The 576716-nt window shown below is 38.7% G+C and overlaps 1 pseudogene across 1 annotated transcript; it reads right to left on the bottom strand.

Annotated features, from left to right (window-relative positions):
- Window positions 1-151686: 151686 nt before the first annotated feature.
- Window positions 151687-161893, bottom strand: LOC149173624 (cysteine-rich receptor-like protein kinase 44; annotated as a pseudogene). Its single transcript, XR_016259303.1, has 7 exons — window positions 161824-161893; window positions 160784-161740; window positions 153118-153263; window positions 152806-153016; window positions 152477-152711; window positions 152186-152336; window positions 151687-152066 (listed from the first exon to the last, which is right to left on the bottom strand). The product of XR_016259303.1 is annotated as a cysteine-rich receptor-like protein kinase 44 (transcript).
- Between the last annotated feature and the right edge of the window lie 414823 nt (window positions 161894-576716).

The following is a 576716-nucleotide window of genomic DNA, read 5'->3' as shown; positions in this document are numbered from 1 at the left end:
TCTGAGCTAAGGAGAGATCTCATCGGTTGATGGAGAGCAAGATCTAAGGAGAGATCGGGATCAAATGGTTTGAAATGAACTATCTTTATGATGCTTATTCTAGATCTACATACTGACGCATGTATTGTTCTATAAGTATTATGAGTATGATTGATGTCTGGTACAGCTGCAAGTTATGAGAAATTATTTTTAGATCTGTACGCGGGTTGTCTTTGGAGAAAGCGCATATACACGCGGGTTTGATTCATCGAAGTAGCGTATACATTGTAAAGCTTGATATTTGAAGTTGCAGATGGATCTGATGGTTATTACAGAGTTCTGTGTCTGCTCTGTGTTTTGGTGACTGTTGCTAACAGGGTTTCAGTGATTCAAAGTTTGATGATTGTTTTGAGCTTCAATGATAGTTATGGGTCCAGTATGAAAATTGGATGAAATGTGGCCTTTCAGATTATATGTTGTGCTTCAGTGTATCCAGTCTGAAAATTGATGAAACGTGGTACCTGGAGGAGAGAAGATTGTAGGCAAGCACCTACGTACTAGTATCTAAGCTAGTACAAAAGCTAAGGGAGATCTTTGGAGCATCATAGCAGGTAGCAGCCTGTGCACTAGTAAATGGATCGGCTAGTACAAAAGCAAAGGGGGTTGTAGCTCCCGTACTGGTATAAGACTGCACCAGTACAAATATTGTAAAAGTATTTTCTTATTAAGAAGAAGATTGAGATGACTTGCAGCAGGTGGTTTTCACCCACATTGGGTTTCCACCTTATATCTTTGTGTTCATGTGTGTGGCTTTTGTGTGATGATCTGTTCTGTTATACTGCACCTGTTTACTGTTAATATGGTTAATAATGTTCTGATGCATTTACTAAAGATAAGCTAACTGAATCATAAGATTTCTGGATATACGCTAGTTGCTTTAGACACAGCAGCATGTACACGCGGGTTCACTTAACTGAAGTAGCGTATATGTTTTTGAGCATTGAAAAATTTTTATTGATCTGATAATACTGATTCACCCCCCCCTTCTCAGTATTATTTCCAACAAAAACTAGCCCCTTTAATCATGTAACATATGTTATGTTAGCCATATAACCCTGCTCTTTCACTTGTGCAAACATTAAACTCCTTGAAGGTGCATGAAGAAGGTCAATCTGGATGTGCTATGAGATTAATTGTTGTTTTTGTAGCGCAAAACTTTACTTTCACATATATCCTTTGTTCTTTGAGTTTTTTTCCCTTGTTTGAGCTTTAAAATTTCATAAGTGACCTCCTGACACTCTCCAGCAACATCATTCTCCAAAAAATAACCACATCTTTCCTTTGAAGATTGATCAAAATACCAAAACTGCACCTATAGTAGTTTCGTAGCACGCTACGGAACTACTGTGCATGTCACCTACAACAGTTTTGTAGCACGCTACGAAACTGCTGTGTGAATCAGTTTACACAATTTTTTCCAAAAACTTTCCTTCTAAGGATTCTTTACAATTGTTTCATTATGTACATATGCCACATATACCTAACATCACTCGTCCTTGAAACATCTTCAAAAAGTAATGTCTTTGTTTCAACCAAAATTGTTATTAGGGTTTCATCACTTACTTTCCTGTTCATTTGTGCTGAGGCTGACCTCCAGACTTGCTCAGCTGAATTTCAAGGTCTTCAATTTGTCTTTTCATCCTCCTGATATTAGTTCTTAGTCTGCCATTGATCCATCTGACATACCTTGCTTCCTTGATTGCAGGGATAGTCCAAGTGAAGTATTGAGCCTTTCTGCTAACTACTTCAGGTTTTGAAGCTTTTTCATCTTCCCATAGAGCCTTCATTCTATTGAAATTGGCTTTCTCAACTGCATGCTGCCTTGCCCTTTTCTAAAGTTTGGCATTCTCAAGATTGGCAAGTTTCAATTTCTTCTTGACTTCCTCATAGTTATTTTCTTCTGCTTGAGTATTGACTGCTCTGTTTCTATCCTCTTCATGCATGGGTGATGGTGAGACTACTAGAACTACGGGCTCTTCACAAAAACCTGATATCTCCTTGTTTCATCTACCTCTAGCTATGTGTCTTGTAACCTTTTTGACCCCCTAGTCACAGGCTTTCTAGGCTTGAAGACAAATTCTGAAACCTGATCATCAAACTATAGCTTTTTAGAGGATTTCATCTTTTTTGACTTTCCCTCATACAATTTAATGAAGTCTTCTTGGACCAGAGGAGACTCTTCAATGTCAAATATCATTCAAACTGCCCTTTGAGATTGGGCTTTCATGAGTGACCACTGTTTTACCCTTTTCTTTGGCTATTTGACTTCTAGTTACCCTCCTCTGGACTATTTCACCAATGGACTGTTCTTGTGCTACTTCCTTAATTTGAACTTTCTTCTTCTGTGAATGCTGAGGAGTATCTTGAATAGCCAATGGTGTTCTAGTCACTGGCTCCTTAACTTGCTTTCTGGCCCTCAGTTTAACAAACCTGCTTACCTTGTTTCTGCATAGTGACTAGTCTCTGGTGATGATATTTCCTTAGCTCTAGGGCTAAGCCCTGTTTCAACTCTAAAACTAGACATAAAGAGAAATGTAGACCAATCTCTATCTACCTTCTGAAGTTCATACAAGACAATTAATTTAACTAAGCCATGATGGAACAGTGAAGTTTCACATGCCTCTTTCTTCAATTGTATTTTATCAGACATCTTGCCTAAACTTCGAAACAGAAATAAAGGTAGATCTAGGGAGATTATCCCAGTGAAATGCAATAGGAGTTTGAAATGATAAGAATACACCTTGTGGTATCTTCCTTCATAGGTGAAGCACCTTTGTATGCATGAGAGTAAGTTGGCATATGTATCTTTGACATAACTCCTTGTTACTGCTTTAGTTAAATCTGTGTCTACAAATTCTGACTTCAGGAATATCTTGCAGGGTGCCATTTCAAACTTGAAGTTCTTAAACCACCTTTCCTGACCTCTAGGAATTTATGTCACTAAAGATATAACTTGAGGAGAAATTTGCAAATCTAAAACTCCAATCTTTGTACCTAAACCTGTGAAATTTGGAGCAAATTCCTTGGTCACTTAGCTATGTCCTCCCTGTAGTTTCTCACAGAACCTCCAGCAACCTACTTTTTTGAAGCTTCTTCAACTGTTTTATCCTTCGTGAGAGCATCTAAGCCTTCAGGTTCCATTCTCAGACATTGACCTAACCTGTGATTTCTTTTTTCTTTCGACATTTTCCTTTGAAATCCCTGTAGATAGAAAACCTGGAAGAAAACTGCCTTGCTTGACTGAGGAGCTGCCTCGCTTGAATTTGATGAAGAACTGCCTCGCTTGAAGCCTACAGAACAACTCTAGTTTTTGCTCACCCTGGGTTTGTTTACTCGGACTAAGAACAACACCAAGTGTCTCTTGGATGAATATGACCAAGATCAATAGGAATATGACCGAGATCAACTAACCTTTTTTGAAATTCAAAATGACTAATGACAAATGACCCCTAACGAATCTAATGATGGATATGAATGGTTGCATGTGAGAGGAAAGGTTTGTGGACTGACACCTGATGATGAAAATTTAACGGATTCTGGTGGATTTTATAGCTAGACATGATTGATTAGGAATCCTTGATTTCGTAATGCATCTAGTGAAAATTCGAGGTTTTGCACTATGAAAACGACTAGTTGTGAATCCCCAATTTCGTAGCGCATGTAGTGTAATTTCAGGGCTTTGCGGTACGAAAACGCCTAGACAGTTTCATAGCGCATTCAAATTTTTGAAATGACCAGACACATGGAAATTAAAACATGATATGGGATCCATAAGGGGTCAGAAAATGCTGATGGACTTTATTTAATGATGGAAATGAGACTTTAATGTTATAACTGAAACTTGTTAAAAACATAAAAATGACTTGACCATGTCTAACACAAAAACTTAGGAACCATGCAGGTTGACCAAAATGTTAAAAAATTTTACAGTGATAATAGCTTCCATTGAAGGGAAGCTCGCGACACTGCAGGCCACTCAGCAGAAGATTCAAGGCAACAGTTCAGTAGCAACCACCTAGCAACGAGTAGAAGAAGTCCAACTGGCGGCCACTCAATGCGTTTCTGAGGTTGTGGTTATCCAAACGGAGCTGGGAGGTCTTCGTGCTAAGATCTCCGCACCTGCAGAGTGACTCGAGGGCAAGTCACGATGTTTGTGTTGGGGGCCTGTTGGGCGCGGGATCCTCCAAGGGCAGTTTTGGGGCTAAAAACCCATATTTTAGTCCAATTTTGTAATCCAAGTGTAAAGACTCTGCATTTTGTGGTTACAGAGTGCGTAGGTGTTAAAGAGTCATACGGTTGTCCGCCCTTATTTTGATAATGTAATATCGGCTGTAAAAGATCTACCCATCGTCCACGGACCATGAGATTGTATAAATAGAGCTAAGCTCTAAGTAGTTAGAAGGGAGAAGGAATGAATAACCAATGAAGATATGATGTATGAGAGATAGCTCTGAAGTAGAAGTCTAAGTCTTGGGTCGTAGTGTAGGTAGAGGCTTTGTAGCTAAGTGCATAGAGGCCTAGAAGTCCGTAACTGAGTGCGCGAACCCTTGCAGCTAAGTGCGCAGGGCGGGTTGACTCTGTAATCATCCAGAATTATCAATAAAGAGAATTATTCCATAGTTTTTGCATCTTTATTTCCTGTTTATGCATCTTGATATATTGGGTATAAATTTGACTTATAATGCTTATATGATGTGTGAATGTAAGTAAATGTGTTGGTTAAGTAAACACAAGTAAGAATATATGTTTACGTGAAGCTAACTAAGATTGGTTAATAAGATAAGTAAGACACTTAGCCTAGCTTGGGAGATATCGCAGTTCGCTGCCCTAGCAGTGCGAAAATCCCTAAGCCGCAATGTTAGGGATGTGTGAAAGCCAATTGTACCCTTTCACGAAGGTACTAAAGATTGGAATAGAGGACTAAGCAACCTACATGAAGGTAGGTGCAATTGGAATAAACCAACATCACAACCATCTCAAGGGTGTGGAAACTTGGTTCCAACATCCCTCCATACTGCTTCGGATGAGACTTCAGTCCATGCTCCGTGAGCTGATGCCGAAAGGGCCAGTAGTGTAGGGATTTGTTTGGCTAACTAACGTTGAACCTGGGTCAAGCCCCACCAAGCCAACACTTGTTCACCCATGTATACATTCATCAAGTTTCCCTTTTATGGAGTTGTATTGTTATTGAGAAATATAGCAACCATTTGCTTGCCATGAGGAGGAAAAGGGTTATTCAACATGATGGTTTGTTGGTTAACACCTATTGAGCTGATAGTCATTGGGCCTCCTAAAGTTTATGGAATTGATGTAGTAGATGGTGTTCCTTACATATGATCAATATATTGTCACGGATATTCCATTGGATACTTTTTCATAATGGATATACTAAAATATATTTGAAAATACGAAATCTACACTATGAGGGATAATGTTTCCTTAGATATATGGATTCATTAATCACTGTGTTGTTCTTATGCATTTAATAGATAAAATATGGAAAATAGAGAAAAATGAAATAAAAATCACAAACCATAATGAACACAAGATATGATCTAGGAAACTCTTATGAAGGAAAATATAGCTAGAATGTGAGGTCACTATACTCTCTCTTTCTATCCCATGGAAATGGATGCAAGAATAAATGAGTGAGACCCATGGCCTATTAACTTCTAGAGTAAACAAACCCTTTCTATTTTATCTGTTTCCATCCACTCTCAGCTACTCTACTAATTTATGGAAGAAAATACACTTGAATAGAATGGAACCCCTTTTCCTCCTTGTTGACATCATACCCACTCAAATTATGGTGGTCAATTTCGATAGGTCAAATTGTGGGAGACATGGCATTTTCATACAAGATCAAATTGGGGTTATTCTTATGCCATTGGAAAGATATCAATGTGTAGACTATGGAATATAGTTCTATAGTCTATTTATGACCACAAAAAGTGTTCATTTAAGGCCTAAAAAGTGTTCTTAAAGTTTTTCCCCTAGAATTTTCCAAATTGGGAACACCGATAAAACGATCTTGCGAGTTAATTACTTTGAATTTTCCACTTCTAAAACATTGAGATGGATGAAAATAATATATTAATCAACTATGGACCACACCTCCCCATTTTGGAAGGATTTTCCAAAATTATTTGACTAAATGAGATGATGAAATTTCTCCTCTACCTTCTCCCTAGAGTAGTACCATGTCGCCTTGCTTAGAACTTGTCCTTCCAACCCAGCATACCAAATATCATGTTATTTTTATCTTGTAGTTTTAGACCTATTCTGAAAAATTATATCCTATATCAATGTTTCCTTAATAGATGGAGCTAAATCCTCTCTAAAAGGTAGTACCTATTTCTCTTCTTGATATAGCATGTAAGGCTCATAAATTTTCAAACTTTGTACATTCAATATTGAGTAAATGTGCATGTATGGGGGTAGACTAAGTCTCTAGGTGTTATCCCCCAACTTTTCCCAAAGGGACCATATTATCGATCCTTGATTCTCTTACCGGGACCTTGCATCCTTTCCTTATTCAACTGTAAGAATATTTTGTCTCCCACTCTCAATGACTTCTCTATTCTATGTAGATCATGCCTAACCTCTTATTTTTCCTGTGACTTCTACAACACCACCTATATATGGATCTACCTAATCTTCTCAACAATTTTTTTTCCCTTAAGGAATACCCCTTAATATCGTCCGTCACTCCTCCTTCCTATCCATATGCAATACCCAAAGGTGAATGTGGAAAATATCCAAAACAAGTTTCAAATGGGTACTTAACAATAGAAGTGTGGACTACTATGTTATAAGAGTGTCATATATATACCATATTTTGATCCCAAGTATTTGGATGCTTTTGATTTTAACCCCTCAAAATATATAAAAAGTCTTTTTGATTATTTATATTTTCCCATATATTTGCAAATGGAATGTTGTACACCTCTTCAAATTTTCATCCATCTTCTTGCATAATATATTCCAAGATGCACTCATAAACATTGTGTCCTTGTTTAAAGAAATTTTCCTAGTATCCCAAAGTGCATCCAAACGTGTTTAAAGAACAAGTTTGATACTTATTTCCCACTGATGGTATTTTTATAGTGCATTATAATACACATATTTCTAAACCTGTCAACTACCATGAACAAGTAGTCATGTCCTTTTCTAGTTTTTGGTAAACCTCCTACAAATTCCATGGAAATTCTTTGCCAAGGATGAGTTGGTATAGGAAATGGATTGTATAGACATTGTTTTCTATTATTAGGCATGTTGGAACATAGAGGGTGGACCTAGGTTTAGAGTGAATTAGCCAACAAAAGCCCTCAGACACTAACCCTTTCAGCATCACCTATGACCAGGTGAATTCTCGCCTAAGGCATATGTGATAGATTGTAGGACCCAAAACAATTCTGTAGTGATGAAGGAGACATAGATTCCACACTTATAATTAGCCTTTTTCCGCACTTTAGTTATTCAAAATGTAAAATTTAAGGTATACCCCTATTATACATATTAAATCAATTATATTTAATAGAACCATAAAATAGAAAACCAGCAGTTCATCAAATCATGCAGAAAGAAAAAAATTAAGCTGAAACAATATTTTTATTATTACTATGAAATATCCATTACATTCCAATTATTGTGGCTCACCATCCTCATCATAATATGTTTGTCTCCCAATATTTGCCTTAGCTTTGTCTACATTAGCCAAAATTTGGTGTGCTACTCCTACTTCTGATGTTTTTCTTCCTACCAACACTTTCCATCCAAGATGCAAGTATAAGTTCCTCCTTCCTACTTAGGGTTCTAATCTTGACTTTTGAAACCTACCTAGCCCTAATTGACTACTCCTAAATTTTCCAGAAATATCTACACGACACCTCTCAGTATGTGTAAGGTCAATTCCTTATAAATGTTTTAATCAACAAAGGTTTTACCATCTTTGAGTTGCTTACCATCATAGAAAAGCCTCTGCTAGTAAGGGGGTTGAGCAAAGACAAGATATTTTAACATTTTGATGCTCAGATGAACTCTTAAAATTGTTGTTGCACTTGGATTCCTCAATGGTACATATACTTTTGAAAACTTCCCCTACGTTTCATCATTCAAACATGGGATGTTTACTAGAATTTCAAGGACTGGACATGGTACATGAATACCCTTGATGTCTTATTTTTGGCATTCTTCTTTAATGCTCCTCCCCTAGTTGCTTCGATTTGAACTTCCAGCCCATTACTAACTTTGAAATTCTTTGTTTTTTCATTCTATTTTTCTTACATTGTTCTCTACTCTCCATCTATCTTAGACACGATGAACTCACTCAACTAAGTCTCTACAACTTATAATTTGTTTCCATGTGTTACAGATCCATTTGGGCACATCAACCCTGACTTACAGATAAGTACTATTAGGACCCATCAAACCCTAATTCAGTTGTTACATGCCCTAAAGAAGTCAACCATCAGAATGCCTAGCTTCCCAAGAAGTTCTATGACTAAAATCATCCAACAATTGTCTCTAAGAGGATCAACGCAGGTAGATACACTACCAGGGTGCGCTGCAGTGTAGCCTATTACACTATCAAGGTGCACTGCAGTGAAGCCCAGTACACTACTAGGGTGCGCAGGGCGAATTTGAGTGAAATCTACATTGGGGTTTCGAATATTCTTATCGATAGGATGCCTCTAGAAGTTTCCTAAGTGTTATAGAGATATTTGGGCACTGCAACCCCAATCACATATGTCCATAAACCAAGGGCTTCTAAACCCCTAAAAGTGTTGTTTTATACCCTAAAGGAACAAGGTCAGCTGATTACATCATTTCGCAGGAGTTCTCCCTGAAAAACTGCTCAAAACTGGTCAAAACTAGTGTCCATTTAGAGCTGCTAGTCCCACTAAGATGGGTAGCTATCTTAGAAATAAACAAACCAAAGTTAATTGCATTTTCCTTTATGAGAGATAGATGAGAGAGAAGTAGAGAGTACCAACCTCAGTATTTTTCTTATCTCCTTGCTTGTTTCCTCCCTCCTTTGACAGAGCTTTGCCACTCCTTCCTCACTTGTCCCACTTCAAAGAACACCTGTAGAGTCAAAGCAGCATAATACCATCAAAGCATAGAGATCTATAACCATAAACAATATAGGATCAGATGTATATTAACCATACAAATGCATACACCAATACAAGATTCAGAAATATACAAGTATATGGAGGAAAACTCAAATAGATTTATTGATAGAAGTAGTAGAAGAGAGGATTACAACCCAACGGTCTAATCCAGCACCATCCACCCAGCTTGAAATCCCTCTTCACCTCATGAAAATTTAGATCACCCAACAATACAATGTTTCACAGAGAAACCAACAGCACTTCCTTACAAAATACAAAATTCCAGCCTCTGGATCTCTAGGATGAGGAATCCATATATAGATATTTGCAGGTGGGTGAGTCAGCTTCTCGGATTTTGATTAGTGTCATTTCACTGATAGTTCTTCATTCCACTTGGAGATTTCATGATCTCTTACTCATCGCAAACTGCCTCTGACATTTGTCTGCTCTTGCTCATCGTACCCTATAGACGGGCTTTTCAGTATGCATCGCACCCTTTGTGTGTTGCAAGTGGGATGCATCACACCCTAAGCATGGAGCAGTTAGTATGGTCCAGTTTTGACTAGTTTTGAGCAGTTTTTCAGGGAGAACTTCTGGGAAATGACGTAATCAGTTGACCTTGTTCCTTTAGGGTATGAAACAACACTTTTAGGGGTTTATAAGCCCTTGGTTTATGGACTTATGTGATTGGGGTTGCTGTGCCCAAATATGTCTATAACAGTTGCCCCCTAAAGCATGAGGTCGTAAATCTTCTGATGTCGGGTGAAATGTTTTATCATGAGGATCCAAAGTTTTTCAAACTGGAAGGTGACTTGTAATAAGATACAATAAAATACATTCTCTTCATAATATTTTAATGATCTAGCTAAGGTGGGCATTCCCATGCTCAGCTTTATAAATTCATTTTCATGTACATAGGACAGACAATCGTCTGTGTGGCAGACTGATGATTCTGGTAGAGCCATCATTCCTTAGCTTGCATGATTATCTGTGTAGCTATGGAGTACATTTGATGTCTTTATTTTCCTGAACATATCGCAGCCCGGATGGATGAAACTAGATCCGGGGTCTTCAAACTCGTTCAATCTTCGCTCGAAGTACAAGTCAATCCATGTGAAAAGATGTTCTGATGTCGAACATGGAAAGATATCTCTTGATTACCAGCCAATGATGTAAGCCGTTAACAGGCGTGAGAGGAATCACCGATAATGATAATGACCCTCAAGGTACTGTAGTACAATTCACGTGGTGTGAATACATGAGTCGATGTTGAACACCACGCAAAATCTTTCAGTCGAAGGCCATTGATGTAAACCTGTCACCGAAAGTGAGAAACTTGCCATTGAGGCATGCAAGCTTCAAAGTACTGAAAGAGTTGTTCCTAAGTCAACTTCTTGGATAATGAGCTGATGTTGACAAGAAGTGACCCATCGTAGGACGGCCTTAATGAATCCCACATCTACAACACGAAATGGAGCAAATGATTTTGTGGACGTGAAAATGATCTGATGATACAAGGTTCAGGGTGTGCAGTCATGAAAAATGGAGTGTGAAGGTATTGTAGTGGATGAGGCATTAGCTAGGTTGGTGAATTCTCTGAGTGACTTATCTTGAACATATCGGCGACACTAAAATGGATTGGTAGCATTAACCCAAAAAATGGATGGTACGGAGGACCAATGGTGATATGACCGGTGAACGGAATAACCCAACCCGACTCAATCATGGTGATGGAGTGAAAGTGTCAAGTTCAAGAGCGACCTGCTACCAATAAAGTTCTTCAAGTTTTCTTCCCAATTTTTCCCCAGTACCTATTTATTTTTGTCAAGCTTGAGGAGGATAACATATGCTTGTTCTATAATTTTCCCTTCGGGCAAACCTGTCACTATGTTTTAGCGAGCCTAGCGACAGTGAAACTCACTCTTGTATGTAATGGACAAGTTTGTCACTATTGTTTTAATGAGTTTAACGACAAAGATAACTTGGTCCTTTTCAGTTTTAGAGAGTCTGAAAAGAGACGGAAAGGAAACTCCAATAATCCTTTTTCGTAGTATAATCCCTTAAGTCCAAAAAAGTATAAAATAATATGAAAGGGATGACTTTTCCAATCACTTTAATGAGCCAAAAAAGACAAGCACTCGATCTTTTTGTGTAATGATCCCTCTGGTCCAAAAAGATTAAAATATAGAGGAGGGATGGCACTTCCAATCACTTTAACGAGCTAGAGAGGCCAATTGCTTGGCAATCTTTTTATATTTTACGAGTCTAAAAAGAGCTTAAAAGAGACTCGTCTTTGAGGAACGAGTGATATTTTCGGGTAGCAGATGATTCCAGGTAAGGTTTGGAACTTTTCAATCATGGTAGTGTAAAGAAGGTGGCTAACAGAATCACTCGTCGCAGTTGTTCCTCAAAAGGGTAAACAATCAAGTGGAAGCGTATGATCGACTAAAAGAGTGGAGGTGATGGTAAGAATACGACCAAGGCTCAAAAGTTTGATAGTAATGCGATCACAAAGGTTATTTACCAAAAGGTGGGTTTATTTTTTAATGAGCTTGAACCTTGTGCCAACATGTGCTCAGTGCTAGGTTTATTTTTTAACGAGCTTGAACTTTGCGGAAACATTGCTCGTTGCTAGGTTTATTTTTTAATGAGCTTGAACTTTGCAGAAACATTGCTCATATTTGGTTTCATGTTTACACAAGTTTGAAACGAAAAAACCATGCTTGTTATAAGTTCTCATGCCCCTAGAATAATGACGCAAATTGAGGTTCATGCCCCCCAAGCTTCATTGCATTCAACGTGGTGGTTGGAATGAAGGTTCAAGAGATACCGATTTCACTCTGAATCCACTGTATTTACAGTATTTGATAGAAAATCAAAAACTGAAGGATGATTAACGTTGCTGGAACAATCTTCGTGGTAATCCGGAAGATGGGAGCGATGGTGGCAATCTTCCCATGGTGCCTCTCCTATCACCATTTATTGAATGACTCCTTTGTCTGTAGAATGTAAATGCGACCAAGGATCTGAAGAGGTGCCATATTCTTAGACTTACCTATCCAAACACTTGATGAGTGTTGATTTGGGTTTGCCACCCAGGTGGAGAAAATTGATTGCTACAATATTTCTATTAGGCTTGGAGGCAATACCTAGTGATGATCCATGCTAACATCATGTTCGGAAGTCTTCTGAATATTTGTAGATATAGAAGATACCATATTTCAGGTTTCCACTATGGTCACTTCTGCTAGATTACTAGGAGGCGGTAGGGAAAAAGTACCCATTAAGGTCAGGTCTTTTAGGAGGCCTACTCCGATGTTTTGGAGTGAATGAGAGCTTCCATGGATCATTGGAATGCTTCCCGTAACTTGTGAACTGTTGGGGAGGAAGGTTTGTTGATCAACGATTGTAATTCCTCCTTGAAAAGGAAATGCAATCTTTCTAAAGTATGTTGACACAACTATATCCATAGCATAAATCTAGGGCCTTCCCAGTAGGATATTGTAATCGAGGTTTCCATCGATAACTTCGACGTCAATTTCTACTGTCTTACCCCCCAGTTCAACTTGCAAGTTACTTAAAATCCTGTACGGGGTGTATGTTCATCCATAGAATGCTTTTAATGTCATTGACAATCACGACAAGGGTGGTAAGCCTAAAGTTTTCCAGCAACTCATTGACATAATGCATGTAGATGCCCCCACATCAATAAATGTTAGATGAACAATTTTGTTGAGGGCTTTCACTTGAATGAGGAAAGCGAGTTGAGCTGGTAATTGAGGTTCGTATCCTTTATGATTAAAGGCCACAAGATTGGAATCCGCTGGGTCAATCCCACCTATGGCTGATAATAGAGCTTGCTTTTGGGAGTGGCAATTTTGCAGTACTTCAAGCGTCGACATAGCGGATGGAAATTGGGCCAGATCCTCTACTATATTATAATTTTGTGCTGCTCGAGCACGAGGATTAAATGTCGATTTGTGTACTACTCCCTTTGGCAGCTTTATCACTAGCTCAGGAATGATGGGTGGCGCAACTTCGGTTGAAGTTGTTGTTGAACTACTAGGTTGATCTGCAATCTTGTTGCTTGACAGCAATGGAATCCCCGTAATCCTTATTCCTTGTCGATATCAAAGCATCATTTTTCTTTTTTGAAATGGACAACATAAGCACTTGGGATGGGGAAGCATTGTCGCTAAAAACTAGATTGGTTTCTGGGTTTGGAAACAGATTAGTCAATATCGCTGAGGTTTTTGAGACCTTGAAGAACTTCTTAATCTCAGCTTTATGTGGACAATCTCTCGTCCAATGGTCCTCATCGCATATGAGACATGTCCGATTAGGTTTCGTTTCCCCAAAAGGGTTTTCAGAAGATTTTTAAGGAGACGAATCATCCTTCATCCGGGTGAAGATCCATCGAATCATGTGATGACCTTTCATCTGTGGTGTTCGTCCAACACTCTCAATGATGATTCAATTAGGCTTCGCCTTTTTCAATGAACGTTAACTGGTCTGGCAACAAAATGGTACATCGAATTGCCTAGAGCTTCATTCGATAACTTCAGCGCCCTTGCCACCACCTTTTTAACCCATTTTCAGTTACCCATAAGGTACAAAATAGGAACAGAGCTTCTTACCAATTTTAAGCAGACGACAGGTACTCACATATCTAATCATATTCATGAGTGGCGACATCGTCGTAGAATGGTAAAGACATATGTTCCTGATCAGCTGCTAGCTGAATGGTTTATTAGGTCATTATTACCTTCTATTATAGAAGGTGTGGCGAAGGGAGGAGTTGTCACTGAAGAGAAAGTCATTGCTCATGCGCAATATCTAGACTTGATCTATACTCAATCTGGCATGCTCTATGACAAAATTCCTAATGCTCCTAGACTGGAGTTTTCCGTTCCTCCTCCTAAATCGAACAGGGACTCTCATGCCGGTGACGGTGTGATTGGCACCTCAAGTACGTAAACTGCGAAGGCCCCATCTGGTAAAGCCCTTGTAGTTTCCAGTAAAAAGGAAAATGACAAACTTCTTACCTCGGAGGTTAATGCCGTGTCGATTGACAAAGGCAAAGAACTGAAGCAACCAGGGGGCAAGAAGAAAAAGAAAAGAAAAAAGAAGAAACAGGATGATTCGTCTCCTAAAAAATCTTCTAAAAACCCTTCTGGGAAAATGAAACCTAATCGGCCATGTCTCATATGCGATGAGGACCATTGGATGAGAGATTGTCCACATAAAGCTGAGATTAAGAAGTTCTTCAAGAGTTCAAAAACCTCAGCGATATTGACTAATCTGTTTCCAAACCCAGAAACCAATCTAGTTGCTAGCGACAATGCTTCCCCATCCCAAGTGCTTATGTTGTCCATTTCGAAACTGCAAAATGATGCTTTGATATCGACAAGGAATAAGAATTATGGGAATCCACAGCTGTCGAACAACAAGGTTGTAGATCAACTTATTAGTTCGACAACAACTTCAACCGAAGTTGCGCCACCCATCATTCCTGAGGTAACGTTAAAACCGCCAAAGGGAGTAATACACAAATCGACATTTAATCCTCGTGCCCGAGCAGCACAGAATTATAATATACTAGAGGATCTGGCTCAATCGCCATCCGCTATGTCGACGCTTGAAGTACTGCAAAATTTCCCCTCCCAAAAGTAGGCTCTATTATCAACAATAGGTGGGATTGACCCAGTGGATTCCAATCTTGTGGCCTTTAATCATAAAGGATACGTACCTCAGTTACTAGCTCAACTCGCTTTCCTCATTCAAGTGAAAGCCCTCAACAAAACTATTCATCGAACAATTATTGATGAGGGGGCATCTACATGCATTATGTCAATGAGTTGCTGGAAAACTTTAGGCTCACCACCCTTGTGAAGATCATCAACAACATTAAAAGTATTCAATGGACGGACATACACCCCGTATCGGATTTTAAGTAACTTGCAAGTTGAATTGGGGGGAAAAATAGTAGAAATTGATGTCAAAGTTATCGATGGAAACCTCGATTACAATATCCTACTTGGAAGGCCTTGGATTTATGCTATGGCTGCAGTTGTGTCAACGTACTTTAGAAAGATTTCATTTCCTTTTCAAGGAGGAATTACAATCGTTGATCAACAAACCTTCCTCCCCAACAGTTCACAAGTTACGGGATGCATTCCAATGATCCATGGAACCTCTCAATCACTTCAAAATATCAGAGTAGGCCTCCTAAAAGACCCTACGTTAATGGGTGCTTTTGCCCTACCGCCTCCGAATAATCTGGCGGAAGTGGCCACAGTGGAAACCTGCAACATGGTATCTTCTATGTCTACAAAGGTTCAGAAGATTTCCGAACATGATATTAGCATGGTTCATTGCTAGGTATTGCCTCCAAGCCCAATAGAAATATTGTATCAATCAATTTTCTCAGCTTGGGCGGCAAACCCAAATCAACGCTCATCGAGTGTTTGGATAGATAGGTCTAAGGAATATGGTACCTCTTTATATCCTTGGTCACATGGACATTCTACAGACGAAGGAATTGTTTAGTCAATGATGATAGGAGAGGCACCATGGGAATATTACCACCATTGTTCCCATCTTCCGGATTACCACGAAGATTGTTCTAGCGACCTTCATCATCCTTTAATTTTTGATTTTCTATCAAATACTGTAAATACAGTAAATTCCGAGCGAAATCGGTATCTCTTGAACCTTCATCCCATCCACCTAATTGCCATGAGTAGTCTGGTGAGTGTAATGAAGCTTGGGGGGCATGCACCTAGTTGTAAAGATAAGTTTCCTTGTAGGTTATGTGATTGGTCTATCACACCATTCACCTTTGTCTATTATGGATGAAGTCGTCCTGCTTCACCGCAGTGATTTCCATTTGGTTACAAGAGACTCTCCTTTTCATCATGTTGGGGGCATGCCACCCATGAGCAATGTTTCCGCAAAGTTCAAGCTTGTTAAAAAATAAACCTAGCTATGAGCATATGTTCCCCCAAAGTTGAAGCTCATTAAAAATGAACCCACCTTTCAGTAAATAACCTTTGTGATCACATTACTATTAGCTTTTGAGCCTTGGTCATGTTCTTACCATCACCTCCACTTTTTAGCCGATCACACGCCTCCACTTGATTGTTTACCCTTTTGAGGAACAACTGTGATGAGCGATTCTGTTAGCCATCTTCTTTACACTGCCATGATTGACAAGTTCCAAACCTTACCTGGAACCAGCTGCTACCTGAAAATATTACTTGTTCCTCAAAGACGAGTCTCTTTTAAGCTCTTTTTAGACTTGTAAAATATAAAAAGATTTCCATGAACGGTTCGGTACGATTACGGCTCGGGAATAACCTCGCTAACAGTGGGGTGCAGGCCCGCCTCCTTAACATAAGTAGTCGACAATAGATCGAGGCTCCCTTAACATAAGTACTCTCGGGCTTTATATCAGGGCATTGGTGAAGCAAGACAGATTAGAAGTTAGAAGGCAGAACAATAGAGTTCTGAATCGTTCCAACATACTGAGGAACAAGCTCGAAAGTCAATATTTTAAATAATGGCATAGCGAAGGGAACAGATGAGTCGTCCCACATAACACTCGAATACCGGGCATAGATCTTAAAGCAGTCGGCCTCTCCAGCTCGTTAAGGTGATTGGAAGTGCCATCCCTCCTCTATATTTTAATCTTTTTGGGACCTGAGGGATTATTACACAAAAATATCGAGCGCTTGTCTTTTTCTGCGCGTTAAAGTGATCGAAAAAGTCATCCCTTTCATATTATTTTATAATTTTTCGGACGTAAGGCATTATACTATGAAAAAGGATTACTGGAGATTCCTTTCTATCTCTTTTCAAACTCTCTAAAACTAAAAAGGATCGAGTTATCTTTGTCGTTAAACTCGTTAAAACAATAGCGAAAAACTTGTCCATTACAGACAAGAGCGAGTTTCACTGTCGCTAGGCTCGCTAAAACATAATGACAGGTTTTCCCGAAGGGAAAATTATAGGACAAGCATATGTTATCCTCCTCAAGCTTGACAAAAATAAAGAGGTACTGGTTAGCAATGACTGGGGAAAAATTGGGAAGAAAACTTGAAGAACTTCATTGGTAGCAGGTCGCTCTTGAACATGACACTTTCACTCCATCACCATGATTGAGTCGGGTTGGGTTATTCCATTCACCGGTCATCTCACCATTGGTCCTCCATACCATCGATTTTTGGGGTTAACGCTACTGATCCATTTTCAGTTGCCGATATGTTCAAGAGAAGTTGCTCAGAGAATTCACCAACTCAGCTTACACCTCATCCGTTGCAATATCTTCACTCTCTATTTTTCATGACCGCCACCCTGAACCTTGTATCATCAAATCGTTTTCACATCCATAAAATCATTTGCTCCGGTTTTTGTCATAGATGTGGGATTGATTAAGGCCCTCCTACGACGGGTCACTTCTTTTCGACATCAGCTCATTATCCAAGAAGTCGACTTAGGAACAACCCTTTCAGTACTTTGAAGCTTGCATGCCTCAATGGCAATTTTCTCACTTCCGGAGACAGGTTTACATCAATGGCCTTCGACTGAAAGATTTTGCGTGGTGTTTGACATCGACTCATGTATTCACACCACATGAATTGTACTCCAGTACCTTGAGGGTCATTATCATTATCAGTGATTCCTCTCGTACCTGGTAACAACTTACATCATTGGCTAGTAATCAGGCGATGTCTTTCCATGTTCAACACCAGAACATCTTTTCACATGGATCGACTTGTACTCCGGGCGAAGGTTGAACTAGTTTGAAGACCCCAGATCTAGTTTCATCCATCCGGGCTGTGATATATTTAGGAAAATAAAGACATCAAATGTACATCATAGCTGCACAGATAATCATCCAAGCCAAGGGATGATGGCTCTACCAAAATCATCAGTCTGCCACACAGACGGTTGTCTATCCTATGTACATGAAAATGAATTTATAAAGCTGAGCATGGGAATTCCTGCCTCAGCTAGATCATGAAAATATTATGAAGATAATGTATTGTATTGTATCTTATTACAGGTCACCTTCCAGTTTGAAAAACCTCGGATCCTCGTGATAAAGCATTTCACTCGACATCAGAAGATTTACGACCTCATGCTTTAGGGGGCAACTGTTATAGACATATTTGGGCACTGCAACCCCAATCACATATGTCCATAAACCAAGGGCTTCTAAACCCCTAAAAGTGTTGTTTGATATGCTAAAGGAACAAGGTCAACTGATTACATCATTTCCCAGGAGTTCTCCCTGAAAAACTGCTGAGAACTGGTCAAAACTGGACCATACAGACTGCTCCATGCTGAGGGTGTGATGCATCTCACCTGTCACATGCAAAGGGTGCGATGCATACTAAAAATACCCTTCTGTAGGGTGCGATGAGCGAGAGAAGACAAATGGCAGAGGCAGTTTGCTAGGTGGAAACCCAGACAATCTTCTAGAAATTGCTCATTTGACACTTGCATCTTTGAATTCGCCCAAGAATGAGTAAGAGATCATGAAATCTCCAAGTGGAACCAAGAACTATCAGTGAAATGACGCTAATCAAAATCCCAGAAGCTGACTCACCCACCTGCAAATATCTATATATGGATCCCTCATCCTAGAGATCTAGAGGCTGGAATTTTGTATTTTGTAAGGGAGTGTTGTTGGTTTCTCTGTGAAACATTGTAGTGTTGGATGATCTAGATTTTCATGAGGTGAAGAGGGCTTTCATGCTAGGAGGATGGCACTGGATCAGACCGTTGGGTTCTAATCCTCTCTTCTACTACTTCTATCAATAAAGCCATTTGAGTTTTCCTCCATATACTTGTATATTTCTGAATCTTGTATTGGTGTATGCATTGGTATGGTTAATATACATCTGATCCTATATTTTTGATGGTTATAGATCTCTATGCTTTGATGGTATTATGCTGCTTTGACTCTACAGGTGTTCCTTGGAGTGGGACAAGTGAGGAAGGAGTGGCGAAGCTCTGTCAAAGGAGGGAGGAAACAAGCAAGGAGACAAGCGAAAGACTGAGTTTGGTACTCTCTGCTTCTCTCTCATCTATCTCTCATAAAGGAAAACGCAAGTAACTTTGGTTTGTTTGTTTCTAAGATAGATACCCGTCTTAGTGGGACTAGCAACTCTAAATGGACACTAGTTTTCCCGATAACACTAAGGCTATCCACTCCTTTGGGCTCGATATTGGATGAGAGAGGGAGTTAAGGAACATCAATCCCTTTATCCCTTCCTCCATGGAACTAAATTCTAAGTTTGGGAGGGCATTCATTATCACCAATTATGGCATAAATTCCTTCATTCACCTATAAAAATACCACTCATCTAAATGATCAAGGGCTTGGCTGGAAATCATTGAATTATAGGGAGATGATGCTAGTATGAGACTTGAGTTGGTTTCAAGTATTGCAATGATGTCAAAATGTCTTGCTTGTTATGAGGAGAGGATGGGATTGAACTAGAGGAGTGACACTGAATCAAACAAGTTGGGTTGTAACTCTTCCTTTTACTAATAAAGTGTTCAAATATTTTTCCATATGTTTGTATTGTTCATTAATGCTTTCATATGTGTATTATGAACTTGATTCCATTCTATGTTTAATCAATAGATCATTATCATATGCTTTGATCAGTTTTTGTCTTTTCTCTGTGTGCAGGTACTTTTCAAGTGGATTAAGAATGGAAATGAGTGACAAAATTGGTCAAGGGAGATAAGGAGTAAGTGAAAGCTACAAGTAGACTTCTTTATTGTCTTATTTAATCTATTGGTTATAGAAAAAGTAGAGAATTCTTTTCACTGTTGTTCTAGACTTAGCTACTAGTCTAGGGGTTTGAGCATTTATCCATAGACACTAAAACTTCCCAAAACACCATGTTGTGTGGTTGTTTGAGTCTAATAATTTGGAATATCTTAGACCTAGTTTATATTCCCTTAGTGTGGGTTCTTGGGAAAGTGGACATCCTATCCATAACCATTACTATAATATCTGCTACTTTTAATTGATCCTCATCGTTATAGTTCCCTCATTTGATCATTAATTAAATGTTTTTTTAGCCTTTTCGTAGATAAGGTGTCCATGTGGCATGGTTGAATGTGATGTTTTCTAGTAATTATTCCATTTTCCTCTTCCTGATTTTCCCATCCCATTAGTGCTTGATAGTTGTCTTTCATGTTAGTGCATGTTTATGATATTCTCCCTCCTATGTTTTGTGCATGATGTATTGCTTGAAATATCTAAAAAAAACATAAAAATAATCTCAGTTTCCCCCCATCCCACCCATATATATATATCTATATATCTATATATATATATATATATATATATATATATATATATATATATATATATATATATATATCTATATATATATATATATATATATCTATATGTGTGTGTGTGTGTGTGTGTGTGAGTGTGCATGTGAAAAAACATGCAAACCTTCGTACTGTAGGGTAGTAGGTCAGCTGCTCTTGAGGAGTTTCGACTGACTTCTGTTGAAAAACCATTTTATAGGTTCCCCACTAAGCTTTTATAACTAGATAGATCCTACCTCTATGAAAACCTTCCTACTGTGCGGTAGGTTAGCTACTCTTGAGGAGTTTCAACTGGCTTCCATTGACGAACCATTTTGCAGGTTCCCCACTAAAATTTTCTAACTAGATAGCCCCTACCTCTATCACAAATTTGATCATTGAAGGACCCAACCAATGCATCTCAAAATTCCCTAGATGATTTAGGAATTTACCGTCATAGATAAAAACGAAGTATCTTGGATGAAACTTCTTTTTCTTTATGCACACATCATGCTAGGATTTCACACACACTTTCTAGACATTTTTATGAAATCCTACTACTATGCAGTGTTCCTCTAATTGTAGTAGCTCTAATAGTCTCTACTCTAATGCATGAGAATCATTTAGGTTTGCCAATGTAGCAATGCACAAACTGGGCACTATGAACTCCATAGGCATTATTGATTCTTGTCCATATACCAACCTAAAGGGTGTCTATCTTGTCAGTTTCTTAAATGTAGTTATGTATGCACATAGAACTATTGGAACCCTCATATCCTAATCATCTTTATTTACATTACAAACATTTTTTAGTGTTTTATAAAACAAATTAAATGCCTCAACAATGCCGTTTGCTTAAGGATGATAGGGGTACTCTTTTTATGATAGATCTAAAAAAAATTGTAAGGGAAACAAATTTATTATTAAAAAAGTGAGTACCTTAATCACTACGTAATATTTTATCACATCGAAACCTCATAACCTTCTTTTCAAATAGAAATTGTGCGATTGTCTTTGGAATACAATCTCAAACATGTTTTACTTCAACCATATAGTCATCACAGTGATTTTGTAACTACCTCCTGATATTTTTGCTAGTGGGTTGATAACTCCAATGAAATATATTTTCCATTTGACAAATACTCGTAATGTTACTTGCAGAAACAATGGCATCTCATACCTCCTAGATGGCTTTCCAACCATTTGACACATGTGGCAGTTTGGCAGAAATCCTTTGCATCCTTGTGGAGAGTGGACCACCACAATATTGTGTGTAGGATCTTCAATGCAGTAGCTTTTCCCAGATATTGGGCTCCTACAAATCCTTCATGCACTTCAAAAAATATTAGTGATCTCTCATAATCCAATACACAATTCCAAAAGTATGCCATCTGTGCCAAGCTTGTATAGGAATCCTTCTATTAGTTAGTAATATATTTCCTTTACCATTAATTGTTTCATCTACCTAATTGTATAATACGTTGGGGTTACTCATTTACTAAGAAATTGGGAAATATTTGTGAAGTAGTCATCAACCAATGTGATTGTAAATAAGAGTGCATCCTATAAATTATCATCAATGTTTCCTATGGCTTCTCTAGTCAAAATGCATGACACATCATCCAGTCCTACATTAAGCCTCTTGGTTTCACAACTACTCCAAAATCATATTATTGAAATAGAAGTAACCATCGACATGTCCTCCTCCCAAACACTAGATTATTAACCAAGTATATTAGTGCATAATGGTTTGTGTACATTATGAAGTGTGATCCTAGCAGGTAATATCTGAAATCTACAATACATATACCATCACCAACCCCTCTCATTGTATAGTGTGTAATTATGTTCAAATATTGATAGTTTCCATATAGAAAATGAAATAGGGTGATATATGTCCACTTCTCCTGGCTGAGCTAAAACTACACCCAAGGCTATTGATGATGCATCTACATGAACATGGAACTCTTTACCCAAGTCTGGAAAAACTAAAATCGGTACAGTAACCAACTTCTCCTTCAAGGTATCAAACACATGATGACATTCATCATTCCATTGGAAATTAACTTTTTTCTTCAACATTTTTTCCAAGGGGGTTCTAATCCATGTATATTCCCTTATAAACTTCCTATAATAGCTAGTATGACTTAAAGTTGTGCATAATCTTCACATTGAGGTTCGTAGAGGTAAATATACTATGACAATAATTGTTGCAGGATCCACACACAAGCCTTGATTTCATACAACTAGCACCAACAAAATACCAAATAGTGAATAGAAACTGCAATTCTTAAAATATAATGAAATTTGTAATTGCTAACATCTGTCAAGCATGAGGCATAAAACTTCAATGTGTTTTTTTAATAGGTTAAATATTGTCCAATCATCTATTTATATTTGAAATATTTGAAAGTTGTTACCACCACTCTATAAAACATTGTAGGGCATATTTTAGGCCAAAAGGCATAATGTTATATTGGAAGGACCCCCACTCCATAAAAAAAAGTGGTCATATATCTATCTTCTAATGAAATATTGATCTCATGGTATCCTAAAAATCCATTTGTAAATGAGCAGGCTTCCTCCTCTCGTACATTCTCCAATACTTCGCCTGTAAATAGGGTAGGGAAAGGGACATACACACATGCATCATTCAATTTTCTTAGTTCCACACAAATCCTGATTTCCCCTGTCTTCTTGTCCTACACCAACATTGAACTTATCTATTCAGATCCTTCCACTAGTTCAATAATCCCAAATGTGAACATCCTATCTAACATTTTCTTTACTTTCTTCTTGTAGACTTGGTTCAAGTTGTAAGGCCTTTATTTAGTTGCCTTTGCATATGGTTTCAAAGGGGTCTTCATTTCTCCTAGTTCTCTAGATATTCCATTCATTTATGAAAAAGTGGTTGGATACAGGTCTTGATATTTGCATAGTAAATCAGAAATATTCTCTATTCTTTCCTCATCCTAGTAGTCTCCAATAATGGAAAATTTTGGATTATCTTCAATCCCAATGTTTACTTTGCGCATCTTAGGCTTGGCATAATTTGAAGATTGAAATTATTTACTTGCTATTTTCACCGCATGTTCCAGTTTTATTTATGATATCTGTAAATTCCTTGGGTCATCCTCCTCACTGCATTCCTTTGTGACATTGTAGCATTCTATCAATTATTTGATAGGTTGAGAGTGTCGATGTGTGAAACACAAGGGTGTTGACTTATGTGCAGTCTAGCATTCTAATGCAAAAATTTTATTTTTAATAACTTTCTATTCTATATCTATTGAAGGATCATTTGATTCAAAGCTAAAATTCACCTCTCCCAAATCCTTTGTTCCTTTGTGCACTTCTAGCTCTATATACTAGTTTCTAGGGATAGTGTCTAGTGTGTGTACAAACATATGTACCCAATCTTCTTTTGGTATCTTCTTCCTAGTCCATGCCACGGTGCAACCTTTAAATTGAGTCATTGGAAAACTCGATCCAATATACTTAGATTCCTAATTATCTATATTCATTCTAAACCTCATTTGTAGAAAATTTCTATATGTTTTCCAGTTTTCTATCCTTTCTTTGTGCACAATTCACCATCATCCAGGAGTCACTTTCACAACTACATCAAAGGCAAGAAATCTAACCTACCCTGGTAGTTTTGAATCAAATTATTTCACAAAGGAACATACATCTACCATTCCATTATATTTTGGGGGATCATGTACCTCTATTCTAATTCCGTGTGTTACACGAGTAATATGAACACATCTTCTAGTGGATACTTCATGCAACCTATGGTGCTACCAATTTTCAAGTGCTTCATCGGAATCTGAGGTGTAAGAACTAATACTTCATCAACTTAACACATCTTAAGGATTTGGATTAACATTGCCATCCATATGCATAGTCACATTGAAAATGTTATCAATATATTATATGTTAAAACTATCACTCATCAATTCCACATATCAATCTCCCTCTGTTGGACCTAATGGCATTATCACCCTCAAATATCCTGATTCCAAGATCATTTCCCTTCTCTTAAGGTTGACTATAACTTTATTGTCTATTATATGGATTAATGCATGAGTGTTTGGTGGTGGAGATACCCTCAAGGATCTTCCCGAGATCCTTGGCAGATAGTCAAATTAGCTGCAGCTGGCCCAAAGATACATGCACATATCCATATTAGTGAAATGAGAATCAAAGTAGGAAGAAGGATTGTTACCTCAGGTCTTGGTGTGGTGTTGCTGGAGAGCGCAAAGTAGTGGAGTGGAAGACCCCTCAGCTAGCTCCAAGATTAATACCTACACATAAACAAGATGAGGCATAATATCACAACATATAACTTCAACAATCAATGCACTAATACAGAGGATATCTAACTGCATACTTCTAAGCCACTCATAATCATTAACGTTGCATAAACTTGTAAGCAAATCACAATACCAACACCATGGAGTGGACAACACAATTGCAAGTCTATATTAATGATAGAAAAGAGTAATTACAACCATCAGTTGCATCAATCTTCCCTTACTCCTCCAGCTCCTATCTCTCTCTCCCTTCTTAACCTCTTGAAGAGCCAATGTCTAATACAAGCTTCGAGAGTCAAATAAGAAATCCTTCCAAATGTTTCGACCTCTTCACAATGGCCCTATCCTCAAATATATAGCATGAGAGGATAAGCCTTTCCAAATCCTTCTTGAGTTCCTTTGGGAAAAATAAGAGATGTGTTATAGCACCATTTATCACCCTTGGTATTTGTGATGCTTGGTTTATGGTCTAGGGCAACCCCTCCTTCCAGACTTGGTCCAAATATTTTAAAAACAGTGTTTTCTTCCCTGCACGCTACTTTTCGCTTGGATAAAAGAGTGTACATGCGTGTTAGTCAATACCTAACCTGCGTATATGCGTTAAAACACTTAAAAAAATTAAATTTCCTTAATTATGGGTGGAGTTCACGGTTTTTACCTATTGATTACCTCCTATTGCCCGTGGCCCAACTGTTTCCCAATTGTTTCCCAACTAAAAAACTAATTTGGAGAAGTATAAATAGACTTCTATGGGAAGGCCTTAAGGAGGAGAAGAGATAGATTTATTATACTGAGATTATCCCTGACTGAGTCTGATGAATCCCTGTGCCTCATGCACTTCCCCAAGCTTCAGGAAACCCTTGTTTCCTTGATTATAGATATTCTCCCTCTTGCTTGAGATATCATGGTGTTGGTTATGGAAGAAGATTGTTGAAGGCTGGGATAGGATGAATCCGAAGGATGGTTCCACTTGGAGGCGGAAGAAGAAGACTTAGGTGAATTCTCTCCATGTTATTTATAGCTTACTGCAATAAAAGAAATGTTGTCTTGTTTCCGAAAATAACTTTGTTTATGCATCAAATTGTGTTGTAATTCATGTATGAATGTTATTTTGATGTATAACTGATCATTAGCTTATATGATATAAAGTTAAATTTCATGAATATGCTTTACCTCTATACTGCTATGTATGTTCGAATTGCTTTTTAGGGTTGAAGAACATCGAGAGTTGCAGAGGGTTTGAATCTTGCGGGACCTACTCGAATGAAGGAAATCCGGGTACGATCACTCTTGCATAGTTTGTTTATATAAGAATTTTGCCTAAGTTGTATGAGTGTTTCTTGACGTAGTCTGCTTTTCCTCTGTTGGGGTTCTAACCCAAAGCCCTAGGGTACTTATTCCTGTAACAGAATTGGCGACTCTAATGGGGATAATAATCTTTTTATTCCTAGTTTGGGTTTTCAGTGTCAATCAAGGCTCAGTCTTTGGTTTGCTTGCTATTACAATATTATTTGGTCTACTAGAGTCTCACACCTTAAGTCTGATCTTTTTTATCTGGCTTTGTTTCTTATTTTTCTAGCAAATCTTTGTATACACACTTTACTCTATTTACAGTAGCATACACATGCTTGTTTCTGTGAAGTGAACCCGCGTATATGTAAGTTTCCTTTATAAGAAGCACGTGTACACGCCTCTGTGCTTGAACACAGTCGCGTATACCATTTTTTGCATTTTTTTTCAACTCTCTCTACCCAGAAAGATTTGTTGCCTAGTATGCTTAGTCTCTGAGTGGTCAATTTCTATTTGAAGAATTTCATTATTCTACAAGCTTACTGTTTGAAGTCTCTTCCTCATTGAAAAGATTTGGCCTAGGTTTTCTTTTTGAGCGAGTTTGTAATTGGTGTTTTCGCACACAAGACTTCGTTTAGAAGTTCTTGATTGTTCTGGTCCTCCAGAATAGGATATTGTTTTCAATCTCAGTTTCAAGCTCGGTTTTTGGTCTACTTGCTTTGCTTTCTGTCATTTTGTGGTCTTATAGCTTTTCTTGCTTTTTGAAAGTCTTTTTGACAAATATGAAAGTATTTCTTTCATAGCTTTTCTTTCCTAGCTTCTTGGTATGTTTGTCAAGCTCTTTGATGCTGTTTGGGTCGTTTAGTACAATTTGAAGCCTTTTTGCTCAAGTTCCTATTCATTTTCAAGTTTGTAACTTGAAAGGACTCCTTGTGCTCTTCTTTCGATCTTTGAGTTTTAGTGTCATTTAGAGTGATTTCAAAAAGTTGTTTTGGTTGTTCCTTGAAAAAGGAAAGATCTCAAAAAACATTGTTTTTGTTTTCTTTTGCCAAGTTTGATTTTGGTTTCTTTTGATTTTTGAAAGTGAATTGTGATCTTTTGCGATTTGTCCTTCTTGTTTGGAGAAAATTTTGTATTCAAAATTTGTATCGTCTTCAATACTTAAGTTGGCTTATTAATAGTTATAAACAATTGCTTTCTTCTTTTAGAGTGATTTAGGATCTTGCATCTTCATTACACCTTGCATTAGGGTAGTTTGCATTGTTAAAGCATCAATAGTCTTTTTAGTTTTTGTATGTGTGAAGTGTGTTTCAAGAAAAGAAAAGAAAAAAGTATTTTGCTTTATAGAAGTTTCATAGAACCCACATATAGATATCTTTTCATCGAAGAACAAATGATTGCATTCATGTAGTTATTTTTTCATTGATTTCCTTTATGTCATACAAACACCATTGGTTTCACTTCCATCTATGCCCTTGAATTAAAAGAACAACCATTAAAATCAAGCGCTTAATTAAAATAAACTAGAACTTTTGTATTGTCATCAGAATGCACCAACAAGTTTAGGTTTATCAGGGCCTTGGATTAGGTGAGAGGAGAGTTAACTCTCCAAGGCTGCTCTAAATTGCAAAACATAGAAGTTTGATTAATGAGAGAAATCCAATAGTGTTAGGGAGATCGAGAAAGCTCTGTGACTGGGAGTAAAGCACAAGGGTTAGTGAAGATAAGGACGAGAGATACCCCCTCTCTTACTTGTCAGGTCCTACCTCACGACATATCCGCATGGCTTCTGAGACGAGTTGGTGACCATAGTTGCCTATCCTAGGAACCACACAAGTGGCTGCAGAGGGGAATCCCATGGCACCTAAGGTTGACGTTGTATCACGTTTAGTAGTACTTCTGGAGGGCACCCTTGTGAAGCTAGGGGGCTTGCACAGGCAAAGCCTATTGTCTAGAGGTCAGCGTAACTACCTCTAATACCTTCGCTAGTAGGCCTGGTGCATAATTACCCCAGTCTATTTTTGGAAGGCCCTTGTTATTAACTTTCTTGTATTTTGGTGTCCGGTCATAATCACTTGGAGCAGAAATATTTGAGAGTTGTTTGATTGCTGATATCTTTAGGGAAATTTTAGTGAGTGTTCTGTGCTCCTAGTCGGTTGTTGAGCCTTAGTTTTGGTCTTATTTTGCTTTAAGAAACTTACCTAACCATCTATTTATCATCCATTTTCACTCCATTCATTCCATTTTAATGAATATTTGATGTCCAATCAGGTATTTAGCTTTAATTTGTCAATTTCTAAAGTTTTTATAAAAGTTTGATTTTAAGTGCAATTTTGGCAATTTCAGAAATTCCCGTAATCACTTCATGGTTGATATGGATGCAGGCCACTTCAGCACGAATGGGATACATGAATGGAAATATTTGGAACTAGGACCAAGCCATCTATGCTTGGTTCCAACAGAACGAGCTTTATTATGCCTATTTGGAGCTAGTCAATCATGACTAGTTATCCAGAAATCCCATCTAAATAGGGCAGTTTTGAGATTCCATGATATTGGTCATATTTCTTGGGATGAGGGCAGTGAATTCGACTTGGATAGATGGATTAGAGTAGCTGGGTTTGTTACAGTGAATGTAGATCAGTTTGTTTCATGAGACTCCTTATTTAAGAGCCACAACTTTGATGGCTCATACATTGACTTATTATACTTTTATGCTGTAATACTTTTGGTTTGAAGACTTAATTTGAAGACTTGTGCTATTCTCAGTTTTCTGCTCAATGCTATGGATGTGTGACTAATCTAAGCTTCTGATATCATCTTTTAAAGTGTGCAAGGCAAGGGTGGAGGGCCCCCACTCCAAGCTAAGTACACTTCCATGTTAAACTAGTTTTATTTCATTGCAATTTGGTTGATTGTAGCATTAGTTTTTCAAAGCCTTATTTCAGATTGCTTTATGGTTTATGCATAGTGATTGATTTCATTTGTTAATAGTTTATTCATCACTTTATTGAGTTGGAAAACAGATATTCAAGTTGGGCATCCCTTCTACTAAATGATGAATCAAAACTAGTTTCTTTTATTTACATGCAAGCAGTTTTATTTCCATTTAGATTTATATATTGAGATGAATGAATTATGATGGAATATCTTATGTGTCTCTTAAGTTAAGAGCTTCTTTCATTTATAATTTATGCATCTTGAGCTTTTGGTTTCAATCTCTAATTCATTAAGTAATAATTGAGGTGAAGGTGGACTTCTTGAGGTCAAGAACCCTTTCAATGTTTTTCTCTTTTTGAGCTGATTGAATTAGAGTTATAAGATGTATTTTCTTTAGCTTTTGAATAATTTATCTTTCAAGGTTTGGTTATATCAGATCTTCACAAATAGTGAACTTGCCTCAAAGCATAAACAACCCGGATTGATAATAAATAATTTTGTTAGTTTAGGAACATGAATTAGCCCAACATTTTGGCGTCGTTGCCGGGGAGGCAAAATCGGCATAGTCAGTAGAAAGATAAAAAAATTCAAAATCACAAAAACATTAGTTACATTCCATTTTAGATATGTTTCTTTATGCCTAGATAAAGCGCGCTTGAGCCAGAGGAGTTCTGGGATGGGTGACCTCCTGGGAAGTCCTGGTTACCGGGTGCAAGCCCCGGAAGTGATGATTGATGCTATGTGATTCGTTCTCCACATTTCACTAGTTTCAATCCCACTTCTTCACCCCTGTGAGCATCACCCGATGCAATGAGTGCTAAGTGAACTATTCAAAAATCATGAGAAATTAGTCAGTTACGACTACCTCTCATGGAAATGGTCATACGTTTGAATGACTTACTTAACGCAGTTGAATCCCAAAAATGATATCTAATATAATGCACTGCGTAAATCCCCCATACAAAAAAAAATAAAAATTACTTGATGAATAAACCCATCACCAATGGAAGAATTACAAGATGGCTCCTGTTATTGCAAGAATTTAATATCACAATACAAGACCGGCCAGGCAAAGAGAATCAAGTGGCTGACTTTCTGTCCCGCATACAATCACCTGACGACCCAAATCCAGTTATAGACAACTTTCCAGATGAACATTTGTTTGCCATAACAGTAAAGACACCTTGGTTTGCAGATATTGCAAATTATTTGTCATCTGGAAAATTTCCAACTCAATTCACTAGCAAGCAAAGAAAGAAAATTGTTAGAGAAAGTTCTAGGTATAGCTGGGTGAATGGTGATTTATTTTATACTGGTTCAGATCTAATGATTAGAAAATGTGTGCGTGAAGATGAAATATTAGACATTCTCAGAGCATGTTATGATGAACCATGTGGTGGTCATTTTGCAAACAAACGAACAGCATATAAGGTGCTGCAATTGGGCTATTACTGGCCATCCGTGTTCCGAGATTATAAGGCATATGTCAAGCAATGTGACAGTTGCCAAAGAATAGGGAGACCAATCATGTCAGATGAGATGCCGCTCAAGCCACAGGTTCTTATTGAGCCATTTGAGCAGTGGGAACTTGACTTTGTTGGACCCATTAATCCACCATCAAATGGAAAAAGGTACATTCTAGTATGCACAGACTATGTAACCAAATGGGCGGAAGCCAAAGCAGTGAGCAGAGCAACAGAAGATACTATGGTCACCTTCCTTTTTGAAGAAATTTTTGTGAGATATGGAGTACCTAGACAAATTGTAACAGATCAAGGAACACAGTTTACATCAAAGTTAGTACGGGATCTGACGGAGAAATACAAGATAAAACACAGAAAGTCTACACCATATCACCCTCAAGCAAATGGTCAGGTAGAATCCACAAATAAGGTCCTAGAAAATGTCATGACTAAGACAATGCAGCTGAATAGAAAAGATTGGTATGAAAAGTTAAAGGATGCACTATGGGCCTACAGAATCACATGGAAAAATACAATTGGTTTTAGTCCATACCAGTTGGTCTATGGGAAAGAAGCCTTATTGCCTATCGAATTTCAGATACAAACATATAGACTAGCAGCTGAATTGGGAATGGACCTGACTGAAGCACAACAACAGAGGATCATGGAATTGAATCAATTGGATGAGCATCATCAACAAGCTATAGAACATACTACATTGGTGCAACAACAAAGAATGAAGTGGCACGACAGATACATCAAAACAAAGACATTTCACAAGGGAGACTGGGCCTTACTTTTTGACTCCAAATTCAAAGACTTCAAAGCAAAGTTTACAACACACTGGCTAGGCCCATATGAAATTGAAGAAATCTTTGACAATGGAGCAGTAAAGATCAAGACAATTGACCAGGACCCCACCTCATTTGTTGTAAATGGACATAGGCTGAAAGTTTATCATCAGCCTATCAGTAAAGAAGCATTCATGAAACAACTGGTAGAAGAAACAGGACTGGAAATCATGGCTCAGCCATCTTCCAGTTTGGAAAATGAATAAAAATATAAAAAATAATAAAAAATAATAAAAAAAATATAAAAAATAAAAAAATGTATATAGAAAAAAACAAAACATAAAAAAATAATTTGTTTGCTGGTGAAAACCAGGCAACTGGCACCATGCAAACACGAATTCATAGGGGAAAACCAGGGTAACCTGGACTCTATGAATTCTATATTCTTGTTCTACTGTTCTCACACAATTTCAATGCAGGGCCTTTCCACAATTGACTTGAGGACAAGTCAAACCTTCAGCAAGGGAGAGTATTGTAGCAAGCTTTTAGCTGGAACAACTAAGGTATTGTATTGTCCACAGAGGGACCTGAAGCAAACTTGTTGCAGCAGAACCAGATCAAAGGCAACACAACATTCCAGAAGCATTGCAGAGGGACCTGAGATGAGACATTATTACAAAGGGACCTGAACAATTCAAGAAATGGAGCATGGTGAACAAGGAGCAGTAATAAAAGTCTACTTTTCATCCATCTACAACATTTTGATTCCATTCCACCGGTACAAACAACATTCAAGGGAGTATATTCATAGCCATTTTGTGCTTGAAATTCAAATTTTTTTAGGAACTTTTAGTTTTTGATCTAATTGAAGTTAGTACCTGAGGATATTCATTAACATTCATTCCTTATATATATCCCAAATTCCCTATACATATTCCATTTCATTCATATACATTCCCTATACATCTTCTTATAACCCTAGGTATTTTCTTTAAAAGCAAAAGACCAAGCTAGGACAACTCTTTTCACCTGCACATAAACTCAGAGCATTAGAAATGGTTATAATTTTAAATATGACCCCAATGGTCATTTTAAAATTATAAAATTATGTTATAAAAATTATGCGCTATATGGAAATCGAAAATTGTTAACATATATATCATAGTTTATGAATGCGCTAAAGTCATTTCCCAAATGTGCATAAGCTACATGGTATAAGGTATATATAAATCAAATGCGCATATCAAATGGAATATAACATAGTTACAAAGGGCCGAGGGTTATCATATCAAAGTATACGGGTTGCAATGGAATGATATATGGTGGAGGCCGTAAGTATTAAGACATGACAGCGGAAGAATGGTATTCAAACAAAAATCATTGCAACCAAGGATCATTACACCATAAGCGGAGAATGGTTATACGATGGGTATAATGACAAAGCAATTGCAATGAGTCAAAACGGTAAACACCATACAGCACACAGGTACGACTGCACACGGTGTCATGGCGGTGTATTATCTATGCAGGGATCGTGCGTACAAAACCACGACTTGGCCAATCCTTATGACATAATCGGGCGACTGGTCAATAGGACGGCCATGTAAGCCATGAAATTCAAAACAACTCAATGGATATACAAGGGCCTGTACAGCCCGAAACAGTCATGAACTGATCGAGCCATTGCACCGATTAAAACAACAATCCCACCATCGTTTAACCCATAATCTTCATCGCCCATAAGCTCAGAGAAATGGTGTTGCAACTGTAGCTTTGTGAAAAGAGAAGTGAACCGAGTTGAGAGAGATTTAAAGAAAAAAACATCCCGGGTTTAACGTGCAGAGATAACGGATTCTCAGGGATTCATTAAGGTAAGATGTTGGTCGTTTTAAAAGCTCGGCACAATAAATCAGTGATTTAAACTTTCAGTCATTTATGATAACAATTGTTTGTTTTCCACCAGTCAAACTGAAACGGGTAAATCAAATTTGGAGCACCGATATACCTCCAGGTGCTCGGTGATCCAAGGTAAGCTGAAATCATAGCCCCAACTCGGTGATTTGATGCATAAATAGTGGGATAAATCCTTAGTGGATCAGGTTTCATTTAAATACAAAGGATTTGCATGGCCAACACGTAAGTTTTGGTAAATGAATGTGGAGTTGTATGCTGCTGCACCGTGTCAATAATAATAAACTAAGGAAACACAGTGCAGTGTTATGGCGGTGTATGTTAATAAGGAGTGATGTAGAATGCACCGATTTAAAAACAAATGACATGCATTCATGCCCTTGCTGCGCGCTTGTGCACTGTGATTTCCATTTGTTTGTGCCATTTACATCAGAACAGAGGATTGAAATACGTGGGGACTGGTTGCATAAACGCTGTGTGTAGTCCTGAGTGAAGTTTTGACTGCAAAACCACATGAAAATTTAGTTGATGCCGATGATTTGTATTGTCCTGTGTCTTGAGGCCGAGAGCCTTTTTCAAAGATTTTGAAGCCGAGAACTGTTTGTTGAAAGGCCAAGAATTGTATTCTGCGTTTTTTAAAAATTTGTCATTTGTTTATAGGCCGTGAGCATGACGTTATTTATTTTTAGAGGTTGAGCGCATGTGAATAGCCCTCTAGCTCATATCTCTGTTGATGAAGGCCGTGTGCAATATTTTGTCACATTACACAGTCAAATTTTTTATTGAAAAACGATAAATTGGGATTAGGCCGAGAGCCAAATATATGGGTATTACACAGTTTTTTTGTTAAAACATAAACAGTCATCAACTATGTGAATTTTGGCAAAAGAAATAAGGATCAGGGGCACGTATAAACATTGTTTGTATGTGTATTTTTGTTTTTAACAACAGAGGACAGCATATTAACAGGGTATACAGGCATTGATTGTATTGAACAGGGATTCAAAGAGTGCTATTACAGAAGGCAGAGTCAAACAGAGGTGAATTGAGTAGATTAAAAAGGGGAAGGTAAGATTCTTTGGCTTCACAAATTTCATTCTGAAATCAAACAAATAATTGCATCTTACTTTCAAAATGAAATTAGTAACAGCAGAGGAATTTATTCATTGGTTTACAGAAGCAATGTCACTCAGGGTAGAGCCCAAATTCAAGATAGAGAGTTGGGGAAAAGAGACTGTAGAAAAACTTTATGAGTTAGGGATGATAGGTTTTTTACAGAAGTTTAATGGCCATTGTGAGGAGATAACCAAGGATTTTATAAATAATTTCAGTCAAGACCAGACTCGAGTAGGAGAAATCATTGTCTCGGTAACCCAAGAATACTTGTCCAAAGCCTTAGATTTGCCAATGATAGGGGAGAAGTATTACAAAGGTCTCCACTTCAAGGAGAAAGCTTGGACTTTCTTCCTTGAGAAGAACCGAAAGGGAAATTTTGATAGGACAAAAGGGATACCCAGGGAATGGTTTAATGAACCATGGGCTGAATTGGTGTTGGTCATTCAGAAATTTTTGACCTGTGATAGGGGGTATAACATGGTTCACTTATATCATGTCAAAATTTTGCAGCATATAAAAGGGGATGATAAGATAAACATGCCTTATTTCTTATATAGGAGCCTCTTGAAAATGATAGAAACAGTTAAACATGAAAACAGGCCTAAAGCAGGACAGATGTACCATCAAGGATTAATCAAAATCCTAGTTGAGTATCAGGTGAGATCACAGGGCATAGTGTGGCGAGAATTCATAGCTAAAAATAAATTCATTGAACAGGTTCATGAGGTACAGGGCAAAACAGAGCAGGAAAACAGAGGAGTAATGAACTCACCCTTATATCCTAGAATAGGAGCCAAACAACAAAACAACATGGCCATGCAAGAAAATGAAACATCTGTTATGTCTCTTCCTAGGCAATTTAGGAGTAAGAGTCCTATTGACTTAGAGAAGGAAGTAGAAACATACTCCCCAAGACAACAAGAAGAAAATGATTTTGCACAAGAGGCATTTGAGAAGGATTCTTCCTATAATGATGCAGCAGCATCACTTATGAAAACAACACAGGATTTTGAGAAAGAACTTAACTTAGGAAGAATCAGAGATCTAACTGACCAATTGGAAATTAGCAAAATCTTAGAGAAGAAATTAAAGGAAGAAAATAAGGCAAATAAGAAAGATAATGCTAAATTGGTCAAAGCAAATGAGAAACTGAATGAAGAATTGGGGAGGCTAAAGAGGAAAAATGATCTACTCTCTAAGCAAGCATTTAAGTGGCTAAAGGAAAAGAACCTGTGGCAGGAAAAATATGAAAAACAGAAGGTCAAAGCAGCTTTGTTTAGAGAGAGACATGATACAGGTTTGGACTGTTTGGCCAGGGAAGCACAGCAGGAGGCATCTACAGGTACAACATCTACTTCAGAAAGGAGAAGGTCAAAGAGGAACAAGCAAGCATGGGGACATGCTTGATGACAAGCAAGGGAGAGATGTTGAGCCTTAGTTTTGGTCTTATTTTGCTTTAAGAAACTTACCTAACCATCTATTTATCATCCATTTTCACTCCATTCATTCCATTTTAATTAATATTTGATGTCCAATCAGGTATTTAGCTTTAATTTGTCAATTTCTAAAGTTTTTATAAAAGTTTGATTTTAAGTGCAATTTTGGCAATTTCAGAAATTCCCGTAATCACTTCATGGTTGATATGGATGAAGGCCACTTCAGCACGAATGGGATACATGAATGGAAAGCTTGGGAACTAGGACCAAGCCACCTATGCTTGGTTCCAACAGAACGAGCTTTATTATGCCTATTTGGAGCTAGTCAATCATGACTAGTTATCCAGAAATCCCATCTAAATAGGGTAGTTTTGAGATTCCATGATATTGGTCATATTTCTTGGGATGAGGGTAGTGAATTCGACTTGGATAGATGGATTAGAGTAGCTGGGTTTGTTAGAGTGAATGTAGATCAGTTTGTTTCATGAGACTCCTTATTTAAGAGCCGCAACTTTGATGGCTCATACATTGACTTATTATACTTTTATGCTGTAATACTTTTGGTTTGAAGACTTAATTTGAAGACTTGTGCTATTCTCATTTTGCTGCTCAATGCTATGGATGTGTGACTCATCTAAGCTTCTGATATCATCTTTCAAAGTGTGCAAGGCAAGGGTGGAGGGCCCCCACTCCAAGCTAAGTACACTTCCATGTTAAACTAGTTTTATTTCATTGCAATTTGGTTGATTGTAGCATTAGTTTTTCAAAGCCTTATTTCAGATTGCTTTATGGTTTATGCATAGTGATTGATTTCATTTGTTAATAGTTTATTCATCACTTTATTGAGTTGGAAAACAGATGTTCAAGTTGGGCATCCCTTCTACTAAATGATGAATCAAAACTAGTTTCTTTTATTTACATGCAAGCAGTTTTATTTCCATTTAGATTTAGATATTGAGATGAATGAATTATGATGGAATATCTTATGTGTCTCTTAAGTTAAGATCTTCTTTCATTTATAATTTATGCATCTTGAGCTTTTGGTTTCAATTTCTAATTCATTAAGTAATAATTGAGGTGAAGGTGGACTTCTTGAGGTCAAGAACCCTTTCAATGTTTTTCTCTTTTTGAGCTGATTGAATTAGAGTTATAAGATGTATTTTCTTTAGCTTTTGAATAATTTATCTTTCAAGGTTTGGTTATATCAGATCTTCACAAATAGTGAACTTGCCTCAAAGCATAAACAACCCGGATTGATAATAAATAATTGTGTTAGTTTAGGAACATAAATTAACCCAACATCGGCCTAGCTTTATAATTTCTGAGTCTTTAAGTAGATCTTTAAATAATTCAAAGTGGCTGACTGACCATCTCGACGGTGTAGGATACTTCGTGGGCTTTCACCTACAAGTCCGGAGCCTTCTCCTAGAAGGCGTAGGAGCGATTCTGCCAGTGGTTTTGAACTAGTGGCAGCAGGCGCAATGGAGATTGATCCTCCACTTAGGGACATTAGTTCATAAGATAGGCTTGGTACATGTACAGAGTTAGAGAGGAACACACCAGTTCTTTATCGAGGGGAGAATTGTTAAACTTGATTAGTTAGATTATTCTCTAGGTGACTCCCATGCAGCTTCGGATTCTACCATTCCATTGTTGGATAATCCCCGTCAACCTATTGAGAATTTAGGAGTTGGGATGTACTCTTTGTTAATGGGTATATTTGACGTTCCTCCTTCTACATCTAGAATCAATGCAAGTTCATCCTCCACGGGGCCTTCACAGAAAGAGTTCTTTCAAACTCATTATTTTTTAGACCCTTGGACCTTACCTTCATCTACCACCACATTAGATGGAGGGCAGGTTGGTGGAATGGCATTTCCCATGTCTGCAGTAGAACTTGGCTATCAATCTATCGTTAACTCTACAGATAACCATCCCACTACTTTTCACAAGAGGAGTTAGATGGTGATGTGGCTCCAACTTGGACCCTTAACTCTACTTCTGCTTTGGATTGCTTAGATACAGTTTTACCATCCGACGAAGAAATTTTGGAAGCAATGATGGGTGTAGATTGACCATGGGAAGATTTTCATCATCGTTCATATTTTTTTTCTCCATTGCATGAAGTTGAATCCAGGTTCTTCAATTTTCTTACTAGCGATGTTTGTACAATTTCAAACCCTTTGGCTCCAGCACAATTATCTGCCGAAGGTAATATGTCAGTTATCTCAAGAACTGTACCTGTAAACATCTCTAGGAATCCTAACATTATAGAAAATATCTTCATCAGAGCCGATTGTTCCCCTGAAGAAATTCAAATTTACACCAACCTCTTTAAAGAGTTTAGACATCTATTCGCTTGGTCTTATTAGGAAATGCCTGGAATTGATTCATATGTAGTCCAACATGAGATTAAGACGTACGAAAAAGCCAAACGTATTTGTCAGAAGCTTCGACCGGTCAATCCTCGGAAAGCAATAGCTATTAAAGCTGAAGTTGAAAAGTTGCTTAAGGTGGGTTTCATATACCCCATTCCTCTAATGGAGTGGGTTTCCAATCCAGTCCCGTTAGATAAAAAACAAGGAACGATCTGAGTATGTATCTACTTTAGGGATTTGAATAAATCTTGTCCAAAAGAAAATTACCGTACTCCTTTTATTGATCAAATTGTTGATGAATGTGCGGGTAATGAAATATTTTCGTTCATGGACAAATTCTCTGGTTACAATCAAATTACTACCCATCCAGAGGACCAGCACAAGACAACCTTTATCTGTCCCTAGGGTGCGTTTGCATATAAGAAGATGCCTTTTGGTCTTAAAAATGTTGGAGCTACTTCTCAGCGGGCCACATCTTATGCTTTCCACGACATAAAACATGTTATCAAAGCATACTTGGATGACGTAGCTACTCGTTCTCGAAAGAAAATCGATCATCCCAGCCACCTTAGGTTAGTTCTTGAGAGATGTCGTTTGTATAAAATCCGGTTGAATCTGAATAAGTGTGTTTTTGCGGTCACATCTGGTCAGATGTTAGGATTCATCGTATCGACTGAAGGGATTCGAGTTGATCCTTTCAAGGTTGAGGAAATAATTTAGTTGCCTCCCTCGTCTTCAATTCATCAACTTTAAAGTCTCCAAGGAAAGGAAAATTTCTTGAGAAGATTTATAGCAAATTATGCCAAGATTACTAAAGGATTTATGCATTTTCTTGAAAAAGGAGTTCCATTTTTTTGGGATGACTTTTTGCAACAATCTTTTGATGCCTTGAAACGGGCATTAATATCTGCTCCATTGTTGATTCCACTAGATTATGGTAGAGATTTCCTTTTGTATCTATTGCGGCAGAATCAACCATAGGTATGGTTTTGGTTCAGGAGGATGATTCTCTCAATGAGCATGTAATCTACTACTTGAGTTGAGGCTTAGTAGGACCTAATCTACGCTATTCTCCTATTGAGAAATTGGCCTTGGTAGCCATCCATGTTGTCCAGTGGCTTCGTCATTATATTCTGCTATGAAAAACATTTGTCTTAGCGGCTGTCAATCCTTTTTAGTTTGTACTCAGTAGGCAAGTGATCTGGGGCAAATATAATCAATGGATTATTATTTTGCAAGAATTTCATCTCGAGTTCTTGTCAGCCAAATCTAAGAAGTCATTGGTTTTTGCGGAATTAATTTCTGAGCTTCCTTGTGAGGAAGCCATTGTTTATGAGGAAAATTTCCTCGACGAACATTTATTTCTCATTTCTTCACAAGATCCCTGGTACAGAGATACCATTATATATCTCCAGACTTCGAAGTTCCCACCTTCTTCCTCTAAGGATGAGCGTCGAAAGTTATGTCACCTTGCTAAAAACTATGTTATCATTGGTGATACATTATATCGTAGAGGGGTTGATTCAATCCTTAGGCATTGCTTAACTTTGGAAGAAGCAGAGTCTGTACTTAATGATTACCACAGTGGAGCTTGTGGTGGTCATCTATCAGGGCTTGCAACAACCCAGAAAATTTTGTGTGCCGGCTACTTTTGGCCTTCAATTTTCAAAGATTGTATTGAAGTGGTCAAATGTTGCCACCCTTGTCAAATTTATACTCGAAAAATGCACGCGCATCCAGCTCCACTTTTTCCTGTTATCACTGTCGGTCCATTTACGAAGTGGGGCATTGATTTCACTACTTGTAATTTTCCTTCGGTGGCGAATCACAAGTACATCATTGTGGTCATAGACTACTTTACGAAGTGGGCTGAGGCCATGCCTACTTACAAAAACGATAGTGAAACAGTAGCCTTGTTTCTCTTCAATCAGGTTATTTCCTGATTTGGTATCCCAAGAGAGATTGTCACTGACCATGGCAGTCACTTCTAGAATCAACTAATGACTGAATTGGCTCTCAAGTTGGGCTTCTGGCAGGAGCATTCGTCTCCATATTATCCTTAGGCCAATGGGCAAGTCGAAGCTGTGAATAAGTCCCTTAAGAATATCTGCAAAGGACAATTGACAAAAAATGCTCCAATTGGCACATCATGTTGTACCCGGCTCTTTGGGCATACCGAACCTTGTTGAAGACTGCCACCGGTTTTACTCCTTTTCAATTAGTTTATGGGCTGGAATCTATTTTTCCTATCGAATGTGAAATTCCGTCCCTTAAGCTAGATGTAGAACTTCTTCCAGAGACGTCTAATCTTGAAGAACGCCTTGTTCATTTGGAACATCTTGATGAGCAGCGTCGAGATGTCGCCATAATAAATGAGCCCCATAAGAAGAGGGTTAAAAGTCAGCATGATAAAGTTGTTTATCCTCGGGTTTTTTCTAAAGGCGGCCTTATCTTGGTCTATGACCATGACAAAGACGCCCTGGGGGCAGGGAAATTCAAGTCTATGTGGTATGGTCCATTTGTAGTCAAATGAGTTTTGGGAGAAGGGGCCTATGAATTAATCTATTTTGAAGGGAACAAGCTGGCAGAGCCCCGGAATGGGCTATATCTTAAAAAGTATTTTTCATAGGTTTTGGTTGAGAAATTGCTTGTTTGTATATATTATATTTTTCTACATATTTGTTTGGAATTTTGTGATATTGACATTTTTTTTATCTGCTTTGGCAGGCGTTGATGGATGATTTGATATATTTCGGATTCGCCAATGGTGCTAGTCGGCACACTCGAAATCTTGCTTCCGCAGCTTGGGTGATTTATTATCCATCTGGCTAGTTGATGGTGTCGAGGGGAGTATGTATTGGTCTTGCTTCGAATAACATTGCCGAATATACTGTCGTTATTAATTTACTATCCGAAGCAATTTCTTATGGGATTGATTCATTGGTATTTTATCTAGACTCACAACTGGTAGTGTCACAATTAAATAACATTTATTGGGTTCATGATCCTTATTTATATCGCTAATTTTTGAGAGTGAGAATGTTGCAACGATCTGAGAATTCATTAGCCAACTCTATTGCTAATCAAGCATTAGATTGGCATATTAATCATTCATCAAATTAAACAAACATCAAAAAACTTGAATCTGTATATATATATCATAAAATTGCCTGTGTATAGATAAAGTGTTCAAAAAATAATATACAAAATTGGGATGAAATGCTCTCAAAATTTGGGTTCATGCCCATAATCATGTCTAGTCTATCTATCAACTCAACTCAGGATGAGCGACTAAAACGTTAACTACTGCATTGGCTACATGCCGAAGTATGCGGACCTAGTCCCGTGGTACCCCCAACACGTGGTGCTGCATCTCCTCAGGTAGATCATCTATGGCTATCATAGGTACCTAGTTAGTCAGTCTCACCAAGTTTCTCTGAACTGCATATAGGACTCTCTCTGTCTTAGCTACTGCCTCTTTGGCACCTCTTCCACGACTCCTGTGCCTCGGAAATCCATCTGGTCTCACTGGACCCATATCTGGAACATGGTCATTTTGTCAGTATTTTGTCTCATCAAAAATATTTCTAAGTTGATTTCATATTAAAAAAATAAAAAATAAAAAATTCTCTTAAAAATTTACAAAAACTGAAAAAATTGTTACCTATGTCTCCCCATGTTGCATTTGGTGGCAACACCAAGTCTGGATATCCTCAGAAATCCATACCAGCATATAGGTAGTCGTCTACTGCGATGATCTATTGGTCCCACCAAGTGAAAAACTCATCATTGAAAGTAGTCCTAGGCACGTCCTCGCCTCCAAGGCGTTTCAGCAAATCAGCCCATCTACCCATCCGAGGATCTCGAGGGCTACTGATGGAGACAGATACTTTGGGGTGTAGCCCAGGTACCTTCTCGAAGAAGAATGAGCATAAAATAGTCCCATATCAAAATTTATTTGCCTGACCCTTTTGAATAGAGGTCAATTGGCTCTTCATGTTGGTCAGAAGAGGCATGCGCCAGTCGAAAACCATGGTAAGGCATTCCATTGCCAGGGTCATGGACACTTGTGAAGCCTAGTGTAGTGAATTTGATCCATTTACCCTCGTAATGGTAAATAGTAGAATCCTTAGAGATAAAATTTCCATGTGTTTGATTGGAACCTGACTTCCAATCTTTTCTGGGTGTCTAGGACAGTATATATGTACATAGTCTTCTATTGAAATACTACTTCTTGTCCTGCCAGTCGAATGCACGACCTTCCCTCTTCGGGAGATACATGTAATAAAGTAGATGTCTTCAACCTCAATCTATAGAGGCATCTGATCTATCATCAAGGCATCATCCTCTACACTCCAGTAGTTGATCAACAATTCGAGCAGGTGTGTGTTGGCTTTCATGTTTGGCATTTTAAAAATTTTCAATAAGCCACACCCTCTCAATGCATCTAGTGCATTTTGGTCATTCATTAGCTCATTATCAATTGTGGTGTGCTCTGTTTCTCTCCATGTGATGGTCATCCTAAAAAAAATTGAATTTCAACCATTATTTTTTGTGTTTAAACTTTAACTTGCGTACACGCGGGTTCCCTTTACACGAAATTATGTGTTGGGCCGTCGTATACATGGGTTGATCACATCCAACTCGCGTGTACGCAGAGTTGGATTTTGGGTCATGGTCAAATCTTTATGAAAACTTCTAAAAACTATCACAAAACATTGCAAGCATGATTTGAGGGTTACCTGATAACTTCGTACGATTTGAACAATCCAATTATTCAGAGGCAAGTTTGCTCCTTTTTGATTCGTAGCTCTTTGCTCCAAATAAATAAATAAAAAAAAAAAAAAAAAAACTATGAGTCCAAAAGTCATTATATAGCTTTGAAATTACAAAATATTTTTTCAAAAATTGATTTTTGTCTCATGGATTTTTGAACCTGTGGGCTTGGATTGTCGAGAATGGGTTATCTTTCAGGATATTTTGGAGACTTCTTCAATATGTTATTTCTGTCCCATGACCATTGATCCATCATGGTAGGTATCATTCACTCAGTGGCATATAGGTTAGGGAAAACCATTTTTTCCATTGCATCTTGCATACTAGCCTTCGCTCAGTGATACATTAGCCGTAGGGTCGACCCAATCATATCTTGGTTAGCAAACCATGTTCACCCACCGATTTTTAAAATCATGATGCGATGGTAGAGCCATCCTTTACATGGGCATCTTAGTTAGAGCCTCGCTGACATTGGTTGCCCTTGCTTCTATACTAAGTAGGCTCGGGAGTCCTCTTTAGTCCCGCCATGACTTGTGGGTTAAAGACACATTCTCCTTTCTTCCGTGTTAATTTCTGGCCTTATACCCTAGAGGATCCTTTGTGTTGAGTTGTACTACTGCATTGAATTTTGACTATTTGCACCTTTTGGGCTTGAGTTGACTTCAATTGGACTCGTGTTTAAGCCACTTATTTGACCATGTCTTCTGCAAAATCAACCATGAAGTCACTTAGCTTGCAACTTAATGCATCCTTTGACCCATGGAAAGAACATCCCTTTGAGTGTCCTTGACCAGTTTCGCCTCCTTGCATTGAGCATAGGAATGTTCCCATCCCAGGAACTAGATCATATGTTTCTCTGGCACTCATTCCTTCCACTTTCCTATAGCATTCTTTTATTCTTTTTCCAGCTTAAAGAAAAAGAGAAAAAAAATTATATATTCCAAAAAGAGCGGGAACGGGACAACATTTCCATATTTTGTTGGCAGCTAGAGTCAGTCGTGTCGCCCTTGAACAAAGCACTCAAAAGAAAGTCTCTCCTCCATTTTGGGCAGGATTTAGTTTGACTTAGGTATGCCTTAACCTTGTTATTGAGCCAGTACTCCTCCGACTAGTTACCTCTTCCAATCATATGGAGAGTTTGCTCGTGCTTCCTGCATGATGAACTTATACAGAGTTATCATATGCTACCATATAGTCATCATTGAGCCGTGCTTTTGTTCAAGGGAAGTAAGCCTGAGTTGGCCTCTCTGCGGTATCTCATGACCTATTTTTCAGTTGGCCTTCCCTGGTTGTCAGTGTCATGTTTGTCATCACATCAGTTATATCGGTCCTTTTCTCGTGCCGATTTGAGAAGGTCTCCATTGAATTCTTGCTGGTGGGTCTTGTCCTTATCGACGATGACATATTGCTCTGAGGGCAGACCTAGAGCCGCACCCTGGACCTATTTTCATTATTGATAAGTCACCTTGTGCTCAGCATCAATCAGTATCATGGGTCTTTGACTAAGTGGTTTCCCTTGTGTTCGACATCATCTTTCATTATCACACATTGGGATTCGTGTAGTGCCTTGGTTTCCATTTGACCCTATTGGTGGATTCCTCGCCTCTATGTCAGCTTTCATTATTGGTTGGTTTAGAGGGTTTCTATCATGCGATAGCTACATCTTGTATACGCTGGAAACGTGCTTCGGTTGGGTTACTACATCTTTTTCATCTGATTCCTTCCACATTATTGGCCTGCACGTTACATTCGCACTAGATTGATGAAGGATGCCTTAATGCATTCCTTCTAGCGGATCTTTTCGTATCGACTATAGCTCATTTGCTTTGGGACAAAGATCTAGAGTCCATTTGGCAGTACCTTGGGGTTTGCAGTCATCAGTGGCAGATTCCTTCGCTATTGACAGTGGGAAACCATCATTTTCCCCTGATTGATAGATTCTTCCAAGTGTTTGACTTTAGCTCATTTATTCACACTTGTTAGATTGCACTGGGTACCTTGACTCTCATGTTCATTATCAGTGAGTAGTCTCACATTTGTTAATGGTATACATCAATGACCGGTAATCAAATGATTTCTCATGTGGTCGGCCTTAGATCATTTATTCCCATTGTGTAGAAATGTACCACAGCAGTCGGTGAAGACCTTGGATTGCATCAGCATGTCTTGGTTCACTTGTCTGTTTCTCCTGTTGCTGCTAGTTGACACCATCCACCAAATATGTTGCAGTTCTTCACAGCGACATTTTATAAGCTGGCATCTGAGTTGTGATGTAGTATCATTTTATTCCATCATGTTCATTTGGTACTATTGGGATCAGATTTTGACATTAGTGATTAGCTTCATCTTTCAACTTCATTGATCGTCTTCTTATATGTGATATTCAGACATGTACTTTTTCGATCACAATCAAATGATCCATTCTGTACTTTCAGTTCTTTGCTCTTGTATACATATTGGATCCTCTTATACTTGATATTCAGACATGCTTTACTTTCTCTAAGCATGGGTATGCCCACCTCAAACAACATTTTCTTTCTGATCTCTTTGGATGGCTTAGCAAGCTGAATTCTGGTGAATTTCTTCTCATTTTTGACAAGATTCTTTCAATACACTTAATACATTTCAGCCATCATGTACCCCTTTTGACCTCATATATTAGGGGCATCTGTTATAGCACAATTTATCACCCTTGGTATTTGTGATGCTTGGTTTATGGCCTAGGGAAACCCCTTCTTCCAGACATGGTCCAAATATTTTAAAAACAGTCTTTTATTCCCTGTACGCTACTTTTCCCTAAGACAAAAGCGTGTACACGCAGGTTAGTCAATACCCAACCCGCTTATATGTTTTAAAGCACTTAAAAAAATTAAATTTCCTTAATTATGGGTAGAGTTCACAGTTTTTACCTGTTGATTACCTCCTATTGCCCGTGGCCCAACTGTTTCCCAACTAAAAAACTAATTGGGAGAAGTATAAATAGACTTCTATGTGAAGGCCTTAAGGAGGAGAAGAGATAGAGTTATTATACTGAGATTATCCATGACTGAGTCCGATGAATCCCTATGCCTCATGCACTTCCCCAAGCTTCAGGAAACCATTGTTTCCTTAATTATAGATATTGTCACTCTTGCTTGAGATATCATGGTGTTGGTTATGGAAGAATATTGTTGAAGGTTGGGATAGGACGAATCCGGAGGATGGTTCCGCTTGGAGGCGGAAGAAGAAGATTCAAGTGAATTCTCTTCGTGTTATTTATAGCTTACTGCAATAAAGTAAATGTTGTCTTGTTTCCGAAAATAACTTTGTTTATGCATCAAATTGTGTTGTAATTCACGTATGAATATTATTTTGATGTATAACTGATCATTAGCTTATATGATACAAAGTTAAATTTCATGAATATGCTTTACCTCTATACTGCTATGTATGTTCGAATTGAATGATTTTCAGGTCTGAAGAACATCGGGAGTTGCAAAGGGTCTGAACCCTGTGGGACCTACTCGAACAAAGGAAATCCGAGTACTGTCGCTCTTGCATAGTTTGTTTATATAAGCATTTTTCTTGAATTGTATGAGTGTTTCTTGTTGTAGTCTTCTTCTCCTCTGTTGGGGTTCTAACCCAAAGCCCTAGGTTACTTATTCTCATAACAAGATGTTTCCACACTTTTGTGCTCTTTCCCTATTTGTAGACTCCATTAGGAATAGTAATTCCTCCAAATAGGTCGAATCTGGATGTTTCCCTACTTTTATGAGCTGACATAGGAGTGAATATAGGGATATTTCTTGGTCAACTTGCTCCTTTGACCCATAGAAACTCACTGAATTTTAATAACACTCTTCTCGAGGAAACAAACAGAGTTACTCGGGGACTAATGCACCTAATGCATGGCTGGGAATCTTTATAAAGTAGGTTGCTAGTTCCTGGAGAGCATTAGCTTGACAAATCAGCCTGTGAACTTGGTCAATCTTTTAGCCATCTTGCCCTTTTCCTCTGAGCTAATGAGGAGGTCATTTCCATGTGTAACAGATGCCCCCTAAAGTGTGAGATCAGAGGCAGAGATGATGGCCGAAATACTTTATATAAATGTCATTTTCTTCGAAAAGAGAGAGAGGATCGGAGCTTCGGGAGTACAAGAAACTTGGTACAACACACATATATAAAACAACTAAATCATGTCCTGAGTCAGGCATTACCACACTGAGTAGCTATGTTAGAGCGATTTCTCAAAAAAAGAGATATGATGATTGTGTCCACCGATAAGCACAATGCAAGACTTGTGTCATAATAATATCATTATGATGAGTTGTCTCCAAAAAATAATATACGCAACTTGGGAGAGGAAACAAGTTTGAGTGATGTAATCCTCTACCCAAGGTCTTGATTTTCGCTTCATCATAAAAACGTAGTTTGATAAATGTGAATAAAGGCGTTGAGGTTGAACATGTACGAAATCGTCTGATTATGATTAAATAATGGAGATTGTTAACAGACGCGAGGATGGCCACCAATAATGGTGATGGTCTCCAAGATGCACAGTACAATCTAGCAAATGTGAATAATGTCTTTGTTGTCGAACACTCGTAGAATTGTTTAAATAGGAGCCAATAATGAAAACCCCTGCGTAAACACAAGGTAACCTGCCACTGATGTTTGCAAGTTCCAAGGCACTGAAGTCTCTCTGGGTCTACTTCCTAGATAGAGCATTGAAGTCGATAAGAGGAGACATGTCAAAAGGTAGGCCATAATGTGTCCTGCATCAGTCGACATGAAATGGGAGAAGAATGATTGTTTTTTGAAGAATAGTTTGAGCATTGGGATGAATCGATAAAGGGCATGATGGAAGGATATGCTTGATGGTTTGATAGAGGAAACAAAAGATAAATGGTTTCCCTTGAATAATAGAAGGCATAACACAAAGGGTTTTACCATGCAGCACTAGACTCATGAACACAAAAGAGTGTTAGGATACAGAGATGCTAGAACATTAGGGTATATAGGCTAAAATCATAGGATGGTAAGGTTCATATTGAGAGGCCTTCACAAAGAAGGTTTTGCTGAGGGAGTTCCATGTTCAAGGGAGCGACTGGTGCCAAAAAACTCTTTCCAAAATAATAACATAAAGCAATTGTGTTTTCCACTTTCCCCATATGATTAATTTATTGAGTCCAGATGGGTAAACTCGGTGGTATTTTCATATTTCGAGAGTCTGAATAGATCGTAAAGAGAAACTCCATGGTCACCCCTTTGTCATATTTTTTAACCAGGTGCGACAAAGGTTTAATAGTATACCCGAAAACGTTCCTTTTCCATAAGTTATTCTACTGAGTCCAGATATAGAGATAAACCTATGCTCAATAGACATTTGCTTCATTTTGTTATGAGTATGAGGGGCGGAGTAAACTTGATATTTCGTCATGAAATTTTAATGAGTCACGCAATGACAAACTCAATATATCTTCATCAAATTTTAACGATTCAAATTAAAGAAAATCGAGGTATCTTTTTTAGCTTAATTAGTGAGGAAAAAGAGGTAAAATAACTGCTCATTACTTCTTCATCGATTTAACGAGCCCTAAGAAGGGAAAAAAAACTCGAGGATTTTTCAATTTAAAAGCAAGAAAGAGTCCCAAAAAAGAAAGCCCTTATATTGTCATCGTAGGATTTTAACGAGTCCGATGACGAAAACTCGGGGATTTTTCAGTTCAAGAGCGAGAAAAGATACCATAAAAGAAAGCGATCGTAGTGAATAGAACATGGTCATTTTTGCAATTCAGCCTTGAAAATCATTTCATCTAAGCATGAGTAATATTTAACAATATGTCCACATTGTGCATGATAAATAACATAGGAAATGAAATACTTCTACTTTAATGCCTTTAATTAAGATAATTCATAACTTCAGAGTGACTATAAGGGAGTTTTTGAGCCTCCATTTTCACCATTTACATCATTTGAGTGCTATGAGAGTGTTCTGGAGCTAAAGATGAGCAGATCTTCCATAGACTATTACTGGCAATCCAGGCAACCATTCGACTTGTCGTTTGTTCTAGGTAGATGAAAAAACCCTTATCCTTTATTCTTTAACCTTTTTTAGCTGCATTGGAGGTGGATTTTTAGAATTTGGGGAGGCCCTAGCTCATTAAATGTGACTAATGCCCCACTCTAGGTCTAGAGGGGTGTTAAATGCCCTTCAAGACCTAGAGGAGGGCATTAGTGCACCCTGTTTGCCATAAATGAGGTGTTAGTGCATGGAGGCGTATTCTAAAACCCTGGCCAGTGATTTCTCAAGCAATTTGGCCCCCATTTCAACTGATTTTTGGATTGATTTTTGTAGGTTTTGATCCATCATGACTAGTTTATGGAGGGAACGAGCCCATGACCGTCAGGAACTACTTATGCAAAATGATCAAGCTTGTATACTTGCATTACACCGATGTGGTTTGATGAAATATGCAAGGGTTGACTTGATGAAAGGTCAGGAAGAACTTTTAAGTTGGATCATTCAGTGCTAGGATGAACACCAAGGGGTGTTCAGGATCGGGGGTCATGAGCTCTCGATCACCAGAGATGATATTTATTTCTTGACTAGTTTGTCGTGTAGAGGTGCACGAGCAAACTTGCCCGGGGCTCGAACTAATCCACAGTCCACCCTAAATTTGATCCAAGCTTATTGTATCCCTGAGAGTGGACTAGTGAGAAATAGGGACCCTATAGAGTAGATCAGATCCAAGTTTATGAGGGCCATATTATGGATGATTGTACGCTTGGCAGGGTCCGAGAGTCCCCATGTTGTGACAAAGGCCTAATTGTTGTTTTCGATTAATCGTGTCCAGCCTCAGATCTTCAATTGGTGTGAGGCGGTTCTTCGTCAGCTGAAGGTGAAGTTGACAACATGTAAGACTCGAACCCAACAGAGTTTTGGGTATGATACTCTCATTGTATCCTTTATACTTTAGAGGGTGCCCATTATGAGATCACAGATGAGTGTAGGTCTACTTGATCCAAGGGATCCCAGGTAAGGGTGATGGGCATCTCTCGATGCTCATACTGGAGGGGAACCCATCCAACATTTTTTCGAAGAATATTTCTTCGAATGGCTCAGTAGTTAGATCCAGATGATAAATGACTATGCCTACGACGACATGGACATTATAGGTGATCCTAACTTGATATTGCCACTTGCTACAAATTAGGGGCCTCAAGGTAAGAAGGTTTTTTAGAGTACTTTAAATTATTTTTTAGCTTTTGAATGTTTATGTAATGTTTTTGTTGTTATGGGTGAACAAGTACTGACATGAAGCTTTTGCCTGACACAGACCTGGCACAGGTGCAACCTGTAGGTGTGCCTTGCCAAGTGAGGCGAGGGGACCAGCTACTCGGAGCTGGCATAGGAGAATCTATCAAAGATGGGTACGATGTGTAGAGTCTCCACAAGGTTCTGAGGAACCTCTAAGGTCTCAACATGGGTGTTCCCCCCTTCCCATGAGGGACATTCCACTCACATGAAGGGACAGACTGTTGGTGTGCCTGAGCAGTTTTTGGTTCCTCTTTTGGGGATAGTTAGAGTTGTATTTACTTTTCATGAGCAGTAGGCCCTTGTAGCAGGTGCATGGTATAGCCAGCGGGTGTTTATAGCGAGGGTTAGCAGCCATTTTGTACTAAAAACACCCAAGTTTTGGGAAATTTTGTTGATGTAAAAGACTGGATTCAATATATATATATATATATATATATACAGATATTTTGGTTTTTTATGATGCAAATGTTTTTTAAGTGTTTTTTGTAAATTTTTAACTATGTAAATCTTTACTTCCATACATGTATCAATAATAAATGAGACAGATGCCAATCTAATACACAGTTTTCCAATAAATCAGCAACTATATTAAATTATCGAGGAAGGTGTTCATATGCAATAAACTCAAATTGACGTTCCAAGAGCCGTACCCTTAAATAATGACGTAACAAGATTGGATTTTGAATGTGATAGTGATTTGTCAATTGCATAACGACAAGCTAAGAGTCTAACCTGACCACCATATTGGAGATGTCCCGAGATGATGCTTCAGTGAGAAGTGAAATTACAAACATATAATCAACAATATTTTTGGTGGCAGTAACAAGAAAGACTCCCCTGTAACAAAGCAATTATGTCTCAGTTGTGTAAATGACCCAAGCAACTAATACAATGTGCCGTGTGTGATGACTGGCACCATCCGTGTATCCTACGTGTGCTAAGGGTAATGAAGATATCTGCACGATGAGAAATATGTATGAGACAAATACTCAAAAATACCAAAAATCCAGTCACATCAAAAAAGAAGCAAAACTTATAAATACATAGAATTACAAAGCACATGCCTAGTGTAATACTAGGCATAATACTTTTTCAGGTAGAGCCCGTTTCGGGGCTCATTGAGTGGGACTCCTTCACAGCCCTAAAGTTCATATTCCCCTTTTGGGAGGACCTTGGTGACAACATATGGACCGATCCATAAGGGTTGAAGCCTTCCTATCCCCAAGAGGTCATGCTTTTTATCATAGAGTAAAACAAGATCCCCCTCTTGGTAAGAACCACGCTTAACCTTTTTTCATACTGGTCTTTGACCCAACACTTGTGAGCTTCGAGTTCGGCATCTCGACTGGTTTCATCCAGTTGATTGAGGTATGGAAGGCACTCTTCTTCAACCGTGGTATTGGGAAAGAGTTAAAAAGTAATTTTTAGGGAAGGAATCTTACACTAGATACGTAAAACTGTTTCCAGGCCATAAGCTAGTTGAAATGGTGTAAAGCATGTAGCAGTTTTGACTCAAGTTCGATATGCCCACAACGCAGGATATAACATTTGGTGCTAGTGGGTTTTGTGATTACCTACTAACCTACAGATCATGGTCTTTAAGACGCCATTAACGACTTCTACTTCGACATTAGCTTGGGGGTAGTAGGAGGACGATTGGTCCTAGAGAAAATCGACTAATGATGTTAAGTCAAACATCATGTAATTATGAAAATGAGACCCATGGTCTATAATGATCATGTGGGGCACACTAAAATTACAGATAACTTGATTAAATAGGAATAGAGCCGCGGTTTCTTCATCAGCCCAGAAAGTGGGAAGGGCTTCAGCCCATTTCGTGAAATAGTCCACAACTACAATAATGTAGGTGTGTCCAGGAAAGGAAGTGGGGTTGAATGTGACGAAGTCAATACCCCATTTTGTAAAAGGTCCGACAGAGATAACTTGGGGCAGAAGGGCCGAAGGAGTGCACATTTTATTTGTAAACACTTGATAAGGGTGGAACTATTGGATTGCCTTGATACAATATTTGAACAAGGTTGGTCAGTAGTAGCCTAGAAGGTAAAGTATTATAGGCAGTAGACATGCCAGAAAGATGACCGCCACATGCCCTAGCATGGAAGTCATTTAAAACGTGTTTTGCCTCTTCATGAGTGAGGCAACATCGAAGAACTGTATCAGTGCCACGACGATATAAAATATCATTTAGCACTAAATAGTGTCGCGCTTGGTAATGGATGCGACGACGGTCACTTGACGATAGTTTAGGGTGGAAACGTTGCGCTTGGAGGTAGACAAGAATTTCACCATACCAAGGGTTAGTAGAGTCGATCAGATAGATAGATTCATCCAGGAGAGGATTGTGAGCTATCTCATTTGGATTGAAAATGGGAAGATCTGACAAAAGTTCAGCGAAGACTAAGGATTTTTTCACCTTGGCAGTGGTGAAAACCAAATCAAATTGTTGGAGGATAACTATCCATTTGGAATATTTTCCTCCAATGACTTGACGAGACAAAATGTGTCTCATGGGATTCTCCAAAGTGATGACGGTAGTCTGTTGCAACCATAGATAACGTCGGTATCGATTGATAGCAAAGACAACTGCCAAGGACAACTTTTCCACATGTGAATATCTAAGTTTGGGCCCAGACAGGCCTTTTGACAGATAATAGGTCACATGTTCACTCAGATCATCATGAGTTTGGACCAACACCATTCCAAGAGAGGATGGCAAGGTTGCCAGATAGAGAAAGTCACACCCATATTTGGGAGCACTAAGTAGTGGGGCTGATGTAAGTGCCTTTTTCAAGGCATCAAATGATCGTTGAGATTGATCATCCCAAAAGTATGGTACTCCCTTCTTCAGTAGGCACATAATGCCTTTCATCAACTCGGCATAATTTACGATGAACCAACGTAAAAAGTTTTCTTTCCCTTGCAAACGTTGGAGCTGCAAAATGGATCGTGGTTCAGGAAATTAAGTAATTTCCTTTACCTTATCGGGATCAACCCTAATCCCGTACTTGGAGACAATGAAACCAAGTAGGCATCCAGACTTGACAAAGTATACGAATTTGTGTGGATTCAGATGTATGTTATAGAACCTGCACCTAAGAAAAATAGCTCGTAAATGAACTAGGTTTTGAGTTCGCTTCTTGGAATGGGATGGCAGGTCGTCCAAGTAAGCCTGAACAATATGTCTGATATCATGGAATGTGTAGTCTATGGCTCGTTGATATGTTGCTCCAGCATTCCTTAAACTAAATGGGAGTTTTTGATATGAAAATATTCCCCAAGGGAAAATGAAGGCAATTATGTGCTAGTCCGCTGGTTTTATGGTGATCTGGTTATATCCTGAGAAACCATCCATAAATGAGAAGGATTCACAACCAGCACAGTCGTCAATTATCTGGTCGATGAACGATGTTAGATAATTATCTTTAGATACATAATCTTCAAGTCTCGGTAGCTGACACAGACACAGATCATACCTTGTTTCTTATCTACATGAACCATATTGGAAACCCATTCCATTAAGGGAACGGGGTAGACGAAACCAACACATAACAATTTTTCCACCTTAGTATTGATGGTAGCAGTTTTGCGGGGTTGGATTGGTCGAAGCCTTTGGCAAACATGCTTAGCATTGTCATACACCTTGATCTCATGCCCAACAATAGATGGATCTATGTCGGGCATTTCCTCGTAAGACCAAGAGAATACATCGTAGAATTCATTAAAAAAGAAGGTGAAGCTTGCAATTTCCTCAAGAGTGCAATCGCCTCCAACTTGGATGTTTTCCACGATTCCTATCTTGACTGAAATATCAATGAGAAATGTCTTTGAGAGATTTCCCATGTTCCCTTTCGAGTCCAAGGTTGGATAGTCATATAAGGTGGGAATAATTTCAGGTGTGTCAAAAGACAAGATTTGAATGGGAATCGTGTCTGAATCAGATATCGAAATGCGATGGTGAGAATTCTCCCAAGGTAACTCTTCTAAACACGTGATCTCTCGAATAGCTTTGTTTGAAGGTAAGACTTGATTGAGGAGATTGCTAGAAGGAGCATTTATAGGAGGGGAGGTGGTATCGTTGGTCATGACCAAGGTGACTAGAGATTCTAACATAGATTGAATGGCTTGGTAGGCCAATTCAGTAGGTGACAACGGCATTTGTTCTCCATAAGAGTCAATGTCTGAAAGGGTCAGGAGGATCCAAGGATCGGTCGGTTCATGAGGAATAGATGAGACCATAGAGACCATCTGTGGAACTACGGGTGGCAGGAGAGGAAAACAACCCATCAGGGAAGAACCCTTCAATATACCGCTATCGATACTGATGTAAGAGTCACGAACACCACCCACTAAGGGTACAAAGCCACTACATAATGGGGAGTAATTTGGGGTGCAAAAGGATAGCTGGTCCTTTGTGACGATCCTTCCATCCAATCGAAATAGGATGATACGAAAGACAATAGACACAATGGAAGTCATGGCATAAGTCCAACTGCGACCCAACAACAGATTATAGACGAGTTTTCTATCTATGACTTCGATATCCATCATGTTGGGATAGGGTCCCTTACGGTCAATTTTTGGGCAAAAGCCCAAGTTTTGTTATATAAAGTGTAAAGCCTCTGCAAGTTGTGCTCGTGGAGCATGTAAATAGTTAAAGTGTGATAAAGGGTTTTACCCTTCTTTTATGTAAGTTGAGTTAGCTTTTGAAGACCTACCCATGGTCTGCGGACCATGGGATTGTATAAATAGGTGTGTCTTAGGATGTCTAAAGCAATGGTATAAAAAGTAAGGAAGATTTTCTATGGGAGAAGTCTAAGGAGTTGGCGAAGAGAGTAGGAAGAAAGGCTTTGCACTTGTGTGCGTAGAGGCCTAGAGTAGAGTCCGTAGCTGAGTGCGCAGAGGTCTTGAGTCTGTAAGTAGAACTGAAGTATTAATAAAGAGATTATTCCAGAAATTCCCGTGTTTTTTCTATTTACTTTTGTTATGAATGAATGCGCTTTTATGCTGTGATGAATGATGGGTTTATGGAATAATATTGTATTGATGCATGACTTTACATGATTTATATTATGTTAAAGTTATCAAAGACTTAAGCCAATCTGAGTAATTACGGGGTTAAGAGTAATATTTGATGCACGTAAGCAGTTGATCTGCCTATTCAAGGTCCGCGAAAGACAGTCGTAGACCTTCGTGGAGGTCTAGAGGCTGATTAAGAGATTTATATCGATAAGCCCTAAAGGCTTATCAATCTACGTGAAGGAAAATTTAGGGCATAAAATGACATTACACTGATCTCTGAGTGCGGAAACTTGGTTCCAGCATCCCCCCATACTACTTCAGGTGAGACTTCAGTTCGCGCTCCGCGGATTGATGCTGAAAGGGCCAGTAGTGTAGGGATTTGTTTGGAAAAAATAAATCTAAACCTGGGTCAGGACCCACTAAGCAAAAAAATGGTTCCATTGTCGAGACTGAGATTTGCATGAAGAGATGTTTGATGTCGCATCACTGGAATCCAACAAAGAAAGAAATTGAGAAGTGGTTGGATAGGAAGATTCATGAATTCACGACGCAAGAAAACAAAAATCCACGCCTAATGAAAGAATAGTGGTTGGACAGATATATGTACACAGAGATACACAAAATTTTCTTCTACTCCTTCCTCATCGAACTATACTAGTGGATCGCTAAATTAGCAGACGACCGGGGAAGGTGTAGGCTTGACGGTCCAATAGTGTGGACCCCAGAACTAGTGTAGAGATTGGAAGCCTTTGAAGATAAGATTGTACGTGTTGTTGACCACTATCTTGATCGTGTCATAGGAGGATTTGTGATAGATTTTGTGGTCATTACCTCAGTCAACTAGAGCGAAGTAGAGCGACGCTTCTTCAAGGGACCGCAAGGTAAGTATTTAAGATCTTTGAATACTTGGATTAAGATGCTCTTGAGTGAAAAGCGGGTTATGCCATTACGTTGATGTTTGGAGCTACACGAAGTGGAAAGTTCTTCAGGGATAAAGGGAGAACAGGCCTTGAATATAGCCCGCTGATTGAGCCTCCTCTGGGTGGCGACGAGGGAGCAGCACAGGATTCACCACAGAGCGCTGTCTAGGTAATAAGACAAGGGTTTCTGCGATTACCTCATCCGTTGACACCACCTCCACATTCACCCACACCACCACCACCTCCACCACTATTCAATATGTCGAATACGATGAAGTTGGATGTTTTCAAGGGCTTGGGAAATGAGGACCTGGACTAGTTTTGGTTCGTTGTGAAGGCTGTGTGGACAGAAAAAAACATTACAAGTGATCATATGAATAAAGCACAGTTGGTTATTTCTCTACAATATCGTGCATTGACATTGTACATTAAGTACTGCACTAATAACCCATTGGTGTCGTTAGTGGACACTTAGACTGCGCTGAATAAGGAATTCAGTAGACCCAAGTTTGAATCACATTCAGTCGTTGGATTCAAGGAAATCATGATGAGGTTAGTGGAAACACCCTGGGAACTAGATCAGAGACTGAAGTGCCAGATTCGCGAAGCTAATATGAATCTCATGTTGAAATGTGGAAACAAGAATATTCCAATTTAATTTGTCCTTGAATTAAGTTGTGAATTAAAATCGAATTTAGTCTTAACAACTGCTTGGAAATAATTAATTAATTCATTTTGAATTAATTAGTTGGAGAAATTCAAGTTAGAAGTCTTTCTGAAGTCATGCAAGAGTTATCCCTTAAATTAAGGAGATAAGATTGAGTTATATTTGAGTTGTAATTAGTTAACTCAGTGTACTCAGTTAATTCCAATTAAATTAGTTCCAAACTGTTTGAGGAACTAATAGAGAGCTAACAGTTAGTTGATGCATGCATGCACTCAACTAGTGTACTCCAGTTAACTGAAGATTCCCTCATCAGAAAATCATGCATGTCTATTCTGAGAAATACCCAAATGAGATTAAAGGCAAGGACAGTGTACTATCAGTTGCATGTGTTTTCCTATAAAGAAAACTCATGCATGCAGTCAAGGCATCATTCCTTGAGGATTGTGTAGTTTTGACAATGTGTGAGATCAGGTTTTTCACTTGGTTGAAGGTGAATCTTCACAGAGGAATAGTGCAAGGAAACAAGAGCTTGGAGGGCAAAGATGAAGGCTTGAGAGAAGCCAAGATTTCTTGTGAGCATCTGTGAGGATTGTACTGAGAGCTGGATAGCTGTGAGAGCTAAGGCTTTGTATAATTCCTATGTATTCCCACTATTATCACTTTGAAGTCTTCCCTAGAAGTTAAAAGAAGGAATAATCTGAGGTAACCACAAACCTAATCTTTTAGACTCGGGTTCTAGCCAACCTAAGTCCAGAGAGGGCTCTCTCTTTATAATTTAACTTTGTTTTGGGTGGGATTTTAGGCTAGTTCTTAGTGTTCATAAGGTTTTGAATTTGGTTGGGTGGTGGAATTCTAGGAATAGATGGATGGAGCAAGGCCTTCAAGCCATTAGGCTATGGAGTCAATCGGCTTAACTGAACCAGATCACTAAAGGGAGTGTTCACAGGGCAGGCTAGCAAAGAAAAAGGCAAATATTTAGGTTCAATGGATGAGATAGTCCTACCCAGGGTGAAAGGGCAATCAAGAATCCTTAGATCGGGATCAATATGAAGAGCAGGAAGTGATCATGAGAAAAGGGCAACTAAGAATCCTTTACTATAGACCGAGGGGTAAACTATGGAAGCAAGGGAGCATTTAAGAATTCCCTAACTAAGATAATTTAGCAGAAAACATTAAGAATGTAAACAGTCAAGACAGAGTGCATTAAAACAAGTTTTGAAATATCATTCCTAGTTTACCATTCAGATTTCATAGAAACAAATACGATTATTAATAAAAATAAAGAAAAACAATAATACACATGAGAGAAAATACTTATTTGATTTCCTCTTTACACAAGAATCCTGTGAAATGTCTTTACTTTATTCCTTGATCCAGTAAGCCAATCCAGTCTTGATACAATAGCACTTTAACTTGATAGGAAAATGTCTACAGAAATGTCTTTGAATCCACCCTAAATACTTCGAAAGGTGAAGTATTTATACAAAAAATATTTACAAAATATCTCATAACAGTTTGAGATTTAATCTAGGAAATCAAAATATCTTCAAGCATGAAGATAGAGACAGATGGAAAACTGCATCATGTTGTCCCTTTTATTGTGATAGTGCTAGCTGTTTGCAGTTTGAATTTGAGCTCTTTAAGCTGGCTGATATTTGTATGTTGGAATCACCTTTGTCTTTAATATTTTACTTATACTCTTTAACCTGTTACTCTTTGACCTTGTTTATCTGTCCTTTCACCTACCTTCAGATTTACTATGGTAACTTATAGTAAATCTGTCATTTTTTCCCACCATTCATCTTCATGTAACTTTACCTTGAGCATCCTTCTATTTATCTCGTCTACCTCAGTGTATTTGGCAAGTTTGGCTTGGTGACAAATAGATGTTTCACCTCATGCTCTAGGAAGAATAGATTTTCTAAAGTATCATATAATACATTCCCTATTGGCAATGCTTTGATTCCTGAAGTGCTTGCTTGTTCCTTGGAAAATTTCTTTAATTTTTCAACATAGTCCAATTGGGTCATAAGTTTGTCATTGATTACCATGGAACTGGGAATGCCTTTATCCCTCAAAATTTGAAACTTTGCCATGAATCTGTCAATGCCAACCTGCATGTTATGGCATTTTTCCTCTAGGTTAAGCATAAAGTTTATTTTAGAAAGAATCTTTTTGACTTTAATGATGGCTTCAATTCTGTCGTCCACACCAAGCTCATTTACTTCATGCATGTTCTTTCTATTCAAGAATTGGATGAGTCGATTAGCATCCTCAGGCTAGTCTCCTAGGTCTTCCTTTACCTTTTGTATTTCTTCGGTGGCCACTTTCACCAATTCTGTTTGCTCAAATATTACTTGAATTGATGGCCAAATATCATTGACAGAGTCAATGATATTGGCCCAGAGCATCTCCTTAGTCTATCCTAGTGGCTTTTGTAATGTTAGATCCTTCTCTAGGACCTTAATCTTCTCACCCATCCTTAGGGCTTTCTATGCTTCTTCTTTCTGCTGTATTTGGGCAAGCTTACAGTTAGTTTCTAGGCTTGCCACTTTCTCCTTAAGATTTTTAGCTCTGTTGCCTGGATGGACATTTCCTCCATGGCTTTCACTAACTCTGTTGTCTTCTCTATTGAAGTACCTGCTGTTGTAAATTCTGTTGTGACTGGAAGTGTTGTAGTAGGTGGAGCTGTTGGTGCTAAAGAGGCTGCCAATGTTGAAGGGATTGTAGTTGTTACTATGGGAATGGCAGTTGTGGAGGTAGTGGCCAATTCACTCTGTTTGGATTGAATCAATGTGTCCAATTCTTTCTATATTTCTTTCAACTGGTCATTTAGCTTGAGGATCAAGTCCATAAGCTCTTCTTGTCCTTTTTGTGTTTCCAGGACTTTTGTTGTTTGTGGATGATGCAATGGTGGAATTTTGAGTTGCTTCTTCAAAGCAGCTATGTCATCATTCTTCTTTTTTATCAACTTTTCAATGGCCTTTACATCTTTGGGATCGTGTCCCAACTCAATGATTAAGTCCTCTAAGGACTTGATTCTGGTGTCTTTTGCCTGTGAAGAGGCCTTCTCCAATTGGAACTAAGCTGATATATTATTTAGGGAGTTCTGCAATTGGTGGGCTGTGATGGCTTTCCCTGTCAAGGTGGAGTAAATCATCTCCCCTGTCTGTTTGTGCAACTCAATCTAGTCAATAGGATGTATGTCCTTTGCCAGCACTTCAAAATCTATCTTCTGGAAGTCTGTTGCTGATCTCGGTTGTTGAGTAGTGGGTTTCATGAATGTCATTTGCATTTTTCCTTCTTTCACATCATAGGCTAACATCAGCCTTGTCTGATTGGTAGGTGCCATCTTGAGGTATTATGCATAAGTCTGGGCCTTTAGCCTCTCATTCCTGGCTTTGATGTCCTTGTATCTTTCTCTGATATCTTGATCTTTGTCTGCTGGCATCCTAAATGAGGACACTTCAACACTTTGTTGCCTCTCCAAAATATGAGTATTATATGTGGAAGCTTCTGGTGTGCCCCCAAAAGGAGTAGCAGGCCTACTTCTTTCTTTCTTTGTGCTGATAGCCCCCACTGTTTCTTCTATGAATTCTTGCTCCGAAACAGGATTTAACCTCTGCCTTTTGACTAGGATGGTTTCTGCATATGTTTGTATGGTTGCTCTTCCTGATGTAGTGGCCTCCTCCCTATTCCTTTTGAGGCTTCTTTCCTCATTTAGAGGAGTTTGCAAGTTAGGGGGAGTACTCATATTAGGCTATTGTGTACCTGTTTGACCTAATTCCTTTGATAGGTCTGGTTGCTCTGATTCTTCTTGTACCTAGGATTCTTCTTCTCTGTGTTGTTCACTATGTGCCTATGATTATCCTTGTGCTTGATATTCTCCTGGCACCTGCAGAAATAACTTTCATCAAGCCTTTTCTCTAAATCAATTAGTGCATTTTCAGCAGCAACTTCAGTGCTATCTCTGTCCACTAGAGTATTCTCCACCCATTGCAACTGATTTGCATATTTCTCTATTTCATGGATTCGGTGGTGAATGTAGGGAGTCATCTTATTTTTCTATCTTCTATTGCAGATGAAGTCACAGAGGTCATATCTCCACATGAATCTTTGTTTTAGTTTGAGTCTCTGAAGAATTTCTTCTGCTTCTCTTCTAGCTTCTCTGCTATTGCATACAAAGTGGCCTAGTTGATCTTTGATTCTGAGATGGGCCTTCTTTTTGGCTTTAACAAAATGTACCTCATATGAGTTGATTATCTACCTATAATACTCCAGAGAAAATAATCTCATTGGGAGGTATCTAGGCAGTTTATATGGGGCCAACTCACAGCCATAGATCCTAATTTCTGTGTGATTTTGGTACAAGTACCAATCTCCCACTTTGTGTTGTTTTGACAGCTGCAGGATCCTCCTGATGTCTGAATTGATTCTTGGAGGAGGACTTCCTAGCAGCATGGTCACTACTGGATGTACAAAAAGATCAATGAAATCTATGTATGGATATGGGGAATCATGCTTATGTATCAAAGGAGTCCAAAAAATTACTGACCTAGGATGACCTTTAGTGTCAAGCTTTTGGAGAGTGAATGGGAACTTGTCAGCTTGGTAGTATAAGAGAAGGTGGTACAAAACTGAAGAATACTTAAACACTCTTTCATTACTCATTCTCAAAAATTGTTCATGCATCCTATCAGCTATGTACTTGGCATAATCATACATGACAACAGGGGGCTGTCTTGGAGTAAAAATGGACATGAAGGCTAAAATGATTTCATCTATATACTCACTGGTGGTATAGCCTAAAACACAAGAGATCATTGCTACTATATCCTGACCAAATGGGGAAAATATAGTAGCCACATATGGAGGAGGTTCAGTTGGGACATGCTTTCCCTCCCTGATGAAGGTCTGAAGCATTCAACAATCTTGGCAGTGGTAATTTGTCTAGTAGGTCTCCAATTGAAATAGGGGTTAAGTTCTACCCTGGTTGTAGTTGTAGAATTACGTTGATTGACTCGGCAGTGATGGTGAAAAGTATGGTTTGGTCAGGGGACATCACTGCTCTTTGACTAGAAATGTAGTTTGCATAGAAATAATGAACGATTTCAGGGAAAATGTGCACCTCAGGGAATTGATACTTGGGAAAATTAGATTCCCACAGACCTATTTTATCAGCTTGGTTTAGGTATTGGTCCTTGTATCGGTAGTACAGTTTGATAGGGGATTCAAGGACAAAGGTGTCCTTGATTTGGAAATCTTTATCAGCAAGGGGAAGGTGGTCCAGGTCCAAGTGAGGAGTAGTAATTGGCCTGACATCCATGGCAATAGGGGCAGACATTCTTAGTTCTTGTGGATTTAAGAATGGGGGAAAGTAAATTTTCAGTCTTTGAGGTAATAGGGGTTCAATTCCAGGTGGGTTTTATGCTACTAAAGTTCCCTTTAATTTCAATTTAAGAAAGTTTTTAGAGACTGGTTTGGAAATTAATAGGGCTTTCAATGGATTCTAGCTTAAATACCTGGAATTGATGAAAACTGGGTCTGAACTAGTTCACTGGTGATTCTGAATGGTTGAAAGGGCTTCAATTAGGTTGGAAGGAAATCTGGGAGCTTTTGGTGTCTTCAGAGTGCAAGTGCACGTGGGTTGATGGCTTTCAACGTTCACAGGCGAGTGCATGGAAGTTTGCAGTTAAAAAACGATAAAACAATGATTTGGGGCTTTTTTTTGGGATTTATGTGCAAAAGTCAATTTGGCGGGTATGAGTGAATAGTAGCGGTTTGTCGCGTAGCGGGGTGAATAGTGACAGATTTGGTAGGTAGCGGGCTGGCGGTAAGTGGTTTATTTCGCACATCCTTTGGGTTCTTGGCGATATTGGGGGGAGGCTGCCCGATTCCACTCATCGAGCGCCACGTGGCCTCGGGGTCCCGGTGGAAAAAAACCCATTTCAGGAGGGTATTGTTCGAATTTCGGGCCCTTCCGAAATCAAGGTGGGTCATCGGAGGGGGAGGAGGGAGATCGTGCGGTGATCGAGTGTGGGAGTTGCACGGAGGGTAGTGGAGGGGCCCAGCGGCCGATTGATCACGGTGGTTTTAGTTTAATGAGGGGTTAAGGCAAGGATTAACACATTGCACATGATTTGATTGGTTTGACTTTAATTAATCACGAATTGATTAATTATGTCCTTTGTCGGGGTTCGAATATAATATAAAGTTTATGTTTCAAACTTATGGGTAGGTATATTAATATTAGGGGGGTTTAATAAAATATATCGGAAATGTGTTTTTTTGGGAATTACCATATAAATAATGTTAATGGTTAATATGAAAATTGTGGGGTATAAATGAAGTGGCGCTAAGCATAATGTATTTTTGTGATTTCATTCGCTTTTTACATAGAGACATCACAACTTAGGCTAAGTGCATTTTGTGGGTTTTTTCATGAAAAGGGGTATCCATTGGAGTGCTTTCTTTTCCTTAGGAAAATGGTGTTTTAACCGTAGGAAAAGGGATTTATTAGGGAAAATGAATGAATTCAAGGGGGTGAATGTTTATGAGGGGTTTTTAGTACTTAATATCTATAAGACATTGGGCCGAGGGTTCGGTCCCTCCAAAAGTCAGAGAAATGCTTTGAGCCCCTTTGACTTTAAGATTTTGGGTACTTGAAACTTATTTTGGGAAATTATTTAAGTAAAAGGTGAAATGAGTGATGGGAAATTAATCAATTTGACTTTGTGAACTTTATGCCAGTCCAATTTCTCATCTGTACTTAGAACTTTCATGATGAGGGTGATAAATATGCTTTTGTTTAACAATCATCACAATTCTACAACCTTTCTTCTAATTACCCACCTATTCATCCTACCATTTTTACTTCTATTTATTAGGGCATATTTGAGCTAGAAAACCCTTATCAACATTCTTCTTTCTTTTACAATGGTAATCTAACTAAATCTAACCTTATTACATCCAAGGGCTCAGATTAAACAATTGAGCTCCTTTATTGACTCTACCTATCTACTTATCTGCCAAGATTACACTGTTTGGTTAGATTTTATTCTCTATCTATAAGTATGAAATTGAGAGCATGAAATAGCCAAGTTTAAACATTTTGACTATCATGGAAAGTGGCATAGGTTACAAACTACACACAATCATTTATTTTGTACAAAAAGTAAATAGTAGTGGCATTTTGACTTGCACACTTTCATGGTGTTTTCTTTCTTGGGGTTTATACTTTTCATCTTTTTTGACCTTTTTTATTCTATTTGTACTTTGATTTTTCTTTTAGGACATACCCTCTTTACATTTTTTAATTTTTTGAATATGGAAAACATTTACAGAAAGCAAAGGTATGTACATATTACAGGTTTAATCTCAGCCATTCAAAAATTATGACTCCTATTGGTATAGGAACCTAACACCCACCTTGTATGATAATACAGATAGTGGGGTTTTTAGCTGAGGCTTTCCCCAAAGTATTTTCATGTGTATTGTGCATCGATTCTTCTTCTTCTAGTTATATTGTTCAGCTCGATCTTCAAGCTTCCACAAATTGATAGTAGAAGTAGGTTATAGTATTCTGCTTTAATTTATATTGCATTATCGGGTTAACCTACCATCAAATTTTCTACATGGTATCAGAGCAAGATTTGTAGAAATATTCTACATGGTATTGGAGTTGTGAACAGTATACTGAGAAGAGAAATCGATGTTTGAATTTTGGGGTTATGGGTGCAAATCGAATTCATATCATACTTCAAGGTTGGCCAATGGCATTCTATGGCTTGAGACTTGAGTATGCCTTGGAAGGTAGCTCGAATTACATAGCATGGAAAGATAGAATGGAGGCTGGATTAGAAGACAATGGCTTGAGGGAATTCATTGATCAAGAAATCCCAAAGCTAGCTTCAACTAATGCACAAGAGTTGGCCGATTGGAAGAAGTGTGTGGTGAAGGCGAGACAGATCATCCTTAAGGGAGTTCGAGACCATATTGTCTCGAGTCTCCATGGGAAGGATACTCCATTTTCAATGTGGAAGACATTGAAGGACCTTTACCAAAACATTAGCAACCATAGGAAATTGGTACTCAAGATAAGCTTCGAAGAATCGATATGGCGAAGGGTGATACTATTTCCACATATCTGAACAAGCTCACCACCTGTAGAGATGAGCTTGGCAGTGTGGGAATAACTATTGCTGATGAAGATATGGCGAGCCTCACTCTCCTTGGCCTTTCAAAGAGTTGGAATAGCTACCAGGACACTGTGCATGGAAGGGAGAAACTGTCAGATTGGGAATGACTATGGTCGGATCTCATGCAGGAGGAGATCAAGAGGAGCACATGAGATGGTTCTTCATCCAAGGATGATGATGAAGAAAATATGGCCTTAGCAAGTAAGGAAAGGAAAGGGAAGGGGAAGGCTTCCCATTCCAAAATGAATTCTTCTCATGGAGGGAAGCAGGTTGACAAGTCTAAAGTGAGATGCTTTAATTGTCACAAGATGGGACATTATACGAATAATTGCCCATCGAAGAAGTCCAAGAAGGGATCCTCGGAAGGATCGGAAGGTGAGGCATTAGCCTCTTAGTTCAAAATGGACTTTACCCTCATCGCATGCATGGTGTCATCTGTTAGTGCCTTGATCTACCTTAGGCTGAGAAATGTAGGTCTAGGGTAACATCAAACCATGCTTAACCTGGTAGCTAGCCCTACCAGGTCGGGAGAGGGCTCTCTCCTTGTCAATCTCAATGAAAATATGGCAAGAAAGGCTTGAGATGACTGATATGAATACTAATTTTAGGCTAGGTATGTGCTCAGAGGAATTTTGATTGATTTTAATGGTTGGTTGCTGGATCAGATGAGGAAGGCAACTTTGGGTCCGGGAAATCAACTCAGATTTGCAGAGGTTTCTGTGGGGCGAGGTAGGCATGTGTTTTAGCACTTTGAAATGAATGTGATGGTGAGTCTAAAGACTAGTGAGGAGTTGGAGAGGGCATCCAAACTTCATGAGTCATCTTCAAACAGTAGAAAACATTTAAAACTAAATAAACCCCAAGGCAGAGCACTGAAACACCAACGGATTCCACCTTTTAAACTTGATTCATTTAGTCATGTAGAAAGAGAGATATGATGGCACATATAAACATAAGATAAACTGAATAAAAGAGAAGAATATAATGCTAATTCACATTACCACAAGAATCCCACAAAATGCTGCAAAACCCTCGTTTATTTCCTTGCCAAACTGTAGAAGTGATGTACAAAGTAGCTCAATGCATCCACAAGAGTCCAACCTTGACAAATGATTAAGAAAGTACAAGATATAGGCATCAAACCACCTATGCTAGCCATTAGGGGTCGAATCCATGAGTCAAGGAGCCGTTTCAACAAGATCTAAACTAGGAACTGAAAAATAGGCAGTGGAACAACTTGCCTCTAAAACTATGGAAACTAATTCATTCAGCTCAAAACCACCTATAACAGATGTATCTACCTCCTTAAGTCATTTTTCATCATTTTTATATCATATTACATCAATTTACATCATATTACATCATGAATTTTACCATGAGAGAAGAAAAAGTCAAACTGGTAGAAAACTAGGTGAAATTTTGAGTTTTTGAGCAAAATAAGCAAAATTTTGCCTGATGCATAGCGCCCTGAGCCTGATGCGCAGCGCCACTTCAAAGCTGAGTTTGAAGGTCTTCCCCTTCACAAAATTAGGTCCAAGATGGCTTGTTGGAAAGCTCTGTCTGTATACTTTCTAGGACAACTAGAATTTTTGGATTTGGAGTCCACTTTCCCCTTCAAAAATAATTTCTCCCAAGACTACTTCCTGTGGGTCCAAAAAGTGGCAGAGAGGGCAATTTTTTAGGTGTTTTTTTCCCTTTAGGTGACCTAGATCTCCTCCAAATTTCATGAAACTTTCTGGGTTTCAGTATTTTTCCATGAGAAATCCACAAATGCAAGCCATTTTGCAAAATTCCAAGCCAGATCAATGCGCAGCACCAGTGGCGCTGCGCATCAGATGAAAATTGTTGTGTTTTGCAATTAAAATTTGTGAAATGACAAAAATTTCTGAAAAAATTCTTCAAAATTGGCAAGAGGAAAGCTTACTAATTACTTTTCTGAGCCAAGGAAGCTTCAACCAAAATTTTAAGTTTATCTTGCTCCTTTTTGGCTTTTAAGGCTCTCTTTAACTTAACTTTTAGGCTTCTTATCCTTGTCTTGCAAATTTTATTCCAGGCCAAGTAGTGATAAGCCATGTGGCACAACATGGTCTTCTCCTTGTTATCCTTATAAAGAAGCTTCTCAAGGTGGACATTCACTCTTTCTAACCATGATTCTCCGTCAGCCTCTATCTCTTGCTCTAGTGATGTCATCCTGAATTTCCTTCTTTTTGCCACTTGCCGGTTTTCCCTAATGGTCTGCAGCTCCAAAATTGTTTGCTTGTCCTCCAATTGCTTATTCTCTTGCTCAAGAAATTTAATGATCCACTTAGCCCTCTCAAGTTCAAGTGATAAGGCTTGGATCTCAGCTTCTTTCTCTTTGATGACCACATCTTTGAGTATTGAGCTTTGGGAGCCCAAATCAGTGTCATCTTTCTCAACCAAAACAAAATCCCTTTCTTACCCTTCAGAAGGTCCTTCATCATGCAAGTGTTTCTTTCCTTTGTCTTGTACCTGTTCTGCTGAAGAAGAAGGCAAATCCCCTTTCACCCCAGGCAAAGATAGCATTTGCCTATGATTCGGTGAAGGAAACAAGACCCTTTCCACCCCTCATGGAGATAATACTCAATACATAGTTGCAAAAAGTCTTCTTATACCTTTTTCATAAGTTATAAACACAGGAATGTGAGCCTCTTCAGTTTTGCTTTCAGGCTCTTTTTGTTGCCCAGAAGGTCCACCTTCCTCTTGAGGATCTGCAAAAATTTGAGGCCCCTTGAAGATTTCATGGGCAATGAAGGTTTCCCATGGCACTCCCAATTGAGTGAGCTGATGCACAACAATAATCTTGATGAAAGCAAAGTGATAAATACTATTGAGCTGTTGTGGGTATGGTTTTCTCTTTGCAATCACAATCATCCTTTCTATGTTTTTGCAAATGAAATATGGAATACTCATCATTCTAACCCTGGTGAAATGCATAAGTAATCTGATATGATAGGCATAGAGTCTGGAGAACCTACCCTCACATGTGAAGTATTTGATGATGAGTTTCATAAGTGGAACATACTGGTCCTCCAAGAACTTGAAAGGAAACACCCTGCTCAATTTACCATGATATTTGGCCTTAATGTATGGTCCATAATGTTGCTTGCTAATATTCTGTCTTTTGTTCCACCTTTCCCCTACATCTAGCATTCCAGTTGCTTCTGCAATAATGGCTGGTGAAAGAGTGAAATTGATGCTAGCAAGGTGTACCATATTGTTCTCCATGTTTATGACAAATTGCCTTGCTAATTCATGATGATACTTAACCCTCTCAACCATCTCACAAAACTCAAAGCAAGATTGGCATCTGAAACAAGTGGTGGCAAGGGGACAAGAAAGGAGTTCAGCAATGCTAATAGGTTCCTCTCTGATAATTTTCCCACCCTTGTGAGGTCTCCTAGGCTATACATTTTTGTCTCTTGAACTGTCACTTAGTGTTTCTTCTTCATAGCTTAACTCACTGTTTCATGCCATGGTGATTGATGCTTGTCTTAGGGAAGGGATGTGATGATGATATGGTGACAAATGGTAATGAGGGAGGACAAGGGTGATGAGTATGAAAAGATTTTACTAATGGGAAATGGAGTTGGGGAAGGAAGGGATTAGTTTTGGGAAACTAGGGTTTAATGAGGGATTTAGGGTTTGATGAAGGGAATGAGTTGCTTTAGGGAAGTGGGATATGGAAAATGGGATAAATGGAGTGATTTAGGCAAATGGGAGAGGGAAAAGGGTTTAATGATGTTGTTTGTGATTATGGAGTGAAAATTGCACAATGGAATGGAAAATAATGAAGACAAGCTAGGGTTTACTTTTTAACATGCAAAACTCATGAAGAACACAAGTATGACATCAAAATTCAGCTCTAGGATGATGATAACTTACTTATAGAATAACAATGCAGTGTTTTTGAGGGTTACTGAAAAATTTGGAATGTTTTAGCAAGTTCTGGACTGATGCGCAGTGCACTGGGCCCAATGCGCAATGCCCTCCTAATGCACAGTGCCCATGGAAATTAAAACTGGTAGAAAGTCACTGATGTGCATCACCAGTATGATGTGCAGCGCACTGCCTTTGATGCATAGCGCCAGGCAAAGTTGCTTGGAAAATAAGATTTTTGACCTCCTTAGCTCAATTTGCCTCCAAATCGCGATTTTTTGCTCTCCAAGGGTATTTTGCACAATGAAATGATAATAGCACTTCTTTTCACTTTATATATGGATGACTTTTAAATTTTACTTATCTGAAACCCACTTTTCTAATGTCAAAGTCACTTTGGTCATAAGCTCTATTTTTTCATTTAAATTGACTTTTCTTGATCACTTGGTAAACTGATGCATTGATGCTTTTGCTTTTGTCTGCAGTGGCTGGAGTTGGCAAGGTGAGCAAGGGCAGTAGCTGGAACTTATTACATATAGAAAACATTTCAAATTACATAAATTTTGTACATAAAAATAAAAAACTATGTTTTCACCTCAAAATAGAGTTTTGAGGTAAAAATCACTTATTGAGCATATCGTCATTGAAATTTTGATTTTGTGAACTTATTAGACCTCCTCATGTGCCTGTTGACCTTTTATTGAGTTTTTTTGATGACCATGGTGGCAAACCCTAGACCTAGTGAGACCTAAAATCCTAAAAAATGGCTTTTGCAAATGAAATGACAACAAATGAGCTAAACATCTGAAAACAAGCCAGCAGGAAAATGCCATGAGGGAAATTGACAATGAACCACTACCATCAGTTGATCCATGACCTATTGGAGTGCAGCTAATCGGATGGGACACCTAATATGCATGCAAAAAGAGAAATTTGGTCACTGATGGAGGGATGAATATACCGACACTAACATTGACTCCACTGGGGATGGTAGCTCCTGGGAGGTGCCAAGAACCATAGATCTCTGAAAAAGTAGACTAGTGCCTCTTCCATTGGGAAAAATGGAGTCAATAACTTCTGAAGACTAAAACAAATTTCTTGACTCAAAACTGACTCAATTACAAAGATTGAAAACTGACTCAAAACTAACTCAAACAACCCACACTAAATAATCAAATATTGAAAGCTTTATAGCCTTCACTTCGGGCCCCAAACTGAATGAATGATGACAGTACATACTTTGCAATGAAAGAAATAAAATGGTATGTACAATGACAAAATGTGACAGCAGAAAATTTCTCAAAGATAATACCGTTTCAGAAGCCGACCATTGACCGACCCTCCTGGACAATCTTCCCCATTCATTTCTTTGAGTAGAAAAGCATTTTGACCCCGATATGCAGCAATTTTGTATGGTCCCTTCCACAGATTCTCGAACTTTCCATGTTTACCTTTATCCTCATTTCTAGCATCCCACTTTAGCACTATGTCTTCAATCTGAAATTTGTCTGCCTTTGCCTTCCGATCATAAATCTTCTTAATTTTCTCTTGCAGCCTGAAGGTATTCTGAAAAACTTCCTCTCTCATCTATTGTAAATGGATCATTTGGTTTATTCTTCGCTGAAAATGATCTTCCTTGCTGCCAGCTTCTTGCAGAAGTTTTACAACCGGGACTGTGAGAGATGTTGGGAACACTGTGTCAATACTATATACAATCTCGAACAGAGACATGCCAATTGAATTCTTCTAACTTACTCTATCCGCCCATAGTGCGTTAACCAATTTCTTATGCTAGCTCTTTTTGTATGTTTCCAGCAGCTTTTTAATGATATTAACCAATGATTTGTTTGAAGATTTGGCCAATCCATTACCTTGTGGATAATATGCAGTAGAATGTCCCAAGGTAATTTTGTATTTGCTACGAAAGTCAATCATCTTTTTGGACTTGAAAGCTGCTACGTTACCTGTAATCAATTTGTTAGGACAGCCAAAACGTGACAAAATATTATTTTCAAGAAATTGAATTATTACCGAGTCTGTGGCTTGCCGAATGGGAATCGCCTCAATCCATTTTGTAAAATAATCTGTCGCTGTTAAGATCCACTTGTGTTGAGCTAAAGATGTGGGATGAATCTCTCCAATAAAATCTAGGCCCCACTGCTGAAATGGAGCACTAACTTTGACTATCTTGAGAGGTATAGGCTGCAACTTTCTCCTTCCCTAAAAAATTTGGCATTCATGATAGCTTGTGATAGTTTTATAAACATCAGCAAAGAGGGTAGGCCAATAGTACCCTGCTCTCAAAATTTTGTTATCCGTCATCTTCCAAAATAGGTGACCTCCATAGTCTCCCTTGTGAAAATCATTCATGACCTATTTTGCATCCTCCTCAACCAAACAATTCAGCCAAATGCCTTCGGGATCTTTCCAATAAAGTGCATTGTTCATAATACAAAATCTAGTAGCCTTCAATTTCAGAGTTCTACCTTTATTTTTAGCCATCCCCGGTGGCAGTGAAAGGTGCTGGAGCACATATACAATATCTGAATACCAAGGAGAATGGAGAAAATTTTTAGATACCTGAGCAAGCGAACTATCTTCATTTCTTAGGACATAGCAGCAATCAGGTTTATGTCCACAACATGCAAATTAGACTCGGCCATCAATTTTGCTAGACCCTGCCCCTTGATTAACTTTGTTGGCTTTATCTCCAAGTCATATTCTAACAAAGCTGCGATCCATTTGCCTTGCCTCCCTTTCGGATCTGTTTGTACCAAAACATATTTGACGGCTGCGTTAGGGACATAAGCAAGAATATGAGAGTGCAGAATATATACCCGGAAATCTTTCAAAGATTTCACCAAGGCAAGAGCTTGCTTCTCAATAATGTTGTATTTTACGGCTGCATCTCTTATTGTCCTGCTGAAAAAGGCAATTGGCTTTTCAAGCTGGTCTCTTTTCTGCATTAGAACTGCTACCATAGTATGTTCAGAAGTGAATGAAAATAATATGAAATCCTGGGAATAATCCGGGCTGATTAAAATCGGAGCTGAAGAAAGAGCCAACTTTACTAGGTTGAAAGACTTCATGGCTTCCTTGGTCCACTTGACCACACTATATTTTTTCAACATATTTGTAATTTCCCTCAAGTGTTCAGCTAAATTTGGCACAAAACGACGTAAGATGTACATCTTACCGTTAAATGCTTGGAACTCTTTCTTACTACGAGGAAAATCAATTTTCTAAATGGTTTCCACTCGAGAAGGATCGATGTAGATGCCTTCCTATGATATTATGTGACCGAGAAGCTTCCCCTCGTCCATGCAAACAAGCTCTTTTTGGGGTTGAGTGATATTCCATATTTTCTGCAACACTGAAAAACAATTTTCAGATGGTAAAGATGCTCCTAATCTGAATTTGAAAAGACAGTCAAATCACCAAGATACACTACTAAAAACACATCTTTTTCATTTGCGAAGGCGATGTCCATAGCGCACTGAAATGTTGCACCAGCATTCTTTAAACCGAATGGCATCTTGGCATAGTGGAATCTCCCCCACAGAGTAGTGAATGTTGTTTTGTCCCTGTCATCCTCATGAACCAAAATTTGATTGTAGCTGGAATACCCATCAAGCAATGACATACGAGATGCCCCAACTACTCTTTGGAGTATGTGGTCCATTTTCGGCAATGGATAGTTATCTTTCAATGACACCATATTCAAATTTTTGAAATCAATGCAAAATCTAATCTCACTTGTCTTCTTCCGCACGGGCACCAAATTGGAGATCCAATCTGAAAATCTTATTGGAACGATTATACGAGCCTTGTACAATCGATTCACCCCTTTTTCTATTGATGGCGGCAACTTCGGATTTATCCTTCTCAACTTTCAGTGAAATGGCTTCTGGTTTGGCTTGATTGGAATGATATGTTGAATTATACTTTTATCGTACTCCTTCAAATCTATATAGTCCCATGCAAATGCATAAGAAAATGAAGACAATAAACTAATTTATTTAGCTTTTACTTGAGGAGGTAATGCCTTTGACAACTTCACCATTTTTGGATTTTCTGTTGTTCCGATATTTACATCTTCAACACCCTTCTCGGTCGGCACTAAGCTTGGTTTGCGGGCCACGTCATGTTGATCAAATAAATCCTCTAAAGGTATAAGGCATTTAGGGATGACATTGTCCTTCAACTGTAAGACTTCCATCTGATTTACCTCTATTTCAGGTTCACCATCATCTTGCTCGCCATCTATAGAAGTTTCTTTATATTTTCCTTCATTTTGCAGAAAATATTCAATCTCTTTGTCATCCTGAAACACCTGCCAATATCTTAGATTATCAGGGACAGCTGGGCGATGCTTCACATGAATTTCAAACTTATTGTTTGAATTCATTGGGATCTTTAAGTTACTTGCAGCTGTAGCAAGGGAATCTGCAATAACATTTTGTGCACGAGGGACACATGTCAAAGTATGATCTGGAAACAACTTCAAAATATCTAAAACCGCATTACGGTAAGCCCTCATTCGAGGATGTTTGGCTTGGTATTCACCCTTGACTTGTTTGATTACTAATTCGGAGTCACCATAAACTGAAATTCTCTTTGCATTCAACTTCTTGAGGATTTTCAAGCCTGCAATCAGTGCCTCATATTCGGCTTCATTATTGGAACAATCAAAAGCCAATTTATATGAAAAAACTCTTACATTACTTGGGACTTTATTTGGTAGGAAAACAGGGTTGCGTATCTAGATATCAATTCCTACACCATCCTTACCTACTGTTGCAGCAAAGTCCATACTCCACAAACCGGCTTCTTCCTCCAAGTGCTGGAATTCTACCTTCTCTTCTACCTTTGGCTACTGTCCATCAATTTTCTACTACTAATGGAATGTTGACTGTTCAGCTCTACTTTCAAGCCTTTATCTCTCTTGATCAAGTACTGCTCTGAAATTCTCTGTTATCTCTAGAATATCTTCCATTTCAACTAATTGACTATTTACATCATTAAAACCATTGTCAGAATAAAGAACAAAAGATTCTAAATCTGTATGTACATAATTAATTAGATGATTCAAAGGTTTCTCCTTGCTCGTGATCATATACTTCATCTTTTTCTCCCTATATAGTTTCCTGAACTGACCAAACACGGGAATAGTGGCATAGGAGAAATTTAACTACAATGTCCCTTTGAGTTTTGCACCCCACGACCTAGATAAAAGCATGCCAAATATAGGGGGAATGTCGGCCACAACTACATCCATGATAACATTCTTTGCTAGAATCTGATCTAAAGTCACAACCAAATCTTTAATGAGACCAATGCATCTGACCCTACTAGAATCAAAGGAATAAAGATCATGATACTTGCGAGTGATGTCCAAACCCAATTTTTCCATAATTTTCTTCGGCATTAGGTTGTGAGATGCTCCTGAATCAAACATGGAATTGTGTAAGACATAATCATGCAATCTAAGGCTAATGTAAAAAGGGGCTACATCACTATCCTCAGATTGGCCTTCTAATGCCAAACCAAAGATAAGCTCGGGTTGGTCATCTTCCACATTAGCCATATCAAACAGGGGATCTACATTCAAAATCTTTGACACTTGACTTTTATAATTGTTATTCTTCATTAATTCAGTCAAAGGTATCGACACTTTTAACTTAGCAATCTCATTCTCTAAGCTAAAGGCTGTAGTTTTCTCTACCTCTTTGAGTGGAGCATCCTTCTTTTCAGACTTCTCCTTTGCTGCACTTGGCTGATTTGTCTTCTCATTTGTTGATTGTGCTTTGTTGGAAGTAGGATCTGCTGGCTCCTTTCCTTTCTTCTGAACATTTGGAGAATCATTCTTTGGTGGTGCTGCTTCCTTCCACTTTTGAATTGGATTGATTGGTACATCCCTGCTCCTGAGTGAATACTATCTTTGCTACACTGTCAATGCATTCATATATCCCCTCTGATATTCATCTGATTCTTCTTCTAGGACTGTTTCATTGGCTAATATAAAATATTCATCTTTCTATATAGCTGGGCTTTCTGAATACTCCTCATCCTCCGTGATATAAATTGGCAAACCATCTGGTGTAAAAAAGTGATTCTCTTCTCCTATTGGATTCTCAACATCATCTGATTCCATGCCATGAACATCGTTATGTTGTAATGGTGTTTTAACTTGCTGCTATGCTGCTTGGTCTTGCGCTCTTTTCTCCCATTGTTTAATCCTGAACTGTGGTTGTTGTTGACCATGGAAATTTGGATTTCTGATCTATGTCTTGGGCTTATCTGCAATGGTTAATCTATCAAACATCTTCTCAATTTTACGAAGCAAATGATCTAAGGAAGAAGCTTCTTCCTTTATGGTCACTTTCTTCTTGGTCTTCGTTCTAGCTCTCTTAGCTAGCAGATTTGCCTCCACACTCACTGTAATTTTCTGCATATCCTCCAATGTAGTCGGGTCTCTTTCTCTCAATTGATATGCCATGTCGGGATCAAAGCCATCGGGAAATTTTATCAAAGCCAGCCCCATTGGTGGCTTGATATCAGCTGGAATAGCATTATAAATAGTATTGAATCTAACACAGTAATCCTGGACACTTTCACCAACATTCCTCTTTATGTTTTCATACTCGGAAAGAATTTGGAGTGGATTTTTCTTTACCTCCCAATGATCCAGAAATTGTCTATGAAGAACTGCCAATGTATTGATAGTTCCAACAGGCAATGCTTTGAACCACTTTCACACTTCACCTCCAAAAGTTTGCACAAATAATCTCATAGTCACATTCTCTGCATCTATCTCATGAAGATCAAAGAAATCGCTCATCCTATCAACATGCTACTGCACTGTGATACCTTGGGTAGCATCAAAAAATGGAATTTTACTTTGGTAATCAGCAGGCATAGCATCCAAGTTCTGTGGCAAAATGAGAGGTGCATATCTGGCAGCCATTGCTCGAGGTGGATTTGAAACTGGCCTTGGGGATGTAGGAGGAGTTGGAATAACAATAGCAGTCGATGTGATGGGTGTATGAGGTGTCGAAGGAGGTGAAGAAATGTTAGATGTTTGAGGTTTTGAAGGAGTTGATGGGGGAGAAAAGACAATGGATCTTTGATCAGATATGGTGGGCTGCACGAGAATGGTGGGGATAAAAGGAGGTTTAGTAGGAATTTCTGAACTAGACACAACAACAGATGAACCAAGAGTAGCGGATGCAGATTCTAAGAACTTGGGAATATTGGTGGCCACGATAGAAGTTTGAAGATTAAAAATATAAGCATCAATTGATCGATTTGCCCTTTCAGTTTCAAGATATTGAACAAACTCTGGATTTATAACAGTAGCACCAATTGCACTTTCAGATTTAGTTTCGAACAAAGATAGATCAAAATGTTCATCAAACTGGAGATCTTCAAGATATTCAAATACAACTGGGCATGAATGAGATCTGAAAACCGGTATCATAGAACTTTCTTGCCAGAGAATTCTTGGAATGAGATTTGGGTTTTCATACATGGGAGGAGGATCAGGATTAGGATTGGCCCTGGTGTATCGTCTGGAAGCCAATTTGTTGAATTATTCCCAAAAATCAAATGAACATTACAAACTTGTGAGCCTATCAAATTCTAAACTTATCATCCAAAAGTCTAGAATTGTTTAATGTACTGGGGTAATAGTGTTTAGTTCTTCCCTAGTGGAGTCGCCACTATGTTAGGGCCTTGATCTACCTCAAGCTGAGAAAGGCAGGTCTAGGGTAACATCAAACCATGCTTAACTTGGTAGCTAGCCCTACTAGGTCGGGAGAGGGCTCTCTCCTTGTCAATCTCAATGAAAATATGGCAAGAAAGGCTTGAGATGATTGATATGAATACTAATTTTAGGTTAGGTATGTGCTCAAAGGAATTTTGATTGATTTTAATGGTTGGTTGCTGGATCAGATGAGGAAGGCAGCTTTGGGTCTGGGAAATCAACTCAGATTTGCAGAGGTTTCTATGGGGTGAGGTAGGCAAGTGTTTTAGCACATTGAAATGAATGTGATGGTGAGTCTAAAGACTAGCGAGGAATTGGAGAGGGCATGCAAACTTCATGATTCCTCTTCAAACAACAGAAAACATTTAAAACTAAATAAATCCCAAGGCAGAGCACTGAAACACCAATGGATTCCACCTTTTAAACTTGATTCATTTAGTCATGTAGAAAGAGAGAGATGATGGCACATATAAAAATAAGATAAACTGAATAACAGAGAAGAAAACAATGCTATTTCACATTACCACAAGAATCCCACAAAATGCTGCAAAACCTTAGTTTATTTCCTTGCCAAACTGCAGAAGTGATGTACAAAGTAGCTCAATGCATCCACAAGGGTCCAACCTTGACAAATGACTAAGAAAGTACAAGATGTAGGCATCAAACCACCTATGATAGCCATCAGGGGTCGAATCCAAGAGCCAAGGAGCTGTTTCAACAAGATCTAAACTAGGAACTAAAAAATAGGCAAGTGGAACAGCTTGCCTCTAAAACTATGGAAACTGATTCATTCATCTCAAAACCACCTATAACTGATGTATCTACCTCGTTAAGTCATTTTGCATCATTTTTACATCATAGTACATCAATTTACATCATATTACATCATGAATTTTACCATGAGAGAAGAAAAATTCAAACTGGTAGAAAACTAGGCGAAATTCTGAGTTTTGAGCAAAATTAGCAAAATTTTGCTTGATGCGCAGCTCCCCTGAGCCTGATGCGCAATGCCACTTCAAGGCTGAGTTTGAATTCCTTCCTCTTCACCAAATTAGGTCCAAGATTGCTTGTTGGAAATATTTGTCTATCTACTTTCTAGGACAACTAGAATTTTTGGATTTAGAGTCCATTTGCCCCTCAAAAATAATTTCTCCCAAGACTGCTTCCTGTGGGTCCAAAAAGTGGCAGAGAGGGTGTTTTTTAGGTGTTTTTTGCCCTTTAGGTGACCCAGATCTCCTCCAAATTTCATGAAACTTTTTCAGTTTCAGTATTTTTCCATGAGGAATCCAAAAATGCAAGCCATTTTGCAAAATTCCAAGCCAGCTCAATGCGCAGATCGGTGGCACTGCACATTAGATGAAAATTCCTGTGTTTTGCAATTAAAATTTGTGAAATGACAAAAATTTCTCAAAATTGCTTCAAAATTGGCAAGAGGCAAGCTTACTAATTGCTTTGCTGAGCCAAGGAAGCTTCAGCCAAAATTTTAAGTTTATCTTGCTCCTTTTTGGCTTTTAAGGCTCTCTTTAACTTAGCTTTTAGGCTTCTTATCCTTGTCTTGCAAATTTTATTCCGAGCCAAGTAGTGATAAGCCATGTGGCGCAACATGCTCTTATCCTTGTTAGCTTTATCATGCAGCTTCTCAAGGTGGACATTCACTCTTTCTAACCATGATTCTCTGTCAGACACTATCTCTTGCGCTAGTGATGTCATCTTGACTTTCCTTCTTTTTGCCACTTACCAATTTTCCCTAATGTTTTGCAGCTCAAAAATTGTTTTCTTGTCCTCCAATTGCTTATTCTCTTGCTCAAGGAAGTTAATGATCCACTTAGCCCTCTCAAGGTCAAGTGATAAGGCTTGGATCTCAGCTTCTTTCTCTTTGATGACCACATCCTCGAGTCTTGAGCTTTGGGAGCCCAAATCAGTGTCATCTTTCTCAACCAAAACAAAATCCCTTTCTTGCCCTTTAGAAGGCCCTTCATCATGCAAGTGTTGCTTTCCTTTGTCCTGTACCTGTTTTGCTGAAGAAGAAGGAAACACCCCTTTCACCCTAGGTGAAGATAGCATTTGTCTGTGATCTGGTGAAGGAAACGAGACCCCTTCCACCGTTGGTGGAGATAATACTTGTTTTTCAGCTGCAAAAAGTCTTCTTGTACCTTTTTCATACGTTATAAACATAGGAATGTGAGCCTCTTCAGTTTTACCTTCAGGCTCTTTTTGTTGCCCGGAAGGTCCACCTTCCTCTTTAGGATCTGCAAAAATTTGAGGCCCCTTGAAGATTTCATGAGAAATGAAGGTTTCCCATGGTAGTCCCAATTGAGTGAGCTGATGCACAACAATAATCTTGATGACAGCAAAGTGACAAATACTGTTGAGCTCCTGTGGGTATGGTTTTCTCTTTGCAATCAAAGTCATCCTTTCTATGTTTTTGCAAATGAAATATGGAATACTCATCATTCTAACCCTGGTGAAATGCATAATTAATCTGATATGATAGGCTTGGAGTCTGGAGAACATGCCCTCACATGTGAAGTATTTGATGATGAGTTTCATAAGTGGAACATACCGGTCCTCCAAGAACTTAAAAGGAAACACCCTGCTCAATTTACCATGATATTTGGCCTTAATATATGGTTCATAATGCTGCTTGCTGATATCCTGTCTTTTGTTCCACCTTTACCCTACATCTGGCATTCTAGTTGCTTCTGCAATAATGGCTGGTGAAAGAGTGAAATTGATGCCAGCAAGGTGTACCATATTGTTCTCCATGTTTATGACAAATTGCCTTACTAGTTCATGATGATACTTAACCCTCTCAACCATCTCACAAAACTCAAATCAAGATTGGTATCTGAAACAAGTGGTGGCAAGGGGACAAGCAAGGAGTTCAGCAATGCTAATAGGTTCATCTCTGATAATTTTCCCACCCTTGTGAGGTCTCCTAGGCTGTACATTTCTATCTCTTGAACTGTCACTTAATGTTTCTTCTTCATAGCTTGACTCACTATTTCTTGCCATGGTGCTTGATGCTTGTCTTAGGGAAGGGATGTGATGATGATATGGTGAAAAATGGTAATGAGGGAGGACAAGGGTGATGAGTATGAAGAGATTTTACTAATGGGAAATGGAGTTGGGGAATGAAGGGATTAGTTTTGGGAAACTAGGGTTTAGTGAGGGATTTAGGGTTTGATGAAGGGAATGAGTTGTTTTAGGGGAGTGGGATATGGAAAATGGGATAAATGGAGTGATTTAGGCAAATGGAAGAGGGAAAAGGGTTTAATGATGTTGTTTGTGATTATGGAGTGAAAATTGCACAATGGAATGGAAAATAATGAAGACAAGCTAGGGTTTAATTTTTAACATGAAAAAATCATGAAGAACACATGTATGACATCAAATTCTGCTATAGGATGAAGATAACTTACTTGTAGAATAGCAATGCAGTGTTTTTGAGGGTTATTGAACAATTTGGAATGTTTTAGCAAGTTCTGGACTGATGCGCAGTGCACTGGGCCCAATGCGCAGCACCCTCCTGATGTGCAACGCCCATGCAAATTAACACTAGCAGAAAGTCACTGATGCGCAGCGCCAGTCTGATGTGCAGCGCACTACCTCTGATGCGTAGTGCTAGGCAAAGTTTCTTGGAAAACAAGGTTTTTGACCTCCTTAGCTCAATTTGCCTCCAAATAGAGATTTTTTTCTCTCCAAGGGTATTTTGCACAATGAAATGATAATAGCACTTCTTTTCACTTTATATATGGATGGCCTTTAAATTTTACTTATCTCAAACCAACTTTTCTAATGTCAAAGTCACTTTGGTCATAAGCTCTGTTTTTTCATTTAAATTGACTTTTCTTGATCACTTGGTAAACTGATGCATTTATGCTTTTGCTTTTGTCTGTAGTGGCTGGAGTTGGCAAGGTGAGCAAGGGCAGCAGCTGGAACTTATTACATAAAGAAAACATTTCAAATTACATAAATTTTGTACATAAAAATAAAAAACTCTATTTTCACCTCAAAACAGAGTTTTGAGGTAAAAATCACTTATTGAGCATATCATCATTGAAATTTTGATCTTGTGAACTTATTAGACCTCCTCATGTGCCTGCTGACCTTTTATTGAGTTTTTTTGATGACCATGGTGGCAAACCCTAGACCTAGTGAGACCTAAACCCTAAAAAATGGCTTTTGCAAATGAAATTACATAAAATGATAGTAAATAAGCTAAACATGTGAAAAGAGGCCAGCAGGTAAATTCCATGAGGGAAATTGATAATGAACCACTACCATCAGTTGATCCATGACCTAATTGAGTGCAACTGATTGGATGGGACACCTAATATGCATGCAAAAAGAGAAATTTGATCACTGATGGAGGGATGAAGATGCCTCTCCTTGGCCGTCCAAAGAGTTGGAATAGCTACCAGGACTCTGTGAATGGAAGGGAGAAACTGTCGGATTGGGAATGACTATGGTCGGATCTCATGCAGGAGGAGATTAGGAGGAGCACACGAGATGGTTCTTCATCCATGGATGATGATGAAGAAAATATGGCCTTAGCAAGTAAGCCAAGGAAAGGGAAGGGGAAGGCTTCCCATTCCAAATCGAATTATTCTCATGGAGGGAAGAAGGTTGACAAGTCTAAAATGAGATGCTTTAATTGTCACAAGATGGGACATTATACGACTAATTGCCCATCGAAGAAGTCCAAGAAGGGATCCTCGGAGTTCGAAATGGACTTTACCCTCATTGCATGCATGGTGTTATCAATGATGGGTTGTGTCTGGTATATTGACAGTGGATCCTCATCCCACATGACCGGTGATAAAAGTTTATTCAGTACCTTGGACGAGAAAGACCTCAAGATGTGCATAGAGATGGGTGATGACGGAAGGTATAGTGTTTCATGAGTGGGCACGGTTGCTTTTCAAAGGGAGCATGGAGCTCCTCTCACCCTGACGGATGTGAAGTATGTGCTTGGACTGAAGAAGAACTTGGTATCAGTCATGATGTTGGAGGACAAAGGCTATGATGTTGTCTTTAGTAAAGGAAAGGTGTTCCTAAGACACATAGCCACGGGTCAGACCAAGAGGATAGGGATTCAGGTGAAAAATCTCTATAAACTAGAGGTAGATGATTGTGCAACATTGAGTACGAAAGCAGAATTGGTGCAAAGCCAAGACATTAGCGAGTTCTGGCATAGGCGGTTGGGCCATTTGCATCATGGGGCTTTGAAGATAATGCAATAGATATCTACAGGCGTTCCCAAAGGGAAACTTGAGCAAGTTGACACATGCAAAGGTTGTACCTTGGGAAAGTACACCAAGTCTTCCTTTCATGATTGAGATAGTCAATCAAAGGCTATCTTAGAGTGAGTTCATACTGATGTGTGTGGACCATTCTTGATGACATCCACTATGAAGCAAAGGTATTATGTGATTTTCATTGTTGACTATTCTCGTAAATGCTGGATTTATTTCATGCAGAAGAAGGACCAAACTTTCACAAAGTTTTGTGAGTTCAAAGCTTTGGTCGAGAAAGAGTCAGGGAAGAAGATAAAGGCCTTGAGAAGCGGCAACGGTGGAGAATATGTCTATCAAGATTTTAAGAACTTCTGTGCAGCAGAAGGAATTAAACGAGAGTTGACGGCACCTCATAACCCACAAGAGAATGGGGTGGTCGAGAGGAAGAACAGAACTATTGTAGGGGCAACACGGGCAATGCTGCATGACCAAGGCCTACAACTTTACTTGTGGGCTAAGGCATGCAACACAATGCTCTATTTGTAGAATAGAAGCCCGCATCGCATACTTGGGATGAGGACACCAGAGTAAGCTTTCTCCAATAAGAGACCAGATGTGGGTCACTTCAGGATCTTTGGCTCATCAGTATATTGCCATGTAAAAAAGGATGCATGGAAGAAGCTTGAGCCGATAGCAAAGTTGGGGATACTTGTGGGGTACATTGATACACCTCACAATTATCGAGTGTACTTTCCTACCAGTCGGAGGACAGTGGTTTGGAGAGATATCAAGTTTGATGAGCAGAAGGCCATGCGAGTTTCCCTTGAGAGGGAGCTCCAACTATATGTTATGGAGGAACTATTGGTTCTTAAGGAGGAGGAGCCTCAGACTGATGCGGAGCAGCCACATGCAGAGGTTCCAGGAGTGGAGACATCCACTCAAACAAAGTCTTCCAGAGATGGACGGAAGCACATAAGAGAAGCTGACAGATTGTTGGAGGATGCGAGAGAGAATGTGGGAGCACCATCTTCTTAGCGCAGACAAAGGAGGTCACCTGAAAGGTACACCGGATACATGACCCTTGCTGGGGAATGTGTTGAGACCGAGCTATCTTCCTTTGAGGAAGCAATGCAGCAGCCGATTTGGGTTGATGCTACGGTGGAGGAGTATGACTCCATAGTTCATAACAGTGTTTGGGATGTGGTTCCGGTACTGGAGAACAAGTTAGTTGTGAGTTCCCGTTGGATTTACAAGGTAAAGAAAGTTGTTGATGATGAGAGGATCATGTTGTTGTAGTATATTTTGACAGAGGAGCAAGATGCTGACATTTTGACAAAGGCATTGCCAAAGTGTCAATTCGAGTTCCATAGACACAGGATTGGGGTGGCAGATAATCCCTTTCTTGTTGAGAGGGATTGTTGAAATGTGGCAACAATAATATTCCAATTTAATTTGTCCTTGAATTAAATTGTGAATTAAAATCGAATTTATTCTTAACAGGTGCTTGGAAATAATTAATTAATTCATTTTGAATTAATTGGTTGGAGAAATTCAAGTTAGAAGTTTTTCTGAAGTCATGCAAGAGTTACCCTTAAATTAAGGAGATACGATTGAGTTATATTTGAGTTGTAATTAGTTAACTTAGTTTACTGAGTTAAGTCTAGTTAAATTAGTTCCAAATTGTTTGAGGAACTAATAGAGAGTTAACAGTCAGTGGATGCATGCATGCACTCAACTAGTGTACTCCAGTTAACTGAATATTCCCTCATCAAAAACTCATGCATGTCTATTCTGAGAATGACCCAGTTGAGATTAAAGACAAGGATAGTGTACTATCAGTTGCATGTGTTTTCTTATAAAGAAAACTCATGCATGCAGTAAAGGCATCATTCCTTGAGGATTGACCAATTCTGACAGTGTGTAAGATTAGGTTTTCCACTTGGTTGAAGGTGAATCTTCCCAGAGGAACAGCGCAAGGAAATACGAGCTTGGAGGGCAGAGAGGAAGGCTTAAGAGAAGCCAAGATTGCCTGTGAACATTATGAGGATTGTATTGAGAGCTGGCTAGCTATGAGAGCTAAGGCTTTGTATAATTCCTATGTATTTCCACCTTGTATGATAATACAGATAGTGGGGTTTTTGGCTGAGGCTTTCCCCAAAGTATTTTCATGTGTATTGTGCATCGATTCTTCTTCTTCTAGTTATATTGTTCAACTCGATCTTTAAGCTTCCGCAAATTGATAGTAGAAGTAGTTTATAGTATTCTACTTTGATACATATTGCATTAACAGGTTAACCTACCATCAGATTTTCTACATGGTATCAGAATGAGATTTGTAGAAATATTCTACATCTTACGGATAGTCAACACTACGAATGGTTCGTAGCTTCACTCCTGCCCCACCTAAGGGTTACTTTATCATAGCAAAATATAGGGATACAGGTGGAAGCCCTGGAAATTACAATGGTATTGCATGAGACGCCTATTCAGGACGCTACTTTGGGAGTTCAGAAAATTCATGCAGCATTGTCGAATCTTTGCCTAGAGTTTCAAATCTTGAAGAAGGATAGAGAAGCTCGGCCAGAGGTGCGTGAAGAAGTTTGGTGCCTGAAGTGTAAAAGCCAGGGGCATGATAAAGATCATTGCCCTGTCTTTGCGAACTATGTTGCAGGAGGAGGGATAATTCCTCTGAGGCTAGAAGCTCAAGCAGGACCAAGTACAGGGCCCACACTATGGTGCGCTATCTATCACGTAGCTGGAAAACATGTAAAAGACAATTCCCACTTGCTCCAAAAATTTGTGCAGGCACCGCAACAATTATTTTTCAACTTCTGTAAATCGATAGGTCACGATGAGGGTAACTGTCGTAGCTATGAATAGATGATGGAAAGAATTCCCGTGTATTGAATACAGACAGAAATGTGGCCTCTGGATCAAGGCATTGGGGGAGCGTGCGGAGGATATCAGGGGAGCGGATGAGGCCGAGGAGGAGGAGGAACTGGTAGAGGTCGGGGACAAGTTATTTGCTACAACTGCAGAGTGCCAGGACACTCTGCGCGGGAGTGTACGAGCCATACACGCCTATCGTTCCAATATTGTACCCAGTTTGATCACACAATAGAAGACTGCCCTATATTGATAGCTAAGATGCAGGAGAAGAGGGTGAAGCCTCAACAACCTACCTAGAATCTACAGATGATGAGGTTAGAACCCTGCAAAGAGGATCCCAATGTGAATATTATGCTGTGAAGCAAAATGATGATGGGTGAGGATAAAGGAATGCAGCCTGAAGAAAGTGAGTGGGTCCATAAAGCTCTAGAAAAAGAGGTTGGGTTTGACTTGGAGCACGCGAAAGAAACATTCATGGAAGCGAAGAAGAGCTTCGAGGCCTCTACCTCAGGAAGTCAGGATAAGTTGTCTGAAGAAGTTGACCCCTCCATGCTTACTACCTTTTTTTAAGCTTGTATGAAGCTGCTACACGATAGCAAGGCCATGAAGGGATTACAGGAGTTGATAAATAAGTGTGTCGGTAAAGAAAATGCTCTTGAAGGACCTCACGTAGTCAGAAAGATCGTTAAGCATAAGATAAGAACAGGGCGTGAGATGAGGCTCACTGTGCAAATAGGAGAGTATGAAATGGATTAGGTTATTCTAGATCTAGGGTCAGATGCGAACGTATTGCCTAAATAGACATGGGAAAGAATGGGGAGACCTATGCTGTAATGGTCTTTGATTCAATTGAGGATGGAAAATCAATAGAAGATTATCCCCATGGGAAGATTGCAGGGAGTAACAGTAGATATTGAAGGCATGAGCGCGTTGATCGATTTTGAAGTGACAAAGATTGTTGATGACAACAATCCATACCCTGCGCTCCTTGCGATCAATTGGGCTATTGACATGAATGGGGTAATCAATTTGAAGAAGTGGATGATGTCTTTTGAAATGAAATTGCTCCATGTTGTAGTACCTTTGGACCTCGCAGAAGGACCTCATTAAACTGAACTAGACCGCGATTATGAGGAAAGCAATGGTGATTTGGACTAGATCTATAATATAACAGAGCGAGATCAAGATTGGGTTAATCTGAAAGCTGATGGACGCATTACATTGGACCATGAAAGTTACTATACATTAGATTCAGATGAGGAATTGGAACACTGGAATAATAGGTTGCATGAAGTATCTACGCTGCGTTGTAACATGATGACTATATCATTGCGCTATGTATCATCAGAGGTAAGGAGTTTGTCTTATTATGATGGTCTAACTGATGTAGAAAATTTTTTGGATTCATTTGAAAGGGAAGTGCCTAAGAAGCATCACTTCCAAGCATTGGATTTGTGCTACGTGCTACGCTTGCAAGGTGGTGGGGTACACATAAAGATAGTTTTGATGGGTGGAGCGAGTACAAAAAAATGACGAGATTGCATTTTGGTCGCCCAAAAGTTCGGCTAACAGAGAAATATGATGGAAGAAATGATCCACGCGATCATTTAGCAAAATGGACTCAGGTTTATGGGATGGAACTACAACCTGAGTGGGTGCATTTATTCTGTCACTTTGGATGTAATACCAATGAATTGGTACCTGGAAATAGAGCTCTGCCACGGCACTGAAGAGTGGGACATTTTGAGACAGGGATTTTTTATGAAATTCAATTTTGAAGATGGATTCGAATGCATTGATGAGGTGTTGCAGGAGGTCAAGGCAATGATCCTCAGAATATCGCTGGATCCTTTGGACTTGATTCAACTAGATTGGAGCACCCAATGTGCAATGCGTTTGAGTGCTATAATGTGACTCCCAAAGGAGAAGATGAGGATCCAAGGAACATTAATATCCAAGAGGCAGAAGGCCACCATGAAGTTGAAGGACTACAGATAGAGAATCTAGATATTACCGTGCCACTTAAAACTAGACAAGTGAACGTTGGCACAAAGGCGGAGCCGAAGTTTCCGAAGATTAGGGACAACTGGGATGATGCCACAGTAGATAAGGTTGTTGAGTTGCTCTTCAAGTATCAGGATTTGTTCCTTGCAAATTTTTCAGACTTTAAAGGAATAATAGGGGACTTAGGCGTAATGAAGATTACCTTGAAGCCGAATGCAGAGCCAATTAAGCAAAGGCCCTATCACCTTAATCCCAAGTATAAAGAAAAGGTCTACTTGGAGTTATATAAAATGTTGGAAGCAGGTATTATTGAACCAATGGAGGATTTTTACTGGGTGAGCCCAATGGTAGTTCATGAAAAGAAACAAAAGGGCGAGATAAGAATTTGCATAGATCTCGAGAAGCTTAACGATGCTTGGGTTCATGATCCTTTCCAACACCATTCGTAGATGAAGTACTGGATAATGTTGGAGGGCAGGTCATTCATTGATGGCTTCTCTAGATACCATCATATTAAGATCGCACTAGAAGATAGGAGCAACACGATGTTCACAACAGAGTGGGGATGCTTCCAGTATACCGTGATATCTTTTGGACTTAAAAATACATCGACAATGTTATAGACATATTTGGGCACTGCAACCCCAATCACATATGTCCATAAACCAAGGGCTTCTAAGCCCCTAAAAGTGTTGTTTCATACCCTAAAGGAACAAGGTCAGCTGATTACATCATTTCCCAGAAGTTCTCCCTGAAAAACTGCTTAAAACTAGCCAAAACTAGACCATACAGACTGCTCCATGCTGAGGGTGCGATGCATCTCACCTGTTACACATAGAGGGTGCGATGCATACTGAAAATCCCTTCTGTATGGTGTGATGAGTGAGATCAGACAAATGGTAGAGGTAGTTTGCTAGGTGGAAACCTAGAGAATCTTCTAGAAATTGCTCATTTGACACTTGCCTCTCTGAATTCGCCTAGGGATGAGTAAGAGATCATGAAATATCCAAGTGGAACCAAGAACTATCAAAGAAATGACACTAATCAAAATCCCAAAAGCTGACTCACCCACCTACAAATATCTATATATGGATCCCTCATCCTAGAGATCCAGAGGTCAGAATTTTGTATGTTGTAAGGAAGTGTTGTTGGTTTCTCTGTGAAACATCCTAGTGTTGGGTGATCTAGCTTTTCACGAGGTGAAGAGGGCTTTCATGCTGGGAGGATGGCGTTGGGTCAGACCGCTGGGTTGTAATCCTCTCTTCTACTACTTTTATCAATAAAGCTATTTGAGTTTTCCTCCATATTCTTGTATATTTCTGAATCTTGTATTGGTGTATGCATTTGTATGGTCAATATACATTTGATCCTATATTGTTTATGGTTATAGATCTCTATGCTTTGATGGTATTATGCTGCTTTGAATCTACAGGTGTTCTTTGAAGCGGGACAAGTGAGGAAAGAGTGGTGAAGCTCTGTCAAAGGGGGGAGGAAACAAGCAAGGAGCCAAGCGAAAGACTGAGGTTGGTACTCTCTGCTTCTCTCTCATCTATCTCTCATAAAGGAAAACACAAGTAACTTTAGTTTGTTTGTTTCTAAGATAGCTACCCGTCTTAGTGGGACTAGCAGCTCTGAATGGACACTAGTTTTCCCAATAACAAAATGGCAACTCCGCTCGTGAGCAAATAGTTTGATTGTTAGACACTGTTGTTTGCTTTATAAGCTACAGACGGAGCCTGAAGTTAAGCCAGCTAGCCTTCGAAATGCTTTTTCTATGCCACTGCAAAGTAGATCAATGCTACTTCAGTCAATCTCTGGGTTGGTTTATGAACTGAACATCTGACTTGCAAACATCCTAAGTGCCCTGGTGGTAGCTCAAATAACCTCATTAGATCAGCCCCTATACTTTGTGTTTACTGCCTATCATAAGCTCAGCCTAAACCCCTGAACTTAGCTGCAAACTGTGAGCAAAAACCAATCTCAGTCTCGTCTCTGGACCATCGCACTGTCTCCCATTGGCAACCTGGATGCATCGCACCTCCTGTGTGTTGCAGGTGAGATGCATCCCTATTTCCCTGTGTTACAGGTGCGATGATTGATTGAGACTGTTTTTGCCTCCAGATTTTGGTTTTCTCTTCATTATCTTTAGCTTTATTCAGTAGTTTTGCTATCTATGATCAATATAGCACTGTTGAAACTCTCTTCCTTTGCATTATTCAGCCTCCATTGATAAAGAATTGTGAATGTTTTTATGTATTTTTCATCATTAACAGTTCTCCTTTGCAAACATTAGCTTAATCAAACTATCGTCTTTTGATTTGAAAGTGTCGCAAGTGTTGTTTTCAGTCAAAGAAAAGAGTGTCGTAAAGTCTTCCTCTTGTAGATAGTCGATTACGCTTTTGCTATTGTATTTGATTTGGATAATCAATTCTTTGAAGTTTCGAAAGCGGTTTTCAAGTCGAAATTGAAAGTGTCGTCTTAGTCTTCCTTTCATTTTGAACAAGAAATTGCTAAAGTGTCACTTTGAGGAAAGATAGTTCAGATCTGTACTTAGTTTTCTTTTTGTCATTCTCACATTAAGGAAACTGAAAAAAAAATACATGCATGTGCATTTGCATTTAGACTACATGTGGAAATTGATTTAGGATAGTGCATCTTAGTGTGTGCTCTATGCTCTATGTTGAAAGAATTTACTTCTCTTTCCTTAGTAGCTAGGATTTTCATTGCAAAAAGAAAAGTAAACGACTGGTTATCATCTTAGATTGCATATTTAGGAATTGTATATCTACATCATGCGGTGAACCTTAAAGGAAAACTTCTTAAGAAAGATCAACTGTAAAATAAACTTCAATGAACATAAAAACACTTTGGAACCTAATGCAGAACATCTAGAAGTCTAGGCTAGAGACGTATTCTAGCGTCGTAAAGCCTGGTAACTATCGTGTTCATTGTAGGTTGGGTGATTCCTCCTCTTTGAAACGACAAGTACTAGTACGGACTTGTGCTCCCACGTACCGTCGAGTATATATTGGGAGATCACAATAGGCTATATCCTTTATCCTTAGGAAGCCGCGTCTGCCGCCCTATTGATCGCAATGCACTGAACACAACATTTAGGAAGATTGACTGCCGTACGTAAAAAGTATTTTGCAGTTTTGCGATTGGTTTGGTAATCCCTCTGCCTAGATTTCCAGAGTAGTCACTTTCATTCCTTTTCAGACTCCTTAAAAGAAAAGGTCCATCTGAGCACTTGTCACTTCAGGCTCATTAAAATCGAAGGCGACTAGAGTCATCTTTAGCTTCTTCTCGACTCTTTAAAATTGAAAAAGCAAGTTGTGTCAAAGCGTCATAAAATTTATTTTAATTGGAATAACATCATTGTTCCCTCATTGGTCTTAGGTTGAGAAAATGGAGTCCACCAATCAAGGATTTCCCCTTGGGGGGAATCCCAGTCCCTTATCCTCTTGGGGAGATGTTGGTGGTCCTCATATGGCTACTTTGTCCCTTCCAAGACTTAAAATCGGCTTGCCAGTATGGCTTTTCTCAACCACTGTCATTCAAAACACTGTGATTCTTGAGCAATCGAATCGGCAACCAGATGATACTATAATTACCTCCAAACCTTCTACTTTGTTTGTTTCTCCCTCTCCTTCTTCCTCTTCACTTGGTGAAGCTAGTAACGCTAAAAACCAAGTAACTGAGAAGAAGAAGAAAGGGAAGGAGAAGAAGAAGAAGAAGCCAACGGCGAAAGCGGGCAACCATGCATCGTCTGGCAAAAATCCACGTACCGCACCATCCAAACCTAAATCTCCATGTGTCATTTGCAAAGGGGACCACTATCATCAAGATTGTCCTTGCATCCCATGGATCTTAAGGGACTGGTCTCCCCGCTTGCACAATTCGATGTCTTCAACCTCTGATGATCATGTTGAGAGCACAACATCACCTAGTGAAAATGAAATCAATGGACAAAATGGAAGATCTAAATTTCCTTGTACACTGTGTGAAGGTGATCACGCCCTCCACCGTTGTCCCTTCCTGGATGAAGCTAAAAGGGTCTTGGATAATTGTCCTGCTTCACCACAGCGACTTCCTCCTAGATACAAGAAACTCTTGCCGAGTCCATTGCTAGTTGAAAATCCAAATAACACACCTTTGTTGTCGGTTAAAGCACCTATCATTGAAGATAAACCCTCTGATTCTACATCGGACCAAAGTCAATAGGTCGAGATGGCAGTCGACCCAGTCTTGTCTTCAGAAGGTCCACCTTCAAATGGTACAGTCCCCAAAGAAAATGATAACGACACCGTTCAAATTCTTTTTGTTAGCATAGAATTCGATGAACTTGTGGGCAATCTAACCTTTCCTTTACCACAGGAAGGAAGTTCATTAGAGATTCATTCAGCCGTCTATTCGGTCCCTCCTCCAAGAAATCTAGTCATTTCCTTCAATTGGAATCTACGAGGGAAACCCCGCCTACCATCTAATGTACCATTCCGAATCATAGTACAAGCTTACAGAATGATCATGGTTGGTACAATCATAGATGAAGGGGCCTCCATGAGTATCCTTTCCTCAACTGCTTGGAAAGTGCTTGGTTCGCCATCGCTTCTGCCTAAGATTCGAAATTTGTTAGGCTTCAACAAAGGAACCAGTCGACCATTAGGGATCCTTCCAAATTTTCCTATAACTTTGAGAAGGAAAACCATTTATCTGAACATGATGGTAGTCCAAGGGCCATTAGATTACAATATACTCCTTGGACGTGACTACATTTATAGCATGGGAGCTATTGTTTCCTCACTCTTTAGGGTGATGTGTTTCCCGTATGAAGGCAGAATGGTCCAGCTCGTAGACCAGTTTTTGTTCCCTAGTTCAAACACGGCTACTAGTCAAATACCATCCCTAACTGATCTTTTTGCACAAGGAATGTCTCATCAACCTCCAGTCCATCCACCTGATGAGCGCCAGTGATTCGGTGAATGTGACTAAACCCTGGGGGCATTCACCCTAGTCTGCTTCGGCAAGAAAACCTCAGATATAAGGTAGGTTTTTGCATAGGATATATGACTAGTCTGACACACCCGTCTGTTTAGGAAAATGGGATTAGACTGGAAAAGGATTCCCTCGTCAAACGTTATGTGAGTGGAAGCTCCCACCATTCACCTTTGTCTATTTCGATGGATAGAGCCAAGGAAGTGTTTTGTCTGCAAATGCAGATGGAACAACCTTGCTTTAATGCAAGAACTTCCATATGGTAACCTGGAAACTCTACTTCTCTTTATACCTGGGGGCATGCAAACCTTTTGTGCGCAAGTGAAAAGCGACCAACGTAACTCTAACCCCGTAGTTTTTACTAACTTCAACTGCTTAAGTTAGGTGATTGGTCTGATCAACCATTCACCTTTGCAAGGGCCAAATGGCACTGGCAAAGTAAAGGAAAGGTTTCTTGTCAAGAAGCTATCCTACCTGACCTCAATAGTTCCTTAACCCCTAGGACAGTAGTTGGTCATTCCTAGCTTGCATACAAAAGGCTTCGGAGCAAAGTTGTGCATGGGGCAAGCTACCTAAAAAATGAACCTACTAATGAGAGACATCCTTATTATATGACTGGCACGAGCAATGTTTCCGCAAAGTTCAAGCTCGTTAAAAAATAAACCTAGTTATAAGCATATGTTCCCCCAGAGTTCAAGCTCATTAAAAAATGAACCCACTGTCGATAAATAACCTTTGTGATTGCATTACTATCAGCTTTTGAGCCTTGGTCGTGTTCTTACCATCACCTCCACTTTTTAGTCGATCATTCATCTCCACTTGATTGTTTACCCTTTTGAGGAACAGCTGCGGTGAGTTATTCTGTTAGCCACCTTCTTTACACTGCCGTGATTGAAAAGTTCCAAACCTTACCTGGAACTAGCTGCTACTCGAAAATATCACTCGTTCCTCAAAGACGAGTCTCTTTTAAGCTCTTTTTAGACTCGTAAAATATAGAAATATTGTCGAGCAATTGGCCTCTCCAGCTCGTTAAAGTGATTGGAAGTGCCATCCCTCCTCTAGATTTTAATCTTTTTGGACCTAAGGGATCATTACACAAAAAGATCGAGTTCTTGTCTTTTTCAGCTCGTTAAAGTGATCAGAAAAGTCATCCCATTCGTATTATTTTATACTTTTTCAGACTTAAGGGATTATACTACGAAAAAGGATTACTGGATTTTCCTTTCCATCTCTTTTCAGACCCCCTAAAACTGAAAAGGACTGAGTTATATTTGTCGTTAAACTCGTTAAAACAATAGCGACAAACTTGTCCATTACAGATAAGAGCGGGTTTCACTATCGCTAGGCTCGCTAAAACATAGCAACAGGTTTTCCTAAAGGGAAAGTTATAGAACAAGCATATGTTATCCTCCTCAAGCTTGACAAAAATAAAGAGGTACTGGTCAGAAATGACTGGGGAAAAATTGGGAAGAAAACTTGAAGAACTTTATTGGTAGCAAGTCACTCTTGAACATGACACTTTCACTCCATCACCATGATTGAGTCGGGTTGGGTTATTCTGTTCATCGGTCATATCACCATTGGTCCTCCGTACCATCAATTTTTGGGGTTAACGCTACCAATCCATTTTAGTGTCGCCGATATGTTCAAGAGAAGTTGCTCAGAGAATTCACCAACCCTGCTTACGCCTCATCCACTACAATACCTTCACGCTCCGTTCTTTCATGACCGCCACCCTGAACCTTGTATCACCAGATCGTTTTCACCTCCACAAAATCATTTTCTCCATTCCGTGTCATAGATGTGGGATTCATTAAGGCCCTCCTACGATGGGTCACTTCTTGTCAACATCAACTCATTATCCAAGAAGTGGACTTAGGAACAACCCTTTGAGTACTTTGAAGCTTGCATGCCTCAATGGCAAGTTTCTCACCTCCGGCGACAGGTTTACATCAATGGCCTTCGACCGAAAGATTTTACATGGTGTTCAACATCAACTCATGTATTCACACCACGTGAATTGTACTACAGTACCTTGAGGGTCATCATCATTATCAGTGATTCCTCTCGCACCTGTTAACAGCTTACATCATTGGCTGGTAACCAGGCGATGTCTTTCCATGTTCGACATCATAACATCTTTTCACATGGATCAACTTGTACTTCGGGTGAAGATTGAAAGAGTTTGAAGACCCCGGTTCTAGTTTCATCCAACCGGGCTGCGATATATTCAGGAAAAATAAAGACATCAAATGTACATCATAGCTGCACAGATAATCATCCAAGCTAAAGGATGATGGCTCTACCAGAATCATCATTCTGCCACATAGACGGTTTTCTGTCCAATGTACATGAAAATGAATTTATAAAGCTGAGCATGGGAATGCCTGCCTCAACTAGATCATGAAAATATTATGAATATAATGTATTGTATTGTATCTTATTACAGGTCACCTTCCAGTTTGAAAAACCTCGGATCCTCATGATAAAGCATTTCACCCTACATCAGAAGATTTACGACCTCATGCTTTAGGGGGCAACTGTTATAGACATATTTGGGCACTGCAACCCCAATCACATATGTACATAAACCAAGGGCTTCTAAGCCCCTAAAAGTGTTGTTTCATACACTAAAGGAACAAGGTCAGCTGATTACATCAATTCCCGGAAGTTCTCCCTAAAAAACTGCTCAGAACTGGTCAAAACTGGACCATACAAACTGCTCTATGCTGAGGGTGCAATGCATCTCACCTGTTACACATAGAGGGTGCGATGCATATTGAAAAGCCCTTCTGTAGGGTGTGATGAGTGAGAGCAGACAAATGGCAGAGGCAGTTTGCTAGGTGGAAACCCAGAGAATCTTCTAGAAACTACTCATTTGACACTTGCCTCTCTGAATTCGCCCAGGGATGAGTAAGAGATCATGAAATCTCCAAGTGGAACCAAGAACTATCAGAGAAATGACACTAATCAAAATCCTAGAAGCTGACTCACCCACCTGCAAATATCTATATATGGATCCCTCATCCTAGAGATCCAGAGGTTGGAATTTTGTATGTTGTAAGGAAGTGTTGTTGGTTTCTCTGTGAAACATCATAGTGTTGGGTGATCTAGCTTTTCATGAGGTGAAGAGGGCTTTCAGGATAGGAGGATGGCACTGGGTCAGACCGCTGGGTTATAATCCTCTCTTCTACTACTTTTATCAATAAAGCTATTTGAGTTTTCCTCCATATTCTTGTATATTTCTAAATCTTGTATTGGTGCATGCATTTGTGTGGTCAATATACATTTGATCCTATATTGTTTATAGTTATAGATCTCTATGCTTTGATGGTATTATGCTTCTTTGACTCTACAGGTGTTCTTTGAAGTGGGACAAGTGAGGAAAGAGTGGCGAAACTCTGTCAAAGGGGGGAGGAAACAAGCAAGGAGCCAAAAGAAAGACTAAGGTTGGTACTCTATGCTTCTCTCTCATCTATCTCTCATAAAGGAAAACACAAGTAACTTTAGTTTGTTTGTTTCTAAGATAGCTACCTGTCTTAGTGGGACTAGCAGCTCTGAATGGACACTAGTTTTCCCGATAACAAATGATCTTCTCATGCGTGGTCATCGTGGCATTCAAAGACTTCATTCACAAATATTTGAAAGTATATTTTGATGATTGGACAGTGTTTGGACTGGTAAAGTGCCATGTGGCTAGTTTGCGCTTGATGTTGGATACATGCCGAAGGTATTAGATCACGCTAAACTTGAAGAAATGCCTATTTTATGTCCCTTTCAGAATCTTGTTGGGTCATGTGGTATGCAGACAAGGATTAATGGAGGACCCTACTAAGATCATGGTTATAATCAATTTGGAGGCACCAAGGAGTGTTAAACAGTTGTGTGCAACACTGGGTCATACTGGATACTATCAAAAGTTCATCAAAAGTTATGCTCAGATTACTGCGTCTATGGAAAAGCTACTGAAGAAGGACACTACATTCTATTGGGATGAAGAATGTCAACGGAGTCTGGATGTATTGAAGGAGAAAATGGTCACTGCACCAATCCTAGTCTTCCTAGATTGGAAGAAGGAATTTCACATGCATGTGGACGCTTCATGTATTACCCTGGGGGCAGTGCTGACACAGGCCGGTGAAGGAGAACTGGATCACCCTATAGCGTTTGCGAGAAGGAAGTTGTCTAAGGTTGAAAAGAATTACTCGACAATAGAGTGCGAGGGGTTAGCTATGGTTTATGCACTCCAGAAGTTCAGAAATTACCTGCTAGGCAGAGATTTTAAGATATACACAGAACATTCTGCATTAAAGTACCTAGTCAACAAACTTGTGTTGGGGGGGGCGGGATATGCAGATTGTTGTTGTTGTTTCGGGAGTATGATTTCGAGGTGATTGTGAAGCTAGGAAGGTTGAATGCAGGGTTAGGTCATCTGTTGCGCATTGAAACAGCAGAGGAGCCTACCAATTTGGAGGATGGGTTGACTCATGTGTAGCTACTCGTGGTGAACGTAGTGGATAATCGCTTTGTAGACATTATCGACTTCCTCACTATAGGAACGGTGCCAGAGGGATACACGAGTCAACAGAGGAAGGAATTAGTGGTGCACGTGGCAGACTTTTCTGTTATTGCAGGCCATTTGTATAAGATAGGATCGGGCGAGATACTACGATGCTATGTGCCTGATTTTGAATGAAACAGTGTCCTCGCAGAAGCTCATGGGGGAGCTGCAACAGGCTATTATGTAGGAAAAGCAATATCGCAGAAGATTTTGCGTGCTGGATTGTGGTGGCTGACACTGCATAAGGATAGTAAATCATATTATAGGACATGCGATGCATGTCAAGGAACTGGTAGGCCATCGTAGAGGGATGAGTTGCCTTTGAATCCTCAAGTATCATTGTAGCCATTCAAGAAATGAGAAATTGATTTTGTAGGACTGATTCAGCCTCTAGGCAAGAAGACAGGAGCACAATATATCATCACCGTGACCAAATATTTGACCAGGTGGATGAAGGCACAGCCTATGAAGGAGTGTACAGGGGAAACAACAATGAAATTTTTGTTCGAATATGTGTTGACCAGGTTTGGTTGCCCAAAGATATTGATGAGCAATTGCGGTACACATTTCCTTAATGAAATGATCAGCACACTGATAGAGGACTTCCAGGTTTATCATCAGAAGAATACGCCATATCATCCTCAGGCCAATGGGACAGTTGAGGTGTTTAATAAGATATTGGAGAATGCACTGACAAAAGTATGCAATGTGCAGAGGAATGATTGGGATGTACGCATACCATTATTGTTATGGGCATATAGAACTACCTGTAAAAATCTTACTAGTCAGATACCTTTTAGGTTGGCCTATGGCGTAGAGGCTGTGATGCCTATGGAGTATATCGTGCCTAGTCTATGCATAGTGGCTTTCATAGGAATGTCGGGCCACAGAGAGATTTAGAAGAGAGGCTCGTGTAGCTGATAGAGCTTGAGGAAGATAGGTTTTTGGCTGGATTGGATCAGCAGGTTCAAAGGAACATGAAAAATCTTGGCACGATCGGCACATCAAATTTCGCACCTTCAAGGTATATGATTCAATTTTATTATATGACAGTAAGTTTGATAAGTTTCCAGGAAAATTTTAGATGCATTGGCTGGGACCATATGTTATCAAAGAGATTATAGATGGTGGAGCAGTTTAACTGGTGAAGTTGAATGGAGATCCATTTTGGGGAAGGGTAAATCGAATATGATTGAAGCCATACACTGGGGATTCGGCTCGATGACTACAGGATGGTAGCATAGTATTAGCGCTCCAGACAGCTGCAAGGAGGCGCAGGACTATAAACTACACTGCTTGGTTTGTAGATCTGCAGGATAGGGGGTGTGCGTGAAACAAGATGGTGTCACAGTACCTGAAGAAGTATGAAGGTAGCTGCACTATAGGGGGAGAGACCATGCATCGCATCCAGAAAGTGACCGTTACCGTCACTATTCATGATTTGATAGTGAGAAAACTGTTAAGAGGAGCGGGGGGCCGGCATTTAAGGCTGACTTCAAGAGTGAAATCTTTTGAAATCTGCCACCAATCTAGCATTTATGGGCAGATTTTGGGGCGAATGGTTGAATTTAAATTTGAATTCACCTATAAAATACACGTGGTGGTCTAGTGAAAAACAATTTGTATCCCTAGAATTTATTTGTTGTGTTGTCTATTGCACATGAACCATGATTTCTTTGAGGATTTGTTCGCAAGCCCTATGTTTGATAAGTATCCCAAGTTAGACAAAAAACGTATTCACAATATCATGTCAGGACCAAGTCCCACAAAAACTATCAGCACTAGAGGGACTATTGCCTCTGAGGGAGATGCTCTAGAGGTTGTGAGTATGGAGGTTCCAGCTACAATGCCTATGGCGCCGAGGTCACCTAGGCCGAAGCCTACACTGATGAGGGAAGTCCCCAAACCTAAGAAAGATAAGAAAAAAATCTGGTGCCAGTGCGCGAGTCACTAAGAAAACATGTTGCTATGTAGGCCCAGAGGAAAGAAAAGTCTAGCACGAAAGGGAAGGGGAAAGTGGTGGATCTTGAGGCCAAGGAGGGCATAGAAGATATAGACACCAAGAGGGTGGATCCTATATCTAAGTTTCTGGATTATATCCCTCCACGCAAGGGAAAAGTGAAGGTCCCTCAGGACCCAAATGTAGGACAATTCCTCCTCAACACGCCCCTCTTACCAGAGAACATAACCTTTGAAGGTTCGCACCTGTTGTAGATCCCGCATTTGAAGCTAGAAGATTGGGATTTGGCAGACCACGAGTGGTTCCCCCACCTTGCTACAGACACCTACATGAAGAGGGTCTTCTACAAAGAGTCTGGTGTCACTGTGCTAGAGCTTGTGGAGTGGATTCACGGAGTGAACCAGTCGGGGTTGTTGAACCTATTATGGGTGCCCCACTACCACCGCTCCAACATAAACTTGATCATCATTAAGCAGTTGTTGTGCCTAGTGCATGATGGGTGCTTGTGGCTGAGCACGCCGATCCCCATCACCAATATGCTGATCCATCGGATCACACTGTTTCCACACTCAGGATTGAATCCGGCCAAGGCATTTGGTGGAAAGTCGAGCGAGCACGACCTCGCTAAGAAGATGAATGACAAGTTAAAATTTGTGAAGAAGTTGAGTGGGTACTCTATTACCTCGATCACTGACCCTGCAGTAAAGGTTTCCCTGTAGATCCTGGTTGGAAAGGTTATGAGAAAGTGTCGCATGGACGAGGTGTTGTCACCAGTGGTTTATTTGGAAGCACAGTGCACGGAGGGCATGCAGTTCAACTAGGTGCACTATTTTTGTAGTGAGTTCCTCGCGAACTTTAGAGAAGCGCAGGATGAGAGTAAAAAATTCCACTATTCATGGTTGTTGCTCTCCATTTTTCTTGTCACCTGGGATTTACCGAAGGACAACCAATTTCCTCCCATGGAGAAAGATTTTCCAGAGGCTACAAAGTTTGCAACTCTCTAGGCCACAAAAGATGTTGTACGGGTCACAGAGAGCAAAGTCTTTTGGGTGCTGATGGAGGCGAGCATTTGCATGGCCATCAACTAGAAGTCGTGGTTGTCACCAACAATGTTTGAATAACTTTCAGGATATGTGGAGTTCAAAGATGACTTCCACCACGTATACATCTTGGTGCGAAAGGATCTAGAGAAAAAATGGTTCAACCTACCCTACCTTGCAACAAATGACGTTATTGAGGAGGTCATCAAGCACTAGCCAAAATATTGGCATTCCCCATTCGACCTTGCCACAGGGACTAGAAAGTCCACTGAGAAGAACAAAAAGGAAGTGGCCAAGAGGAAGGTTCAGCAGTTGGTTGAGAAAAGGAGGAAAGAGGTCGAGGAGAAGGCCCGGGTAGAAGCAGAGTGCGTCACAAAGAAGTATGCAGAGCAGGAAGAGCACGGCTCCGAGTGGAGTGATAAGTCTCCTTCACCCCAAATGGAGGAGGAAGAGTAGTCAGAGCAGGGCGGTAGTGGTCAGGACGAGAAGAGCACTCCCTTTCGAGTGAAGAGGTACAGGGAGAAGGAAAAGGAGGGACAACGGAAGAAAACAAAAGCCACCAAGCTGTCACAGGACCCAATTACTTTGACGGATGACAACTTGGATGAAATTGGAGACAAGGTGAAGGATACTACAACAAAATGGCTACAACAGTTTGAGCAGCAACAACAACAGGCACTGAGAACCATCCAGAAGGATTTGCGCGAGTTTCAGATCTAGACAACTAGAATCCAAGTAGGTGTAGGATAGATCAGCGCTGCATCAACAAGTTTGGCACCAAGAACCACTCAAGCAGTAGAGATGGTTCAGTCACTGGATCTTCAGGCAGTCGTGCTGCCAGATGGAGCTTTGAGCGTGGAGGCAGCCGCTGACAAGGCTATTGTCAGCTCTTTGGAGAATATCGGCCTCAACTTGGCCACGCTCCCTAACATGTTTCTTAACACGCTGCAAGCAAGTGTGATAGCAGAAGTTAAGGCTTGGGAGCAGCACGCACTGAGCCTTATAATCAAGTACAAACTCAACAACGAACATATGTTCTTTGAGAAATTCGAGGTGCTAGAGGCACAGAAGAAAGTTCAAGCGTAGAACGCCCAGCTTGCAGCTGTGGTAGAAGAAGCCTGCAGAATAGTCCCTGAACTGCATATACCGGAGGAAGCATCATTGGAGGTGAATATCAGAAAGTTGGCTACAGGCGTGCACGATGCCAAGGAAGAGGTGGCCAAGGTTCAGTTTGAACTGAACTTGAAGATCACAGAACTAGAGTTGAAGTCATAGCCTTCAACTCCTCTAGAAGTGATCTAGGTCCGGGTGTGACAAAGTACCCTTCCAAGACCTTTTACTTTCGTGATGTGTTAAATTGTATTTTTAAAAGAACATAAATGAATACATCTGCATGTTGTAAATAAGAGGAACATGAAAATCATAAACACATGAAAACATAATACTTTGATAAAGGAGTTTGTCTAGGAGGGACTACGTCTCCGGGCCCTGGTGTCAAGAGGGTGTAGGCCACTGCATTAAGTGTTGTCAATAGTGGTGATATAGATAAGAGGTGATGTCGCTATCATACAAGGAAAATGCCCTCATGCAGCAGTGGCTCCAAGAGATGTTCCGTTATAGGAACTCTTAGTCGAAAGACTCCTATCAGTATGACACAAACCTCATGCATGATGATCATCCCACCAACATGGCATAAAAGGGATCTCAATGCAAACATGCATGGCGATACATGAGTATCCCATCGACATACGACAAAGGGATCTCAAAACACAACATGACGAAACATGACAACAAGTACATCACACAGATGATTCCGCATCACATAAAGTAGGAATAATGGAACAAGTATGAAAACAAGATCCCACATCAAACATAAAATAGGGACATGTGTAGCACAATGCATAGCAAAAGAAGTACATGAACACATTGCATATAACTCACAACCAAGGGCCATCTGAAGAAGCAGATGTCAAACTGCTGAAGCTGTTCGTGCCATCGATCTCATGACATCAATCACATGGAAATGGCTGCTTGCACATAAATGCTAACACCTGCATTCAACTTAGAAAAGTGGTTGGAAAATGAAAAGAAAAAATGAAAAAATCTGAATGCACCATCAGATTTGTGGCGTCAAATAGTGCAAAATCGACTGTCAAATTTCTGAATTCTGAGAAATTGAGAATCTGGAGCTCAAGGAATCTTTTAGATCCACCTAGATTCCTCAAAGATTATGGTCCATGGGTGGACTAGAAATCTGCAACTCAAAAGGCAAATCTGTCCTCGCCATTGCGATCTCTACGGAAAACTGTGAAAAACAACTATAAACTTGACTATATTCCGACATGGAGAAAAATTACCACCTCAGGAAAATTTCAAGGATCATGGTTCCGCTCCCTATTTCTACAGCAGTCATGGTTCCACCTCCATACTAAAAAATGGTCAAAAAATGTAGAACTCTGATGGAGAAATAGACAGTGCCATTGTATTCATGGTGTCGAGAAGTGCTGAAACCATATAAAATTTGTCAAAATCTGACAAAGTGAAAATTCGGCCCTCCTACAAAATGTTTCCTCGCACTGTGTGCACTGCCTCCTCTGCTTGGGCGCACTGAAAAACTGTGTTTAAATAAAATAATGGTGGCATATTTTCCCAAGTTGTCTATTAGCGGAGTTGGTTAAGGTTCCGATTCATATGGAGGAGTTCGGGCAGTCAAACCCCGCCTCCTCCTTTTTTCATACATTGCAAACAAAAAATTTAAAAATTAAGTTTCGGTAGGGTTGGGCCCTCATTAGGTGGCCCATCCACCATACCCACCTCTTCTCTGACTTGTTTATACGGTGGTTTGTTTTTTTTGTTTTGGGTTAGGTCTATGCCCCAAGGGTCAGTCCACCCACTCCGCATTGTTTTGTTGTAACCGTGGTGTGGGTTATGGGGTGGCGGGGTCGTGGCTGCCCACCCCGTTTGTTTATCATTGTTACAACCATTCCGTAACCAATATTTTTTAATGTTATGTGGTATGAGTTGGGGTGGTAGGGTTGGTGGCCCACCACCCTTTTTTTATATTTTTTTTTGTTTAATAAAAACAAACTATGCATTTTTGGAAATTTGGTTTTGGACCAAAGGAATCTTTTTAAATAGGCAACAATTTCACTTAGAATCTAGCTAGAGTTGGCCGGATTCCGTTCGCCGGAAAAGGTCGAAATTGCAGCCTCCTTAAGCATGCCCAATCAACAAAAAGTTAAACCAACTTTGACTACCTCTATCTCCTTCATCCGGACTCGGATTGACGAACTGTTCACACTGCCACGATCAGGACAACGAGATCTACGCTTTGTTCCTGGTTTGAGCATAATCCAAACACTTTTATTTTTGAGCTTGCATGAGTCCTTTTTGTCCTATGTGTGTCTCTAGAGCCACCTGGATCAAGAAGTAAGAGAACAACGCGAAGCCGCTATGAAGGATGGAATCACAATAGTGGATGTCATGGTGGTGGATTACATAAAGGTCTTTGAACAATCTATGGAGATAGTCACGGCTCTGCAGGAAGATCCTAATCTGTAGAGGTTAAACACAGAAGTTTGTGAATTGAAGCAACAGTATGATGAAGTGAGAGCGATGGCGTGCACCGTCGGTACAGCACAACGATTGGCTAAGATGTAGTAGGCGAAACAACTACTTCAACAGGTAGAAGCAGCGCAAAAGAAAGAGGCAATCCTCAAGGCCAGATTGGGGCCTTGGCTAGATGAGACCTACATTATCTCTGCCAACATTCAGGAGAAGTTGGCAAACCTACAGAGCACACAACATAAAATCAAGGAAGATAGTGTAGGACCAGCAACAGAGCAGCTAGTGGACCAGATCAAACATGCAGCCACACAGAGCGAAACTGAAGTAACAGTGGCACAAGTAGAATTGGGAGGTATTCACAGTAATATCTCCATGCCAGCAAAGTGACTTGAGGGTGAGTCATGATATTTGTGTTGGGGGCATGTTGGGATAGTGTCCCCTAGGGTCAAATTTGGGGCAAAAGCCCAAGTTTTGGGGCAAAAAGACCAAGTTTTGTTGTATAAAGTGTAAAGTCTTTGCAAGTTGTGGTCATGGAGCGTGTAGATAATTAAAGTGTCATAAAGGGTTTTACTCTTATTTTATGTAAATTGATTCGGCTTTTGAACTCTTATAAATAGGTGTGTCTTAGGATGTCTAAGGTAGTAGTAGAAAAAGTAAGGAGTATTGTCTATGGGAGAAGTCTAAGGAGTTAGTGAAGAGAGTAGGAAGAAAGGCTCTGCAGCTGTGTGCACAGAGGCCTAGATTAGAGTTCGCAGCTGAGTGCGTGGACCCTTGTAGCTGAGTGTGTAGTGAGGTCTCGAGTCTGTTAGCAAAACTGAAGTATTAATAAATAGATTATTCTAGAAATTCCCGTGTTTTGTCTATTTACTTATGTTATGAATGAATGCGCTTTTATGCTGTGAAGAATGATGGGTTTATGAAATTGCTGACCCAATACTGAAGATACCTCCTGATGTGCTCTTCCTGTTGGATGGACTCCCTGCCCAATCAGCATCAGTGAAGCCTTGAAGCTTCACTCCCTCTATACGTATGTAAGATAATTCTTATTGAGAAGTGCCTCTCAGGTATGTCAACACATGCTTTGCTGCCTTCCAATACATCTTGACAGGCCTAACCATCACTTGACTAAGCTCGTTAACTGCATAGCACATATCGAGTCGTGTGTTCACCAAGTACATGAGTGAACCCACAAGCTGCATGTAAGCAATAGCTTCCACTACTTCCCCTGAGGTAACATCCTCCTTCCTCCAGTTACTTGCTTTGAGGAGTCCCCATGGGTTTGCTGCTCTCCCTGCAGAATCTCCTGAGTATCTCATTGGCATACTTTCCCTAAGACACAAAGAACTCCCCATCTCCCAACCATACATCCATGCCAAGAAAGTAATGCATGAGCCCCATGTCCTTCATCTCAAAATCTCTTGCAAGGTCCTCCTTACAAGACTTGATCAAATGATCATCACCTGTCAGTATGAGATCATCAACATAAAGTACAATGATCAATAGTTTACCTTCCACCACTATGTGGTATAGGTTCACATCCACTTCACTCTTCGTGAAGTAGCTATCTATCCTGGTGTACCAAGCACGGGGTGCTTGCTTCAACCCATACAACGCTCTCTTGAGCCGACACACATGCGACTCACGGTCAAAGGTCTCAAAACCTTCAGGTTGATCTATGTACACCTCTTCCTCAATCATGCCATTAAGGAAGGTTGTCTTCACATCCATCTGATGTATCTTCCAACCCATCTGCATTGATAGTGCCAATATAGATATGATTGACGAGTACCTTGGAAAAGGAGCAAAGGTCTTATCATAGTCAATCCCCTCTACCTGGGAAAACCCATAGGCCATAAATCTAGCCTTATTCTTCTCCACATTTCCATTTGTATCTTGCTTTACCTTGTAAAGCCAACGGGAGCTCACCACTGACTTTTCCTCCAGTCTCAGGACCACATCCCAAACACAATTACGAAGTATGGAGTCATACTCCTCCACCATGGCATCAACCCAAACCAGTTGTTGTACTGCTTTCTTAAAGGAAGATGGCTCTGTCAAAACACATTCTCCCATAAGAGCCATGTATCTAGTGTACCTCTCAGGTGACCTCCTCTGCCTGTGCTGAGAACTGGATGCTCCCACATTATCCCGTGCATCATCCAACAATTTGTGAGCCTTTATGGTGCACTTTCTTCCCTCTCTGGAAGACTCTACTTGAGTGGAAGTCTCCACTCTCGGATCCTCTGCATGTGGCTACTCCACATCAATCTGAGGCTCCTCAACCTTCGGAGTTAAAAGCTCATCATCTGCATGTAGCTCAAGCCCCGTCTCAAAGGAAATGCGCATGGCCTTCTCCTCATTGAATATGACATCCATACGAACCAGTGTCATCCTGTTGGTTAGCAAGTATACCCAATAGTTGTGAGGTGTATCATTGTACCCCATAAATATCCCCAACTCTGTTGTCGGCTCAATCTTCTTCCATGCATCTTTGGTCACATGGCAATATATCGATGACCCAAAACTACTAAAGTGACAAACATCTAGCCTCTTATCGGAATAAGCCTCCTCTAGTGTCTTCATCTCTAGTATTTGCTGTGGGCTACGGTTATGAACATGAACCAATGTGTTGCATGCCTTGGCCCACAAGTTTAGTGGTAGGCCTTAATCATGCAACATCACCCTTGCTGCCCCTACTATGCTTATATTCTTCCTCTGGGCCACCTCATTCTAATGAGGGTTATGGGGTGTCATCAACTCCCTTTCAATCCCTTCCACTGCAGAGAAGTTATTAAACTCGTTTGAGACATACTCACCACAATTATCACTCCGTATAAAGAAATATACCATCATGGTTTGTGGTTTGTGGTTTAAGTTGGTGCCGAAGGTTAGTTAGCCGCGTGGTTAATGTGATGTGTTCACATGGAGGGTTGGTCTGCAGGTTGGCCCTCCTAACTGCCAACCCAAAAACCATTCAAAGTTAAATATATGTGGCAACCATATATGGTTAAGAACCACAGTTAGAGGAGATGTTAAAGCACAGGAACTATGGAGGGGAGGTCATGGGCTTGAACCCCAGTGCCTCCATATAATTTTACCATACCATCGTAGGGGCATGTGGCGGCCTTCAAGCTTGCCACGTGTCACCTTCCCATTTGTCCAACTCAGCCACAATTTCCCAATACCAAGATGCCACTTGGCACAATATAACTCGTCCACCTGTATGAGTTCTAGGGAATATTCTCCTTTCTGACTGGGCTATACGGGTTCCCAGTCAGCATCCCAGTCAACCTTTTCCAAAATTTTGCCTGTTTAGTGAAACAGTCAGTGGGCTCTAACTTCCTCATACGAACTCTGTTTTGAACGAAACAATTTGCATTGGGATCGTATCGTCAAGACGGACGTGGTTGTTCATGTTTTGAGTGATTCTAGACACTTTTATTTTTGAGCTATTTCTTGCCCTTAATCCAAATTCTGATCAAAGGGTTTATCATCATATTGACATCAATGACAACTTTACCAATATCATATGCGATTCTTGATTCCTTGATCTGCATTTAAACAAGAACGCAAAAACTTACAGATATAAGCATAAATACAGAGATGCAGCATAAATAACACTTCATTTCATTAATATCAAATATTGAAGTATAATTACAAACACAATGGAAATAAGACTAGCTGGGTGATGGTAGCTTATCTCTAAGAAGAGATGTGGTGGCTACATGCCTCTGAACTGAGTTGCAATGAGGCTCAAGGGCCTTTTTATTATTGCACAATAAGAGAAAACCCTAAACAATCAAAACCCTAACTCGAGGAAATGTAATACCAAGATTTTATGGGCCTCGTTGGGGTTAGTTGGGTATCCAACTTCCCGAGGTCATAACTTAGTCATATTATCTCTGTTTGACATGTATGATACCTCATTGGAAAGATCTCTTGGAGGAATACACTATTAATTCGATTTCCACAGCAATCACCAAAGCAATTTTGCCAAAAGAACGTCATTGAGGGCGTCAAAACGGTTGCAGAAGTTCAGGATCCAAAAAACTGCCAAAATTAGTAAACTGTGCTACAATTAAGGAAACAGATGAACTGAAAGAGACAGTGGTGGGGGTCCAAGTGGGATAGACGGGTGGCCACCAACATCCACCTAGATCATTCCTCCCCCCTTAGGAACCAATGGTCCCCATTGTGTTGAGTGCCTCCACGAGATGGTGAAACTTCTGCTAAACTTGGTCCCTAGTGAGATGTTCTGCAATCTCTGATGTGTCCAGTAACGGTGGGAAGCATGGTCGAGGGCAATCTACATTGAAAACTCAGTGCAAGCCAAAGAATGGGGGAATGGTGTGCTCCAAAGAATTGTTTCCCACAGCCTTAGTAATGGTGTAAGGACCTGTTGATGCCTCGAAAATCGCTGCAACAACATGGGGGAAAACCACCTGGTCAGGGACTTTAATACCGTCCCTTATCCATTTGGATTAGTGGCTCTGATTGGTTTAACTGGGTCTAGTTACCTTCTCTCAATCTCTGATGACTTAAAATGTGACTTTCATTCATCAATGGAGAAGAGACATCAGATCAGCCCTCTTGCTAATTCGGCAAGAGAGTGATCCTTAAGCTGATATGGGGCTCAACCAAGCCATGACTAAGTTATGACTTACAATTAGCCTAACTTATTCTAACCAAACTAAGTTTATGGTATTTTAGTTAATATTAATTCTTAATCTTATATGATACTATGATAATGTTATCACTATGAAACTTGTTAGTTTAATACTATTTATTAATCCTAAAGTAACGCTATGTTAATACTGCATTATCATTAAAGTCATGTTAGGTACTAGAGTATTTCATATTTATTTCACATGTCAAATCTAAACTAATATATCCTACGATATTATACTAATTAACTAATTATACTATATAAAGAAATATACCTTATAATATACTAATACTATTCTATAATAAAATCACTTATACTATAATATATTCCTAAATATCACTAATATAGTTCGAACAATAATACTAAATATTTAATCTAGTTTATTATAAGATTATAATATATCTATGATAAACTGTAAAATGAATGTTAATTAAACTAAATAATGTTATTATTATTCTAAGGAAACATTTAATTAAAATAAGATCTAGTTAAATACACTACCTAATTAAAATTAAAATTATTCTAATTCCCTTAAGTTATTATTATTTATTGAAAGTTAATGTTAGAAAACTAATTAATAATTAGTATGATAAAGTTAACTCTAAAAAAGATAAGAAAAGTAATTTCAAATGTTAAGTGTTATTGATAAAAAATAAATAAATTAATATACAATATATTACATTAATCCTCATGATTGATTTTTTTTTTTTTTTAGTGTTTTGAATAAAGATTAAAATCAATCAAGAAGTTTAATTGATATAAGGGCTCAATCATGCCACTCAGGACTAGGATTTTCCTCCAAAGAAAGAGGACTTTATGCAAAATTAATTTGCAAATTAATTTAAAAGGAAGATCCTATCTCGAACTAGAATGGGATAGCCCTCCCCTAATACAAGAGAAAATTAAATAAAACAAGGGGAATAAGTGGTTTATGAATGAATTCACCATGTGGTTTCCATTAACTAAACAAAATAGTTCATTTTAAGTAATGGAATAAAAACAAAATACATTTGTGATTAAATGATAAATAGTTATCATTTATCTTCAATGAATTCAATGAATTCATTATAGATTCGATCTCATTCTGCTTCTGAAGATAGCTCTCAGTAAAGCTTCAACAACATATCAAAATTGAACCAACAATAGTGTTAGATATCAACAAGAAATATTATTTAGAATAAAAATTGAAATCAATTATAAAATTTTGACAGAAATATAAAAATTCAGCATTCCGGTAATAGTACACAAGAATGAGAATTTATTTAAAATAGTGCCAAAACTTCTTACAAAATATGCAATCTTTAAGAATTTCAGACCTATGATCTTAATGCCTACAATAGTGCTAAGCAATTAAACAAGGCCAAAAACCCTATTTCATTCTCTACAATCATTCTCTCTCCGCAAAGCAGAAGTGCATATGCGCAAATTGAATTAAGAGTAGAAAATCCCCTAGGCTAGAACGCAACTCCTCCTATGCTTGGATCTGAATCGCCCTCTTGTCTCGCTGGAACACAACTTCTTATATATCCAAACAAATTAATTTGCTTTCTTAATTAATTTGCTTTCTTCTCCTTGAGCTAAGGCTTCAAATCCTCCATTATTCGTCATCTTTAGATTCCAATATTTTTTGTTTCCAGAACTTTGGTGTGGAACTGAAAGATGGAGGCAATCCACATGTAATCTGCGCTAGTTTAATCTGCGTATAATCTGCTAATTGGGAGTGAACCGATGTACCATGCTTACATGTTAAGGCATAATATCTTATAACTCTTGGAATTTTTCGTGGTGCCGAAACGTGGCCATGACAGGCAAATGCATGAATTTGCATAAATAATTTCTTACTCAGAAATTAATAAATTAGGCACCTAACAAACACATAAATTGTTTGCTATTTGCAATCCGTTACTTGATCTGAGCACTTAGAGCATGCTGGAAGATAAGATAATGGAGATTCGAAGACAAACGGATGAGGAGGGACGGGAAGTTTTTGATAAAAAGGGAGGTGGACTGGCGGTGCCTTAAAAATGGTTATAGTTAACCTGACGTGACATTCCAGCCCAACTAGTCCAAGGCGTCAAAAATGTGAGCTGATTTAAAATTTAATACGTCAAAGCCTTTACGAAATTGTTGATTTCCCTGCAAACATGGAAGAATCGATTATTAATAATTGATTTGGATCCCATGCTAAAAATAAATCCGAAATATATTTCAAATCTCCCATCCACTACGTAAACAGTTGAGCGGATCTTTGAGCCTTTTTTTTTTTAGAATTCGATATGTCAAAGCTAAAATTGTTGATTTCCGTTCTAAAAAATGTTTTTTGGGATTTTATTTTGTTTTTAAAAGAATTTAATATATTTACAATATTCAAAATAAAATGTTTTATTTTTTTGGATTTTGATGTTTTAAATAAAGAAAATAAATATAGTTTTAAATTAATCTAATGATTTTATAAATTATTAAAATAATGAAGTTATATTCATTTATGTACAAGGTATAAAAATGGATAATATGGTAAATTAATGATTCACTCCTTTATTAATGGATATGTCAAACCAAGTGAAGGAGATAAACAATCAATATACCTAAACATGGAATGCGAAATGATGTGCGAAGTCATGTGGAGGAAATGCCAACCAATAAAATCAAATACCAAATGCGAGGTGATTTGGCAACCGAAGGTGCCACTTTGTCTTCAATTGATCATTTATGAAAGTATTCCTATGAATGAAAAAGGCAACAAGGAGGTGCAAAATATGATCAAAACCAACATGATCGTACAATTGTGAGGCAAGTGGTAAAGATTCAAAAAGTCGAGAATTTTTTCCAAAATGCCAATAAAGAAGGGAGTTGGAAAATGAAGGGTTCCTGTGATAAATATTCACAAAAATCTAAAATCAAACAAATGGGGTAATATACAAAATAAAAGACCAAAGCGGCTAAAACACATCCAATCTTCAAACAAGTGTATTTCACAACAACTAATCCAAAATGAGGTCAAAACAAATTAATATAGACAAATAAGGAAAAATCAAACTCATTTAGGCCTTTCCTCATTTTCAAATTCCAAAAATAGTACTATCAAGTGATCGGTTAAAAGGGTCCCCATTTTTCATTTATAAGTGAAAAATGGGGGGGTTGTGTTTTACCACAACAGGACCATATCTGAGTGGTCTGAGCTTCTAATGGGATCTTGTAAGGCGTTCTTTTTGCAAATGCAACCAGACTTTATTGACCACCTGAAACTTGTGTGGCACCCGATCTTGATCATGTCACTGCTTGTACTTGGCATTTTCCACTAGGGAACAATGATATATCGGCTTGTTGGGTAGAGGTTCTCCGGGAGTCAAATTGAATGAATGCTTGACTTGACAGTGCAACGGTACCCCTATGGGTGAGGAGAAGATGTCCCTGTATTCTTTCATGACTGTATGCAACTGCTTCTACTGCATGGAGGAACCATTCCGGAGGGCCATGGATGTGGGTACAATGTTCCCCTTACTTTTAGATCCAACCAGAAAGAAAATAAATTTCCTAGTCTAGGAGACGATCTTGCTGTATTTCTTAGTAGAGGTCAAAGAGGTGGCAGTAGGTGGGGCTACCTGTGGTATCTTGTATAACTTATTACCCAAATAAATAATCATAGAGAGAGGTCTAGACTCATATACAGCATGTCACTTCCACAAGTATGCTTGTCCTAATAATACATCACAAACTTCGAGAGGAGAAACATCAGACAATACCTCATTTGTGAAAGGCTTGATGTTGTAGGGAAGGCGGCACTGCTAGCTGACTCAGAGATCTCATCCTTGGTGAAGCCACCCGATGTTGTACGACTGCAGGTGTGGTATGGTCAATAGACCCAGCCGCTTCATGACCTTTGTTGAAATTAGGTTCTTTTGGCTACCACTGTCGACAATGAATTGCAGCAGTGAACCCTTCACCCACATTTGTGAGTGGAAAAGATGCCCCCCCTCCTCTCGATATTCAAGCTCATTCTTCTGGATCTTGGTGGTGGAAACAGTAGCGTTGGGCTCTGCATCAATAATTTGTGTCCCTTTGTCATTCCTCTTGTCGGGTTGTGACTCAGGGTTGGAACATGCATATGATTCTGAAACCTTCAAATCGGCCACGAGCGGCTGCTTGGCCTGACACTTACTTGTGAGTGGGGCTCTTAAGGATCTCACACCACTTTCCTATGTCCTTATTTGACTTCATGGTGGTGTTATTTTCTTGTAGCTTTGATGGGTTGTCTTAGGTCACCCCGCCTTGGCTTTCTCCTTTGTTCTTCGGATTCGCAGATCCAAAGTCTCGCTTATTTTGTTTAAACTTCTGCTCGATCTTGACAATGTATCGGTACGATGTGCCAAGCGAGGAGATGTCTAGCAACTCGATCTCATCCTGGATGTACCTGTGTAGGCAGTCGTAGTATTTGAGTACCAAATGCCACTTAGAATCCTTGATGCCCAACATTGTGCGAAGGGTATGAAAAATATTGGTAAACTTTGACACGTCTTGGTCCCTTCCCTACCACATCGTGGTCCACTTTATGTATTTATCCTCATAGCTTCTGACAGGGTAGTACTACTCCATGATGGCATCCGGAATGAATTCCAAGTGGGTGCGACTGAAAACAGTGAGACCGTACTTTCATCGTTCTGCTCGCTGTAGGTTTCCCACCAGTCCCTGATGTGGGGGGCGGCTTTGAGAAGTGTAAAAGTGATCTTTCCCTGGCTGGAAAAATCATGAACAAAAAAACATCCTTCTAGCATATTTAACCATTTATCTATAACATCTGCATCTATTTGACCCTCAAATATCGGAATGTCAAAGTTAACTTGTACCTTAAAGGGTGTGGCGCTTCTAGAGTAGATGTTGGAAGTAGATGCGTCGCCCTGGGTAATCATTGAAGGATATGGGCAAAGTTGTCCATCATCGCGTTCCTTTGCCGCTCGAGGGCTTCTTTGAGCAAGATTTTGATAGGATCTCCTTCCCCCTCGTCTTTATTTTCATCCGCCATGGGAGGTCGTTGGAATTTGTGAGGTTGGTCTTGCAAAGGTTCAACCAGTTCAAGCCCTAACTCCTTATATCCCAACCTCGTTGCGGACATGAAAAGAAAAACAGAGAAAGAGCCTACCGCTTTGATACCATTGATCTAGATTTAAACAGGAATGCAACAAATTACAGATATAACCATAAACACAGAGATGCAATAGAAATAACACTTCATTTCATTAATATCAAATACTAAAGTATGCTTACAAACAAAATGGAAATAAGACTAGCTCAGGCGATGGTAGCTTATCTCTGAGAAGAGATGTGGTTGCTACATGCCTCTAAACTAAGCTACAATGAGGTTCAAGGGCCTTCTTATTAGTGAACAATAAGAGAAAACCCTAAACAACCAAAACCCTAACCCGAGGAGATGTAAAACAAAGAGTTTATGGGCGTTGTTGAGGTTAGTAAGGAAACCAACTTCCCAGGGTTGTAACTTGGTCATATTATTTTCATTTGATGCGTATGATACCTTGTTGGAAAAATATCTCAGAGGACTACAACTCCTGATGTGATTTATATAGAAATCACAAAAGAATTTTGCCAAAAAAAACGTCGTTGAGGGCCTCAAAATGGCTCCGGAAGTTCAGGACCCAAAAAACTGGCAAAATTAGTAAACTATGTTACAATTAAGGAAACAGATGAATTGAAAGAGACAGTGGTGGGGGTCCAAGTGGGATAGTTGGGTGGCCACCAACATCCACCTGAATCATTCCTCCCCCCTTAGGAATCAATGGCACCATTGCGCTAAGTGCCTCCATGAGATGGGGAAACTTTTGCTGAACATGGTCCCTGGTGAGATGTTCTACAATCTCTTATGTGTCCAATAATGGTTGGAAGCATGGTTGAGGGCAGTCCACTTTGAACACTCGGTACAAGCCAAGGAATGGGGGAATGTTGTGCTCCAAAGAATTGTTTCCCACAACCTTCGTAACCGTGTAAAGACCATATTAGAGTGGTCTGAGCTTCTAATGGGCTCTTGTAAGGCATTCCTTTTGCAAATGCAACTAGACTTTGTTGCCCACCTGAAACTTGTGTGGCACCCAATGTTGATCATTTCGCTGCTTGTACTTGGCATTTTCTGCAATGGATCTACGATATATCAGCCTGTTAGGTAGAGGTGCTTTGGGAGTTAGATCGAATGAATGCTTGACCTGACAGTGCAATGGTACCCATGTGGGTGATGAGAAGATGTCCATGTATTCTTTCATGACCGTATCCACCTGCTTCTGCTACATGGAGGAACGCTTTCCGGGGGCCATGAATGTGGCTACAATCTTTCCCTTACTTTGAGAGAAAACCAGGAAGAGAATAAATTTCCTAGTCTGGGAGATGATCTTGCTGCATTTCTTAGCAGAGATCAAAGAGGTGGTGGTAGGTGGGGCTACCTCTGGTATCCTATATAATATATTACCCAAAGAAATAATCACAGAGCGAGGTCTAGACTCATATACAACATGTCACTTCCACAAGCATGGTTTTCCTTATTAGCACTCCAAGAAACTCTCCTAGGTTGTATATCGGAGATGCTTGGAAACATATAATTTTGAGTGTTGTTATGGAAATTATTGGAAGGGATGATGGTTTAATTCAAGCCAGATAACTACTTCAACTCTGTTTGCACTCCAAACATGCACGAACACCCTCAGTCTATAAGGCTTTAGACCACCACTATTAAATAGTTGCAGATTAAGTGAATGAATGGAGAATACTAACCACACCAGCAAATGCATACATAACATATGATGGCCAGCTGCAGCCAGTAAAAGAAGCTTGCAGATCTAATCTATCAACGCAGAGACAAGATGACAGTTGTCTGGCGTTAGATACAGAAAAAACATGGATGACTTATTCAAATGCAAACCTAATTTACCAATGCTAAGATAAGATGACAGTTATCAGGCATTAGACATATGGAGAACATGAATGAGCCAAACCAGGTGCAAGTTTAGAACAGAAGGGAAATGGACATTGAACATGTAACAACAAAAGAAGCTTGTATTACTGAAAATGAAGATGAGATGCTGCAAGGAACAGAGTATCTATAGTCTCCAGAAGTTGAACCACACAACAATCACCAACCCTGATTACATCTTGCCTTCGGCTATTTATAGTTTACTTTTACAATGATCCTTAGCCATTTAGGGCTGGAGATGTCTTAATCGACCACCTACTGGCATTAACTATCTAATTGCGTTCCAGGACGCAATTTCATTCCATCACGAAAACATTTAATCAATTCTGGTACTGTGTTGTCTTGCTAGGTGGTTGGTTTGAATGTGGCAGTGGAGTTCCATGACTGTTTAATTCTGCTGACCGAATCATGCTGTGTCCTTCTTCTTTTCGCCATGATTTTTTGGTTAATTTGGTTTAGCGGTCTGACTGTCATGAGGCTGACAGAGTCGACCACCTTCTTCTTTGGACAACATATAAGGAGTGGAGTATGAAGTGCATGGGTGGACGGATGTGTCAGATCAGATGGACAAGGAGGTGATAGAGAGGGGGAGGACTATCGGGAGCATTCGTGAATGAGGGTCGTTGGATCAAGGGAATGTATGGTGGAGATCGCGAGTAAGAGGCTTTGAGGCTGTGGCAGGAGCGGAGTATGTTTGGTCCGTTGGATCTCAGGTGAGCAGATCGGACAGCTATCGGGAGGTGAAGATGCGCGAATGATAACGTCAATGGGTGGTTTTGTTTGGGTAATTATGGTTTCTATCAGAAGGGCATCGGGCGGTAAATGGTAAATGGTGAAGTCTGCCCAATTCCATTTAGTGGATGACACGTCGCAGTAGAGGAGAGAGAAATACCACCTTTATTGAGCGGGTTTTCTCCTTGCTAATTGCCCGCGCAACATGATTGAGGACCGTTAGATCTAGCGGGGTGATCCAATGGCAGGGAATGATCGGGCAGGTTCCTTTATCGGGTGTGGCGTGGGCCATGGGGTCAGTAGTGAAAAGTCAATGGCAAAGGGACACGGTGGCACGGTGTGTCTTCGAGGAATGTGCAGATGGCGCAAATGGGCGGAAGTGAAAGGTAAGTGGAAGGGTCAGGAAAGTGAGGTGATGGCTCGTAATGGGCCCTATTCGAGACATAACAGCAGGTCATCCTCCACGTTTTGCCTCCAAAATGGTAGCGCCGCGCTTCAGGGCTAACACTGGCTCCTTCTGGGGATGAAAGCCTCCCTGTGATGTTTCAAGAACTGTAGACCACTGCCTTTCCAGTAAACATCAAGATTAAACCTATTACATAGTGCTCCACTGGGCATGGAGTCTAACTAGCATGAAATAAAACTGAAAAACATATTTACAATACCAAGGCTTTAAAGCCTTAAACGAAATAATGTTTCAAAAACCACCCATTAACTTGGCCATCAAAAACACCTTCCCCCTCTAAATTTTGCAAAGTGAAAGTATTGTTCATGTGAGCGCGAGCAATGACAAATGGTCATGTCCATAAGGCATCAAATTTACCATGGTTTCCCTTCTTTTCCTTCAATGCATCCCATTTGAGAACTCAGTCACCAACCTGAAAATTGTCCATCTTTGCTTTTTTATCAAAGACCTCCTTGACCTTCTTTTGATGCGCTACTAATTTCTCAATCAGCCAATCTCTGATCTGATGGACTTCAACCAATTCACTCATCCTTCTTGCCATGTCACCTTCCTCATTCAGATCTTCTTGCAAGATTTTGGCCATAGGGAGGGTCAACTGTACTGGAAAAACAGTGACATACACCAGCTTGAATGGAGAGTTCCCAATGGATTTCTTGGTGGTAACTCTGTCAGTCCACAATGTAAACTTCAGCTTGGAACCCTAGTTCCATTTGCTGTCTTCCAGTAGTTTTTTTATTATCCTTACTAGGCTATTATTGGAAGATTCTACCAAGCCGTTGCCCTGGGGATAATATGAGGTGGAATGCACTAACTTAATGCCCATTGATTCACACATGTCCACCAATTCCTTTGCTCTGAAGGCAGCTGCATTATCAGTGACTAGCTTGATTGGGCACCCAAATCTAGTGAAAATGTTCTCAGTTAAGAACTTCATGACAACCTGGTGATCAACCTTCTTAGTAGGTATAGCTTCAATCCATTTGGTAAAATAATCAGTGGCTACTAAGATCCATCAGTGCTGGCCACTGGAATGTGGATTAATCTCTCCTATGAGATCTAAACCCCACTGCTGGAAAGGACAATTGGTGTGTATTGGCTTTAGGAGCAAATATTTCAGCTGTTGTCTTCCTGCAAACCTCTGGCATTTTGTCATGGGACTTCACAAATGAAAACACATCAGAGAATAGAGTAGGCCAATAATAGCCAGCCCTTAAGACCTTGTGAGCTATAGTTTTCCAATAATGGTGCCCTCCACAAATACTGGAATGAAACTGGTGCATGATTTCCACAAATTGTTCCTTGTCTAGACATCTCAAGAAGATTCCAGATGGGTCCCTCCAATAAAGTAGATTCTTATTAATACAAAATTTGGATGATCTAAGCTTGATGGTCCTGGCTTGACTTGAGCTAAGCCTTGGAGGGACTTCTAGCTTTAACAAGAAATGAGCTATACTGTAATACCATTCACAACTAGCCAAATTCTCAGCCAATGAATGGTCCTACCTTTTCTCTTTTGTTACTTCCTCTACTTGTTCAACATCTGAATCTGTGCCTATTCAATTTATGTCCAATAGACTGCAATTTTCCTCAGCCATAAGCTGAGCCAGGCCCTGGCCTTTGACAAGTTTGGTGGGCTTTACCTCTATGCTGAACTCTATGAGTTTTGCAATCCACTTGGCCCTTCTTCCATCAACATTAGGCTGGGTTAGGATATCCTTTACTGAAGTTGAAGGTACATAGGCAACCACTTTGGAGTGAATAATGTAAATTCAAAATGCCTTTAAATACTTTATGAGAGCGTAGGCTTGTTTTTCAATGAGGTCATACCTTAATTCAGTATCTCTCAAAGTTTTGCTGAAGAAAGCCACTGGGTGTTCTATATCTTCATCGTTTTTCTGCAATAAGACTACTGCAAGTGTATCATAAGAAGTGAAAGAGAAAATACAAAAATCTTTGGTGTAGTCTGGGCTGACTAAGGTGGGAGCCTCCATGATAGTTCTTTTGATGGCTTCGAAATATCTCCTTGCAGCCTCTATCCATTTTATATCTGACCCCTTCTTTAACATGGAGGTGATGTGCTTAACTAGTTTTGCAAAATTTGGAATAAACCTCCTCACAAATTTAATCTTTCCCAAAAAAGATTGAATGTCTTTCTTCGACCTTGGGGTGGACAATGCCTGTATTGCTTGAACCCTTTCTGGGTCAATCTTGACACCTACAGAAAAAATGATATGTCCTAATAGTTTGCCTTCTTCTAGAGCAAACTGTGACTTCTTAGGATTTACCAAGATTCCAAACCTTCTATACTTAAGGAATACCTTCCTCAAATGATGTAAATGATCCTTGTGACTACTAGAGAAAATTGTTATGTCATCAAGGTAAATAAGGACAAACTTGTCCTTCTCTCCCACAAAGGCTATGTCCATGACCCTCTAAAAAGTAGCCCCAACATTCATTAGTCCAAAAGGCATCTTGGAGTACATGAAAGTGCCCCAAGGAGTAGTGAAGGCGGTCTTCTCTTGATCCTCTAGGTTTATAGCAACCTGATTGTAACTTGAAAAACCGTCTAAGAAAGACATGACTCTAGCCCCTGAGACATTTTGGAGCAAGTGTTCCATCTTGGGTAGGGGGTAGTTTTCGTTCTTAGATCACTTGTTCAGATTTCTGAAGTCAACACACAGCCTGATTTCCCCATTTTTCTTCTTTACCACCACCAAGTTAGCTATCCATTTTGAATACCTTACGGGGAATATGATCTTGGCAGCCAACATCTTCTTAATTTCTTTCTCAATCAAGGGTAGTAGTAGAGGGCTGATAGGTCTTAGTTTCTGCTGAAATGGTATGGTGTCTTTCTCCAGTGGAATCTTATGCTAGATGATATTTTTGTCATAAGTTTTAAGGTCACTGTATTCCCAGGCAAAGACATCAGCAAATTGCTTCATCAGGTTGCAATATTCAGAAATTTGGGCAGCATACAAGTGGGTGGAAATGTTTATGTACTTTGGATGGTCTATACTTCCTATATTGTGTCTATGGACTGCTGACTCATTCTTTTTCTGGGTAGGCTTATAAGGTACGTCATTATGATCAAACAACTTCTCTAGAGGTACTAGCCCTTTGGATATATAGTTACTAGGCAATTGTACAATGTTGTCTTGACCAATTTTGTTTCTCAGCTGGTACTGATGGCATTCTTCTACAGTTTCATTATCTTGATCAATTTTCATTTCAGAAAATTCATCAATGACTTGCAGAAACCTATTGACTTCATCATCATCTTCAAAGACTTTCCAATACTTGACATTATTAGGCAAGGACGGTCTATATTTTACTTGGACTTCATAAATCAATCTGGGGGGTAGAGGAGGGACAAACATGCTGGCAGACACAGCAAGGGAATCAACCAAGTGATTTTTGGCCCTTGGGATGTATGAAATACTAAAACTATTGAATGAATCCTTGAGCTTCCATACCTCATCTCTGTATGCTTTTAGCCTGGGGTTATTTTCCTGGAATGTTTGATTTACCTGTTGAATAATAAGGTCTACATCTTTAAACACTTTAAGATGCTTGATGCCCATTTCTTTAGCTGTGTTCAAGCCCAAGATCAAAGCCTTGTATTCTACTATATTATTTGTGACTTGAAAATTTAGCTTGAAAGATAAATGTATGCACTCTTGTGTGGGAGATATCAGAACTACACCTGCTCTTGCAGCTTCCCTAGAGCAAGCTCCATCAAAAAACATGTCCCAAATTTGTGGACCTTCTTCCTCTGTGACCTGGCACAGTGGTTTCTTGAGCTGCATGGAGGCTAACTAGGTTTCTTCTATTTGGAGAATACAGGCTCTAAAATCGGTGTCAACAACATAGATTGGATGATTAGTAGGATTCCTTTCATCGTTGATGATATAAGCTAACTGAGTCTCTCTGTATAATCTCCTGCTCTCACCTCCAAAAATTGGGACAGTGGCATAGGACAGGTCATTTTGTAACGTTCCACCTAAACTTTTGATCCAACCCCTGGACAAAAGCATGCCAAACTTTGGGGGCACATCTGCTACCACGATATCCATCATCATGCTCTTCATGGGCAGCTGAGACAAGGTGATGGCTAGATCTTTGATTAACGCCAAACATTTCACCTTTCTAGAATCAAAAGAGAACAAATCATGATAAGGCCTGGTGATGTTAAGGCCTAACTCGTCCATGACAGCTTTGGGCATTAGATTCTAGCTTGCACCAGTGTCCAGTAGATAGTTGTGAAGGATTTTGTCATGAATGGTCAGAGAGACATAGAATGATGGGGAGCTATCATTAGAAGGTTCAGTCATTAGGCTAAGCATAAGTGCAGGCTATCATCTTGCAAATTCACATAGTCATTAGATGCTTGAGTGGCCTTAAGCACAAGAGCCTCAAGGATGGACCTATTAAAGACTTCATTCTTCATCAATTCTACCAGAGGTATAGATATCTTAAGCTTCTGGATTTCTGATTCAAAACTGAAGGGAAAAGGTGGCTTTTAAGGGCCTCTTACCTCTTGAGCTGGAGCTTTGAGAATGATGGGATCAGTTGTTGGTCGCTTCTGCTTGTTAGCTTGCTGTTCTACAAGGAAAACAACTCTTTGGACAGGGTTTCCTTGGCACCGTTCATCTTTGACCTCAAATTGTATCTTCGTTTATCTTCAATTTGTAGGATAGCCTCACAATCCCACTCTTGGCTGATTTGGTCATTGGACAATGACTTCTCATAGGCAGCTAAGGTCAAAAAGGAGGCACTGCCTTTGTCTTCCATACAATGGATCTCATCATCTTCATCAAACTGCTCCTCTTCCATGACTACATTCTGGAAAGGGGTCTTCACTCTTTGGTCTTCATTGGCATCTTTGCTCCTTTGCATGATCTGCAACTGCTCATTTTCTCTTCTATATGGATTCGGATTTCTAGGAGCAAAAGTATTAGGAATTCTTCCTTTCACAGGGTGCTGCTCCACCTTTAATTTGGAGATTTCAGAGGCTAGTGACTGTATCATCTTAATCATCTTGTCTATCTTGGGCTCTGAAGATGAAGAAGATTCACCCCTCTGTCTCCTTCGGTCAATATGTCCCTTAAGTTTCTCTACAACCATGATGTTGGACTCTACTTCCAAGGATGCATCCTACATTTCGGCCAAAGAAGCACATCTTCTCTCTCTCAATAGTAGACAGAAGTCAGAATCAAAAGCATTGGCATAGGTGAGCTTAGCAGGGGTCAGGGTGGGTTTCACTTCAGCTGGTATCTTGTTGTACATGCGGTTAAACCTTTTATTGAAATCGGAAAGTGACTCTCCATTTTCCCTTTTCAGGTTCCCAAACTCGGTATGATAATAGAGCAGATCTTTCTTATCCCCCCAATGCTTTAGGAAAACATCATCTAAGGCCTCAATCTCTATTATAGATCTAGGGGTTAATTCTCTGAACCATTTTCTTACCTCTCCATCTAGGCTTTGGACAAATACTCTCATCCACACATCATCTTCACTAATGTCTAAATTATCAACATAGATATACAATGACTCAAGATGTTCTTCAGCTATGACTCCTTCAGTCCCAGTGAACTTAGGCATGTATTTTTGATATTCTCCAGTAGGCATTACATTCAAAGGAGTGGGTAGTACTAGAGGTCCATACCTAGCAGCTATGATTCTTTCCATTTTAGTGGATGCTTGTGGACTTGCCATGGCTGTAGTAGATAGAAGAGTATTGGCCATCTGAATAATAAAAGGCTGAGGGGTGACTGACAGGACTAAAGGAGTATGAGGGATAGGAGGTGAGGTTTCCTTTGGGCTTAAAGCCAGAGGAGAACCTAATTAATAAGGAGCATTATGAATCTCTGAAATTTTTTCTTCACTGCTAGTGTTAGAGGCTAAACTCTCAACATGTATTTGTTCTATTGCAAGCCTTTCTTTCGGAGATATGGAGGATTGCTTAGGTTTACCTGATCCTAATGCTCCTTTCTGTGATAGCTTTCTTCCTTTGATGATCTTTTCAGGGTCAGGTACTGGGTCAGTTGGTGACTTCTGAGGATTTCTTTGAGTATGCCTCACAAATGGAGCCAGAACTATGATGTGGAGTCGCCAAGAGGTTCGGCCTCTAGTAGAGTCGCCAGATAGATGATTACAACAAAAAATGTGTCCAGACTTTGTCTATCATCAAAGCTGGATCTGTGTCGTCTCCCAAGGAAGTTGAGCTTCAATCTACTCTCCCCAGCAACGTGGCCAATTATGTTAGCACTCCAAGAAACTCTCCTAGATTGTATATAGGAGATGCTTGGTAACATATAATTTTGAGTGTTGTTATGGAAATTATTGGAAGGGATGATGGTTTAATTCAAGCCAGATAACCACTTCAACTTTTAAGTATGGGGGATTACGCAGTGCATTATATTAGATATCATTTTTGGGATTCAACTGCGTTAAGTAAGTCATTCAAACGTATGACCATTTCCATGAGAGGTAGTCGTAACTGACTAATTTCTCATGATTTTTGAATAGTTCACTTAGCACTCATTGCATCGGGTGATGCTCACAGGGGTGAAGAAGTGGGATTGAAACTAGTGAAATGTGGAGAACGAATCACATAGCATCAATCATCACTTCCGGGGCTTGCACCCGGTAACCAGGACTTCCCAGGAGGTCACCCATCCCAGAACTCCTCTGGCTCAAGCGCGCTTAACTATGGAGTTTTTCCCACAATCAAGCCCACTTAGCTTGCTACCCCATTTGCAAAACCTTAGCAAGTATTGTGCCTCATGAACCATTCAAGTAGAGATCCCTTGACTCTTTTTGAATTTAAGTATGGGGGATTACGCAGTGCATTATATTAGATATCATTTTTGGGATTCAACTGCGTTAAGTAAGTCATTCAAACGTATGACCATTTCCATGAGAGGTAGTCGTAACTGACTAATTTCTCATGATTTTTGAATAGTTCACTTAGCACTCATTGCATCGGGTGATGCTCACAAGGGTGAAGAAGTGGGATTGAAACTAGTGAAATGTGGAGAACGAATCACATAGCATCAATCATCACTTCCGGGGCTTGCACCCGGTAACCAGGACTTCCCAGGAGGTCACCCATCCCAGAACTCCTCTGGCTCAAGCGCGCTTAACTATGGAGTTTTTCCCACAATCAAGCCCACTTAGCTTGCTACCCCATTTGCAAAACCTTACCAAGTATTGTGCCTCATGAACCATTCAAGTAGAGATCCCTTGACTCTTTTTGAATTTAAGTATGGGGGATTACGCAGTGCATTATATTAGATATCATTTTTGGGATTCAACTGCATTAAGTAAGTCATTCAAACGTATGACCATTTCCATGAGAGGTAGTCGTAACTGACTAATTTCTCATGATTTTTGAATAGTTCACTTAGCACTCATTGCATCGGGTGATGCTCACAGGGGTGAAGAAGTGGAAATGGTCATACGTTTGAATGACTTACTTAACGCAGTTGAATCCCAAAAATGATATCACTTCAACTTTGTTTTCACTCCAGACATGCATGTACACCCTCAGTCTACAAGGTTTTAGACCACCACTGTTCAATAGTTTTAGATTAAGTGAATGAATGGAGAATACTAACCACACCAGCAGATGCATACATAACATACAATGGCCAGCTGCAGCCAGTAAAAGATGTTGAGATTGCAACAAGATGATGGAGCTTAGTGAAAAGAGTCACCTTCACTAAGTGGGCCCGCAGGCAAATTATGGCACAAGTTCTATTTTTGGATCCCAGCAGGGATGATCACAGCAGGGGTGACCACAACAGGGATGATCACAGTATGAGTGATCACAGCAGGAGTGATCAAATTGTATTTTTAGACTAGCTGCCCAAAATAGAAAAGTCAAATATTATTGTCTCATAATAATATTTGGACTATAAACTTGATCTTATTCTCTTGGAGCACTTCAGTTTGAGCTACAGATGTGGCACATGTAGCTGTCAGAAGGAAGTACGCTTTCTTGGTGAGTCATTTGAGTTGTTTCATGCATGACTTCAGTTAGAACTCAATCAGTTGAGTTTGGTGAAGCTGATTGTGGAGTTGATGGAGTTGTGTTCAGTTTGACTTTGTTAAACTAGTTGTAATTAGTATAACTGCAAATAGACTAATGATGAGTTGTTAAACTAATTATTAACTCATCATGCAACTATAGAATACATCATTTAACTCAGTTGCATGTCAGTGCATGTTCATTTCAACAGTGACAGGTGTTAGAGGATTAGATTGCTATCAGTTTTGACTATAGTTGTGCACGAGGATTTGCACAATCAAGGGATTGAGTATGCCAATGAGTTTGCTCATGTATTTTGCCTAGTATTATAGCCTCAGCTCACGTCTTTCCCAGTGTGAGTGATTCTTTGAGGTGAAATATGAGTTTGGTAATCCATTCTCATTCATTCTTGAGCAGGTATTGAGCAGTGGAGGCAGGCAAGCAGTGGAGCGAGATGCTTTCCCCGGGTTACATACTGTGTTAATGTGTGAATGCTCTTGATGTTTTATTGTTATTGATGCTGCTATATTGATGATCAACGTAGTAGAGGAGCGTATGTATTGTGTATGTATTCCGAAATAGTACATGATCAGGATAATCTCCATTGAATATGTGTTAAATTATTCAAAATTTCTACATGGTATCAGAGCTGTTGATCATCAGATCTACTATTCAGGAAGTGTTTACATTCTATTTCTCCAGGCAGAGCCTGTAATTGGGCCAGGTAGCCTCTGGATTCATCCTTCATTTGGAAGGTGAAATATCCGGTAAAAGCCCATACAGTCAATCTCTGTACGAGAAATATTGTGTTCTCACGAATCTTAGATCCGAGGCGGTTGAGTTGGTTGCTGGTGGAATTCGAATTTGCAGCAGTGTTTTCTTGGTGACAATGCAGCAATGTCTTTCAACGGATTGTGATTGGAGTATGCTCTTGAGGGCAGCTCAAACTATATTGCATGGAAGGACAGGATGGAGGCAGTATTGGATGATAACGGGCTGAAGGAGTTCATAGAGACGGATGTCCCAAAGCCTACTGATGCTACTCAAGTTGATGCTTGGCAAAAGAAGACCGCAAAATGTCGAAGGATTCTATTGGAGGGCGTGAAGGATCACATTGTGTCCAGCCTCCATGGAAAGGCTACTCCATATTTGATGTGGAAATCATTAACAAAATTATTCCAAAGCAAGAGCGATCAGAGGAAGCTGGCGCTCAAAGATAAACTCAGAAACATCAAATGTGAGAAGGGTGACAGTATGCCCAAGTATTTCATGAAGTTCACTCAGTGTTGAGATGAGCTGGGAAGTGTGGGGGTTACTGTCGATGATGAGGACTTGGTGAGCTTGGCTCTCCTTGGTCTTCCGAAGAGTTGGCATTCCTATCAGGACTCTGCCAATGGTCGGGAGAAATTTCCAGGATGGGAAAGACTGTGGTCAGATCTTGTGCAGGAGGAGATCAGGCGGAGTACTAGGGATGGATCTTCGTTAAAGGGAGATGATGAAGAAAATTGCGCTTTGGTTACCAAAGCAAAGAAAGGGAAGAACAAGAAAGCTTCTTAGTCTGGTACGAAAGGAAAGAAGCAGGATATGTCCAAGGTGAAGTATTTTCACTGTCACCAGTATGGACACTATGCCATTAATTGTCCGCAGAAGAAGAAGAACAAGCAAGCTGCTGGATCTGTAGGGGGAGAGGCCTTAGCTTCTCAGTTTGAGCTTGATTTTTCATTGATCGCATGCTTGGTTTCAAGTGTGATGGGATCAGTGTGGTTCTTGGACAGTGGTGCGTCTTTTCACATGATGGGAGATAAAGATTTGTTCTCTGATATGGAGGACAAAGATCTTGGAGTGCACATCGAGATGGGCGATGATGGTAGATACAGTGCGACCGGTATCGGTACCATTTCCTTTGAGAGGGAGTCTGGTAAACCCTTCGTATTGAATGAAGTCATGCATGTTCCAGGATTGAAGAAAAATCTTATCTCAGTGGCGATGTTAGAAGACAAGGGGTATGATGTTGTTTTCAGCAAGGGAAAAGCTTTCCTGTGCAGCAAGACAACTGGTGAGACCCAGAAGATAGGGGTTCGAGTAAGGAACCTTTATCAGTTGCAAGTAGATGGATGCGCAACAATGGCAGGAAAGACAGAAGGATTGGTGAGCCGGGATGATGGCGAGTTGTGGCACAGGAGATTGGGTCACCTTCACCATGGAGCCTTGAAGATACTGCAGCAGATCACTACAGGGCTTCCTAAAGGCACACTTGTGCAGTCAGATCAGTGCAAGGGGTGTACTTTGGGGAAGTTTGTGAAAGCCACCTTTCATGAGAAGGATAGTCACGCCACGACGATCCTTGAGAGAATTCACACAGACGTGTGTGGACCTTTCTCAGTTGCTTCAACAGTAAAACACAGGTATTATGTGATTTTTGTTGATGATTTCTCTCGTAAGTGCCGGATCTTCTTCATGCAGAAGAAGAGCGAGACATATTCAAAGTTCTGTGAATTCAAAGCACTGGTTGAGAAGGAGTCGGGGAAGAAGGTGAAGGCTCTTAGGAGCGATAATGGTGGTGAATACATCTCGGACGAGTTCAAGGATTTCTACAAGGCAGAAGGGATTCGTAGAGAGCTCATAGCTCCCCATAACCCACAGCAGAATGGGATAGCTGAGCAGAAGAACAGAACGATCGTGGGTGCTTCACGGGTGATGTTGCATGATTAGGGCCTACCCTTTCACTTGTGGGCAGAAGCATGCAATACAGCAGTTTATGTGCAGAACTGTTGTCCTCATAGGATACTTGGAATGAGTACATCCAAGGAGGCTTATTCTGGTAAGAAGCCTGATCTTTCTCATTTGAGGATTTTTGGTGTTAACGTTTACATGCATGTGACGAAGGATGCCAGGAAGAAGTTGGAGCCGACCACTGAGGTTGGGTTATTTGTGGGGTACACTGATACGCCCCACAACTATCGTGTGTATTTGCCAGACAGTGGTAAAACTGTTGTGCGACGGGATATAAAATTTCAGGAGGAGAAAGCCATGAAGTGTTTGCTTGAGAGGGAGCTACACTTGCATGCAGATGAGGAGCTATTAGTTCCTAAGGATGAGCTTCAGGACGTGGATCAGCCACAGGACGAGGTTCATGGAGTGGAAGAGACCACTCATGCAGCGCCAACCATCAGAGGGCGAAAGCGCTTGACAGAAGCTAAGCGACTGGCTCAAGATGCAAAGAAACTTGTGAGACCACCTATAGCCCAACGCAAGCAGAGACAGTCACCTGATCGGTACACTGGATACATGGGTCTTATGAGCAAGTGTGTTGTGACTAAGCCATCCTCTTTCGAGGAAGCTGTGGAGGATCCCGCATGGGTAGACGCCATGGTGGAAGAGTATGATTCTATTGTCAGAAACAGTGCATGGGAGATTGTTCCTAGACCGGAAGGGAAATCAGTGGTGGGTTCAAGATGGATCTACAAAGTTAAGCAGGCAGCTGACGGGAGTGTGGAGAAGTACAAGGCAAGATTTGTTGCCTGAGGCTTTTCACAGATATAGGGGATCGATTATGAGGAGACCTTTGCACCTGTCGCAAGGTATTCTTCCATACGGATGATTCTTGCTCTCTCAACGCAGATGGGGTGGCACATTCATCAGATGGATGTGAAGACTGCGTTCCTCAATGGACTCATTGAGGAGGAGGTGTACATTGTGCAGCCCGAAGGCTTTGAGGTCTTCAGCAGCGAGTCGCATGTGTGCAGGCTCAAGAGAGCGCTGTATGGGTTGAAACAAGCACCACGTGCTTGGTACACAGGGATAGACAGCTATTTCACAGGACTTGGATTCTCCAATAGCGAGGTGGATCATAACCTATACCAGATTGTGGTGGAGGGTAAGTTGCTTATCATTGTACTGTATGTTGATGATTTTATTCTAACGGGTGATGAGCTGTTGATACTGTCATGCAAGAAGGATCTTGCTACAGAGTTTGAGATGAAGGACTTGGGCCTCCTTCACTATTTCCTAGGATTGGAAATATGGCAGTGTAGTGGTGGACTGTTTGTTTCTCAGGGCAAGTATGCTCGAGAGATACTGGAGAAGTTCAACATGCATGGCTGCAAGCCTGTTGATACTCCTCTTCCTAGAGGTTGGAGGAAGGAGGATGCCACTTCGGGAGAAGAAGTGGATGCCACTGTTTATCGACAGTTGGTGGGGTCGCTAATGTATTTGGTCAATACATGACCCGATATATGCTATGCAGTTAACCAGCTTTCACAAGCTATGGTTAAGCCTACCAAGCTCTTCTGGAAGGCGGGCAAGCATGTATTGCGCTACTTGAGAGGCACATCGGGATATAGTTTGTGGTACAGACAGGAGGATGAGGTGAAGCTATATGGCTTCACAAATGCAGATTGGGTAGGTAGCCCAACGGACAGAAAGAGCACATCAGGAGGGGTCTTCAGTATTGGATCGACAATAGTTTCTTGGTACAGTAGGAAGCAGAGATCCATGGCACTCAGTTCAACAGAGGCCGAGTATATGGCAGCAAGTTTGGCTGCATGCGAGGCTATATGGATGAGGAAGATCCTGGTTGGTTTGTTCGGTTCTCATTTGGATCCTACTGTGATTTACTGTGATAACCAGAGTTGCATTAAACTCTCGACTAATCCTGTATTTCATGATAGATCTAAACATATTGACATCAGGAACCATCATATCAGAGATTGTGTGCATCGGAGGATCATGTTACTTTCGTACATTCCAACGGAGGATCAGGATGCTGATATTTTGACGAAGGCTCTCACCAGGAGCAAATTCGAGCACCACCGAGGCAGGATAGGGGTTGCTGATAATCCATATCTTGTCGAGAGGGAGTGTTGAGATTGCAACAAGATGATGGAGCTTAGTGAAAAGAGTCGCCTTCACTAAGTGGGCCCGCAGGCAAATTATGGCGCAAGTTCTATTTTTGGATCCCAGCAGGGATGATCACAGCAGGAGTGACCACAACAGGGATGATCATAGTATGAGTGATCACAGTATGAGTGATCACAGCAGGAGTGATCAAAGTCTACTTTTACACTGGCTGCCCAAAATAGAAAAGTCAAATATTATTGTCTCATAATAATATTTGGACTATAAAATTGATCTTATTCTCTTGGAGCACTTCAGTTTGAGCTACAGATGTGGCACATGAAGCTGTCAGAAGGAAGTATGCTTTCTTGGTGAGTCAGTTGAGTTGTTGCATGCATGACTTCAGTTAGAACTCAATCAATTAAGTTTGGTGAAGTTGATTGTGGAGTTGATGGAGTTGTGTTTAGTTTGACTTTGTTAAACTAGTTGTAATTAGTCTAATTGCAAATAGACTAATGATGAGTTGTTAAACTAATTATTAACTCATCATGCAACTATAGAATACATCAGTTAACTCAGTTGCATGTCAGTGCATGTTCAGTTCAACAGGGACAGGTGTTAGAGGATCAGATTGCTATCAGTTGTGACTATAGTTGTGCATGAGGATTTGCACAATCAAGGGATTGAGTATGCCAATGAGTTTGCTCATGTATTTTGCCCAGTATTATAGCCTCAACTCACATCTTTCCCAGTGTGAGTGATTCTTTGGAGGTGAAATACGAGTTTGGTAAACCATTCTCATTCATTCTTGAGTAGGTATTGAGCAGTGGAGGCAGGCAAGTAGTGGAATAGATTTAGACATTAGATCTTAGCTGTATTGTGTGTAACAGGTGGAGCTGGTACTGGATTGCTTGTGATATGCATTGTACTTGTAATGTTACATGGTCTCAATCATTAATATACAGATAGTGAGGGGTTTTTAGCGAGATGCTTTCCCCGGGTTACATACTGTGTTAATGTGTGAATGCTCTTGATGTTTTATTGTTATTGATGCTGCTATATTGATGATCAACGTAGTAGAGGAGCTTATGTATTGTGTATGTATTCCGCAATAGTACATGATCAGGATAATCTCCATTGAATATGTGTTAAATTATTCAAAATTTCTACAAACGAAGCTTGCAGATCTAATCTATTAACGCAGAGACAAGATGACAGTTGTCTGGCATTAGATATAAAAGAAACATGGATGACTTATTTAAATGCAAACCTAATTTACCAATGCTACGATAAGATGACAGTTATCAGGCATTAGACATATGGAGAACATGAATGATCCAAGCCAGGGGCAAGTTTACAATAGAAGGGAAATGGACATTTAACATGTAACAGCAAAAGAAGCTTATATTACTGAAAATGAAGATGAGATGCTGTAAGGAACAGAATAAGTTGAACCACACAACAATCACCAACCCTAATTACATCTTGCCTTCGACTATTTATAGTTTACTTTTACAATGATCCTTAGCCGTTTAGGGCTGGAGATGTCTTAATCAACCACCTACTGACATTAACTATCTGATTGCATTCTAGGGCGCAATTTCGTTCCATCACGAAAACATTTAATCAATTATGGTACTGTGTTGTCCTGCTAGGTGGTTGGTTTGAATGTGGAAGTGGAGTCCCATGAATGTTTAATTCTGCTGACCAAATCGTGTTGTGTCCTTCTTCTTTCGGCCATGCCTTTTTGGTTAATTTAGTTCAACGGTCTGACTGTCATGAGGCTGACAGAGTCGTCCACCTTCTTATTCAAACAATAGATAGGGAGTGGAGTATGAGGTGCATGGGTGGATAGATGTGCCAAATCGGATGGATAGGGAGGTGACAGAGAGGGGGAGGACGAGTGGGAGAAGTCATGAATGAGGGTCATCGGATCAAGGGAATGCATGGTAGAGATCGCGAGTAGGAGTCTTTGAGGCTGTGGTGGGAGTGGAGTATGTTCCGACCGTTGGATCTCGGGTGAGCATATCAGACAGCTATCGGGCGGTGAAGATGCATGAAAGATAACGCCCAGGGGTGGTTTTGTTTGGGTAGTTATGGTTTCTATCAGAAGGGCATCGGGCAGTAAATGGTAAATGGTGAAGTCTACCTGATTCCATTCAGCGGATGACACGTCGCAGCAGAGGAGAGAGAAATACTGCCTTTATAGGGTGGGTTTTCTCCTTGCTAATTGCCCGCGCGACATGATTGAGGACCATTAGATCTGGCGGGGTGATCCAACAGTGGGGAATGATTGGGTAGGTTCCTTTATCGAGTGAGGCGTGGGCCATGGGGTTAGTGGGGAAAAGTCAATGGTGAAGGGACACAGTGGCACGATGTGTCTTCGGGGAATGTGCAGATGGCGCAAATGGGCGGAAGTGAAAGGTAAGTGGAAGGGTGAGAAAAGTGAGGTGATGGCCCATAAGGGGCCCTATCCGAGACATAACAGTAGGTCATCCTCCACCTTTTTCCTCCAAAATGGCAGCGCGCTTCAGGGCTAACAGTCCTAATAATACAACACAAATGTCGAGAGGAGAAACATCACATAATACCTCATCTATGAAGAGCTTGATGCTATAAGGAAGGCGACACTGCTGGCTGACTCAAAGATCTTGTCCTTGGTGAAGCCAACCGATGTTGTACAACTTCAGGTGTGGTATGGTTAGTAGGCCCAGCCGCTTCATGGCCTCTGCTAAAATGAGGTTCTTTTGGCTGCCACTGTTGACAATGAATTACAACGATGAGCCCTTCACCCACATTTGTGAGTGGAAAAGACGCTCTCCCTCCTCTCAATCTTCAGGCTCATTCTTCTGGATATTGGTGGTGGCAACAATGGCGCTCGGCTCCATATCAATAATCTTCTTCCCTTTGTCGTTACTATTGTCGGGTTTTGACTCAGGGTCAGAACATGCATATGATTCTGAAGCCTTCAACTCGGCCACCAGCGATTGGTTAGCCTGACACTCACTTGTGTTGTGACTAGGGCTCTTATGGATCTCATAACACTTCCTTGTGTCCTTCTTTAACTTCATGGTGATGTTCTTTTCTTGCAAGTTCGACGAGTTGTCTTGGGTCACCCCGCCTTGGCTTTGTCCTTTATTCTTCGGATTCGCAAATCCAAAGTCTTGGTTATTTTGTTTAAACTTCTTCTCAATCTTGACAGCATATCGGTATGTTGTGCCAAGCGAGGAGATGTTTAGGAACTTCATCTCATCCTGGATGTACCTGTGTAGGTAGCAGTGGTATTTGAGTACCAAATTCAGCTCAGAATCCTTGATACCCAACTTTGTGTGAAGGGTATGAAAAATATTGGTAAACTTTTTCCCTTCCCTGCCATAGCGTGTTCCACTTTATGTATTTATCCCCATAGATTTTGACAAGGTATTACTGCTCCTTAATGGCATCCCGAAATGAACTCCAAGTGGGTGCAACTGAAAATAGTGAGGTCATACCTTCATCTTTTTGCTCGTAGTAGGTTTCCCACCAATGCTTGATGTAGGGGGCGACTTTGAGAAGTGAAAAAGTGATCTTTTCCCAGCTGGAAAAATCATGAACAAAAAAATATCCTTCTAGTATATTTAACCATTAATCTACAAGATCTGCATCTATCTGACCCTCAAATATGGGAATGTCAAAATTAACTTGTACCTTAGAGGGTGTGGCGCTTCCAATGTAGATGCTGGAAGTAGATGCATCGCCCCTGGGTAGCCATTGAAGTATCTGGGCAAATTTTTCCATCATCGCATTCCTTTGACGCTTGAGGGCTTCTTCGAGCAAGATTTTGATAGGATCTCCTGCCCCCTTGTCTTTCTTCTCAATCACCATGTGAGGTCATCGGGATTTGTGAGGATGGTCTTGCAAAGGTTCGACCAGTTCAAGCCCTAACTCCTTATATCCCGACCTCGTTGAGGACATGCAAAGAAAAACAAAGAAGGAGTAGACCGCTCTGATACCACTGATCCAGATTTAAATAGGAATGCAAAAAATTACAGATATAACCATAAATATAGAGATGTAGCAGAAATAAAACTTCATTTCATTAATACCTAATACTGAAGTATGCTTACAAACAGAATGGAAATAAGACTAGCTTGGGCGATGATAGCTGTTATAGACATTTTTGTGCCTTACAGCATGAAGCATGAAATGTCGATAATCTAAGGGATCCAAAGTCCCTAAACATGTTGTTCCTACCCCTAGAGGAACAAGGTCAGCAAACCACAGCACTGAAAATCAGTTCTCCACCTGAAAACACTCAAAAACAAGCTAATTCTGGATCATGTCAACTGCTCCACTGAGCATCTGCGTTGAATGTCAACTGCTCCACTCTGTACCTGCGCTGAATGTCAAATCTAATGAAGGCTACCTGCGCTGGGCGAGATTGGCCAAGTGGCACAGTCATTCTGCAAGGTGTCAAATGTCCAGGAAGCTTCCAAAATGACACTTGGATCAGGGAATTCGCCTTGTGATGAGTAAGAGGATCTAGATCTCCAAGTGGAAGCAAGAAACTCCAAGTGGACTCAAGAACTGAAGTATAACTGAAGTGGGAGAGGACACTAGTCAGCTTCATGCCAGCCTCAAGCTGACTCATCCTTTCTCCAAAACTCCTATATATAGAGCTCTCTCATGAGGTCTAAGGAGGCTGGAATCTTGTGAATGTAAGGAAGTGTTGTTGGTTTGAGTATAGAACTATTGGGTGATTTGCTTGAAGGAGGTGAATAGGAGATTTCTTTCTGCTGGGAGGTGTTGCTGGATTGGGCCTCTTATGGTTGTAACACTCTCAGAACTTTACTTCTTCCATTAATAAAGCATTTGAGGTTCTTCTATATGCATGTGTCTCCATGGTGTATTGATACTTGTATATTTGATTTATTCTAATCCTTGAATCAGTTATGAATGTATTCTTCTTGTAGTTTCCCTCTCTTGCCACTTTGCAGGATCTTGGTGTAGCTGGGCCAGTGAACGAGCAAGGAGCTGGGAGCAAGCAGCAAAGAGAGAAGATTGGATCAATCATTAGCGGAAGATAACGGTTAGTGGATCTCTTTCTCCCCTCTCTTACATCTCATAAAGAAGTAATCTCGAATAGCTTTGCTTTGATTGTTGCTGAGGTACTATCACCCTTAGAGTGGGATAGGGTCATTCCGTATTGGATACTTTTCCCAACAACAAATTGGCGACTCCACTGGGGATCGTATCTTGTTGGTTGTTTGTGTTTTTGCTATTCATTTCATAAACAAAGGGAGTACCGAGTTGAACTGCATTTGGATCTTTCAAATGCAAAGTAGAGGGCAGCTACTCTAGCTCAGTTTCTGGGCAAGTTTATGATTTGAAGAGCTGATCCACAAGGACTCTAATAAGCTCTTAGTGATAGCTTTTCATCCTCCTTGTCATCCCTTAGTGTGTCCTTGACTGATAGCTTCTGATTTGAGCAAAAACTGTGAATTTTTGAGCAATCTGTGACCTGGAAACCAAGAGAAACGAAAGTTTCGTTCTTCAGTGCAGGCTGTACAAAGGCTGTCTGCATTTCAGCGCAGTTCCCGAAGGGGCTACCTGCACTGAAGGTCAAACAGACAGTGTCCCACCTGCGCTGGACCAGTCTTGCCTTGTGCTACTGGGGTTTCCTGCTGTTTCTTGCCCTGTTTTCACTCTTGTTTTGCTGCCTGTTACTAGTCAATGTGCCTATCTGAAACCAACTTTCCTTGTCACTATTCCGCCTCGGTTGTATAAAGAAACTGTATTTGTTCTTTGTGTATTTCTTATATCATTTGCAGTTTCCCATAACGAAAGTGAACCAGTCTTGCTGTGGCCTCTTAGATCTAGACCTGTGATAAAGTGTCGTTTTGATCTTAAGAGTTAGTTTGTTTGTTGTTCATAGCTGATTGAGCTTTTGCTTTCGTCATATGGTTTGAATTTATATATTTCTAGTGTCGAAACAAGTAAATCTTAAGGTGTCTTTTGATTTTGGACAAACTTGTTTGCTTTCACTTGAAATTGAATTCAAAATTATACAACAGCTTTCTTTTTGCATTGCGCCAACATTAAGAAAGAGAAAAGAAATACTTGCATTGTGCATGTGCATTATGACAACTTGCATGTTGATTTAAGAAAAATGCATTAGTGTGTGCTCTATGATCTATGTGAAAAGATGTTATCTTTCTTTTCCCTCAGTAGTTAAGATTTTCAAAGTTGAAAGATTGAAATGCTTGCTTATCATCTTAGACTGCATTTAGGAGTGTTACTATACATCTCGTGGTGATCCATAAAGGCAAACTGCTAAACAAGATCAACCTTAAAATAAATTGAATTTACATAACAACGCATTGAAACATAACGCAAACACATAGAGGTCTAAGCTAGAGACGTGTTCCGGCGTCGTTAAACGTGATATCTTAGCGTTGAGTGGTTGGGTGATTCCTCCACGGTGAAGCGATAAGTATCAATACGGACTTGTGCTCCCACGTACCGTCGCGTATATATTGGGAGACCCCTATAGGAACAAAGCCTTTATCCAATAGGAAACCGTGTCGGCCGCCCTACTGATCGCAATGCAGTGAACACAGCATTCACGAAGATCGACCACTCATACCGTAAAACGTATTCTGTGGTTTTGCGAAAAGTTTGGCACACCCTCTGCCTAGAACTCCAGAGCAGTTTCTTTTGGCCTTTTTCAAACTCTATAACTGAAAAATTCCATCCGAGTATTTGTCACTTCGGGCTCGTTAAAACATCGAAGGAGACTAGAGTCATCTTTAGCTTTTTCTCGACTCTTAAAAAGTGAAAAGGCAAGTTGTGTCTAAGCGCCGTTATAAAATTTATTTTAAACGGAACATAATCACCTCCTATTCCCGCGTTGATCTTAGGTTGAGAACATGGAACGCCCCAACCAAGGAATTCCACATGATGGAAATCCTAGTCCTTTCTCCTCTTGGGGAGAAGTTGGTGCGCCCCACATGGCCACATTGTCGCTTCCAGGACTGACAATTGGCCTGCCTATTTGGCTATTCTCAACTAATGTAGTTCAGACCGCCATGGTTCCTGAACAGTCGAGTCAACAGTTAGATGAGTCTAGAGTTGCCCACCAGCCTTCAACTTCCTATAACTCTTCCTCTAATCCTTCATCTTCGTAAGGTAGAGCCGGCAAAAGCCAAGCTCCCATGGAGAAGAAGGAGAAGAAGAAGAAGGAGAAGAAGAAGAAGGAGCCTAAGGCGCCTGGGGGCAAGCAAAAGACATCTAACAAAAATCCACACACAGCACAGACCGGGCCTAAATCGCCATGTGTCATATGTAGAGGAGACCACTTCCATAGAGATTGTCCCTGTATTCCCCGGATACTAAGGGACTGGTCCCCTCGGTTGCACAATTCGGGAGCATCAACCTCTGATAACCATTTTGATTGCTTACCGTCAACCAGCGAAAGTGAAGGTTCAAGACAAAGAGGGGGAGCAAGATCCCCCTGCAGACTATGTGAAGGCGATCACGCCATCCACCGTTGTCCCTTCTTAGATGAAGCGAAGAGAGTTTTGGAAGATCGTCCGGTTTCACCGGTAATGCTTCCTCCTGGATACAAAAAACTCGTGCCAAGTCCTTCGTTGGTTGAAAATACAGTTGGCTCGCTCAAGTGGTCAGCTGAAGCGTCAGTCATTGAAAATGAACCTACTGAATCCAGACCAGACGAAAGTCTAAAGGTCGATACGGCAGTTGACCCGGTTCTTCCTTCAGAGGTTTCATCCTCAAATGACACCGTCACTGAAGATTCATCTTCAAATGACACCCTCACTGAAGAGAATAAGGATGACACCATCCAGATTCTTTTCATCAACACCGACTCTGATGAGCATCAGGGCAATGCGCCCATTCCTTTATCGCAGGAAGGAACATCGTCAAGGTCATATCCGGCCGTGTATTCGGTCCCACCACCAAGCAACCTAGTTGTGCCCTTTGATTGGAACCAACTAGGCAGACCCCGGTTACCAGCCAGTATACCATTCAGAATCATAGTCCAAATCTACAGAATGGTAATGGCTGGAACTATCATTGATGAAGGGGCATCTGTGAGTATCCTTTCCTCTATTGCTTGGAAAGCACTGGGTTCCCCGGAGCTTTTGCCTGAGATAAGAAATCTCTCGGGTTTTGATAAAGGAACCAGTCGACCGTTAGGGATCCTCCCCAATGTGCCTATTACATTGAAAGGGAAGACCGTTCAAATGAACGTGATGGTCGTTCAAGGACCCTTGGATTATAACCTACTCCTTGGACGAGACTATATATATTGCATGGGAGCTATAGTCTCCTCACTCTTTAGAGTAATGTGTTTTCCACACGAAGGAAGAATGGTCAAGCTCGTATACCAACTTTCATTTCCAGGATCATGCATCGCAAATAGTCAAATACCAACCCTGAATGGTCTATTCACCCAAGAAATGTCTCCACCCCCAGTCCTCCTTCCCGATGAATGCGAGTGATTCGGAAATATGGGACTGGAACCCAGGGGGCATGCATCCTGGTCTGGTTTGGGCAGAGGAAACCTTGGGTATAAGGTAGAATTTCCGCGAAAGAGTGTGACTAGTCCGTACCCCATCCGTGGATGGAAGAGGGGTTGTTCTAGAACAAAATTCTTTTGATAAGGTTACTTTTCTAACAAAGGTCATTCACCATTGTCTACTTCGGTAGACAATGCCGAAGAAAGAGATTGATTTGCGGCAGCAAATAGAACCATCTTGGGGTAACCAGGAAGAGGCAAGCCTCACCCTTTAAAACAAATGTTTTATCGGATAAGTAGGGGCAGCCTTGAAATTTTATTTTATACCTGGGGGCATGCAACCCTTTTGAAGTGCAAGCAAAGAGTGGTTATTTATCTGTTTTTTGGATTAGTCGTTTCCCAACTTGCATAAAGAAAGGATGTGGGGCAAAGGTCAAAATTTGCCAAATTAGGAGCATAGCTTTGTGAGATAAAGCTCCATAAAAAATAGCTATCTCACATGAGACATTTCTTATCTTATGACTGGTATAATCGAGCAGTTTTACCGCGGAATTTATGCTCGTTAAAAAATAGAAAAGCGAGATCCGAGCAGTTTTAGCACATAGTTCATGCTCGTTAAAAAATAAACATAATATTGAGCATTCAAGCTCATTAAAAAATGAACATACCCTGGTAAATAACCATTGTGATCGTAAATTTATTAGCCATAAAAGCCTTGGTCGTGTTTGCACCCGCCACCTCCATTCCATTTGGCCAATCTTTCACCTCCATATGATTGTTTACCCATTTTGAGGAACAGCTGCGAAGAGTGATTTCACCTAGCCATCCTTGTGACACTGCCGTGATTGGAAAATTCCAACCTGTACCTGGAATCTGTTGCTATCCCTGTTTATCACTCATTCCTCAAAAGACGAGTCTTCTTTGAGCTCTTTTCTCCTGACTCGTAAAATATGAAAAGTTTGCCGAGTTTTGGCCTTCCAGCTCGTTAAATTGACCGAAAGAGCTATCCCTCCTCTAGATTTTAATATTTTTTGGACCTGAGGGATTATTACACAAAAAGGTCGAGCGCTTGTTTTATTCGGCTCATTAAAATTATCGAAAACTCATCCCTTATGTATTGTTTTATACTTTTTCGGACTTAAGGGATTAGATGACGAAAAAGGAATTTTGGAGTTAACTTTCTGTACCTTTTCAGACTCTCTAAAAATGAAAAGGACTGAGTTTTCCTTGTCGTTAGACTCGTTAAAATAATTAAATAGCGACAAACTTGTCTTTAGACGAGAACGAGTTTCCCTATCGCTAGGCTCGTTAAAACATAGCGATGGGCTTGCCCGAAGGGCAGGTTATAGAACAAGCATATGTTATCCTCCTCAAGCTTGACAAAAATAAAGAGGTACTGGTCAGAAATGACTGGGGAAAAATTGGGAGAACCTCAAAGCTTTAATGGTAGCAAGTCGCTCTTGAACATGACACTTTGTCCTCCGTATCACATCGGGTTGGGTTGTTTCATTCACCGGTCTCATCACCATGGTCCTCGCCAAACCATCCACATTTGGGGTAATGCTACCGATCCATCACATTAGTGTCGTTATATGTTCAAGAGATGTTGTTCAGAAAGATTCAACCGTGTCCCATCCACTGCCATACATTATCCTTCATCCACCCATGATCGCCACTCTGAATCATATTTCACAGATTGTTTTCACCTCCACTAAAATCATTAGCTCCATTTCGTGTCACTGATGTGGGATTCATTAAGGCCCTCCTTTGATGGATCGCTTCTTGTCAACTTCAGCTCATTATCCAAAAAGTTGATCTAGGGACAACCCCCCCAGTACTTTGAAGCTTGCATGCCTCAATGGCAAGTTTCTCACTTCCGGCGACAGGTATACATTAATGACCTTCGACCAGAAGATTTTGCGTGGTGTTCGACGCCAAGTCCTTTATTCACACCACGTGAATTGTACTGCAGTACCTTGAGGGTCATTGTCATTATTGGTGATTCCTCTCGCGCTTGTTAACGGTTTACATTATTGACCGGTAATCAAGCGATGTCTTTCCATGTTCGACTTCAGCGCAATTCTCACATGGATCGACTTGTACTTAGAGTGAAGATCAAACGAGTTTTGAAGACCCCGGATCTAGTTTCATCCATCCGGGCTGCGATATACATTCAGGAAATATAAAGACATTTGATATGTACATCATTGTAGCAGATGGTCATCCTACTCAAAGGATGATAATTTCAGCAGAGAATTATCAGTCTACCATCAGACGATCGTCTGTTCTATGTACCAAAATGAATTTATAAAGCTGAGCATGGGAATACCCGCCTCAGCTAGATCATGAAAGCAGAATGAAAAATAATGTATTGTATTGTATTTTATTATGGGGCACTTCTCAGCGATTGAATGAACTTCGGATCCTCCTGATAAAGCATTTCACCTGATAAACGACCTCATACTTTTGGGGGCAACTGTTATAGACATTTTTGTGCCTTACAGCATGAAGCATGAAATGTCGATAATCTAAGGGATCCAAAGTCCCTAAACATGTTGTTCCTACCCCTAGAGGAACAAGGTCAGGAAACCACAGCACTGAAAATCAGTTTTCCACCTGAAAACACTCAAAAACAAGCTAATTCTGGATCATGTCAACTGCGCCACTGAGCATTTGCGCTGAATGTCAACTGCTCCACTCTGTACCTGCGCTGAATGTCAAATCTAATGAAGGCTACCTACGCTGGGCGAGATTGGCCAAGTGGCACAGTCATTCTGCAAGGTGTCAAATGTCCAGGAAGCTTCCAAAATGACACTTGGATCAGGGAATTCGCCTTGTGATGAGTAAGAGGATCTAGATCTCCAAGTGGAAGCAAGAAACTCCAAGTGGACTCAAGAACTGAAGTATAACTGAAGTGGGAGAGGACACTAGTCAGCTTCATGCCAGCCTCAAGCTGACTCATCCTTTCTCCAAAACTCCTATATATAGAGCTCTCTCATGAGGTCTAAGGAGGCTGGAATCTTGTGAATGTAAGGAAGTGCTGTTGGTTTGAGTATAGAACTATTGGGTGATTTGCTTGAAGGAGGTGAAGAGGAGATTTCTTTCTACTGGGAGGTGTTGCTGGATTGGGCCTCTTATGGTTGTAACACTCTCAGAACTTTACTTCTTCCATTAATAAAGCATTTGAGGTTCTTCTATATGCATGTGTCTCCATGCCGTATTGATACTTGTATATTTGATTTATTCTAATCCTTGAATCAGTTATGCTTCTTGTAGTTTCCCTCTCTTGCCACTTTGCAGGATCTTGGTGTAGCTGGGCCAGTGAACGAGCAAGGAGCTGGGAGCAAGCAGCAAAGAGAGAAGATTGGATCAATCATTAGCAGAAGATAACGGTTAGTGGATCTCTTTCTCCCCTCTCTTACATCTCATAAAGAAGTAATCTCGAATAGCTTTTCTTTGATTGTTGCTGAGGTACTATCACCCTTAGAGTGGGATAGGGTCATTCCGTATTGGATACTTTTCCCAACAACAATAGCTTATCTCTGAGAAGAGATGTGGTGGCTACATGCCTCTGAACTGAGTTACAATGAGGCTCAAGGGCCTTTTTATTATTGAGCAATAAGAGAAAACCCTAACCTGAGGAGATGTAACACCAAGAGTTTATGGTCCCCGTTGGGGTTAGTTGGGCAGCCAACTTCCTGGGGTCGTAAGTTGGTCATATTATCTATGTTTGACGTGTATGATACTTCGTTGGAAAGATCTCTCTGAGGACTACAACTGTTGACATGATTTTCATAGCAATCACCGAAGAAAAAAAAAAAAAAATTTAGGGCCTCACAACGGCTCCGGAAGTTCACGACCCGAAAAGCTGCCAAAAATAAGAAGTTGTGCTACAATTAAGGAAACATATGAACTGAAAGAGACAGTGGCGGGGGTCCAAGTGAGATAGGCAGGTGACCACCAACATCCACCTGGATCGTCCCTTGGATCATGAATTGTCCACTTATAGGAGTCTTTCCTTTCTCTTGACAACTCATGTCATTCTAAGAAGTCTCATCAAGCTAGCTCATTCCTCCAAACGATTCCATAATGTTAAGTCCATGTAGAAGTCATCTTAAACCCAATAAGTCATCCATCCACCCAGGTTGTTTGCACCTAGGTTTTCTCCTCTACCAAGTCATTTTTATCATGCCAAGGATGTCCATCCATCCACAACTCCATCTACACTCAAATGTGCCCAAGGCATAAAATGAACATATAATGATGGAAGCATTCCCAAGGGAGTATACTCGGTGATTGCATCCCACAATTGAAATCCATGGCAACTTGTGCCCCTAGGGACCCCGATTGCTAGTTACAGCCCCAAGTGCAAACCACTAAACTCCTTGTTTCATATAAATTTTAACACTCCAAATTCTCAAGCTTGTATCCAATTCCACCCAACGCCTTGCTGTATTCAAATTGAATCCATCTATAATGCGCTCTATCCATCCAAAGGAGTGCCCAATCCTTACCATTAATATAATTATCTTTATAAATCAACTCCATATCCTCTTACTCATTTCTTTCGGCATCTACAACTTGATATCTTTCTTCTTTTCCCTTAACTAATCTTTCTTTGAATCTTTTTCCTTCAAGCCATAAAAATTTTGTTGGGATATGACACTAAATAATTTAAAAGAAGGTAAAACAAACACAATATAAAATGTCCAATCAAACACTTTTTTTTCACAATTTTACTATTAATTCAATATTCTAAACAATAAGCAAATGCCAAAACAACAATATATGCATAGTACGCTGTAGAATCCTAACGCGGGAACCTTTTTTCACAATTTTACTATTAATTCAAACTTTTAAACAATAAGCAAATGCCAAAACAATAAAATATGCATAGTACACCGTGGAATCCTAATGCAGGAACCTTTTCGATGGTTTCATTGTTTACAAGCTTCAACTTACTAGAAGCTATAACCCCAGGTTTTCTAGCACCCACTGGGAGAAAGAAACAACCAACCCCAGGGTTTCTAGCACCCGTTGGGAGAAAGCAACAACCTTACTCCTAATTTTCAGGCTCCAATTTAAAGGTAGGTACAACTCCCTTAATCTTGCCACCTAGCAAAAGAAATGGTGTGACAAGGGCAATAAGATTATGATGGTTTTTAATACTAGATGATTTATCTTCTAATGTCCAAAAGTCACAAACCAATAGTCAATAGTCAAGAAGACCCTTTTGCCTTGCAGGAGAATGACCAAACACTTCCTTATCAGAATCCCAAGGTAATAATGTAATAATGGGATGGGCCATAGTAATAAATAAGGTGGTTAACCCATATCATGAAAGGGACCACAAGTAGTTAGTAATAATGTAATGGGCCCATGGTATTAGTTCGATGGTATGAGGGAACCATGGTAATGACCCATGGTATTGTATGTATGAGGCCTATATAGAGGCTAGAGACTCCACATGGAGAGATGTCAAGGAAATATTGTATGAACAAGCATATGGCTTGTGGAGTGTTCTCCTTCCTTAAGGAGTGAATGTATGGTGTTTCCCTACCTTAAGGGTTTTATCAATAAAGTGAAGCATTTCTATCTATTTCTCTCTTATTTATTCTGGGTTTATTTTCATTGTCTTATATTTTCATATCAGATCTATAACAAGTGGTATCAGAGCTATAACATATGGAGATTTATGGATGATTGGTAATGGAGAATGATTAGATTATTCCTTTTCGGAATCTTATTGAGGTGCGTGGTATGTATGTTAGATTTCTAGAAAAAATAGCAGACTCGACAATTTCGACAATATTTTTCTATGTTTGAATTTCTTCTCACTTTACATTTTCTATTATTCTAAATTCGAAGTTAAAAATGAATCCATGCATCTATATAAGCAATCACAATGGTTTTCTGAAGCATTGTGATTGTTGTGTTTCACAGATCACTCTGTTAGAGAAGGAAATGATGGAGATCTGTTACCTCCCTTCTCTTTTCTGGTGGTGCCACCTACTCTTCTTTTATTTCATTCTCTTTCTCAATCCTTTTGTGTTTTCCACACCCATCGCTCATTTCCCTCGTCTCACAAATGCTTCTGATCAACACACTCTGCTTGCTTTCAAGTCTGCCATCATATATGATCCCTACCAATCCTTAGCCACTACCTGGAAACCGAATGTTTCATTCTGCGAGTGGAGGGGCATCATATGCAACAAGCGTAGGTGGAGAGTCATTTCACTCAATGTTTCAAGCATGGGATTACAAGGTACAATCGCTCCCCTTCTCGCCAATCTCTCCTTTCTTACAATACTCGACCTTCACAATAACAGTTTGCACAGTCAAATTCCCTATCAATTGGAAACCCTCTTTCGCTTAAATATGCTTCGCCTCTCTAAGAATCAACTCCAGGGTTCCATTCCACCCACTCTAAGTAAGTGTCACAGTTTGTGGAACTTGAGTTTGTCCTATAACAATCTCACAGGAATCATTCCCGCACAACTATGTGTTCTCCCCAACCTAATAACCATGTACTTGGAAGAAAACAATTTGGTGGGAACAATCCTGGACTGCTTGGGAAACATATCCTCTTTGCAATACATATATTTGTCTCACAACAACCTTCACGATAGTGTTCCTTCCAAATTGGGTATGCAAATCCAGCTCATCATTCTTTCTTTGTATGGGAACCATCTAATGGGACACATTCCATTGGAGATGTGTAGCAAGGAACTCTATCTAGGTGCTAATCAACTGAGTGGCACCATTCCTTCTTCCCGTTTCAATTGTACAAAGTTTCAAGTGATTGTCTTAGCAATAAACTAGCTTAGCGGAATAGTGCCCTTGGAGTTGGGTAAATTGACACATCTGTGGAAGCTTTACTTCGGCGGCAATCACCTCATTAGCGGCAGCACCACGAGATGCCCCATTCTTACTGCTCTCAGTAATTGTTCTAATCTACAACTTGTATACTTTTCAATCTACAACTTGTAGACTTATCTCAGAATAATCTCAGAGGGAAATTGTTGTTTACTATAGGCCACCTCTCTACAAAACTCCACTACTTAGACTTGAGTTTCAATGAATTAGCAGGTGGAATAACTCCACAAATTGGAAATCTAACTAGTTTAACGTTCCTTGGTTTAGGAACTAATTTTTTTACAAGATCAATCCCTTCTTCAGTTAATATGCTTCAGAAGTTGGAGAGGTTATATATGGATTCCAATAATTTACAAGGAAACATCCCTATCGAAATTGGGCAGCTAAAAACCTTAGGGCTCTTAAATCTCTCTACAAATAATCTCTTTGGAAGAATCCCTGATTTTGTGTCCAACCTCCAGCAGCTAAGATATTTATATCTTAACCATTACCAGTTATCAGGAAATATACCTGCAAACTTAGGGAAATGTGTGAACTTACTACTACTAGATCTATCATACATCAAACTTACTGGGCACATACCTCCACAAGTTGCAGGCCTTGCAGATTTAGACTTCTATTTCAACTTGTCAAAAAATTTATTACATGACCATGTACCTTTAGCACTAGCAAAGTTCAATAAGCTTCAAGCTATAGATATTTCTGCAAATCAATTAACTGGTTACATTCCAAGTGCACTTGGAAGTTGCCAAGAAATAGAATATCTTAATCTTTCTTGCAACACACTTGAAAGTCCAATTCCACTATCCCTCAGTGAACTTCTCAGCCTTTAGGACCTAGATCTCTCGTCCAACAATTTGTCAGGTGGAATACCCATATCGCTAGAAAATATCACAATGCTCCATCACTTGAATTTTTCTTTTAACAAGTTGTCAAGAGAAGTCCCTAAAGATGGAGTTTTCAAAAAGATTCCCGCCACTGGATTTATGGGAAATTTTGGTCTATGTGGACCTTGGGTAAATCTACCACAATGCAATGCTCATAAACATAAAAGTGTTCTAAAGCTAAAAAGAGTTATTGCACTTGTTTTTGTTGTAGCATTTGTTATATTGTGTTTGTTTCTTCCAATCTTGTGGAGACAAAAATGCAAGAGACGTGTTCAAAAAGAGAGTGGTCCAACATTAAATGTGGGGCATCGAAGAATCTCCTATGTAGAGCTCGTCATCGCAACAAATGAATTTAGTGATTCCAACTTGTTAGGAGTTGGTAGTTTTGGCAAAGTGTACAAAGGGGTTTTGAATGATGACACAATGGTCACTGTCAAGATTCTCAATCTACAAAATGAATGGGCTCAAAAGAGTTTTGATAGAGAGTGCAAAGTTTTGGGTAAAGTTAGACACTGAAATTTGATTTGGGTCATAACCTGTTATTCAAATCTTGAAATCAAAGCTTTGATATCTCCATTAATGCCAAACGAAAGCCTAGAAAAGTGGTTATATCCCGATGATGGAGAACAAAGTAGTTTTAATCTTATTCGAAGGTTGAATATAGCAATAGACATCACCCAAGGCATGACGTATCTCCATCACCATTGTTTTGTGCAAGTGATTCATTGTGATTTGAAACCCAACAATGTGTTGTTGGGTGAAGATATGACTGCATATTTAATAGACTTTGGCATTGCTACTATATGTTTTGCAAGTAATGAAGATGGAGCTCTCACTTCCACAAATGCACTCAAAGGATCTATAGGGTACATTCCTCTAGGTATTATTTAAACTATATACCATGTTATGATTTTCTTATGTTTGCTTAACATTTTGAATTAAAAAATTTAAGATGAGGATCTATGAATGTAGAATATGGAGTGGGAGGACAAGTTACAATAAAAGGCGATGTATATAGCTATGGAATAGTGTTATTGGAAATGCTCACTAGAAAGAAGCCCACACACGACATGTTTGTGGAAGGAATGAACTTGCAAAAATGGGTGGGTAGTAGTTTTCCAAACCGAGTACAAGAAGTAGTCGACACAGGGCTATTGATGAGGACTAATAGATGCAATGAAGAAGATAAGGATCTCAATTGTCTCAGTTCACTCATAAATGTGGGCTTACTTTGCACAAATGAATCTCCTCAAGGACGACCTACTATGATGGGAATTCTATGTATGTTGTAAAACATCAAAGACACTTTTTTGAGCACTACTACAATTCCCAAATTCCAATCAAATCTAACACATTCGTTGGGTAGTACAAGTACTACTATGAACAACATTTGTGAAGGCCAAAGTTCTTCCACATCTCAGTCTATTGTAACTAAGTGGTAGTTATGTAACTAAACTATAATGTAATTTGAGTCTTAGTTCCCTTTCCTTGTTTGTACATAGGTATGTGGTTGATTGTATGCAAATGTGAACAATAAAGTTAGAGAAATGTCTTTATTATTCTAAAATTTCTTATTCTATCTCAAAAAAAAGTTATATTCAATATCCTTTACATGTATAACTAAATGCATCACACTCACCAAGTATTAAACACATTAAAAGTTTTGTATTTATTTTAAATAAATAAAATATAGAAATATTTTTTAGTTCTAGAAATTATTGAGGAAAATATCATAATTTCTAATTGATGAATATAACTATTGTTGATTTTTTTTTTTTTAATGAATATAACTAATATTGTTTACATGAATACCCATGAAACTAGAATAATTAAAACAAAATCATAAGCACATAAGTACATCCATATCCTATTGAAGTGGTTGTGTATCTTGCAAACATATATCAGTAATAGAGTAAAAGGTTGAGTGTTATTATTAGACTACGAAACATGTGTTACTTATTTGCCTTGAAAAGTGTGGAGTTATGCAGCAGCAAACTTAACTATACAAATTAAGCATTCCTTAATTTTCCAGAAATATATTTTGATTCTAGAGATACTATGATTCAGAGCCATGTTAGTTCTAATTAGACAGAGTCCTAATTATTCTCAGATCCATGATTGGAAAGTCCTAAATTATTAGAGCCATATCCATTCTTGAAAATTGTATTTTATATTGGATGTTAAAGCAGTGGAATTTCTATTTTTAAAATTATCATTGCTATCGGATGCTAATGTAATGGAAGTTCTATTTTCTTTTTCAAATTTCATTGAAATTTTGAGTGAGTTTTAGGCATGCCGGGGATTGATGGTTTAAGGAATATGTCAGTGAGATTCCACATAAGAAGGGGAAAGTACGATTAAATATGAGAAGAATCCTACCAAGATAAATGATGGGGTAGAAGTCAATGTTGCAGTTATATCTACAGTTCAGGCTTCCCTGTGCCTTCAAAATATCCAAGGTGGATATCATTTTGGACTGATGTGGCCGAAAAGAGGCCCAATTTAATTTAATTTTTTTCTTTTGAAGAAGACGCTAATTTTGAGGAAGGAGAATGCAAAGATAGTTGATGGACTACTTCGAGGAGCGAGCAAATGTACTAAAAAAAAATGGAGGTTGGAAGGAACAAGATATCAATGGCATGATTGGCACTGAAGATATATATTTGGACAGTAGATTTGATATTTAGGAAACTTGCTAAAAAAGCAGAGATTTTCGAAATCGATTATCCCACTCAAAAGCCCACCAAGAAAATCTCGCTAGAACTTGCTGAGGTTTGGAAAACTTGCCGAGCTCATTGCTCGAACATTATTATTCCCTTCAGAATATTAATATTAAGATCACTCACCAATATTTGGAATCAAGGCTATGAAGGTGATATAAAAAGGGTGTGTATGTGGCCTTCCGAGCAATACTATTTAATGACAAACAAAATATCCCTTCCAATAGTCTCATAGAACCACTAAAAAAAATCCACAATTCTAGCCATTTGGGTCTGGACTCTCATATTTTTGAAAGTTATGCAAGACCTCATGAAGTTCCTCTTCATTAATTTCACAAGACCACTTTTACAGGCATGTCCTAGTTTGGGGAACTGTGATCTGAAACCTTCTAGAATTAATTTGACACATTAAATAAAGTTATTCGGGGGGAGTAAAAAAATTCCTTTTAAATTCCACACTTTGTAATGTTGTTCTACATATAGATACCTTTCCAACAATGTAATAATTGCCTTAATTGGATTATGTATGCAAAAGTTATGCCATCTGAAAGTTGACCTTCTTGTTTTTACCACCATGATTCGAGAGGATGCCATGTTAGCCCCCATTATCATGGAAAAGAGGTTATCCATATGATCATGATGAAAAAGACTCTAGAAGAGTCAATATTGTAACTCTAGTTAAGAGTTGAAGAAGTCAAACTTAACCACTAATATGCTAACGAGTTGTGTTATAATTGTGCCACTAGGCGAAAAGGGGTTCCATTCTATTTAAGTGCATTTTGTTCCATAGATGAAAAGAGTAGATGAGAGTGGATAAAGAGAGAAAATAAAGAAGGTTCATGCATTGTAGTAGCCCATAAGTCACAGGTTTCACTCCTTTATACTTGCATCCATTTCCATTTAGCAAAAATATAGCAAAACAACCACACCTTAACATTGGCTTTTCTCCCAAGAGTTTATAAGATGACATCTCATGTTCATTGTGGTTTTAGGTGATTGTTTTACTCATTCCATATTTTTTTCATGTATGCATTTTTGATGCATAAGCATAGCACAATAATCAACGAATCCATAAATATAAGGAAAGATTATCCCCAATAGTGTAGATTTCATTGTGGTTTTAGGTGATTGTTTTACTCATTTCATATTTTTTTCATGTATGTATTTTTCATGCATAAGCATAACACAATAATCAACGAATCCATAAATATAAGGAAAGGTTAACCCCAATAGTGTAGATTTCATATTTTCAAATATACTTTAGTAGATTATTGTAACAAACTATCTAGTGGAATATCCATGGTAATTTACATATCATCTATTGGGCTATGGGAAGTATTCCATAATGAGAGCATATATGTGGTGCTACTTGACATGAGCTAGAAACACGAGCCTAGTTGTGTGAAGTTGATGGTCTATAATAAGTGTGGATTGATGCCATATGCTTGGAGGTCTAAGATACTCATCTGATGGATCTCATCTAGATACCACCACAATTGAATTGTATTGTATTAAATTGCATGTGAAACACGATATCATAGTGTTAATGTCATTAAGGTGATACAAAATCTGAGATGCTTCTTGGGTGGGTAGATGTGTTAGGCATATACCTAGGGGTAGGTGACTCTCTCAATGGATTTTTCACAGCATTTGGTTGATCTAGGGAAAAACCAAGACTAATCATGTCAAAATAGTTCTTGTGGAGACTAACCATGTATTCGTACCACAATTTATGAAGAAAATATAATGGAACCTCCCTATTATTACAAGGAGGTTTATGAAAAAGCATAAATCAATGACTCATCCAATTTATTTTCCATGGATCAAATGTGGCACCAATCCATGCAAAGATGTCTCTTCGCCATATTAGAGGATTAGTTGGATCTAGAACCAATAAATAACCCTACAATCATTTAGTGGTCATATTCAAATGTTTAACCTTCTATTTATTAATACAAATGGAGTAGAATTCTCTCATTTTGGTCATATATTCAATTATATTTGTGAATTAACTATAGGCACAGTAAATGGAGGTAATAATGCTATTAAGGGATGTGGCTAATGAAACTCATGATGGTTCCTTTGTGTTCCTAAGCTATTGGATCAATATTTTTAATTGATTTAAATCTTTTGTTATTTAGGTTTGTGGGTTGGAATTTTCCTTTGAGCTAATGCTAAATGTGACTTTGTTGTGGGTTTGATTTTTTTATTTGATTTTGGGTTCAGTGATTGTAATGACATATAACCAATGTGCAAATTTTTTTTAGTTTTGATTTTTTTTCTTCCCAAAAGAAAGAGAAGAAAGAAAGATGACTTATCTTCCAAGCTAGATGACCCATGAACCTTTGAAGCTAGATAACCTTGGAGGTAGGAACCTTGAATAGGGGCATGTGTGTACTTTGGCTATATTTGCAAACAGAAGACTACCATGATTTGGTAGGGGAAACGATGAAAACCCACAAACATTTTTCTCTAATGCACATAAGAATGCTCACACATTAGTTTTTAAAGAACACATGTGCATTATGTGTCAAATAATGTGTGCAGTCTGCCACATCTAAAATTGGACGATTTGGAGGTTCGACAAAGGTTGAAGTTGGAGAAAGAGGAATACTTAATCCATAATCCATGCAAGAACATTTTGACTACTAAAATCTAGAGAGATGTTTATACTCCACCCCACCAGAAATTTAAACCTATAATCTAATAAAGAAAAACACATCTTCTTAACAATTAAATACACTAAAATTACATTATTAAATATATTCTTTCATAAATACAACTATAATTTTTTATATTTAATTAATATATAAAATTTATTATGATTTTAAATTCACATATCAAGAAATTATTTATATAATAATACCTTTATTATATTAAACTATAAATTTATCTAATAATATCTTTTATCATGTCAAGTTCCAAACCTCATTGAGGATGGACCACCTTAGGATCAAACAAACCTCATTGAGGATGGGCCACCTTAGGATCAAACAAACCTTATTGAGAATGGACCACCTTAGAAACAAACCTCATTGAGGATGGACCACCTTAGGATCAAACAAAACTCATTGAGGATGGGCCACCTTAGGATCAAACAAACCTTATTGAGAATGAACCACCTTAGAAACAAACCTCATTGAGGATGGACCACCTTAACAAAGTGACTTAGAATCAAACCTCATAAAAATTGTTAATAAAACTTTGAAAAATGTTAACTTTAATAAACAAAAATAAATAATATACAAATTTTTAAAATTCAATAAATAATTAAATAATAATTTATAAAAGTAAATATTACATAAATATAAATAATTATTAATATTTTTGAAAAACAAATTTATTTTAAACAATATCGTTATACCTTGCAAAATTTTAAAATTTAATAAATTAGTAAATTAGTAAATAATATCTTATAAAACTAAATATAATAGTGTCACACATGATGTAAACATAATTTTTAACGTTGTAATGCAGGTACATGAGAAAACATGCCTATGAAAATGATCCCTGCTTTAACGGGCATCCCCATCATTGATTAAATACCTTTATACACTTCCACACGACACTGACCGATTTCACGATCAAATAGATAATTTAATCCATTAAAAATCAAAATAAATTGTTTCATATTATTAAATATGAATATAAATAAAGCATTTTTTTTTTTAATTTGTAAAATTATAATGGTTAATTAATTAAATTACATTATTCATTAAAAAAAAATGAAAAACCCCTCAAATATTTGAATGCAATTCATGAATTATCTCATCTTATCTCGCAAATTCATGAGTCGTAAGTTATGAATTTTATTTAAATAATATTTACAAAATATATAAATATATTAAAATCTCAATACTAGGTTTCACTCCCAAATTATTCCCCTAAAAATATCAACACCACTCCTAGAAACATAGATTTCCATTTTAGTACCCTATTAAACTAGGCCAGCCAATAAACTAACTAGATTTCCATTTTAGTACCTTATTAAACTAGGCCTGACAATAATCTAACTATCTTCCAAACTAATAATTGTCGAAGAGTCCAACATTGTTCTCTCTAGCTTCCGAACTATTGGTTGACGAAGAAGGACCTCCTGACAAAATGGATGCTGACAGCTGGATTTGCGAGGGGCAGATGACGTGGTAACAGCTCCATCTTTTGTATGTCCATCCCCGCTAAAGCTAAGACTAACAAAAGCAGGCTTCGTCGGATTGGGTATGGCCACTGAATTGGTTGACAGCATCACAACAACATCAGACATTGCTGGGCGATTTGACACATCAGCCTGGACGCATAGAAGGCCAACACGAATGCATTTCAAGGCTTGTTCCTGCTCCAAACATCCAACTATTGTCGGGTCGATCATATTCAACAGGTTTCCTCCATTGCACAATCTCCATCCCTGCATTTATGCAAATTCAGAAACATAAGATAGGAGCTTACCCAATTTAATTTATAGTTAGTTTTCTGTGAAGCTGGTTTAAGCCAAGCCAAGTGATTCATAAAAATAGAGGAGCTTACCCATTCTAAAAGGTTTTGCATTTCCTGAGGAAGGCGGATATCAGTGTGTCTTCTCCCACTTACAATCTCGAGAAGAACGACACCGAAACTGTAAACATCTGATTTTACAGATAGTTGCCCAAACATTGCATACTCTGGAGCCATATAACCGCTGATTCATAAAGAAAACCAGAAAAATCATATGAGAAATGCGCCTAATGGTAATATATCTGATTTCCCTAACATCTATGCAATAAATGACCTCCACTTTTCTTTCTAATTATTCAAAGAGTAACCAAAACAGTTGCTTACTATGTCCCAGCAACTCTGGTGTGAACATGAGTCTCATCATCAGGAAAAAGTCTGGCCAATCCAAAGTCTGCTATCTTGGGATTCAGCTTGTCGTCCAGCAGAATGTTGTTTACTTTAACATCTCGATGAATAATGCGCAGTTGTGAATCCTCGTGAAGATAGAGAAGGCCGCGAGCTATTCCCATTATGATGTTATAGCGTTTTTGCCAATCAAGAACTCTGCGTTTTTCTGGGTCTGTAAAACAACCAACCATCCAAATGTCAACATCATTACAGTCCAAAACATAGACAGTCATTTAAACAGAAAAATAAATTTAAGGATTACTTACCGAAGAGGAAGTTGTCAAGGCTTTTATTGGGCAAGTACTCATAAACAAGCAACCTTTCTGGTCCGTCGACGCAACAACCAAGTAGCTGTACAAGATTTCGATGCTGAATTTTGGCAACAAGTTTTACTTCATTCATAAATTCCCGTGTTCCTTGGGCAGATCTTAAGGACAGCTTCTTCACTGCTATTTCTGTGCCATCGGAAGTTATACCCTGAAACCCAGAATAAATACAGCATTGTAAGATTATGGAAACATTAACATCCCTTCATAGATTACAAACCCTATATAATTCTAATGCACTCTGCATCTTACCTTGTACACAGCACCAAAGCCTCCCTCGCCCAGCTTATTATCTTCATGAAACTCCCCTGTTGCTTCAGTCAATGTGTCCAAGCTAAACACTATTTGGGGATTGAACAACGATCCTGATCCCGAGAAGCCATCACGCCTTCCCGAATCTGATAAAATTTTATATACATATACAAAAGAGAAAGCATGGAAGTTAAAAATATTTATCATTAGAAGCTAAAAGTATTTGAAATGTTTTTAAAAGATGCTGCGTTGTTAATTCTCCATATAATGGAAAACCTTTGAAAGAATAATTATAGTAATGTTTATACAATATTAATATAGTATAATTTGCATATATACTTTTTTTAATATTTTAATAGGGAGGAATATTATAACGTGATTTAATATTGGAGATATATATTGAAAACAAAATGATATAATATAGGGGTATGTTAAAAGTGTAATTTCAACGCAGCCGAAAACCACCAAACAAAACCATCTACCTTGTTCGCACCGCCTTTTGGCAAAGGCTGTTTTTCCTTGGAGCCCTCCGAACACATTCAGCATGAGACACGCGTCCAGTGTACGAACCCCCCAAAACCATTTTCCCCGGACAGTAAAGTTCGTTTGTTTTACCCGAGGTTGGTGTGCGAACCTCGTTGGATCAGCCAAGTGATCTGGGCATGAAATCTTCACCGTCGATCTCCGGAAAGTGCACAGGCCCACGTCAAATCAATTTTTACGTGGAGTAAAAGGTCTATGGTTTGACCGCCGTGTAAGAAAAGTCATGGCTTTTAATGCTGTTCGTAATTGTTTGGTGGAGGCCTGTTTTAAATGGTTATGGGCATACGTCCCATTTGTATTTTTTTATATATGCATTTACGTAAGTTTAGGTGTAGGCCATTTAATATGGTTATGGGCCACGTTAGTTTTTTTTATTATGTTTTTTATACATGGCTATGTGTGTTGATTTTTTTTGGTATGTATTGCGCACGGGAGTAAAGAGAAAACTGGTTTTTTACCGCAGTAAGAAGAACCAGAGGGTGTATGCACAGCAGTGCACAAATATGTTGTAATGTTTTTGTGTGGGCATTGAAAAACAGAGGTGAAGGAAAACCATGTGTGGTTTTGCAAGTGCATAAAGAAAATGGTGGAGCGTAAGTTGTTTTACACACCAGTGAATGTAAATTTTGTTTTACAGCAGTAAGCTCATGTAAACTTTTGTTACAGCAGTAAGTTGTTTTTCACAGTAGTGAATATGAAAATGATTTTACAGTGGTAAATCTCTCTCAGAAAAAGAGGATGTATTAGTTTTTTTTTTGTTTTAATGAATAGAAATATTTTATGGTGGTGAAATCCTCTGTTACTCAGTGAAATTTTTTTTAAGCTGTCTGTGTATAAAAATCCTGTGGAGGTAAAACAGAGCATTGCCTCTGTGTTTAGTTTGAATCTTGGTTTTGGTATTTTCCCCATCAAAAATAACCAACAGTGGTATCAGAGCAAGGCTTAGGCTCTTTAAAGAAGTTAAAGAAGCTGAAGGGAGAAGGTTGTTGCTGCAGCAAGATCTCTCAGGCAGACAGAAGACACAGACAGCGAAGGATTCAGGTATTCCCCAAAAGCATTTCTCTTGTTATTGCTGAAGACTGTCAGTTTTTTTTTAAAAAAACCCACAGTCAAGGATTTAAAACCATAGTTCAAGATGCAAGGAATGGCAAGCACAAGCATGGGTATGTTCAACACCCAGCTCCCACACTTTAATGGGAAGAACTATGACTACTGGTCTATAACCATGAGAGCTTTGTTCATCTCTCAAGATATATGGGAACTAGTAGAATATGGGTTTGAGGAACCAGCAGATGAAACTGAGTTCAATGCATTAACTCAGGGAGAGAAGGATCAACTGAAACTCAATAGGAAGAAGGATGCAAAGGCCATTGTCTTGTTGTATCAAGCAGTGGACCAGAGTATATTCCCAAGGATAGCAGCAGCTACAACATCACACAATGCATGGCAAACCCTCAAGACAGCCTATCAAGGCATGGAGAGAGTGAAGACAGCAAAATTGCAAATGCTGAGAAAGGATTTTGAAAACTTGAACATGAAGGAGTCAGACAACATTGAATCATTCTTCACTCATGTGATTGGTGTAATCACACAAATGAGAACTCATGGAGAAACAATTGAAGATAGAAGAATAGTGGAGAAAATATTGAGGGTCTTACCCTCAAGGTTTGATGCCATAGTCACCACCATTGAAGAGACAAAGGATCTCTCAAGATATTCAGTTGATGAGCTACATGCATCACTGATGACTCATGAGCAGAGGTTGAGTAGGAATGAAAACTCATCTCTTGAGCAAGCCTTCAAGACCCAGATGTCCTTTGGAAGAGGAAGAGGTCAAGGAAGAGGAAACCGAAGAGGAAGAGGCAGAAGCCAGAATAGAGGAGGAAGGAACAGCTCATCAAATGCACAAGGAAGAGGCAGCAATACAAATCAGAACCAAGGTCAAGGCAGCAGCCAACAAAGAGATCAGTATCAGGCTCAAGGACAAAGGTATGATAAATCTAATGTTCAATGCTATTACTGCAAAAAGTATGGACATTATGCTAGTGATTGTAGAAAGAAACAACATGATATGAACAGCAGACAAAGTGCAAATGTTACAAGAGAAAACAACAGTCAAGAAAATGTCCTGTTAGCTTGTAACATGGCTGAAACACATAGTGAGGACATATGGTTTTTAGACTCAGGTTGCAGCAACCATATGACAGGGAATGTAGCCCTCTTCTCAGCGTTAAATCAGAATTTGAAATCAGAGGTCACACTAGGAACTGATAGTAAAGTGTCTGTTATGGGAAAAGGGGAGGTAAAAATATTTTCAAAACAAGGAGAAAGGAAAACCATAGCAGATGTATACTATGTCCCCGGAATGAGATGTAACCTCTTGAGTGTTGGACAACTTATCCAAAAGGGTTACAATGTTTATTTTGTAAATGATGTGTGCACCATCATGGATATACCACCCAGCAAAAGATGCATTGCTGAGGTAAAAATGACAAGGAACAGGATGTTCCCTCTCCGGATCCGGGCAGACTTGAAGAACAAGAAGGAAATGGCAGCAGTCACCCAAGAGGCCTTCCAAAGCGTGCCAAAGGATGAGAACTGGTTATGGCACTTGAGATTCGGGCATCTAAATTTTGGAGGTCTAAACTTATTGAGCAGAAAAGGAATGGTAAAGGGATTACCGTTGATAGAAAAGCCGGACAGCCTTTGTGAAGGTTGTATATTGGGCAAACAACATAGAGAGAGTTTTCCATCAGGGAAAAGTATAAGGGCAAAGGCACCCTTAGAGATTATCCACTCAGATTTGTGTGGACCAATGCAAGCTCCATCATTAGCTGGCAGCCTATATTTCTTGACATTCATTGATGATTTTACAAGAAGGACTTGGATATATTTCCTCAAGAACAAAAGTGAAGTCTTTGAGAAATTCCAAAACTTCAAAGCACTTGTGGAGAACCAAAGCGGGCTGCACATAAAAGTATTGAGAACTGATAGAGGAGGTGAGTATATCTCCAATGAATTCCTAAAGTTCTGTAGAGAAAATGGAATACATAAACAGTTCACAACTCGGTACACCCCACAGCAAAATGGAGTTGCTGAAAGGAAGAACAGAACCATCATGGAGATGGCAAGGAGCATGTTGAAGGCAAAGCACTTGCCAAATGAGTATTGGGCTGAAGCTGTACATTGTGCAGTTTACATACTAAACAGGTGTCCTACAAAAGCAGTGATGAACAAGGTGCCAGAAGAGGCATGGAGTGGGAGAAAGCAAGGAGTCACCCACATGAGAGTTTTTGGGTGTGTGGCCTATGCACACATTCCAGATCAGCTAAGGAGGAAGTTGGACAGCAAAGGGGAGAAATGCATCTTCATTGGATACAGTGATGAATCCAAAGCCTACAGGCTGTACATTCCATCTACCAAGAAGTTCTTTGTCAGCAGGGATGTTCAATTCATTGAGGAGGAAGCTTGGGATGGAAGCATAGAGAAAACAGTGAACATTAAAAACTGTTTGTCTCATGATGAAGATGAAGAGGAGGTGGCTGAAATGAATCCCCAAACAGCAGCACCAACACAAGGACAGCAAGGTACACCATTGAGGATAAATGAGAGTGCTTCTCCAAGCACGCCACAAGGAGGAAATTCAAGTGCATCTTCAAGCACTTGCACACCAAGTGAACGAGGTAAGAAGTTTAGAAATCTAAGTGAAATTTATGAAGAAGGAATGAATTCCTTATTTGCCTTGTTTTGTCATGTTGATGATCCTATCCATTTTGAAGAAGCAATTAAAGATAGGAAATGGATAGAAGCTATGGATGAGGAGATCAATGCCATAGAGAGAAACAAAACATGGGATTTGGTTGAGCTACCAAAAGGCAAAGAAGTCATTGGTGTGAAATGGGTCTACAAGACCAAGAGCAATGCTGAAGGCAAGATTGAAAGGCATAAAGCAAGGCTGGTTGTCAAAGGCTACAAGCAGCAGTATGGGAGAGATTATGAGGAGACTTTCGCCCCGGTTGCAAGAATGGAAACCGTGAGAGCAGTGCTGTCCATAGCAGCTCAAAACAAATGGAAAGTCTACCAAATGGATGTGAAATCAGCATTCCTAAACGGAGTGTTAATGGAAGAGGTTTATGTGGAACAACCTCTTGGCTATGAGAAGAAAGGTGAAGAGCACAAAGTGTGCAAATTAAAGAAAGCTCTTTATGGGCTGAAGCAAGCGCCAAGAGCATGGTACAGCCGGATAGATTCATATCTCTTGGATAATGAATTTGACAAATGTGAAGGAGAACCCACAGTCTACATCAAGGAAAAGGATGGTAAAATTTTAATTGTTGTCTTGTATGTAGATGATGTTATTTTCACTGGAAATGATATTTATCTCATTGAGAATTTTAAATCAGTCATGAAGAATGAATTTGAAATGACTGACATGGGGTTGTTGAGATACTTCTTAGGCATAGAAGTAGATCAAAATGAAAAAGGAATTTTTATATCTCAAGCAAGATATGTAAATCAAGTTTTGGGCAGATTTAAGATGGAAAAATGCAAGGCAGCAATCACTCCCACAGTGATGGGATTAAAGCTCAGCAGAGAGGACAGCAGCAAGGATTTTGATCCTAGCTTGTATAAAAGCATTGTGGGCAGCCTTATGTATTTAACAGCAACTAGGCCTGATTTAATGTATGCTGTTAGTTTGATTTCCAGGTTCATGGAGAGGCCAAAGGAAGCACATTGGCAGGCAGCAAAGAGAATTTTGAGGTATGTGAAAGGTACCAAAATGTTTGGAATTTTATATCATGCCTCAGAACATTCAGATTTGGTTGGGTACACAGATAACGATTGGGCTGGAAGTGTAGATGATCGGAAGAGCACTTCCGGTTATGTTTTTAATATGGGTTCAGGAGCCATCTCATGGGCTTCTAAGAAGCAGTCCATTGTAGCATTATCTACAGCAGAGGCAGAGTATGTGGCAGCGACAGCAGCAGCATGTCAGGCAGTATGGATGAGAAGGATGTTGAGAAGCTTAGGCCAAGAGCAGGCAAAAGCGACAGTGGTCTTTTGTGACAATAGCTCAGCTATTGCTTTGTCAAAGAATTCAGTGTTTCATAAGAGAACGAAACACATCGACACAAGGTTTCACTACATCAGAGAGTTAGTGAACAATGGAGAAATTGTCTTAGAACATTGCAGGACTCAGGAACAGGTAGCAGACATTTTGACAAAGCCACTGGACCAGAAAAGCTTTGAATTTTTGAGGAAGTGTCTGGGTATGACAGAATGCCCAGCTGTTGAAATTAAAGGGGAGTGTTAAAAGTGTAATTTCAACGCAGCCGAAAACCACCAAACAAAACCATCTACCTTGTTCGCACCGCCTTTTGGCAAAGGCTGTTTTTCCTTGGAGCCCTCCGAACACATTCAGCATGAGACACGCGTCCAGTGTACGAACCCCCCAAAACCATTTTCCCCGGACAGTAAAGTTCGTTTGTTTTACCCGAGGTTGGTGTGCGAACCTCGTTGGATCAGCGAAGTGATCTGGGCATGAAATCTTCACCGTCGATCTCCGGAAAGTGCACAGGCCCACGTCAAATCAATTTTTACGTGGAGTAAAAGGTCTATGGTTTGACCGCCGTGTAAGAAAAGTCATGGCTTTTAATGCTGTTCGTAATTGTTTGGTGGAGGCCTGTTTTAAATGGTTATGGGCATACGTTCCATTTGTATTTTTTTATATATGCATTTACGTAAGTTTAGGTGTAGGCCATTTAATATGGTTATGGGCCACGTTAGTTTTTTTTATTATGTTTTTTACACATGGCTATGTGTGTTGATTTTTTTTGGTATGTATTGCGCACGGGAGTAAAGAGAAAACTGGTTTTTTACGGCAGTAAGAAGAACCAGAGGGTGTATGCACAGCAGTGCACAAATATGTTGTAATGTTTTTGTGTGGGCATTGAAAAACAGAGGTGAAGGAAAACCATGTGTGGTTTTGCAAGTGCATAAAGAAAATGGTGGAGCGTAAGTTGTTTTACACACCAGTGAATGTAAATTTTGTTTTACAGCAGTAAGCTCATGTAAACTTTTGTTACAGCAGTAAGTTGTTTTTCACAGCAGTGAATATGAAAATGATTTTACAGTGGTAAATCTCTCTCAGAAAAAGAGGATGTATTAGTTTTTTTTTTGTTTTAATGAATAGAAATATTTTATGGTGGTGAAATCCTCTGTTACTCAGTGAAATTTTTTTTAAGCTGTCTGTGTATAAAAATCCTGTGGAGGTAAAACAGAGCATTGCCTCTGTGTTTAGTTTGAATCTTGGTTTTGGTATTTTCCCCATCAAAATAACCAACAGGGTAAAGGATTTTTATATTGGAAAATATAAGAAATGAGCAAAAAAAATAATAAAAAGTTATAAAAAATGTTAATAAAAAAATGGATACCTACAATATTTAGTGAAAGTAGGGGTTTTTAAAATTGGGATGTTGTATTGGGTTTATATTGGTGGGGTTAAATAATGTGACTTTTAGAAGAATTTCCAATATGTAATTAAATTAAGGGTATTATTTAATACGTCATGAATTGGTGGGGGTTAAATAATGTGATGTTTACAGAGATTTTCCAATATATAATCGAATTAAGTTATTATTTAATATGTCACGAACTCAGTTGATATGTCACAGGTTCACTAAGTAATCTCCTTAGTTTAAGTTCAAAGAATAAAGTATGTATATTTTAATAAAATTTATTAATAAAATGGCACATGAATCTTTATTTTGTAAATAACGAAGTCTCAAATGTTAATACAGTAAAATAACTTTATTATCTTTAGTGAGATTTTTTGGAAGTTTTTGTAGTGAAATTTTTCCTGTATAATTTCTGTAAAATCAGGCAAGAATTTATTGAAATCACAAAGTTATGGATGAAGTGCCCTAAAATCAGGCAAGAATTTATTGAAATCACAAAGTTATGGATGAAGTGCCCTCAATGTTTTTCAGGGTACTGAATCTATGTCTAGAATAAAAAACCAGTTAACATAACACAAATCAAAATTTCCGTTCAAATTTCGAATATTCTAATTTCGAATATTCTAAAAGAAACAGACTAAAAGAAGATTCCTAAAAACAAATACCTTCCTCCATTTGTTTGATCGGAGCTGGACTCTCCATGGTCATGGATCTCATTTTGTTTATTTTTTTAACCGATATATATAAGCATATAACAGAGACGAGAAATCCGCCTGTAATAGACCCGCACAGAATGGCCACATTTCTCGGAGATTTCCCTGTAGCGTAAACGATCATTTATGTTTCTGAGAAATGAGGGCACTCAAGTTGTTCTCAAACCCAGATAATCAGAACTTCAACAATAAAGAAAAAAACATATAATTAAACATTACTCTGATGCACTGTAGCGTTGCTGGGAAATAACGTGGAGAAGGGGTATGTCTCAAACCGAATTCTGCAACTTCCTAACAACGCTTCGCCCCCTTCTTTTACCATAAAAGGATACAGCTTTATGAGCGCTATTAACAAACATGATTTGCACTTTTCTATAGGCAAATTTCTCCAGCATTCAACCAAACCGAAAACCCTGTGCGTATCAGAGGAAGAAGAGGTAGCGGATTCTGCAGCTAATCCCTTCCTTGCGAGATCAGAATTTTCACCAGTCAGAGGACGAAGCAGATCCATGACGTCATTCTGAAAACCAGCCTGATTGTCCTTCACTGTCTGCGGATTTTTGAGAATAGAAATGACATGGGCATCTAAGTCTGAAAAGAAACTGAAATTATCATAACGCAAGAAACACACATCGAACCACACTCGGCCGCCTATGTCATTCTCGCAAAGCTGTTGAAGTGTGATGCTCGCTTCCTGTGCACAGCTAGAGCATTCTTGTGGCGATGTGTCGTCTCTGCACTGGACGAGGCCATACACCTTGTCTTCTGCGTTCTGGCCATGCCAAGAGGTGTTAAACCCCGTCTTTGCTGCATTGTTAGCCAGATCATACATAACTCTGTTCAAATTGCTCTCATACCTACTTCCATGAGCATAACCAGTATCGTTCTTGCAATCGGCAGCTCGTAAATCTGAGAATGCAAAAGGAAAACTAATGAATAGCAAGCAGATTAAGAAAACGAAGTGTAATGATATGGTATTGTAGCCATTAAACCTCCCCATATTATGAAACACCGATTCTTTCAAAGCCAAGCCCCGCCTGTTTAGAGAATTTCGCCAATCGATGGTTCTGTTAATATTGGTGAGCGAGTTCATTGAAGAAATACAGAACATGCCTGTGATTTCTTCACTATAAAAGATCTCGGTGAAGCTCGTTGATTTGATTTAGAGATTGAAGAAAAAATAAGCACAAATGATCCCGGGTTCCAATGACTTCAATTATTCGGTTTTGTTGATATTTTGTATTTGACTAAATCAACTCTTATTCGAAGCCCCCTGATGAATCTTTGCAAACCATAGGTAAATGTTATTAGTAGTGTGAATAGAGTCAATCATAGGTAAATGTTATTGTGTTAAGGTTTTTCTTTAATATGTCACCCTTAGGTATTTGGAGAGTATAAAAAAATCATGGTTTATATTCCACTTTATTTAAACTTCAAAAAGGAAACTCAATTTTCTGCTGTATCGGTGTTTACTTTATTTTACCGGAAAAGTAAGTGTTTAGCATCATTCTTGAAGACTCTTTTATTCAAACTCCAAAGACGGAAAGATTTAATTAATTTGACTGCGGTCTTTTTGAATGAAATTTAGCTTTCTAAGAATACTTTTTAGTTAATTTTGTGCGAGGGAGGTATTTTTGTGACTAAATTTACCGCAATGGCATATGCAACCAATGGTTTGTCACTAATTTTATGGAAATTTTGAATTTACCAATGGTTTATCACTAATTTTATGGGAATTATAAACTATTTAAAGTTCGAGATTTGATATAGTGATTTCTAATTTATTGGAATTTTTGTGTGTTATTTACCATGGCTGGTTAGTTGGTTGTATGGTGTGCAAGCTAATTGGTTGTATTGTGTGCAAGGAAGATTATAAATAGAGAAGAATAAAGAATGATTGAGAATTTTGTAAAGGGCAGAAGACATACATAGACCTCCTAGTCTTTTAAAATATAAATCTTTTTATATAATAATGAAAAAAAAGTGCAAGAAGAGACTTTTATAGAGAATCCATGTTGGTAAAGAGAGTAGGTCATAAATTGTTTGATTCCAAATCAACAAGCTATAACAATCATGCTAGGATATGACGCCAAATGATATATGGAGAATATACAACTAACTTAATATCAAAGATCCAATGAGAATATGTACTTCATTAAGCAATCTTTAACTGTGACATTAGATATGGGTGTTATAATGGCCCCATTCTGAAAACATGTTGAAAACCTCCTACAATGGGCATGATTGCTCGACTCACACCGAAGATTCTTTATATCATTTTCCCTCTCTTCTTAGCTTCTAAACAATGATTTTAGATATATAACACCAATTTATAGACATGTTAACATTTTGTTAAACATTAAAATATTTTTTCATATTTACAACATGCAAGGAAGCAACATGCACTCTTTGTTACATCATCATTTGCAAGCATAACAGTTGGACATTTGTACTTTTTGTCTCATATTATTTAGATTATCCTACACATTCTGATTATTCCTCCAATATTGAGTGATGTATTCTTAGCATTGGGACTTGATTATAATTTATGGATAATACACCTACATGAAATAATTATGATCAATCCATAATCATCACTCAATGTTGGAAAACAAGTTTTTGGATGTTAAGGATTGGATTATTTTCCATTCTAATTATAAACTAAATTTACCTATTAGCATAAATATTACAAGAAATAATTTCATTAAAATGTTATCCTCTCAAATTGTTTTTTTATCCAAATTATGTTTCTCTTTATCTTACTATTTTAATAAAATGAGAAGAAATATAAGTATATATATCTATTATTTTTTCATAAAATGTAAACATTTCTTATAAAAAGATACACATTTCTTATAAAGCTATATTATTATTATTTATAAAATGAAAATTTTATACACAATTTTTTCAATTGCAATTGTTTTTAAACACATTTAAATATAACATTTAAACTTATAACTCTTTGCATAATTACCATTTCCTTAAAAGATACGATATAAATTCGTACTAGATCTTTCAAGAAATATTACAAATTCTTGTTAAATTCTACAAACAATATAAATATTATTTGTGTATAAATATAGTTGGAGATTGATAGAAAATTATATTCTACTACTACCATATTATGTTGCCCCTCTTGGTTAATGATATGTGAAAATTCAAGAATTTATAAAATGTGAAAATAAATATGAATATTAATTTTACTACCTTTTAATATGATTGTTTATTAAAATATTATTATTATTATTATTAAAAATTGGATTTTTATGTAATTTATTCTTTTTTTCAAGACAAAAAGAAATTGAATATGTTTCTATTAATAAGAGAGCCATGTTTACATGTACATATTTTTAAAATGTAGCATCAGATATATAGCCATATGGACAACTAATCAGCAGTCAACAACAACCAATACTAGCCAAAACTCTAATATTTGAAATTAGTTGCCTCCAATACCTACCAAAAAATAATCATATACTAATTCATCACGTAAGGCCAAACACAATTAGGATGAAAATATAAACTCCCAGAAAAAGATGTGGCAGTAAACGAGGCATTTAGGCTCAAAAATAAAAACAAAAGAGATAGATTTGTCCATGAGCGCAAAGGGAAAAAATTGGTACTAATGTGAAGTCCCTACAAGTAAATAGAAAATTTGATGCGACCCAGATTCATTGAAAGTCCTTTCTTTGAAAACTTCTTAGCAACAACGTTGAATTCACTATGTAGATGTGAAAAGGTGACTTGTTGGAAAAATCCTCTGATCTTGTTTATTTGATGCATCCAATGGACGAAATGTGGAGGGGAAAAAGTAGTCCCAATGTTAATCCAATGTATGGTTATCTGAGGATCGCCAAAGATATGAAAAACATCGAGGTTTAGTCACTTCACACAATACAGTAAACTCCATAATGCAATAACTTCCACTCTGTTAGTTCCATGTTCTCCATTCCAATGAAAATGATACATGAGATCTGCATTAGTAGCAATGCAGACTCCATATCCACAACATTGATTATAGGATGCCCCATTGAAATAGTTGATAGGAAAAGATGTCAGTGAGGGTCAAGACTCTATAATATTGTTCATCATGTAACCAGTGGTTCGCTGGTATTCACAGTACAAAGCATAGATTTTGGAAGAAATATATTGAAACTCCATTTTTTATGTATCAATGTTTACTTTATTTTACCGGAAAAGTAAGTGTTTAGCATCATTTTTGAGGACTCTTTTATTCAAACTCCAAAAGCAGAAAGATTTAATTAATTTGATCACGATCTTCCTTTATGAAATTTAGCCTTCTGAGAATACTTCTTGGTTAATTTTGTGTGAGGGAGGTATTTTCGTGACTAGATTTGCCCCAATGGCATATGCAACCAATGGTTTGTCACTAATTTTATGGAAATTATAAACTATTTAAAGTTTGAGATTTGATATAGTGATTTCTAATTTATTGGAATTTTTGTGTGTTATTTATCATTGCTGGTTAGTTGGTTGTATGGTGTGCAAGCTAGTTAGTTGTATTTTGTGCAAGGAAGATTATAAATAGAGAAGAATAAAGAATGATTGAGAATTTTGTAAAGGCAAAAGGACATACATAGACCTCCTAGTTTTTATAAATATAAATCTCTTTATATAATAATGAAAAAAAAGTGCAAGAAGAAACTTTTATAGAGAATCCATGTTGGTAAAGAGAGTAGGTCATAAATTGTTTATTCACAAATCAACAAGCTATAACAATCATGCTAGGATATGACACCAAATGATATATGGAGAATATACAACTAACCTAATATCAAAGATCCAATGAGAATATGTACTTCATTAAGTAATCTTCAATTGTGACATTAGATATGGGTGTTATAATGGCCCCATTCTGAAAACATGTTGAAAACCTCCTACAATGGGCATGAAGGCTCGACTCACACCCAAGATTCTTTGTATCATTTTCCCTCTCTTCTTAGCTTCTAAAAAATGATTTTAGATATATAAAACCAATTTATAGACATGTTAACATTTTGTTAAACATTAAAAGATTTTTTCATATTTACAACATGCAAGGAAGAAACATGTACTCTTTGTTACATCATCATTTACATCATCATTTAATACATTTTACATTTAAACTTATTAATACATTTTCTATGCCTTTGTTAATCAAAAGACAAGTTATAAATTCTTACTACATCTTTCAAGAAATATTACAAATTCTTGTTAAATTCTACAAACAGTAGAAATATTATTTATGTATAAACATAGTTCAAGATTGATAGAAAATTATATTCTACTACTACCATATTATTTTGCCCCTCTTGGTTAATGATATGTGAAAATTCAAGAATTTATAAAATGTGAAAATAAATATGAATATTAATTTTACTACCTTTTAATATGATTGTTTTCTAAAATATTATTATTATTATTATTAAATGTACGATTTTTATTTAATTTATTATTTTTTTCAAGACCAAAAAAAAATTAACATGTTTCTATTAATAAGAGAACCATGTTTACATGTAACATATTGTTAAAATGTAGCATCAGATATATAGCCACATGGACAACTAATCAATAATCAACAACAACCAATACTAGCCAAAACTCTAATATTTGAAATTAGTTGCCTCCAATAACTACCAAAAAATAATCATATACTAATTCATTATATAAGGCCAACAACAATTAGGATGAAAATATAAACTCCTAGAAAAAGATGTGGCAGTAAACAAGGCATTGAGGCCCAAAAATAAAAACAAAAGAGATAGATTTGTCCATGAGCTCGAAGAGAAAAAATTGGTACTAATGTGACGTCCTTGCAAGTAAAGAGAAAATTTGATGCAACCTAGATTCATTGAAAGCCATTTCTTTGAAAACTTCTTAGCAACAATGTTGAATTCCCTATGTAGATGTGAAAAGGTGACTTGTTGGAAAAGTCCTCTGATCTTGTTTATTTGATGCATCAAATGGACGAAATGTGGAGAGGAAAAAGTAGTCCCATTGTTAATCCAATGTATGGTTATCTGATAATCACCAAAGATATGAAAAAAATTGAGGTTTAGTCGGTTCACACAATACAGTAAACTCGATAATGCAATAACTTCCACTCTGTTAGTGCCATGTTCTCCATTCCAACGAAAATTATACATGAGATCTGTGGTAGTAGCAATGTAGACTCCACAACTGCAACATTGATTCTGGGATGCCCCATTGAAATGGCTGATAGGAAAAGATGTGTGTGAGGGTCAAGACTTTATAATATTGTTCATCATGTAACGAGTGGTCTGCTGGTATTCATGGTACAAAGCATAGATTTTGGAAGAAATATATTGAATGTTATATCTACGATCATCAAAGATGGGTGTATTACCTGCTTTCTAGATTCCCCAACAAGTAAGAATAGGTAGTATGTTTCCAACCTGTGTCGAGACAATCCAGTGTTTGAAGCCCTCCTCAATTGTAGGCAAGTCCCAATTAATATTAATCCTGATATTCTGGGAAACATAAATCCATGTCCCCATAGCATAAGGACACTTGAGGAATAAATGTAGAGCATTCTCATCAGAGCATTGACATAAAAAACATATTCGAGGGCCATATAAACCACATTTTCCCAAGTTATCCCAAGTTATTATTTTATTCCTACAAACAAGCCAACCAAAGAGAAAGGTTTTTTGGGCACATGCCATGTCCAAACCTTGTCAAACCAACAAATTCCTTGTCGACCTTTGAGAGTGTCTGAGATATAATTCTCTATATTGTTGACTACGTTATTCCCATGCCTTGTGCCCACCTGCCAGTAAAGACTATCTTTACCTTGATTTAATGAAATTCCAAACATGTGCAATTGTTGTATATATATATTCCATCAGACCGAGTTTTCAGATCCCATTCCCAGATCCTCCGCAGTCATCCAAATGGCATATAAGTGTAAGGGATCTAATCCCTTTAGGATATGAGTAATGTAAAATATGCCCTTCGCATGTAAAAATTCAGTGGTCTGTATAAGCAACTTATCTGAGTCCATCATATCATAAGTCGAGTCTATGTCTATCATGATATCTAAACCTGATCTAGTATACCCCCTGATATTCTCAATAGTCCACCGCATGCTCAACATAATACTTTTCCAAATGTATGATCCATTCTTTATGGCAATAACACCCTATCTCAGTCAATCCGTAGTCCTCCTATTCTTTAAATATTTATCCATAATAATCTTGTTCGAGATACCAGACCCAGAAAATACCTTCCAGAAATTGTTTGACAACAAAGCCCATTTGAAAAATTCAGTTCACTTAATACCCCACCTGCCCATGGATGTCCTTATGCAAATATTATCCAAACTAATCAAGAGAATATTCCTACTTTTCAATGGACCAAACCATATAGAATTAGTTATAATTGAAACAATATGTTTTATAACGCCTTAGGAATTTTGTACATGTGCATCTAGTACACCAAGATAGTTTGTAAAGCAGATTGGACAAGGACCAATATTCCACCGATAGACAACCATATGTAAGTCCACATACGTAATATAGCTTTGAATTTGTTTATGATCCATTGCCAGTCTGCCAGGAGGTATCTGTTAGGTTTCATCCTGAAACCCAAATAATTGAAACCTACTTCAAAAGGGAGTGTCTTAACTCCAAAAATCTTAGAAATCATCATAACCCGTTCTAGCTCATTGGAAGCATATAAGCTCTGATTTGGAAGAGTTCATTTTTAAACCATAGACATCCCCTAAATACATGATAATATGTTGTAGATGTGTCTTTTGTTCAATAGAAACCTATCCAAAACATAAAACATCATCCATAAACATTAAATGTGTAATAGATACCTGTCTCGTGATTTTAATTCCTTGAAATCTAGACCACATTCTTTTTCCACTAGAATCTGCCTGTTAAGGCGGTCAATGACTAGTAAGAACAACAACAAAGATAATGAGCACCCCTTCCTAAGGCCTCTGTATGCACGAAACAAAATAGATGGGACGCCATTTATAATAACTGCATATGACACAGATTGAATGCAAGCCATAATCCATTCAACTACCTTCACAAAGATTCCAATATTATGTAAGATCAACCTTAAGAAGGTCCAACTCCCACTATCATATGCTTGATGGAGATCTAGCTTTAAAAGTATTGCATCCTTCCAATGAGTTTTGATAATGTGTATATTTTCCTGTGTAATAGCAACCGCTTCTTGTATGTGTCTGTTGTTGATAAATCCAAATTGTTTAAGGGATATATGATTTGATAGACACCCCTTCAACTTGTTAACAATAATTTTTGAGATCAACTTATATATAATGCTGCAAGGTGAAATGGGTCTGAAATCCCTAAATGTCTTAAGCTTCGAAGCCTTGGAAATTAACGTGATAAAATTCACGTTAACATCACTAGAAGCTCTCTTGTGTATCTTGGATTCCTCCACCATCCGCAATAGGACAAGACCCATAATCTCTTTAAAGTGAATGAAAATTTCAATTGTCCAACCATCTAGGCCAGGACACTTATCTTTTGAGAAATATTTAAGAATCTTAAACATTTCCTCCATAGTGAGGGCACGGGGGCTTCACTCAATGAACCTCTGGCCTATCACGTGCGTTCATGGCATATTAAACAATACCTTTAATTTGACTACATGTTGGAAAATACCCCTAAAAATCACATTATTTAACCCCCTACCTATACGAAGCCAATACAACTTCGCAATTTAAAAAACCCCTACTTCCACTAGATATTGTAGGTATCCAATTTTTCGTTAACAATTTTGATATCCCTTTATATTTTTTCCTTAACTTTGAGCTCCATTTTTTATACTTGCCAATGTAAAAGCCCTTTGCCCCTTATATATATCACCCAATATATTATGCCATTGTTTTCTTATTTATCCCCCAATATGAACCCACGTGGTATGGTATTGCTCCCTTAGTGAAGTCCCTATGAGTGAGAGGGGGCTCGAACCAACCTTTCTTCCTACTCGTAGAAAATTTGTGGGTAATGTTCTATGAATGATAGTTGATTCTCTATTTTAGAAGAATCATTGGTTTTATAAAAATTCTCGAAAAATTGCACCACCAATTTATGAATCTCTTCACTCTTCTATGCATTACCACTCATCCCATCCTCAATCTCCCATGTTCTATTATGTTGTTTTAGGTTTGTAGCAAACTTATGGAAAAATGTGGTATTCTTATCTCGAACATATGGGAGTTAACAATTTGATGGGAACAATCTCGAACTACTTGGCAAACATATCCTCTTTGCTGTACTTAGATTTGGGTGAGAACCACCTTCATAGATATGTTCCTTCCAAATTGGGTATGCTAAGCAAGCTCAATGTTCTCTCTCTGTGGTTCAACAATCTCATGGGACACATTCCATTGGAGTTGTGTAGCAAGGAACTCTATCTGGGTGCTAATCAGCTGAGAGGAAGCATTCCTTCTTCCCTCTTCAATTGTATGAAGTTTCAATTAATTGACTTATCACACAACCATCTCAGTAGAATAATGCTCTTGGAGTTGGGTAAATTGACACATCTCTAGAGGCTAGCCTTTGGCGGAAATCACCTGATTAGTGGCAGCACCACGAGATGTCCTATTCTTACTGCTCTTATTAACTATTCCAATCTACTAGATGTAGACTTATCCCTGTTGGCTTATATGGGCTTGACCCAGGTTTGGAAGAGTTATTTAGCTAAACAAATACCACATCTACAGGCCCTTTCGGCAACAGCCCGTGGAGCACGGACTGAGGTCTCACCCGAGGTAGTAGGGGGGGAGGTGCTAGAACCAGGTTTCTACACCCTTGGGATGTCTTGATGTGGTCTGGAAGGTTTGCACACCGTTCTGTGGCCTCGCGCCACTCTACTTCCGCATATATCCGAAACAGGGCACTTCCTTAATACTTACTACTTAATGAGTTGTTATAGATTAGATCTACTTTTTATGGTCTTTAAGCAAACATGAGATAACCAGTGCGCACATTCAAAAGAGGTACAAATTTGCATAAACTCATAACATAAGCATAAGCATACAGATCCAGCAGAAATATCAACCATAAATTAACCAAATCCACGATATTTCAGATTCAATGCATTATTTCAGAACCAACTTATCTTTATTCAACTCTTCATCAATACAACCAGATCTGCCCTGTGCACTCAGCTGCAGGGGTCCGTGCACACAGTTGCGGACTCTACCAGGCCTCTGCACACATAGCTGCAGAGACTCTATCTACCCACCAATACCCTTGAGTCAAACTTACAGATGCAGCATATCCTGTCTTCATAGACCCATAGCACTAAGTTTCATTCAGAACCTGAAAACTACTTTCTACCATTAGAGCCTCGCTCTATTTATACACTCCCATGGTTTGCGGACCATGGGTAGGTCGACTTACTTCCTATTATTCTATATTATTTCTTGGGTGGACAACCCTTTGACTCGACTTATTACATTTCGAGCTCCACATATTTCAGAATTTTACAATATTTTCATCCTAAGTTATAGGCTCTCAAACCCAAAACTGTTACGTGGGACCTCTGCTACCCAACAATCCCCCACCACAATCATCGTGACTCATCCCGAGTCACTTGTCGGTGCGGTGAGACACGCTGCCTTGGCTTCGCAGTTCACCTCCCTGTGAGTGATGCTCTTCATTCTACTGCTCGTTCTTTGTCTCCTGCAATGCTTCTTCCAGCTCCTGCTTCATTGTTTCTACTAATTCTCACAACCGATAATGCTCATTCTGCTCTGCTCAGTTAACACAGAACACCCTCTCATAGGATTTTAGCTCTAGCTAGGGTGCCGCATACGGGACCTCCTTGGACTGACGTAGCCAATTTCTAATTTCGTATCTTCTCTTCGCACTGTCTGCTGTAGCTTGTGTTGCAATTTCGCAAGACCATTGCTACTGTCCGCGAGATCCCAATCCTCAAGGTACATTAGACACGACTTATTAATTGCAATTCCACCATTGTTCTCTGTATTTACACCCTTTCCCTTATCTTTTGTGGTTCGCCGACCAGCCCATGGGTGAGGCTACGACATCTGGACCAATTATGCTTCGTGTCTACAAATTTTTGGCACATCTCCTATTGTTGATGTTGAACTCTGCATGGTGCCCACAGTTGTTAACACCGTACTCTTTAGAAAGCCCTACATCTCCATCAGCCATATCACAACCCTCAGGCTTACTCCTTGAGCATAGATAATGAAGAGATCCATAGCGGTGGGAAGGCACAACAACTTACGGTTCTCAGAAGCACAACTCGTTCGGTGGATTCCCCCCTGTGATTTATAAGTGTTTCAAAATTCAAATTCGCTAGCTCACGCCTTTTCTGGTGCCCTCATGTTAAGCCTGCGACAGATCGTTCCAGATCTGGCTCGTACCCTATCTCTTAATTGCCTACCGCCCACTCCCTTTTGCCATAACTCAAACATCTTGTCATGAATAGTGACAACAACGGTCACCTCTCTGCTCATCAATGTAGTAGTGCAACCCTTTCCATGCAACCGAGACCCTTGTGACAGACCAAATCTATGTGCACCCCGGTGGTCCCGCAGCTTTCCCCCAGACTGCTTTATCATCCCGCACTCTCTTTCAACTGGCTGGAGTGGTGAAACTATCCATCGGTCTGTTAGTCAGGTGGTCGGCCCACCCATGTAGAGCTTCAATTGATTGCCATTCACTCTTCCCAGGAAGGGGTCTCCATTGAGCTCGGCAAGCTAGACCGCACCACCATCTGTAACTTCTTTGACTACATAGGGTCCCAACCAATGCATTCGGAGCTTTCCATGGAATTTCTCGAACTTGCTGTCATATAATAATACTAGATCATTCTCCTTGAAAGTGCGCACCTTGATATGGCAATCATGCCATGCTCTCTCTCGCTGTTTCTATACTTTCTAATGGAATCCAGCCAAAAACCATTCCTCGTCAAGTTCCTCCAGTTGCGTGAGTCGTTCCTCCAAAGCTCCGCGGTCTACCATGTCTGTCATTGTTGCGATCTGCAAACTGGGTACAATGTATTCCATGGGCATGATGGCTTCCTTGCCATAGACTAAGTGAAAAGGTGTTTGGCCCATCAACTTCTTGCACGTGGTTTGGTATGCCCATAGCATAGCAGGCATGTGCAAGTCCCAATTGTTTCGCTGCAAATTACAGACCTTGGTCAACGCAGTCTCCAAAATTTTGTTGAATGCTTCGATGGTCCCATTCGCTTCCGGATGGTATGGCATACTCTGTTGATGATACATCTGGAATTCCTTAGTGAGCGCGTTGATCATTTCATTCAAAAAGTGCGTTCCCCGGTTGCTCATTATAATTTTGGGGCATCTAAACCGTGTCATCACATTTTCGAACAAAAATTTCGCAGCGGTAGCAGCCGTGCAACCCTTAACCGGCTATGCCTTTGCCCATCAGGTCAAGTATTCTGTCGCAGTAATGATATAGCACATGCCTATAGTCCCTTGAGGTGTGATAGGTCCCACGAAGTCGATTGCCCACTTCTCGAACAGTTGTAGTGTCATCTGTGGCTTGAGCGACATTTCATCCCTCCGCAATGGTTTCCCAGTCCGTTGACATACGTCGTAGGCTCGACAGTACACTTTCGAGACTTGATGTAGAGTTGGCCACCATATTCCTACACGAAGAATTTTCTGTGCTGTAGCATGGCCTGCAAAATGTCCTCTAGCCACCCCACCATGTGCTTCAGCTAGGATCTGTCCGCACTCGAATTCAGGTACATATTTACGTAATATTTCGTTGTTGCCCATTTTGTAGAGGCGCCCTGCAATAACAATAAATTATGTTGTGTGTATCACCAATTCTTTCTTTTGCTGAATGAAATATCCCTGTGGCGCAGTTCCTATGGTTAAGAAGTGGATTATATCCTCAAATGGCCATCCGCAACGCACACTGCATACAGTTGTGCATCCGGTAGTCCTTCCTCTAAGTTTGGGGGCTCTTCGCCGTTTTCAATTCGGGACAGGTGATCTAGGCCTGTGTTTAGACGTCCTGGCTTTACAACAACTTTGAAGTCATATTCTTGAATAATAGCAACCACCTACAAATGCGCCCCCCCTAACACACGCTTATTCACTAGGTATTTTAGCGCAGAGTGGTCAGTATACATCTTAAAATGTCCTCCGAGCAGATAGTGGCGGTATTTCTGTAGCGCATAAACCATCGCCAATCCCTCCCACTCAATAGTGGAGTAATTCTTCTTAGCTTTTGATAATCGTCAAATTGTGAATGCAATCGGGTGATCAATTCCCTCTACTCCTTCTTGAGTGAGTACCGCACCTAATGCGATACACGACGCATCGACATGTACGTGAAATTCAATGTCCCATTTCAGAAAGACCAATATAGGGGCTGATGCCATCTTTTCCTTAAGCATTTCCAGAATTTTGTTGCATTCCTCATTCCATAAATAAGTAACATCCTTCTTCAAAAATTGTTCCATTGGTGCCATGATCAGTGCGTAGCTTCTTATGAATTTCTGATAGTAACCAGTGTGTCCCAATGTAGCGTGCAATGTTTGACACTTCACAGCGCTTGCATATTGAGTATGATAGTGATCTTCACCGGATCCACCATCAGACCTTGCTTACAAACCACATGGCCGAGCAAGTTCCCGAAGGGGACAAGGAAAGTACACTTCTTTAGGTTTAGCACAATTTGGTGCCGTTGGCAAGTATCCAGCATTAACCGTAAGCTCGCGGTATGTTTCTTAACTAGCCCGAATATGGTCCAATCATCAAGATATACCTCTAAGAACTTGTGTATAAATTCCTTGAATGCAGCTACCACAATGCGTGAGAATATCGTCGGCACATTCTTTAGTCCAAAGGGCATCACCGTATACTGAAAACAGCCCCATTTAGTGGCGAAAGTTGTTTTACTCCTATCTTTTGGTGCGATCTTGATCTAGTGGTACCCCGAGAAACCATCCATGAAGGAGTAGGCTTCCTGTCCACCCACATTTTCCAGTACCTCGTCTGTAAATGGTGTCAGAAATGGGTCGTTAACACATGCATCATTGAGCTTCCTGAGATCCACGTAGATGCGAATTTCACCCTTCTGTTTCTTCTCCTGCACAACCATAGGACTTACCCAATTGAACTCCTCTATTGGTTCAATTATTCCTACTGCAAGCATATTTTCCAACTCTTCGCGGACCTTTGCTTTGTATTTGGGATTCAACTGGTAAGGCCGCTGCTTAGCTGGCTTTGCATCTGGCTTCAATGTTATCTTCATCATTCCCAGGTTGCCGAGGATCCCTTTTAACTCCATGATTTTTGTTGGGAATAAATCTTGATATTCTCGAAGAAACTCAATGACCTTTTCAATCGTGGAATCGTCCCAATAGTCCCCAAGCATTGCATACTTTGGCTGTTCCTCCGTTCCAATGTTTACTTGTTTCGTTTTCAGCGGCGCGGTGATGTTTGGATCCTCGATTACTGGTCTGCACACCTCGCGACTCCCCTCTATTTATGGAATATTGATGTCTCTAGGGTCGTCCTCATCATCTTCTACTTGCACATTGTAACATTCCAGAGCTTGGCTCAGCTGTCACAACCAGTTTGGTTGCACGATTTCTTCTGGTTCTAGTGGTATTTTGAAAATAGTAGCCTTCACAATCTACAACGCATCATCCACTCTATCCATCCATTGATATTCAAAGAGGAATGTTGATAGGAACCCTTCGCGCAAGATATCCCACTCGCCTATGCCATGTCGGAGCTCTGTTTCAGTATACCAGTTCCTTGGAATGACATCCAGGGTATGATAAAATAAGTGTACCCACTCCGGTTGAGGCTCCTCTCCATAGGCTTGGACCCATTTGGTAAGGTGCATGTGTAGATCATCCCATCCATTATATTTCTCAGTTACTCGTAGTTATGGCCTCCCAAATCTTATTTGCATCATACGCCTGCAGTCGCGCCAATTTTCAAAGGTTCCTTCATGTGTGCCCCACTAGTGCGTAGGTGTCGCGCGCAATGCCCATCTCAATGCATCAAACCGTTGGTGCTCTGGTACCGCGCTTTCAAACTTGGTCAGGAATTCATCTACTACTGTCAGCCCATCATACATCGGCAGTTTGCGATCCTGAGCTCTAATGCAATACAACGATTTAGTCATCATATTGCAGTGTAATGTGGTTACTCCGTTCAACCGGTTATGCCATCGCTCGTCTTCTTCATCTAAATCTTCGGTGCAAGACTCTGCATGCCCCCACGATATTCTTCGTTCCTCCGTTGGCTTGACCCACTCTAGATTTTGTGCAAAAATTTTGTAGATACAATCTAATTCATCGTCACTCCCTTCATTGCACACGGGTTTAGTGTAACACAACCCTTCAGCCGGATCTAGCGGAATGATTACGCGGAGCGACTTCTTCTCAAATATCATTTTTCGCTTCTTTAAATTAATAACCCCATTCATATCGGTGGCCCAGTCTATCCCCAACAACGCAAGGTAAGGGCTACTTTCATCCACAATTTCTATTACTTCAAAGTCTGTCTGGGTGCTCATGCCTTCTATATCTATCGTAATTCCTTGCAATATTCCCATGAGTAGGATTTTCTGTTGGTTCACCATCCATAGTTGAATATGAGACCATTGTAGTGTGGGCTTGCTCATGCACTCCCAAGTCTGTTTAGGTAGTACATTTTCATCTGAGCCCAAGTCCAGAATGATCTGATCCATCTCATCGTCACCAATCTGCGCCATTAATCGCATTTCCTACCTAGTTCGTGACGCATGTTTTCCTAATTTTCGGACCATGCGAGGTTCACTCGACCCTGCGCATCTATTTATCAGTTCTTGCAAGCCCTTAACTACCCTATTGTCGTGAAGTAATTTCATGCATGTCTCTAAAAAGGTAGTTAGCATCGAGGGATCCCTTTTCAGCTTAGGTTGATCCCTACTACCTAGGATAGAGACCTCCACGAAGCTTTCCGTAGCTTCCAGACATGTCTCCTTGCGAACTCTTGCATCTTCCTTGGTTAGTTTCCCCTTATCCTCTCTTGTTACCATGCCATTTCTGAGCACCATGTTCATGTTGGGGTCTTCCTCACGTGGTTCGGACCTCATCATCTGCACATTCTGTGTCGTCGTAGGTTGTGCTGCCCTTTTCTCACGAATTTGTGCTATCAGTGTGGGGTAATCTATCAGCTCATGATCAAATTTCTCGCAATAGGGGCATGATATTCTGGTCAGGTTAGTACAGTCCCATGCATAGTGTCCTGGTCCTCCGCAGTTGTAACAGATTAGTTGCCTGTGACCCCTTCTTGGCCCCATTCTGCCCTGTCCTCGTCCACATCCCTGGAACCCACCGCGCGCTATCGTCGTGGCTGGATCCTGACCTCGCGCCTCAGTCTACATTCTGTAGGCAGTTGACTGGTCCATCAATAATTGATAACTATGGTAGTCTCTTTCCATGTGGCCCACCGATCTGCAAAAATTGCAAAATAACTGCTGGGGGCTTTGGTTGAATTTCGGCAGTAGATGACTGTTGTTCGTGTTGTTCTTTCCTCCCACCTGACAGATTGCACACTAAACAGGGGTTGTCATGCTTGGCCCTACTTGTGCCTCTGGTCGCAAGGGTGTTGGTCCCACCGTTTCCACATAGTTCACAAAGACCGGATAGTGATTTTTATCATGCCCCTGGCTTCTACACTTTATACACCACACTTCCTCCCAAGCTTTTGGGCGAGGTGCCTGTTCTTGTTTGAACTTCATTTCCAAACACAGGTTTTGTATCTGCACTTGGATTTGCTAAACTCCCAACCCCGGATCCAGTATCGGAGTTTCATGCAACCTCATCGTTGTCTCTAATGCTTCAGCCTAGGTTGAGATCTTTTGCTGTGACAAAGCCATCCTCAGATGTGGTCTCAATGACACCACAAACCACGTGTAGTGCTGTGCATCCGACAATGTCATGTTCCCCTCGTGGATTGTACCTTTCAATGTTTGATCTAGACCCCATGGGGTTTCACCAAGCATCATCACGATCTCCTTGAACCCTATGATCGACTGCGTTTCTGACTATGGCCGGCGAAATTCTTTCTTCAATTCGACCCGAATCTCTGCTGTCCCCGCATTAGGGTGATCGCTTCAGTAATTTATATACCATGTCAGCGCTCGGTCCTACAGCGTGCTAACTAAGTTAGCCTTTTTTATGTTATCATCTGTAACTCTGTGTGCTTCCCATACCACCATTACCATGAACCAAAATTGTTCTAGATCTTCGCTCCCTGCTCCTTTGAATACCAGTAACTAGATCGCGCTCGTCATTTTTAACCTTTGGTTTTTGCATCGGTGTACTATGAACTGGTACTGCTATTGATCCCCTCAATCCTCAAATTCTTTCTCCGTAAGGCTCCAGTGTTCCATAATCAGACATCCCTTAGGCAGATCTCGGTCCCGACAATGGAACCATTTGTTGGCTTATATGGGCCTAACCTAGGTTCGGAAGAGTTATTTAGCCAAACAAATCTCGCAGCTACCGGCCCTTTCGGCAACAACCCGCGGAGCATGGACCGAGGTCTCACCTGAGGTAGCACAGGGGGGTGCTGGAACCAGGTTTCCGCACCCATGGGATGTCTTGATGTGGTCTGGAGGGTTCGCGCGCCGTTCTGTGGCCTCGCGCCACTCTACTTCTGCATATATCCGAAACAGGGCACTTCCTTAATACTTACTACTTAATGAGTTGTTATAGATTAGATATACTTGTTACGGTCTTTAAGGAAACATTTAATAGAGATAAACAGTGCGCGCATTCAAAAGAGGTACAAGTTTGCATAAAATCATAACATAAGCATAAGCATACAAATCTAGCAAAAATATCAACCATAAATTAACTAGATCCACGATATTTTAGATTCAATGCATTATTTCGGAACCAACTTATCTTTATTCAACTCTTCGTCAATACAACCAGATCTGCCCTGTGCACTCAGCTGCATGGGTCTACGCACACAGCTGCGGACTCTACCAAGCCTCTATGCACACAGCTGCAGAGCCTATATCTACCCACCAACACCCTTGACTCGAACTTACAGATGCAACATATCCTGTCTTCATAGACGCATACCACTAAGATTCATTCAGAACCAGAAAACTACTTTCTACCCTTAGAGCTTTTCTCTATTTATACATTCCCATGGTCCGTGGACCATGGGCAGGCTAACTTACTTCCTATTATTCTATATTATTTCTTGGGTGGACAACCCTTTGACTTGACCTATTACATTTCTCGCTCCACATATTTCAGAGTTTTACAATATTTTCATCCTAACTTATAGGCTCTCAGCCCCAAAAATGTTACGCGGGACCTCCGCTACCTAAAAATCTTAGAATAATATCACAGGGAAATTGTCATTTTCTATAGGCCACCTCTCTACAAAACTCTACTCCTTAGACTTGAGTTTCAATGAATTAGTAGGAGCAATACCTCCACAAATTGGAAACCTAACTAGTTTGACATTCTTCAGTTTAGAAAGTAATTCTTTTATAGGGTCAATCCCTTCTTCAATTAATGTGCTTCAGAAGTTAGAGAGGTTACATATGGATTTCAATAATTTACAAGGAAACATCCCTATGGAAATTGGGCAACTAAAAAGCTTAGGGCTCTTATCTCTCTCTAGAAATAATCTCTCCAGAAGAATCCCTAATTTTATGGCCAACCTCCAGTAGCTAAGATATTTATATCTTAACCATAATATGTTATCAGGAAATATACCTACAAATTTAGTGAAATGTGTGAACTTACTACTGCTAGATCTATCATACAACAAACTTACTAGGCAAATACCTCCACAAGTTGCAGGCCTTGAAAATTTAGCCTTCTATTTCAACTTGTCAAACAATTTATTACATGGTCATGTACCTTTAGAACTACGAAACTTTAATAAGCTTCAAGCTATAGATATTTTTGCAAATCAATTAACTGGCTGCATTCCAAATGCACTTGGAAGTTGCCAAGAAGTAGAATATTTGAATCTTTCTTGCAACGCACTTGAAGGTCCAATTCCACTATCCCTCAGTGAACTTCTAAGCCTTGAACACCTAGATCTATCTTCCAACAATTTGTCGGGTGGAATACCCATATCACTAGAAAATCTCATAATGCTCCATCACTTGAATTTTTCTTTTAACAAGTTGTCAGGTGAAGTCCCTAAAGAGGGAGTTTTCAAAAAGATTGGTGCCACGACATTTATGGGAAATATTGGTCTATGTGTGATGAGCCTCATAAATGGGTAATTATATGGGCTCATTTTACCTCCTAGCCTAGTCAAATCAACCATTCTCTTCACTTATTGTATGATTTTCTAGTTATATTCATGCTTATAGAGTGAGTTGAGTTAGTTATGATGCCATGTGGTATAACATGTGTTTAATGCAGATTATTGATGAGTTTTGAGGTCAAAGTCAAGGATCTAGTGGACAAATGGTAGCAATAACTCAAAGTGGACAAAGGAGAGGACTTATAGAAGGGAATCCCCTTTATTTATTACTCCTCACTTCGAATTCCCCTTCATTCAGCTCAGAGTACAAGTAGCCAAGTCATGCACTAGAAGGCAACCGAGCAAGTGAAGGATGACTGATGATTATTTCAAGTTTTGGGAGCCAAGCCTCCCTGATTTTAAGGGCGCTGTTGGTATCTTCATTTTTATAAGTAGAGAGGCCTAGGGCCTCACTAGGGTCAGATTTTTGTTGGATTTTTGTTGTATTTTGGCTTATGTAAACTTTGCTCCAACTTCGAGCTTATTATTTTGATAGTTCCATGTCATCTTGTTATTGTGTTGGAAATAAAGATGGAATCCTTTTTGAGCTAGCATTGAGTTACCTCAGAGGGCTGAAGCTCTTGGGTTAGGGCCCAATCCAAGCAACCAAGCTCCTCTTTACTTGTATTTGTATGTTTTATTTCAGTTTGTAGATTAGGTTGCTGTTAGATGCATTTCTTTTATGGTTAAGAATAGGTTGCTTGTGATGATTCAGTAGTTTGCTTCCATTCGTGCTTTCTATAGCAGGTTAAGCAGTGATAAAGGAAAGATTCAAAAGGTTAGAAACAGAGCCTTGGCCTCTCTTCCTCCTTTTGGGACTATGATTTGAGGCAAAGACCCTCTTGCTGCCCCAAAAACACATATTTTCCTCATTCATAGGACTTCTAGTGTCTGCAGCTTCTTAGTTGGTTAATAGTCTAGTTTTGCTTTGATTCAGAACTTATTCATCATGCTCATTTCTTTATTTACAACATTCTTCTTTCATGCTTTCCTTTCTTGCAACAGTTCTCAACATTTCCTTTCATAGATCATAGTTTATTTTGATGCAAAACTCTGTTTTCCTAGATGCACTTATTCCATTGCTTGCTTAATCTCATTGGTTGACTATCAGTTGTTTATGCAGTAGATATCTTCTAGTAGCATATCAGCCTATCAACCATCCCGTCCTCCATCTGATCCATTCCCTACAGGTCGCCCAAGTCAGACTTTAATTTTGCCTTAGTTTTCTGCATTTTCCATAGAACTTTTTCCTCTCTTCTTGAGCAAAACCCATCATCTTTCTCTCTCCTAATGATTCTTGGTAGACCCTAGGTGACCTAACACCTCATTCCAACCTTCATCCACCTTTTCCACTCACTCTCACACCCTCAAAACAGTGAAAACAGCTCTCGGGCTCCTCCTGTAGGCCTCCTATAGAACATTGTTTTTCCTCCTGTAGATTTTCTTGTAGGCTTCCTTTTGAAGGCCGAGTGTGGGAAAAGCCTCCAGAAGGCCACCTGAGACCTCCTAGGACCCATCCACACCATCCTACATCCTCTCAAGTCCCAAAACCACCCTCGATCACCACCTATTCCCTGCCACATTCACAAACAATAAATTACATTCATGTTAAATTCACATAAAAATACATAAAATTCCAAAAAGTGTTTTTTGCTCATTTACTTCTGGCAATAGCTTAGTTATATGTTGTTTACTTCCTTGAGTATGTAATGGCATTCTTTTGATGGTTTTCATAGTGCTTTCTGCAAAAGTAGGATTAGTTGGTTAATTAGGATTTACTTGGTTTGCTTTGCATTTTAGTGTTCCTTTCTGCAAGTAGAATAGCAGCTGTAGAGTAATCTCTCCTTTTCCTTTCATCACATATAGAGCTTCCTCTGGAATCCATAGAAGTTGGCTTGAGCTCCTAGTGATCTTGTGTCGGCTGACCAAGTGACAACCTGCAGTATGAACTCGTACTTGTGCATACAGCACCGTTGCTTCCAAGTTTGTTACGAACTACCAGGTTGATAAGAGTAAAGTAGGCAGCCCAATAGTTGCAGCATTATTGCTGCAATCCTGGTGCTCACTACTTTTTGGTGTTGTTGCTGGGGAAGCGTCAGAGTATTCTATGATTACTGCTTTCTTCTATTTCCTATTGCAACATTCTGCTAATAATTTATTTCAGCAAAAATACACTAGTCCTTTCTTTTCCTTCAATTCTGCATTTCTTTGCTTTCCTCTTCAATTCTGCAAATTTCATTTCAGCAAGTTCATTTCAGTTAGTTGAAATTTTTTTTTCAATCAATTTCAGTTTTATAGGTACTATCAGTGTGGGGAAAAAGAAACAAAATCCAACCAAAAATATTTCCTTACATGCCTCATAGGAATAGAGATAATTTAGGGAAAAAATTTCCCAACACCCCCACTGCTTCACACAGCCAACCTTCTCACTTCTTCGGTGGCTGCGATCAAGAAGAACCCTTAGGTGAACAACGAGACATATTTGAAGAATCTATAGGAGAAGAAGAAGAAGAAAACATTCCTTCAGAGCCAATGGCTGAAAACAGAAATGCTAGGGGGAATGGAGAAAGAATAGAGGGTACCTTTCCCATTCGGGAGACCAATGGGGACACCAAAATGAAGAATATAAGCCCTTCTGCCCTATCTCATTTCCATAGTCTGACTATAGAATATCCTGACACCTTTTTGTTTGAGTTTGTTGTTATCTGTCGAACCTATGACTATGCAGAAGATGAGCAAAAGTTGAAACTATTCCCTTCTACTCTCAAGGATGCAACATTGCATTGGTTCATGGGATTACCTGGCAATAACATCACAACTTGGGCTCAGATGCAACAAGCCTTTAACAACAAGTATCGAGACTATTGTAGGTCAAAAGATACTAAAGAAGAAATTTTCCAAATGACCATAGGAAGTGATGAGTCCCTGGAAGACTATGAGGAAAGGTTTCAGCTCAGTTACAAAAGGGTCGGGTGTACACTTGACCCTGAGTCTCTGAAGCTGGTCCTGCTTAGGGGAATTCGGGAAGATCTTTTAGACCCCCTTCATCTACTAGCTGGGGAGACATCTACCAACTGTCCTATGAGGACATAAAGACTGTTTTTAGGAACCATTCTAGAGTAGCCAGAAAGAAAGGTAGGGGGAGTCAACCCATAGCCAGTGCCTCTTCCTCTAACTCATCCATCAAAGGAGAAATTGGAAACATGCTGGAAGACTTCAAGAGTGAGATGCTATAGACTCTTGCCATGCATTTGGATACCTTGCATATCAAAAGGAAACAAGGGGAAGTAGAGAGGGCTTTGGCCATTTTTTGCCCTAGATGCACCAAGAGGCATCCTAGGAATGAATGCCCATTGAACTCTATAGAGGTTTGTATAATCTGTGAAGAAAATCATTCTACAGATAAGTGCCCTTCCTTACCTGGACATAAAGCTATATATCAAGCGACTGAGGGAGTCACTGAACAACTCTATTACATAAACCAAAGGAGGCTGCATGGACCTAGACCATACCAGTAGGGGATTCAAGGGACATCTCAGGCATACCACAACCCCAACCAAGTCACTTCCATACCTTCATGGGGCCCCCCTACTCATCCTTCCTGGCCCATGCCTCCTCCTTGGTCCTTCACATCTCAATATTATGCCCAACCAACCAACCATTCATTTCAATCCTATGCTCAGCCGCCACCTCAGTGGAATGCACCTCATCAGGGGTGGAGGCCCCAATACAACTCTCTTCTCGCTCTTTTACCTCCACCACCTGCCCAACCACAACCATTACCTCTTGCTCCTCCAAAGCAACCCCAAATGCCCTCCTAGATGAATCTGAACCTGAACAACAGACAGGCTCAGCCAGTGTATAATGGGGAACCATCATGCCCAACTTATGCTGTGAAGATTTATGAAATTAACTTGCAATCTGAGAAAGTTCTCCCAGATAGCCAGCCTCCACCCAGGGAGGTTGAGGAAGATAAAGAGGAAAGCGTACCTAAAGCAATTCCACCCTTTCCTGAGAGATTATCTACGACAGTCTAGCCGACCCCAGAAGAAACTGAACTCCTAGGGGAATTGAAAAATTTATGTGTGAAGATACCACTTCTCCAAGCCATAAAATATGTGCCTATCTACAATAGGTTGATCAAAGAGAAGTTCTTTAGGCATCCAGGAAGGTGCAAGAGAGATGCCCCAACGATCAATGTCATAGGGCAACTGTCTGACCTAATATTGGCGCAGGTAATTTGTTCAAAATATCCAGTAGTTGATGTCCACATCAATGGCACCATGATCCCACACACCTTGATTTATCTTGGAGCTACCATTAATGTGATGAAAAAGGACACAATGCTCAAACTCAACCTCCAGGGCTCCTTGAGGAAGACCACAATCGTGCTACAGTTAGCAGATTGCTCCACTATGACCCCTGAGGGGATTGTGGAAGATGTTATGGTCTCCATTGATTCTTGGGAGTACCCTACTAATTTATTAGTTCTCCAGCCAAAGGAAAAGCTCACTGGGTATCCTCTCATTTTGGGAAGACCCTGGTTGGCTACCGCAAATGCCTACATCAGCTGTCGAGCTGGGAACATGACCATAAAGAACAGGCATATGTCCAAGCAATTAATCCTATATCCTCCTGCCCAACCCTTGTTAGAACATGATCTACCTCTCTAGTTGGAGGAGGAAGATGCTGATGAAGTCTATTCTGCACCACTTTGTGCATTAGAAATCACCATGGGGGGAAAATAGCAAGATGAGGATGATATGATTGAAAATATGATTCAGAATCCACCTCCCAGTGTATCACCCTTAGAGGACATAGTAAGAGAAACCCAAAACAACTCCTCAACTAAACTTTGTGCAGTAAAATCCACCCCTCTCCGTGTTAAGAATATAGAGTTCGGCCCAAAAATAACCTTGAAAATCAATCCATCCCTATCCACTTCCCAGGAGAAGGAACTGTGTAGCCTGCTGAGAAAGCACTTAGATTCCTTCAACTGGAGTTATAAGGAGATGAAGGGAGTGCACCCTTCAGTATGTACTCATCATATATACATCAAGGAGAGTTTCAAGCCAGTCAGGTAGCCTCAAAGGAGGATGAACCCCGCACTTAAAGATATTGTTAAGGAAGAACTGCAGAAATTGCTTGATGCAAGATTCATCTATCCCATCTCTGATAGAGAATGAGTCTCTCCTTTGGTGCTAGTTCCAAAGAAAAATGGTAACTAGAGAATCTATGTCGACTATCAGGAATTGAACAAAGCCACTGAAAAGAACCATTTCCCTTTACCTTTCACAGATCAAGAGTTAGATGGTCTGGCAGGGAAAATTTTTTTCTCTTTCCTAGATGGGTTTAGCGGTTACAATCAGATTCAAATCAGCCCGGAAGACCAAGATAAGACCACTTTCACTTGTCCTTGGGGTACCTTTGTATACCAGGTCCTTCCTTTTGGTTCATGTAACGCTCTAGCCACTTTCCAAAGAGTGGTAGTGAGTATATTTTCTGAATTAGTTAATGATGTAGTAGAGATATACATGGATGACTTTACTACTTATGGCTCTGACTTTCAGGAAGCTTTATCTAACCTAGGAAAAGTTCTAGACAAGTGTATTGAGATGAACCTGTCCCTCAGTCCAGAAAAATGTGAATTTTTTATGATTGAAGGGACTGTGCTAGGTCATGCAATATCTCAACAAGGACTGCAGGTGGACCCCAACAAAATTGCCATCATCCAAAGGGTCCCACCTCCTCAAAAAGTGAGAGATGTCAGAAGTTTCCTAGGCTTAGCTGGGTATTACCAGAGATTCATTAAAGATTTCAGCAAGCTAGCCTCTCCTTTGTTTGGTCTTTTAGGTAAATATGTCGAGTTCATATGGTCAGAAAATTGTCAAGAAGCTCTAGATACCTTGAAGAGCAAGCTCGTGACTGCCCCAATTCTAAGAGGTCCAAACTGAGCCCTACCTTTCCACATTCACACAGATGCCTCGAACAAAGCAATAGGAGCAACCTTGGGAAAAATTGATGAAAAGTTACATTATGCCATATACTTTATAAGAAAAAACTTGTCAAAGGAAGAGTTAAACTATACAGTTACCGAAAAGGAACTCCTAGTTGTCGTGCATTCCTTAAACAAATTCAGACATTATATCACAGGCTATCAAACCTTTGTGCACACTGATCATGCTATAATTAGATATTTAATGAACAAACTGGATGTAAATGCTCGCATTATTAGATGGTTTCTTTTACTACAACAGTTTGATTTGACCATTATTGATAAGCTTGGTAAAGAAAATGTTGTTGTTTACTTTTTGTCTATAGTAAATTTGCCTGTAGGTGAAGAAGGAATGGTGGATGACCAAATGCTAGATGAACACCTATTTGCTAGTTTAGTACTCTCTCCATGGTTTGTGGATACAACAAACTACTTGGTTTCAGCACAGTTCCCACCACACCTGTCCTCAAAAGAGAAGAGCAAGATAGTAAGGAATAGCACCCCTTTCACTTGGATTGGGGGCAATCTCTTCAAACTTGGCCTAGATCAGATCTTGAGAATATGTGTCAGGGAGGAGGAAGTCTTTGACATCGTCCCGACCTGTCATGACGAGCCTTGTGGAGGTCATTTTGTAGAAAAAATAACTGCCTTCATGATACTACAAGTAGGCTACTACTGGCCCACTCTTCATCAGGATGTGAGGAGATATACCAGCTAGTGTGATTGGTGTCAGAGGATGGGAAAACCTACTCCAAAGGATGAGATGCCCATGCAACCTCAAGTGACCTTTGAGCCATTTGAGAAGTGGGGCATGGACTTTGTGGGTCCTATCAGCCCTCCTTCAAAGCAGAAACAATACATCATTGTGTGCACCGATTACCTGACAAAGTGGGCAAAGAAAAAAGTAATCAAAGCAACGACAAAGGAAAAAGTAGCTGAATTTTTGAGAGAGAACATATTCTACAAGTTCAGGTATCAAAGAGAGTTGGTCATAGATCAAGGTAGTCAATTTACTTCCAATTTTATTGAATACCTGCTCACACATCATAGAATCAAGCACAGGAATTCAACCCCTTACCATCCACAAGCCAATGGGCAGGTGGAGGTCACTAACAGAGCATTGGAAGGGATCCTAACAAAGGTAGTGAGCAGCAGTAGAAAAGACTAGGCAAACAGACTAGTTGAGGCCACTTGGGCCTACAACACAACAAGGAAGACCACTACAGGGTTCAAACCCTATGAGCTGGTCTATGGGAAGAAGGCTTTTCTGTCAATAGAATTTGAATTCAATACCCTGAGGATGGCAGCTCAGCTGGACCTAGACCTAAACCATGAATAAAAAGAAAGATTACTTCAGCTCAATGGATTGTATGAACACATAATGCAGGCCCTTCTCCATACAAAGGTAGTTCAGCTTCAGAGAAAGATATGGCATGAGAAAAATATCAAGGAGAAGCAATTCCAAGAGGGAGATTGGCCACTACTCTATGATTCAAGATACAAAGATTTCAAGGGCAAGCTAAGGACAAGATGGCTGGGACCCTACACGGTGGAGAAATGCAATGACAATGGTTTAGTTATGATCAGAACCATTGATGATGAAGCCATCCCCATGCTTGTCAATGGACATCGGTTGAAAGTCTACAAGAAACCCCTATCCAAGCAAGAGTTCATTGAAGATTTGAATAAGACAGTGATGGTAGTGGAGCATGTCTTAGCCTCCACTTCACCCACTCAGTGAAGAAAAAGAAAAAATAAAAATATAAGGACTCAAGTGAAAACCTCCATGAGGCGCTTGAGTCCCATCATTGGGTTGAAGACCTCTTTTGAGGTGGCCCAATGATGTCAAAAAAAAAAGAGAGAAAAATAAGATCCCTAGGTGAAAACCTCCCTTGGAGGTTCCCAGGGGAAGCAATTAGGGTGAAAACCTCCCTGAGGTGCCCTAGTTGTTTTCAAAAAAAAAAAAAAAGAAAAAGAGAAATGAATTTTTAGTTGCATTACAGGGTTGCAAGAGGATATAGAAAGTAGTAAAATGTGCCAAGGGAGACCTGAATACAACAACAGCACATATCATACATTCCCACACCTTTATCCATCATTTTTGGCATTTCTTTCACCTCACTATGCTTCTTTTTTCAAAAACTGTGTTTTCTACAGGAGGCTCTGTGTTTTCTATAGGAGGCTCCTGTAGGAATTACAGAGAGCCAGAAATGAATATTAAAATCAGTTTGAGGGACAGGGAAGCTTCATAAAAAATCTATAAATCCCCCTACAGTCTTCAAACCTCCTTGCCATCAATTCTAGGCCTGCATCACACCCCAAGCATCATTCTTCTTCCTGTCCAAGAAAAACATAGAAAAACAGTTCTTGAGGAAAAAAAAAAAAAACAAAAAAAAAAAGAAAGGTAACAGCACCATCCACTTCACCTGAAGCCTACCTATTACCTCTCCATATCTATCTACCTCTCTGGAATCATCCTCCTAGCTCCAAGCACAAAAATAAGCTAAAGTTTCAAGGGGAGAAGCAGCTACAGGAGCTCCTGTGGGAATTCCTGTAGCAGTTGATCCCATTAAAATCTAGCATCAGCAGCAAGAGGGTGCAAACATGAAGGTTGAAGAAGACACCTGAAGCTCAGATCTAGCCAGAGAAGAACCTGCACAAGGCACAACCACACATCAGCAAGTAGACAACATGCATTAGAAGAAACAAAGGCATGCATCAAAGAGAGAGAGCCACAACACCTCACAACAAATGCATTCGGATCTCAGGTAAGTAACTAACCCACTCCTCTGTTTGCATTTGTGTAATTAAAAGGCATACAACAACAACGAGATGGTTGAGTTTGAATGAGGGAAAGGTGGCTAGTTAACTTGGCCACCTTCATCTAGTTGACTCCACTCATCCGAAGATGTCACCCACATGTGTGCACAGTCAACTCAAGAAAGATGTCAAGGACAGGTAGTGGAGGAAGTGTGAACTCCGATGCAATCATGAGGGATGATTACAAGGAAAGGGCCATGATGACAAGGTAGGTGGGGACCAACAGTCTGAATATGGCCAGCGTACACTTGGCCAACTCACCCTCCATCACCAGAAATATCCATAAAGGGAAATAAGTACTCCTCCCTGAGCACTCTCACGAACTTTTCCTTCATTCTCTCCTCGAAACTCCACTCCTGCAATCTCCTCATGCCCCCATAGCCTCATAACCATCGTTCTCCATTGAGCTCTCCCATATTCCTACTCTCGGTGTTTTCTACAGGAGAACTTACAGGTTCTACAGGAGCACCTATGGGAATTCTACAGGAGGGACAATAGTCTTCTACAGGAGGGCCAATGAGTTTTTTTGAAGGGAGAAAACACAGGTTTTAGCACAATTCTCAGGCTGAGGAGGTACGTTCTATGCATACCACCATTAAATATCAAAATATGCAAGCATTGGTTTAAATTTGAGGAGGAAATAAAGCCTTTAGGTGGAGGAAATACATAAAAAGATTTTTGCTTATTTCTTAAAAAAAAAATAGTCTCTTTGTTTCTTTGTTTTTCTTCAAAAAATTTTGTCTCCATCTCCACATTTGGTTTCCCAAAGAAGCATAAACAAAATGACAGGAGGTTTTATGAGGAAGGAGCCCACCAACTCCTCCAGGCTCCATGCACATCCGCAAGTAGTGGACATATTCACAAGAGCAAATTGGATGAAATTTTTTGAGAAATTCCGAAGGTTTGATGAGGAAATTGCTTAAGAATTTTCCCACTCTTTGGTCCCTCACACCAGAACACATGCCACTGTCACCTTTAGAGGTCTTTCCATGGAGATAACCCCTGAATTTATTAGTAGGGTCACTACCCTTCCTCTTGGGTTTCCGTGGAGTAAGGATGACAAACCAATTGGTCAGGCTACCAAGAAAAACTTCTTCCAAAACAATGAAACCCTTGTAGAAGATAAAATTGGCATCAGAAGGGCTAGCATACCATATCCTTGGGATGAGGTTAGCTACCAAATAATCAAGTATATTTCCTGTGAGGGGAGGTACAACATTATCTATGGTTACCACTTTGGAATCTTTCATGAATTAAGGTATGGGATGGACACTCCAGCACCTCAGAAGCTCAACATACCCTAGTTCCTCCTACAGTCCCTCATTGACTCTAGTACTAAAGTAAAAGCAAGAAATCCAGAGAAGGTAGCTCACCATGGGTTAATCAAAATTTTAGTGGAAGAAGCCGTCCATACATTTATACTCCCTATAGCATGGGAAATCTTCTGAAACATGACAACTGAAGATGACATAAAGACCCTGACCTATGATATCAGTCCTACTAGCAGTGAGGAGGAAGAGCAGCAGTGGGGAGAAGGTGAAACAACTAGTGATTTAGAAGAACAAGAAGGGAAGAAGGAAGAAACACAAATAGAGGAGGAGAAAGCTGAAGAAACAGAGAAAACAAAGACAGAGAAAGAGACAGGAGGAGGAGAAAAAGGGAAAGAAAAGACAGAAGTGTCCCCTGAGACTCTAGAAAGAGAGGCAACAACTGCTCTCACTGCCCTTAGCACACCAATTAAGCCAAAACAGAAGAGGAAAAGGTGGACCTCAATGCATTTCAGGGCTGGAAAGAGCACAAGGATCAAAATAGGGAAACCTTAGCCTTCTTCAAAAGTGCCAATTATAATTGAAGATTCACCCTCTGCCCAAGGAAAAGAATCCCCTTCCAAGGCACCTATCACATATGAAAGGGGAACTCCTAGATCTCCCACATCGATAGAAAAGGTAGAACTACAAGACCCAAAAATAGTCCTACAGGAGGCATAGATAGTTCTACGGGAGACACTGTCAAAACTACAGGAGACCCAAAATCTTGAGAGAAGGGTAGAAGGACAGCCACAGGGAAAAGAGGAAGAAACAGAGCTACAAGAACTTGATCCCCAGCCTAGTCTGGGATGCTACTACAATCTTCTTGAGGGGGGAAGAATAATTCCACAAAAAATTGCAATTCCACTATTCTTTGAATTAGAGAAAGAGAGAATAAGAACACATAGGTGGATGCAAATAGCCAAATCCAAGGGAGTTGAGAATATTGGTCATATGGAGAGAAAACTCAAAGAAATGGGCAGAGAGTTGAGTGCTATCAGACACAGAGAAGCAATTACAAGAGACCACCTTGAAACTGAAAATGAACTACTAAGGGGGCAGCTACAAGAGAAAGAAACCCAACTGGTATGCATGGCCAGCTGGTCCATGGAGGCATTGCAATGTAGGACACCAACAAAATCCTATGGCCTATATCTCAAGGACCAATGGTTGCAATTTAAGATAAAGACTTTGGCACAAAGAGGCACAATTCCTTTCCAAGATTACATGCAGTTTATGGACTTGTGTGACCAAAGCACATCAGAAGATAAGGCAAAGATGGTAGAATTCTACCTACATAACATGGCCCTCACAAACATGAATGTGTGGGACCCTAATGCCAGGCTAGGAGACTTGTAACTAATGGCCATGGCCTCATGGATGAGCCATGAAGAGTTAAGGGCAGCAGAAATAAGAAGGTTGATGATAAAGGAGCAGAATGAGCCATTAATGATCAGAGCTGAGCCATCAGACCCCATGGCACTCATCAACACACATAACCTACTTACCAATAATCCTCAAATTGCCCCTAGATACATAAGTGATTAGGCACAAGCCATTACACATTTTGAGGATATGGAAAGGTTACTTGGGGATGACTGTGTGCATGCATGTATGAGAAGATGGAACACCTTACTACACAGTCTGCAGATCAGGGAATATCATTCCCCAATGAGGATGAAGGAGGCATTAAGGAGAGTGCCAATGTACAAGCACTCCATGCAGAGGCTGAAGGTCAATTGGATTGGCCTCAAATTGAGTCCCCCACTACTGCTAGGCATGCTAGAAGGTAGAAGAGAAGAAGAAGAGCAAGAGTAGTGGGAAGAAATAGACAGGAAGGCAGGATTCTATGACAAGGAAGAGGAGACCACATCAAAGGCACGGGATGCTAGGGAGGCCACCAGGGCCATAAAAGATGAGGAGATGGACTAAGTTGCTCAGAGGATGAGCAACACATTCAGTAGGGGGATGATGATGAGCCTCATAAATGGTAATTATATGGGCTCATTTTACCTCCTAACCTAGTCAAATCAACCATTCTCTTAGCTTATTGTATGATTTTCTAATTATATTCATGCTCATAGAGTGAGTTGAGTTAGTTATGATGCCGTGTGGTCTAACATGTGTTTAATGCAAATTATTGATGAGTTTTGAGGTCAAAATCAAGGATCCAGTGGACAAATGGCAGCAATAACTCGAAGTGGACAAAGGAGAGGACTTATAGGAGGGAATCCCCCTCATTTATTACTCCTCACTTCAAATTCCCCCTAATTCAGCTCGGAGTGCAAGCAGCCAAGTCATGCACTAGAAGGCAGCCGAGCAAGTGAAGGATGACTGATGATTATTTCGAGTTTTGAGAGCCAAGCCTCCCTGATTTTAAGGAAGCTATTGGTAGCTTCATTTTTATAAGTAGAGAGACCTAGGGCCTCACTAAGGTCAGATTTTTTTTGGATTTTTGTTGTATTTTGGCTTATGTAAACTTTGCTCCAACTTCGAGCTTATTATTTTGACAGTTCCATGTCATCTTGTTATTGTGTTGGAAATAAAGATGGGATCCTTTTTGAGCTAGCACTGAGTTACCTCAGAGGGCTGAAGCTATTGGTCAAGCAACCAAGATCCTCTTTACTTGTATTTGTATGTTTTATTTTAGTTTGTAGAACAAGTTGCCGTTAGATGAATTTCTTTTATGGTTAAGAATAGGTTTCTTGTGATGATTCAGTAGTTTGCTTCCATTTGTGCTTTCTATAGTAGGTTAAGAAGTGATAATGGAAAGATTAAAAAGGCTAGAAACAGAGCCTTGGCCTCTCTTCCTCCCTTTGGGACTATGATTTGAGGCAAAGACCCTCTTGCTGCCCCAAAAACACAGATTTTCCTCATTCATAGGACTTCTAGTGTCTGCAGCTTCTTAGTTGGTTAATAGTCTAGTTTTTCTTTGCTTCAGAACTTCTTCATCATGCTCATTTATTTATTTACAATAGTCTTCTTTCATGCTTTCCTTTTTTGTAGTAGTTCTCAGCATTTCCTTTCATAGATCATAGTTTATTTTGATGCAAAACTTTGTTCTCCCAGATGCACTTATTCCATTGCTTGCTTAATCTCATTGGTTGACAGTCAGTTGTTTATGCAACAGATATATTCTAGCAACATATCGGTCTATCAACCATCCCATCCTCCATCTGATCCATACCCTACAGGTCACCCAAGTCTCCCTTCAATTCTTCCTTAGTTTTCTACATCTTCCATAGAACTTCTTCCTCTCTTCTTCAGCAAACCCCATCATCTTTCTCTCTCCTAATGATTCTTGGTAGACCCTAGGTGCCCTAACACCTCATTCCAACCTTCATCCACCTTTTCCACTCACTTTGACACCCTCAAAACAGTGAAAACTACTCTCGGCCTCCTCCTGTAGGCCTCCTGTAGAACGCTGTTTTTCCTCCTGTAGATTTCCTGTGTCCTCCTGTAGATTTTCCTGTAGGCTTCCTTTTGAAGGCCGAGTGTGGGAAAAGCATCCAGAAGGACACATGAGACCTCCTAGGTCCCATCCACACCATCCTACATCATCTCAAGTCCCAAAACCACCCTCCATCGCCACCTATTCGCCACCACATTCACAAACAATAAATTACATACATGTCAAATTCACATAAAAATCCAAAAAGATGTTTTTTTCTCATTTACTTCTAGCAATAGTTTAGTTAGATGTTGTTTACTTCCTTGAGTATGTAATGTCATTCTTTTCATGGTTTTCATAGTGCTTTCTGCAAAAGTAGGATTAATTGGTTAATTAGGATTTACTTGGTTTGCTTTGAATTTCAGTCTTCCTTTCTGCAAGTAGAATAACATCTGTAGAGTAATCTCTCTTTTTCCTTTTATCACATATAGAGCTTCTTTTGGAATCCATAGAAGTTGGCTTGACCTCCTAGTGATCTTGCATCGACTGACCAAGTAACAACCTGCAGTAAGAACTCGTACTTATGCATACAACACCATCGCTTCCAATTTTGTTACAAACTACTAGGTTGATAAGAGTAAAGTAGGCAGCCCAAGAGTTGCAGCATTATTGCTGCAATACTGGTGCTCACCAATGTGGACCTTGGGTAAATTTACCACCATGCTATGCTCATAAACAAGAAAGTGTTCTAAATCTAAAAAGAGTTATCGCACTTGTTTTGTTGTAGCATTTGTTGTATTGTGTTTGTTTCTTGCAATCATGTGGAGACAAAATTGCAAGAGTCATATTGAGAGACAGAGTTGTCCATCATTAAATCTAGGGCATCAAAGAATCTCCTATGCAGAGCTCACCATCGCAACAAATGAATTTAGTGATGCCAACTTGTTAGGAGTTGGTAGTTTTGGCAAAGTGTACAAAGGGGTTTTGAATGATGGCATAATGGTCGTTGTCAAGATTCTCAATCTACAAAATGAAGGGGCTCAAAAGAGGTTTGATAGAGAGTGAAAAGTTTTGGGTAAAGTTAGACACTGAAATTTGATTAAGGTCATAACTTGTTATTCAAATCTCAAAATCACAGCATTGATATTTCCATTAATGCCAATGGAAGCCTAGAAAAGTGGTTATATCCCGATGATGGAGAACAAATTAGTTTGAATTTCACTCAAAGGTTGAATATAGAAATAGACATTACACAAGGCATGACATATCTCCATCACCATTGTTTTTTGCAAGTGATTCATTGTGATTTGAAACCCAACAATGTGTTGTTGGGTGAAGATACAACTAAATATCTAATAGACTTTGGCATTGCTACTATATGTTTTGCAAGTAATGAAGATGGAGCTCTCACTTCCATAAATGCACTCAAAGGATCTACAGGTACATTCCTTCAGGTATTATTTAAACTATATACCATCTTAAGCAATGTTATGATTTTCTTATGTTTGCTTAACATCTGGAATTAAAAAATTTAAGATGAGGATCTATGAATGCAAAATATGGAGTGGGAGGACAGGATTCAATAAATGGCGATGTATATAGCTATGGAATAGTGTTATTGGAAATTTTCACTAGAAAGAAGCCCACACATGGCATGAACTTGCAAAAATGGGTGGGTAGTAGTTTTCCAAACCAAGTATAAGAAGTAGTCGACACGGGTCTATTGAGGAGGACTAATAGATGCAGTGAAGAAGATAAGGATCTCATTTGTCTCATTTCACTGATAAATGTGGGCTTACTTTGCACAAACGAATCTCCTCAAGGACGACCTACTATGATGGATATTCTAGGCATGTTGCAAAACATCAAAGACACTTTTTTGAGCACTACTGCCATTCCCAAATTCCAATCAAATCTAACACATTTGTTGGGTAGTACAAGTACTACTATGAACAACATTTGTGAGGGTCAAACTTCTTCCACATCTTAGTCTATTGTAACAAAGTGGTAGTTATGTAACTAAACTATGATGTAGTTTGAGTCTTATTTCCCTTTCCTTGTTTGTACATAAATATGTGGTTGATTGTATGCAAATGTGAACAATAAAGTTAGATCCATTCTCAATGGTGTTTTGGAAATGTCTTTATTATTCTGAAATTTCTTATTCTATCTCAAAAAAAAGTTATATTCAATATCCTTTGCATGTATTAACTGAATGCATCACACTCACTTGTATCAAACACATTAAAAGTTATGTATAACTGAATGCATCACACTCACCTTGTATTAAATACATTAAAAGTTTTGTATTTCTTTTAAATGATTAAAACATAGAAATATTTTTTAGTTTTGGAAATTATCGAAAAAAATATCATAATTTCTAGTTGTTGATGAATATATTCATTGTTGATTTTTTTATTTTTTTAAATGAATATAACTAGTGTTCTTTACATCCATACCCATAAAACTAGAATGATTAGAAAAAAATCATAAGCACATACATACATTCATACTCTATTGAAGAGGTTGTGTATCTTGCAACAGATATTAGTACTAGAGTAAAAATTTGAGTGTTATTATTAGACTATGAAACATGTGATACTTCTTTGCCCTGAAATGTGTGTAGTTATGCAGCAACAAACTTAACTATACAAATTAAACATTCCTTCATTTTCCAACAATCTATTTTTATTCTAGATATACTATGATTTAGAGCCATGTTAGTGATACTGTGATTCAGTGCCCTATTAGTTCTGATTAAACAGAGTCCTAAATTCTCAGACCCGTGATTGGAAAGTCCTAAATTATTAGAGCCATGATCCATTCTCGAAAATTGTATTCGATATTGGATGTTAAAAATTGTATTTGCTATTGGATGTTAAAGTAGTGGAAGTTCTATTTTTAAAATTTTCATTGCTATTGGATGTTAACGTAATGGAAGTTCTATTTTTTTTAGATGTCATTGAATTTTTCAGTGAGTTTAAGGCATGTGGGGGATTGATGGTTTAAGGAATAGGTCAGTGAGATTCCACATAAGGGGAAAGTACGATTAAATATGAGAAGAATCCTACCAAGCTAAATGACGAGAAATTTAGCAGGAACATAAAATTATGGGGTAGAAGTAAATGTTGTGATAAAACCACACCTACAATGGTAGTTATAGCTAATAGATGCATTGAAGAAGATGGTGGACATGGGTTTATTGAGGATGACTAATAGATGCACTGAAGAAGATAAAGATATCAATTGTCTAAGTTCAATGATAAATGTGGGCTTGCTTTGCACAAATGAATCTCCTGAAGAACGACCTACTATGATGCACATTCTAGGCATGTTGTAAAACATCAAAGACACTTCTTTGAGCACTACCTCCATTCCCAAATTCCAATCAAAACTAACACATTTGTTGGGTAGTACAAGTACTAGTATGAACAACATTTGTGAAGGCCAAAGTTCTTCCACATCTTAATCTATTGTAACAAAGTGGTAGTTATGTAACTAAACTATGATGTAATTCGAGTCTTATTTCCTTTTCCTTGTTTATACATAAATATGTGGTTGACTGTATGCAAATGTGAACAATAAAGTTAGATCCATTGCCAATGGTGTTTTGGAAATGTCTTTATTATTCTAAAATTTCTTATTCTATCTCAAAAAAACATTATATTCAATATCCTTTGCATGTATAACTGAATGCATCACACTCACTTGTATTAAACACATCAAAAGTTATGTATAACTGAATGCATCACACTCACCTTGTATTAAATATATTAAAATTTTTGTATTTCTTTTAAATGATTAAAACATAGAAATATTTTTAGTTCTGGAAATTAATGAAGAAAATATCATAATTTCTAGTTAATGAATATAATTATTGTTGATTTTTTTATTTTTGTAATGCATATAACTAGTGTTATTTACATCCATACCTATGAAACTAGAATGATTAGAACAAAATCATAAGCACATACATACATTCATACTCTATTGAAGAGGTTGTGTATCTTGCAACATATATTAGTAATAGAGAAAAAAGTTGGGTGTTATTATTAGACTATGAAACATGTGATACTTCTTTTCCTGAAATGTGTGGAGTTATGCCGCAACAAACTTAACTATACAAATTAAACATTCCTTCATTTTCCAACAATCTATTTTGATTGTAAAGATACTATGATTCAGAGCCATGTTAGTGATACTATGACTCAGAGCCATGTTTGCTAGTGATACTCTGATTCAAGGCTATGTTAGTTCTGATTAGACAGAGTTCTAAATTCTCAGACCCATGATTGGAAAGTCCTAAATTATTAGAGCCATGATCCATTCTTGAAAATTGTATTTGATATTGGATGTTAATGTAATGGAAGTTCTATTTTTTTTTGTTAAATTTTCATTGAAAATTTCAGTGAGTTTTAGGCATGCCAAGGATTGATTCAGAGCCTTGTTAGTGATACTATGACTCAGATCCATGTTAGTTAGTGATACTCTGATTAAGATCTATGTTAGTTCTGATTAGACAGAGTTCTAAATTCTCAGACCCATGATTGGAAAGTGCTAAATTATTAGAGCCATGATCCATTCTTGAAAATTGTATTTGATATTGGATGTTAGCGTAATGGAAGTTCTATTTTTTTTTTGTTAAATTGTCATTGAAATTTTCAGTGAGTTTTAGGCATGCTGGGGATTGATGGTTTAAGGAATAGGTCAGTGAGCTTCCACATAAGAAGGGGAAAGTACATTTAAATATGAGAAGAATCCTACCAAGCTAAATGACGAGAAATTTAGCAGGAACCCAAAATCATGGGGTAGAAGTCAATGTTGCGATAAAACCAAACCTACAATGGCAGTTATAGCTACAATTCGCCCAATTTTAAATGTAGTGTCCAACTCCATGGCAAGATTCTTTTTGAGAGAAGTTCTTACTAGTTTAGCAACTTCAACCTTCCCTTTGCCTTCAAAATATCCCAGGTGGATAGCATTTTGGGCTTATGTGGCAGAAAAGAGGTCCAATTCTTCTCTACACATCTCTCCTGAAAACTTATTTTATTTTTTTCTTTTGAAGCAGATGCTAATTTTGAGTTAGATATAGTTAAGGAAGGAGAATGCAACAATGGTGGCTGTGATTCTAATTTCTGCATGCAAAGATAGTTGATGGAATACTTTGAGGAGCGAGAAAATGTACTAAAAAATAATGGAGGTTGGAAGGAACAAGATATCAATGGCATGGTCGACGTTCATTGAAGAAATAAAAAACATGTATGTGATTTCTTCATTATAAAAAATCTCGGTGAAGCCAGGAAATAGTTGACGGACTACTTTGAGGAGCCAGCAAATCTACTTTCAAAAAAGCACAAATGATCCAAGATGCGAATGATTTCAATTATTTGTTTTTTTGTTATTTTGCATTTGACTAAATCAACTCTTATTAGAAGCCCCATGATGAATCTTTGCCCGAGTTAGTAGTTTGAATAGTTTGTTGGTTCAGGATGAACCAACTCAATTCATTTTGAGTTGGGTTTTCATTGCTAATGATTTATATGATGCTAATACTACAAATCGGATTTGATGTCAATCTATATCTAGGATTATGTTATGTATTCACTTCTATGATGCTAACACTACAAATCTAATTTGATGTCAATCTATATCATAAGGGTTTTTTTTTAGAAGAAAAAAACAGAAACATGTCTTCATTAGTAGTGAAAATTGTTTTACATCAACATACGTCTAGTGCAGGCCTTGCCCAAACTGGATTATAAAGTCCAAAAACATAACCAAAAAACTGACCACTAATATTTCATAAGAACATTACAATAAGACTGTCAAATAAATACTCACACTGATAGCATAAAACATAACAAAACATGGATAGATAGACAGAGTACAAAACATAACAAAACAGCGATAGACAGACAAAGTACAAAAATTATGGGTAAGAGAACGAAACATCTTTCCATCAGATCTCAAAATAACCTTGGCCACAAATGATACCATCGACCACATATTCATAAACCATATGCCCATCTGAGAGAGCCACACCGCGCCTCCATGTTTTGTTCCCGGTATACAGGCTAAAATGACACATCAGGTATGGTAGACTTCAAGTCTCATATTCGTTGCATCCAATAACATCCCAAATACTTAAATGACACATCAGGTATGTGTTGAAGGCTCGAAAATTGCTGCAACAACATGGGGGATGACCACCCAGTCCGGACCTTAAAGCAGTTCCTTTTCCGTTTGGAATGGTCGTTCCGATTGGTTCAACTAGGTCCAGTTACCTTCCTCTCAATCTCCAATGGCCTTAAAATATGACTTTCATTCACCAATGGAGAAGAGATATCAGATCAACCCTCTTGCTGATCAGGCAAGAAAGTGATCCTTACGCTGATTGGGGCTCAGCCAAGCCACTACTAAATTTTTCCTCCTTGGGAAGAGGACTTAAAAGAATGTAGAAATTAATCTAAATGCAAACTTATTCTAAGATGCAAGCGAAATGAACTATCTTAATCCTATCTCAATTAGGCAAATATAGATCTAACCCAACCAAGAGAAAGATATTTAAAGTATTTGGATTTAGATATGTCTAGCTTATAATGAATATCAAGCTATTGAAGTAGTTCAATTAACTGACATTATGAATACCGCACACATCCTATTGAGACCTCTTAACTGAAAAAATCAATCAATAACACTAAGGAAGAAGTTCTCAGAATGATTTTGATCATTTAATCAGTAACTTGAATTATTAAACAATAATATGCAGAAGAAGTTCACAACATATCACTATTTATTAAACCAGTATTAAAAGACATATTTATGAGTAAATAGTTACTCAGAAATCAGAATTAAGCCCATGAGAGCAGAGATAAATAATAACATAAAAAAGAGACAAATTACCCATACCGACAAAAGTGCACAAATATGTAAGTATATTGACACAATTCTATCATCATAAAAATGAAACCAGCATTTAAAACAATAGTATTCGAAATACCAATTTATTGAATCCATTTCTCCAGCTCTAGTCTCTAATAGTCCTTTACAATTCCTGAGCTTCTGCTTTCAAAACCATAGCTACAATAGTGCAAACTCTGTTCATTATACATAACTCAGAATGTAAAAGAAAAACCTTAATAATATCGAGATCTGAGATTCCACTCCTCCTACCTACAACTCTAAATCCTTATTACAAAAGTGCTTTTAGAATTCCAGAATTGTAGAGGAGGGAAGGCCTTATTACATTTTGCAATCTACTATTTATAATATTTGCAAAGGAATTCTTTACAAGAAAGTTTGTTGAAGAAGAGATCTTCTCAATCAATTTTCATCTACTGAAAATTCTTCTTTAATTGCTGGAGCATTCTCATTGATTGAGGCCTTGTTCTCCTCATCTCTTTAACTGTTTTCCTGCAAAAACAAATCAAAACAAAATTAAAATATAAAAATAAAATCAAAATGCCAAATCTGGAATTAAAACAAATCTAATCAAATTTAATTAAACAAATAATTGAAAAGAAGTCCAAGCTTTCTATTGATACCTGTGACTATTTAATTAGCCAAGGATATCATTGACGAATGTGTTTGCATTCAGAAGAGGCTTGGGCAAATGAAAATGCAGAAAATAAAGCTCAGGAAATTAGTTTTATTCAAAATTCGGATCTTGATCTTCTGGTAGATTTTAGATCTAATTAATAATCAAATATGTCAATGAAACCTCCTCAAAAATGTTCTCCATGATTTTATCTTTCCAATGAGCCGTTCTGGGCCTTAGTTGGCCAAGTAAAACTTAATCTATGAGTCTCCAAAGTTGATGAGTCAAAAACTGCCAGAATTCTGGATATTCAGTTGCCTAGGCCAAAAAATCAGAATTTGATAATTAAATTCTAGTCCTAAATTAGATTTTGATTATTTAATAATTAACTCTAAATTAATTATTAACTAACTAATAATTAATTTTAATTAATGCTCATTTAATTAAAAATTAATTAAATTACAATTAAGTTTAATTAATGCTAATCTGATATTACTCTAAATTATTTACAGATTAATTATTAATGGAATTAAAAAAACTAATTAAAAATATTCTCATATTATATTTATATTATAATTTAAATTATATCAAAATTATAATTATAATATAATAATATTATAATGTAAATATAATATTTTAACAAACCATTAAAATCAATCCTAAGTTCATACCATACAAACCATTAGAATCAATCGTTCCTTATTTATTCATCCACGTGAGTTTATGATGGAGGAGGGAAGTGAGTGGAGGGTGAAGTGAGCATGAGGTAGGATGAGGTGAGGTGTAGGGTGTTGTGACTTAAATTCCAAAACATACGTGGGGGGAAGGACTTTGATCTTGTTTGGTAATGAGCTTACATCGCATCGCATGAAGGGACTCCGTTGGGGTTTTGGAAACTTGATTCTTTATGAATTTGCGAAGTGCGATTTTGCGATGGACGCGATCGTGTTATATATTTTTTATTTTTTATTTTTTTGTCTTTTTTTATATGGGGCCCATGTTTAATGAGATTTGGTTAAGTTATAAAATGAATTTAAGTGGGGGTTTATTTAAAGTGAGATTTTGCTATTTAAACTACAACCACTCTTCCATTATGAAATTTTAAGTTTTATATTTCATTTTAAAGTAGGAAATTAGAATGAATTACTAAAATCTTGAAAACTATGTTTTTAAATGCTTTATAATTTGACTCGGTCATTTAGTAGAATCATCAGTGAAAAATGAAAAAATGTTAGTAATAAATGACTAAGAGTTAATATTTACAAATAATGTATTTTAACTACGAGAATTAAAATATTGGTACATTCTATACATTTTCTAGCCCAGGCGACACAAATGATCAAACTCCAAAAGAGTGTTATTTACAAACTGGTTGACCAAATGGAGCAAAACAGGTATTAATGGGAAGCTTATAAAAAAATTATTTTAACAAAGCAATAAAAGACGAAAGTCTAAAAAATGAAAAATTAACAAAAGCGTAGGATAATCAACTTAATAAAAATCCTAAAAGGCATTTAGCCAAAAACTTTATGGAAAGGGTCCCCATTATTTGAAGTAAACAAGTCAAAAATGGGGGGGGTTTTCTTTTACCACAACAATGGCGACACACAGGAGAAGAACCCATTATCTCTGTTTGATATGAATGATATTTTCTTAAAATTAAAGTAAAAATAATTAAAGAAGAGAAAAATATCTTTTTGGAATGCTTGACTAGGTTCATTAATCTGAATAAAAGCAAGAATCATCTTATTGTAATTTTTCTTAAAATTCCTCATAAATTAAAATATTTCAAAACTCTATATCAGTCCTTAATTAGTTGTAGAGATAAAGCAGGGGTTACTTTACAGCTTAGCTTTTCTAAAATATACTCATTTGTCACAGGTAGAGCCACTGCTGCCAGCAAACATCTATAGTCTCTACAGGGTTACCTTTTAATCATCAATGATTTAGAATCCCATCTATTTAAGAATTGTTGACCTGGAGATAAATCCATTTATATATGTTTATTTTCTTTGTATTTTTTTATTTATTTTTAGTTCTTAAAAGCCATTGTCCTGGTTTGGTAGCCAAATAGTTGACGATGCCATTCATTGGTTATAATTGGACTGAACAAGATGGCTCGTGATGAGACCCCTTGTCTTATAATTGTTTTCAATCATAAGCCATTACTCTTATTTGTTTAGCAGTGTTGGTAATGTCAGCCTATTTTTCCCCTATGATGATGGTAAAAAGACTCATGATGAGACCTCTTATCTTTTAAGTTTAAATATATTTTTGGATTACACTCTAGAAAAATATGACTTTTTGGGACAGGGAGAATAATTGACTCTTTAAGTGTTAAGAATGACAATTTCAGAGTTAAAGGTGATTTGTTGTAAAGTGTCTTTACTTGGTTTAAAATAACTTTTCTTGACTGATAATAGAATTTTGAAAAATCTGAATAGAATATTGAAATCTCAAAATAATTACAATTTTAATGAAAAAGAAATTTCTCAGATATTATGATACTTTGTAGTATGTTTACCTTCATAATAAAAAAAACAAACTTTATTAAGATATTTTAAGAAAAAGCTAATAGTAGACTATTAACAATTTTTCTCTATGTATGTCGACCATTATTAGGTAATAATAAGGCCTTCCATATAAATCATGGCAGAGTCACCAAAATTAAAACTGAAAACCAAAGGAAAAGAATTCTTAAGCTAAAGTGAGAAAAGAAATCAGCAAATAAAAATAAAAATGAAGAAATTTAAAAGTGGGAAGGAAAATCCAAGTTTAGAAAGATAAACTCTACCAAGAATGTTTATACCAATGTCTCAACAAAATGAAGTAAAGAAAAATAATCATGTAATCATTCCTTCTTATGTTGAGATTCAGATAAATTATACCTTGCAGGGTTGTAAATGTTTTAGGCTTTTTAGACAACAGTGATGATAAAATTCAGCCACAATGAAAACTTTCTGTTTGATGTCAATCTTCTTGTTTCAAAGCATCATCTTAATCATTTTCTGATAAAAGAAATGCTTAAAGAAATAGATTAAAGGTTCAGAAACTTCCTAGTGTAGTTGTTTCAACGAATATTATCACTGCTTCTTGAAATAAAACCAGGAGAAGAGTATAGGACTTCAAAATATGATCTAGCAGAGGATTGAAAGCTTTTATGAAGAGCTGCAAAACAAATTTATATATCAACAGAATTTAAGCAACTAAAGTAACGAAATGAAAATTAATGAAAGTGGGTACATGAATCTTACCATTGGATAATTGCATTTGATCTTACCTGAAAGGTATTAGTTTCTCCAATACTAGCTGACTTCTTCTTTTAGTTAACATTAAAAACATGAAGAAGTCAAACTAACCAAAATCCTATAACCCAAAATCATTATTTATTTTATTTAAACTAAAGCAAGCAGTAAAATGTAAAAAAGAAAATGCTTTGTGTTCAAGGGAATCGAAATTAAAACAAATGTATCAGAAATGAGAATGAGAATTTGCAGTAATGAATGTTTTCAAAATATTATAAGTTTCATATAAACTCCATGATTTTTATAAATTGTTCAGAATTAAGACCAAATCAAAGAAAATGAAATTCAAATGTGAAGATAAAGAGGTCTTTAATTTCATATTTAATTATGGAATTATATATTTAAAACTAAAAAATATGAGAAATCGAAATGATTTAAATATGCTGCAAATTTGTCATCAATTACTTCAGTACCATAGCGTTACCCAAGATTGCTTTTAAAATAACACAATGCCTTATCGGATGATTCACGTTGCTTGTTTCTTCATCATGTTTAAAGTTCAATCTGTAAAATTTCACCTTCGTTGATATGCCATATATTGATTAAATGTTAATGGCATAGAGACATGCGTTGGAGTCTATCGCATTGGAAGTTGCAATGGCAAATTGGCGATATGAGAACATGCGATGAGAATATATGCGATGAGATGGAGCGATCACAATATTGAAGAAATGTCATATCGAAGATCAGGGAATAGTCATGTTGCAAATTGCACATCACCCATCGTACATCGCACATTCAGAATTGTGATATGAGCATATATAATAATAAAAAAAAAGGCGATGAAGCGATTGCGATATTGGTATATTGGAATATTGGAAAATAGTCATGTTGGAAATGCCAATATGATTCTTGCAATAGCGAGAATGCGATGGATGACGTGGCTCTTAGGTGGGACCGGCTTGGGACCTCAAAAGAAATCGGCGATTGGCAAACTTAAGTACAGGATGTAATATTTTTGATACGCTGATATGCGATGAAGAATGGACCTGATAAATTTATTATGAAATTTTAATATCATCTCGGATCCGAGAAATTGGTACTTTTAAAATTATGCCCCTGCAATTGAATGGTCGCGATATTTCTTATGAACTTGATTTAAATTTCATATTGTGTCCGAAATTGTGTGGACATGGCAATATTGACGAAGTCGATTATTGGAGATCGGTGTTTCAAGATAATGGAAGTATAGTCAACTGAAAACCTCTGATATGCAAAATGTGATATGGCATTTTATGAGAGAATGAGTGAGGCAACACATCAGAGGTCTTACATCGTTGACCAAATGATTGTGATATGGATGATGCGATATCGAAATGAAATAATTGACGAAGATGAGCGGGATGGGAATATTTCAAATATACATTCACTATAGTATCAGCAATATGAAAATCAAGTTGAAATGTTTCTGATATGAATCTTGCGATACTGTTTTAAATTTTCTATTGGGTTCTCTAATGAATGAAAGCAAAGTTAAAGAATGCTCAAATTCTAATGAATCACAAATAAAATTTCCCTGACCTGTTGCAAATTTGAAATGGGTTTGCCGCTTACTTCAAGTTTTGAAAACAAATGAAAACCTGCAAATAAAACAGAACAAGAATAAAAAATAAACTAAGGAAAAGACAAACTAATAATATATGAAAATGGACTTTTAAATGCGTACCTGGAAGGAAATTCTTTGTAGATTTTACCTCATGAATCTTCAAATTCTTCCTTCGATTTATCAAAATTTTGACTTTGTTCAAAATCATCTTATTATTTATTCTAAATTAGATCGGGCAATCAAGCTGAAGGAAATCAATTATTCATGTTTGAAAAATTTTAAATTCATAGAATCCATCAGAAGTGAAAATGAGAATATGCTCCCTTTTGAATTGAAACAACAATTTATTACCTCTGCTCATTCCGAATTAACTTGAGAAAAATATGGATTGTTATAGTGACTGTTCAATAATGCCTTTAGTAAATAAATATGATGCATATTGCAGCGTCAGATAATAAACTAAAGATCAGAATAGGATAAAGCCACTCATCATGAAAGAATATCAACACAGATTTAAATGTGTGCATATAGCAGCATGGACACCCTTAAGGTCATTTTAACCAATTTCGAAGAAAATAACATAAGCTTCATGTGATTATAGTGAAAAGTTAGACTGATTAATAATAATCAAATTGGTATTAAGTTTCTGAGCTCAGAGAGTTATATTTTTCACGGGATAATGATGTCAAGAAGCTTTGTATCATCGAAACCTTTAACAAATAAATTTCAGAAGAAAATATTATAAGGACATCTCGAAATAGAGAAAATTGGCTTTGAGGTGATGGGTGCCAGGTGCGAACTCAGTTAAAGTCAAGACACTATTTGGAATAGGCAGAGATGTAGTTATGTGTAGAGGTATTGCTGCAAGAAATTTTTGATTTAAAAATAGGAAGCAAGAATAAAAAAGTTTCTGATGAGGAGAAAATGTTTCACTGGACATGTATGAGAAGGGTTGTTTTCTTTGCTTTATTTATATCTGTAGAATTGTTGAAAATAAATTAACTACATTAATTCTACTCCTATTCTAACCATTTTCTCATTTTAACTCTTTTATATGCACACAGTTCAAATGTTAGTAATAGAAATACAAATCTAATTAAACTAAGAAAATTAAATCCGTAATCAGAATGTACAGTTATTGTTAGCAGCTTATTTACAATCACCTTTTTTTGAAATGTCTTTTCCAACTAAATTCCAATTGGATCATAAAAATGTGGATGGGTTTCCATTAGGGATTGGAAAATGTTCAAAAGAGGAGATGACCGGCCAGATTGTGGATATGAGCTTTTAAATTCAAAGGCCTGGAAAATATTGTTAGTGTTATGTACAAATGTTAAGCTATTAACAATCTTCCTTGAAGAAAAAATTTCCAAACAGTTTTCAAATAAGCTAATTAAAAATGAATAGAAATCTGTCAAATAAAATGGAAAATTATTAGTTGGATTAGATTGTTGGCCATATTGTAAAAATACATTCTCTTGTTGACATTGCCTTTGAAAAGATAGAAGCTTTTGATAAGAGATGAATGGTTGAAGGGAAAGTACCCCTAGGGTCCTTTGGGCTAAGACTCTACCAGACTGAAAATTGCTTATTCAAAGAAACACACACACAACCATTATCTTTACTTTAAGCAAATTCTAATGTTAAGGGTACGTACCTAAGGTCCTACGTTCGAGAAGGCCTTTAGGATCCAAACCCTTCTTGGAGTTCCTTTCTTCTTCCTTTGACCTGTAAAACAAACAAATCAAAGAACACAACAGTACATGGACCAATACTTATATATAAACCATCTTCATGCTATAAAGTTAGTTATAGACAAGAATCTCATAAGCATAAAGAAAGATTATTTCGGGAACCAAGACGTGTTTCTTTTATATAAAGGCAAATAAAGTACATATAATGGAAAGATATCACCTGAAACACCTTCAGCAGGCTCCAAGCAAAGCTTCCTCCCGAATTCGTTCCAGCCTCAAGCCTCCAACAAGAGCTCCTTCCAAGTCTTACTCAATGATTACATAAAGGATGAATGATCACCAATACACATGGAAACAAGGGTTTCCTATGCAAAATGGGGGAAGTGCAGAAAGCACCAAGGACTTCAGACCTGGTCTAAGGGGAAAATCTCAGCATAATAATCTTGCTCTCTTTTCTCTCTCCCTTAGGCCTTCCCTTTGATGTCTTTTTATACCATCTCCAAAGTAGTTTTTTAGTTAGGAGTTGGTTGGGAACAGTTGGGCCACAGGCACTAACAGGTGATCAGCAGGTAAAACCCGCGATCTCCGCCCGAAAATAAGGAATTATATATATTTTTAAGTGTTTTAATACATACACGCGGGTTGGGTATACACAGACCCGCGTGTACATGAATTTAACTCAGGGCAATGTCGCGTATAGGGAATAAAACACTGTTTTTTAAATTTTAGGACCAGGTCTGGAAGGAGGGGTTGCCCTAGGCCATGAGTGCAGCATCACAAACCATAAGAGTGAGATTTGGAGCTATAACAAATGCCCCCTAATATATGAGGTCAGAAGGGGAACATGATGGCCGAAATATATTATGTAAGTACATGGAAAGGAACTCTGTCGAAAAACCGAGGAGGACTGCACCAGAATTCAGCCTGCCAAGCCACCGAAAGGAGATCAGAAAGAAACACTGTCTGAGGCGGGCATACCCATGCTCAGGAAAAGTAAAGCATGTCCGCATAGCAGGTAAAAGCGGATCCACTAAGTATACAAGTATAAATGACTGGGAGATACATAATGGATCATCTGATCATAATAAGTAAGTACATGTCTGAATATCACATATAAGACTATCAATGATGCTGAAAGATGCAACGGATCACTGATATCAAAGATTGATCCCAAAAGGTACCAACTGAACATGATGGAATAGGATGGTACTACACTGCAAACTCAGGTGCCAACATATAGAATGTCGCCATGACTGACTGCAACATATAAGGTGGAGTGGTATCAACTAGCAGTAACAGGAGCAACTGTCAAGTGAACCAATGAATGCTGATACAACCTGAGGTCTTCACCGACCGCCATGGTACATTTCTACACCATGGGAATAAATGATCTGAAGTCGACCATGTGAGAAATCGTTTGATTACCGGTCATTGATGTATACCGTTAACAAACGTGAGACTACTCACCGATAATGATAATGAGCGTCAAGGTACCCAGTACAATCTAACAAGTGTGAATAGATGAGCTGAAGTCGAACACCTGTAAGAATCTATCAATCAGGAGACAATGATGGTTTCCCACTGTCGATAGCGAAGGATCTGCCACTAATGACTGCAAACCCCAAGGTACTGCCAAATGGACTCTAGATCTTTGCCCCAGAGCAATGAGTCGGAGTCGATAGGGAAAGATCCGCTAGAAGGAAGGCATTAAGGCATCCTCCATCAATCTAGCGCGAGTGTAACCCGTAGGCCAATAATGTGGAAGGAATCGGACGAAAAAGATGTAGTAACCCAACCGAAGTACGTTTTCAGCGTACACAAGATGTGGCTAGCGCACGGCAGAAACACTCTGAACCAACCAATAATGAAAGTTGACACAGAGGCGAGGTATCCACCAATAGGGTCGAATGGAAACCAAGGTACTGCACGAATCCCAATGTGTGATAATGTATGCTGACGTCGAACACAAGGGAAACCACTCAGTCAAAGAGCCATGATACTGATCGATGCTGAGCACAAGGTGACCTATCAATAATGAAAATAGGGCCAGGGTGCGGCTCTAGGCCTGTCCTCAGAGCAAGGTGTCGTCCTCGATAAGGACAAGACCCGCCAGTAAGAAGTCAATGGGGACCTTCTCAAACCGGCACGAGTAAAGGACCAATATAACTGATGTGATGATAGACATGACACTGAAAACCAGGGATGGCCGACTGAAAAATGAGTCAAGAGACACCACAGAAAGGCCGACTCAGGCTAACTTTCCTTGAACAAAAGCACGACTCAATGTGACTATGTGGCAGCATATGATGACTCTGTATAAGTTCGCCATGCAGGAGGCACGAACGAACCCTCCATATGATTGGAAGAGATAACCAATCGGGGGAGAACTGACTCAATAACAAGGTTAAGGCATACCTAAGTCAAACTAAATCCCACCCATGTGGAGGAGACTTTGTTTTGAGTGCTTTGTTCAAGGGCGACACGACTGACTCTAGCTGCCAACAATAAATGGAAATAATGTCCTTGTTCCCGCTCTTTTTTGGAATATTTGATTTTTTTGTCTTTTTCTGTTAAGCCGGAAAAAGAATAAAAGAATGCTATGGTACAGTGGAAAGAACGAGTGTCGGTGAAACAGATGATCTAGTTCCTGGGAAAGGAACGTTCCTATGCTCAATGCAGGGAGGTGAAAACTGGTCAGTGACACTCAGAGGTATGTTCCTTCCACGGATCTAGGTATGTCAAGCTGCAGAAGTCAAAGGTGTGCAAGGTTGATTTTGCAGACGTCATGGTCAAAAGTTGGCTTAAACACGAGTCCAAGTGAAGCCGGCTCTAGGCCAAAAGGTGCAAATGGTCAACATGCAATGCAGAAGTACAACTCGACACAAATAGGAGCCTCTAGGGTATAAGGCCAGAACGAAGCGAAGAAGCAAAGAGGAATGAGTCTTCAACGCATAAGTGATGGCGGGACTACAGAGGACTCCCGAGCCTAGGGGTGAAAAATCAGCATGAGTGCCAAGCAACAAAAGGGTACTAACTAGGGCACCCATGATAAGGTAGGCTCTACCACACAAGTCATGATACTTCTAAGCAATGAGAAGGTTCCGCACCATAACTTGGTGGGGTCGATCCTAAGGCAAAAATGGGAAAGGAAACTAATAAATGCACAATGCAAGTGGAAAAACCTAACCTATATGCCAGTTTCGAGAACCAATACCTGTCAGAACAGACCAACCATAAACTTCCAAAGGAGAAATCTTCCAAGTTCTCTAAACATAAATATGAACACTAGACACGAAGTTAATACATCCCACATATAAACTTCATATAAGATCTTGTGTTATAGAATACAAAACTTGAAAATGCGTACCTCATATGTACAATATGGTACAGGGGACCACGCAGCCTTGCGGCTTACGCATAATAGTTCTTATGGACAAACCCCTTGCAGGGATCGGACCAACGACTCCTTTGGTAGTCATAACTCATGGCTTCAAAGAGTTCCTCCTGTGAAGGCAAAACAAGTTCTAAGAAATCATGAGAACTACAAGGATCTCAAGAGGGAATTAGAGGGTCCCGTGTCCCTATAGGATGAATCTCTCGGTCAACTGTCGGGACCAAGTCCCAAGAAGGAGAATAATAAGACAAAGGATCCTTCTTAGAAGCGATTGAACATTGAGGACTCAATGCCACATAATTCACCCGTGGCAGGGTAGAGTCTACTTGAACACTTGGAACAAACCAAGTGGCATTCTTCAGTAAAGTCAAATTAGGGTGGTGATTATCAGATGCAAGCTGATCAATAGTGACAATATTCCCGTTATGAGGAAAGCACATTACTCGAAAGAGTGAAGACACCACAGCATTCATAGCATAGACATAATCACGCCCAAGTAGCATATTAAAGTCTAAAGGGCTATCAACCACCATCATATCGATTAAGACATTCTTCCCACCTAAAGTGATAGGCACTTGAGGAAGAACACCCATAGATTCACCAGGCCTTCTATCATAGGCTAACAACTGACTCTGAGCTATCAACAACTTTGGGGAACCCAAAGCTTTCCAAGTCAAAGAGGATATAATACTTGCAGAGGATCCTTCATCCACCATACATCGATAGACATTTGTGGAATTAACCCTGACCTTTATTTGAAAAGGTGCAGCGGAAGGAAGACGAGGCTCAACAAGACTATCCCAATCAAAGGAAACACTCTTAGCACTTGGAGGGGGAACATTCGAAGTAACCAGAATGCCCCCTATACTAGAAGAATCTGTACTAGAGATCAAACAAACTCTTTTGTTAGGCACTTCACCCCCCAAAAGAGGAGTGTAATCGGCCAGCGATTGCACTGGCTTTACCACATTATCAACCAATGGTTGATGGGATTGATGAGAAACCATATCAGGTCTAGGAGTAGAAGTACTTTCAAACTCGGACCATATCTTTTGAACCTCTGGAATACCAGGGCATAAATGAGTAAGATGGTCTCCCTTGCATATCTTACAAGGGAACTTAGGTTTAAAACTTCTACGTCCAGGTTTCTTATCAACCTCCATTCCGCCAACATGACTAGCAGTGGTTTGCGGAGAGTCCTGAACATGACTTGCAGAGGTCGGTGACTCTTTGCTAGTATGACTCGCATTGACTAGACTCATGCCCCCAGCATGACTTGCAGCGGCTGAAGGCTCATCTCCAACATGACTCGCAGAGGTTGAAGATGAAGTGCTAGTATGACTTGCAGTGACTAAACTTGTGCCCCCAGCATGACTTGCAGCGGCTGAAGATTCATCTCCAACATGACTCGCAGAGGTTGAAGATGAAGGGATAGAACTATTCTTCTTCTTTGACTTCCTCTTTCTCCTCTTTTTAGATTTCTTATTGCAAGAAGGAGGGGAAGAAGGAATCCCAGATTTCTCTTTGAAATAAGTTGAACAATTAACACCCATGTGATGCCCTTGAAATAAAGCATTCAACTGAGAGGCTTCAAGAGCATTTGGAATATTCGGAGTGGACCACAGCCAAACGGGTAGTCCAACATTCAACCCAGGAATATTCAAAGTGGCCATCAAGGGAGTACCAATGTTTCCAAATAAAGGAAAAGCACAAGGATCCCCTTTTGGAAGGGTACCTTGGTTGGTTTCCACAGGAATATTAGCCATATTAAATTGATCCAAAGACCCTTCCACTACGGAAATGTAGAAACAACTCTTCAAGGAATATGGATAAGCAATCAAAACCTTTGCCCTTGAGGAGGCAACTCCACAACTTCTGAAAGAACAACCAAAAGCCTTTCAAGATCGGTAGAGTGGTAAGCCGGTCACTCAGAACACAAAGTCCAAACGTGACTAGACAAAAATACCTAAATCCAACTATATACAAGGAACAAAGAGCACACACTATAAAGTCCCTAAAGATACAGCCAGTCAAACAACTTCCGAGTATTTCCGCTCCGGGTGATGAATACCGGACACCAAAATACAAGAAAGTGGAGTCAGGGGCCTTCTGAAGATAGTCTGGGATAATGACGGCCCAGTCCTATCAGCGAAGGTAACAAAGGAAGTTACGCTAACCTCCTAACAACAGCCTACGCCGGTGCAAGCCCCCAAGCTTCGCAAGGGTGCCCTCCAGTAGTACTGTCGAGAGTGATGCAACGTCAACCTCAGGTGCCACGGGATTCCCCTCTGCAGCCACCTGTGTAGATCCCTAGGAGAGGCAACTATGGGTACCAACTCGTCGCAGAAGCCAGGCGGAATAGTCGTGAGGTAGGTTCGGACAAGTAGGAGAGGGGGTATCTCTCTTCCCTGTCTTCATAGACCCTCGTGCTTAACTCCCAGATCCGGAGCTTTCCTGGTCTTCCTAACGCTATTGGATTTACTCTCGTTAATCAAACTCTTATGTTTGACGTTTTATGTGGCCTTGGAGAGTTAACTCTCCCCTCGCCTAATCCAAGGCCCTAAAATCCTAAACTTGTTGGTGTAACTGACTAAAACAAAAAAGTTCTAGTGGATTTTAATTTAGCGCTTGATTTTATTAGGCTGTTCTTTAAGTCACAAGGTAATGGAGATGAAACTTGTGGTGTTTTTATGGACGCAAAAGAAATTAATAAAACTTAGCTACATGCACATGCACTTTTTGTTTTCGATGAAGAGCAATTTCTATGAGGTTCAGAGGTACTTCTAATCAACAAAGTTTTTTGCTTTCTTTTCAAACTCCACACTCACAAAAGCTAACAAAGCTATGTATGCATAAAAAGGGATGCAAATCTATCCTAATGCAACAACTATATGTGAATTCAAGATTTTAAGACTACTCTGCAAACAAATAAGGAAAGTTGCTCACTTATCAAATTTGTCTTGCCACTAAAATGCTTAGATAGAATATGATGTGCTACCAATCATTTCGTCCAAACAATAAAAACAAGTTCTAAGATAAACATAAAGCACTTTCACTTCGCAAAAAAGGAAATCAAATGAAAAGCAAGTTTAAGAAAGCAAAACTTAAAACTTTCAAAAGATTTTCTTTCAAACAACAAGCAAAGAAGTCTTTTTCAAAGAATTCTCTCAAAAATACTAACACTAATGATTGAAGAATAGGAAACCAAACACTTTTGCGAATTGACGCCTTTCAAATGATGAAAACCCAACAAAAATAAATGTGTTTGAAATCGCTCTTGACAATCAAAAGCAGCAATGAAAGTCCAAAAGATCAAAAGACAAGTCTCAAGAAAGTGATAACAAACAACTTTCCCGAAACGAAGGAGCAAATGGTCACAAAAATGGTTTCGTTAAGCAAACAAAAGGGTTACCAAAACAAAATGAACACAAAGATTGAATCCAATCTTCCTACTCTGCCAAAACAGAGCAGTCAAGATTCTTAACAAGAAATCTTGTATGTCAAAAAACAATGACGCTTGCAATCAACGAAAACAAGACTAATACTCCTTATAACTAGAGAGAGTTCAGAACAAGATGCCCCCTGTTAAACAGAGGACTGTTACTGGAAAATGACTGCTTCAAACTGACCCAAACCACCAGACAGACATTCAGCAAAAAGAAAATTTATAAATCCTGAAAATTATGTAATATACGCGCCTGCAGTGATGTGCAGAATGCGTGTACACGCGACTGTAACTGAGGAAACCGGCGTATCCACGGGTTCACTTAGTTCAACTTGCGTATATACGCTTCTGTAATCCAGAAAAACAACGTATCTAAAGATTTTCAAGAAAAATAAAAAATACAGACTGAAAAAACTGGAAAAGCTTAGAGTTCAAGAACAAATCAGACAGTCAGAGCCAACAAACAGAGGGGCTGAGTCTTGATTGGCTTGAAGACTACCCAAACTAGGAACAACAAGAGTGTTGTCCCCAGTGGAGTCGCCAATTCTGGTTGAAGGGAAAGTACCCCTAGGGTCCTTTGGGCTAAGACTCTACCAGACTGAAAATTGCTTATTCAAAGAAACACACACACAGCCATTATCTTTACTTTAAGCAAATTCTAATGCTAAGGGTACGTACCTAAGGTCCTACGTTCGAGTAGGCCTTTAGGATCCAAACCCTTCTTGGAGTTCCCTTCTTCTTCCTTTGACCTGTAAAACAAACAAATCAAAGAACACAATAGTACATGGACCAATACTTATATATAAACCATCTTCATGCTATAAAGTTAGTTATAGACAAGAATCTCATAAGCATAAAGAAAGATTGTTTCGGGAACCAAGACGTGTTTCTTTTATATAAAGGAAAATAAAGTACATATAACGGAAAGATATCACCTGAAACACCTTTAGCAGGCTCCAAGCAAAGCTTCCTCCTGGATTCGTTCCAGCCTCAAGCCTCCAACAAGAGCTCCTTCCAAGTCTTACTCAATGATGACATAAAGGATGAATGATCACCAATACACATGGAAACAAGGGTTTCCTATGCAAAATGGGGGAAGTGCAGAAAACACCAAGGACTTCAGACCTGGTCTAAGGGGAAAATCTCAGCATAATAATCTTGCTCTCTTTTCTCTCTCCCTTAGGCCTTCCCTTTGATGTCTTTTTATACCATCTCCAAAGTAGTTTTTTAGTTAGGAGTTGGTTGGGAACAGTTGGGCCACGGGCACTAACAGGTGATCAGCAGGTAAAACCCGCGATCTCGGCCTGAAAATAAGGAATTATATATATTTTTAAGTGTTTTAATACATACACGTGGGTTGGGTATAAACAGACCCGCGTGTACACGCGTTTAACTCAGGGCAATGTCGCGTATAGGGAATAAAACACTGTTTTTTAAATTTTAGGACCAGGTCTGGAAGGAGGGGTTTCCCTAGGCCATGAGTGCAGCATCACAAACCATAAGAGTGAGATTTGGAGCTATAACAATGAACATCTATTGAAATTGAAATATTAATAGCTTTTGATGTTCATGGTTATAATATGAAACTTTAATTTCCCAATAGGGCAATGCATCAATTGAGCGTTCAATAGTAAAGTGTTCAATATTCCAGTGTAAAGTATCAAAAATCTGAAAAATAAAATCAGAAATAAAATTTGATTTTAAATAAAATAAGTGAGAAAACAAAAATAAAATAAAATCACTAATGGTACAACTAATGTTACAACACAATTGTGATTGTTTTGAAATAATTTTTTTTTCACAAGGATTGGCCAGAATAATAGAATTTGAGTAATTGCCAATTTCAACTTGTGAATCAAAAAGAGAATTATGATTATGAGTAGGAATGAGAGCTTGATCATGATATGAATGATAAATTGAAATGTTTTCTCGAATGGTGAAATCATGAAGATAATTTGTTGCTCTAGAATGAGGATTGGTTGGAATAATTTCTAAATTGAAACATTTCTTATTCTCAGATGTTATTTGAATTTTAACATGAGGATTCTTTTGAGAAGAATCGAGATCAACATCCTCAATTTTAGAGTAATTATCATAAACGACTTCACAATATTTTCTGGAATTTCCTTCGATCTTGTCCAATATATCAAAACAAGGAAGAATAAAAATTTCATGTTCATTAATGGAAAAATAATGATCAATAATTGTTTCTCTATCTTGATAAAAACTTATTGGTAATTCATTTAGATCAACCTCTTTATTTTCTGAAATATCATTAATACCAAGAGGGGAAAAATTACCATCATTAAAAATATTAGGATAAAGGGAAAAATGAGAATTTGAAATAATGCAATTAAAAATGTCTCTGTTTGAGAACTCTTATACATTATGCCCATTGTAAATTTCAGATTGTAGATCATTCCTTTGTCTACTCACGCTTTCTTGAAGAAGGTTTCTTTGCCACTCTGATTTTGACATTTTTCCATCATGAAAGAATTCAGAAATTTGTACAGCAGTTTGTGTGTTATTGGTTACTTTGATTGCTGCTTGCACTTGATGATTTGCAATTTGATTTTCTGAATTCACTGCAGAGTAACTTTCAAATTTCAAGGCAGCTCTTTCTCCAAAATTGCTATTGTTATCTTCTTGCATTTGATTAGAAATATTTTCTAAGCTTTGTGAGACCATTTCATCATAATTTATTTTCACCTCCATATTGGAATTCTTATTTATGTTGGAAGGGCATGGAACAAAGCTTGAATTAATTTCATATGAATTGGGAATGGGAGGAAGAGAGAAAATATGTTCAAACCAATCTAGTGATTCTTCTTCTGTAGGTTTATCTTTGACTTTAAATATTAAACAATTCAAATGAAATTGAATATTAAAATCAATAACAAACTCATTTTCAAACCTTCGTATATATTCAATTTCATCACATACCTGTTCATAATCATAGCCGTCAACTTTGTAAATGAAAATTGTAACAAATTGATCCCAACTGTGAATTGAGGCAACTGAAAGTGTTCTACACCAGTTTCTAGCTTTTGCCACGAATGTGAGAGTAAAAATTCTGTGTAAAATGCCTTCATCAATTCCTTGAAAATCATAATTTGAAACTTTTTGAATAAATTGAAAGACATGATTAAAAGAAAAAGAATTTTTCTTACCCTTAAACTTTACCTGAGACAAGAGACTTACCACTTCAGGTGGAATATTGAAAGATGCACATCCATGGATACAACTCCAAATTGGAAGTTTAAAAGGAGCCATCGTGATTAAATAAAATGTTAAATTCAAAAGACTCCAATAGACAACAAGTTTCAGGCCCTCCTTCTAGTGCCAAAATGTTGAAGCCTTGAAAATCACTGCAACAACATGGGGGATGGCCACCCGGTCCGGACCTTAAAGAAGCTCCTTTTCCATTTGGAATGGTGGTTCTGACTGGTTCAACTAGATCTAGTTACCTTTTCTCAATCTCCAATAGCTTTAAAATATGACTTTCATTCACCAATGGAGAAGAGACATTAGATCGACCCTTTTGTTGATCAGGCAAGAAAGTGATCCTTAAGCTAATTGGGGCTCAGCCAAGCCACTACTAAATTTTTCCTCTTTGGGAAGAGGACTTAAAAGAATGTAGAAATTAATCTAAATGCAAACTTATTCTAAGATGCAAGTAAAATGAACTATCTTAATCCTATCTCAATTAGGCAGATATAGATCTAACCCAACCAAGAGAAAGATATTTAAAGTATTGAGATTTAAATATGTCTGGCTTATAATGAATATCAAGCTAATGAAGTAGTTCAAATAACTGACATTATGAATACCGCACACATCCTATTGAGACCTCTTAAATGAAATAATCAATCAACAACACTCAGGAAGTTCTCAGGATGATTTTGATCATTTAATCAGTGACTTGAATTATTAAACAATAATATGTAGAAGAAATTCACAACATATCACTATTTATTAAACCAGTATTAAAAGACAAATTTATGAGTAAATAGTTATTCAGAAAAAAAAATTCAACCCATAAGAGCAGAGATAAATAATAACATAAAATAGAGACAAATTACCCATACCAACAAAAGTGCACAAATATGTAAGTAAACTGACATAATTATGTCATCATAAAAACGAAACTAGCATTTAAAACAATAGTATTCGAAATACTAATTTATTGAATCCATTTCTCCAGCTCCGGTCTCTATTAGTCCTTTACAATGCCTGAGCTTCTACTTTCAAAACCAGAGCTACAATAGTGCAAACTCTATTCATTATACATAACTTAGAATGTAAAAGAAAAACTTCAATAATCTCTAGATATGAGATTCCACTCCTCCCACCTACAACTCTAAATCCTTATTACAAAAGTGCTTTTACAATTCCAGAATTGTAGAGGAGAAAAGCCCTTATTACATTTTGCAATCTACTATTTATAATATTTGCAAAGGAATTCTTTACAAGAAAGTTTGTTGAAGAAGAGATTTTTTCAATCAATTTTCTTTTGCTGAAAGTTATTCTTTAATTGCTGGAGCATTCTCATTGATTGAGACCTTGTTCTCCTCATCTTTTTAACTGTTTTCCTACAAAAACAAATCAAAACAAAATTAAAATGTAAAAATAAAATCAAAATGCCAAATCTGGAATTAAAACAAATCTAATCAAATTTAATTAAATAAATAATTGAAAGGAAATCCAAGCTTTCTATTGATTCCTGTGACGATTTAATTAGCCAAGGATATAATTGACGGATAGGTTTGCATTCAGAAGAGGCTTGGGCAAATGAAAATGCAGAAAATAAAGCTCAGGAAAATTAGCTTTATTCAAAATTCGGAGCTTGATCTTCTACTGGATTTTAGACCCAATTAATAATCAAATCTGTTAATGAAACCTCCTCAGAAATGTTTTCCATGATTTTATATTTCCAATGAGCCATCCTGGGCCTTATTTGGCCAAGTAAAACTTAATCTATGAATCTCCAAAGTTGACAAGTCAAAACTGCCAGAATTCTGGAAAGTTTGTTGCCTAGGCCAAAAAATCAGAGTTTGTTAATTAAATTCTAGTCCTAAATTAGATTTTGATTATTTAATAATTAACTCTAAATTAATTATTAACTAACTAATAATTAATTTTAATTAATGCTCATTTAATTAAAAACTAATTAAATTACAATTAAGTTTAATTAATGCTAATCTAATATTAATATAAATTATTTACAGATTAATTATTAACAAAATTAAAAAAAAACTAATTAAAAATATTCTCATATTATATTTATATTATAATTTAAATTATATCAAAATTATAATTATAATATAACAATATTATAATGTAAATAGAATATTTTAACAAACCATTAGAATCAATCATTCCTTATTTATTCATCCACATGAGTTTATGATGGAGGAGGGAAGTGAGTGGAGGGTGAGGTGAGCATGAGGTAGGATGAGGTGAGGTGGAGGGTGTTGTGACTTAAATTCCAAAACATACGTGGGGGGAAGGACTTTGGTCTTGTTTGGTAATGAGCTTACATCGCATCGCATGAAGGGACTCCGTCGGGGTTTTGAAAACTTGATTCTTTATGAATTTGCGAAGTGCGATTTTGTGATGGATGCGATCATGTTATATATTTTTTATTATATATTTTTTTGTTTTATTTTATATGGGGCCCAAGTTTAATGAGATTTGGTTAAGTTATAAAATGAATTTAAGTGGGGTTTATTTAAAGTGAGATTTTGCTATTTAAACTACAGCCACTCTTCCATTATGAAGTTTTAAGTTTCATATTTCATTTTAAAGTAGGAAATTAGAATGAATTACTAAAATCTCGAAAATCGTGTTTTTAAATGCTTTATAATTTGGCTCGGTCATTTAGTAGAATCATCATTGAAAAATGAAAAAATGTTAGTAATAAATGACTAAGAGTTAATATTTACAAAAAATGTATTTTAACTACGAGAATTAAAATATTTGTACATTTTATACATTTTCTAACCCAGATGACACAAATGATCAAACTCCAAAAGAGTGTTATTTACAAACCGGTTGACCAAATGGAGCAAAACAAGTATCAATGGGAGGCTTATAAAAAATTGATTTTAACAAAACAATAAAAAACGAAAGTCTTAAAAATTAACAAAAGCGTAAGATAATCAACTAAATAAAAATCCTAAAAGGCGTTTATCCAAAAACTTTATGGAAAGGGTCCCCATTATTTGAATTAAACAAGTCAAAAATGGGGGGTTGTGTTTTACCACAACAATATGGTAGACTTCAAGTCTCAGAGTCTTTACATCCAATAGCATCCCAAATACTTAAAGCCAATGTATATGGGACAGATTCTCACTCCAAATAACATTGCAATATTTTGATTCTATTCTGAATCAACCTCATCTGTAATTATCTTTGATTTGTTGTTGCTTATGTGAAGACTGGAGGCTTTCCAAATTGATCAAATACTTTGTCGAATGATGTCCATTCCTCTATGTTTTCCATCCCCGCACAAAGGATGTCATCCACGAATAATATATGGGACATTGTGCAATTGTTGGCTATGTTGGCATCATACAAGTAGAAGTAGTATCGTATCTAGCTTATGGTTTGAGTTCCAAGCACATTAGAAATGGAAACACTACAACAAAGCCAATCATAGGTAAATAAAAAAAAAATAAATTTTAAGTGAATTATAGAGTCAATCATATGTAAATGTTATTGTGTCGAAGGGTTTTTTTGTTTTGTTTAATATGTCATCTTTAGATATTTGAAAATATATAAAAAAATCATCCATATTATAGTGAATTGTAAGATCCCAAACAATGAAATAATTAATAGATCTATGATGTTTCAGTGTTCTAATTGAAAAGCTAAGAAACAAAACACAGAACACACGAGATCTTAAAAGAAAGGTGCAACCCTTATTTATATTATTATCTAAAAGTTTTACATGCCAGAATAATCAGTCATGAGATCCCCTTGTCAATTGGCATGCACGACTGCTCAACAAGACTAAACTAAACATTGAAGCACAATCGTGGACCCTGAATGGATCCACTAGAGAATTACAAGCATGGGGTTTTTTCCCCTACGATCAACTAGAACTGGCCTCACCAAGTTCTCAATAAAACAAAATTGATAGATGGACTCAGGATCATCCCTATGCCTAGCTCCTACCCCCCCTTAAATAGGATTGAGGGACTCTCTAGAAATATTATTTTATTATTTTCCCTCAAAAAATGAAGGAAAATAATCAATCATGAGATCTGCTTGTCAAATGGCATGCACGACTACTCAAAAAGACTAAAGTAAACACTGAAGCACAATCGTTGACCATGAATAGATCCACCAGAGAATTACACGCATGTGGCTTTTGTCCTTGGGATCAACTAGAACTGGCCTCGCCAAGTTCTCAATAAAACAAAAATGGATAGATGGACTCAGGATGATCCCTGTGCCTAGCTCCTACCCCACCTTAAATAAGCTTGAGGGACTCTCTAGAAATATTATTTTATTATTTTCCCTCGAAAAATGAAGGAAAATACTGTGGGCAGATCCCATGGGAAAATACCATGGTAAATACCATGGGTAGATTTTGTTAATTTTGACCACATCAAGGAAAGGGAATATTACAAATCCTCCAGCCCAAATATTGCTTTCCCTCAAGCAATCCAATTCTATCCACAGTAGTAGCATTGGTACATTGATACTAGGATCCCATACAAACAAGTATGGTATCTCATGCCTCTATGCTAAATGATCCTAAATGGATCCTCTGATCCCTGGATCCTAAATAATCCTTCGGCAAATCCTGCTCTCAATAGATTCACCTGGATCCCAATGCCGCCCAAGTCCTAGGACCTCTGTATTATGATACCATATCAACCCTCCATCACTGCCCGTGCCTAAGGGTCCAAACTACAATATTCCATTGGCTATGGGTATCCTCCTTGGAATCAACCCATTAATAGAGTTCCAACTCATCACCTCTTGCTAATCCATCACATGGGAAGGATCCAATGCATGAGTGCCCACACATGCGATACATATATTATGTTGATGCTTCATCTTGCTCATCTCATACTGCTCCACTTGGTCACTGAACTTGATCCATTTGGAGAACTCTTCCCTTCTCTCCCAATGTATAAAGGTGGGTTGGTAGTGTTGCAAGCTTTATCTATGTACTCTTGTAGAGGGTTTCTCTGGAACTCCCAACTATATTCCTCCTGCTGCCTTGTGAGGGACTTGAGACGTTCCTCTACACTAGACAGCTTGGACGTTGACTCAACACATACCCCTATGAGCTCCTCAATTGTTTTTTTCTCCTGTAAGATGGTGTCTTAGGCTATCCATACTCTCTGCTTCAACATCTGAATAAGATGTGTATTTAAATGCATGATCCTTCCCTAAAAGTTTCCTACTGGAAATTCTGGTGCTCTTCTGAATTCTCTGTATCTTTCTGTACCATACGCTGAACTATCATAACTCCAACTTGAACCTTTGACTGATTCTCAAGAATTAGCTCATCATGCATACTATATTTTTCATGTTGTCCCGCATGATAATGTTGATTTATTGCTACTGGCTCCTCACCTGATTCTTCTTAAATGTCTTCTCCCTGGTCTTTTCCACAAGTGGGGACAATATGTTGTCCACCCTCTCTGGTTGTCAAACATGGATGTACTGGTGGACTGTTATCTACACCTGATTTCCCATACTCTTTATGGATGTCCTCCTGGATATCTATGGACTCAACTACATCATCAAGAGGAATTACCTCCTTCCTTTCCCCATGTACTTTGTCAAGCTAACTAATTATCACCAACTTGTCCTACAAGTTTCCCTGAAAAATTTTATGTTGTTGGTCACCATCTATACTTGACGGCTCATATATTTCATAGGTTCTCTCCTGAAAACTGGTGAACCCAAGTATGGATGAATCCCCATGATCTGAAGGACCGATGAACCCAACTATGGATGAATCCCCATGATATGAAGGAGTCTCTAACTATTCTACCCTTGTTGCCTCCTTATCACCTAGACATGAATGGTTAAGGGCCCAAGGTCCCTTTCAGATAAAGCATAGTCCTCTCCTCCTTAGTTCATTCTTGTTGTATATTTTGTTCTTGCTTCCTCCATCAATCCTTCTCAACTCCTTCCTAGTCAACACCCTTCTGACCAATTTTATTTCTTTCCTTACCAACTTATTGACTAGATCATAGGCAGCTGGTGATACCTTTGGTTCCTTCTTCTAGATGGTCAACAATGGTGGTTGTGATTCTAATTTATGCATGCACAGATAGTTGATGGACTACTTTGAGGATCGAGCAATTCTACTAAAAAAAGGAGTTTGGAAGGAACAAGATATCAATGTCATGATTCCCACCTCATCTTCTCCTTCGTTAGGCACTGAAGATATATTGATAGTAAATAAAATTTAGGAAACTTGCTATTGAAAGAATATTTGATGTCAAATTATTTGAGAAAATCAGGATGAAGTTCTCAGATTTGATGTCAAACTATCTGAGAAAAGAAAGATGAAGTTCTCAAGAGATTGCAGAGATTTTCGACATTGATTATCCCACTCAAAATCCCACCAAGGAAATCTCGCTAGAACTTGCCAAGCGCATTGCTCGATCATAATAAGAAGAACAATATTATTCTTACAATGTTCATCCATCTTCCAGAGAGCCTGTGCATGTGTATACCTTTAATTGTAAGATTTATTGAAGCGCATGGTCAAAGTTCATTGAAGAAATACAGAACATATCTGTGATTTCTTCATTATAAAAAATATTGGTGAAGTTCGTTGCTTTTCTTTAGGCATTGGAGAAAAAAAAAGCACAAATGATCCCAGATGCCAATGATTTCAATTATTCCTTTTTTTGGTATTTTGTATTTGACTAAATCAACTCTTATTCGAAGCCTCATTATGAATCTTTGCCCGGGTTAGCAGTGTGAATAGTTTGTTAGTTCAGGATGAACCAACTCAATTCATTTTGAGTCGGGTTTTCATTGCTAAAGATCTCTATGACGCTAATAGTACAAATTTGATTTGATGTCAATCTATATCATAGTGTTATGTTATGCATTCACTTCTATGATGCTAATACTTTAAATCTAGTTTGATGTCAATCTATCTCATAAGGTTATCTTACGTATATTGGATATGTTGTTGTTATACAAGTAATCCAAGCACATTAGAAATGGAAACACTACAACAAAGCCAACCATAGGTAAATAAAAAAGTCAATTATAATTATAGATTCAATCATAGGTATGTGTTAAGGTTTTTTTAATATGTCACCCTTAGGTATTTGAAGAATATAAAAAAATCATCCATATTATAGTAAATATAGTGAAATTTAGATTTATTCAATGTTTTCAAATATTCCAAAGTTTATAGTCTATCTTGCTTCCCTACTAATTCAGTAATATGATGTTGGGAATCAATATGAGCTAATTTTGAGGTAGACCAAGCCAAGATTCTATTATCACTTGTTTATCATAGTCATAGTGATCAAAATTAAGCCTCTTGCAATGAATCAAGTATGGCTTAGCTCTTAGTTTGCCTAATATGGTTTTGCTTGGTATCCCTTTCCCTAGCTTGGGGATGAATCCTTGGTGTTAGTAGTGTTGTGTAGGTGGTGATTCAAGAAGACTGTTCATCTTATATATCTATATATAGCTATAGAGGGGGAGAAAGTTTCTTAAGAAGGGAGATCGAGCGATGGGTTTAGGCAGTGGAGAGAGGTGGTGGTGGGGTAGTGGAAGTTGTAGCTAGTGGAAAGGAAAAAATAAGTCACAACAACTCATTTGGAGTCAATGCAATATCCATTGCAATATACACACTTCCAGGACTTAGGCTAACGTAAACTGTTAAAGAAAAATATATGTTGGGAATAGTGAAGGCCACAATAAGACATTTATTTTCTTTCCCAATAAAAATTATTTATAAAAATTAAATCATTTTAAATACAATTAAAAAAAACTTTGGTTCACGGAATCTGGGTAATCACATGTGAAACAAGGATGGGTTGTTATCACATGCCACCTATGCATGAAGTCTTAATGGGAATAGTTAGGTGACAACCATTCCTTGAACTCACCACAAACCACATTCATTGCATCTAGTTGAAGGAGGTCCAGATGAGGACAAGGCCATTAAGGTTAGAGCGTGACATGCATTCCACCATTACTGTGGATTCCAACATTCACTCCAACATTCATTCTTTCGTCCTCTCTACTCTGCAGGTGGATGGATAATCGGGGTCAGGAGTAGCAATCAAACTTAGGCTGTTTCAGGTTTGTGGAAGAGATTTCATAGGTCTATTCATCTTAGCGAGGGAATGTGGTCCAGCTAGATGTGGGGTCAAAGGTCATGGGTGCCAGCCTCTCTCTCCCCTCCATGGTCAAGGAAAAGAACAGTTTGATGAGGACATGCCTATTTATATCCACCACATTGTTTCCATGGACGTTGAGGAGAGACAAAATATAGGGAATGGCCACTGGTTCATACGTAATTCTATTTGCAGACAACTCTCTGATTAGGAACAGGCCTAGGAGAGATCCGAAGGAATATTTTTTGAACTCAATGCCTTTCTAGTTCACACACAAATGACCTTAACAAACATGTCTAGAGAAATGGAATTTCCCTTTCCCCTCCTCCCCCTCCTCTAGTTTTGTCTAATTCGAACACATGGATTCAAGCAGTGGAATCCTCCCATCAAGGGAAAATAATTTCTAGTCTAGCTCACACAAAACCTCATGCCAATAAAAATATGGTGGCCGACAGTCACATCTCACCTTAACCAGTCGGGAAAGCGATGAACTTATCCAACGAATCCCGTGTTGAGGGAAAAACCAAAGGGGAGAACTCACAAAGCAAAGTAAAATCATACACTGGGGGAGCATTCGTCGAATCAGAGTGTTCTCCTTGGATTCCTAAAGGATACTGTTGTCCTTTGACATAACCTAAGGTCAATTGGTTATGCCAAGCATCTATAATGTTTTGTTGATTTTGATTTAGTTAGAGGACCAACGTATGAAACAGATTATAACAATAATGCTCAGCCTTTTGAATAATACTAGCAAGTAAACAAAGGGCTGCTATTTAATTCCCACAATGATTCAAGTTTTGTTGATGTTAAGTAGAAGATGTAAGAAAATATGATTACTTTAGTTTCAGACAGAAGATTAAATAATCATAAGCTAGAAAACCCTCAATCAATGTTTGAATATTAAACAAAATATACTAAAGATTATAAAGATACTGAGAATTTAATGATTTAGAGGGAGATACTTAAACAAATAGTTCAGTAACCCATTCTCTTTTAATGATTATAACTTTAGAAAGGAATTAAGAATAATTGAAACTCAGTTACACTTACCAAACTACCTTTATAAAACTTAAACGTATGCAGAATACATAATGAAAGATGCACTGGAAAAACATACAAGAGAAACAAAACTGTGTGAAACAAAATTTAGAATCCTCTGCTTTATCATTAATGATCCGAAAAAGCTGTGTACATGGAATGCTTACAAAATTCTTATGAAAGGGTGCAACCCTTAATAACTCGTAGAAGAGATTTATTTATACTAGTTTAGATAGTGACAAAATATCCCAAGCTAATTATAAAAATCACCTAAAATAGAATAGGAAAAGAAAATTACTGAATGATGTGTCCCTATTAGGGAGGGAGTTGTTGACGACCATTCCTTCCAAAATTGATGTGCTGTCTTCTTGTTGGGGTGAAAAGTTAATCAATTGTTTCACATAATTGATCCCACCTCTCTTCACTTGGTATCTCCAAATTTTCCATTCTTCTAAATATCTCATCAACTTTGATATAACTTTCAAAATTGGGTTTAGTGAGGAAAATATGTCTGACTTCATATTTGATTGTGAGCTCAAGGCTCAAATCTTCCAAACTCTTTGCCAGAAATCTATCTTTTTATCACTGCAAATTGATTACTATCTATTGCAATAGTATATAAATTTTCACATTAGTCCTCCAATTCGACTAACTGATCAATTGATGACATTAACCCTGGTAAACATTTCTTATTCAACATACTGAATTTAGAATGAAACTTTCAAACTGTAATGTTCAAAGCTTCACATTTTGTTTTCAATTGAGTCAGTAGATTCTTCTTCATTAGGACTTTCTTAATTTCTAAAATAGTAGTTGTCCTATCTGGAATATTTATTTCTTGTAACTATTGCTTAGTCTTAGAGTTTAATAATTTGATCATTCCTGCTGCCTCTTTGAGTTTTGTCTTCAATGCTTCCCTCTGATTATCCATCTTTGTCCTGCATCTGGGAATTAGCTCTTGTTGCTCAAAAATTATTTGTATGTATGGCCATACTTCTGTTATGGAGTGGCTGATATCTAACCAGATGTCCTCTATGGCTTGGGCCAAAGTTTCTACCGTTAGAGTCTTACTCTCTAATTGTTTAACCTTGATTTCTAACCTGTGTGATTTTTTCATTTATTCTACATACGAGGTGTCATTTTTTACCTTCTGTGACTCCAGGGTTCAGAATTTTTGGAGTAACTTTTCATTCTATTGTTTTTGTGCCTATAACTCCTGTGATAACCTTGTTGTTTCAACTGTTGCTGATGATGAAACAATTCCAGTTGGATATGAGCTTCGCGCTGTACTTACTATGGGAATTGTTGTTGCTAGGGTCACAGCAAGTTGTATTGCCTCTTTTTCCTTGAGCAGTTGTTCTATTTGCTCTTCCATATTCTTGATCTGTATGTCTTTCTCAATAATGAGCTTCAACATCTCCTCCCTGTGCTGTTTATTTTCTACCATCTCTCTAGTTTGTGGATCCTCAGTTGAAGGTAGTTTCAACTAGTTCTTCAAGGCCAATATCTCTATATTCTTTTTCTTGAGTATTTCTTCAATTGATTTACAGTCTTGAGGATCATATCCAATTTTAACAATAATACATTCTAAATATTTTATTTTGTTATCCTTAGCTAAAGATGATATTTTTTCAATCTTAAGCTATGACTGCACATTTGACAAGGTAGTTCTGAGCTTAGAAAGAGTCATGGCAGTTGTAGTCATGGTTGAAAATAACATTTCACTTGATTGCCTGCGCAAATCCATTTTATCAATAGCATGTATCTGGTTTACATCAAATGAAAATATGGTATTCTTATAATTTTCTTTGGATTTGGGAAATGGAATCTGAGCCTACAAAAATGCCATTTGCATCCTTCTTCTTTCACTGTCAAAGGTAGAGAGAAGTTTGCACTGAGAGGTGGATGTTTGTTTCCACAACTGACTGTACATTTGTGACTTGAGAATTTCATTCTTTTGTTTAATTTTCCAGAAATCTTGAGGAGATATCAGTATCTTCTGTTAATCTGATCTCAGTTGATTGAATAATCTCCATAGGTTCAGTTGAAGAAGGAGTTGAAGAAGTAGAAGGAGGTTTGGGATTAGTGGTCCCTGCTGATGAAATATCTTCTACATCTCCAAGATCAATTATTTCAGGTTGTTTTCTCCTTGATGACATTGATAATCTGGTGTTCAATTTCTTTTGTACTATAGGATACTCTTTAATTGATTCTGTAGCTGACTGAATTTCCTCTTTGGCTCTTTTGTGTTGAGTACTCTGAGTGACTGGAGTATTTACCTGTGGAGTGGTTATAAATTGTGTTCGCATTATGATACAAGTGTTGTCCTTGATGGCAACTCACTCAGAAGCAGGTACAAGTGATGGCAACTCAGAAGCAGGTACAAGTGATGGCAACTTAATCAGAGGACAGATCTTAGTACAGTAGGACAAGAGAGAGATATACGCATGTTCATTAAGGAAAATCAGTGTATACACGCAGGTTGGCTTCAGTAAAATTGCGTACAGGACAAGAAAGAGATATACGCATGCTCATTAAGGAAAATCAGCGTATACACACAGGTTGGCTTTAGTAAAAGTGTGTACATGTGAAAACGTACCTTTGGTCCATGGCGGTTAGTCCTTGGAAGTTGTGCCTATGGTTTTGGACCATGGTGTCTCGACAGACGTCTTGATCCCTAGTTTTGAAGTTGATGGTATTGTGTTACTATGGTTTTGGCCCATGGTATTGTGAAGGGCCTAAGGCTATATAAGTAGAAGATCATTAGGCAAAGGTGTATGCATTGTGTGTCTGACGAAGTGAGAAGATCTGGTATTGCTGTTTATCTGTTCGGGACGCTTGGCAAGGGTCGGATCTGACAGCGAAGGTATAAGTAATTATTTCTAGATCTGCACACGGGTTGCCTTTGGAGAAAGCGCGTATACACGCGGTTTTGGTACAGTGAAGTAGCGTATGCATAACAAGATTTGATATTTCAGGTTGTTGTTGATTCTGGTGGTTGTTGCAGAGTTCTGGGCTCTGGTTTGGGTTCTGTGTTCTTGGTGACAGGGTTTCAGTGATTCGGTATTGGGTTGTTTAATGAATTATGATGCAAGTATAAGTTGATGATTGTATTGCAGTAATGTTTGTTTTGTACTCATGGATCCAGTCTGAAAATTGATGAAACGTGGTCCCTGTAGGAAAGAAGGTTGTAGCCTTCTGTAGGGTCAGCACCTATGTACTAGTAAATGGATCGGCTAGTACAAGAGCTGAGGGGGTTGTAGCTCCCTTCCAAAAGTAGTTGGAAAACGAGAGAGGGTTGTAGCCCTCTGCAGGTTGTATCCTGCGTACTGGTATAAGGCTGCACCAGTACAAAAGATTGTAAACTGAAGTTTCTTATTAAAGAAAGAAAGAGGCGACTTGCAGCAGGTGGTTTTCACCCACATTGGGTTTCCACCTTATATCATGGTGTTCATGTGTGTGGCTTTTATGTGATGATCTGTTCTGTTATACTGCACCTATTTACTGTCAATGTGGTTAATAATGTTCTGATGCATTTACTGAAGATAAGCTAACTGAATCATAAGATTTCTAGATATACGCTAGTTTCTTTAGACACAGTAGCGTGTACACGCAGGTTCACTTAACTGAAGTAGCGTATATGTTTCTGAGCATGAAATTTGAAAAGTTTTATTGATCTGATAATACTGATTCACCCCCCCCCCCTCTCAGTATTATTTCCAACAATTGGTATCAGAGCGAGTTCTTCAGAGGAAGCTTGTTCGCTTGAAGGAAAAGATCCATCAGAATGGCTAATCCAGAAAGAGAGGCACACATCAGGCCACCAGTCTTTGACGGGAACAATTTTACTCACTGGAAGATAAGAACCACTGCATATCTACAATCACTTGGAGCAGAAGTTTGGGGAATCGTAGAAGGAGGATACAAATTCCCATCAGCAACTCCTACAGATCCAGCAGAGAAAAAGCAATATGAGCTCAATGCCAAAGCTGTTACTGTCCTATTGAGTAGTTTGACACAATCAGAATTTATGAAGATCATGAATTTCAAATCAGCTAAGGAAATATGGGACAAAATCGTTACAAGCTACGAAGGAGATGATCAGGTAAAAAGAGCAAAGCTTCAAACTCTCAGAATCCGACATGAAACTCTTAAGATGCATAGTAATGAAAGCATAGCTAATTATTTTCTGCGTATGGATGAGATTGTGAATTGTATGAGGGATCTGGGTGAAGAATTTGAGGAAGTTGTCTTAGTTGAAAAGGTTTTGAGATCTCTGTCTGCTAAATTTGATTCTAAAGTATCTGCCATAGAAGAAAAGGAGAATGTGCAGAAAATCACCATGTCACAGCTTCACGGGATCTTAACTGCTTTTGAAATGTGACAAGAGGTACCACCAAAAGCCGCATTCGAAGTGTCAGAGGAAGAAGATGAGGTAAATTTTGTCAAGAATCTTGAACGGGGAACTGGACGGTTCAAAGGTAAGCTACCTTTCAAATGTTTTCTATGTGGTAGAGTTGGTCACTATGTTGCTAGATGCCCTCATAACAAAGGAAAGATATCTGAAGAAGCTGGTAGAAGCTATTATACCCATATTAAAAGTTCATTCAATGATAGTGAATATATTAGAAGTCTCATGGCACATGAAAAGAAGAATGCTTCATCCAATAATAGTGAACATATTAAAAGTCTCATGGCACATGAAAAGAAGAATGCAGAAACTCAAGAAGTTGCCAAATTAAAAGAACAATTGGAGACAGAAACCAGGGTAAGGGAGCAATTGCAGGATATAGTAAAGGATCAGAGCACAACTATTCAGAGACTTGAATCAAAGATCCTCTCTCTAAAAGAAGATCTTAAAAAATCAAGAGAACAGAACAGAGAAGATCTTGAAGATCAAGAACATGAGGTGATCAAACTAAAGCGACAAGTGGAAGAAGGAAGAAAAGCTGAAGAAGACCTAAGGAATCAATATTTGAAAAAGGAAGAACAACATCAAGTTGAGGTAAATATCTTGAAAGGTAAAATAGAAGAAAAGGATAAGCTTTTACGATTTCAAGATAGTACTAAAGTCTTGGATGATATTCTTAATAGTCAAAGGTCTCCTACTATCAAGACTGGTCTTGGTTTTCATGAATATGTTGAAGGTGAATCTAGTTCACAAGGTGAGGCAAGAAACTCTAATGAGAAATCTGAAATGCTCAACAAAGAACAACCAAGGAAAGAAATTCCTCAAGGAAGATCCTTTACTCCTAACTATGGACGTGATAGACGATCATTTTCTCCACTGAATAATGTTGAATGCTATGTATGTCATAATCTTGGACATGTTGTAGCCAGATGTAGAAGTAGAATGGTTCAAGACCATTACAAAAGATCATCGCATCCCAGGTATTTCAGAGGATATTGCTTTACCTGCAATGCATATGGACACAAAGCAATTGATTGCTATAGAAGGAACATGAAATATGTAAGATGTTATACATGAAACAACTATGGACATATAGCAAGGGAATGCAGGAGCAGATTTCAAAATTCAAAACAAGAGGACCATACATCATCACAGTTCCAGGAATTGAATAAGACAGAGACAGAAAAGTGTGGCATAACTCAGTCAGCTGACATAACAGACACAGGGGAATCTGAAAGTGATGAAATTCAGTATTCCATCTTGCATACGCTGATATAATGAAGACAAGTCGCGTATATACGCGAGTTAGAGGCTGCAAAGTCACGTATATGTAGAAAGGGCAGCAGAACAGACCCAGGAAATGGTTCACTCATGGTTGACTCAGGTTCAGGGGGAGCATAAAGGGCAGCAGAACAGACTCAGGAAATGGTCCAGTCATGGTTGGCTCACACTCAGGGGGAGCATATTCTTCAAATAATGCATTTTTGGCATTATGGTTAGAAGTTGATGATGAAACTAAATGATACATCTTATTGTTTGATCAAAGGAATGGTTTTGCAGGCTTATGATAAATAGTTATTGCTGGTCTTAGAACCTGCATCTGCTCAGGGGGAGCATGGATGGATTGATACAATTTGGCATATACAAAGGGGGAGCCAAATCAGAAACTTCAGCATGTACTCAGGGGGAGTATGGACAGTACAGCAGAAGGTATACCAAAGAAGAGAATATCTTGGTCCACCCTTTGCCCTTGATGTCAAAGGGGGAGAGTGACTTGGTGTGGTGGTTGCCATCAAGTCCAAAGGGGGAGATTGTTGGCATTATGATACAAGTGTTGTCCTTGATGGCAACTCACTCAGAAGTAGGTACAAGTGATGGCAACTTAATCAAAGGACAGATCTTAGTACAGCAGGACAAGAGAGAGATATACACATGTTCATTAAGGAAAATCAGTGTATACACACAGGTTGGCTTCAGTAAAAGCGCGTACAGGACAAGAAAGAGATATACGCATGCTCATTAAGGAAAATCAGCGTATACACGCAGGTTGGCTTCAGTAAAAGCGCGTACATGTGAAAACGTACCTTTGGTCCGTGGCGGTTAGTCCTTGGAAGTTGTGCCTATGGTTTTGGACCATGGTGTCTCGACAGACGTGTCGATCCCTAGTTTTGAAGTTGATGGTATTGTGTTACTATGGTTTTGGCCCGTGGTATTGTGAAGGGCCTAAGGCTATATAAGTAGAAGATCATTAGGCAAAGGTGTATGCATTGTGTGTCTGACGAAGTGAGAAGATCTGGTATTGCTGGTTATCTGTTCGGGACGCTTGGCAAGGGTCGGATCTGACAGCGAAGGTATAAGTAATTATTTCTAGATCTGCACGCGGGTTGCCTTTGGAGAAAGCGCGTATACACGCGGTTTTGGTACAGTGAAGTAGCGTATGCATAATAAGATTTGATATTTCAGGTTGCTGTTGATTCTGGTGGTTGTTGCAGAGTTCTGGGCTCTGGTTTGGGTTCTGTGTTCTTGGTGACAGGGTTTCAGTGATTCAGTATTGGGTTGTTTAATGAATTATGATGCAAGTATAAGTTGATGATTGTATTGCAGTAATGTTTGTTTTGTACTCATGGATCCAGTCTGAAAATTGATGAAACGTGGTCCCTGTAGGAAAGAAGGTTGTAGCCTTCTGTAGGGTCAGCACCTACGTACTAGTAAATGGATCAGCTAGTACAAGCGCTGAGGGGGTTGTAGCTCCCTTCCAAAAGTAGTTGGAAAACGAGAGAGGGTTGTAGCCCTCTGCAAGTTGTAGCCTGTGTACTGGTATAAGGCTGCACCAGTACAAAAGATTGTAAACTGAAGTTTCTTATTAAAGAAAGAAAGAGACGACTTGCAGCAGGTGGTTTTCACCCACATTGGGTTTCCACCTTATATCATGGTGTTCATGTGTGTGGCTTTTATGTGATGATCTGTTCTGTTATACTGCACCTGTTTACTGTCAATGTGGTTAATAATGTTCTGATGCATTTACTGAAGATAAGCTAACTGAATCATAAGATTTCTGGATATACGCTAGTTGCTTTAGACACAGTAGCGTGTACACGCAGGTTCACTTAACTGAAGTAGCGTATATGTTTCTGAGCATGAAATTTGAAAAGTTTTATTGATCTGATAATACTGATTCACCCCCCCCTCTCAGTATTATTTCCAACAAATTGTTCATTTGATTGTAAGAGAGTTCCTTCAGACCACTGCTCTTGGTTCATAAACTTCTCCAATTTTGGCCTAGGAGTATGATTGTAAGGTGTTGCCTTCAATTGAACTCTTAGGGCTGAAATGATCCCAAAAGGATTAGACCAGGTGAAGCTTTGTTGGAGGTTCATATTCTTTAACACTTTCCCTTCCTCTGTGCCTGCAAACCTAGTATTACAGATGAATGTCCCTACCTTGGCTTTGAGTTTGAACTGTGACTTTTTCTTACCTGAGACAAAATGGAGTTCATCCATATGTATCATCTGCCTGATGCATTCCAGTGAGAATATCCTCATTGGCACATACTTGGGCAGTTAATATGGAGTTAACTCACTGCCATATGTCCTAATTTCAATGTAGTTCTGGTATAGATACTAGTCACCATTCTTGGTCTTTTCAGATAGGTGCAATGTTTTCTTAATTTCTTCTCTATTTCTGGGCTCTGCCTCGCCATTAAGTAATTGAAGAATTGAATGTACAAAAGAATCTATAAACTGAGAGAATGGAAACTTTGATGATGATGCTCTGACTAACTTTGTCCAGTGAATCACTGATTGATTCACGCCTTGCTCATCTTGCTTGTTAAATTGAATGTGCAATGAATCTCACTGCTGAAACAAAATCAAATGAATTATGTCTGAGCTATATCTGAACACTCCTTGTGTGGTAAAATTCAGAAATTGTTCATGTATATTATCAAAAAAGAATTGGCTATAATTATACATGAAGGAAAGTTGATATTCCTTACTGAAAATGGAAAAGAATCCAAGGATGGATTCATCAACAAGTTGATCATTTTCATAGCCTAAGAGGTATGACAACAGGGATATGATATGTCTAGTGGATTCAGGGAACATGGAAGATGAATAAGGTGGGTTTCTCTTAGGTAATTCAACATCTTTTCCCAAAAAGAGTTCAAAAATAAGGGCTCTCTGTGTGAAGGTGAGTTTATTATAAAGGTCCATGAGAGTTTCTGGTGAGAAATAGTTGAGGGAGTCAGATGAAGGTATCATCAACATTTGGTTTATACTCTGAGCAGTAATGGTGATCAAGATGTTTCCATCCTAAGTCATCACTGTTCTCTACATAGGATCATACCTGGCTTGACACCATGTGATCAAATTAGGGAAATGATGAGTTTTGGGAAAGGAGAACAGGGGCAAAAGTGTCTCCCAAAAACAAATGGGGTCTTCCTTATCTGTGTATTTCTTCTTTAGTCACAGATGCAATTCATGGAAATCGAATTTGCATTCACAGTTTGTGACTTTGAATAGGGAGTCTACAAGGGGAAGATGATCCAAGTCGATCAAGGCTATAGATGGATTCTCTTCTTCAATAGTTTTCTGTGTTTTAGTTTTCGGGGGCATCTTGCTTCAGGGGAGGAAATAGAAAAACTGATTCAACTGAAGGATGAATAACATGAAAAATATAAAAAGGGTGATTAGAGCTCTTCGCAAAATGGATTGAAGCAGAAAAGTAGTAAATGGTAGAGCCATGGGCTATTTATAATTAGAATTTAGATTAATTTACTGTTTAAAACTTGACCATAGGCAATTTATTATAGAGGAGCGAGTTTAATTGTCCAACGAGAGGGTAAAACTGTTAAATGAGGCTGGCAACGGGATGGAAGCGTATGTCGTAACGACTTTATTACGTGTCAGCTTGTGAGTGGATGAGGGATAACGGATGAGTAATGGATTTATGATGTCACGACTTCCGTATGGAGAAGGGGGTAATGGGTGGATGATATGGCGCGAGGGCACGGTCAACCATTGGAAGGCTAGAAACCATTGGCAGGATTTTGTGGGGGTGGGTGAGTCAGTTTATGGTTTTAGGCTTTGGGGGTCCGAAATGCTACAGGAGTGGCACATAGAAAAAATAGTTGGCCATTGAAACAGCTTTTCGGACCCCTGCCCCCACTTGCGTTAACAGGAAACGACTGAAGGGGGTCCAAAATGATACCTCCGCTGTTGATCTAGGCGGTGTTGATCGTGTCCGTTGAAAAGTGTCGGGTGCTTATTTGCCACCGATTTATCGTTTTGTCTTTTTGCAACTTTAGACAATTAAGCGCCTTTTCCTTTTATAAACCTTATTATAAAAGGAAATTAAACTTCAAAATGAAAGCTTAACTTTTGTAATCAAGCTAAACATACTTTTAATGGCACATTTAAACTAGCTACCTAAAATTTATTTGATTTTCAACTAAAGGAATGTTTTTGTTCTTTCGTTTTCTTGCATAACATTTTATTTGGTTTTGCCTTCCTTTTTTAGGGAAATCTAACCTATCATTTTTTTTGATATGGACATGATATAAAATATTCCTAACATTTTTTTTTGTATTTTTCCTTTTGTACATATCCTAACTTAACATTTTAACATATGTTATTTTTTTATTTTTCTAATATGTTAACTTATCAAAACCAAAATTGTTACAACATTGGCTCCAGCTGGGGACTGCTCCCCCCAGTGGGATATAGAGAACAAGCAGATCCAAGTGCCTTCTCGTCAAGCTATGGAGTCTTTTTTTAAACAGATACTCACTTGAAATTTTAAAAAATAAATAACTCTCCGAATATCTATAGATGATGCATGACCAAATGAAGAACTTGTACTGCATGTAATGTTTAAGGTATTTCCCGTTGACTGGCAATGAGGAATAGTCTCCTTACAAGTTATGTAGAATGAATGTATTGTTCCCTTTGACTTCTATAATGATGAATGGACCAAACCAGAGGTTTTCAAATTTTGCATGCTTTCCTTTATCTTTTCTCATAGTATCCCATCTGTTATCACTCAGGTTGTCCTTAAGCTCCTAAACGATATGACCGAGGTAACCACAGACCAATCTTTGGATTGCAGGTTCTAGCCCACCTGCAATCAGAGAGGGCTCTCTCTTTCTGATTTAGCTTTGTTGATGATGATTTTAGGCTAGCTATTGAGTTCAGGGGTTTTGTTTGTAATTTGGTGGGAAGGATAATGCTTTCAAGTAGAGAGGCAAAGCATAGTGTGGTAAGTTTCAAACCATTGGGCATGGAGTCATGGAGTAAGACTGCTGGTGCATTTTCTTGGTCACAAGAGGAATGAGGAGCAAGGTAGCTGCTCATGAAACAACATTTAAGCTTAAAAGGATGGAATGAGGGCTAAGGAATGAGAGGCAACAAAGAATCTCTCAATCAGGTTAGCAGAAGGAAGATGAATGAACTCTATCTAGGAGCAGCTAAGAATTCCTAGATAACAGTCATTCATATGTGAAATAGATCAAACATGAGCCATAACAGAATTCATATTTATGCCTAGATCAAGAGGAAAACATTAAGAAGCCACAGAACCTGAGCATAGAGTGCAGCTAAGCAAATTCTAAACCAATCCTTTGTTCTGTGACTTGAGCGTATATGAAATTGAAATAACAGAGGTAAGGAACACTTATTGATTCATATTGCAGCACAAGAATTCCACATTCAATTCTTCAGAACCATTAATAACACATCAAACAGTCCATTCTCCAAGCTTGTAAGCAATCTTTGATTATAGAAAATATCAGATATACAATGCGAGTCTCTCTTGGAGTACATCAGCTGACGAACCCTTTAAACAATGCAGAGGGTGGTATATATACAAAAACTAGATACAAAAATATTTGGATGATGAGTTAAAAGCTCATAACTTCTTTACCAACTCGTAAGGAGCGGTTGATGAGAAAGTAAATGTTGAAATAAAGACAAATGTAACAGCTGTTCTTTTCCGCCAGTGAATGTTGACTTTTGAGTTCAATTGAGTCAGCTGGGATGCGCTTCCAAAAATCCGCACTCTTAGGCTTACTGTCCCAACGTATTGCTTTGTCATTGCTTTAACCTGCCCTGCGCGTTCCTTAATTGCTCCGTCTGGTGCTTTCGTGCCATATCTGGTGCTTGCTGCTGACCTGTAGCTGACCGAGATTTTGAAATAAACAAAAAGGGGCAAAAACTAAAATTACCTGGGCAAAATGGCCAGCATTGCCTGCCACCAATCCTCGGGAGGTAACTGATGCTTTTGTATTTTGACAAGTGTCTCATCGGCCTATGTATACTTGTAATAATTGGGCGGCATCTCAAACAGATGGTTAACTTAATGTTCCATGTAAAATAAGTTTTCTAGCCTGTCATAGAGAGTCTGTCCTGAAGGTGGCCCTGCTTGTGCTAGAGAACTTGATGCAGCAGTAAGCTGATTTGTGACATAATTGTTGAGCCTAGTTGCATATTGGTCACGTGTCAATAACTTTCCAGCGCTGGTCAGTGGGCTGGGCAATCCTTTAGTCTATAGTGCTGCAAGCTTTATTTCAAAATTATCTACATCCCTTTGTATTTCCCGACATCTTGCTTCCAGAGTTTGCACAAAGCTTCTCAATGTGAGCACCCTCTTTGCTGTCAATATGGCATCTGTTCTATTCATCATATGCAGTGCTGCCAGCTCTTCCTTAGTCTGATGATTTAGAAAATTGATCATTCTATTGGCCTACTCAGGCATGTTTCCCAATGCTGCTTTGGCTCTCTGAGTTTCAAACTGAGCAAGGCCAATTAGTTCTACCTGTTCATACATTGCCTGAATTGACCTCCATTGGCTGGTGATTGACTGATTAATTTTGGCCCACAGAATTTTCTTTATTTCAGGCAGGGTCTTGTCCAAAGACAGCTCTTTCTCCAAGGTTTTAACTTTGTCCTTCAATTTCCCTCGTCTGCTCAGCCACTGTCATCTTGGACTTATCATATTTTTCTTCTAGTTTGGCCAGCTTTTCTTTGGCCTCTTTTATTTCTGTTGCCTGAAGCTTTAGCTCATTGACAGCTTTTGTCAATTCATCCATGCTCATGCTAGACTCAGGAGCTGTTGTTGTTGCCGCTGTAGCATCTGTAGCTGTTGTGGTTGCCGGAATAATTGGAGGGGTCACTGCTGCTTGTGTAGGAGGAATAGAAACAAGAGTTGGAACTGTTTGAGGTGGCTGGGAGGTCGACTCTCCCTGCTTTCCTTGCAGTGCTTTCTCCAATTATCCTTCCATCTCAATTGCTCTTTGGTTCAATTGCATCAACAAATCCAATGTATCCTCAACTTCTTTCTCTTTGACCAGTTCACCTGTTTGAGGGTTCTCAGTAGGAAGCAACCTCAATCGCTTTTTCAATGTAGCAATATCATCATATTTCTTTTTTATAAGTGCCTTCACACCCTTAGGATCCTTAGGATTATGTCCTAAGTCCACAATAATGTCCTCCAATGTTTTAATTCTGTTGTCTTTGGCTGTAGAGGACATTCCTTCCAAATCAAGCTGAGTATTTGTATTCTTTAAAGATTCTTTCAACTCATGGGCCAATGTGGCCTTCTCTACCAGGGTGGCATAAACCATCTCCCCTATTTGCTTATGTAGCTCTATTTGATCCATGGGGTGAATGTCCTTGGCCAGGACCTCTAACCTTGTCTTAACAAAGTCTGCAGTTGACTGTGGCTGTTGGACCTTGGGCTTGAAGTGGCTGAGAACCATCTTTTCTTGCTTGATATCATATGCAGCCATCAACCTTTCCTGCTTGGCAGGTGTTTCCTTTAGGAATTGCTCATACAATTGCACTCTTAGTAGCTCATTTTGAGCTTTGATTTCTTTGAAGATGGCTTTGATGCTAGTTGGTTTCTTGCCTTGTTGTGTGGAGGAAGACACCTCCATGCCGTGTTGTCTGTCTTGCTCTTGCTGAAAAGAGCTTGTAGGTGTATGTTGGCTTGCTTCCCTTCTTGGGCTTTCTATGACCTCTTCACTAACCTCCTCCTCAATTGGAGGATCAATTCTTTGCCTCTTAGCTTCGGGCTACTGTGTAGACCCACTAGCAGGTGTGGAGTCTTCTCGGTCTCGTTTTCTGCCTCTTTCCTCATTGACAGGAGTTTGTAAAACTGACATTTGGGTTGCCTCTATTTGCTGTGGATGGGCTTGCACTTGAGTTTGTTCCATTGAAGTGACCGGCTATTCCGTGACCATTTGCTCTGTCTCCATTGGCTCTTTTCCTTTGGCTGTTCCTGTTGCTGATGTAGATGCTCCTTGGGCAGCTTGTGAAGCTGCAGCTGTAGATGTGCCCTCTTCAACTTGGTATGGGAGCTTGAAAGTTACCTGGTCAGCAGAATCCAAGTCAAGAGTTTTTTCAAGATCTTTAGCAGTTTGCTCCAAAATTTCCTCCTGAGTGAATTATTCAACTAGAGTGCCTTGTGCCCACGCATCTTGATTAGCATATTTTTAGTGTGTGGGATTTTGTAGTGTTCATAGGGTGTCAATCTATATTTGACTCTTCTGGCATTAATAAAGCTAAGCGGGTCATAAGGGACCCACCAGAAACTTCTTTTCAACTTATGTTTATCCTTGAGTATTAGGTCAACATCTTGCCAACCTTCCTTCTTGTTCATGATGAAGGGGCCTAGGTGGTCTTTAAATTTTAGTTGGGCCTTCTTCTTGGTGCTGTGAAAATGAGTCAGATCGGAATTGATAAGCTGCCTGTAGTATTCCAAGGCAAATAGCCTCATTGGCACATATCTTGGGAGCCTGTAAGGACAAAGCTCGCAGCCATAGATTATGATGACAGTGTGATCCTGGTATAGGTACCAATCACCTAATTTGTAGTTCTTAGATAGCTGCAATATTTTCTGCATCTCATAAGTTATTCTGGGAGGGGGTGCTTTCATTAAGAGGCAGGAGACTGGATAGACAAACTGGTCAATGAACTCACAGTACGAGTAAGGAGAATGTTGGACTTGATGGAATACTAATGACCAGAAGACAACAGATCTCCTGTTTCCCTTTGAATCCAATTTCTTGATGGGACACTGAAAGCTTTCAGACTGATAATACATGAACAAATGATAGATGTATGAGGAATATTTGAAAACTCCCTGCCTATCTAGCTTAATGAGCTGGTCATGGATTTTATTTGCTATGAACTTGGCATAATTATACTTGATAGCAGGAGGTTGTCCGTGGCTGAATGAAGACAACAGAACCAGCACTGTCTCATCCACATGTGCACTTGTTGTGAAGCCTAACACATAGGATATCATGTCTACAAGTAACTTGCCCACCTCATTAAAATGGTCATACAGGAACGGAGGTGGTTCCTTAGGTTGGCAATCTGTCCTCATAAATGTCTCGGCAATTTTGTCAATCTTGGGGCCAAGGAGCCAGGAGGCTTCTTCCAGCAAGTTATTTATGGAGAAGGGCAATAGTATCTGAGTTTGTTTGAAATTTAACATCTGGTTTATGGAGTCAGCAGTGATGTAGAAAAGTATGCTCCCAGATGGAGACTTAACAACCCTCTGACTTGGCTCATAATTTGCAGCACACAGGTGAATAATCTCAGGAAAAATATTGACAGAGGGGAGGAAATAATGTGGTAAATTGGACTCCCATATACCATACTTGTCAGAGTTGTTTAAAAAAATGTTTCTTAGCTGGCAGTAGGTATGCAGATGATTCTTGTTCCCAACTAGGTCTTGAATGAGATAATCTGTGTCAGCCAGGGCCATTGACTCAAATTCTTTGCTTGGTGGATTCATGGGAGTGATGTTCAGAGCTGATGGAGTGGCCATTATGCAACTTTTGAATGCTTGAGCTGAAAGGAGGACTAATGCAACAACTGACTAACAAACTTGCTTGCAATAACTAGCAGAAGTAGGTGGAACTGAACTCAAATGCAACAGTAGCTTGACTGCTTGGGAGCTTATGCTGTGAGAGACCAACTTTGCGGAGAGACTATGAGGAACAATGCAAAGGGGCAGAGGACGATTACAGTTTCAGTGGACTGACTTAAGCAATGGAATAAGGTAAAATAGGGCAATGTTGAGCTACTGCGAGATTTTTCCTGAAGGCCGAGCTCTTAAACAGAACTCGCCAGTGAAATTGTCAATGGGCACAAGGTTTACGAGGATTTTCTGAAGTGAAGGGTTTCCAGTGGTTTTGAATAAATATTTGAGCACGGCAGAGCTGCCAATTGGGGAAATATGTAGGCTTACAGTATGTGCAGTGGATAAAATGAAAGAACAGGAGCGAAAAAGGGGGAGATATGACAAATACCTGGTTCAAACAGCACCGAGAGTGGACGAGTTGGTGCGAAGGTAGGCTATAAAGCTGAATTGCAGGCCGCATTAGCTTAGTTGGTCAATTTCAAGCTTTGGGAATGAGGAAATGAATAAAACAACGAATCGGAGCCTTCAAATGAACCAATAGAAGTGAAATACAACAGTCGTTTACGCACTTCTTTTAAGCAAAAATTGACATTTTGGCGCTTTTGGCGCTTTTTCGGGGTGACGTCAGCCTGACATCATCGGCAGGTCCTGGGTACAGATGGATGACATGGCAGGTGACAGGGTGGTAACGTGGCAATGACATGGCAATGACACGATGGCAAGGCGCGGGCACGAAAGGGATGAGGTGGCGGCAACGTGGCAGAGCAGCGGAGGCGAGGAGATGACGTCATAGGGGAAAACATGGCGCCGACGTCACGCAAGGGAGAGTGGTTTGCGGTTTCGGGCGCACCACTTTTGCACATAGGCGGTTTCGGAGGAGGTGGCTCCACCACAGCCGGGAGGGCGACGCATGGCGGGAGTACTACGGGAAAACCGCCGATCTCCCGGACGCTAACCCTCGGCATGCTGGCGTGTGAAAACACCCGCCCACCGTAGAGCTCGGGTGCACCAGATCTGACGGCCGACGGGATAGGTAAGGTGATGGAGGGTTAGGGATGGGACCCGCCCGATTTATGAAATAATAATATGCCACGGGGGGGTCAAAAACTTTGGAAAATGCGGGTTTATGGGTTAAGTGCGCCGGCAGCGTTTAAAATAAACGTTTAAACGTCAAACATTTAATAATGAGCGCTTACAAGGGTTATGTGTATATACAAAAGGGGAAGACCATGGTTATTGTTTTAACCAGAGGTTAAAACAACCTCGGGTTTAAAACGCGGAAGGGTTAACAGTAGTCCCAGATAGACTACTATTTCCCGGACTAAAAAACATATGGCTATAGTGCCAAGGGGAGGTTATTTAATATTTTTTAGGGATTTCATATAATTTTAGTAGTAAATGGGAATGGGGAATAGTTAGGGAGCTACATAGTACAATTAGGAGTTAATCTGGCTTTGTGAGGTGAAAGTAGAACAAAAGGCTAAGTTTCAAAAGTAAAACTTAGACATAGGGGTAAATGAGAGTGAGAAGTGATTTTACACAAGAAATGTGGCTTCTTTTCATTTAAGAAAGCCAACATTTACCTTGATTTTTCACAGAAATGAAGTAAGACTAGGACTTGTTGGGCAGATCCCAAGGTCCTTTTAGGGGGATGTTAGTAAGAGACTTTTAGGGGGAGTGAAGGGAAATTAGACATGCTTCCAGAATTCTGCCAGCAAAACACTGCTTTGATACGTCTGCCACTGATGAGATGAGCTTTCCTTGTCAATGCCCAAAAACTGAAGATGATCGTATTTCTGCAACCCCAGACTACTTACCCAGCTTAATACACCTAGAATTTTTTGTTACTTCAGGAAGGGTGCACTTAGAATTGCAAACCCTGATTGCTTTTTCTTATAAACTGCCTTCCTATCTAAAAGCTAGCCTTATTTCTTCCAAGGGCCCAGATTAAGCTGTTGGGCTCCTCCATTCTCTACCTAGCTACTAATTTGCCAAGCTTAATCTGTTTGGACAGATATTGATTCTCTTTCTTCTTAAAGAAAGCAATTTAAACCTAGGGAAACCAAGCTTAGGATGTTTGGCTTTCCTTTAACTGAGAAATCTCTCAAAAATGGAACTTTTGCATCATGAAAAAGATGAACATTTTTGGCACTTCCACTGTCAATCATGAAATATGAAACCTATTGCAATAGGAGGCTAACAGTGGCTCCACTTGGGGATGGCTTTTCCTTGTGAAAAGCCAAGAACAGCAGGTCAGACTGCCTGAATCTTCAATTATTTGCTGTATTCCTAAAACTTTCCCTTTGCTAGCCACTTTATTTATATATATGACAGCAGACTTGAAGAGCTTAGGGCCTTGACTTCGGGCTTCAACTACATCAAGCTGCTATCCAAACAGAAAACTGGAATCCTACCAACCTACACTAATCAGCACCAGTTTGCTGGTTAGGTAAAATGAAACAACCAGTGCAACCACTTAAGCACTTGTAGAAAGAAACAAACTGTTTGACTGACAGTTGATGAAATCAGAATCAAAATTGTGCCATATAAAGGTCACTGCTGAACTACTTGGTCCTCATAGAGAAAATATGTTAGAGATTTTGAGTTGAGAAGATCCTCCATGCAATCAGCCACAAGATCAACAAAAGCATCATGTGGGAGAGTTTCTTCTAGGCCCTCTTTGTCTGATGGAACAGCTGCATCCTCAGTAAGAAACTCTGCAGCCAATACTTCAGTCTTTCTCTTGAAAGCATGATTATTCTCAATCTATACGTGAGAAGGTAGTACAAGTTCCTCATGACCCGGAGAAGGAATATTCTGGAAGAACTCTTTAGGATCACGAAAATCAAATGACTGGATTTGAGAATTCACACGTCCAATTTCATTTTCATGTTCTTCCACAACTAATTCAAGAAGACACATTTTGATTTGAGGCTGTTGTATTGCTTTAACCTTTAACAACACTAATCTAAAAAAAAAATCATCAAGCTCATATTATGATAACAACTTTCTGAATTCATTTACAGCTTGATCTATTGCAAGATCTTCCACACATCCGGTCATCCTGTCTCACTATTAATACTTTGAAATGGGATTACATGGTTGCAGAACTGCTCAAAAACTTTGAAAATTTCTCTCTCAGGTTCACTCCTCCAGTGGAGTCTTGATTGTGAAGATGATGTGGAGTCGCCAGGTGGATGATTCAACTTTGGAGTGCCTGATCTTTGTCCACCATCACAGATCAAAACTGAACTTGTAAAAATTGGCTCTGAAGGAAACAAATGACTTTCTTCAGACAACGAGAAAGAAACTTTTGAAGGTCTGGCTCTTTCCTAGTGGAGCTTTCCAACTTGACTTGTGAAATTATCTGAGGATGGTCCCCAGTGGAGTCGCCATTATGTTATCACTTAGGTTGTCCTTAAGCTCCTAAAGGATACAATCGAGGTAACCACAGACCAATCTTTGGATTGCAGGTTCTAGCCCACCTGCAATCAGAGAGGGCTCTCTCTTTCTGATTTAGCTTTGTTGATGATGATTTTAGGCTAGGTATTGAGTTCAGGGGTTTTGTTTGTAATTTGGTGGGAAGGATGATGCTTTCAAGTAGACAGGCAAGGCATAGTATGGTAAATTTCAAACCATTGGGCATGGAGTCATGGAGTAAGACTGATGGTGCGTTTTCTTGGTCACAAGAGGAATGAGGAGCAAGGTAGCTGCCCATGAAACAACATTTAAGCTTAAAAGGATGGAAAGAGGGCTAAGGAATGAGAGGCAACAAAGAATCTCTCAATCAGGTTAGCAGAAGGAAGATGAATGAACTCTATCTAGGAGCAGCTAAGAATTCCTAGATAACAGTCATTCATATGTGAAATAGATCAAACATGAGCCATAACAGAATTCATATTTATGCCTAGATCAAGAGGAAAACATTAAGAAGCCACAGAACCTGAGCATAGAGTGCAGCTAAGAAAATTCTAAACCAATCCTTTGTTCTGTGACTTGAGCGTATATGGAATTGAAATAACAGAGGTAAGGAACACTTATTGATTCATATTGCAGCACAAGAATTCCACATTCAATTCTTCAGAACCATTAATAACACATCAAACAGTCCATTCTCCAAGCTTGTAAGCAGTCTTTGATTATAGAAAATATCAGATATACAGTGCGAGTCTCTCTTGGAGTACATCAGCTGACCAACCCTTTAAACAATGCAGAGGGTGGTACATATACAAAAACTAGATACAAAAATATATGGATGATGAGTTAAAAGCTCATAACTTCTTTACCAACTCGTAAGGAGAGGTTGATGAGAAAGTAAATGCTGAAATAAAGACAAATGTAACAGCTGTTCTTTTCTGCTAGTGAATGTTGACTTTTGAGTTCAATTGAGTAGGTTGGGCTGCGCTTCCAAAAATCCGCGGTCTTAGGCTTACTGTCCTAGCGTATTGCTTTGTCATTGCTTTAACCTACCCTGCGCGTTCCTTAATTGCTCCGTCTGGTGCTTTCGTGCCATATCCGGTGCTTGCTGCTGACCTGTAGCTGACCGAGATTTTGAAATAAACAAAAAGGGGAAAAAACTAAAATTACCTAGGCAAAATGCCCAGCATTGCCTGCCACCAATCCTTGGGAGGTAACTGATGCTTTTGTATTTTGACAAGTGTCTCATCGGGCTCTGTATACTTGTAATAATTGGGCGGCATCTCAAACAGAGGGTTAACTTCATGTTCCATGTAAATAAGTTTTCTAGCCTGTCATAGAGAGTCTGTCTTGAAGGTGGCCCTGCTTGTGCTAGAGAACTTGATGCAGCAGTAAGCTGATTTGTGACATAATTGTTGAGCCTAGTTGCATATTGGTCACGTGTCAATAACTTTCCAGCGCTGGTCAGTAGGCTGGGCAATCCTTTAGTCTGTAGTGCTGCAAGCTTTATTTCAAAATTATCTACATCCCTTTGTATTTCCCGACATCTTGCTTCCAGAGTTTGCACAAAGCTTCTCAATGTGAGCACCCTCTTTGCTGTCAATATGGCATCTGTTCTGTTCATGATATGCAGTGCTGCCAGCTCTTCCTTGGTCTGATGATTTAGAAAATTGATCATTCTGTTGGCCTGCTCAGGCATGTTTCCCAATGCTGCTTTGGCTCTCTGAGTTTCAAACTGAGCAAGGCCAATTAGTTCTACCTGTTCATACATTGCCTGAATTGACCTCCATTGGCTGGTGATTGACTGATTAATTTTGGCCCACAGAATTTTCTTTATTTCAGCCAGGGTCTTGTCCAAAGACAACTCTTTCTCCAAGGTTTTAACTTTGTCCTTCAGGGCCTTAATTTCCCTTGTCTGCTCAGCCACTATCATCTTGGACTTATCATATTTTTCTTCCAGTTTGGCCAGCTTTTCTTTGGCCTCTTTTATTTCTGTTGCCTGAAGCTTTAGCTCATTGACAGCTTTTGTCAATTCATCCATGCTCATGCTAGACTCAAGAGCTGTTGTTGTTGCCGCTGTAGCATCTGTAGCTGTTGTGGTTGCCGGAATAATTGGAGGGGTCACTGCTGCTTGTGTAGGAGGAATAGCAACAAGAGTTGGAACTGTTTGAGGTGGCTGGGAGGTCGACTCTCCCTGCTTTCCTTGCAGTGCTTTCTCCAATTCTCCTTCCATCTCAATTGCTCTTTCGTTCAATTGCATCAGCAAATCCAATGTATCCTCAGCTTCTTTCTCTTTGACCAGTTCACCTGTTTGAGGGTGCTCAGTAGGAAGCAACCTCAATCACTTTTTCAATGCAGCAATATCATCATCTTTCTTTTTTATAAGTGCCTTCACACCCTTAGGATCCTTAGGATTATGTCCTAAGTCCACAATAATGTCCTCCAATGTTTTAATTCTGTTGTCTTTGGCTGTGGAGGACATTCTTTCCAAATCAAGCTGAGTATTTGTATTCTTTAAAGATTCTTTCAATTCATGGGCCAATGTGGCCTTCTCTACCAGGGTGGCATAAACCATCTCCCCTATTTGCTTATGTAGCTCTATTTGATCCATGGGGTGAATGTCCTTGGCCAGGACCTCTAACCTTGTCTTAACAAATTCTGCAGCTGACTGTGGCTGTTGGACCTTGGGCTTGAAGTGGCTGAGAACCATCTTTTCTTGCTTGATATCATATGCAGCCATCAACCTTTCCTGCTTGGCAGGTGTTGCCTTTAGGAATTGCTCATACAATTGCACTCTTAGTAGCTCATTTTGAGCTTTGATTTCTTTGAAGATGGCTTTGATGCTAGCTGGTTTCTTGCCTTGTTGTGTGGAGGAAGACACCTCCATGCCATGCTGTCTGTCTTGCTCTTGCTGAAAAGAGCTTGTAGGTGTATGCTGGCTTGCTTCCCTTCTCGGGATTTCTATGACCTCTTCACTAACCTCCTCCCTAATTGGAGGATCAATTGTTTGCCTCTTAGCTTCGGGCTGCTGTGTAGACCCACTAGCAGGTGTGGAGTCTTCTCGGTCTTGTTTTCTGCCTCTTTCCTCATTGACAGGAGTTTGTAAAACTGACATTTGGGCTGCCTCTATTTGCTGTGGAGGGGCTTGCACTTGAGTTTGTTCCATTGAAGTGACTGGTTGTTCTGTCACCATTTGCTATGTCTCCATTGGCTCTTTTCCTTTGGTTGTTCCTGTTGCTGATGTAGATGCTCCTTGGGCAGCTTGTGAAGCTGCAGCTGTAGATGTGCCCTCTTCAACTTGGTATGGGAGCTTGAAAGTTACCTGGTCAGCAGAATCCAAGTCAAGAGTTTTTCCAAGATCTTTAGCAGTTTGCGCCAAAATTTCCTCCTGAGTGAATTCTTCAACTAGAGTGCCTTGTGCCCACGCATCCTGATTAGCATATTTTTCAATGTGTGGGATTTTGCAGTGTTCATAGGGTGTCAATCTATATTTGACTCTTCTGGCATTAATAAAGCCAAGCGGGTCATATGGGACCCACCAGAAACTTCTTTTCAACTTAAGTTTATCCTTGAGTATTAGGTCAACATCTTGCCAACCTTCCTTCTTGTTCAAGATGAAGGGGCCTAGGTGGTCTTTAAATTTCAGTTGAGCCTTCTTCTTGGTGCTGTGAAAATGAGTCAGATCAGAATTGATAAGCTGCCTGTAGTATTCCAAGGCAAACAGCCTCATTGGCACATATCTTGGGAGCCTGTAAGGACAAAGCTCGCAGCCATAGATTCTGATGAGTGTGATCCTGGTATAGGTACCAATCACCTAATTTGTAGTTCTTAGATAGCTGCAATATCTTCTGCATCTCATAAGTTATTCTGGGAGGGGGAGCTTTCATTAAGAGGCAGGAGACTGGATAGACAAACTGGTCAATGAACTCACAGTATGAGTAAGGAGAATGCTGGACTTGATGGAATACTGATGACTAGAAGACAACAGATCTCCTATTTCCCTTTGAATCCAATTTCTTGATGGGACACTGAAAGCTTTCAGACTGATAATACATGAACAAATGATAGATGTATGAGGAATATTTGAAAACTCCCTGCCTATCTAGCTTAATGAGCTGGTCATGGATTTTATTTGCTATGAACTTGGCATAATTATACTTGATAGCAGGAGGCTGTCCGTGGCTGAATGAAGACAACAGAACCAGCACTGTCTCGTCCACATGTGCACTTGTTGTGAAGCCTAACACATAGGATATCATGTCTACAAGTAACTTTCCCACCTCATTAAAATGGTCATACAAGAATGGAGGTGGTTCCTTAGGTTGGCAATATGTCCTCATAAATATCTCAGCAATTCTGTCAATCTTGGGGCCAGGGACCCAGGAGGCTTCTTCCAACAAGTTATTTATGGAGAAGGGCAATAGTATCTGAGTCTGTTTGAAATTTAACATCTGGTTGATGGAGTCAGCAGTGATGTAGAAAAGTATGCTCCCAGATGGAGACTTAACAACCCTCTGACTTGGCTCATAATTTGCAGCACACAGGTGAATAATCTCAGGAAAAATATTGACAGAGGGGAGGAAATAATGTGGTAAATTGGACTCCCATATACCATACATGTCAGAGTTGTTTAAAAAATTGTTTCTTAGCTGGCAGTAGGTATGCAGATGATTCTTGTTCCCAACTAGGTCTTGAATGACATAATCTGTGTCAGTCAGGGCCATTGACTCAAGTTCTTTTCTTGGTGGATTCATGGGAGTGATGTTCAAAGCTGATGGAGTGGCCATTATGCAACTTTTGAATGCTTGAGCTGAAAGGAGGACTAATGCAACAACTGACTAACAAACTTGCTTGCAATAACTAGCAGAAGTAGGTGGAACTGAACTCAAATGCAACAATAGCTTGACTGCTTGGGACTTATGCTATGAGAGACCAACTTTGCGGAGTTTTGGGTCAACTTCCCTTCCCTTAGTGAATTCTCTGGAGTTAGAGACTGTGAGGAACAATGCAAAGGGGCAGAGGACGATTACAGTTTCAGTGGACTGACATAAGCAGTGGAATAAGGTAAAATGGGGCAATGCTGAGCTGCTGCGAGATTTTTCCTGAAGGCCGAGCTCTTAAACGGAACTCGCCAGTGAAATTGTCAATGGGCACAAGGTTTACGAGGATTTTCTGAAGTGAAGGGTTTCCAGTGGTTTTGAATAAAGATTTGAACGCGGCAAAGCTGCCAATTGGGGAAATCTGCAGGCTTACAGTATGTGCAGTGGATAAAATGAAAGAACAGGAGCGAAAAAGGGGGAGATATGACAAATACCTGGTTTAAACAGCGCCGAGAGTGGACGAGTTGGTGCGAAGGTAGGCTATGAAGCCGAATTGCAGGCCGCAACAGCTTAGTTGGTCGATTTCAAGCTTTGGGAATGAGGAAATGAATAAAACAGCGAACCAGAGCCTTCAAATGAACCAATAGAAGTGAAATACAACGGTCGTTTGCACGCTTCTTTTAAGCAAAAATTGACATTTTGGCACTTTTGGCGCTTTTTCGAGGTGACGTCATCGGCGGGTCCTGGGTACGGATGGATGACGTGGCAGGTGACGGGGCAGTAACGTGGCAATGACGTGGCAATGACATGGTGGCAGGGCGCGGGTATGAAAGGGAGGAGGTGGCGGCAACGTGGCAGAGTAGCGGAGGCGAGGAGATGACGTGATAGGGGAAAATGTGGCGCCGACGTCATGCAGGGGAGACCGATTTGTGGTTTCGGGTGCACCACTTTTGCACAGAGGCGGTTTTGGAGGAGGGGGCTCCGCCACAGTCGGGAGGGCGACACGTGGCGGGAGTACGACGGGAAAACCGCCGATCTCCCAGACGCTAACCCTCGGCATGTTGGCGTGTGAAAACACCCGCCCACTGTAGATCTCAGGTGCACCAGATCTGACGGCCGACGAGACAGGTAAGGTGATGGAGGGTTAGGGACGGGACCTGCCCGATTTATGAAATAATAATATGCCGCGGGGGGGTCAAAAACTTTGGAAAATGTGGGTTTATGGGTTAAGTGCACCGGCAGCATTTAAAATAAACGTTTAAATGCCAAACATTTAATAATGAGCGCTTACAAGGGCTAGGTGTATATACAAAAGGGGAAGACCATGGTTATTGTTTTAACCAGAGGTTAAAACAACCCCGGGTTTAAAACGCAGAAGGGTTAACAGTAGTCCCAGATAGACTACTATTTCCTGGACTAAAAAACATATGGCTATAGTGCCAAGGGGAGGTTATTTAATATTTTTTAGGGATTTCATATAATTTTAGTAGTAAATGGGAATGGGGAATACTTAGGGAGCTACATAGTACAATTAGGAGTTAATATGGCTTTGTGAGGTGAAAGTAGAACAGAAGGCTAAGTTTCAAAAGTAAAACTTAGACATAGGGGTAAATGAGAGTGAGAAGTGATTTTACACAAGAAATGTGGCTTCTTTTCATTGAAGAAAGCCAACATTTACCTTGATGTTTCACAAAAATGAAGTAAGACTAGGACTTGTTGGGCAGATCCCAAGGTCCTTTTAGGGGGATGTTAGTAAGAGACTTTTAGGGGGAGTGAAGGGAAATTAGACATGCTTCCAGAATTCTGCCAGCAAAACACTGCTTTGATACCTCTGCCACTGATGAGATGAGCTTTCCTTGTCAATGCCCAAAAACTGAAGATGATCTTATTTCTGCAACCCCAGACTACCTACCCAGCTTAATACACCTAGCATTTTTTGTTACTTCAGGAAGGGTGCACTTAGACTTGCAAACCCTGATTGCTTTTTCTTTTAGACTGCCTTCCTATCTAAAAGCTAGCCTTATTTCTTCCAAGAGCCCATTTTAAGTTGTTGGGCTCCTCCATTCTCTACCTAGCTACTAATCTGCCAAGCTTAAACTCTTTGGACAGATATTGATTCCCTATCTTCTTAAAGCAAGCAATTTAAACCTAGGGAAACCAAGCTTAGGCTGTTTGGCTTTCCTTTAACTGAGAAATCTCTCAAAAATGGAACTTTTGCAGCATGAAAAAGATGAACATTTTTGGCACTTCCACTGTCAATCATGAAATATGAAACCTATTGCAATAGGAGGCTAACACCATCTAAGCACTAGGTCACCTTTCTTGAAATTTCTTTCTCTAGCCTTTTGTCAAACAATTCCTTCATTTTATTTTGATATTTCTTTAGCTTATACTGAATTTCATCTCTGTCTTCATTTAATTCAATAATTTGATTAATCCTTCTTGAGAAATCATCCTTTTCTTCATAGGATTCTTGGAGTAGTTTCATAACAAGTAAAGCTAATTGAGTAGAAAAAACGGCTTCCTTACCATAAACTAATTGGAAAGGAGACTTGCCTGTTAATCGCTTAGGAGAAACTCTATTTGCCCAAATGGCATGAATAAGATGGTTGTCCCAACTCTTTTTATGGTCTTCAAGAGTCTTCTTAATGACCTTAACTAAGGTCTTGTTGGAGGACTCTGCTAGCCCATTACCCTATGGATAGTATGGTGTAGAATGGTGTAAAAGGATTGAATATTTTTGGTAGAATTCAATCATTTTAAGACTGTTGAAAGCTGTTGCATTATCTGTAATGATCTGTTGAGGACATCCAAATCTTGATAGGATGTTTTCTTCAAGAAACTTAATGACAATAGTGTCAATTGCATTTTTCACAGGTATGGCTTCTACCCATTTGGTAAAGTAGTCTATAGTAGTTAAAATCCATTTTTGTTGATTGCTTGATTGTGGATGAATTTCCCCTAGAAAGTGTAATATCCATTGTAGAAAAGGAGAATTAACTAATACTGGTACCAATGGAAGTGCTGACAGCTTCTGTTTTCCTGCAAATAGTTGGCATGGTTTGCAACTTCTTACTCTTGCTCCAACCTCTTTGAAAAGTGTGGGCCAATAGAAACCTGCTTTTAAAATTTTGTAGGTTGTTTCTCTCCAGGCATAATGTCCACCACAAAACCCTGCATGAAACTGATCTATAATACCTTTTGTTTCATTCTCAGTTAAACACAGAAGAAGGATATTAAGAGGGTCCTTCCAATACAAATTAGCATTGATAATGCAGTATTTTATGGATTTAAGCTTCAAAGCTTTGCACCGCTTCAAATCAAGATCAGGTGGACATTGAAAATCCCTGAGAAACTACACAATATCAGAATACCAATCAGAGAGTAGATATTTCTGATCTATATGAACAAGAATGTCTTGGTGTGGAGGAGGAGGTTCTTGTGGATTCTCCCCTTCTCTAAGAGGAGGAGGTTCTTGTGGATTCTCCCCTTCTCTAAGAGGAGGAGGTTCTTGTGGATTCTCCCCTGATATTGAGGAAACCAAATTTATCCCCAATACTTTACAGTTGGATTCAACTAACAATTTGGCCAAGCCTTGGCCTTTTACTAGCTTTGTGGTTTTAATTTCAAGGTCAAATTCAAGAATCTTTGCAATCCATCTCCCTCTTCTCCCATCAGTGTCAGGCTGGGTCAAAACAGTTTTAACAGCATGATTGGGAACATAGGCTGTAATGTGGGAATGTAAGACATAAGTTATAAAGGATTTAAGAGCTTGGATCAAGGCATAAGCTTTCTTTTCAATAATATCATACCTATGTTCAGCATCTCTCATGACTTTGGAAAAGAAAGCTATAGGATGGTCATCAGAGTCTTCATTCTTTTGTAATAGGACAACAACAAAAGTGGTTTCTGAGCAAGAAGAGAAAATCATGAAAGGTTTAACATAAACAGGGCTGGAAAGAGTTGGGGCTTCTGAAATGGCTTTCTTAATTTGATCAAATGTAAATCTAGAAGGGATGGTCCATTTAACTTCATGATCCTTTTTGAGCATATCAATTATATCTTTGACAATCTCAACATAGTTTGGGATAAATCTTCTAAGAAAAATATTTTTTCCTAGAAACACTTGGATTTCCTTTTTATTCCTGGGCAATGTCAAATTTTGAATTGCAGATACTCGCTTGGTATCAATCACTACCCCTTTCCCTGAGATGATATGGCCCAATAATTTTCCCTCTTTGATAGCAAAGAGTGAATTCTTAGGGTTCATCGATATTCCAAATTTCCTACACCCGTCAAAAACCTTCATCGACTGCTTTAGATATTTCTAATCAGAATTAGAAAAAATTGTAAGATCATCAAGATAAATAACAACAAATTTATTTACATGCCCAACAAAAGCTATATCAATAGCTTTTTGGAATGTTTCTCATGCATTTGATAAGCCGAAAGGCATCCTAGCATACATGAATGTACCCCAGGGTGTAGTAAAGGTTGTCTTTTCTCTATCTACTTGATCTACCATAATTTGATTATAACCAGAAAAGCCATCAAGCATGGAAAGTTTGTTTTCTCCTGAAACCTTTTGAAGTAGCTGGTCCATATTTGGTAATGGATAGTTGTCTTTTAATGATGCTTTGTTTAAGTTTCTAAAGTCTACACAAAGTCTAATCTCTCCATTCTTTTTTCTAACAGGAACTAAATTGGCAATCCAACTGGAATATCTTAAAGGAAGAATTATTTGAGCATCTAACATTTTCTTAAGCTCTTTTTCTATAGTAGGTAGAAGAACTGGATTAATCCTCCTAAGTTTTTGCTGATGAGGTTTTGCTTCAGGTTTTAATGGGATTTTATGTTCAATGAGAGTAGTATCATAAGTTTTCAAATCTGCATAGGACCAAGAAAAAACATCTTTATATTTTCTGAGCAGCTTAAGATATTCAATTTTAACTTCAAGGGTTAAAGAGGCACAAATTTTTATATTCTTAACTTCTTCATTGGTTCCAATATTAGCTTCCTCAATGTCATCTTGTGGAGAAATAGATTGTGGATTTCTGGGGACATCATTATGATCAAATAATTTCTCCAAAGGGATAAGACCTTTGGGAATAAAGTTGTTAGACAACTGTATGATGTCATGATCAACTATTTTGGGATTTAGGTTTGAATTATCATTTTCCTTGGAGGTTTCATTTGCATCCATCTTATCCTCATCAATTTGCAGAATAGAAAATTGATCTACAAGTTGGAGAAAAGATTTTATTTGTTCATCATCTTCAAATATTTTCCAATGCTTGAGATTGTCTGGAATGGATGGCCTATATTTGACTTGGATTTGGTACTTGTTGTGGCCACCAACAACCCCCCTTCTTATTCAGTGTTGTTCCTAATACTAAATAAGTGGGGACCCTTAGTTAAAAATTTAAAAATCAATTAGTGCTTAAATTTCCTTTCTTAATAAAACTTACCATCATAAACTTAGGAAGACCCCTTGAAAAAGCTAAAAAATCTAAGTTTTATGATAAGGTAAGACAAAAATCTTTCCTTAGGAAATATCACACCGCAAAAGGATAACAGGATACCTCCTTACAAGCCGAATTCTATCATTGCGAGATCGCGATACGCAATAATAAACAAATATCTCATTGCATACATCAAAGAAAACTTACATTGAAATACTTTAATTTGCCGATATGCGATGACGCATATCACAAATCACATTTCGCAGAAAACAAGTTAACGAAGATTGTTATATATTATGTTCCTGCGATAACAAGATATTGCGATATTGCGATATTGCAGTTTTGCGATAAACCGGCAATACAATATTGCGATAATGCGATATTGCGATTTCATGATAAAGCGGCAATGCAATAATGCGATATAGCGAGCTATCAACTTTGCGATGTTGCAATCTGCGATATTGCGAAGCAAATTGCAAAATCGCTTCATCACAAATCTTTCAGGCTCGTGGTTCAAAAAAGTATTTTCCATAAACCGACACCTAGTTATGCACTTTAATGCTAATAATTGAGTTAGTTGCTAGTTATTAATGGAATATGGTTTCGTGCTTATCGAAAAATCATTTCATGTAAGGTGGTATATTTTATGCATCTTCGGCATTTAAAAATTTTCCATCACCCTTCCTTATCATTATTCTCACTTCACTTGTAAACTGCAGGAATGAAGAACAAAGAACGATACAAAGCAGTACGTAGGATATTATGGGAAAGAAAAGCAAAGCTCCAAGCTCTGAAGAGAATGAAATGGTGCCCTTGTATATAGACACAGCCTGTAAAAGAGACACTGGTATTGCTACGTGGGAAGGCATGTATAATCTTCTTAAGGAGGAGAATCCCATAGTAATGGAAGTTACTGCTACTGCGGGCTCACATAGTTCTTCTGAGGCATCCATCACAGAGCTAGCTTGTTCATTCTTGCACCGGATAGCAGCAAGGCCCAAAATCCTCCCATACACGGACATGGTTAAGTGGATACTGGACAACGTTGATATCAGAAATAGACAGTTTAAGACTTAGGATCAAGAGCTTACGGAATCATTATTTTCAGAAAATTTGAACTTTATATCCGCTAAAAGAAAAAAGCGCAAAAGGCAAAAAATGCATCAAGGAAGCCCAGATCAAGAAACGGAGGCAGTGTCCGATGCGTGATTAGGCGCTAATCGTGCATCGCTGAGAAAAATTTCTTGAAAAGGAAAGCTTCTAATTGCTCAGTCACCTGCAAGCCCCAAAAATGGCAAGAAAGCAACTACAAACAAATTGGAGGCAGAAGGCTCAAGAAAAGGCAGAAGCATTCCAAGGGTTAACCAAGTTAAACTGGGATTATTACTGGGAATACTTGGTAAAGCCACATAGCCAATGGATGACTCTCAAGTGTATCATCAATTAGGCCGAAAAGATAGCTCCAGCTCTTGCTGATTGTGTTTTCTCAGCTCAACTAAAATCGGAAGTCAGCTAGCCGACTCTTCTCAAACAGATGCTAAATGCATGTGATTTTAAGGAGCAGATACAAAATTAGTTTTAATTTTAGATTTAATTTTATTTTTAATTTTGTTTTATTTTGCCTGAAATGAGGATGGTCATTTAAACCGCACCCTGCATTTTTGTAATAAGTTATTTTTAGATTTAGTTAAGGGTCCTGAAATTTGCCAAAAACTTATCCCCAGAACATGCACTTCTGTACCCTCTGAGGAGGTTTTGATGAATGAATGGAACATGATTTATTGATATTTGCATTTGATATCTGCTACTGATGTCACTTTTGTACTCTTAGTGGATGTTAGATCAAGAAGAGATAAATCATTATCACTTGAAGCTCATGAGTAGGACTAGTTATAAATGGTACTTCTATATCTTAACTATTTCTGCCTTTGTGTTAAAGTGATTTTCATGTTTAGTTGTTTATATATTGATGCATGAATGTCTGAGTTATCATTTGGCATTTTTGTACGGTGATAGCTATTTATTTATGCTTAATGTATGAGTAGCTTATTATGCGATATGTTTTTCACAACTGTTTCTTCTAACTTTTTATACGAAGTGGTTCATCCTTGTTGAATTCTTTTCTCATAACAGTTGAATGATCTTTATTACCAGTTGTTATTTGAAATCATTTTAGATCGCATAACGAAAAGATTACACCCCGGGTTAGTGTAGACTTAGATATTTCTGCTTATTAGAATACAATTTCCTTATTATTAGATTAGAATTAGAATAAAAGTATTCCATTTAGAAACTGTTAGAAAGAGAAATATTAGTCCGTCACACACACACACACATAAATTGAGAAACTGGTCCCATATCCCCAGTCGGACCCACTATACCAAACGGAAAAGGAGCTGCTAACCAAGGTCCGGACCAGGTGGGTATCCCCCTTGTTGTAGACCCGATTTTCGGGGCTTCAATAGTACAATAGCTATGTTTGATCTGGGATCTTAAATGCTCTTACAGAAATAGCTAAGTAGTATGCATGAATATTATCATTTCTAGGAACATAAGTTATGTTAAAAGCATTAAATATATTTTCAATTGAATCCCAAACTTCATTTCTATAAGACCTAAGTCTGGGATGCTTTGTCTGGCAAATATTCCTAACCTATCTCACAATGAGTTCAGAATCAGTGAAAGCACTTAAATTATGTACCTTTAAGCTTCTAGCTAACTGTAATCCTAGAAGGAAATCTTCATATTCTGCTACATTGTTGGTAACTTCAAAATCAAGCTTACATGATTGAGTGATATTTTTCTCCTCTAGTGAAATTAAAACTACCCTAGCCCCAGCTCCATCTTTTGTGTAGGAACCATCAAAGAAAAGTTTCCTTACATCATCTTGAACAGGCTTATGGTTTTCAATTATATCTTCAATTTTAATTTGAGAATCTTGTGTTGTATTTGAGGATAAATGAAAAAAACCAAAGTCTTGATCAATTGCATAAATAGGATGGTTTCTTGGTTGGCTTGTTTTACATACAATATGTACAAATCTGACTTCTCTATACAACCTAAGTTGTTCTCCTCCATAAACAGGAATAGTAGCATAAGACATGTCCATTTGAAGGGTCCCTCCTAACTTGGCACAACAAGATGTAGAAAGAAGCATCCCAAATTTTGGAGGAATATCAGTCACAACAATGTCTAACACTATGCTTTTTACTGGTATCTGGGCAAGGGTAACAAATAATTCTTTTATCAGTCCAAGGCAGGGCACCCTTATAGAATCGAAAGTGTAAAGGTCATGATAAGATCTAGTGATTGTTGAACCTCAGAATTACCCTCTCCTTGACAACGTTTCTCACTTCTTTCCCTTGCTTTTCCATAATATTACAGATCCCAATCAATGATAAATGATAGGTTTTGTCTTAAGGAAGGCATTAAATGATTGACATGTTATATTTTTATGTTTTTGCTATTTCAATAAATTTTGGAAAATTAGCTACAGAACATAGCCTATTCTGCAGCTAACTGTGTATTCCGTAGCTACTTCCATGGTCTGGCAGGTTCCACATGTCAATTGCAGAATCCAGCCTCATGGGTGTCTCTAGAATCGTCTCCACATGGATTCTATCCTATTCACTCAGCCCAGATCGACAAGAAAGCAAGCTCAAGATCGTAGTCAAAGGTGGAGTCAAACATATGATACCCAGAAGCAATAGGACTCTTTGTCTGCTCTTTCATGGTTAATCAATAAATCTAACAGTTCTATTGCAAGCATTAACTTGGATCAACCACCTGTGTTAACGGTTCTGTTGCAAACATCTCGCTCGAATTTAAGTCACCTATAGCTGATCAGATGTTTACACAGTTCTGTTGTAATATGTATGAGCCACCTGTAGCTAGTTTTCCTCAAAGACAGTTATGATTATTTCCTTTTAAATACTGGTTGTACAGAACCGAGGGGGGTTCGAAGAATTTTATGTATTAAGTTCAGACTTTCAGCTCTGTATTTTGGACTTCGTTCTTTTCTATAATATAAATCATGTGTTGACCAATGATCGTTTAAGAGAGAATTTTTAATTAGTTAGCAGCTCAACCCAGTCAGTTGCAGAGGGCCCCTGCACTGAAGGAGGTTTTCTTTCCATTCATTTTCTGTTTAGTTTTAATTTCATTATTTGTTTTTAGAAGTATTTCTAACTTAGGTTTATTTATTTTAGTTTTGATCAATAGCATAATGTTAAAACTCAATTGTGCAGTCTTGTTCTTCCAACACATTTCATGAAAGGAAATGATTTTGTTTCTAAATAAAGTAAGGTTGAAGTAATGAGAATGCACTGTTGTCTAGCTTACTCACTATTTTGTTATTCATTTTCTAGGACAAATTTGTCAATCCACTACGTTAATGAATGTTTTTGATCACCATTTCAAGTTGATACTCATCCTAAACTAAATTGTTAAACATTCACTTCACACAATGGTTGAAATCAATCAGTTACCTTCTGCATGTTTCATTTAGTTCTCTAGATCATAAAGTACAAAAAGTTGCTTGTATCCCATCTCAAGAAGGTTATCTTTCAAAATTGAAGGTTAGAGTAACTAGAAGTACTTCAGTTGATTTCATTCTTTGTATTTATTTCAACATGCATTACAACTTCACCCTTAATTCTAAGAAATAGATGCATGACTTAATATTAATGACGAGATAGGATAGATGCTCTATTTTTTTCCTTTCTTTAAATTAGATTTTGACTAGCTTCAACTCTTGGTTCACCTTTAGGAAGTTTAGATTCACTTAAGTTTCTCACAGTTCAAATTGTACATCATTAGGAATCAAAGAATAGAAACCCCCAAAACAATATAAAAATACAAAACAATGAAGTAAGAAGGGTTAACTAAGCACACATAGTGCACTACACTTTATCATCTTACAAACCTTGGTTGATAATTTATGCAAGCAATTTAGGACCCTAAATTGACTAAACATTTTGGCACTGCTACTGGGGAAGTGTAAATTAGGTAACCTTATCTCTTACATTCAAAAAAAAAAAAAATGATATGCGTAGAGAAAGAGACTCTAGGGGTATATTTATAGCTAGAGGCAGGAGTTCCATTCCTACAACACCACCTACTCCACCAAGACTAAGAAGAGATACACCTCCATCTCAAGCTCATACTCCTAGCCATAGAACTCCTAAAGTTCTAAGGTCAGAAATTCAATCAAGAGGATCTCCTACTTCATCTACTAAAGCAGTCCTACAGGAGGAAAATCTTGGATCTCCAACAGAAGGAGTAGCCTTTTTCACCTCCACAGGGGAGCATATTTTAGTTGAAGAATTAAGAATACCTAGTGAGGAAGAAGAAGTAGAACCTCTCTCCCACATACCATTAATAGAGGAACCAGAGGAAGAGAAATTAACCTTGCAAGTTGAATCTTATACTAACTCTAAAGAAACTATAATGGCAGAAGAAGGAGAGGATGGATAATTCACACTATTTGGAGGAGGAGGAGGTAGAGGAAGAGGTAAAGGAAATAATGGAGAAGGCAGAGGAAATAATGGAAGAGGTAGAGGAAATAGGGAAATTGATAATTCTTTTGGATTCCCTATAGTTGATGAAGAAACAAATGCCACAATGAAAAATATCTCACCTTCTGTCCTCCCAAATTTCCATGGGTTAAAAAGTAAAGATCTTGAAACATTTTTATTTGAATTTGAAGTCTTGTGCAGAACCTATGATTATTTAGAAGACTCTCAAAAGCTTAAGTTGTTTCCTTCAATGTTGAAAGGAGTTTCTTTGAAGTGGTTCATGGGGTTGGTCACTTAGTCCATTAGAACATGGAATGCCATGAAGAAAGTGTTTCTGAACAAGCATTTGGATTATTGCATGCCTACCAATCACAAGGATGAAATGTTCAAAATGATGCAAAGAGAGGATGAAAATTTAGAGGATTTAATTGAGAGATTCAACTATAACTTGAAAAGAGCAAAGATGGATAACTTAGATGAAGATACCTTAAAAGCTCTTCTATTAAAATCCATTAGAGATGAGTGGATAGATATCATTAACATGATGGGGATGGAAGATATCTCTCAACTCCCATTAAGTGACATAGGAGAATTATGTGTTCATCTCTCAAGAGGAAAATCCAAAAATTGGGAAAGGTCCAAGAGATCCTTCTCTTGTTAGAGTGAATAAATCTGCAACTAGATCAGTGAGTAGGGTAGAAATTGGGAATATGCTTGATGAATTCAAAACATATATTCTAGGGAGCCTTAGTGAGAAAATAGACACCCTTAAGTTACAAAACAACCAGAAAACCAAGGTTGATGCTTTAGCTATTTTCTGTCCCAAATGCAGAAAAAACACGGTTTAAGAGAATGCCCTTTGGATGCAAAAGTCATAGAAACTTGTGTGATTTGTTTAGAAAACCATGAGACCAAGGGTTGTCCTTCAATTCTAGGTCTTAAGGATGTTTTTCAAGAAGAAACAATTCCAAATTCAGCGGGATCTATTTGCTTTGTCTCTAGAAGACCTTGGCAGGGGCCACAAAGTCAGGGATTTAACAATCAAATGTATCTTTAGCCACCACCAAATTGAAATTCTTGGCAGCAACCTTCGCCTCAATCTCAATCTCAATCTCAACCTTGGTCTCAAGGAATATAAAATTCTTATGGAATATTTTCTCAATATTATCAATATCCTCCATCATATCAAAATTATCCTCCCCCACAAATTCTACAACAAAATCGGCAACCACAACTTCAAAATTAGAATCCTCAACTTTCGCTACCAATCCGACAACAAATTCCACAACAAAACTAGCAACCTCAACTTCAAAACCAAAATTCTCAACTCTTACTACCATTTCAACAGAGACCAAATCAACTACCTGCCCAAGAATTACCAAAGCCCAACAATAAAAATCCTCAGAATACTTACATGGTGGAAGGACAACAATTTCCAACTTATATGATCACTCCTCTAGATCTCAATGATGTTCAACTAAGATCTGGTAGGATATTAGAAAAGGAAAAGCCTTCTGTAGTTATTCAGGAACAAGACAATTCTGAGGAAGATTCTCTACAACCCAATAAACGTTTTGAAAGAACATCTCTCCAAGACCAAAATACTGAAAATGAAAAACAGAAAGAATCAATGAACTCAACTCCTATCATTGAGCAACCAGTATCTACTTCTGCACCTCCTTTTCCTGAAATATTACAAGTTGATAGAGGGGTAGAAAAGCATATTATGTTGCATAATTATGATTTTCTAGATGAAATGAAAAATGTATGTATCAAAATCCCTATGTTACAAGCCATTAAGGAGATTCCAATTCTAGCTAAAACAATAAAGGAGTTGAGCATAAAGAAACCAGTAAGAAAAACAAAAGAAACAAAAAGAATTCACCTGGTAGGAAAAATAGCAGACATAATGATGGGAAGAATTGCCATACAAAAATATGTAGATCGATGAAGTCCAATTATGAAAACACATATCAATGGAGTTGAAATTCCGAATACATTGATTGCTTTAAGAGCAGCTATAAACATCATGAGCAAAGAAACCATGGAACAACTCAAGCTTCCTAATCTTCTTTACACACCTACATTACTGCAATTAGCAGATAGATCTATAATCAAACCAGATGGTGTGTTAGAAGATATTTCAGTGTCCTTAGATTCTTGGGAATGCCCTGTTGATTTTATAATATTAACACCCAAGAACAATGTAGGAGGAAAACCACTTATATTAGGAAGAGCTTGGCTGGCCACAGTTGATGCTTTCATTAGTTGTAGATCTGGTGACATGTATATTTCTGATGGGAATTCAACTAAGAAATTCACTCTATTTCCTCTAGCAAGAAAAATCACAGAAATATATGACAACGAATGGATTGATGATGGAAATGACATTCAGCCTCTCTTTACTATTTCAGACATTAGTGAAGATAGTAAAATCTTGAATACAATGGAAAATTTTGAATCATTTCCAGAATATGAACATGATCAATTCCAAGAAAAATCAAATATTGAATATTTGTCATCTAGGCAGATGTCTCTTTATTCTATGGAAGAATTTGGTAGCTCAACAATTGAAATATTTCCAGGGAGAACATTGAACATAAACAATAACTTGGAGAAATTACAATGGGAAAAGCTAATCAAAACATTACAACAACATTCTGCTGCATATGCATGGGAATATACTGTAACTGAAAAGGAATTTTTTGCTGTTATTCATGCTATCAATAAGTTCAAACGTTATATAACAAGCTATGAAACCTTTGTTCATACAGACCACTCTACAATTAGAAACTTAATGAGTAGACCTATTACTAATGGCAGAGTTACAAGATGGCTATTACTCTTGAAAGAATTCAATATTATTGTGCTAGATAGACCTGGAAAACAAAACACAGTTGCTGATTTCTTGTCCAGAATTAAAAATATCAAAGATGACACTCCGGTTGAAGATAAGTTTCCTGATGAATATCTTTTTGCAGTGACTACTCAGACCCCTTGGTTTGCAGATATTGCCAATTACTTAGTCACAGGGAAATTGCCTTCACATTTGTTTCCTAGAGAGAAAAGAAAAATCATTCAAATAAGTGCAAGATACTCATGGATTACTAATGAATTGTATAAAACAGGTCTAGATCTCATGATCAGAAAATGTGTTAGGGAAGATGAAATGCTTGAGATTCTTAAGGCATGTCATGATGAACCGTGTGGTGGACACTTTGCTGACAAGAAGATAGCCTATAAAATCCTTTCTTTAGCATATTATTGGCCATCCATCTTCAGAGATGCCAAAGAATATGTCAAGAGGTGTGACAACTGCCAAAGGGTAGGAAAACCTACTTCCTCAAATGAAATGACACTACAAATTCAGGTACTCATTGAACCTTTTGAAAAATTGGCCTTGGATTTTGTTGGACCAATTAATCCCCCATCTAAGCAAAAGAGGTATATGTTGATATGCACTAATATGTCACTAAATGGGTAGAGGCTAAAGCATTAGCTTTTGCTAATGAAAATTCTATAGTTAATTTTCTTTTTCAGGACACCTTCACTTGTTTTGGTGTTCCAAGAGAAATTGTGATAGATCAGGGATCTCAATTTACATCTAAAATAGAGTCTTGTGGAAGATTACAAGATCAAACATAGGAAATCTACCCCCTATCATCCACAGGTAAATGGTCAAGTTGAATCTACAAATAAGGTGATTGAAGGAATTCTCACTAAGACTGTGCATCTACATAGAAGAGGTTGGGAAGAAAGGCTTCCTGAAGCCTTATGGGCCTATAGAACTACATGGAGGAACACGACGAGACATACACCCTATGAACTTGTTTATGGGAAACAAGTCCTGTTCCCTATAGAGTTTCAAATCAAAAACTTCAAGATGGCAGTCCAGTTGGGACTAGATTTATCAGAGGCACAGAAACATAGATTGGAGAAACTCAATGAGCTTGATGAAGTCAGGCAAGATGCAGTTCAAAGAACCAGTATAGTCCAACAGCAAAGGGATAAATGGCATGATAAATATATCAAGGAGAAGAAGTTTCAAGCAGGAGATTGGGCACTTTTGTTCGATTCAAAATTCAAAGATTTTCAAGGGAAGTTTCAGACTCATTGGCTTGGGCCATATGAGATTGAAGAAGTCTTTAATAATGGAGCAGTAGGGATGAGGAAAATAGATGAAAGAAAAATACATATTCTTGTGAATGGTCATCGGTTGAAGATATATCAGAAGCCAATTTCAAGAGAGGAGTTCATTAAGATTTTCCAAAATAACTTTGAAATGAAGCTAGTGAAGAAGAATTCTTCTTCTCCACTAACTTAGCCTTTATTTTTCCTAATATATATATTTATATATATATATATATATACATATATATATATATATATATATATATATATATATATATATATATATATATATATATATATATATATATATATATATATATATATATATATATATATAATAAATTGTATAAGTTTGAAAACAAATCACTGATTGGCATGCTTATACAGAAAATACAGGGTGAAAATCAGAGATTTCTGACATCCTATATTTTCCATTTCCTTTCTGTAATAAGTAGTGACAAAAAGCTACATCCATTTGCAATTTAGAGTCTGCAAATTCATAGTCTCATTCCATCTCATTCTGTTTTCATTTTATTTTATAGTTCCATTTCATCTCACTGTCATATTTCATTTACATTTTATTTTTACAGTTTTACTCCATCTCACCCTATTTCCCATTTTATTTTACATTTCATTCCATCTCATTGTCATAACCCATTTCCATTTCATTTTTATACTCATATTCCATAGCTATACTTCACTTTTCCTTCTTTTCACATTTTGCAACTGATTCCATTCTGCAGCTAATTTGATTCTGCAGCTACAACTTACTTATCAGATCTGGGACAATTGTACAGCTCACAAATAAATCATGAATGCAGGAAATTGAAGAATCCAGTTTTGGAGACCAAACATGCTAAAAGGTACCTACGGATCAACACCAAAAGAGTTATCAAGCAGAAAGGTTAAGTTCTAAAGGTAAAATGCAAAATTTATTTCAAACAGCAAGTTAAAAACATAAGGCATGTATAATATGGATAATCGTATGTCTCCTTAATGATTCATCATTTTATTTGACTGCCACTTCATCATACCACATCTCTGCCACATCTTCCATACTCGGTACCAAACGGTCCATAATAACTTCATCATACCACATCTCCACTACACTCTCCATACTTTGTACCTAAACGGTCCCTAATAACTCCATCTGTTAACGGTCATGGCTACGATGTGACCAACTTGTCCATGTCTCTCCAAACCCTCACCATCTATTTATTCCATGCAAACTCATAGTTCTTTCTCACCATACTCGTGTTGGAATTATGATGCATGTGTTGTACTTGATGGCAACCAACTCGTAGAAGATCAACTCACTTATATATATCTAGATGAATCTACGGAAGAGATATCAGATGTGACAAGGAATCAGATGACAATTCTCAGTATGACAAGTCCAAAGGGGGAGATTGTTGGCATTATGAGACAAGTGTTGTCCATGATGGCAAATCACACAAATGATAAATTATAGTGCAACAAATTTATTTGATAAATTATAGTGCAGCAAAGTTTCCTTCATGTAGAGAAAAGTTCACGCACTTTTATGCAGAGAAAAGTTTATTTCATGTAGAGAAAAGTTCACGCACTTTCATGCAGAGAAAAGTTCCCTTCATGCAAGAGAAAAGTTCACGCACTTTCATGGTTGGTTCATGGTATTAGTCCAATAGTTTTTCATCCTATGGTTTTGGTCCGTGGTATTGCATCCAAAAGTGTTGATCCCAAGTATTGGGTCCATGGTATTGTGTTATTATCGTTTTGGACCGTGGTATTGTGAAAGACCTAAGACTATAAAAGAGGAAGGAGATCATTTGGCAAAGTATGATCCAAATTATTGAATATCTAATAAAGTGCTAGATCTGGAATACTGTGATTGGGTTATGGTGCAGATCTGGATCTGAGCTAAAGAGAGATCTCACCAATTGATGGAGAACAAGATCTAAGGATAGATCGGGATCAAATGGTCTGAAATGAACTATCTCTATATAGTTGATTATGCTTATTCTAGATCTGTATACTGACGCTTGTAATGATCTGAACTGGGCATAACTTAAGTTTGAAATTGCTGCAAGTCATGTTTGAATATTTATAGATCTGTACGTGGGTTGGCTTTGGTGTAGGCACATATGTACCCAGGTTTGGTTCATTGTAGTAGCGTATACCTTTTGAGCTATGATGTTTAAAGTTATAGGTAGTTCTGGTTGTTGATGACAGTTTAAAGGTGTCAGTATCCTGCATATCTTGGTTGGTTGATTGTGTTTAGCTTCAGTATTGATGGATGAGAACTAATATTGGATCAGGATCATAATGAAGTGCAGCTAAGTTATGAATAAGTAATTAATGACATATACGCTGGTTCACCTTGATGAAGTTGCGTATACATGCAGGTTCAACACTTCCAAGTAGCGTATGCACTCTGATGCATGATTTTGATGATTCAGTTGGTTCTGATTGTTATTGCAGAGTTCTGTGTCTGCTCCGTGTTCTGGTGACGGTGTTGTTGACTGGGTTTCAGTGTTTCAGTGATTTAGAAATTGATGATACTAGTTTTGATTGTTTTGAGCTTCAATGATAGTTATGGGTCTAGTATGAAAATTTGATGAAACGTGGCCTTCAGATTATAGTGTTGTGCTTTAGGAGTATCCAGTCTGAAAATGTATGAAATGTGGTCCCTGGAGGATGAAAGGAGATCGTAGGCTGGTGCCTACGGACTAGTACATCAGCTAGTACAAGAGCAAAGGGGGTAGAAGCTCCCTTCTAGTAGCAGCTAGAGAACAAGTGAAGATTGGAGCATTCAGTAGGCAGGCACCTACGTACTAGTAAATGGATCAGCTAGTACAAAAGCTAAGGGGGTTGTAGCTCCCATCCAGGAGAGTCTGGAAAATGAGAGAGGGTTGTAGCCTACGTACTGGTAAAGGACTGCACCAATACAAAATATTGTAAAATGAAGTATCTTATTGAAAGAAGATAGAGACGACTTGCAGTAGGTGGTTTTCACCCACATTGGGTTTCCACCTTATATCATGGTGTTCATGTGTGCTTCTTGTGTGTGATGCTCTGTTCTGTTTTACTGCTCTTGCTTTCTGTACATATGGTTAATGAAGTTCTGATGCTCTAATTAAAGATTAACATTTAATGGATTAACTGATTCATAAGTATTCTGGATATACGCTAGTTGCATTAGACACAGTTGCGTATACACGCGGGTTACATTAACGGAAGTAGCGTATATGGATCTACGTATCGAAATGAAAACGTTTTATTGATTTGATAATACTGATTCATCCCCCCCTCTCAGTATTATTTCCAACAATTAGTATCAGAGCAGGTCCTTTGGTAGAACCTTGATCGCTTGAAGGAGATCCGTGGAACAATGGGAAAGAAGCTTAAGAAGAAAGTGCCTAAGCAGAAGAAGACATCTCAGAAGAACTATGACAGTGGGAGAATTGATTGGGGATTATGTGGAAGAAGCACTTCAGGTTCAGAATCTCTTCAGAATGAAGATGAACAAGATTTATCAGGTATGAATTGGGTATCCTCTGGTTTCCATCCATGTGAAGATGATGAAAGTGATAGTGAAGCAACTGAATTTGCTCTTATGGGTGAGCAAGAAAAATATCAAATAGAGGCAGTATTTAGAAGGCTTACAGACAAAATTAAAGATCAACAAGATCTATTGAACAAAAGGGAATGTGCTTTCAAAGAAGAAGTTACCAAACTAAAAGCTCAATTAGAGGAAGGAAACAAGGTAAGAAAGTTACTCAAGGACAAGGAAAATCAATGTCAAAAGTTGCAGGGTGAAGTGACATCATTAGGAAATGAAGTCAATGAAAGGAACTCAATCATCAAGAAACTCAGAGATAGATCCAGTTATTATTGTTATCGGGAAAACTAGTGTCTATGCAGAACTGCTAGTCCCACTAAGGGTGATAGCTACCTTAGAAACAAACACACTAAAACTACTTTCATTTTCCTTTATGAGAAATAGATGAGAGAAGAATAAAGGAGACCAACCTCAGTCTTGCGCTTGGTTCCTTGCTTGATTCCTCTCCCTTCTGATAGTCCTTTGCTACTTGCTTCCTTGTATACCCAGCTTCAAAGAGCACCTGTAGAATCAAAGCAGCATAACACTATACGAGAACATAGATCTATTATCATAAACAATATAGGACCAGATGTATATTAACCACACAAATGCATACAACATCAATCACACAAGAATGTGGAGGAAAACTTGAATAGCTTTATTAATAATCAAGAAAGAGCAAAGAGGATTACAACCAATTGTTCTGACCCAGCATCATCCTCTCAGCAAGAAGCCCTTCTTCACCTCATGAAAAGCTTAGATCACCCAACACTATGATGTAGCACCAAGAAACCAACAGCACTTCCTTACAAGATACAAAATTCCAGCCTCTAGATCTCTGGGATGAGGGATCCATATATAGATGTTTGCAAGGGGGGTGAGTCAGCTTTTGAGTTTTGATTAGTGTCCTCTCTCTGATAGTCCTTGAATCCACTTGGAGATTGATGATCTCTTACTCATCCCTAGGCGAATGCAGAGAGGCAAGTGTCACAGGAGAAGTTTCTAGAAGATTCTTTGCTTCTCCACCTTGCAAATTGACCTTGCCATTTGTCCACTCTTGCCCATCGCACCCCATAGAAGGGATTTTCAACATGCATCGCACCTACTGTGTGTACTTAGGTGGGATGCAGCGCACTTTGACCATGGAGCAGGTGAAATGGTCCAGTTTTGACCAATTTTGAGTAGTTTTTCATGGATAACTTCTGGGAGAAGATGTAATCAGTTTACCTTGTTCTTTTAGGTGTCGGAACAACACTTTTAGGGACTTAAGAGTCCTTGGTTTATAGACATTTATGATTGGGGTTGCAGTGCCCAAAAATGTCTATAACAGTTGCCCCTTAAAGGATGAGGTTGTTAATTTGTTGATGTCGGGTGAAATGCTTTATCATGAGGATCTGAAGTTCTTTCAAGCTGGAAGGAGACCTGTAATAAGATACAATACAATACATTATCTTCATAATATTTTCATAACCTAGCTGAGGCGGGCATTCCCATGCTCAGCTTTATAAATTCATTTTCATGTACATGAGACAGACAATCATCTGAGTGTAGACTGATGATTCTGGTAGAGCCATCATCCCTTAGATTGGATGATTATCTGTGAAGCAATGATGTATATTTGATGCCTTTATTTTTCCTGAATATATATCGCAGCCTGGATGGATGAAACTAGATCCGGAGTCTTCAATCTTGTTTGATCTTCACTCAAAGTACAAGTCGATCCATGTGAGAGTTGTTCTAGAGTCGAACATGGAAAGACATAAACTGATTACCAACCAATGATGTAAGTTGTTAAGAGGCGCGAGAGGAATCACCGATAATGATGATGACCCTCAAGGTACTACAGTACAATTCACATGGTGTGAAAAAGTGACTTGGCGTCGAACACCACGCAAAATCTTTCGGTCGAAGGCCATTGATGTAAACCTGTCGCTGGAAGTGAGAAACTTGCCATTGAGGCATGCAAGCTTCAAAGTACTGAAAGGGTTGTTCCTAGATCGACTTCTTGGATAATGAGCTAATGTCGACAAGAAGCGATCCGTCATAGAAGGGCCTTAGGGAATCCCACATCAATGACATGGAACGGAGCAAATGATTTTAAAGGAGGTGAAAACGATCTGGTGATATAAGGTTCAGGGTGGCGGTCATGAAAGAATGGAGCGTAAATGTATTGCAGTAGGTGAGACACAGGTGAATTCTCTGAGCGACTTCTCTTGAACATATCGGCGACACTGACATGATGGATTGGTAGCATTAACCCCATATGTGGATGGTGTGATGGAACCATGGTGATGTGACCAGTGAATGGAACAACCCAACCCGACTCGGATGCGGAGTGAAAGTGTCATGTTCAAGAGCGACTTGCTACCAACAAAGTTTCTTCAAGTTTTCTTCCCAATTTTTCCCCAGTCATTGCTACCCAGTACCTCTTTATTTTTGTCAAGCTTGAGGAGGATAACATATGCTTGTTCTATAATTTTCCCTTCGGGCAAACCCATCGCTATGTTTTAACGAGCCTAGCGATAGTGAAACTCGTTCTTGTCTGTTATGGACAAGTTTGTCGCTATTAGGTTTTAACAAGTTTAACGACAAAGATAACTCGGTCCTTTTTAATTTTAGAGAGTCTGAAAAGGGACGTAAAGGAAACTCCAAAAATCCTTTTTCGTCACATGATCCCTTGAGTCCGAAAAAGTATAAAACAATACAAAAGGGATGAATTTTTGGTATTTTTAACGAGCCGAACAAAACAAGGGCTCGATCTTTTTGTGTAATAATCCCTTGGGTCCAAAAATATTAAAATCTAAAGGAGGGATAGCACTTCCGGTCACTTTAACGAGTTGGAGAGGCCAATGGCTCGGAAATCTTTTCATATTTTACGAGTCAGTTGGAAAGAGCTTAAAGGAGACTCGTTTTTGAGGAACGAGTGATAGATTCAGGTAGCAGTCGATTCCAGGTAAGGTTTGGAATTTTCCAATCACGGCAGTGTTACAAGGATGGCTAACAGGATAACTCTTCGTAACTGTTCCTCAAAAGGGGTAAACAATCACATGGAGGTGAATGATCGGCTAATACAGAGTGGAGGTGCTGATGAGAACACGACCAAGGCTTCGAAGGCTGAAGTACTGCATTCATGACGGTTATTTACCGGAATTTGGTTCATTTTTTATATTAAAATGAGCTTAAAATCTGGAGGAACATTTGCTCATTGCTTATGTTTATTTTTTAACGAGCTTGAATTCCGCATTAAAACTGCTCGATCCAGTCGTATAATAAGGATGTCTCATATAAAATGGCATTTTTTCAAAGCTTTGCCCCACATCCTTTCTTTATGCAAGTTAGGAAATGACCAATCCTACGAGTTTAAAGGGTTAGAGGACTTACAAATTTAAAAAATAAATGGTCGCTCTTCGCTTGCATGCCAAAAGGTTTGCATGCCCCTAGGTATAGCGAAAAATTTCCAGGTTCCCAAAGATTGTTCTATCTTTATTATAGACAAAACACTTCCTCGGCGATGCCTACCGAAATAGACAAAGGTGAGTGGCGCAGACGCCTCCACTCGCATAAATTTGACGAGGGAATCTTATTCCAGCCTAATCCCATTTTCCGAAATGGACGGGTGTGTCAGACTAGTCATATATCCTTCGCGGAAACCTACCCTATACCTAAGGTTTTCCTGCCGAAGCAGACCAGGGTGCATGCCCCCTGGGTTTCAATCATATCCTCTGAATCACTCGTGCTCATCAGGAGGACGAACTGGGGATTGATGAGACATTCCTTGCATGAAAAGACCATTCAGGGTTGGTATATGACTATTTGCTCTGTGTGAACCAGGAAATGAAAGTTGGTATACGAGCTTGACCACCCTTCCTTCGTGCGGAAAACACATTACTCTAAAGAGTGATGAGACAATGGCTCCCATGCAATAAATATAGTCCCGTCCAAGGAGTAGATTATAACCCAGGGGTCCTTGGACTACCATTATGTTCATGTGAACGGTTTTCCCTCTCAATGTTATGGGCACATTGGGAAGGATCCCTAATGGTCGACTGGTTTCTTTGTCAAATCCTGTTAGATTTCTCATCTCAGGCAGAAGCGATGGCGAACCAAGCGCTTTCCAAGCAGTTGAGGAAAGGATACTCACAGAGGCCCCTTCATCTATGATGGTACCGGCCATGACCATTCTATATATTTGAGCAATGATTCGAAATGGTACACTAGCCGGTAAACGGGGTCTGCCTAGTAGATTCCAATCAAAGGAAACAACCAGGTTGCTTGGAGGTGGGACCGAATAGATGGCTGGATATGACTCAGATGAACTTCCTTCCTGCGGTAAAGGAACGGGTAGATTGCCCCCATGTTCATCGGAGTCTGTGTTTACGAAAAGAACTTGGACGGTGTCATCCTTGTTTTCTTCGGTGACTGTATCATCTAAAGATAGATCCTCTGAAGGAAAGACTGGGTCAACTGCCACCTTGACCTTTTGACTTTCGTCTGGTGTGGATTCAGATGGTTTATCTTCAATGGTAGATGCTTCGGCCGACCACAGGGGCATGTCAGCCGGATTTTCAACTAGTGACGGACTCAGCAAGAGTTTCTTATATCCAGGAGGAAGCCGTAACGGCGAAACCGGACGATCGTCCAAAACTCTTTTAGCCTCGTCTAAGAAGGGACAACGGTGGATGACGTGATCGCCTTCACACAGTTTACAAGGAAATTTACATTTTCCTTTTTGTCCAGGGACTTCATTTTCACTAGTTGACGGTGCACTTTCAACATGATCATCAGAGGTTGATGACACCAGGTTGTGCAAACGAGGAGACCAGTCCCTTAAGATCCGAGGGATGCAGGGATAATCTCGGTGATAGTGGTCTCCATTGAAAATGACACATGGTGATTTAGGCCTGGTTGGTGCAGTGTGTGGATTTTCACTAGATGATGTTTGGCTCCCCTTTTTTGCTTTTGGCTCCTTCTTCTTCTTTTCTTTCTTCTTCTTCTCCTTCTTCTTCTCAGTTACTTGATTTTTGGCTTTACCAGCTTCATCAAGCGAAGAGGAAGGAGGAGAGGAAGAATTAGATGAAGTAGAAGCTTGGGGGGTGGCTCTGGCATCATTTAGTTGCTGATTCGACTGTTCAGGAGTTACGGTATTCTGAATGACAGAAGTTGAGAAAAGCCATACGGGCAAACCAATTGTCAATCCAGGAAGTGACAATGTGGCCATGTGGGGTGCACCAACATCTCCCCAAGAGGAGAAAGGACTAGGATTTCCTCCAAGAGGAACCCCTTGGTTAGTGGACTCCATTTTCTCAACTCAAGATCAACGTAGGAAAGGTGATATTTATTCCGTTTAAAATAAATTTTAGATGCTTTGACACAACTTGTTTTTTCAATTTTTAAGAGTCGAGAAAAAACAAAAGATGACTCTAGTCGCCTTCGATTTTTAATGAGCCTGAAGTGACAAGTGCTCAGATGGACCTTTTCTGTTGAGGAGTCTGAAAAGGAACGAAAGGGACTGCTCTGGAAATCTAGACAGAGGGATTACCAAACCAATTGCAAAACTGCAGAATACTTTTTACGGTACGACAGTCAATCTTCCCGAATGTTGTGTTCAGTGCATTGCGATCGATAGGGCGGTAGACACGGCTTCCTATGGATAAAGGATAAAGCCTATTGTGGTCTCCCAATATATACTCGACGGTACGTGGGAGCACAAGTCCGTATTGGCACTTGTCGTCTCAAAGTGGAGGAATCACCCAACCAACAATGAAAGCAACAGTTACCACGTTTTACGACGTCGGAACACATCTCTAGCCTAGACTTCTAAATGTTGTGCGTTAGGTTCCAAAGCATTTTTAGATTCATTGAATTTATTTTATAGTTGATCTTGCTTAAGAAATTTTCCTTTCAGGTTCACCGCGTGATGTAGATGTACAATTCCTAAAATGCAGTCTAAGATGATAAACAGTCGTTTAATCTTCTTTCAGCAATGAAAATCCTAGCTACTAAGGAAAGAGAGATGGCATTCTTTCAACAAAGAGAAAAGAGCACCCACTATATGCACTGTCCTAAATCAAACCAACAAACAGTATAAATGCAAATGCACATGCATGTATTTGTTTTTAAGCTTTCTTAATGTGTAAATGATAAAAAGAAAGCTAAGCGCAAATCTGAATTATCTTTCAAAGTGAAAATTACTAACAAGTTTCTTTTCAAGAAAAAATGAGGATACTGACAACACTTTGCTATTTGAAATTGAAAACTTTCTTTCGACACTTGAAAAACTACTAATTCAAATCAGATACAAGAGTAACAGTGTAATTGACTATCAAGAATAATCGGATTCTCTTCTATGACTGAAAACGACACTTGCGACACTTTCAAATCAAGAAACGACAATACAATTACGCTACTTCTTTGTAAAGGAGAACTGAAAATGACTCAAAATACACAAAAAAATTTACAGTTCTTTGCACAATGGAGGCGAAATAACAGCAAGGAAGGGGGTTCCAACAGAGGTGTACTGACAACAGGCAGCAAAACTCTTGAATAGATCTGAAAAGAGTGAACACAGAAACCAAAATTTGGGAACAAGGCCTTGTCTCATCAGCGCACCTGTAACATAGTGAAACTGAAATGTAGCGCACCTACTACACTTGGGAAGTGTGATGCATTTGAAGTTCACAGAACAGACAGTGCACTAGACCAGGGACGAGACTTTGACTGGGTTCCGGGTCACAGTTTGCAGTTCAGTTTAGGGATTTAGGCCGAGCAAATGGTAATCAGTAAATCAATCACAGGGGTAGATCTAAAGAGGTTACTAGAGCCACCACAAGGGCAATTAGAGAGCTTGTAAATCAATTGTTCAATTCATAAAAAAAACCCGGAGATTGACTGAAGCAGCATTGATCTACTTTGCATTCGTAAAACAAATGCAGTTCGAAGGCTAGCTGGCTTGGCTTCAGGCTCCGTCTGTAAGTTTATAAAAGAAACAATGATAGACTAACAAACAATCTAGTCGCTCCCCAGTGGAGTCGCCATTTTGTTATCGGGAAAACTAGTGTCTATGCAGAACTGCTAGTCCCACTAAGGGTGATAGCTACCTTAGAAACAAACACACTAAAACTACTTTCGTTTTCCTTTATGAGAAATAGATGAGAGAAGAATAAAGGAGACCAACCTCAGTCTTGCGCTTGGTTCCTTGCTTGATTCCTCTCCCTTATGATAGTCCTTTGCTACATGCTTCCTTGTATACCTAGCTTCAAAGAGCACCTATAGAATCAAAGCAGCATAACACTACACGAGAACATAGATCTATTATCATAAACAATATAGGACCAGATGCATATTAACCACACAAATGCATACTACATCAATCACACAAGAATGTGGAGAAAAACTTGAATATCTTTATTAATAATCAAGAAAGAGCAAAGAGGATTACAACCAATTGTTCTGACCCATCATCATCCTCTCAGCAAGAAGCCCTTCTTCACCTCATGAAAAGCTTAGATCACCCAACACTATGATGTAACACCAATAAACCAGCAGCACTTCCTTACAAGATACAAAATTCCAGCCTCTAGATCTCTGGGATGAGGGATCCATATATAGATGTTTGCAAGGGAGGTGAGTCAGCTTTTGAGTTTTGATTAGTGTCCTCTCTCTGATAGTCCTTGAATCCACTTGGAGATTGATGATCTCTTGCTCATCCCTGGGCGAATGTAGAGAGGCAAGTGTCACAGGAGAAGTTTCTAGAAGATTCTTTGCTTCTCCACCTTGCAGATTGACCTTGCCATTTGTCCACTCTCGCCCATCGCACCCCATAGAAGGGATTTTCAACATACAACGCACCTACTGTGTGTACTTAGGTGGGATGCAGCGCACTTTGACCATGGAGCATGTGAAATGGTCCAGTTTTGACCAATTCTGAGTAGTTTTTCATGGAGAACTTCTGGGAGAAGATGTAATCAGTTGACCTTGTTCTTTTAGGGGTTGGAACAACACTTTTAGGGACTTAAGAGTCCTTGGTTTATAGACATTTATGATTGGGGTTGTAGTGCCCAAAAATGTCTATAACAATTATGAAAGGCTTGAAGCTATGATCCGCTCACCAAAGGAAGATCTTGAAGAATCAAAGAAGCAGAATAAAGATCTTCTCCAAAAACAAGAAAACGAAGTTCTTGAATTGAGGCATCAGTTGGAAGAAGGAAGGAAAGCTGAAGAAGACATGAAGAAGCAATATCTAGAAAAGGAAGAACAATTTCAAGTTGAGGTAAATATCTTGAAAGGTAAATTAGAAGAAAAGGATAAACTGTTACGATTTCAAGATAGTACTAAAGCCTTGGATGATATTCTTAGTAGTCAAAGGTCTCCTGCTATCAAGACTGGTCTTGGTTTTCATGAAATTGTTGAAGGTGAATCTAGTAAGACAAGGGACTTGAATGCAAAATCTGAAATGCTCAAAAAGGAGATGGAAGGTCAATCTCATCATCAAGCAAGGAAAGAAGTCCTTCAAAGAAAATCTTTTACTCCTCCTATGAATAATGTTGAATCTTATGTGTTAGCCTCCTGCTGCAGTAGGTATTCATCTTTCATGATCGACAGTTTTACATGCCAAATATGTCATACTTTGCATGTTGCAATGTTCCATATTTGCTACAGAGGCCAAAGAAGTGTCCATGAGAGTGTGCTAGTCTAAGTGCCACTGCTGTGTTCCATTTTTGATGAGTTGATCCATTTTTGATAAGTTTTCAGTTAAGGGAAGGCCAAATAGCTTAATCTTGGCTTCCAAGGCATTAAAACCCCCTTCCAAGTGCCACCGGACCCCTTCCGATGCACTAAGAACCATCTCCCAACACAAAGGACTTCTTCCATTGCATAAAAACTCTTCCTCCGATGTAAAAATCCCTCATTTTTGCTTCAAAAACCCCTCTCCGATCAAAGGCATCTTCCTCCAATCGCATTGACCCTCCTCCGATTGGAATTCCCCCCCTCCGACGCGATATCGCTGTCGGAGGCGGCAGTCACAAGTATTGGCCCCCATATCGCATTATCCCTTTTCATATATATATCCGCCATTTTATCGTTATAACCCGCTTTATCGTTTAAACCTTAGTTTTTCATAAAACTTGGGTTTAACGTTAAAAGCCCGCATTTTTCCATTTTTTAACATAAGTCCCGCTTTATCGCATATCGCATCGCAATACACATAAAGGCCCGCCCCCCTGGGTTTCCCCGATAGCGATATGCCGACTAGATCACAGCCGTCCATCGCCCCCACTCATCCAATGGTCCGCATCGTTTCGGCGATCGCCCATATGTGTATACCATCTACCCCACCGATTGCCGAAGTCCCGAAATTAATCTCTGCTGCCCATTCGGGCCGGCAGATCAACGACTCGTGTTTCATCGCATCGCTCCCATGTATCGCTCCAAATGGCCGGAGCCGAAAGGTTATAAAGGGCAATTTAAAGGGATTTCGGGTCCGCATATCAATTTTGTTAAAATCCGCCGATATGAAATTGACAACGGACCGGACCCGATCTCCATAAAGGCGCGGCACATGTATTTTTCGGGTCCGTAAATGGCCCTTTGTACAGCGAGGAGGAAAGGCTCCGATATGCCGGAGCCGAAAAACAATAAAATGGAGCATAAAGATTTCGGGTCCGCAGACCCATTCCATTATTAAAACCGCCGATTTGGGTTCCGCCGATGGACCGGACCCGAAATGAAATAAACAAGGCCTCAAAGGATTTCGGGTCTGCGGCATTTCGGAGGTTTCATATGGTCCTCCCCGGTCCGCCCCGATGCCGATATAGCGATTTAGCGCCAGCCGTTGGATCGGCCCCCACCGGATCCAACGGCCACGATTTAATAGAATGCAGAGTGTTGCGGCAGCGCCAATTTTCAATGAAAATTCATGTTTTTTAAGCATTCGCGCATTATAAGGAAAAGGTTTTTCATGCAGCATTCCCACTCGCCACAGCCACAAAGAAAACGAAATATTCCTCAGTGATATGGGATCGCTGCAGGCCCAAAATACATCCGAAATGCATGGTTTCTCCATGGCGGTCTACTGGTGCCCCTTTTTCAGCGTTTTTTACAGCAATTTTATTAGTTTCAAGTCAGTTTTGGAATCAGCGAGCACCGATAGCATCCCAAAGGCCACATAAGCATTTGCAGTAGTTATTCTTGCATTAAATTGGCAGATAAAGGGGCGATTAGATAGTTAAAGAGTATCAGAGATAAAAAGTGGCCCGATTCAGTGTCAAAGTGTATCAGAGGAAGTGGCAAAGAGTATCAGTTCAAAATATCAGCAGCCCAAAAGCAGCAGAACATTAAAGAGGCCCCCATCAAAGTCAATAAAGCAGCTCAGAGCCATCAAAGCCCGCCAGATCACAGTTATAAGCATTAAAGCCACTTTGCAGCAGCAGAACCACTTAAAAAGGCAATTCAAGTGTTTAAAGCCCAGATTTTGCAGAAACAGTGTATCAAGCCACATTTATGAGCAGCGCAGCAAGTCCCAAGGCACAGTTATTGCAGAAGTGCCAGCGCATTGCTCAAAGAGCCAATATTTATTCATTCTTGATGGCTGTTGCTCCCTGCGTAGCTGTTAGATAGACATTCTTTCATTTATTTTCAATAAATGTTAGGTTAGAATCATTCATTTCTTCAGATCTGTCTTAGATATGCTTTTGTACATATTTTTAGATATTTTCTCTATTTATACCACCCTCTGTATTGTGAAAAGGGTTGGTTGGTTGATTCACTCCAAGAGAGACTCGCACTGTATATCTGATATTTTCTATAATCAAAGACTGCTTACAAGCTTGGAGAATGGACTGTTTGCTGTGTTTAATGGTTGAAGAGTGACTGTGGAATTCTTGTGCTGTTACATGACTCAATAAGTGCTTCTTACCTCTGTTTTCCATTCATAAATGCTTATATCCTCCATGTGTTACCTTCTAAGTTGCAGAAAGAATGATTAGCTTAGAATTTGCTTGGCTGCACTCTATGCTTAGTTTCTATGACTTCTTTATGTTTTCCTCTGAATTGGCTATGAAATATGAATTCCTTTTGGCTCATATCTCCCCTAATTCACCCATGTATGATAGTTATCTAGGGATTCTTAACTGCTCCTAGATAGAGTTCATTCACCTTCCCTCTATTAAGCTGAATGAGAGATTCTTAATTACCTCTCATCACTTAGCCTTCATTCCATCTTTATTTAGCTTGAATGTTGTTTTATGTGTAGCTATCTTGCTCCATATTCCTCTTGTGACCAAGAAAACACACCAGTAGTCTTACTCCATGACTCCATGCCCAATGGTTTGAACTTATCACACTATGCATGCCTCTTTGCTTGAAAGCATCATCCTTCCCACCAAACTCAAACAAAACCCATGCATCATATCTAGCCTAAAATCATCCCTTAAACAAAGCTAAATCCTAAAGAGAGAGCCCTCTCTGATTGCTGGTAGGCTAGGACCTGCAATCCAAAGATTGGTTTGTGGTTACCTCGGCCGTATTCCCTTAGTAGTCAAAGGGAACAACTTGAGTGTTAACATAATGGCAACTCCGTTGGGGAAGAATCATCTGTTTATTACTATAAAACCCCATTTTTTATCAGTTTGCCTCATTTTCTTCAGGGCTATTTTCATGTTTAGCTCTGATCTGTGATGGTGGACAGGGATTAGACACTTCAAAGTTAATTCATCCACCTGGCGACTCCACATCATCCTCATAATAAAGACTCCGCTGGAGAAATGAACCCGAAAGAAATGTATAAGCAGATCAGGCTTCTGACTTGGATTATTATCCAAGAGATCATGTTCTTTCTCTTCCATAAAATTTTGCAATGTATATTGTATTTTAAAGACGATTTTAGATCAGATTTTCATGATTTTCCTTTGGAAAATATTGTTGAAAAGCCTCCTTGCACACTTGAACAACAACCTTCTAATTCTGTTGAAGATCATCATACAGCCAAGGAGGAACCAAAAATAGAGCCCAGTCTTCCAATCCCTGTACATACTCCCGTGCCTCGTAAAGTTCCTGACAGATATAAGCCGCTCATTTTTCCTCCCATGCTCAATCCTTTGCCTAAAGATCATTCTGAGTATCTCCCAAGATTTGATGGAGAGAATGGTGTTACTGCCCAGAAACATATCCAGGCTTTTGAAGATTATCTTAATATATTTGAAGTGGAAGAGGAAGATGTTATTCTTAGGCTGTTTTCCCTTTCTTTGCAAAGCGAAGTTAGGACTTGGTTTAAAGCATTGCCTGAGGCCAGCATCTCTAATCTTCAGCAGTGTTCCAAGCTCTTCCTTGATAGATTGATGATCAAAGTCAGTTTCCTCATGCTCATTGAATAATACAATCATTTAGAAAGGCATCCAGATGAATCAGTTCAGCAATTTTCTGACAGATTCAATCAAGTCTACCATTCTATGCCGCTGAACATAAGACCTCCCCCTGATTTAGCTCTATTTCATTATCCGAGAGCTTTTGATCCAGAAATAGAATTTCGTTTGAGAGAAAGGTACCCATCCACTATGAAACAAATGCGGGACATGGCAGTGGACGTGGAGGCAAATCTAAAGATGAGGGAAAGACAGCGCAAGGTAGAGCAAGAAGAAAGACTTCACAGTTTGTTACAAAAGTCAGAGGAAATGATGCAGCTGATCATAATGAAAGTGGAATGTTTAGAGCACCAGAACAGATCTGTTTTACAAGAGGAAAGTAGTGATATTCACGAACAAACCTGCCATAAAACAGATGACATATTCATAGAGCCATATGTGAAGGAGCAGTCTCCTGATATACTATATGAATATAATAGCTTCTCTTCTTTCAGCTTGTCACACGGAATGAGTCGATCTTGTGGACAAGATAGACCTTCCTAGAATCTAAAGAAGACCTAATGATAAGCAAACCAACTAGACACTGTCTTTCTCTAAATATGCTTTTATAAACAATAGAAAATCAAGTGTTTTTAGGGCCTACCTCAGGTCCAAAGCAAGTTTGTGGATGCCCTTGCTCCTTCGATCCAAATGAGCTCCTTTGTCGCGGATCTGCAAACACAAACAAGGCAAACAAATTAAATAGCACCTGAAAAGCCAATTGCATAAAACATATTTAACATGAAAGTCAAGGAGTCCATGAAACAAATAACATAAGATACTTGTTGAGAAAAATGAGTTTGATTGTATTGATTCAAAAGAAGAAGAACTTTACAACCTGTGCCTTGACGCTGTACAAGCTCCTCCCAGTGTCCAACAAGAAGTCTCCTCTACTTTGACAAGTTTCACTCACTCCCCAATGAAACCGAAGAAGTATGTGATCTCTCCTCTTAGGCTCAACTAGGAAGTCTTAATTTCACTAGCATTTACCCTCAAAATGTTCAGCTTCTAACCTCCCTAGTCCTCACCCCAATGCCTGTATTTATAGTGCAATGGAGGGAAGTTACTAGGTCCTCCTTCAAAGGGATAAAGACCTCCTTCAAAGGGATAGCTCCTTTAGTCAAGGGATTAGCTCCTTCTCTTTTGGGATGCATGAACCACCTCAGAGCGAACAATCCATGTCAAAATTCCTTCTAGAATCCTATAGAATTAACCCAAAGTGAGTTTTTTAAGATAAACTTTGCGCGTTTTGACTTTCACAGGGGTACGCACCCACCCCTTTACAGATAGAGCGTGCAGATACACAGTTGACACGAACAAAGGGTGCGGGCCCACAAGTGACAGTGAGAGAAAGTGCGGAACCAGAGTTACATTGATTTTTAAAGTCTTTCTCTCAATTTCAAGGCTTGACATAAAGAGCTGAGGTCTGAGACTTGCCTAGGAGGACAGTATAAGTGTTGATAGACCCATACTGACTGCAGATAGTCATGGTGACGATATTTTTGTGTAACACAACTGTCTGCCCAAATATGATCAATATGATGATGAATTTGAGCCTAATGACCAAATCAGCCTTACAGAGGAGTCAGAGCTTATTTTGGCAGAAAGCACAGTTCAGGATCAGCAGCTTGAATCCAATGATCAGCACGTTCATTTCAGCTATGAAGAAAAGGAGGAAAACGCAGAAAATTTTGAAGCCAGCGAAGGAACTTTGCCTTTTTGTTTCGAATCTTTTCATTTTATTAGGGAGAATTATCATGCAGTTAATAAGCAAGTATCAGCAAGTGTTGATATTGACCGCCTGGAGGATAATCAAATCATTGTTCAGAATGTGTTGCCTCTAGTTTTGCAGCCCCAAAGAGCCATCGAATATCAGATTCAGGAAGACTTAGAAGCAGCAGCATGTGATCAAATGATCCAAATTGCTCCACTGCCGCCTTGTTTTGAGTCATCTGAATTATTTAAAGAAGAAGAGGAGCAGCCGGCGCAGGTCAATCAGGTTCCATTTGAGCCTGTTTTTAATGAATTACAAGTATCAGTCCAAGTTCTTAATGATTCGTCCGTCGACAGGCAGAACGATGAAATAAATCAATGCTCTTCTCCATTAGCAGGCTGCAAGGCTCAATATCAAGTTGTTGATGATCTCCCTACTCAAAGGCATGATAGTCATCTTAAACCTTTGTACAGTTCTTTAATTCAGCTCAGCAGTCATGTATATATTTTGCAGGACCCTTTTGTACAGTGTTTAGATTCAGCAAAGGAGATCAAGACTTTCCTTTTCTTCTCAAGGATTAAAAAAGCTATATCTGATGGCAAGATCTCCATTTCAAGCACCAGCAAGCACAAGCAGCAAAGATCATTCATGTTTATAATACTTAAGTGGCTGCATTGGTTATTTCATTTCACCTAACAGCAAAGTAAGTGTTGGTTAGGGTAGGTAGGTAGGATTAATAAGGCAGCCGACAAAGGGAAGTTTGCATAATACAATAGCAATTAAATACGAGGCCATCTGACATGCTGTTCTTGGCTTTTCACAAGGAAAAGCCATCCCCAAGTGGAGCCACTATTAGCCTCCTGCTACAGCAGGTATTCATCTTTCATGATCGACATTTTTACATGCCAAATATGTCATACTTTGCATGCTGCAATGTTCCATATTTGCTACAGAGGCCAAAGAAGTGTCCATGAGAGTGTGCTAGTCTAAGTGCCACTGCTGTGTTCCATTTTTGATGAGTTGATCCATTTTTGATGAGTTTTCAGTTAAGGGAAGGCCAAACAGCTTAATCTTGGCTTCCAAGGCATTGAAACCCCCTTCCAAGTGCCACCGGACCCCTTCCGATGCACTAAGAACCATATCCCAACGCAAAGGACTTCTTCCATTGCATAAAAACTCTTCCTCCGATGTAAAAATCCCTCATTTTTGCTTCAAAAACCCCTCTCCGATCAAAGGCATCTCCCTCCGATCGCATTGACCATCCTCTGATTGGAATTCCCCCCCTCCGACGTGATATCGCTGTCAGAGGCGGCAGTCACAAGTATTGGCCCCCATATCGCATTATCCCTTTTCCTATATATATCCTCCATTTTATCGTTATAACCCACTTTATCGTTTAAACCTTAGTTTTTCATAAAACTTGGGTTTAATGTTAAAGCCCGCACTTTTCCATTTTTTAACATAAGCCCCGCTTTATCGCATATCGCATCGCAATACACATAAAGGCCCGCCCCCTGGGTTTCCCCGATAGCGATATGCCGACTGGATCACAGCCGTCCATCGCCCCCACTCATCCAACGGTCTGCATCGTTTCGGCGATCGCCAATTTCGGTGATCGCACATATGTGTATACCATCTGCCCCGCCGATTGCCGAAGTCCCAAAATTAATCTCAGCCGCCCATTCGGGCCAACAGATCAACGGCTCGTGTTTCATCGCATCGCTCCCATGTATCGCTCTGAATGGCCGGAGCCGAAAGGTAATAAAGGGCAGTTTAAAGGGATTTCGGGTCCACATATCAATTTTGTTAAAATCCGCCGATATGAAATCGCTGACGGACCGGACCCGATCTCCATAAAGGTGCGGCACATGTATTTTTCGGGTCCATAAATGGCCCTTTGTACAGCGAGGAGGAAAGGCTCCGATATGCCGGAGCCGAAAAACAATAAAATGGAGCATAAATATTTTGGGTCCGCGGACCCATTTCATTATTAAAACCGCCGATTTCGGTTCCGCCGATGGGCCGGACCCGAAATGAAATAAACAAGGCCTCAAAGGATTTCGGGTCCGCGGCATTTCGGAGGTTTCATATGGTCGCCCCCCGGTCTGCCCCGATGCCGATATAGCGATTTAGCGCTAGCCGTTGGATCCGGCAGGTGCCGGATCCAACGGCCACGATTTAATAGAATGCACAATGTTGCAGCAGCGCCAATTTTCAATGAAAATTCATGTTTTTTAAGCATTCGCGCGTTATAAGGAAAAGGGCTTGTTTTTAAGATTTTGCATGCAACATTCCCACCCGCCACAGCCACAAAGAAAATGAAATATTCCTCAGTGATATGGGATCACTCCAGGCCCAAAATACATCCAAAATGCATGGTTTCTCCTCGGCGGTCTGCTGGCGCCCCTTTTTCAGCGTTTTTTATAGCAATTTTATCAGTTTGAAGTCAGTTTTGGAATCGGCCAGCGCCGATAGCGTCCCAAAGGCCACGGAAGCATTTGCAACAGTTATTCTTGCATTAAATTGGCAGATAAAGGGGCGATTAGACAGTTAAAGAGTATTAGAGAGAGAAAGTGGCCCGATTCAGTGTCAAAGTGTATCAGAGGAAGCGACAAAGAGTATCAGTTCAAAATATCAGCAGCCCAAAAGCAGCAGAACATTAAAGAGGCCCCCATCAAAGTCAATAAAGCAGCTCAGAGCCATCAAAGCCCGCCAGATCACAGTTATGAGCATTAAAGCCACTTTGCAGCAGCAGAACCGCCTAAAGAGGCAATTCAAGTGTTTAAAGCCCAGATTTTGCAGAAACAGTGTATCAAGCCACATATGAGCAGCGCAGCAAGTCCCAAGGCACAGTTATTGCAGAAGTGCCAGCGCATTGCTTAAAGAGCCAATATTTATTCATTCTTGATGGCTGTTGCTCCCTGCGCAACTGTTAGATAGACATTCTTTCATTTATTTTCAATAAATGTTAGGTTAGAATCATTCATTTCTTTAGATCTGTCTCAGATATGCTTTTGTACATATTTTTAGATATTTTCTCTATTTATACCACCCTCTGTATTGTGAAAAGGGTTGGTTGGTTTATTCACTCCAAGAGAGACTCGCACTGTATATCTGATATTTTATATAATCAAAGACTGCTTAGAAGCTTGGAGAATGGACTGTTTGCTATGTTTAATGGTTGAAGAGTGACTGTGGAATTCTTGTGCTGTTACATGACTCAATAAGTGCTTCTTACCTCTGTTTTCCATTCATAAATGCTTATATCCTCCATGTATTACCTTCTAAGTTGCAGAAAGAATGATTAGCTTAGAATTTGCTTGGCTGCACTCTATGCTCACTTTATGTGACTTCTTTATGTTTTCCTCTGAATTGGCTATGAAATATGAATTCCTTTTGGCTCATATCTCCCCTAATTCACCCATGTGTGACAGTTATCTAGGGATTCTTAACTGCTCCTAGATAGAGTTCATTCACCTTCCCTCTGTTAAGCTGAATGAGAGATTCTTAATTGCCTCTCATCACTTAGCCTTCATTCCATCTTTATTTAGCTTGAATGTTGTTTTATGTGTAGCTATCTTGCTCCATATTCCTCTTGTGACCAAGAAAACGCACCAGCAGTCTTACTCCATGACTCCATGCCCAATGGTTTGAACTTATCACACTATGCATGCCTCTCTGCTTGAAAGCATCATCCTTCCCACCAAACTCAAACAAAACCCACGCATCATATCTAGCCTAAAATCATCCCTTAAACAAAGCTAAATCCTAAAGAGAGAGCCCTCTTTGACTGCTGGTAGGCTAGGACCTGCAGTCCAAAGATTGGTTTGTGGTTACCTCTGCCGTATTCCCTTAGGAGTCAAAGGGAACAACCTGAGTGTTAACATTATGTATGTAATAATCTTGGACATGTTGTAGCTAGATGTAGAAGAAGAAGGGTTCAAGACCATCATGTAGAAAGATCATCACATTCCAGATACTTTAATGGATATTGCTTTGCTTGCAATATGTTTGGTCACAGAGCTGTTGATTGCTATAGAAGGAATATGAGACATGTAAGATGTTACACATGTAACAAGCTTGGACATATAGCTAAGGAATGCAGGAACAAAGTGTGGGTACCATACCAAAAGGAGAAATCGTCATCATCACGCTTGAAGATATGGAAGAAAAAGGAAGTACAGTCAGGAAGATGCGGCACAGCACAACATACAGACATAACAGAATCAGAGGGAGCTGAAAATGTAAAACTTTAGTGTCCTGAATCTCATACGCCAGTTTCTTAAAGGGAAGTCGTGTATATACGCGAGTTGGATACTGCACAGTCGTGTATATGTCAGTCTGAGGAAAAGCAGTGGGGACAGGCTCAGAAAAAGTGTATGATATGATTCAGTCCATTATTTGCTCTATTGGTTAATAGTTACAGTCTGTTGAGGATGTGTGGAAATGTCTTGATACTTGTAAGATGTTTAGAAGTATTTTGATCCTAACTTGATGATGATGATGTCTTGATGCTTATTGTTGATATATGCATGATCAGATCTAACAGTAAACAGATGGCACAGGTTGAGGGGGAGCATATGCCTTTAATAATGCATTGTTGGCATTATGGTTAATAGTCCTTGGTGATGATGCTTATATGGCTAAATGATATATCTTGCTATAATGTGGTTATGAGTTGTCCATGATAAAATCTCATATGATTCTTGGGGTTACATAGTTGATGTTCAAATCATATTTGTGGATTGATTCTTGGATGGTGCATATATGATGCTTACATGGTGATCTTCATAAGGATAAGGAGAAGTACAAAGCTTGAATTCACATCTTCTTTACTTGATGATGAGTCACTCATATGCTGCATAAAGATTCCTATTGTTCTTGGCACACATATGGATGAGGATTATTGGCTGTTGGTGATATCAAGAAGTCTTGGCAAATGATATTGAGCTCAAGATACATAGCATTGGATACATGAATGATTACTCAAAGTTGCATTGTTGGAGACATGATGATGATGAGCTCTTACCTATATGTTGATAGGTTGATACTTACATATGTTGATTGATGCAGATATTCCCATGTGATGATACATGGATGAATGGTGTTTTACACATATGATATAATGTGAATGATTTTATGATGATGAGTTGATATCTATCTGCAGACATACCCTGTCATAGGACATTTACAGGTTGCTGATCTGGAATTGGCTGTACGCGAGTTTCATAAGGAGTATCTGCGTATATACGCACGTTTCTGTGGATACAGTCGCGTATATGTTGGTGTGAATAAAATTAGTGGGCTAGACTCTGGATGAGAAGAGTCTGATATGGGTCTGACAGAGACCATCTGGCACAGGTTCAGGGGGAGAAGATTAACTTCTAATAATGCATTGTTGGCATTACCTTAGAAACTCTTGGTTCATGTACACAAGCTGTTTTGGTTAGAACTGGTGCAGAAGGAGAACAGAAGGAGAGCATGGTTGCTGATCTGAAAAGTGTTTGACAGATGCTGCTGCTATCAGTTATTGGTGACTTTCATAAGTATTGCTCTAGATATTTTGTCTCTATGTCATGTATCTCTTTTATGGTGTCAAGGTCATGTAATGGCCTATCTTGGTTTCCCCACTATGCCTGGGATGAAGATGTAATGTTCTTGTTTTATCATGTGTAAACTTTTGATGTATCCCCACTTGGTTGGGTGGATGATTCAATTCTAGTATATCCCCACTTGGTTGGGAAATGGATGTATGTATGAGTCCTTGGTGATAGGAAGGTCATTTATGATAGAGTCATGTTCTTCTTGTAGAACATCTTTTTGCAGACCTTGCTTATAGTCAGGGGGAGCATGAACAACACACTTCAGCAGAGTAGAGACTTCAACATGTACTCAGAGGAAGCATGGACAGAGTGGTACACCTTGGCATATACAAAGGGGGAGCTCATTCAGATATTTTAGCTGGTACTCAGGGGGAGTATGGGCAGCAGAATGTTCATCTAGGAAAGAGATTATCTTGGTCTGCCCTTTGCCCTTGATGTCAAAGGGGGAGAGTGATTTGGTATTGTTGCCATCAAGTCCAAAGGTGGAGATCATTGGCATTATGTTGCATGTGTTGTACTTGATGGAAACCAACTCGTAGAAGATCAACTCACATATATATATATCTAGATGAATCTACGGAAGAGAGATCAGATGTGACAAGGAATCAGATGACAATTCTCAGTATGACAAGTCCAAAGGGGGAGATTGTTGGCATTATGAGACAAGTGTTGTCCATGATGGCAAATCACACAAATGATAAATTATAGTACAACAAATTTATTTGATAAATTATAGTGCAGCAAAGTTTCCTTCATGTAGATAAAAGTTCACACACTTTTATGCAGAGAAAAGTTTATTTCATGTAGAGAAAAGTTCACGCACTTTTATGCAGAGAAAAGTTTATTTCATGTAGAGAAAATTTCACGCACTTTCATTCAGAGAAAAGTTTATTTCATGTAGAGGAAAGTTCACGCACTTTCATGCAAAGAAAAGTTCCCTTCATGCAAGAGAAAAGTTCATGCACTTTCATGGTTGGTTCATGGTATTAGTCCGACAGTTTTTGATCCTATCGTTTTGGTCTGTGGTATTGCATCCAAAAGTGTTGATCCCAAGTATTGGGTCCGTGGTATTGTGTTATTATGGTTTTGGACCGTGGTATTGTGAAATGCCTAGGACTATAAAAGAGGAAGGAGATCATTTGGCAAAGTATGATCTGAATTATTGAATATCTGATAAAGTGCTAGATCTGGAATACTGTGATTGGGTTATGGTACAGATCTGGATCTGAGCTAAAGAGGGATCTCACCGGTTGATGGAGAACAAGATCTAAGGATAGATCAGGATCAAATGGTCTGAAATGAACTATCTCTATATAGTTGATTATGCTTATTCTATGTCTGTATACTGATGCTTGTAATGATCTGAACTGGGTATAACTTAAGTTTGAAATTGCTGCAAGTCATGTTTGAATATTTATAGATCTGTACGCAGGTTGGCTTTGGTGTAGGCGCGTATGTACGCAGGTTTGGTTCATTGTAGTAGCATATACCTTTTGAGCTATGATGTTTAAAGTTACAGGTAGTTCTGGTTGTTGATGACAATTTAAAGGTGTCAGTATCCTGCATATCTTGGTTGGTTGATTGTGTTTAGCTTCAGTATTGATGGATGAGAACTAATATTGGTTCAGGATCATAATGACTCATATTTATGTGATCTAATGGACTAGATCTGGTTGCTAACACATATATTATCCTTGTATATGTAATGATCTGGTTATGTCTGAAGTCAGGAAGTGCAGCGAAGTTATGAATAAGTAATTAATGACATATACGTTGGTTCACCTTGATGAAATTGCGTATACACGCAGGTTCAGCACTTCCAAGTAGCGTATGCACTCTGATGCATGATTTTGCTGATACAATTGGTTATGATTGTTATTGCAGAGTTCTGTGTCTGCTCTGTGTTCTGGTGACGATGTTGTTGACAGGGTTTCAGTGTTTCAGTGATTCAGAAATTGATGATGCTAGTTTTGATTGTTTTGAGCTTCAATGATAGTTATGGGTCTAGTATGAAAATTTGATGAAACGTGGCCTTCAGATTGTAGTGTTGTGCTTCAGGAGTATCCAGTCTGAAAATGTATGAAATGTGGTCCCTGGAGGATGAAAGGAGATCGTAGGCCGGCGCCTACGTACTAGTACATCAGCTAGTACAAGAGCAAAGGGGGTAGAAGCTCCCTTCTAGTAGCAGCTAGAGAACAAGTGAAGATTGGAGCATTCAGTAGGTAGGCACCTACGTACTAGTAAATGGATCAGCTAGTACAAAAGCTAAGGGGGTTGTAGCTCCCATCCAGGAGAGTCTGGAAAACGAGAGAGGGTTGTAGCCCTCTGCAGGTTGCAGCCTGTGTACTGGTAAAGGACTGCACCAGTACAAAATATTGTAAAATGAAGTATCTTATTGAAAGAAGATAGAGACGACTTGCAGCAGGTGGTTTTCACCCACATTGGGTTTCCACCTTATATCATGGTGTTCATGTGTGCTTCTTGTGTGTGATGCTCTGTTCTGTTTTACTGCTCCTGCTTTCTATACATATGGTTAATGAAGTTCTGATGCTCTAACTAAAGATCAACATTTAATGGATTAACTAATTCATAAGTATTCTAGATATACGCTAGTTGCATTAGACACAGTTGCGTATACACACAGGTTACATTAACTGAAGTATCGTATATGGATCTAAGTATGGAAATGAAAAAGTTTGATTGATTTGATAATACTGATTCACCCCCCCCCCCCCCCCCCTCTTAGTATTATTTCCAACAACTCGCAGTCAATCCACTTAATAGACCAGGAGAGTAATTCTGAAGGTTAAGAAATTTTGCAAAATAGAAGCCATGGGACTCATTGTCAGGACAGAGCCAGTAGGAGAAAAATATATGGAAGGATACCCACAACTCAAGGAAATGCTGCAGAAGGCTGGATGGCTCAACTTCACTAAAAAATTTGATGGTTTCCACAAAGAGATCACAAAATATTTTGCTAGATCATTTGATGGTACAGAAGTAGAAATTGGAGACATTAAGTTTGCAGTAACAAAATCCTTCATAACAGAGGCTACAAAACTTCCAAGACATGGTGAAAGATGGTTCAAAAAAAAGGAATTCCACAGTGAATCATGGAAATTAATCCTCAAGAACCCAGGTATGGATGTCTCTATGTTTAGAAAAGGAATTCCTATTTCATCACTTAAAAGTAAATAGAGAAGCATGCTTTTGATCTTACAGATATTTATTACATGTGAGGGGAGATTCGGGTGCATGTATGTCTACCATATACGTTTATTGAAGAAATTTCTAGAAAATGGAGAAATCAATATTCCTTTCATCTTGCTAAACAATTTAAGAAGGATGGCTTCAAATGTACAGAAAAAAATAGAATTCATAGACACAACCATGTACCATCATGGGTTGGTAAAGATATTGGTTGAGTTTCATTTGAAAAGAATAGGAGATACTTGGGAAAATTTCCTGATAAGAAACTATTTCCAAGAGGCACCAGAGTCACCTGAAGAAGGTAATGTCAGAAGGAGTAAGAGAAAGAAGACTGGTATAACCATTCAAAGAAAACCTGAGTCCTCAACGCAGAAAAATGATGAAGAGCTAGTCTCTGAAAAATTGACAAAAATCAGGAAGCAAATCAAGAAAAAAGGGAAGATGAAAAAGAAAGCTGGTGAAACTACTGGAAACAAACCTGAATCTTCATTACAAAAAGATGATGAAAAATTAATCTATGAAGAATTGATAGAGATTAGGAAACAAATCAAGAGAAAAGAAAAGATAAGAAAGGAGAAAAAGGGTACAAAGGAGGAGAATGTAAGTCTTCTACAACTCAGAAGGAGCTCTAGACTCCAAGGTATGGTAAAGAAGATATCATCAAAGGGGAAAGAGTTCATAAATTTAGAAGAAGAAACCCCAATACCATCTCATGATAATGTTCCATTTGCACACAGTCCTCAAAATTATCCTGAACAGTATTTTGAAGGTGTTATCACTTAGTAATTTCTCAAGGTTAAAGAAAGAAATCACCGAGGTAACCACAAACCACTTTTGGAGCATAGGCTCTAGCCAACCTAGGCTCAGAAAGGGCTCTCTCTGTATGATTTAGCTTTGTTTGTTGGGATTTCAGACTAGTTATGAATGTTCAGGGGCGTTTTTTATTTGTATTTAATATTGGATGGTGGGATACTTAAAGCAGATGGATAGAATGATGTCTTTAGACCATTGGGCTATGGAGTCAACAAAAGGGAAACAAAACTAGATCAACTCACTAAAGGTAATGTTCAAAGGGCAAGCTAGTAGAGTAAATTGCAGGTCATTAGGACAGGGGTGTGAAATAGTTTTAATCAGGGTGAGAGAGCAATTAAGAATTCTCAGACAAGGATATAAATGAGGAATAGAGGGTAATCAAAAGCAAAGGGCACTTAAGAATCCTTTGATCTGGATTAGCAAGAAACAACCTAAACTAAGGAGCAATTAATAATTCATTAACTTAGATATCAGATGAAAACATTTATATGCCTAACTATTAAAATAGAGTGTAATTAACCAAATTATGAGATATTGTTCCAGTTATAGCATTCAGATTCAGAAATACATTAAAGATTGTGGAAAAACTTTAAGATAGATAACAAAAACAGGAGAAAATACTTGTCTGCACTTCGCTCAACATATGAATCTTGTGAAATATTTGGTCTTTATTCATTAATCTAGCTTGCTAGCTCAGTCACTGCTCCAAGGGATTTACAGTCTTTTGATCAAGAAATCTATAGAAATGTCTAAGAATCCACCCTACATACTTCGAATTGTGAAGTATTTATACAAAAGTTTATTACAAAATATCCCAAACTAACTTGAGATTTAATCTAGGAAATAAAAATATCTTCTTGTTAGAAGGTAGAGATAGCTATTGAACTATTTCATGATGTCCCTAGTATTTTGGTGCTGCTGGCCTTTGTAGTTGGGTTTCTAGCCTTTTATGCTCTTTGCTGTTTCGATCTTTCATGCTGGAGGCTTCTTTTATTTTAGTCTCTCATCTAATACTCTTTGTCACTGATACTCTTTCACTTTGATGACTTGTCTTTATCCTTTACTGTGTTTTCCTTTTACTGTACATTTTAACCTTTTACTGTATGTTTCAATAGTAAATTATTCAATTTTTTATGTGTATCAACATCAGGTAGTGGATATTGGTCAAGTTTCTGTATGTTTCATTTGTTTGTCTTCTAACTGCATATTTGGTCTGGTTCCTTTGTTTTGACAATTAATGATCTATGTGAATGTTTTCTTCTCGGCTCTATGGGTAATTGTCTTCTTCTTTGTTCCTTGGGTAATGGTCTTCTTCTCCTGAATATAGGATTTTCAATAGGTTTCTTGTCAAGTCTTGGAATAAACAAGTTCAACAACTAGTATCAGAATCATTTATCCGAGCTCTGGTCTTCGGTCAATTGCCTGCAAAATTCAATAATTATTAAGAAAACATCGGTTGGCAGGAAAGGGAACTGATTTCTCTTATGCATAGGGATGTCTGGGGAAGGAGTCATGGAAGTGTTTTGAACATAAATGGAGGTGGAATTTCGTTGTAGAGGCTCAGGGTGGTGTTGAAAGGTTTTAACTATGAAATGGGGCGAAAGGCATGAAAATGAGGGTTTTCCTGGTTTTAAGTTTTAACAGGCGACTTTTTGAATTTGGCACGAAAATTCATATTTATGAATAATAAGTGGTTTATCGGGTTAGTAGGGAGGCAGTATTAGAGGTTATTACACCACTTATGAGGTGAAGGCAATCTTTAGGAGGGGTCACCCGATCTACTCCAGAGTGCGACATGTAGCAATCGGGGGGCAGAGAAAACTGCTTTATCGGGTGAGTAATGGTCGGCCATCGAGCGCGACCAATATGGCTGTCGACCGTTGGATGAAGGGGAAAATGATCCGACAATAGTCGGGTTAGGGAGGTGCATGGGTGATAGGAGCATGGGTTTCCGGAGGCCCAAGGCATTAATCTCCGATGGTTTGTGATTAATTTAAGACTTAATCACATGCTTAGTTGACTGGCGGGGTTTAATGGCGAGTTTTATTTATTTTGTCAAAATAAGGGGCGAACTTTATAGTTTCTATCAAAACTAAGGGTTGGGATATTTATTTAAGGGATTTATTTAACATATGGTGGTAGGTATGTAGGGGTTTATATAATAAAGTTAAAAATTAATATGAAACGAGCGGAGTGACTATATCCTTAGCATAATGTAAAATATGTGCATTTTATTTCATACATATGGCACTTAGGATAAAGTACTTTTGTGGGTTTTTGGAAAGAAAAGGGTTTTAACATGGAGTTGCTTTACTTTTCCTAGGCAAAAGAGTTTTAACCTTAGGAAAAGGGGTTTTATTAGGGTAATGAGGGGGAGATGAATTTCATGAAGGGGATTCTATCACTTGATGTGCTTAAGTCATTACGCTGAGGGTCCGGTCCCACCAAAAGTTAGAGAAATGCTCTGAGCCTCTTTGAATTGAAGGATTTAAAGTGCTAGAGCATACTTATGGATAGGAAATTAGTAAGGGGAAAATGAATGATGGGGAGTTAATCAAATTAACTTGCAAACCTTGGTTTTTGCTTTCATAATTGATCATATATATTAGCACATATGTCTAAGCATGATGAATGTGTTTTGATCCGATCAATTTTATACTTCAGCAACCTTTTTTTTACTTACCCATTACTTACCCTACCATTTTTTCTTCATTTATTTGGGTGCATTTAGGCTAGCAAACCCTTATCATCTATTTTTCTTTTGAAAAGTAATCTATCTAATTCTAACCTTATATCATCCAAGGGCTCAGATTAAGCTAATGAGCTCCTTTTATTTTCTCTACCTATCTAATGATCTACCAAGATAAAGCTGTTTGGTCAGATTTTATTCTCTAACTAAAAACATAAAATTCAAAGCATGAAATAAACAAGATTAAACAGTTTGATTACTATGGGTTCTGGCATGAATAACAAGCCGCACACAATCATTATTATGTATAAAAGTAAATAGTAGTGGCATTTAGACTTCCACACTTTCATGGTCTATTTTTGTTTTTGGGGTTCATATATTTTCATTTTTTGACCTTCTCTTATTGTTTTTGTCCTTTGATTTTTTTATTTTTTTTAGGACATACCCTCTTTACATTTTTTAATTTTTTAATATGGAAAAAATTTGCAAAAAGCAAAGGTATGTACAATATTACAAGGCTTAACCTTAGTCATTCAAAATTATGAATCCTATTATTATAAGACCCTAACAGTGGCTTCACATGGGGATGGCATCCCCTTGTGAGATGTCAATAACACCGTTGACTAGTAGTCTGATCCATTGGGCCAATCCCAAACATGTATATGCTTTGTTGTATAATCTCTGTGACTGAAATTCTTGAACTGAAAATACACCCTTTTCTACAAACTAAAATCTAATACATGCTGTACTGAAATCTGATCTGAAATAAACTTGCTACTGAAAAACTGTATTTAATGAAACTAAAATCCTACCTACTTACTCTAATCAGCTGTCCAATTGCTGGTTAGGTAAAATGAAGTAGTCAATGCAACCATTCAAGCATCATATACATTGGTGGATTTTGCTGCTTCTGCTTGTTTGTGGTTAAAACTGCAGTTCTACAGTCCAATATAACCTTGTCAACCAATGAGAAGATAAGGAAATACTTGATTTCCTTTGTTGACTGTAGAAACTGTACAAAAGGATCTTCCAAAATATATACACTAATGTTTAACTGATCTAGGCAACTGTACAATTATTTTGGATGAGCTCCATGCCATGAAACTGAAATATCATTTTCAACTTTATTACCCTGCATATTTTTAGATAAGCTTTGTGATGATATTTCTTCTGATTGAAATGTTTGTCTTATGAAACCTTTATAATTTTGATCCTGAATCTGATAGTTAGTTAATGAAGAACAATTCTAATTGCATTCAATATCCAACACATCAGTTATGGGATCATGAAAAACTTGGAAGGATTGCTGCAACTTATTACTCATAGGTTTGAATGGAACTTCATAGATTTCTACAAGCTGTTCATCCTTTTCTTTAGAGATTTTATACCACATTTCCTTTAAAAACTGAAATGATTCAAAACAAAGAGGAAAAGAAGATTCACTTATTTCCAAATTTTCGGCACTTTCTTCCTCACTTTCATAGCTAATATGGATAGGATGATCACTATTTTCAAGCTGCTGAAACTGAATTCCTTTATTTCCCAAATTAGTTTCTGATTGCTCTGTAAAGTTAGTTTGGATTTGAACATGATTATCATCATACTAATCATATTTAGGCAAATCATTAAAAGAAATAATGTCATCAAACATACACATTAGATCAACTGATTGCTTCTCCACATAGTGCTCTATAGATCTACCTTCTTATCTATGTTAGTTGGAATTAGCAGGAATTTGTTCATGGCTATCAATCTCTTCTTTTTGTGAAACAAATGTATCATGGTGATTTTGAGCAAAAAATTTATCTTTCATGGTGATCTTCTGTATCCTTTCCTCTATTTTTCTTACCAAAATGTCGAGATGTTGTTCTTCTCTGCTCCTGCTTTCAACTTTTCTCTTCTAATTTGTAGGTTGACTTCCACATCTACTACAATGTTCTGCATTTGTTCCAGTGTTGAGGTGTTTCTTTCTCTTAGCTGAAATTCTATCTCTGGATCAAATGCTTTTGGATAATGCAAGAGAGCTAAATCAGGAGGAGGTCTTATATTTGATGGCATTGAATAATAGACTTGATTAAATCTATCAGAAAATTGTTGTATTGTTTCATTTGGCTGTCTTTTTAACTGATTATATTCTTCTATGATCACAAAAATATTAACCTTGATTGTCCATCTATCAAGGAAAATTTTGACAAACTATTGGAAATTTGAGATGCTTGCCATAGGTAGATTCTTGAACCAACTCTTTACTTTACTTTGCAAAGAAAGAGCACAAAGTCTGATTGTAACATCATCTTCATCAATCTCAAATAAGTCCAGATAATTCTCAAAACCTTGAATATGTTTTTGGGCAGTTATTTTACCATCTTCTCCATCAAACCTAGGGAGATACTTTTAATAATTGTTAGCGAAAACATGGAGTGTAGGAGGTAAGATGAGTGGCTTATACCTATCAGGAACTTTACAAGGTATAGGAATATGTACAGGGATTGTAAGATTAGTCTTGATTGTTTGAGGCTTCTTAATTGGAAAACAATTATCATAAGATTTAGAAGGAAGCTGCTCAAATGGATTTGGAGAATATATATTTACAATTTTAAAAGGAAAATAATCAAAAATTAATCTAAGATCTTCTCTAAAATACACTATACATTGAAAAACTTTCTTGATGAGAAAGAACATAATGTCTTGCATAACAATACAAGTTAAAACCATGATCTTTTCATATTTTCCTTTCAGGTTCATTCCTCCAGTGGAGACTTGATTGCGAAATTGATTTAGAGTCTCCAGGTGGATAATTTTAACCTTTGTGTGTTTGATCATTATCCACCATAATAGATCAAATCTGAACTTGTAAAATATTTCTGAAGAAAATGTTAGTCTTCCCCAGTATGGTTGCCACTATGTTATCACTTTGTAATTTCTCAACGTTAAAGAAAGAAATCATCGAGGTAACCACAAACCACTTTTGGAGCATAGGCTCTAGCCAACCTAGGCTCAGAGAGGGCTCTCTCTGTATGATTTAGCTTTGTTTGCTGGGATTTCAGGCTAGTTATGAATGTTTACGGGGGTTTTTGATTTGTATTTAACATTGGATGGTGGGATCCTTAAAGCGGATGGATAGAATGTTGTCTTTAGACCATTGGGCTATGGAGTCAACAGAAGGGCAGCAGAACTGGATCAACTCACTAAAGGGAATGTTCAAAGGGCAAGCTAGCAGAGTAAAGTGCAGGTCTTTGGAATAGGGTGGTGAAATGGTTTTAATTAGGGTGAGAGAGCAATCAAGAATTCTCAGACTGGGATATAAATGAGGAATAGAGGGTAATCGAAAGCAAAGGGAACTTAAGAATCATTTGATCTGGATTAGCAAGAAACAACCTAAACTAAGTAGCAATTAATAATTCCTTAACTTAGATATCATTTGAAAACATTTATATGCCTAACTGTTAAAACAGAGTGTAATTAACCAAATTATGAGATATTGTTCCAGTTATAGCATTCAGATTCAGAAGTACATTAAAGATTGTGGAAAAAATTTAAGAAAGATAACAACAACAAGAGAAAATACTTGTCTACACTTCGTTCAACACATGAATCCTATGAAATATCTAGTCTTTACTCATTAATCTAGCTTGCTAGCTCAGTCACTACTCCAAGGGCTTTACAGTCTTTTGATAAAGAAATCTATAGAAATGTCTAAGAATCTGCCCTACATACTTCGAATTGTGAAGTATTTATACAAAAGTTTATTAAAAAATATCCCAAACTAACTTGAGATTTAAACTAGGAAATAAAAATATCTTCCTGTTAGAAGGTAGAGACAGCTATTGAACTGCTTCATGTTGTCTCTAGTATTTTGGTGCTGCTGGCCTTTATAGTTGGGTTTCTAGCTTGTTATGCTCTTTTCTATTTGGATCTCTCATGTTGGAGGCTATTGGAAATAATACTTGGGGGGGGGGTGAATCAGTGTTAGCAAGTTAACAATATTTCATTTCCATAATCGGATTCATATACGCTACTTCAGTTAATGCAACTTGCATGTATACGCAACTGTATTTAAGGCAACTAGCGTATACCTTGCAAACTTATAATTCAGTTAGTTGATCTTAATCTGTGCATCAAAACCATATAAACAGTAACTAGGTGTAATAAAAACATAATAGAGAAACACACACATGAACATAAGATATAAGTTGGAAACCCAATGTGGGTGAAAACCACCTGCTACAATCATCTCTATCTTCCTTTAATAAGAAACTTCTTTTTTACAAATTTTTGTACTGGTGCATTCTTATACTAGTACGCAGGCTTCTACCTGCAGAAGGCTACAACCTTCTCTCGTTATCCAGCTTCTCCTGGAAGGGAGCTTCAACCCCTTAGCTCTTGTACTAGCTGATGTGTTTACTAGTATGTAGGTGATGACCTACAAAAGGCTACAACCTTCCCTTTTCTTCTAGGGACCACGTTTCAGAAATTTTCAGACTGGATCCATCAATAACATCAATCCAACATCAAATATATTTGCATCAACCAATCTCCTTTGCACCAACCAAAACTGAATCAAACAATCACTTCTCTGAATGTTGTAACCAAAATACAGTAACAGTAACCAGAACCCAAGCCAAAACCTAGAACACTGCAACAGCAAACAGAAGTAGCTAAAGCATATTTTATGAGGTGTACACTACTTCAATATGTCGAACCTGTGTGAATACGCACTTTTCTCAAGGCAAACCTGCGTATACGCTGTTTAGATATGCAGAACCGGTGTGTATACGTGCCTTTTCTATAGTGAACCTACGTACAGATCTATAAAAGATGATTTAACCTTTACAACTATTCAGACATCAGTTATACCCAGATCATCATATTTACAGAGTACGAGATGCACCAATTATTCAGATAAAAGATCAAAAACACACAAAGATACTTCACTTCAAGCCTTAAGATCTTGACCCATCAATAGATCTTATCCTTGATCAAGCACTGAGGTTCATCCTTGATTAAGATCCAACTATACCCAATAACCTATATTCTTGATCTTGCTATTCATAAGATATTCAATCCTTTTTGCCTTGCCTAATGATCTTCTCCTCCTTTTATAGTCTTAGGCCGTACTCAATACCATGGTCCAAAACCACTTAGAATAAATACCTTGGACCAAATACCTGGGGTCAACACTTCAGACAAGATACCTTGGACCAATACCATGGATCACAATACCATGGACCAAATACCACGGACCAAAACCAAGTTTTCCAACATGTACACACCTTTCTATCCGTGAACGTGCATGTGTATGCCATACGCACTTTTTAGTCTGAGAACCTGCGTGTACACGCGGCTTGGTCAATGGGAACCTGTGTATACCTCTCTTTCTTCATTCTGTGAGCCTGAACTGCGATCTATCATCTGTGTGAGTTACCATCAACGACAACACCTATGTCATAGTGCCAAAACTGTATCATAATGCCAACAATCTTCCCCTTTGGACTTGATGGCAACCCCAAGTTACTCTCCCCCTTTGTCAGTAAGGGCAAAGGGTTATGCTCCCCTTAAGTACATGCTGAATTCTCTGATATGCTGAAGTGTGTTGTCCATGCTCCCCTTAAATATAAGCAAGATCTACAAAAAGATGACTCTATACATACATCAGAAATGACCTTCCTATCACTAATGACTCACACATCCATCTCCCAACCAAGTGGGGATATACCAAGTTTGACTCATCCACCCAACCAAGTGGATATATACCAAATGTTTATACATGACAGAATAAGAACATTACATCATCTATCCCATGCATAGTGGGGAAACAAAATAAGTCGTTACATGACCTTGATAATAAAAGATATACATGACATAGAGACCAAATATCTAAAACAATACCATGATAGTCATCAGCAACTATCATCAACAGCATATGTCAATCACCATTCAGACCAGTGACCATGATCCCCCCCTGAACCTGTTCCACCTGAAACAAAACAACTGTGAATTTGTACCAAGATCTTCTAAGATAATGCCAACAATGCATTATTAGAAGTATATGCTCCCCCTAAACCTGTGCCAGAGATTACTGTTAGACCCATATCAGACTCCTTTCATCCTAAGTTTGGCCCACTGTTTTTCTTCAAACCAAGATATACGCGGTTGTGTCCACAACAACCTGCGTATGTACGCAGATACGCTTCATGAAACTCGCGTACAACCACTTTTCTTCTGAAAACATATACGTTTCAAGAGCAAGATGATGCATCAACTACTCCCAGCTTCTATTTGAGATATTCAAATGTCTCTCTGGGCAGTGGTTTGGTGAATATATCAGCAACCTGTTCTTTGGAGGGAACATACTCCAATTTGACCTTTTATTCAAGCACTTGTTCACGTAGAAAGTGATATTTGATGGGTATGTGCTTGGTCTTGGAGTGCATGAATGGATTCTTTGAAATACTGATTGCACTTGTATTGTCACATAGAATGGAAATGGGTGGAGTACATGTAATCTGAATGCCTTGCAATGTTTGCATCATCCAAAGGAGTTGTGTGCAGCAAGATGCAGCAACCACATATTCTGCTTCAGCTATAGATAATGCAATTTAACTTTGTTTCTTGTTGAACCAAGACACTAATCTGGAACCCATATATAATGCACCACCACTAGTGATTTTTCTGTCATCCACGCTTCCTGCCCAATCTGCATCTGTATATGCATGAAGTGTAAGATCTGTATCTCTAGGATACCATAAACCAAAGTTTTGCATTCCTTAAAGATATTTGAAAATCCTTTTGACTGCCTGAAGGTGTGATTCCTTTGGATTCGCTTGGAATCTTCCAACTATTCCCACTGCATGCATGATGTCAGGTCAGGTACTTGTTAGATAAAATAGACTTCCAATCATGGATCTGTAGGTTGGTTGATGTACTGCTGTTGATTCATCATTTGAATTGAGACTGCATCCTGTTACCGTAGGGGTAAATACTATTTTAGAATCTTCCATGCCATATTTTTTCAAGATCTGCTTGAGATACTTGGTTTGTGATAGAAAAATACCATCTTTATTTTGTTGAACTTGTAAACCAAGAAAATATGTGAGCTCACCAAGCAGGGACATTTCAAATTCTTTTTGCATTACCAAAGCAAAGTTTTGACTCATGGCTTCTTCATTGCTACCAAAAATGATATCATCAACATACACAACAAGTATTAGCAATTTATCATTGTCAATATTTTATATAGATTGCTATCAGTTGATCCTTTTGAAAAACCTTGTTAATGGAGGTATTTGTCAAGATGGTAATACCAGGCCCTTGGAGCTTGTTTTAGACCATAGAGAGCCTTTCTGAGTCTGCATACAAGTTTTGGATCATTTCCAAGGATGAATCCATATGGTTGCTAAATATATACTTCTTCTTCTAAGTCTCCATTAAGAAAGGAATATTTTACATCCATTTGGTATACTTTGAAGTTCTGAAAGCTAAAAAGAGCAAGGAACATTCTTATGGCTTCAAGTCTAGTAATAGGTGCAAAAGTTTCTTCAAAATCTGTACCTTCTTGTTGAGCATATCCTTTACAAACAAGCCTAGCCTTGTTTCTAATAACTTCTACATTTTCATTCAGCTTGTTTTTGAATATCCATTTGGTTCCTATGATATTCTTATCCTGAGGTCTAGGAACTAATTCTCAAGTATTATTCTTTTCAATTTGCTCAAGCTCTTCATTCATGGCCTTGACCCAACATTCATCTTTGCATGCTTCAAGTATATTTTGAGGTTCGATGGTGGAAAGAAATGCTAGATAGCTTGAAGCTTCTGCAATAGTTCTTCTTGTCTGCACACCTGCCTCTTTTTGTCCCAAAATTTGAGTCTCTGGATGATTTTTCTGAACATACCTGGATGGAGTCTTTTCTTCTATCATTATCTATTCTTCTGGTGCTTCATTGGTTTCTTCTTCAGAATTAGTCTGATTTGATGTGGAAGGATAATCCTCATCTTCTTCATAATCTTTGGTTTTTACCTGCTTTGGATTTTTGCCTGCTTCATCAACCACAACATCAATACTTTCAACAATTTTCCCAAGTCTTTTATTATAACACTTATATCCTTTACTTCGGGAAGAGTAACCAAGGAAAATTCCTTCATCTGCTCTAGGTTCAAAATTGCCAAGTTTTTCATCAGTCCTTTTGATGTAACATTTGCTTCCAAAAACTTTGAAGTATTTTACAGTAGGAGTCTTACCACACCAAAGTTCATGTGGAGTCTGAGTGTTGTTACCCGAACGTTTGTTTTGTTGAGAATAGTGACAACAGCAAATGCAGCTTCACCCCAGAAAGTTGCAGGAGTTCCAGACTCATCTAGCATGGCACGAGCAATTTGTTGAACAGTTCTGTTCATCCTTTCTACCACTCCATTTTTCTAAGGAGTCCTTGCGGTAGAGAATTCCCTTTTTATTCCATGTTCTTCACAAAAGTCGAAGAATTCATCTGAGGTAAATTCTCCTCCTCGATTAGACCTGAGGCATTTGATTTTTTGATCTAATTCATTTTCAACCAAAGATTTGAAGGCTTTGAACTTTTCAAATGTTTCATCTTTACGCTTTCGAAGTCCTATCCAACACATTCTGGAAAAGTCGTCAATGAACAATATAAATTATTCTTCTGCATGAGGTGACTTTTTCCTTCATGGACCACATAAATCAGTATGAACAAGTTCAAGAGGCTTACTAGCTGATCCTTCCTTCTCAGGGAAATGAGCTCTGGTTTTCTTACCAAATTGACATGACTTGCATATTGTATTTTCTGGAATGCTAATATTAGGAAGACCATGAACAACCTGGAATCTACATGCTTTTATTATTTAAGAGAAGCTTAGATGCCCCAATCTTCTGTGCCATAGATAGTGTTCATCATTTTTGCTTAGGTAGCACTGTTTTTGTCCTCCCTTGAGTATGTATAGGTTGTTTGGAGTTCTTATATCTTTGATCACTGTTTCTCCTGTATCAAGCTCATGAAAAACACATCCATTTGACTGAAATACTACTTCATTTCCTTGATCACACATTTGACTGACACTCAATAGATTATGCTTTAGACTATCAACATAAATAACATTCCTAGCTTTAACATTTTCTTTTAAGAGAACAGAACCTTTACCTTTTATGACAACAGGGGTGTCATTTCCAAATGAGACCTTTTCCTTTTCTAAGGCATTATATGACTGAAGTTTCTCTTTATCACTTGTCATTTGTTTCGAGCATCCACTGTCGATGTACCGCTAATTTTCTTGTCCTTCTGCATACAAGGCTATACCACATCTTTCTGTTTGTGGTTCTTTCTTTTTCCAAGTTTTGGGACCCAATGAAGTCTGCTCCTTCTGAGATGTTTGCCAAAATTTACTCCTGCATTCAGAATCTTCATGACCAAAGTTGTTACAAATAGAGCATTCTATTTCATTTTCAAGAAGCGAAAAGTTATTGTAGGTCCTTTTCATGATCCCAGTCACATTCTTTTGACTTCGTGCTTCTCTTGTCATGATGGTCTTGTAAGGAACACATTGAGCAGCTTTGTGTCCAAAGTTATGACATGAAAAACATTGGCCATTAAAGAAATTCGTGCGATTATCGAACCTACTAACCTGGTGATTGTAGTTTCCATTCATTCTTGAAGCAAATTGAGTATGATTTACCTGAGGTTGGTTGTAGCTTCTATTCATCCTTGAAGTAGATTGAACCCGATTTACTTGGTGATCTGCTTTATGCCTTTGCTGACGATTGTCAAACTGTTCACTACTCTTTACTGCATCAAGATAGCTTTTAGTGGAGTTGGACGGTTTCTGTGCTTCTTTAGTATATCCAAGACCTCTCTTTATCAGAGGAGAATGCTGCACTTTGATAATTTCATTTAGGGTCTCTGATCCTTTAGCAAATCTAAGATTGAGAGCTTTTGTTTTCTTAGTATCCTTTCTTAGACCCACAATTTCACATTCTAATTTTTCATGGTGTTTTTCTCTTTGAGCAAGTTGGAATGTCAGAGTATTTATAATCATATTCTTTTCTTCTAAACAAATTTTAAGTTTAGATATTTCTTCATAAAGACCATCTTCATCTAAAGCATCCAGGAAATCATCATCTTCAAAAGCCATTAGAAGTCTATAATCATTACTATTTTCATCTTCATCACTATTTGGTAAACCATGGCTATGTTCATGCGTATAGTAGCTCTTCTTACTTACACTTTGTTTTATATTCCATTTTGTTGATTCCTTACCTTTATCAAGCTTATCTTTGTGAGGACATTTGTTAGCATAATGACTGACTCTTCCACAAGCAAAACATTTGAAAGGTAGTTTACCTCTAAATCTTCCAAAGCCCCATTGAAGGTTCTTGAAAAAGTTTGCTTCTTCCTCTCCTTCTAAAATATGTCCTGATTCATTGAGTTCTTCTCTTCCTGAAGCTTTGAATGCATCTTCTCTCATATCTGATGGGCCTCCTTTTCTCATTTCGAAAGCAGTTAAGATTTCGTGCAGTTGTGTCATAGTAAGACTCTGAAGATCCTGCTTTTCTTCTATGGCAGAAACCTTTGATTCAAACTTAGTAGACAAGGATCTTAAAACCTTTTGAACTAAAGTGACTTCTTTTATCTCTTCACCCAAGTTCTTCATACAGTTGGCAATCTCATCTATACATAAGAAGTAATTAGCTATACTTTCATCATTTTGCATTTTGAGAGTTTCATATTGAATTATGAGAGATTGTAGTTTTGAACATTTTACCTGATTGTCTCCTTCATAGCTTAGAACGATCTTGTCCCATATTTCTTTGGCGGTTTTGAGCTGCATAACTTTGACAAATTCTTATTGTGACAAACTCCCCAATAATTTATTGACAGCCTTGCATTAGTTTCATATTGCTTTTTACCTGCCGTATCTGTAGGAATTGCTGATGGAAATGTATATCCTCCTTCCACGATTTCCTAGACATCAGTTCCAAGAGATTGAAGATAGGTTGTAGTTCTTGCCTTCCAATAAACGAAGTTTCTCCCATCAAATATTGGTGGTCTAATGGATCCCTCTCCTTCGTAGTTACTCATGATGATAGATCTTCCTTCAAGCAATCAAGCTTTTTCTGAAGGACCTACTCTGATACCAATTGTTAGAAATAATACTGAGAGGGGGGGTGAATCAGTATTAGCAAGTTAACAATATTTCATTTCCATAATCAAATTCATATACGCTACCTCAGTTAATGCGACTTGTGTGTATACGCAACTGTATTTAAGGCAACTAGCGTATACCTTGCAAACTTATAATTTAGTTAGTTGATCTTTAATCTGTGCATCAGAACCATATAAAAAGTAACCAGGTGCAGTAAAAACAGAACAGACAATCACACACATGAACACAAGATATAAGGTGGAAACCCAATGTGGGTGAAAACCACCTACTACAATTGTCTCTATCTTCCTTTAATAAGAAACTTCTTTTTACAAATATTTGTACTGGTGCAGTCTTATACCAGTACGCAGGCTTCTACCTATAGAAGGCTACAACCTTCTCTCATTCTCTAGCTTCTCCTGGAAGGGAGCTACAACCCCCTAGCTCTTGTACTAGCTGATGTGTTTACTAGTATGTAGGTGCTGACCTGCAGAAGGCTACAACCTTCTCTTATCTTCCAGGGACCACGTTTCATAAATTTTCAGCCTGGATCCATCAATAACATCAATCAAACATCAAATATATCTGCATCAACCAATCTCATTTGCACCAACCAAAACTGAATCAAACAATCAGATCTCTGAATGTTGTAACCAGAATACAGTAACAGTAACTAGAACCCAAGCCAGAACCCAGAACACTGCAACAACAAACAAAAGTAGCTAAAGCATATTTTATGAGGTGTATGCTACTTCAATGTGTTGAACCTACGTGCATATGCACTTTTCTTAAGGCGAACTTGCATATACGCTATTTAGATATGCAGAAACGACGTATATACGCGCCTTTTCTATAGTGAACCTGCGTACAAATATATAAAAGATGATTTAACCTTTACAACTATTCAGACATCAGTTATACCCAGATCATCATATTTACAGATTACGACATGTGCCAATTATTCAGATAAAAGATCAAAACCACACAAAGATACTTCACTTCAAGCCTTAAGATCTTGACCCATCAATAGATCTTATCCTTCATCAAGCGCTAAGGTTCATCCTTGATTCAAATCCAGCTATGCCCAATAACCTGTATTCTTGATCTTGCTCTTCATAAGATATTCAATCCTTTAGTGCCTTGCCTAATGATCTTCTCCTCCTTTTATATTCTTAGGCCTTACTCAATACCATGGTCCAAAACCACTCAGAATCAATACCTTGGACCAAATACGTGGGGTCAACACTCTAGACAAGATTCCTTGGACCGATACCATGGATCACAATACCATGGACCAAATACCACAGACCAAAACCAAGTTTTCCAACATGTACGTGCCTTTCCATCTGTGAACGTGCGTGTGTACGCCATACATGCCTTTTAGTCTGAGAACCTGCGTGTACACGCGGCTTGGTCAATGGGAACCTGTGTATACCTCTCTTTCTTCATTTTGTGAGCCTGAACTATGATCTGTCATTTGTGTGAGTTGCCATCAAGGACAACACCTATGTCATAGTGCCAAAACTGTATCATAATGCCAACAGAGGCTTCTTTTACTTTAGGATTTCATCTGATACTCTGTCACTGTTACTCTTTCACTTTGATGACTTGTCTTTATCCTTTACTTTGTTTTCCTTTTACTGTACATTTTAACCTTTTAATGTATGTTTCAACAGTAAATTATTTAGCTTTTTATGTGTATCAGCATCGGGTAGTGGATATTGGTCAAGTTTCTGTATGTTTCATTTGTTTGTCTTATAACTGCATATTTGGTTCGGTTCCTCTGTTTTGATAGTTAATTATCTATGTGAATGTTTTCTTCTCGGCTCTGTGGGTAATTGTCTTCTTCTCTGTTCCTTGGGTAATGGTATTCTTCTTCTAAATAGAGGCTTTTTAATAGGTTCCTTGTCGAGTCTTGGAATAAACAAGTTCAACAACTAGTATCAGAACCGTTATCTGAGCTGTGGTCTTTGGCAAATTACCTACAAAATTCAACAATTATTAAGAAAACATCGGTTGGTAGGAAAGGAAACTGATGGCCCTTATGCACAGGGATGTCTGCGGAAGGAGTCATCGCAATGTTCTGAATGTAAATGGAGGTGGAATTGCATTGTAGAGGCTCAGGGTGGCGTTGAAGGGTTTAATGGTTTTAACTGTGAAACGGGGGAAAAAGGCATGAAAATGAGGGTTTTCATGGTTTTAAGTTTTAATGGGTGACTTTTTGAATTTGGCGTGAAAATTCATATTTATGAATAATAAGTGGTTTATCGGGTTGGCAGGGAGGCTGTATTGGAGGTCATTGCACCGCTTATGAGGCGAAGGTGGTATTTAGGAGGGGTCACCCGATCTACTCCAGAGAGCGACACGTAGCAGTCGGGGGGCTGGAGAAAACCTCTTTATCGGGTGGGTAACGGTCGGCCATTGGGCGCGGCTGATATGGCTATGGACTGTTGGATGAAGGGGAAGATGATTGGATGACAGTCGGGCGAGGGAGGTGCGTGGGTGATAAGAGCATGGGTTTCGGGGGGCCCAAGGCTTTAATCCCCAATGGTTTGTGATTAATATAAGACTTAATCACAACTTAGTTGACTGGGCGGGGTTTAATGGCAAGTTTTATTTATTTTTTCGGGATAAGGGGTGAAATTTATAGTTTTTATCAAAACTAAGGGTTGGGATATTTGTTTAACATACATGGGTAGGTATATAGGGGTTTATATAATAAAGTTAAAAATTAATATGAAATGAGCAGAGTGACTATATCCTTAGCATAATGTAAAATATGCGCATTTTATTTAATACATTTGGCACTTAGGATAAAGTACGTTTTGTGGGTTTTTGGAAAGAAAAGGGTTTTGACATGGAGTTGCTTTACTTTTCCTAGGCAAAAGAGTTTTAACCTTAGGAAAATGGGTTTTATTAGGGTAATGAGGGGGAGATGAATTTCATGAAGGGGATTCTATCACTTGATGTCCTTAAGTCATTAAGCCGAGGGTTTGGTCCCACCAAAAGTCAGAGAAATGCTCTGAGCCTCTTTGACTTGAGGATTTAAAGTGCTAGAGCATACTTGTGGATAGGAAATTAGTAAGTAAGGGGAAAATGAATGACGGGGAGTTAATCACATTAACTTGCAAACCTTTTCTTTTTCTTTCATAATTGATCATACATATTATCACATATGTCTAAGCATAATAAATGTGTTTTTATCCAATCAACTTTAAACTTCATCAATGTTTCTTCTACTTACCCATTATGTACCCTACCATTTTTTCTTCATTTATTTGGGTGCATTTAGGCTAGCAAACCCTTGTCATATATTTTTCTTTTGAAAAATAATCTATCTAATTCTAACCTTATATCATCCAAGGGCTCAGATTAAGCTAATGAGCTCCTTTTATTTTCTATACCTATCTGATGATCTGCCAAGATTAAGCTGTTGGGTCAAATTTTATTCTCTAACTAAAAACATAAAATTCAAAGCATGAAATAACCAAGATTAAACAGTTTGATCACTATGGGATCTGGCATGAACAGCAAGCTGCACATAATCATTATTATGCATAAAATTAAATAGAAGTGGCATTTAGATTTTCACACTTTCATGGTCTATTTTTGTTTTTGGGGTTCATATATTTTCACTTTTTGACCTTCTCTTATTCTTTTTCTACTTTGATTTTTTTTTTTTTTTAGGACATACCCTCTTTACATTTTTTAATTTTTTTAATATGGAAAATATTTTTAGAAAGCAAAGGTATGTACAATATTACAAGGCTTAACCTTACTAATTCAAAATTATGAATCCTATTATTATAGGACCCTAATAGTGGCTTCACATGGGGATGGCATCTCCTTGTGAGATGTCAAGAACACCGTTGACTAGTAGCCTGATCCATTGGGCCAATCCCAAACATGTATATGATTTGTTGTATAATCTTTCTGACTGAAACTCTTGAACTGAAAATACACCATTTTCTACAAACTGAAATCTGATACATTTTGTATTGAAATATGATCTGAAATAAACTTGCTGCTGAAAAACTGTATTTAATCAAACTGAAATCCTACCTACTTACTCTAATCAGCTGTCCAACTGCTGGTTAGGTAAAATGAAACAACCAATTCAACCATTCAAGCATCATACACATTGGTGGATTTTGTTGCTTGTGCTCATTTGTGATTAAAACTAAAGTTCTACAGTCCAGTATAACATTGTCAACCAATGAAAAGATAAGGAAATACTTGATTTCCTTTGTTGACTCTAGAAACTGTACAAAAGGATCTTCCGAAATATATACACTAATATTTAACTAATCTAGGCAACTGTACAATTTTTCTGGATGGCCTCCATGCCATGAAACTGAAATATCACTTTCAGCCTTATCACTCTGCATATTTTCAGATAAGATTTGTGATGATATTTCTTCAGATTGAAATGTATGTCTTATGAAACCTTTATCATTTTGATCCTAAATCTGATAGTTAGTTAATGAAGAACAATTCTGATTGCATTCAATATCCACGCATCAGTTATGGGATCATGAAAAACTTGGAAGGATCGCTGCAACTTATTATTCATAGGTTTGAATGGAACTTCATAGATTTCTACAAGCTGCTCATCCTTTTCTTTAGAGATTTTATACCACATTTCCTTTAAAAACTGAAATGATTCAAAACAAAGAGGCAAAGAAGCTTCACTTATTTCCAAATTTTCTGCACTTTCTTCCTCACTTTCATAGCCGATATGGATAGGATGATCGTTGTTTTCAAGCTGCTGAAATTGAATTCCTTTATTTCCCAAACTAGTTTCTGATTGCTCTATAAAGTTAGTTTGGATTTGAAGAACATAATTATCATCATACTAATCATATTTAGGAAAATAATTAAAATAAGTAATGTCATCAAACATACACATTAGATCAGCAAATTGCTTCTCCACATATTGCTCTATAAATCTACCTTTTGATCTATGGTAGTTGGAATTAGCAGGAATTTTTTCATGGCTATGAACCTCTTCTTTTTGTGAAATAAATGTGTCATGGTGATTTTGAGCAAAAAGTTTATCTTTCATGGTGATATTCTGTATCCTTTCCTCTATTTTTCTTACCAAAATGTCAAGTTTTACCTCTGCAATGTTGTTCTTCTTTGCTCCTGCTTTCAACTTTTCTCTTCTAATTTGCAGATTAACTTCCACATCTACTGTAATTTTCTGCATCTGTTCTAGTTTTGAGGGGTTTCTTTCTCTTAGCTGAAATTCTATCTCTGGATCAAATGCTTTTGGATAATCGAAGAGAGTTGAATCAGGAGGAGGTCTTATATTTGATGGCATTGAATAATAGAATTGATTAAATCTGTCAGAAAATTGTTGTATTGTTTCATTTGGTTGTCTTTTTAACTAATTATATTCTTCTATGATCACAAAAAGATTAACCTTGATTGTCCATCTATCAAGGAAATTTTTGACAAACTGTTGGAAATTTGTGATGCTTGCCATAGGTAGATTCTTGAACCAACTCTTTACTTTATTTTGCAAAGAAAGAGGAAAAATTCTGATTCTAACATCATCTTCATCAATCTCAAATAAGTCTAGATAATTCTCAAAACTTTGAATATGTTTTTGGGCAGTGATTTTACCATCTTCTCCATCAAACCTAGGGAGATACTTATAATTATTGTTAGGGAAAGCATCGAGTGTAGGAAGTAAGATGAGTGGCCTATAAGTATCAAGAACTTTACAAGGTGTAGGAATATGTACATGGATTGTAAGATTAGTCTTGATTGTTCGAGGCTTCTTAATTGGAAAACAATCATCATAAGGTTCAGAAGGAAACTACTCAAATGGATTTGGAGAATATATATTTACAATCTTAAAAGGAAAATAATCAAAAATTAATCTAAGATCTTCTCTAAAATATACTATACATTGAAAACCTTTCTTGATGAGAAAGAACATAATGTCTTGGATAACAATGCAAGTTAAAAGCCTGATATTTTCATATTGTCCTTTTAGGTTCACTCCTCCAGTGGAGTATTGATTGTGAAATTGATTTAGAGTCTCCAGGTGGATAATTTTAACCTTTATGTGTCTGATCACTATCCACCATCATTGATCGGATCTGAACCTATAAAATATTTCTTAAGAAAATGTTAGTCTTCCCCAATATGGTAGCCACTATGTTATAACTCAGTGATTTCTCAAGGTTAAAGAAAGAAATCACCGAAGTAACCACAAACCACTTTTTGAGCATATGCTCTAGCCAACCTAGGCTCAGAGAGGGCTCTCTCTATATGATTTAGCTTTGTTTGTTGGGATTTCAGGCTAGTTATGAATGTTCAGGGGGGTTTTTGATTTGTATTTAAGATTGGATGGTGGGATCCTTAAAGCAGATGGATAGAGTGATGTATTTAGACCATTGGGCTATGGAGTCAACAGAAGGGCAGCAGAACTGGATCAACTCACTAAAGGGAATGTTCAAAGGACAAGCTAGCAGAGTAAAGTGTAGGTCTTTGGGACAGGGGGGTGAAATGGTTTTAATCAGGGTGAGAGAGCAATTAATAATTCTCATACCGGGATATAAACGAGGAATAGAGGGTAATCGAAAGCAAAGGGCACTTAAGAATTCTTTGATCTGGATTAGCAAGAAACAAACTAAACTAGGGAGCAATTAAGAATTCCTTAACTTAGATATCAGTTGAAAATATTTATATGCCTAACTGTTAAAACAGAGTGTAATTAACCAAATTATGAGATATTGTTCCATTTATAGCATTTAGATTCAGAAATACATTAAAGATTGTGGAGAAACGTTAAGAAAGATAACAACAAGAGGATAAAATACTTGTCTACACTTCGCTCAACACATGAATCCTGTGAAATATCTGGTCTTTATTCATTAATCCAGCATGCTAGCTCAGTCACTGCTCCAAGGGCTTTACAGTCTTTTGATAAAGAAATCTATAGAAATGTCTAAGAATCCACCCTACATACTTTGAATTGTGAAGTATTTATACAAAGTTTATTACAAAATATCCCAAACTAACTTGAGATTTAATCTAGGAAATAAAAATATCTTCTTTTTATAAGGTAGAGAAAACTATTGAATTGCTTCATGCTATCCCTAGTATTTTGTTGCTGTTGGCCTTTATAGTTGGGTTTCTAGACTTTTATGCTCTTTTTTATTTGGATCTTTCACGCTGGAGGCTTCTTTTACTTCAGGCTTTCATCTGATACTCTTTGTCACTGATACTCTTTCACTTCGATGACTTGTTTTTATCCTTTACTATGTTTTCCTTTTACCGTATATTTTAACCTTTACTGTATGTTTCAATAGTAAATTATTCAGTTTTTTAGGTGTATCAGCATCGGGTAGTGGATATTGGTCAAGTTTCTATATGTTTCATTTGTTTGTCTTCTAACTGCATATTCGGTCAGGTTCCTCTGTTTTGACAGCTAATTATCCGTGTGAATGTTTTCTTCTCGGCTCTATGGGTAATTGTCTTCTTCTCTGTTCCTTGGGTAATGGTATTCTTCTTCTGAATATAGGCTTTTTAATAGGTTTCTTGTCGAGTCTTGGAATAAACAAGTTCAGCGACCAGTATTAGAACTGTTTATTCGAGCTTTGGTCTTCGACCAATTACCTGCAAAATTCAACAATTTTTGAGAAAACATCGGTCGGCAGGAAAGGGAACTGATGGCTCTTATGCACAAGGATGTCTGGGGAAGGAGTCGTGGCAGTGTTCTGAACATAAATGGAGGTGGAATTGCACTGTAGAGGATCATGGTGGCGTTGAAGGGTTTAATGGTTTTAACTGTGAAACAAAGTGAAAGGCATGATGATCGAGGTGGATATTGGTGGCCACCTACCAATTCCACTTGGACCCCCACCATCGCTTCTTTTAGTTTTTCAATTTCCTTAATTGTAGCATAGTTTACTATTTTTAGCAGTTTTTCAGGTCCTAAACATCTCGAGCCGTTTTGAGGCCCTAAACGACGTTTTTTTGGAAATCTATTGCGAGTAATTTTTTGGAAAAAATCATCTTTTTCGACATAGTCCTCGGAGAGAAATTTCCAATGGGTTATCATGCATGTAAAACAGAGATATTATGACCAAGTCGCAACCCCGAGAAGTTGGCTATCCAACTCACCCCAATGGGACCCATAAACTCTTAGTGTTACATCTCCTCGTGTTAGGGTTTTGGTTGTTTAGGGTTTTCTCTTATTGTTCAATAATAAAAAGGCCCTTGAGCCTCATTATAAGGAGTTCAGAGGCATGTAGCTGCCACATCTCTTCTCAGAGATAAGCTACCATCGCCCTAGCTAGTTTATTTCCATTTCTGTTTGTAAGCATGTTTCATTATTTTACATTAATGAAATGAAGTATTATTTCCGCTGCATATCTGTCTTTATGGTTATCTCTGTAATTTGTTGTGTTCCTGTATAAATCCGGATCACATGAAAATGAGGGTTTTCATGGTTTTAAGTTTTAACGGGAAACTTTTTGAATTTGGCACGAAAATTCATATTTATGAATAATAAGCGGTTTATTGGGTTGGCAGGGAGGCGGTATTAGAGGTCATCGCACCACTTATGAGGCGAAGGTGCTCTTTAGGAGGGGTCACCCAATCTACTCCAGAGTGTGACACGTAGTAGTCGAAGGGCTGGAGAAACTTCATTCTCAGGCGGGTAAGGGTCGGCCATCGAGCGCGGCCAATATGGCTGTGCACTATTAGATGAAAGGGAAGATGATTAGACGATAGTCAGGCGAGGGAGGTGCGCGGGTGATAAGAGCATGGGTTTCGGGGGGACCAAGGCCTTAATCCCTGGTGATTTGTGATTAATTTAAGACTTAATCATAGGCTTAATTGACTGGGTGGGGTTTAATGGCGGGTTTTATTTATTTTGTTGGGATAAGGGGTGAACTGTATAATGTTTATCAAAACTAAGGGTTGGGATATTTATTTAAGGGATTTATTTAACATACGGGGGTAGGTATATAGGGGTTTATATAATAAAGTTAAAAATTAATATGAAACGAGCAGAGTGGCTATATCCTTAGCATAATGTAAAATAAGTGCATTTTTTTCATACATTTGGCACTTATGATAAAGTATTTTTTGTGGGTTTTTGGAAAGAAAAGGGTTTTAACATGGAGTTGCTTTACTTTTCCTAGGCAAAAGAGTTTTAACCTTAGGAAATGGGGTTTTATTAGGGTAATGACGGGGAGATAAATTTCATGAATGGGATTCTATCACTTGATGTCCTTAAGTCATTAAGCCGAGGGTTTGGTCCCACCAAAAGTCAGAGAAATGCTCTGAGCCTCTTTGACTTGAAGGATTTAAAGTGCTAGAGCATACTTGTGGATAGGAAATTAGTAAGTAAGGGGAAAATGAATGACGGGGAGTTAATCACATTAACTTGCAAACCTCTATTTTTTCTTTCATAATTAATCATACATATTATCACATATGTCTAAGCATGATGGATGTGTTTTGATCCAATCAATTTTATACTTCAACAACCTTTCTTCTACTTACCCATTACTTACCCTACCATTTCTTGTTCATTTATTTGGGTGCATTTAGGCTAGCAAACCCTTATCATCTATTTTTATTTTGAAAAGTAATCTATCTAATTCTAACCTTATATCACCCAAGGGCTCAGATTAAGCTGATGATCTCCTTTTATTTTCTCTACCTATCTAATGATCTGCCAAGATTAATTTGTTTGGTCAGGTTTTATTCTCTAACTAAAAACATAAAATTCAAAGCATGAAATAACCAAGATTAGACAGTTTGATTACCATGGGTTGTGGCATGAATAACAAGCTGCACACAATCATTATTATGCATAAAAGTAAATAGTAGTGGCATTTAGACTTGCACACTTTCATGGTCTATTTTTGTTTTTGGGGTTCATATATTTTCATTTTTTGACCTTCTCTTATTCTTTTTGTCATTTGATTTTTTTTTTTTAGGACATACCCTCTTTACATTTTTTAATTTTTTAATGTGGAAAACATTTGCAGAAAGCAAAGGTATGTACAATATTACAAGGCTTAACCTTAGTCATTCAAAATTATGAATCCTATTATTATAGGACCCTAACAGAAGGCAGCCCCAACAGAAGATCACCAGGCATAGAACCAGTGCAGCAACAAATATATGACTATATAGAATCACTGGAGAAGAAAAATGCCTCAATGGGTCCAGAATCCTCTGTCAATCTAGAACCCTCTATCAATCCACAAGAACCTCTAATTGACTCTCTCAAATAGGAAATCTATGAATTAGAGATATTGAATGGACATATTAAGAAAGAAAATGAAACCTTGAGGGAACAAAGTAATTTAGACAAGGCTATTCATGATAATACAATCGTGTATCTATGACTGTGGTATAAGAAGAATAGGAAGTTGAAGAGGAAGAATAGAAGCTTAAATAGAACAATCATCAACCTTAAATACAAGCTTCTTACGAAGAAACCCAGAATGACAGTAACTTCAAAGAAGAACAAAAGAAGAAAATTGGATGTACTAGCAGAAGTGTCTGAGCAAATGCAATAGGAAAGAAGAATTCACATTTTTGGCAAATTGCATGAGGACATGCAATGATTTTGCAGTGGGGGTATGTTGAACCTCAGAATTACCCTCTCCTTGACAGTTTTTCTCACTTCTTTCCCTTGCTTTTCCATAAGATTATAGATCCCAATCAATGATAAATGATAGGTTTTGTCTTAAGGAAGGCATTAAATGATTGACATGTTATATTTTTATGTTTTTGTTATTTGAATAAATTTTTGCAAATTAGCTAGAGAACACAGCCTATTCTATAGCTAACTATGTATTCCATAGCTACTTCCATGGTCTGGCAGGTTCCAAGTGTCAAATGAAGAATCCAACCACATGGGCATCTCTAGAATCATCTCCACATGGATTCTATCCTATTCACTCAGCCCAGATCGACAAGAAAGCAAGCTCAAGATTGTAATCAAAGATGGAGTCAAACATATGATACCTGGAAGCAATAGGACTCTTTGTTTGTTCTTTCATGGTTAATCAATAAATCTAACAATTCTGTTGCAAGCATTAACTCGGATCAACCATCTATGTTAACGGTTCCGTTGCAAACATCTCGCTCGAATTTAAGTCACATGTAGCTGATCAGACATTTACACAGTTCTGTTATAATACGTATGAGCCACCTATAGCTAGTTTTACTCAAAGACAGTTATGATTATTTCCTTTTAAGTACTAGTTATACAGAACTAAGGGGGGTTCGAAGAATTTTATGTATTAAGTTCAGACTTTCAGCTCTGTATTTTGGGCTTTGTTCTTTTCTATAATATAAATTGTGTGTTGACCAATGATCGTTTAAGAGAGAATTTTTAATTAGTTAGTAGCTCAACCCAGTCAGTTGCAGAGGTCCCTTGCACTGAAGGAGGTTTTCATTCCATTCGTTTTCTATTTAGTTTTAATTTCATTATTTTCTTTTAGCAGTATTTCTAACTTAGGTTGATTTATTTTAGTTTTGATCAATAGCATAATGTTAAAACTCAATTGTGTAGTCTTGTTCTTCCAACACATTTCATGAAGGGAAATGATTTTGTTTCTAAACAGAGTAAGGCTGAAGTAATGAGAATTCATTGTTGTCTAGCTTACTCACTATTTTGTTATTTATTTTCTAGGACAAATTTGTCAATCCACTGCATTAACGAATGTTTTTGATCAAAATTTCAAGTTGATACTCATCCTAAACTAAATGGTTAAACATTCACTTCACACAATGGTTGAAATCAATCAGTTACCTTCTGCATGTTTCATTTAGTTCTCTAGATCATAAAGTACAGAAAGTTGCTTGTATCCCATCTCAAGAAGGTTATCTTTCAAAATTGAAGGTTAGAGTAACTAGAAGTACTTCAGTTGATTTCATTCTCTATATTTATTTCAGCATGCATTACAACTTCACCCTTAATTCTAAGAAATAGATTCATGACTTAAGATTAATGACGATATAGGATAGATGCTCTGTTTTTTTCATTTCTTTAAATTAGATTTTGACTAGCTTTAGCTCTTGGTTCACCTTTAGGAAGTTTAGACTCACTTAAGTTTCTCACAGTTCAGATTGTCCATCATTAGGAATCAAAGAATAGAAACCCCCAAAACAATATAAAAATACAAAATAACGAAGTAAGAAGGGTTAACTAAGCACATATAGTGCACTACACTTCATCATCTTACAAACCTTGGTTGATAATTTATGCAAGAAATTTAGGACACTAATTGACTAAATAGTGATATCAAGCTTTAGATGTTCCATGATAATTTTGGGCATTAGGTTATGTGATTCTCCAGAGTCAAGCATATAATTGTACAACATGGAATCATGGGCTTTCAAGGTTACATAGAAAGGAGGGACAGTCTCATCAATCATATCTGCATTGGGACCAAAGAGTACTTATGGTTTCCCATCCTGAAGGCTAATTACATCTTCTTCGACATCTACACTTGTGTTTTGAATCCATTTTGTGACTTGATTCTTGTATCCAGGGTTCTTGGAAAGTTCAGAAAGTGGAATAGGGATTTTTACTCTCTTAAGCTCCCTTTCAACATTGAAGGTGGTCAAAAGTGTTTTATCCATGAGAGGAGTTTCAATTGACTGATCCAAGTTTTGAATTGGAATAGTTTGGGTTCTAATAGATTTTACTTGAGGTTCAATTGCAATAGGATCTTTTGGAGGTCTTCCAGGCCCTACCCTAGGCCTTAAATCATATCTTGTGTTTAGCTCAACAATTAGAAATTCTTATAAGGCTTGATATTTGAAGATTTGTGAATTTTAAACATCTTCTTGAGATACTAAAGATTGTGTAAGGGGGACAATGGCATTCTGTACAAAAGAGTGATCTAAGTTATTAATATCTTCAATTATGGTCATGGTATTGCTATCAGACTGTTGAACATCAATTAATAAAGGTGTAGGAACCTGATGATCATTACCAAGTCTTTGAAGAATTTGCAATTGAGGAGTTCTTTTGTATTGACCTTCGTTTTGAGATGGGGACCTAGAAATAGTTTGTTGGATTGTTCTAGGTTGTGTTTCAATTTTTAAATCCCGTTAGAAAGGCTCCTTAACAAAGGATTAATTTCATCAATATTCTGATCTTCAATTTTAGATTTAGACAATGATGAATCATCTATCTTAGCCTTCAATTTTCTTTCTTCCTCTTCGGCCTTACCCTTAAGTGTACCAAAAGCTAACCTATTGGCTTTTACCTCTATAGCATTTGTCTGCATGTCTTCTAAGGTATTAGAAACTCTTTCCCTTAGCATGACTGCAAAGTCATCATCAAATGCTTTTGAAACTCTAACCTTAGAAGCTTCTACTAGCGGAATACAATCAACATGCATTTTATGATAGAGTTTGTTAAACATTTTAATGAATTCAACTACTGGTTCACAAGGGTTTCTTTTTAGTTCCTCAAATTCAGTGGGAAAGTAAACAGGATCTTTCTTTACCCCCCAATTGGTTTTTGAAAATAGTTATAAGCTCATTCCAAGTTTTGATAGAGTCATCTCTAAGCTGCCTAAACCAGATCCTAACATTCCCTTCGAGAGATTGGACAAACAATCTCATATAAAAATTTTCCTCTTCAATGTTCATATTGTCAGAAAAATCTAAGAAGGATGATACATGATCTTTAGCTAAGGGATTTTTTTCTCCATCAAATCTTATCAAGTGTTTTAGGTATCCATCAGGAAAAATTCCTAAATTTGCAGGAAGGACTAGAGCAGCATACCTTGCTTCCACAATGGGTCAAAAATCCATTAGAGTTGGAGGAGTTTGAGGTGAATGAGTGGATGTTGATGAGGAAGAGGAAGATGATGAGGCTAAAGGTGAATCGATTTGAGTATTAGAATGTGTAGGAGAGAAAGAGGGACGAGACATTTTTAAGGATCTGAAAGGGGTCTTGATAACCAACTTATGAACTCGTGGTGGTAACTCTCCTTTACTATCAAACAAAGGATTTGAATAGATAGAAACTGTCTCTTCAAGATTAGTTGAGGTTGATGGAATTGAATAAGGATTTGGAGTGATGAAGTCTTGAGGTCTGAATTCAGGTAAATTCAAACCTAATTCTTCCTCAAATGAAGGTGATTTGGAAGGGATGGAGGGGGCTTGATATGATTCAAGTGACTTTATTAAAAAGGTTGATTGAATATCTACCCCTTTAGAATGAAGTTCAAAAACCTTAGGAGGTATTTTAGGCCAATCAGGATGGGATGGTATTGATGAGAAAGGATCTATAGATGAGGGATCTTCAGGGCGTAAAGCTGAAGATGAAGAAGTGGTTCTATGTCTTCTCCTAGAAGTAGCTCCCTTAATGAGTCTTCTTGGGTTTGGTAAGGGATTAACAATCTCAGGATCAGAATGTGATCTAGTGCGCTTAAAAGGAGCCATATTTGACTAGTGGAATCGCCAGGTGAAAGATTTTGACCTATACCTCATCCTTTATTCACCTTAAAGGAAAGGGAAAATCGTTACCCCGTGGAAAATCTGGTTTTCAATTCTCCTTTCCCCAGTGACCACGCCAATCTGATGTTGTCCTTTGATATAACCTAAGGTCAATTGGTTATGCCAAAGCATCTATAATGTTTTGTTGATTTTGATTTAGTTGGAGGACCAATGTATGAAATAGATTATAACTATAATACTCAAACTTTTGAATAATACTAGCAAGTAAACAAAGGGTTGCTATTTAATTGCCACAGTGATTTATGTTTTGTTGATGTTAAGTAGAAGATGTAAGAAAATATGATTACTTTAGTTTTAGACAAGAGATTAAATAATAATAAGCTAGAAAACCCTCAATCAATGTTTGAAGATTAAACAAAACATACTTAAGATTATAAAGATACTGAAAATGATTTAGAGGGAGATACTTAAACAAATAGTTTAGTGACCCATTCTCTTTTAATGATTATAACTTCAAAAAGGAATTAAGAATAATTGAAACTCAGTTACACTTAAAAAATTACCTTTATAAAACATAAACATATGTATCATACATAATGAAAGATGCACTGGAAAAACTTACAAGAGAAACAAAAATGTGTGGAACAAAATTCAGAATCCTCTGCTTTATCATTAATGATCCATAAAAGTTGTGTACATGGAATCCTTACAAAATTCTTATGCAAGGGTGTTGTTGGGAAAAGTATCCAATACGGAATGACCCTATCCCACTCTAAGGGTGATAGTACCTCAGCAACAATCGAAGCAAAGCTATCTAAGATTTCTTCTTTATGAAAGTAAAATATGGGAGAAAGAGGTCCACTAACCGATGTCTTTCGCTAATGGTTGATCCAATCTTCTCTCCTTGCTGCTTGCTCCCAGCTCCTTGCTCTTTCACTGGCCCAGCTACACCAAGATCCTGCAAAATGGCAAGAGAGGGAAACTACAAGAAGCATACATTCATAATTGATTCAAGGATTAGAATAAATCAAATACACAAGTATAACAATACACCATTGAGACACATGCATATAGAAGAACCTCAAATGCTTTATTAATGGAATAAGTAAAGTTCAGGAAGTGATACAACCATAAGAGGCCCAATCCAGCATCACCTCCCAGCAGAAAGAAATCTCCTCTTCACCTCCTTCAAAGCAAATCACCCAATAGTTCTATACTCAAACCAACAACACTTCCTTACATTCACAAGATTCCAGCCTCCCTAGACCTCATGAGAGAGATCTATATATAGGATTTTTGGAGAAAGGATGAGTCAGCTTGAGAGCTGACTAGTGTCCTCTCCCACTTCAGTTATTCTTCAGTTCTTGAGTCCACTTGGAGGTTCTTGCTTCCACTTGGAGATCTAGACCCTCTTACTCATCATCAGTCGAATTCCCTGATCCAAGTGTCATTTTGGAAGCTTCCTGGGCATTGACACCTTGAGGAATGACTGTGACACATGTCCCAACTCGCCCAGCGCAGGTATCCTTCTTTGCAGTTGACATTCAGCGCAGGTAGATAGTGGAGCAGTTGACATTCAGCGCAGATGCTCAGTGGAGCAGTTGACATGATCCAAAATTAGCTTGTTTTTGAGTGTTTTCAGGTGGAGAACTGCTATTCAGTGCTGTGGTTTGCTGACCTTGTTCCTCTAGGGGTAGGAACAACATGTTTAGGGACTTTGGATCCCTTAGAATATGGACATTTCATGCTTCATCCTGTAAGGCACAAAAATGTCTATAACAGTTGCCCCCTAAAGTATGAGGTCGTTTATCGGGTGAAATGCTTTATCAGGAGGATCCGAAGTTCATTCAATCGCTGAGAGGTGACCTATAATAAAATACTATACAATACATTATTTTTCATTCTGCTTTCATGATCTAGCTGAGGCGGGCATTCCCATGCTCAGCTTTATAAATTCATTTTGGTACATAGAACAGACGATCGTCTGATAGTAGACTGATAATTCTCTGCTGAAATTATCATCCTTTGAGTAGGATGATCATCTGCTGCAATGATGTACATATCAAATGTCTTTATATTTCCTGAATATATATCGCAGCCCGGATGGATGAAACTAGATCCGGGGTCTTCAAACTTGTTTGATCTTCACTCTAAGTACAAGTCGATCCATGTGAGAATTGCGCTGAAGTCGAACATGGAAAGACATCGCTTGATTACCGGTCAATGATGTAAACCATTAACAAGCGCGAGAGGAATCACCGATAATGATAATGACCCTCAAGGTACTGCAGTACAATTCACGTGGTGTGAATAAAGGACTTGGCGTCGAACGCCACGCAAAATCTTCTGGTCGAAGGTCATTGATGTATACCTGTCGCCGGATGTGAGAAACTTGCCATTGAGGCATGCAAGCTTCAAAGTACTGAGGGGGTTGTTCCTAGATCAACTTCTTGGATAATGAGCTGAAGTCGACAAGAAGCGATCCGTCAAAGGAGGGCCTTAATGAATCCCACATCAGTGACACGGAACGGAGCTAATGATTTTAGTGGAGGTGAAAACAATCTGTGATATATGATTCAGGGTGGCGGTCATGGATGGATGAAGGATAATGTATGGCAGTGGATGGGACATGGTTGACTCTTTCTGAACAACATCTCTTGAACATATAACGACACTGATGCGATGGATTGGTAGCATTACCCCAAATGGATGGTTTGGCGAGACCATGGTGATGAGACCGGTGAATGAAACAACCCAACCCGATGTGATACGGAGGAAAAGTGTCATGTTCAAGAGCGACTTGCTACCATTAAAGCTTCGAGGTTCTCCCAATTTTTCCCCAGTCATTTCTGACCAGTGCCTCTTTATTTTTGTCAAGCTTGAGGAGGATAACATATGCTTGTTCTATAACCTGCCCTTCGGGCAAGCCCATCGCTATGTTTTAACGAGCCTAGCGATAGGGAAACTCGTTCTCGTCTAAAGACAAGTTTGTCGCTATTTAATCATTTTAACGAGTCTAACAACAAGGAAAACTCGGTCCTTTTCATTTTTAGAGAGTCTGAAAAGGTACAGAAAGTTAACTCCAAAATTCCTTTTTCGTCATCTGATCCCTTAAGTCCGAAAAAGTATAAAACAATACAGAAGGGATGAGTTTTCGATAACTTTAACGAGCCGAATAAAACAAGCGCTTGACCTTTTTGTGCAATAATCCCTCAGGTCCAAAAAGATTAAAATCTAGAGGAGGGATAGCTCTTCCGGTCACTTTAACGAGCTGGAAGGCCAAAACTCGGCAATCTTTTCATATTTTACGAGTCAGATGAAAAGAGCTCAAAGAAGACTCGTCTTTTGAGGAACGAGTGATAAACAGGGATAGCAGCAGATTCCAGGTACAGGTTGGAATTTTCCAATCACGGCAGTGTCACAAGGATGGCTAGGTGAAATCACTCTTCACAGTTGTTCGTCAAAATGGGTAAACAATCATATGGAGGTGAACGATTGGCCAAATGATGGTGGAGGTGGCAGGTGCAAACACGACCAAGGCTTTTTATGGCTGATAAACTTACGATCACAAAGGTTATTTACCGAAATAGGTTCATTTTTTATTTAAAAATGAGGTTAAACTCTGGGGGAAACATTGCTCACTACTTTTATTTATTTTTTAACGAGCATGAAGACCGCGTTAAAACTGCTCGGATCTTGCGTTTATTTTTTAACGAGCATGAACTTTATGCTAAAACGACTTGATATACCAGTCATAAGATAAGAAATGTCTCCTGTGAGATCTCTATTTTTTATGGAGCTTCATCTCACTGAGCTCTGCTCCATATCCTTTCTTTATGCAAGTTCGGAAACGACTAATCCAAAAAACAGATAAATAACCGCTCTTTTCTTGCACTCTAAAAGGTTTGCATGCCCCCAGGTATAAAATACAATTTCAAGGTTGCCCCTCCTCTCCTCCACCTCTGCTTTTCTTTGGGTGTTCACAGCTACTTGTCGTCTTGCTAGTCTAATGTTAACGATACTTGTCTTCTCGTTATTTTTAATGGGTCTTATGCGATACTTGTCTTCTCGTCAGCCCAACTTTTAACAGATCTTTTGCAAGATCGCAAGAGAACAGCTACTTGCGACAAGAGAGCAGCTACTTGCGACAAGAGAAGAACACTACTCAAAGACAAAACATTAATGTTATTGAGGGAGGCTTGCCTCTTTCTGGTTACCCAAAGATTGTTTCGTTAATCTTCCAAACAAAACATTTCCTCGGCACTGTCTACCGAAATAGACAAGGGTGAATTACCTTTGTCAAACACGTAACTTTGACAAAATAATCTTATTCCATAACAACCCCTCTTCCATCCACGGACGGGGTACGGACTAGTCCTATTCTCTCGAGGAAATTCTACCTTATACCCAGGGTTTTTTCTGCCCGAAGCAGACTAGGATGCATGCCCCCTGGGTTCCAGTCCCATCTTTCCGAATCACTCGTACTCATCAGGAAGAAGGACTGGGGGTGGAGACATTTCTTGATTGAATAGACCATTCAGGGTTGGTATGTGACTATTTGCGATGCGTGATCCTGGAAATGAAAGTTGGTCTATGAGCTTGACCATTCTTCCTTCGTGTGGAAAACACATTACTCTAAAGAGTGAGGAGACTACTGCTCCCATGCAATATATATAGTCTCGTCCAAGGAGTAGGTTATAATCCAAGGGTCCTTGAACGACCATCACGTTCATTTGAACAGTCTTCCCTTTCAATGTAACAGGCACATTGGGGAGGATCCCTAATGGTCGACTGGTTCCTTTATCGAAACCCGAGAGATTTCTTATCTCAAGCAAAAGCGCCGGGGAACCCAGTGCTTTCCAAGCAATAGAGGAAAGGATACTCACAGATGCCCCTTCATCAATGATAGTGCCAGCCATTACCATTCTGTATATTTGGACGATGATTCTGAATGGTATACTGGCTGGCAACCGGGGTCTGCCTAGTTGATTCCAATCAAAGGATACAACTAGGTTGCTTGGTGGTGGGACCGAATATACGGCCGGATATGACCCTGACGATGTTCCTTACTGCGATAAAGGAATGGGCGCATTGCCCTGATGCTCATCAGAGTCTGTGTTGATGAAAAGAATCTGGATGGTGTCATCCTTATTCTCTTCGGTGAGGGTGTCATTTGAAGATGAATCTTCAGTGACGGTGTCATTTGAAGATGAAACTTCTGAAGGAAGAACCGGGTCAACTGCCGTTTCGACCTTTGGACTTTCGTCCGGTCTGGATTCAGTAGGTTCATTTTCAATGACTGACGCTTTAGCTGACCACTTGAGCGGGCCAGCTGTATTCTCAACCAACGAAGGACTTGGCACGAGTTTTTTGTATCCAGGAGGAAGTCTCAACGGTGAAACCGGACGATCTTCCAAAACTCTCTTCGCTTTGTCTAAGAAGGGACAACGGTGGATGGCGTGATCGCCTTCACACAGTCTGTAGGGTGATCTTGCTCCCCCTCTTTGTCTTGAACCTTCACTTTCGCTCGTTGACGGTAAGCATTCAACATGGCTATCAGAGGTTGATGCCCCCGAATTGTGCAAACGAGGGAACCAGTCCCTTAGTATCCGGGGAATACAGGGACAATCTCTATGGAAGTGGTCTCCTCTACATATGACACATGGCAATTTAGGCCCGGTCTGTGCTGTGTGTGGATTTCCGTCAGATGTCTTTTGCTTGCCCCCAGTCGCCTTAGGCTCCTTCTTCTTCTTCTCTCTCTTCTTCTTCTCCTTCTTCTCCATGGGAGCTTGGCTTTTGCCGGCTCTACCTTGCGAAGACGAGGGATTGGAGGAAGAGTTATAGGAAGTAGAAGGCTGGTGGGCAGCTCTAGACTGATCTAACTGTTGACTCGATTGTTTAGGAACCATGGTGTTCTGAACTACATTGGTTGAGAATAGCCAAATTGGCAGGCCAATTGTCAGTCCTGGAAGCGACAATGTGGCCATGTGGGGCGCACCAACTTCTCCCCAAGAGGAGAAAGGACTAGGATTTCCATCATGAGGAATTCCTTGGTTGGGGCGTTCCATGTTCTCAACCTAAAGATCAACGCAGGAATAGGAGGTGATTATGTTCCGTTTAAAATAAATTTTATAACGACGCTTTAGACACAACTTGCTTTTTCACTTTTTAAGAGTCGAGAAAAAGCTAAAGATGACTCTAGTCTCCTTCGATGTTTTAACGAGCCCGAAGTGACAAATGCTCGGATGGACTTTTTCAGTTATAGAGTTTGAAAAAGGCCAAAAGAAACTACTCTGGAGTTCTAGGTAGAGTGTGTGCCAAACTTTTCGCAAAACCACAGAATATGTTTTACGGTACGAGTGGTCGATCTTCGTGAATGTTGTGTTCACTACATTGCGATCAGTAGGGCGGCCGACACGGCTTCCTATGGATAAAGGCTTTGTTCCTATAAGGGTCTCCCAATATATACGCGATGGTATGTGGGAGCACAAGTTTGTATTGATACTTATCGCTTCACCGTGCAGGAATCACCCAACCACTCAACGCTAAGATATCACGTTTAACGACGCCGGAACACGTCTCTAGCTTAGACCTCTATGTGTTTGCGTTATGTTTCAAAGCGTTGTTATGTAAATTCAATTCATTTTAATGTTGATCTTGTTTAGCAGTTTTCCTTTATGGATCACCACGAGATGTATAATACAACTTCCTAAATGCAGTCTAAGATGATAAGCAAGCTTTTCAATCTTTCAACTTTGAAAATCTTAACTACTGAGGGAAAAGAAAGACATCATCTTTTCACACAGATCATAGAGCACACACTAATGCACATTTTCCTAAATCAACATACAAGCTGTCAAAATGCACATGCACAATGCAGGTATTTCTTTTCTCTTTCTTAATGTTGATGTACTACAAAAAGAAAGTTGTTGTATAACTTTGAATTCAATTTCAAGTGAAAGCAAACAAGCTTCGTCCAAAATCAAAAGACACCTTAAGATTTACTTGTTTCGACACTAGAAATACATAAATTCAAACCATATGACGAAATCAAAAAACTCAATCAGCTATGAACAACAAACAAACTAACTCTTAAGCTCAAAACGACACTTATCACCGGTCTAGATCTAAGAGGCCACAGCAAGACTAGGTCACTTTCGTTATGGGAAACTGCAAATGATATAAGAAATACACAAAGAACAAATACAGTTTCTTTATACAACCGAGGCGGAATAGTGACAAGGAAAGTTGGTTTCAGATAGGCACATTGACTGACAACAGGCTGCAAAAACAGGGATGAAAACAGGGCAATAAACAGCAGGGAACCCCAGTTGCACAAGGCAAAACTGGTTCAACGCAGGTAGTACACTGTCAGTTTGACATTCAGCGCAGGTAGCCCCTTCGAGACCTGCGATGAAATGCAGACTGCCTTCATAGTGCCTGCAATGAAGAGATAAACTTTCGTTTTTCTCAGTTTTCAGGTTACAGATTGCTCAAAAATTCACAGTTTTTGGCCAAATCAGAAGCTATCAATCAAGTACACACTAAAGGATGAAAAGGAGGATGAAAAGCTATCACTAAGAGCTGTTCAGAGTCCTTGTGGATCAGATCTTCAAATCATAAACATGCCCAGAAACTGAGCTAGAGTAGCTGCCCTCTACTTTGCATTTGAAAGATCCAAATGCAGTTCGATTCGGTACTCCCTGTGTTTAGGAAATGAATAGCAAAAACACAAACAACCAACAAGATACAATCCCCAGTGGAGTCGCCAATTTTTTGTTAGGAAAAGTATCCAATACGGAATGACCCTATCCCACTCTAAGGGTGATAGTACCTCAGCAACAATCGAAGCAAAGCTATCTAAGATTTCTTCTTTATGAAAGTAAAATAGGGGAGAAAGAGGTCCACTAACCGATGTCTTTCGCTAATGGTTGATCCAATCTTCTCTCCTTGCTGCTTGCTCCCAGCTCCTTGCTCTTTCACTGGCCCAGCTACACCAAGATCCTGCAAAATGGCAAGAGAGGGAAACTACAAGAAGCATACATTCATAATTGATTCAAGAATTAGAATAAATCAAATACACAAGTATAACAATACACCATTGAGACACATGCATATAGAAGAACCTCAAATGCTTTATTAAAGGAAGAAGTAAAGTTCAGGAAGTGATACAACCATAAGAGGCCCAATCCAGCATCACCTCCCAGCAGAAAGAAATCTCCTCTTCACCTCCTTCAAAGCAAATCACCCAATAGTTCTATACTCAAACCAACAGCACTTCCTTACATTCACAAGATTCCAGCCTCCCTAGACCTCATGAGAGAGATCTATATATAGGATTTTTGGAGAAAGAATGAGTCAGCTTGAGAGCTGACTAGTGTCCTCTCCCACTTCAGTTATTCTTCAGTTCTTGAGTCCACTTGGAGGTTTTTGCTTCCACTTGGAGATCTAGACCCTCTTACTCATCATCAGTCGAATTCCCTGATCCAAGTGTCATTTTGGAAGCTTCCTGGGCATTGACACCTTGAGGAATGACTGTGCCACATGTCCCAACTCGCCCAGCACAGGTAGCCTTCTTTGCAGTTGACATTCAGCACAGGTAGACAGTGGAGCAGTTGACATTCAGCGCAGATTCTCAGTGGAGCAGTTGACATGATCCAGAATTAGCTTGTTTTTGAGTGTTTTCAGGTGGAGAACTGCTATTCAGTGCTGTGGTTTGCTGACCTTGTTCCTCTAGGGGTAGGAACAACATGTTTAGGGACTTTCGATCCCTTAGATTGTGGACATTTCATGCTTCATGCTGTAAGGCACAAAAATGTCTATAACAAAGGGTGCAACTCTTAATAAGTCGTAGAAGAGACTTATTTATACTAGTTTAGATAGTGAACAAAATATCCCAAAGTGATTACAAAAATAGCCTAAAAGAAAATAGGAAAAGAAAATTGTTGAATGATGTGTCCCTATTAGGGAGGGAGTTGTTGATGATTATTCCTTAAAAAACTATTGTGTTGTAATCTTGTTGGGGTGAAAAGTTAATCAATTGTTTCACATAATTGATCCCACCTCTCTTCACTTGGTATCTCTAGATTTACTATTCTTCTAAATATCTCACCAACTTCGGTATATCTTTCAAAATTGGGTTTAGTGAGGAAAAAATGTCTGACTTCATATTTGATGGTGAGGTCAGGGCTCAAAGCTTCCATAAACTCTTTGCCAGTAATCTATCTTTTTATCCCTACAAATTGAATGCTATCTGCTGCAATAGTATATAAATTTTGACAGTAATCCTCCAATTTGACTAACTGATCATTTGATGACATTAACCCTGGCAAAAATTTCTTATTCAACACACTGAATTTAGAATGAAACCTTCTGACTGTAATGTTCAAAGCTTCACATTTTGTTTTCAACCGAGTCAGTAGATTCTTCTTCATTAGGACTTAATTTACAAAATAGTAGATGTCCTATCTGGAATATTTATTTCTTGTAACTATTGCTTAGTCTTAGAGTTTAATACTTTGATCATTCTTGCTGCCTCTTTGGGTTTTGTCTTCAATGTTGCCCTCTGATTATCCATATTTGTCCTACATCTGGCAATCAACTCTTGCTGCTCAAAAATGATTTGTATGGATGGCCATACTTCTGTAATGGAGTGGCTGATATCTAACCAAATGTCCTCTTTGGCTTGGGCCAAAGTGTCTGCCATTAGAGTCTTACTCTCTAATTGTTTAACCTTGAGTTCTAACCTGTGTGATTTTTTCATTTCTTTTACTTACAAGGTGTCATTTTTTACCTTCTGTGACTCTAGGGTTTGGATTTCTGGAGTAACTTTTCATTATGTTTCTTTTGTGCCTGTAAATCCTGTGATAACCTTGTTGTTTCAAATGTTGCTGATGATGAAGCAATGTCAGAGGAAGATGAGCTTGGATATGTACTTGCTATGGGAATTGCTATTGCTGGGGTCACAACAAGTTGTGCTCCCTCTTCTTCCATATTCTTGATCTGTATGTTTTGCTCAATAATGAGCTTCAACATCTCCTCCCTGTGTTGTTCATTTTCTGCCATCTCTCTTCTTTGTGGATCCTCAGTTGAAGGGAATTTCAACTGTTTCTTCAAGGCTAGTATCTCTGTATTCTTTTTCTTGAGTATTCCTTCAATTGCTTTACAGTCTTTGGGATCATATCCAATTTTAACAATAATATCTTCTAAATATTTTGTTTTGTTATCTTTAGCTAAAGATGACAATTTTTCAATCTGAAGCTGTCACTGCACTTTTGACAAGGCAGTTCTGAGCTTAGAAAGCCTCATGGCAGTTGTAGTCAAGGTTGAAAATAACATTTCGCTTGATTGCCTGTGCAAATCCATTTGATCAATAGGATGTATCTGGTTTACATCAAATGAAAATATGGTCTTCTTATAATCTACTGTGGATTTGGGAAATGGAATCTGAGCCTACAAAAATGCCATTTGCATCCTTCCTATTTTATTATCAAAGGCAGAGAGAAGTTTGTACTGAGAGGTGGATTTCTGTTTCCAAAACTAATTGTACATTTACGACTTGAGATTTTCATTCTTTTGTTTAATTTCCAGAAATCTTGAGAAGATATTAGTATCTTCTACTGAGCTGATCTCAGTTGACTGAATAATCTCCATAGGTTCAGTTGAAGAAGGAGTTGAAGAAGTAGAATGAGGTTTGGGATTAGTGGTCCCTAATATCCAAGATCAATTATTTTTGGTGGCTTGCTCCCTGATGACATTGAAAATCCAGTGTTCAATTTCTTTTGTAGTATAGAATACTCTTTAACTGATTCTGTAGCTGACTGAGTTTCCTCTCTGGCTCTTTTGTGTTGAGTACTCTGAGTGATTGGAGTATTTACCTGTGGAGTGGTTATAACCTGTTCATCTTCTTCTAAGAGAGTTCCTTCAGACCACTGCTCCTGGTTCATAAACTTCTCCAATTTTGGCCTGGGAGTATGATTGTAAGGTGTTTCCTTCAATTGAACTCTTAGGGCTGAAATGATCCCAAAAGGATCATAAGACTAGGTGAAGCTTGGTTGGAGGTTCATATTCTTCAACAATTTGTCTACCTCTGTGCCTATAGACCTAGTATTACAGATGAATGTCCCTACCTTGGCTTTGAGTTTGAACTGTGACTTTTTCTTACCTAAGACAAAATGGAGTTCATCCATATTTATCATCTGCCTGATGTATTCCAGTGAGAATATCCTCATTGGCACATACTTAGGCAGTTTGTATGGAGCTAACTCACTGCCATATTTCCTGATTTCAGTGTAGTTTTGGTACAGATACCAGTCACCAGTCTTGGTCTGTGCAAATAGGTGCAATGTTTTTTAATTTCTTTTCCAATTCTAAGCTTTGCTTGGCTATTAAGTAATTGAAGAACTGGATGTACAAGAAAATATATAAACTGAGAGAATGTAACTTTGATGATGCTACTATGACTAACTTTGTCCTGTGAATCACTAATTGATTCACTCATTGCTCATCTTTCCTGTTAAGATGAATGCGAAATGAATCTCCCTGTTGAAACAAAATCAAATGAATTATGACTGAGCTATATCTAAACACTCCTTGTGTGGTAAAATTCATAAATTGTTCATGTATATTATCATCCAAGAATTGGCTATAATTATACATGAAGGTAGGTTGATATTCCTTACTGAAAATGGAAAATAATCCAAGGATGGATTCATCAACAAGTTGATCATTTTCATAACCTAAGAGGTATGACATCAGGGAGATGATATGTCTAGTGGCTTTAGGGAACATATAAGATGAATAAGGTGGGATTATCTTGGGTAATTCAACATCTTCTCGCAGAAAGAGTTCAAAAATAAGGGCTCTTTGTGGAAAGGTGAGTTTATTATAAATGTCCATGAGAGTTGCTGGTGAGAAATAGCTAAGGGAGTCAGATGAAGGTATCATCAACATTTGGTTTATACTCTGAGCAGTAATGGTGATCAAGATGTTATCATCCTAAGTCATCACTGTTCTCTGCACAAGATCATACTTGGCTTGACACCAAGTGATCAAATCAGGGAAATGATGAGTTTTGGGAAAGGAGAACAGGGGAAAAAGTGTCTCCCAGAAATGAATGGGATCTTCCTTATCTGTGTATTTCTGCTTTAGCCATAGATGCAATTCATGGAAATCAAATTCGCATTCACAGTCTGTGACTTTGAACAGGGAGTCTACAAGGGGAAGATGATCCAAGTCGATCAAGGCTGTAGATGGATTCTCTTCTTCAACAGTTTTTTGTGTTTTAGTTTTCGGGGCCATCTTGCTGTAGGGGAGGAAATAGAAAAACTAATTCAACTGAAGGATGAATGATAGGAAAAATATAAATAGGGAAATTAGAGCTCTTGGTGAAATGGATCAAAGCAGAAAAGTAGTAAACGGTAGAGCCATGGGCTATTTATAAGTATAATTTAGCTTAATTTACCATTTAAAACTTGACCGTAGGAAATTTATTACAGAGGAGCGGGTTTAATTTTCCAACAGGAGGGTAAAACGGTTAAATGAGGCTGGAAATGGGATGGGAGCATATGGCGCAACAAATTTATTACATGGCGGCTTATGAGTGGATGAGGGATAACGAACGGGTAACAGATTTACGACGTGGCGACTTCTGAATGGAGAAGGGGATAACAGGCGGATGATATGGCATAATAGTGTGGTCAACCGTTGGAAGGCTGGAAACCACTGACCAAAATTCTTGGGGGGGGGGGGGGGTGAGGTGGTTTATGGTTTTAGGCTTTGGGGATCTGAAATACTACGGGAGTGACACTTAGAAAAAATAGGCGGCCATTGAAATAGCTTTCCGGAGCCCCCCGCCCCGCGTTAACGGGAAAAAGCTGAAGGGGGGATGAAATGCTAACTCCGCCATTGATTTGGGTGGTGTTAATCGTGTCCGTTGAAAAGTGTCAGGTGCTTGTTTGTGCTGATTTATCGTTTTGTTGTTTTGCGACTTTAGGAAATTAACTGTCTTTAAATTTTATAATCCTTATGATAAAACTGAATTAAACTTCAAAATGAAAGGTTAACTTTTGTATTCAAGCTAAACAAACTTTTAATGGTGCATTTAAACTAGCTGCCTAAAATTTATTTGATTTTCAACTAAAGCAATGTTTTTGTTCTTTTGTTTTCTTGCCTGACATTTTATTTGGTTTTTCCTTCCTTTTTTAGGGACATGATATAAAATATTCCTAACATTTTGTTTTGTATTTTTATTTTTGTCCATATCCTAACTTAACATTTTAACATATGATATTTTTTATTTTTCTAATATGCTAACTTATCAAAACCAAAATTGTTACAACAGATACGATAACGCCTTCCTCTACCTGGAGCAACAAGAATTGGCTAGGAAGGAAAAAACTATGTAAGGTAAGGTTCCCAGGAAGCAAGTGCATCTCACCCAAACCAAGACTTATGAGGAAAAGGAACTACCCAAACATGCATGCTAAATTCCCTAGATAATATTTCTCAGAGTATTAATTTTTCATGTTATTTATGTTTCAATTATGTTTACATTGTTTTGGTTTCATTTTATCACCATTATGGATTTCAAATCTTAGAGAGAGTGTATGATTTCCTTTTCATGGGAAGTTGGTCTCCCCAACATTTCTCTTGTCCTCTTTGTTTTAGTCATGTTCTATTTTCTTTTCTGTCTCTATGTTACCACTTTTTGTTAAAACTACTTGAGAGACCATGTGGGTTCCCTCTCATGGGAAAATGGTCTCCCAATTCTCTCTTAACACATTCATGTTTTTCTGTCCACAAATAGCTATTCCAAACCTCCAAGATTGTATTGTACGTATATTTTTTAAAATATAAAAAAAATTGGCTTGCTTGCAAAAAAAAACTTTGGTTAAATGAATGATATAAGGATAAGTCAAAATAGTTAATAGGTTGTCAGTGTGATATCTATCAAGTCATCAAGGTGATATTAATCACCATATACCTATGCACTGTAGGTATAATAAGTAATTACATCATTTGATAGCTTCAAAACAATGAGTGAAAATAATATATCACTATTATGTTAGAGAAGATATGTGGATCTATTATGAACCAAATGTATTTATTTTGGTATTATGAGAATGCTTCTATTCTTTATTTTATTTTATTTTTCATTCTTTTTTGGTTTACCTTGTTATCACTCAGATTTTTTCCTTAGAAGTTATCAAAGAAGGAATAGTCTGAGGTAACCACAAACCTAATCTTTTAGACTCGGGTTCTAGCCAACCTAAGTCCAGAGAGGGCTCTCTCTTTATAATTTAACTTTGTTTTCAATAAGATTTTAGGCTAGTTATTAGTGTTCAGGATTGTTTTGTTTTGATTGGGTGGTGGAATTAAGAAGACAGATGGGCAGAGCAAGTATTTAGGCCATTGGGCTATGGAGTCAATCAAGAAAGGCTTAACTAGATTTGATTTATCACTAAGGTAAGAGTCCACAGGGTAGGCTAGCACAGCAAGAACAAATCTACAGGTTCAAATGGATGGAGTAGTCCTAACCAGGGCAAAGGGCAATGAAGGATCCTTAAACGGGATTAAGATGAAGAAAGGAAGGATGATCAGTAGCAAAGGGAAATGAAGAATCCTTTATTGTGGACCAAACCAAGGGTAAACTATGGAAGTAAGGGAGCAATTAAGAATTCCTAGACCAAGGCAGTTTAGTAGAAAACATAAAGAAGGCAAACAGTTAAAATAGAGAGCACTTAAGCTATTTCTGATGATACCATTCCTTGTTTGCTTTAAATATTTTATAAGAAACACATATGAACATTCATAACATGAAGAGAAAACGATATTTAAGCATGAAAGATGATACTTATTTGTTCCAACTATGCACAAGAATCCAGTGAAATGTCCTGAGCTTTATTTCATTTCCATCAAAACCAGTCCAATCTTGATTACAATAGCTCCTTAGCTCAAAAATAATATGTCTACATAAATGTATTTTAATCCACACTAATTACTTCAATTTGTGAAGTATTTATACAAAAATTGATACAAAATATCTCATAACCATATGAGAATTATTCTAGGAAACAAAAAATATCTTCAACACGAAGATAGAGACAGATGGAGAACTGTCTTCTAGCTATCCCTTTTATCTTGACTGTGCTCGCTGTTGTAACTCAGATTTGGCTCTTTCAGTTTGCTTTGTAGTTATGTGCTGGAATCACTTTTATCTTCTACCTACTGATACTCTTTACCTGTGCTGCTTTGATCCTGTCTTACCTGTTTTACCTGGTAGTTATGTTTTACCATGTAGATTTACTACAGTAACTATTATCACCCCAAGAAACTCTCCTAGGTTGTAGCTCGGAGATGCTCGAGAACATAAAAATTCAACTTATTGTTGCAAATGGATGAATGGAAGGAATGATGCTTGTTCAAGCCAGATAACCACTTCTACTTTGCTTGAATTCATACATGCGTGAACACCCCTAGACTACAAGGCTTTAGACCACCAATTACTCACAGTTTAAGGATTGGGTGAATATGGAGAATACTGACCACACTAGCAGATGCACATGACCATGTGATGGCCGGCTGCAACTAGTAAATAAGTCTGCAAATCTAATTCCCTAATGCACAGACAGGATGACAACTCTCTAGCACTAGGTGAACAGAAACCTGAATAACTCATTCACTGATACATACAATACTTTAACATAGAGGTAGGATGACAGCTACTCTAATGCTAAACATCAAGATTTTAGGAATACAACATATCAAGCACAACTTGGAAAAGAAGAAGAATGAAAAGTGAGCAATTAACAGCAAAAGAAGCTTGTATTAGCTGAAAATGAAGACGAGATGCTGCAAGTATCAAAATAGTTACAGTCTCCAGAAGTTGAAACTTACATCAAAATAACAACCATCAACCGTGATTACATCTTCTTTCTAGGTATATATAGAGTTTCAATACAAAGGAATTCAGTTGTTCTAAGTATGGATGGGTCATAATTCACCACCAACCGCTTTAACTGCCTGATGGAGTCTCTGGTGCATTTTCTTGCTTCAGTGGATGAATCTTATCCTTTCAGGTGCTCTATTGTCCTCTGAGGTGGCTGGAGTATCGTATAGGACGAAGTTCCATAACTGTTAAATGCATTCACCTGCTCGAGCTCTGTCCTTTTCCTCCTCGGCCATACTGTTGGTTAAATATGGCTGTTGAGGAGAAACTACAAACAGTACTGAAAACTGGTCACTTTCGTCCTTCAGGTACGTGGAACGGTCCAAGGATGTGGATTGCGTGGCAAATGGACGAGTTGGATGAAGGGGCAAGATTGGTCGTCAAATCGGGCAGATAGACAGCGGGGATGAATCGACTGGGATATCAGAGAAGGCAGGAGTGGGATGATTGCGGGCCATTGGATCTCAGGTGGGTAGATCCAATGGTCATCAGGTGGCGGAAACACACGAACGTTAATGGGCGGGAATATGGGTTTGAGCGGTAAGCAGTTTTGATCGCATCGCTGTTGAGGAGTTGGGTGGTAAACGGTGATGGCATGCGATCCCACTCAGTTCATGATGCGTGGCAGTGGAGAGAGGAAAACCACTCTCCATTGCGCGTTAACGTGTCGTTACTTTGTGGGCGCAGGGAGAGCGAACGCCGTCCGATCGTGGTGGAGGTGATCGGACAGTGGGGTTTGATTGCACAGGTCACTTTATTTGATGTGACAGGAGCCGTTGGATCAGCGGGAAGAGCGAACGACTGTGATTTAAAGGTGAGGATGGGGTTATGGGAGCGCGAGGTCATGTGAACATGGTTGTATGAGGGTTTAGGCTTTGCGCTCAGGGCCTGAGAGCAAGGGACTTTTGTATGGTTCTTAACCAAGAAGCGCGGGAAATGGAGATGAAGGGAGGGTGAGAGAGGTAAAGAAGAAGGTGAGGGTAACCCTTATAGGCCTTCTTCGGGCATGGCCAAGGACTATGTTCACCTCTGGCCTTTAGAGGATCAATATTATATGGCAGAGCTAACACTGGCTCCTTCTGGGGATGATATCCTCCCTGTGAGGTCTCAAGAACTGCAGATCATTGCCTTTCCTACAAAAACCATATCAGCAATATTTCTTAGTGTTCCATTGGGCATGGAGTCTAATTGAGCCTACACTAGACTGATAAAATAACATATTTACAAATTTAAGGCCAAAGACCTTAAATAACATAAATTTTCAGAAAACGCCCATTAACTGGGCCATCAAAAACTGCTTCTCCTTCCATACTTTGCAGCATGAAAGTATTGTTCCCCTGGATCTGAGAAATAATAAAAGGCCCTGTCCATAGAGCATCAAACTTCCCATGGTTGCCTTTCTTCTCTTTCAGTGCATTCCACTTAAGAAACAAGTCTTGTCAAAAGCTTCCTTGATCTTCGTTTGATGTGCTACAGCCCTTTCAACCAGCTGTTCTCTGATTTGATGTACCTTTGCTAAATCAGTGATCCTTTTTGCCATATCTTCTTTCTCGTTGTGCTCTTCATGTAAGAACTTTGGCATAGGGAGGGTTAATTGAATTGGGAATATAGCCTCAGTGCCATATACCAGCTTGAATGGAGAACTCCCTGTGGATCTCTTGGTGGTCACTCTATCAACCCACATTGCATATTTGAGCTTAGAATCTGAATTCCTTTTGTTGTCTTCCAACAATTTTTTAATTATCCTTATCAGACTCTTGTTGGAAGATTCTGCTAGACCATTGCCTTGAGGGTAGTATGAGGTGGAATGAACCAGCTTAATGCCCATTGAGTCACACATGTTCACCAATTCTTTTGCCCTGAAGGCTGCTGCATTGTCTGTAACCAGTTTATGTGGACAACCAAACCTAGTGAAGATATTCTCTGCTAAGAACGTCATGATGACATGGTGATCATCCTTTCTGGTAGGGATGGCCTCAATCCATTTAGTGAAGTAATCTATAGCTACTAAGATCCATTTGTGCTAGCCACTAGAATGTGGATTGATTTCTCCAATGAAATCCAAGCCCCACTGTTGAAAAGGGCCACTAGCATGTATGGGTTTTAAGTGCAAGGACTTCAATTGCTGCTTTCCTTCAAATCTTTGGCACTTATCACAAGATTTAACAAATGAAAAGACATCAGCAAACAAGGTGGGCCAATAATACCCAGCTCTGGGGATCTTATGGGTTGTAGTTTTCCAATAATGATGCCCTCCACATATGCTAGAATGAAACTGCCACAAAACCTCCAAGGATTGTTCTTTGTCCAGACACCTCAGAAGAATTCCAGAGGGGTCTCTCCAGCAGAGAAGATTTTCATGGATGTAATATTTAGCTGCCCTGAGCTTAATAGTTCTAGCTTTAGCAAGAATTGAGCTATTGCAGAGTACCAATCACAAGAAGCTAGATTTTCTGCCAATGACTGATTTTTTCATGGTTCAGCCGTTTCTTCTTCTGTCTGACCATTCTCTGAAATTTTGCTTATGAGATTTATGTCTAGTGTTCTGCAATTTTCTTCAGCCATTAATCTGGTAAGGCCCTGACCTCTTACAAGCTTGGTGGGCTTCAATTCTATGTTAAATTCAATAAGCTTTGCAATCCATTTAGCCCTTCTTCCATCAACATCAGGCTACGTTAGGACATCTTTTATTGAAGCAGAGGATACATATGCAATTTCCTTGGAGTGCAGGATGTAAATTCTGAAAGATTTCAAATACTTGATGAGAGCATATGCTTGTTTCTCAATGATATCATACCTCAGCTTCGCATTCCTTAAGGTTTTGCTGAAAAATGCCACTAGATGCTCTGAGCCTTCCTCATCTGCTTGCATCAAAACTGCTACAAGGGTGTCATCAGAGGCAATGAAAATATATGGAACTCCTTGCTGTAATCTGGGCTGACTAAAGTAGGAGCTTCCATAATAGATTTCTTAATGGATTCGAAGGATCTTCTTACTGCATCAGTCCATTTGACTTCCGACCCATTTTTCAACATGGAGGTAATGTGCTTTACAAGTTCTGCAAAATTTGGGATAAACCTCCTCACAAAATTTATCTTACCCAGAAAGGACTGGATATCCTTCTTTGATCTCGAGACAGACAATGTCTAATTGCTCTTACTATTTCTGGGTCAATTCTGACACCTGCAGCAGAAACAACATGTCCTAACAACTTGCCTTCTTCTAAATCAAACTGTGACTTTTTAGGATTGACTGAAATCCCAAACCTTCTACACTTCAGGAACACTTTCTTCAAATGCTGCAAATGGTCTTGATGGTTGTTGGAGTACACTGTTATATCATCTAGGTAGACAAGGACAAACTTATCCTTCTCCCCCACAAATTCCATATCCATAGCTCTCTGAAAGGTGGCTCCAGCATTCATCAACCCAAAAGGAATCTTTGAATACATAAAAGTGCCCCAAGGCGTGGTGAATGCAGTCTTGTCTTGGTCATCCAGATGCACAACAACCTGGTTATATCCTGAAAATCCATACAGGAAAGACATCACTTTGGCCCCTGAGACCTTCTGCAGCAAATGCTCCATCTTGGGTAGAGGATAACTGTCTTTCTTAGAGCATTTGTTTAAGTTTTTGAAATCAACACAAAGCCTAATTTCTCCTCTTTTCTTCGTCACCACTACCAAGTTGGCTACCCATTTTGAATATCTGAGGGGGACTATGTTTTGGCAGCCAGCAAATTCTTGATTTCCTTTTCAATTAGAGGGAGGAGCAAGGGATTTATGGGCCTTAGCTTCTGCTTAAAAAGGATGGTGTCTTTCTCTAAAGGGATTTTATGCTGGATGATATTTTTGTCATAAGTTTTCAGGTCACTATATTCCCAGGGAAAAAGATCAGCAAATTGCTTCATTAAATTGCAGTACTCAGAACTTTGTGTAACAGATAGATGGGTGGATAGATTTATGTATCTTGGATGATCTGGAATCCCTATATTATGCCTATGGACTGCAGATTGGTCTTCTTTTTGGGCAGCCTTATAAGGCACATCATTCTGGTCAAACAGCTTCTCTAAAGGAACTAGGCCTTTACGTATATGATTGCTGGGCAGTTGGACAATGCTATCTTTGCCAATTTTGTTTCTAAGTTGGGATTGGGGATTTTCTTCTTGTTATCACTCAGGTTGTTCCCTAGGAAAATTCTAAGGAGGGAATACGGCCGAGGTAAGCACTAACCAGTCTTTTAGCTGCAGATTCTAGCCAATCTGCAACCAGAGAGGGCTCTCTCTTTGTGATTTACCTTTGTTTGCTATATGTTAGGCTAGTTATGAGGCACAAGTATTTGTTTGGTGTTTGGAAGGTGAGATTCAGTAAAACAGAGCTGCAAAATATGAGAAGTTCAGACCATTGGGTTAATGGAGCCAGTGAAAATGAATTTCTGGGTATGGTTTCTTAGGTAAAGGAGGAACTACAGAGCAAGATAATTAAACATAGACCAATTTTCAAGCTGGAATAAGTTGAAATGAAGTCAGGGAATGAAAGGAAATTAAGAATCTTCCATTATGCTAACAGAGGGAAAATGAATAAATATTACCAAGGAGCAGTTAAGAATTCCTTAATTATATTTAGAGTGAAAGAACCAGGGAGGCAGGAGCAGTCAAGAATTCCTGCCTATGCTAGTCCTGAAGAAAACATAAAAATTGACGTGAATTGAACACAGAGTACAGTCAAGTAAATTCTGGGTTATTCTTTTTTCCTGTAATTAGAACATGATATATAGATGATATATAAACACAGGAGCAGTAAGGCAAAAAGTTAAAGGACTTATTGATCCATGAGGCAACACGAGAATTTTGCAACATATTCTTTTGCCATTAATCCCACAACCAGCAAGTTCACCAGCAAAGCATTCCAGCAATCTTTATTCAGATGGGTTCCCAAAAATTACAGTGCAGGTCCAGAATGATATTCACCAACCAACCCCCAATACATCTCTAGGGGAGGTATTTATACCAAAAGAGTTTACAAAAAATCTCATAGATAAAATATCAAGTAATAAATTCATCCATCTACTTCTTCAAAGGCAATAAATGACATTGAAAACAGAGCGTAATCAATGCAGAAGTAAGTGGCTACCTTAGGTGGTCTGTTGTTTTTGTCTTTTTGGCTAAATAAGTCGGCTGGTAGCTGTATCTTCAACTTGCGTTCTTGCGTTGTTGTCACGGCCCTGTCATCTGTGCCTGATTCTGCCTTAACACATTTTAGCGTGAATTCCTTGCTTTGTCATCATTTTTTATTTTTCTAATATGTGACACGTGCATTAAATTTGATTAAATGCAGACAATCAAAAAAGAATTAGCTCTAAAGACTACCTTGGTAAAACCTCCAACATGCCCTGCCACCATTGGTCTGTTGGCAACTGGTGTCTTTGTAATTTTATCAATATTTCATCAGCTTCAGTATACCTGTAGAAATTGGGTGGGACTTCAAAAAGATGTGTTATCTCATGTTCAATATAGAACAGATTTTCCAACTTGTCATACGAGGTTTGTCCAGAGGGAGGTACTATGTCCTCTGAAGTGCTTAATGATGCTGTAATCTGATTTGCAACATATGTGTTTACCCTGTGAGCATATTGTTCATGTGTCAACAGCCTCTGATTGCTGGTTAACAAACTGGGTAGACCCCTCTGCTGTAAGGCTGTAAACTTCTCTGTAAATGCATTTATTTCTACCTGCATTTCTTGACATTTTCTCTCCAGATTTTGCACAAAATTCTTCATAGTCAGCACCTTTTTAATTGTCAAAATTGTACCTGTTCTGTCCTGAATATCTAGAGCTGCTAGTTGCTCTCTGGTATGAGTATTCAAAAAATGGATTAATCTATTGGCTTGTTCTGGCATGTTTCTCAATAATGCTCTGGCCTTTTGAGTCTCCACTCGGGCTATTTCTGTCAGTTCAATTTGCTCATGAATTGTTTGAATTGATCTCCATTGATCAGTGATGGACTGGCCAATTTTAGTCCACAAAATTGTCTTGATTTCTGACAGAGTTTTATGAAGAGTAAGGTCTTTCTCCAAAGATTTTACCTCGTTTTCCAAGGCCTTTACTTCTCTTGTTTTCTCAGCAACAGTTATCTTTGATTTATCATATCTTACCTCCAACTTGGCTAGTTTTCCCTTGGCCGCCTTTAGCTCTGCCATTTGGAGTTCCAAAGCCTTTATTTCCTTCATCATCTCTTCCATGCTCAGGCTGGTATCTGGTACTGTTGTTGTTGCTACTATATTTGTATCTGTGGCTGAGGTACCTGTTGTTGATGCTAGGGCAGTGGGAGGGACTGATGTTGTTGCTGTAGGAGGAGCAGTTGTAGCTATTGGGGCTGTTTGAACTGGCTGAGAGGCCAACTCTCCCTGTTTTTCCTGTAGTGCCTTCTCCGAAGCCTTCTCTGTTTTAGTCAGTATTTCATTCATTTTAATTAACAGCTCCATCATATCTTCTTCTTTTTCTTTCACCATCTCTGTGGTCTACGGATGCACAGTAGCTGGCAGTTTTAACCGTTTCTTGAGGGCAGCTATGTCATCTTCCTTTTTCTTTATCAGTGCTTTTATTGCCTTGGGGTCCTTGGGATTATGTCCTAGTTCAACAATGATTTATTCTAAGGACTTTATCCTGTTGTGCTTGGCCAGAGAAGATACCCTTTCCAACTCTAATTGAGTAGATGTATTGTTCAGCGAATTCTGCAATTGCTGAGCTAGTATGGCTTTATATACTAGAGTGGAATAGACCATTTCACCGGTTTGTTTGTGCAGCTCAACCTGGTCCAAAGGGTGAATGTCTTTGGCAAGTGCCTCTAGGTTTGTTCTAATATAATCCGCAGCTAACTGTGGCTGCTGCACTATAGGCTTGAAATGACTCAAGATCAATTTCCCTTCCTTGATATCATAGGCAGACATCAATCTCTGCTGTTTGGCAGGAGTCATTTTGAGGAACTGATCGTAAAGCTGCTTTCTTATTGGTTCATTTTGTGCTTTGATCTCCATGAATGGCCTCTTAATATCTGAACTTTTTTTTCTTTGTGGCCGTGCTGATGAAATTTCCATAATAGGTTGTTTTCCCGATTGCTGTCCAGGGGAACTGGTAGGTGATTCTGTCCCTAGGGAAATCAATGGGTTGGCTGCCCTTTCACTTCTCAGACTCTCAATGATCTCTTCAATAACGTCCTCTTCAGGTAGAGGATCCACTCTCTACCTTTTTGCTTCTTGTTGTTCTGCTGGCCCACTTACTAGTGTATCTTCTTCCCGGTCCCTTTTTCTGCCCTTCTCCTCATTGAGAGGAGTCTGCAATGCTGGAATCTCTGGTGCATGGGTTTGGGCAGAAGGAATTTGCCCTTCGCCTTGCTGTTTCTATTATGTAGGCTGATCTGTGACCTCTTGTTGTTCTGAATGCATCACTTCTTTGCCTTTGGATATGCCTATAGGAGGAGTATCTTCTTGGGCAGTTTGTTGTGAAGTTGTAGCAGTCGATGTGCCAGCTCCAATGTGTTGAGGCAATTTGAATGAGACCTGTCCAAAAGAGTCCAGGTCAAGAGTTTTCTCAAGGTTTTTCATTGCTTGCTCCATTTTCTCTTCTTCAGTAATCTGTTCAACCAATGTACCTTCTACCCATTCAACTTTATTAGCATCTTGTTCTATATCAAGGATACTACAATGCTCATAGCCTGATAGCCTATATTTTGTCTTTCTATCATTGATAAATCCCTTTGGGTCATAGGGTACCCACCAAAAACTCCTTTTTAGTTTGAGCTACTCACTTAATATCTGTTCAGCATCTTTCCATCCTTCCTTCTTGTTAATGATGAGGGGGCCTAGTTGGTTTCTTAGCTTGAGTTGAGCCTTTTTCTTGGCTTCATAAAAATGAGTCAAATCTGAGCTAATAAATTTCCTAAAGTATTCAAGGGCAAACAATCTCATAGGCACATATCTTGGCAGCTTGTAAGGGCATAATTCACAGCCATAAATCCTGATTTCTGTGTGATTTTGGTAAAAGTACCAATCACCTATTTTGTAGCTTTTGGACAGCTGCAAGATTTTTTGCATTTTAGTTGTGAGTCTGGGAGGGGAACTTCTCATCAGCAGAGATGAGACTGGATATAAGAATTGATCAATGAACTCACAATAAGTATAAGGAGATTTCTGGACTACATGGAAGACTGGGGTCCAAAATATGACAGATCTCCTTTCTCCTTTTGCATCCAATTTCTTGACAGGGAACTAAAAACTATCTGTTTGATAGTATAAGAACAGATGATAGATATAGGCTGTATACTTGAAAAATCCTTCCCTATTTAGGTTCATGAATTGTTCATGGATTTTGTTGCTAATGAATGTAGCAAAGTCAAACTTGATGGAAGGAGGGTGTCCTGGAATGAATATAGACATCACAACTAGAATGGTTTCATCAACATACTCACTTGTTCTAAAGTCCAGGACATATGATATCATGTCAATGACAGTTCTCCCAACTTCATTGAAATAGACCTGGTGATAAGGAGGTGAGTCTCTGGGCTGGGAGTCTGGTCTCATGAATAAATTGGCAATTCGGCCTATTTCAACAGAGAATAGTTTGGAGCCTTGGTCTAGCAAATGTTTCATAGACAGAGGAGTCAGAGGATGATTAGGCTTGAAATGCAACATCTGATTGATTGAGTCAGGAGTGATATAAAACAGGACAGTGCCATTTGGGGACATGACTGCCCTTTGAGTAGGCTCACAGTTAGCACAACACAAGCGGATTATATCTGGAAATACATTGACTGATGGAAGAAAATATATGGGCAGATTGGACTCCCAGATGCCATAGAGATCAGTCTTGTTGAGGTAGTTGTTCCTAATTTCACAAAATGTTTGAAAATGGTCTTTGATACCCCTTAGGTCTTGTATTTGGAAGTCCCTATCAGCTAAGGGCAACCATTCCAACTCCTTGTGTGGTGCATTCAAGGGGGCAACATTAAGGGCAACTGGAGTCTCCATTTTTCACCCTCTGTGATTTTTTAATTTAAAATTTGGAACTTTCACAGCAACAGTAGGTAAAATATGAGTTTCTAGAGCTCTGTGTGGGAATTGCAGGCGGAAAGAAGCTTAATTTCAGCTTGAAGGGCGAATTTGCAGAGGGAAATAAGTTCTAAGAAATTTCTTGGGAAAAATGGGCTGAACAGAGGTTAAAATGCAAAGGTTTGGGGGCAGTAGTGTGTTTTTCGTTATGGAACTCTAGTTTTTTGCAAGGAATGGATAAAATAGGTTATTTTTGTGGAAAAATGTGAAATGCAGGGATAGCTATGGTGTATTTTCCAAGAATTGTCGATTGGATTTGCACAATTCTTTGGTTTGACAGATTTAACTCAGAGAAAACCGGAAATACACATGGTTTGGCAGCAATTGAGTAAATACCTGGTTCAATGGGTGCTCTGGTGCACAATGTGGGTGGCAGAGCCAGTTGAGGGACTGAGCAATGGAGTTGAATTTCCTGGTTGGTGGACTGTGCAGTAACAATGGCGTTTAGAACAAACAAAGTGAAATGGGAAAAAACGACGTTTTAACGGCCTTTTGACAAAAATTCAGATTTTTGCGGGTCTTTGGCGCGCTTTGGTTTGCTAACATCAGCATGACGTCATGTTTGTCGGGTAGCGTCGGTACGGAGGTCAACTCGGCAGTGATGTGGCATACACGACGGATGATACGGAGGCGGGGTGGTGGGTGACATGTCTGCTGACGTGAGGGTGATGAGAGGGTGACGTCAGCGGGGCAGGGGCATAGGTGGTACGCAGTTTGGCCCTCGCACCACCTTTGGGCCAAAGTGGTTTTGTCAGAGGGGGCAGCGATCACGCCGGGCGCCTGACGCAAGTCTCATGTACGGCGGAAATACCGTCCATCCCCGGGACGCTATCGTTCGGCATATGGGGGCTCGCGATATGTATGAGGGCCGTCCGATCTGGAGAATCAGATCCGACGACTGGTGGCACAGTAAGCTGGTGGAGGGGTAATGTACGAGGCCCGATGTAATATTTTGTGACTTTATAAGGTTTTGTGGAGTATCATAGTGTATTGCGATTTCGGGTTTTGCGGGTCAGTTATTTAATTAAGCAAGTGTTAATTAAATCCCATGGTATATGTGCACGGCTAGGGTTATTATAAGGTTCCAAGTGAACCTATAATTCCCGAACATTATAGTGTATGGCTATATTAAGCCGGGGGTGGGGATATTATAAAATTTGGGGTTTTTGTGTTATTTTATGTATAATAGGGGCGGGGAAAAATTTTAAATAGGAGCTATACAATAGAGTTAAAGTGTTAATATGGTTTTATGGATAGAAAACACTAAGTTTATAAGGTAATAACTTAGGTTTTTTAGGGAAACAAAAGGGAGATGGAATGATTATTTTTACACAAGAAATGTGGCTTGTTTTGGCTAAGTAAAGACAAAGTTCTACTTGGTGTTTCTCATAAAATGAAATGAACTAGGAACATTGAGCAGATCCCAATGTCCTTGAGGGGATGTTAGTAAGTGTTCATGGGGAAATGAGAGGGGAAATTAGTCATGCTCCAACTGAACTGCAACCACCTTGCTATGGTATTTGTGATATTCACGAGATAGACCATATTCAACAAGATAAAATTGATTACCAACTTGCTTCTACAACTTCCAACTACTTACCCAACCTAATGCACCTAACATTTTTTCTTCCTTTAGATTGGGTGCATTTGAACTAGCAAACCCTTTTCTCTTTTGTTTTCTTTTCACTGCCCTCCTATCTAAGCCTGCCCCTCTCTCTTCCAGGGCTCAGATTTAGCTGTTGAGCACCCTTGCTTCTCTACCTAACTAATGATCTGCCAAGCTTGAACTGTTTGGAACAGATCTTATTCTCTAATGCTAAAACAAGAATTTTAAACATGGGCTAGCCAAGATTGAACTGTTTGGCCATCCATCAAGTGTGACAGAGGTCACTAATTGCATATTCTGAACTTATCTGCAAAAAATAAGAGAGTAGTGGCATTTTGACTAGCCACTTTCTTGGTCTTTTCTTTGGGGTTCATTTTCATTGTCTTTTTTGACCAATTCATTCTTTTTTCCCTTTGATTTTTCTTTTAGGGCATACCCTCTTTAAATTTTTTAAATTTTTTGGTTTTCTCAAAATATGGAACCTTTGCAACATGGAAAGGATGATCATATTTGGCATTTCCACAGTCAATCATGAAATATGACACCTATTGGTATAGGAACCTAATAGTGGCTCCACTTGGGGATGGCTTTTCCAGATGAAAAGCCAAGAACAGTAGGTCAGATGGCCTTATACTCAGTGTTGGCTGTAATCTGAAATTTCCTTTGCTGTAAATCAAACGAACTGTATCTTTGTGGCATGAATACATTTCCTATGAGCTGATCTGAACAGAATTACAGTTCTATCTTTGGTGGTTTGTCTGAGTATTTGTCATCATTTTTCTAGTTCCCAAGTCTTCTTCCTTGAGTCTTCCAATAGACTTAAAATGGAATGCAAAAGGTGGCACAGACCCTTGATCTTTTCCTCAAAATTTGCTGCATCTTATTCACTATTTTATTTCTATAGTAAATTCCTGAAAATAGACACTATGATGTACAAAATACAGTGCTGATATGTTAACAAAGAGAATCAAAGTAATGCTTGAGCATTCGCCCATTGACTGGCCCATCCTCTGTTTCTGTACCATCTAGGCTTCTCAAAAAATAGGTGTTGCTTCCTTGTACAGCCTGAATGACAAAAGGTCCTTTCCATAGGAAATCAAATTTGCCGTGTTTTCCTTTATCCTCCCTTCTGGAATTCCACTTCAGTACTTTGTTACCTATGAAAAAATCTTCTGCCTTTGTCCTTTTGTCAAAAATCTTCTTCAGTTTCTCTTGTAGGATCTGAGATCTGTGATATACTTCATTTCTAGTCTGCTGCAAGTGAATTGTCTGATTGATTCTTCTCTGAATATCATTGGGTTCTGCCTGTATTTCTTGCAACAATTTTATCACCGGGATTCCCAAGGATGAAGGGAATAGAGCCTCCATGCCATAAACCAACTCATAAGGACTTGTTCCAATAGATCTCTTTGTGGTTAGCCTGTCTGCCCAAAGTGCATTAACAAGCTTTTTGTGCCAGTTCTTCTTGTTTTCCTCCAAGACTTTCTTTATGATGTTGATCAAGCTTTTGTTGGATCATTCAGCTAAACCATTACCTTGATGGTAATAGGCTATGGAGTGGCCCAAGGTAATGTGGTACTTGTGACAAAAATTTATCAGTCCTTTGGATTTGAATGCAGCAGCATTGTCAGTTATTATCTTCTCTGGACAACCAAATATAGATAGGATATTGGTTTCTAGGAATTGCATGATGATTGAGTCATTGGCCTGCCTACAAGGGATAGCCTCTATCCATTTGGTGAAGTAGTCTGTGGCAGTTAAAATCCACTTATGCTGACCAGAGGAAGAAGGGTGAATTTCTCCAATGAAATCTAAACCCCATTGTTGAAATGGTCTCTCAATGAAAATGGGTTTTAGGGGTAAAGGTAGAAGTTTTCTCTTGCCTTCAAAGATTTGACATTTATGGCAAGAAACTACAAATTTCTTCACATCAAGAAACGGGGAGGGCCAATACAAACAAGCTCTTAGAATTTTATCAGCTGTTGACTTCCAATACAAATGTCCACCACAGTCCCCTGCATGAAATTCCTTGAGTACTTTGTCAGTTTTATCCTGTGTTAGGCAATTCAGGAAAATACCTTCATGATTTTTCCAAAATAAAACATTGTCTAGAATACAAAACTTTGAAGCTTTCATTTTCAAGAATCTCTTTTTAGTTCTGGATAACCCTGGAGGAGCTTGCAGGTTTAACAATACATAAATTATATCAGCATACCAAGGTGATTGTAAGAAGGCTTGATTGATTTGTGTAGTCGCCATCTCCTGCTCGTTGTCCAGTTCATTGATGTCAAGGGCTTGAAAATTGGTTTCAGTCATTAATTTGGCTAATCCTTGTCCTTTTATCAGTTTTGTTGGCTTAATTTCAAGGTCATATTCCAAAATGTTAGCTATCCATTTGCCTATTTTTCCTTCAATTCCTTTTTGAGTCAGAATGTATTTGGCTACGGCATTTTGGACATAGGCTATCACATGAGAGTATAAGATATAAACTCTAAAATCCTTGATGGCTTTTACAAGGGCATAAGCTTGTTTTTCCATGATTTGATATTTTAAAGGAGCATCTCTAAGTGCTTTGTTGAAGAAAGCTATTGGCTTCTCACATCCATGGTCATCTGTTTGTAATAGGACAACAGCAATAGTATGTTCAGATGCAAAGGAAACGATTATGAAGTCTCTATCAAACTTTGGGCTTGTGAGGACCGGTGTTTTGGTTAAAGCTATTTTGATATCTTCAAAGGCTTGCTTAGTTTCTATTGTCCATTTGACTTTGGAGTCTTTCTTCAGCATGTTATTCAACAGTCTAATTAGTTCAGCCAAGTTGGGTATGAATCTTCTTAGGAAATTGATCTTTCCTAAAAAAGCTTGTAGTTCTTTGATGTTCCTTGGGTGAGGCACTTGGAGAATAGCTTGTATTCTGTCGGGGTCAATTCTGATGCCATCTTTTGAAATTATGTGAAGTAGGAGTTTTCCTTCTTCTAGGCCAAACAATGATTTCTTTGGGTTCAATGATATGCCATATTTTCTGCAAATTAGGAACACTTGTCTTAAATGTTCTAAATGTTCTTGGTCTGATTTGGAAAAAGCAGTGAGATCATCGAGATATATGACTAGGAAGTCATGGATCTCTTTTGCAAAGGCTATGTCCATTGCTCGCTGAAATGTGGCCCCTGCATTTTTAAGCCCAAAAGGCATTTTCACATATTTGAACGTTCCCCAAGGTGTTGTAAAGGCAGTTTTATCTTGATCATCCGGGTGAACTAGGATCTGATTAAATCCTGAGAATCCATCTAACAATGAAATCCTAGCAGCTCCCACTACCCTTTGTAGAATGTGATCCATTTTTCATAAGGGGTAATGGTCTTTTAAAGAGACTTTATTCAGGTTTCTTAAGTCAACACACAGTCTTATCTCTCCGGTCTTCTTCCTAGTGGGCACTAGATTTGAAATCCATTCTGAAAATCTAATAGGAGAAATTATTCCAGCTTGGTACATTCTTTTGACCTCTTTCTCAATGAGAGGAAGGAGGACTGGGTTAACCCTTCTCAGCTTTTGTTTAAAAGGTTTTTGATTTTCCTTTAAAGGTATTGTGTGTTGGATGACCGAAATATCATAGGACTTGAGGTCCTCATAGCTCCATGCAAAGACATCTTGAAACTCTTTAAATAGCTCTATGTATTTCAATTTTTGATTTGGAGGCAAGGCTTTGGACAACTTTATCATTTTAGGGTCCTCTGCAGTTCCTATATTACAGTCCTCAATTTGTCCATTTAAAGGCTGCATTTTTGGCTTTCTTGGTATATCGTTTGAATCAAAAATATCTTCCAAAGGAGTCAAGCCTATGGGCAAAAAATTATCCTTTAACTCGATTACTTTAGATTCTCCCTCAGTAATTTCATCAAGATCCATTTGTTTCAGCTGTTGTAAATTTTTGTTGGTAAAGATTGTTGGATGCAAAATGTGATTTGCTGTTTCAGCTGATATATTTCTCTCAATTTTGTTTTTTTGATGTTCTTCACAAATGGTACTTGTATCCAGGTTTGTGCTTGAGAATTCCTCTTTCAAAGTCAAGAAATTATTGATTTGCATATCATTTTCAAATGCTTGCTAATTCTTGACATTATCTGGGACAGCAGGTCTGTGTTTAATCTCGGCAGTAAAGTGATGGTTGGGCTCAAATGGCAGCTTGCAAGTGCTTGCAAAAGTTGCCAAACTATGCGCATGCAAATTATGGTTTCTTGGAATTTTGGTTAGCTGAAATTATAAGAAGGTGTCAAGTATTTCAATTGCTGCCCCTCTGTAGGCTCTCAACCTAAGATCATTTGTAACAAAGATTCCCTTCATCTGTTGTATAATCAAGTCTAAGTCCCCTAAAATTGAAATTTTAGTCACCCCTAGATTTCTAATCAGTTTGAGACCTAGCAAAAGGGCTTCATATTTGGCCATATTGTTTGTACATCTAAAATTCGGCCTATATGCATGTCCTTGAGCATGGTCATTTTGCATATTGTGTATCCAAATGCCTGCCCCTACTCCCAATTTATTCACTGACCCATCAAACTCTAAGTACAATAGGATTTCTTGATTGTAACTAGCCTTAGGAGTTTTGGAAACTATCTTAATGGGCAAATTTGGATTTTGTAACTGATAGGGAATGTCTTGTTTGTTTGTTGCATCAATTACTTCAACCATTTTCTGATCTTGAGTAGTGGATTCTTGATTTATGCTTCTTGCTCGTGCTAATTCTAGCAACTTGCCATCAGTTTTGGGGCACATCTCAGCATTGTATAATATAAATGAATCCATGTCTAAATGCATAGAATAAATGGGGAAGTTTTGGGGTTTTTCTTGACTGCTGACCACATACTTTATCAATGTTTCCCGGTATAATCTCTTGGGCTGGCCAAAGACTGAAATGGTGGCATAAGGCATATCTAGCTGCAAAGATCCTTGGAGTTTTGCACCCCAAGATCTGGATAAAAGCATTCCATATTTGGGTGGGATATCAGCTACCACCACATCCATCAAAATTGTCTTGGAAGGGTATTGCACTAGAGATACACACAAGTCTTTGATAAGGCCCAGACACCTAACCTGGCTAGAATCGAATGAGAACAAGTCTTTGTATGGCCTTGTGATATCTAGGTCCAATATTTCCATCACAGACTTAGGCATCAAATTGTGGGAAGCTCCCAAATCAAACATTGCATTATGCAGCACTTTGTCATGAATGTTTAAGCTTACATAAAATGGAGGGACTCCTCCATCTACTGTTTTACCATTTACCTTAGGACCAAAAATCAATTCTGGTTGGTCATCTAAAACATTGACTGCATCTCTATTCTCTGATATTTGAAGTGACCTACTAATTTGTTCCCTATAAACCTCATGTTTAACCTATTCGGATAGTGGAATGGCTATTTTTAATTTGCCTATTTTTATTTCGAGGTTGAAGGGTTTTTCCACTTGAATTTTTGTATTCCGGGCAGCAAGGTTTTCCTTTTTTGCTATGTTTTTAGTGATTTTTTCTTCATCATGAGTGATGTTATGAACTAAATCTGCTTTGAAATTGTTTTGAGGAGAGCTGTTTAGATTTTCTTTTGGAGGAAAGGAAGTGGATGGCTGATTTTTTAAGGGTTGTAAGTCTGAGATGTCCTCAACCATAGGTTCTTTTGGATTGAGGTCTATTTTAGCAGGGAGTTCTGTCAGGGTAGCTTTATCCTTTGATTTTTTTGACTACTTTGTATCTTTCAGCTTGCTAGGTTCAGGCACATCTATCGTTCTGCTTCTTAATTTGTACTATTTATGAACCTCATAGATAGCTGCGTCATATCCTTCTCTGAAATCAAATGATTCTCCGGATTTGGTTTGAAATTGGTTGAAATTATGAGCTTCTTGATCATCTTATGTTAAAAAGATTTTTTGTTCACTGTTCAAACCCATTAGGTTGATTTGAGTATCCTCTGTTGGCTCATTAGAGGTTGAGGCTTCGACATAGTTCTCCTGAAATGGAGGTCTGATATTCTGATCAGGGCTAGCTTTCCCGATGTTAGGATTTTGATTTTTTCTAAAGTTTGGATTTCTAGTGGTGTTGCTTGGTTGACCTTCCCAAGAGGATTTTCTTTCAATAGTTTCCACTCTATCACCCAGTCTATCCATGCCTTTGATGATTGCATCTAGTTTTTGTTCAAATGCTGAAGGCTCTTCTTTGAAATTAGTCCTTCTTTCAGCTCTAGCTCGAGCTCTTTTAGAGATCAGATTGGCTTCTACACTAACAACTATGCTCTGCATGTCTTCTAAGCTGGCAGGAGCTCTTTCCCTTAGTTGATATTCCATATCAGAGTCAAATCCATCAGGAAATTTGATCAAAGCTAAGTCTGGTGGAGGTCTAAGGTTTTGAGGGATAGCATTGTATACATTGTTGAATCTAGCACAATAATCTTGGACAGTTTCTTGTGGGCCTCTTTTTAAACTGTCATATTTAGATAGGATATGCAATGGGTCCTTCTTCTTTTCCCATCTGTTCAAAAAGGTTTGGCACAAGGCATCCGGATCAGCAATTGTGTTTGCAGCAAGTGCCCTAAACTAGGTCCTTACTTCACCGGTTAAACTTTGAACAAAAATTTTCATTCTCACATCGTTATCATCAATTTCATAGTTCTCAAAGTAGTCCATCATTTTCTTAGTATGTTGTTGGGCTGTGTAGGTGCCCGTACCATCAAAGTATGTGATTTTACTTTGATAATCCCGAGGCATAGCCACTGGATTTGCAGGCAGCTGTAGAGGAGCATATCGGTTTGCCATATTTACAGGTATAAATGGAACAACTGGTAGCACAGGGATAGCAGCTAAGATAAATGGAGTGGATGGGGGAGTGGCAGAGGTGCTTTGAAGTGATGATGGTGATCTAGAAGAAGCTGCAGCAAGAGTAGAAAGGACTGCTGCTTTTCTAGGAGGTGATTGGGTGGGGTTTTGCTGAAGTGTATCAAGATTTAAATCAGCAGAATTTTCTAGACTTTCTTGTCTTCTAAATTTCTTAGAGATCAAGTTAGGATTTTCAAAAATAGCTGGAGGATTGGGATCTAGATTTGATCTAGTGTAGCAAGTTTTCTTCTTTGGAGCCAGCTTCTAAATCTATTTTTGGTATTCTCTGGAGATATTTGAAGGATGATGCTTTTTACAATATCTTTCTTAAGAAAGTATGAATTATTAGGGTCTTGAATTTTCCTAAAGATCCGTTGAAAATAAGAGGAAACTGATCAAATTTTTGAGACAGCTGTATAGAGCCTAATGCTAGACTGGAGATTGACTGAAGCAGCTTTTATTTACTCCTGTAAATGCACAGCAAAAACAGTTTCAAAGGCTACCTGGCTAACTTCAGGCTCCATCTGTAGCTTTAGAGAATAGACAGCAGTAACAAACACAATCATTCAGTTCCCCAGCGGAGTCGCCAATGATGTTATCACTTAGGTTGTTCCCCAGGAAAATTCTAAGGAGGGAATACGGCCGAGGTAACCACTAACCAATCTTTTAGCTGTAGATTCTAGCTAATCTGCAACCAGAGAGGGCCCTCTCTCTTTGTGATTTAGCTTTGTTCGCTATATGTTAGGCTAGTTATGAGGCACAAGTATTTGTTTGGTGTTTGGAAGGTGACATTCAATAAAACAGAGCTGAAAAATATGAGAATTTCAGACCATTGGGTTAATGGAGTCAGTGAAAATGAATTTCTGGGTATGGTTTCTTAGGCAAAGGAGGAACTACAGAGCAGGATAATTAAACATAGACCAATTTTCAAGCTGGAATAAGATGAAATGAAGTCAGGGAATGAAAGGCAATTAAGAATCTTCCATTATGCTAACAGAGGGAAAATGAATAAATATTACCAAGGAGTAGTTAATAATTCCTTAATTATATTTAGAGTGAAAGAACCAGGGAGGCAGGAGCAGTCAAGAATTCCTGCCTATGCTAGTCCTGAAGAAAACATAAAAATTGACAGGAATTGAACACAGAGTACAGTCAAGTAAATTCTGGGTTATTATTTTTTCCTGCAATTACAACATGATATATAGATGATATATAAACACAGGAATAGTAAGACAAAAAGTTAAAGGACTTATTGATCCATGAGGCAACACGAGAATTCTGCAACATATTCTTTTGCCATTAATCCCACAACCAGCAAGTTCACCAGCAAAGCATTCCATCAATCTTTATTCAGAAGGGTTCCCAAAAATTACAGCTCAGGTCCAGAATGATATTCACCAACCAACCCCCAATACATCTCTAGGGGAGGTATTTATACCAAAAGAGTTTACAAAATATCTCATAGATAAAATATCAAGTAATAAATTCATCCATCTACTTCTTCAAAGGCAATAAATGACATTGAAAATAGAGCGTAATCAATGCAGAAGTAACTAGCTGCCTTAGGTGGTCTGTTGTTTTTGACTTTTTGACTGAATAAGTCGGCTGGTAGCTATATCTTCAACTTGTGTTCCTGCGTTGCTGTCACGGCCCTGTCATCTATGCCTAATTCCGCCTTAACGCATTTTAGCGTGAATTCCTTGCTTTGTCATCATTTTTTATTTTTCTAATATGTGACACGTGCATTAAATTCGATTAAATGCAGACACTCAAAAAAGAATTAGCTCTAAAGACTACCTTGGTAAAACCTCCAACATGCCCTGCCACCATTGGTCTGTTGGCAACTGGTGTCTTTGTAATTTTATCAGTATTTCATCAGCTTCAGTATACCTGTAGAAATTGGGTGGGACTTCAAAAAGATGTGTTATCTCATGTTCAATATAGAACAGATTTTCCAACTTGTCATACGAGGTTTGTCCAGAGGGAGGTACTATGTCTTCTGAAGTGCTTGATGATGCTGTAATCTGATTTGCAACATATGTGTTTACCCTGTGAGCATATTGTTCATGTGTCAACAGCCTCTAATTGCTGGTTGACAAACTGGGTAGACCCCTCTGCTATAAGGCTATAAACTTCTCTGTAAATGCATTTATTTCTACCTGCATTTCTTGACATTTTCTCTCCAGATTTTGCACAAAATTCTTCATAGTCAGCACTTTTTTAATTGTCAAAATTGTACATGTTCTGTCGTGAATATCTAGAGCTGCTAGTTTCTCTCTGGTATGAGTATTCAAAAAATGGATTAATCTATTGGCCTGTTCTGGCATGTTTCTCAATAATGCTCTGGCCTTTTGAGTCTCCACTCGGGCTATTTCTATTAGTTCAATTTGCTCATGAATTATTTGAATTCATCTCCATTGATCAATGATGGACTGGCCAATTTTAGTCCACAAAATTGTCTTGATTTCTGACAGAGTTTTATGAAGAGTAAGGTCTTTCTCCAAAGATTTTACCTTTTTTTCGAAGGCCTTTACTTCTCTTGTTTTCTCAGCCACAGTTATCTTTGATTTATCATAGCTTACCTCCAACTTGGCTAGTTTTCCCTTGGCTTCCTTTAGCTCTGCCATTTGGAGTTCCAAAGCCTTTATTTCCTTCATCATCTCTTCCATGCTCAGGCTAGTATCTGGTACTACTGTTGTTGCTACTGTAGTTGTATTTGTGGCCGAGGTACTTGTTGTTAATGCTGGGGTAGTGGGAGGGACTGATGTTGTTGCTGCAAGAGGAGCAGTTTTAGCTATTGGGGCTGTTTGAACTGGCTGAGAGCCCAATTCTCCTTGTTTTTCCTGTAGTGCCTTCTCCAAAGCCTTCTCTGTTTCGGCCAGTCTTTCATTCATTTTAATTAGCAGCTCCATCATATCTTCTTCTTCTTTTTCTTTCACCATCTCTATGGTCTGCAGATGCATAGTAGTTGGAAGTTTTAATTGTTTCTTGAGGGCAACTATGTCATCCTCCTTTTTCTTTATCAATGCTTTTATTGCCTTGGGGTCCTTGGGATTATGTCCCAGTTCAACAATGATTTCTTCTAAGGACTTTATCCTATTGTCCTTGGCCAGAGAAGATACCCTTTCCAACTCTAATTGAGCAGATGTATTGTTCAGTGAATTCTCCAATTCTTGAGCTAGTATGGCTTTATCTGCTAGAGTGGAATAGACCATTTCAACGGTTTGTTTGTGCAACTCAACCTGGTCCAAAGGGTGAATGTCTTTGGCAAGAGCATCCAGGTTTGTTCTAATATAATCGGCAGCTGACTGTGGCTGCTAAACTGTGGGCTTGAAATGACTCAAGATCAATTTCCCTTCCTTGATAGCATAGGCAGACATCAATCTCTGTTGTTTGGCAGGAGTCATTTTGAGGAACTGATCGTAAAGCTGCATTATTAGTGGCTCATTTTGTGCTTTGATCTCCATGAATGGCCTCTTAATATCTGAACTTTGTTTGCTTTGTGGCCGTGCTGATGAAATTTCCATAATAGGTTGTTTTCCCGATTGCTGTCCATCGGAACTGGTAAGTGATTCTGTCCCTAGGGAAATCAATCAGCGGGCTGCCATTTCACTTCTCGGACTCTCAATGATCTCTTCAATAACTTCCTCTTCAGAGAGAGGAACCACTCTCTACCTTTTTGCTTCTTGCTGTTCTGCTGGCCCACTTACTAGTGTATCTTCTTCCCGGTCCCTTTTTCTGCCCTTCTCCTCATTGAGAGGAGTCTGCAATGCTGGAATCTTTGGTGCATGGGTTTGGGCAGAAGGAATTTGCCCTTGGCCTTGTTGTTGTGATGATGTAGGCTGATCTATGACCTCTTGTTGTTCTGAATGCATCACTTCTTTGCCTTTGGATATGCGTGCAGGAGGAGTATCTTCTTGGGCAGTTTGTTGTGAAGTTGTAGCAGTCGATGCGCCAGCTCCAATGTGTTGAGGCAATTTGAATGAGACCTGCCCAAAAGAGTCTAGGTCAAGAGTTTTTTCAACGTTTTTCATTGCCTACTCCATTTTCTCTTCTTCAGTAATCTGTTCAACCAATGTACCTTCTACCCATTCATATTCATTAGCGTATTTTTCTATATCAGGGATACTACAGTGCTCATAGCCTGATAGCCTATATTTTGTCTTTCTATCATTGATAAATCCCTTTGGGTCATAGGGTACCCACCAAAACTCCTTTTTAGTTTGAGCTGCTCACTTAATATCTGTTCAGCATCTTTCCATCCTTCCTTCTTATTAATGATGAGGGGGCCTAGTTGGTTTCTTAGCTTGAGCTGAGCCTTTTTCTTGGCTTCATAAAAATGAGTCAAATCTGAGCTAATAAATTGCCTAAAGTACTCAAGGGAAAACAATCTCATAGGCATATATCTTGGCAGCTTGTAAGGGCATAATTCACAGCCATAAATCCTGATTTCTGTGTGATTTTGGTAAAAGTACCAATCACCTATTTTGTAGCTTTTGGACAGCTGCAAGATTTTCTGCATTTCAGCTGTGAGTTTGGGAGGGGGACTTCTCATCAGCAGAGATGAGACTGGATATATGAATTGATCAATGAATTCACAATGAGTATAAGGAGATTTATGGACTACATGGAAGAATGGGGTCCAAAATATGACATATCTCCTTTCTCCTTTTGCATCCAATTTCTTGACAGGGAACTGAAAACTATCTGTTTGATAGTATAAGAACAGATGATAGATATAGGCTGTATACTTGAAAACTCCTTCCCTATTTAGGCCCATGAAATGTTCATGGATTTTGTTGCTAATGAAGGTAGCAAAGTCAAACTTGATGGAAGGAGGGTGTCCTGGAATGAATATAGACATCACAGCTAGAATGGTTTCATCAACATACTCACTTGTTCTAAAGCCTAGGACATATGATATCATGTCAATGACAATTCTCCCAACTTCATTGAAATAGACCTGGTGATAAGGAGGTGAGTCTCTGGGCTGGGAGTCTGGTCTCATGAATAAATTGGCAATTCGGCCTATTTCACTAGAGGATAGTTTGGAGCCTTGGTCTAGCAAATGTTTCATAGACAGAGGAGTCAGAGGATGATTAGGCTTGAAATGTAACATCTCATTGATTGAGTCAGGAGTGATATAAAATAGGACAGTTCCATTTGGGGACATGACTGCCCTTTGAGTAGGCTCCTAGTTAGCACAACACAAGCGGATTATATCTGGAAATACATTGACTGATGGAAGAAAATATATGGGCAGATTGGACTCCCAGATGCCATAAAGATCAGTCCTGTTGAGGTAGCTGTTCCTAATTTCACAAAATGTTTGCAAATGGTCTTTGATACCCCTTAGGTCTTTTATTTGGAAGTCCCTATCAGCTAAGGGCAACCATTCCAACTCCTTGTGTGGTGCATTCAAGGGGGAAACATTAAGGGCAACTGGAGTCTCCATTTTTCACCCTCTGTGATTTTTTAATTTAAAATTTGGAACTTTCACAGCAATAGTAGGTAAAATATGAGTTTCTAGAGCTCTGTGTGGGAATTGCAGGCAGAAAGAAGCTTAATTTCAGCTCGAAGGGTGAATTTGCAGAGGGAAATAAGTTTTAAGAAATTTCTTGGGAAAAATGGGCCGAACAGAGGTTAAAATGCAGAGGTTTGGTGGCGGTAGTGTGTTTTTTGTTATGGAACTCTAGTTTTTTGTAAGGAAAGGATAAAACAGGTTATTTTTGTGGAAAAATGTGAAAATCAGGGATAGCTATGGTGTATTTTCCAAGAACTATCGATTGGATTTGCAGAATTCTTTGGTTTGATGGATTTAAGTCAAAGAAAACTGGAAATACACATGGTTTGGGAGAAATTGAGTAAATACCTGGTTCAATGGGCACTGTGGTGCACAATGTGGCTGGCAGAGCTAGCTCAGTGACTGAGCAATGGAGTTGCATTTCCTGGTTGGTGGACTGTGCAGTAACAATGGCGTTTTGGTCATGAAAACCATGCAAATAGCGCGCAGAACAAACAAAGTGAAATGGGCAAAAACGACGTTTTAACGGCTTTTTGACAAAAAATTAGATTTTGGTACGTCTTTGGCGCGCTTTGGTTGGCTGACATGAGTATGATGTCATGTTTTTCAGGTAGCGGGGGTACGGAGGTCGACTCGGCAGTGACGTGGCGTACACGGCGGACGATACTAAGGCAGGGTGGTGGGTGATGTGTCTGCTGACGTGAGGGTGATGAGAGGGTGACGTCAGCGAGGCGGTGGCATAGGCGGTACGTGGTTTGGCCCCCTTACTGCCTTTGGGCCAAAGTGGTTTTGTCAGAGGGGGTAGCGATCACGCCGGGCACCTGACGTGTGTCTCATGTACGGTGGAAATACCGCCCATCCCTTGGACGCTATCGTTTGGCATATGGGGGCTCGAGATATGCATGAGGGCCTCCGATCTGGAGGATCGAATCCGACGGCTGGCGGCACAGTAAGCTAGCAAAGGGGTAATGTATGGGGCTTGCTATAACATTTCATGACTTTATAAGGTTTTGCGGAGTATCGTAGTGTATTGCGATTTCGGGTTTTGCGGGTCGGTTATTTAATTAACCAAGTGTTAATTAAATCCCATCGTATATGTGCATGGCTAGGGTTATTATAAGGTTCCAAGTTAACCTATAATTCCTGAACATTATAGTGTATGGCTATATTAAGCCGGGTGTGGGGATATTATAAAATTTGGGGTTTTTGTGTTATTTTATGTATAATAGGGGCAGGGAAAACTTTTAAATAGGAGCTATACAATAGGGTTAAAGTGTTAATATGGCTTTATGGATAGAAAACACTAAGTTTATAAGGTAATAACTTAGGTTTTTTAGGGAAATGAAAGGGAGATGGAATGATTATTTTTACACAAGAAATGTGGCTTGTTTTGGCTAAGTAAACACAAAGTTCTACTTGGTGTTTCTCATAAAATGAAATGAACTAGGAACATTGAGCAGATCCCAATGTCCTTGAGGGGATGTTAGTAAGTGTTCATGGGGAAATGAGAGGGGAAATTAGTCATGCTCCAACTGAACTGCAACCACCTTGCTATGGTATTTTTGATATTCATGAGATAGACCATATTCAACAAGATAAAATTGATTACCAACTTGCTTCTGCAACTTCCAACTGCTTACCCAACCTAATGCACCTAACATTTTTTCTTCCTTTTGATTGGGTGCATTTGAACTAGCAAACCCTTTTCTCTTTCGTTTTCTTTTCACTGCCCTCCTATCTAAGTCTGCCCCTATCTCTTCCAGGGCTCAGATTTAGTTGTTGAGCACCCTTGCTTCTCTACGTAACTAATGATCTGCCAAGCTTGAACTGTTTGGAACAGATCTTATTCTCTAATGCTAAAACAAGAATTTTAAACATGGGCTGGCCAAGATTGAACTGTTTGGCCATCCATCAAGTGTGACAGAGGTCACTGATTGCACATTCTGAACTTATCTACAAAAAATAGGAGAGTAGTGGCATTTTGACTATCCACTTTCCTGGCCTTTTCTTTGGGGTTCATTTTCATTGTCTTTTTTGACCAATTCATTCTTTTTGCCCTTTGATTTTTCTTTTAGGGGATAACCACTTTACATTTTTTAAATTTTTTGGTTTTCTTGAAATGTGGAACCTTTGCAGCATGGAAAGGATGATCATATTTGGCATTTCCACAGTCAATCATGAAATATGACACCTATTGGTATAGGAACCTAACACTCCCAAGCCTTCATCCTCTTGATCAATTTTCATTTCAGAGAATTCATCAATGACTTGCAAAAACCTATTCACTTCGTCATCATCTTCAAAAACTTTCCAATGTTGGACATTATCAGGCAAGGATGGTCTATATTTCATTTGGACTTCATAAACTAGTCTGGGAGGCATAGGAGGGATAAATATGCTAGTAGACACAACAAGGGAATCAGCAAGTTGCTTTTTAACTCTAGGGATGTATGAGATACAAAAATTATCAAAAGAATCTTTGAGTCTCCATACCTCATCTCTGTATGCTTTCAGCCTGGGGTGCTTTGCTCAAAACGTTTTGTTCACTTGCTCAATAATGAGATCAGCATCTCCAAACACCTCTATGCTTCTGATTCCCCTATCTTTAGCTGTGTTCAGACCTAATATCAGAGCCTCATACTCCGCTATTTTGTTGGTGACTTAGAAAGCCAGCTTAAAAGATAGATGTGTGCTTTCTTGTTTTGGAGAAATTAGCACCACCCTTGCTCCTGTAGTCTCCCTAGAACATGCTCCATCAAAGAACATTTCCCAAACCTGACTTCCTTGCTCTCCCTCGGCCTGGACTATTGGTTTCTTGAGCTGCAGTGAGGCCTTCTGGGATTCTTCAATTTGGAGAATACATGCTCCAAAATCAGTGTCCACAGCATAAATGGGATGATTAGAAGGATTCTTCTCATCAATGATGATGTAGGCTAGCTGTGCTTCTCTGTACAATCTCCTGCTTTCTCCCCCAAAGACTGGGATAGTGGCATAAGATAAATCATTCTGTAATGTCCCACCTGGTTTCTTAATCCACCCTCTGGACAACAACATGCCAAACTTAGGGGGAATATCTGCTACCACAATATCCATCATCATGCTCTTCATGGGCAGTTGAGTTAGGGTAATGGCCAGGTCTTTGATTAATCCTAGGCATTTTACTTTTCTTGAATCAAATGAGAATAAATCATGATATGGTCTAGTGATATCAAGGCCTAACTCTTCCATGACAGCTTTAGGCATCAGATTATGGCTAGCCCCTATGTCCAGTAGGCAATTGTGGAGGATTTTGTCATGAATGATTAAGGAGACATAAAATGATGGAGAATTATCATCAGCAAGTTCAGTCATTGGGCTAAGCACAACTACAGGCTTATCATCTTGCAAATTGACATAGTCAGTGGAGGCTTGTGAGGCTTTTAGCTCAAGAGCATCAAGGATAGGCTTTCTAAAAACTTCACTCTTTGCAAGTTCTATCAGAGGAACATATATTTTTAACTTCTGGACTTCTGATTCAAAGCTAAAAGGGGAAGGAAACTTATCAGGACCTCTTACCTCTTGAGCTGGTGCTTTGAGGATGACTAGATCAGCTTCTAGCCTTTTTTGTTTGATATTATGATTCTCTATGGGGACAGCAGCTGTTTGGATATGATTCTCCTTGACATTGCTTTTCCTTGATCTCAGATTATATCTTTGTTGTTCACCAGACTGTAGAACAACCTCTCTGTCCCATTCTTGACTAGTTTGGTCCTGGAGTAATGATTCTTCATAAGCAGCCAATGTCAAAAAAGCAGCACTACCTTTATCTTCCATGCAATGAATTTCATTCTCTTCTTCGAACTGCTCCTCCTCCATGACTATGTTTTGGAAATGAGCCTTAACTCTTTGTTCTTCATTGGCCTCCTTACCCCTCTAAATGATCTACAATTGTTCATTTGCTCTTCTGAATGGATTTGGGTTACTTGGAGCAAATGTGTTTGGAAGCCTTGCCTTCCCAGAGCTCTGTTCAATCTTCAGCTTAGATATTTCAGCAGCCAATGACTCTATCATTTTAGTCATTTTATCCAACTTAGGTTTTGAAGATGAAGCAGAGGAAGAAGAAGCCTCACCTCTCTGCCCCCTTTTATCAGAATGACTTTTGAGCTTTTCTGCAGCCATGATATTAGATTCTATCTCTAGGGATGCATCCTACACTTCAGCCAGAGTGGCACATCTTCTTTCTCTTAAAAGCAGGTAGAAATCAGAGTCAAAAGCATTGGCATAAGTGAGTTTGGTGGAGGTGGGGGTAGAGTTTACTTCAGCTGGTATCTTATTATACATACGATTAAATCTTTTATTAAAATCAGGTAATGATTCCCCATTCTCCCGCTTCAGGTTACCAAACTCATTATGATAATAGAGCAGGTCTTTCTTATCCCCCCAGTGCTTCAAAAATGCATCATCCAATGCTTCAATGTCTGTTATAGAACTAGGGGCCAATTCCTTGAACCATTTTGTAGCCTCTCCATCAAGGCTCTCGACAAATACTCTCATCCACACATCATCCTCACTGATATCTAGGTTATTAGCATAACTATAAAAAGATTCAAGGTGTTGTTTAGCTGTTACTCCCTCTGTACCAGTGAATTTAAGCATGTATTTCTGGTATTCTCCTGCAGGCATGGAATTTAAAGGAGCAGGCAAGACCAGGGGTCCATACCTTGCAGCTATGATTCTTTTCATCTTCGTGGGTGCTTGTTGGCCTGCCATGATTGGGATAGGTGGAGGGATACTGGTAGATTGAATGGTAGGAAGTAATGAAATAGATGATAGGGACAAAGGAATATGATGGACTGTATGGGGAACTTTCTTTGGACTGAGATCCAAAGGGGAACTAAATGAACAAGGAGCTTTATGAATCTCTGAGAATATTTCTTCACTAACAATGCTAGACTCTAGATCTTCAAACTGTGTATTCTCAGCTATGATCTTCTCTTACAGAGATACATAAGATTTCTTAGGCTTACCTGATCTTGATGATCCTTTCTGTGATGTTTTCCTTTGCTTAGCAATCTTCTTAGGGTCAGGCACTAGGTCAACTGGTGGTTTCTAAGGATTTCTTCGGGTATGCCTCACAAACTGAGCCATAACTGTAATGTGGAGTCGCCACTAGGTTGATCCTCCAATAGAGTCACCAGATAGATGATTACAACTAGAAATATGTCTAGAATTTGTCTATCATCAAAGCTGGAACTGTGTCATTCTCCCAGGGAAGCTGAGCTTCAATCTCCTCTCCCCGACAACGGCGCCAATTAATGTTATCACCCCAAGAAACTCTCCTAGGTTGTAGCTCGAAGATGCTCGGGAACATAAAAATTCAACTTATTGTTGCAAATGGATGAATGGAAGGAATGATGCTTGTTCAAGCCAGATAACCACTTCTACTTTGCTTAACTCCAGACATGCATGAACACCCCCAGACTACAAGGCTTTAGACCACCAATTACTCACAGTTTAAGGATTGGGTGAATATGGAGAATACTGACCACACCAATAGATGCACATGACCATGCGATGGCTGGCTGAAACTAGTAAACAAGTCTACAAATCTAATTCCCTAATGCACAGACAGGATGACAACTCTCTAGCACTAGGTGAACAGAAACCTGAATAACGCATTCACTGATACATACAAGACTTTAACACAGAGGTAGGATGACAACTACTCTAATGCTAAACATCAAGAGTTCAGGAATACAGCATATCAAGCACAGCTTGGAAAAGAAGAAGAATGAAAAGTGAGCAATTAACAGCAAAAGAAGCTTGTATTAGCTGAAAATGAAGATGAGATGCTGCAAATATCAAAATAGTTACAGTCTCTAGAATTTGAACCTTACATCAAAATAACAACCATCAACCCTAATTACATCTTCTTTCTGGGTATATATAGAGTTTCAATACAAAGGCATTCGACTGTTCTAAGTATGGAGGGGTCATAATTGACCACCAACCGCTTTAACTGCTTGATGGAGTCTCTGGTGCATTTGCTTGCTTCAGTGGATGAATCTGATCCATTCAGGTGCTCTGCTATCCTCTAAGGTGGATGGAGTGTCGTATAGTTCCATAACTGTTAAATGCATTCACCTGCTCGAGCTCTGTCCTTTTCCTCCTCGGCGATACTGTTGGTTAAATATGGTTGTTGAGGAGCAACTGCAAACAGTACTGAAAACTGGTCACTTTCGTCCTTCGGGTTCGTGGAATGGTCCAGGGACGTGGATTGCATGGAAAATGGACGAGTTGGATGAAGGGGCAAGATTAGCTATCGGATCAGGCGAATAGATGGTAGGGATGAATTGACTAGCATATCAAAGGAGGCGGGAGGGGGATGATCGCGGGCCATTGGATCTCGGGTGGGTAGATCCAACGGTCATCGGGCAGAGAAAATGCGCGAACGTTAACGGGCGGGAATATGGGTTTGAGCGGTAAGCAGTTTTGATCGCACCGTTGTTGAGGAGTTGGGAAGTAAACGGGGATGGCGTGTGATCCCACTCAGCGCGTGACGCTTGGTGGCAGAGAGAGGAAAACCACTCTCCATCGGCGCGGGGAGAGCGAACGCGATCCGATCATGGTGGAGGTGATCGGATGGTGGGGTTTGATTGCGCAGGTCACTTTATTTGACATGACAAGAGCTGTTGGATCGGCGGGAAGAGAGAACGGCTATGATTTAAAGTTGAGGATGGGGTTATGGGAGCACGAGGTCATGTGAACATGGTTGTATTAGGGTTTAGGCTTTGCGCTCGAGGCCTGAGAGTAAGGGACTTTTGTATGGTTCTTAACCAAGAAGCATGGGAAATGGAGATGAAGGGAGGGTGAGAGAGGTAAAGGAGAAGGTGAGGGTAACCCTTATAGGCCTTCTTCGAGCATGGCCAAGGGCTAAGTTCACCTTCGGCCTTTAGAGGATCAATATTATATGGCAGAGCTAACAATGACTTATAGTAAATCAGTCAAGTTTGTCCACCATTCACTGTCAGGTAACTTCACCCTTATCATTTTTCTATAGATTTCATCAGCTTCTATGTACTTGGAAAAATTCAGTTTGCTTGTGAACAAGTGCTTGAGTTCATGTTCTATGTGGAACAAATTCTCAAGGCCATCATAAAAGCACTTTTCCAATAGGCAAAGATTTCACCCCTGAAGTACTAGCTTGGATTCTAGCCAGCTTGTTTAGCTTTTCAATGTAATCTTCCTGAGTCATCAGCTTGTCGTTTATTACCATAGGACTGGGAAGTCCTTTTTCTCTTAAGATGCCATACTTTAGCATGAAGCTGTCAATGTCTGTCTGGATTTCTCCAGATTGAGCATTAGGTTCCTTTTGGTGAGAACCTTTTTGATCTCTATAATTGTTGTTGTTTTGTCTACTATCTCTAGTTGATAAAGTTGATATCTTTTTTTGCTGTTCAAAAAGGTGATCAACTGATTGGCTTCTTCAGGCTTATTTCCCAACTCTTCCACTATCCAGGGGATTGCTTCTGTAGCCATTTTGACTAATTATGTTTGTTCAAAAATAATCTGAATAGAAGGCCAAACATCATTGATGGAATCAATGATGTTGGCCCAAAGAATTTCTTTCATATCTCCCAATGGCTCTTGTAACGTTAAGTCCTTTTCAAGAACTTTTATTCTCTCTACCATCCTTTGGTTTTTCTGGGCTTCTTCCTTCTGCTGAATTTGTGCAAGTTTACAATTGGTCTCTAAACTTCTCACTTGTTCTCTGAGTTTCTTGAGCTCAGTGGCCTGGATACTCATTTCCTCCATGGCCTTGATCAACTCAGCAGTCTATTCTGTTGGTGTCCCTATGCTTGTCGATGTACCTGTACCTGTTGAAGTTCCTGTAACTAGCAAGGTTGTAGCTGGTGGACGTGTAGGTGCCAAGGCAGCTGCCAATGTGGAGGGTATTGCTATGGAAACTATAGGTATTACAGTCTGAGGAGTGGTGGCCAACTCACTTTTCTTGGATTGTATCAAATTATCCAATTCTTTTTTAGTTTCCTTTAATTGGTCATTCAACTTAAGGACTAGGTCCATAAGCTCTTCCTCCTTCTGTGTTTCCAACACTTCAGCTATTTGAGGATGATTTAGAGGAGGAATTTTAAGCTGCTTCTTCAGTGCAGCTATGTCATTGTTTATCTTATTTATAATCTTCTCTGTAGATTTCACATCCTTGGGATCATGTCCCAGCTCTATGACCAAGTCCTCTAAGGACTTTATTCTGGTGTCTTTGGCCTGTGAAGAGGCCTTTTCCAACTGGAATTGTGCTGAGATGTTATTTAGTGAATTCTGGAGTTGGTGGGATGCTATTGCCTTGCTGGTCAAGGTGGAATAGACCATTTCACCAGTTTTCTTATGCAACTCAATTTGGTCAATAGGATGGATATCCTTTGGCAATACCTTAAAATCTGTTTTAAGATAATCTTCCATTGATTTTGGTTGTTGTGTGGTTGGCTTTAGAAAGCTCATCTGCATTTTACCTTATTTTATATCAAAGGCTAACATTAGCCTTGTTTGGTTTGTTGGAGCCATCCTCAGATAATGTGCATAGCTTTGCACCTTTAGCCTTTCATTCCTTGCCTTGATTTCCTTATACTTTTCTTTGATATCTTGGCTCTGTCTAGTAGGAGCCCTAAAGGAGGATACTTCCACACTCTGTTGCCTTTCCAACATTTGAGTTTGAGAGGTGGAAGGTTCTTGTGTCCCTCCTAAAGGGGTGGTATGTATACTTTCTATCCTCTCTGCTCCTTAAATCCCTACTGTCTCCTCAGTGTATTCCTGCTTTGCATATGGATTCAACCTCTGCCTCTTAGCCTAGGTTTGGGCAACATGCCTGCTGGAAGGAGTGACCTCCTCTCTGTCCCTTTTGAGGTTCCTCTCCTCATTTAGAATAGTCTATAAAACAAGAGGATTTCTCATGATTTATTCAGGTTCAGCAAGTTCCTCTAAAATCTCAGGCTGTTCTGATTCTTCTGGTTGATCTGATTTCCCTACTTGCTCTGATTGCCTTGATGGACCTAGTTGCTCTAATGGTCCAGCTTCTTCTGCCTACCCACTATGTCCCTGTGCTTGTCTATGAGACTGAGACTCTCCTGGCACTTGTACAAAGGAATCCTCATCAAGTCTTCTATCTAAGTCTATAAATACATTATCAACAATAACCTCTGTACTTATCGATCTATCAAAGTGCCTTCCACCCACTCAAATTGATTAGCATATTGTTCAATTTCAGGGATTCTGTGGTTGATGCAAGGAGATAGTTTATCCTTCTATCTCCTATTAAAAATGAAATCTATGGGGTCATAGTTCCATATAAATCTCTGTTTCAGTTTCAACCTTCGGAGGATCTCCTCTGCTTCCTTTCTTGCTTCTCTACTGTTACAAATAAATGGGCCCAACTAATCCTTTATCCTAAGTTGGGCTTTCTTCTTAGCTTTCACAAAGTGCACCTCATCTGAATTGATCATTTGCCTGTAGTACTCCATAGCAAACAATCTCATGGGGAGGTATCTAGGCAATTTGTAAGGTGGCAATTCACATCCATAGATTTTGATTTCAGTGTGGTTTTGGTACAAGTACCAATCCCCCACATTGTATTGCTTTGACAACTGTAGGACCCTCCCAATGTCTGCACTAATTCTTGGGGGGGGGGCTTCCTAGTATCATGGTTGTCACAGGGTACACAAATAGGTCTATGAAATCTGTATAAGAGTATTGAGAATCAAATTGATGGATCAATGAAGTCCAGAAGCTCATTGATCTGGGGTTGCCTCTGGTATCAAGCTTTTGGAGGGTAATTGGAAATCTATCAGCTTGGTAATATAAGAATAAATGATATAGAACTAAGGAATACTTAAACACTCTTTCATTTTCCAATCTCATGAATTGATCATGCATTTTGTCAGCAATAAACTTGGCATAGTCAAACATGATAGCTGGTGGTTGGCCAGGAGAGTAGATGGAAATAAAGGATATTATGATTTTGTCAACAAATTCACTAGTGGTATAGCCTAACACACTTGATATCATGTCTATGATGTCTCAGCCAAGGCTGGAGAATATAGTCCACAGATAAGGGGGAGAGTCCTTTGGGGTGTACTGTTCTTCTCTGATGAAGGTCTGGAACAACTGAGCCAGTCTGATTGATGTGAGGGTAGGGTATCTGTTCAACATATCTCCAATGGAAAGAGGAGTCAGACTTTGGCTTGGTTGTAATTGTAGCATTTGGTTAATGGATTTAGTAGTGATAGTAAACAAAACAGACTGGTCAGGGGTTCTCACTGCCCTTTGGATAGGATCATAGTTCATGTGGCAATAATGTACAATCTCCGGGAAGATATGCACTCTAGGGAACTGGTACTTGGGTAAATCTGATTCCCAAACTCCAATGGAGTCTGCTTGCTTTAAGTACTGGTCTCTGTACGTGCAGAAAAGTTTCAAAGGGGATTTTGAGACAAACATATCTTTAATCTGGAAATCTTTGTCTGCAAGTGGGAGATGGTCTAAATCCCTGTAGGGAGTCATAATGGGCATGATATTCAATGTAATTGGGGCATCCATCCTTGGTTCTTGTGGATTCAAGGATGGGGGAAAAGGGTTTCAGTGAAAATTAGGGAGAATTGGTCTATTTTGGAGTAGTTTAGGATCACCAGGCGGCTTAATTTTACTAAATTACTTAGTATTTAAAGCAATATAGTTCAGGTTCGCCAAGAAAACACGGTTTCTCAATGGAAATGGGGCAAATACCTGGTTTCAGCTATTTGAATGGAGTAATGGTGACTGTGCACTGTTGGTAGGAAGCGCACGGGTCTACGAGGTAGTCTGGAGTTCAAGGACTGTGGTAAGTTGACAGTTGGTTGTAGGTTGATAGTTGAACATACTCTGTGCTTTGCATGGAAGTCAGAATGTTCTTTTCATGATAAAAAACAAAAAACTATAAGTTTTTTGGTTTTATGCGTAAACTCAATGATATTTGTGGGTACATTAGGAAAGGATAGTTGGCGCCAATTGGGGGATGCGACATTTTAGAGTGTAGCGGAGGTGGTAAGTGGAATCCATCGCATCGCTTTTCAGGATAAGTGGTTTTGGGGGAAGGCCGCCCGATGCCATTTATCGGGCGCCACGTAGCGATGGGGTGAATAGTGAAACCGCTCACATCGGGCGGGTAAAGGTCGGCTTTTGGAGGTCGCCCAATATGAGCATCGATCGTTTGATCTGAAGGGGTCATATCGCACAATGATCAGGGTGATGATTTAATCAGGGAGTTAATGGAGGGGCCCAATGGGATATTAACTGCAGATTAGGGAGGCTTAATGACGTCGGGGGTGATTTGATTGGTGGGGACAGATTTAATTAATCACTGATTGACTAATTACTCTTTTTATTCGGTGGAGGGTTATGGTTCTTAATTGGCTACTTATCGACTAATTAATCCATTTATTTAATTTACTTAATAAGGTTTATATTTCAAACCTCGAGGGTGGGATATTATCTTATGGGTTTTAATAAAATATATGGGCAAGGTTTTTATTTTTGGGAGTTAATAAATTAATCAAAATTAATGGTTAATATGAAATGAAAGAAAAAAAGTGAGTTTTGCACTAAATATAATGTGTTTGACATTTATTTAAATAATCGCACCTACGCATTATAACTTAGGCTAAATGCTTTTGTGGGTTTTCTGTGGAAAAAAAAATGGTTTTATGTAAGGTTAATTACTTTCCCTAGGCAAATGGTGATTTTACCTTAGGAAAAGGGATTTTTTAGGTGAAATGAATGAATTATGGAGGGAGTGAATGTTGATAAGGGGGTTTTAGTACTTAGACCCTATAAGTTATTGGGCCAAGGGTCCGGTCCCTCCAAAAGTCAGAGAAATGCTCTGAGCCCCTTTAACTTAAGGTTTTAGGTACTTTTGACTTTGCTTATGGGAAAGTAGTAAACTTAAGGGTAAAATGAATGGGGATATTAATCACTTGACTCTATGTAACTACTCAATTATCATCCATACTTTAGAAACTTGATGATGAAAGTAAATGATATGATTTTATCCATTCAATCACCATAATTCTGCAACCATGCAACTACTTACCCATCTACTCATCCTACCATTTTTTCTACTCTTTATTTGGGTGCACTTAAGCTGGAAAACCCTTATCAAAACACTTTTCTTTTCTTTTACAATAGAACTCTATCTAAAGCTATCCTTATTACATCCAAGGGCTCAGATTAAACTGTTGAGCTCTTTTTATTTCCTCTACCTATTTACTTATCTGCCAAGATTAAACAGTTTGGTCAGATTTTATTCTCTATCTCTAAGCATCAAATTCAAAACATGGAATAACCAAGATTAAACTGTTTGGTTACCATGGATTGTGGCATAAATAACAAGTTGTACACAATTATTATTGTACAAAAAGTAAAATAGTAGTGGCATTTGGACTTGCACACTTTCATGGTCTTTTCTTTTCCATTGGGGTTCTTTTTTCATCTTTTTTGACCTTTTTCCTTCTTTTTGTCCTTTGATTTTTCTTTTAGGACATACCCTCTTTACATTTTTTTATTTTATTTTATTTTTTTGATTTTTTATAAATATGAAAAACATTTGCAGAAAGAAAAGGTATGTACATATTACAGATTTGACCTCAACCATTCAAAAATTATGACACTTATTGGTATAGGAACATAACATACCCTACTTCCATTATCTAATTTTTGGCATTCTCACCTTGACATTTATTTTGTTTAAGAGTCTTTTTTACTAACGATTATTGATAAGTTGTATGTGTCTTCTCTCACTCCATATTATTTCCATATCTCTCCTTTTTTGTGATATTTAATAAATTTTACATTTAACATTGTGGTGTCAAATAGTTTTCTATGTTATCCCTCTTGCATTAATCACAACCAAGAAAATCGACCACACTTAGTTGTTTTTGTGTATGTAGGTTGCACACCCTATTTTTCTTCAAGTCATCATGCACCAACATCTCACATTTTGAAATTTGTACCCTCATTTCCACAACATATAAATCATACCCTTTCCTATACTTACCCATTTTATCATTGATGCAAGTTAAAACAAGCCTTTTCTTCACTTCTCCTCTTGCATGAGCTCCTCTTGCATGAATTCCTCCTAGATTACCTTGTAGTATTTCCCACATTATTCCCTACCTAGGCATTCCTACACTTTCTCTCTTGTTGCATGTAGATACTAGAGGAATTCCTTGCTAACATCCGATATTCAATTCTCGTATTCATTATTCTCCTCTTGACATTTTTTCAAGATGCATTAGATCATTAAGGCCAGTGCATGCTTCATGTGACTTAAGATATATGGTATTAAATTAGGCACATCTATCATTGACTTAAATAACCATTATAGCCAGGATCAAATGAGTGAATGACTTCAACAAACTTGCTGATTATCTAAAAGAGAATATTGAAAAGTGATTAATTCATTTCATTAGCAAGAAAGACCAATTTGACATAGTACATCAATTTGGTTATGATTTAAAAGACATTCAAGATGAGTTACTTCAAGTTCGAGTGAAACAAGAAGTTTCCATTCCACCTTTACAAAATTCCATTGGGTAATCGCACAAAGATACTTTAAAGAAGGCACTGACTTCAAGATAATTCGACAACAATATCAATTATTAGGATTTAGGCACACACCAAGTATTTTAAATGGAGGAAGTATCGAACACAAAATAGAGGTTTTTCCAACACTATTTTTTCTTTATTATATGGTTAGTGGGAGCCCCATCCCTATCCTTAATGGATGAATGCATTTTTAATTTTCTAGAATATTATAGACCTTATTTAAACACTTGTATATTTTTTAGAGGTTCATTCGAGAACTACCAATCTCTAGTGTAATCTTTCAAATTTGACTTTTAATCTTGAAGTTTGCAAGAGTGTAACTCTTTTCATCCCAATGAGTTTGAATGAAAATGTCTTTTAAAATTGTTTGTAAATGCATTCCACAATTACTTTCTTATGTCAAAACATTTGATTCTTTACTCAAAATGATGCTAGAAATTATTGGTTTCAAAACTTTATTTAATTCCTATATCAATGTATATTATGATCGTTGTCAATATTTAATGTTTGGTCCTATCTCAAGCCTCTACAGTTTTCTATATTTTCTTGAATTTGAAAGTTCTTTGTTAAATGGGAGTGACCTCTATATAAAAACAAGGGGGGGATGTTGTTACCTCAAATGTTATCATTGAAATTTGTAGGCATCATGTCTAGAGGCAATCATCTAAGCTAACACTATCTTCTCAACCTTACTCCTCATCAAGGTTGATACAAGATCAATCAATTGGAAGAGGTATTTTACAAGATAAAGGAATTGTGAGAAGTAGTTTTGAAGATCAAGGATTTGGACGAGATTTTTTTTTAGGACAACCTCTAAACATAAGAAATGTTCTATACGAAGTGTCAAGAACACAACAAGAGGAAAACATTGTGTAGATTAATTATACACTACAACAAATGCAAAATGAGCTTACATGTCTCAAGAGAGGAGATAATATTATTTCACAAAAATTGTCCCATGAAGGAAGAATGATGATTACCAAACCCTAGAGAATGAATTGATATAAGTCAAAGACTTGAAGAAAATAGACCAAAAACACCTTCAATGTGAAATCCAAATGTAATTGTATTAGGAGAATATGATGTGTTTGAAGAAACTTAAGAATATTTATATCCATTAATGTTGAAATATTTTAAGAGTCTCATATCTTAGAATCAATGAAATATGAAGAAAATATGTAGATTCTTACTCATGATGACTTTGCTGAACTAATTCTAAAGAATACCAAGAAAATTTGGTTTAGACAAAAGCTCAAACAAGCAAACTCAAACTAGATAATTAAGTCGATGAAGGAAAAAAATTTGTAAGGTAAGGTTCCCAACAAGCAAGCGCATCTCACCCAAACCAAGACTTATGAGGACAAGGAAGTACCCAAACATGCATGCTAAATTCCCTAGATAATCTTTCTCAATGTATTAATTTTGCATGTTATTTATGTTTCAATTATGTTTACTTTGTTTTGGTGTCATTTTATCACCATTATGGATTTGAACTTTATTGTAAAGGCTACAACCACCCTCCAAAATTTTTCCTTGATTCATTTTGGCACCTCCCTCCTGAATCGCAACAACTTATCTCGCACTGACCTAGGTACTTGTGCTTTCATTGAGCTTTATTTTTTTCTTTATGGTTTGTGTTTGCTTACTTTCTTTGTTGTCTAACCACAAGTTGATCTCTTCACTTGGTTTCAACCCAATTCTAGCCTTGCCTTAGTGAGTTGCGAAATCCTTGAGGGCAACTAACCTTGCTCTCGGGAATTGCGCAATTCAAGCCAGTAGTGAGCCTTCAGCTCCAGAATTGTGTAGAGCCAACTGACAACCTGCCTTCAGCTCCAAAATTACATAGAGCTTTGGTGTCAGTTGATCTCTGTCTCTTTCCCTCGACTCGCATGTTATCCTCCTCGAACGAGGCAGATGAGGACGCTTTCCTATCTTCCCTTTTTCCTTTAGCGTTGAACCTGTCTCTTTGTCCTCTTCTTGAATCCCCTTCTCGTCATTCAGCTCCCCATTCATGCATTGATCTGTCTTTTAGCAACCACTCCCTTATTATTCCTAAGCTTCTTTCCCTTAAAAAGTCTCATCCCCATTAGTCCATTAATAGCACTAATAAAAAAGTGTTGAACTATAATAAATTAATTTTGAATACCTCAAATAATATGGGTTATAGTAATAAAAATTTGATCAATACTTTTGATAAGATTAAGGATTTAAATAATTCTACATTTATTCAAACCAGTGATAATAATAATAACAACAACAACAACAACAATGATCAACTTTAAAACACTACTAGTAACAATATTAATACTAGTGATAATAATAATAATTTGGAATTGAATAATAATAATGTAGAATTGAATAATAATAATAATAATAATAATAATAATAATAATAATAATAATAATAATAATAATTTCTCTTCTTCCTTTAAAAATGTTATTAATCTCTCGAGTAAAAATTTTGGTCCTTCTGCTTTTAAGCTTTTAAATAAGGGTCTTAATTTTTCCCTCACCCCCAATAAGATTCCCATTAATGACATTATTTGCAACATTGAATTTGGTATCAAGGACCTTCCTGGTAATGTTAAAGAGGTTATAAGGCAAGAATATGCTATCGTTCTTAGGAATCATAAACCTCCCAAAAGAAACATTAGCAAAAATGAATTTCTTTCCCTGAAAGCTTTAAAGGACAACCTCAACATTGTCATCGTAAAAGCTGATAAAGGTGGAGCAATTTTCATTCTTGATAAATCAGACTATACGAATAAAATGATTGACCATCTCTATAATAGTGGTAGTTACATCAAGATTAATAAGAATCATATTAAAAAAGTTAACAAAGAAATATTAATCGCTATTAATTCCATTAATTCCCTTAAACCTCTTTGTATGAAACTTATTGAAAGCAATCCCCTTACCCCCAGGATTTATGGCCTTCCCGAGATTCATAAGGTTGGGGTCCCCTTGAGACCTATTGTTAACACAATTCGTGGACCTACATATCGTCTAGCTAAGCTCTTAGCTCAAAGACTCAAACTTCTTGTTGGTCCCATTGATTCCTTTGTTAAGGACTCTACTTCCTTTGTTAATGAATTGAAGGATGTTAAGTTGGAACCTAGTGATTTGTTAGTGATTTTTGATGTTGCCTCCCTTTATACATGTATTCCTATTCAAGACATTGTTGATGTCATAAATAAGATCACTGACAATGACACTGCCAAATTAGTTGGCCTTTGTCTCACCTCTACTTTCTTTATTTTTTAAGGTGAGTTATTTGAACAAACCTGTGGGGTAGCAATGGGTTCTCCTCTTTCCCTTATCGTTGCTAACTTATTCATGGAGTATTTTGAGGCTATGGAATTAGCTTCAGCTCCATCCTTCCCTAAGAAATGGAAGAGGTTTTTTGATGATACTTGTGTCGTTTGGCCTCACGATCGCAAAAAATTGGATATGTTTCTTAACCATCTTAATTATCAATCAGAGTCTATCAAATTCGTAATGGAAGTTGAACTGAATGGATGTTTCTTAGACATCCTTCTATTCTGGATGAATGATGGTTCTGTTTCTCACCAAGTCTTTTGCAAGAAGATGCACACAGAGAAATATCTTCATTCTAATTCTCATCATTTTCCAGCACAAAAGATAGGGGTTCTTAGTACTCTAGCCACCCGTGCTTTAAGAATTTTAGATGAGATGCACCTTCAAGAAGAAAAATATCATGTTCTTAAATTTTTTGAAAATAATGGCTATAGCAGGTCTTAAAGCCTCAAGGCTTTCCAAAGAGCCCATACAGAGTCAAGGGTTAAGCCTCTTAGTGATGACCCAATCTCTAAGATGCAACTCCCATTTATCCATGGGACTACTGACAAGATTGCCCATATTCTAAAGAAGAATAATGCCTCCTCTACTTTCAAGCCCCTTAATACCATTAGGAATTTTCTCATATCAGTTAAAGACCCTATTGACTCCAAAGACATGAAAGGTGTCTACTCGATCCCATGTTCATGTGGGATTCCCTACATTGGGGAGATGCTATATTAAATAGAGAATCCAAGAGCATGTTGCAGACATCAGGCACAACCAATCACACTCCTCAACTCTTGTAGAGCACGCAGAGAAATATAAGCACCATTTTTTCATTAAGGATGCGAAGGTCATTGCTAGGGTTGATCATTTCCACCATAGGAAGCTAAGAGAGGCTATTGAGGTTGAGAAACATGCTAAAAATATCAATAGGGATGATGGGTGTAATTTAATAAATAATTAGATATTTATAAAAAAATAATTATAAATAAATAATTTCAATATTAATAAATAATTAGATATTTATGAAGTACTATGACTAGTAAAAAAACTCTTCAAAGAGAGAAGAATGATAGTTGGAAACAAAAAAGATCGAACTGATGCGGCGCGTTAGGGTTTGAGAGAATAGGGCTTTCAGAGCCAAGGAGGAAGGATACGGAAGTCTGGGAAGCGAGAGAAGGGTTAAACAGGCGCGGGAGGAAGATTCGCAAGGGTAAAACGAAAGGCGGAGGGGAGAAAGAAAACGGGCGGGGCTGAAGGGCTCTATGGAAGGAAAACAGGGGAGGGGAGAGATCCCCTCCTTCAGGAACGTAGTAGCAGGCGAAACAAGTGGAGGCGGACTGCAAGGGGCGCAGAAGGAGACCAACAGAGATGCGCCAGTGCTGGGGAATCGATGGCAAGCAAGAATGGGAAACAGGTGTTTACCTAGGGCACAGAAAAAACCAAGGTATGTAATCCCAAGCAACAAACTTGAAGATTATAGATGCTATATGAGAGATCATGCTTTGATCTGTAAGTTTATAGGGTTTTGGCCATCTGAAAAGGATTTAACAAAATGGATACAACAAAGATGGAGGCCAAAAGGGCATATAGATCTAAAACTAGGAGCAAAAGGCTTTTTCACAGTCATTTTTTCAAACCTAGAGGATAAGGAAAGAACTTTTGAAGAGGGGCCATACTTTATGAACAATGCAGGCTTATTTATGAGGCACTGGGAGGATAGATACAACCTGGATAATGAGAAACTATTGGTAGCTCCCATATGGGTCAGACTGTTCGGATTACCAATGGAATTCTGGGATCCTGATATATTGGAAGGGATTGGCAACTCGATCGGAACTTTTGTTAAGGTGGCAGAGTCAACCAAAAGAGGGAAGTACACATCTTATGCAAGGATATGTGTGTACATGAATATAGCAGAACCTTTGCCGGAGTATATAGAGGTGGAATACCATGATGAAATATGGCAGCAGCCAATAGACTATGAGCATATTCCCTTCAGGTGCAGAAGATGCCACAAGTATGGACATCTATTTAGGGAATGTCCACAAAACAGAGAGGCGGAAGCAACAAGGACCCTGGAGGAAGAACAGAGGAGAGCAGAAGGATCGGATACCGGCGAGAGGGGATTCAAGGAGGTTCAAAGAAGGAAGAAACCAAGTACGGAGGGAACGAAGATTCAGCCAAAAGAGAAGAATACACCAGCCGAAAATCAAAACAAGTTTCAGGTCCTTCAGGATGAGGAAGAAGAAAACGAGGAAGGAAAGTTGGAAGAGGAGGATAACGAAAATGTTCCAATGGATATCATAAAAGAGACAACAGAAAAAAGTGTAAGTCAGAACAAAGAAGTAGAAGAAGAGATGGGGGAAAGTCAGGGGAATGTAGTAGGACAAATGATGACTAAATCAGACAGTCAAAAAGATAATGGAGTCGAAGAAGAAAGAATAATGAAGAAACTACTTCAAGAATGGAAAAACCTAGATGAAAGATTCATTCCAGAAACACAGAAACAACTATATAAAGAAACATTCCAGAAATATCAGGAGAAGAAAGGCAGCATTTCAGAGATCAGGATAGATCAAACAGGGTCACAGGGAAACCAAAGCCTGGGAATGGATGGCACTGACAAGGGAGGTAGAAAGAGAGGAAGACGAACAATAAATGAAACGATTCAAGCAGTAGGAGAAATATTAGTTAATTCAGGTAGGGTGATACCTCTTTCAGAGGTATTTCAACAACCATCAAAAAGTTATAAATGATAGTTACAAGCTGGAATATTAGGGGACTCAACAGTAAAGGTAAGCAGAGATATTTAAAGGAGAGATTGAAGAAGGATAAACCGAGCATAATGATAATACAGGAAACGAAAATGGAGTATCAACAGCTGGTAGAAATTATGAAAAGGACTAAACCACAATACAAGGTAATGGCCCAAGATGCGGATGGTACAGCAGGGGGTCTGGCAATCATATGGAACCCTGAGGAGGTCATTTTTGAGAATTGGATTAGTTTTCCTAGAATACTAACAGGCTTGTTCAGGTTGACGGGATTGGAGGAATGAATTCTTATTTCAGGGGTTTATGGTCCTCACATACCCAGGGAGCGGAAAGAATTCCTCAAGAATATGCAAGCTATAAGAAGAATTATCCCTGGAACCCTATGGATAATAGGAGGAGATTTTAATATGATTCGAGCGTTAGGAGAAAAGAAAGGTGGTGTAAGGAGACCGGATCAGAGTATGGAGGAGTTCAATGAGATGATTACAGAACAGAGGTTGGTAGATATTCCTACAACCAATGGTGTCCATACATGGAATAATAGGAGGGGAGGAAAAAACCAAATTGCCTCGAGATTAGATAGGTTTCTTTTGTCTGAGCAAATTTTGAACCGGGATGTGTTTATAGAAGCTAAAATTTTGCCAGGCCTAGGTTCGGACCACTGGCCGATCAGATTGGAAATTGATATTAAGAAGAACAACGGTAAGAAGCCATTTAGATTTGAGGCTTTCTGGCTCAGAAACCCCCAATTCTTAAGCAAAGTGGAAGAATGGTGGACTCAGAGTAAAGTTAAAGGGAAGGGGAAAATGCATACCATCCAGTTAAAACTCAAAGAAATCAAAGGGAAAATCAAAAAATGGAACAAGGAAGAGTTTGGGAACATCATGGAGGAAAAACAAAAATTAGAGAGAGAGATGGAAGAAATACAGCAAAAAATAATTCTGGAAGGGAGGGATGAGGAGAGAAGTAATGAGGAGGGAAGAATAATCGGCCAATTGGAAGAAAGAAGGAAACAGGAAGAGATTTTGTGGAGACAAAAGTCAAGAATAAAATGGCTACGCGAAGGTGAAAGAAATACCAAGTTTTTTCATCAAGCTATGGTTCAGAACAGACAAAGGAATCAGATCTTCTCTATCAAAAATGTAGAGGGGGAAAGGATAGTAGAACAGGGAGCTATTGAAAAAGTTTTAGTGGATTATCACAAAGGGATTCTCATAGAACCACAAAGAGACCGGGGAGAAGCAATAGAATGTATCTGCAAGGAAACTCCAAGATTAATAACAAATGAACAAAATAAGGCTCTGATGAGGGCAATAACTTTGGAAGAGGTGGAAGAAATTGTGATGAATATGACCAAGAACAAGGCACCAGGACCGGATGGATACACAGTGGAATTCTATCAGGCAGGATGGTACTTTCTAGGACAGGAAGTCTTGGAAGCTGTAGAGGAATCAAGAATGAAGCAAAAGATATGGCCAGGTATTAACTCGACCTTTTTAACCTTGATCCATAAGAGCAATAATTCTAAGGATGTTCAAGGTTTTCGCCCAATAGCCCTGTGCAATGTCATATATAAGATTATAGCTACTCTGATAGCAAAAAGATTAAAGCCTTTACTTCCGAATATTATCTCACCAGAGCAAACTGGCTTTGTGGAGGGTCGACAAATACTTGATGGATTAGTAGTTACTCAGGAGATGATACACTCTCTAAATCAGAAAAAGCAGAGAGGAATGATGATGAAGTTAGATCTGTCAAAAGCCTATGACCGTTTGAGCTGGAAATATCTCAGAGCGGTTCTTGGAGCATATGGATTCGATAATAGATGGATCGAATGGGTCTACAGCATGATTTCAACACCGATTTTCTCAATTCTGGTAAATGGTATCCCAACGAACACCTTTAATGCAACAAGGGGAATTAGGCAAGGAGATCCTATTTCTCCATTCCTATTCATAATGGCAGTCGAGGGTTCAGGGAGAAATCTTAAAAAAGAGCTAAGGGAAAAGAGAATCAAAGGCCTAAAACCATGGGGAAACAATCTACCCATCACACATCAGCAGTTTGTAGATGATATTATGCTATTTGGTGAGGTATCAATCAAGGAGGTGAGGAAGATCAAAAGAATTTTAGAAATATTCATGGAAGCAACAGGTATGGAAATAAACAACGAAAAATCATGCACATTCATATTTAATACTCCTGATTCTATCAAAGCTCATCTTACAATAACGTTAGGCTTTAGACAGGGGGAACTCCCTACTAAGTATCTGGGAAATCAGCTGGACATAAACCCTACCCGGATGAAAAACTGGCAGAATACGATAGAAAAAATAAAAAACAAATTGGTGAGTTGGTCTTTTAGATCTTTGAACATTGCCAACAGAATTGTCCTTTTAAAATCAGTCCTGCAATCGATACCTATCTATCCCCTATCCATTATGGCAGCACCCAAAGGAGCATGCACAAAAATGAAAGAAATATTTGGGAAATTTATATGGGGCGGCCCTAAACAACAGAGGAAATGGGCTCTGGTTTCATGGAAAAACCTAATGAGAAGAAAAGAGGAAGGGGGACTGGGTATAAGAGACCCTGAAATGCTAAACAAGGTGCTAGGAGCAAAATTATGGTGGAGGTGGGTGCAAGGGGGAAATGATGTATGGAAGATAATATGGACTCAGAAATATAATATGCCTGATACAGTAGAGGGTAGATTGAGACTCGAAGAAATCCCAAAAGGATCTTCAATCTGGGAACTGGCAAGCCAGAATAGGGACATTATAAACAATCATGCCTTCTGGGAAATACGTGAAGGAAGCAGTGCGAGATTTTTGGAGGAAGGTTGGTAGCAGCGAGACAAATTGATAGAGATACAAACTCTACAAGAAGTTCAACAGAAAGCGAACAGGGAAGGATTGGAATATGTGAGGGATTATTGGAAAGACGGAGAGACCAGTGAAATATGGAGGGTTTGGAGGAAGCCAGAGGAATGGTATGAAAATATAAACCAGGATCTGGGGAAAATATATACTAAAGAGGTGGAATTGAGGAAAATTAAAATCAGATCAGGAATGGACATTCTCAGGTGGGGAAGATCAATGAAAGGAACCTTTACAGTAAAAGAAGCCTACTATTTAGCAACGAAACAGGAAAGGGAGGAAGGAGCTACTGACTGGAGAGTAATATGGGAAGGCAAGTGGTGGCCGAAAATAACAATATTCGCATGGCTGGTGAGCAAAGAATGGATTCTAACATGGGATAAAATCCAGAAGAAAGGTTTTTATGGACCCTCGAGATGCAGCCTATGCAACAGAGAAATCGAAACCCAGGAGCACATACTGAATAACTGTCCATATGCTAGATGTTTATGGGAGGAAATCAGAGTACTTTTTGGAAAGACAAAGAGAGATCCTAATAGCATTCAGAATACCATAATGCAATGGGGCAAAGGACAATTCCTCTGCAGAGTAGTGAGGAGAATATGGAATTTGTCAGTGGGCTTCGTAATATGGTCCCTATGGAAAGAACGAAACAGGAGGATCTTTCGGGAAAGAAGTAGTCAACCTGCAAGAATATGGGAAGAAATATGTAAATCGATAAAAGAAACAGTTATGTCTGAGGCATGGGAAGAGGAGGATTGGAAAATGAATCAGGAGGAAAGGAGAATAGTATCCAAATTAAATATGGACTTTGGTATGATCTACCCCAGAAAAGAGAATAGGATCGGATCTCGAACACAGAGCCCTAACCAATTCAGATATCTCGGAGAGAATTTTATTAAACTGAACTTTGACGGGGCGTCCAAAGGAAACCCAGGGCCGGCAGGCATTGGGGGTATCTTCAGGGACAGTAAGGAAAATACAAGGTGGGTGTTTGCGGAATGGGGAGGTGAAATGACGAATAATGAAGCAGAGTTGTGGGCGGTACATCAGGGGTTAAGGATAGCAGTGAGGAATAGATACATGAATTTGGAAATAGAAGGAGACTCACAGGTTACAATAGAGATGCTCCGCAAACTAAGGGATGGAAAGAGCTGGGAGCAAGTGGCGAAAAGTTGGAGGACAGCGGGGATTATTCAAGACATAGCGGGGTTGCTAAGGAGAATTGAATATAAAATTATAAACCATGTGAGGCGAAAAGGGAATAGGGCTGTGGACCTATTGGCGAATTGGGGGAGTAAAGAATCGGCTAGAAGATTGGACAGCAGCTGGTCCTCAATAGAGGATGACCCGAGCTGGGGAGAACTTAAAAACATAATTACCCATGACCATAATGAATCAATTACCAGATAAAGGGATGATTAAAAGACTCCCAATCGGGATGAGAAAGGTAGCAAATAGGATAATAAATGATCGGCAGGTTAGCATGCAGGAACGAGCAGGCGGTGATCAGGTCATGATGAACGAAGTTAAGTGGATCGTGGCAAAGGATATCATCTCAAGGGGAGGAGATGGTAGAGTGCCAATGGAGGAGGGTAGATATGTCAGGGTGTCAGGGATTGGACAGAGACATGATAGCACGGAGGAAATGGGCAAAGAGATGGAAAGGGAGGCAGTTCATAAGAGACGAAGGAGGAGGGGAGGTATAAGCGAGAAGAGGTGGCAAAAACGAAGGAACAGGAGAGGTGCATGCAGGAGAACGAGAAAAGTTGGCAAAGAGACGACGAACACAGCACGAAGAAGGGGAGCGATTAGGAACCTGGAAGAGAGAGCAGGAATTCAGGGGAGGAAATCAGAGAGCAAGGAGATTATGGCTGAGGGAAGCAGAATGACCGCAGGAAGATGGACGAGGAGTAAGATAGAGGGAGGAAAACAAGGCCGAAAGGACCGAGAAGAAAAGGGCAAAGGCATAATGGAGAGGGATACAGAGAAGGAAGTTCTATCAATCCATGATGACTCAGAGGACGATGTCGATATATTCGACTTTGATAAAGAGAAAGGAGAACCAGTGAATGAGAGCTTCGGCAGGAACGGAATGTCAGGAGGGACCAAGGCTATGAAAAGAGGAAGAGATGACGTAGGGGGCTATCAGGAATAGGAGGAAGGGGAGGATAACAGAAGTATGGCAAGAAGAATAAGCCGACGAGGCAGGGGAGGATATAGGAGAAGGGGAGGAGCTGGAGAGAAAAGCGGGCGAGGAAGAAGAGGCAGAGGAGGAACGGCAGAAGCTGGGGAGGCCAGCGTAACAGGGACTGTCAGGAGGGGGAGGAAAGCGATAGGAAGGAAAGTGCAGGCCGCTGAAAGGGCTTACTGCGAGAATACCAATCCAAAAATCAGAAGGATTATCGAGCACCTGGAAGAGGAGTCAATGCAGGCTCAGTCGGAGTCGGAAATGGAGGATTGGGAGTATCTTCTCCTGGACCCGGGCAATACGCGTGGCCGAATGACTCTATACAAACAATCTCTGCACGTCTATTGGGTCATGAAGAGACTACTTGCCAAGGCTATGGAACAAGTAGCCATTGAAATGGCAGAATCATCCCAGGGAATTCCAAATTTGAAAAAGGAGCTAAGGAACATCCAAATCACCTTGTTTATGCAGGATAAGAAGATGGACGAAATTCAGTAGCAGTTACAAGCGAGTGGATCGGGAATCAAGAAGGAGAAAGAGCAACAGGCAGGCACAGAGAACCAGTAGAGAAGGCATGATATATAGAGGTTTCTATAAAATCTCTCTCTAGTTACAGTTAGTTATTTGTAGGACTTTTGGTTATTTTAATATGCAGACAAAAAACAGTTTTAGTAGCTATAGGGTTGATGTATATAAAGCATGGAAAGACAGACTGAGAACCTATTATTTTTGGCTTGCTATTAAAAACTTAAGGTGGTCAAGAAACCCGGTTTCCCCTCGGGACGGGTTGAGATCACCACAAGCATGTAGTGATTTCAATTTGCGATAATAGAAAAAAAAGGTCTCTCCTCAGCTTACAAAAAAAAAAAAAATTAGATATTTATAATTGATGATTCATTTTATAACAAATAGTAATTTGACTGGGATTTAAAAATAAAAATATAGGTAGAGAAATCAAAGACCAGAGGACCCTATTGAACGGGAGCGCATGTAGAAACCCTAGCTATAGGAAATGGCTACAACACTGGATCTGTTGTAGACAGCGACTGCCCAAGCAGCTCTACATAATGATGTGAAATCTCCTCTACGGGAGGGTACGTTTAGCATGTGCGTGAGGAGCTTTAGGCCCAGGGATCCACTATATGCAGCATCAGTGCCATGGCCCCAGGAGGGGGACCCGATCATGACCCTCCCCCTCCTCCTGAACTAGCCGCATTTCAGAAATTGGTAGCAACATGCAATAAATGGCCAGCTAATGAAAACCAGTAGAATTTCATCAAAAGAATGGAAACAATTCGCACAGTAGCTCTGCCAGCTAAAGAACCCTACAGATCGGCCTTGAATTTAGCAGAACGAGGACTTATTGGGTAGCTCACCAGGCTATGGCCCTCTCCTAAATCTGTAGATGCCTAGGTGTAAAGGAATTGGTGATCCCTTGTCAAGGAAGGAATCAAAAGCCATTTCATTGGAAAAGGCTTATTTGTCTTCGTTTTTGAATCGATAGAGGACAGGAATCTCATATTCTGAAATGGCCCATATTTCATGGGACCTCAAGGTTTGTACCTAAATAAATGGACTCCGGACTTCGATCCGACTTAGGATGTGACCTCGGTTGTTCCTGTCTAGGTGCACTTGTCTCACTTACCATTGTGCTGTTGGAATCCCAAATCACTAGAAACCATAGGTAGTAAACTTGGCAAATACATTGACCGAGCAGAAAGGAGGGATTAGTACTCCTGGGCGACAATCTATACAGAAGTTAACTTGGAGGAAGGCCTCCCTGAAGCTATAAAGCTCACGGTGGTTGATTGATCTCACATTCAAGTATTATATTACCACTAACTCCCATTTAAATTCCAGCACTGCCATGGCTATGGGCACTTTGCTAGGCATTGTAAAAAGAAATCAGAGGAGGAGGCAGAGAACTTGAAAGGAGAACAATGGAGACAGGTTCAGAAACTAGCATCAGCTAAGCAGAATAACAGAACCAAAGGGGAAGGAGCATCCATGGGGGTTGGTGCCCCACCCTCAGGATAAGGGGAGGGGAGCTCAGTCCCTCCAAGATTAGACATTTCCACCAATCCCTTTGAAATACTTAGTACTGCAGAAAAATTCCCAGATCCAACAGATGAAGAGGACGAACAATAGGCCATTACTATGGAATAAGATAAAAGACAGGAGGAAACGGGCCCTCTCCAAACCAAAAACCCAAGAGGTGCCCCTGGCCCCCTATCCTATGGAGATATGACATGAAAGAAGACTATAGAGATCTTTGGATCCTCGAAAGCTGAGACAACCGAGAGGCCTTCGAAAAGAGTTGGGAGGAAAACTCACAGAGAGGCAAGAGAAGAAGAGGTGGAGAGACAAAAAATTCAAGGCAGCTATCCCACGATTGAGATGTCCATTGGCAAAAATACTAGAACTAGGCCTCCCAAGGGAGGGACCCCCCCCCCACCCCCACCTCTGCTAGTAAATAATGTGATTAGTCTCTTGGAACTGCAGAGGTTTGGGGAATCCCTTAAAAGCTGAAGCATTGAAGAACCTTCTGAAATCAGAATTTCTAGAGATCCTCATGCTCCAAGAGACTAAACTAGAAGGGAATTCCCTTCTTGATCTCAGAAAAGTAAAATGGAAAACAAAAGCCACCAAAGCAGTAAGTGCAAGGGGTACATGCGATGGGCTTGCCACCCTTTGGGAGGAAGACAAATTCCAACTTGAGAGCTCCTTCCAAATGCAACATTGGATTTACACTAAACTCTGGCACCTTGCTAGCAAGATTACCTTTGCCCTCTTCAACCTTTATGTCCCCGTCCTCTACGCAGAAAAGAAAGACTACTGGCAAACCCTATCCGATTTCCTTGACGCTTATTCCCCCAAGAACATAATTCTAGTAGGATACTTCAACCTCATCTTCAATCCAAAGGAAAAGACAGGAGGTACCAGTAGCAGGGACCACTGCCTTCCCCTTGTGGAAGATCTGATTCAGCAATGGGATTTATTGGACTTCAAGGAAAAAACAGGGCTATATACTTGGTCAAATAACAGAACTGGGGCGGAGCACATATCAGCCCAATTAGATAGATTTCTACTTTAGAGCACCTTCCTCTCTGAAGAGATGAATATCTCCACCAAAATTCTGACAAATTTGACTTCATATCATAAACCTATTCTTTTTCTTCTTGAAAAAGAAGAAAAATTGGGGCCCATACCCTTCGGGTTCAGCCCTCTCTAGTCAGACAGGGAAGGGTTTATGGACATAGTCAAGAAGGCATGGTCCACCCCTATTCTTGGTTTGCCCAGCTATGTGTGGGAAGAAAAGTTAAAGGCCACCAAAACAACCTTGAAAGAACGGATTAAAAATCCCTTAGACTCCCCCACTACACATAGAAAGCTGAACATCAAACAACTGCTCAACTTGCAAATGAATATGGAGCAGCAAGCCATTACATGCCTAGAAATTCAGAATGAGCAAGAACTCCAAATCAACACTCTACTCTCATTCAGAAAGGAGGAAGAATCCTTGAGGCTTAAATCGCGTAACCTATGGCTTTCGTCTAGAGACAAAATCTCAGCCTTCTTTCACAAGAAAATCCAAACCCATCTTTCTAAAGACCACATCGTTGAAATCACCTCATCGAATGGGGTTGTCCTCAAAGGCACAACTCTGTTAAAAGAGGCTGCAACCTCTAACCAGTAGCTGTACAAGGAAGAAGGTTTAGATATTGATGAGGAATCTCAAGACTTCCTCACTCACGTTCCAAGACTGGTTAACGAGGAGGATAACTCAACACTCCTGAAACCCTTCACTTAAGACAAAATCAACAATGTCATCTGGAAGATGGAACTAGACAAAGCCCTAGGACCTGATGGGTTCTCCATTCAATTCTATAGAATATGCTGGGACATCATCAAGGCCGATTTGTTTCAAATGATCAAAGGCTTCCTCCAAAAAGCCAAAGTGGGAGGAAGCACAAACTCCACTTTCGTAGTGCTATTCCCTAAAGAAGCGAACTTGATTGCATTTGACCGCTTTAGGCCTATATCGCTATACAATGTGTCCTACAAAATCCTCACCAAGTTACTTGAAAATAGAATAAAGTTGTCGTTGGAAAAACTCATCTCTCCCAACCAAGGTGGGTTTGTTAAAGGTAGGCATATCCTAGACAATGTGATTCTGGTGCGGGAAATCATTCATTCCAACCATCAACGCCAAGAGAAAGGCATGCTCATTAAGCTAGACATGGCGAATGCCTTTGACTGAGTAAGACATTCTTTCCTCCTCCAAGTCCCTTATGCTTTTGGTTTCAGTTTTGATTTTATAAAATTGATTAAAGCGTGTATAGGTGAGCCTTGGATAGCTCCTCTAGTAAATGGCAGACTGGCTAATTACTTCAAAGCCTCGAGGGGCATAAGGAAAGGCTGCCCTCTATCCCCCTTCCTGTACATTTTGAAGATAGAATCCTTGAGTTGAAATATGACAGCAAAGAAGTTAAAGGGGACACTTCTAGGCATCAGGGCGATAGAAGGAACAATCCCAATCAACCATGCCTTATTTGCCGATGACTCTCTCCTTATGGGAGGTGCCTCCATTAAAATAGCAAGCGATTTCAATGAAGTTATCCAAAGTTTCTGCAGAGTATCTGGAGCTCTGGTCAATAGGAGGAAAAGTGTTGTGTATGGCTAGTCAATAGATCAACAAACTATTCACCAGATTGCTCAAACCCTGGGCTTCATAGGCTACGCCTCTTAGGACAAACTCAAGTACCTAGGACTGCCTTTAACATTGGGAACCAACAAGGCCTTTCACTGTTTGGAAATCATGAGCAAAATCAAGGAAAAAATGACTGCGTGGGGCAGCTAGTGGCTTACCTTAGCTGGGAGGCTTATCCTTGTAAAATTTGTTCTCTCCTCCCATCCAATCTATCAGGCTTCGTTTCTTTTAGCTCCAAAAATGATCACCGAACAACTATCTAAGTTGATTCAAAACTTCTTGTGGCAAGGAGGAAAAGGAATAAAAAAAAAAATCATCTAGTAAGTTGGGACATTTTGAAAAGGCCTCTAACAGAAGGTGGTCTTCAAGTAAGAGATTCTGGGTTGGCCAATCTGGCTATGGGAGGAAATATTCTCTGGAAAATCTTCTCAAATCAACGACATCTGGTAAGTCAAGTTCTAATAAAAAAATATCTACATAGGCTCTCTATAAATAATATGCACGAAGGAGTTTCCTGCAAAGGAACTACTATATGGAAGCTATGAAACTGAGGCTAGGAGTCCTTTAAAGACCGCCTCTACAGAATCCTTAGAAACGAAAAAAGAATTGGGTTGTGGGACGACAAGATAATGGGCCTACAACCTCTAAAATCTATCCCTGAAATTATAGATTTTCATGACTGGCTTATTCAGAATGGCATCCATAAGTTGGCTGATATCTCCTCTTGGTATTCTCGGGGGAATTGGAGTGACTGGGCTTTCCAACGCCTCCCTGATACGCTGCTTCCTCAACTTCACCTCTTTCTAACAGTTATCTTAGGTCTAGCTCCAGTGCACCTTCATTCAAGGGAAAAGTGGGGTTGGGGTAAGACTGTAGCTTACTCAACAACTCAGGGCTTTGCAGCTCTCCAAGAACATCATCCACAAATACACTTCCCTGTGCTTTGGCAGCATGTATGGGACTCCTTTGGCCTCCCAAAGATTAAGTTCTTTAGTTGGATACTCATGCACAGAAGGGTCCTCACTGGAGATAACTTAGAGAAGCGTGGAATTACAGGACCCCACAGATTTCCTCTCTATTGTTCGGCTCATGAAACAATTGATCACCTATTCACTGACTGCCCCTTTACTAAAGAAGTATGGTCTCAAGCAATGATGGGGCTCAAGGCTCAAATACCAGTGCAGCTCTCAGTTGTTAGTCTATTCACTTCCTGGAAAGAGCACTCCCCTCACTCACTGAAGAGCAAATCAATGTGGGCTAAAATATGGTATGCAATCCCAAAATACATCTACTGGGAAGTGTGGTTAGCTAGGAATGAAGCCATCTTCAACAACAAATTACAAACTTCTAATGTAGTGAATGCCAAAGCCAAAGCACTACTATTGGAAACTTATGAGAATCGTCCTCATAATAAAGACAATGTGCTCCTCCCTGAAGAGATTAGCTGGCTTGGTGAGTCCCTGAGGCATGTTAGCAATAAAAATAATCCCTCCTTACCCTACCCAAATCCAGAGTGGAGGCTTCGAACCTTTGAATTGGATTTCCAAAAGTGGTGGAAAAATCAGGGTAAAGTTACGATATTCTTCGACGAAGCCTCCAAAGGAAACTCGGGGATATCAGAAGCAGGGGGAGTAATCTACTCCCCAGATGGGCACAAAAGAGATAGCTTCAGCTGGGGCTTAGGACTGAGCACCAATAACCAAGCATAGATTCTTGGTCTGCTTAAAGCTTGCCAGCTAGCCCAGGGGAACAGAGGAATAAAACTACAAGTCTTTGGGGATTCAGAAATCTTGATAAAAATCCTCAACTCAGGAGATCATCTCAGCAACCCAGTGCTTAACAAAACTCTTGAAAGACTAAGGAAAGTGTTGCAGAACTTCACTACCACTACATTCTACCACGTCCTCCGAAGCCTAAACAAGGAAGCCGATATAAGGGAAAACATGGGTTGCCTCTTAGCCCAAGGTGCCCTGTCAAAGAACAATGAAGCAACACACCCAATACCTTAACATATATCTCTGACCTAAGCAAGAACAGTCACTGGTGGAAATATCTCATGAATCTATTGTTACCACAATCACCCAAAATCTGGTGCAGGCTTCAGTCTATACTCCTATTTCTCTCATGCTATGGAATCCACTCTATAACATTGGCATATTTTAATAAATAGTTTGTTTTGGAGTCTCAGATCATTTTGGTATATTGCAGAGATCGCAACATTCCATTGACTCTTTAATAAATAGTTCAACTTGGCATATTGCAGAGATCTCAACATTCCATTGACTCTTTTAAAGAGGCTCGGAGCTTATCTGCTATGGCCTGAAACAATACTTGGAGGTTGTTTCAATATACAATATGGCATGGCCTGTATGGCTTGCCCATACCTCAGCAGCATTTCTCTTAAAGAAATAGAGCACATTACCTAAGTGGCATTTCTCTTAAAGACACATAGCACTTTTCTCGTAGCTCACATGCAATAAAGTGCTTTCTGTATTTACTTATGTTGGAAGCGATTAAACTGTGCTATCTCACATTGCACCTCATTCAATCAATGAGACAATGAGGATGCCCAGAAAATTTGTAGTTACATGGGATGGCAGTTCTCAATCTTATCTACACCAGCAACAAAATCAGAATCAAACCGTGCTATCTCTTCACTCTCATTCATCTAATCAACTAGATAATGAAGATGTTCATAATTTTTTCAAGAACAGAGGACTCTCCTTATCCCTCTAGAGAGAATTGGAATTGGATATGCTATCTTCCTTTGCTTTTGTGGCCTTTTGAGCATTGACCAAAGATTTTGCAGCCATGCTAGAGTATTTAAACTGGTTCTTCATTGAATGGCCACTGGATCCTTTAGGGCTCTGTTGAGACTACGTTGCCTGAAATTAATGGCTGATGTATAATGTAATAGTGGTGTTAGGCTCCAGCCCAACCTTTTTCTATAAATAAAATTCAACAGTTCTTGTTAATATACAGAATGGGGTTGTAGAGTAACAAATACATCATTGAGATAGATAAAACCATGATCCTTGACGTGGATTTACCCATCTGTCTTTAATACAAAGCTTACAACATAGATGTCTATATCTTGAACTAATGTCCTCACAGGATCTTGAAGGAAAAAACACCAAAGAAATGTTTTACTAATGAGAAGCCACAAGTATTACATTTCCATATCTTTTTGTTTGTCCAAATTATTGATCCAGGTGGATGTTGGTGGCCACCTTCCAAGTCCACCTGGACCCCCACCATTTTTTCTCTCAGCATTTTCAGTTTCCTTAATTGTAGCACAACTTACTATTTTTAGCAGTTTTTCGGGTCCTGAACTTCCAGAGCCATTTTGAGGCCCTAAACGACATTTTTTGGGAAATCTGGGAGAAACATGGGTCCATGGATTGATGTTTCCCTTCCCAAAGTTGTAGTGATCGGATAGATCTTTCTAACGAGCTATTGTATGCTTCAAACGAAGATCGTATGCCAAAGTTATGACCCCGGGAAGTTGATGTACCAACTTAACTAAAACGGGGCCCACAATTTGGTGTTTCATCTTCTAGGGTTAGGTTTTGCGATGTGAAGGGTTTTCCATTGTTTCTCAACAATAAATAGGCCTTCGAGCCTCATTGTAACACAGTTCAGAGGCATGTAGCCACCACATCTCTTCTCAGAGATAAGCTACCATTGCCCTAGCTAGTTTATTTCCATTACTGTTTGTAAGCATATTTTAGTATTTTACATTAATGAAATGAAGTATTATTTCCACTGCATATCTATGTTTATGGTTATCTTTGTAATTTTATGCGTTCCTATTTAAATACAGATCAATGGTATCAGAGCGGTCCACTTTTTCTCTGTTTTTCTTTGCATGTCCCCAACGAGGTCGGGATATAAGGAGTTAGGGCTTGAACTGGTCGAACCTTTGCAAGACCAGCCTCGCAAATCCCGACGGCCTCCCATGGAGAATGAGAAGAAAGACGAGGGGGTAGGAGATCCTATCAAAATCTTGCTCGAAGAAGCCCTCAAGCGACAAAGGAACGCGATGATGGACAACTTTGCCCAGATCCTTCAGCGGCTACCCAGAAGCGACGCATCAACTTCCAACAGCTACACTGGAAACACCACGCCCTTTAAGGTACAATTTAATTTTGAAATCCCCATATTTGAGGGTCAAATAGACGCAGATGCCGTATATAAATGGTTAAGTCTGCTAGAGGGTTATTTTTCTGTTCATGAATTTTTGAGCAGGGAAAAGATTGTTTTTGCTCTTCTCAAAGCATCCCCCCACATCAAGGACTGGTGGGAAACTTACTGCGAGTAGAAGGATGAAAATACTGGCTCACTATTTTCAGCCTCACCCACCTGGAATTCATTCCGAGATGCCATAAAGGAGCAGTACTACCCTATCGGAAGCTTTGAGGATCAATACATAAAGTGGACCATGCTGCGGCAGGGAAGGGACCAAGACGTGCTAGAGTTCACTAATCTTTTCCATACCCTTCGCATAAAGTTGGGTATCAAGGATTCGGAGCAGCATTTGATACTCAAATACCGTGGCTACCTACACAAGTACATCCAGGAAGAAATAGAATTCTTGAACATTTCCTCGCTCGGCACAGCATACCGATATGTCGTCAAGTTCGAGCAGAAGTTTAAACAAAAGAAGCAAGACTTTGGATCTATGAATCTGAAGCAAGGGAAAGGTGCCCCTAAATCATAGAACAAAGGACAAAGCCAAGGCGGGGCAGCCCAAGACAACCCGCCAAATCTGCAAGCAAATAATAGTGCCACGAAGCCGAAAAAGGACACAAGAAAATGGTGTGAGTTCCATAAGAGCTCCACCCACAACACAAGTGAGTGTTAGGCCAAGTAGTCACTGGTGGCTGAGCTAAAGGTTTCAGAATCAGATGCATGTTCCAACTCTGAGTCAGAACCCCACAAGGGGAATGACAAAGGGAAGTAGATTATCGATGTGGAGCCCAACACCACCGTTACTACCACGAAGATACAGAAGGAGGAACTCGAAGATCCAGAGGAGGAGTAGCGTCTCTTCCACTCCCAGATGTGGGTAAAGGGCTCCCCGCTACAGTTCATTACCGATAGCGGGAGCCCAAAGAACCTCATTTCGGCAGAGGTCGTGAAGTGGTTGGGCTTACCGACCACAACACATCCACAACCGTACACCATCGGGTGGCTTCACCAAGGATGGGATCTTCACGTGAGCCAGCAGTGTCGCCTTCCATACAACATCAAGCCCTTCACGGATGAGGTATTGTGTGACATTGCTCCCCTTGAAGTTTGTGATGTATTATTAGGACAATCATACTTGTGGAAGTGGCATGCTGTGTATGAATCAAGGCCCCGTGCTGTTATTATTACATTGGGAAATAAGTTGTACAGGATACCAGAGGTAGCACTGCCTACCGCCATCTCTTTGATTACTGCAAAACAATGTAGTAAGCTCATTTCCAAAACTAGGAAATTTGTTTTCCTAATGATATGCCCTCAAGGAAAGAAGAAGACGGTGGCCACGACCTCCAGACAGGGCCCCTCCGCACGACAACTACAGATGGACAAGGTCGTGGAGGAGTACGAGGACATCTTCACCTCCCCTGTAGGGGTTCCTCTGCATTGTCAGGTCAAGCACTCCATCGATCTGACCCCAGGTGCGCCGCTACCTAATGGACCAATTTATCGGTGCTCTGTTTTAGAGAACGATGAAATCAAGAGGCAGATTCAGGAGCTACTGCAGAAAGGTCACATCCGTCTGAGTTCATCGCCTTGTGGGAGCCCGATCATGTTCGTATAGAAGAAGGATGGGACTTGGAGACTTTGTATTGACTATGGGGCACTGAACAAGATCACTGTTCGTAATAGGTACCCGATCCTGCGGATTGATGACCTCCTGGACCAACTAAAGGGGGAAAAATATTTCAGCAAGATCGATCTGAAGTCAGGATATCACCAGGTACCAATCGAACCCTCTGATGTGTGGAAGGCTGCCTTCAAAGCTAAGGAGGGCCTTTTCGAATGGTTGGTTATGCCTTTCGGATTGACGAATGCTCCTGCAACCTTCATGAGGCTAATGGATGATATCTTGTGGCCATTCACCAACTCATTTGTAGTGGTATACTTGGATGTCATTCTGATCTTCAGCCAGAGTTGGGAAGAGCACCTCCACCACATCCAATAGGTTCTCCAAACACTGTGGCAACACAAGCTATGTGCCAATTTGGAGAAATGCACTTTTGGCATGACCCAGGTTCAGTATCTGGGATACATTATTGATGAACAGGGAGTGCATGTGGATCCAGCCAAGATCCAAGTCATTCGGGATTGGCCATCTCCAACCACTTTGACAGAGCTCCGTAGCTTTCTAGGTCTTACCAACTTCTACCGCAGGTTTGTGTTAGGGTTTTCTCATATCACTTGGCCCTTGAGTCAAGTCACCAAGGGAGGTGTGAAAGCAAAATTCTTTTGGTCTGAATCTCAACAGAAGGCATTCACAGAGTTGCAAGATTGCCTCTGCACGGCACCAGTGCTCGCGTTACCAGATTTGCAACAACCATTTGAGGTCAAGACAGATGCCTCTGGCTATGCTATTGGGGCAGTCCTTACTCAGCACGGGCATCCAGTGGCATATAATAGTGAAACACTTTCGGACACAGTCCAGAAGTATCCCACTTATGACAAAGAGATGTATTCCATTATGCAAGCCTGTCGACAATGGAAGCATTATATTTTGGGGAAGGAAACAGTCATCCACACAGACCACTGACCCCTGCAGTTCATACAGACCCAAGGGAAATTGCAGAATGATCGCCATCAAAAGTGGTCTACATACCTACAACATTTCCATTTGAATATCAAGTATAAGAAGGGTAGCACCAATAATGTTGCAGAATGCCTTAGTCGACCACCGATCATGGCGTTAACCACTGTGATCAACTCTTGTGGGCATGAGACTTCTGATTGGCCACTTCTCTACAAAAGAGACCCAGAATTCGGCCACACATACCAGACACTCTTGGAGGGTCGGCATGTTCCAGATTTTCACCTCCAGGATGCCCTGTTATGCCACCTGGGTCACCTTTGTGTTCCTTCAAGCGAGCGTGCCAAGATGATTTGGGAAGCACACTACAGTCGGGCTGCTGGGCATTTCAGGGTCAAGAAAACGGTGGCAGTATTGAATTGCCAAACCAACCATCAAGAAGTAAGGCCTCTATACCCCGCTGCCTACCCCTAGTTGACCTTGGGAATCTATCTCTATGGATTACATGTCAGGCCTTCCTTCCACTAAGCAGGGAAATGACTGTGTTTTTGTGGTCATCGACAGGTTCTCGAAGATGGCCATTATGGCAGCCTGCAAGAAGAATATCACAGCAGAAGCCACTGCTAAACTCTTCTTTGAACGAGTGTGGGTGCACTTTGGGATCCCACGGTCTATCATCTCAGATCGGGACAGTCAGTTCCTCAGTACATTTTGGCCCAGTCTCTAGTCAATGCTAGACACCAAACTCACTAAGTCCACAACCTTCCATCCTCAAACTGATGGCCAGATAGAGGTTGTCAATAGGATGATTGTACACATTCTGCGCATGTAAAACTCAAAGCATCCACTCACATGGGATGAGAGCCTCCCCTATGTTCAACACAGCTACAACCGAGCCCTTCATAGCTCGACTGGCCACAACCCTTTTTAGGTGGGCTTGGGATTCCAACCACTATGCCCCATTGATGTGGCCATACCACTTGCAGCTGCTCACATAGATTCGGCTCATGTCCAGTCCGAAATAGACAAGGCAACCAACTTCATTGAGCACATCCAAAATATTTGCCAGTAGGTCCATGACATTCTGGAGAAATCAAATGCCAAGTACAAGCAACAACATGATCAACATCAGGTGCCACACAAGTTTCAGGTGGGCAAAAAATTCTGGTTGCATTTGCAAAAGGAATGCCTTACTAGAGCCTATTGGAAAATGAGACCACTCCGATATGGTCCTTACACCATTACTAAGGCTGTGGGAGACAATGTATTTGAGCTCAGCATTCCCCCATTCCTTTGCTTGCACCCAGTGTTCAATGTGGACTGCCTTCAACCATACTTTCCACCATTACTAGACACATCCGACATTGCAGAACAACTCACACCCACAGAATTAAATCCAAATTGCATGGAACAAGCTATAACTGATCAGATCATGGACACACATATCAAGAACACTTGCCAATAGAATATCCAACTGTATCGAGTTGTCAAAGCAGGCCAACTCCTTCACCAAGGTAAGTGGCTCACTAGGGACCAAGTTTAGCAGAAGTTTCCTCATCTCATGGAGGAACTCAACGCAATGGGGACCATTGCTTCCTAAGGGGGAAGGAATGATCCAGGTGGATGTTGGTAGCCACCTGCCAAGTCCACCTGGACCCCCACCATTGTTTCTCTCAGCATTTTCAGTTTCCTTAATTGTAGCACAACTTATTATTTTTAGCAGTTTTTCGGGTCCTGAACTTCCGGAGCCGTTCTGAGGCCCTAAACAAAGTTTTTTTGGAAATCTGGGGGCAACATGGGTTCATGGACCGATTTTTCTCTTCCCAAAGTTGTAGTGCTTGGATAGATCTTTCTAACGTTTATTGTATGCGTCAAACGGAGATCATATGCCAAAGTTACGACCCCAAGAAGTTGATGTACCAACTTACCCAAAATGGGGCCCACAATTTGGCGTTTCATCTTCTAGGGTTAGGTTTTGGGATGTGAAGGGTTTTCCATTGTTTCTCAATAATAAATAGGCCTTTGAGCCTCATTGTAACATAGTTCAGAGGCATGTAGCTGCCACATCTCTTCTCAGAGATAAGCTACCATCGCCCTAGCTGGTTTATTTCCATTACTGTTTGTAAGCATATTTCAGTATTTTACATTAATGAAATTGTTAGTGTCGGTATCTTCATCCCTCCGTCAGAGATCAAATCCTCTTGTTGCATTGCATATTAGGTGTCCCGCCCAGTCAGCTGCATTCCGTTAGGATCATGGATCATATGATGGTAGTGGCTTCTCTTACATTTTCCCTCATGTCCCTTACCTGCTAGCTTATTTTTACTCATCAAGATCATTTGCAGTCACTTTTTGTCTTCAAAATTTGCAAAAGTCTTTTCTAGGGTTTCACTATCATTAGGTCTAGGGTTTCATCAAATAGGTTTTCAAAATGTCCAATAACAGTCGTCAGGCACATGAGGAGGTTCCAATACCAATAAATTTCATAATCAAGTGCTCAGAGATGTATTTTTCCTCAAAACTCTATTTTGAGGAAAAATAGAGTATTTCAGGTTTTATTGTATAAATTCATGTAATTTCATTTCCTTCATATGTAAATCAGTTCAGAGGCAACCCTGGTCTCTTTCCCAAGCCTCAGTAGCTCCAATCCCCTGCAAAGCAAACAAAAAGCAAGTCATTCAGTTCATCAAAAACTCAAATATAGTGAAAAGCTCAAAAACAGAGTGCAAAAGTAAAGTCACATTGTAAACATTATGAAAGTGGGTTTTTATGAAACAAAAATTAAAAGCTCTTGGGTATAAATCATTTTTCTCAATTGAAAGGCTCATTTGCATTCAAAGAACAAAGTGTGAGCAAAGCAAGGCCGTGTGTTAGCAAACAAGTGAAATTGGAGAGAAATTGTGCAAAAATCAGAGGCGTGACGCACTAGCTGAGTGGTGCGGCGCACACAAGTGGCGCGACACATAGGGTTGTGATTTCCAGTGTAAATTTAAACTGGCGCGACGCACTCAGGAGGCGCGATGCATTGGGTTTGAGGCACAGCGCATAGAGCTGCCAAGCCCGATTTCTTCAACAACTTTCTCAAATTGCCAAAATCACCGAAGACTTGCATTGTGCAAGTAAGTTAAGCCCTTGTCACTGCTAGTAAGGAGTTTTTCATAAGATTTATGGTGGTTATATGAAGAAAATCAAACCCTTCTTTCTTACCATTTCTCAAGAAAACATTGCTTGGGGTTTGCATTGGTTATTTTGGCTGCCAAGTCCATTCTCCCATTCCCTCACCTTTTCACTCCTTCACTCATTTTCCCATTTTATTTCCCCATTCCCTAACTCCCATATTCCCAAAAATCATCTACCCCTATCCCCAAATCCCATTTTCCCAAATCCTAAATATAAATCCCTAAACCCTAAGTGTTGTCCCTAAAGCTCACATATCACTCCCTAATCCCCTGTTTCCCTAACAAAACATCATTTTATTCAATCAAACTTTTTTGCACACATACCTAGCCTAAGATCAGTATTCACATCAGTCATTTCAAGCCCTTATTGATCATATTTTGCTGAGATTGACCAGGAGAGAGCCCTCTTCCGACCTGGTAGGGCTAGCTACCAGGTTAAGCATGGTTTGATGTTGTCCTAGATCCTACCTTTCTCAGCCTGAGGTAGATTTAGGCACTAACAGAAATGAAGTATTATTTTCGCTGCATATATGTGTTTATGGTTATCTCTACAATTTGTTGCGTTCCTGTTTAGATCCGGATCATTTATATTCATATTCATGATAAGAAAAGGACTAAACTTGAACCCTTGAATAGAAAGGGGATATTTTCTGGATAGATTAATACATATAAGGCTCACTGAATCCAAATTCAAGTTCAAATGAACATATTGGTGATCAAGGATATGAAGTTTGATGAGGATGAATGGTCCTCAAAATCATAGAAAAATCCTATAGTGATTAATGAACACAAAAAGCTTGTTGTTCTAGATTCTGTTCTAAAATTGAAAAACAAATCAAAGTCAAATTGGCAGGATTCTAGTAAAAAAACAGAGACCTCATTACATTCTAGTGTATCCAAGAAGTCAAGATGGCTTATTTAAACATTATAGGGTGTACAGGAACAAGTGGGAGCATCTATGTCCACGTCTTAGGTGAGTCATCAAACTACGAAATTTCCTACTTATGGTGCACTATTGTCCTCTATTCTTCAGATATAGCCCTCCTTTTTCTAGGGGTAGCGCTAAGAAGGTATGAAAGGATGTCATAACCAAGTAGTATAATTCCTTTCTTGAGAATTATCTCTTGGATATGTTCCAAGACCTACTAGGGAATCAATGACTGATTTTAGACAGTTTTACAAGATCAAGCATGTAGTTGATGGGAGCATTGAAAAATGTAATGTTCCTTTCCGGAAAAGCCTTAAATTTTCAATAGGTTTATGAGTGTGTGTGAGGTTTAGCGATGTGTTCTAGCAACAATTTAGCCACGTGTAGCTATAGGTTCACCTTTACAAATTTTAAACAATTTTAATGTGCATAAAAAACTAATGTGCGTACCAAAATAAAGTACCCCAAGTGCTCAAATAGATTTATGAAAGTTCATAAATTTACATATGTATATAGCTGGTACATCACAGACAAAGAAAATAGAGGAGATTATTTCACATTAACCAACTAAATACACAAAGACATAAGAAAATTAAGGAACATGTGACCTCTATCTCACAGTGTGCTTCCAGAGTGGTAGTTGAAGAAGGAATGTGACTAGACATACATCATAAACTTAAGCAAGGGAATATTCTATGTGTTCCTCCCTCAAGGTACTACGATTTTAGTGGTCCACAGTTAACAGATTTGTAATCTAGCAGATGGGAAGCTTTTGGCCCTTCCTTTGAGGCTAATATGACATATAAATTCCTCCCACAAACTGTCCAGGTGCACCTAGAATTCTTAACACTGCTTCAATACTCTCTCTCCAACTCCAAATGACCCAAAATTGATAAATTTGTGGCACTGGTGTCTATATAATACTCAGCACTGTGGTTCTCCCTAAACTTAGTTACAACAGAGAGGGATGTTGGCTTTATGCCCAAAATGTGTCCATTTTCAAGAGAAAATTACCACAACCTTGGTATTGGCAAGGGATTCAACTCGATCACCCTTAGGAATCCTCCAACAAGTAATAATAGCCCATGACCTGTATCAAAGCAAGGAATGCAACCCCCTTCATTCCTAATCTCTGCCTCTATAGAACTCAGGGAAGTCAACCCACAAATTTGACTGATTTCTGGCTTGGGAAATAGTGAAACTCGTGCTTCTTTGAGGAAGGAATATCAAACCTACAAAATCAGATTATGATGCCAATAATCTCTGTGCCAAAATTCTCATCATATATTTAGAAATAAGCACAAAATAAACTCCCACTAGGATGGCAATAATGTTCACCGAAGAAGGGAAAACTAGTTAGGGTAGCAATTAAATCTACTGAAGTTGGGTTAAGGATCTCCCTTGAGACACTCTAGTTGAACTCTTGATCTCACCTTCAGCTGAAAGTAGAATGGTAAGTTAGAATGATCCCCAAATGAGCTCCTTCCCCTCTTTATAATTTCTGTTTGAGCAACCTCTAGAATTTCTTTTAAATATTATTTTATTAGTGAGGGTCACTTTCCACTAAATAGTTTTTTGCCACCTTTTTAATAAAATATTCATTTACTGCCATTCTCCAATAAAATAGTCATTTTTCGCCAATCTCCAAAAAAACAATATTTACCCCTTTGCGAAAATAACCAAAAATGCCAAAAAAGTACAAAATATGCTTGTTGTTCAAATGATAGGGACATTACAGTCTTCCCTGCCTAATATTTATTGTCCTAAGCAATCCACCTGTATGTCTGGGTCCCATACTTTAATAAAAAACCTAGATACAAGAGCCATAATTCTTTCATCCCCATGACTATTAAAACTAATGATGTTTGTGGCATGTGCCATTGTTGAGACCAAAAGGTATTTTGATAATCTTGCATATACTTGTAAAGTTTCCCATCTGTTTTGAACCTGCAACTTTATATTGTTCTAGTACCATGGAGTCCATAGTAGAATGGTTTTCCAGATCCTAACAGGCACAAAGCCATTTCACCAAGGATTCAAAAGAAACTACTGCATTAGCACCATTAGTCCCAGAAGGCCCTAGCATGGCATCTCTATTCAAGTACTCACAAGTTTCATCTAGTGGTTATGCAACAAATATTCCATGTATAGTTGCAAACTTAAAGTGAATGCCCATTAAGGCAGAGCAATGTGGGTCCATCAATAATGAATTGCTGACTTTAACATTGCAATTATGGCTAGAGTCTTAAATTCACTCTAAACTAACACAACCATATTCCATGGAATAGGCCACAAAATAAACATGCTTGCCTTCACCAATTAAATTTTTACCTTCCATATGTTAAGAAGAATCGTCACCATATGGAATATGTGGCCAAGAATCAGGTAGAATAATGAACTTGAAATATTCCTGAAGTGCGGGTATCTCTAAGGATTTCTTGTAGTCTTTCTTTTCCTCTAAAATAACATTTGGAATAGGATTACAACACAAATCATTGAATTCTTTCATAAGATCATCATGAGCATTTTCATAAGCGACATTAAAATTATGAACATTAAATTTTGTTTCGTTTTATGGAAATTAGTTTTTGAAAAGACAAGGCTGCATATGGTTTTTATGTACACAAAGGTCTCCAGTAGATAAGACTTATCAGTATATCAAGAATCTGGCACATTGGCATGCTCTCGTTAGATCCTAGTTCCTTACTGGGGTCACCTTGTGAGTTCTTATGTTGCACTCGTTGAAGAAGAATACCCAATACATCCAACAATGAATTATCGAACTCTTCACTTTGTAATTGGACAACCAACATTGAGGAAGAAAGAGTTTTCTAATATACACATAATGATAACTGAAATTAAAATATAAACTGAACATTTATAATTTTCTTTTCATAATATTGTTACACATATCTTTATTAAATGAAATTTGATTTTTACCTTAGATATAACTTACTGAAATCTTTCTAGCTATATAACAACATTAGGCTATAAAATGTATTTAAAGTGAATTTATTTTCCACAATCTTCACTGTATAAAATCCAAAGTATTGAGTGTGCATTAAATTTAATATTGTTTTACTTTTACAGGTTGAGCGTTTCATTTCTATTGAATCTACAAGAAAACCATTGTTCAATAAGATTTTTAAATATGTAAGACTAGTATATATTTGATGGAAGAAACAAATTAGATTTTGTAATATGTAAGACTAGTATATATTTGATGGAAGAAACAAATTAGATTTTGTAATGTGCTGGAAATAATTTCAAATTTTTAATATCATTGATAAATTTGCTTCAATGCTCCTCCTATAATGCAAATAAGTTTATGCATGCACAATCTAACAAAATATTTTATATATGTATTGGTTAAGTTTTGAATATAAATCACAAATTTAATTATATCTTTCATACTTATATTTAGATATAGATTTCAAAGAAACTTTTTATATATTATAAACTATATATAAGTTTTAATATATATATATATATATATATATATATATATATATATATATTATTTAAGTTTTAAGTTTTAAATTATATATATATATATAAATTCAGTTCATTATTCTGATGATTGAAAAGTTTCGGTCAGTTGGTTTTGGTTGACATCAGGGGGGAACTTGCTCGGTGGTTATCCCTTCAAGAAAGCTCGAAAACATGCACGAATGGTTCAATTTGTTATTTAATGGTGGGGATGCTTTGGTTATTCGTTGGTGTATATCTATAACGCACTCGGGCCCTGGTTCATTGTTAGAGAAACGTGGCTAACGTAGTAAAGAATGATGAGGTTTAGTTTAGGGTTTGTTTAATTAGTTTAGTTCTCATTTCTCCATGCCGCCATGCCTACCTTGAAGGCTCTGTAATGTGCATTATAGTTTAAGTATTGTAAGGGAGGTACGTAGGATTTTATTAAGTTATATATATATATATATATATATATATATATTATTATGTTAATGTCCTTTTTTGTATTTTTATATTTTTAATTTTTTTATGATTATATTAATTAAAGTTTTGAATTTTTGAATATTTAATTAATTTTATTTTCTTTTAAATTTATTCATTATTTAATTTTATGTTTTTTATAAATATAATAATAATAATTTTTATTTTTTTTATAATTATTAATTTGAAAATAAGATTTTTATTTATTTTTATTTAATTTAATAATGATTTTTTAAGCTATAATGATTAATGTATGGTGGATATAAATTTTGTCATGAATATTTGAGCAAATCATATGAATACAAAAGGAGTTATATGAAAAGGGAGCCTTTTGTAAAACCAACAAGGATAGCCAAGTTCAAAAAGAGGGACAAATCAAGCAGCAACATTTGTCTCTTACGGAGGATTATGCCTCCTTGTGAGGCATCAAGAACAATAGGCCAGATGCCTTCAGATTGTGCATGGAGCCGACTCATAAGGAAAATGAAACTCAAAAGGAGAAAACATAAAATAATATAAGGAATATCTTTACATCTTAAAGTTTCAGTTGATCAATAGCAAGAATGAAACAAAGATAAATCATGAGGCATTATTACCTAAATATTAAAGAGTTCAATAATTATTCACATATATAAAATATTTGTTTTTATATTCATTGTACCATGGTAATTGTGATAATGTTTTACAACAAATGATCATAAATTGGTATATGCCTCACTCCCCAAGAGCATTTTTATGTCATATATAAGTCATACATGCTTACAGTTAATGATCAATAAATTGCATAAATCATAGTACTAATTAAGATTCATAAGAATGACTTTCATTTTGGAATAAGATTTTATTGAAACTATGGAGACTAGTTATCATGGATTTGTTTCCCTTTTTGTTGCATAACATGAGTTTCCAGAATCAGATGTCGCTCTGCTACTAGTGAGCTTACTCAATACTCCGATGGAATCATCCACTATACTGAGATAAAGGAATTTCTAGATTTTTATTTACTCTTCGTGTTAGAGGTCTTCCTTCAATTTATTTTAGGAAATTAGTGCTTTTATAGGATGGGATGATTACACACTAGATTTAGTCCAATACCACTGAACTTGATCCGCCAATACCACTGAACTTGATCCGCTACCAATGGTTGTTCATAGCCTTGTTGGAGATGTCAACATATCCTATCAGCAGTTATCTCAACAAAAGGAGTGGGAGGTTTACACACTAGGTTTAAATCTAGTGCCACTGATCTTGCTTCGCTGCCAACAAGCATTTATAGCCCCGACAAAGATATTGACATGCCTCACCCAAGAAAACAAAGGTTCCTATCCCTAGGGTAGTACGGTGATTAGGGAAGCTCTCATGCATAGTTGTGATTGTGACTAACTAGCTCCACCAAATTTTTTATTATATTTATGAAAGCCAAATCTTATGCTTACAATTCAATGATTATGAATTAACTCAATCCATCTTGGTATTTATGTGTAAGTAGTATAAAAAGAAAGATATGGTTGAAAAATCTCAATATGAGTTGATATTGTTAAAGAGATTGAGATTTAAGCCATTTGAAAAATAATTACCACTCAACCTTGATCTGCAAACAAAGTATTCAAATATGTATTCCAAACTCATTAATATGGTGTACACTAAGGACTCATAGATCCATATTCAATTCTAGTTATGATCATATAAGAATTCTTTAAAATGTCAAGAAATTCATTTATATTCATTCTAAACTACAAAGAAAAAGTAAACAAAAGTTTGTTTATATACATTAATTTTTTCAAAAGAAATGTTGTTTAAATAAATCAAACAACCTGTGCAACCAAGATAGTGGTTTATCAATTCCATAAGTCTTACCTTTATGTCTCCAAAATAACAATATCTTAAGTAGCTATAAGGAAGGGCAAGGTGTTTCACTCATTTTACTTCCTAGGAAGGAGTTGATATCTACATAATGATAAGATGGTGTTATCTTAAACACCTCTTCCATCTAATCATCCACAAAGTCATGATATTTTGTGTGATTATTTAAATGATGAAACATTTCTAACCTTAATGTTTCTACTATAAATTTATAATTTACTCCCTTATCGAAGTATTAGAAAATTAGACTAGGATTAGTCATAAGGTAACTTAAATATTTTTTAAATTCATGCTCATCACCATAAGAATAAGAATTGTTGAGATAGTCGTGTGTAGTTTGGAAGGTGTTATTAAAGAGTTTATGTATATATGGTGCAATAAATAAATGAATATTAGTTAAAATAAAGTTTAGATTTAGTTTGTTTACATTTTCATGTACCATAACATTATCATGTGCATAATCATCATAAACAGGTTCGTTGTTAGTTACATAGTCATGTTCATTATGATTATTAATATAAGAAGTATTATAGTTGTACAACAGTTGTGAATTTAGACCTATAAGTGAATAATTATCATCATACTCATCATACAAAGGCGGTTTTGAGTAATCGACATGTACATGGAATGAATCGATATCAGAATTAATGGAAACACCATCACATACTTTTTCTTCTTTGTGGTCACATAAACATGATTCACCTTCAAAGTTTCTTGGCTTACAATCATCAATATTGGCATAATCAAAAACATGAAATAATCTAGGTATGTTAACAAATAATTTGGATACCAAAGAAGTCCAAGAGAAACCCATTGAAATAATAAAAATGGTATATGTATATAGGATTTTTTAAGGTGAACAAAAAGAAATATATGCTTGAAAAATTTTAGGGTGCATGTAGCTATGATCATGTTCACTAACAGGTCATGGACTTCAATTCTAAATTTAGTTACCAAGAAAAAAAACCTTGACAATTCGTTCCACAACAATGGTGCGAGAAGAATGTTGATGCTCATATTATCTAAGTAACTAAGAACACCTTGAGAATGCATTCACTAAGGATTTTAAGAATCCTCCTGCTTCAAGTGATTAGGGTTGACCTCCCTCCACCTTAGGAGGTATTCACTGTGTTTGATGTAATTTATATAGATTTTCTAATTACAAAAATAAATATGGTCAGGCTAATAATATGAGAGTGTTTTAAATTAAAATGAGGTTTTACGGAAAGAAAATTTGTAGGCACACAACATATGAAACTTATTAAAATAAAATATCATTTATGAAAAAGAGAGGTTTAAATTATATATCATAATTCACACACAACATTAGTTTTTAGTACCAATTAAAATTTAAAATAAAAAGAAAAGAAGAAAATTAGAACAAACTCGCTTAAATACATCTAATAAAAATGTGTAGTTAAAACAATATGATATCAAGTATCAATATTAATTTATCTTCCACAGACAATTAGAATATTTGATTTAATTATTTCTAATAATAATTTTTTTTTTTTTTTTCTCGGTAAAAACTAGCTATTCTATTGTATTATATTTACAGGTAAACTTTACAATCAATGTGACATGCCGTCCAGGGCTAGCAGTGGCACTCTGGATAGCTTAGCTTTGAAACAAAAAGCTCCCTCGCAGGGGCAGCACCTACAGAACTTCCTAAATTCCTCCAAAAACTTACTGAGGCTGGAAACCAAAATGACTCGACAAGCAACAGAACTTGGACAAGCAACAGAACATGACGGCCCACGCAGGGGCTCCCCTCAAAAATTGACTGTGGACTATGTCCATCAGAGGACTTACATTGGACCGACATGTACAAGACCATACTAAAAACTGAGTATAAACTAGACCAACATAGACAAGACAGATTTAAAAATTGCAAGTGAACAAACACAGTGATGACCAGAACCTAAGTACCCGCAGAGACCGTTATCCTGGAACCGAGCTGAGAGAGAAAGGCATGAGCCAGTGCGTGTGTTGGAGGATCAGTCGTCGCAGAGACTCTTATCTTCCACGATATAGCACCATCCCTTGCCTTCAGGGACTCCTTCCCACATGGCGGTCCATGGATCCTTTGCAGTACTCTGAGGTTCCGGTGCCTGAGGATGCGAGGGTGCGTGCATAATCTCCTTCCCTGAGGTGCCCACCTCAGTTGGTGGCTGCAGAACAGGGCTTTCCTCCCCTGTGCCCACTGGAGGTGGTTCTGCTGATCCTGGAGGCTTCCCACCATCATTCCTTTCAGGAACTTTAGTAAAAAGAACTGAAATATGAGCATTGATACCTGCAGTGTCCTGTGAGCTTCCCAGGGTGAACACAACCGAGCCAAATGCTGGAAGAACTGGCTCCCCTTCACTTGAGCTACCAACCTCCATGAATTGCCCAGCTCGAATTGGTGTGGCTCTTGCCCGCCTGTAGCAGTAGTAGCAGCAGCAGTGATGGTGCTCATCTGCTGCCGGCTGTCGAGAGGACGAACCTCGCCCAGGTCCTCTTCTGCTTGGTTGCCGTTCCCGTAGCTTTGCCATGGACACCCCTCTGTCTTCCTCGTGAACCTGAGGCGGATTGTAAGACCAAACACAAGGCGGATCTCGCCCCAAGTCCCCCTCAGGCGTGTCAACCTCTAAGCAATATTTGCCTGAGGGAGGAAATTCACTCCTTGTAACCCGTTTGCCTTGCAAGCTCTTGAATTGCTGCTCCCACCGAAGGCATATACCTGAATTGCAATGACTGAAGACCAAGACTGCTTGCCGAGGTGGTAGGATAACCGCCCACCTAGAATTCTCCCACGTCTGTGTCTCCCCAGCCTCACTATGCCAATGCGCTCGTAGCGTCTCTTCTTCACCTTGATATCCTGTCTCATTCCCTCGCTGTGGGCGAGCAATAACTGCATACTGCAACTCCATCTATTCACTCTGCACGGCATTGAATGCCCAGAGCTCGGGTAGCGGAATTTTGATCTTTGGCGGCGTATTCCCATTAACTATAACTATTAGCACGGGGCGGCACATGCTGGGCATGTGGCTCGACCCCCTGTGACGTGCCAGCACCCGCATCCAGGGATTCAGTGTCTCTCTGGAGAAGAATCTCACATTCCTGAGTCTATTGATTGCTAGGGATGATGTCCAAGTTTCCTGCTTGGAAAGGTTGGTTACCTTCTACCCCAATATTGGCTAGGAAATCAGAAACCTTATTACCTTCTCTTCTAGTGTGATGCAAGGAGAGAGCTCTGTGGTTGCGTAGCTCATGAGCGATGTTGGTTAGCCTTGCTTCAAGTCTCCAACTGTCAGCTACTTTTCTAGCTTGAGAGCCATTCTGAATGCGAATTTCCATGTTGATGATGATCTGGGAGTCGCCTTCCACTATCAATGGTTGAAGATTTAGTCGCTTGGCAACCAAGAGCCCTTGCCAGAGTCCCTCCAACTCCGCGGAGTTATTGGTGTCCCACCCTATATTGCCGAAGTAGATCTGCATGGGGGAACCATTGTGATTGCGTATGATACCTCCAAATCCTGCTGGCCCAGGGTTGCCTTTGGAGGCTCCATCGAAGTTGAGTTTGTATGAGTTGGTGGGTGGGGCAATCCAATTTCTAACTTCCTTGATATTGCATTTCATTGTCTGATGAGTGGCATGTTCTTGTGGCAGCTCCAGCTTCCAGTTGTCCAGGATGTTTTTCTCATTATCTGTGGTAGGGAGATCTTCTTTAGTCCATGATTTCAGAAGCATGGTTTCTCTGAGATTGCCATGCAGTCTGCTCCATATTTCCTCCATGGGCGAGCTTTGGTTTTTGAATATGCGCCTATTCCTTTCCTTCCAGATGTTCCATAATACTGTACCTGGGATTATGTTCCACATATAGTTGAGGATCGCACAGTCATAGGGGCTTTTTGGCCACTGACGGATGGTATCTATGATGTCGCCTGGTCCTTTGCATCTTTTTTGACACCTGAAACCAACCTTCTCCCATAGCTGATTGGCGATTGGGCATGTATCCAGAAGATGCTGCAAGGTTTCCTCATTTTTAAAACAGTTGTGGCATATTGAAGGCCCTTGGAAATTGCGTCTCCTCAGCTTATCCCAGGTGAGAATCTTTTTGTGCCCTACCATCCAGAGGAAATGGGATATTTTGGGCCAAGCTTTGAAGCCCCATATTCGCCCCCATAGAGGGTCCGGCCTGGTGGTGGAGTCGCCTATAAGATTATATGCTTCGGAAGTGGAGTATGATCCTTTGGGGAGGTAGCCCCATCTGAGGATATCCTCGCTGTTCTCATACCGTATGCTTCTCTTCTTTAGCTCGTTTTCAAGTGCTGCAACTTCCTGAATGTTTGTGATACTGGTGATCTGATTGCTCGGTCGCCACTTCCTGAATCCATTGACCGCTTCCTGTTCCCAGAATTGATGGACGGTTGCATGCTGCTGCTCCTGTCTGTTCAGAATGTTCATTAAAGGAAGAACACTTGAGAGTTTGGGCAGTTGGTTCCAAGCGTCATTCCAAAATCTAGCACTGTGACCATTCCATGTTTCCCAAAAACTGTGTTTCTGGATGAGCTGATGATGCTGTTTGGCGGCATTCCAAATAAGTGACCCACTGATTGTTGGCTTGAATCTTATGAGCTCTGCTAGGGGCATGTTGTTGGTGTATTTGGCGGTCCATATTTTGGCCCATAACTTGTCTGGATTAGTTATCCATTGCCACCATATTTTGGCATTCATGATGGTATTGCTGTATTCTGGATCTCTAAGTCCGATGCCGCCTTTGATTTTGGGCCTGCATACAGTGTCCCATTTCACTAGTGCCCATTTGCGATTAGTGGCTGAGCTTCCCCACAAAAAGTCACGCTGCAGGTTTCTCAATCTTTTTAATACCCACTTTGGTGCCGCAAGGATAGAAAAAAGATAGAGAGGCATGGCTTGGAGGATGGACTTAATAAGCACAACCCGACTAGCTAGATTGAGGGAGCGATGAGTCCATAGGTTGAGTTTTGAATCGAGCTTCTCAAGGAGAGTTCGCCAGGCAGGCTGCTTTATGGCCGAGGCAGTGAGGGGAGCTCCAAGGTATGTGGAAGGGAGAGAGGCGATTTGGAAGCCTAGGATACGGGAGACGACGGATTTAACTGATGGAGGGGTGTGGAAGAAGAAGATTTGTGATTTGGAATTATTGACATGAGTGCCAGAGGCTTCAGAGAAGTCGTTGAGTAGGGATTTCAAGCAAGAGGCTTCCTGAGCAGAGGGGTAACCATAAAGCATGGTGTCGTCAACAAATTGCTGATGAGAGGAGGCTGGGGTATTATGGATAGAGATTCCTTTGAGCTGATTAGACTGGAGGGCCTGCTTGATGTGTCTGCCAAGACCCTCCGCCATTATCACAAATAGGAAGGGGGAGAGGGGGTCCCCTTGTCTTATGCCTCTGGAAGGTTTGAAAGGGCGGGAAGGAAAACCATTGACAAGGAGGGAGAAATGGGAGGAGGTGATAAGGCTCATGATCCAACGAACCCAGGTGGAACAAAAGCCAAAAGCTTTCAACATTTGTTGGATGTAAGACCAGCTGAGCTTGTCGAAAGCTTTGGAGAGGTCGAGTTTGAGTAACATACCAGCTTGCTTGGATTGCTTGAGCGAATGGATAATCTCATGTGTGAGGATAATGCCATCCAATATCTGTCTGCCTTCGACATAACCCGATTGCTCCGGAGAGATGAGCATGGGTAGAAGAGGTTTTAATCTATTAGCAATGACTTTGGAAATGACTTTATAAAGGACATTACAGAGAGCAATGGGCCTAAATTTATCAGGAGTTATGGAGTTCTCCTCTTTGGGGATGAGAGTGATGAAAGTGGAGTTGAGGGAGGGGAGAAGCCAGCGTAGAGCTCTGGATTCCTCAACTACTTGCCAAACCTCCACTTTAATCAAATCCCAGAAAACATGAAAAAACGTGGTAGTGAAACCATCTGGTCCTGGGGCCTTACCTTCTTTTAGCTGCGCCATCGCCTCGTCTACCTCCTGGGTTTGAATTGGGCGCATGAGTAACTCGTTGTGCTCCTCTGTGACCAGCTTGGGGATGTTGCTGGTGATTTTTCCAATCGCCCTCTGCCGATCCACCGCCTGCTCCTGGTGTACTTGCTGAAAGTGATTGAGGAGGATGTCTTCTATTTTCTCATGCTCCTCAACTTTTACCCCTTCTTGGTTTTGGATGAAAGGAATCTTATTGTGCATCCTTCTCTGTACTGTAGTTCGATGGAAGAACTTGGTGTTGCGCTCCCCTTCTTTTAGCCACCTGACCCTTGATTTTTGCCTCCAGTAGATTTCTTCCTGCTTCCTTCTTTCTTCAAGCTGGTTGTGTAGGTACCGTTCTTTGTCCAAGGTAACCTCTGTGTGCCCTGCATTTATTACTTGCTGATGGAGATCCTGCAGCTCCTTATTGAGCTCCTGTTGCGCCTCAAAAATATTCCCGAAGGTCTCCCGATTCCAGCATTTTAGGTGACTTTTTAGAAATCGCAGTTTCTGCTGTAGCTGGAACATTTTTGAGCCTTCTGGTGGGATGAAGGAGGCCCATATGGTTCTGACGAAGTCCTTGAATGCTGGATGTGTTAGCCAAAATCCCTCAAACCGGAAAGGTCTCTTGGTTCTATCCCCTGGTCGCTGCCATTGCAAAGCTATTGGCCAGTGATCCGACCCGGAGTGGGCCAAGATTGCAGCGGTGAGATCACCTCCTAGATGCACCGCGTTATCCGAGATCAGGAAGCGGTCTAGTTTAGAAGCAATCTGATGCTTGCCACTTCTGCGATTGCTCCAGGTAAATGTGCCATTGCAGAATGGCATGTCTATGAGAGAGGCGTTTTGGATGAAGTCCTTGAAGCGCTCTACTTCAGGTTCCAATCTGGATCTTCCTCCTATCTTGTCCTCTGTTTTAGTTATCATGTTGAAATCTCCTGCAGCAATCCAAAGTGGATGCTGCCTATTTGTGCTTAGCGCTTCAATGGTGTCGAGGAGCGCTCTTTTACTCCCAGAGTCCTGCGGAAAGTAGACGTTGGATAAGTTCCCATGTATGTTGGTGCCTAGAATGTGAAAGGCAGCTTGAATGAGGTGATGGGATGCGTGGAAATCAGTGAGCATTACAGCCTGGGTGTTCCATGCTATAGCTAGCCCACCAGAGGCTCCCGTGGCATCCACCGCCACAGATCGGCATCCTGGCCAGGCCTTTGAGAGTATGCGACCCAGCGTGGTACTATTGCATTTGGTTTCTTGGAGGAAACACATCTGTGGATTTTCCATCTTGATCATGTTTTTTAGCATTCTATATTTTCCTGGGCTATTAAGCCCTCTTAAATTCCATGATACGAGCTTCATAGTTTAACTAGTTTGGGCAGGGCTGTAGTACTTTGTCAGCTTCGCGTATCTACCGGAATCTACCAGGATTTTTCCGACCTCTATTGTTCTTTGGAGATCTGTCTTCCTACCCCTTTTTTTGGAGTCCTTTGGTCGTGGGCTGCCATCCCAAGTGCTACCAGGTTGTATGCCCAGTTGGTGTTGGTGGAACGCTCTGGAGATGACCACTTCCAACTTATCTATATTCGATTCAGAGATTTTTTCGTATGCCTTTTTCTTGGCACATAGCTCTAGTTCAATAATATCCAGGCCGTGTAGATCTATGCTTTCTGGTTCTTCCTCCATATTTTGCACTTGACTGGTTTCCTCTTGATGGGTGTTTGAATCCTGAGGGGGGATCAGCTTCCCATCCACCTCCATTTCCTTAAGGATCTCCTCTGATTTTTCCTGATGCCTGCTTAGTATGGTCGGGATGATAATGGGAGATTTGGACTTGGGAGGGGGGCTGGAAGGAGGGGGGTGGGTGGACGAGGAGGGGCGTGCCGGGATGCGTTCAGTATCAAGGGGCTGATCCTCTGAGAGATCGCCTAGGGACTCAAAGCTGTTCTTGGTAGCAGGATTTTGGGGTTTGGAAGGCTGGGGTTTGGACCCATTCTGAGGCCTTTTGTGCGAGCGCTTTCTATTTGAAACTTTGGTAAAGCCATCCTGAGGTGGGGATTCAGAAGAATCAGGAGAGCTGGCTTTGACATTGAGAGGGAAATCCCGAAACAGGTGCCCTAGTGCATGGCATCTCCTGCACCTGAAAGGCACATGCTCATAATCGAGAGGCTGGATCCACTCCTCGTCGCGATGGTTGAGGGTAACTGATTCAGGAAGAGCTTCATTCAGTCGAATAAATACACATATTCTTGCATAGGAAATATACTTACGGGCTTTTGTTTCTTCTGATGCTCTTATGTATTTTCCCACCCCATTTCCTATGCCCATTAGACAGTCTTCTTCCCAGTATTCATCCGGGAGTGAGTATAGTCTGATCCAGACAGGTGCCCAAGTGAGATCTTCCTTGTCAGGGTTAAATCTGGGCATCCAGTCTCTGATGTAGAGACCTGCCGAGTTGAAGAAATACGGACCTCCTCCCAGGATCCTGTATTTGTCTTCCAGACAGAAGAAGATGGCAGTGAAGAATCCCTTCGGCCCTAGCTGGAGAGTGACATCTCCCTTAGGCTTCCACTTTGCTGCAATCCAGCCATTTAAGGCCCGTTCTGTTGGCCAGAACCCTATGAATTTTCCAATGATTGCATGGTCTTTCATAAACTCGATCCTGCTGTCGATTTTATCTCCGGGCAGTTCTATTCGCGGCCTTTCCTTAGCTACCGGTCGACAGGTAGATGAGGTTACCTTCGGTCTATTCGCCTGAGTCTCTTGTTCTTCTGGTGGATCATTGTCATTTCCCTGTTGCTTCTTCCCTTTGCTGAGAATGTCCGGATCAACTGACCCAAAGATGACCTTAGGTCCTGGGCTGTGCCGTGAGGGGGAGGGCGTTGACGTCCCCCCCTGAGGCGGAACCATTGTCCTTCTCTGATCCCCTTCAGCGCTGTCACGCTGCAGAGATTCTTGAGCAGAGCCTGCACCCAATCCGCTGTGCTGTCTGCACCGTCGAGGGTTTCGTCCTCAGAACCCTAGCTCAACCGCGCACCTTCCTCCCTAAAACATGTAATATGACTGTACACCTTTTCTAATAATAAATATTGGAGAAAAATTAAATTAGATTTATGTATGAAAGATTAAAGAATCGGATCAAGTCAAACTACTCTCAGTCAATCACGTGTGTCAGTGAAGTACATAAAATGAATAAAAATAATACTATAAAAAAGGAAATGAAAAAGAAAGTTAGTTTTTATTGTATTCAAGTTTAATGTGCAAGTGAACCCTAGATAACATGTATCATTTTGGAATTTCAACATGCAAGAAATAAACGTATGTCTTCCATCTTGTTGTATCCATTTGTCTGTTGTGGCTTCTTTGTGCTGACGCTTAATAATCCTCTCTCCTCATTTCATTTTGCATACATAATATTCCGTTGTGCACCAAGATTTGATGCATTCAACTCATAAGTGTTGTCGCTATAGATGGTCAATGAATGTATTCAATTCATTAATATGATCCTATCCTACATTCAACTGGTTAGTGTGACCTTTAGTATGTCCCTTATTTTGAAATAAATGCATTATCCTTTGCTTGCAATTCACACTTTTATCTTAGTGGAAGGTGAATCATCATCACACGGTTATGATCTAGTCGAGTGATGACACTCTGGCAGGGGTGGGAATCGTAGCAATAGGCGTTAAGCCTCATGGCCTTAGGTTGATCCATTGTGCCAATTCTAGCACTCTAATGCTCTTGTCATACTGTCACACTTTAGCATTATAATGACAACCTATATTTATCAATTTCGTGTGCTAATGAGATGAACCTTGGCGTGTTTTATTTGTAAACTATTTATATAGCGCAACCTATGTCTTGTTTTTTTGGCACTTGTGTATCATGCTTCTCTTAAATAGTTTTCAATGCATTATTTAAATCATTTACAATGTGTGTATACATTTATTGTGCTCTCAATTATAGTGTCAAATTGATTTTGTTTTTCCTTCCAATGCACTACATAGTCGCAATGTCATTGTAGCATATGTGTTGATGAATGATCTCCTAAATTTTTGCAGCGTTGTATAGCATATTATCACAATGTATTTTATAATGGTACCAAAACATAATTTGTAACTGTTGCAACACATATATCGTCCTTTGTGATGCATTGGGTGTTTTAATGTAACTCTTGAGCATAACATTATTTGCATCGCATTTATATGTCATTCTTTATGCAGCCTTAAAATCTCTTAATAGCAACCAGTTGTCTTTGTGCTCACTCTCTTAAGTATAATGATCACATAACTCTTTTTATTGTTGTGTGCATTTTTGTATGCCTTTTGTTGTGAAACATAATGCGTTGGCACCAGTGCAATGATTAAAGGAAATAGCTCAAGATTTAGATCTGAGAATGCACAATACACTTGTATTGGGCTTGTAAATGGAAAAAACAATCCTTTACGACACACTTATGACGCATTTCTTGGGCTTACACTTTGCATGTCTTTTACTACAAGCACTATCTCATCTTATATAACTCTTCTCCACGTATCAATACCATCTTATATAACTCTTTTCCCAACACATTGTTCAAATGGTTTCAACATCGCCTATCACACAACACATTATATATATAATAATTGATGTATGCATTTAAAAGGTTTTTCAATTCTCCTTCATTGTGACACTAATCACATCTCTCACATTCATTATGATTCCACGTATTATGACACAATTTTGATAGGTATCTATCAATAGGTATAATGACTAGCACAATGTTTCTATACAACCATATTATATGCTTTGCTTGTGTGCCCTTTTCCTTCAAGCACAACATATATCATAATATTATTATAATCACACATGCATTGTTGGTATATGGAATCCAACGTGATATATGTTAGATTTTGTAATGTGATGTTTTCATCTCCTTGGGACAGTGTACAACTATCACTTTGATTCCAACACTATACAAATATATATATATATATATATATATATATATCCTTTTCTTTTACGCCAATTTATTTCTTGATAATGCACATTAGGATAAACAATAATGCTACTTTTGAAATGGTTCTCATGCAACATTTGTCATGAGATGATTGCAAGGTATTAATATGATATTCACTTTTGAGGTTAAATAATATGATGGTGTATTTTGTCCCCACAACTTAATGTATCCTTTTATTGCACCAAGGTTAATTCTCTTTCTAACGCAGCGTGTGACATGGTCTTTAATCACATGTTATGTATTTTTTACCATATAACCACCAATGAGTACACTGGCGCCTCTGGTTTTATCAATGCGTTAAGCTTTCACACTTTGTTAAACACTTTAGGGTATATAATAATATGCCTTTGGCACTTTGAATCATTCAATGTCACTTCTATGATATATTTCCTTTTAATGTATCCGTTGAGTGGGTCTTCAACGGAATATATATTGTCTTAATCTTTTAACGTGGAATTTTAATAACTTGCCATTCAATAGGTTATTCTCAACGTGGCCTGTCCATTATATGTCATCCTATAGTGCAGTTAGTAAGTGCCTAAGCGCACATGATATGAATTCAACACCTATGTATTTTGCATATATTATCTCCCTCATGCATTTTCTTGCATTGTTCACTGTTGTCTTTACAATGTTTATAAGGATTGGTGCATTGATTAGTGCATCAATAAAACCTTTGAATGCATCATTATATGTGTGACCCTTCCCAATGATTTCACACCCTATGGTCTTCCAAAATCCCATTAGATGATATAGTGAAGAGTTGTCATACATAACACAATATAGCATAGATTAGTCAAATTGTGCTACATATAATAATGTTTTATTATTTAGACACTAAAGACTAGGATGCATAATAATGATCAAGAAATCACACATAATATTCAAGAGATATCCTAATAGTGTAGGTTTTAACCCTATATAGAAATTGCATGCAGACAATTTCTTAAAAAACAGAATATATACAATGGTGAGAGCATAAAACATAAAATAGATATACACAAATATTTTCCCCTAGATCCCAAAACTAGGGCTACCAGATTGATTTTTCATTATATTCCTTTCAATGTTACAAAACATATATATAAATGCTGAATCATCCATAAACCTCAATCCATTAACCCTTGATTAGAACATAATTGTAGTTCCCTTGACCATACCTACAAAATACCATGGGCAAAAAAGCATCATACCGAAATCCATGTGTGAAATTCATGCACGAAACCATAGGTAAGTCCACCCACCTAATATAGGGCCCTAAAAAGATCTGGGGCGCTACCCCAGACACTGTACAAGGGGGTTACTGCACCCTTGGAAACCCCTGACAGGGAGGCTGACTCTGGAAATAATATAACACACACCCAAAAAATAAAGATCTAAAATACAAATGTTCCTAATGCCCTTTTCAAATAATGATATTCCATGCACTTAATGGAGTTTTGAAAAGTCAATCTTGAATTTATTGGTAAAGACTTATCCTCAATCGATTTAACCTTCGGGCACATAGATTGACTTGATGACTATAGTGGTATGATGTAGAATGTGATGTCTTAACATGATAATTCCATTGAAAATTTTAAGAAAGTCTCATGAAAACTAAAATCAAAGATGCACCTTAGAGGATGATGATTGGGTGATAAATATCCATAGTCATGATAATCTAAGATTTTGAAGATGCATGAGAAAAGTTGCATTTAAAAAATCCTAATGCCACTAATAGAAATTACCAAGATGAAAACATAAACATTTATAGGGTTCAATGGTAGCTAGGACATTGAAATATTTGGCCAATTCATAGATACAACCCTAAACATTGGAGCCTTGAAAAGCAAAGGGGGGACCCAAAATTGGGATGTAGTCGAAACATTTTGGGTGTTGTTGTAACGGCTACAATAGAAACCAAAACAAAAATGTAAATAATAACTCATCCCTGACTTCAAATGATTTGAACTCAAGACCAACAAATAACAATGAAATGCAGTCAACCACAACATAGCTCATACGTGATGTGAGTCGTGAGCATTGTTTCATCCTAGTGGTAGGAAACACACACACACACACACATATCTCAACCCTTGTGTTCTCGGAGCTCAATTTAGCCAACCATGGGCCAATCTCCATGCCTTAAAGGTTAGAACTTTAACCATGATCAGGGATCAATATTTTAGATAAAAAAAAATGAAAGTGCTCAGAATTGCTTCAGACTTGAATGAATGGATATATTTCTTTGCCAGGATTCCAAAGCCGCAAACCGATCGAAAAACTAACATCATATGCAAAAGTTAGAGCTTCTGAAATTTTGGTAAAAAAAGCTCTGTGGGGCCAGCCCCCACCCCATGTGACCAAGCGCCCGAACCAGGAGCTAGGGGTCAACTGTCAAGTGGGATTAGTGCGCCACTAATCAGTTTAGCATTTAAATAATCCATGATTAAGTTGTCAGATATTTTGGAGGAGCCACAAAATCTGGAAGTGCCACCAAACTTGGCAGACTTAACTAGAAATTCTCCAGATTTAGCGGAGGTTTTGTAGGAAAAATTTTTTAAGCCATAACTTACTCAATTCTCAGCCAAATTTCGAAAATGAATAGTCATTTTTAGCCAATTAAAATGCTAGGAACTCATTGGAGCAGGTTTTAGAGACATAAGAGGTCATCTATAGGTGTTTGTGGTCACTTGAAGATTTTTGAAGCCGAGGGCCACCAGGTGTTGGAGGCCATTCCTAGAGTAGTTGGTAAACAAATTGAGTAAAAAAATACTCATTTATGATATATTTGAATGTTTTAAGCTCATTGAAGCATGTTTTAGAGGTATAAGAGGTCATCTACAGGTTGTTTTGGTCACTTGAAGATGTTTTAAGCCTAGGGCAACCAAGTGTTGGAGGCCATTCCTAGAGCAGCTGGTAACCAAATTGAGTAAACAAACAGTTATTTCTGATAGATTTGATTGTTTTAAATTCATTAGAACAGGTTACAAGAGTATTGGATGCATGTAACAAGAATTTGTGCACTATTGAAGCTAATACAAAGGTCCACACTATGAAGCTTGACCAAGGAGATGCAGCCCAAGAGGGGTGAACTCCTTCAACAAAAAATTGTGTATTGAGATCTGTTATTTGTGCTTGCTGTGATTTTATATTCTGTTGTTAAGTCATTTAAATTCATTCTTTTAAGTTCATGCACAACACTAAATTTCACCAAGTTATATTAATTGACAATCACATGCTGATGGATAAACTCTCTATGGATAAGCAAACCAAAGCAAAGAAAATTTTATATCTAGAAATGATACTAGCACAACATTAACTAACAATCAATTTCAGATCAAGTTGGTATCAAAGCAAAAGGTTTTTTTCTTGATTTTCTTGAATTTTTTAATAGTTGCATTATGATTATAAGGTTGAAGTTGCAGAGAAGAGAAGGGAAGCTATGGATAGCTAGTCCTGAGATTAGGACAAGAAGGAAGAAGGCTGAGAAAGCATCATCCTCACCCAAAGGACCACTCAGGGTAGCACCTGAACCACCTCAAGTTCCATCTCCATTAGTTGAGATAGAAGAGGCACATATTGCACAAGAGGTTCAAGTGATTGAAGAGGTACAATCAATACAAATTTCTGAGCCTAAATCCATAGCCATTATGTCTGGAGAAAGAGAGCATGAAGGTCCCTCTTCATAAGAGGAAGAATTCAAGAAATATTTCTATACTTTGACTGAGATGGTTAAAGTCCTATATGAAGAGAGGAACACCAGAATGGTTGGGGAGAGTTCTAAACATCCACATGGAGAAGGAAGCTCAGAGGACAAAAAATATGAGAAGAAGGATTCCAAAGGGAATGGTGGAAAGACACCTCCATCTCCACCATCCTCATCATATTCCTCATCATCTTCACCATCTCACACATCATCATCTTCCACTACCACCACTACCCATACTCATTCCAAAACCCCAAAAAGAAAAACTCCATTACTTAAATTGGACATAAAATTTGTGTTGAAAATAGCAACAAGAAATGATAAAAAATAGAATCCAAAAATTCCAATTTTAATTTGCCCTTGAATTAAAATTGTGAATTAAAATTCGAATTTAGTCTCACCAGCTGCTTGGAAATAATTAATTAATTAATTCATTATGGATTAATTAGTTGGAGAAATTCAAGTTACAAGTCTTTCTGAAGTCATGCAAGAGTTATCCCTTAAATTAAGGAGATTATCCCTTAATTAAGGAGATTAGATTGAGTTATATTTGAGTTGTAATTAGTTAGCTTAGTTTACTGATTTAAGTCCAGTTAAATTAGTTCCAAACTGTTTGAGGAACTAATTGTGAGTTAACAGTCAGTTGATGCATGCATGCACTCAACTAGTGTACTCCAGATAACTGAAGATTCCCTCATCGGAAACTCATGCATGTCTATTCTAAGAAATACCTAGTTGAGCTAAATGTCAAGGACAATGTACTATTGCATGAAGTCAAGGGAAGGTTCCGTGAGGATTGCGCAGTTCTGACAGTGTGTTAGAGAAGTGTGTGAGATAAGTGTTACATTGGGTGAAGGAGATCATCCCAAAGGTATCTGTGCAAGGAAATAGGGGCTTGGAGGGCAGAGGAGAAGGCCTGTGAAAAGCTTTCATTTCCTGTGAGCATCCAGGAGGATTGTACTAAGAACTGGCTAGTTGTGAGAGCTAAGACTTTATATAATTCTAATGTATTTCCACATTGTATGATAATACAGATAGTGGGGGTTTTAGCGGAGGCTTTCCCATGAGTATTTTATGTGTTTCATGTGCATTGATTCTTCTTCTTATGGTTATATGTGTTCAGCTCTGATTCAACTCGTTCTTTAAGCTTCCGCAAATTCATAGTAGAAGTATATTATAGTATTTTTCTTTGGTTATATTGCATTATCGAGTTAATCTACAATCAGATTTTCTACATGGTCTTAGAGGTAGATTTGTAGAGAATTTTGCAGGAAATTCTACAATTCAAACTTGCCATTTACAATGGAGAAGTGAATGCAGAAAAAATAGACAATTGGATTCGATAGTAGGAGGTATATTGCAGAATTTAGAACCTTCAAGAAGACGACATAAAGATCCAATTGGCTTCACTGAGGCTAGAAGGAGCTGCACTAGTTTTGTGGGAGGCAAAGACAGAAGAGGAAATGTGAATCCATGGTAAGATTTCCATTTCTTGGGATGAATTCATTTCTTCCATTGAAAGACAGTTTTATCCTTTAGCCTATATGTTGTTGGGAAAAGTATCCAATACGGAATGACCCTATCCCACTCTAAGGGTGATAGTACCTCAGCAACAATCAAAGCAAAGCTATTCGAGATTACTTCTTTATGAGATGTAAGAGAGGGGAGAAAGAGGTCCACTAACCGATGTCTTCCGCTAATGATTGATCCAATCTCCTCTCTTTGCTGCTTGCTCCCAGTTCCTTGCTCTTTCACTGGCCCAACTACACCAAGATCCTGCAAAATGGCAAGAGAGGGAAACTACAAGAAGCGTACATTCATAATTGATTCAAGGATTAGAATAAATCAAATACACAAGTATAACAATACACCATTGAAACACATGCATATAGAAGAACCTCAAATGCTTTATTAATGGAAGAAGTAAAGTTCAGGAAGTGATACAACCATAAAAGGCCCAATCCAACATCACCTCCCAGCAGAAAGAAATCTCCTCTTCACCTCCTTCAAAGAAAATCACCCAATAGTTCTATACTCAAACCAACAGCACTTCCTTACATTCACAAGATTCCAGCCCCCTTAGACCTCATGAGAGAGCTCTATATATAGGAGATTTGGAGAAAGGATGAGTCAGCTTCAGGCTGGCATGAAGCTGACTAGTGTCCTCTCCCACTTCAGTTATTCTTCAGTTCTTGAGTCCACTTGGAGGTTCTTGCTTCCACTTGGAGATCTAGATCCTCTTACTCATCACCAGTCGAATTCCCTGATCCAAGTGTCATTTTGGAAGCTTCCTAGGCATTGACACCTTGAGGAATGACTGTGCCACTTGGCCAAACTCGCCCAGCGCAGGTAGCCTTCTTTGCAGTTGACATTCAGCGCAGGTACACAGTGGAGCAGTTGACATTCAGCGCAGATGCTCAGTGGAGCAGTTGAAATGATCCAGAGTTAACTTGTTTTTGAGTGTTTTCAGGTGGAGAACTGATATTTAGTGCTGTGGTTTGCTGACCTTGTTCCTCTAGGGGTAGGAACAACATGCTTAGGGACTTTGGATCCCTAAGATTATTGACATTTCATGCTTCATGCTGTAAGGCACAAAAATGTCTATAACAGTTGCCCCCTAAAGTATGAGGTCGTTTATCGGGTGAAATGCTTTATCAGGAGGATCCGAAGTTCATTCAATCGCTGAGAGGTGACCTGTAATAAAATACAATACAATACATTATTTTTCATTCTGCTTTCATGATCTAGCTGAGGCAGGCATTCTGTTGTGGGGAAAAGTATCCGATGCGGATGACCCTATCCCTACTCTAAAGGTGACAGTCTTTAGCAACAACTGAAAGTAAAGCTTTGATGTTTTCCTTTATGAAAGTACAGAGAGAAGGATGAAAAGATTAACCAACCTGGTGTCTTTCGCTTAGTCGATCCTTGTCCTCTCTCTTTGTCTCTTGTTCCCAGCTCCTTGCTCTCTTTGCCGGTCCAGCTACACACAGATCCTGCACAAAACAAGAGAGCAAACTACAAGATACATGTACTCATAACTGAAGCATGGATTAGGATAAATCAAATATACATGTAAATACAATACATCAATGCAATACAAGTATATAGGAGAACATGCAAAACTTTATTGATAGAAGTAACAGGGTTCTGAGAAGGTTACAACCAATGATGGCTCCAATCCAGCAGCACCTCCCCAGCAGCAAGAACTCTCCTCTTCACCTCTAGTAAAACAATCACCCAATAGCTCTAACTGTAAACCAACAGCACCTCCTTGCTTTACACAAAATTCCAGCCCCCATAGACCTCATAGAAGAGCTCTATATATAGGAGAGAAGAAGAGAGGATGAGTCAGCTTGAGACTGACATGAAGCTGCCTTGTGTCCTCTCCCTCTTCAGTTAATCTTCAGTTCTTGAGTCCACTTGGAGATCCTTGCTTACACATGGTGATCAAGTACCTCTTACTCATCACAGGGCGAATCTCATGAACCAAGTGTCAGTTTGGAAGCTTCCTGGGCAATTGACACCTTGCAGGATGACTGTGCCACTTGGCCAATCTCGCCCAGCGCAGGTAGCCTTCATTAACTTTGACTTCCAGCGCAGGTACAAGGAGGGACAGTTGCATTCCAGCGCAGAAGCTCAGTGGAGCAGCTGACATGATCCAAAATAAGCCTGTTTTGAAGTGTTTTCAGGTGGAGAACTGATTGGAAGTGCTGTTGTTTGATGACCTTGTTCTTTTAGGGGTAAGAACAACATGTTTAGGGACTGAGGATCCCTATAATTATCGACATTTCATGCTCCATGATGCGAGGCACAAAAATGTCTATAACAGTTGCCCCCTAAAGTATGAGGCCGTTTATCGGGTGAAATGCTTTATCTAGAGGGTCCGAAGTTCGTTCCAGTGCTGAGGAGGAGCCCTGTAATACAATACAATACAATACATTATTTTTCATTCTATTTTCATGATCTAGCTGAGGCGGGCATTCCCATGCTCAGCTTTTATAAATACATTTTGGTACATATGACAGACGATCGTCTGAAGGTAGACTGATAATTTTCTGCTGAAATTATCATCCTTTGAATAGGATGATCATCTGCTGCAATGATGTACATGGAAAATGCTTTTATATTTCCTGAATATATATCGCAGCCCGGATGGATGAAACTAGATCCGGGGTCTTCAAACTCGTTCGATCTTCACTCTAAGTACAAGTCGATCTATGTGAGAATTGCGCTGAAGTCGAACATGGAAAGACATCGCTTGATTACCGGTAAATAATGAAAACCGTTAACAAGCGCGAGAGGAATCACCAATAATGACGATGATCCTCAAGGTACTGCAGTACAATTCACGTGGCGTGAATAAAGGACTTGGCGTCGAACGCCACGCAAAATCTTCTGGTCGAAGGTCATTGATGTATACCTGTCGCCGGAAGTGAGAAACTTGCCATTGAGGCATGCAAGCTTCAAAGTACTGATGGGGGTGTTCCTAGATCAACTTCTTGGATAATGAGCTGAAGTCGACAAGAAGCGATCCATCAAAGGAGGGCCTTAATGAATCCCACATCAATGACACGGAACGGAGCTAATGACTTTAGTGGAGGTGAAAACAAACTGTGACATATGATTCAGGGTGGCGATCATGAATGGATGAAGGATAATGTATGGCAGTAGATGGGACACGGTTGACACTTTCAGAATGACCCCTCTTGAACATGTAACGACACTGATGCGATGGATTGGTAGCATTACCCCAAATGTGGATGGTTTGGCGAGGACCATGGTGATGAGACCGGTGAATGAAACAACCCAACCCGATGTGGTACGGAGGAAAAGTGTCATGTTCAAGAGTGACTTGCTACCATTAAACTTTGATGTTCTCCCAATTTTTCCCCAGTCATTTCTGACCAGTACCTCTTTATTTTTGTCAAGCTTGAGGAGGATAACATATGCTTGTTTAATACCTGCCCTTCGGGCAAGCCCATCGCTATGATTTAACGAGCCTAGCGATAGGGAAACTCGTTCTCGTCTAAAGACAAGTTTGTCGCTATTTAATCATTTTAACGAGTCTAACGACAAAGAAAACTCGGTCCTTTTCATTTTTAGAGAGTCTGAAAAGATACGGAAAGTCAACTCCATAATTCCTTTTTCGTCAGCAAATCCCTTAAGTCCGAAAAAGTATAAAACAATACAGAAGGGATGGTTGTTCGGTACTTTTAACGAGCCGAACAAGACAAGCGCTCGATCCTTTTGTGCAATAATCCCTCAGGTCCAAAAAGATTAAAATTTAGAGGAGGGATAGCATTCCGGTCATTTAACGAGCTGGAAGGCCAAAACTCGGCAAACTTTTCATATTTTACGAGTCAGTGAAAAGAGCTGAAAGAAGACTCGTCTTTTGAGGAACGAGTGATAAACAGGGATAGCTACAGATTCCAGGTACAGGTTGGAATTTTCCAATCACGGCAGTGTCACAAGGATGGCTAGGTGAAATCACTCTTCGCAGCTGTTTCTCAAAAGAGGTAAACACACAAATGGAAGTGAATGATCGGCCAAATGAACAGTGGAGGTGATGGATGAAAACACGATCAAGGTTCTTATGGCTGATGAATTTACGATCTCAAAAGGTTATTTACTGGTTCATTTTTTCATGAGCTTGAACTCTGGGGGAATCTTTTGCTCACACTTTTCTATTTTTTAACGAGCATAGATTCAGTCATAAAACTGCTCGAATTTGCGTTTATTTTTTAACGAGCATGAACTATATGCTAAAACTGCTCGATATACCAGTCATAAAAAGAACGCCTCCCGTAAGGACCAATTTTTATAGAGCTTATGCATTACCACAGCTATGCTCACTTTTGGCAAATTTTACTTTTTCCCCACAGGCTTCTTTCATGCAAGTTTGGAAACGGCTAATCTTAAAACCAGATAAATAACCGCCCCTAGCTTGCACTCCAGAAGGTTTGCATGCCCCCAGGTATAGGATAGAATTTCGAGGCTGCCCCTCCTCTCCCCTACTTCTGCTTTTCTTTGGGTGTTCACAGTTACTTGTCATCTTGCCAATCTAATGTTAACGATACTTGTCTTCTCGTTATTCTAAGGGGTCTTACGCAGTACTCAGGCTTCCCGTCGGCCCACTTTTAACAAACAGCTATTTGTGACAATAGAAGAACACCACTCAAAGATAAAACATTGGTATTATTGAGGGAGGCTTGCCTCTTTCTTATTATTCCAAAGACGGTTCGATTTGCTGCCGCAGATCAATCTCTTTCTTCGGCGGTGTCTATCATTGGGTTGTCCAAAGATGGTTACCCTCTGTCACAACAATACGGTTTCCTTCTTCGTAGACTGCCCCTGCTTATCCTTCAAAACATATGTTTCGATGGGCGAGGCTTGAATTCAAAGATGGTTACTACTTGTTGCAATAAGGGAATTCCTACTTGGGCATTGCCCACTTTTTTAGACAAAGGTGAATGACTTTTGTCAAACACATAACTTTAACAAAAGATCATTATTCCAGAACAACCCCACTTCCTACGGACGGGGTACGGACTAGTCATGTTCTTCTGCGGAAATTCTGTCTTATACCCAGAGTTTCTTCTGCCCGAAGCAGACCAGGGTGCATGCCCCCTGGGTCCTAGTCTTTCTTTCCGAATCACTCGCGCTCATCGGGAAGGAGGACCGGGGGTGGAGGTGAATCTTGAGTGAACAGACCATTTAGGAATGGTATTTGACTATTTGCGATGCGAGATCCTGGAAACGAAAGTTGGTCTACGAGCTTGACCACCCTTCCTTCGTGTGGAAAACACATTACTCTAAAGAGTGAGGAGACTATCGCTCCCATGCAATAAATATAGTCCCGCCCAAGGAGTAGGTTATAATCCAAAGGTCCTTGGACGACCATCACGTTCATCTCGACGGTCTTCCCTTTCAATGTAACAGGTACATTGGGGAGGATCCCTAATGGTCGACTGGTTCCTTTATCAAAACCTGAGAGATTTCTCAACTCAGGTAAAAGCGCTGGGGAACCCAGTGCTTTCCAAGCAACAGAGGAAAGGATACTCACAGACGCCCCTTCATCAATGATAGTACCAGCCATGATCATTCTATAGATCTGGACAATGATTCTGAATGGTACACTGGCTGGTAACCGGGGTCTGCCTAGTTGATTCCAATCAAAGGATACAACCAGGTTGCTTGGTGGTGGGACCGAATATATGGCCGGATATGACTCTGATGATGTTCCTTCCTGCGATAAAGGAATGGGCGCATTGCCCTGATGCTCATCGGAATCGGTGCTGATGAAAAGAACCTGGATGGTGTCATCCTTATTCTCTTCAGTGAGGGTGTCGCATGAAGACGACTCTTCGGCGACGGTGTCATTTGAAGACAGATCTTCAATGACGGAGTCATTGGACGATAGAACCTCTGAAGGAAGAACCGGGTCAACTGCCGTTTCGACCTTTAGACTTTCGTCTGGTCTGGATTCAGTAGGTTCATTCTCAATGACCGACACTTCAGCTGACCACTTGAGTGGGCCAGCTGGATTTTCAACTATCGAGGGATTAAGCACGAGTTTTTGGTATCCAGGAGGAAGTCGTAACGGTGATACCGGACGATCTTCCAAAACTCTCTTTGCCTCATCTAAGAATGGACATTTGTGGATGGCATGATTGCCTTCACACAATAGACAGGGTGATCTTGGTCCCCTTCTTCGTCCTTCACTCTCGTTAGTTGACGGATTGCAATCAACATGACAACCAGAGGTTGATGCTACCGGATTGTGCAACCTTGGGGACCAGTCCCTTAGTATCCGGGGAATACAAGGACAATCACGATGGAAGTGGGTCCCTTTGCAAATGACACATGGCGATTTAGGCCCGGTCGGTGCAGTGTGTGGGTTTTTGTCAGCTTTCTTCTGCTTGCCCCCAGTCGCCTTCGCCAGAGGCTCCTTCTGCTTCTTTTCTCTCTTCTTCTTTTCCTTCTTCTCCTTGGGAGGCTGACTTTTGCCGGCTCTACCTTGTGAAGATGAAGGATCAGAGGAAGTATCATAAGAAGTGGAAGGCTGGTGGGTAGTTCTAGATTGTTCTGACTGTTGATTCGACTGCTCAGGATTAGTGGCGATCTGGACTACATTGGTTGAAAAGAGCCATACAGGTAGGCCAATTGTCAATCCTGGAAGTGACAATGTAGCCATATGAGGCGCACCAACATCTCCCCAAGAGGAGAAGGGATTTGGACTTCCGCCAAGGTTACTTCCTTGGTTGGTGGGCTCCATACTTTTCAACTGAAAGATCAACGTGGGAATAACAGGTGATTATGTTCCACTTAAAATAAATTTTATTAACGACGCTTTTAGACACAAACTTGCTTTTTCATGTTTTAAGAGTCGAGAAAAAGCTAAAGATGACTCTAGTCGCCTTCGATGTATTAACGAGCCCGAAGTGACAAATGCTCGATTGGAATTTTTCAGTTATAGAGTTTGAAAAAGGCCAAAAGAAACTGCTCTGGAGATCTAGGCAGAGGGTGTGCCAAACCTTTCGCGAAACCACAGAATACGTTTTACGGTACGGGTGGTCGATCTTCGTGAATGCTGTGTTCACTGCATCGCGATCAGTAGGGCAGCCGACACGGTTTCCTAAGGATAAAGGATAAAAGCCTATAGGGGTCTCCCAATATACGCGACGGTACGCGGGAGCTCAAGTCCGTGTTAGTGCCACCGACTCTCAGGAGGAATCACCCACCTTCGTAGAGATCGACAGTCACTATGTTTAACGACGCCGGAACACGTCTCTACCTAGACCTCTAGATGTTTGCGTTAAATTCCAAAGCGTTGTTATGTAAATTGAGTTTATTTTAATGTTGATCTTTCTTAACAGTTTGCCTTTCAGGTTCGCCACGAGATGTATATATACAACTTCCTATATGCAATCTAAGAATGAGAAGCAAATCTTTTCAATCTTTCAACTTTGAAAACCTTAATCTACTTGAGGGAAAAGAAAGACACAACTTTTTCCACAGATCAAAGAACACACACTAAAATGCACATCTTCCTAAATCGTCAAGCATACAGTCAAATGCAAAATGCACAATGCATGTATTTCTTTTCGTTATCCTTAATGTTGATGCTAGACAGAAAGGAAACTGTTGTATAATTTTGAATCTAATTTCAAGTAGAAATAAACAAGCTTGTCCACAATCAAAAAGACACCTTATGATAGACTTGTTTAAAACACGGGAAATGTATAGATTCAAACCATGAAATGAAAAGCAAACAAACTCAAACAGCCATGAACAGTAATAAAACTAGCTCATAAGATCACAAAGACACTTTTACAGTTCAGGATCTAAGAGGTCACAGCTATACTGGTTCGCTTTTCACAATGGGAAACTGTAACTGAGACAAGAAATACTGAAAGAACATTCACAGTTTCATCACACAACTGAGGCGGAATAATGTCAAGGAGAAGTGGTCTACAGCAAGTACAATGACCAGCAAGCAATCAGCTAAAAATCAGTGAAAACAGGGCCAAGACACAATGGGAAAACTGAGCAAGACAAAGGCTAACTGGACCAGCGCAAGCTCTGGTCTGTCAGTTTGACTCTCAGCACAGTTCCCGAAGGGAGTACCTGCGCTGTAATGCAGACTGCCGGTGGACAGCCTGCACTGACTCACGAGAGTTTCGTCTACAAAGAATTCCGGGTCATAAAAAGCTCAAAAATGCACTGTTTTTGCTGAAATAAAAAGCTATAGGTCAAGTACAGGCTAAGGGATGATCAAGAGGATGAAGATCTATCACAAAGAGTAAAGAGTCTTTTGTAGATAAGCTCTTCAAATCTTGAATTTGCTCAGCAAATGAGCAAGAGTAGCAGTCCCTCTACTTCGCTTTTGATATAGTCAAAAGCTTTTCGATTTGGTACTCTTTTCTTCAAGAAATGAATAGCAAAATACTACAAACACCAACAAGATACTAGGCTCCCTAGTGGAGTCGCCAGTTTGTTGTGGGGAAAAGTATCCGATGCGGATGACCCTATCCCTACTCTAAAGGTGACAGTCTTTAGCAACAACTGAAAGTAAAGCTTTGATGTTTTCCTTTATGAAAGTACAGAGAGAAGGATGAAAAGATTAACCAACCTGGTATCTTTCGCTTAGTCGATCCTTGTCCTCTCTGTTGGCATTATGATTCAGGTGTTGTCCTTGATGGCAACCCATTCAGGTGATAGATCACTATTCTTGATGATCAACTCTCTATTTTTTTAAGAAAGACGCAGGCAATCTGTTTAGAAAGTGCGTCCCCGCAGGTATACCATGCAGAACCCACGTCCAGGGACGCAGGCCAGCCGTTCAGGGGGTGCGTCCACCCAGTGCACACATTTCAAGACAGAGAAAAGCACGTGGGGGTTTCTTGTGTGGTTTCTAGCCGACGGTTTTGTGTTTCTATGGTGTCGGCTCGTGGTATTGTTCCATGTTTTGGGGAGGAGCTTGCCTATATAAAGCAAAGGAGTTCATTTGGATTAATCATGTTTTTGGTTGAACATCTTATGAGGGTAAGATCTGGTCTAGATCTAAACAAGGCGAATCTGATGGACCGAGATCTCTTCGGCTCTTGCTCGGATCTGTAGATCTGATTGTCTGGGTTACTTCTAAAGTCTTGAAATCATCTTTGCCCAGAGGGACGCAAGTGCAGTAAGGGTTCAGGTGCGCCGGACGCAGGTGCAGGAAGGGTTCTGGTGCGCTGGGACACAGGCAGTTCAATAGACTCAGTGCGAGGGACGCAGGCTAGCAGTTGAGCAGGGTGCGTCCGGGACGCAGGCTAGCAGTTGAGCAGGGTGCGTCCAGGGACTCAGGTCAGCAGTTGAGCAGGGTGAGTCCAGGGACTCAGGCTAGCAGTTGAACAGGGTGAGTCCGGACTCAGGCTGGCAGTTGAGCAGGGTGCTTCCTTCTCTTAAAATCCTTGTTTATCATTGTTGTCTTCTGGGTTTTGGTCCTATTATTGTTGATCTTGTTACTGCAGTTGATTGGGTGATTCTCTTACACTTGATGATGAATTAATGCTTATGGATCCAGTTTGAAAATTTATGAAAAGTGGTCCTTGTATGAAAAGAAGTAGGGGGTTGTAGCTCCCTTCCAGGAGAGACTGGAAAACGAGAGAGAGTTGTAGCTCTCTGCAGGTTGCAACCTGCGTACTGGTAAAGGACTGCACCAGTACAAAATCATTGTAAAAGATTTTCTAAATTGAAAGAAGATAGAGACATATTGCAGCAGGTGGTTTTCTCCCACATTGGGTTTCCACCTTACATCTTGTGTTCTTTGGTGTGACTGTCTGTTTTCTTTGTTCATGCTCATTATTTTATGGTACTGATATGCAAGAATAATTCAAAAGATCAAATAAGGAAGGTTTGTTAAATTGCTAGATAATACTGATTCACCCCCCCTCTCAGTATTATTTCCAACAATTGGTATCAGAGCAGGTCCTTCAGAAAAGCTTGATCGCTTGAAGGTAGATCGTTCATCATGAGCAACTACGAGAGAGAAGCATCAATCAGGCCACCGGTTTTTGATGGGACAAACTTCAATTATTGGAAGGTAAGAGTTACTGCATATCTTCAATCTCTTGGTACAGAAGTTTGGGACATTGTAGAAACAGACTATGCTTTTCCTTCAGCTACTCCTACAGATCCAGCTGAGAAAAAGAAGTATGAAACAAATGCAAAAGCAGTCAGTACTCTATTAGGAAGTATATCCCAAACAGAATTCATGAAGGTAATGCACTTCAAATCAGCAAAAGAAATATGGGACAAAATGATCACGAGCTATGAAGGAGATGAACAGGTAAAACAAGCTAAACTTCAAACTCTCAGGATTCAATATGAGACTCTCAAGATGTATAATGATGAAAGTGTGGCTAATTATTTTCTTCGGGTAGATGAGATTGTTAATTGTATGAAAAATTTGGGTGAAGAAATAAAAGAGTCTATAGTAGTTCAAAAGATTCTAAGATCATTATCCCCCAAGTTTGAATCTAAAGTATCTGCAATAGAAGAAAAAGAAAATCTCCGTGTTCTCACTATGTCTCAGCTACATGGAATTCTAACTGCTTATGAAATGAGAAAGGGAGGTCCATCAGACAGAAGGGAGGCTGCTTTTAAGGCATCAGGCAAAGAAGATCGCTATGAAGCAAGCTATGTTCCAGAAGAAGAGGAAGAAGAATCAAATTTTGTCAGAAATCTTCAAAGGGGTTCTGGAAGGTTCAGAGGTAAGCTACCTTTCAAATGCTTTGCTTGTGGAAGAGTAGGTCATTATGCTGCAAAATGTCCTTATAAGGATAAAGGAAAGGAACCAGCTAGATGGAACAAGAAACAAAGTGCAAATAAGAAAAGCTACTACACCCATGAAGATAGTGATGGCTTATCAAACAGTGATGAAGATGAACAAGGTAATAAATATAGGTTGTTAATGGCATTTGAAGATGATGATTATGAGGATGCTGTAGATGTGGATAACCTTTATGATGAAATTACTAGACTCAAGAGATGTATAGAAGAAAAGAACATGATCATTGATACTCTACAATTTCAAATTGATGAAAAGGAAAAAAATCTTGAAAAATTAGAAGGTGAAATTGTTGGTCTTAGAAAAGAAATTGAGAAAACAAAAGCTATTAATCTCAAGTTTGTCAAAGGATCTGAAACTTTGGATGAGATTATCAGTGTGCAGCGGTCTCCACTAAATAAGACAGGTCTGGGCTATAATGGAGAAACTTCTCAAGCATCCACTTCAAAAATTTATCTTGATGCAGCAAGAAGAAATGAGCAAAAGCACAATGAAGATCATCAGGTAAAGCAGGGACAAACTTCAAACAGAAACTATCAGGGGCAATCCAGCTTAAGGGTGAACAAAAGCCACAACCAGCCACAGGTAAAATCTTCCCAGTTTGGTTCAAAAATAGATGAAAATAGAAATTACAATCAGTTGGCTGGTAGATTCAATAACCGCAGAAGCTTCTTCAATGGACAATGCTTTTCTTGTCATAACTTTGGTCACAAAGCAGCTCAATTTGTTGCGTATAAAAAAATCATGACTAGGGAAGCTCAAAAACAAAGAAGTATGACAGGGATTACAAAAAAGACCTATAACAGCTTTTCGGCTCTTGAAAATGAAGTTGAATGTTCTATTTGCAATAATTTTGGTCATGAAGACTTTGAATGCAGAAGCAGGTTTCAGGAAAGAAAGGAACAAGAACGGAAAAAGGAACAAGCCTCAGGAACCAAAACATGGAGAATAAAGGAACCTCAAACAGAAAGATGTGGGATAGCATTTTATGCAGAAGGACAGGAAAATCTATGGTACATTGACAGTGGATGTTCGAAGCATATGACAGGTGATAAAGAAAAACTTGAGTCTTATTCTATTTTAGAAAAGGGAAAGAAAGTCTCTTTTGGAAATGATACTCCTGCAACTATAAAAGGAAAAGGTATTGCTCCCTTAAAAGAAGATGTTAAGGCTGGAAATGTTTTGTTTGTTGATGGATTGAAGCATAATCTACTAAGTGTCAGCCAGATGTGTGATCAAAGAACCGAGGTTATATTCAGATCAAATGGATGTCTTGTTCGTGATCTTGATACAGGTAAAACAGTTCTCAAAGGGAAAAGAACTCCAAATAATCTATACATATTTGAAGAAGGACAACAACAATGCTATCTAAGCAAGGATGAAGAGCACTGGTTATGGCATCGAAGGTTGGGACATCTAAGCTTCTCTCAAATAAGGAAAGCATGCAAATATCAGCAGTTCGCGATCTTCCAGATATCAAAATTCCTGACAACACCATATGCAGATCATGTCAGTTTGGAAAACAAACCAGGACTAACTTTCCAGAGAAAGAAGGATCAGCTAGCATGCCTCTTGAGCTAGTACATACAGATGTATGTGGACCATTCAGGAAAAGAACACCTAGAGGAGAGGAATACTTGATATTATTTATTGACGATTTCTCCAGGTTTGTTTGGTTAGGACTTATGAAGCACAAAGATGAAGCATTCGAAAAATTCAAATCCTTCAAAGCCTTGGTTGAAAATGAATCAGGTCACAAAATTAAGTGCCTCAGATCCGACAGAGGTGGGGAATTTACTTCAAATGAATTTTTCGATTTCTGTGATGAACATGGATAAGGAGAGAATTCTCTACAGCTAGAACTCCTCAGCAAAATGGAGTTGTTGAAAGAATGAACAGAACAATCCAACAAATGGCTCGTGCTATGCTTGATGAATCAGGAACTCCCGCAACTTTCTGGGGTGAAGCTGCACATGCTGCGGTTATTATTCTCAACAAGACAAATGTTCGGGTGAACAGCACTCAAACTCCTCATGAGCTCTGGAGTGGTAAAACTCCTTCAGTAAAGCATTTCAAAATCTTTGGGAGCAAATGCTATATCAAGAATACTGAGGAGCAGCTTGGCAAACTTGATCCTAGAGCAGATGAAGGCATTCTTCTTGGCTATTCTCCACATAGCAAAGCATACAAATGCTACAATAAAAGACTTGGCAGAATTGTTGACAGCATTGATGTAGTGGTTGATGAGAAGGGATACATTCCTAGGCAAATACATCATGAAGACATCGAAGAAGATGAAAGCTACCCTCAAAGACAGAATGATGAAGAAGAAGAACCTCAAGAAGAATCTCAAGAAGAACCTCACGAAGACGCAGAAGAACGAACAAGAATAGAAGAAAAGACTCCATCCAGATATGTTCAGAAGAACCATCCAGAATCTCAGATCATGGGACAGAAAGAAGCAGGTATACAAACTAGAAGAACAGTTGCAGAAGCTTCAAGCTATTTGGCATTACTCTCCTCTACTGAACCACAAAATGTGAAAGAGGCATGCAAAGATGAATGTTGGGTGAAAGCAATGGATGAAGAACTTGAGCAAATCGAAAAGAACAACACTTGGGAGCTGGTTCCTAGACCAAAGGATAAGAATGTTATCGGAACAAAATGGGTCTTCAAAAATAAATTGAATGAAAATGGAGAAGTAATTAGAAACAAAGCTAGACTTGTTTGTAAAGGGTATGCACAGCAAGAAGGAATAGACTTTGAAGAAACTTTTGCTCCTGTTGCAAGACTTGAGGCCATCTGAATGTTCCTTGCTCTCTCAAGTTCTCAGAACTTCAAAGTATTTCAAATGGACGTAAAATCAGCCTTTCTGAATGGAGACTTGGAAGAAGAAGTGTACATTGAACAGCCAGATGGGTTCATTCTTGGAAATGATCCAAATCTTGTATGCCGATTGAAAAAGGCTCTCTATGGTCTCAAACAAGCCCCAAGGGCTTGGTACTACCGGTTGGACAAATATCTTCATCAACAAGGTTTTTCAAAAGGTTCAGCAGATAGCAATCTATATATAAAAGTTGAAAATGACAAATTGCTAATACTTGTTGTGTATGTAGATGACATTATTTTTGGCAGCAATGAAGAAGCTATGAGTCAAAGCTTTGCCTCAGTCATGCAGAAAGAATTTGAAATTTCCTTGCTAGGAGAACTGACATACTTCCTTGGTTTGCAAATCCAACAAAAGGAAGGAGGAATCCTTTTATCTCAAACCAAGTATCTCAAGCAGATTTTGAAGAAATATGGCATGGAAGATGCAAAACCAGTATGTACACCCATGGTCACAGGATGTAGTCTCAGTGCAAATGATGAATCTGCAGCAGTACATCAACCAACCTACAGATCTATGATTGGAAGTTTACTATATTTGACAGGTACCCGACCGGACATCATGCATGCAGTTGGAATAGTTGGAAGGTTTCAGGCAAATCCGAAGGAAACTCATCTTCAGGCAGTGAAGAGAATTTTCAAATATCTTCAAGGGACTCAAAATTATGGCTTATGGTATCCTAGAGATACAGATCTCACTCTTCATGCTTATACAAATGCAGATTGGGCCGGAAGCGTGGATGACAGGAAAAGCACAAGTGGTGGTGCGTTCTTTATGGGTTCCAGACTGGTATCTTGGTTCAGCAAGAAACAGAGTTCAATTGCCTTATCTACAGCTGAAGCAGAATATGTTGCTGCTGCATCTTGTTGCACCCAACTCCTTTGGATGATGCAGACTTTGCAGGATTATCAAATCACTTGTACACCTCCAATCCCTATCTTATGTGACAACACAAGTGCAATCAGCATCTCAAAGAATCCGGTTATGCATTCAAAAACCAAGCACATACCAATCAAGTACCATTTTCTCCGGGAACAAGTACTTGAACAGAAGGTCAAGTTGGAGTATGTTCCTTCTAAGGAACAAGTTGCTGATATTTTCACCAAACCGTTGCCCAGGGACACTTTTGAATACCTCAGGCAAAAGCTGGGGGTTGTTGATGCATCATCTTATTGTTGAACATCTTCTTATTGGTGGTATAGGCTCAGGGGGAGCACATAATGCATTGTTGGCATTATGGAGAAGGAGATCTTGGAAATAGCTGCAATATGTCTCTATCTCTTTCATGGTGGTACATTGCTGCAGATCAGGTTCATAGGGGGAGCATGAGCGTAGGGGGAGCATACCCTTTGCCCTTGATGTCAAAGGGGGAGAATGAAGCTGAAGATCATGAGGTTGCCATCAAGTCCAAAGGGGGAGATTGTTGGCATTATGATTCAGGTGTTGTCCTTGATGGCAACCCATTCAGGTGATAGATCACTATTCTTGATGATCAGCTCTCTATTTTTTTAAGAAAGACGCAGGCAATCTGTTCAGAAAGTGCGTCCCCGCAGGTATACCATGTAGAACCCGCGTCCAGGGATGCAGGCCAGCCGTTCAGGGGGTGCGTCCACCCAGTGCACACATTTCAAGACAGAGAAAAGCACGTGGGGGTTTCTTGTGTGGTTTCTAGCCGACGGTTTTGTGTTTCTATGGTGTCGGCTCGTGGTATTGTTCCATGTTTTGGGGAGGAGCTTGCCTATATAAAGCAAAGGAGTTCATTTGGATTAATCATGTTTTTGGTTGAACATCTTATGAGGGTAAGATCTGGTCTAGATCTAAACAAGGCGAATCTGATGGACCGAGATCTCTTCGGCTCTTGCTCGGATCTGTAGATCTGATTGTCTGGGTTACTTCTAAAGTCTTGAAATCATCTTTGCCCAGAGGGACGCAAGTGCAGTAAGGGTTCAGGTGCGCCGGACGCAGGTGCAGGAAGGGTTCTGGTGCGCCGGGACACAGGCAGTTCAATAGACTCAGTGCGAGGGACGCAGGCTAGCAGTTGAGCAGAGTGCGTCCGGGACGCAGGCTAGCAGTTGAGCAGGGTGCGTCCAGGGACTCAGGTTAGCAGTTGAGCAGGGTGAGTCCAGGGACTCAGGCTAGCAGTTGAACAGCGTGAGTCCGGACTCAGGCTGGCAGTTGAGCAGGGTGCTTCCTTCTCTTAAAATCCTTGTTTATCATTGTTGTCTTCTGGGTTTTGGTCCTATTATTGTTGATCTTGTTACTACAGTTGATTGGGTGATTCTCTTACACTTGATGATGAATTAATGCTTATGGATCCAGTTTGAAAATTTATGAAAAGTGGTCCTTGTATGAAAAGAAGTAGGGGGTTGTAGCTCCCTTCCAGGAGAGACTGGAAAACGAGAGAGAGTTGTAGCTCTCTGCAGGTTGCAACCTGCGTACTGGTAAAGGACTGCACCAGTACAAAATCATTGTAAAAGATTTTCTAAATTGAAAGAAGATAGAGACATATTGCAGCAGGTGGTTTTCTCCCACATTGGGTTTCCACCTTACATCTTGTGTTCTTTGGTGTGACTGTCTATTTTCTTTGTTCATGCTCATTATTTTATGGTACTGATATGCAAGAATAATTCAAAAGATCAAATAAGGAAGATTTGTTAAATTTCTAGATAATACTGATTCACCCCCGCTCTCAGTATTATTTCCAACACTCTCTCTTTGTCTCTTGTTCCCAGCTCCTTGCTCTCTTTTCCGGTCCAGCTACACACAGATCCTGCACAAAACAAGAGAGCAAACTACAAGATACATGTACTCATAACTGAATCATGGATTAGGATAAATCAAATATACATGTAAATACAATACATCAATGCAATACAAGTATATAGGAGAACATGCAAAACTTTATTGATAGAAGTAACAGGGTTCTGAGAAGGTTACAACCAATGATGGCTCCAATCCAGCAGCACCTCCCCAGCAGCAAGAACTCTCCTCTTCACCTCTAGTAAAACAATCACCCAATAGCTCTAACTGTAAACCAACAGCACCTCCTTGCTTTACACAAAATTCCAGCCCCCATAGACCTCATAGAAGAGCTCTATATATAGGAGAGAAGAAGAGAGGATGAGTCAGCTTGAGACTGACATGAAGCTGCCTTGTGTCCTCTCCCTCTTCAGTTAATCTTCAGTTCTTGAGTCCACTTGGAGATCCTTTCTTACACATGGTGATCAAGTACCTCTTACTCATCACAGGGCGAATCTCATGAACCAAGTGTCAGTTTGGAAGCTTCCTGGGCAATTGACACCTTGCAGGATGACTGTGCCACTTGTCCAATCTCGCCCAGCGCAGGTAGCCTTCATTAACTTTGACTTCCAGCGCAGGTACAAGGAGGGACAGTTGCATTCCAGCGCAGAAGCTCAGTGGAGCAGCTGGCATGATCCAAAATAAGCCTGTTTTGAAGTGTTTTCAGGTGGAGAACTGATTGGAAGTGCTGTTGTTTGATGACCTTGTTCTTTTAGGGGTAAGAACAACATGTTTAGGGACTGAGGATCCCTGTAATTATCGACATTTCATGCTCCATGATGCGAGGCACAAAAATGTCTATAACACATTCCCATGCTCAGCTTTATAAATTTATTTTAGTACATAGAACAGACGATCGTCTGATGGTAGACTAATAATTCTCTGCTGAAATTATCATCCTTTGAGTAGGATGATCATCTGCTGCAATGATGTACATGTCAAATGTCTTTATATTTCCTAAATATATATCGCAGCCCGGATGGATGAAACTAGATCCAGGGTCTTCAAACTCGTTCGATCTTCACTCTAAGTACAAGTCGATCCATGTGAGAATTGCACTGAAGTCTAACATGGAAAGACATCGCTTGATTACCGGTCAATAATGTAAACCGTTAACAAGCGCGAGAGGAATCACCGATAATGATAATGACCCTCAAGGTACTGTAGTACAATTCACGTGGTGTGAATATAGGACTTGGCGTCGAACACCACGCAAAATCTTCTGGTCGAAGGTCATTGATGTATACCTGTCGCCGGAAGTGAGAAACTTGCCATTGGGGCATGCAAGCTTCAAAGTACTGAGGGGGGTGTTCCTAGATCAACTTCTTGGATAATGAGCTGAAGTCGACCAGAAACGATCCGTCAAAGGAGGGCCTTAATGAATCCCACATTAGTGACACGGAACGGAGCTAATGATTTTAGTGGAGGTGAAAACAATCTGTGACATATGATTCAGGGTGGCGATCATGGGTGGATGAAGGATAATGTATGGTAGTGGATGGGACACAGTTGACTCTTTCTGAACAACATCTCTTGAACATATAACGACACTGATGCGATGGATCGGTAGCATTACCCCAAATGTGGATGGTTTGGCGAGACCATGGTGATGAGACCGGTGAATGAAACAACCCAACCCGATGTGATACGGAGGAAAAGTGTCATGTTCAAGAGCGACTTGCTACCATTAAAGCTTTGAGGTTCTCCCAATTTTTCCCCAGTCATTTCTGACCAGTACCTCTTTATTTTTGCCAAGCTTGAGGAGGATAACATATGCTTGTTCTATAACCTGCCCTTCGGGCAAGTCCATCGCTATGTTTTAACGAGCCTAGCGATAGGGAAACTCATTCTCATCTAAAGACAAGTTTGTCGCTATTTAATCATTTTAACGAGTCTAACGACAAGGAAAACTCGGTCCTTTTCATTTTTAGAGAGTCTGAAAAGGTATAGAAAGTTAACTCCAAAATTCCTTTTTCGTCATCTAATCCCTTAAGTCCGAAAAAGTATAAAACAATACGAAAGGGATGAGTTTTCGATAACTTTAACGAGCCGAATAAAACAAGCGCTCGACCTTTTTGTGCAATAATCCCTCAGGTCCAAAAAGATTAAAATCTAGAGGAGGGATAGCTCTTCCGGTCCTTTTAACGAGCTGGAAGGCCAAAACTCGGCAAACTTTTCATATTTTACGAGTCAAGAGAAAAGAGCTTAAAGAAGACTCGTCTTTTGAGGAACGAGTGATAAACAGGGATAGCAGCAGATTCCAGGTACAGGTTGGAATTTTCCAATCACGGCAGTGTCACAAGGATGGCTAGGTGAAATCACTCTTCGCAGCTGTTCCTCAAAATGGGTAAACAATCATATGGAGGTGAACGATTGGCCAAATGGAATGGAGGTGGCAGGTGAAAAACACGACCAAGGCTTTTTATGGCTAATAAATTTACGATCACCGTGGTTATTTACCGGGGTATGTTCATTTTTTAATGAGCTTGAATGCTCAATCTTATGTTTATTTTTTAACGAGCATGAACTATGTGCTAAAACTGCTCGGATCTCGCTTTTCTATTTTTTAACGAGCATAAATTCCGCGGTAAAACTGCTCGAATCTTGCGTTTATCTTTTAACGAGCATGAACTTTATGCTAAAACTACTCGATATACCAGTCATAAGATAAGAAATGTCTCCTGTAAGATCCCATTTTTTATAGAGCTCGCGCCTTACCAAAGCTATGCTCCCTCTTATCCTTTCTTTATGCAAGTTCGGAAACGACTAATCCAAAAAACAGATAAATAACCGCTCTTTGCTTGCACTCCAAAAGGTTTGCATGCCCCCAGGTATAAAATACAATTTCAAGGCTGCCCCTCCTCTCCCCCACCTCTGCTTTTCTTTGGGTGTTCACAACTACTTGTCGTCTTGCCAGTCTAATGCTAACGATACTTGTCTTCTCGTTATTTTTAACGGGTCTTATGCGGTACTTGTCTTCCCGTCAGCCCAACTTTTAACAGATCTTTTGCAAGATCGCAAGAGAACAGCTACTTGCGACAAGAGAGCAGCTACTTGCGACAAGAGAAGAACACTACTCAAAGATAAAACATTGGTGTTATTGAGGGAGGCTTGCCTCTTTCTGGTTACCCAAAGATTGTTTCGTTAATCTTTCAAACAAAACATTTCCTCGGCACTGTCTACCGAAGTAGACAATGGTGAATGACCTTTGTCAAACAAGTAACCTTGACAAAAGAATCCTATTCTAGAACAACCCCTCTTCCATCCACGGACGGGGTACGGACTAGTCATATTCTTTCGCGGAAATTATACCTTATGCCCAGGGTTTCTTCTGCCCGAAGCAGACCAGGATGCATGCCCCCTGGGTTCCAGTCCCATCTTTCCGAATCACTCGCACTCATCGGGAAGGAGGACTGGGGGTGGAGACATTTCTTGATTGAATAGACCATTCAGGGTTGGTATGTGACTATTTGCGATGCGTGATCCCGGAAATGAAAGTTTTTCTACGAGCTTGACCATTCTTCCTTCGTGCGGAAAACACATTACTCTAAAGAGTGAGGAGACTATAGCTCCCATGCAATATATATAGTCTTGTCCAAGGAGTAGGTTATAAACCAAGGGTCCTTGAATGACCATCACGTTCATTTGAACGGTCTTCCCTTTCAATGTAACAGGCACATTGGGGAGGATCCCTAATGGTCGACTGGTTCCTTTATCAAAACCCGAGAGATTTCTTATCTCAGGCAAAAGCGCCAGGGAACCCAGTGCTTTCCAAGCAATAGAGGAAAGGATACTCACAGACGCCCCTTCATCAATGATAGTGCCAGCCATTACCATTCTATAAATTTGGACTATGATTCTGAATGGTATACTGGCTGGCAACCGGGGTCTGCCTAGTTGGTTCCAATCAAAGGACACAACCAGGTTGCTTGGTGGTGGGACCGAATACACGGCCGGATATGACCCTGACGATGTTCCTTCCTGTGATAAAGGAATGGGTGCATTTCCCTGACGATCATCAGAGTCTGTGTTGATGAAAAGAATCTGGATGGTGTCATCCTTATTCTCTTCAGTGAGGGTGTCATTTGAAGATGAATCTTCATTGACGGTGTCATTTGAAGATGAAACCTCTGAAGGCGGAACCGGGTCAACTGCCGTTTCGACCTTTAGACTTTCGTCTCGTCTGGATTCAGTAGGTTCATTTTCAATGACTGACGCTTCAGCTGACCACTTGAGTGGGCCAGCTGTATTCTCAACCAACGAAGGACTTGGCACGAGTTTTCTGTATCCAGGAGGAAGTCTCAACGGTGAAACCAGACGATCTTCCAAAACTCTCTTCTCTTCGTCTAAGAAGGGACAACGGTGGATGGCGTGATCGCCTTCACACAGTCTGCAGGGGTATCTTGCTCCCCCTCTTTGTCTTGAACCTTCACTTTCGCTGGTTGACGGTAAGCATTCAACATGACTATCAGAGGTTGATGCTCCCGAATTGTGCAACCGAGGGGACTAGTCCCTTAGTATCCGGGGAATACAGGGACAATCTCTATGGAAGTGGTCTCCTCTACATATGACACATGGCGATTTAGGCCCGGTCTGTGCTGTGTGTGGATTTTTGTCAGATGTATTTTGCTTGCCCCCAGTCGCCTTAGGCTCCTTCTTCTTCTTCTCTCTCTTCTTCTTCTCCTTCTTCTCCATGGGAGCTTGGCTTTTTCCGGCTCTACCTTGCGAAGATGAAGGATTGGAGGAAGAGTTATAGGAAGTAGAAGGCTGGTAGGCAGCTCTAGACTGATCTAACTGTTGACTCGACTATTCAGGAACCATGGTGTTCTGAACTACATTGGTTGAGAATAGCCAAATTGGCAGGCCAATTGTCAGTCCTGGAAGCGACAATGTGGCCATGTGGGGCGCACCAACTTCTCCCCAAGAGGAGAAAGGACTAGGATTTCCATCATGTGGAATTCCTTGGTTGGGGCGTTCCATGTTCTCAACTTACAGATCAACGCGGGAATAGGAGGTGATTATGTTTCGTTTAAAATAAATTTTATAATGATGCTTTAGACACAACTTGTTTTTTCACTTTTTAAGAGTCGAGAAAAAGCTAAAGATGACTCTAGTCTCCTTCGATGTTTTAACGAGCCCGAAGTGACAAATGCTCGGATGGACTTTTTCAGTTATAGAGTTTGAAAAAGGCCAAAAGAAGCTGCTCTGGAGTTCTATGCAGAGGGTGTGCCAAACTTTTCGCAAAACCACAGAATACGTTTTACGGTACGAGTGGTCGATCTTCGTGAATGCTGTGTTCACTGCATTGCGATCAGTAGGGCGGCCGACACGGTTTCCTATGGATAAAGGCTTTGCTCCTATAGGGGTCTCCCAATATATACGCGACGGTACGTGGGAGCACAAGTCCGTATTGATACTTATCGCTTCACCGTGGAGGAATCACCCAACCACTCAACGCTAAGATATCACGTTTAACGACGCCGGAACACGTCTCTAGCTTAGACCTCTATGTGTTTGCGTTATGTTTCAATGTGTTGTTATGTAAATTCAATTTATTTTAATGTTGATCTTGTTTAGCAGTTTGCCTTTATGGATCACCACGAGATGTATAATACAACTTCCTAAATGCAGTCTAAGATGATAAGCAAGCTTTTCGATATTTCAACTTTGAAAATCTTAACTACTGAGGGAAAAGAAAGACATCATCTTTTCACACAGATCATAGAGCACACACTAATGCACTTTTCCTAAATCAACATGCAAGCTGTCAAAATTCACATGCACAATGCAGGTATTTCTTTTCTCTTTCTTAATGTTGGTGCAATACAAAAAGAAAGCTGTTGTATAACTTTGAATTCGATTTCAAGTGAAAGCAAACAAGCTTGTCCAAAATCAAAAGACACCTTAAGATTTACTTGTTTCGACACTAGAAATATATAAATTCAAACCATATGACGAAAGCAAAAGCTCAATCAGCTATGAACAGCCAACAAACTAATTCTTAAGATCAAAACGACACTTATCACAGGTCTAGATCTAAGAGGCCACAGCAAGACTAGTTCACTTTCGTTACGGGAAACTGTAAATGATATAAGAAATACACAAAGAACAAATACAGTTTCTTTATACAACCGAGGCGGAATAGTGGTAAGGAAAGTTGGTTTCAGATAGGTACATTGACTGATAATAGGCTGCAAAAACAAGGATGAAAACAGGGCAATAAATAGCAGGGAACCCCAGTAGCACTAGGCAAAACTGGTTCAGCGCAGGTGTTACACTGTCAGTTTGACATTCAGCGCAGGTAGCCCCTTCGGGATCTGCGCTGAAATGCAGACTGCCTTCACAGTGCCTGCACTGAAGAGATAAACTTTCGTTTTTCCCAGTTTCCGGGTCACAGATTGCTCAAAAATTCACAGTTTTTGGCCAAATCAAAAGCTAACAATCAAGTACACACTAAGGGATGAAAAGGAGGATGAAAAGCTATCACTAAGAGTTATTCAGAGTCCTTGTGGATCAGCACTTCAAATCATAAACATGCCCAGAAACTGAGCTAGAGTAGCTGCCCTCTACTTTGCATTTGAAAGATCCAAATGCAGTTCGATTCGGTACTCCCTGTGTTTATGAAATGAATAGCAAAAAACACAAACAACCAACAAGATACGATCCCCAGCGGAGTCGCCAATTTGTTGTTGGGAAAAGTATCCAATACGGAATGACCCTATCCCACTCTAAGGGTGATAGTACCTCAGGAACAATCAAAGCAAAGCTATTCGAGATTACTTCTTTATGAGATGTAAGAGAGGGGAGAAAGAGGTCCACTAACCGATGTCTTCGGCTAATGATTGATCCAATATCCTCTCTTTGCTGCTTGCTCCCAGTTCCTTGCTCTTTCACTGTCCCAGCTACACCAAGATCCTGCAAAATGGCAAGAGAGGGAAACTACAAGAAGCGTACATTCATAATTGATTCAAGGATTAGAATAAATCAAATACACAAGTATAACAATACACCATTGAAACACATGCATATAGAAGAACCTCAAATGCTTTATCAATGGAAGAAGTAAAGTTCAGGAAGTGATACAACCATAAAAGGCCCAATCCAGCATCACCTCCCAGCAGAAAGAAATCTCCTCTTCACCTCCTTGAAAGCAAATCACCCAATAGTTCTATACTCAAACCAACAACACTTCCTTACATTCACAAGATTCCAGCCCCCTTAGACCTCATGAGAGAGCTCTATATATAGGAGATTTGGAGAAAGGATGAGTCAGCTTGAGGCTGGCATGAAGCTGACTAGTGTCCTCTCCCACTTCAGTTATTCTTCAGTTCTTGAGTCCACTTGGAGGTTCTTGCTTCCACTTGGAGATCTAGATCCTCTTACTCATCACCAGTCGAATTCCCTGATCCAAGTGTCATTTTGGAAGCTTCCTGGGCATTGACACCTTGAGGAATGACTGTGCCACTTGGCCAAACTCGCCCAGCGCAGGTAGCCTTCTTTGCAGTTGACATTCAGCGCAGGTACACAGTGGAGCAGTTGACATTCAGCGCAGATGCTCAGTGGAGCAGTTGACATGATCCATAATTAACTTGTTTTTGAGTGTTTTCAGGTGGAGAACTGATATTTAGTGCTGTGGTTTGCTGACCTTGTTCCTCTAGGGGTAGGAACAACATGCTTAGGGACTTTGGATCCCTTAGATTATTGACATTTCATGCTTCATGCTGTAAGGCACAAAAATGTCTATAACACTATATGAAAAATGCCATTATGAGTTGGCAAAATTTTAGGCAACTAAAAGGCCAAACTGTCCAAGACTATACTCAGGAGTTTAGGAAGAGGGCTTTATTGTTGGGAGTAAACTTGAATTCACAAGATACACTCCTGAAATATATTGGAGGTTTACATTCCTATTTGCAATATATTGTCCTTATGTTTAAACCAAGAAACTTAAATGAAGTATGTGTGCAAGCCACGCATCTTGAGGCAAGGGGAAAACAAAACATAGAGGAGAAAGGTGAAAGTGAGGGTAAGGTAAAAGAGAAGGGAGGAAAATGGAAGGGAAAAATGAATGCAAGTATAAAAAAAGAGAAGGAAAAACTCACATGCAAAAACTATTCAAAGATTGGCCATGATGAAGACCATTGTTGGCAACTTCATCCAGAATTAAAACCAGATAGATTGAAAGCCAAATAGAAGAGGAAAAAACACCTTGGAAAAGAAGGCAAGGGTTTCACAATTGTTCATTGCTAGTTTCCAAAAGGCACATTACAATGGTGAGGAAACTTGAGCAACAGTTGATTCAAGTACAAGGCAAACTAGCTAAAAATCGCCATAGAGACAAAGTGCAAGGTGAGAAAGATTCCAAGTTTCCTTTGATTGTTGACCAAGGAAGTAAAAATATGTTTTTTTGAAAATCATACTTTTCTGCAAATTTAGAAATATTGCAGCATGATGGTGTCAAAGATAGCAATAGAAGGTCATTGGGATCAAGGAAAAATTTGACTTTTTATGAAAAGCTCCAAATGATGAAATTAGGAAAATTTCAATGGATAAACACTGGAAGGATGAGGGAACAGTCCCCTCATCAACATAACCAGTGATACAGAGAGATTTTGGGATCCAAAAGGCTTCTAGTGGGGAGGAATGATCAGGGATCAGTGTTTTAGCTAAAAAATGAAAGTGCTCAAAATTGCTTCAGACCTAAATGACTGGATATATTTTATCTCCAGGATTCCAACACCGTGAACGGTTCGAAAAACTGAAATCATATGCAAAATTTAGAGCTTCTGAAAGTTTGGTAAGAAAAAAGTCTCGCGGGACCAGCCCCCACCTCATGTGACCAAGCGCCCGAACCAGGAGTTAGGGACCAATTGTTAAGTAGGATTACTGCGCCACTAATCATTTTAGCAATAAATTAATCCATGATTAAGCTGGCGGAGATTTTGGAGGAGCCAAAAAATCTGTAACTGCCACCAAACTTGGCAGACTTAACTAGCTGTTCTCCAGATTTAGTGGAGGTTTTGTAGGAAAAATTGTTTGAGCCATAACTTACTCAATTCTCAGCCAAATTTCAAACATGAATAGACATTTTTGGCTAATTGGCATGCTAGGAACTCATTGGAGTAGGTTTCAGAGGTAGAAGAGGTCATCTTAGGTGTTTGTGGTCACTTGAATATTTTTGAAGCCTAGGGCCACTAGGTGTTGGAGGTCATTCCCAGAGTAGATGGTAACCAAATTGAGTAAAAAAATAGTTATTTATGATATATTTGAATGATTTAAACTCATTGGAGTAGGTTTCAAAGGTAGGAGAGGTCACCTATAGGTATTTTTGGTCACTTGAATATTTTTGAAGCCCAGGGGCACTAGGTGTTGGAGGCCATTCCCAGAGAAGTTGGTAACCAAATTGAGTAAAAAAATAGTAATTTATGATAGATTTTAATGTTTTAAACTCATTGGAACAAGTTCCAAGAGTATTGGATGCATGTAACAACAATTTTAGCACTCTTGAAGCTAATACAAAGGCCCACACTATGAAGTCGGACCAAGGAGATGTAGCCCAGGAGGGGTGAAATCCTTCAACAAAAAGTTGTGTATTGAGCTCTGTTATTTGTGCTCGCTATTTTTTATATGTTGTTGTTTAGCCATTTAAATTCATTCTTTTAAGTTCATGAAAAACACTAAATTTCACCAAGTTAGATGAATTGACAATCACATGCTCATTGATAAACTCTCGATGGATAAGCAAACCAAAGCAAAGAAACTTTTATATCTGGAAATGATACTAGCACAAAATTAACTAGCAATCAATTTCAGATCAAACCATGTGACCAAAAGATATGACCATGTCATTAATATTTGTGACATATGCATATGGCCATTCCATATGACCAATTCCTTAACGGTCCCTGGTCATTTTCATGATGACATCAACATGAAATGATCATGTCACCTTGAAACCTATGAGGGGTGCCACGTGTTACCCATATTTGATATTTTCACCAATCAAAAGTTTCCAACTGTGCCTACCACATGGCAATGCCAAGTACTACCATGTCACCATGTTAACATCACTTTTTGATGTCATCTAGTGATTGTACAAGGAGGCCACATCATCCAAATATATGTTGCTATGTTTCACTCATGTTGATTATGTCATTTGCATCATCTCATTTGGCCTATCATGATGCATGAAATTTCCTCACTTGAGTAGACACTGTGCTATGGCTAATTGGTGTGCATGTTTCCATGTTTGTCATCTGATTTGTGAAAGATGCACACTCTTTAAAATGATTAAAGGTCATGCAAGTTTTGTTGAGATTTGTCATTGACATGACCAATGTACCTTGGATGCATCCAAAATTTGTGCACCTTTTAACATATTCATATTTTTTGGTTTTTTCCCTATAGTTTTGGGCCTCCAATAATGTTTATTTTCAAATGACCAGAACTTCTCATCTAGGAGTTTTTCAAAGTGAGATATACTATTGGAAAGGTCTTAAGGAGATCTATGTAATCATGTTATATATAGGATCATTAACGAATCATAACCCCGTCAAAAACTAAATAAAATGCAAGCTTCTTTTGACTTAACCTCATGGAGGTATGAAAAATAACTACTTGATACATTGCTTTCTTTGACCCATGGATGATACTATTGTTGTCTCAACAATTCCCTTTGACATAAATGGCACTCATTTCCATCAATGACAACATTATATGCAACAATAATAGAAATTCAAAGGTCCTCAAAGATAAATTAATAAATCAACAAATAACTCATCCCCCATAAGGAGAAAGTCATCAAAGAGTAAGTAGTTCATATCCTCAAAAAAAAAAATATTGCCAAGTTCAAAAATATTTTTAATGGTTATTGTTATTCATGTACAAATTTTGCACATAAGGCAAAAAATTATAGACCATATCTTGGAAATAATCATTAAATAAATAAAAGAATAAATCTTATTAGTCAAAAGAACAATAGATTTGTAAATCCACATAGGAATAATCCTATGGACAACAATCCATTTGTTCTTATATTTGATTATATTGAATGTTATAGTTGTTATAAATATGTGCATATAGTAACTAAGTGTAGAACTAGAAAATTTACATCAACTCCTTAGATCAAGCAAGCTGAAGAGGAACTGAAAATATTGAAGAAGAAAAAGGAATAAAATATTGAAGAATATGGCATTATCTTATTACCAAAACCAAGGTAGCCACTGGTATGCGGATAGTGGATGTCATAACCATATGACTGGTGATATGAGAAAATTCATGTCATTAAGAGATGATAAGGCAAGCAGTGTTACTTCTGGAAATGAAGCTCTAGGAAAATCTAGGGCAAAGGCACAGTAAGCTTGGACAATGGAAAATGGAAGACTCAGAACGTTATTTTTTTGGATGGACTCAAGGAAAACTTGTTGAGTGAGATTCAAATGTTTGACTAGGAGTATGATGCCACTTTTCACTCCAAAGGATGTTAACGAAACATTGCAGACATAAGGAAAGTAGTTGTAAGAGCTATAAGAACATAAAGTAATGTATACGCATTAAATTAAGAAAATGAGGAATGTTTTATGGGGAATATTGATGAGATATAGTTATGATATAGAAGGTTTGGAAACTTGGATTGTGATCATATTGTAAAGATCAACAAAGTAGAATTTGTGAGGGACTTGCCAAAAATATCAAAGCCAAGTAATACAATTTGTAAAACATGCCAAATTGGAAAGAAAGTTCGACTAACTTTCAAGACAAAAAAAAACTCATCTACCAAGCCCATACAATTAGTTCATACAAAATTATGTGGGCCCTCAAGAAAAGATACCCTAAGTAGCAAGAAACGTAGAACTTTTTCTACAAAACCTCGCTCTGATACCATGTAGAAATTCCCGCTGTAGATTAAACTGCTTATGCAATGTAGTAAAGAAAAATACTTAATCTACTTCTACAATCAAACTTGTGGAAGCTTAATTGATTTTGAGCAAGATCAAATAGAACACATATAACAGAGAATGTGAAATCAATCACACATGAACACAGAAGAATACTCTGGGGAAAGCCTCAGCTAGTAACCCCGATCTCTGTATTATCACACAAGTGGAAATATCTCAGGATTACACAAAGCTTTAGCTCACAAGCTATGTAGCTCTCAGTACAATCCCTCATTGCTGCTCATAGATAGTCAAAGGCTTCTCACAAACCTTCCCCTCTACCCTCCAAGCCTCCTATTTCCTTGCGCAGTTTCTCATGGGTCCTCAAGCTGCCACCTGTGTGTAATAATCCCTCACACGCTGCTCTCACCTCTGAAATAACTGCACAAACTTGAAGGAGATCATTCCTTTTGCATGGATGAGTTTCCTATATAGGAAAAATCCTCCAACTGGTAGTACACTTTCCCTTCCTCTGATCTCAAATAGGTGTCTGGCTGAACTGACATGCATGAGTTATTTATGAGAGGATATTCAGTTATCTCGAGAGCAATAGTTACATGCATGCAAGCATTAACTAACTAAACTCACAATTAATTCCACAAACTGTTGGAACTAATCTAATAGGACTTAACTCAGTTAACTGAGCTAACTAATTACAACTCAAAGTACAAATCATGCTCATCTCCTTAACTAAGCGATAAATTCCTCAATCAATGGAGAAACTGTTGCATGTCTTCACATAGATTTCATGTTTGATTTTCTCCAACTAATTAACTCAAGATAAATTAATTAATTATTAATCAAACAACTGCTAAGAACAAATTCAAAGTTTACTTCTTAATTTTAGTTCAGGGACTAACTAAAATTGGAATCCATCCTGAATTGCTATTTTTAGCACTTCCATTTTTCATTCCTTGTTGCTATGTCCAACACTAGTACCTGAACTTCTATTTATATCAATTCTATTTTTCGCATTTCTATTTTTAGAATTTCTTGTTGCCATTTTCAACACTCCCTCTCAATAAGAAAGGCATTCAACTCGAACTCGATCCTGAACCTTTGGAATGTTCTGCATGCAACACTTCTCCCTAGTGTTGTTGCTCCAACAACTCTAGAAACAAAAAAAATCTCCCAACTGGCCTCTCTGTTGGGCTAGAAACATCCTTTGATGCTAAAGCTTCCTCTGCTGCTAACAAGTGCTCCCTCTGTGACCTCTAAGCTGCTACAACACTCCATGAATCTTGCACCCTCGCACACCTCTCTGTGTCATCCTGCACTAGTGCAACACTCTTGTGCATCTTGAATTGTTGCAGCCTGCTAGCTATGTATTGTCTTGGGATTCCTACACTGTAGCTCTCTCCGTCGCTCCATCCGCATCTGTCTCTACCCACTCAACTAGTCCTGCTACACCTCATTGGGGCTCCTATAGCAAGGTCTAATCAAAGAGGTTGGGTACCTCAATGATCCTATCCCTATTCTAGCCTTCTTGGGATTGTCACTCCACATCGCCCCACCTCCGACTTGGAGGTATGGATGCATGTGATCCCTCTACCCACTTGGATCGAAATTTCCCCTACTGGAGGTCTTTGCATGAGTAGATGCCTCCACTTGGTCTCCTCTCGACTTCTCCAATTGTGGCTGCTCCACAACCTCCTGAAGTTGCTTCAACAATTGTGGCTCCTCCACAATTGTCTGAGACTTCTTTTGGCGCTGCATGTTGAGAGGTAATGTACTCTCCCTCTCAACCACCAAGTCTCCAACAGTTGCCTTGCTCCTCAAGGCTTTGCATGCATCTTGAACCTAAATATCATACAAGTTATTGACTCGTGAATCAATCTGCTTCACCTATCTCGTGGTGATGTGTCTAAGGAAAAACTTTCCTTTATTGAAGACTACATCATAGTCTTTGTCTTCCAGCATTGCGATTGACACCAAATTTTTCCTTAGTCCAGGTACATACTTGACATCGGTCAAGGTAATGCAAGCTCCATGCTCCCTCTGAAAAATAATCATGCCTACACCTGAGACACTATATGTTTCATCATTACCCATCGCTATGAGTATTTGGAGATCTTTCTCCTCCAAGGTACTAAACAAACTCTTGTTGTAAGTCATGTGGAAAGAAGCTCCACTGTCAAGAAACCAACCACATCCCACCATGGATGAAACCATGCATGCGAAGAGTGTGAAATCCAACTCGAACTGTGAGGCTAGTGCCTCACCTTCTAATCCTTCAAAGGATCCCTTCTTGGATTTCTTCAATGGACAATTTCTAGCAAAATGGTCCACCTCATGACAATGAAAGCATCACACTTTCGGTTTGTCACACTTCTTCCCACCATGGGAAGAACTAGATTTTGGATGAGAATCCTTCTCCTTCCCTTTCTTTGTCTTACTCGCTAAGGTGCAAGTTTCTTCATCCTCCTTGGATGAACAAGATCCATCTCTAGTGCTTCTCCACATCTCCTCCTGCATCAAATCCAACCAAAGTCATTCCCATCTGGCAATTTCTCTCTTCTATTTACCGAGTCTTGGTAGCTATGCCAGCTCTTAGGAAGACCGATGAGAGCTAGGCTCACCATGTCCTCATCGGTTGTCGTGATCCCTACACTTCCAAGGTCATCCCTGTAGGTGGTGAGCTTGTTCAAATATGTAGAGATCGTGTCGCCCTTTTCACACTTGATTTTTTGAAGCTTGTCTTTCAATGCCAGCTTCCTCTAATTGTTGTTGTTCTTATATAGATCTTTCAAAGTTTTCCACATCAAAAATGGTGTCTCCTTCCCATGGAGGATCGAGAGAAAGTGGTCTCGAACTCCCTCGAGTAGGATTCTCCTTGCTCTAGCAACACATTTCTTCCATTCCGCCAATTCTATAGCATTAGCCGCTACCAACTTTGGGACTTTTTGATCAATGAATTCATTTAGGCCATTATCCTCTAATATTGCTTCCATGTGATCCTTCTCAGCTATATAATTTGAGCTGCCATCAATGGCATACTCGAGTCTTAAACCGTTGAATGCCATTGATGAAATTGAGATGTGATAAGAACTCGATTTCTATATTCAGGAACCTCAAACTTCAAACTTCTCCCTTCTTGTATACTGTTCTTCGCCTTTGATCACCTTTGCTCTGATAACATGTAGAACTTTTTCTACAAAACCTCGCTCCGATACCATGTAGAAATTCTCACTATATATTAAACTGATTATGCAATGTACTAAAGCAAAATACTTAATCTAATTCTACAACCAAACTTGAGTAAGCTTAATCAATTTTGAGCAAGATCAAATAGAACACATATAATAGGAAATGAGAAACCAATCACACATGAACACAGAAGAATACTCTGGGGAAAGCCTCAGCCAAAAACCCCGATCTCTGTATTATCATACAAGTGGAAATATCTCAGTATTACACAAAGCTTTAGCTCACAAGCTATCCATATCTCAGTACAATCCCTCACTGCTACTCATAGACAGTCAAAGGCTTCTCACAATTCTTCTCCTCTACCCTCCAAGCCCCCTATTTCTTTGTGCAGTCTCTCTTGGGTCCTCAAGCTGCCACCTATGTGTAATAATCCCTCACACACTGCTCTCACCTCTGAAATAACTACACAAAACAGAAGGAGATAATTCCTTCTGCATGGATGAGTTTCCTAAATAAGAAAAATCGTCCAACTGATAGTACACTGTCCCTTCCTCTGATCTCAATTGGGTCTCTGACTGAATTGACATGCATGAGTTATTTATGAGAGAATATTCAGTTATCTGGAGTGCAGCAGTCACATGCATGCAAACATTAACTAACTTAACTCACAATTAATTCCACAAACATGTTGGAACTAATCTAACTACACTTAACTCAGTTAACTGAGCTAATTAATTACAACTCAAAGTACAACTCATCCTCATCTCCTTAACTAAGGGATAAATTCCTCAATCAATGGAGAAACTGTTGCATGTCTTCACATAGACTTCGTGTTTGATTTTCTCCAATTAATTAACTCAAGATGAATTAATTAATTATTAATCAAATAGCTACTAAGAAAAAATTCGAATTTGACTTCTCAATTTTAGTTCAAGGACTAACTAAAATTGGAATCCATCCCAAAATTCTATTTATAGAAATGTTATTTTTAGCACTTCCATTTTTCATTCCTTGTTGCTATGTCCAACACTGGTACCTAAACTGCTATTTATAGCAATGCTATTTTTAGCATTTCTTGTTGGCATTTTCAATAAGAAATACTTTATGCTAATCATTGATGATTATAGCAAGATTATATGGGTCACATTTTTAAGGGAGAAGTCTAAAGCATTTGAAAATTTCACAATTTTCAAAGCCATGGTTCAAAACCAAATTGATTGCAAACTGAAATGTCTAAGGTCAAAGAGGGGTGGAGAGTTTACCTCAAATGAGTTTGATAATTTTTTTGAACAACATGACATAAGAAGTGAATTCACGATTGGAAATACTCCACAACAAAATGGTGTGACTGAAAGGAAAAACAGACTAGTAAAATAAATGGATATAGCTATGTTGGATGAAATAAATATGCCAAATACTTTTTGGGTTGAAGTTATTCATACAAGAAGACAAATTTTAAAAAATACCATATTAGGCAAAAAATTGATAATACTCCCTATGAATTGTGGAATGGAAAATCATCCTCAATAAATGACTTCAAAGTCTTTGGTAGCAAGTACTACATCGGGAACAATGATTATAATTTTGGTAATTTCAATGCAAAAGAGAATGAAGGGATATGTTTAGGATATTCAACTAAGAGGAAAGGATATAGATGTTACAATAAAATATTATGCAAAATAGTTGACCTCATTGAAGTGAAAGTAGATGAGGAGCTATCTCACAAAAGCAAGAAACTAAGATGTGTTAGTCTACTTGATTAGATCAGAAGAGAAGATGAAACAATATAGCTTGAAGAATCAAGAGACGAAAAAGAAGAAGACGTAGAGTGATCTCACCCCAAAACCACCTCAAGGTATGTTCAAAACCATCATCCCACAAAATCATTGTTGGTAATATGAAAACAAGAGTGCAAACTCAAAGAATATTAATAAATAACTCTAGTAAAGATCATAATGCTATGTTGTCCATTATTAAATGAAAATATTTTTCTAGGGAAAACCAAGATTAACTTTGGATAAAATCCATGAATGAGGATTTATACCAGATCGATAATAATCGAACTTGGGAGTTAGTTCCAAGACCATTAAACAAAAAAATTATTGGCAAAAAGTGGATCTTTAGGAAAATTTAAATGAGGATGGACATGTTGTGAGAAATAAGCCCAAATAATTAGTATGTAAAGACTATGCTCAAGTTGAAGGAATATATTTTGATGAAACTTTTTCTGTTGTAGCAATATTAGAGGCAAATATAATGTTTCTAACATTTTCTTATCACAAAAAGTTCAAAGTTTATCAGATGGATGTAAAAATTGAAGAAGAGGTCTATATAGAATATCCTAAAGGTTTTCAATTTTTAGACAATCTTGAGGTAGTGTGTAAGCTCAAAAAGGAATTGTATGGACTAAAGTAAGCACCCAGGGGATGGTATTGAAAATTAGACAAACACCTACAACAATGAGGCTTCAAAAGAGCAGAAATTGACAATAATTTGCATTTAAAATATGAAAATTATAATCTTTTAGTTATTGTTGTGTATGTTGATGATATCATTTTAGGTATTGATGGAAATTTACTTAGCCAACAATTTTTTGTTGATATCGAAGTTGAATTTAAGTTGTCCATGCTTGGGGAACTCTCATTTTTCCTTTATTTTTAGATTACTCAATCAATGAAAGGTATATTCATTTCTCAAAGAAAATATCTCAAATAAATATTGAAGAAATTTTTGGTGGAATAATGTTCTCTTATCAGTACGGTTGTGTTCATTGGATGCAAACTAAGAAAATATGATGAGTCACTAGAGGTAAATCAAAAAACTGTATAAATCAATAACTAGTAGCCTTTTGTACCTAATAACCTCAAGCTCGAACATTATGCAAGTCATTGGTGTAGTTGAAAGGTATCAACCGTACCCCAAACAAGGTAATCTCTTCGCCGCAAAGAGTATTTTCAAGTATTTAAGAGCCACAATGGACTATGTGTTGAGATTGCAACAAGATGATGGAGCTTAGTGAAAAGAGTCGCCTTCACTAAGTGGGCCCGCAGGCTATTTTTTGCGCAAGTCTATTTTTAGACTATGTCTATTTTTAGACATATGTATCATGTCTATGGATTGCAGGTTGCTGTTTATGGATGATTGATCAAGTTGGGAAAAAATAGATGGACTTCTATTTTTGATGAAAGTGTGAGTGATCACAGTGTGAGTGATCAAAGTCAAAAATAGAAAAGTCAAATATTATTATCTCACAATAATATTTGGACTATAAACTTAATATTATTCTCTTGGAGCACTTCAGTTTGAGCTACAGAGGTGGCACATGCAGCTGTCAGAAGGAAATACGCTTTTCGTATGAGTCAGTTGAGTTGTTGCATGCATGACTTCAGTTAGAACTCAATCAGTTGAGTTTGGTGGAGTTGATTGTGGAGTTGATGGAGTTGTGTTCAGTTTAGCTTTGTTAAACTGGTTGTATTTAGTCTAACTGGCAAATAGACTAAATATGAGTTGGGTGAATTAGTTATTAATTAATTCACAAGTTATTAACTCATAATACAACTAATGAATACATCAGTTAACTCAGTTGCATGTCAGTGCATGTTCAGTTCAACAAGGACAGGTGGTAGAGAATCAGATTGCTATCAGTTGTGACTATAGTTGTGCACCAGATCTTGCACAATCAAGGGATTGAGTATGCCAATGAGTTTTCCCACGTATTTTCCCACATTATAGCTTGTGCTCACGTCCAACAAAGTGTGAGTGACTATTTTGCAGGTGAAAAATGAGTTTGGTAAGCCATTCTCATCAGTTCTTGAGCAGGTATTGAGCAGTGGAGGCAGGCAAGCAGTGGAAGAGATTTGGAGATCAGATCTGAGCTGTATTGTGTGTAACAGAGGTGGAGATACTTGTGAGAAGTATTATGTTGTGTAATGTTACATGACTCAATCATTAATATACAGATAGTGTGGGGTTTTTAGTGAGATGCTTTCCCCGGGTTACATACTATGTTAATGTGTGAATGCTCTTGATGTTTTATTGTTATTGATGCTGCTATATTGATGATCAACATAGAGGAGCTTATGTATTGTGTATGGTTTCCGCAATAGTACATGATCAGGATAATATCCATTGAATATGTGTTAAATTATTCAAAATTTCTACATGGTATCAGAGCTGCTTGATTTGTAGAAGAGATTTTTACAGGATATCAAGCGAGGATTGATCATCAGATCTACTATTCAGGAAGTGTTTACATTCTATTTCTTCAGGCAGAGTCTGTAATCGGGCCAGGTAGCCTTTGGATTCATCCTTCCTTTGGAAGGTGAGATATCCGGTGAATGCCCATACAGTCAATCTCTGTACGAGAAATATTTTGTTCTCACGAATTCTAGATCGGAAGCAGTTGAGTTGGTTGCTGGTGGAATTCGAATTTGCAGCAGTGTTTTCTTGCTGACAACGCAACAATGTCTTTCAACGGATTGCGATTGGAGTATGCTCTTGAGGGCAGCTCAAACTATATTGCATGGAAGGATAGGATGGAGGCAGTATTGGATGATAACGGGCTGAAGGAGTTCATAGATACGGATATCCCAAAGCCTACTGATGCTGCTGAGGCGGAAGCTTGGCAAAAGAAGACCGCAAAATGTCGAAGGATTCTGTTGGAGGGCGTGAAGGATCACATTGTGTCCAACCTCCATGGAAAGGCTACTCCATATTTGATGTGGAAATCATTAACAGAATTATTCCAAAGCAAGAGCGATCAGAGGAAGCTGGCGCTCAAAGATAAACTCAAAAACATCAAATGCGAGAAGGGTGACAGTATTCCCAAGTATCTCACGAAGTTCACTCAGTGTCGAGATGAGCTGGGAAGTGTGGGGGTTACTGTCGATGATGAGGACTTGGTGAGCTTGGCTCTCCTTGGTCTTTCGAAGAGTTGGCGTTTCTATCAGGACTCTGTCAATGGTTAGGAGAAGTTGCCAGGATGGGAAAGACTATGGTCAGATCTTGTGCAGGAGGAGATCAGGCAAAGTACCAGGGACAGATCTTCGTCAAAGGGAGTTGATGAAGAGAATTGTGCTTTGGCTACCAAAGCAAAGAAAGGGAAGAGCAAGAAAGCTTCTCAGTCTGGTGCGAAAGGCAAGAAGCAGGATATGTCCAAGGTGAAGTGTTTTCACTGTCACCAGCACGGACACTATGCCACAAATTGTCCGCAGAAGAAGAAGAACAAGCAAGCTGCTGGATCTGCAGGGGGAGAGGCCTTAGCTTCTCAGTTTGAGCTTGATTTTTCATTGATCGCATGCTTGGTTTCAAGTGTGATGGGATCAGTGTGGTTCTTGGACAGTGGTGCGTCTTTTCACATGACGGGAGATAGAGATTTGTTCTCTGATCTGGAGGACAAGGATCTTGGAGTGCACATCGAGATGGGCGATGACGGTAGATACAGTGCGACCGGTATCGGTACCATTTCCTTTGAGAGGGAGTCTGGTAAACCCTTTGTATTGAAGGAAGTCATGCATGTTCCAGGATTGAAGAAGAATCTCATCTCAGTGGCGATGTTAGAAGACAAGGGGTATGATGTTGTTTTCAGTGAGGGAAAGGCCTTCCTGCGCAGCAAGACAACTGGTGAGACCCGGAAGATAGGGGTTCGAGTGAGGAACCTTTATCAGTTGCATGTAGATGGATGCGCATCAATGGCAGGCAAGGCAGAAGGATTGGTGAGCCGGGATGATGGCGAGTTGTGGCACAGGAGATTGGGTCACCTTCACCATGGAGCCTTGAAGATACTGCAGCAGATCACTACAGGGCTTCCTAAAGGCACACCTGTGCAGTTAGATCAGTGCAAGGGGTGTACTTTGGGGAAGTTTGTGAAAGCCACCTTTCATGAGAAGGATAGTCGCGCCACGACGATCCTTGAGAGAATTCACACAGACGTGTGTGGACCTTTCTCAGTTGCTTCAACAGCAAAACACAGGTATTATGTGATTTTTGTTGATGATTTCTCTCGTAAGTGCTGGATCTTCTTCATGCAGAAGAAGAGCGAGACATATTCAAAGTTCTGTGAATTCAAAGCACTGGTCGAGAAGGAGTCGGGGAAGAAGGTGAAGGCTCTTAGGAGCGATAATGGTGGTGAATACATCTCGGACGAGTTCAAGGATTTCTGCAAGACAGAAGGGATTCGTAGAGAGCTCATAGCTCCCCATAACCCACAGTAGAACGGGGTAGCTGAGCGGAAGAACAGAACGATTGTGGGTGTTGCACGGGCAATGTTGCATGATCAGCACCTATCCCTTCACTTGTGGGCGGAAGCATGCAATACAACAGTTTATGTGCAGAACCGTTGTCCTCATAGGATACTTGGCATGAGTACACCTGAGGAGACTTATTCTGGTAAGAAGCCTGATCTTTCTCATTTGAGGATTTTTGGTGCTAACGTTTACATGCATGTGACGAAGGATTCCAGGAAGAAGTTGGAGCCGACCGCAGAGGTTGGGATATTTGTGGGGTACACTGATACGCCCCACAACTATCGTGTGTATTTGATAGACAGTGGTAAAACTGTTGTGCGACGGGATATAAAATTTCAGGAGGAGAAAGCCATGAAGTGTTCGCTTGAGAGGGAGCTACACTTGCATGCAGATGAGGAGCTATTAGTTCCTAAGGATGAGCTTCATGATGTGGATCAGCCACAGGACGAGGTTCATGGAGTGGAAGAGACCACTCATGCAGCGCCAACCATCAGAGGGCGAAAGCGCTTGACAGAAGCTGAGCGACTGGATCAAGATGCAGAGAAAGTTGTAGGACCACCTACAGCACAACGCAGGCAGAGACAGTCACCTGATCGGTACACTGGATACATGGCTCTTATGAGCAAGTGTGTTGTGACTGAGCCATCCTCTTTCGAGGAAGCTGTGGAGGATCCCGCATGGGTAGACGCCATGGTGGAAGAGTATGATTCTATTGTCAGAAACAGTGCATGGGAGATTGTTCCTAGACCGGAAGGGAAATCAGTGGTGGGTTCGAGATGGATCTACAAAGTTAAGCAGGCAGCTGACGGGAGTGTGGAGAAGTACAAGGCAAGATTTGTTTCCCGAGGCTTTTCACAGATTGAGGGGATCGATTATGAGGATACCTTTGCACCTGTCGCAAGGTATTCTTCCATACGGACGATTCTTGCTCTCTCAGCGCAGATGGGATGGCACATTCATCAGATGGATGTGAAGACTGCGTTCCTCAATGGAGTCATTGAGGAGGAGGTGTACATTGAGCAACCCGAAGGCTTTGAAGTCTTCAACAGCGAGTCGCATGTGTGCAGGCTCAAGAGAGCGCTGTATGGGTTGAAGCAAGCACCACGTGCTTGGTACACACGGATAGACAACTATTTCATAGGACTTGGATTCTCCAAGAGCGAGGCGGATCCGAACCTATACCAGATTGTGGTGGAGGGTAAGTTGCTTATCATTGTACTGTATGTTGATGATTTGATTCTAACGGGTGATGAGCTGTTGATACTGTCATGCAAGAAGGATCTTGCTACAGAGTTTGAGATGAAGGATTTGGGCCTCCTTCACTATTTCCTAGGATTGGAAATATGGCAGCGCAGTGGTGGACTGTTTGTTTCTCAGGGCAAGTATGCTCGGGAGATACTGGAGAAGTTCAACATGCATGGCTGCAAGCCTGTTGATACTCCTCTTCCTGGAGGTTGGAGGAAGGAGGATGCCACTTCAGGAGAAGAAAAGGATGCCACTGTTTATCGACAGTTGGTGGGGTCGCTGATGTATTTGGTCAATACACAACCTGATATATGCTATGTAGTTAACCAGCTTTCACAAGCTATGGTTAAGCCTACCAAGCTCTTCTGGAAGGCGGGCAAGCATGTATTGCGCTACTTGAGAGGCACATCGGGATATGGTTTTTGGTACAGACAAGAGGATGAGGTGAAGCTATGTGGTTTCACGGATGCAGATTGGGTAGGGAGCCCAACAGACATAAAGAGCACATCAGGAGGGGTCTTCAGTATTGGATCGACAGCAGTTTCTTGGTACAACAGGAAACAGAGATCCGTAGCACTCAGTTCAGCAGAGGCCGAGTATATGGCAGCAAGTTTGGCTGCATGCGAGGCTATATGGATGAGGAAGATCTTGGTTGGTTTGTTCGGTTCTCATTTGGATCCTACTGTGATTTACTGTGATAACCAGAGTTGCATTAAACTCTTGGCTAATCCTGTATTTCATGACAGATCTAAACATATTGACATCAGGTACCATCATATCAGAGATTGTGTGTAGCGGAGGATCATGTTACTTTCGTACATTCCAACGGAGGATCAGGATGCTGATATTCTGACGAAGGCTCTCACCAGGAGCAAATTCGAGTACCACCGAGGCAGGATAGGGGTTGCTGATAATCCATATCTTGTCGAGAGGGATTGTTGAGATTGCAACAAGATGATGTATCTTAGTAAAAAGAGTCGCCTTCACTAAGTGGGCCCGCAGGCTATTTTTGGCGCAAGTCTATTTTTAGACTATGTCTATTTTTAGACATATGGATCATGTCTATGGATTGCAGGTTGCTGTTTATGGATGATTGATCAAGTTGGGAAAAAATAGATGGACTTCTATTTTTGATGAAAGTGTGAGTGATCACAGTGTGATTGATCAAAGTCAAAAATAGAAAAGTCAAATATTATTATCTCACAATAATATTTGGACTATAAACTTAATCTTATTCTCTTGGAGCACTTCAGTTTGAGCTACAGAGGTGGCACATGCAGCTGTCAGAAGGAAATACGCTTTTCTTATGAGTCAGTTGAGTTGTTGCATGCATGACTTCAGTTAGAACTCGATCAGTTGAGTTTGGTGGAGTTGATTGTGGAGTTGATGGAGTTGTGTTCAGTTTAGCTTTGTTAAACTGGTTGTATTTAGTCTAACTGGCAAATAGACTAAAGATGAGTTGGGTGAATTAGTTATTAATTAATTCACAAGTTATTAACTCATAATACAACTAATGAATACATCAGTTAACTCAGTTTCATGTCAGTGCATGTTCAGTTCAACAGGGACAGGTGGTAGAGAATCAGATTGCTATCAGTTGTGACTATAGTTGTGCACCAGATCTTGCACAATCAAGGGATTGAGTATGCCAATGAGTTTTCCCACGTATTTTCCCAAATTATAGCTTGTGCTCACGTCCAACAAAGTGTGAGTGACTATTCTGCAGGTGAAAAACGAGTTTGGTAAGCCATTCTCATCAGTTCTTGAGCAGGTATTGAGCAGTGGAGGCAGGCAAGCAGTGGAAGAGATTTGGAGATCAGATCTGAGCTGTATTGTGTGTAACAGAGGTGGAGATACTTGTGAGAAGTATTATGCTGTGTAATGTTACATGACTCAATCATTAATATATAGATAGTGTGGGGTTTTTAGCGAGATGCTTTCCCCAGGTTACATACTGTGTTAATGTGTGAATGCTCTTGATGTTTTATTGTTATTGATGCTGCTATATTGATGATCAACGTAGAGGAGCTTATGTATTGTGTATGGTTTCCGCAATAGTACATGATCAGGATAATCTCCATTGAATATGTGTTAAATTATTCAAAATTTCTACACTATGGCCTATGTTATCCAAATGGAAAAAAAAAAATATCTTACTACATACACATATGTTGATTGTGATGGAAGTGTAGATGATAGGAAAATCACAAGTAATGGTGTTTCCTTCTTAGGGAAGTGTTTGGTGGCGTGGCTAAAAAAAATAATAATGTCTATATCACTTTCTACTACTGAAGCCAACTACATACCAACTACAACAAGTTGCACTCAGATTCTATGGATGAAACCAACATTACAATACATGTATGTAACATATGATGAACCCATTCCCATTATATGTGGCAACACAAGTGTTATCAATATATCCAAGCATCATATTCTTCACTCAAAGACCAAGCATATTCCCATAAAGTATCACTTTCTTAGAGAATAAGTGGCTGATAAAATTGTGAAGTTGTAGTCTATATCCACAGAAGAACAATTTGTTGATAATTTCACCAAGCCTCTTGCCCAACAGCCTTTTTAATATTTAAGGAAAATTTTGGGAGTGATTTCTTACTCATCTCTTGACTAGAAAATAAGTTGGTCATCCAAATATGTTGTAAGGATGGTTATATGATTTGAAAGAAGAAAATAGGTCAAGTATTAAGATCACTAGGAGTAGCAAAATTTTAAAGCGAGTACACTAAACTATGAAATATAAATTTTGCATGTTCCTAAGCCTACATATCTTTTTATTCAGTTTGTATCACTTGATTTTTACGTGGTAGTAACAAGTATGTGAAACAAAAACTTCAAATAAATTGTCTGTTATATTCATGGTTATATCTCAAGCTCTTTAAGGGGAGCATCATAACATGGGGAGTAACTAAATCCCTTTGTAGTTGATGTTAAAGGGAGAGTGATCAACCATTGGCTCTTCAAAAGTAAAGGGTGAGAGTGACTAGACAATGGTAAATAGTGATAGCTTCTTCAGCCTAACAATAGGACGTGTTAAAGGGTGGTGATGTTTCCATCAGTGACCAACAATGTCAGGATGTGTTTTTATTAATTCCAAAGGGGGGGCTTGTTGAGTATGTTGGAAGTTGTTGGTAGTAGTTGTCATTGATGTTAAGTCTAGTCATTGATATCAAGTGATTTCAAATTTAGGGGGAATTTGTTAAGTAGGCATGCATGATGCATATCCTATTATTGATGTCTTAGTTGTTTCTATTAAGTTAATGATGACTAGTTTTTTTTTCATATATATTTGAAGCATTTTGTATGCGAGTAACTTGCTTAAAAGCACATGAAAAGTGGTTCGCTAGATAGCCCTCTCAAAGTTATTTCCAATGGTAGATGACACTTAGCCTAACTCCCAAGGGATAAGGAAAAGTTAGGGTCTGAAGTTCAACATGGTTCCATGGTTCATAGTTCCAATAGACATCTAGCCATTTGGAGTTGGAGCAAGGTGGACGCTAGTTGACAAGCCAAATTGGTAGATCACTAGATCCCAAATTACATAGTGCTCAACACTAGGTGGACCTAGATGACTTGGTAAAGACAAGTGGTAGACCAATGATGTGTCACAATGAGATGATAACAGATGGCGATGATGTGTACATGATGATACATGCCACTATGTTGTCATGACACATGGCAGGTGGATTTGGAATTTTTCGGTTGCCGAGTGGCCCTTTTCTTAATACATGTGAAATGATGGGGCATGAAACATGGAAGAAAGTGATAAGGTAGTGAGTTGGAAGGTGAGGTGGTAGAGCCTCGGGACTCATGCCAGGGAGTTGTTTTACAAGGCTCCATAGTGCTAGGCATATTGGAAAATTTTCATCTAGAGATGCATGTTCATCCAACAATCCTACCTAGCAAAGGTGTAGGCACTGAAGTGAGGGAGTGGAGACTCAAATATTAAATCATCGAATTAGGAATCAACATCTAGTTTCAAGGTGATTCATCTAATCTAGCAACAATGTAGAATTGGTTCCTAAGATAAATATGGACCAGACCACTAGATCTTCAAATATAGACTCTAGAATAAAGTGAATCTAGCTAGCGGTGGAGCTTTGGCATGGTTGCAAGGGATGGGGACCAGATCCACGGATCCTGAATTTACCTGAATGCACAAATTTGGTCGATGGCTGGTGAAACAACAATTTTATTGGTCGTAGCGCCCATTCACAAGGGGCCTTGCAAGAAATGACAAGGTGTTTAGTGAATCATCGGGTTAGAAGTTCTTGCACATCAAAACAAACTCGATCAATGAGTGGTAAGCAATGGCCAATAGTTGAGCTTGAGGGGCAAGCAGTGGTTAGCAGGTGAGCTTGGGCAATGAGTGGTAGCTGACAATTGAGATCAGGTGGCAAGCTGTGGGTGGATGGGAGTTAAGTCCCAAGCTATGCACCTCGATCATATGGGGCTACCTTATGAGTTTCAAGGATCCTATCGGCCACTAGACATCCAGTCACAAAACATAATGCATTTAATGATCTATTGGCATCAACGAGGTTAACCTCCAAGTCTCGACCCGTAGTCATATGCACCATGGAGATAAACACTAGGGTCTACGAGATGAAGATTTAGCGTTCAAATGCCAAATTATGTTAAAGAATTAAATTCATAGAGGAAAATAATGAAAGGTGTTGTATATATATACAAGGCTAATAAACGATGTTGAATGTGTTTTCCCATGGAAAAAAAGGTGTGGTAGCTATTGTTAACATGAGGAGAACACACAACTCGAATAGAACGAAGAGAGGAAAGGAAGCTGAGTAGTAGAGAGTTTATCGTAGATCTGAAATATAGTTAGAGATTAAATGCTATGCAGAGTGAACATTAAGATCCAAAGCAGCTACACATTTAAAAGTTTCGAGATATGAAAAATTAAGTAGGCAATTGTAGAAGATGAACTGGATTAGAGAGAAAATCTGAGTGTGAGTTATTGTAATTGCGAGGAATCTTAATTGAATCGGAAATTATAGAAAGAATAGGTGGATGCTGAGCAAGAAAAAACACATTTGAGATTTAGCAATTGTATCAGTGGTATCTTTAATTAAAAGGGTTTAGATTTAAATGTGAAAATTGTTGAAAGAAGGATCTAAAAGGATGAGCAAGTAGGTGCTTGTAGAGTGCGGGGATTGGAGTTTCCTTAAGGTTGGTGCCTATAAATATCAAAGAGTTGGTGCTTCCAACAGGTTGGAGGTTGCAAACCGTGGGAGTTAGTACTTCCATCAAGAGATTTATTTCAAAGATAAGGGGTCGAAGCCTCCTATAGGTTGGTTCTCTTGAAAATGGAAACAAGAAATGTTTAAAATAGAATCTAGAGATTCCACTAATTTTTCCTTGAATTAAAATAAGAATTAAAATCGAATTTTATTCTCATAGCAACTTGTAATAGTTAACTAGAGTGAGTTGACTTAGCTAACTTAGGAATTTTGAGTTAGAAGTATTTCTGACGTCATGTATATGTTCTCCCTATATTATAGTGGTCCAGTATGAGTTTACATGTGAGTTGTAATTAGATAACTCAATTTACTGAGTTAAGTTCAGTTAAATTAGTTCCAAACTATTTGTGTAACTAATAGTGAGTTAATAGTCAATTGGTGCACTAATGCACTAACTAGTGCTACTCTAATTAACTGAAGATTCCCTCATCAGAAACTCATACATGTCGATTTTGAGAAAGACCCAGTTGGGACTAGAGTGCAGGGACAGTTTAATATCAGTTGTATAATTTTTTGAGTTGTACCGAAGGTGCGTGAAATGAGGAATTGAACCTATAATGGATTGTGCAGTTTTGGATGCACTGGTTTCCCTTTAAGATGGGCTAATCAAACATAGGAATTGCAAAAGGAAATAGGGGCTTGGAGAGGAGTAGAAGAGGCTAGGGTTTGTCTTGAGCTTGTTTGTGAGTTGGGCGACTGATCATACTGAGTGATGGGATTGTTCTTGTGAGAACAAGCATTGTATTATCATCTTGGATTTTTTATTAATGCAATAAAGATAGTGGGGTTTTGAGTTGTGGCTTTCCCCAGATATTTATTGTGTTATGTGTCATTGATTTATCTTCCTCTTGTAGATTATTGTTTTCATTGATCTATTGGCTTTCGCTGGTTGATAGTAGAAGTAGTTTCTTATCTCTTGCTTTAGTACATTGCATGATCTTGTGAATCTACAATATTTTCTACAAGTTCCTAGATAATTTGACGTAATATAGAGTTGGTGCTTACATTTACATAATAAAAAAAATTATGGTTTTCTCTCGTATTGAGTTCCTTGTTCAATCTTTATGTGATTGGAATACGATTGTCTTATTGAATGTGTTTAATTGACTAACTGATTGTTAAAAGTGTTAATATTGATTCATCGGGTCTCAGTATTTTCCTAGTTTTCAACAAAGTCTAACTTCAAGCTCTCAAGATAGATCTATCTTAACTCCTTATCTATAATGCACCAAGATGAATCAAAACTTGAAAATGGTTTGTATCAAGTCCATGTTAACTGTGGAAATTCAAATATTTTGTTTATAGCCCACATTGAGATATTATTTTATTAGTATTAAAGAAATTATAATTCTTTCTCATATTAGAAATTATAAAAAAACTATAATGAAGAATTGTTTATTTTCAATAACTTCATTTCTATTTTTGTACATAAAAAAATTAATATAAAATTATATTACTTAAAATAAATATTAAAATAATTTATTTATAGTAAATAATAAAATATTTTTTTGTTATTAATAAATTTTAAAATATTAAATATCAACTTCATATAAAATACCAAAGAAATTATACATCCTCACCTATTACATTATAAAAAATAATTTTTAAAATAATGAAAAATAAGTATTAGATAAAATAAATAAAAAAAATTGTTACTACAACTAGATACACTTAGATCTCTCTTCCCTAGAAACAAAAACTTATTTGGTTTAACGTAGTCTTTAAACCGTAAAATACAAATTTCAATCTTAAAAGTTTATCATAACATTTCATCAAAAAGTTTGTTTATGTGTAAACTGGTGAACGAATTTACACACTAATCCACAAATCATTGATGTAGATTAGATACATCGTCAAATTTGATCTACATAGTGAATGCATGCATTTTGAGTCGTTTTTATGTCTGAAGTGTCGGTGTTTTTATGGGTTCCGAGGATGAACAATATGTTAATTCACTCTAGAGCAAGGCTTGATTATGGTTTTGAACTTGATTAACTAGTTGTTTGCATGCCACTTCTGAATTTGTCGAGTATGACATGGCTTGGTGCCACTCTGGGTATTAAATGCAAAGAAGTGAAGTATGGATGTGTAGCACAGGTAATGAATGCACATATCCATAATTATAATTATGATTGAGAGCTAGAAATAAGTTGGGCTGAGAAATTAAAGGCTGCCCATGATAAGGGTTTTTATAGGGAAATTATGAATTTGGGTTTATTTTGGAAGCTTTTATTGGTTGAAAGTACTTTGTTAGTTGGCTTGTCACCATAACAAGTTGTAATTATAAATGGTAAATAATTAGTTTGTGTGTTGGGAATGTGGAGTGACTCTTGCACCTCTTTGCAGGTAGTGTCTCGATTGAGAAGGGCATAATTCAGTGAGTTGGTATTTATATGTTTATATAGTTGACTTTAATTTTTGGTACCTGTTGATAGCTCTCTGTTTCCTTTCATTTCACTAGATTTTTCCCTTGTCTTTGTCCATACTCATAGTCACAATTATATATTCTTTCATTATTTATCATGCCAATAATGTCTGCTCTAAAAAAATTCTTCAAGTTTACTAGAAATTAGTTTCCAAGCTATTAGTATCTCAAAACCCTATTTGGACCTAGGGTTTTATGAAATTTTTTGGTTATGAGCATTATAGGGGGAAATTTTATAAAATACTCATAGTTCATGGAAGTTGTCAAATACCCCATACAAATAATTGTGAGGATCCCTCCTAGGGTCCACTAACTAAAAACTTAATTTATCAAATTTTAAACACAATAAGAAGGTAAATAAATTATTTGTATCTAATCATTTATTTGATGACAATATACAATTAAAATTTATTTAACACAAATTAAATAAATAATAATTTCATTGCAAACATTTGCATAAGTAATCAATAAATGGAGGAATGTCTGTTACAATAGGTTAGTTGAGATGCTCCCAGGATCCTGATTCTGTTGGGATGCTCCTCTTGACTGCCTGACTGGATTTGCCTCCCAGCCAACTAGGAAGTATTTCCTAGCCCAGGGAACCTCCATAGGTTGCCTAGCCCAAGTCCAACCAGAGGTAGTGTGTCCAAGTTTAACAAACACTCTCTAGATCCAAGTTTGTATTCCCTCATTTATCTCTCCATTCTATTTCTCCACATTCCTCCCCGAAAACACAATCCTCCAAAGCAAAATCAAGACCAACAATTCTCCCCCTCTTCTCTCATCATCCTTCCCCTTTATGCCTCTTCCTCCCATCCACCTCAACCACCTATCATTAATGTCATGACTACCCCCTCATCCTTTCATTTAGTATCCTTGAATTTTCTTACCATATCTTGTTCAAGTAGATTTGAGAAGACATTTTGGGATAAGATATGAATATTTAATTTGGAAATTAATTGGAGAAGACCATATCTTCTCCCAAGTGGATTTTGAGAAGACACCTTGGGATATGTATATTTTAATTTGGAATAAATTGAAAGGGACCATATCCTATCCAAAACTAAATTTGAGAAGACAAGTTGGGAATTCAATCATAACAATAATAAAATTTATATCAGTAAATAGAATTTACAGTTTCTCAAATGTAGGTATATACCAATATTTCTTGATAATTATAAGTCAATATTTTCAGGTAATTTAAACACTAATAAAATTTGCATGATAAGATTAAGTAAGGCATTACAATAATGGATTGGTTCATTCTCAAGCCCTCATTTCAACTATTAGTCCATTTTTTCATGTGACTCTCCCCTATATTCACTCATTGTTTTGGTCCGTGAGCTAAAACCCTCATTTTCAAAAAAAGAAAAAAAGAATAAAACCTAACTCAAGTCATTCATGTATTGTGTCATTTTCCATTACTCTAAGTATTTATAGCTATTTTTTGAAAATTATATTCAATTCCTATCAATTTTACAATATGCCACAATGAAAATATCAAAATAGTGATAAGAAAGACGAAATAAAGAAGAGAAAAATCAAGCAACTCAAATGGAATCTCTTCGAAATATAGAAAGGCACCCTTTGTTACTTCATTAATCATTGTACTCCTTTCTCTCACTTCCCAAACCCTCATTTTCCATTTGTAAAGAGAGCTCATTGACTTATTTCTTGGATGTAAGCTCGGTGTAGTGATTTTAAAGGGAAATGTGTTGATGCTTTTTAAGTATCAACTTGATTTTGGTTATTTGTCACTATTAATATTGTGACTTAATTGCATATATGAGTTTTAATCCACATAGACTAGTTAGGATGGGCTGGGGCAGAGGAAATAAGCCCCATGGTATTTTGGAAAGTGGTAGAAATAAGAAAACATGTTTCTTTTTTCACTTTAATAATGACTCAAAAGAATTTCACCAATTGGCAAATGTTGGGCACATTTTTTAAACCCTCCGAATGTCACCTATCAACCTCCAGTCTTTTAGCAAAGTGTCTCTTCCCCTATGAGGCCTCATCCGAATATTCATGAAATTTATTTGCAAAACCCTGCCAATAATGCTCAAAAAAATATTCATGTCAATGGTTGTAACCCATCACCAAACCCTTCTCACAAAAAAATAAAGGTTGGGGACAAATCCTCACCAATTATGCTCACCATGCCTCTGGTCATTCTCATTCTTGAAGCACTCATTAACAATATTCTCCATCTGGAGTGCCTATCCCCAATTCCAATCACAAACACACTATGCATGTTGCTACTTGAATTACTGATGCTAGTCCAACTAATGCTCCTTATACTAAAGTTGTTGTTGTTATCCATTCTGCTTCTAAATTTGTTGATTCTGGTCCACTTCCAGTAAACTCTGCTAGTTATAATCATTATTATTCCTAAATGCTATAATTTTAGTCTTGCTTCTACAACAACATCCATGGAAGAAAGAAATAGAGTAAAGGAGGTTGTGTCTAATGAAAATCTTGCAAAATAATCCACACAATAACCAATAATTTCAATTGAGAAGCTTTTTCGTAAAACAACTCAAAACACCACTATTTTTTCTTACAGATTTTGAATTATTAAGTTATTGATACAGTTTTGGAATCATATATGGTTTTGGTGATCAACTATCATGGACATTTTTATGCACTTGTTTTATGGACATATTAAATATATACTTTTTGCAATTATTGAATGAGAGTCAATTTTGATAATTGACCATGATGTGATGCATGCCTATGTGGAGAGCATAAGCGATTATCATGCATGATTTGAATTTATTTTATGAAACATGATGGTGTGATATGATGAGATATTTTGTCTGTCCCCCATCCCTCTTGAGTCACCGGATGTTCCCTATTCATTAGGAGTCCAACATTAAACTTATTTTCCTCCTTACCTACCCAATTTATTTTGTTATTAACCCGAGTAAAAGTAAAATAAAATGGTTATGTGATCATCCCAAAGGAAGCTTGACTACAAATACTTGCTCGAAGAAGGATAATGGGGTCGAACTTTACACAAAGTATGGAATGATCTAGTTTGATTACTTTAGTTTTGGTATAATTTTTTGTGTTGTTTTAAATATGTGGAGCTTATAAAGCTCTTGTTACATGGTTTCGTTTAAGTAGTAGTGATGAATAGAGGTATGAAAGTCTCCCTTGCCGAGTAAGGTATTTTTTACTTTAGTCATTGATGATATTATAATTGTTGTATATTTTTCATACTAATAATTAGCATTTTTGTGCAGTAGTATACCGATGTCCAAAAGGCCTCACTAAGCTAGCTACAGTGAGGCCAAGGCATACTTATTATTCATTGTTAGTTGCATTTGAGTTATATGGTTCATAGATGTCATTTGTAAAAGAGATTATTGTCACAAATTATTTTAATCTAACGAGTTTGCATTTATTATTTTTTAACAATATTTTCAAATATACTCAATGAAGGATTTTTTTCTTATATCGTTATTCTATGCTCCATTTCTATTGTTCATTTTATTTACTTTCTTAATTACAATATCTTTTGTATTATATATAACATCTATTATGTTGATAAGTTCCTATTTTAAACACAGACAATGAATTTTCTTTTGAAGTTTATTCTACATGATTGTGATTACATGTTTTCATTATTTTCCATATGTGTTATGTGTTTGATATTTTTAAATTTACCAAATGTCAATCACTTTAATTCTATATTTTTAGATTTGTGATAGTTATTTGTGGTTGATATAGATATACTAATATGATATCCAGATTGATGTTAGTTGTATTCAAGTGTTTAGTAGTTACTTTGAAGTTATAACATATTTCAAGAAGGATATACATTCCGAGTAACATTCCCATATTTCTTGGTTTCACCCACCAAGGATTTGAAAAATGTTGAGTGAATAACGTTTCTATTTCATCCATAAACAAAGGCACATTCTAGTTGTTAATGGGAAAGTTGTGTATGTATATGAGTTTCTTGAAGGAAACCCACATATTCACACCAACTGCTAGAATAGAAATGTATATATGGAAAACATGTTTTCTTTTAAAGAGTTTGAAGGAGAATTGAAGTCCACAATTGCAATGGCTTTAGAGATTAGGCCCAATGAATGCATCTTATGCATAAGTATGGAAAAAAAATGTTATAAGAATTCATTTATATAATAGCTACTCACTGACAAAAAAAACTAGAATGTTGAAGGAATTTGACCTTTCATAAATGTTGTTGAGAGTATCACTTGCACAACCCTATGAATATGTTATATCGAATTGGAATTTTGGATTTCCAATAGTACATAGAAAAGTGTCTCTAAATCTTTGTATTTTCCCATAATATCGATCATAGTAGTTAGTACTTCAAGGGATTCATTTGTGCAAATAAAACCCACACTTACGAGATGAATAAGGTGCTTGAGCTCCTTATATCTTATAGTCCTCATAACTTTCCTCCTCAATGGACTCCCATTTACAAATTTTCTTACTTAGTTCAAGAAAAGCATTTCACTCCTTCTGCATCTTTCTCACTTCCACAAACAAGTTTTTAGTGGGATTATGTCTAGTCAACATCTCCACTAACATAATGTCATGACATCAACTTTTGTCATGACATGACTACTTAATCCATATTCTACATTGATATCTTCTCATCGTAAGGTTGGTAATTTATTAATTTTGATTAAAAAAGGAATTTGTCAACATTGTTTACTATGTTATCTAGTTCATATAATATCTTAGTATTTGTTTTTTATATGTTATCTATTTCAAATCATACTTAGAGTAATATAGCCAATGGATACTTTGAATACATGTGTTAAAATAATTCTTCAATCCTTAGAATTTACAAAACATATAAAAATGATGCCAAATTCTATTAAATATATTGTATCTTTTCCTAAAACAAACATCTCTAAATTTTAGATCACAATAAAACACTTAGATGAAACAATAGTGATGAAAATATGTCATCCATGACTATAATTATATTCAAATTTAAAACACAATTCCTCATTTATCTCTCCACTCTATTTCTCCACATTCCTTCCCCAAAACACAATCCTCCCAAACAAAATCAAGACCAAGGATTCTCACCCTCTCCTCTCATCATCCTTCCTCTTTTATGCCTCTTCCTCCCATCCACCTCAACCACCTATCATTACTCTCATGACTACCCCCTCATCATTTCATTTAGTATCCTTCATTTTTGTTACCATATCTTGTTCAAGTAGATTTAGGAAGACATTTTTGGGATAAGATATGAATATTTAATTTGGAAATTAATTGGAGAAGACCATATCTTCTCCCAAGTAGATTTTGAGAAGACACCTTGGGATATAGATATTTTAATTTCGAATAAATGGAAGGAGACCATATCCTATCCAAAATTAAATTTGAGAAGACAAGTTGGGAATTGATTAATAAAAATAATAAAATTTATATCACAGTTTCTCAAATGTAGGTATATACCAATATTTCTTGATAATTATAAGTCAATATTTTTAGGTAATTTAAACACTAATAAAATTTGCATGATAAGATTAACTAAGGCATTACAATAATGGATTGGTTCATTCTCAAGCCCTCATTTCAACTATTGGTCCATTTGTTCATGTGACTATCCCCTATATTCACTCATTGTTTTGGTCCATGAGCTTAAACCCTCATTTTCAAAAAAAGAAAAAAAATAAATAAAACCTAACTCAAGTCATTCATGTATTGTGTCATTTTCTATTACTTTAAGTATTTATAGCTATTTTTTGAAAATTATATTCAATTCCTATCAATTTTTCAATATGCCACAATGAAAATATCAAAATAGTGATAAGAAAGATGAAATAAAAGAAGAGAAAAATCAAGCAACTCAAATGGCATCTGTTCCAAATTCAGAAAGGCACTCTTTGTTACTTCAATAATCATTGTACTCCTTTCTCTCACTTCCCAAACCCTCATTTTCCCTTTGTAAAGAGAGCTCATTGGCTTATTTCTTGGATGCAAGCTCGCTGTAGTGATTTTAAAGGGAAATGTGTTGATGCTTTTTAAGTATCAATTTGATTTTGGTTATTTGTCACTGTTAATATTGTGACTTGCTTGCATATATGAGTTTTAATCCACATAGACTAGTTAGGATGGGCTGGGGCAGAGGAAATAAGCCCCATGGTATTTTGGATAGTGGTAGAAATGAGAAAACATGCTTCTTTGTTCACTTTAATATTGACTCGGAAGAATTTCACCAATTGGAAAATGTTGGGCACTTTTTTTAAACTCTCCCAATGTCACCTATCAACCTCCAGTCTTTTAGCAAAGTGTCTCTTCCCATATGAGTCCTCATCTGAATATTCATGAAATTTCTTTGCAAAAACCTGCCAATAATGCTCAAAAAAATATTCATGTCGATGGTTGGAGCCCATCACCAGACCCTTCTCATAAAAAAGCTAAAGGTTGGGGACAAATCCTCACCAATTATGCTCACCGTGCCTCTGGTCATTCTCATTCCTCAAGAACTTATTAAAAATATTCTCCATCTCATGTGCCTCTCCCCAATTCCAATCACAAACACACTATGCTTGTTGCTACTTAAATTACTGATGCTAGTCCAACTAATGCTCCTTCTACTAAGGTTGTTGTTGTTATTCATTCTGCTTCTAAATTTGTTGATTTTGGGCAACTTCTAGTAAACTCTAATAGTTCTAATCATTACAATTCCTAAATGCCCTAATTTTAGTCTTGTTTCTACAACAACATCCATGGAAGAAAGAAATAAAGGAAAGGAGGTTGTGTCTAATGAACATCTTGCAAAATCATCCACACAGTAACCAATAATTTCAATTCAGAAGCTTTTTCCTGAAACAACTCATAACACCACTATTTTCTCTTATAGATTTTGAATTATTAAGTTATTGATATAGTTTTTGTTAAAATTGGAAACTAGGGCCAAACTCCATGTGGGTCATATTATTTATGGCAACTGATATTTTTATTGGATCCTTCTCACTGAGAGGTCTAGGATTGATCTAAAGATCATGCGATTCTAATAAGTATTTATGAAGTTATGAATTTATTTATGTTATGGACAAATTGTTAAGTTGGCCAACAACTTATGTAGGCTCAGAAGCCCAACAGTCATGTCTATTCAACCTCTACGTTTTAGTATAAATAGAAGAGGACTTCAAGTCATTTCTACACATACTTGGATCTCTTCCTCTCTCTACTTGTCTTTGGGTTTTAGTAGAAGGAGAGATCCTAAGGAAAAGCCGGAAAAGCCAGAATTGCTAGAAAAGCTGTAAATGCCAGAAAAGATGAAAATACCAGAAAAGTCGGAAAATCCAGAAAATCCGGAAAAGCCGGAACTGCCGGAAAAGCCGGAAACTCCGGAAAAGTCGGGAATACCATAAAAGCCAAAAAAGCCAAAAAAGCCAGAAAAGCCGAAAATGTCGGAACAGCCAGAACGGCTGGAAAAGCGGGAAATGCCCAAAAAGTTGGAAATACTAGAAAAGCTAGAAAATCCGGAAAAGCGAGAAATGTTGGAACTATCGGGAACTGCCGAAACAACTAGAGCATCTGTCTCCGAAGGAAGGCAACGTGATGTATGAGATCATGGGCAGCATAATAAGCAACATGATGATATGATCATGGGCAACATAATGATGCATGATGATATGAGTATGGACAGCATGATGTATGAGATCATGGGCAGCATAATAAGCAACATGAAGTAGATCATGGACAGCATGATGTATGGGCAGCTCAGTGATGTATGAGATCACAAGCAACATGATGATGCATGATGCAACATGATGGTAATATATGGTAAGGTGCTATAAATGGACGAGATGCAACACTTTGATGGGTGATGAAGTCACCTTAGAGAATCAATTGAAGCAATATGTCTTCAACTGATCTCTACCGATTTCAAAAGTCAGAGTGTTGAATTCTATTGTAAATGTACTTTCTCTCTCTCTCTCTCTCTTTCTCTGATGAACTTTGAAGAACATAAAAGAAGAATTGATCAAGGGTTTCCCCACATTGGGGTTTGTCCCTGGCTAGCTCCACATCTTGTGTCCTTCTGTCTTGGCTTGTCTTCTGCGATTTATATTTATGTTCTATTTGCAGTTTACTTTATGATGATATGATTGCTAATGTGGAAAAGAAATTGAAATAAATTTCTCTATCATAGAACATACCTAAAATTAACATGGTATCAAAGCTGAGGTGAAGGCAATGCCCAAGCAAGAGTGAAATAGCAATCACCAAAGACAATAGGATCAATGAGTTCCGCATCTCTCTTCTAAGCTCGCTAAGGGTGAAGTGGAAGCACAGAATATTATCAAAATGGCACAACAGAATGTTAGGATATTCCGACACATAGGAAATAGTTAAGTTCAACTTGGTCTAGTATAGAGTTAGGTATAGAGTTAGGTAAAGTGAATTTCTTTACCGTTGTACATTTTGTAACTTACAATCCGACGGTCACGATATGTAGTGATCCGACGGTTCATTCTCTCCTCGGTATTACCGACACTTGATCCGTGGCCTGACACCCGATTGGTCCATGAGTTCTATTTAAAGCGCATGGAGGGTCATTGTTCGGGTAATCCGTGCATGAGAGAAGCTTATGTAAATTTTCATTCTTTGATTAATAAATTGCCTGTAGTACCCACGTTGGGACAGGCCGTGGACTGTTTCCCTCTTTGAGGGTTTTAACCACGTCAAAAATACTGGTGTATTGATCTGTGATCTGGTTGTGAGTGGTGTCCTTTTGGTATTCTTTCTGAGGAACTTACCTTGTAAATTCCTACATGGTATCAGAGCTATTTGAGGGCCGCGTCCGTTGGTGATCCAAATCTGAAGCCGGTAGAACTGCATGCGGTTGTCGTTTCCTAGATCTGCTGTTTTCTGACTGCTTTCGGGCCGAGAGGACTGCTCTGTTGCGTTCGGAGCATCTGTTCCAGTAAGGAACCCCTTTCGTTTCACGCGAAAAGGTTTCCGGTAGCCCTAGCTGCGTCATTTTTCAGATCGGGAGGTATACAGTGTTTTTTGCAGTTTACTGTTATTTTCTCTCTGCTTATTTCGGTTTCGGTTTATTTAGCCTTTTTTTTTAACCAGATCTATACCTTTCATTTCTGCGTATGCTCTTTGCCCTGCGACTCTGTGCGATCTGGGCAAATCAGAAACAAAAAGGAAGGAATTTTTCATGCGTATGCTCTTTTCCCTGCACCTTAGTGTGATCTCGGAAAATCAGAAACATTGAGAAAAATATTTAGTTTTTCGGCTAAAGCTAACTTTGAGTTTTTTTTTAAAAATTTCTAGTTTTTTGGCTAAAGCTAACTTCAAGCCAAGGTTCATTTTTCTTTGCATATTCGTGTTGGGTTTTGTGTTTTGTGTTTTGTAGGGAAAAAGAGCTTTCTCAAGGCAAGCACGCAAACCAAGGCCCCCCCCCCCCCCCCCTCTCTCTCTCTCTCTCTCTCTCTCTCTCTCTCTCAAATTTTTTGTATAGATCAATTGGTTCAAAGCTATTTTAAGAGAGTAGAGGTCTTGGGTTCAAGTCTCCATTTTGTGGGGGCGGATTTTTTCATTCGCGCACTTTGCCGGCAACGTCAACAATTTTTTTTCAAAAAGCCATAACTTCTTCATCCGGAAGCCTTTTTCAGAGCCGTTTTTTTTTAAATCGCCTATTTTTTCGAGATCTATCCATTGGAACACTTACTTTCAGCATCTTCAGCTTCAGTTTTTAAAAAAATGGAAAGTCCATGCCAAGTCATTCTTGACAGCACTAACTACTTCCAATGGGTAGCCTACATGGAAGATTTACTTAGAAGTAAAGGTCTCTTCAGAATAGCCACAGACCAAGAGAAGAAACCAAAAGATGAAGACAAGGTGCAAAATGGGAAAATAGACAAGATCAAGCACGTGGTTTGATAGGGATGTCTATTTCTCCTGATCTTAGATTCCACATTGCAGAACTTGAGACTCCTCATGAAGCATTAGAAAAACTCGCTAAAGTTTTTGGGATTAAAAATGAAATTAGAGCCCATCAACTTGAAAATGAGTTGCTTACTTTGGATCCTAATAATTTTTCTTGCATTGAAGATTTCTTGTCCAAATTCAAGACCCTTAGATATCTCTTGGAAGGTGTTAAAGTTAAGAAAGAAGATGGTAACCTTATTTATTCCATCCTTACTAAGTTGGGACCAGCCTACTCTGTATTTGTTTCCACTTTCCATTCTACAAGGGAAGCTTTCATTTGTCAAGGAAAAGACTACAAGGCCCCTTCCTTTGACTCCTTTTGTGATTCCTTAATAAGAGAACAAGAAAAACTCTTACACCTTGGTCTTCTTAATCTTGGAAACTCTTCCACGAAAGCGTTAGCCGCCCAGCAGCAACCAAATTCAAAGAATCCTAAGAAGTCATATCCTCAAAAGAATGGTCCTAAACCAACTCAGCCTCAAAATGAAAGATCATTTCAGCAAAATGATAAGACCAATAAAAACAAATGGAAGAAGACTGATAGACATTGTAACTTTTGTAATCGAGATGGCCACTTAGAATCTAAATGCTTTAAGAAGATGGAAGCCTTGGAAGCCGCAATGAAGAAACATAACATCCATGTGGAGCCTACTTCAACTTCAACTTCCGGAATGGCACTTTCTGCATGTCGTTGTCAATCATCTCAGTCTGGTTATGCATTAAATGTATCTTCTTCTTCTTCTCATTCTCATGAGTGGCTCATTGATTCTGGAGCCTCTTATCACATGGCCAAAAACCAAGCCATGTTTTCTTCTTTAAATGATTGTAACACCAAAAATATATATGTTGGTGATGATAGATCTCTTAATGTTGTAGGGACTGGAACTGTTCATCTAGACAATGGTCAGTTTAATGATGTATTATGTGTTCCAACCTTATCCTGCAACCTTCTATCTGTCTATCAGATAACTCATTCAGGTGAAGGTAAAATTGTTGAATTTTCACCTCATGATGTTGTAATCAAGGATCTAAAAGATCCTAAACAGATTCTAGCTACTGGTCTTGCTGATGATTCCACAAGGTTGTATAAGTTTCACAACTTTGGGTCATCAAATCTTCCCTCAGTATTTGTTGCTCATAATGATGAAGTGAGCAAACTTTGGCATGAGCGATTTGGTCACTTAAACTATCGCTCCCTTCAGCATCTATGTAAAGAAAATATGGTGACAGGTCTTCCTATGGTATCTTGCAGAGATGGTGTTTGTTCCGGATGTGTACTCGGAAAACATCATCGGGACAGTTTTGACAAACGTGCCTCTTGGCACGCCTCAGCCCCTTTACAGCTTGTGCACAGTGATTTATGTGGTCCTCTTCCTGTTGCTTCATTCTCTGGCTGCAAGTACTTCTTAACTTTCATTGATGATTTCTCCAGACGCACTTGGGTATACTTCTTAAAACTCAAGAGCGAAGTATTTAACACATTTTTGGCCTTCAAAGCCTTTGTTGAAAAACAATCTGGACATCAAATTCTTAAGCTAAGAACTGATAATGGTGGAGAATATGTTAAAAACACATTCATCAACTTTTGCACCGAAAATGGAATTCAAATGCAACATACTGTTCCATACACTCCACAACAAAATGGTGTAGCTGAAAGGAAAAATCGCACCTTAAAGGAAATGGCTAATTGTATGCTGCAATCTAAAGGACTCAGTCTTAGTTTTTGGGCCGAAGCAATTAATTGTGCAAATTATATAATCAATCGCACTCCTACTAAGGTTCTAGAGAATATCACTCCAGAAGAAGCTTGGAGTTCCATTAAACCAGATGTAAGTCACTTTCGTGTGTTTGGAAGTGAAGCATGGGCCCATATTCCAGATGAAAAGCATAAAGCTTTAGAACCTAAGAGTGAGAAATGTACTTTTGTTGGATATTCTGAAGATGTAAAAGGTTATAGACTTATTCCATTTAAGTCCAAAAATGTTATCATTAGAAGAGATGTAAAATTTGATGAAAATAAATCGGCCTGCGAGCCTAGTCCGGCGGATGTGCCACCTCTTCCTATCTCTTCTACTTTTGAAAACATTTCTTCTTCAGATGATGAAAGCGAGGATGATAATCCTCCCCCACCTTCTCAGGATCCTCAACTTCCAAGATGGGTCCGTGCTACTCGGGATGCAGCAGGTGATCTTGCCGGTGATCCTACAGATCAGCGACGTACACGTTCTCAGTTTGAAAGAGCCTCTTCTTTACTGGCTCAAGCTCCAGTAAATCATGATCCTGACACTTTTGCAGAAGCTTCAGGCCATCCACATTGGGAAGCAGCTATGAATGAAGAATATCATTCATTGATGACAAATGATACATGGGATCTTGTTCCTCTACCAAAGGGACGCAAACTTGTTAGATGTAAATGGGTTTACAGAACCAAGTATGGACCAGATGGGAAAGTTGATAAACATAAAGCTCGTCTTGTTGCTAAGGGCTTTTCACAGGTTGAAGGCATTGACTACACTGAAACCTTCTCCCCTGTTGCCAAAATGAACTCTATCCGCCTTGTTCTTTCCCTTGCTGCCTCTTTAAAATGGGAAGTCCATCAGATGGATGTTAAATCTGCCTTCTTGCATGGGGACTTGCAGGAAGAAATCTATATGGAACAACCCATTGGCTTCATACAAACAGACTCCAGCCTTGTTTGTCGACTTAAGAAATCCCTTTATGGCCTCAAGCAAGCTCCTCGGGCTTGGTATGCCAAAATGGATAGCTTTCTTTTAGAATCTGGCTTTTCTAGGTGTCATTCTGACAATACTGTCTACACCAAGAAAGTGGGCAACTCTCTTATCATCCTTGTTCTTTATGTTGATGATCTTATTCTTACTGGTAGTGATCCCAACCTTATAAACCATGTGAAGTCCAGCCTTAAAAAGAAATTTGAAATGACAGACTTAGGACACTTACACTATTTTCTCGGTCTTCAAGTCTTGCAATCCAAGGAGGGTATTTTCCTTTCCCAGTCCAAGTATGCTTGTGATATTCTTCGTCATTTTCACATGGAAGACTGTAAGCCAGCCCCTTCTCCCTTTCAGTCTGGAGTCAAACTTTCAGTCTCTTGTACTTCTCCTGAAGTTGATGCTACCTTATACCGTCAACTTGTAGGAAAACTCTTGTATTTAACCCATACTCGTCCTGATCTTTCCTTTGTTGTTGGCCTTGTTGCTCGTTTTATGCAAAACCCCCGTGAAAGTCATTGGAAAGCAGCTAAAAGAATACTTCGTTATGTTCGAGGTACAGTACAGTTTGGGATTCATTACAGTGCCAAAGCAGCTCCTCTGTTAGTTGGTTTCACTGATTCTGATTGGGCTGGTGACCCTGATGATCGGAAGTCTACTGCCGGTTATGTCTTCACTCTTGGTTCAGGACCTATTACATGGGCTTGTAAGAAACAGGCTGCCATTTCTCTTTCGTCAGCAGAAGCAGAGTATCGTGGTGCCGTGGAAGCTAGTAAGGAAGCCTTGTGGCTTCGTCAGATCCTATCAGAGTTTGGCTTTGAGCAGCAGCATCCAACCACACTTTGGTGTGATAATCAAAGTGCCATTCAGCTATGCAAAGATCCAGTCCAGCATCAGCGCAACAAACACATTGAACTACACATGCACTTCATCAGAAAGCTCATTCATGACCATGTTCTTGAAGTGCAATATTGTTCAACAGATGATCAGGTTGCAGACATCTTCACAAAGGCTCTCACAGAGGCGAAGTTCACTAAACTTCGATATATGCTTGGAGTTCAGGAAGTTGTCACTAAGGGGGGATAGGCTCTAGTGCCTCCTTCCTTCTCCTATTGTGTCATATTTGTAAATCCTTCAATCCTATCCCAAGTTGTTCTTAAGGGGGGATGTTAGGATATTCCGACACATAGGAAATAGTTAAGTTCAACTTGGTCTAGTATAGAGTTAGGTATAGAGTTAGGTAAAGTGTGTTTCTTTACTGTTGTACATTTTGTAACTTACAATCTGACGGTTCATTCTCTCCTCGGTATTACCGACACTTGATCCGTGGCTTGACACCCGATTGGTCCATGAGTTCTATTTAAAGCGCATGGAGGGTCATTGTTCGGGTAATCCGTGCATGAGAGAAGCTTATGTAAATTTTCATTCTTTGATTAATAAATTGCCTGTAGTACCCACGTTGGGACAGGCCGTGGACTATTTCCCTCTTTGAGGGTTTTAACCACGTCAAAAATACTGGTGTATTGATCTGTGATCTGGTTGTGAGTGGTGTCCTTTTGGTATTCTTTCTGAGGAACTTACCTTGTAAATTCCTACACGGAAGATTACTTCATTGGGAAGTTCAGATCTAAGGGTGGAAGGAAAGGCAGATGCCTTGGTTGCAATAAGTTCTACCATCATGAAAAGGAGTGTCTTAATAGGAGAGACACATCTCTTGATGAAGATAACAATCATTCCAGGGGCATCTTCAATGATTTGAGGAATGATAAGTAATGCAGGTCATCAAGAAAATTGTCGACTCTTCAAAGAAAGCAAGGAACCCCAGAATCTCTTTTATGTACCTGATCGCAAGAAGAACCTGGTGTCCATATCGGAAATGGAGGTTTAAGGTTTTAGGGTGGCACTCATCAATGGAAAAGTACGCATTTGAAAATAGATTTTTCAAAGATGTTTTAGAGATCAGGGTTGTATCAAGTCCACTAGGGACCATGTCCATTAACTCAACACCAGAGGTCTGTGAGTCAGATGGTGACTGGGATGCCTGAATTCAAAAAGAGCATGAAGGTACATGTCTGAGATGTACCGAAGGAAAATCTTTCAAGGGGAACATTCCCCTCATGTAGCAGGTCCACGGGCTTGGAACAACCTGCTGAGTTTGAGATTCATGAACGGGAATCTCATGTATACAGGTGGAAGAAAGCCCTCTATGGCTTGAAGCAAAACACCCTAGGTGTCGTATGAGAGGATTGATAGCTATTTGATGAAGCCGAGATTCACTAGGAGTGAAACCGATCCACACCATTACCCAAAGGTTGTGGATGATAGACCTCTCATACTGGCACCTCATAAGGATGACCTATTTCTCACAGGTACTAACCCTCTCATTTGCAGAAGTAAGAGGGAGTTGGATTCCAAATGTGGAATGATAAACTACAAGCCTGTGACTACCTCGAGGATATTGACTTTCAAAAGTTATATGGTAGTGATGTCGAACCAGATTTTGGAAATACCTATAAATTTCATAAACTCAATTACGTTGGTGTTCTTGGTGAACTTCTGTCTGGACATATGTTTTGCGGTTAGCATGGTAAGCTCATATTTGGTTGAGCCTCACTGGATTGGTGCCAAGAATCCTCTGAGATATCTTTGGTGCACAATCTCTCATGGATTGAGATACACTGCATGAAATATGAAAACTGCATTATTATTCAAATGCTGACTGGGCAGGCAGTGTGGAGGATCACTAGAGCACTTCTCAGTACTGGTTCTCTTTGGATTCTACTTCGATATCGTGGATGAGTAGGAAGCAGAAATCGGTTGTTATAAGTACTGCTTAGACTAGATACATAACTACGAGTATGACCTCGTATGAAGTTGCCTGGTTGTGGAAACTCTTCAGTGAGTACACATCATGAATACCATTGTGATTCACTGTGACAACCAGAGGTGGGATTCGATTATTGAGGAATCCCGTATTCAATGATTGCTCCAGCAGATAGACATCAAATATTGCTTATCTGGGATATGGTAAGTCAATGAGAAAGGAGGCTCCATCGCACTGAGATGATGTACAGGTCGCTACACTTTGTCAGAGCCCCAGGGAAAGATCAAATTTGTGATTTTCCCGAACGACTTGGAGTCGTCGAGGGACCCTTGTAAAAGGGTCCTGCATGTTGCATACATTGAGCTCTGGGAGCTCTAGGGGCTTGCATTTGTTATTGGAGCAACATACGACCACATGGTGACTCACCCTCCCCTAGTGGTGCACACTGGGACAGGATGATTCACTTTCATGTGGATAGGATGATTCGCTCTCTTGGTGGGATAGGATGATTTTCTCTCCTGTGGACAGGATGATTCGCTCTCCTGTGAACAAGATGATTCGCTCTCTTGTGGGACAAGATGATTCGCTCTCTTGTGGGACGGGATGATCACTCTCCTGTGTAGCAGGATGATTAATTCTCCTATGAGGTCTGGATGATGTGTTCTTCATGACGATTATGTAGCATGATGATTAATTCTCCTGTGAGGTTTGGATGATGTGTTCTCCATGACGATTGTGTAGCAGGATGATTAATTCTCCTATGAGGTCTGGATGATGTGTTCTCCATGATGATTATGTAGCAGGATGATTAGTTCTCCTGTGAGGTCTAGATGATGTTTTCTCCATGACAATTGTGTAGTAGGATGATTAGTTCTCCTGTGAGGCCTGGATGATGTGTTCTCCATGGCGATTGTGTAGTAGGATGATTAGTTCTCCTATGAGGACAAGATTAATTAAGTTCTCCTACTGAGGTATCCTACCCATGCAGTCTGGGACTCATGGGAAGTACCTCTCATTTGATCAATGAGTAGGGGAATGAGGATAGGGACCATAGTAGTACTGATGGACGCATCGCTGTATCTACCGGACTCCCTATGCTAGGATGACCTTTTTTGATCTGGGATCAATGGTATTGGTCTGGGACTAGTGGTAGGAGTTGTACCCACTATGACATTGACTTCAGGTCAGTTGAGGACTCGTCTAGGACTAATGGTACATCTCTAAGACTGACTTCGAGTCAGTAGAGTACTAGTCTGGGACCAGTGGTAGGAGTTGTACCCACTATGACACTGACTTCGGGTCGGTTGAGGATTGGTCTGGGACTAGTGGTACATACTCTGAGACTGACTTCGGGTCAGTAGAGTACTGGTCTGGGACCAGTGGTAGGATTTGTACCAACTATGACACTGACTTCGGGTCGGTTGAGGACTGGTCCGGGACCAGTGGTACACACTTTGAGACTGACTTTGGGTCAGTGGAGAATGGTATGACACATTCTCGATAAATTCTTTTTCTTCATGGTTCAACACAGTTAAGTTGAGCAAAGCAGAGCCATCAGAGCTTAGAAGAGCAGAGCAGAGCCAATAGAGCTGAGTAGAGCTAAGCAGAGCAGATCAGAGCCAGCAGAGTTGAGCAGAGCCAGCAAAGCCAACAGAGCTGTGCCGAGCAGGGCAGAGCCAGAAGAGCCAACAGAGCAGAGCAGAGCTAACAGAGCTGAGTAGAGCTATCAGAGTAGTGCAGGGCATTGATGGCAGAGATAGTACAATTGGACATATGGATCAGTGGATACAGTTCTCCCTAGTTGACAGGGAGTGTTAAAATTGGAAACTAGGGCCAAACTCCATGTGGGTCATATTATTTATGGCAGCTGATATTTTTATTGGATCCCTCTCATTGAGAGGTGTAGAATTGATCTAAAGATCATCCGATTCTGATAAGTATTTATGGAGTTATGAATTTATTTATGTTATGGACAAACTGTTAAGTCGGCCAGCAACTTATGTAGGCTCAGAAGCCCAACAGTCATGTCTATTCAACCTCTACGTTTTAGTATAAATAGATGAGGACTTCAAGTCATTTATACACACACTTGGATGTCTTCCTCTCTCTACCTGTCTTTGGGTTTTAGTAGGAGGAGAGAAAAGCTGGAAAAGCTAGATAAGCCGAAATTGCAGAAAAGCTAGAAAAGTCGGAAAAGTCGAAACTGTCAGAAAATCTAGAACTGCCGAAAAAGCCGAAAACGCCGGAAATGCTAGAAATACTGGAAAATGCAGAAAATCTCGAACTACAGGAAAAGGCGGAAATGCTGGAAAAGCCAGAAATATTGAAAAAGCCAGAGAAGCCAGAAAAGTTGGAAAAGCCGAAAAAGCTAGAAATGCCAAAACAGCCGGAACTATCGAAAAAGCCAGAAACACCAGAAAAGTTGGAAATACTAGAAAATCCAGTAAATCTAAAAAAGCCGGAAAAGCCAGAAATACCGGAACTATCGGAACTACTAGAAAAGTCGGAACTGCTGGAGAAGTCGGAAAAATCAGGAACTGCCGAAATAGCCAGATCATTTGTCTTTGAAGGAAGGCAGCATGATGTATGAGATCATGGGCAGCATAATAAATAGCATGATGATATGAGCATGGGCAACATAATGATGCATGCTGATATGAGTATGGGCATCATGATGTATAAGATCATGGGAAACATAATAAGCAACATGATGTAGATCATGGGCAGCTCAGTGATGTATGAGATCATGAGCAGCATGATGATGCATGATGCAGCATGATGGTACTATATGGTAAGGTGCAGCAAATGGACGAGATGCAGCACTATGATGGGTGAAGAAGTCACCTTAGAGAATCAGTTGAAGGAATATGTCTTCAACTGATCTCTGCGGATATCAAAAGTCAAAGTGTTGACTTCTATTGTAAATGTACTATCTCTCTCTCTCTCTCTCTCTTTCTCTGCTGAACTTTGAAGAACATAAAAGAAGAATTGATCAAGGGTTTCCCCACATTGGGGTTTGTCCCTGGCTAGCGCCACATCTTGTGTCCTCTTGTCTTGGCTTGTCTTTTGCGATTTATATTTATGTTCTATCTATAGTTTACTTTATGCTAAGATGATTGCTAATGTGGAAAAGAAATTGAAATAAATTTCTCTAGCATAGAACATAGCCAAAATTAGCAGTTTTGGAATCATATATGGTTTTGGTGATCAACTCTCATGGACATTTTTTATGCACTTGTTTTATGGACATATTAAATATATACTTTTTGCAATTATTGAATGAGAGTCAATTTTGATAATTGAGCATGATGTGCTGCATGCCTACATGGAGAGCATAAGGGATTATCATGCATGATTTGAATTTATTTTATGAAACATGATGGTGTGATATGATGAGATATGCATGTCTGTCTTCCATCCCTCTTGAGTTACTGCATGTTCGCTATTCATTAGGAGTCCAATATTAAAATTGTTTTCCTCCTTACCTACCCAATTTATTTTGTTACTAACCCAAGTAAAAGTAAAATAAAATGATTGTGTGATCGTCTAAAAGGAAGCTTGACTACAAATACTTGCTTGAAGAAGGATAATGGGGTCGAACTTTACACAAAGTATGGAATGATCTAGTTTGATTACTTTAGTTTTGGGATACCTTTTTGTGTTGTTTTAAATATGTGGAACTTATAAAACTCTTGTTGCATGGTTTCTTTTAAGTAGTAGTGATGAATAGAGGTAAGAAAGTCTCCCTTCCAGATTAAGGTATTTTTTACTTTAGTCATTGATGATATTATCATTTTTGTATATTTGTCATACTGATAATTAGCATTTTTGTGCAGTAGTATACCAATGTCCAAAAGGTCTCACTAAGCTAGCTACAGTGAGGCCAAGGCATATTTATTATTCATTGTTAGTTGCATTAGAGTTAAATGGTTCATAGATGTCATTTGTAAAAGAGATTATTGTCACAAATTATCTTGATCTATCAAGTTTGCATTTATTATTTTTGAACAATGTTTTCAAATATACTCAATGAAGGATTTTTTTCTTATATCATTATTCTATGCTCCATTTCTATTGTTCATTTTATTTACTTTCTTAATTACAATATCTTTTGTATTATGTATAACATCTATTATGTTGATAAGTTCCTATTTTAAACAGAGACAATGAATTTTCTTTTGAAGTTTATTCTACATGATTGTGATTACATGTTTTGATTATTTTCATATGTGTTATGTGTTTGATATTTTTAAATTTACCATATGTCAATCACTTTAATTCTATATTTTTAGATTTGTGATAGTTATTTGCGGCTAACATAGATATACTAATAGGATATCCAGATTGATGTTAGTTGTATTCAAGTGTTTAGTAGTTACTTTGAAGTTATAACATATTTCAAGAAGGATATACATTCGAAGTAAAATTCCCATATTTCCTGGTTTCGTCCACCAAAGATTTGAAAAATGTTGAGTGAATAACGTTTCTATTTCGTCCATAAACAAAGGCACATTCTAGTTGTAAATGGGAAAGTTGTGTATGTATATGAGTTTCTTGAAGGAAACCCACATATGCACAGCAACTGCTAGAATATAAATGTATATATGGAAAACATGGTTTTTTTTAAAGAGTTTGAAGGAGAAATGAAGTCCACAACTGCAATGGCTTTAGGCATTAGGCCCAATGAATGCATCTTATGCATAAGTATGGAAAAAAATGTTATAAGAATTCATTTATACAATAGCTACTCACTGACAAAAAAAACTAGAACATTGAAGGAATTTGACCGTTCATGAATGTTGTTGAGAGTATCACTTGCACAACCCTATGAATGTGTTCTATCGAATTGGAAATTTGGATTTCCAATAGTACATATAAAAATGTCTCTAAAGCTTTGTATTTTCCCATAATATCGATCATAGTAGTTAGTACTTCAAGGGATTCATTTGTGGAAATAAAACCCACACTTAAGAGATGAATAAGGTGGTTGAGCTCCTTATATCTTATAGTCCCCATAACTTTCCTCCTCAATAGACTCCCATTTACAAATTTTCTTACTTAGTTCAAGAAAAGCATTATCCAATCCTTTTGCATCTTTCTTTCTTCCACAAACAAGTTTTGAGTGGGATTATGTCTAGTCAACATCTCCACTAACATAATGTCATGACATCAACTATTCTCATGACATGACTACTTAATCTATATTCTACATTGATATCTTCTCATCCTAAGGTTTGTAATTTATTAATTTTGATTAAAAAAGAAATTTATCAACATTGTTTACTATGTTATCTAGTTCATATAATATCTTAGTATTTCTTTTTTATAGGTTATCTATTTCAAATCATACTTAGAGTAATGTAGCCAATGGATACTTTGAATACATGTGTTAAAATAAGTCTTGAATCATTAGAATTTGCAAAACATATAAAAATGATGCCAAATTCTATTAAATATACTATATCTTTTCCTAAAAAAACATTTCTAAATTTTAGATCACAATAGAACACTTACATGAAACAATGGTGATGGAAATATATCATCCTTACATAATAACTATAGTTTTTTTTTTTCTGAATTGAGACTAATTCTATTAAGAAAAGAAATATGGTACAAACAAAGCTTGCAAAGAAGCGAAGCTAAGGAGCATGGGAGCCGGAAATGATATGAAATCAACCTCGGTCCCAAAGAGCTAACACGGCATGAGCAAAAGAGAACAGAGAGAACAGAAAAAACGAGCTGGTCTAGGAAGTCTACCCAGCATGGGCTGAATCTTCCAATCTACATTTTTTCCCCTTTTTTTTACTGACTTTGACCCAACCAATTTGATCTGGCTGGACCGGAACTACTTGTAGACAGATCTGAGCTGAAGGAGGAGACTCCTTATCTGAATCAGAAGGCGAAGACTCATGAGTACGTTTCTGCGAGAATAAAGGCGCAGAAGGATCCTTGGCGCAGGCAGAGGGAGAGGCCTCCGGTTGCTCCAAATTCTCCTCTTCCACTTCAATGTCCTCCTCATCAGAGCTAGAGGACTCTATGTCATCCATAGGGGGACTATCACAAGGTTTCCAACTCTTGGATTTGGATTTGCGAGTGAAATTTTTCTTTTTGTCGAGGAACGCTGCACATGAGTTCTGGAGATGCCCCGTTTGATGGCAGTGGCGACATCTGAAGGCTGTATTCTCATAATCCAAAGTTTGCGTCCAATGGAAGTCCCCGACTTTGAGGATGATCTGATCCGGCAGCCCTTTGCTAATGTCTATTTCTGCACAAATTCTGCCGTAGGTATAGATTCCTTTCTCCCCCCTTGTGGTATCTGTTGCCAGGAAGCGGCCTAGGGTGTTCCCGATTCCTTGAAAGACAGCAAAATGCCAAAGATGCGCAGGGAGATTTGGAAGCCTGACCCAGATAGGGAGCTTTGAGATGACTGCAGTGGAGGGGTCAAAGTCTGGGAACCAGGGGGAGAGGAAAAGTCCCGCTGAACCCCAGAACCAGGGGCCCCCCGTTAAGGCTTTCTTGTAATCTTCATTGAAGGCTAAGGTTACAATAAAGAAGCCTTTCGAGCAGAAGAAGACTTTGCAGTTATTGGTCCAATTAGAATGGATCCACTGGTATAGATCAGCAGTGCGTGGCCAAAGGCCATTAAATCTGCAAATGAGGGCTTTTTCTGCAAATGTCTGGAATTGATCATCCAGAGATGGATGATTGATTTCAATGGCAGGGGTTTCCTCCATTTTGTCCACCAAGAAAGGTTTGGGAGCCTCGGTAGATTGGGCAGATTCCTTGGCCGGCTGTGCATGTACTGCATCTTTGTAGGAGAAGCCCTTGGAAGCAGAGGATTGCCCAACTGCACCTCCCCGAAGTCGGAGTGATAGGATCACTGTGGCATTTCTTTCAATATTATAAAAGGAAAGAGGCATATTGTTGTCAAGCTGCTTACCTACAAAGAGGAGCCGCAGAAGGGAGGAAGGGATCCCCAACCTCTGTTCAAGAATCTTTGAGAGCTGGCGCACTGTAAGAGATGGCTGGACCCCCAGGAGCAGGGTTTTGCCTGTTAGAAGAATTATTTGTATCTGAAAACTCGCTTGCTGGAGATGGACGCCTTCACTAATAAAAGCAGAGATAGCCGAGCCCTGTTTTGAGAGAGAGGGCTTCACTCTGAGCTCTGCCCTTTCGAGATTGCCTATGGGTATATTTGGCTCATTCAGCAGCTTGGAAACCAAACTGGCATCGACGCGCTTCTCCACGCCTGAGCTCCCAATAAAATCCCTCTGAACGCTCCTGCCGGTCGTGTGATTTTCGGTTCCTGCCTTCATGTCCGGCGACGCCTGATCATTCTCCCATTTGGCATTTCCGTCCTCTGTCAGAGCCGCGGCAGCAGCCCTAAACTTTCGCAGAGGGGCCATTGTAAAACCATGAGCAGCCTCGAACCATAGCAGGGGCCTGTAATTTTCGGTTTCTGGCTTCATGTCCGGCGACGCCTGATCATTCTCCCATTTGGCATTTCCGTCCTCTGTCAGAGCCGCGGCAGCAGCCCTAAACCTTCGCGGAGGCGCCATTGTAAACCCATGAGCAGCCCCAAACCAGAGCAGGGGCGCCGCTTCCATGCCTGGGATCAATCTTTCACGTCTAGGGTTTTGCAGAGCGAGTTCCATTTTCGCCGCCTCCTTAAAGTGAGAGTGTTCTACATAATAACTATAGTTATATTCAACTTTAAAACAAATTAATTCATTTTCTCCTTCACCATCCGATTATACCCACAAATTCAATTTCTTCTTGACCATCCGGATATACCCACTTCTCTATGCTTATATTTAGAATTAAGGAGTTCTTATAGCAAAATATTTTAATTCCATATGTGAAAATTTTTGGAAAATATCAATTGATGTAAATATAAATACGAAAACAAAATAGCTCTAGATATTTTTATATAAATTTAATTTCTTCTATGTTATTGATTGATTACAATATTTTTATTCTTATTTAACAAGGAATGTTTATATGAATTATTTTTCTTTATTAAATTTATATATATTACGCTAAATATATGAAGATATATATATGTAGCATTATTATTAGTGAATAAAAAATCAAAATTATTTTGTTTAAAAAAACATGTATAGATATTTTATTTAAAAGAAAGAAAAGTTTTATCTTTTATGAATATAATTTTCACGTTATAAATTTATATGAATTCAAATTGGTATTCTTAAAATTTTGTAAAGGGGAAGTGAAAATATCAAATTATTATAGTTTTTATGTTTTAAATAACAGTGTCAATGTCAAATTTCAAGAATTATTTTTTCTCTATGAAATTTTTCCTTAATTTCTTTGTTTTATAAGATATTTTTCGATCTATTAAATGGAGAAGATTCACTACAAAGTGAAAAGATCCAAGTTATAATTAAGACTATGGATATATGTCAAATCTCGAGGAAGAAAAACCTAAATTTTAATGGTGTTAAGATAGAGGGATTAGAGCCAAGTGTAAGCAAGATAAATTGCTACCATATGTCCAGAGGCTCTTTACTTCCTTAAAGAAAACCAAGCATCAAGTTTGGAGATTCAGTTGTGGATGCACCGCTGGATCCAACTCTACACATCTTAGTTTTGAAGGTATTTTTCAAATGAAATGATAATTGTACGTACTTGGGTGGGTGACCAAATGCTCTGGCTCTAAAGAATGGTGAGAAGAAGATTTTTTGACCTAGAGATACAAGATAAAAGAAGAGCCACCTAATATTGAAAGTTGTGCTCAATGATTTTTAGGGATGTCGTCCTCAAGATAATGACTATGTTTTTCCTATTAGTAATTATAGTAGTTCCACCCAATGATCGAAAATTTCATAAGGTGTCATTAACAATCCCTACCTAGTTTGTTGTCTCAATATTGGTTCTAATTCTTGTGATAATTTTTATTTGGTTTCTCCTTTAACATTACTTACATTATATTTTTTTTTCCTTTTTTCAAGTTTCAACTAACTTATGCCATTCCTTATTGAAGCATAGGGATTTCCATATTCCTACAAAAAGTGGTGGAAAGTGCATTCTTTTGTTTATGTAACACTCCCTCCCAACCCCATGTACTATCTTAGGCTATGAAAGGTGTTACCTATTAATTTGACTCAATATCTGTGGTTTGTTATGAAGATGTGATTACAAAAATCCTCTTTTGTCCAACATTAACCAAAACTTGAAACAAATGCCACCATCACAATAAGCTCCATCTCTAGGACATCCCAATGATCTTTACTATTGAAGGAAGCTCTATCTCTATCAAGTTCATTATGTGATTTGTCTTTCTTTTATTAAGTATAAATTAGAGTAGCATGAATTGATGCATTCTCTGGAAGAGCCTTGGTTTCATAAAAGCATGGCATCATAGAAAGAAGCATATGTTAGTAAGACTAGAATATACATAATGAATTTCTTTGAAAGCAAATCATCAAGCTTATAAGAATGAGAATATTGAAACCATATTGTATGGTTATAGCTCATCTAAGCATTTTCAAATATAATTTTAGAGGTAGTCATCTTGGAAAGAGGGATCATCAAGATCCCATATGAACCATCATTTAGGAAGGTTCTTGGAAGAACCATTATGACTAGTATATATTCCATCTAATCTATAGTCTTAGCGGATGAAAGAATGAAAATGGTCCAGTTGAAGTGTGAAAGACATAATTAAAGTCTTTCTCCTTTTGAAAAGAAACTTATCTTCGATAGGTATAAGAAGCAAACTCATTCAAGAAAGGATGGCTAGATGGTTGTATGGAAGCAAAGGTATACATGTTTTAAGTAACTCTTCTCTAGGGTAGGGTTCATATCTTTAAGAATCTTGGAAAAAGAGTTGGTTATAAAAATGTGCTAGGTAAGTCTTTCTTGTGATTACTCGATGCTTGAAAGAAGAATTTTGATATGCTTCGGTATGGATAAATATCAAGACACTCACACAAGATTGCATGGCATAAATATAATGATATTTATCAACATCAAGCATAGTCTTCAGACAAAAGAAAGGGAGTTAATAACGACAAATCTAAGGAAGATATTGAATTTTGTTAATCAAGTTTGAACCATGGGCACCTTGATTAAAAGTAGATTCATGGAGAAGGATTCTTGTACATTATGGAGTTGGATCACGCCAAAGGATGTTGATCTGAAAGGATTCAAGTAAGAAAATGCTTTGATGAAAGGGCCATCATAATAAGCTAAATCTGATTTTGATATTTATTGATATTGGTTATCTAGTTAACATATTGTTTTTCTACCTAGAAGGATATTGCAAAAATTCATAATAACAATTGAGACAAGTTCAAAGATTGGTGTTGAACTTGATTCAAAGGACATGTGAATTGAGTGAATGATTTTAACAATACTTGAAGGGTTATGTAGTCAATATGTTTACATCACAATCTTGGATTTCAAAGGTAGCAATCTGAGAGGATGATCTGATGTTCATGAAGATCACATTCATGTTTAGAAGGAGCTACAATTGAATCTATTTTTTGTTGATGATAACTAGAGGAAAGTGATATGGAAGGTTGATGGCATGAACCCTCACATAATAATAAAGGAAGATGATGAATCCATAATATCAAGAAAGAAATAAGCTCAATATGATGACATACAAAAGGAAAGAGGATCCATGAAGCTACTAATTTGCCATGAAGCTACTCCTTGAAGATCTCCATGAAGAACTTGTAGTTTACACACTTATGAAGACAAGTTAGAGAGCCTATGGTTATGACTTCCCAATTTAAAGGAAGTGTAAGAATATCCTCTATGATTGAGGGGGAGTAATAAGTATCCCTATATGTTGAAGAAGGAGCAAGGATCTATTCCCTGATTAAGAGGGAATGGGGATATCCTCCCTAGTTGAGAGGGAGTGATGTTAGACATCGTATTCTCTTCTTCATGTATCATGGACTAGGCCAGGACTAACAACCATACGTCTAAGCGAAGGCCATGGTGGGAGAATGGAGAATGGAGGATTAGGTAAGCATCTAAGATTAATACTACTTGAGGACAAAGAATCCAAGATAGGAAGTATTCTTGTTGGTCAAAACCCTTTGAGGATTGGAAAGGTATCCAAGACAAGAGTGGTCGAAGTGGATCAATATTCTTTGAGGATTGGGAATCTGAGATAAGAATAGTCCAAAAACGACATACCTAGTGAACATCTGGATGGGGTATGTACCTTGACGAGGTAGTGTGGTATCTCACGTAAAACCTCCCATCATTATGCTCTGATATGAGAAGAGATTTCAAGTTAAGGCTGTACTATGTTGACGATGTTGGTCATGATGTTGACTCTTAAAAATTGGCTTACTAATCTGACTCTTCTTATGAAAACTCTTCAGTTCAAGAATAGCCTTGTATCACTTCTACAATTCTAAATACCTCCCTAGTTAAGAGAGAGTGTTGGAAAATGTAACTAGTTTTGTGTAGAAATAACTAGAAATTTGTAGCTGCTAATAAATTATGATTGAAAACAATAGAAACAAATTTATTCTACTCAATCCATGAAAGGGAAAACATACAATAAAAACACATGAAAGCATTCAATCACAATAAACATAATTTCTTTTACTAGGAAAAACCCCTCCTCTGTTTGTATTATATCAGATTAAAAAAATGATATATTATAATGACAACTTCAATCCTTGAAGCTCAACCTGCACTACAATACTAATCTCTTCTTCCTAAGTCTTCTCTTCCCAATACTTAGGAAAAACATGAATCCTCCTTCCTCCTATTTCCTTGCACAATTCCTACCCCTAAATAATAGGAAGAGCTCCTATTTTCTTGTGCAATCCCAAGAGAAATCCTCACTTGCTTCATGAAAATTTAGTACACTCAATAATATACAATAATAAATAAAATTATGCATTTTCCCTCCACTCAACTAGGCAATTCGAATTGCATGCATGAATAGGGCTATTTTTACAAAAATTACTAGTTAACTAAGATATTAGTGAGTTAACAACAATTACAAATACTCAACTAAACTCATATTGACTTTGTTCATAACTAGAGATCATATAATTGAATTTCACTAACCATAACTCCACTAGATTTCTAGATCTTAGCAATCAACTCATGCAGAACTCTACTTCTTTCCAACAAAATTGAATTGATTGACTTAATTGAGTAACTTGGCCATGTCACTCCTACTAAATACAACTCAAGTGATCCCGTTGATGTGGAAATTCAAATTTCTCCATTTGACTAAGGCACAAGTCAAATGAAGGCTTTTCTTACTACAATTTAACATTTTCGTCTTCATAATTGTCATTGTACTCATGCCATTGTGCATATATTATCTAAAAACGAAAATAAAAATAAGAAAAAAAAATATTATTTTTCAAGCATCGGTTTCATGCTCAAGTTGATTTGTCTTCTAGGCCAAGCATATTCTTCATGCTTGTAGGGTTTTTCAAGTCAAAAGAAAATTTGTTCAGTCAAAATCTCATTTAGGCTTCCTAAAAGAAAGAAGAAAAAGGATTTTTTCTGCATTAAAAGGAATAAATTCATCCCCAAGACTAGGTTATCCCTCCAAGATGATCAGGTTGGACTGCCCAAAGGACATGACCTTTTGGTCGCATGAATCACTATAAATAGCCCAACATGTTCCTCCTCTTGTAGCAAAAGTTTTTCGTGGATCATATATAGTAGATATGCAAAGTTGTAGGGAAGAGGATGTGAAGTCTCCATGAAAAGACATGTGTACCTTCCTTAAGCTAATATTTTGTAATATGATGTGAATTTTAGTAAAAGAGGAGCCTATGGTCCTGTAATAAGAATTATGGCAGCTCATGGATAGATTGGAGGGAAAACCTGGTGCTTGTAGGGGATAATGGTTTTAGTTTTGGGGTCTTGGATTTATCATTTGAATTGATTCTATAAGAAGAGAAGAGATATTTTTGGGGTTTTCCCCTGCTTAGAGCCTACATTTTGTGTTCATTGTCTTCATTTATCTTCATGTTTTATGCTCTTGATAATTTTTTGATGAAAATAAACTAAGAAAGAACAAGGAGAAGATAATATAAGGTCACAAGAAATTATTAAGGATAAGGAGAATTGAATTAATAGTTTCCTTACTAGATTATCCAACATGTGGAAGAAAGAAATAAAGTAATAGAGGTTGTGTTTAATGAAACAATTGTAAAATCATCGACACAACAACTAATTATTTCAATTAATGAAACAAATCATAAAAAAGTTTTTTTCTCTTTATATATTTTTGCTTATTAAGCTACTCATATAGTTTTGGACTCATATATGGTTTTAGTGGAAGTTTTGTGATGGTTTTGGTGATCAATTCTCATGGACATTTTCTATGCAGTTTTCTTATGGACATATTACATATATATCTTTTGCAATTATTGAATGAGAGTTGATTTCATAATTTACCATTATATGATGCATGGCTATGTGGAGAGCATAAGGGATTATCATGCATGTTTTGAACTTTCTTTATGAAATATGATGGTATGATATCATGAAATATGGATGTGGGTCCTCCCTCTAACTTGAGACATCGAATGTCCCTATTTATTAGGAGTCCAACATTAAAATTGTTTTCCTACTTACATATTCAAGTTATTTTGCTAACCCAGAGTTAAAGTAAAATAAAACAGTTTTGTAACCATCTCAAAGGAAGCTTGACCAGAAATACTTGCTCAAAGAAAAAAATGGGAGCGAACTTTACACAAACTATGGTATGATCTAGTTTGATTACTTCAGTTTTGGGATAATCTGTTGTGTTATTTTAAGTATTTGGATCTCATAAAACTCTTGTTACAAGGCTTGTTTTAAATAGTAGCGATGAATGGAGGTCTAAAAGTCTCACTTGTTGAGTAAGGTATTTTTTACTTTGATCATTCATGATATTACAATTGTTGTATATTTGTGATATTGATAATTGGCATTGTGTGCAGTAGTATACCAATGTCCAGATGGTCTCACTAAGCTAGATACAACAAGGCCAAGTCTTATTTATTTTTCTTTTTTACTTGAATTTGACTTATAAGGTTCATAAACATTAACATTTGTAAAGGAGGCTCTTGTCACAAATTATTTTAATTTGGCTAGTTTAAGTTTATAATATTTGAAAAATATTTTCAAACATACTCAATGAGGGATCTTCTTCTTATCTTTCCATCTCGTGTCCTATTTATATTGCTCATTTTCTTTACTTTCTTAATTGTAGTAATTTTTGTATTTTATATAGTATCTATTACGTTGATAAATTTATATTTTAAACATAGAGAATGAATTTTCTATTGAATTTTATTCTACATGAGTGTGATTACATGTTTTGATTATTTTTCATTTGTTATGTGTTTGAAATTTTCAAATTTACCATTTATCAATCACTTTAATTTTGTTTTGTTTTGTGTGTGTGTTAGTGTGCATGTGTGTATTTGTAAGATTTGTGATAGATATTTATGACTAACATAGATAAACTGATAGGATAACCAGATTGATGTTAGTTGTATTCAATTGTTGGGTAGATACTTCAAAATTGTAGCATATTTCAATAAGGCTAGAAATTTCAAGTAACGTTCCCATCTTTCTTTGTTTGTCCCACCAAGGAATGGAAAATGTTTCGTGAATAACATTTCTATTTTGTCCATCAAAAGAGGCATATTCTAGTTTTCAATGGGGAATTTTTGTATGTATGTGAGTTGCTTGAAGGAAAACTACATATGTACACCAGTTACTAGAATAGAAGTAATGTATATATGGAAAACATGTGTTTTGGAAGTGTTTTAAGGAAAACTGAAGTCTGTAACTACCACACAACTGCAAGGAATTTAACTAGTAGGGCCAATCAATGCATCTTAAGCATAAGTATGGAAAAAGATGTTATAACAATTATGTTATACAATAGCTACTCCCTAACAAAAAACTAGACTGTTGAGGGACTTTGGCCCTTCGTGAATTTTTTTTAGAGTAATACATACACATCCCTATGAATGTGTTATATCTGATTGGAAATTTGGATTTCCAATGGTGCTTAGAAAATTTCCTTTGGGGATTTTTATTTTTCTAATAATATCCATCATAGTAGTTAGTACTTCAAGGGATTCTCTTTTGCAAAGAAAACCCACACTTATAAGATGACTAAGGTAGTTGAGCTCATTATATTCTATATTCCTCATAATTTTCCTCCTCAATAGACTCCCATAGATGACTTCTCTTACTTAGTTCAAGAAAAGCACTACGCACCCATTTTTCATGTTCATCCCTTCCACAAACAAGTTTTGAGTGGGGTTATGTCTATTCAACATCTCCAATAACATTATTACATAGATATAAACATCACCCTTTGTCATGACATGTCCATATAATTCATATTCTACATTGAAATCTTCTCATTGTGTGGATTTTTCTGTAGATTCAACAGCTCATCTGATATACTAAAACATAAGACAAAAATCTACTCTACTCTTTACAATGGAAACCAATAACTTGATTGACGAAAACAATAATCAGAATAGGAAGAATATCAATGGCACATAACACAATATTTCATTGAGGAAAGCAACTACTCAAAAACCCGACCATCTAGATTGCATTAACCAGAAGATTTGAGAAGAAAATACAATGCTTGTTCACACTAGAACAATTCATGCGCATGTATAATCTAACTCTTTACTCACAAGCTAGCTCAAGCCAACACTTAACCTATTCTGAGGCCTTCCAAGCCCCTACTTCCTTTCACAATTCCTAAGAGAATCAACCCATATTTAATTGGGAAATCCTTCCTCCATAACTACACAATCCAAACTTAGTTCCTCAAATGATTACATGCACCATCAGTACAACTCGAGAAATTATAAAACTGATAGTACATTGTCCCTACACTCTAGCCTCAACTGGGTCTTCCTCTGAACTGAGGTGCATGAACTATTTGTGAGTGAATCTTCAATTAAATGGTGTGGTACTGGTTGATGCACTTGTGCACTAATCCACTACTAGACCTCTACTAGTTCCTCCAACAGTTAGAACTAGTTTAACTGACTATAACTCAATTAGATTGAGTTATCTAATTACAACTCCACTAAACTCAATTTGGACCCCTAAAATTTAGGGATCACACTTACATGACTCCATATATACTTACAACTCATATTTCCTAAGCTAACTAAGTCAACTTAAATTATTTAACTATTACAAGTTGCTATGAGAAAAGAATTACAATTTAATTCTCAATTTAATTCAAGGACAAATTAAATTCGAATTTCTAGATGTCATTTTTAATATTTATTGTTTTTATTTTCAACACCCCCTCTCAACAAGAAAGGAATTCAACTTTATCCCGATCCTGAACCTTTTGAATGTTCTACATGGAACACTTTTGTCTAGTTTTGTTGCTACAACAACTCTTGAAACTAAAAAGACACATCCAACTTGAATTAGTATGATGCATCTATCATCAAAGTCTCTGACTGCTACTATTTCTACCTCTATCGACTGAAAACTCTACACTTCTGTTGACTCTTCCTTTTTGCACTATTGTCAACTATGCTTTGCGCTCTCTAGTATTTGACTGCTCTAGCCTCTGTCGCTCTGATCTCTGACTACATCAATTGCCACTGATCCATTCTTATACTATGTACTTTTGGCTCTCATAGCAATGTATGGTCCAAGAGATAAAACCTCTCAATAAACCCTGTCCAATTTTTTCCCTCTTGGGACTATCACTTCAAATCACTCGGCTTCTCACTTCGATGCATGGTTTCATGTGCTCCCTCTCCCCACTTGGCATGAAATTTCCCCCTACTAGAGGTCTTTGCTTGAGTGGATACCTCCACTCAGTCTCCTCTCTGCTTCTCCAATTATTGGTGCTCCATAAATTTTTGAGGTTGCTTCTGACCTACTTAAGTGGATTCCTCTACTTGGTCTCCTCTCTACTTCTCCAATTGTGGTTGCTCCACAATTATCTCAAATTGCTTCTGAGGCTTCTTATGGGGCTACATGTTGAGAGGTAATACACTCTCCCTCTCAACCACCATGTCTCTAACATTTTCCTTTCTCCTCAAGGCTTTGCATGCATCTTCGACCTCGAGAGCATACAAGTTCTTGACTCGTACACCAATCTGTTTCACCTATCTCGTGGCCATGTGTCTAAGGAAAACCTTTCCCTTACTAAAAATAACATCATTGCCACAGTCTTCCAATACCATGACAAAAAAAAGATTATTATTTAGTCCTGGAACATACATGACATCTGTCATTTTGAGAGGGAAGCCACACTCCCACTGAAAGGCAATTATACCGATCCTGGTAGTGCTATACCTCCCTTCATCTCCAAACTCTATGTTCTACTTGAGGTCTTTCTCCTCAAAATCATTAGAGAGATCTTTGTTCCCCATCATATGGAACGAGACATCATTATCAAGATACCACACGTTCCCATTACAGTGTTGGCCATACATGCAATGATAGTGAAATCAAGTTCGAACTTTGAAGCTAGAGCTTCACCTGATGCCGCTACTGCTAGCTCCTTCTTGCTTTCTTTCTTCTATGGGAAATTCATGGCATAGTGTCCGTGCTATGCTATGTCCCTATACTACTAGTCTATCCCCTTATTGTTATTAGTCAAACCCCCTTATTATATTATTATGCCCAGGTAGTCCCCACATTATTATTATTGTGCCCCATAGAAGCCCAGTATTTTTACTGTTATGCCCTTACATTATTATTGTTATGTTGGCTATGATTATATTGTGACCCCTTAGACTCTTATATATAGAAAGGAGGTCTTGTAATTTGTATCATCAAAGAATTATTCATTTTTGTAATTTAAAGGAGCTTTCCCCCTAAAAGAGACTAATTTTGAAGTCGCTGATCTATATTTTCTTCTATTTTGTGAGTTGTTTGCATAATATTTGGTATCAGAGCTTTGGATTCTAAGGTTTTGTTGTTCCAAACAGGTCATCGTGGAATTTTGACTATAAATTTTTTCTATGAAGCTTCAAAAGTTTAAATTAAAACTCATTTGATCCAAAATCGTTATTAACCTCATGACCAAAGTTTAGATATTTTCCTGCTATATTTTTGGATATATGAACTAAGGAATTTAGGGTTTTTGAAGGCCCCTGAATTCCATCTCAAACAGGTGATCTTGGGATACTAGTCATAAATTTGTCTATGACCATCAAATTCTAATTCCGTAAAAAATGACAGAAAGCGAACGAATTCTATTCTCTTGGGTATCATTTTTAGGGCTGAAGGTGGAAAAAGGGACACATGGCACATCATACAAGTTCGCTCTACTGAACCAGTCTATAATCAGTTCATTGTGGGAGATTGGGCATAACTCTTTCTTGGACAATCAAATCTCAAACAGACATGTTGGGTTGGAAAGAGGACTTAGAGGGCTATCACAGGCCAAAATTTAATAACTTGGAGATGCAACATTACAAAGTTACAGTCGTTTAAATATCAAGCTCCTAAAAGCAAGAAAAAGAATGACTCAAACCAAGAAAATAGAAACACTTAGTAAGAAAAATTGGATGGGTGATTTGAAGAATGCGATCGAAGCTAAGATAAATAGTTTTATGGATGGGTGATTTGAAGAATGCGATCGAAGCTAAGATAAATAGTTTTATCTATGTCATGGAAGCTAATATCAATGGTATGGAATAAGATTTGAAGAAAGGCATGGAATATTGAAGAAAGACATGGAAGACATGGAAGATTTGAGGGAAGGTGGGACAAAGTTGCTACAAGAAAGGAATCCTAATGTAAAAAGGGTTGTAGAGGAAACACATGACGAGAAAAAAAGAAATGTTATTTATGATTTCATAGAATTTAATGTTGGATTGAAGGCCCACCATATTCCAAAGATTGATATGAGAAAATTTGATCGCAAGGATCTTGTAACATGGATACTACAGTTGGAGAAATATTTTGATCTCTATAATGTGAAAAACACACAATAGGTACGTATTTCAACTTTATATTTAGAACCCAGTTAGTTTTCATGGTATCGATCGCTTTGCTCTCGTAAAAAAATGGTCACTAGGTCCATGTTTATGGAGGAAATGATAGCACATTATGAGGATACAAAGAGAAACACCTTTATTAGCCAATTGATAAATGTCAAACAAAAGGGTTCAATAGCATAACACATTGATGACTTGCCAAAATTGAATACTAGGGTAACCGATATTCCAAAGGAGCATAGGATTGATGTCTTCATAGGGACTTTAAAAGATAGCATCTAACATGAGGTTCACCTTTTGAACCTGATTCATTGGAGAAGGTATTCAGGGTGGCAAGAAACGTTGAAAGAAAAATTATGGCAACAAGGAGGTCTACCACTCATCACTATAAAGATGGAAGTGTTGCTGCTCCTAGTCTTCCACAACCTACAAGGTTGACACCACAACAATTGGAATAAAAAAGAGAAAAAGGGATTTGTTACAGTTGTAATAGAAAATACACTAAAGGTGATAAGTGTGCTGAGAAGAAAATAATTTACATAAATTGTGAGGAGGAGGAAGAAAAGGACCAAGAAACATCAAAAGAAGAAGATATACACTAGGAACCAGGCCCACAAAAAGAAGAAGCAAATCCGACCATATCTTGTAATCCATTGCCACTTTATGGATATCATCCACCATCCATCACATCATCTTCAAGAGAAAATTCTAAGGTTCAAGGAGCTGAAGATCACATCGAGCATCAACAACAAGTTCTCCAGAGTTGCCTCACTTTGGCACATAATTGAATGATACAACATACAAATCAACATTGCAGCGAAAGAAGTTTTGATGTAGGTGATTGGGTATTTTTACGTCTACAACCATACAAACAAATGCCCCTCAAGAAAGCTAAGAAGGATAATAAATTATCACCAAAGTGCTATGGTCCTTACAAGGTGCTGCAAAATATTAGTACTATGGCATACGAATTGGAGCTTCCTTCATCTTCCTGAGTGCCCCTAGTTTTCCATGTTTCATGCTTAAAGAAGGTTATAGGTGATAAGCTCACAGTTCAAACAATATTGTTGCAGCTTGACGAGGAAGGAAAAATCATATTGGAACCTGAAGAAATCACGAAAATAAGAACCTGAAAGCTATGAAATTGATCAATTTCAAAGTACCTCATCAAGTGGAATAGCATACCCACTGAAGATTCCAGAAGGAAGGATGAGAATTTTATATAGAAACATCCATAACTACTCAAGCGTTGAGGACAACACTTTTTAAAGGAGAGGGGCATGCTAGGTCCCTATACTAGTAATGTATCCCCTTATTGTTATTAGTGCAACCCCATTATTGTATTGTTGTGCCCATGTAGTCCCCATATTGTTATCATTCTGCCCCATAGAAGTCCACTATTGTTATTGTTATGCCCTTACATTATTATTTTTATTTCGACTATGATTATATTGTGACATCTTAGACTCATATATATAAAAAGGAGGTCGTGTCATTTATATCATCAAAGAATTATTCATTTGTGTAAGGTAAAGTAGTTTTCCCCCTCAAAGAGGATAATTTTGAAGTCGTTGATCTATCTTTTCTTCTAATTTGTGAGCTGGTTGCATAACATCGTGATAGTGGAAACACTTGAATTTCAACAAGTCCATCTTCTTCTCGCCCACCTCGCCTTGGGACTTCTTTCCCTTGGCCTTATTTTCCTTACTCGCTAAGACAAAGTCCACTTTCACTTCTTTAGAAGAGGTCCCATCTCTGATGTTCCATCAAAACTCTTCATGTACGAAATCTGACCACAGTCGTTCCCATTCTAGAAGCTTCTCCCTCCCATTGATAGAAACCTGATAATTGTACCAACTCTTGGAAAGTCTTAGAAGAGCTAGGCTCACCATATTGTCCTTGGCAAAAATAATCCTGACAATTCCAGGCTCATCCCGACAATGGGTGAACTTGGTAAAGTAATTCAGAATTGAGTCGCCCTTCTCCATCTTGATCTTTTCTAGTTTTTCCTTTTGTGCCAACTTCCTATGGCCACTGTTATTCTAAAACAATTTTGTCAATTCCTTCCACATTGAGTCTGGAGTATCGTTTCCATGGAGACTTGAGACAATGTGATCTCCAACTCCCTCAAGGATAATCTACCTAGCCCTTGCAACACACTTGCTCCATTCAGCCAGATCTTTAGCATTTGATGTTGGAGGTTGAGGAATGTCTTAATCAATGAATTCCTTGACGCCATTGTCTTCTAGCACTACTTCCATCTTGTCCTTCTAGGCTATGTAATTCAACCTACCATAAAAGGCATACTCAAGTCTAAAACCATAGAAATCCATATTTTCGACCTGAAGTATGAACTGCAAATTCAATTTTTCACCTGTAGAACAAACTCAAAATATCCTCTTCTATATTATTTTCAGCTCTGATACCATGTATATTTTTCTGTAGATTCAACAGCTCATGTGATATACTAAAACATAAGAAAATAATCTACTCTACTCTTTACAATGGAAACCAATAACTTGATCGATGAAAACAATAATCAAAAAGAGGAAGAATATCAATGGCACATTACACAATATTTCTCTGGGGAAAGAAACTACTCAAACCCCCACTTTCTATATTGCATTAACCACAAAATCTGACAAGAAAATACAATGCTTGTTGACACTAGAACAATTCTTGCACAAGTATAATCTAACTCTCTACTCACAAGCAAGTTCAAGCCAACACTTAGCCTATTTTGTCACCTTCCAAGCCCCTTCTTCCTTGTGCAATTCCAGAGAGGATCAACCTATATTTAATTAGGAAATCCTTCCTCTATAACTACGCAATCCAAACTTAAGTCCTCAACTGATTGCATGCAACATTTGTACAACTCAGAAAATTATACAAATGATAGTACATTGTCCCTACAATCTAGTCTCAATTTGGTCTTCCTCTAAACTAACATACATGAATTATTTGTGAGTGAATCTTTAGTTAACTAGTGTGGTACTATTTGTTACACTTGTGCACTAATCCACTACTATACCTCTACTAGTTCCTCCAAAATTTAGAACTAGTTTAACTGACTATAACTCAGTTAGACTGAGTTATCTAATTACAACTTCAATAAACTCAATCTGGACCCCTAAAATTTAGGGATCACACTTGCATGACTCCAGATAGAATTCCAACTAGAATTTCCTAAGATAACTAAGTCAACTTAACTTAGTTAACTATTACAAGTTCCTATGTGAAAAGAATTACAACTTAATTCTCAATTTAATTCAAGGACAAATTAAATTAGAATTTCTATATGTTATTTTTAACATTTCTTGTTTCTATTTTCAACACATTGCAAGGTTTGTGATTTATTAATTTTGATTAAAAATGGCATTGTCAACATTGTTTAGTATGCTATCTAGGTCATATAATATCATAGTTTTTTTTAATATGCTATCTAGTTCAAATAATGTAGCCAATGGATCCTTTGAATGTATGTGTTGAAGTGAGCGTTGAAACCTTAGAATTTTCAAAACATATAAAAGTGATGCCAAATTTGATCCGAACTTAAATAGGAACAAAACAAATTACAGAGATAACCATAAACACAAATATGCAGTGGAAATAATACTTCATTTCATTAATGTAAAATACTGAAATATGCTTACAAACAGTAATGGAAATAAACCAGCTAGGGCGATGGTAGCTTATCTCTGAGAAGAGATGTGGTGGCTACATGCCTTTGAACTATCTTACAATGAGGCTCAAGGGCCTTTTTATTATTGAACAATAAGAGAAAACCCTAAACAACCAAAACCCTAACCCGAGGAGATGTAACACCAAGAGTTTGTGGGCCCCGTTGGGGTGAGTTGGACAGCCAACTTCCCGGGGTTGCGAATTGGTCATATTATCTCTGTTTGATGCGCATGATAGCCCATTGGAAAGATCTCTCCGAGGACTACAACAAAAAAGACGATTTTTTGACAAAAAATAGTTGGCGGTAGATTTCCCAAAAAACGTTGTTTAGGGCCTCAAAACGGCTCCGAAAGATTAGGACCCGAAAAGCTGCTAAAAATAGTAAACTATGCTATAATTAAGGAAACTGAAAAACTGAAAGGAGCACTGGTGGGGATCCAAGTGGAATTAGTGGGTGGCCACCAATATCCACCTGGATCAAAATTATATTAAATATGTCGGTGTATCTTTTCATAGAAGCTCCTCTCTAGATTTTAGATCACATTGAAACAATGGTAATGGAAATGGTTCCATCCTTTGCATGATAACTATTATTATATTCAACTTTTAAAGCAAACTCAATTCACTTTCTTCTTCACCCTCAGGATATAACCACTTCTCTAAGCCTTTGTTTGACATTAATGGGAATATGAAAAATTTAATTTGAAAGCTTGAATAAAAGGTTGTGATTTTAATCATATTTTTATATCAGACTTTCCTAAAAAAAATTCATTCCCTATCAAAGCCTTTGTGAGCCTCCCAGTTTCTGAATTAAAAACTTTAAAAGAAAGTTGTGACGTCATTCTAAGCCCCTTTATATACTTTACCAAAACCATGCACTCATAATATTTTGTTATGATGATCTATCCATGGGAAACTATTTGATGCCCCATGATGAAAGAGACACTGACCTCTCTATGAAAGTGTCTCTTGCGATTTTCAATTTGTAAGATTCCTAGAATCAAAGCCAAGAGATAACATTAAAAATATAATAATAAAATATTTTTCATGTAATTTTTTTCTATTAATACAACTAGATAAATGGTGTTTGAATTAATCTAGTTTTTAAACCGTAAAACTTTGTAAACTCATGTAAGGAATTTATACACTGATCCAGATCTTTCACGTCGCTCTTAGAAAATATTTTTTCCCCATTGTTTTTCCTTTGCCAATTAATGATTCAAAGGAAAGAAGAGCAAAGGATTTCATTTCAAATGAAAGGGAAGTAGAACAAACATTTTCAAGAGTTTTTTTCACTAAACCCCACACTGAAAATAACATTTCACTAAAATAATCAATCGTGCTCATGCAGGGAATTTCCACACTTCTCCATGATTGAATATTCAATCAACCATTGGAATCATGATCATGCAAGGAATTTCCACACTTACCTGTACTCTATTGTAACCTGTGTATAAGATCTCTATACGTGTCATCCTGCTGACATAACTATAAAATATTATCCTGTAAGTCTATCCCATAAGAAATCTAATTGGAATTTAAATAGGAACGCAACAAATTACATATATAACCATAAATATTGAGATGCAACAGAAATAATACTTCATTTCATTAATGTAAAATACTGAAATATGCTTACAAATAGAAATGGAAATAAACCAGCTAGGGCGATGGTAGCTTATCTCTGAGAAGCGATGTGGTGGCTACATGCCTCTGAATTGTGTTATAGTAAGGCTCAAAGGCCTATTTCTTGTTGAGAAATAATGGAAAACCCTAAACATCCCAAAACCTAACCCTAGGAGATGAAGCACCAAACTATGGGCCCCGTTTGGGTAAATTGGTACATCAACTTCTCGGGGTCGTAACTTTGGCATACGATCTCTGTTTGACATGCACAATACCTCGTGAGAAAGATCTATCCAAGGAATAAAACGTGTGAGTGAATAATATTGGTCCATGGACCCATGTTGCTCCTACTTTTCCAGAAAAAATGTCGTTTAAGGCCTCAAAATGGCTCCGGAAGTTTAGGACCCGAAAAACTTCCAAAAAAAGTAAATTGCGCTACAAATAAGGAAACCAATAAACTAAAAGAAACAATCATGGATGTCTAAGTGGAATAGGTGGGTGGCCACCAATATCCACCTAGATCACTCCTCCCCCCTTAGGAAGCAATGGTCCCCATTGTGTTGATTTCCTCCATGAGATGAGAGAACTTCTATTGAACTTGGTCCCTGGTGAGTTGTTCTGCAACCTCTGATGTGCCCAATAATGGTGGGAAGCATGGTCGAGGGTGGTCCACATTGAACACTCGGTGCAAGCAAAGGAATGGGGGAGTTATGTGCTCCAAAGCATTGTTTCCCACAACCTTGGTAATGGTGTAAGGACCATATCGGAGTGGTCTGAGCTTCTGATGGGCTCTTGTAAGGCATTCTTTCTATAGATGCAACCAAACTTTTTCACCCACTTGAAACTTGTGTGGTACCTGATGCTGATCATGTCACTTCTTGTACTTGGCATTTTCCAGAATGGAGTGGCGATATATCGACCTGTTGGGTAGAGGTGCTCTAGGAGTTAGGTAGAATGAATGCTTGACCTGATAGTGCAATGGTACCCATGTTGGTGAGGAGAAGATGTTCCTGTATTATTTCATGACCGTATCCGTCTATTGCTGCTGCTGCATGGAGGAACCCTTCGCGAGGGTCATGGATGTGTTGATGATCTTCCCCTTACTTTGGGAACAAACCAGACAAAAAATGAATTTCCTAGTCTGGGAGAGGATCTTGCTACATTTCTTAGTAGAGATCAAAGAGGTGGCAGTGGGTGGGGCTACCTCTGGTGTCCTGTATAATGAATTACCCAAATAAATAATAATAGCACGAGGCCTTGAATCATACACAACATGTCGCTTCCACAAGTATGGCTGGCCTAATAATACATCACAAACATCAAGAGGCGCAACATCACAGAATACCTCATCTGTGAAGGGCTTGATGTTGTAGGGAAGGTAACATTGCTATCAGGCTCAGAGATCTCACCCTTTGTGAAGCCACCCGATGTTGCACGGTTGCAGGTGTGGTGTGGTCGATAGGCCTAGCCACTTCACAACCTCTACTAAAATGAGGTTCTTTTGACTACCACTATCGTAATGAATTGCAATGGCAAACCCTTCACCCACATTTGTGAGTGGAAAAGACACTCCTCCTCCTCTAGATCTTCGGGCCCATTCTTTTGGACCTTGGCTGTGGCAATAGTGGCGTTGGGCTCCAAATCAATGATTTTCTTCCCTTTTTCATTCCCCTTGTTGGGTTCTGACTCAGGGTCAGAAAATGCATCTAATTTTGAAGCCTTCAACTCGGCCACTAGTGACTGCTTGGTCTGACACTCACTTGTGTTATGAGTGGGGCTGTTATGGAACTCACACCACTTTCCTGTGTCCTTCTTTGACTTGGTGGTGTTCTTTTCTTGCGGCTACGACGGGTTGTCTTGGGTCACCCTACCTTGGCTTTGTCATTTGTTTTTCAGATTCGCAGATCCAAAGTTTCACTTCTTTTGCTTAAACTTCTGCTCGATCTTAAAAGCATATCGTTATGCCATGCCAAGCGAAGAGATGTCCAGGAACTCCATCTCATCCTAGATGTACCTATGTAGATAGTTGTGGTATTTGAGTATCAAATGCCACTCAGAACCCTTGATACCCAACTTTGTATGAAGGGTATGAAAAATATTTGTGAACTATGACACATCTTGGTCCCTTCCCTACCGTAACGTGCTCCACTTTGTGTATTTGTCCTTATAGCTCCTGATAGGGTAGTACTGCTCCTTGATGGCATCCTAGAATGAATTCCATGTGGGTGCCACTGAAAATAGTGATCCTGTAATTTCATCCTTCCACTCATAGTAGGTTTCCCACCAATCCTTGATGTGGGGGGTTGCTTTGAGAAGTGCAAAAGTGATCCTTTCCGACTTGGAAAAATCACGAACAGAAAAATAACCTTCTAGCAAATTTAACCATTTATCTATGGCTTCTGTGTCTATCTGACCCTCAAATATGGGGATTTCAAAGTTAACTTGTACCTTAAAGGGCGTAACGTTTCCAGAGTAGCTTTTGGAAGCAGATGCATCGCCCCTGGGTAGCCGCTGAAGGATCTGGGCAAAGTTTTCCATCATCGCGTTCCTTTATTGCTCGAGACCCTCTTTGAGTAAGATTTTGATAGGATCTCCTACCTCCTCATCTTTCTTTTCATCCACCATGGGAGGCCATCGGGATTTGTGAGGCTGGTCTTGCAAAGGTTCGATGAGTTCAAGCCCTAACTCCTTACATGCCGACCTGATTGGGGACATGCAAAGAAAAACAAAGAAAGAGAAGACCGCTCTGATACCACTGATCCATATTTAAATAGGAACGCAAAAAATTATTGATATAACCATAAATACAAAGATGCAGGAGAAATAATACTTCATTTCATTAATGTAAAATACTGAAATATGCTTACAAACAGAAATGGAAATAAACCAGCTAGGGTGATGGTAGCTTATCTATGAGAAGAGATGTGGCAACTACATGCCTTTGGGATGTGTTACAATGAGTTTCAAAGGAATATTTATCATTGAGAAACAATGGAAAACCCTAAACATCCCAAAACCTAACCCTAGGAGATGAAGCGCCAAACTATGGGCCCCGTTTGGGTAAATTGGTACATCAACTTCCTGGGGTTGTAACTTTTGCATACGATCTCTGTTTGACATGCACAATACCTCGTTAGAAAGATCTATCTAAGGACTACAACCTCCTAGTGAGAAACATTATCTCATGTTCCCATGTTTCTCTAAAGTTTCCAAAAAAAATCGTTTAGGGCATCAAAACGGCTCCAAAAGTTTAGGACCTGAAAAACTGCTAAAAATAGTAAATTGTGCTACAAATAAGGAAACTGAAAAACTGAAAGAAACAATGGTGGAGGTCCAAGTGGAATTGGTGGGTGTCCACCAATATCCACCTGGATCGAAATCATAGTTGCAATGTGATTTACATGTATCTGTATGCTAAGAGAATTTTCAACCCTGTTCTCTTTACCCTTGACGTACCTGATCTCAAAGTAAAACTCATTGATCATGGGAAACCATCTAGCTTGCCCGAAATTCAGATTTGGCTGGTGAAACAAGTATCTTGACCCACTATGATCACTCATCAATACGAAACTCCTGCAAGAAGATAGAGCCTCCACATCTTTAACACATGAATGATCGCTGCCAACTCAAGATAATTTGTCAGATAGTTCTGCTCATGCTCATTTAGTTTCCATGACTCATAAAATACTACATGTCCCTCCTTCATAAGGACCCACCAAGTCCTCTCTTACAAACATTTTTACACACTACGAACTCTTTGTCCAGGTTTGCAATCTTTAACACTGGAGTGTTTGTCAATAACTTCTTTAACTACTCAAAACTTGTTGCACATTCCTCTGTCCATTCAAATTTCTTACCTTTACTCTGCAATGACGTACTATGATATGCAAGCAAAGAGAAGTTATGGATGAACCTCCAATAATATCCTGCTAGCCCCATGAATGATCTTACCTCATCCACATTTATAGGAGCTTCCCACTCCATGATAGCTCTTATCTTCTTTGGATCTATTTCTATGCCTTTCGTGGAAACTGCATGCCCCAACTAATGTAGTTTTTTCTGAAAGAAATCACATTTAATGAGATTTGCATACAACTAATTCTCTCTCCATAGTCTCAACACTGATGCTAAATGCTCGATATGCTCTTCCTCATTCTTATAATATATAAAAATGTGAGCAATGAAAACAATAAGAAACGTTTCTAGATAAGGAAGTAACGCATTATTAATCAAGCACATAAAAGTAGTTGGGGCATTAATCAAACCACATTTAACTACAAAAAACTCAAAATGCTGATACCTGGTTCAGAAAGTTGTCTTGTAAATGCCCTCTTCTTTAATGCATCTAGATCCCAAATCAATATTTGGGAACATTGTTTTCCCCTTTAACTAATTAAATAAGTCATCAACCCTCGGAAATGGGTACCTGTTCTTGATGGTCACCTTGTTCAATTGCTTGTAATCAATGCATAACCTGAGAGTACCATATTTCTTCTTCACAAACAAGATGGGCACACCCCACGGTGATAAAATTGGCCTGATGTATCCCTTGTCAAGAATTTCCTTCAATTGCAACTTCAATTCTACTAACTCTAGAGTGCTCATCTAGTATGGCACCTTTGATGATGGTGTTTCCCCTGATACCAAATCAATGGAGAAGTATACTTATTTGTGAGTCGGAAACTCTAAGATCTCTGTTGGAAACACATCCTGAAACTATTGTAATATCAGGTACCTACTCAATATCTTTGCATCCTCATCCTCCTTACCTTTATCACTAGAAAAATGTATTGCAAATAACACACACTCTTTTTTGCAACTTCGTTTTGTGTGCATAGATGTCACCATCCTAACTGATGTTTCTTTCTTCTTACCCTCCAAGATTCTCTAGTCCCCATTATCATCCAAGCACTAAATGGATTTTTCATAATAGTCTACTTTAGTCATATGAAGATATAGCTAGTCCATACCCAAAAGTGTATTATATGACCCCAACTGTAATAAGTTCAAATGTGCTGAATTAGGCATACCATGCAACTAAAACGCACAATCTCTTACCAATGATGAACTCTCTTCTTTATACGTGTAGCCAAGTGCACTAACCAAGATTCTGCATGCACTTCTTTATTCAAACCACACTTATCCACCAAGTCAGGGTTAACATAACCATAATTAGGTCCAGGGTCAATCAAAATAGAAACAACTTGATCACAAAGCTTACCGTCCATCTCAATATAGATGTCTGATGATATGCCTACCTATTATCCAACGTTTCATAGATACGAGAAATGATCTACCCAAAATCCCCAACATTTTGTGCCTCCTGTGCACTATAGATCTAATGCATACCACCCTGATTCTGCAAACAATCCCTCTTAAGATGCTCCTTACCACATGTCCAATACTCCAACTATCTTGTACCATCACCTCCATTCTATTGTCATGTACCATGTCCCTTTCTAGTTGCATTGAACCTCTTATGTAGCGCAACATTCTCTTTATTTTTTGCATTCTAAGGCCTTATTCTTTTCGGCTACCCTTTACCTTTACTTTTATCTTTCTCTTTCCATCCTTGGTGATATTTTTTCTTATGCTTTGGCTTTTCATAGCAATGCTTTAATTTCCCAATAACTTCCTCAAATGACCGAGGCTCTGTTGGCATTATGATTCACACAGGTGTTGTCCTTGATGGAAACTCACTCAGATGAAAGATCACAGTACATCAGGTTAACAACAAAGAAGTACATATTAGACTACAAAGAATGAAGAAAGACAGGTATACACAGGTCCACCTTGACCAAGCTGTGTATACACGCAAGTTCACTGACCACAAGTGGCATATACGTACACATGCACTTGCACAAAAGGAAAAGCGCATATATCTTGGAAAACTAAGTTTTTGGTCAGAGGTATTTGGTCCATGGTATTGGTCCAAGGTATCTAGTCTGAGATATTGACCCTAGGTATTTGGTCCAAGGTATTGGTCTTAAGTGATTTTGGTCTATGGTATTGAGAAAGGCCTAAAACTATAAAAGGAGGAGAAGATCATTAGGCCAGATGTGCAAGTATCGAATATCTAATGAGGTGTGAGATCTAGTATGCAGGTTATTGGCTTATGGTGTGTTGCTTGATCTGAACCAAGGATGAACCTTAGCGGTTGATGAGGGATAATATCTAATGATGGATCGGGATATTAAGGCTTGAAATGAATTATCATTATATGGTTTGATCATGTATAGTCTAGATCTGAATACTGATGCATGTGTTATTCTGTAAATGTTATGATCTGGGTATAACTGAAGTCTGGAATAGCTACAAAATTATGAATTAATATTTATAGATGTGTACACTAGTTGGCTTTGATAAAAGCACATATACATGTAGGTTCGACACGGGGAAGTAGCATATACCTTATGAAGTATATTTCAGTTGTTTCTACTAGTTGTTGCAGAGTTCTGGGTTCTGTTGTGGGCTCTGGTAACTATATTCTGGTGACTATTTTCTGGTGATAGTATTCTGAATGATCAGATTGATTGATTATGATTTGCTATATTGATGATGGGTTGTCAAAGTGATTTATTGATTCAGGTGTGATGTTTGAGTTTCAGTGATTGGCTGATGCAGATATATTTGATAGTTGTATTGCAATGGTGGTTGATTTTGAGCTTCAATATTGTTGATTGGTCCAGTATGAAAATTGGATGAAACGTGGTATTCAGATTATGGTGTTATGTTCCAGGAGTATCCAGTCTAAAAATTTATGAAGCGTGGTCCCTGAAGGAAGAAAGAAGTTCGTAGCCTTCTGTAGGTCAGCACCTATGTACTAGTAAACATATAGGCTAGTACAAGAGCTAGGGGGTTGTAGCTCCCTTCCAGCAGAAGCTGGAGAACGAGAGAAGGTTGTAGCCTTCTGCAAGTGGGTGCTTGCGTGTTGGTATAAGTCTGCACTAGTACAAGATTGTAAACAAATTTTCTTATTATTAAAAGAAGACAAAGATAACAGTAGCAGGTGGTTTTCACCCACACTGGGTTTCCACCTTATATCTTGGTGTTCATGTGTGTTTCTTATGTGTGATGCTTTTTCTGCTTTTCTGCACTGTCTAATAAATCTCTGATATACTAGTTAAGGTTCAATACATGATAAGCTGCCTAAATCAAGACCTCCTGGGAAGTCCATACCTGTTGGGAAGTCCTGGTTACCGGGTGCAAGCCCCAGAAGTGATGATTGATGCTATGTGATTCGTTCTCCACATTTCACTAGTTTCAATCCCACTTCTTCACCCCTGTGAGCATCACCCGATGCAATGAGTGCTAAGTGAACTATTCAAAAATCATGAGAAATTAGTCAGTTACGACTACCTCTCATGGAAATGGTCATACGTTTGAATGACTTACTTAACGTAGTTGAATCCCAAAAATGATATCTAATATAATGCACTGCGTAAATCCCCCATACTTAAATTCAAAAAGAGTCAAGGGATCTCTAATTGAATGGTTCATGAGGCACAATACTTGCTAAGGTTTTGCAAATGGGGTAGCAAGCTAAGTGGGCTTGATTGTGGGGAAAAACTCCACAGTTAAGCGCGCTTGAGCCAGAGGAGTTCTAGGTTGGGTGACCTCCTGGGAAGTCCTGGTTACCGGGTGCAAGCCCCGGAAGTGATGATTGATGCTATGTGATTCGTTCTCCACATTTCACTAGTTTCAATCCCACTTCTTCACCCCTGTGAGCATCACCCGATGCAATGAGTGCTAAGTGAACTATTCAAAAATCATGAGAAATTAGTCAGTTACGACTACCTCTCATGGAAATGGTCATACGTTTGAATGACTTACTTAATGCAGTTGAATCCCAAAAATGATATCTAATATAATGCACTGCGTAAATCCCCCATACTTAAATCAAAAGTTCTCTGCATATACGCTGGTTGCTTTAAGTACAGTCGCGTATACACGCTAGTTCTCTTAGCTGAAGTAGCATTTATAAATCTATTTGGGAAATTAAATTATTGATATGATAATACTGATTCACCCCCCTCTCAGTATTATTTCCAACAATTGGTATTAGAGCAGGTACTTTAGAAGAAGCTTGATTGCTTGAAGGGAGATCCATCATCATGAGTAATCAAGAAAGCGTGGGATCCATCAGACCGCTAATCTTTGATTGGAGAAACTTCGTTTATTGGAAAGTTGTCAATACCTTATTGGGAAGTCTATCACAACTAGATTTTTTCAAATTCATGCAGCTCAAGTCAGCCAAAGAAATATGGGACAAAATCGTTCTGAGCTATGAAGGAGACTCTCAGGTAAAATGTGCTAAACTTCAAACTCTCAAAATTCAGTAGGAAACTCTTAAGATGCACAGTGATGAAAGTATAGCTAGTTACTTCCTACATATAGATGAGGTTGTTAATTGTACGAAGAATCTGGGTGAAGATATAAAGGAAGTTACCACAGTTGAGAAAGTTTTGAGATCCTTGTTTTCTAAATTTGAATCAAAAGTGTCTGCCATGGAAGAAAAATCGGATCTGTAGACTATTACTATGACACGGCTTCACGGAATCTTGACTACCTTCGAGATGAGAAAAGTAGGTGCATTAGATATGAGAGAAGCCACATTTAAAGCTTCAGCAAAAGGAAAGGAAGAACACAATGAATCAGGACATATTTTAGAAGAAGAAGATGAGGTAAACTTTGTTAAGAAGCTTCAATAGGGTTCCAGAATATTTAGAGGTAAGCTACCCTTCAAATGCTTTGCTTGTGGCAGAGCCAGTCATTATGCTGCCAAATGTCCTCATAAAGATAAATATGAAAAAGAGAAGGAATATGCAAAATTGAATAGAAAACAAGTTGTAAATAAAATAAGTTACTATACTTATGAAGATAGCGATGGTTTATTAAATAGTGATGAAGATGAAAATAGTAATGACTATAGACTTCTAATGTCTTATGACGATGATAATTTTTTGGATGCTTTAGAAGAAGACAACCTTCATGAAGAAATTTATAAACTCAAAATCTATTTAGAAGAAAAGAATATGATTATAAATACCTTGACATACCAACTTGTTGAAAAGGAAAAACACAATGAAAAACTAGAATGTGAAATTTTGGGTATAAGAAAGGATCTTGAGAAAACGAAATCTCTCAATATTAGATTTGCTAAAGGCTCAGAAACCTTAGATGAAATTATCAAAGTACAATGGTCTCCTCTGATAAAGATAGGTCTTCGATATACTGAAGAAGCATCTCAATCACAGAAACCACCAACCTCCACTAAAAGCTATCTTGATGCAGCAAAGACCAGTGAACAGTATGACAATCGTCAGCGAAGGCATAAATCAAATCACTAGGTAAATCAAACTCAATTTATTCCAAGGATGAATATAAGCCACAATCAATCTCAGGTAACTCATACTCAGTTTGCTGCAAAGATGAATATTAATACAAACTACAATTACCAGGTCAATAGATTCGATAGTCGTAGAAACTTCTTTAATGGCAATGTTTTTCATGTCATAATTTTGGAAACAAAGTTTCCCAATGTGTTTCTTACAAAATCATCATGACTAGAGAAGCAAGAAATCAAAGGAATGTAACAGGGGTAAATAAAATTTCCCATAATAACTTTTCTCTTCTTGAAAATGAAATAGAATGCTCAATCTGTAACAACTTTGGTCACGAAGAATCTGAATGCAGGAGAAAATTTTGGCAATCATCTCAAAAGGATAAAAATCCATTAAATCCCAATATATGGAGAAGGAATGAATCTCAAACATAAATATGTGGTATAGCCTTGTATGCAGAAGGACAAGAAAAGTAGTGGTACATCGACAGTGGATGCTCAAAACACATGACAGATGACAAAGAAAAACTTCACTCATATAATGCCTTAGAAAAGGAAAAGAATGTTTCATTTGGAAATGACACTCTTGCTGCCATAAAAGGTAAAGGATCTATTTTCTTGAAAGAAAAGGTTAAAGCTGGAAATGTTATGTATGTGGATGATTTAAAGCATAACCTATTGAGTGTCAGTCAAATGTGTGATCAAGGAAATGAAGTGGTGTTTCAATCAAACAGATGTGTTGTTCGTGAACTTGATACACGGGAGACCATTATCAAAGGTACAAGAACTCCAAACAACTTATACATACTCAAGGGAGGACAACAACAGTGTTATCTAAGAAAAAATCATGAAAACTAGCTGTGGCATATAAGATTGGGACATTTAAGCTTTTCTCAAATAAGAAAAGCATGCAGATTCAAGGCTGTTCATGATCTTCCAGATATCAGCATCCCTGAAAATACAATATGAAAACCATGTCAATTCGGTAAGCAAACCAGAGCTCACTTCATTGAAAAAGAAGGGTTAGCTAGTAAGCCTCTTGAACTTGTTCATACTTATTTATGTGGACCATCAAGGAAAAAGTCACCTCATGAAGAAGAATACTTTATTTTGTTCATTGATGATTTTTCCAGAATGTGTTGGATAGGTCTGCTAAAGCATAAAGATGAAGCATTTGAGAAGTTCCAAGCTTTCAAAGCTTTGGTTGAAAATGAATCAGATCAAAAAATCAAATGCCTTAGATGAGGGTAATTTACCTCGGATGAATTCTTTGATTTTTGTGAACAACATGGAATAAAAAGTCAATTCTCCACCGCAAGGACTCAGCAAAATGGAGTGGTAGAAAGAATGAACAAAACTGTTCAATAAGTGGCTCAAGCTATGCTAGATTATTCTGGAAGTCCTGCAGCCTTCTGGTCTGAAGCTGCATTTTCCACCGTAACTATTCTCAACCAAGAAAATGTTTGGGTAAATAGCACTCAAACTCCACATGAACTTTGGTATGGTAAGACTTCTACTGTAAAATACTTTAAAGTTTTTGGAAGAAAATGTTATATCAAAAGGATTGATGAAAAACTTGATAAGTTTGAACCTAGAGCAGATGAAGATATTCTTCTTGGTTATTCTTCTAGAAGTAAAGGATATAAATGTTATAATAAAAGAATTGGAAAAATTGTTGAAAGCATTGATGTTGTTGTTGATGAAGCATGCAAAAATCCAAAACAGATAAAAGCAGAAGATTATGACAATGAAGAAGATGGGGACTATTTTCCCACATCAAATCAAAATGATATTGAAGAAGAAACAAATGAAGCACCAAAAGAAGAGATAATGATAGAAGAAAAGACTCTGTCTAGGTATGTTCAGAAAAATCATCTAGAAACTCAAATTTTAGGGGAAAAAGAGGCAGGTGTACAGACACGAAGAACTATTACAGGGACCTCAAGATATCTAGCATTACTATCCTCCACCGAACCTCAAAATGTGAATGAAGCATGCAAATATGAATGTTGTGTCAAGGCCATGGATGAAGAACTTGAGCAAATTGAAAAGAATGATACTTGGGAATTAGTTCCTAGACGTTATGATAAAAATATTATAGGAACGAAATGGATATTCAAAAACAAGCTGAACAAAAATGGAGAAGTCAGTAGAAACAAGGCCAAACTTGTTTGTAAAGGGTATGCTCAACAAGAAGGTATAGATTTCGAAGAAACTTTTGCACTTGTTGCCAGACTTGAAGCCATAAGGACGTTTCTTGCTCTTTCTAGATTTCAGAAATTCAAAGTATATCAAATGGATGTAAAATCACCCTTCCCGAATGGAGATTTAGAAGAAGAAGTTTATATTGAACAAACAGAAGAATTCATTCTTGGAAATGATGAAAAACTTGTATGCAGACTCAAAAAGGCCCTCTATGGTCCGAAAAAGGCTCCAAGGGCCTGGTATTACCGTCTTGACAAATATCTACACCAACAAGGTTTTACAAAAGGTTCAATAGATAACAATCTATATACAAAGATTAAAATCGATAAATTGCTAATTATTATTTTTTATGTTGATGATATCATTTTTAGTAGCAACGAAGAATCCATGAGTCATAATTTTTCCTCAGTGATGTAGCAAGAATTTGGAATGTCCTTGCTTGGTGAACTTACCTATTTTCTTGGTCTACAAGTTCAACAAAATAAAGATGGTATTTTTCTTTCACAAACCAAATATCTCAAATAGATCTTGAAAAAGTACAGAATGGAAGATTCTAAACTGGTATGTACCCCAATGGTAACAGGATACAGTCTTAGCTCAAATGATGAATCAACAACAGTACATTAACCAACTTACAGATCCATGATTAGCAGTCTGCTTTATCTAACAGGTACCCGACTTGACATCATGCACGCAGTAGGAATCATTGGAAGATTCCAAGCAAATCCAAAGGAATCACACCTTCAAGTAGTCAAAAGGATTTTCAAATATCTTCAACGAACACAAAACTTTGGGTGATGGTATCCTAGAGATACAGATCTTACTCTTCATGCATATACAGATGCAGATTGTGCAGGAAGTGTTGATGACATAAAAAGCACTAGTGGTGGTGCATTCTATATGGGTTCTAGGTTAGCATCTTGGTTCAGTAAGAAACAAAGTTCAATTGCGTTATCTACAACTAAAGAAGAATACGTGGCTGCTGCATCTTACTGCACACAACTACTTTGGATGATGCAAACATTGCAAGACATGCAGATCACATGTACTCCACCCATCTCCATTCTATGTGATAATACAAGTGCCATCAGTATTTCAAAGAATCCAGTTATGCACTCCAAGACCAAGCACATACCCATCAAATACCATTTTCTACATGAACAAGTGCTTGAACAAAAGGTCAAATTAGAATATGTTCCCTCCAAAGAACATGTTTCTGATATATTCACTAAACCACTGCCTAGAGAGACATTTGAATATCTCAGAAAAAAGTTGGGAGTAGTTGCTGCATCATCCTACTGTTAAATCAAACTTTTTAGATAAAGGTGATCATACACATGTTTCTTGAAGTGTAGTCGCGTACACACTGTTGAGAAATTTAATTGCTTAAATTGTTTTCATTAAATTTTCAACCAGGGATACTCATAAGCTTGTGATGATGCCAGCAAAATATATGCAGGAATAGGCAACTAACTCTATGTTTAACTAAATGATTTCTAATTCAATGTAATACACAAGGGAAGAGGCTCCAAATTGAGGATGTGCTAGTTGTCCTTCCCTACAATATTATAGATTGAAAAGAAATCATTGATTACATAAAACCAGAAACTTGAAATAAAGACAACAGAATGAATTTTAATTGTTGTTTAGATTCAAGTAGAGAGAGAGACTAATTTAGTCCCTTGATTGTCCCCTCGTATACTGATCCAAACTAAACTAAGATTCATTCATAAGCATAAGGAATGAAATAACTTGAAATTAAAAGCAAAAGAATGAATTTCAATTATCATGCAAATCAAATAGAGTGAGAGCCTAACTTAGACCCTTGGTTGTTCCCTCATATGCTGATAAGATTTTAATTTAAAACTCATTCATCAATCAAAAACAAGTCCTCAAACATCTAGGCAATTAAATGAAATAAGATCTATTATGAAATAAAATGTTTCTTTGATCCTTTTAGAGTGAGCTCAATTCTCTTAAAAAAAAAGTGACAAGCTATTCCATATACTACATTAAGGCAATTTATATCTAAAATTATAGAAATAAAATTGATGTAAAATGAAGCTTTATTCTATTCCATCATAAGTTGGATACATGCTCTAGGAGTCCTCCTTTTGGAATGGAGGAGGTGCTCCTATTTATACAAAAGTTTAAGCAACTAACTCATTAATGGGGATCCACTAATCCCTCATATGGTTACAACCAATATGAGACACATATTCCTTTATCTATGATTTTTCTCCATGAGATATGCTTGACCCCTATCCCAAATCTCCTTCAAATCTTTAAGAGAATTCGAATTTGACTCTTGGAGGCCACATAAGAGTATCTTGGAACCTTCCAAATCACCTACACATGTCACCAAACTCATTCCACCTTTAGGTATAAGCAAATACATGTTATTTTTCTAGCTTTTAATCATAAATTCACTTTAGATACTTGAAATTAATAACTTTGGAAAATGAAAATATAAACCCATATGGTAATGGAAATATAGGGTTATGTAAGGATAATGTGATGAAATGAGGTGACAAAATGAGGATAAAGGTGAAAATGGAGTGAAAGTGTAGGCTAATTTGGCGGTCCAACATGCCCCCCAACTTAAGTTATTGCATGTCCTCATGCAATCTATTACATTGATCATGATTTGATCTTTTAAATTGTCTTGCTTTTACATGAACTTTGGTTGATATTGATTTTTTAACTTCACATGATTTTCTTTTTGACAACTTTGTTCCTTTTTGCAAAGTCTTCTTTCTTGAAAAACATTTGATTGCAACATATTATTTTAGTTGGTTCTTGTGTAACAATACTTTCACTGTTTTTATGTTGCATCAAAAGACTTTGAAAACATTTAATCAACCATTGATTCTTCGATCATTATTTGCAAAACATGTAACTTTTGAATCATAATGTAATAGTAATTGTTTGGAGAAAGTATGATGGTTAGGACGATATGTGTAGAAAGGACATATATGACATATGGAAGGTGACAATGGAGTATGAATGTGAATATGGACATGGTGAATGTGAATGTGAATGAAAATGGTGAAACATTTTCCAAAAATTATAATTTTAGTATTAAAGGAATTGTATGATAAAAAGCTAGAAAAGAACATACCTTTACTTACCTAAGTGGACAAACTGTGTATATGTAGAAAAGTGTAGCTCCTACTGCTAAATCATGGAATGAAGAATACAATAATGTGATCTGTGTCTTGGTTGCATACATGATGGATGAAGTCGTAAATGTGGATTCTTTTAAATATGCTACTGAATCATATAGTCTTCATGTCGTTCCATATTGTGGCACAATTCTTTCCATGTGAATAAATGTGTCGATGTTGAACATGGAAAGAAGTCACTGGATTACTGACCATTGATGAATTTCGTTAACCAATGCGAGGCAAACTCACCATTAATGTCAATGAGTGCCAAGGTACCCAAGTACATCTTGCGAAGTGTGAATAGATGAGTTGATGTCGAGCCACTTGCACGATCCAACGATCAAGGGACATTGGTGTATTCCCATGATTTCTGGCGAGAGAGCCTGTCATTAAGGCATACAAGCCTCAATGTACTAATAATGACTCTAGTCTTTATCCCAGATAAGGTGCTGAGGTCAATGGGTCAAGACTTGTTAGAAGGGAGGCCTTAAGGAATCCTCCATCATCTAACACGAGTATGAAATAATGATTTTGAAGGACCAAAGATGGAAAATTTGCATTGAAGCGAGGTTTATTTGGAAGAAAAGGAAAATGGGGTGACTCAGCTTTGTAAGGGAGCTAAATGACTTTATTCATGGGCTACAGGTTAGTGAAAGTGATGCAGGAAAATGACTATGAAGGAAAATGAACAATGGATTAAGATTTTATTTGAAAATATGAAAAGGAAAATGGAATGGAAAATTTATTGACTAAAGAAGTGAGAATGCAATGAAGTTTTTATTTACTGAAAAGGAGTAGAAATATAATGGTGAATGTAAAGGGAAATGAGGTGAATGTTTATTAACTGAAGAAGCATGGATGCAATGGAGACACTGGCATCTGAAAGGCTTGCAAGTGATGGATATGATGACACTCTCCCCCTTGGCTTACCCAAAAGTATGTCCTCATGCTTGAAATGGGGTCTTTAAAAGACATTGTTTGCTTGTGCTCATTTGTTTATCTTCCTCGAACTTGCAAAAACTTAGTACTTTTTCTGCAATGAAATGTAAGTTTATCATAATAGAGAGGTGATCAATCTCTCTATTTATGACATTTACAAAAAGAAACTGAGAATTGGTACTAATGAAACAAATTCTTGAAAGAAAAACCAAAAGAATTTTTACTTGTCTCGAAACTAGTGCCTCATTTTACCTGTTATGTCTTGTCAGCAATTTCTTCATTCTTGAACTATTTCAAACTATTTTGAAAGCTTTCTCATTGTGTAGATCTCGCTGATATCTTTCCAATGATGCTTGAATCGTCAAAATCCGATGTCTTATGAGAAAGTTGTGCTTATTTGAAATTTGGATGAAACAGTGAAGATTGTCATCAGGTTTCTCAGTCACAGGATTGCGCCCTTCCTACACCTAAAAATCTTGTCTATCTTCTTTTTGCTGAGCCATAGCATAAGATTTTCCAGTTTTTGATATCTTCAGATTTTATACCTGCAAGACTAAAAGAAACATGATCATTCTGTATAAAAACATGTTAGTAAAAATCTCTTGAATCAAGGATGAAATGAAAACAATCAATTTATCTAGAGAATTGCCATCGACTTAAAAAACATGATTGTGATCCATGCATGCTTAAAGTAGGAATATTTTTCCAAAGGCTCTTCTTGCATATTCTCCCTCGTAGCATCCCTACTTTCTTCATAGGAAACCTTTTAGCATGTAGTCCCCATTCTTGTCTAGTGCGAATGCCAATGCCAGAGTGACCAATAGAAAATCCACCACGCAATCTGCAAAATAGGGGTTGAAAGAACCATAAAAATATCCCAAATAGAAACGAATTTGAGAAAATTGCCCACATGAGGCCTAATTAGGCTCATTCCGAAGAAAACCCATGTTTTCGTTTTTCAAATTTCATTTTATTTTGCTCAGAAAAAGCAATGAAAAATAGTGGCTTCTTAAAAATTTCAAATTTCAGAACTGGACGTTTTGTTTAAAAAAACTCATGTTCTGGAAAATACCATTTCTTCCTTCAGAAAATGACTTTGGAATCACTGCCCCTAAATTTTGAAAATGAAATTTGAAAAGTTCTGAACAACTGCTTTCAATTTTTACTAATTATCACCACCATATATCTATTCAGAATTGAATCTGGGGAGTTACATCATTCTACAGGTGACATTACCAAAGACCGTCTCTTCAGAAATTGAAATCAAATTGAAAATTCTGAGAATGAAGAGAATTTTTATTACCTTCTTTGTCTTGAAATCGATCTTCTGGAAAAATTACTACCACTCTTGCTTAAAAAAAAAAAAAATGAAATCGATTTTCTGAATTTACCCACTGGCTTTTTTCAATATTGAAATCAATTTTCTGAGTTTACTGCCTTTTCAGAAAATCAGATTTAGGGAAGAAATTAATTTCATGTGTGTTTTGCAACCGTCATGATGCAATTCGAACTGAATCTCGGTTTCTTATCATACTGTTTGTTCATAAAAACACATAGTTTTTAGGCTTGGAAACTATGCTTTCAAAACTTCACTCAAAACTTCTCATTATTTCAACACACAGTCAACCATAATAAACACTCTGTTTCGTGGTGAACCAAGATCTGTCAGTCATGATTTATTTTGATTTTCTCCACCTTACAGCTAACAACTCATGCATTAACATGAAGCTATATCACCGTGCATTATTTGTGCAATCAAACCCACTGTGCAGTTAATCTGAAGCTATATCATCATGCAAACAATCAATCCCACTATGCAAACACTTCGTTTCATTTAATAGACTCGGCGATTTCATGGAGAAGTTAAATCGATTTACCTGACGTGTTGAAGCAGTGTCGAGATTTCTTTGTGTGTGGCCTAATTATCTGCATTTAACACCTTCGTTTGTTGACTGGTGGCATAAACAAACCTTAAATAAATCACAAACTATCCATAATCTCGACAAATAATCCTGATTTTTCCTCTAAACTATCCATTGCATTAAGGAAATAGATTGAGTTTCTCCTTACCTTGGATCTTCACGGGATTTTTGTCAACCGCTTCCACCTTCTTCGTTTCCCAGCTCACCCTACTTATCTCTCCAGCTTCTCGGCATTATATCTCTTTTGCCTTCCTCGGTTTGTTTCCTCTGTCAAACCGGTTTTCACTTCCCTTGACTGTATGCTAATTGCTCTTAATTTCTACCACCTTCCTGAGCCTCTCAACGGCTATGATGGCAAAGAAAATTCACAATCCTGAGGTCTGTAATCTCGTTGAGCATCACCAGGGGCCAGCAATCAATTTCCGAAGAGAACACAACACATTTCTGCAACATCATCTTTCAACAAGAGACTGCCCGACATGCATTGTCTATCAAATTTTTTAAGCTCGTCAAATTGATTTTCTATAGGATCTACTCAACGGATTTGAATATGGATTTATACCAAGTTTCGTTCATTGATCTGGGGCAAGAATGTGGTTTTTATTTGCAGATTCGATGGGGATCCAAGCCATGGAGAAGCTTGCATGCCATTTCATTTTTTTTAACCTTCAAACCCTCGTTGCAATCCATCATTCCTTTGCTGTAAGTTGTTTTTTTAAATGTGTTTTATTGTTTTGTTTATATAATGGGTTGAATTTTTTTATTTTTTATTTGAGTCGTTTGTTTTTCTATATATATATATATATATATATGTATATATATATATAGATATATATATTAAATGATTTTGTTTCTATGTTTTATAAAAAGAGAAATCTAGTTTAGATTTTTTAAAGAAAAGTCTAATTAAGTTTTTTTTTTCTTTTATAAACAAAAATCATTTATTTAACAAAATTTGAGACAAAAATAAGTTGGAGATATTTTTTTTTACAATCAATAGCAATTTTAGATCTTCTAGTCATTTTTTTTCAGATTTATGAATTTTATTACAAAATTGCAAAGCTAACTTATTCAATTTCCTTTCTGATCTTCCAGGTCGCACAAGGCGCAAGAAGAGAGCATACTTCGGAGTTTTGTCAATTCTTTATACATTTGAAATTTTGAATTTGAAAAACATAGTAAGAAGAATTGATCTCAAACCTCAAATTTTAGCGCTCTAAACTCCACTTGTTTTCCTTCTTCACAAATATCCCTTTGATTGTAGATTCCTGCCAATTGTTAGTGAATGAGGTGGCTCTTACTGTACCACCAAAATTTCCAAGAAATAAATGAAATCAAATTTTAAAATCAAAAACTTTAAAAAACTTTCCAAGCTTGGTTTTATTTTCCTATTCTATCCTACTCCCTTTTGAGAAAGAGATTTTTATTTTTATTTTCAAGTGTAGGAGTATTTCCAATGAAGCCATTTACGGATCAAAGTCTCTAGTATGCTCACATCCAAATTTGAAAAATATACTTGAATGTTTACAAGGATATGAGAGATCAATTGCACATTTGGATTAAATGTTAGGATTCATTGAAGAATGGAAGAATGTTGTGGCCTAGTCACCTTTTGAAACCAATCTTCAATGTAGTCCTCATTCTCTTGACTCTCCTCCAAATGCTTGAACATCATTCTAGATCTCCTGTCCATAAATGGATGGATTAGTTCAACACCCTTATAGTGAAAATATTGATTGAAATATATGCATCCTATTTATCATGATTTATATATGTAGCTAAAAATGAGATTCAAAGCTAACCCGTATGTATAGTTCTCCATGTTACTAAGATATTGCTGTCACCAAGTCATCCTTTCAACATGAGTTAGTTTTTCCAAAGAAAAATATTGGTACTGAATTAAATTCCTAATGCCTAATCCCTTAGCACCATCCCTGACAACGGCGCCAAAATGTTGGGCAATTTAATTGCTTAAATTGCTTTCATTAAATTATCAACCAGGGATACTTGTAAGCTTGTGATAATGCCAGCAAAATATATGCGGGAGTAGGCAACTAACTTTATGTTTAACTAAATGATTTCTGATTCAATATAATATGCAAGGGAAGAGGCTCCTAATTGAGGAGGTCCTGGGTGTCCTTCCCTACAATATTCTAGATTGAAAAGAAATCATTGATTACATAAAACTAGAAACTTGAAATAAAGACAACAGAATGAATTTTAATTGTTGTTCAGATTCAAATAGAGAGAGAGACTAACTTAGTCCCTTGATTGTCCCCTCGTATACTGATCCAAACTAAACTAATATTGATTCATAAGCATAAGGAATTAAATAACTTGAAACTTAAAATCAAAAGAATGAATTTCAATTATCATGCAAATCAAATAGAGGGAGAGCCTAACTTAGACCCTTGGTTGTTCCCTCATATGCTGATAAGATTTTAATTTAAAACTCATTCATCGATCACAAACAAGTCCTCAAACATCTAGGCAATTAAATGAAATAAGATCTATTATGAAATAAAATGTTTCTTTGATCCTTTTATAGTGAGCTCAATTCTCTTAAGAACAAAGTGACAAGCTATTCCATATACTACATTAAGGCAATTTATATCTAAAACTATAGAAATAAAATTGATGTAAAATGAAGCTTTATTCTATTCCATCATAAGTTGGATACATGCTCCAAGAGTCCTCCTTTTGGAATGGAGGAGGTGTCCCTATTTATACAAAAGTTTAAGCAACTAACTCATTAATGGGGATCGACTAATCCCTCATATGGTTACAACCAATATGAGACACATATTCCTTTATCCATGATTTTTCTCCATGAGATATGCTTGACCCCTATCCCAAATCTCCTTCAAATCTTCAAGAGAATTCGAATTTGAGTCTTGGAGGCCACATAAGAGTGTCTTGGAACCTTCCAAATCACCTACACATGTCACCAAACTCATTCCACCTTTAGGTATAAGCAAATACATGTTATTTTTCTAACTTTTAATCATAAATTCACTTTAAATACTTGAAATTAATAACTTTGGAAAATGAAAATATAAACCCATATGGTCATGGAAATATCGGGTTATGTAAGGATAATGTGATGAAATTAGGTGACAAAATGAGGATAAAGGTGAAAATGTAGGCTACTTTGGTGGCCCAACACACACACAGGTTTCTGTGGGTCAAGAAGCGTATATGTCTTTTAGACAAGAAAAATAGTGGGGCAGGCTCTGATATGGGTGCTCTGTCTGATATTGATGATTAATATGATCTGTTCATTAATTTTATCTGACTAACAAAGATGTCTTGATCTTTGACCCATTAACAATGCACAGGTAGCACCAGTTCAAGGGGAGCATTAGCCTTCACGTACATTCAACATTGTTGGCATTATGGTTGTTGAGTCCAGCTATGGCTTCAGATATTTATACCATTTGTTGCTCAAGTCATGTAAAAGTCTAGGGTGTGATATGTCTTCTCATACATTTGAATGAGTCCTCTTGGACAAATGATGTAATTTATATCCCCACTTTACATGGGATGGATGATGTAAGATTTCTTTTTTTGTCATATATAAAAAATTGGTATATCCCCACTTGGTTGGGTGGATGAGTCAAGTTTGGTATATCTCCACTTGGTTGGGACATGGATGTATGTATGAGTCATTGGTTATAGGAAGGTCATCCTCACATTGTTGAGTTATAGAGTCATGTTATTCTTTTAGAAAATCTTTTTGCAGACTTTGCTTGTGCTCAGGGGTAGCATGGACTCAATCATGGGAGCTCAATTAGTACAATTTAGCATATTAGAGAATTCAACATGTACTCAGGGGGAGCATGACCCTTTGCCCTTGATGTCAAAGGGGGAGAGTGACTTGGTGTTGTTATTGCCATCAAGTCCAAAGGGGAAGATTGTTGGAATTATGATTCACATAGGTGTTGTCCTTGATGGCAACTCACTCAAATGAAAGATCACAGTATAGTAGGTTAACAGCAAAGAAGTATAGATCAGACTACAAAGAAGGAAGAAAGAGAGGTATACGCAGGTTCACCTTGACCAAGCTGCATATACACGTAGGTTCACTGACCACAAGTAGCGTATACATACACACGCACTTGCATAGAAGGACAAGCATGTATATCTTAGAAAACTAAGTTTTTGGTCCGAGGTATTTGGTCCATGGTATTTTGATCCATGGTATTGGTCCAAGGTATCTACTCTAAGGTATTGACCCTAGGTATTTGGTCCAATGTATTAGTCCTTAGTGCTTTTGGTCCATGGTATTGAGAAAGGCCTATAACTATAAAAGGAGGAGAAGATCATTAGGCGAGATGTGCAAGTATCAAATATCTGATGAAGTGTGAGATCTAGTATGCAGGTTATTGGCTGGTGTGTTGAAAAGTGTGCAACAAGAAATGCTATATTTAGAAAGTGCTAAAAATAGATCTACTAAAAATAGCATGTCTAAAAATAGCAGTTTGGCTAGTGAGCATTTTGGCCACCTTGGGTGAGAGGTGAAACTGACAAAAATAACAACTTCTAAAAATAGCATTTCATGGTCCCTTCCCTATTTTTAGCAGTCCTTGGTCTAACTATAGGAAGTAAAAACAAATTTGGTCTTACCAGCAGTTTAAAATACTAATTAATTAATCTCCATGAGTTAATTTGTTATGGAAAATTAAACTTGAAGTTTTTGTGAGAACATGCAATTAGTTGTCCCACTGGTTGAGGAATTTATCCTTGATTCTCTCCACTGATTGAGGAATTAAGTATGAGTTCTATAATGAGAGAATCAGTTGACTTAGTTTTACTTAGTCAAGTCCAATTAGATTATTTTAACAAGTTGTTAAAATAATGAGATACAGTTAGTTAATGCTTTCATGCATGTGACTACTACTTTTTTAGATAACTGAGTATTCTCTCATGGATAACTGATGCAAGGCAGTTTAGACAGAGACCGAGTTGAGATCAGATGAGGGACAGTGTACTATTAGATGCTTGGATATTTCTAGTAAGTATTTCTTGCATGTAGGAGGAACTAGTGTCCTCAAGGATTGCGTTGTTGGACCTGAGGTTGACAATAGGTATGATTTGGGGCCAATTCACATATGTTTTGTAATTGGACCCCAATCAAAATTGCGCAAGGAAATAGGGGATTGGAGGACTTGTGGCCTATATATTGAGGCCTAGGGAGTCTATGATATTCATCTTTTGATTGTAGAGAGTATAGGATAGCTCTTGAGTTCATTCTTTTTGTAAACAGAAGAGGATTTCCACTTGATTGATAATATAGTGTTGGGGGTTTTATGCTAGTGCTTTCCCCAATGATATATCTTGTGTTATGGTTGATTATTTCTCTTGATCAGTTATACGTGTTTATGCTTGATGTTGCTCATGAAATCAATTATGCTTCCGCTTAATGTTTTGTAGAACTAGATCAAGTATTATGCTTTAGTACATTGCATATATCAGTTTGATCTACAGATGAAATTTCTTCATGGTATCGGAGCACAGGTGATCAAGGAAGAATAGTATATAGGAAAGAGAAATTCAAAGTTTATTATTCGATATATAGATCTCAGTTCTTATCACATCCTTTTCACTGATGGATTTCTATGGTTTGAGGCTTGAGTATGCCCTTGATGGCAGCTCAAACTACATAGCTTGGAAGGATCACATGGATGCAGTATTGGAAGATAACGGCCTTAAGGACTTCATTGATCAAGAAGTCCCTAAGCCTATTGATGCTACTCAATTGGCGGAATGGAAGAAGTGTGTGGCTAGAGCTAGGAGAATCATCCTAGAGGGAGTTCGAGATCACATAATTTCGAGCCTCCATGGGAAGGAGAATCTGCATACAATGTGGAAAACATTGAAAGATTTATATCAGAATAGTAGTGATCAAAGGAAGCTGGCACTGAAGGACAAACTTTGCAAGATCAAGAGTTAAAAGAGTGACATTGTCTCTACTTTCCTGAACAATCTCACCACCTGCAGAGATGAGCTTGCAAGTGTAGGGGTCATTGCAGCAGATGATGATATGGTGAGTCTAGCACTCCTTGGCCTTCCTAAGAGCTAGCATACCTACTAGGACTTAGTGAATGGAAGGGACAAACTGCTAGATTTGGAATGACTATGGTCGGATTTGATGCAGGAGGAGATCAGACGGAGCACAAGGATGGAGCTTCTTCATCAAAACATTATGATGAAGAGAACTTGGCTTTAGCATCTAAAGCTACGTAAGGGAAAGGGAAGGCATCCCAATCCAAGTCTTCTCAAGGAGGGAAGCAGCTTGACAAGTTGAAGGTGAGATGCTTTCATTGTCATGAGTTGGGCCATTATGCTACTAATTGCCCAAAGAAGAAGTCCATGAAAGGTTCCTCCAAGGAATTTGATGGTGATCCACTAGCTTCACAGTTTGAGATGGATTTCTCACTTATTGCATGCATGGTTTCATCCAGCATGGGATGTGTTTGGTACTTGGACAGTGGAGCCTCTTTCCACATGTCAGGTGACAAGAATATTTTCAGCACTTTGGAGGAGAAGGATCTCCAGATACGGATCGAGATGGGTGATGACAGAAAGTACTGTGTCTCAGGTGAAGGTACAATTGTGTTTCAGAGGGAGCATGGTTCTCCCCTCACTCTTTCTAATGTTATGTATGTACCAGGGCTGAAAAGGAATCTTGTGTCTATTGTTATGCTTGAGGATAAAGGCTATGATGTAGTCTTTAGTTTGGGAAAGGTTTTCCTAAGGCATATCGGCACTGGACAGACCAAACAGATAGGGATTCGAATTAAGAATCTCTATAAGTTATAGGTAGAAGACTGTGTTGCATTGAGTTCCAAAGTAAAGGTGGTGCATGGCCAAGATATTGGTGAGTTATGGCATAGGAGATTGGGCCACTTGCATCATGGGGCCTTGAACATCATGCAACAAATTTCTACCAAATTACCCAAGTGCAAGCTAGAGCAAATGAGCACATGAAAAGGTTGCACTTTGGGTAAGTATGCAAAAGATTCCTTTCATGATCGGGATAGTAGAGCAGGAGCAGTTCTAGAGTGAGTTCATTTAGATGTATGTGGGCCCTTCTCTACAGCCTCCATGGCAAAGCATAGGTACTATGTTATTTTTGTTGATGATTTTTCTCATAGATGTTGGATCTACTTCATGCAAAAGAATGATCAAACCTTCTTGAAGTTTTCTGAGTTCAAAGCTTTGGCAGAGAAGGAATCAGGGATGAAAGTAAAGGCCTTGCGGACTGATAATGGTGGAGAGTATGTTTCCTAGCAGTTTAAGGACTCATGGTGATGATGAGGAACTATTAGTTCCTAAGGAGGAGGAGCCTCCTGATTATGCAAATCAACCACATGCAGAGATTCTAGTAGTGGAGATCACCACTACTAGAGAGTCTTCCAGAGATGGGTGGAAATGCTCACAGGAAGCTTACAAATTGATGCAGGATGCGAGAGAGAATGTGGGGCAGCCATCCTCGCAGCGCAAGCAGAGAAGATTAGATACACTGGCTACATGGCTCTGGTTGGGGAGTGTGTAGTGACCGAGCCTTCTTCTTTTGAGGAGGCAGCGCAGTAGCCATTTTGGGTAGATGCAATGGTAGAGGACTGTGATTCTATCATGTGGAATAGTGTCTGGGATGTGGTCCCTAGACTGGGGGACAAGTCAATGGTTACTTCCCGATGGCTTTACAAGGTAAAGCAGGCAGTTGGTGGTAGTATTGAGAAACACAAGGCAAGGTTTGTTTCCCATGGTTTCTCACAGGTAGAGGGGATTGACTATGATGAGACCTTTGCTCTTGTTGCAAGGTACTCATCAATTAGATCAATTCTAGCACTATCATTACAGATGGGTTGGAAGATCCATCAGATGGGTGTGAAGACAACTTTCCTCAATGGTAAGATTGAGGAAGAGGTAAACATTGAGCAGCCTGAGGGATTTGAGACCTTTGATCGTGAGTCGCATGTGTGCCAGCTCAAGCGAGCATTGTATGGGCTAAAGCAAGCACCCCGTGCTTGGTATACTAGGATTGATAGCTATTTCACCGGGTTGGGCTTCACCAAGAGTGAAGCGGATGCAAACCTCTACCACATCATGGTAGAAGGTAAGCTATTGATTATTGTACTTTATGTCGATGATCTGATTTTGACAGGTGGTGATCAGTTGATCAAGTCTTGTAAGGAGGACCTTGCAAGAGAGTTTGAGATGAAGGACATGGGCCTTATGCACTACTTTCTAGGCATGGAGGTGTGGCAGAGACATGGGGAAGTATTTGTGTCTCAAGGCAAGTAGGCCAATGAGATACTCAAGTGCTTCCACATGGAGATGTGCAAGCCCATGGAGAATCCTCTACCAGGTAACTAGAGGAAGGAGGATGCTACTTCAGGTGAGGTAGTAGCTACTACAGTTTATCGGCAGCTTGTGGGTTCACTCATGTATCTGGTGAACAGACAACCCGATTTGTGCTTTGCGATGAACCAGCTGAGTCAAGCTATGGTTCAACGAACCAAGTTATTTTGGAAGGCAGCAAAGCATGTGCTGAGATATCTTAGAGGCACTACATAGTATGGATTATGGTACAGCTAGACAGAGGGAGTAAAGCTCCAAGGCTTCACGGATGCAGATTGGGCAGGTAGTCCATCAGACAGGGAGAGCACTTCTGGAGGAATCTTCAACCTTGGGTTAGCTACAGGTTCTTGGTATAGCAGGAAATAGAGATCAGTTGCACTTAGCTCAATAGAGGCTAAATACATGGCTGCAAGTCAGGATGCATGTGAGGCCATCTGGATGCGGAAGATTCTAGTGGCATTGTTTGGTCAGATGATGGATCCTACAGTGATATATTGTGATAATCAGAGTTTCAATAAACTCTCTGAGAATATAGTGTTTCATGATAGGTCTAAGCATATAGATATCCGCTATCATCATCTACGGGATTGTGTGGTCAAGAGGATCAAGATGTTGTTGTACATTTCAACCAAGGAACAAGATGCAGATATTTTGACGAAGGCATTATCAAAGGGCAACTTAGATTTCCACAGAGACAGGATCGGGGTTATTGATAATCCCTTTCTTGTTGAGAGGGAGTGTTGAAAAGTGTGCAACAAGAAATGCTAAATTTAGAAAGTGCTAAAAATAGATCTGCTAAAAATAGCATGTCTAAAAATAGTAGTTTGGCCAGTGAGCATTTTGGCCACCTTGGGTGAGAGGTGAAACTGCTAAAAATAACAACTTCTAAAAATAGCATTTCATGGTCCCTTCCTATTTTTAGTAGTCCCTAGTCTAGCTATAGGAAGTAAAAACAAATTTGGTCTTACTAGTAGTTTAAAATATTAATTAATTAATCTCCATGAGTTAATTAGTTATGGAAAATTAAACTTGAAGTCTTTGTGAGAACATGGAATTAGTTGTCCCACTGATTGAGGAATTAAGTATGAGTTCTATAATGAGAGAATCAGTTGACTTAGTTTTACTTAGTCAAGTCCAGATAGATTATTTTAACAAGTTGTTAAAATAATGAGATACAGTTAGTTAATGCTTGCATGCATGTGACTACTACTTTTTCAGGTAACTAAGTATTCTCTCATGGATAACTGATGCATGGTAGTTCAGACAGAGACCCAGTTGAGATTAGATGAGGGATAGTGTACTATCAGATGCTTGGATATTTCTAGTAAGTATTTCTTGCATGCAGGAGGAACTAGTGTCCTCAAGGATTGCGTAGTTGGACTTGAGGTTGACAGTAGGTATGATCTGGGGCCAATTCACATATGTTTTGTAATTGGACCCCAATCAAAATTGCACAAGTAAATAGGGGATTGGAGGACTTGTGGCCTATATATTGAGGCCTAGGGAGTCTATGATCTTCATCTTTTGATTGCAGAGAGTATAGGATAGCTCTTGAGCTGATTCATTTTATAAATAGAAGAGGATTTCCACTTGATTGATAATGTTGGGTGTGGAGCATGATTATTTAGAGGTCTTTGTTTCAGCTAGATGTATACCCCAAGAAGTTTGTACACCCCTCCACATGGGAGGGTGCGATGGGGACTTGTCCCCCTCGCGGGGGTTTTGGGGGGCCGATCCCCCTGGGCTAGGGGGTTTGGGGGCCAGCAGTCCCCCGCCGGGGGTTTCTGGGGTAGTGCCCCTAAAGCTAAAAGCAAATGTAAAATTGCCTTGTAAAAGTATAGTATTTTCTAGTCAATCTAGGCCATTCATTAGGCGGATGATCTGACGGTAGAACTTATGTTTAGTTTATGGTTTTTTGCCCTAGAAGGAAACCCCTCTCTTCTTTTGAGGGCATTGTATTTGAGGCTGTGTAATAGATGTGTATTCTCTGAATGAGAAGCAGAGAAGTGAGACTATGAGAGAAAACAGAGGATATTACAGTGGATCTACTGTAGGTTGTGTCTCTTCATTTTGCTGGATAATAGAAAGGAAGGACTGGTTGTTTAGGGTGGACGTAGCCCAAACTTGTTGAACCACATATATTTGTGTCTCTCTTGTTTTATGTGTTTTATGTGTTTATATTTCTACAATATATTATGTGTTCGATTGCTCCGTAATATATAATTTTCTAATAACTGGTATCAGAGTCGCAGGTCTATTTGGCTGATAAACTTGCAGGAAAGAAGGGTTCCTCATTTGAGTGGGAGAAATGGTAGAAGATGGTAAGTTTAGGGTCAAGAAATTTAACAACGAAAACTTCTCACTGTGGAAGATGTAGATGGAAGATTATCTGTATCAGAAAGATCTGTACCTACCATTAGGCGGAAAAATAATGATGCCAACAGGTATGACAGATGAAGAATGGAACCTTCTCGATAGAAATGCACTCGGAATAGTACGGTTGTGCCTCGCAGTGTCAGTCGCCTTCAACATTTCGAAGGACACAACGATAGAGGGTTTGATTAAGGAATTAGAGAAACTATATGAAAAACCCTCGGCCTCAAACAAGGTATTTCTTATGAAACGGTTATTTAATATGAAGATGTTGGAAGGTGGATCTGTTGCAGACCATTTAAATGATTTTAATATTGTTACATGTCAGTTATGTTTTGTAGGGGTAAACTTTGATGATGAAGTTAGAGCTCTGTTATTCTTGTGCTCATTGCCAAAAAGTTGCAAAGGTTTAGTAATGGCCATTAGTAACTCTGTTTTTGGATCTAGTACTTTAAATTTTGATGATGTTGTCGGTGCTATCCTTAGTGAGGAAATGCGTCGGAAAAGCTCCGGTGAGACATTGGGTAATGCTTTAAGTGCAGAGTCTAGGGGAAGAAAAATGGAAAGAGGAAAGAGCTCAGGATATCGCAGTAAATCAAGGAAAGGCAGATCCAAGTCCAGATCAAGGATAGTGTGCTGGAAATGCGAAAAGAAAAGACACCTAAAGAAAGACTGTAGATCTCGAAAGGGAAAAGAAGGAGATGAACATCAAGAAAAAAATCATGAAGCAAATGTGACAGGTGAGGTGTTACATGATGCTTTGATTCTTTCTTTCGAAAATATTACTGATTCCTGGGTGGTAGATTCAGGGGCCTCATTCCATGCCACACCTGATAAGAAATATTTTCATGAATATGTTCAAGGAGATTTTGGACAAGTCTATTTGGGTGATGATAAACCCTGTAAAATTGTTGGAATGGGTAAGGTTCTTGTAAAACAACAGAATTGAAACCAATGGCTACTAAAGGAGATAAGGCATGTTCCAGATTTGAAGAAAAGTTTGATTTCAATAGGGCAGTTAGGTGGTGAAGGTAGTAAGACAACTTTCACAGATAAAGCTTGGAAGGTCGCCAAAGGAGCCCTGGTAATATCAAAAGGCGAAAAGGTTGGTACATTGTATTTATGCAATGGTATTTCTAACTCTGTTAATGCTTTAACTTCTAAAGGAGCAGATGCAGCATTATGGCATCATAGGCTTGAACACATGAGTGAAAAGGGGATGAAGATTCTTCACTCGAGGAATTTGTTGCCGGGTTTGAAGAATGTTGATTTTGACTTCTGTGAGAATTGCATTTATGGAAAACAGAAGAGAGTCAGATTTCTCAGAGTTGGGAAAGAAAAGAAGAGCGAAAAATTAGTGCTTGTGCATACAGATGTATGGGGACCTTCTCAGGTATCATCTCTCAGTGGCTCTTGTTATTATGTCACTTTTATTGATGATGCAACTAGAAAAACTTGTATTTATTGTATTAAGAATAAATCTGATGTATTTGATACTCTCAAGAAATGGAAAGCTTTGGTTGAGATTGAGACGGGAAAGAAATTGAAGTGTCTTAGATCAGACAATGGAGGTGAATATTGCAACAAAGAGTTTGATAGGTATTGTTCAGAGCATGGAATTCACAGAGAGAAGACAGTCCCAAGAACACCACAAGAAAATGGTGTGTCAAAAAGGATGAACAGAACAATCATGGAGCGTGCAAGGTGCATGAGATTGCATACAGGATTTCCTTTACAATTTTGGGCAGATGCTATAGATACTGTTGTTTATCTAATAAATACAAGACCTTCAAGTTCCTTGGATGGTGGTGTTCCAGAAGAAGCATGGGTGAGAAAAAAGGTAAACTACTCTTTTTTAAAGCCTTTTGGTTGTGACGCCTTTGTCCATATTAATAAAGAAAATATAACAAAGCTTGAGGCAAAGTCAAAGAAATGTACCTTTATTGGATATGGTATTAATGATTTTGGTTATCACTTATGTGATTATTAAAATCACCAAATCATTAGGAGCAGAGATGTAATATTCAATGAAAAGGTCTTGTGTAAGAATCAGTTGCAGGAAAAGAAACAGGAAAAAGAAAACAAGGAATATGCAGTTCTTGATGAATTCACTGAAAAAGTAAAGGTGCCTGAAAATAATAATAATCAACAACCACAACAACAACAACCACCACAACAGCAACAGGCACCCCAAACACCTGAAAGTGGTGTTAGAAGATCTAACAGGATAAGTATACCTGGTGAACGATACTCTCCTTCATTGTATTATTTATTTTTGACTGATTCTGGTGAACCCAAATGTTATGACGAAGCAATGCAGGTTGAAAGCAGGAAGAAGTGGGAGGTAGCCATGGAAGAAGAGATGGACTCCTTAATGCATAACCAGACTTGGGACTTAGTCAAGTTGCTTACAGGAAAAACTACATTGAAGAATAAATGGCTTTACAGGCTGAAGGAAGAAGATGGAGGAAAAGAAATGTACAAAGCTAGACCTGTGGTGAAGGGGTTTGCATAGAAGAAAGGTATTGATTTTGATGAAATATTTCCTCTTGTTGTTAAAATGACTTCAATCAAAACTATTTTAAGTCTAGTAGAAGTTGAAGATTTTCATCTTGAGCAGTTAGATGTAAAGACAACCTTTCTCCATGGGGATTTGGAGGAAGAGATATATATGTAGCAGCCACAAGGATATGAGGTAAAAGGGAAGGAGAAACTAGTGTGCAAGTTGAAGAAGAGCTTGTATGGCTTAAAACATGCTCCAAGGTAGTGGTATCTAAAATTTGACAAGTTTATGTCTAAACAAGGTTATACTAGATGTCACTCTGATCATTGTGTTTATCTGAAAAAGCAAAATGATGGCAGCTATATTATATTGTTATTGTATGTGGATGACTTGCTTGTTGCAGGGTCTAACATGCAAGAAATAAATGTGCTCAAAATAAAATTGGCAAATTCATTTGCAATGAAGGATTTGGGAGCTGCAAAACAAATCCTTGGTATGAGAAGGATTTGGGAGCTGCAAAACAAATCCTTGGTATGAGAAGGATTTGGGAGCTGCAATACAAATCCTTGGTATGAGAATAACTAGAGACAGGAAAAATCGCAAATTAACATTTTCTCGGAATGAGTACATACAAAAGGTGTTGAAAATATTTAATATGCACAATGCAAAACCAATTAGTAAACCTTTTGCTAGCCATTTCAAAATTAGTAAGGAAATATGCCCAAAGAACCAAGAAGACTTGGATTATATGTCTAAAGTTCCATATGCATCAGTAGTTGGAAGCTTAATTTATGCAATGACCTGCACAAGGCCTGATATTGCACATGCAGTGGGAGTTGTAAGCAGGTACATGAACAATCCAGGAAAGGAACATTGGATGGCAGTTAAATGGATTCTCAGATATTTGAAAGGTACCACAAATCAAGCATTATACTTTGGTGGTTCAAACATTTCTTTATAGGGATATGTTGATGCAGATATGGCAGGTGACAGAGATAACAGGAGGAGCACCACAGGATATGTATTTACTGTAGGTGGAACAACTGTCACTTGGGTTTCAAAAATCCAAAGTGTTGTTGCACTTTCAACAACAGAAGCAGAGTATGTTGCTGCTACAGAGGCTAGTAAAGAAATGATGTGGTTACAAAGGTTTATGGGCGAATTGGGTAAGGAGCATGATATGGGCACGTTATACAGTGATAGCCAAAGTGCCATTGATCTTGCAAAGAACTCATCATTTCATTCCAGGACTAAACACATACAGCACAAGTACCATTTCATATGATCAGTGTTGGAAGATGGAGAGTTGAAGCTAGAAAAGTTACACACTAGCTAGAATCCTACAGATATGCTAACAAAAGTTGTAACCAGGGAGAAACTGAGAATATGCTTAGTTTCAATTGGTCTTCAAGGATGACGATGAAGACGAGAAATAGCTATCTCCAAAGAGGAGTCATTGTCCAGCAAATGAAGCAGCGATGGAGTTGCTACAATCATTCTCCAAGTGGGAGATTGTTGGGTGTGGAGCATGATTATTTAGAGGCCTTTGTTTTAGCCGGATGTATATCCCAAGAATTTTGTACGCCCCTCCATGTGGGGGGGCCCCGCGAGGGTTCAGGAGGGGGGGCGATACCCCCCAGCTGGGTAGTCCAGGGGCCAGTGGTCCCCCAGCGGGGGTTTCGGGAGCAGCCCCCCTGAAGCTAAAAACATATGTAAAATTTCCTTGTAAAAGTATAGTATTTTCTAGTCAATCTGGGCTGTTCATTAGGTAGATGATTTGATGGTAGAACTTATGTTTAGTTTATGGTTTTTAGCCCTAGAAGGAAACTCCTCTCTTTTTATGAGGGTATTGTATTTGAGGCTGTGTAATAGATGTGTATCCTCCGAGTGAGAAGCAGAGAGGTGAGACCGTGATAGAAAACAGAGGATATTACAGCAGATCTACTGTAGGTTATGTCTCTTCATTTTGCTAGATAATAGAAAGGAAGGGCTGGCTGTTCGGGGTGGACGTAGCCCAAACTGTGTGAACCACGTATATCTGTGTCTCTCTTGTTTTATGCGTTCTCTATGTTTATATTTCTGCAATATTTTATGTGTTCAATTGCTCTGTAATACATAATTTTCTAACAGATAATACAGTGTTAGGTGTTTTATGCTGGTGCTTTCCCCAGTGATATATCTTGTGTTATGGTTGATTATTTCTCTTGATTAGTTATATGTGTTTATGCTTGATGTTTCTCATGAAATCGATTATGCTTCCACTTAATGTTTTGTAGAACTAGATCAAGTATTGTGCTTTAGTACATTGCATATATCAGCTTGATCTAAAGGTGAAATTTCTACATGGTGCGTTGCTTGATCTGAACCAAGGATGAACCTTAGCAGTTGATGAGGGATAAGATCTAATGATGGATCCAGATCTTAAGGCTTGAAATGAATTATCATTATATGATTTGATCATGTATAGTCTAGATCTGAGTATTGATGCATGTGTTATTCTGTAAATGTTATGATATGGGTATAACTGAAGTCTGGAATAGCTGTAAAATTATGAATTAATATTTACATATGTGTATGCTGGTTGGCTTTGATAAAAGCGCATATACATGAATGTTCGACATAGGGAAGTAGTGTATACCTTATGAAGTATATTTCAGCTATTTTTGTTTGTTGTTGCAGAGTTATGGGTTCTACTATGGGTTCCGGTGACTGTATTCTAGTGACAGTATTCTGAATGATTAGATTGATTGATTATGATTTGCTACAGTGATGATGGGTTGTCAAAGTGATTTATTGATCCAGGTGTGATGTTTGTGTTTTAGTGATTGGTTGATGCAGATGTATTTGATAGTTGTATTGTAGTGGTGATTGATTTTGAGCTTCAATATTGTTGATGGGTCCAGTATGAAAATTGGATGAAACACAGCCTTCGGATTATGGTGTTGTGTTCCAGGAGTATCTAGTCTAAAAATTTATGAAATGTGGTCCCTGAGGGAAGAAAGAAGGTTGTAGGCTTCTGTAGGTCAGCACCTACATACTAGTTAACATATTGGCTAGTACAAGAGCTAGGGGGTTGTAGATCCCTTCCAGTAGAAGATGGAGAATGAGAGAAGGTTGTAGCCTTCTGCAAGTGGGTGCCTGTGTACTGGTATAAGTCTGCACCCATACAATATTGTAAAAAAAAATTCTTATTATTAAAAGAAGATAGAGACGATAGAAGAAGGTGGTTTTTACCCACAATGGGTTTACACCTTATATCTTGGTGTTCATGTGTGTTGCTTATGTGTGATGCTTTATTTTTCTTTTACTGAACTGTCTAATAAATCTTTGATATATTGGTTAAATTTCAATACATGATAAACTGCCTAAATCAAAAGTTCTTTGCATATACGTTGGTTGCTTTAAGTACAGTCACGTATACACGGTAGTTCACTTAGCTGAAGTAACGTATATAAATATGTTTGGGAAATTAAATTATTGATATGATAATACTGATTCACCCCCCTCTCAGTATTATTTCCAATAGGGTCATCATACTCAATCCAATCAAAAAATGATAATGGAAATCCACTGAAAAATCTATGAAATTTAGCCTTTTCATCTTTAAGATAGGGTACATACCTAAATAGCTCCAAGAATTTGGTTGTATAGTGCTCATCTATCATTGATCCCATTTTTAGCTCATATAATTCATTGGCTTTGTTGTTGTAGTACCTTTCCGACATGTACTTATTTCGAAAGAGTCTCTTGAATTCATGCCAACTCAACTCCTCCATCCTCATGTTTCTAACGTGTTTTACATCTTCCCACCAGATATTCGCTTTCCCTTTGAGGCTGAAGATAACTATCACATCCTTCATATTCTCTATATAATCATGCAATTCAAAGAACTTATTCATGCCAAGTAACGAAGCGTTTGCATCCTCAGGCTTCCTTAACTCTCTACCAAAATTAGATGGCATTGTTTTCTTAAACTCATATGATAAGTATCCAATATCACTCCTCTTGTAAGGGTGATAACAACAACAATCATAGTGCCTGACAGAACCAGAACTAGAATAGTACCTGTGTCCATCACCTCTCATATTTGGAGTATCCAAGAATCTACCATCTCTGATTGTGTCATCTCTATTTGACTTGTGACCACCATGAGACCTACCACCATATGCCCCATTAGTCCCATCCTCTTGTCCATAGCTGATCTGGAGTGGTGCTTGTCTCTACAATTCTGATAAACTCTAAAGAATTATTGCAATGACTTCTACGTGTGTCTCCTATGCTTGCATGATTTTGTAATTATCTGCTTTACAACTCCTTATTTCTTCCTTCAAACTCCTTAATGCGTCTGTTAAGTCAAAAAATTTCCCAACACCATCCTGTTCATCTGGTTCATAGGGAGAATCTTTGTAGTCTACCATTTTGATAGTCATCTTGATCTCTTCCTACAAGGCATACTATGTTAGCTAAACCAAATCATAAACAAACCAACGTACCTTAGTATAACTCAGGGAGGATATCTCATCTGCAAGACCGAACAGATTAGCACAATACATATATAAACATAATCATATCAACATTTAATCATCATCTCAACCATTATCCAGTCATCAATGCATGACCATACCCACCACACATCATGTCCCCGTGCATGGAAAATATAACCATATCAATGTATGCATAACAAGATATGTATGGAATGCATGCATAAACATTACATAAGAACATTCACATGCAATCCATTGCATAACCGACATAAACTCATGATAAACACATCCAACAATAACGCCCTTAACTTTTCACATGGCAACACCATTGCAACCATAACCAACACCATGCATACACAACCAACTCATATACCACAAACATGAGAACACATATGCAACTGACATGAATGCATGACCAACACACCACCCATCCAATCCAAGGGGTGAACCATGTTCTGATACTACTATGTAACACCCTTCTCCCACATCTACCCAAGTAACCGACCAACCAGAGTAAACATGTGATGAGAGGCTACTATGATCTGATTGAACCTCCTAAGTCACCTTAGGGAAGTGGAACTGACAAAACAAAACCAAATTAGCCATCCACACATCCTACAAAACCTCCAGGAGCCACCCCACCTTTCGAAGTCACTAATCCATGAGGAAACTTAGTAGTTCAAGCACCTAGAGCCTCAGTCACTCCGTTACCAAGCCCTCCAAGTGACTGAGGGTCCCAGTTACTCCCATGAGCCTGCCTGAGTGTGGCTATAGACTTTTTCTACCAGTGTTATTCCATCGACTGTGAGATTTAAAGCTAAATTCTAGGGCTAGAACCAAGTAACTGCACAAAAAATCATGGAATTTATAGAAATGAAAAGAAACATAGAGACAATGATGCCAATGCAAATTCTTGAACAAAGACTTGAATGGACCCCTACTAGAAATGACAGAAATTCCATCAAACATGTCACAAATATGCATTCAATAAGTCATAATAACATATCTAAGCATAAGGGTCTTATACTTATCTGAGAATCACTAAGAATCATTGATGCCTTATCACATTAGTTACATTATCATCTATTAGGTCATAGATTCATTTCTCAATCATTTACAAATAAAAACATGATGAGAACCATACATTTTCACTGTCATAAAAAATATTTATAACCAACATATAGACAACATAAATACTGATGATACAATAGCCATAAATGCCACATATAATCCAGTAGTTTTATACATATATACCAAGGAAAGAAAGTCTTAATAATGAATGAAAAATCCAACATGGTATGGGACTACCACGTTCCACCTGACCATATATTGGCTAAGACAAATCTCTCTTCAGCCAATCACCCCCATGCTATATTTCAAGAATTCATGTGGGACTCAAACCAAAAAAACCAATCGGGGATTCCAGAGGATAAACCACCTCACCCTCATAAATAAAATTAGGCTTTACCACAATCCTCACCAGATCACTAGGTCATAAACAAGCATGGATGCCACTGGATTTATCCACCTACCCCGTGAGGAGTTCTCATGTCTCCTATTCACTAGGCTTTATCACAATCCATAGTCTGATTTAGGGATCACTAGGCCATAATCGAGACACCACCCTGCATGCTTTACTATATATCTTGCTATTCATCAGAAAGGATTCCTAGGCATAATCAAGGGCAACCACCTCTAGGATTTATTGCATATCCTGCCATTCACCGGTTGAGGATTCCTAAGCCCACCAAGGCACACAATAGTTGGTTTTACCATAACCCACAATCCATTTCAAGGGTCACTAGGCTAGTGGCTTTACTGTAATCCACAGTCTAGTTCAAGGATCACTAGGCCATGTGTTCCTTCATTCAGAGTTCCACCTCACTCAACCTCGAATCCATCTGAAAATCCACCTCAACCAAAACATGAGAACCCCATCATGCCATGGCTATCAGGAAATGGAAATGCAATGTTGAAGAACATTGTCATAGCTAGGAAAACCCATACCCATGATAGCAGAGAACCAAGAACACACATGCATAACCATGCATGCCAAATCTATCAAGGAAATTAGACATCCAAATCAATACCTGCAAGTAAACCCATTGTAGTTGCTTGGTCCTACACTATCTTGCTTGATATTTTTCTTCCTCTTTGCCTTCTTTTCCATTCTTGATCCAATGTTGAAGTGCTCCAAGAAAACTCTAAGTGTCTAAGAGTGAGAGAGAGAGAATAGAGAGAGAACTCCAAAGTTGAACTGACTAGAAGCCATGAATTGGTCCTCAGAAGCCATTTTATTAATGTGGCCTCTATTTTTGTCATTTTCCATTATTTTTCCTTCATTTTCCTCCTCACATGCAACCTATGACCTTTCGCCTTCCTTTTCTCCTAATTTCCATTATTTTTCATAAATAAATCTCCAAAAATGACATTTTTCCTTTCCAGATCCTTTGTCATTGCCTTTGCCAATTTCCTTAGCCATAATAACCAAAACAAACACCCACACTAGGATGTTTTTCCCAACATTTAGCTTGGAATAAGTGTCCCATAACTGTGGTTATTATTTTTCCTTTATTATCTTTATTACATGCAATTTTCACCAGGGTTGTTACACCATTTGCATACTTCAATATACCATTGGAAAGATCTTTATGAGCACTATCCAACTATGACATCTCCATGATCATATGAGGTAAACTCCTAATGTAGAAATTCCTTCAAATCATGGGCCAAAAAACCATCATAACTATAATATTTTAGCTTCTTACCGCATCTTGCTACTATGATGATTCTCTACCAAAATCTGCAGTAAACATGGGACTCCCCATGAGTTTGACATACCATTCTCATCAATTCTAGATCAATTGGCATCAATGCTAGCTTGGTTGACATCAATGGCAACATACTAGATGCCTCTAACCATTCAAACAAATCCAACTACCCAACAACCTATGGGTGATTCCTTTGTATTTCAAAAGGTGTTGATATCTCTTCCTACCATATTCAATGCCAAAGTATCATCCATTAAGGAGATGAAAGATCTCAACACATTAACATTGAATCAATTTCATTGAACATTAATATCCTATGAAATGAGAACCTCAAAAGGCATATCTACCTCAAAGGAGGAAACCTTCAAAACTGGTAAGAAGTTCAAGGAATATGAAGAAGACTTGAGTTATGGATTTGATGAAAAAGAAGAAAAAATTGTTAAAGGATTGAAGAGAGGACCTGGAAAGTACATGTTGAGGTATAAAAGGTGTCTTTTTAACTCCTAATTATCTTCACATTAGTTTATCAATCGGGGCAAGATTTTCTATTTCAAGAGTGTACACAGTTTGTGGTAACTATTTAATCAAGAGTAATGTTTCTAAATTGCAGTACAGTGCTATCAAATACAAGAGTAAACAAATGCTTTAAATGAAACTCACTTGCAATTAAAGGAAACTCAATGTTCTAAAACTAAATCATTTATTTGACAAAGTAACAGCAATTTTCAGTCAAGGATATAGTAGCAGTAACTCATTCCTTGTTTAACTGATGTAAACTAAATCAAGAATAAATAAGATCTTCAATCTGAGATCTTTGACAGTAATAGCCAATGTTCTTTACAGTTGTTGATCTCACACACACCACACTAAAGAACCAATTGGAAACGACAATGAATTAAATCAATAATGCTACTGCAACTGATCAAAATGAGACAATTGGGCTAACTGTAAGAATGCTAAAAGGCAAAGCTAAATGATTGCAGAAAGTAAATGAGCAGCAATGCTTTATAATAGAAATGAACAACACAACTTATGTAACTAAAATGAACAGCAAAGCTAAGTCACTAAAATGAACAGCGAAGATCTGTAAGTAAAATGAACAACACAACAACATACTTGCAAAACGCAGTGATCTTGTTATGAGGGAAATGAACAGCAATGCAATTCAATTATAGCATATAAAACAGATCAATTCATTAAGTCTGTAAATACGAAACAGTAAAGCGATGCGACTATAATAGATAGAAATGAAACCAAACCATCACACGACAGAAATCAAAAAGGAATGGTACAAGAACAGCAAATGAATCCACCAGGGCCGGGCCCTTAGCCGCTAATGAACACTGTCGGATTACTTCAGTATAAAAGAAGGAACAACAATCGTATTATATATTAATCATATGCAAAATAGTTATAGCCAGTTTGTGCTCTGTTTAAACAACGAGAGTCGATGATCAAAGTAAAAATACAAAAGTAATTTCTGAATAATCTCCCCCTGTTCTTCACAATCGCTGCCCCTTTTATGATGGCCAGATGGATAAAATAGGAACAACGGATCTCTTGAAACATAAAATTCAAATCATCTCCTTAGATTAAGCAAGCTCAAGAGGAAACCAATACGTGGAAGAAGAAAAATAAAATAAAAGATTGAAGAATGTGGCATTGTCTTATATGCCTAAAACCAGGGCATTTATTGGTATGTGGATGATAAATGTTTTAAACATATGATTGGTGATTGTAACAAATTCTTGTCATTAAGAGAAGATAGGACAAACAATGTTAAGTTTAGCGATGATGCTCTAGGAAATATCATGGCAAAGGAAACAATAACATTCTCAATGGAAGAGGTAAGGCTCAAATCATTATTTCTATGGATGGACTTAAGAACAAATTATTGAGTGTGATTCAAATGTGTGATAAGGGGTATGATGTCACTTTTCATTTCAAAGGATTTGAAATAAAGATTGCAAATACAGGGAAAGCAGTGGCAAGAGCTATACGAACATCAAGTCATGTATACATATTAAATGAAGAGAATGAAAAATGTTCTATGGGAAAGTATGATGAGAGCTAGTTATGGCATAGGAGGTTGGGACACTTGTATTTTTACCATATTATAAATCTCAGCAAAAAGAAATTTGTGAGGGACTTGCCAAAAATATCAAATCCAAGTAATACAATTTGTAAATCATGCCAAATTTATAAGCAACTTTGAGTGCCTTGCAAGCCAAAAGAAAACTTATCTACTAGTCCCTTACAACTAGTTCATATAGACTTATGTGGGCCCTCAAGAACTAAGACCCCGAGTGGTGAATGATACTTTATGCTAATCATTGATGATTATAAGAGGCTTACGTGGATCACATTTTCAAGGATTAGTTTGAAAAGTTTAAGAGGTTCAAAATTTTCAAATCCATGGCTGAAAACCAAATTGATTACAAATTGAAGTGTCTAAGGTGAGATAACGGTGCTAAGTTTACTCCGAATGATTTTGATAATTTTTGTGAAGAACATGGGATAAGAAGACAATTCATAATTGCAAATACTCCACAAAAAAAATAGACCAATGCAACAAATGGCTAGAGATACTTTGGATGAAATAAATCTACCAAATACTTTTTGGGTTTAATTTCTTCATACAACAATCCATAATTTAAACAAATCCCATATTAGGCAAAATAGTGAGAAGACTCTCTATAAATTGTGGAATGGAAAACCAACCTCAATAAATCACTTGGAATTCTTTGGCTGCAAGTGCTACATCGAGAACAATGACAATTTGGGTAATTTCAATGCAAGAGAAGATGAAGGATGTTTTTAGGATATTCAACTCATAGTGAAGGCAATATATGTTATAATAATATATTATGAAAATTTGGTAACAATATTGATGTGAGAGTGGATTATGAGTTACCTCTCAAAGAAAACAACCAATATTTATCAGTCCACCTAATCAAATCGACAATGAAGATGAAGCAGTGAAACTTGAAGAAAGAAGAGAAGAAGAAGAGGAAAAGTGATCTCACCCAAAGACCCCCTCCGGGTATGTTCAAAAACATCATCTTATAAATCACATTTTTGGTAATATGGAAACAAGAGTCCAAACTTGAAGAATATTAATAAATAACTCCATTCAATCTCATATTTCTATGTTGTCCATGATTGAGCCAAAATTATTTTTCTCAAGAAAGCTAAGATAAGATTTGGTTAAAAGCCATGAATGAAGAGTTAGATCAAATTGAAAAAAATGAAACTCAAGAATTAGTTCGAAGGCCATTAACCAAAATTATTATTGGCACAAAGTGGTTCTTTGGGAACCAATTAAATGAGGAAGGACAAGTTGTGAGAGGAAAAGTCCAAATTAGTATGTGAAGGCTATGTTGAAGTTGAAGGCATAGATTTTGATGAAAGTTTTTCTCCTATGGCAAGATTAGAGGAAATTAGAATGTTTCTATCATTTTCCTCACAATAATTTCAAAGTTTATCACATCGATGTAAGATAATCATTCTTGAATGGTCAACTTGAATGAGAGGTTTATATAGAACATCCTAAAGTTTTCCAGTTGTCAGAAAATCTTGAGGTAGTGTGTAACCTAGAAAGCATCGTATGGACTAAAACAAGCACCCTGGGCATGGTATTAAAAATTAGGCAAAAAAATATAGCATCCAGGCTTCAAAAGAGGGACATATGATAGCAATTTGTATATCAAATCCAAAAATGAAAATATTTTAGTTATTGTTGTTTATGTTGATGACATCATTTTTGGTAGTGATGGACATTTACTTGGCCAAAAGTTTGCAACTGATATGCATGATGAATATGAGATGTTTATGCTTGTGAAAGTCTCATTTTTCCTTGGATTATATATTACTTAATCAACAAAAGGTATAATTTCTCAAGGAAAATAACTCAAAGAAATATTGAAGAAATTTTGGATAGAAGAATGTTCGCTTGTCAATACTCATATGGTCATTGGATGAAAACTAATCAAAGATGTTGAGTCACCAAATTTAAATGAAACAATGTACAAATCAATAATTGGAAGCATTTTGTACCTAATAACATTAAAGCCAAACATTATGCAATTTATTGGTGTAGTTTCAAGGTATCAATCAACCCCCAAGAAAAGTCATCTCTTAATTGAAAAGAGGAATTTTAAGTATTTAAGAGCCACAATGGACAATTGCATACGGTATCCCAAGGGGAAAAAATTATTTCACTACATAGACAAATGTTGATTGGGTTGGAAATCTAGATGATAGTACAAACACAAGTGGTGGTGATTTCTTCCTATGGAAATGTTTGGTGGCTTGGCTAAGAAAAAAGTATACGTCTATATCACTTTCTACTGTTAATTTCAAGTAGATAGTAGCTACAACAAGTCGTACTCATATTTTGTGCATGAAGCAAATGTTACAAGACATGAAGTGAACTTATGATGAACCCATTCCCATTATATGTGAAAACAAAAGTACTGCTACAAGTATATCCAAGAACTATATTCTTCACTCAAAGACCAATCACATTCCCATAAAGTATCACTTTCTTAGAGAATGGGTGGATAATTAGATTGGAAATTCGAAGTATATATCCACAAAGGAGCAAGTTGTTGGTAATTTCACCAAGCCTCTTGCCTAGGAGCCTTTTGAGTATTTAAGGAAAAATTTAAGAGTGATGTCTCACGCAGCTCTTTTCTATTGTTCTTCATTAGCAAATATGCTAGTTGTCTAAATATTTCTTGAGCATGGATATATGATTGGAAAGAAGAAAATAGACCAAGTTTTAAAATCAACATGAGAAATATAAGTTTAGGGGGAGTACAATGCACTATGAGATGGAAAGTTTGCATGTTTCCTAAGACTCCCTTTGTCTTTTTCAATTTGTATCGCTTGATTTATGTCACAGCAACTTCAAATCAAAAACTTGTTATATCGAGGGTTATACCTCAAGATCTTTAGGTGGAGAATAATCACAGGGGGAGTAACTAAATCCCTTTTCCATTGATGTTAAAGGGAGTAAGTTATCAACCATTCACTCTTCAAAAGTAGAGGGGTAGAGTGAGAAGACAATGGTATATAGTGGAAAATTATTCAACCTAACAAGGGCAAGTGTTGCAAGGTGGTGGTGTTCCCATCAATGACTAGAAATGTTAGGAGGTGTTTCCCTCAATGTCAAATGGGAATAGTGTTGAGTATGTTGGCAGTTTTTGGTAGTAGTTATCATTGATGTCAAGTCTAGTCATTGATTTCAAGTGATGTCAAGTTTAGGGTAAGCTTGTTGAGTTGCCATGCATGATACCTATGTTGTTATTGATGTCTTGGTTGTTTATGTTAAGTTGATGATCACTAGGTTTTTTATTGAGTAGCCTATATTTGAATGAATTTTTTCTTCAGGTAGCTTGATCAAAATCACATGAAAAGTGTTTGTTTGGATAGTCCTCTCAAAGAGCCTTCCAAATATATATGGAACTTAGCCTAAATCACAAGGGATTATGAGAAATTAGGGTTTGATGTTTAGCATGGTTCCATGGTTCATGGTTCCAGCAAACATTTGGCCATCTAGGGTTGGAGTAGGATGGATGATAGTTGACAGGTTGAATGAAAAGATAACAAGATCCCTGATTACATAACGCCCAAAACTAGGTGGACCCCAAATTACGTGGCAAGATGAATTAGTAGAGATAAACGCCATGGAGCTAAACACCACAAACTACAAGATGAAAATTTGGCATTCATGCTCTAAATTCTATTAAAGAATTAAAGTCATAGAGGAACAAAATTGAAGGCGTTTCATATTTATACAAGGAAAATAATTGACATTGAATATGTGCTCCCATGAAAAACAAGGTATGGTAGCTACTATTGACATGAATAGGACACACAACTCAAATAGAAGAAAGGGAGGAAAGGGAGCTTAGTAGTAGATCAAAACTTTATTGCATATTTGAAATAGAGTTGTAGATTAAATGTTGTGTAGAGTGATTGCTTGATATCCAAAGTAGCTACACATTTAAAAGTTTAGAGATCTAAAGAACTATGTAATAAATTGTAGAAGATAAACTGGATTAGAGAGTGGATCATAGTGCGAGTTCCCATAATTGTGAGGAATCTTAATTGAATTAGAAAATTAGAGAAATAATAGGTTGATGTAGAGCAAGGAAAATCATGTCTCAAATTCAACAATTGTATGAATAGTATCTTTAATTAAAAGTCTGCAAATATGACTGTGAAAATTGGTGAAAGAGGGATCTAAAAGGCTAAGCAAGTAGGTGCTTGTAGATGAGGGGGATTGGAGTTTCCATTAGGTTGGTGCTTGTAAAGATCAGGGGATTGGTGCCTCTAGCAGGTTGAAGCCTACAAACAATGGGTGTTGGTACTTCCAACAAGTGGGTGCTTGCAAAGATAAAGGTGTTGGAGCATCTTATAAGTTAGTGTGTACATAATTTTATGTAATATGTAATTGGTACTTATATTTACATCATAATAAAAAATAATTTGTGGTTTTCACCCATATATCAACTTCTGATGTTCAAGCTTCACGTGATTGGTATATTGTTATCTTGTTGAATGTGTTTAATTGATTAATTAATTGTTGACAATGTTCAAATATTGATTTACCCACCCTCTTAGTATTTTCCTTCAAATTACCAACAAAGATCTATCTTAACTCCTTAATTATAATGCACCAAGATAAATCAAAATTTGAAAAAAGATTTGTGTCAAGTCCATGTTAAATGTGAACATTCAAATATTTTATATATAAGCCACATATAACCCACATTAAGTTATTATTTTGTTAATATTAAAAAAATTATAGATCTTTTCATATTGAAAAGTATGAAGTAACTATAATAAGAATTTTTTAATTTAACTATTTCATATCTCTTTTTATAAATAAAAATTTGATATAAAATTATCAAACTAAATATTAAAATGGTATTTTGTTATTAATGATTTTTCAATTATTACTTTAGAATTCTATATCAACTAGGAAAGAAATTACACATCCTCTCATATTACAATATAAAAAAATGATTTTAAAACAATAAAAAAATAAATTGATATATAAAACAAAAAATAAATTTATTAATACAGGGAAGGTTTTCAAGGGAAGTAGAACAAAGGTTTTCAAGAGTCTTCTTTTGATTAAATGAAGACTAAACCCCACACTGGAAAAATCACAAATGTTGTGGTCATGTAATCAATCAACCATAGATGTTATGCTCATGGAAGGAATTTCCACATTGTTGTATCTTTGAGATGATAATGGTCAGCTATCATGTCAGGGCATCTAAGATAATTGTTTTGATGGTTTTAATTTAGAGGACCAATGTAGGAGACAGATTTAAAACAGTGAGGCTTAACCCTTTTAATAATATTAATATCTAAACAGAGGGCCGCTATTAAAATTCACATAGTGATTTTAGCTTGTAAGATGGCTGTGAGAAGAAATAGAGAAATAATATGATTATCATAGTCTTAAAATTGAAAATTAAATAATCACAAGTATGAAAACCTTTAAACTATGTTAAGAAGGTTTAACAAAATGTGCTTAAGCTTAGAAATTTTTTTGATGATTTATTGATTTAGAGGGAATTAATTAAAAAACAATTCATTAATTCATTCTCTTTACAGATTATCACTTGAGAAGCTTATAGGAATATATTGAAACCCAATTATTCCTACCTAGTTATCTCTACAATACATATGAATATGAAGAAAAACATAATGGATAATACTAGAAAAACTTACACGAAACACAAAACTGTGTAAATCAGAATTCAGAATCTTTTGCTTTTATATTAATGATCTAGAATAGTCAAGTACATTTGAGGCTTAAAAATGCTTCTTCAAGGGTGCAACCCATGATAATTCGTGAAGAGAGTTATTTATACAATAGTAGAACTGAGAAAATATCCTAAACAATTTTTACAAAAATAGATTATTTCAAAATCAAAATAAAAACTACTAGTTGATTTGGCACTATTTTGGTGCTGAGGTGTTGATGACTGTCACTGGAAAAATTCAAAACTGTTGAAGCTAGCTGACTGTTCCTCCAAAACCTGAATGTTGTTCGATTACCTTCTAGTCCAGTAAATCTATCAATTCTTCCCAGCGTTTCTTATCTAGGATAGAAATATTAGTTACCCTCTTTTAAACTTCATCCATCTCTGTATATTTAGTAAAAGTGGGGTTTACTAAAAATATGTATCTGATTTCATTCAACATAAAGAAGGTATCCCTGAGTGTATTTACTAAAAGTGCTGGTGTTGCTAAACCTATGATGTTTGGAACTGAAGCTGCATGTTTTCCCACCTGTGTCAGCTTCTAAACATAATCCTCAATTGGCATCAATTGTCATTGATCACAAGCATAGAGGGTAAACCCTTGCTGATCAAGGGTTCTATCCTGCAGAAAAACCTTTAAACTATGTTATTGACATTGCCGCACTTTTCCTGTAGCTGAAGGATGCGGTTTCCTTGGTGATGATCTTCTTTACCTCCAATATAGTCGTTCTTCTGTTGCTTATGCCTAATTCCTCAAGATCATAGCTGTCTTTGGAATTTAGGAACTTGATGATTTCAGAAGAAATTTCTGACATGTCTTCAAGCTGCTTAGTAATAGTTTCAACTATTTCCTGAGATTTCTCTGATATGAAAATGGGTCACTTATGCTTCTTGTCTAACTTGCAAGAATCTCTCCCACTTCCAAATCTTAAATATTCCCAAGTCTTATTGATTAACCAATGCGGAATTAAATGTGTGCTTGACAACATAGGCGTATGCTTATGTTTGCTTTTGATCTGTTTATGTGTTGTGAATTGATTTGCTTAAACTGATATATAAATACACATAACAGTAAATAATTGTAGCAGTAAAACAAACACATAAAACAACAATTTAATTAGGATTTCACTCAAAACTCTTGGGCTACGTCTCCATCAGCTCTAGTCAACTTAGCTAGGCTCTCTGGGATTATGGCAAAGTCCTTTACAAGCTCTTGCTCAACTCCACTATTTTACATAGAAACAATGGGTTTAGACACCATTTTATCCCTAACTCTTGAAGTCTCGGCTTTCTAGCCCTCAGCTCTGGCTTTGGCTCTTGGATCTGGCTTTGGATCTCGCTTTGGCTCTTGCTCTCAGCTCTAGCTTTGGCTCTCTGCAAATGACAGCTCTTGGGATTTTCACTTGACTTCCAAGTGACTCCACTCAACTTCTCTACGCATTAGCTCTGCATTCTTTTTGCCTTCCCTTTCTGTGTTGCTCTCTTTCGCCTTAGCTTCCTGCTTTGGCTTAGCCTGCTATTTTTTTTTCTTAGTTGTGCCTTCACACTCTGCCTATTTTTTCTTATCTGTCATTCTGTGGCTTTAAGCCAATCGACACTGTTTGTTCGTTTTCCTCTTTTGGGCTTTCTGGCTCCCTGGTCTCTGTCTACTCAAATCCCCCTTTGAGCATTAGAAATCATTGCTAAATGCCTTCAGGGATGGTGGCCACTTGTTCTGTAACGGAATGGACCATCGTTGTCTTGAAAAGCCCAAAAATAGTGTTCTCTATGTACATAGAGGAATCCTATAAAACACGGGAAAAACCACCAATCTTCCATTTATTGGCTTTCAAATATCATTAACTCTGCCCTAGACTCTTATCGAGTCCGTCTGTAATCGCTATCGCAAGTCGCAATGCCCCTGTGTCGTGGTTCCTTTTGTATTTGTAAAAATACATTAAAAGCACTAAAAATCTGATGAAGGGCTTTATGGTGGACTTCAAGTAATTATGCAGTTGCATTTATAACCCTTTCTGGTCCGGTCGCATCACATTGGCGCATATATAAACATATATATATATATATATATATATATATATATATATATATATATGTATGGTCCTGCTCTGTTGTATTACTCCGACGCAATATTGCGATGTGATTGATCGCAATTGCATATCGCATGGACCCGAGGTCTTTCCATATGGCATGGCCTATGTCAACACCGATCCGCTGATGCTGATATCGGCGATCACAACATCGCTTGACCCAGGGTCACGCCTTAAGTCCCATGCCATCACCAATGCCAATCCGCTGATTTTGGCAATCAAAGTATCGCATCGGCTCGACCCTTATGTTATATCGCATGTTGGCCTCTGACCCGATGTCTCGGGGATCGGCGATTGGGGGTTTCTCCCCTTCCCGCTTAAGTCCACTCTTTTTCCTTGGCCTGATGCGATTTCCCTTTATAATGGATTTTTGCCCATTTTAGAGGATTTTTCCTCTTTTTCTAAAGAACATAGGGCATCTTCTTTCTGCGATAAATTCTGCATCCTAAGTCCATTTTTTACCATTCAAGTTGCAGTAGATTTAGAATGAAAAGATCTTTGTAATGGGGCTATTTCCAGGAACTTCTTGGACTTTCATTTTCCTCAGTGAGGAACACTTAGAATTAGGAGTCTATCCAAAATCCATTTTGGATCATGCCTTCCCACTAAAATAACTTTTGGTCTCCAAAAGATTGATATACTAATCTGAACAGTACCTAAGAGTAACAACACCCTCTTCTTTCAGGCTACATACACTTGCCTTGTATAGTGCCTCTAAACCAAAGCCTTTGACCACTTTCCTTTCTGGATGAGCTGGTTCTCCTTGGAAGAACTGTCTTCCTTCTTGCCTTCATGTAGAACTTCTGCTGAAATGGTCATAGAAGGTAGTTTGAACTTTTCTGCCTTGATCATTGATCCAATGTGGCTCAAAAAAATGTGAAGTACATCTGCTCCACAAAACTTTCATTCGTACCTGTTTGACAAGCTGTCAACAACAACAGGAATATAGACAACAAATGGATGGGCTAAACTCATGTTTCAACAAAAGGAACAGATTTCACATCTTGTGAACACCTCCATGTCTTACATCTTCATACAAATGATGCACTATGTTAGCACCTAAATCTTCCTTAGGCTAAAGGAAGGAAAAATTTAGGGTAACCACAAACCATGCTCAGTCTGGTAGCTAGCCCTACCAGAACGGGAGAGGGCTCTCTCCAGGTCACACTCAAGAAAATAAACAATAGGGTCTGAGATGACTCAAAAATGGATACTGATTTTAGGCTAGGTAAATAAATATGAAAGAGGTATTTTGAAAAATGCCTGAGTTTTCTGGGATGTGTGGGGACCAAGGAAAAGCGTGAGCAGAGAATTTAACTCAAAGATGCAGATTATTTTGTGAGGCAAGATAGGCGGAAAGTCTAGAAATTAGATTCAAAATAATATGGAGTGGAGAGATTGTTTAAGAGTGTGAAAAGGGCATAAATACATGAATCCTTTTCAACAGAAGAAAACATAGAACGCGAAAACTATCCCAAGGTAGAGCAGTACACTGAATTCTACCTTTTTACTTAGAAAGATTTCACTGAAAATGAATATGAATGAAAATATGAAACATAACGAAATACATATGAAACATAAATAAGATACATTTGCTAAACTCACGCCACAGGAATCTCATGAACCAGAGCTGCAATCTTTCATTAATTCTCTGTCAAAATGTACAATGAGTGACTGGGTGTCTCTCCCATAGTTTCCCATAAATTCCAACCCTTTACAAAATGACTCCCAGTACAATAAATAAGCTTTGCCATGAGAAAGTCGCTCAACCCAGGAGATGAAGAGCCAACCATCAGCAGTTACATTCAATTTTCTATGAGGACCAATTAGAAAAAATCAAATATGAGCGCATATTTTTTGGGTGGCTGTTCGCCTTCATTTGGCCACTTGGATAGAAGCCAAAAATGATTTTTAAACTTTGACTTTGATGCGGGGACAAATGTATTGTAAATGAGTGGGCCCACTTGGAGAAAATTGCGAATCGAAATTTCGTGAAGCGGGAGTGATTTTGGCCTTTGGGTCTCTGTGCACCGCGCCAAAAACTGTATGCGTCATGCTACTTTGGAGCTAGCTTTGAGGCACCTTATGAAGTCCAAATTGAGCCCAAGTGTGCTTGTTGGAAATCCCTGCCTGTCTACTTTCCAACCCAAGTGGAATTTCTAAATTTGGTGCCCATTTTCCCCTCCAAAACTTCAATCTCCCAAGACTGCTTCCTGTGTGTGAAATTAGGGGCAGAGAGGTCATTTTTTGGGTGTTTTTGACCTCCTGAGGACTCAAAATTGGCCCAAACTTCTTGGCCATGCACCAAAAGTCATGCTTTTCCATGGAAAATCCAAAACTATAATTTTTTTTGCATTTGGTGCCTCCTATTATAAGCGCGCGCCAGGTGGCGCGGCGCATAGGGAGGAAAACCCTGTTTTTTGCACAAAAATTTCCAAAAATCCCAAAAATGCCCCAAATTTCTTGAAATTTGGGCTGGAGCTTCCTTATCAAGTCTTATGCTGGGCTAAAGATTGCCTCAGCCAATATCTGGATTCTATCATGCTCTTTTTTCCTCTTTTGCCTTTTTGATGCCTTCTTGGTGCATGCAGTTCAGTGGTGGAAATGACTGTCTTGTTCATATGATGTTTCAGTGTCTGTCTCCATAATGTCCATGCAAGGTGTATGTTTAGCAACTTGTTGAAAAATAGAGTTTGGTACCCTTTATTTCAATGCCAAATAGGTGCCAAGTAGGAAGGGACTGTGATGAATAGGGACAGTGGGTATAGTGGAGTGTGGGAAAAATGTGGTTCAATCAAGTGAAGGTGAGGACAATCACTTGACTATGTTTGGGAATTGGGATTTGAGGATTTTACAAGTGAAATGAGAGAAGGAGATTGATAGGGAATGGTAGGGTTTAGGAATAGGGATAATAGAACTTAGGAATACGTGACTTGGGAATTGGGAGCATGGGATTAGTGAATTTTGGGGGTATGTTAACTTGGGGAATAAGGGAATAAGGAGAGTATGGGATTAGGGAGTGATGAGGTGAGGGGATACTTAGTTGCAACACAAAACCCTAGCAGCAATCTCCTTGGCAAATTTTGAAGAGATAGGGTTTGTTTTCTTTAACACGCTTCACCATTCATCAAACACCATCAACAACCATCAATCTTGGATGAAAAACCATGAGAGAAGCTCAACCTACTTGTACCAATGGAAATACATGCATTTTGGGGCAATCTTGGAGCAAATTTTAAAAAAAAATCAGCCTTGGCAGCTCTATGTGCTACGCCAGTGTAAATTTACACTGGAAATTTTCTCCCAGTGCACCACGCCTCCCCTGTGCGCCGCACCCTTTTCCAGGTGACGTTTGGAGGCCTTCCTGGTGTCCAAATTGGGCGCAGGATAGCTCGTTGGAAATGTATTTGAGTATAATTTCCAACACAACCAAAATTTTTCAATTTGGAGTTCAGCTTCCCTATCAAAAATCAAATATCCCAAGACTGGTCAAAATGTGCCAAATGAGGCTGCCTCAAGGTAGAGTGCTGTTACAGTCAAATTTTGAATGCCTTTCACAACTCCAAATTGAGCTCATGATAGCTCATTGGAAATATATTTGTGTCTAGTTATCATTTAATCCATCAATAAAGTCATTTGGCTAACCAAGCTAGGAGAAAACTTGATTTTCCTAAGGTCACTTCAGAGGTGCATCAATTCTCCCGAGGCAATTGTATTTTTGACATTTCTCTAAAACCGTGACACCTCTGTAAAAAGTGAAGGAGGTTTTTCTTCCTTGGCCTGTTTTGGGAAAAAAATTCTCTTAGTTTTCCCAAATTCATCTTTTATTGCTCAGAAACATCATTGGAGTAAAACCTATCCCGATGTGTGGAACAAGAGATTTGTCGAAATGAAGCGAAATGAAGGGGATAAGCGGCTTCTAAATTCTTGGGAAAATTATTGGAAGTAGGGAGGGATGTTAAGAAGCAGGGGAAAGTGGAATTTCAAAGATTGAGTGAGGGGAAGGGGTCCAAAAAGGAAAAACACAGGTCCAACCTAGAAAATTGCCAGGTTGTAGCAAGAAACTAGGGTTTGTGCGAAAATGAGGAATTTGGGGGATCTCAGTGATGGGAAGTGTTTGATAAGGTACTTTAAGGATAGGGGAAGGTGTATGAACATCAGGATACAAGTTTTGCTGATGATTTGACTGTCCAAGAGAAATTGCCTTCAAAACCCTAGGAGAGGGAAATGACCTTACCTAGGCGCAACTGAAGCATGAACAAGGTGTAAAATGACCCAGTGGAACTTGACATGATAATAAAAACCCTATGAATGATGGTACACTCAGCTGAATGGTGACATGGACCAACATTTGGACAACTTTGGAAGGAGTAAAAGCAAACCCTAGACCTAACGCCCAGTGACCAAATTTTGCTTGAAGACTTACTGAAATGACAAAATTTGACCTTGACACTCTAAGACCACTTTGTAAGAGCATATTTGATCACTGGAGGAAGGCTGCAAAGACTGACACTAACATTGGCTCCAATGGGGATGGTAGCTCCAGCTCCTTGGAGGTGCCAAGAACTGCAGATCTTTGGGAGAGAAGACAGTGCCTTCGTCCATTGGGCTATGGAGTCAAAACACAGAAACTGACATTATGCAGATGGAATCTGACTGAAGACTCAAACTAAAAACCATAATAAAACCAGACATGACTAAATCCTAACTAACAAACTGAAAAGATGCTCATATTTGAGCTTATTCAGCAAACCTACCATAATTACTCTTTTCACCACCCTATCAAGTGAGATGGAACATCCAATGCAACCAGGTAAGCATCATGGCTGATATTTGATTTCTTCCCAAATGCTTTCTGATGCAGAGGAAAAGGGAAGAATCGAAAGGAAACTCCCATGGAAACTTGGAATCAAGTTCACTGCTGACAAACTTGCAAAGCATGAATTGGCCAGATGAATTCAAGAATGCTGCAAAAGGATCTTCATAAGCATCGCCATTGATTTCCATTAGCACATTACTATTCTGGTCCAGGTAATCTTCATAGCTGGATATTAAAATTTTCCTCACATCTTTGCTGTCTTTCTTTGGTGATAGCAGTAGGCTATCAAAAGGATCCTGAATTTCATGAAGAAACAAACTCTGTTGCTGATTCCAAATAGAACCAAAGTCTCCTTTATCAATCTCCTCATATGACTACAAACTTTGATCTGAGCTTTGTAATGAAAAATCCGTTAAACAAGACAATGAAGGTGGCCTTGGAATCATATTATTATCAACATTCTCTTTTGTCACATGGTTGGTTGATGGAGAAGAATTTTTACAGCAAACAGAATCTAACACATGAGCAAAAGGATCATCAACAACTTGAGGCGTCTGCTGCAATGTATCTATTGAAACTGTATGACATCCTATTGGTTGTTCATCTTTTTCTTTAGAGATATTACGAAGATTCTTCCTTATAAACTGAAATATTTCGAAACAAAAGGGTATAGAATCCTCTTGCATCATTAGGTCATGTACTTCGGTTGCCACACCTTCATCTATAATCTGACCTTCAATTGTGTTTGGTGGCTACGAATCTGGTGCTAGAGAGAGTTTTATATCCAAAATGATTTCGTCAATCATTTCAGGGGAAGATTTCTTATTAACAACTTGCTCAAGAATTTCTCCATCTGTCTCATCCTCAATATTAGAACTGAGAGATTGTTGATTTCCTATAGGCTGCTCATTTGAAGATTTACTATGTAATTTACCTCTCAAAAACTGAAATGATTCAAAATAGAAAGGTAAGGAATCTTCTTGTATCATTTGATTGCATGTGCCAGCTTCCATGTCCTCATCTGCAACTTGACAACTAATGGCATTTGGGGGCTGGAAATCTGAATATGAGAAGTCTGGCACTGAGTTTTCATCACCCTCAAGAGGCTCCAAATCAAGACTAGTCGACAGCTGATTTCTGATTGCACGGAAATTGTCTCTGATGAACTGACATGAATCAAAGAAAAAAGGTAAAGATCCTTCACTTACTTCCCAATTTTCTGCACTTTCCTCGTCATTGTCATAGCTTATATGTATCGATTGGTCACTGTACTCGAGCTGCTGTAAGTGAACTTCCTCATCCCACAAACTGGCTGCTAATTTGTCTGCAAGATTAGCTTCTTTTTGGAGAACATAATCATCATCATCATACTGATCAAACTGAGGCAAATCGTCAGTATAAAACACATCATCAAGCATACATGTCATATCAACATGTCTTTCTTCCTCAAGATGATCTACAAAACAATCATTATGACAACTGAGACAAGAAACAATATGTTTTGGATCAACAACTTGTTCATGAACGTCATTTTCCTCACCATCTCTTCTACTGCACTCACCAAAATGTCAAGCTTTTCCTCTGAAGGTGTCGTTTTCTCTGGATCCACGTTTTTCATCTCTTCTTCTTTCAACCTTGCCCTTCTGATCAGCAAGTGAGCCTCTACATTTACTGCACTTTTCTGCATCTCTTCAAGTGTTGTGACATTCTTTTCTCTCAGCTGAAACTCCATTTCCGGATCAAAGGCACCCGGGTAATGCAAGAGAGCAGATCCAGGAGGGGGTCTTATATCAACCGGCATTGAATAATAAACTTGATTAAATCTGGTTGAAAACTATTGTACTGCCTCCCCTGGCAGTCTTTTCAGCTGATTATACTCTTCTACGATAAGGAAAAGGTTTTGTCTGATCCTCCACCTATCAAAAAAAACTTTGATGAACTGCTGTAACTCTGTGATGCTCCAATCAGGCAGGGCTTTGAACCAACACTTGACTTTGCCTTGCAAAGAAAGAGCAAAAATCCTTATATTGACATCTCCTTCATCAATTTCAAAAAGGTTTAGAAAAGTCTCAACATTCTGCACATGTTGCTCAACATTGACATTCTTACATTCACCGTCAAATCTTGGCAAGTATAGATCATAGTTTTTGGGGAAAGCATGAAGAACAGAAGGTAAAACAAGAGGTTTATACCTATCTGGGATTATAACAGCTGTAGGAATATATACAAGAGCGACGGGATCAGGTTTGTGTTCTTTAGGCTCATCACTCTGAAGAGAGTCATCATAAGATGTAGGAAAAGTAAGGAGGCCAGGATCAAAGGGAAACTCACTATTTACACTTTTTGAATAGATCGAGTGAAGATTTTGATCACCTTTATCATACAACAAATTCTGAAAAACTTTCAGGGCAGCTTCAAGAACAGCAAAGAAGTAATTCACAAGAAAGCAGAGTAGGTCCTAAATACCATTCCACTTTAGATACCCGAACTTTGTGTAAGATACTTCCATTTTCGCAGAGAAAAAGTTAGTCCTCCAGTGGAGTCACCATGAAGCACTGATTGTGGGATTCTTCAGTGAATGGAGTCGCCAGGTGAATGATTTCAGCCTTCTTATGTCTAATCGCTATTCACCATCAACAAGCAGCTCTGAACTTGAGATATGTACTAGGGCAAGACAATCTACAAGCAAACCATTTTCTTCCCTAGTTGAGTCGCCACTATGTTAGCACCTAAATCTGCCTTAGGCTGAAGGAAGGCAAAATTCAGGGTAACCAAAAACCACACTCAGTCTGGTAGCTAGCCCTACCAGAATAGGAGAGGGCTCTCTCCGGGTCACACTCAGGAAAATAAACAATAGGTTCTGAGTGACTCAAAAATGGATACTGATTTTAGGCTAGGTAAATAAATATGAAAGAGGTATTTTGAAAAATGACTGAGTTTTCTGGGATGTGTGGGGGCCAAGGAATAGAATGAGCAGAGAATTTAACTCAAAGATGCAGATTAGTTCGTGAGGCAAGACAGGCGGAAAGTCTAGCAATTAGATTTGAAATAATATGGAGTGGAGAGATTGTTTAAGAGTGTGAAAAGAGCATAAATACATGAATCCTTTTCAACAGAAGAAAACATAGAACGTGAAAACTATCCCAAGGCAGAGCAGTACAATGAATTCTACCTTTTTACTTAGAAAGCTTTCACTGGAAATGAATATGAATGAAAATATGAAACATAATGAAACACATATGAAACATAAAGAAGATACATTTGCTAAACTCACACCACAGGAATCTCATGAACCAGAGCTGCAATCTTTCATTAATTCTCTGTCAAAATGTCCAGTGAGTGACTGGGTGTCTCTCCCACAATTTCCCATAAATTCCAACCCTTTACAAAATGAATCCCAATACAATAAATAAGATTTTCCATGAGAAATTCGCTCAACCCAGGAGATGAAGAGCCAACTATCAACATTTACATTCAATTTTCTATGAGGACCAATTAGAAAAAAGCAAATATGAGCGCAGATTTTTTGGGTGGCTGTTCGCCTTCATTTGGCCACTTGGATAGAAGCCAAAAATGCTTTTTAAAATTTTCATTTGATGCCGAGAAAAAATTATTATAAATGAGCGGGCCCACTCAAAGAAAATTGCGAATCGAAATTTCGCGAAGCGGGAGTGATTTTGGCCTTTGGGTCTCTGTGAGTCACACCAAAAACTGTATGCGTCGCGCTACTTTGGAGCTGGTTTTGAGGCACCTTATGAAGTCCCAATTGAGCCCAAGTGTGCTTGTTGGAAATCCCTACCTGTCTACTTTCCAACCCAAGTGGAATTTCTGAATTTGGTGCCCATTTTCCCCTCCAAAACTTCAATCTCCCAAGACTGCTTCCTATGTGTGAAATTAGGGGCAGAGAGGTCATTTTTTGGGTGTTTTTGACCTCCTGAGGACTCAAAATTGGCCCAAACGTCTTGGCCATGCACCAATAGTCATGATTTTTTATGGAAAATCCAAAAATATAAACGTTTTTGCATTTGGAGCCTCCCATTGTAAGCGCGCGCTAGGTGGCGCGGCGCACAGGGAGAAAAACCCTGTTTTATGCACAAAAATTTCCAAAAATCCCAAAAGTGCCCCAAATTTCTTGAAATTTGGGTTGGATCTTCCTTATCAAGTTTTATGCTGGGTTAAATATTGCCTCAGCCAATATCCAGAGTCGATCATGCTCTTTTTTCCTATTTTGCCTTTTCGATGCCTTCTTGGTGCATGCAGTTCAGTGATGGAAATGACTGTCTTGTTCATATGATGTTTCAGTGTCTGTCCCCATAATGTCCATGCAAGGTGTATGTTTAGCAACTTGTTGAAAAAGAGAGTTTGGTACCCTTTATTTCAATGCCAAATATGTTCCAAGTAGGAAGGGACTGTGATGAATAGGGACAGTGGGTATACTGGAGTGTGGGAAAAATGTGGTTCAATCAAGTGAAGGTGAGGACAATCACTTGACTATGTTTGGGAATTGGGATTTGAGGATTTTACAAGTGAAATGAGAGAAGGAGAGTGATAGGGAATGGTAGGGTTTAGGAATAGGGATAATAGAACTTAGGAATAAGTGATTTGGGAATTGGGAGCATGGGCTTAGTGAATTTTGGGGGTATATTAACTTGGGGAACAAGGGAATAAGGAGAGTATGGGATTAGGGAGTGATGAGGTGAGGGGATACTTAGTTGCAACACAAAACCCTAGCAGCAATCTCCTTGGCAAATTTTGAAGAGATAGGGTTTGTTTTCTTTAACACGCTTTACCATTCATCAAACACCATCAAAAACCATCAATCTTGGATGAAAAACCATGAGAGAAGTTCAACCTACTTGTACCAATGGAAATACATGAATTTTGGGGCAATATTGGAGCAAATATTAAAAAAAAATCAGCCTTGGCAGCTCTATGCACCACGCCTTCCCAGTGCGCCGCGCCAGTGTAAATTTACACTGGAAATTTTCTCCGAGTGCGCTGTGCCTCCCCTGTGTGCCACGCCCTTTTCCAGGTGACTTTTGGAGGCCTTCCTGGTGTCCACATTGGGTGTAGGATAGCTTGTTGGAAAGGTCTTTGAGTCTTCCTTCCAACTCAACTAGAATGTTTCAATTTGGATTTCATTTGTCCTGTCAAAAATCAAATCTTCCAAGACTAGTCAAAATGTGCCAAATGAGGTTGCCTCAAGGCAGAGTGCTGTTACAGTCAACGTTTGAATGCCTTTCGCAACTCCAAATTGAGCTCATGATAGCTAATTCTAAAGCTATTTGTGTCTACTTATCATTGGACTCATGAAGAAAGTCATTTGGCCAACCGAGCTAGGTGAAAACTTGATTTTCCCAAGGTCACTTCAGAGGTGCATCAATTCTCCTGAGGCAATTGTATTTCTGACATTTCTATAAAAAAATGACACCTGTGTAAAAAGTGAAGGATGTTTTTTTTCCCTGGCCTGTTTTGGGAAAAAACCTCTCTCAGTTTTCCCAAATTCATCTTTTATTTGTCAGAAACATCATTGGAGTAAAACCTATCCCGATGTGTGGAACAAGAGATTTGTCGAAATGAAGCGAAATGAAGGGGATAAGCGGCTTCTAAATTCTTGGGAAAATTCTTGGAAGTAGGGAGGGATGTTAAGAAGTAGGGGAAAGTGGAATTTTAAATATTAAGTGAGGGGAAGGGGTCCAAAAAGGCAAAACACAGGTCCAACCTAGAAGAATGCCAAGTTGTAGCAAGAAACTAGGGTTTGTGCGAAAATGAGGAATTTGGGGGATCTCAGTGATGGGAAGCATTTGATAAGGTACTTTAAGGATAGGGGAAGGTGTATGAACATCAGGATACAAGTTTTGCCGATGATTTGACTGTCCAAGAGAAATTGCCTTCAAAACTCTAGGAGAGGGAAATGACCTTACCTAGGCGCAACTGAAGCATGAACAAGGTGTGAAATGACCCAGTGGAACTTGAAATGATAATGACAACCCTGTGAATGATGGTACACTCAGCTGAACAATGACATGGACCGAAATTTGGACAACTTTGGAAGGAGTAAAAGCAAACCCTAGACCTAATGCCTAGTGACCAAATTTTGCTTGAAGACTTATTGAAATGACAAAATTTGACCTTGACACTGTGAGACCACTTTGTAAGAGCATATTTGATCACTAAAGGAAGGCTGCAAAGACTGACACTAACACACTAGACAACAAGCCCACAAATCATGCCTTTAAACAAATGACCCTTCAACTCAAACTTGTAGCATAAGACCATTAGGACTCTTTTTCAAAAGATGAAACACTTCATCATTATATCCAGCTTGGAGACTAAGTTAGCTTCTTCCAAGTCAACATTACGTGCATGTTTAAAGCAATCATCCCTTCAAGTTAATTACACATACATGTTCAAATACAAGGAAAACATCAACATCCCTATGTCCATGCACATCATGATTATGTATTCATTTCATCCTTCAACTTTTACATAAGCACACTGTACTTTCTAAGCTGAAATGAAATATAATGTTGCAACAACAAAGTGAGTCTCCTACTCAAACTTTTTTCATTCACCATCTTGGTAGAAACCTACAACTTGCATCTCATTAACAAGAAATGGAAATAGATGCATCAATAGACATGCAATCCTGAATTGGAAAATAACTCTAACCATTTCTTACCAATCCATTTCAAAGGTTTTTCCTTTGTCTACATATCAGCATCAACATGTGAATCATTCTAAAGCACATCATCCATGGAAACTTCATTTCCATTTCTACCATCTTCTCTTTCCACTTTCTTCAGCTTTTGTGGAAGCATTGTTGGATTCAGAGTCCATCACCTTTCAGCAAGATGCCCTTGCTTATGGCAGTAAGTGCAACACATGTGCATCCTCTTGGCAGCATGATTTGCCTTTTCCAGTGGACCTTTCACTCTTTTCTTCTTTTCCTTCAAAAGTTTCTTGTATGTGGCCATTCTCTTCCAACATCTAGAAACATGATGGTTATCCAAACCACAAAAGGAACATGCAATTCCTTTCCCATGCTTATGAGGAAATTTACCATTCTTTACAAAATCAAAAGGAATATGATTAGAACCAGATGTATACCTACCTCTTTCACCTTTATTTCCTTCATGAGGAGGTGAAGTAAATGAGGAAGTGGTTCCCTTTGGAACACCATCAATCTCTTCAAGGCTGTTCAATTTTCCACAACTCTCTGGTTCAAGTGTGTGCTTCTGAACACCTGCATTCTGCAAGTGATGTTTCAAGCTATTGCATTCCTCCTAAATAAAATCTCCACACTCTGCAGTGCAACTCCTTCTTGGAGCTGTTTCAATGGACTTCATGGCAGCTTTGGAACTCTTTCCATAAGACTGTCCATAGCCAAGACCCAAATACTTAGGCCTTTCCTCAACCATTATTAGTCCAAAAATACCTTGTGCATTCTTTCCTAAGCCCTTTCCTTCATGGCCCATCTTGGACATTAGCTTGGAACCTATGCCTCTAGTATGTTTTTCAAAAGAACCAATATAAGCATTCTTAGAAGAATTTGAAGACAAACTAGAATGGCCTACCTCTTCTTCAAGTTGATACTTGACTAAGGCTTCTTGGGCAACAAAGAGCTATGACTCCAACTCATGCATCCTCTTCAGGTTCATATTTGCAATATGAAGTGATCTCTCCATTTCCTACAGTTTGTCAGAAAGCCATTGCTTCTCTTCCTTCATGGAATTCAACTGCTCTCTATGTATTCTTCTCTTCCTTCCATCCTCATACATTTCTCTCACCTTGTCCATCATGATGAACAAGTCTTGCTTCAAGTCTCCATCATAGAGTCTTGTGATGAAGGAGGAATTTCAGGATTCACTTGTAGAGGTTGTCATTATACCAATGAACAAAAGAACTTCAAACAAGATTAATAAAGGGCTTTATTAAGCAACCTTTTGGAACAAACCTCTTGTGCTCCAAGGATTTCTTTGAGGTCCTTTGGAATAGAAGAATTCCTTCAGCCCTTCTTCCTTCTTGTCCTTCCTAGACTAACCTATCAATAGCTTTCCCTTCACCTCTGCAAACTCAAACAATAGCCAGTCTGCAAATAAGCATACAATCAATCAGACAATCAATCCTTGACTACCCAAACACCTTTCAGACAAGCAATCTTTGCTCTTGTCAATCAAACATTATGATATAACCTTCTCTGAAGGTGCAGTTAATCAATCAAAAGCTCTGATACCACCTGATCTGAAAATGGGGAACTTAGGCTTCTTGTCTAACTTGCAAGAACCTCTCCCACTTCCAAAGCTTAAATATTCCCAAGTCTTATTGATTAACCAACGCAGAATTAAATGTGTGCTTGGCGATATAGGTGTATGCTTATGTCTGCTTTTGATCTGCTTATGTGCTGTGAATTGATTTGTTTAAACTGATATATAAATACATATAACAGTAAATAATTGCAGCAGTAAAACAAACACATAAAACAACAATTTAATTAGGAGTTCACCCAAAACACTTGGGCTATGTCTTCATGAGCTTTGGTCAACTCAGCTAGGCTCTTTGGGATTATGGCAAAGTCCTTCTACAAGCTCTTGTCTCAACTCCATTGTTTTACATAGAAACAATGGGTTTAGACACCATTTTATCCCTGGGTCTTGAAGTCTTAGCTTTCTAGCCCTCGGCTCTGGCTCTAGCTCTCAGATCTAGCTCTATCTCTCTACAAATGACAACTCTCAGGATTTTCACTTTACTTCCAATTGACTCCACTCAGCTACTCTACACATTAGCTTTGCGTTCTTTTTGCCTTCCCTTTTTGCGCTTCTCTCTTTCGCCTTAGCTTCTTGCTTTGTCTTAGCCTCCTATCTCTATGAGCTCTAGTCAACTCAGTTAGGCTCTCTAGGATTATGGCAAAGTCCTTTTACAAGCTCTTGGCTCAACTCCAGTCTTTTACACAGAAACAATGGGTTTAGACACCATTTTATCCCTCGCTCTTGAAGTCTCGACATTTTGGCCCTCAGCTCTCTCTTTAGCTCTTGGCTTTGGCTCTGGCTCTTCGGCTCTGGCTTTGGCTCTCAGCTCTAGCTTTGGCTCTCTACAAATGATAGCTCTTAGGCTTTTCACTTGACTTCCAAGTGACTCCACTCAGCTGCTCTACGCATTAGCACTGCGTTCTTTTTGCCTTTCCTTTCTGCGTTGCTCTCTTTCAACTTAGCTTCCTGCTTTGGCTTAGCCTCCTGTTTTTTTCTTAGCTACACCTTTGCTCTCTGCCTATTTTTTTCTGTCATTTTGTGGCTTTAAGAAAATTGGCACTGTCTGTTCATTTTCCCCTTCTGGGCTCTTTGGCTCCCAGCCTCTATCCACTCAATCCCCCTTTGGTCGTTAGCAATCATTGTTAAACACCTTCAGGGATGGTGGCCACCTATTCTGTAACAGAAGGGACCATCGTTGCATTGAAAAACCCAAAAATAGCATTCTTTGTGTACACAGAGGAATACTCTAAAACACGAGAAAAACCACCAATCTGCCGTTTATCGGATTTCAAAAATCATTAACTCTGCCCTAGACTCATATCGGGTCCGCTTGTAATCGCTATCACAAGTCGCAATGCCCTTGTGCCATGGTTCATTTTGTATTCATAAAGATACATTAAAAACACTGAAAATACAACGAAGTGCTTTATGGCAGACTTCAAGTAATTATGTAGCGGCATTTATAACCCTTTCAGGTCCAGTTGCACTGCATCGGTGCATATATATATATATATATATATATATATATATATATATATATATATATCTATATATATATATATATATATATATATATATATAGATAGATATATATATATGTATGTATGTATGTATGTATGTATGTATGTATGTATGTATATATATATATATATATATATATATATATACATATATACATACATACATACATACATACATACATACATACATATATATATATATATATATATATATATATATATATATATATATATAGAGAGAGAGAGAGAGAGAGAGAGAGAGAGATATGGCCCCACTCTGACGTCATATTGCGATGCGATTGATCGCAATCGCGTATCGCATAGACCCGGGGTCTTTCCATATGGCATGGCCTATGCCGACGCCGATCCGCCTACGCTGATATCGACGATCATAATGTCACTCGGCCCAAGGTCTCGCCTTAAGTCCCATGCCATCGCCGATGCCGATCCGTCGATTTCGAAAATCAAAGTAACATATCGGTCTAGTCCTTATGTTATATCGAATGTCGGCTTCTGACCCGATATGTCAGGGATCAGTGATCGGGGGTTTCTAACCTTCCCACTTAAGTCCACTCTTTTACCCTCGTCTGATGCAATTTCCCTTTATAAGGGTTTTTTTCCCATTTTAGAGTATTTTTCCTCTTTTTCTAAAGAACATAGGGCATCTTCTTTCTACGATAACTTCTGCATCCTAAGTCCATTTTTGCCCATTCAAGTTGTAGTAGATTCAAAATGAAAGATCTTTGCAATGGGGCTATTTCCAAGAACTTCCTTTGAATTTCATTTTCCTTAGTGAGGAACACTTAGACTTAGGAGTCTATCCAAAATCCATTTTGGATCATTCTCCAAGAGATCCTTCTAATGAAACACTATCTTAATGTATGGCCAAATATCCTTGATTGATTCTATAATTTATTCCCACAGAATTTCCTTTGATAAACCCAATTTGTTTCCAATAAAGGATTCCTTGAGTTCCCTTTGTAGTACTTCAATCTGACCTTTGAATCTGTTCAACTCAACTGCATGTGAATTTCTTCTACTGACTTCATAAGTTGTAATTCCTTAAGTTCATCCTTCAGCTTCTTGATTTCCCTTATCTAGATAGACAGGTTCTAAACAGCTTCAGCAAGTTGTTCATCTCCTTCTGCTATACCTGTAGTCGAAGTTGTAACTGAAGTGGAAACCTTAGTGGTCAGAATTGTTGTAAGGGGGACTATATCCATTGGAGTTTGAGCCTTGTTAACAACTTCCTCTTTTTCTTTGACCAGTTTCTCCATCTTCTCCTCCATTTGTTTGATCTGCAAATTTTGTTCTATAATGAGCTTCATCATGTCAGACTTTTGAGTTTCTGTCTTGTCAATTTCCTTGGCCGTTGGGTCCTCAGAAGCTAGCAATTTTAGCTGCTTCTTTAATTTTGCAACTTCAACATTCTTTTTCTTAATAAGCTCTTCTATAGCATTTATGTTTGAGGGATCATATCCCATTTTCAGCAGTAGATTCTCGAAGGATTTAATCTTGTTATACTTTGCTAATGAGGATACATTCTCCAATTTAAGTTGTGACTGAGTGTTGGCCAAGGTTACCTGCATTTTTGACAAACTCATGACAGTGTTTGTCAAGGTTGAAGCAATCATTTGCCCAGTTTGTTTGTGCATCTCAATTTGATCAATTGGATGCACATCCTTCACATTGAACTCAAAAGAGGTCTACTTTTGATATTGAGCAGTAGTCCTAGGCTATGGAACCTGAGCCTGCAGATAAGCCAATTGCATTTTACCCTTCTCAGAGTCAAAGACTGAAAGAAATATAGCCTAAGAACTAAAGGAATGTTTCCAGAATTGTGTGTAGCTGTTCACCTTCAACTCTTCATTCTTCTTTTTTATCTCACTAAAAACATGAAAGATGTCTTCCTCCTTGTCCTGTTGAGTGCTTCCACTAGTCTGGGTTATCTTCTGTTCCTAAGAAGTAGTGGAATTAGTTGGGGACTTTGTAGACTTTGCATCTGACTCTATATGGAGCATAATCTCTCCAAGTCCATTAGATTTGGTTTTCATATACTCATGTGTTGTGCCTACAATCACATAGATTCTAGGTCTCTTCATTCTGTGCACAATCCTAAAACCTTGGCTTGATGCTTCAGTTGTAGAGGATGATTGTTCTTCCCTCCCTCTCTTCGTTATGTTTTCTTGTGCAGGTGGAGTTTGCATGTTCGATGTAGAAACTGTTTGCTCTTCAACCGCTTGGAGGGTGTTCTCTGCCCATTCCAACTGATTTTTATATTTTTCTATCTTAGGCCTGGTTGTATGATGATATGCTATAAATTTGTTCTTCATCATTAGATTGGAAACTATTTCCATTGGGTCATAAGACCAAGTAAAGCTCAGACCAAACTTCATCTCCTTTAGTAATTTGTCTGCTTCCTCTCCTGCTGCCTTAGTGTTACAGATGAATGGACCAACTTGGGCTTTCAGCTTGAATTGGGATTTCTTCTTTGCAGCCACAAAGTGCACCTCATCTGCATTTAACCTATGCCTTATATATCCGAGTGCAAATATTCTGATAGGAAGATACTTGAGCAATTTTTAGGGTGGAAGGTCACAACCATAAACCCTGATCTCTGTATAGTTTTGGTAGCAATACCAATCCCCTGTTGCAGCTTGATCAACCAATTGTAATATTTTGACAAGATCATCATTGATCCTTAGTACTAGAGTGTTGTTCATAAGACCGATATCTGGATGAATAAACAGTTCTATGCATTGTTTATATGTAAATTATTCTTTCTCCGTCATCCCCATTGAAGTCTAGAGTATCACTAATTGTTGATTTCCTTCCTCATCTAGATTCTGTAAAGAAAATAGGAATTTGTCTCCCTAAAAATATATAAAAAGGTAAACAAGTACTGAAGCATACTTGAATACTTCTTCAGTATTGAACTTGACAAATTTCTCATGTATTGCTTCAACTAGGAATTGACTAAAATCATAAATGACAATGGATTTAGAATCAGCAGAAAATATAGACAAGAAACCAAGGATGGATTCATTAACATTTTGATCAGAGTTGTAACCAAGCAAATAGGACAAAATAGAGGTGATTTTCTTGGTTCTATCAGGGAAAATGGATGAATCATAAGGAGGATTTATTTTAGGCAGAGGACTATCAATAACTAGAAAGAGTTCAAGGGTCTGGGATCTTTTAGTAAAGTCTAGCTTTTGATAGGCTTCTATCAGGTTTTCATGGAAAAAATGATGGGTTTCTATAGTAGTAGGGGTCTCCAACATTTTTTCAATGGAATCAGAATTGATTAAGCAAAGGATTTCTCCTGTGGGTGAAATAATTTCTCTCTGAATGGGATCATAAGATTCATGGCATTTCCTCACAAATTCAGGTGCTCTGTGTATTTGAGGAAAAATATAATGAGGGAGTTGGGAGTCCCAGAGCCCAATCTCATGTTTTTGATCAATTAGTTGATCTTCCATCCAACAATAGATTTCATATAAATCAAATCGAGAAGAAGTCTCAATGATTTTACAATCTCTGTGGACTAATGGGGTATGATGGAAGTCAACCTATGGATGAATCAAAGGATTTGGGACTTTTACAAGTTCTTTTCCCTTGGGACACATTTTGTAAAACAAATTGCAGACTAAAGATGATAGATATAGGCCTGAAACAGAGTGATTACAGTTAAAACAGGATAACTGTAAAATGAGCAAGTGGACCTGAATGTCAGTTCCCTGAATAGGAAAAACAATTGCTTAATGTTAGACAGTGGTCTAATTGTGGCAAAGAAACCTCCAATGATCAGCTTTGGTTACAAAAATGGACTGTGTAAACATTTTTATGAATTAACAGGGTTTATAATGGAAAACTTGGAGCGGGGATGGCAGTGAACGTTTGAATTTTTCATTAATAACCCAATGGGATTAATTAACAGGTCTTTGAATCATAAATTTGTGGGAGTGACATTGAATGGATAACGGATAGGCAATAGTTGATTGGATGGTAGGCATGAGGTGGAAAGTGACGTGGAGCACAACATGGAGTGGCGGTAAACGATCACTTGATATACTGCGTTCAGGGGTAAGGTTAGGTGGTAAGTAGTTTCAAGATTTTAAGTCTCGAAACACTAAAAAGTGGAAAAGGTTGTTTATGTTGGCGGTATTAGAAACTGCCCATTTTAGGCACCCCCTCGCTGATAAAGTTTGGACGGTGAGTGAGGGCTGAGGAGGGATGTGGGCCACTAGATTTTGGGTGCGCATGTGGGATGAAAGGTGATGTGGGGGGCATTTAACACATAAGCAGAAGTGATGGTGGGGTCCTGACTTTGAGGTCGGATGTGATAGCTGCAGGTTATGGCAATAAATGGATGAATGGAAATATTTATGAGATAACATTCCAAGTTTAAAACTTTAGGTTAATTAAAACCCATCATTGAATGTATGTTTTTTCAATGTTAAAGCTTAGGATAAAAACATTTGATGCTCCAATTACATTTCACATGTCTACCTACCCCTATTACTCCTAACATTTTCACTTATTTTTGAGAGTGCATTTAAGCTAGCAACTCAACATTTCCTTTTTATGACTAATCTACCTCTATCCCTGATTTCCTCCATTGGCTCAGTTTAAATTGTTGAGCCAATTTTATTTGCTTCCTATTGCTACCTATTGACAAAATTTAAAACAAATCCAATCATGATTAAACTGTATAACTGGATTGTATAAACTAGTGTGGCATTTTAAACAAACTGCACACAACTTTTATTTGCAGAAGTAACCTAGACTAAAGTAGTGGCATTTAGACTTGCAACACTTTCAGAGTTTATTGTTTTTTCTTTTCTTTCTAACCTAACATTTTATTTTTGCCTTCATTTTTTAGGGCATCTATTCTAACATTTTACTTGATATGGACATATTTATCAAAATATTTCCTAACATTTTTTATTCA

Source organism: Pinus tabuliformis, chromosome 4_2 (assembly GCF_031772625.1).
Source record: "Pinus tabuliformis cultivar Carrire ecotype Pingquan chromosome 4_2, CPIR1, whole genome shotgun sequence".
NCBI classification, from domain to species: domain Eukaryota; kingdom Viridiplantae; phylum Streptophyta; class Pinopsida; order Pinales; family Pinaceae; genus Pinus; species Pinus tabuliformis.
Note: the sequence above shows the minus strand (reverse complement) of the source record. Positions and strands in the feature narration are given on the sequence as shown.